The sequence below is a fragment of the Gavia stellata genome, chromosome 11, assembly GCF_030936135.1.
Source record: "Gavia stellata isolate bGavSte3 chromosome 11, bGavSte3.hap2, whole genome shotgun sequence".
In the NCBI taxonomy this organism is placed as follows: domain Eukaryota; kingdom Metazoa; phylum Chordata; class Aves; order Gaviiformes; family Gaviidae; genus Gavia; species Gavia stellata.
The window spans coordinates 18,964,718-19,471,691 of NC_082604.1; the positions used below are offsets into that span (position 1 = coordinate 18,964,718).

The window sequence follows — 506,974 nt, forward strand, 5'->3', positions numbered from 1 at the left end:
GCCACCCTTGGGAAGCTGTGGGGACCCTGATGGGCAGGTGGAGCCCAGCTGCCACCCCTGTGCCCAGTGCTCATTTGCACAGGGAGATGGCCCGAGGCAGCTGGACCAAGCAGGACTGAGGCGGGAGGATATTGGTGCAGATGTGCCAGCTGTGGAGAGGAGCCGGGTGCTCTGGGGCAACATAGTGCAGATGGGCAGAGTGGGCTGTTCCCCTCCTCCATGGCAGCAGGGCAAGAAACCCACCTTTAACTGTGTGGAAAAGCAGGCTGGGGGCTATTTGGTGCATCAGTAATCTCTGGGTGCAGCCTTCCCACTGTCCCAAGGACTGCGGGAGGGTCCCTCCCAAGCCCCTGCTGAGCTCCATGGTTTGTCCCATGAGCCAGCGGCTTCTCTGGGCAATAGGTCCGCAGCAGAGGGGTGGGATGGCCCTCAAGGGGCTGGGTTTGATCTACCACCCTCAGTCCCCCCAGTCCTCTCTACACACCCTGGACATGCAGATATCTGGTTTGCTGCAGGCTGGGAAAATCTGCTCCCAAACTTGAGATCTGCAGTGGTGCAAATCCCCAGCAGTGTATCCGCCTTCCTTATTCTTATCACCGCAAAGCGAAGTGACGGGTCCCGAGAGCTGGCCAAAGCATCCAGCATTGCCCCCAGGAATGCCGGTCCCCAAGGCGGATGCACAGTTAGGGACGTCTTTTCCCCACTGAACCTTGAAGATTTTCTCTAATGGCAATTTTTTTGTCACAAACTGCCATTTTGAAATGAAACGGTGATGCCCATTTCGTGTCAACTCCCGCGGTCTTCCTGGCTCTGGTTTCTCAGTGTTGTGTAACCTGTGATGCCAGTCTAGGGTGGTACGTCTGTGTTTTGGAGCTAACGTTTCCGTGGAAAAGATAATTTCTTTCTCGTCCTGAACTGCAATTTTCAGATGGGTGAAACAGGGGTTTCCCTTGAGACTTTCCTCCAAAACAGCTGCTTTGCTGAAGCTCGCATCCTGACTTAATCTCTTTCTCTGGACCCATTTTCTTCCTTCCCATGAACACTTCCCAGCTCTTTGCGCAGATGTGGGGTTACCAGATGACATCGCAGCCACCTGCCACATGCTGTGTGCCTGTCCCTGTGGTTGAGTGTGGCTCTAGAGCCACCCCACAAGTGGGATGCAGGTGGGAAAAGCATGTGTGGAGGTGTCCCACAGCTCTTCCCACAACGCTGCTGCCCATCAAAAGGTGATGGGACACAGATTATGAGCAACCTATGACCTCTCCAGGAGGTGCTTTTGCAGATAAGCCTCTCACAGCCTGCAGTTTCCTCTCCTTAACCCCCCCTGTCTCATCCCTTTAGGAAGAAGACCATCTACAAAACGATTTGCCTCTCCTTCTTGCTGGTGATCACAGTGACAGTGCTGCAACGGGGAATGGCCCCCAGCCAGTTCATGCAGGGCCAGCAGCAGAAAGAGCTGCCTCCTCCGGAGCCCCTGAAAACACAGAAGAGAAACAATGCCTTCTCCATCACCAACACTTTCTGGAAGAGCAAGAAAGAGAAAGCTCCTGTGAAGGAGGAGGAGGAGAGCGTAACAGCAAAGCAAGCAAGGTCCTGGGACATCACCACTACCAACTGCTCGGCCAACCAGAACTTCAGCAAGGTGGACTGGTTCAAAGGACTGGAGCCCAACTTCCAGCAGTTCCTGCTCTATCGGCACTGTCGCTACTTCCCCATGCTGATCAACCACCCGGAGAAATGCAGTGAGGATGTTTACCTGCTCATTGTGGTCAAGTCTATCATCACGCAGCATGACCGCCGTGAGGCCATCCGGAAGACCTGGGGCCAGGAGAAGGAGGTGGATGGCAAGAGGATCAGGACGCTGTTCTTGCTGGGCACGGCCTCCAAGGAGGAAGAGAGAGCCAACTACCAGAAACTGCTGGATTATGAGAACCACATCTATGGGGACATCTTGCAGTGGGATTTCCTGGATAGCTTCTTCAACCTCACTCTCAAAGAGGTCCATTTCCTGAAGTGGCTGAACATCTACTGTGACAATGTCCACTTCATCTTCAAAGGTGACGATGATGTGTTTGTGAGTCCCAGCAACATCCTGGAGTTCCTGGAGGACAAGAAGGAGGGAGAGGACCTTTTTGTGGGGGATGTCCTCTACAAGGCCAAGCCGATCCGGAAGAAGGAGAACAAGTACTACATCCCCAGCGCCCTCTACAACAAAAGCAACTACCCACCCTATGCAGGGGGTGGGGGCTTCATCATGGATGGGCCCCTGGCCAAGAGGCTGCACAAGACCTCGGAGACTCTGGAGCTGTACCCCATCGATGATGTCTTCCTAGGGATGTGCTTGGAGGTCCTTAAAGTATCACCTGTTGGGCATGAGGGCTTCAAAACTTTTGGCATTGTGAAGAACAAGAACAGCAAGATGAACAAGGAGCCATGTTTTTTCCGGAGTATGTTGGTGGTTCATAAACTGCTGCCTCCAGAGTTGCTCCAGATGTGGGACTTGGTCCATAGTAACTTGACATGCTCGAGAAAACTCAACGTCCTTTAGCTCAGTCTCTCTGGAGAGCTGGGACTGGAGGGGCTGGGACAACTGATCCCTGCTCCGGGATGGGGTGAGCCTCTGCTGGTGGCACGCAAGTCCTTCGGGGGCATCTCCCTGTGGGGCGAGGAGGGCAGAGACACTGCGCTCGCGGGCAGGGTTTGCGATAGTGTTGGTTCCTGTACTGTAATGTGGTTCACTTATCTCCAGCTGGGTTGGGGTTTGCTGAAAAAGAAGAGAGAAAAAAAAAAAAAAACCCGCAACAAATCTAGCACAAAATGAAGAGAGAGAGAGAGAGAGAGGGCAGAGGGGTTTGTGCTCTGCTTTAGGTACCACCTCCACTGGAGCATGATGAACGGAGGGGTGGGGGGAGGTGGGGAGGGATGTGGCACAGGCATTTTTTGGAGATGTTCAGGGTCTGGCTATCCAGGGAAGCCGCTCCAAGGGAGTTGAGCAGTTTACAAGTGCGTGAGCCCCCCACGACTCAAAAATCAAGGGGATTTTATTTGTTATTTCAAATTTCTCCTCCATGCAAGGTTTTAGTGACATTGACCCTGTGTGCATTGGGTTCACCCACCACAAAGTCCTCTCTGTGTCCCTACTACGCAGCTGTGGAAAGGAGCTCTCCTCTGAGGCCAGACCTCGCCCCCCCCTGAGCCCCCATTAGGGTTTCAGTCAGGCGGTCGGGGGATTGGGGTCTTTGTCCCTGACAGGGGGTCCCAGACGATGGTGGCTCCCAGCACCAGCCTGGGCTGTGCTTGTCTCCCCAGCCCCTCTGCCGGCCTCCCTGTGCGTGCACTTGGAGGAATGCACCCAGCCAAAATTCCTCGGGGATTTGTTCCTCCTGGCAGGAAAGGGAAGGGATGAGGCAGGCTGCCCTTGCCCATGGCCAAGGAAGCGGCAGAGAAACCCACTCAGCCCTGGCTAGAGCAGCCCAGGGGCTTATCACACCTGGGACCCCGGCTCGGGTGCAGGAGTCCCCAGGGCTTGCTGCAGGGAAACCCCCTCCTTGCAGCAGGGCTGCCCTGGTGGGGTTGCCTTGGAGGGGGACAACAGCCCCCAAAGGCCCCATGTGTGCCCGCTTTGGGCTCAGCCCCAGTTTTGCAGCTGCAGGGCAGGTTGGAGAGCATTGGTCCCGCCCCTGCACACAGAGCAGGGTCCAAGCGGACAAGGTGAAGGAGGGCTGGTGTTTTGCACCATGTCTGCTCCTCTCAGGGTTGTTGCAGTGTTTATTCTACAGGATGAGGCCAAGGAGCACGACAGGGAGCAGTATCACGAGACATAGCCCTTTTTCTTTGGGCTGAAAGGGCCACTGGAGCTGTTTTGAGGGGAGCCTCGAGCCAGCTGCCATGATGGAAACCCCCCAACACAGAGACATGTGGCCACGCACGGGGCCACAGATGCTTTCCAGCCACCGACTGCAGGCGTGAGCAAAGCCACAGGCATGTGCAAAGCCACTGGCGTGCCAGCTCCCAGGCATAGGCTCTGCACACACAGGTATCCCTGTGCACAGGGCTTGCACACCCAGACGTCCCTGAGTGCAGGGGGACACGCACAGCCACATCCATGGCCCTGACCACGCACAGTGAAACACAGGCACATGTGCGCTCGCTCTCTCTCTCTCTCCCTCTCTGGTGCCAGACATTGAAAGGAAAAAATTTCGACTACCTCAAAGGTCCCCCTGTGCAGTGCTTTTTTTTTTCTTTCCTTTTCTTAATGTGTTTTGGAAATGGGCTCGTTTTATTTACTCCAAGTCTGCATGTTCCCCAGGTTAGAAAACAAACAAAAAAAGGGCATAAACCAGCCAAAAAAGGCACCCTCACACCAAGCCATGCCACTTCTCAGCAAATGCCCCTTATCTGCTCAGATGAGCTGCAGATTTGAAGAGGAGGAAGAGAAAGAATCCTTTGCTGCCTAGGGCTCGGGCATTGGTACTGGGGCTGGCGGTGATACTGTGAAATTTTATTACTATGCACCAAGCGGCACCATGACCCTGGGGCAAGTGCCGGCAGCGCCCTGAGGGCGTTTTTGGTGCCCACTGGGCTTAGGCAGCACACAACACTCCTTCGCTTTCCCGTCCCCTCCCTCCGTCCCCTCCCTCCTTCCAATGGGAGCGAGTTCAGAAATACTTTCCAAATTGACACCTCTATAATTTATGTCAGGTACAGTACATTAGGCTGTATATTTATCCTATATGCAGAGACACCTCTCGCTCTCTGTAGCAATGCGTACGGAGAGCCAGGGCTGCGTGCAGAAATCTCTCAGTGTTGCTCTTCACCTGGCGGGACCTGTACAGAGAAACCTTGTAGATTCGGTGAATATTCTAGTTTCTAAATAAAGGTTAAAAGAAGGAGAAGAAAAAAACCCCAAGCCCTCACCTCATGTCATTGCTAGCCGGTTTCTGCTGGCCAAGACAGCCTAGCTGGTTGGGAACAAAACCTGGTAATGGGCTACAGTGGCAAAAACGCTGCTTGGAGCGGGCATTTGGGGGCTGTGGCTGCCCTGCTGTGGGTTGGCACGGCTTCCTTGCGGAGCCTGGCATGGTGTTTAACAAGGGCCAGTGGATATTTTCTCTCTTCCGTGCATTCTATCCTCCAGCTGCATTTCAAACCCAGCTAAACTTCAGCTCGTCCTGGCGCCCTGCAGCGAGGAGGCTCACCTCGCCCTTGGTGGGAAGAGCCAGAAGAAGAGCCACTTCAGGTTTGGAAACAGCTGTCCAACACCCTCTCCTCGCGCTGAAGATGGCCACCTTGCTGTCCCCATCACCCTTCCCATGGCAGGACCTTGCTCACTGCCTTTTTTCCCCCAACCAAAGCACCACCACAGGGTGACGCATCCCCTGGCCATAGCGCAATGGGATACACACGCCACGGGTCAGCAGCGACCCCAGAGGAGAGCAAGCCATGTCCACAGGGACAAACCCGCATCAGGTTTGAACCTGGCTGGGGTGAAGGGGAGGAAACCCATGGATGAGCCCGTGGGTCTCACCTCGGTGTTTAGGCACTGGGGGCTTGGTTCCCGGGGCTGGCACCCAGCTCAGCTGCTTGACATGGCGATAGGGAGCGGAGAGGCCAGCAAAGGGGACCAGGACATGCTGGACTTGGCAGGCTGGGCCACCTGCCACTGGGGCCAGCACCCCATGGCACCAAAAACTTCACAGATGGGGACAAAAGGCAAATAAACGCTGAGTGGATGCACTGGTGGATGCTCTTACTCTTCCTGTCTCCAGTGTAAGCCAGGGCTGTCTCCTGCTGTGGGACACCTCCCCAGGGTACAAGCAAATACTCCAGCCAGGGATCCGGGGTTCCCCAGTGGGAGCAGGGCCCATGTTCCAGTATGAAAGTGGGGCCGGCCCCCGTGGGGCAGGGATGGGGTTGACTGCAGGATGAGGCGAGTTACAGCAGGGACGCGGGGGGGGGAAGGATGCTGTTCAGCCTCCTTCACGGAGGAGGAGGTGTCCAAGCCCTGCCTGCTGTTCGCAGGACATCAGCGGCTGCCCAAGGCGGGTGAGGACGCCCCGGGGCCCGCCTCGGCTCCTCACGGCGCGGGGCTGGCAGCAGGTCGGTCCGCTGTGCCGCCCGAGTGCGGGCGGGTGCTGCCCCCTGGCGGCCGGCCCCCGCGCCGCCGCCCTCCGACCATTTGCCGCCGGGGCTCGGGCGCCGGCTCTAAAATGGCTGATGCCCAAAGGGCTGGAGAGGAGCCCGGTGCTCAAGGCAGGGGGAGGAAGGACACACAAAGCTCGGGCCGGGTCTCCAGCAGAAGTAGAACCCTCAAGCCAGAAGCAAGCACTCCTCCACTGCTGTAAATATAAAACATTTTATCTGCAGAAACCACCCTTTTTCTCTTCCAGTGGCTCTATGTTGGGAATCCATCTGCAGAATGAGACGAGCACATCAGCATTTGAGGAACTACAGACCTTGCATGGCAGTAAAAAGGTGTGAGTGTTGCTACACTACAGGAGAGCCATTAAGGTCATTGCCGGCTAGCTGGGATGAAGAGCCCACAGCAGAAGGTGGCAGAGGACCTTTCACCAGGACACAGGCCATTGACGTCTGAGTCTGCAGGTACCTGTGCCCGGGGAGGCCTGAGCCAACAGCTACCCGGCCCTGCAGCCAATGCTGCCCAACTTAAACCAAAACAGCAGCACCCACATGCTGCAGTCACTCAAGAGCAGCCCTGTCCCCTTAACGGCTGCCACTGCAGGACACCAGCCAAGTGCCTGGCTGGAAAAAGAGGCCAGTAACTATCGCAGAGGGACTGGACCACGACTTAGCACCTTCAGGCCCACGCTGCTGGAAGCACTCACCCATACCAAGCCTAAGCAAAACATCAGAAGGCCCAGGTTCGGTCAAGGTGGAAAGCACAATGACTGCCCTGAGCCCGTGTTTCAATATACTTGCTTCACACTGAGGGACAAGTCAAGAGGAGACAAGAGGCAATGTCTGGAAGAGTGTGATTGAGGTGCAGGGCCTTGGTACAAGATCCAATTTACTCATTTGTTTAAAAAAAAAAGTAAAAGAGCAATTGGCCAGCATGCAACATTACATACATCTTCAGTTTAAAAATGTCTGTAGGCACAGGGCTTACCTCAGCTATTGCATTCCCCTCCCCTATTCCTTCTTGCAGGCACTCTTAAGCATAGCATACGTATGTTGCTCGGAGCTGACGCAGGCTAGAGCAGAAGCAGGACACTAGCAGCTGCCTGTGACATTAGTGACCTCAAGAGAGAGAAGGTTCAAGACAATCTCTCACAGCCCTGCTTCATTTAGCGGCACAGGAGTAACACGAACCAGTTTAGGTCCTTTAATCTGTCCAAGACAGGGTGCTGAAGCACAAATGATAAAACATTCTGCATTTTTACAGCAAAAATGCTACAGAAGTTTATAGGAAAAAAAAAATATTTTTGTACATGGGTAAAACATTGTAAATTCAAGACAACTCACAGACAAGGGCTAAACTCCCACACCTATCGCTCATTTTTTAAAAAGTTCGTTTGAATAGGCAAGCAGTCAAAATGGCTTGCTCTCTCTTCCTTGAAATGAAAACTGTATCTTCCAAGTGGCTCACAGTACTGCTTCGCATCTTGGAATGTCCTCCGAAGGCTCCGCCAAGATAAAAGGAGAATAAAAACCCCCGGAGTCCTTTCAGATAGTCTCAGAGAGCAGGAGAAGGGAAAGAAAAGGGGAAGTTTATTCAAACTTTATCTTCTTCCCTTGTGGCTTGTGATCTCCACCTCCTCCTCTGCCTCCTCGGAAGCCACCTCCTCTACCTAGAAAGAAAATCAGGTCAAGAAGCAGAGTTACAGGAATCCCTGCAGATACACCACTGCCCTTCCAAACCCATCCTGATTCACACCACGTGCTCTGTGGCAGCACCACACCATAATCCCAAGAATGGTTTGGGATTAATTTTTAGGCACACCCCCTTTAGGACAGCAGCATTTGTCTCTTCTTACCTCCAAATCCTCTGCCACCACCTCTGCCACCAAATCCACCTCTTCCTCCTCGGCCTCCTCCTCTGCCACCACGACCACCAAATCCACCACCAAATCCGCCGCCACGTTGAAATTCACCCTTTGGCTTGGCAAAATCAAGGATCACTTTGTTTCCATCTATCTCTCCGTCCTCCATGGCTTCTTTAGCTGCTTTGGCATCTTCTGGGGAGCTGAAGTCCACAAACCCAAACCTAGGGAACGGGTTAAGAGAAAGACAGACAAACTCCATGAGCTGTAGCACCACCTGCAGGTACTCGACAGCAATCCCTTTGGAAACAACACCTGCACTTCTGCAACCACACAGGGACCAGGACCATGTTACTTGTAGAACAGCAGTGGCTAATCACAATCGATGGGAGCCCCATTGTGAGTTTGCCAGTACTGAACAGTTAATATGCTTCTCGTGCGAATCCATAGGCTGCCACGGATTTGTTGGCAGGAAGGAGCTCATTGAGAAGTGGGCACATGCTGCCCTCTACAAACAGACCTGAAGCAGGGTAAGCTTGTTCTCTACTTACATGCAATTTACTAGCTTCAAAGAATCACCCACATGAGCATGAAAAACACCCTCCACTGCATAAATCAGTTAAAGTGAGGCTTTTTGTAGTAACTGAACTAATCCCAGGTGATGTTTAACATACCCTTTAGATGATCCAGTGTCTCTGTCTGTGACTATTCTAGCACTTATAGAGCCTTCAAACGACTCTCTTAGCGTCTCCTCTGTGGTGTCCTCAGAAAGGCCTCTGACAAACAATGTTTTACTTTGTTCTGTGGGAAGAGAATACATTCAGAGGTCATTATATCAGAGCAAGGCAACCATCAGTTTCTTAACATCACATCCAGCTTGCACTACTGGCTCCTAGAACAGCTCACAGAGCTAAGGGGTTTGTTTTGAAGTAACAGCTCAGGCACTTAATGAAGTCCTTGAAAAAACTTTTTCAGGAGTGCAGTTAGAACCTGATGTCAAAGTACCTCCATCAGCCAGCCTGGTACTGACAAAATAGTAATTTTTCCTGTTGTTGTGGGTGTTTTTTTATTTTTTCTTAATTTTTAAAAATAGATGCTTGCATCTTATCAATAGGGAATCTAAACAGACAGACACTGCTGGATCAGCACTTGACTATCTAGAGGACTTCGGCAATAGTTTCATCAGCATTTCAGACAGTCAGTCATCATATCCAGCACTCACTTATGATGCAAGTCTTTCACTCCACAACCATGCTTTGTTTTTTTAAAAGCACCCCTAAGTTTGCATGAATGGTGCACTCGTGCCACAGCTGTCTCAAGATCAAACAATCAAACATTTAACACGTACGATTAAAACCTCCTCTTGCATTCATGTTCCCCTTCTGCCACGCTGGTGAACTGAATTCCAGTCTGATTGCTCTGCCTTCGATCTCTGTGTTGTTACAGGAATTCAATGCCTCTTTGGCATCCTCAGTTGTGGGAAATTCTACAAACGCATACCTATTTAGAGAGGAATATTTCAGTCAGCCTGGGAGCACAAGGGATCTGTGGAGGTAAGTCACTTGCAACGCCAATTCATCAGGTGTCAGGAGAGAAGCACAACATACCCTTTAGGCCTGCCCTGGTTGGTCTGTGGCATCTTGATGGAAGAAGCTTTCTTAAACAGTTCTTGAAGAGTCTCTTCTGAAGCAGCGTACGAGAGGTTGTTGACAATTAGGGTCTTTGACTCCCTCTCTCCACCTCCTATGGAGAAAACTCAATGCTGTAAGTGCAAGTTTGGAGGAGAATTCTCCCTTCCTCTAGGCACAACATACTCTCTAGGGTGAGAGTAGTTGTTGCTCCCTCCTCACCTCAAGGTGAGGCACAAGGCTAAGCACAACACTGTTTTGGTCACGTAGACTAGTTGTCTCCCATTGTCAGAAACATGCAGTAGAAACATAAAATGCATAGAATGCAGAGCACAAGTTAGGCAAAAGTTCCCTTCCTGGTATCTTACAGTTTTCCTGCAGTGCTTCAAGGTGCTCTATCCCTAGCAAACTTCTGAAAACAAGTGCAATTAAATACTAAATGTCATTTGCATGTACATTATTGCTCTGAAAAAGTACCTTTCTGATGTTCTTGATGGCTCTTCTCACCAGTGAAGTCAATGACCATGGCACGACCATCAATTTCTGTGCCCTGCTTCTCCTCCAGAGCTTTGTTTGCCTCAGCTTCCGTTTTAAATTCAACATAGGCCATCCTACAGCACAGAAAATAACATAAGCAAGTCATTCCTGGAAGGAGGCATTAAGTTCATGGGGCAGGGGGGGGAAGGATGAGGAAGAAAAATGCTTCAAAAATTAGCATTTTCAGTACACCTAATGCAGCAGGTCCCTTAAGGTAGCGTAAGGACGCAAGCTTATCAAAATAAGCCAAGAGTCTGAGGAACAGCAAACATCTAACAGTCCTCTCAGCTACATACCCTTTGCTGTTCCCTTCCTTGTTCATTACTATTCGGATTTCTAGTGCGTTTTCAAACACTTCTCTTATTTCATCTTCAGTTAAGCGGTAGGGCAGATTCTTCACAAACAGTGTTCTAGCATCTCTCTCTGCAAAGAAAGAAAAAAGTTACTTTCACATTACCAGAAAAAAAAAAATCCCTTCTCATCTACACTGCCAGTTCAGTGAGAACCAGAGTGAGTTGATCCAGCAGAAAATAAGCCACAATAAACATTCACGTTTTCAGAAGCTGAAAAAGCAACTACTACGACAGTTACTTAGGCTACTTCTCTTGAGGTCACTAAGTTCATAAAACAGGTCCTAAAGCTTCAGAAAGAGCCACATTTCCTCCTCAGATCCCCAAATATGCATTATTTTTTGGATCACATTTCCAGATACACTAGTCTGAACTTGCCTATCCACATGTTAGCATTTGAGAAACTGTTTATGATATAGAGCACAAACCAGGAAGAGCTGCCTTAAAAAGAGCAGAATAGAAGCCATCAGTAGTACAGCAAGCCTACTCCAAGGCCCGATTATGACAACTCTTCGTTTATATGCAGTATTCAGAGTGTGGTATTCAGGTATTTGTGTGGTATTCAAAGTTATGGGCCATACCTTTCTTATTTTCTTTCATCGTTTCCTTGCTCTTTGCTTTTTCCAGTTTGATTTCCACACCCATTAACTTCTTCCCGTTCAGTTGGAGACCTTTATCCAGATCTTCAGCAGATGAAAAGTCTACGTAGCCAAATCGCCTGAAAGAAGAGTAACCTTACTATTTAAGCTGATCTATCTCTAGTAGCAGAGAACACAAACAGAAACCCAGAACCAGAGAGGTCCCCACTGGTCAAGTTAAAGTGTTAATAAAACAAATGCTAACTGGCCCACATAACCAAAACAACAGCAGAGAACAGCACCTCCGTACTGAAGTGGCAGCTCTCCCTTTAGGGAAATGCCATCTGAAAAAGCTGCAAGCCAGTCAAGTATTACACCCTTATTTGGACTGCACCTCTTCCAGCTTCCATGCACCATCAAGCAACCCTCCCAGCATCTTGAAGGGAACCAGCATCAGCACAGTTATACCTCTCCAAACAAATTACTGCCAATTAAAAGAAATAAGCAGTAATATTCTACTGATGAACTCACTTGGAAGCACCAATTCTGACATCTAGAACTTCAATATTCTTCTTCCCAAAGAATTCTTTGATGCCAGTTTTCAGTTCTTCATAATCCTTGGTGGGGACCAAATTTCCCACAAAGAGGGAGAAAGCTGAAGTGGGCCCTTTAAATGAAAAGATAATCAAGTTTTTTAAGGCAGTTAAATGAGGTGGAAGTCAGATTCCAGCTTTAGCACATCAGTTTCTGCTCAAAAGTGACATCATACTTCAGTATTAAGTCCCTTATAATCATCATTTGTGCTGGAAAAAAAACCCACTCAGCATCTTCTCCCTTCAGTTATGTAGCTCACCCAACAGTTCAGTAACAATCCATCAAACAAGCATCATTTGATGATCCCACACCACCTACCGTCTGTTTTCTTTTTCTTGGCCTCCGGTGCACTTTTATTGGCCATTTCTTTCTTCCTCTTTCCAGGCGCTTCCTTGACAGGTTCTGTGATAGAGAACAAACAACAACAACACTGAAATAAAAGTACAAACCAACTTTTCCTATACTGGATCAATACAGGAACATTAATCTTTACACAAGACTCTCTTGTCACTACAGCAACTGTTCCTCAGCCCGAAAGACCACGGTAGGACAAAAATTTTGCCCAGGCATCTTTCCTGTTATTAGAATTATGATCTCAAAAACATTTAAACTCACTTTCATCCTCACTTTCCTCCTCAGCATCCTCTTCATCCTCCTCCTCCTCATCCTCATCTTCATCATCATCGTCTTCATCTTCCTCATCTTCAGAGTCTGCCTTGGCTTTCACTGGCGCAACCTTTGCTGGAGTAGGTTTCTTCACTTGGACAGGGGTTGTGTCCATGGCTTCATCTTCAGACTCTGAAACAAGTTGAGCACAAGATTTCAGACACATCAAGAATTAAGCCCCTTCTGAGACTGAGAAAATTTCATGAAGTAAAATAGTGTTTTTCATGCCTCCTTAAGTTTGTATGTTCTCAGGAAATGAGTTTAATATATTTATAAAAGCTGCTTCTCCCTTAAGTTTTACTGCATTAAAAAAACAATACCTGTTCTCCAAGAGTAAAAGAAGTTTTACTAGCAATAGGGAAATCAACACCCACTCAACCACAAGTGATGGACACTAGTAGCCAGCTAAAATCAGATGGGCACTAAATGGAGACACACACACACTCTGCATCGCTCTCGCTAATCCATTAAGTCACCCCCGCCAGCTCCCTGTAAGTGTTTATTAGTTTAACATCTTTTTTTTTTTAATAAGAGTCAGACAAAGTTTTCGTAAATTCCACATACCATCATCTTCTTCCTCATCATCATCCTCATCCTCCTCCTCCTCTTCAGATTCTTGCTTTGCTGGCACAACTGCAGGCTTTTTGGCTGGTACTGCTGCAGGCTTTTTGGCTGCAGGCTTCACAGGCATTGCTGGTTCCTCGTCCTCATCTGCACCAAAAGCACAGCAAGTATTTACCCATACCACTCAGCCTTCAAACGTTACCAGTAAAGTACTTTGTTTCACAAGATTTTGGCAAAGTTCACGAAGAATCATCAGGGAACTAGAAGATACTTCACATGCTGTGTGTAATGCAGCTGCAGCCGAAGTTCTCCTCCAAACATCAGATTCCCCACCTTTCCTTCCTCACCACCTTTTAATCAATGAACCCCCCCTCTCTCAAGTATAAGCCATACTGAACGTTCAATTCTAAAGGTACTCAAATTCAGCAACTTGATCGGACCAGCTTTAGTCAGCTTATACAAAGATAAATACATATTTCAAAAGTAACTTACCAGAATCATCTTCCTCTTCCTCCTCGTCCTCATCATCATCTTCCTCATCATCTTCATCTTCCTCCTCACTCTCTTCCTTCTTGGCATTCTTTCCATTTTTCGCTCCTTTGGTTAGGACAGCAGCCTTTTTAGGTGATGGAGCAACGGCCTTTTTAGCTGGAGTAGCTACAGCCTTCTTGGCAGGTGTAATAGCCTTTTTCGCAGGAGTAGCAGCCTTCTTTGCAGGGGTAGCAGCCTTCTTCGCTGGTGTAACTGCTGCTTTTTGTTGTTTCTTCTGAGGGATCACCTGAAATACACATTAGCGTAAGACTAATGCTGGCCCTTTAAACTACTCTTACTTCAATGTCAGACAATATATAGCAACTGCAATCTAAAGCATATCCTCTGACAAATTTAGTTTGTGTTGAACGACCTTAATTGCCTATTCTGTTGAATTAATAAAGCTCAAAACCAGTTTTTTCATGCTTTTAACAGACTGCTTATGGAACATCAAAGCATCTCCAAACTCCCTGGTCCTGAAGCAAGACCAGAGATGTCTCTAGTAGCATTCAGTAGTTTGAAATTTTTAGTCTTGCAAATTATTTGCGTGTGATAAACCCCTTATTGCTGATGCCCTACTGGAGTAATCCACTTGCTCATCAGCACTAGGAACAGCTGTAAGATCCCAGCAGTCCTTCCAAAGCCTGGAAGGACAGACTTAGCAGCTAAGCAAGTTTTCCTCACATTGCTTTCCTCTTATGAAATCCAGTTGATTTTTTAGCCACAGTTAACTGACAGACGCCCACTGTTTATCAATATTGATTCTCTGTCACACACTATGTACCCCCAACCCTCATGACACTTGTAACACGTGCATTCTTTCGGCTTCATTTCTAGCTTGATCACCTCTTCTCCGCTGCTTTCCTCTAGCTCAGAGGACTCTTCTTCCTCGCTTTCCTCGACCTTTTTGGGGGGAGGAGCCATTTTTTTCTGTTTGATCTGATTCTTGGGAGTCTGAAAGAGAGAGCGAGCTGTTAGGCGGCGTTCGTTTCCCCGCCCGTCAGCGAGCAGCACGTTTACGCCCCGAGGCGCCCCAGCCACCTGCGAGCGCTCGCACCGGCGGACAATTGTCCCAACCACGTGGCCGCCCCGCCTGCCCCCGCGGCGCCCCACGGGCCGGTGCAGCCCCGCCGCGGGGAAGGGGCGGGACACGACCCGGGGGGGGGGGGTGCTCGGGCCGGCGGCGGTGCTCGGCCGCCCGCGCCTCTCGGCGGGGCCCTCCCGGGGCGGGCGGGGGGCGCCCCGCGCGCCCACGTGTTCGCTCTCCCCGGCGCACCACGTGGCCGCGCGGCGGCGTAGCCCCGCCCCCCCGGCTGCGCGCGCTCGCACGCGGCGCGCGCCGAGGTGCCCCCCCCCCCTTCACACACGCACCGCAGCCCCCCTCCCCCCCCCCCCTCGCGGCCGGGCCCCCGCGCGCGACAAGACGGAGGAGAAAGGGACGGGACGCGGGAAGGCCTGAAACCGCTCCCACCAAGTGCGCGGCCCCTCCCCCCGCCGCCATCTTCGTGGTGCGGGAGGGGAGGCCTGGAAGCCGTCGCGCGGCCTGAGGAGACGGCGGCGGGAAGGCGGCCCGGCTCGCCCCGCTCCCCCCACCTCGATCACCATCCGCCCGCCCCGCCACGGCGGCGGCCGCTCGCTTCCCGCCTGGCGGCCGAGCGCGGCCCCGCCCGGCGCCCTCACCTTGGCGATCTTCACCATGATGGCGGCGGTGCCTGGCGGCGCAGGGGCGGCGGCCGAGCTGTCTCAGGAGAGGGGTGGGCACGTCCGGCGGGGCGGCGGCGAGGAGCGGAGCGGGCCCCGGGCGGTCGGCGGGAGCGGTGGCGAGGCGCTGGCGATCCGAACCGGGGACTGAAACGAAAGAGCGAGCGCAGGCCCCTTCCGCTCGCTTGCCTAGCCCTCCGCCACGCCACGCCCCCTACGCCCCCGCTTCAGCCAATCGCCGCGCGCGCCGCGCCGCCCGGCCAATCGCCGCCCCCGCCCCTCGAGCGCCTCCGCCAATCTCCGGCGCTTTGCGATCAGCCAACGGGAAAACGCGTTACAGCCGCCGGCGAGAGCGAGTTTGTGAGGTGGGGGGCAAGAGCGGGGGGACGCGCTGCCCGCCCGGGAGGAATCGGCGTTAGCCAATGAGAAGGCGGCAGCTCGGCGCCTGCGCCCTGATTGGGCGGTGGGGCTTAGCGGAGGGTGGGCGTGGCTGGGGCCGCGGGAGAGCACGTGGCGATCGGCGGGCCACGTGGTGGTGCCGGGCCGGGGCCGGGACAGGGGGTCCGGGCGTCGCGGGGCCGGGAGCGGGGTTCCGGGGGGCCCGGGGCGAGCCTGCCAGCCGCGGTGCGCGGCGCCGGGCCCGGCTTCCCGGGCCGGCTCTACGGCAGCTCGGCTCCGGGGGTGGAACTCTGCCTGAGCATGCTCTTGCCTTTTCCTTTGGTCTTGGTAAAGGGACGGGGCTGGGGCCTCCCCAGAGCTGCCTCTGCCACAGCCTCCGCTCCCCCCGGCATCCCGTCCCCGACCTGGGGCGGCACTAAGCCCCCCGGGACAGCTTGAAGCATCCCCGGGGTCTGGCCGGTGGTGCAGCTGCTGGGGTTGCAGTTGGCACAGGAGCACCGTGCAGCTGCCGCCCTCCGCTGGCTCCCGGCAGGGAGAAAAGGCCCAGCGCTGGAGGAAAAAATAAAACTGTGCTTGCCTCATGAATGCTTTTGAATTCACAGAATCACTATGGTTGGAAAAGACCTGTTAGATCATCAAGTCCAACCATCAACTAACACCAGCATGCCCATTAAACCATGTCCCACAATGCCTCGTCCACACGTTCCTTGAACACCTCCAGCGATGGTGACTCCACTACCTCCCTGGGCAGCCTGTTCCAGTGTCTCACTGCTCTCTCAGTAAAGAAATTTTTCCTAATATCCAGCCTGAACCTCCCCTGGAGCAACTTGAGGTCATTTCCTCTTGTCCTGTCACTCATCACTCTGGAGAACAGACCAACACCCACCTCTCTGCAACCCCCTTTCAGGTAGTTGTAGAGAGCGATAAGGTCTCCCCTCAGCCTCCTCTTCTCCAGGCTAAACAACCCCAGTTCCCTCAGCCGCTCCTCATAAGACTTGTGCTCCAGACCCCTCACCAGCTTCATCGCCCTTCTCTGGACACACTCCAGCACCTCAATGTCCTTCTTGGAGTGAGGGGCCCAAAACTGAACACAGTATTCGAGGTGCGGCCTCACCAGTGCTGAGTACAGGGGCACGATCACCTCCCTACTCCTGCTGCCCACACCATTTCTGATACAGGCCAGGATGCCGTTGGCCTTCTTGGCCACCCAGGCACACTGCTGGCTCATATTTAGCCGGCTGTCAACCAGCACCCCCAGGTCCTTTTCTGCGGTGGAGCTTTCCAGCCATTGAAAGAAGACACCAGCTTTCTTCGTGTGGAGTTTTACCATAGTGGCTATAAAGTCGGGGTAGGAATGACTGGAGGGCTGTGCGCAGCACCCCTGTTTAACTTGCCAGTCTGCTGGCAGGGCTGCGTGCTGCCTTGGCCCTCCCTGACACGGTGTTCCCCAAGGACCTGAGTGGCCTCTGTGGCTGGAGCTTCCCCGCTGCCTTACATCCCCTCCCACTTCAAACTGGGCACCAGCCAGCTCCTGGGGGGCTCCTAACTCATGCACGTGTGGCTATAGCAGTTCGCCCTTCCGAGGCCTGCGTGAGAGAAGCCCCTAACTTGGGGAACAGAAGATCCTGGGGAGCCCTAAAGAAAAAAAACCTACAGTCCTGCAAGGGTCCTGATGTCCTTGAGGAGACACCCCTGGGTTGCCCTGGGTTGCTCTGTGCCACCTGAAAGCAAGGGACATGCTGTGGGTGTGTCCCAATATCCCAGCTACCAGGACATCCTAGTGCCTCTTTCGCCTCTGCTGGGTGAGGAGAGGGAGTTTCCAGGCAGGCAGAGCCATAGCTGAGGGCATCTGCTCACAGAGAGGTGATGGGATCAGTCGGCCTCTCCAGGAGCAAGCCAGCCAGTGGAGAAATTGCCACTGTCAGTCAGTATGGGGAGGGAGGGAGCTGGGATGGGGGGGGGACACACGACATGACACTGCCCATGTCCCAGCCCTGGTCACATCACAGGCAGATGGGGATCCCACCTGGGGAAACCCCTTGCGCAGGACAGCTAGACTTAGCATGTGAAACAGCGTCTGGCTCACATCCCACGGCGTGCTGCAGGAGCTGTCCCCAGGTGCCCAGGGGAAGCAGCAGCACAGACCCAGGGTGACCCATGGGGATGCCGGGTGATGGAGATAGAGGAGTTGGAGGCCTGGCAGGAATTTTTGACTGTCTGAAGCAAGAGCTGATTGCTCCCTCCTTACCGTGCCTGCACAAGGTGCAACAAAAATCCCGTATTATCATTGCTCTTACAGCTCTACGGCCAGTGCCGGGGCTGGCCTTGGTTCCTCTCCATGCTGCGGGAGGGCTGGTTTGCTATGGGAAAGGGACAACTGTTGCTTCAGCCAGGGGCAGTTTTGGCAGCCAGGGCACTGTGTGTGTCTAATAACATAGTGTCAGCGGTGGGATCAGCACAGGGTTGGGCGGGCAGCCGGCCAGCCCTGGTAGGGGCTGTCTCGGTATGGCCTGTGCTCCATCTCTTCTCCCAGCAGCATCCTGAGTGCTGGCAGGTTGTCCTCAGCGCTGGCACCTCTGAGGCTGCAGCTGGACCCACGTGCAGAGGAGTGAGAATCGACGTTGCGTGCAGCGCTGCATTAATCCATGCACCGTGTTAATCCATGCACTGTCGAGCAGGTCTGGATACGGCCCGACCCTGCCAGCTGCAGCCGTGGCCGTAAAGGGCCAGGGATGTCACGGGGAGGAAAGTAGCCGGGAGTCTGCAGGCGCTGGCATTTAGGCTGGGCTGTTCCCTGTATCCCACCTGTGGTCAGAACCTCTGGGCAGCCCTAGCACTGGGCAGGAGGATGCCGGAGCAGCAGCGAGGCCAGCCTTTTTCTGGGGACACACCACGCTGCAAGGCTGTCCCAGCGGCACAGCACAGCCCTGCTCCTCTGCAGGCACCACCAGAAATTTCAGGGCCAGGGGAGGTCTGCAGAGCAGCATCAGTGGGGAGTAATTTGGCCAAAAGAGCAGGTTTAACAGCTCTATTTGTGGAGTAAATGTATTTTAGGTGCTTTTACGTCTGTCTCTTGTTGTAGCATGTCTGCACCTTGGGAGTGTTGATCTAATTCCACAGTTAAAGGGAATTTAGCTGGTTTAATGGAGACTCCAGGAGGGATTTGCCGAGGATTCGCAGTTTCTGGCACAGCAGAGGCTCATCCCCTGTGCTCGTCCCCAGCCTGGCAGCGCTGGGCACACCTTGCCCCGCTGCTGGTGCCCAGGGCTGGGAGGGAGCTGTGCTGTGGGGCAAATGTGGCTCCCCAGAAGCCCGGCAAGATGAGATGGTGCCCAGCCAGAGGGGACACCCCCATAGGGACCGTAGCCGGGGGAGTGAGTGTCCCCAGATGTCCTGTTCAGCCCGTGCCTGGTCGCCGCTGGGTGTTTCCACTAGATGGTGACAAAAGGCTGCAACTCCTGTCCCAAGTGGGAGCCCACGGGGTTACCCTGACTCCCTGACACACACCTCCGTGGGTGCAGCTGAGCAGGACATCCCGCCCTGTCTGCTGCATCTCTCCCAGGAGTTCTCGAGACACGGAGGAGGGTCTGAGACGAGCCCCCACGTTTGATACCCGCCAGGTAAAAGCAGCAGCCAAGCACAGTCGGGAGAGGAAAAGGTTTGCCTGTGGCTTGTGCAGGCATCTGCTGCGAGAAAACCATCAGCAACCTCCAACCAAACACCCTGCGGGTGCCCAGACAGGGGGGAAACGAGCTAGGAAAGCCTGCAAATGTGGCTCTGAGTTCCCCAGCTTTGCTTCCCGGGCATCACAACTCAGCTGCTATGTGGTCCGCGCAGTGGCCTGGTGTGGGCATGGCACAGCAAAGGTGACAGCAAAAAGAAGCAAATTTACCCATCCCAGGTCTAGGTGCTGCTTAAAACCTCTCGAGCATCCCAATGTCCCATCAGCAAAGCCCCTTCCCCTGCCACCGGTGCCCACCTCACGCCATCACGCTGCTCCTCTGCCCATCGCCTGGAGCCACCCCAGCAGGTACTGCAGAGCAGCTGACGGATGGTAACCCAGCGGGGCCAGGCAGGCAAGAGTTGTCCTCTCTCTTCCCAACCACACACCTCACCTAAATACCCAGCGGGTGGAGAAAACTCTTCCCATGCCCTGATTAATGCAGGACATCAAATGAGACAGGTCTGTGTTATACCCTAATTAAGTCTTTTCTTCGTCACCCACTTGGCCATGCTGATAGGAGAGCCCTTGAGGATGATGAGCATGAAGTGGGTGCAAGGTTTGCCGTAACAAATGGCATTTAATTCGAGTGGCCATGTGCCAGCCCACGTCCTGCGCCTTGAAATGAGAACCTCAGGACCTGGTGGGCAGCAGGGATGAAAGTCAATGGTGCCTGGCATGGTAAGGAATTACTTCTCTGGGGAGCATCCTTTCTGGAGGTGGGATACTGCAGGCATCGACATGGGCCCCTGGAGCCAGACACACCCTCTGCCCCTGGCCGATGGTGGGTGATAACCCAGCACATCCCTCCTGGATGAGGCTGTGCGATTTCCTGGGGTTTGTGACAAGTTAAAGTTCTGGTGACTCACATGGGGAGTTTCGTACGTACAGCATTTAGTCTCCCCATGACCTCTGAGGATTCCTCGAAGTGACCATTTCTGGTACCCTGCAGAGCAAAAGGGCTTTTCTATTTCCAGAAGCTGATTCCCCTGAGATGTCCTTTCTGCCAGCCCGGTTCTTCTCCCTAACACCCCTTGCCTGGAGCTGGCAGCAGGACCTTGCTCCCTGCCTGTGAGCTCCGAGCAAGCCCACACAGCCGCCCAGAGCCTCCGGGCCAGGAGGGACTCCCCTCCAGCTCTGCTCAGCAGGAGGAACAAGTGCAGCCCTGGAAAAAATAGCGCGAGGGAGATAAGTGGGACTGAAACAAAGAGGACTTGCATTAGGTGTGAGATAAAGAAGGGAAACCAGGCTAGGGAGCTGTGGAGCAATTCGGGTGGTGAGAAGGGAGCTTGGGAGCGTCCTCCTCTCTCCATTAGGATGGAGAAATGGGAGATGGGAACAGTGAAGCGTTTTGAAGCAATACATGCAAGTGCCTTTATAACCCAAGGGGAAGTCAACCTGGGGAGAAGTTACAGGCAATCCCAGCTCAGCGATCCCAGGCCAGCAACCCCTGTCACCACCCCACGCAATTGCACATCTCCCTGCGCTGCCCCGCAGCGCTTGGGAAGGCTTTGCAGGACTACCGCGGAGACAACCCAGAGGGGGAAGCTCCTCTTTGAGCAAGGCATTTCCGTTCATCCTATTCCTCTCCCAGAGCCGGGACCATAGGTAACGGGATCCAGACAAGCGCCAGGTCCCCGGGGGTGACTGTGTCAAGAGATTCCAGTAAAACATCACCAAACTGCTCATGGCTCAGCACATCTGCCCCTTGGCACAGGCCCACGGTGCAGTGACCCAGGGCTTTGCCTTGGCTCGCTCACATTTTACCTGCTGGAAGGTCCCTCTGCTCACAGGCTTGTGTTGGGCTATCTCCATTTCACAGCAGCTCCTGGGCACAGGGCCAGCAGAAGGCAGATGCTCTGCCTGGAACAAACCCAAACCAGGGGAATTTTTTTTTTTCCCCCTTCTCAAACAAAAAACCCAAATCTTTGTTGAGTCCAAACTGGAAAAGCCGGAGTCTCCTTCTGCTTCCCCCGTTTTTTGTGTTTGTATCTGAGCAAGGGGGTGAGCTCAGCCCTGCCTTGGGAGCCGCATGCACCCACCGCTCAGCGAAGGCAGTCAGCAGCATGGCACAGCAAACCCAGGGCTTCCCCACGTCCTTACCTCTAAAACCAGGACAGAGCCAAATGCCACTGGGGGAGCAGAGCCACAGTGCACTGCTGCTCCTGAGGCCCCCCTCGCAGCCCCCAGGCACACACATACACACGTATGTCCCCAATATAACATGTCCCAGCCTCTGCCAAAGGAGCTGGCAGGTCCCTGCCAGCTGAGTCAAGTCAAAACTGCTGTTGCAAACAGGAATTGATGCTGGTGGAAAGCATGCCGGGTGGCTTCTTTAGCATAGTGGGAAATGGTCTGATGTTTCCCCTGGGAGCTGCTGTGCTGTGTTGCCCCAGCAAAAGTTGCCCACTGAGCCCCATCCATGAGGTTTACAAAGCTCCAGCCCCAACTTACCAGCACGAGGGACCAGCCACCCCAAGGGCTTTCGTGGTTGCATCAGGAGGTCCAGCCAGGAGATGAGGCTTTTTGGAAAGGGTCACTTTGCCCTTGACTGTACCTGCAGAGCTCAAGCGACCCAGGATGGCATCGAGCTGTAACAGACCACCCGAGAGCCCGGGGAAGGTCAGAGCTTGGGAGTCACCAGTGCAGTGTCAGGGATGCTGAGCCCACCCAGCTTTCACCCACTGCCTGCCCCAGCCTCCGCAGCTACCTCCATCAAAAGGAGGTTAAAAATAAGGGCTGAAAGTACTTACCCAGCCCAGACCGCTCTCAAGCTGCTTGTGCCTCATCCCAGCACCATGTTGGGCTGTTTCACTTACCAGCTCTCGCTGCCAGAAATTGCCACTGGCAAGGTGTGAGTTAAAACCACTGCTTTCAAACTTCCTGCCACTGTAGTTAAAAATAAGAATCAGAGCAATAATTTTCCTGCTGTCAGTGTGGTCAGACCCAAAAGCTGGTCCTGAACGACCCAGCACTGTCCCATTAAGCTGGGCAAGTGTGTGACCATGACGTCCACATCCTGGGAGGGAGGTCAGAACATGGTTTCTTGGGGAAAAGTCCTCTCCTTCCTGTCCCTCACAAGTCATCCGCTCATCTCCCTGTGCATGAAACGGCAGAGAAAGCTTAAAGCAGACTGAAAATTACACTGCATCTCTTCTGCTCGGTTTTAATTGTAGAGCAAAGAAAGAAGCCCATAGATTCATCCCGCTGGGTAATTAAATGCTTAATGCTATTGACTATAAAGACATTATGGTTCAGCAGCCCAAAACTAATGCATTAATAACCACTTATATCATGGTGAGGAAGGGGCACGACCTGCTCCCGAGGAACATGATAGTTACGTGGGATGGGAGCTCAACAGCAAAAAACCTTAGGAGCTGAATTAGTGCTGTGAGGACCTGCAGGAGTGAGAGCTTCTCCTGGGGAGCAGAGGGCCAGGGAAGGGCCAGAAGGACTGTGGAGGGGGCAGGCAGTCCCTACCCCAGGGAAGCCCCCCCGGCCACGCGATGTATGGATGGGCAGTGGGGATGGGAGTCTGGGCTCCGAGCATCAGTGCTGCCCCCAGCACAGCTCTGGGATGTTGTCAGCCATGGTATCAGGAAGATAAATCTGAGCAGAGCAACCCTTTTATAACAAGCCGTGGCGCAGGCATGAGCAGGGTCTGCCCACCTCCTGCCAGGCTCTGTATTTCCAATAATTTGCTGGCTACTTCAGCATATGCAGACGATGTGGAGCACAGGGCAGAGCCTGCACACTGCCTGCAATTAACCGCATCAAAACGTGGCTGAGTGGGTGCTAGTCCAAGCCAGAGAGGGCAATTTGCTCACTGGGAAAGCTGGTGTCAACCCTCAGAGCGTGGCATGCACTCCCCGAGGGGTCTCACCTGGTGAAGGATGGAGATTGGTATGGTGGCTGCACAGCATCCCACCTGCGGGGACTTCAGAGCCCAGCATGTGGCAGGAGTCCCATGCCCCATGACCAGGCAGGCTGGATAAGGCCCATTTATAGAAGGTGGAGGAAGGAAGGACCCACAGCAGCATGGGGAGAGGGGACCCTTCTCAAGACCATCCTCTGCTGAGTTTTTCCCACCTCCCCATGAACGAGGCATTGCCCCTCCAGCTATGGCACGCTGAGTTTACCCAGCAGCTCACCTGCAGCCACTTCAAGGGACAGAGCAGACATGGCCCAAAAAGCCACCAGAAGCACAATTTCCATCCAAGCTCTGAAATCCATGTCAGCAACCCCCTGCCCAAGGGTAAGGGGAGACGGTGCAGCTCTTCTTGGCCTCCAGCACAAAGACCAAAAGCGCTTGCAATTTTTTCTGAGCAAATACAAGTGCAGATCATGCTGTCAAACCCTTATTTGATTTGTTTCTCTGGTGGCTCTGCATTATTTGCCTTCATTACTTTCTCTCCCCCATGCCATAGTCCAATAATGTAGCATCTGCCCAATAAAAGGTCCATTAATACAATTTACAAGTAGTTGGCACTTTCTGCCTTGCCCAGGAGAATGGACTCCCTGGGTACCATGTTGCTTGCAAAAAGAGGGGTTTTTTACAGTTATTCTGAGCAGGATAAGTAACCTCCGAGCACTGTTTATTGCCTGATTTATCTTCGTGAAGTTACATTTCTCCCAAAGATTTGATTCACGGCTTGAAATCCAGACTCTTTGAGCATATTTCTTTAAAGAGTCTTGAAAAAAAAAAATATGGCTGGAAAGAAAGAGAAGGGAAGATACTTTCCTACAGCCTCCCAGGATGAGGAAGAAGGTGCCTCCAGCTCTTTGGGAATGGTCGAAGGGGGACACTGAGTCAGGGGAGGAGGAGCGCCTGGTGTTCCCAGTCTCCCACCTTGCCAGGTGAGGCAGCCCTGACTGGGTGAGCTGCCACATTTCCTCTAGAAAAGCCTTTCTGAGACCAAGGTTAGCCTAAATACCTAGCTATGGTGGCATGTATGCGTGAATAAAAGCCTTGCTAAGAGTTTGTTGGGATATTAGGAGTGAAAGTGTTTCCTGAGGAGGCTGGGACGGTAAGGAAAGTGCGTTGCTGTTGCTGGGTCTCTGCACCCCTTTGCTCTGAGACTTCGGGACATGCCCGTGCAGCGATGGGCAGAGGTCGGGGTCTGTGCTGTGGAGCGGTGCTCGCTCTGCACACTTTTTTGGGAGCAGAATGAATCATCACCACTATGGGTGCCAAACCCAGCACCCTCCAGGCTGTAAGCCTCGTAGCCTCGTGCCTGAACTTGCTGAAATTGGTTGGGGCTCCGGCAAGGCGGGTGGCAGTGCCCTGCACCTTTCAGCTGAGGAGCACCCAAACCGGTCCCGCCACCTCGCTGGGGCTTGCCCCGTGCCCGTGTCCTCACCCTGGCTCCAGGTATCGCTCCCGGGGAAACTGAGTTCCTCTGCAGAAGGCACTTCCCGTCGTGGGGCCAGACCTTGAAGATGATGAAACATCCCCAGCAAATGAGCCACAGCCTGGGAGGGACCAAAAGGAGATTGCACTAGGAAAAAGGTCCAGAAGGGAAAGGGAAAGTTTCAGGGAAAGTCCAAACGTCTCCAGCCACAGCGGTGCCAGGTTTCTTTATTTAAATGGGTTTTCCTTGGCCTTCAGTTTTCAAGCAGCTCTGTTGCATTGCGGATGAAGGCTGCCTGCGCACAGAGAAGGGACAGGCGGTTTCTCTACAGGACTGGCCCGAGCCCTCCCGCACACCGGGACAGTGGCAGCGCACAGCTTAACACAGAGCCTGGTCTCACCATCGCACCTTCTGCCAAAGCCTTGGTCAAAAACTGCGTTGGGGCTAACAAAACGATCCTGCAGATTGGCCACGCCGGGGGCTGACTGAGAGCTGCTCCCACCCCCAGCAAAGGCAGGGGAGATGAGCGCATCCCAGGTCCCTGTCCCGGACATCGGCTTTGCTGGAAAACTAGTTAAAGGCAAATCTTAATGGGACTAAAAGAGCACTGTCATTAGTGCAGGATTTGTGCAGTGCTGTATAGCCTAAACCTTCATCCTCTAGGTATTAGAAGGTACATTTAGCACTGAAAGGACCAGAGGGTGCAAGGAGAGTCCCGCTTTGCTCACTCATATTCAGTCCTTTCCTCTTTTCCCCTGGTGCCTTGGACCCAAGTGGGTATTTGCATAAAATCAGGATCTGTTTTTCTACCTCTGCTTCTGCCCTTGCTCTCAGCTGGAGAAAGGAGAGCCTCCTCCTGCCACCGCTGAGGCTGGAGCGAAGGCAGCAAACCGGGAGTGTTCAGAGGGGACAGTAGCAATGTGGTGGCTTGCGGCAAAGTGCCTGGCTGTTTTCTGCAAAAAACATTAAATCCTTCTCTTGGGGGATAAGCCTGTTTTTGCAGGGCTGGCACCGGCCACAGAGCAGCCTCTTGGGTGAGGGAAAATTAGACCAGAAGGTCCTGAAGGTGCCAGCAAGTGCCCGTCAGCCACAGCACACCCGCGAGCATCCCAGCTGCCAAAACCAGTTACCCTCGCTGACCCACTGGTGCTGTGGCATAGGAGAGGACCCGTCCTCACCAGCAAGGAGGGGACGCAGCTGAAGCAAGCCCCTCGGCAGAGACCATCTGTGGTGGGACCACATCTCCCTCCAGCTTGCTCTTGGAGATGCTCTGGCTCCCTCCAGGTGCTAAATTGAAAGGGTACCAGATTGCTTGGCTTGGTCTTTCCTATTGTTTTAAATTGTTCTCCCAAATCCTGGCTGGAGCATAGTCAGGCTTTGTGACCAAAATTACCACTGGCACAAAAAAGGCGGGTGTTGGGACAATCTGAATGGGGCTGGAGGTCCCCAAACCTTTTTCTAGAAGGCGTTGGGGGAAAACCATGAGCCACGCACCACTGACCCCAGCCTCTCCCAACCCACATGTGCAGAATAAAATTGCACAAGTGTTGGCCAAAGGCCCTGTTCAGCTCTGGAGCTGTCGCGCTGGGGGTATATTAAACTTTTGGGGCAAGGAAGCAGGCCAGGAGCAGGGAGGAAGAGCAAGCGGATGCAGAGACCTCTCAAAGGCTGGCGCTCCCAGCAAGGGAGGAGATGCTTGCAGATATGACCTGTCAGACCAATCTCAGCTCCAAGGATGGGTGGTTTCCTACCGCAACGCGTAGCTTCTGGAATAGGGTTGAACTCCGTTACATCACTCAGTTACATCTGCACAGGGACAATCAGCAGAGAGACACAAATCCTCTTTCCAGGAGGAAAAAAACCTTTAAACACTTCAATTGCCACACTCACCCACCCTGACTGGGTGCAAACGGGTGCTTTTCAGTCCCATTCTCACCATTTACTGTGTTTTCTTTCCTTTAGGTTTTTTCTGCTGTATATTTAATTCAACCACCCACCACGCAATCAGTAGAAATCACTCTCATCTATCTCTCTTCTTCCATGGCAGGGGCCTGAAGAAGTCCTCACCCAGCCCTCATCTTGCCGGGCTCCCGGCTCACACAGATGATGCTTTTGCATGGCACTTGCTGCTGTTGTGTTTCGGGCTCCTGCCAGATGGACTCACCGCCTGCGAGCCGGGATTGCCGCAGAAAAATGGAAATGAAACCCAGCTCGAACCATTTGCTTTTCCATCTGTGCAAGGCGGTTGTTTAAATAAGCCCCAGCAGAGAGGTTTGGAGCTGGGGCCAGGATTACTTTGGACAACTGAAGAGCTGGAGAGAGATGTGGATCTTCCTTTAACTGGAGCAGAAATCGCTTGAAGACACCAGGAAGAGCAAAGAGCTCTTAAACAGAGGGGCCCAGACCATAATGCAAATACAAGGCAGTACCTGGAAGAAGGCAGCTTGAGCTTTGGATAGCTAACAGGCCCCCAGAATGGCTAGGAGCTGTAGGTGTGGGAAAGAAGAGCAGAGCAGGGCAGGCAGTAGCAATACCCTCCCCTGTTCCTCATTAATACAGCAGGGAGGCTTGATGGGTCTCCTAAATTATAATGACTTTCTTGTCATTAACTTGATTTCTTTCTGGTGACGGCAGCACTGAATTGGTCCCAGATGTTCTGAGCACGGGATGAGAAATTAAAAGGCATTAAACCAAGCCAAGTGCTGGAGGGGTTGGTGTGCAGGGGAGGGGGTGCTTTAGGCCAGTGATAATCCAAGGGCTGCAGTAATGGGGGCACAGTGGGAGATGCCAGGAAGGGAGAAGTGGGGTCAGGGCTTATGTTTCTCCCTGCAAGCAGGACACTGAATAGCAGGTGCCTGCCACAGTGGGGTCTGGCCAGGGAGGGGACACTCATGTGTGTGCCGAGGCCACCGCCATGAGAAAGGCCATGTATGGGGTCTGGCCCCTCCAAGAGAGACAGGTAACCTGTAGGGATGCTTTCTGGGGTGGAAGTTGCCTGAAAGCAACTTGGACCAACAAGCCAAAAGCCTGCCCTGAGGAAAGCAGGACTTGCCACCACTTGCCATAGAACTGCAGCCCCCCGGGGATTTCCCCCTCCCAGGAGCATCCCCTGGCTGGGCGACAAAGGAGGACAGTGCTGCTGAGCTTCTTTCTGAGCCTGCGCAGGCAAGTGTAAAGCAGCAAAGAGTTTTTATCAGCTGTCCCTGCAGAGGCCAGGCACAGGAGCTGAGGAAAAACAGATTTATTTCTGTGTGTCTATTTTCTGCTGCCTGTTGGCAGCTCCCAAGCTGGGGGTCCCTCTCCGTCACCTGCCCAGGGATGATGCTCAGGGACGATTTGGGGGCCTTGAGCTGAGCCCGATACCCCCAGCCCTGCCAGCAATCACAGCCAGTTGTTAGCAGTCCCCGCTTGCCCCGGAGCTCTGCCATCCAGCCAGCTTTAATCCGCTTACTGCCGTGCTAATTACGCATCACTTTAATTTCTTAACCAAAGTGTCTCCATGAACCAAATTAAGCATCACACGGGCTCCTCTGACATCAATTCTATCATCTTTAGCAACAACGCGTTGCGACGGGAGAAGGTGTGGGCTAACCAGACAGTCTGTCTCTTCTAACCCATTGCAGTGAGGTTTTAACCCTGCTCCAGATGATGCTTGTGAAGGTACCCGGTGGCTTTATTGGGCCACTTTGCCCCTGAAATCGTCCCTGCGTGTTGCTGCTAGGCTGTGGGGAAGGGCACTGTGCATTGCACCTCTGTCCTTCCTGTCACCCTGCCATGAGGACAGTGGGATTTCAGGCAGGGGGGTACTTAAATAACCCAGAGACCTTCATGTCTTGGAGATACCCTTTGCCCATCTAGCTCCAGTGTGTCCCCTCCCTGCATGCCCTAAGCGGGGAGAGGTGGGGTACGGGGAGCCCATCCCTTCCCTGCGCTTGGCCCGGCACCTCCAGGGCTGTTGGGTTTGCTGTGACATGGAGAAAACCATCCCCAGCGCAGGTGACAGTCACACCGCAACATGGCTGTAAGTCAGCCCGAGCGTCCGGAGCCACGGCTGAGCTCGTCCATCCAGTGCCCTTGAGGTAGGCTGTGCTTCCCATGCTACCTCTTCCCAGCCTCCCCACAGCACATGTTTGCCTGGAAAGCTGCTTCCTACCTGAGTCCTGGCTCTTTGGGAAGCCACCGAGGAGCCAAGTGGGAAGATGGGCTGCCCTCAGCACGGGACTAAAAACTGATCCCACGGGTGTCCCCGAGGAGCAGAATCAAACCCTACATATATTATATTTCCCTCGCCTGTCTGTTTGGCCTCCGACTTACCTCTATGCTGCCCATCACCAGTCTGTAGGCACTAGGTGTTAGCTTTTCACTGCCACCACTATCCTGGAGTAAGAAGAATAATTGAAATATGGTTCAAAAAGCAGCCTAATTCAGTGCTGAACTCAAACCCAGCACATCCCTGTGGTTTCCTGGCATATTTTCCTGCTTCCCTGCTCCCCTCACAAAGGCTGGGGGCTTGGTGGGAAAGGCTGCCGTGCCACATCCATGGCCAGGCAGCCTGAATCTGCCCCACCGCCTGGCCCCAGCCAGGGACCGCTCGCTCACAGGCATGCGAGAGGTTTGCCAAAATCACGCTGTATGAATTTTCCCCATACCATGGCTGTGCGAAGGAAGCAAAAAACAACCTTCCCCTCAGCTTATTGAGAAGGGGCAGCAAAAAAATCTGCTGATGTTCTCCAGAGCAATCTATCATGGCTCCAAATATATGAGGCAGTCACTGTAAAACTTGAGTTTGGCTCTGTAAAGGAAAAAAAATATCAACCCATGCCTGTTGCAAACAACCACAGCACAAAAAAAAGCCTTACAAGGCTGGGGCAGCCTCATAGATGGATTGCTTTTTAATCCCCAAAGCTGTGGTGATAAATCTTTTTATTGGAAGCTCCAGAGATACTGTGTCACTCAGGGCGTTTGGCAGCACAGGGGGGAAAACAGCTCCACGAGCTGCTGGGAGTCTCCCGGGGGTGGACCAGGGGTGTTTGTGGGGTGATGCAGGGGGGATGGGTGTTCGTCGTGGGGGTGCTGAGCGGGCACGGGGGGCAGGAGGGTTCCCCCAGGGCTTGAGCAGGTAGTTACACAAGAACTGACCATTGGACAGGCACTGCTGTGAATCTGGGAGGACAGATGGACAACTTTTGGGGAACGGCTCTTTGGAAACAAAGCATTTGGAGAGGAGGTGGTGGTGCGGAGTCCAACCCAGCCACATCCCCCGTGTTGCAGGGACAGAGAGATGCTTCCACAGCTCTGAGCAAAGAGCCGGAGCAACAGCATCCGCACACTCGCCCACCCCAGGTACTGGCCCCGCTATGTCCCTCTGCTCTGTCCTCTCCAGGCTCCCTTAGGACCTGAAAGGATCAATTAGTTGATGAGAACTCCCAGGCAGTGTTTTGGGATCCTCCTTCCCCCACAGCCATCCTGAAGCACCAGCCAATCCCCCTGGCCAGTTACATGGGTGGGAGCAGCGGGAGCAACTCACCCCATCCCTGGCTTCTGCTGCCTCCCCCCAGCAGGGCTCTTTGCTTCTATACCATCTCCCTGGCAGGAATAATCCCTCTAATTTATACCAGGAAGGTGGCAGGGGACCAGGCTGACCCCGAGGGCACAGGGGAGCATCATCCCTGGAGCAATCAGGCTCTGTAATTCCCTTCCAGGGGGCTGCAACGAGCCCGAGGCAGGCAGGAGCGGGCAACCACTGCCTTCCTGGTGATGGAGAGGTGTAAAACCTTCCCCATGAAACCATTTTCCCCTGGGAGATTAGTTCCTTTTTTATTAGGTTTCATGCCCTGACTGTAGCTTTTACTAAAATTAATTATGGGATTAAAGGACTTGCCTGGGAGCCTTCAATTGCAGCATCTCTCATGAGCCTGGCTGGCATGCCGTACCCAGGGACTTGGGTTGTCTCCACACACCGTCGCAAAACCCCAGCCAGGGGAGCAAAGCTTGCCTACACATCTCCACCCAGGAGGTGCCACCAGCCGTGCTGCAGCTGTGGCTTTGGCAAGCCTTCGGGATACTTTTCAGGGTGATCCCTGGCCCAGCTGTGCGTGGGGGGCAGCTGGTGGGGCAGCCCCCAGCATTGCCGCCTGACATGCTGGGGCCTCAGCAGCACGTTCCCCTCCTTCATCTCAGAGAGAGGAATTTGGGGTAGCCGAGGAGGATGGGGAGTCCAAGATCAGGGGACAGCAGGGCAGCTGTGGACACGAGGCTGGACAAAGGCAAAGCCAGTGCCTCACCTTTCTGGCTGCTCTGAACTCTACTCCACCTGTGCTGAGCCCCAAGACCCACCAAAAAAACCCCAGGGACATACACACTGTCCTCTGGCACTGACTAAGGAGCTCAAGCTGCAGCAGCCGCAGCCGTATCCTCGCACAGCCCGGCTGCTCACGAGCAAGGGGACGCATCCTCCCAACTCGTGGCACGAGGGACCCCGAAGCTCCACGCAGGCAGCTGTCACTGCGTAATAAAATGCTATCGACTGCCTATTAAAAAGCCATTCCCTGGAGATTTGCGGCCAGGGGGGAAGCGGCCAGGTGAAGTGAGATGGGGCAATAATGGCTATCAAGGAGGCATCAGTCACATCCACCTGCACAGCAGTGACGAGGGGCCCCGTGCAGCTGCCAGGGGGCTGTCCCCTGCCAGGACCATCACCGATGGGAGCCAGAGAGGGAAAGAAATAGATGGATCTCCATGCCCTTGGCCATGCTGACACCCTCCGGAGAGAGGCTGTGAGCAGCCGGCAGGACCCTGAAGCGTAAAATTACTGCAGCCCCATGCCCACCCTCAGCCAGCAGCTAACTGCAGGACCCCACAAGGGCTGAGGAAAGGCTTTGCCCACGGCAGACCCTGCTGTGGGGATGGGGAGTGGGGGAAGAGCTGGCTGAACTGCCCCCGAGTCGGGGGCTGACTTAATGGGGGCAGAAGGGAATTTGCAAACCCCAAATCCTGCCCATTCTTGGTCGCTGGCCTGGCCATGGCCCTGTGTGATGTGCCTAGGAGGGGCTGGAAGCAGAGCAGCCGCAGGCAGTGATGCCCCTGCCAGCCATCTGCCTGGGGCTCACTCCTCCGGTATTTCTGCTGGGGTCCCCAGGCAAGCCCCGCTGGCACACCCATGCTGCCCAGAGGCATGGCCATGGGACCCCGAGCCCGGGGAGCCTCCCCGGCTGGCCAGGGGGGAACTGGGGCTGGGGAAGTCATGTGAAGCAAGAGCTCAAGCTGCTTGGACAGCCCCTCAGGTAGCATTTTGGAGCCTCGATATTTCATCCTGTGGGAGGACCTGGTGTACGCTGGGAAGTCAGTGGCATCGATCTCGGACAGTAAATCGATGGGTCCTTCCAAGCCCAGGGGAGCACAACCAGCCAGCCCGCACTCCCTGGCATTTTCGTGACATTTCCTGAGCTGTATGTCTGGGGACAGATTGATTGCCACCGCTCCGGAGGCAGCAATGGCCCCAGCTCAGCCAGAACATCCTGGAGCCTGGGAAGGGTGTGTGCATCCCGCTCACGCCTTCCCTGACGTGCCGTGCCCTGAGCCTGCCTGGCCCCACAGACCCACTGCAGCAGCAGAGCCTGCAGGCAGAGCCAGTGGGACACCCCTGGTGCCCATCACCCTGGCACATGGCCTGCCCATCACCTCCCAGGAGGATGGCCTGGGTTCAGTCCTGTGCTGGGAGCAGAGCTGGATCCTGGGGGATTCAACCAGAGCACAAATCAGGCCAATGGCTTTTTTTAATTCTCAGTGAGGCTCAGCCTGTACAGGGCAGGGATGGAGAAGTGCTCCCCGCATTCCCCAGGAATGCAGGGGGCCACGGCGGACTGAAGAAGAGGAGAGTGGCATCTGCCACATACACGTTGGAGAGGGGAGAGTGAGGTGCATTTGTGGGGCACAGGGAAGCCGCAGAACTGTGCCTCGGCGCTGCAGGCAGCCTGGGGCTCCCGTTGTCCTGTATTTCCCCCTGCAGACTCTGGCTCTAGAGGGAGCGGCTGTGCTCCTTCCCTTGCCCTCGGGGGGCCTGGGGCAGGAGGAAGGTTGGGAGCAAAGAGCCATACGGCACCTTGCAGCCAGACGCTGGCTGGCACCACCGAAGGGATGTGCAAGAAAATCAGGGGCATGTCGGTGCCAAAGGGCCCTGGGGAGGTCTTCAGGGCCCTGGCACCCACAGACCTTTTTTTAGCCCACTTCATCCCGTGCAAACCTCTCCTGCCCCCATAGGTGTCAGCCCAGGTGTGAGCACCTCTCAGGGCACCCATCCAGCACAGCGTCCCGAAACAGCCCAGTGTGCCTGACACCCCTGACACCTGCCCCTGTGGGCTCACCCCGCTGGGCTGGGAGGGATGGGATGTTTTGGGGGATTGCTGGCATATCCCTGACATAGAAGCCAGCCATCTCCACACCACGAGGGATGCCCTGGCCTTGGTCAGCCCCAGTGCTGAGCACAGCAGGTGCAATGCATCCAGGGCACAGCATGGCCTCTGCCACCGTGTCCCCGGAGCAGCGCTGCCAAGAAAACCAGCCTTCACATCCCAGCGGGTTGATACAGAGAGGCTGGGACCCCTCCATTGCTCCTGCCCTGCTCCCCACCATGGGATGGGTGCCACGGTCAGATGGATGTTGATGGTGGGGAAAGCTGGTCCCAGTCCCCCTCCGTCCTCTCACTCTTCAGCACAGGGACGTTGTGTGGGTGGTGGCCTGGCCACCCTCCACCTCCTCCAGCTCGTACTCGTCGGCATTGGAGAGGGGCAGCCCGTTGGCACTGGGTATGGGCTCGCACTCGGTGCTGCGGGTGGTGGCGCGGGTGACGCTGGGTGAGTATTTCCGTGACCACGGCAGGCGGCGGCTGTGGTGGCACATCACCTCCTTGAACATCTCCCGGAAGCGGGTGGACATCAGGTTGTAGAGGATGGGGTTGGCTGCCGAGCTTAGGTAGAAGAAGACGCCTGAGATGATGTGGACGTACTGGAACATGTGGAGCATGTGGCTGGTCCAGGTGGACACGAAGCTCCAGACAAGGCGGTCGGTGTGGAAGGGGGCCCAGCAGATCCCAAACACGACCACCAGCACAACTGTGGGGAGCCGAGGAGCCGGTGTTACCGGGAGGATGGGGCTCACCCTCCCGGAGACCTCCAGTCCCTGGCCAAGCACTACCCCGTTTTGGCTTTGGCCATAGCAAAGAACACCCAAAAAAGCACAGGAGAGAGGAAGGGGGAGAGGAGAAGGGCCCCCCAGTGCCTTTTTGACTTGCCGGAGAGGGGCTGGAGGTCTGGACAGATCTCCCTCCCTCCATCTCCTGCCAGGGCTGCTCCAGGCGCTGCTGCGCCACGTGTCTCTGCTCCCCATCGGCGGGTGGCTGGCCCTGCCACAGCACTGGGGCCATGCAGCACGGCTGGGGGACGCCCCTGTGGGCATCCAGCCTCCGGGAACCCTGCCACCTTCTCCAGCAAACTCCAAGGAGCAAGAGCTATTTGCACCCTTTCCTTGTGCTCTGTTTTTGAGGGTTTTTTTATAACCCAGCTCTGCTGATGGAAAGGAAAGGGGGTGATGTATAGGTTGTCCTTGGGTCCCCTGCCCTGCCATACCCATGCCACACTGCATTTCCGTGGCACACAGGGACAGGTCCCCCTTTGTCCCCCTCCCAGCCCTGGTGGCAGGGGAAGCAGAGTTACCACTTGTCTGGGATGCAGCGGAGAAGTGGCCCTGGCCATGCTGATGGACTGGGCTGGGCAACCCGCCATCACTGTGCCGTCACGGGGCTGGGAGCACGCGGAGGTCAGCGTGCCGGGGAGAGACGGCTACCCAAGGGCAGCCAGCTCCTGCTGCTGGGAAGGGGGCCAGAGGCTGCAGGGATGGGGCTTGGAAGGGGAGCAAGGGCGCAGAGCAGTGGGACGGAGGGATGCTCCAGTCCAGCCTTGGGTCAGTGCATCATTGCCCCAGGTCGGTTGCAGAGGCTGTGGGGCTGGGTAGGAAGCGGTCCCTCTCTGGGAATCCCACCACCACCACAGCATGCGAGGTCTGGGCTGGGGGACAGGGGGTAGGCTCCCCATCCCATCCCAGGAGGGAGCTGCCACGAGCAATTCCCACCATGACCAGAGCCACCAGATCTGCCTTTGCCCCGACACCCCACAAGCCAGCCCCGCAGCCTTCCTCTGGGATGACCTAGCAGCCCTGGACTGGCTGTGCCTCAGTTTCCACCCAGCAGCCTCCCAACACAGCCTTGGGAGATACTCCCTGGCTCTGCCCATCCCCAGCATCGGACTCCCCAGCATTGGACTCACACAGCATCTTTGTGACCTGTCTCCTCTTGACTTTCTTCTGCCCCCGGGTGTTGTGGCAGTTGTGGCCGCCACCGGACTTGGCTCCCAAGGCCTCCAGCATCTTTTCTTTTTTGAGCTGCAAGCCAATGAGCAGGTAGAGGATGCTTATGGTCCCCATGGGCAAGAAGAAGAAGACGATGGTGGTGATCTGGATGATGAGGTTGTAGGTCAAGCGTGGCTTCACCAGGGTGCAGATCTCCGAATCGGGCACCCGCCCTCGGCCGGGCACGTAGAGAGGCTGCAGCCCATGGAGACTGGTGTTGGGGATGGAGCAGATGACCGACAAGACCCAGATGGTGACGATGACCCTCTTGGCGTGATTCCTGGTCACCACATACTTGGCCTTGAGTGGGTGCACCACAGCGATGTAGCGCTCCACGCTCAGGGCTGTGACGTTGAGGATGGAGGCGAAGCAGACAGCCTCAAAGAGCAACGTCTTGAAATAGCAGCCACTGGCGCCCAGCAGGAAGGGGTAGTTGCTCCACATGTCGTACAGCTCCAGCGGCATCCCCAGCAGCAGCACCAGCAGGTCAGACACAGCCAGGCTGAACAGGTAGTAGTTGGTGGGCGTCCTCATGAAGCGGTGCCGGAGGATGACAATGCAGGTGAGCGTGTTGCCCACAGCCCCCACCACAAAGATCAGCAGGTAGATGACACAGACAGGGACAAAGAAGCTGGACCGTCGAGGTCCCAGGTACTTATACCGCAGCTGCTGCTCCGTCAGGTTGGCATCCTTGGGGTCAAACAAGGTCTCTGGGTGAGTCCTGTTGCAGAGATCAGGGCTGATGGGCTCCACAGGGAAGTCTTGCTGGGGCAGGGGGAACTCGGGGCCAGAGCAGCTGATGTAGGGATTCATTGCTGCAGAGAGACGGGGAGGTTTTCAGGATAGTTTCCCAACCCCTCTGCTGCTCCCGCTCCCTCTGCCCTTCTTCCCATTGGTGTCAGGGTGCCAGGATGCTCCTGATCACCACGGCTCTGCACCCTCACAGCCACAGCCTTTCCTTTGGGAAACCACCCAAAATCTCCCACCAACCTCTCTCCAGCGTTCCCAAGTGCTCCTTGCCCCATTTCCTATCCACAAACAACTCTGGCAGCTCCCCAGCCCACCTTGGCCCCTTTGCCCCATCGTCAGGGGCATGTCAGCAGGACTGTCCCCTCTCCCTGCTCCCAAAGCAGAGCAGGATACAGCCCCAAAGCCGACCCCAAAAATTTGATCCCAGCTCCAACTCTACCGGCCATGCAGAGGGGCTGATGGGGTGACCCTAAAACAGCCAAAAGGAAAATTGATTTTCCAGACCAAGAAGGACTTACGTCTTGTTGGGAAGCTCCAGATGAAGGCTGAGGTCCCACCACCCCTGCACCAGACGGGGTCAGGCTGGGAAGGGAGCGTGGGAGGGGATGGAGACTTCACTGCCTTAAGAGGCAGGCTAATGAAATCCTGCCGCTGCTCTCCCCTCGGAGCTCAGCTTGGAGAAGCTGCCTGCCCTTATCCACCTTCTCCCTCTTGTCCTCCGTCAGCAGAGAGGCTGTCGGGCGAGCCGGAGGGGGTACCGGGGGCTTCTTCTCCCACCGCTGGGAAGCAAAGCCTGGTGCTGAGACCCTACCTACCCCTGCCGTGGGCTGGCTCCTCGTTTGCCAAGCAGCACTGCCGAAAAGATGCTCTTCAGAGAGAGGAAATAACGTTGAAGTAGTAAACTCCACTGACTCTAAGACAGTCCCAGGGGAGGGCGGCGCGGCCGTCTGCGGCCCCACCAGCAGCCTTCGCAACACAGGGATTTGCCATTTGTGTGGCCTCCGTGGTGAGTAAAGCATCGATCAGCCCCGCTGCCGTCCTGACGCTGCCAGGCGCGGGGGCCCACACACCGCCCAGCTGTCCGGCCTCATCTGGGGGAGATGCAGACGGACCCAGTGGCTTCCTGGGGTCTCCCCACTTCCAGATGTGCAACCCCTGGGTCACCCGAATCACTCCGCCGTGGAGCAGGTGGCTCCAGCTGGCTCCCGTCACACTTAGCTGCGAGGAAGCTGCTGGGCTTGCAGCGTCACCCCTCGCTCCGCACCGGGGTCTGCTCCCTCCCTGCGCCCAGTGTCTGTCTGTCTGTCTGTGCTCCTGCCTGTCCTCTACGCTGGCACCCCGTCCTGCTGATAACCCCCGGTCGCAGGGCAACGCTCCTGCTCTGTATCCGCGCGCAGACCCATGCACACACGCGTACGCGCAGGGACGCACACAAACATGCACACGGACATGCACACACATGCATACACACACGCACGCATGCACGCACACATATACATGCACACACATGCATGTACACACAGACGCGCGCACGCACACACACACGCGCGCGCGTTTCTGCGCCCCACGTACGCGTGGCACGGCTGCGTGTCCCCGTTCCACCCGCGGCTCCTCTCTCCTCCAACACGTGCTTTACCGGTCCGAGCCCAACCGGGAGCCAGCGCAGCCCACGGGCGCCCGCTCCCGCCCCCGAGCCCGCATCCCGCGGCCGGCCCCTCCTCACCGCCCCGGCCCGCCCCGGTGCCCGCCCGGCCCCGCGCTGCGCTCTGCCACCGGCGGCATCGCTCCGGGCTCCGCCGCTGCCGCCCGCTCCTGCCTGCGGAGAAGGGCTGGAGGCTGCGGAGCGGGGCGGGGGCTCCCCGGCTCCGCCACGACCGAGGTCTCCAGCCCGCCCCGGCCCCCGGAGGTGGGGAGGAGGCGGCGGGGGGGGACGTGTCGGGGTAAGGGGGTGACACCGGGAGGGCTGTTCCTGGCGGGGAGGGGGTCGGAGTAAGGGGGGAGGCGGCTGCGCATCGCCTCGCCGCTCCGTGCGACGGCGGAGAGCTCTGCCGCCCCAGGGGAGGGGCAGGCACCCGTGGGCACAGGTACACGCATCGGTCCCCTCATCCCCTCCGAGGGTGGCAGGGCCCAGGGGGACCCGGTCCCCCCCCGGGGATGACACCTTGAATGGCTCTGGCATCCCGGGGACCCTCCTCGACTTAGCCTGTCCCAGCACCACCCTCACTGTGCGCAGAGGTGTTTGGCTGAGCCGGGTGGGATGGAGCTGGAACAGCCTCCGGCGGGGCTGGATTCAAGCAGGTGGGACAGGGATCTTGGAGAAAGAGCCTGGAGAGACCTGCCTCTAGCCCTGTGCCCCCACTCCCCCCCAGGCTGAGCCCCAGCACAGCTCACTGTGCCGCTGAGACCAGCACCTGCGGCCAGGCCGTGAGAAGCTGCCTGGATCCGGTGGCCACAAGCACCAGGACACAACCCCTGGGGTCCTGCACTCCCAAATCCCTCTGCTGATGCCAGAGCACACAGCAGATGGGAGCAGCATCTCTCACCCCTCTTCACTCCTGCAGCGCAAGGGGGAAACTGAGGCACCAAGTTCCCACTGGTGCCCTCCTTCCCAGGAGGCTCGGTGCCTGCGGGAATGCTCTGCCTCACTGCTGTTGTGGAGCGAAGCAAATAGAGCCTGCTTGAAACCAGAGATGGTTGGCAGCACGCGGGTGGACACAAATGTCCCCAAGGCCACCGGGCACAGCCTGGCACTGAGGCAGAGCACCCAGCACAGCCCCTGCTCGGGAGCCACCCATGTGGACCACACGCCCTGGCACACTGCTCCGAGCACCCTTGGGCTGCGGGGTGCCGGTTGCATTCTGGGGGGGATGCAGCACCCCATTTTCCCACTGGCTGGTGAAATAAAGCCAAAGGAGAGCAGCAGGGGACAGCACCCGGGGGGAAAGGGAGTGGGAGGTGGGGACAGTGTGCTCGCACCAGCCCAAGGGGGTGATGCACACAGTGGGGACTGATCCTCCAAAGCCCTGGAAACGTTTTTCCTCCCCATTTTAATAAGACACAAAGATCCTGAAAGCCTTGAGAGTGCCTGGCCTGGCCTCTGCATGCCCTGCCCCTCCGCATGGGCTGGCAGCAAAGGCAAAATCAGCCCATGGCCTCCCTGGCCTGCAGCCTGCTGTGCTGGAGCGATGGATCTGTGCCAGGCTCTGTCCCTGCTGGGTGACAATGACAGGGGGGAGGATGGCCACGGGGACACCAACTGAGCCATCACTGTGGCACTACATGCTGGTGCCAGCCCCGAAGGGCTCCGTGTCCAGGTCTGTAGCAGAGCTCAATGCTTAAAGAAGTTTCAGAGCAGGTGAGGGGTGACAGGAAAAGACTAGCAAAGCTCTGGGCTGGCTTGGTGGCCCTAAGCTGGCCCTGCCTCTGCTCCCGGCAGCAAACAGGCTGCAAACAGAAGGGAGCTGGCAGAGCAAACACACAGAGGGCAGGAAGGGTGCAGGGCTGCCCTGAGACATGACTTTCCTCGGGACATCATCTCTCACAGCAAAGGAGAGGAGGCCAGAGGGTAAATGGGTGTAAACAAAACATTACGCAAGGGAAAAGAACAACAAGCTGTAAATAGTGTCTGAAACTGGGAGGGAGAAGAGGTGTTGCCCGGTCCTATGGGAGTGATGAAGGCAGAGAAACCCCATCCCCTCTAGGGTTGGAGACATGCCAAAACCCAGGGGTTTATGTCACAGGGCTGGTGATGGCAGGGACAGGACACAGGGAGAGCAACCGGGCGATGCTGGCAGGGGCTCAGTGGGGCTGGCTTGGCAGATGCTGAGGTAGGTGACAGTGCCTGGGAGCTGGTACATTGCAGGCTGCAGCTCCTGGGTGGCAGATCCAGAAGCGGTAGCTGATGGGCACAGGTTTCTGTCCCTGCCTCCGGATGGAGCGCAGGCTGCTTTTTCCCCAGGGGATGCCCAAGGCAGGGGATGGATCCGTGCTGGTGCAGAGGCAGGTAGTGCTGTACCACTGAGGCGCCAGGAGTCTGAGCAAAAGCCCACTTGAGAGATTGCATCAGGGGATGAAACATTCCTGGAAATCTCTTTCTCTCATTCTCCGTTCTTTCTCTCTCCCTTCCATCCCTCATCTGCCTCCCCCTGTTTTCTGGCCACCCTGCTGAGCACGCACACACGCAGCTGGCTCCCAGCACAGTCCCAGCTGCTCCCTGGGCTCCGTGAACCGTGGCACAGCCATCTCCCCCATCTGTGGGGCAGAGGCTGTTCCCTGCCTGCAGCCGCAATGCCTCCCACCCCTCTCCCCTTCCTCGCCCCTGCCTGGGCTTTGCTGCAGGGCAGCCCCTGGGGAGCACCCTGAGCTCTGCACCTGTGTTCTTGTCCTTGCAGGGACCCCCAAGGCTCATTTGTCCTGCACCCCCATGGAGATGAGGTCATGTCTGCTGGGACTGGGGTGTTTGGAGGTTGCTTGGGTTGGAGCAAAGCAATGGAGATGCTGCTGAGCTCTTACCAAACATGAAGTCTCCTTTCCTAGCTGAAGACAACAAGCACATGGCAAGGAGCAAGGACCAGACACAGCTTGGTTCACTTAGAGCTGAACCATGGGTCCATCCTTCCCCCCCAAGTTGCCAGACCCTGGCTTCCAGGTAGCAACAGACCTCTCTGTCCTGCTCACCCATAGCCCAGCTCTCCCAGCCCTGGTTTTGCTGGGACACCAGAACCACTGGACCAGGGGCCCTTCTTCCTTTGCCTCCCCTTTTCCTCTACCATTCACATCAGCCTGCTGGAACATCCCCCGTAACCGGGGGCCTCAACAGCTGCTCCCACCCTACCTGCTGTCATATCTCTTTGGGAAGAGTTGGTAGCTCTCAGGGACTGCACATCACTTCTTTCCCTCAGTATCTCTGTTTCTTGCTACTCCCCCCAAGTCCCCGCAGGTCTGACAGTGCTTCAGAGTAATCCACTCTGGTTTTCAATTTTCTGGTAAACCAAATAATCAGGAGGTGGCAACCCCTCTTCCACTACCGCTCCCCCACTGCTTAAAGAGGGTGAACTGCACATGGGAGCATGACCCTTCAGCCTATTCCCCTTATCAGGTACTTTATTATATTAACCCTGCCCAGGGAGGCAGTAGGGGATGGCCAGCAGCACACCAAAACCCAGTCCTCACCACGACCTGTCAGCCAGAGCCCGGCTGTCTCCATGGCCAGAGCATCTCTGGCCTGGGCTGGAAATTTCAGAAGCAACTAGGCAAGCCACGGGCACCCATAAGGCTCCCTACATAAACCCAGCCTGAGGGATCTCTCCAATCTTCCTCCCCCTGGTCTTCCTCCGGCTCCCTGCCATGCACCCATCTCTCCCAGCAAGCCGGCCAGTGCAGAGGTTGTCCCTGCCGATAGCTGGGTCCCTCCACGTGCAGGTTAAGGCTGGCACACAGAGGTTGAGCGAGGCTGGCTCTGCAGCATTGCCAGGAGAATTAAGAGGCTGAAAGAGAAGACAAACAGTGGCTTTGAAGCTTGAGAGCTGCAGCCCTAATAACCAACTGCATGCACTCCTGGCTCTTTTCAAGGGCACATCACTCCCAGTAATTGCAGGGCAGACCAGCACAACCTTTTACAGAGCTGTCTGTGCTCTGTTGCCTTGTTTCTTCCCCTGCTTTGCAGTTTTAACTAACACCCTCTGGTCCTAAGCACAAAAAGCCACCAAGCCACAGAGTGACACTGCATCTGAGAGGGAAACTGAGGTACAGACAGTTGCTTGTCCCCTCTGTGCCATCCTGCAGCAGGCAAGAGCCCCCAGGGTGCATACCTCACTGCCACTGAAGCAAGCGGATGAGCAGCCCCTTTGCAGGGTATTGCTGCAGCAAATCTTCCTGGGCAGGGATAGCCAGCACGTATAGAATGGGGTTATGAAGCCTTGGGACAAGAATGAACCCTATCCCCTTGGAGAACAAGCAAATCTCTTGGCCATGGGGATGTAAAAGGGGCTTCTCTCCCTGCTGGGAGCTGCCTGCTCAAAAGTGCCCCTCTTCAGTCACCTGGAGGTGATGTGTCCAGAGGATGAATCTCACAGAGCAGGAGGATGTTCGTTTCAGTCCACAAGGCCGGGAAGGGCCACTCAGACCTGCAGGGCACCAAACAGACCTGGGTCTGCATAATTTTGCAGTAACATAGCTGGGGGTGAATGCAGGTCAGTGGGGTGGCCTTTCCAAAGCAGCGCTGCTGTCATTTACCCAGCAGAACCCACCCACACATACTTGTCCGGTGTGGGACATCCTCCTCCAGCAATTTTTTGGCCATCATCACCCTGTGCATTTCCAGACACTAACTCTCCAGAGGCCTTTTTCCACCGTGTAAAAGCTGTACCCACTCCCCAAATCTTATCTCAGCATTGTTACCTCCTCATCCCCTCTCACACAGCCCAAGCAGGTGACATCTTAACCTCTCCCAGTAGTGTCAGCTCTTTCTAGATCTCCAAATCCCTGTTTCTGAGTTGCTCATAACTTGCCAGCACCCTTTCCAGGGTGCAGGCACCCAGCAAAGGAGCCAGCAATGAGCCCTTGCTCCCCTGGGACAGCTAACCGCATCCCTGTGGGATGCAGAGCTAGCACCCTGCTCACAGCCTGGAGTTTCTCCCTGCAGCAGCTGCTGCACCTAAAGCCTCACAGCTCATCTGAGAACTTGCTGGGAAGGGGAGTTTCTCCTCCACCCCAAACTGGACTGAAAGGAGAAAGAAGGGAAAAAAAAAAAAGGACCATTTCAATGTTCACTGGGATAAAAGCAATCAGCTTTTTAAGGAACAGCAAAATTGGCCTCTACTCCACGGCATGTGTTCCCCAGGTCTGCTGGGGGGACAGGGAAGGCAGGTATTTGGGCTCCATGGCAACCATAATTTTGCTAATCAGAGCTGGCACAGACTTGAAATGCTTTTTCACCTGGCAGGAACACTGGGCTTTTGCAGGTCTCCATCAGGCCGAGTTGCCCAGGGGTGCTGCCTTGGCCATGCCCCCCATGCAGTGATGGAGCAGGATGAGGGCTGGCTGCAGCCAGGGCATCCCAACGAGAAGCCACACAGCTGCAACACTGCGTCCCCCATCCAGCACAAGGCTGGAGACCATGTTTTTCTACCAAGGCCAGGATGAATCACCCAAGATCAAAGAAGCATCAGGTTATTTCTCCCTGAGCTGCAGATGTGTCTGTCAGCCAGGGCTTTGCTAATAACATGCCGTTTTCCTGCCTCCCCCTTGCCACCTCCTTCAGCTCCTGTCTGACACTGTCCCGTGGCTCTGTGCGGGGTCGGCAGAGGTGGTGGAGCAGATGCTGGCACCAGAAACAGCAATAGAGATGGCATCTCATACCCCTTTCCAGCGTCCCTGGGGAGGAGAGGTGCAGCTGCAAGCAGAGGGAGGTCTCGCATCCCCCAGCCCCATGCTCAGGGCATGGCTACTGCACATTTTCCTTAACCTGGAAAATCCCAGCTTGGAGAAGATGAGAGGCAGCCCGCAGCAGGTCCCAGGGCTGTGGCAAAGTGCTCTGTGGGCCCAAGGAGCAGCAAACAAGCCATGATGGAAATCCCTTGTTCTGACTGAAAGCTGCTCCATGGCAAAGGCTGTGACATGCTCGGTGGGCAGAAGGGGCTTGGTGCCTGGCCAAACCATCCCTGCCTTCACCCAGCAGTGCAGCCAAGCCAGGGGACACCCAAAGGAGCATTTCACGAGCTGAAAATATCCCAGCCAACCCATATTGAGCTTGGGATCACCTCAGCTACAGCAAAGCCTTCTCTGGAGCATGGTTAAATGGAGCACGGATCCAGGGCATCTTCCCAAGCATCAAGGAGTCACTTTATGGGCTCTATTTATTCCGTTCCAAACTTCCTCCTTTGTAAGTTATCAAAAATACATAGCACAGCGCAGGGACGGCCTCTCTCTCCTACCCTTGCTTCAGAGCCACTTTGCATTCACAGGTTGATTTAAGGTTCCCCCCAGGTCTCCCAGGGTTGATTGCCAGGACTTTTATTAGCTCTCCCACCTGGCCCATGGTAGATATTCATTCCCTCCCTATGCATGTCTCTCAGCACCTGATTCATAAGCCTTTAAATGGGACTGGGCAGAGGCTTTCAGCTGGAAGGAAAAACAGCCACTCAAGTTCTGCAAAACCTTGTTTGCAAAGAACACCGGGTAAGGAAATAATGTCTGTGATGGGATCCCATTTGCCACATAATGACTCACCCTCCAAGTCAAGATCAAACCCTCCAGCCATAAAAAAAAACCCCAACCAGCTACAACAACATCCCAACGAAACACAAACATGGCAGCGAATAGAGATGTAGGCTAGAGAGAGGGAAACTCATCACAGGGTCTGCAGTGCTTGCCCCTGAAGTAATTTGCAAACGATCATCTCCCAGGTCTGGCACGGGGCAGGGCCATGGATACGGGTGGCTGGGATGGGGTCTGCTGCGAGCACCTTGTTCTTCATGCCACGACCCCAGGCACAGATTTAATCATCACATTAATGGCACTGCAGTTTTCCTTATTGCTTCGTGCCTTTGCGGTGTGACGGTTGGTGACTGGGGAGGGTGGGAGTATCTTACACTGGTTGCTGGCACCTTTACTGGTTTACTGGGAGAAAAAAGGGCTGGGTGTAAAAGGGTAGCTGCTTTGGGGAGAAAGGCAGGGACCCCTCCCCACATCTGCAGCATCCTCTCTCAGGGCACAGGAAAAGTTGCATGGGGTATGTGGGAGAGGCAAGAAGGCTTTGGAGAGGGTCACACTGACCTGATAGCCACCCTGTCGCCTGAAACATCACAGCAGTCCCAGACACAGCATTTCAACCAAGTATGGACCCTGGTGCTGATGATAAAGTGGGGGGATCTCCTGGCAGAGCTGGACTCAGGGTGCCTGGTGAGGCCCCAGCACCTCCCTACCCAACTGGCAGCCAAGGGTGCTGCCAATCCTCTATACACACCTGCCTGTCCCACATGCCACATTCAAAGCCCTTTTCACACAGCCACAGAGCCTGACTGCCGGGCGTGGTACAGGATGCTCTCCCTGCCTCTTCTCTATGGAAGAAGTACCAGGCTCTGATCCAGGTCCTGTGACAGGTTTTTGCTCTAAGCCTCACTTTCCAGGCACTGATAAACTTCAGAGCTGGACTTTTCCAGGCTTGTTCTGCATCCAAAAGATTAATTTAACTCAAAAAAAAGTGGGACAGGTGCACAGACTTTCATTTTTTCCAGCAGAAGGTTTGTGCTTGAGCTAGAGAGAATCAAAACTCAAGGCACACCACAAGCTCAGGGATGCCAATGTGGCAACTTCAGCATGAATGAAAGTGGCCTGAGCCCCAGGAGGAAAAAAAGCACAAATGTGAGCAAACAGCCTGAAACACTCCTGCCTGCCTAGAAGAAGAAATCTAGCAAATTGGGGGAGCTGGCAGGGTTCGCCTCTGAGCACAGGCAGCAAACAGCACCTCAATTAGCAAGATGACTGCTAGCAGTGCTGCCGTGCTAGGGAGTGGGGATGCTCAGGCTCCACCGGGGAGGAGGGTGGATCCAGCCCCTTCAGAAACTTGTAGTGTTTTGCTGCTAGCAAATTGGAGCTGGGTACAAGGAGAGCTCCAGGGCAAGCTCCCAGCTCCTTGTATAATCTGCAAGACTGTCACCTTGGTTCAGGGAGAAGGGACCATCACAGAGGCCAGGAAGACTGAAGCATCTAGGAAATCTGATTTCTGCTCTGGAATGGGTCAGATATATCACAGCAGGATGGGCAAGAAGCAGAAATGGGAGAAATGCCATGGCCTGGGCTTTGCAGAGGGGTCATCTGTTCTTCCCAGAGCTGTTGGCATCACCTCACCCCCTCCAGCAGCAAGCAGAGGTCACTGAGGTGGGCAGGCAGGAGTTGCCTCTGTCGATGGCCCCCAAGAGTGACAGCTCACCATGTCTCAGGCCAGCTGGTCATCCCTCTGAGATGAAACTGCCTTTGGCCAGTGCTGCTTTCTATGGCTTGGCCACCCCACCAAACCCATCAGTGCTGCAACACACCTTCCTTAGCCCAAAGCCACAACCCCAGCACCCACCTCCTCTTCCCTGCCTCTGCAACCCTCACCAGCCCCTCTTTCACTGCATTCATGCAGGATGGGGCACAGGGTGAAGATCCAACCTGTGTCTACCATCACCATAAAACACATATTAACCATACCCAGGGATGCTGGCAAGTGCACCCACTCAGTGTGGCACAGGATGGGCTGAACGAGAAGCCACAGGGCCAAGTCACAGCAGCTTGATTATGGTGTGACATGTACAGTGATAGAGTGAAGCCAGAGGTGGGGACACAGGCAGTAACAGGTTAAGCAGACACATGCAGGGTGGCAGGTCCAGGTGACACCCACACTGAGGGACCACAGCAAGACACCAAAGTCACCCTGCCATTAGTTGAGACCTTGGGGACATCCAGGGGACAGAAGAAGATTAGGTATGATAATTCACTCTAAGTGGAGGGATAGAGATGAGAGACTCTCAGCCTGATTTCCACACTCAGAAAGAAAACAGAATGAATAATTAAGCATCCCACCTGCAAGCACTGAGGATAACCCCAAACCCACATCTTACAAGCACAGCAGATCCAACCAGTCCGGTTCCTCCCTCCAGCAGGACAGTGGTCAGTGGGTGAAAGCCATCAGGCTGGCACAGCCTCACTACTCTACCGTGCCTCAGTTTCCCCCTGTGTTCCCGCCTGCTGCTGCCGTTCTAAGGAAATTCCTGTTTTCTCCTCTCTTCCCTCCTTGAGGTGTTTCCCCAACAGGCAGGCATCTTTCCCTATCCCAGCTGGCCCACCACAAGACTTGGGGTATGCACACCCTGCTTCCAGCATTGCTGGGACCAGTGGGAAGGGTCCGGGGCACAAATGCAGCCCCTAAAAGGGTTTCCCTCCCACTGGCCCTGCAGCTCTCGGATGGGGCTTCCCAGCCAGGCTTGTGGCCTCCCAGGAGCCTCTTCGCCCCTGGTTGCTTTCCGTGCCCCAAAGTTCCCAGGAGCTGGGCATTTCTAGCCTCTCCACCAGGAAGACAGGGTTAAATGCCGGAGCTGGCTGGGATTTCCTCTCCCCAGCTGTGCCAGGCTGCTCTGACAGCAGTGCCAAGTGGCAGCCTGGTGCTGCCTGGCTGGATTTGGCCCAGATCCCATTTATCCCATGACTTGCCCTGGCCCATGGCTTCTCTCCTTCTTGCTGACACCATGGCAGACCCCTGCTCTCAGCCTCTGATGTGCCCAAAATCGTCCTCATGCAGGTGGGGGGCTGGGACCCCCAGACCTCCTGGCCGCTGCAGAAAGCGTCAGTTTTCAGTGGAAAGCAGGAATTTGGAGAGGACTTTGGTGGATTAGACACACGGCCAAAATGTGGTACCTGATTCACTCTGGACTGGTGTGAATCCCATCCCACGTGGCTGCCACTAATGATGGGCTTTAAATAAACAAGCAAATGCTGGGCAAATGGAAGAGATTTTCCTCTGGCACCATGTAGCATTGCCTGCGATATTTCTTCTCTGACTCTGCCTCCGCCTACCTCCTGTCCCCATCTGGCAGGTTATTTCCATCCCGCTCCTTTTTCCCCACCAATAATGTGTCCGACACTATGCAAACCCAGGGAACAGCAAGACGTGAACAGGAAAGATCTTCTGGTGCGACGCCATGAGCTGCCGTTCCAAGAGCACCAGGAGCATCATTTCAAACCCTCCCTTTCTGGTGCTTTACATCTGCATTAATTTAGAATAAAGTGACCAGAGCAGAGTTTCTTCATCCCCGCTCTGGGTTTGGACGTGGTGCTGGGTGATCATTTGAACTGGGAGAAACCCACTTGTCAGAGAGGCTATTCAGGGACACCCCAAGGTGTGGGGAACACCCTCTTCGCTGCTGCAGCCGCTGTTTCCAGACTCGAGCAGCCTCAAAGTCACTGCACAGGCAGCTGGGCGGGGGGAGAGCGCTGGCAGCAGGGTACAGCCGCCCGGGACAGGGGCTGCAACAGAAGCCCCCCAGACGGTCCACAAAGGGACAGACACGCAGGTTTTCTCCCCAGGGTGTGTGGTGGCTGGAAGGAGGTTTCCTGACAGGTTGCCTTTGCAAGCCACATGGACGGGTGACAGTCCCCGTTTGGCCTCCCGGGGGCTGTGGCATGGCCCGGCGCCCCGAGGCAGCAATGATGGGCTGCCCTGACCGTGCCGTGGCCACGATTCATGGCATTTTGGCTCCCTCTGGTGGAAACACGTGGGAGCTCCGGCGTGTCCCACGGCCACGGGCCACCACGGGCCACCACGGGCCACCACCGGCCACCAGCTGGCCCCGCTGGTGTGAGGCTCCTGGGCAGGGCAGGCATTTGCCTGCATCCCCGCTGCACGGCCACGGTGGGCTGGGGGGGGGGTCGCGCTGTGCCCGCTCATTGCAGCCCCCAGGGTCCAGGGTAGCAATATCCACATGGTTGAACACGGGTGCAGCCGGTGATGAGGGCACCCTGGGGACATGCTGGCATGGTGACCCCCTGGGGAAAGGGGGGCCTGGAGCAGGTTTTCCTTGACCATGGAGGGGTTTGGTGGGTTTGGTGGAAAATGGGAAAGAAGGGGTGTGAAACAGGGGGAGAAGGGGTGTGAAATGGGGGGCAGAAGGATGGCATGCAGGGGAGAACCTGTCTCAGGGCTGGAGGGGGGCAGAGCCAGTCCCCCCCAGCCCCATCACATCCTTCCGCATCTAGTCACTTGTGGTCATTTATTGTCCCCCTTTCCCTTGCCCAGGGGGCTTCAGGGGATCCTCACCAGATCAGCAAGAGCTTGACCCATTAATAGAGTCATGGTTTGGGGGTGGCCAGAGCAGGTGGGGTACAGCAGTGGGTGTGATGGAATGGGGAGGGAGGGCACGGCACTGGTGGCTGAGGGGGAAAGGCAGGCAGTGGGCAAGGGTTTGGGGGACATGGGGTGGTGGGAGGGGGACACAAACCCCCTTGGTGTTCAGGACAGCCTGGGAAAGCAACGCTGCCAAGCCCCGTCCCTCCGGCCGCGGAAGGCTGTGGAGCGCAGGGACGGGGACGAGGGGTTTGTGGAAGTGTCGTGTGTCCACACGATGGCACCAGACCCGGTGCGGTGTCCCCAGCAGGACCCTGTCGTCCGGCCTCAGGGCTGTGTGACCCCGCTCCTGGGAGAGACGATGACTTTTTTGGCAGTGTCCCGCTCGTGGAGGGGGTTTAGGGTAAGAGCTGTGCAACAGCTCCCTGCCAGCAGCTCCTCTCAACATCCCTGCAGCTTTGGGGGCTCCCGCTTTGGCTCCGGGTGTAAAAAAGGAGGGAAGTGTCTAAAATCTGGTCCTTGTTTCTCTGCTCCATCCCCTGCTCTCATCTGCTGTCCCCTCTCTCTACAAACCTCACCTGGCTCAGGTGTGCACAGAGCCACCCTGCCTGGCCCACACCTCCCCATGGCAGGGGCAGAGCCTCCCACCTCCCCACCCTACCAGACAAACCAGAGCCCCCTGCCCTGGGAAGGAGGGAGGCAGCGGGTGGGGGAGGCAGAGGCAAGGGAGTGGGGGGCAGTGGGATGGATCCCGCCTTGTCCTCGAGCAGCTGGCAGGGCAGATGGGGGCTGCTCAGCGGGGACCAGGATCCGTTGCTCGAGGTCTGCCAGGTGAGGGCTTTGACCATCCTGTCCCATCCCACAGTAGCCTGGGTGAGGAGAAGAGGCCAGGCTGGAGGTCACCACAGAGGGCTTGGAGCATAATGACTGTGATAAGGGCATCCCTACAAATCACCTGGATTAAACTACATGCTATGCAAGGGTCCCAGCTGATCCTGCATGGGCTCAGCACCAGCAGGATTAGACCCCAAACCTCTCAGCAGGCAGCCAGGCTCTCCTCCATCCCCAGCACAGCCCTGTGCCATGGGCTGGCAGTTGTGGGCCAGGATCCCCCTGCTCCTCCACCTGCTGAACTCTTCCCATAGGATATGGGGTCCTTCCTCTGCCCCCGCTGCAGCCAGATTTTCCCCTGAGCCTCTCCCCATAAGGCACCATGCATTACTAAAGGATGAGGCCTCCAGAGGGGACTTCAGGGAGGCCAGAGCAGTTTTGGGGTCCCTCTGAAGGAGCTCCCCCTTCACCCACGTGCTTCAGCAGAGTGGGGGCTTTCTGCTGCTCACAGCTTCACCTGCTGCAGTTTGCATAGGCTGGGTGGGGAGTTTTCCTTGTTGGTCTCTGCAGCGGTCCAGGGGGTCCAACAGAGCAGCAATGCGCACAGTGCTCCGCATGCCATCAGTGGGACAGGCATATGTCCTGGACGGGGCTGTAAGCCCCGTTCACGCCCTGCTCCATCCCCCAGCCACAGCTCCAGCCAGACCCCTCATCTCCGCGATTTTAGCAGACGAGCCCTTTCCTGCTCTCTCCCCATCTGCCCCACACGCTGGGGAGTCACCCGAGCTCCCTGTCCCCATCCCCATCCCCTTCCTCCCCCAGGAAGCTCCCCCAGCCCCAATGAGCTCAGCAGCTGTTTAACCAGCAGCGAGCCAAGATCCCGTCACAGCAAACAGCATCTCGGCGCAGCCTTGAGCTCCTCCGTCTGCCCACCTCCATCTGCCAGCTCTTGTCCTACATCTCAACTGGCAGTGCCCCACGAGTGGCATCTGTCCGTTCCCTGCCCCTCTGTCCCACCTGCACCGGGTGGAGATGTGGCTCAAAAGTCTCTACAAGACGTTGGAAGTAACACAGAGACTGGGGGCTCGCTGGAGTGAAGGAAGACACTGCGGGACACACGGCTTGGCTGAACCTTCACCGAGATGCTGAGCTATTAACCTCAGGCAACCCCTTTCCCACTGAACATCCTTAGGAGGGCTCAGGCTGCATATCCCGGCTTTCCCTGTATCCTTTATCCAACCAAGCTGGCCGCTGCTCGCCCTGTGCGGCTCTCACTAAGTAGCTTTGGCTAAATCCCCGGCTGGAGGAAGCTGCTAATCCCCATGGCTTTGTGGCCAGTGGGATTGTGGGCAGCGCTGGGGTGGCGGGCAGCTTCAGGGACGGTGTGGCAGAGGGACAGAGCAGGTCCCCAGGGAAAAGGGGCAGCAAGCGGGAATGCCTGCAGGCCCACCGCTGCCAGCCTGGCGGAGCAAAGCCATCCGGCTGTGACGCTGCCCGGCCCAGCCAGAGTCCCAAAGCCAGCGGCAGGAGCGGAGCAGGGATTTGTGCCTCGGAAGGAGCAGCTCCATTGCTTTCCACCGAGCAGATGTCAGGGCTTAGCAATAAATCGCCTCCAGCGGGAATGCAAGCTGTGGGAAACGTAAAACCCGCAGCCTCCCAGCAGCCATGGGGACTGGGACCAGCGCAGAAACCGGGCTGCTGCTTTAGAACCGGTGCGTGGCCGAGGTCACCCCGGTGGGTCCCGTCACCTCCAGCCCACCGCGGCCCACCCGTGGCCTGCTCCCCACGGAGCCCAACCCCACCGCTGCCTGTTTCCACGGGGAACGGCGTTGCCTCGCGGAATGAGAGGATGTTCCCGACGAGGTCAGCTTTTCCGCCAGGGTTTCTAAAAATAACAACTCAGGCCGAGCCAAAAAAAGCTTTATTTTTCCTTTTTTCACTGTTTTAATGCGAAGCTTTTGCTGTTCCCCCGGGAGGACACACCCCCCCGCCGGTGCCTGCCCCCCGCCCGGGCTGGGGGGAACGCCGGGGCCGGGGAGGGGGGGGCCGGGGGGGGGGGGGGGGGGGCAGCGGCTCCCCCCGCCGAGCGGCGCCGGCTCCGGCCCCGGGGACCGCCCTCCCGCCGCAGACCGCCCCGCCCGGCCCCCGGCCCCGCGGGAGGCCCCGCATCCCCCCCCGCCCGCCGCACCGGCCCGTCGCCATGGCGACAGTGACCTCACGCAGGGACGGGCTAGCAGACCGGTCGCGTAGCAACCGTCCCGGTGACATCAGAAGCCCGGTCCGGTTCCCACGGCAACCCGCGGGGCAGGGAGGGAGGTGGGGGCTGTTCGCGGGGGGACCCCAAGCCGGGGGCGGGGGGGCCGGGGCAGCGTCGGGCTCCCCCAGCCCCGCAGCCACCGCCTTCCCCAGGAGCCCCCGAGCCCCGCGAGAAAAGGGTTAACGCGCATAAATCAGCATATCTTAGTGACGTCAGCCGCGGGGCCCCGCTGCAGCCAACCGCAGGGTGGTCGGATAAGGAAATGAGCCTGGCCGGCCCTCACAGGGGTTTGGGGGGTGTGTGTGAAAAGGAACAGTGCATTCCCCCCCCCAAACCCCCAGCATCGCTCAGCCGCACTGCTCAGGCGGGGGGCACTAACCCCACACAGCTGCCCCCGCCCTGCTGGGGAGGGGGACGGGGGTTGGTGCGCCGTGGGGGACACTGCGGCGGTGGCTCCTGCGGGAGAAGCACGGAAAGGTTGATGGCGGGTGCTCCTCGGGGTGCAGCCAGGTGCCAGCGTGTCCCGGACGAAGCATCTGGTGTGCTCCCCGCCCCCCAAGCAAACTCGTGCGCGCCATTGATCCCCCGTGACGAGCATCCTTCCCCCCACATAATGTGGGCACCCCGGCAAACGCGCTCCCAGGCCCTGCGCACCCTCTCCCACGGCTCCGAGCCCTGGATGTGCCTCCGGCCTCAAGTGAGGCCAGGGAAAACGGCAGCTTTTTTGGATCCCGGATAAACCTCCCACCACCTCGGGCTACCAGTCCCCGAACCGGGACGGTAAGGCCATGCTGGCAGAGCTGACCGGTGCCAGCGGCGGCCTTTGCAGGAGTTCATCCCCAGCATCACTGGTGTCCCCAGTGGGATTAGCCACTAGATAGCACTCTTGCTTTACACGCGGGAGAGGGAGCTGGCAGGTATTTGGCAGCGGGGAGAGGGGATGCTGAAGGCAGCCTGTTCACCCAAGCGCTACCCACCACGCAAGACGTAATCCCAAACAGGGTGCGCTGCAGCGGCTGGGAGAGAGCCAGCTCCTCCGGCCCTGCCGCCAGCCAAAAATAACCATGGCTGGGTGACTTTCAGCAGGGAAGCAATCTGCATGGCTGCAGGGGCAGGGTGCTGCGCGCTGAAACGCAGCCGACGCCGGGGCGGTGACTGGTCATCCCTTGGGATGAAAGCGGGAAGGATCAGGGGATGCTTTTGGTGGGGGAGAGGGCTGGATCTCCGTTTTGCAGCTCACCGGACACAGTCCCATCAGCGGGATAACAACCCCTTCCTGGGACAGCTGGCTCTGCAGAGGAGCACCTACATGTGAGACACTCACCATCGCTGGGAGAGGCTGGGCTCATCCCCATGACCCAACGCACGCTGCAAATTCCCCGCGTGCATTTATTTCCCTCTCGGCCGCTGTGACTCACACTCTCCGGCAGCCTGTTTACAGGCTGTTTTCCCAAGGCCCCTGCGGAGGCAATGACCGGTCAGGAGGAACTGGGCTGCTCACCCAGGTCCTGGAGGGAAACCCCCCCTGAGGTCTGGGAGCAGGAGTAAAGAGGCAGGAGTTGGACACCTGCACGCTGGGACCTCTCCGAAGGGACGGATGCCACTGTGAATCCCACAGACTGGCTACACCCAGGATCCCAGGGCGATGCCGGGGCTGGCACCACCAGCCTGCCAGGCATTGCTTTGGCAGCCAGGCGCCTGCGAGGCAGAGGCGGGTACCACCCACATGGCTCCATCTCCAAAAGGTCAAGCGTCGCCAGCCTGGAAATGGTCCCTGCGCTGCCTCCCTTCGTCTCCCATCAGTGGGTGTCCAGCACACCAAACCCCCTTGGGCCAGCGATAGGGAGGAAAAGGACTCCAAGAGGCTCCCAAAAGGATGGGAGGGCTGATGGCAGGAGAAGGGCAGGAGGGTGGACAGAGTCCTAAGGGCTGGCAGGTCACCCTTGAAATAGTCCCAGAAGGAGGTTCCTGGAGCATGCATCCCAGCCCTGCCTCCCTGGGGATACTGAGGCGCTGGGGAGGGGGAGCCAGTGCTTTGTGGTTTCATGGCGCATCTGTGCCCTTTGAATCCCCATGTGAATGTGGAGGTGGTAAAATGTCACCAGCTGGGCCGCGGGGAAGGGGGCCGGGCGCGTAAAACCCCAACAAAGGGTGGCCATTGTCTGGGGAGAGGCAGCGGGGGGGAGCCTGCTGCGTGCCCCTCGGCCCCCCGGCCCCCGCCACCCCACAGCTCAGGTGCCCGATGAAAAGGCGGCTTTATCCCCCACCCCGAGCCCTCCGTGGGAGGTGATGCAGATCCCCAGCATCTCGGGGCATGGTCCAAATGTGTCCCTCCAGGAAGCAGGGGAAAGCGGATGGGAGCATAGTGTGCCCCAGTCCCCTGACTCCTCTCCGGGCTGCTGGGGCTGCTCTCCCCCCTCCAGCCCCCCATTCCCACGTCCTGGCAAGCCTTGCCCGCGTGGGCAGATCTGACGATCCCGCTTGGGCTCAAGAAGCAGCCCGGCCCCCCGTCCAGCTCCTCCATTTCAGGGCCTTTTATGGCCATCGGCTCTGGCAGGGTGGCAGCCGGGGTGGCTTCCCAGCCTGCCGGGTCCCTGCCAGGCAGCGGGGAAGGGACTCTGGTGGGGTCACCCCGGGATGCCCCGAAGGCAGCTCACCCTCTACAACCCCAGGAATGAGGTCCTGCCATGGAACAGCAGCATTGTGGGGGCACCACGTCTGGCATGCTGCCATGTGTTGAGATGGATGGAGCAAGGGATACTCCCAAATATTTGACAAGGGTGTTGTGAACTCCATGGGGTCCCAAATTGTGGCACTAAAATGCCCTCGCCATGGAGCAGGGCTGAACACCCCAGTCCAGCTTTGGGGTGAGGTGCCGGGGAGCTGGTGGGCACCAGGGTTAGGGTGGGTGGAGGGAGGCGAGAGCCACCCCAAGCCCTCACCTCCATCCCCAGGCTGATGAGCTCCCGTGCTCCACCCTGGAGACGGCTGCAGGCAGGCGGAGGCGAAGCAGTCCCCCAGCCCTGGGATGAAAGTTGCTGCCACAAACAGCACCCGTCATTTCCTCCTCTGTGGCGGGAGCTATGGAACAGGTTCTTCAGCAACCCCCTGGCACTGCGACAGGATGGGAAGAGGCCGGGAAAGGCACCAGCCGAGACTTGGCACCGCCAGCCAGAGCCGCCCTGTGTGCCACTGGGAGAGGGGCCCCGTGGACCCCAGCCATGCCGGTGGGAAGCCGAGTCGGATGGGTGCTGGTGGATGCCATGTGGGCCACTAACCTTGGCCAAACCCCCCTGGGAAGCAGTTGTAGGGGAAAACGTGGATTTAGTGTGCTGACAGGATTGGAACCCAAATCCACCCACAGGCTCCAGCCGAGGGGCAGGGACAGAGGTGCCCACTGCAGCTGAGCAAGGTGGCCAAGGGTGCATGGCTGCATCCTGCCTCACTGAGGTCGGCAGTGAGATCCCCTCTCCCAGCCGCAAACCAGGGTCCCATATGGGGTCCTCATCCCCGTTCCTGGGCCAGGGGCTGCCGGGGTGGGGTGGGGCAGACGTGCTGGCAGCTCTGCAGCACACATATCCCAGTGTGAGCCCAAGTGTGGGAGTTTACGGGGCTTTGACGCAGGAGACGTGTGATGGGAGAATTGTTGCCAGGCTCGGGGAGGGATCCAATCGCACCAGGGCGCTCTCGGCAGATTAAGGATTGGAAAGCTCTGGTAATTATTTTGCAGTATAAAAATAGGCCCAGCTTTATCCCTTGCCCTGATCTCCCGCTCCTGCCTCACCCTGCCCCACTCCTCCCCCCCACCCAAGGGTGAGCAGATGCCACCCACCCGGCGAGCGTGGCAGGAGGGTGGAAAACAGCTGCCAGCCCGGTGACGGTGCTTCTAGGGCAGAGTGGGTAAAAAAGAGGGAGAGGGGGTCCGGGATGTGGCAGCGATGGCAGCACAGTGACAGCATCTGGCTGGCACGTGCTCACCGTGCAGATCGGGGGGCTGGGAGAGGAGCCAGGGCATGCACAGGGGCGTCGCCGTGTACTGTGAGGCGTCGTGCCAGGGAAGGGAAGAGCCCGGGGACAGCAGCAGAGCAGATGCCTGGTCAGTTGAGGACCACGTCTGTAGGACCATCTGACACAAAGACAGAGCATGGCTCTGGCTCTGGCTGTCACCACGTGCTGGTGGCTCTGGGAGGACTGAAGAGAATGCTGCTGCAGACAGAGAGCATGGAGCAGCATGTATTGACTTGGGGCAGTTCCCAGACCTCCCATTTCCCTTTGCTGGGGCCTGGGGACACACGGTGGTTGGAGCCACAGGGACAAAGCATGTGGCAAACACTCTTGGACACGTAGTCCAGCCTGTCTTCTCACCTCCTCCCGCAGGCTGCAATAGCTCTGGCCAACCTGTATCTCATGGCAAAGCCAAGACGCAGCCTCTCCCTCCTGTCCCCATCCTTGCATGGCACCGTCCTCCTTTACCAAAGCCTCTCTGGCCCAGGCCAAAGGCAAAGCTGCTCCCTGCGCCCTCCCTGTGAGGCCTCTGCAGCACGCAGCAGAGCAGGCAGCAGAGCACGCCGGGACCTGTAGTCTGGCAGCAAGCCCCAGCGTGTTGCAGGCAACCCGTTTAACCCTGCAGGCTCCCACCCACCCCAGCCCCGCCGGGGAAACGGCTCAGCTGCATCCAGAGGCTTCTGGGTGGGGGGGCTGCAGCTGCCAGCCCCGTTCCAGGCCGTGCAAACCTCAGGCTAGTGGAGCAGCACTATAAATATCTCCTTTTGCGAGACTCGGTCACGCAGCCGAGATCACGTAAGGGGAAGCACTGCCCTAGTGCAAGTCCTCTGCAGCCTTGGTGCCTGCGCAGCACAGCCCGCTCTCCCGGAGTCCCCCCATCTGCAGGTTCACAGCGAGGGCACTGGGGTGCAGAGCGGAGAGGTGCCTGGCAGAGTGATGGGCGGATCGTTCGGGCAAGCGCAGGTGGCATTTCTGCCACCAGCACGGAGAGGGGGCAATGCCAGCCCCATGAATCCCCCATCTACCCCCCCCAGCCGCCCTTTTTCCCCACTGCCACTCCCACTTTCCTTTACAAGCACAGCACCCCTAAAACCACCTCGTACAGAGCCACAAAGCCCTTGCTGGGCACCCCCATGCCCACACATATATTCACACACACCCATCCGCTGCACTGTGGGTACTCTGCACCCCCTAATTCACGTGCAAATCCTGCAGCCCCCTCTGTACCCCAAAACATGCAGTAGGATGGCTGGGGGGGGCAGAGCCCCCTCACCCCCACCCGTGGGGATGGTGCAAACCCTGTCCCCTGCAGAGCCCCCAGCTCCGAGCAGCCCCCCAGCCCGGTGGGGTGCTGGAGGCAGGGTGCCCTGACACCCCCCAGCCCTCGCACGATGCACCGTCGCCCCCAGCCCGGTTTGCAGCCGAACAACCCTCCTCTCCCGCCGGTATTTTTCCATCCCCCCCCACCCCCCAGGTCCTTTGTTCTTTGCATATCCCGGATCCGGCCTCCTCCCGGCAAGGGGGCTGCATGCACCCCCCTGGCCCCCGGGCAGTCACCCCCCCGGCGAATCCCTCCGGGGTGCCCCGTTGCCCTCCGTGGGGGCACGGACGGGGGGTGCCGCGGCGGGGGGGGGAGCTGAGCCCCGGCCCGGCCGTCCCCGCCCGCTTGCCTGGCTGCGGCCGCTGCTTCCTTCGCCTCTGCCCTGCGCCGGGGCCGCCGGAGCCGCCGGGGTGCGGAGCCGCCATGGGGCACCGGAGCCGCCGCGGTACCGGAGCCTCCCAGGGGTACCGGAACCTCCCAGGGGTACCGAAGGTACCGAGCTGCCCGGGTAAGGAGCGGCGCGGAGGTACCGGAGCGGCCGCGGTGCCGGAGCCGCCGGACCCCCGCAGCCCGCCGGGTACCGACCCAGCGCGGTGCCGCAGCCGGCCGGGTGCCGGGGCCGCCGGAACCGGTCTCGGCGCCGCCGCTCTCCGCTCCTCCCCGCCCTGCGCCGCTGCCTCCCGCTCCCCCGGGCCGCCAGCGCGGGGCCCGGCCGGGGGGGGGCTGCGTGCTCCCCGCCCCGCTGCCGGGGGGACGGGGACCGGGACTGCGGCTGGGGAAGGACCCCGATCCCCCCCCCCCCCCCCCCCCGCCCCCCAAATCCCTGCTGCAGTGCGGGATGCGGTCTCATCCCCCCCTCGCTGCAATCCTCCCCCACCCGCCCCAAATCTCTGCTCCTGCAAGGTTTGTCCCCCCCATCTTTTCTCCCCTGCGTGCTGCTGTCTTCTGTATCCCGGGTCTCGGCTGCGCAGCACCCCCCGCACCTACGTGCACCGCTCTGCTCTTACCGGACCCCTTTCTTCCACCCGCCCTTCAGTCTCTGCTTCCAGGGGTGCTGCTGGCGGGGTGGCCCCCAGATCTCCCCTCTCCGGGGTGTAGATGACCCCCCCACCGCCACGGATGCCCCATCAGCAGCATTCAGTCCCACTGCAGAGACACAGCCCCATCCGGGGAAGGGGGACTCCTAGCCCCTCCGAAGCAGATTTCACCCCCTCTTTCCCCTTGCAGTAGAGACACCCCCCCCCCCCCGGCCATCTGTGCTGCGGGGAGAGGTTGCTCTGCCACGGGGATGCAGCTGGAGCAAGCAGGACCCCAAACTTGAGAGGGGGGCAGGATGCCAAGGGAGCACAGCACAAGGGAGAGGGGCACAGAGCCACCCCCCCTGTGCAAACCAGAAGGGTCTCCCAGTGTGCGGTAAGGGACATGCTGGAACTGTCCCAAGGACAGGGGGGAACAGCAGGTACTTGAGGAGCAGAGGGAAGGGGTGACCAGTCCCTCCTGTTTGGCCTTGGGTGAGTTATTAATTGCCCTGTGGTGTTCTGAAAGCGGTCCCCTGGTCCCGAGCTTCCTACGCGGGTGATGGGGGGGGGGGGGGGAAGCCGGCTGGTTGGGGAGGGATCACAGTGGGGCCGCAGCAGCCCCAGCTTAGGGCTGTGCTGTGAAATCCAAGTGCGACCAGACGGGCTCATTGCTTGCCTTGGCTGTGCCCCCTGCCCGGCAAAGCGCTCGTGGGCAGACGTGCTGGCAGCCGCAGACCACCCGCGGATCCAACCTGTCTCCGGCCACCCACCTCCCAAGCCCAGCTCTGGGTCATCACCACCACCCCGTCCCTGCCCCAGAGCTGCTGCGGATGAGCTGCTCCGATCTGCTCTCTCCGTGGCAGAGAAGGACTCGCCAGAAGGACAGAAAGCTGAGCTGCTCTGGCAGGGAAAAGGCAAGTTAAACCTCCCTCCCTCCCTGCTTTGGTGGGGCAATCTGCACAAATCCAGTGTTATCCCGGTGCTTTGGGGCTGGGGCTGTACCCAGCTGGTGGCAGAGCCCGCACAGCCTGGTACAGTCCTCCCTGCTGCCTCCCTGGCTGCCCGGCTGCTGTGCTGAGACCGCGCCAACTCGTTTCACCCAGGGCGAGCAAAGACAGCTCCCTGCTGAGAGGGGCTGGATGAGGCGGCTTAGCAGCCTCCTTGGCTTTGCCTGCTGGAATGAGCAGAGGAGGAGGAGGGATGGTGCCCCGGCAGGGAGGAGGGACCGCCACTGGTCTCCTGGTGAGAGTCAGCCAACTCATTGCGTCCGGTCTCTGCCCTCCCCTTCCAGCTGCCTGGGCTGAACTGGAGCTGCCCAGATGGAGATGGCTTCTTTGCAAGCCACATGTCCCCAGGCACTCGTTAGGGGCAGGGGACACCATGGACATGCAGGGGACAAATGTGGCAGCTCTGGGCCATTTGTGGGGTGGAGGGAATTGGATGACAGCAGCAGGATGGGGGGTGGCACCATAGCACAGTGTGCAGGAGGGAAACTGAGGCACAGCAGCTGCAGGGGCTGTGCCTAGGGGCAGGTGGGAGGCTCTGCCCGGCTCTCTGGAGGGCAGTGGTGGGGTGGAGCGGGCACAGCACTTCCCGGGAGGGCGGCAGAGCCGATGGTGGCGAAGATAACGCTAAAAATACGCCAGCCGCTTTGTTGCCGGCGACAATAGCCCGCAGTATTTTTAGCTGTTCTGGCGTTAGCAGCAGAGTGGCTTCTCCGGTCCCACTGCTGCCCCATCCCACCCTCGGTGCTGCCGGGCCCCCCACGGCCCCCCGGGGATGCTTCCCGGTGCTGTGGAAACCGTAACGTTAGAAACTAAACACAAACACCTCACTCGCTGCCACCCCCGGCTGAGTCACGGTGCTGCCTGCTCCACTCACCCCTGCCTCCCCCTCCCTCCCTCCCACCCCCAGCCCCAAAAGCAGTAGCTGGTATCCCCTGAGCCAGCCCCGCTCCCGTTTATGGGGGATTGCCTCTCCCAGGGCCAGGTTTGGGGTTGGCTTCACTTTCCCCCATCCCGGGACTCCAGTAGGTGGGGATTTATGGAGCAAACTCCGCAGGGTGGCATCGCTGTCCCCAACCCCATGACACCGGGATGTCCCCTTGCTTCCCCACTGCAGAGAGACAGACCCTGAGCGGTGCCCGGCTTCCCAGGACAGCCCCCGCTCTCACCCCCAGACCTGCCGGCAGCTGTGGCTCCGACACAGCCCCTGTCTGCTGCCAGGGATAAAAATAGCCAGGCAGGAGCAGGCAGAGGCAGAAAGAGCTGCTTCGCACCCCATGGCGAGGGCCAGGCTGGGGTGCTGTGCCCGGCCCCCTCATCCCATCGAAGGGGAACGGGGTGTATGAGCAGGGGAAGGGGGCTTTGGGGGTAACAGCGGTGGTGGGACATGGGGAAATGAAGCAGCTCTGCTCTGCCCTCGAGGGAGGTGTCGGCGCCGGGTGCCGGCCAGACCCATCACATCGGTGCCCTCATTCCACCTAATGGAGAGGACAAGGGATGAACAGGACCCCATCCCACCTCCTGGGGTGATGGGATGTCCCACCACCACTGTGCTGCCCCAGCCCCTGCAGGGTTTTTGGGGTGGTTTTTGGGGAGCTGGCAGGCTGCCATAGGGCAAGCAGGGCTCTAACCCCATAACCAGGGCTGTAGCCCCATAGCCGAGGCCGTGCACACTGGGACGGCTGCCCTCCCTCCACCACCCACATCCCAAAGCCCTGGGCACCCACCGGAAACCTGCCTGATGGGAAGCAGCAGCAATTTGTGTTCAGGGGCTGGGAGAGCGGCCACACCGTCTCCTCCCTAAAATAAGGCAGTGGCTAGCAGGCAGGCTGGGGCGGGCGGCCGTGGCCGTGACTATGTTAGGATGTTCTCGGGCTGAGGGCAGATCACGTCGCGGGTATGAATTAATTAATGCTAAGCAGTTTTGGATGGCGTCCCAGGCTTTTTTTTTTATTTTCATTTTAGCCAGCTCCAAGCCCGCCAGCATCTGCCGGGTCCTGGGTCTGGCGGGGAAGGAGGGTGGGAGCACCCATGTAGCTGCTCCAGCACCTGTGGGTGCTGGGCTGGCATCACGGGCACCCCAATATCTCGATGCCTCCCTGCTCCCCAAAACGTGTGTGCTCCCGCTGACCCTGGGGGCTTCCTGGCTTTCCAGGCCAGTGTGCCCAAAGGCAACTTTCAGGGCCCAATGTGGCCTCCAATTTTTGGCTGTATGGGTTTTTTTTTACCCCTGCTCTGTGCCGGTGAGAGATTCGCACACACGCTTCGTGCCTGGCTCGCAGCCCTGAAAATTATCTTGGAAAGGGATTTTTAAATAAAAGTTGTAAGCACCCCCAAATGGTACTTTTATTACGCCAAAACATTGGGCATGTGTGAAGGACCGAGGCTGGGGGGGGGCATGGTGGGGTGCGTGTGCACCCAGCACCTGCAATGGGAGGGGGGCTGGCCCTGGGTGAGGGGGTCTGGGATGTGTGTGTGTCCAGCTGTGTGCGTGTGTCCAGTTGTGCACATGCACACACATCTGGCTGTGTGTGAGCGCGGCTGGGTGTGCGCAGCAGGGCTGCTGGAGGGTGCGGGCGTCTGGGTGCGTGCTGTGAACAGGCTGGGCCATGCAGGGGAAGGGATGTCCCCACTGGGGCGCACGGCACTGCTCGAGCTTGGCCCCCAGCGTCGTTTCCCGCTGATGAAACAGGCGCTTCTCCCTGCCAGGCCTGTAACTTCCCAGTGAGAAGGAGGGTGCGGCGGCCGAAAACATGCCTGCGCCCCAAGCCTCACACGCAGGCGGCCAGAGAGAAGCCCTGCGCCAGCTGCCCCCCCCGGCCCCCACCCCAGACGCCTTTAAATTTAGCTCTTCTTCCATCTCCGGTTGTGCGAGTCAGGCCGGCAGCCAAAACCTCCACAGCCGTACGCACCCCTTGGAGAGCGGCTGCCTGCCCCACAAGGCTTCGGGGTCCTGGGAAGGACCGATGCCCTGTCCTTGCTCCCCGTGGCTGCCCCCCCAGCACGATGATGCCCAGCACTTGCGGCCACCCCAGCCCCAGCCCCCACGCTGGGCAAGTGGGAAGGGATGGGAAGGGTTAAGTAACATGCCCAAGGTCCCCCAGGGAAGCTGTGGCAGAGGTAAAAATGACCGCCAAGCTCGAGGAGGAAAGCAGGGAAATCCCTGCTGGGCGCAAGAAATAGAAGCCCTGTCCACCTCTGCTGCCCCAGAGGAGCGGGGAATTTGGCAGGCGTGCTCTGCACATGTGCTGACCCCATCAGCACTGCCCACCTGGCTGAAAATCGGAGAGTGGGGCACCATTTACCTGTGTGCACACACCATCACCCCGCGTGTTTATGCATGCTCACACGCGCAGCCCACGCGTGGGTCCGGGTGTCCCGCTGAGCCTCGTGCTTGTCCTGTGCCTGTGTGTGCAACCGTGGGCTCGCCTGTGTGCCCACCTGTGTATGCCTACAGCCGTGCGCACCCGTGTGTAGGTGAACGTATGTGCACCGTGGGTGTGGGTGAACGTATGTGCACCGTGGGTGTGGGCAACTGGGTGTGCAAACACGGAGGTGCGTGTTTCTCTGTGGTGGGGTGTGTATGTGTGCTCATGCTCAGTGCATGTGTGTGCACACGCACACGAGCGTGTGGGCAGTGGGGTGCGCACACATAGGCGTGCACAGGCGCACGGGGGCCCCACTGCACGAGTGGGCACAGGAGCACGTGGGTGGGCAGCGTGCGTGTGGGCTGGCGTGTGCTGAGCCCAGGCACCACCAGATGGTGCCCTGCCACCATGTCACCTTTTGGGGACCCAAACCTGCACCCTGCGGAGGGACATGGGGGGGACATGGGGAGTCCGTGGGGAGGGGATGTTGCCCTCTGTGGGGCGATGACATTGTCTGGTGCTGGCCCATGGGTGCTTGGCGTCTCCAGCCAGGCGGAGCCCCCCCAACATAGCCTGGGGAGGGTGACAGACACGGTGACACCTACCAGTGCCAGCGCTGTCTATGGAGGTGATCAGGGTGGCAGATCAGCCCCTTGGTGGTACTGGAGGAAGGGGCTTTGCTGCAGAGGGTGCCCTCATTGCCGGGAAGCAAGCAGAGCGTGGGGATGCCACGGGGTCTGTACATGGTTTGGGTGGGTAGGCAGCTCCCCCATCCCCTGCTGTGTCCAGCCCTGCTGGTGACATGGGCACACATGGCATTTTTGGGTGTCATGGCCCCCACCCTGCAGCAACTCCAAACCCGTCCAGAGCTGGAGATGCTCGACTTAACACCAGTGTCCGTGGGGTGGGGGCTGCAGCCTGGCCCATGTCCTCATTTCCATGAGGCTGAGACCTGAACAAACTCATCACATGGGGGCACAGCAGAGATGATGGGGATGACTGGGGCGGGAGTCGCAATTTCTGGTACATCCCCCTCCCAGCTCTATGGGCTGCAGTCCCCACACCCCCTGCCAGTCTGCGCCACACGTGTGGGTCACTCTCAACCACCCCACCTGCTGTGGGTGCTGTGGGCCCCAGGGAGCCGCCATCGGGCCAGGCAGGAGGCTCAGGGCCGCCCAGGAGGCACCCCGGCCCCGCAGCTCCTCTGAACCGGCCCGACCTGCCAAGGAGGCCAGACCTGCTGGGGGACCCAGGCTTCCCTGCTCGGCGGGTCCCCTCCCTCCCCGCCGCCAGCCTCTCCCCCAGGAAGGCCCCATCCCAAAAAGCAAAGGGACCAGCCCCTGCAGCAACATGCATCCTCCTTACCTGGGGCTGGGAGGGGGCAACACTGCCCGTGGGGTACCAGCCGTGGGGTGTTTTCTGGCCACCCAGGAAAGAGCCATTGCGCCCCTTCAGACAAAGAGCCCAGCACAAAGCTGCTTTGTGCCCGGACTTGCCGAGTTTTCCCTGCCTGCCGGAGCACGGCTTTGTCCCGGGAGAGGCCGGGGCATGTACGGGCACGAGCGTCTCCCGCCGCCCGCTGGCGCCCGCTCGACGGCTGTGCCGCCACGGCGCGCCGGTGCTGGGCCCGCAGCCCTCCCCGGCGGGACGGACCCGTGGGCAGGGGAACGGCGGTGCCCGCCGGGACGGGGTGCAGGACCGGCGGAGGTGGCCAGACCCTGCTCCCCATGGCGCTCGCCCAGCCGCCGCACCAGGCGTGGGACGGCAGCCAGCCGGGCACCCCTCTTTCCCCCTTGGGGGGCCGAGGGATGTGCCCAGAGATGAGGGCCGTGGGGGCACCCTGCCAGCACCCGTGGGGCAATGGAGCAACCTCCCCATCCTTCCCTCCCTCCCGTCCCGTCCCGTCCCCCCCCCCCCCCCCCCCGCGAGCCGCCCTGCCCCAGCCCCGATTCACGCCCCCCCATCCTTCACTCGGGGCTGTCCCGGGCGGGGGCTCACCCCCCCACGGGTGTGCGTGCCGCGGGGGGGGGGGGGGTGCGCCACACCTGTGCAGGAAGGCGCGTCCCCGGGTTGGGGGGCAGCCCCGTGCTGGGGGGGGGGGGGGCCGGGAAGACCGCTCCGCACGACGCCCCGATGCCCTCCGTGTTTTCCCTGCAGCCTTTTGTGTGCGCAGCGGCGTGCGCGGGGAGGGCGCCCGGCCTTCCCCTCCTCCTCCTCCTCCCGCCCCCCCCCGATCCCCGCCCCCCCCGGCCGCCATTTCGCAGCACCGGCCTCGCCCGCGCCCTCTCCACATCATGGAGGACCGGCGGCGGGAGGAACAAAGAGCCCCCACCCGCCCCGTGGCCGCGGACCCGCGTGTCCCCCCGGCCCCTCCCGCGCCACGGCCACCCCCCCGCCATGCCCGAGTTGTATTTGAGGAGGCACGTTATTTCAGGCGTGGCTCACGCCCATGTGTGATGAGTTTGTTCCGGCCTCAGCCTGGTGGAAGCAACACCGGGGCTGTGCTGCCATCCCTCCTCATCCCAGCCCTCCTATCCCTCCCGGGTCTTATCCTGCCCCCGCACCGCAGCCCAGCACAGGGTGCTGCCCTTGGGCCACGGTGGTCCCTGAGGGACACGGCACGGGTGCAAGGGAGGCACGGAGAGATGCTGCGTGTGCTGCACAGGAGAGAGGTGCATAGGTGATGTGTGGATGCGTGACTGTGTGCGCACATGACTTGGGCACTTGTGTGACAGTGTGTGCACATGTGATGGTGCACATGAGAGAGTGCATGCACACGTGAGTTGGGTGTACGGGTGCGTGATGACATGTGACAGTCGGCACACGCAACCATGTGCTCATGTGTGGCAGTGCACATGTGTCTGTGCACACACGGCAGTCTGCACATGTGACACTGCACACATGTGACACTGTGTGTGCACATTCTACATGAGACACTGCTGACATGTGACAGTGCACATGGGTGCATGCACACATGACAGCTTGCACACATGGCACTGTGTATGCTCACGTGTGACAGTGCACGTGTGTCTGTGCACATGGCATTGTGTGTGCTCACATGGCTGTGTGTGCCTGTGTGTGCCAGGCTGCGGGGGTACGACAGTAAGAGCGTGTGTGAGTGTGCACATGCGTGCACATGAGCATCGGGGGGGCGTACACAGCAGTCTGTGTATGGCTGGGGGGGGGGGTGTGAGTGTGCATGCGGGGACACATGTTTGGCTCCCACGCTGTGTGTTCAGGCTGTGCCCCACATTTCCTCCCCAGGGTGCAAGCGAGGGCTCGGTGCGAGGGCACAGCGGGGGGGGTGTGTGAGTGCGTGTGTGCAGCCCCAAGGGGAGCCGGCTGATGGAAGGACACCCCAGGCACGGCTCAGGGTGCTGCAAAGGCTGCTCCGACCCCCCGCCCCCTCCAGCCTCCCCGGGGCAGCAGACCTGAGCCCCCCAGTCCCCCCCCCGCGGTGCTGACCCGGGGGCACCCAGCGGCGGCAGTGTGCTGGGGGGCAACCAGTGGGGGGCGCTGTTTTAGGGGAGCAACCAGCGCGGGGCGCAGTGCCCCCCCTCCGGAGGGGAAGGTGCACGGGGGAGAGAACAGCCCCGGCCCGCGGGCGGGCTGGCCCCGTCACCCCGGGGGGGTCAGGCAGCAGGGTCCCTGGGCAGAGCGGGGTGCTAAGGGCGCTGCGTCCCTCCCACTGCCGTCCCCTCCCGGCTGGCGGGAGCGGCAGCCCGATCCCCGCCGTGCCCCCCGTTGCTGATCCCACAAAAAGCAGCGTCAGGAACGGGGGAGCCGGGAGGGGAGCCCGGGGTCTGCGCTGCCCCGTCCTGCTTCCCCGTGCCCGCGGGGGGACGGCGGGCAGCGGGGCCGGGCAGGAGGCCGCTCCCTGCCGCTGCCGGGAAGAGGAAGAGGAGGGAGCGGGAGGCGCTGGAGGGCGTGCGAGGCCGGGGAATGAGGGGAGGCGGGTGGGATGCTGCTCCCGGTCCCGGCCCCTGCCCAGTCCTCCCCGCCCCGGCCCAGGGACCTGCCTGCAAGGGCCTCATCCTGCCCGCCGAAACCCCGCTGCAGGCGCTGTTCCCGCCTCCTTTGCTCATCTTCCACCCGCTTTTGAGTCCATTCCCCCATGCAGATTTATCATGTCCAGGCAATGACAGCCCCGTCTCTTCTGCATCCCACTGCACCCAGCCTTTCCCAGCCTTCCCTGGCTTTTGACACCACCCAACCTTTAAGCTGGATGCGACCAAAACCTCTCCCCCCACACACAGGGCTTGTATTGCCCCCACCCCCGTAGCCCTCCAAGGAGAAATCAAGCCAAGCAGCAGTGCAGGGCACAGCTCACCCGCAAACAGGCTTGGGCCAGAGCTCGGTGCCATCCTCAGCCCCACAGCCCCTGCTTTTGCGTGCACGAGCCCCCAGCTCCTGTTCTGCCCCCCCATTTCTACTCCATGGTGCTCTTGCTGGGTGTCAAGCAGGGCTGGTGACACATCCCTTCATCAGCAGAGGGGCCAAAAAGCCAGGGTAGAGGACACAGTGGGTGCACCAGTGCCACCCTGCCCTGGGCGGCTGCCGGCTGCCCCACGTGAGCTGTCTGCGGTCAGCAGTACTCCGAGCACAGCTCCCGTTCCCTCCCCGGTGCCTTCCAGCCACCACCATGAATGCTGGCATTAAATATTCAGCTCCCTTCTCCATCCCCTCCCTGGGAAGGAGTTCAGCATCACAATGAACCCACTGGCCTGCCCATGCCCTGCGCTGGAGGGATGCGTCTGGGAGGATGCTGCACGCCAGCCTCCTGCAGAGGCAGCTGGGAGCAGAGGAGAGGAGAGCCACATCTCCCAGCACAGGGCCGAGTGATGGCCCTGGGGACCAGGGTCACCTTCCCCCCTCCAGCTGCTCTCCTGTGCATCTGCCTGCTGCAATGCGGGGTTCACCTCTCCCCACATCTCACCCCCCGGCTTGGATCTGGCCAGGAGCTGCTCCCTCTTCCCTGCTCTCATTCCCCTCCGCACATCAAGTACCAGCTGGCCTGTTCACCAAGAGGAGTTGCCTGTTGAGGTCAGATTAATAATCATCGGGCCCCAAACAAGGCCACATGGTGGGGTGGGGGCTCCCGGTGTGCCACAGCGGGAGCGGGCTGTGTGGTGGTTGGTTGTGCCCCTGCTGAGATCCTGCAGGATGGCTGTCAGGAGCAGAGAGCAGAGCTAATGGGGGTCTGCAAGGAGAGAAATATTATTTAGGGGGTCATCCTTGAGTGCTAGACAAGCGCTGGGGCTTGAGGTCTCTTCTCTGGAGCAGAGCAGCAGCAAACCCTGACCCAGAGCCAAGGCTGGAAAGAGAAACAGGGAGTGCGTGTCCATGGATGGAGTGAGACGGGGTGTGAACATCCCCAGCCTCGGGAGCCTGAGCTAGCACCTCGGGCTGCGAGGGAGGGAAGCTGGCCAAGAGCCACAATCCCAGTATGCACCAGTGCAACTGGGAGCCCAGGGCATCAGTGCTGAGCAGGGAGAGAGGGAGGGCGGTGGGAAGAAGCAGCTGTTGCAGTGGGGCAGGGACTGCGTCCTGCTGCCTGGGTGCATGGCGGAGCCAAGGGTGACAATGGCAGCAGGGTTGTTTTTCAGAGAGAAATAAATGTTATAGCTGGGGAAAGAGAAGTGAATTCTGGTAAAAGAGAGGCTGGAAAGCGCCACGCTAGGTCCCACCACCACGGCTGTCTTCAAACCCCTGGGAGAAAGCACCAGCCCAAGGGGCTCCTTTTCTTTTCGCCTTCAGGTCCATTTTCAAGTTTCCCTCTGCAACCAGAGACCCGGAATGTGCTGTGCGTGGTCAAAAGGAGAGCCCAAACCCTGCTTGCGGGCCCAAAGCATGCCAGAGACCAGGACATCAGGTCATGGGAACGTCCCCACAGGGTGCACCCCACGTACCTGCTTACTGCAAGGCAGAAGTGCCCCATTTGCAGCTGGAAGGGGGCAGCAACCAGGGCAGCAGCAGGCTGGGGGGGGGGGGGGTGTCACAGCTGGGAAGATTCAGGAGCCCCCACGAGGGCTGGGATGACCCGAAGCAGGGCACAGTTAGATGAGCCCCATCCCAGCCTGGCGGCTCCCGCAAGCTCCAGGAGCAGAGGCGAGCCACCCCTGCCATTCCTGCAGCGTGGCATCATCCCTGTGCACGATGCCGCTGGAGTAATTGCCGCTGGGCTGGGTGCCAGAGCAGCGCCTGCCTTCAGCCCCCCCCCAGCAGAGGAGATAACTCAATCTGCCCCCTCCTGCCTCCATGCAATGGGGGGGGGGGCCGCCAAGCCCCCCCTTGCTCAGCCCAGGGGACCCCCCCAGGCTGGGGCGAGCAGGGAAGGAGGCACTGGGGGGCACTGGGGCAGCCTTGCAGTGCTCAAAGGCCACTTCCCTGCATCCCACTACCCTAATTTCAGGCGGGTGTTTGGCGAAGCCCTCAGGCTTCCCACTGCAAAGGCCAATGGAGCATTTTAAGAGCATGCTTTAACCCGGCTTCCTTCCTGGGAATAAACCACGTCCTGGTGATACTGCGTGTAAAAAAAAGCAGTGTTAACGGTCAGCAGCCAAAGCTGGCAGGCGGCAGAGCTGCAGCCTCCCCTCCCACCCCGGCTCAGCCCCATCCTGCTGAGGTTGGGGGGACACAACTTGCCAGAGCCCCACGATGGGCACGGCCCCGCCACCGTTGCAAAACAGGATGCAATAAAACCCCATTTGGAGCTCGTGTGACGGCAGGGAAGGGCGGAGGGACGGCTGGCTCGCGCTGGGCGGCTGCTGTGTGGCAGCCGTGCCACGGAGGGAGGCGTGGGGCAATGCGGCAGCTGCCTGCAACATGGAGTGGTGGGTTTGGGGGGGCTGAGGGCCAGGGTTCGGCACACGGCTGCCCCGTCTCCCTGTGCCCGGCAGCCCTCGTTCACCCAGGAATGGGGGGCACAACCCCGGAGGAGCTGTGTCCCGGGAAGAGGAGCCTGGCCCCCTTCAAGTGCCTCCCCCTGAGCACCAGCTGCAGCCTGGGGACAGAAAGGGACAAACGTCCCACGCCATGCCCAGGACTCACAGCTCCACCGAGCAGCGAGGGTGCTTTGATCCTCCAGACTCACCATGCGGCCTGGGAGGGTTTTGTCCTTGACTGCTCAATCTAAAGCTCTTCCCAAAGTGTATTTTAATAATTAAACTACGTTTTAGACTGAACCAGGAGAAGGAAGCATGGCCCACAGGGCATCGCAGGTTGCCCGCTCGTTGTCCCCCAGCCACGGGCAGCCCTGGCACTGCCGCGAGCTCTGCCGAGCATGGTGAAGGCTGAAGCCACCGTCCCCACGGGCACCCCACTGGCGAGACAGCACGGAAGCACTGCAGTAACTCCAAGTCCAGAGTGGAAGTTTCTGGAAAACTACAGCAGATCCCTGCGCTCTCAACCTGAATACCAAGGGGTGGATTTTGCAGTGGATTTTGGGTAGTTGGGGCTTTTTCAGAGGGAAGACGGAGCGGGGAGCTGCAGAATGAGCGCATTTGGTGGCAGCTTGCTGCCTCTGGGTTGGTGGAGCTCGGCCTCCCCCCGGCAGCATCTATGGGGTGCGTGGGGTGCGGCTTGGGGCTGCCGGGGGTTCAGGAACCGGGCTGCAGCATTGGCACAGAGCTTGGAGCCAGGGCTTGTGCCCCATTTCTCCATCGCCTGCCCAAGTTCAATGTGAGGATTTTCTGAATCAGGTTGGACATGGGCATGGCCCCCCAGCACTCCTGCACTGCCACCACTTAAAACATATCCGAGGAGATGTGGGGAGAGGACAGGCTCTTGGCACAGACAGGGAGGGCACAGGTGGTGGCCGGGGAGTGAAGAGGGACACATTCCTATTCCGCACAAAAGAAAACCAGTATTTTTAGATACCAGCAGATGCCCCTCAGAGAAAAAAGCATCTTTTTTATACCTATATCCAGCACCTCAGTTCCTCCCCAGCTGTGGAATGAGTCTGTCGGGGCTCAGCCCGGGCGAGTGGGCTGACAGTCATGCCGTTGGCCCCCACGGAGCTCCCACAGCAGCACGGCTCACATGTGAACCCAGATGTAAGCCCTTCCTGCAGGTGGGGCGCACTGGGTGCCCTACATGTGGCTTTTCCACTAATAGGGGGTTGAGCTGCAGAGCAGCCCACCTCTGTGCTAAAGGAAAGTCTCTCTCCCTCCCTCCCCCAGTTGCTCATTTCTGCCAGCCCCGTTGACCTAAGCATATTTGCAGATTGCCGCCCCTCTGTCCACCGGGATGGAAATGTGGTCAAAGTTTAGTAGAAGGGCGCCAGCCGCACGTACATGTGTGTGTGTGTGTACAGGCAAAGCGTGACAGCGCGACCTTTGTTTTCTTAGGAAGCCACACTGAAAAGCAAGGCCAGGAGGGGAGGAAGCAAACAGGCAGGAAGGGGGGACGCTGTTGGTCTATTTTCAGCTGTTCTCTGCCTCCCTGCAGCGTGGGAAGGAGGGCACAGGGGCAAATGGCTGCAGCAGGAGCCAGAGCCTGGAGAGCAGCACGAGGGCTCACCCTGCACACCACACCTTGGGGTGGCAAAACCAGTCACCATGGCCCACTGCAGCAATGGTGCCAGTCTGCAGGCAGTGTTACAGGACCACACAGTGCCTGGCCTCTGTCACCCAAGGGTGCTTTCAGGATCATTATAGGGCATTTTTCCTGCAGAGAACAGCCCGGGGGCCATGCACACCCCACCCTCTTGGGACACCCCTCTCCTTTAGCACAAGGGCATTTCCCTACTGGTGTTTCACTCATCCCAGAGGAAATTTGCCTGCCAGGGCACTTCCAGCTGGCACTGGGGCACAGTGTGTAGTGATGGAGACCTTCAGCTACCATGAAATAATTTTTTTCCTCATGCCAGGCCAGGCTCTGGGCAAGGTTTTCCCCTCCCAACATACCAGGGCTGCTCCGAGGTCTGGGCTCTGCTCCTGTGTTAGGCAGGTGACATCCCATGTGCTCACCTGTGGCTTGGTCTGCAGGGAGGAGGGATGCTGCCCAGCTGGCCACACCAGGGTGGTGTGCGTGGTGGTGGCCGTCACTTGGAGCCAGGTTACCGTGTCCCTCCTGTGGGGCAAGGAAGTGGCAGAAACCTGGGTGTGCTCTGCCCCAGGTGCTGGCAGCTCATGTTTACATGCACAAACACACACACTCTTCCTCCTTCGTGGCAGGCAAAGCAATTCCTTTTGTATCTGACAGGAGGCAGCTGCTTCCAGCCCAGCCACCATTTGCATGTGAAATCACAGGGTCCCCAACATCTGATTCCCAGGGGACAGCCACTGCCTGTGCCCATCACTTGGGCCACCATGGTGCAAACAGCAGGGCAGAGTATGGCAGCACTGCCATGATGGTACCTGGGGATGTGCGGGGCTGTGGGGTTTCTCTGGCAAGCCTGGGCAGGCAAGGACATCATCCCCTACTGTTGCCAAGGAGGCTGGGACAAAAGACACAGGGCAAGAGGACTGTCCTGGGGCAGAGAAGAGGGGAACCAGCCCCTGCCCCCTTGGGGGATGGCAGCCTTCCCAAACCCACTGCTAACCCCCGGTACCCCTAGGGATGTGCCACAAGGAAGGGACCAGGGGGACTTTCAGGAGACCATACCAAGGGCAAATCCTTGGACATTTCATGTTTGCAGGCACCAGTGCCCCTTTTCCAGCCTCTCTGTTCCCAAAGAGCTTATCTGCCCGTCTGCATCCCATGGCAGAGGTGCCACAGTGGGGTCCCCTCCAGCAGAATCCTGCAGCAGTCCTGCTGTCCCCGGAGGCAGTTATGGAGCCATGCGTGGAAGGACCCCAGGAGCAAAGATTGAGCTGCAAATAGCCAGAATTGGTCCTTTCCCTAAACTGCTCCCACTCTGCCCCACCACCAGCCACCCAGCCAGTCACCACCCCACATCCTTCCCAGTCTCTTCCCAAAACAGCTGTAGCTCCTAGCCATGGTTGCAGCAGCCACAGAACCAGTGTGGAGACTATGGGGCTGTGCTGTACATGGGGACCAAGCCTGGGAGCAGGGGAACCCTCAGTGCCCAGCCCTGCCCAGCCACAGGGACAAGGACCAGTTGGTGCCCAGGTGCAAGAGTGATGCTGTGCTGGAAAGAACCTGGCCAAGGCTCTCAGCAGGCACTGCCACAGCATCTTGGAGCCAGGGAAGTCAGCCCCAGTGACTCAGAGGCAAGAAGGGAAATTCAGACTCACTCCTCTGCCCTCTGCAGCCCTTCGACCGGTTTCCTGGCTCCTCTCGATTTGCGTAACAGCCCCCAGGCTGCTCCCTGGGGCCACTGGGTCCCATGCAGCAACTGGGCCCCCCCCAGCCACTGCAGGCTCCTGCGGTCAGCCCCAGCTCTCGCTCTTGCTCATGCAAACAGCCGCACCAACGGCTGCCTGCACGTGGGGGGCTTGCGAGTGCCTGCCCTTGGTCCCCAGCCGGGTCTCATACCCATCCCCAGTGCCACAGGGGAGACTGCAAGCCCCACTGGGGTGCACTGAGCTGCATAGGTGCTCCAGCCAGCAATCAGGGCGGTCACATCCCTGTAACAACGGGGGCGAGGAGAGGTGGCTCTGTGGGGTGGCTGTGACCGATGTCTCCTCCATCCTCTGCTCACACAAGGCCGGTGGCTTTGGCACAGAAGTACCGCTCTGGCATCCACGTTCACCACAGTTCGCTGGGTGACTTCCCATGGTGCAAATGTTGGGGCCCCTTGTGCTTCCCAGCCAAGCCTGCCTCTTCCCCACCACTCCTGGGTCCCCACCAGGACTGGGGCTCCCTCAGGAGCAAAGAGCAAACCCAGGTGGGATGGCTAACTACCACATAGCCAACCCCTCTCTTGTCTCCCAGCTCCAGCCTGGGCCACCAGCATGTCCCCTCCCAGCCCAGCACAGAGGTCAGGGACATGGAGGAAAGAGTGACACAGGCCAGATCCGGTGCCCATGGTGCTATCGGCCAGCTTCAACCGACACCGCTCAGCCCAGGAGGGAGCTTTTCCACTTTCAAGGACACAGCGCAGCTCTGGGATGGAGCCGGGCTTTGGCCAAAATGGGAGGGGGGGGGGGCAGGGCTGAGCTGGGGGCTGAGGGGGATGCAGGCAGGTCCCCCTGCAGCAGGGCTGGCTGGGGACAGAGCAATGCTGCATCCACTGCCCAGGGCTACCACTCATGGCACTACCTGGTGACAAGGCAGCTGCAGGGACACCCCAGGTTAGATTTGAGCCTCCCCAAAGCTGGTGGGCTGCAGGTCTGTTCAGAGCCAAATTTCAAAGGGTTTGAGGGGGGGTCTGGCCATGGGCAGTGGGAGGAAAGCCTGGAGGTGCACCTACAGCACCTGGCCTGGGGCAGCAGCTATGGACAGTGCTGATCCCACCCCCTCAAGCAACCCTACAATAACAGGCAGGCCCCGGGGAGCCACTCTACACTCACCCAGTCCCCACAAGCAGCCAGTGACACCAAGCTGTCCCCAACGAGCCCTGACACCTCCACCAGCAGGCAGCATGCCCAGCTCCACCACCCCTGCCTGCTCAGCCCCCCGTGCCACCAGCACAATACACACAGCCCCACCGAGTAGACCCTACCATAACACACCAGCACGTGCAAAGGAGGAAGGAAACAAGACGGTTAAAGAAAAAAAAAAAAAAACCAAAAAAACCAAAACACCCCAGACCCGGCAAAACGGTGAGTGGGGCAAGCCGGGCTGCCACACGTTTATTTGGGTGCAAGGAAGGGGGAAGAAATACCTGCCGAGGGGGGAAGCTGGGGTCCGGAGGCCGCCGGTGCAGCGTGGTCCAGGGCTCCTCCCGGCGGCGACTGCGGGCGGCCCCGCATCCCGGCCCCGCATCCCGGCCCCGCCGGCTGCCGGTGCGGGAGCCCCGCCGGGCTCCAGCGCACAAAGGGCTCCGCTTTTAAAGCCCACGGCCCGATTCCCCCAACCCCACAGGGCCCTGATTGGTCGGGCCGGGGCAGCGCTGCCGGCGAGGCCCCCCCACGCCGGGGGGGTGGAAAGGAAAAAGAATTAAAAAAAAAATCAAAAAAAGGAAAAAAAAAAAAAAAAAGGCAAACACCGGAGGGGAAAGTGCAAACCAACCCCAAGCACCGGAAAAACCAACCCCGGGGATGCCCCAGGCAGGGGACCGCCGGGCACCCCCCGCCTGAGGGACCTGGGGGGGGGCTCGCAGGGGGCCCCGTGTGTTGCGCGGGGGGGCCGGCGGGGAAAGGCTGGAAACCGCAAACCTCCCGTGGAAAAAACTTGCTAACGCCGGGACGGGCGACACGGGGGTGGGCGGGTGTTCACGCGTGTTGCCGGCGGCGCCCGGCTCCAGCCCCTTGCCTGCGCCCGGCCCCTTTCCAGCCGGGGGCCTTCGCCCCGGGGCTACCCCGGCCCCCCCGGTTTTGTCCCGCGGTTTTAGGGTGGGTTTTTTTTGGGGTGTCTGTCCGGGGAGCTGTGTTTTTCCAGCTCGTCGGCAGGGGGTATGCTTGTACCGAATAATCCAGCCCTTTTGTCCAGGATGCTGGCCCCCATCCCGGACCCCGTCCCCATCCCTGTCCCCCTCGGGGCTGCGGGCAGGCGGGAGCCCTGCGAGCTGCCAGACCCCGGGTCCGGCGGGGAACCTGCCCTTGCCGACCCCAGCACCGGCACGGCGGAGCTGAGCTGTCGCTGGGTGCACCCCACGGGGTGAGAGTGAGCAGAGCAGCCCTGCTCACCCCGTCCCCCCGTGGGACGGTGCCTCTGGCCCTGCCAGAGCTGCTGGGAAGGGCACTGGGTGCGAGGGGGATCTTTTGGGGCGCGGTGGCCTGGCTGGAGCACGTTTAGTTTTTTGGGGTGGCAGGACAGCCCTGCCTGCTGCAGAGAGGCAAAGCGCAGTCCTGGGCTGCACTGGGTACCGTCAGGGATGCTCGTACTGGTGTGTCACGCCTTTTCAGCAGCCATGTGTTTGGCCAAGGGTTATTTTGGCTTCACAGGCCGTTGGGCACGTGTTTGACCCAGCTACAGAGAGGGAAACTGAGGCACGGGGAAAATGTTGCACAGAGAGAGCCCAGGACAGCCCCAGGCCCCTGTTGCCATCCCTGTCCCCAGCCCAGAGCCCCTCGGAGCAGAGCTGTGCTCCTCGCAGACCTCCCACGCTGCGTTCCCTGCTTTAACCAGCCTCTTACTGCCAAGCCTCTGGGGCTAGCGCACATTCAGTCCCCAGCAGTGCTGGCCACCAGCCTCAGCTCTCCAGGGATGCACCAAAGGGTTTTGGGGTGTTCCTCCCAGCAGCAGGGTTGGGGCTGTTTTCAGCCCTCCTGTCCCCTGGGCCTCGAGCTGTGACCATGCAGAGAGGAAGAGCAGGAGTGGAAAAACAAATGGGTCTCTTCTGGTGTCTAAAACCTTGCAAAATCCTACCCTGATGGGAAAAGTTTCCTGCCCCATCATCCTTCAGCCTGGGTGCTTTAAAAGGTGTCCCAGGCTTGAGTCTGAAGTGTTCATGACCTGTTTTCTTTCAATAATTTCTGGGGTTTGCGTGTGAAGCATCACCCCTCAGCACTGGGCACCTTCTGGCAGGAGCAAAGCTACGGGGGAAGCACCAAGCAGTGTCCACATGCGGCTGGGAAGCATGTGCACACGAGTGTGTGTGTATGTGTGTGTGCGTGCACGTGTGCATGCATGCTGGGCAGAGCAACTCCGAGGCCCTGCTCAGGCAGGATGGATGCTCTGGGGGTGGCCGCAGGAAGGGGAGGGCTCGCCGGAGAAGTGAGGGGTCCCAGCGCAGGCAGGAGGGCAGGCGCCACCAGGAATGCCAATCCCAAGCCCCTCTTTTGCTTTGAATTTCTGCAACGGCAGCACTTGCACTGGGCTTTTTTCATGGGGCAGAGGGTGATTGCCTCACCAGGGCCCCCAACCCATCCTCTTTGCTCTGTTGTTGAGCTCTGCTCCCCTCCCTGGGCCCTGGGCAGCAATGCGCTTGGATGGAGAGCCATGAGCCATTCAGTAATGACTCCCCTTGTTGTTAATTGGGTAGCCAAATTAACTCAGTGACTCCTCTCTCGATGCCGTGCTGTGTGGCTGTCATCTCATGTCCTCGTGAAGAATTCCCCCTGGCAATGCCAACGGAGATGGAGTTGGATGCTGTGGCCTCTTACCCTCTCTGTGCACCTTCTGTCGGACTCATGGGTAGCTCTGCCTGAGCAGCTGGTATCCTCGGAGGGGGGAAACTGAGGCACAGAAGCCAGACTGGCACCAACCAACCTGTGTTGAGCCTGCTCACCTACCAAAACCAACCAGATTTTAATGCAAAGCAGTGACCAGGAGCCCTCCCCACTGCTCTTCCCCTCCAGCCCCTGTACCAGTTCCCAAAGCAGGGCTCATCCCCACACTGTGAGACCCACACTAAGGGCAAGCTGACTCCTGTGGCTGCTGACAGAGGGGCAGACCCATCTGCGTTGAGTCCACCTTAAAGATCAGTGGGTATACAAAAAAAAAAAAAGGCCACACCGTACACAGGCTATATTCAGGCTCTGTTTCTTTGATTTCTTTTTTTCTTTTCCTATAGGGAACCTGACCCAGCTCTGGATTTCTGCTGCTACTTTGCAGGCAGGTAAAACCATAGAGGGATTTTGATCAGGATGGCTTCTCGGGAACAGGAATTAACCCCGGAGCTGAACTGTCTGGGTTAGCAGTGCTCGGGGCTCCCCAACAGACAGCACTAATGATGACACAGCATCGCCCTCAAGACTTGTTAAAACCCACACTTTAATGAGATTGCTGTGTATATAAAACCACGCAGCCATGTCACAGCGCCCATGTGTGAAACCAGACCTGCTCAGAAGCGCATCTGAAAACCTCCGTGGTGGCTACGTCAGGTCTCCAGGCTGCCGGCACTGGCACAAACGGGACAAGGCAAGGTGGGTACCGGGGGTTTGAAGGGTCCTGGGCTCTGCTTGGGTAGGGATGCAGGCAGGGAGGGGCAGCAGGGTGCTTCAGGATGCCCCGTCCATCTCCAGGACTCACCTTGCTGGTTAAACCCTCCTGAGGCTGATGGAAGTCGCTGCCCAGTCCAGGCCATGCACATTAAGTTCACCCTCATCCACGCATGGCCCAAAATGGGCTGGAGCCTGAAGGAAAGGGATGCCACCAAACCCAGCTGCCTTTTCTCTCCTGAAGATAAATCTCTCACAATAGCCCAGGCAACGGGGAGAAAACAAACACAAATACAGGGCAGGGAAAGTTTGGCTGGAGCTGGCTAGAGCATCCTGGCAAAGCAAACACTCCCGCTATCATTTGTTCCAGCTTTTGTGCAAAGCCCCCTTTTTTATTAAATGGGGTCCTGGCGAGTTTGCTTCGCCGCCCATTGGAGCATCCCTGTGGGGCCAGGCTGGCTGAGGGAGGGAGACGCAGAGCCAGAAAGGCCCGACCCCACCCAGGACCTTAGTGCTTCTTTCAGCAAGAAGTGTAACAGCATTGTGACCCTTGGTGACATCGAGGGACTATTTGTCATCAGGAAAAATGCACATGATGTCACTGGCACGAGGCAGGAGGAGAGCCAAAGGCTGCAGAAAAGCACAAGGTGGCCAGTCCTGTGCTTGCTGGCAAGCAGGCAGGCGTGAGTGCGGGCAGGACTCCAGCATCCCAGCACTGCATGCTGCCTGCGTTCGGGCTCCTGCCTTCACTGCTCTCGTGCAATTTGGGCGTGCGTGGGGTGAGGCTCTGCCTGCACGTGGTGACATGCACACACGTGCACCACCTCCATTGGGACACCACGGGTGAATTTGTCAGTCCAGCTGCTTATCTTCGTCCAGCTGAGAGCAGGAACTAAACCAGAGCTGGTTTGGCCATGGGAACGCGGTGACCCAGCGAGTAGCTGGGGCTGGCATCGTGTTTGGGACAGACTCCTCTGTAGTATCAGCTCAGCTCTTCCTCTGCTTGCAGCAATGTCTTCCCAAGGACTGCAGCTTTGCATTTGTTGCACTGATGGAGAGGGATTCCTCCCGTTCAACATGCCACAACCGGGTGGCTGGGCCACGCAGTGCTGGCTTCCAGCAAATCTGAGTCAAGCATTCAAGGCTGAAATGGCTCTTTTGAAATCCTCTAAAGCAATGGGGGAAAGAGTCAGGTCTGCTCAGGGGTCTTCAGGCAGACCCTGGGCCAGCGCCCAACTCCACCCATGATTCTGCAGGGTTGCAAGGCTGAGGCAGCCAGGAAATCAGTTTGGAGATGGTCTTTCATGTCCCATGCACTTCTGTGACTGAGTTCAAGCCAGCCATGATAAAACTTCAATAGAAAATGCTTGGCTTGAAGTTTGGGGTGGGAGACAAGCAAGGCGATGCTCCAGCCAGGAGCTGGGAACCCGAGAGGGAGCCTGACCACCAGCCCTGGACATGCTCATCCCTACCACATCGCCTCCAGGATGAACTCTCTTCTTTCCTCTCGTTAACCTAATAGCTGTCTCACAAATCACTTAGGAGCATGTGTATGAGAAGCACGCATTGCTTCATACATGCGTGTCCAGGTCTGGACAGTAGGTCCAGTCTCGGCTCCCGCTTCTTCCCTGGCATCACTCCCCTCCTGTTCTCCTGTTGTTTTTGAAGCAGCCCATCTGGATAAGGCCCCTCACCAGCCTCTCTGTAACATGTACACATGTTCCTGTGCCTTCAGCAGCTTCTCCTGGGCTTTCCTCCTGTTCGATTTAATTAGGCACCAAGGGAGAGGGACAGTAACCAACAACTAGGTGAGCTGGAGAAGTGCCCTGGTTTCCTGGCCTCGCTGCCCTGAGCACCTTGGGATCCACTTTCCCCCGAGACAAGAGGAGGAGAGGGAGGGAGCCAAGGCTCTCAGAAAGATGGAGCAAAACAGTGTCAGCCAGGAAAAGCAGGTGGTGGGTTAAATTGTACAGGCACAGTGGGACGAGGCAGGTTAACTCCCCGGGAAGGGGTGTACGCATGGGGTTTGCTCCTGGCTCTGAATCAGTGGGGCTACGGGACCATCATCAGACAGCATCATCTGGATGGAGGAACACTTTGTGATCGTCAGCAGCTGCCTTCCCCATGGCCACAGGGTCACTGGCACCCCTGGGGAGGGATTACCTCCACTGCCAACTGTGTGCCTGGCCCAGTTGGAAACAGCCCCAAGCAGCCTCTGCCTCTCTTTCCCAACTCAAGGCCTTAGAGCTAATATCCAGTGTCGCCAAGAGATCAGGTCTTGGCCCTGCTGGTAATGGTGTGATCCCAAACATTTTGGGAACAGAGAACTTGAGATGCTGAGCCAGAGGCTGAGCTCCTGGAGAAGACAGGATGGAGCAGGGGACAGGGGTCTGAGTCCAGGCGAGGCTGGAGGCTGCGATTCAGCCGGTGAAGACGGTGACTGGATGGGTGATAGCCAGAGGTGACCCTGACCCAAAACAATCTAGAAATGCTATGGGAACCAGCCAAATCGCAGCAGTCCAAGGCTTGGGAGCATCCCTCTGCCCTCCTCACTGGCAAGGTGCTGCATGAGCCCCACGAATGGACTGCTGCAGAGGAGGAGGATGCTTGGGCACAGCCCAGTTAACGGGGACGACTGGAGCCCTGGTACCTGCATCCCACTGGAAGCCTAAGGCGATCAGAGACTTTCTTGGTCCTGGCCTCTCTGAAAGGTTCAACACTGGCCTTGCCAAGGCCAGAGCTGTCTCTGTGTCTGGCCAAGAAATTCCTGCCAAGACGTTATTTGGCCAAAGTCCTGGAGGCAGGATAAATCCGTCTGGATTTGCAAACCCCAGGCAAGTGGCTGTGCGTGTGCTCAGACACACACCTCTATGAGAGGCCATTCATTATCCACATCTGACTCTGCTGATCCCCCTTCGCTCAAGGTTGTCTCAGCCCTTGCTCCTGCTCCTGGCTCAGCTCCCTTAGCTTCAAATCCCACTAGGCTTCAGCAGCATCCTCTCAGAAGGCTTTTCAGAAGGGTTGTGCCCTGTTCCCCCTCACCTGGGGAGGTCTGGCTGGTGACACAGCATCCAAGGGGGACGTGCGATAGCAATTACCCATTTGTACCCATAGCAAAAGGCCTGGCAGTGGCAAGAGGCTGCTCTCCCATTCACATGCACATGCAGCTCCTCAGGGGTTGATCCTGCTTTCTCTGTCTCCTGATGGAGCTGGTCCTGCATCCTCAGGTCCATGTTCTCCTTCGGCTGAGGCCACTGGATATGAATCTCCCATCCCCGCTGCTGTGGATCGGAGAGTTACCTACTGCTGCCGCTCAGCTCTGTTTCACAGGGAAGCCCCTGGTGGGGTGGAAGATCCTGGATCTGCCAAATTTCCCATGGGAAACAGGATATGAAATGATCCATGGAGCCGGTCCCCTGCTTGGCCATGGCTCCTAGCACCTACGACTTCACTCATCGACTGGCTGTGAGTCCCAACCATCCTTGCATGATGCCACCAGCGAACAAGTGACAAGTAGCGGCGGGTCCAGCCATGCAGAATGAGAAAGGCGTTGGGGGAAGGCTGGCGGAGAGGAGGTGAGTCTGTCTGGGTGAGGCGCATCGATTGGAGTCATCCGATACATTATTCATGACCAGCCTGGGCTGCAGCTCAGGAGAAAGTGGTGAGCACGCACTTCTCCTTGGGAAATACGCCTGTGAGAGCTGAAGAGCCCCCGTCTGAGGCTGGCGGCGTTTTGAGGGAGAAGCCAAGATGCTGAATGTCTCACTCTTCTGCAACACCTCCTCAGGCCAGCTGCCCTGGTGTGGTGGCCAGGTCTGTCCATGGCAAGGAAGGGGAGACAGCCTCAGCACTGCAAAGCATTCCAGCCAAATGGGCTCCAGCTCATCAAACACCCTGGTAGGCAGTCATGATGTACCAGCTTCTTTTTGGCTTGCTGTGCCCAAATCCACTGATGCTCATGGCACCTAAGACTGGCTGGTGAGTCCCAGCACCCAAGTGTGCGTTGCACTAGGGAGTGTTTCTCTCCAGCGTTGCTCTCTCTAAGGGCAGAGCAGATTCTCCTTGCTGGGACACCCCAGTCCTTGTCACAAGCACATGTGGCTCATTTGAAAGTGATGCTCCACCTTGACCAGCAAGTTAAGGATGCTCTACTTCCCAGGCCGAATGTGAGCACAGTGCTCAGCAGCAAGGGATGCGGGCCATGTTGGACTTTCCCAAGAGAAGGGAAGGGTGACAGAGAGGAAGACAAGGGCACACGATGAGGACATCTGCACGGCTTCACATCAGGTGTGATTCAGTGTAGGAGTCACAGCCCGAGATGGGTGCAGTCCTCAGGGCTGATCGCATCTGGAAGACTTTGGGGAGGATACTAAGAAGGGGACCTGCTTCCCAAAATGTCCAAGCAACCAAAGCACCTGGAGAGCCCATCCCTGGGCAGCTGGGGTTTCTCCAAGAGCCAGGTCCTCTTCCAGCGGGGTGTGACATTCACACTGACTTCAGCCCAGCTGTCCAGGGGAGCTGCAGTCAGGGCAGCGAGGGGCAGTGGTGTGACAGCAGCATCACCTGTGGAACCTGTTCCCCACCGCTGCAGGCATCCCTTGGGACAGGAGGCAGCTGGGTGACCCATGGGACATCCGCTCGCTGTGGCACTTGGTATGATGCCACCACACTGCGGAGGGACTGGGGCTGGGAAGAGACACTGGGCTGGGGCTTGTTGGGCTGGAAGTGCTCTGGTGTTGGGGCTGAGGGGGGTCCTAATGGGGGCAAAACGAGGCTGAGAGAGGCATCAAGGGCAGTCATACCCTACATTTTGAGGAGGGCCCTTAGAGATGCCTGGCTCTGGGTTTTATACCCTCTGCCTGCGGCAGCAGCCCCACGGGGCTGGGGGGGGCTCACACCCACACTTTCAACCCCACAAGCATCCTCTGTGATGCTGCTTCTCTTCCTGAACCCATTTCCTCTCCTTCCCTGCACCCGGGGAAGCGTGGCCTCTCTGGAGGCTGCAAACAAACCCGTCAGGCCTGGGACACCAGCTTCCTCCCTAGAAACATCACTGCTGTAATTCCCAGCAGAGCTGAGGTTGGCTCCATATGGCCACGGGCTTCCCTCCGCGCTGCTCACAGCCTGCCCCGGCTCAGCTGCCTCGCTGCTCCTCCCCGGTGCAATATGGTACCTCACTGCCCAGCACCAGCGCTGGGGGATTAGCTCTTTTTTTGTTGTTGTTGTTGCTTTATTAGCTAAACCTAACAAGGCAGCGTTTATGCTGGCCCTTGAGGGCAGGTGGCTGGGATTTATGACTGCAGTGCTGCTGGGTGACCTGGAGTAGAGGCAGGCATTTAGTGCAGGGGAAAAGAGACCAGCACCCGCATCCCTGGGGATGCTGGGAGGTCTGGGCAGCTGGGATGCCCAGCGACCTTTGCCGATGCCGTGTTTGCACCGAGCAAGAGCAGGCTCCCACAGTCCAGGGTTATTCACTGGCATCGCTCAGGCCGGAGCTGGCAAGGACACTGTGCCATGCTGAGAGAGCACCCGCATTGCGAGAGTCACAGCTGGCACGGGCACGGCGCTGCTCTGAAGGGGCATTTCACTGCTCAGTCGGCTGCTGCGCATGAAAAGGGCATTGTAGGGGAGCGTGTGTGGCTGGGGAGCAGCTGGCATTGGCAAAGCATCGCCACATCTTGAAGGCACACAAAGACCATCGCCTCCTTCCCCAAAGGGCAGTTTTGCAGCTGGGGTGGGGAGGGGAAGAGGGTAGGACATTGCTGGGGTGGCAGCAGACATCACTTTGTGGATGTGAGCATGAAGGGGACAGTCACACAGGTCCCAGCTGCAATTTGGGGCCAGCCAGGTCCCTGCCCTAAGCACCCAGTGTGTGGCATGAGCGGAGTAGTTGCTGCCGTATGCCCCGTGCCGCTTCCTACTGGGTGCTGTGGGATGCTGCGCCTCTAGAGCGGTGACACCCAGATCCACCTTGATGAAGGGGACTTGGGGACTTAGTAAAAGCATCTTTGCTCCCTTTCTTCTAAGCCGGCCATGGGGAGCCTCTGCCTGTGGTCCCTTGCGGAATCAGGGCATCTGTCCCTGTAGCTGCCTGCATCCCTGCTGTGCCCCTGCTGTGAACAGCCCTCCCATGCCCTGCCCGGGGGGTGCAGCATGCCCCCATACCTGTCTGCATAGGCCTGGTTCACACCAAGGGATCACAGAAGTTTCCTCCTGAAACTGGTTTTTGAACGGGCTTGGCTCACCCAGCGTGAAGAGCAGGACGAGCAACACTTTACTTCAGGCGGCAGCATAAATCAGCCCATGGCTGGTGTCGGGCTCTGCCAGACATTCCCCTGGGGAAACGGAGGCAGCCGCAGGGGATGTTTCTCTAAGCCCGAGTTTGCAGCTCGGGGCCTAAGTACAAATCCATGGCCACGTTCAGGTTCAAAAAAGGGACCGGGGACATGCAAGGGACACGCAGGGCCCTCTGGCAGTGCAGGAGAGGAGCCAGCTGGATGCTGTGATGTCTCAGCTCACCGCTGCCAGCTTTGCTGGAGTCGGTTTGCCAAACCAGGGTGCATAAAGCAGCTTGGGGATGCTTGGAAGGATGCATGGTTCCCTCTGAGGAGGGATCCGAGCGAGATGGACTGTGCGGGGAGTGTTGGGAGGCAGCAGGGTGTGAGGGAAGGAGCCACATGAGACAAAAAGCACTCAGAAAAGTCCTCAGCAGCCAAACTCACTAGCCCAGACATGCCGCAAAGCACCTCTCACGGGGAGCCGCAGCTTGAAAAGAGCCTTTGAGGAAAAGCTGGGGAGCACAAACACGTTTCTCCTCCTTCCCGTGGGTGGGAAGGTTCCGCTCCATGGCAAGATGATGCACCCCACGTGGAGGAGGACACTCGTGGGGGGCTTGTCACAGCATCCTTCGTTGGGAATGGGGGACCAGGGTTGAGCATGAGGAGGGGGCTAAGTGGGATCCAGCCTCTCCCTGTGGTTGCTGCGCTGGAGGGAAGGGAGGCTCTGCCTTCCCTTGTACGATGCCACTTATATCGTAACGGGGCTGCCGGGAGCGGGGCGAGCGGTTTTGGGACTGCGGGGAGGAGAACTCGCCCTCCCGGCCGCCCCAAAACCGCTCGCCCCGTTCCCGGCGGCCCCGCTCTCCCACGGCAGAGGGCGCCCTGCTCCACGCTTGCGAGTCGTGGCGCGGCGGGGCGGGCGCGGGGGGAAGGGGCTGGCCGGTTCCCAAAGCCCCGAGCAAACCCCACTGCCTCCAGAAACAGGGACCCCGGCCTGGCCTCAGCCCCCGCTCCGAGGAGGGCGAGGTGGTTTGCAGCCTGCATGCCTGCATCCTTGCATCCCTGCATCCCTGCATTCCTGCTCCACGGAGGGCAAGGTGGTTTGCAGCCTGCATCCCTGCATCCCTGCCCCGTGAAGAGTGAGGTGGTTTGCAGCCTGCATCCCTGCATCCCTGCATCCCTGCATCCCTGCATCCCTGCCCCGTGAAGAGTGAGGTGGTTTGCAGCCTGCATGCCTGCATCCTTGCATCCCTGCATCCCTGCTCCGCGGAGGGCAAGGTGGTTTGCAGCCTGCATCCCTGCATCCCTGCCCCGTCAAGAGTGAGGTGGTTTGCAGCCTGCATCCCTGCCCATGGCAGGTCCTGCCCCTGCTGCTTCGGTCCTCCCATTTCCTAAGGATTCCCTAGAGCTGGACGAGGCTCGGAGTGGTGCTTCGGGGATGTTCTGTGCAGGGAACTGCTGCGACACCCACATGGATGAAGAGACACCAAGGGGAGATGGTAGAAGGTTAAAATATCCCAAAAGTGACAAGGAAAAGATGAGGAGGGGTGACTGTTCCTGCCACCTCCAACAGAAGAGTGATTGGGGCAGCAAATGGAGACTGAAGGTGGAGATGCGAAACAGGCAGCGTAGGTCACACAAGAACTCCCCACCAGACTCCCCGCTGCAGGAGGCCCTAGGTGCTCGGAGGTTTGCACATGGCCAATAAAAAAGTGGACGAAGTCACGGAAGAAAAATCCATAGAATTCTGTTAGATACAAAAGCTCCGATGTCCCTGTGCTGCCAGTGGCCAAAGGCTAGAGGACCACCTGGTCAATCCCACCCTGCGGTTCCTGCTCCTGCACTGCTCCCTGCACATCTGGGAGACATCGAAGCTGGCTACCATGGGGCAGTGGTGGAGATGGACCTCTGGGCTGCCCCGGTCTACCTCTCCTCCCTTCTCGCACGGTCTGGATTTTATGCTGCACTATGTCCTATCAAGCCTCCCTCCATATTAAAAGCTAATGTGATTTTCTCAGCTTTTTATTTTGCCCCTAAAAGAGGCCAGTTGCTCCTACCTGGGAATCCCTGTCCCATCTGGCTTCTGGGTTGCTCGTTTTCATTGCATGAGCAAAGGACCAAGAAATAGACCATAAAAATAACTGCCTGCAGCTGAACCTCTCTAGGAAGCTGGGATACACAAAGGAGGTGGCTTTAGGGGAAACCGGTGTCATAGGATCTAGACTATAAACCACCTCCTTCCGTTGCAGGGACAGAGGCCTGCGTTCCTGCAGAGGAAGGGTCAGTGTTGTAATTCAGATGCTCTTGCAATTGCAGTGTGTGTCAGCGCTGGGAAATCCCCGAAGCTCATCGCCAGATTAAGAATTAGCTCCAGATTGTAGCGAGATGCATCGGTGTCCTGGCATGGTACCCTCCAGCAGCCTGTCGTAGCTGCTGCTGGTGCTATGTGATGCGATCAGTCCCCGCTGCCTAAAGGAAGGAAGAGTTGGGGAAGCAACTGAAACAAGTGGCCAAGGAACCAGCACCGTGCCCTTGGAGTCTGGCCTGATCCTGACAGCCCGAGCCCTGAGCTGATTACCAGCAGCTTGATCTTTCCTTTAACACCGCAGCCTGGTGCCCGCACAGGGCTGGCCGGGGGGAGCCGGCTGTACCCAGCTGCCTGCTTGCATGGATGCAGTTGTTTCCAGCTTGGCTTTGCTGGCCGTGTGTTGTGTTTCTCACCTTCCCTGGCAATGAAGTGCACAGGGCAGGGAGAGAGAAAGCTTCATGCTAAGCACCCTCCCTTGCCAGCCCGTGCTGCCCAGGCACCCCAGCAAGCCTTTGGCCGTCAGCCTGGAAGCCAGGAGTTACCAGCACGGCTCAGGAGTGAGAAAGGTCCCCTGGGGACAGGACTGGGGTGACAGAGGACACCACGGGAAAAGTCACTTTGCAGAAGGCAGCACTTGGGAGGACAACTGCTGGCGTCACGGCAAGGGAGCAGACAGACTTGAACAGAGGCTGCGTGTCCCCACCGAGCAAGAGCCCTCTCTGCTCTGAGATCCCTGCCGTCCTACTGTCACCCTCTGGGGCTGGGACACAGAAGATTTGTTGCAGTTTTCCGTGCAGGACTGTTCGCAGAAAATTTTGCTGGGTGGGAAACTTTGCAACAGCCCATGGGGACACACCAGAGGGGGCAGAGAGGGGTGAGGGACATCCCTCCTGGGGGCTGTTTGGCCCTGAAGAGGAGGGAGCCCACAGAAAGCCAAGCAGACCGCCCTGCCTGTGGGCTCTGGTAGCCCGAGCTGCTGTCTCCTATTTGTAGAAGACAGCCCACTGCCCTGGGGCCGCCGTCGTCTCTCGTCTCCCGACAAGCCAAGGCACACAGAGCCTGGCCAGGCTGTGATCTGAATCACAACAGCCTCCCGGCTGCCTGCATACACGGGGAGAGTGGAGGACGCTGCTCTGCTCTCCTCTGGTCTCCCTGAGCTTCCAGGAGATGCTCCGGGCTTTTTCTCTCCCTTGTCTCTTCCCCAGCTGACTGCCGCTCCAGGCGAGAGCCCATCCTCTTGGCTGCAGGGCTGGGATGTTCCCACACACCCTTTGCCAGCCTGGGGCTGAGGGATTTGTTCTGGAAATGACCCCCTGCCCTTTTTCTTGCCCCATTTCTTGCCCCACAGTCCACCCAGGTGGCAGTTAAATACCACACACACCCTGTGCTCGTTATGCCATGAGGTGCCCATGGTGTCTGGTCCAGCGCTGAGACACCCCAGGGAGCTCATGAATTTGAGAATCCCCCAAACAGCCCAGGGAACGGGGAATAAGCTCCAGGCTGGGAGGTACCTGTGCCCCAGCGATGCCCCAGCCCAGCAGATACAGCTTCAGGGAGCGGCCGGAGACACCACGGAGACCCTCTGGGCACCCAGAAAAGTGGTGCTGCAGGCATTTGGAGGAGGAGGATTATACACTGAAGAAGGAGAATTCAAGTCTGGGACTGAGAGGTGAAAAGTAAACGGAGATGTTTAAATAGCCCAGGAGCTATAGGACATGCTGTGCTTTCTCCTGGAAGAAAGAATGGGAGATGTAGTGGTGAGGCCGGGTGGGATTTTGAAGTCATCTGACAAGTCTTTGCTAGTCTTTGCTGGTGTTAATACACACCAGTATAGTGAACATCCTATGGAAGAAAGTCTAAGGGGGATTTGTAGAGACTCTTCCAGCCCTAAAAGAAAAGAAGAAGGTGTCAGACCTAACCGGCTGCATTGGTTTTGTCAGATGAAGCCCTGGGCTGTGCAGGAGGCAGAGCTACATGTAGACTGGGGCTCTGCTGGTGACTGCCGTGGCTTTGAGATGAGCTGGTGACAGTCTGGGGAAGGACTGGGCTGACAGTGCAAGGCAAAGACGCCGAGGAGATAAAAGCAGTTGAAACACAATGTGCTAGCAACAGAATGAGCCCATGTGGCAGAGGACATGGCTGGAAGAGATCTTGGTCACATATATGCCAGGGTTAGATGTGTGCTTACCGAGCCAAAGGAATGAGAAGCCCTCCCTGATGAGGAAAAGCTTGATGCCGTTGGTAGGAATGAAAGCCACTGGTACGGTTCACGTGAGGGGAATGATGCACTCCGTGGCTGTAGCCTGTTTAAGAAGGACAGTCTGCGTGAGAGCTGTGTGGGAGGGAGTGCCTTATGAACGGGCTGTTTCCTCGGTTTAGAATTATTGATAACTGCAAAGTGCAAGGTCTGGACTGCACATGGAGCGACGTGCTAACGCCAACACCCGAGAGCAGTCCTGCCTGCCAGGCTCTGCACCAGGCAGCTGAACCAGAGAGCAAGAGCTGTTCATTACTCCTTGGCCTGCCATTGGGGGAACCGGGATAAAACACTGGGTTGTTCGGAGAAATTACACCTGGGTGAAGACCATCCTGAAGGTCTGACACATCCACTAGTAAAAAAACAAAGAATGAAGGTTGCGGAAACTGTAGGTAATAATCTGACATGAAAGGAACCACGCAGGACACAAAATAACGTGACTCCAGACCTCGTTATGACAGATACAGATGAATTAATTGCTAGGCTGGAAGGCAGTGGTTGCCTGGGGACTAGTCAGCATGACCTGATTCTGCTTGTTCCCGGCAAAAAAGGGCTGCTGTGGCTCACTTATGTGTGATGCTCCATAGGGTTAATTTTTCCAAAGCTGAGAGAAAGTAGGAAAGAAACCAGTTGGGAGGAATAATTTAGAAAAAATGTGAGAAAATATTGTGGGTCTTCAGAAAGAGTTTTTGATATCTGGCAGGTCACAGTGCAAACAGAGAGGAAACGGGTTTGGCTACAAGCCCATTCTGATTCAGTGGCAAACTGGAAACCAAAGAGCTACACATCACAACTGGAGGGGAGGGAGGACACTAAAAATCAGTCAATAAAATGGAAACTTAAGGTATTGACTAGGAAAACTAAAAAATAACAAGGAAAAAATCCATGTTGGGCAGGGGTGAGGATGACAGGAGAGACTTGCAGGTAGAAGGACAGCAAAAGAAGTGACAGCGTTGATACAGTCTCCATCTAACACCATGAAGATGATAAAATTAACAGTGATACGTAAAAGTTGTGCTCTGTAAGTAATTCCATTTGGAGAGCAGGAGGGGGATATACTTGTATCAGACGAGATATCATACAGACCACTGGAATCTTGGAAAGATATTAGAGCACATACAAGAGTAAACTCACAAGCCCGGAAGAGTCCTTAGAGAGCTGGCAGAGGTGTCCCGCCTTACTAATCTTTATTTGCAAGAACATCAGAGAAATGCTAATGTTTTGCCAGAATTTCTAAAAAAGGCAAATGAGATCACTGGATAAATCAGACCTATTAACCTGGCATCACGCAAAAGAGTGGAAGAGAATCTGAGCTTTAACCAACACAGAACTAACAGGCAAGAATATAAATAATGAATTGTCCTGGTTTTGTGGCAACAAGGTTTGCTACACAAAAACGATCCTGGGTTTGGTAAGTGAAGGTCACTGCATGACTACAACGTTGTTCTTGTGAATGTTTTGACTGAGAACTCTGCGATACAACATGATAAAGTATTTCCCACAGGAGCCAGCTACAGGTGGGCTTCAGAAATAGTTGACCTTTCCTGACACACAGGAGTCTTCACCAGGGGCTTCTCCTGGAGGGTGGATGCTCCTGAATCCTTCTCACTGCTGATAACGCTGGCACATGGCAGAAGGACGGGTAATGAGATAAGGGCATCACAGTCCTGCTCAGTGGTTTGCTCCTTTGGTGAACTCAACCCACTCAAACCAAACACCTTAGCAAGTCAAATGCAAGGAGCAAGTAGCAGATTATGGACTTCACATACTGAGTGGGAGGACGGAAAGGTTCAGAGCAATCAACTCAACCAGAGCTCCTACTGCGATATAGGAGTAAAAGGAGTAGCACAATCTTTGGATGTTTAAATAGAGAGCAATGACACGGCTGATGCGGAAGTCCTGCCTATGCCTTTCAGTTCTGTTTTGTTTTGTCTTGTTTTGTTTTTAATGGGGATGAAACATGGGAGAAGGTGTAGAAAAGAATCACTGCAAGGAAGCCCGAGCATGGGAGAGAACGAGAGCACACATGCCTAGTCTGGTTATCTTAATGAAACGGAGATTAAGAGTGTATGAGTGTTTTCCTAAGGCCACAGGAAAGCTAATTTCAGTTGTTGTAGGTAACACAGAACATTTACAGAGGAGAAACCAACAAGACACAAACTCTACAGCCTGTTGCTGACATGAAGGACGCGTTCTAACAAAGTAAAACCTCCAGCCGTTTCTCATCATGTTCCCAATCTCTCTGGCTTGGCAGAAGGAAGATGCACCACAGGTGTCGGAGACCTCACCCTGGGAAACAAAACCCTCAGACACGCCCTTTGATCCCCTACAGCAATCCAAACGTACATATTCATCTCAACATACCCCAAGCAGGTATCCCACAGCACATACCTGGGATACCTACCTCTGCTGGCTAACATCACATTCATATCAGTTCCGCATTAGTCGCAGCATTAGGGCCACTTAATGTATCATTATCGGTGCTTGATCTCACAAGTGTCTTAAAGAAGGTGGTGTTCATACAGTCTGACTTTGTTAATGTCTTGTGAGGATAGCCGATGCTAAAATATCCTTATTGCTCTGTCTACACTCATTTTAGTCTAGCACCTTTACGCATCAAGAGATTTATCGTTTTATTGCTCCATTAACAAAACCATCCGCCTTAGTCTTCATCTGAGGTCCTATGACTCTTTTCCTTATACTAACTGACAAAAACTTTAACTAGGAGTTAAAGATTTTTAAGTTAAAACTCTCTCAGGAGCCTAACTGCCTCCATTTCAATGCTAAATGCTTTAATATAGGCAACAAACCAATGGCTAAATTCCAAAGCCAGGGTAAACCCACATTAGAAATGATCAGGCTTCCTCAACAAGAAGCATGATTAATCATCAGAACAAACCAGCTAATGAGAGACCGAGACTCTATGGATTTATCTCCAGATCAAGACTTGGTTCCCTTCTGGAAGAGGTGTTTGATTTCACATTGATTGTAGGAGCAAGTGGGCAAAATACAATGGCCTGTGGTGTAAAAGAAGCCACATGGGAGGGGTGGCCATTCTTTCTGGTCTGATCCTCCCAAATGCACTGCATCTCCGTCTGCTTCACCAAGACCTGGAGGTGAGCAAATGGGCTCCCTGAAATCAAGGTTGGGCAGACAGCTCATCCAGCCTGCCCTCCTCTCTACCTTCAAGGGATCCCTTAATATGCAGTGTAAAACAGTCAAGGGTGGAGAGCCAAAGCGTGGCTAACCCCAGCCTGGAGTCAGCAAAGGCCTGGGAGCCTCTCTGATACGTAAATCTTCGGCACGTGTCTGGAACTGTCATCAACCCCAAAGACCGAACAGGGCCTTTCTTGGAGGTCTCAACTTGGGGAACTTGTTCCTTCTCAAAATCCTAGCCCCCAGCCTGAAGCTGAGCCTCTAGGTCATGGTGCTCAAGGGAAGTCCCATTAGATCAGAGCTGCTCATGTGCCTTACGGCAGCTATGCCAGGATTGTCTTCTCACAAGCAACCCAACATGTTGTTTTGTGATGGCAGAAGGAAGGACTCTGCTGAAGTCGGAGCAATCAAAGGAAAAGACATATAAAGGGAGACGAGAGTCAGACTGGTTGGCCTTGCATCATGTTTGCAGGTGGTAGTGAAAGGCTGTTTCATAGAGGGAGCAGTCAGGCCATGACGTGAGGACACATGCCTCAGAAGGGGAGAAGTATTTTCCTTGCCTTCTTGGTGGAAGGCCACTAACACAACAGGATGGGTGAAAGGTGGGAGGAAGAGGAGGATAAACTGTGCACTGAAGGTGCTTCTCCGTCCTGCTTGATGAGAGTGGGCATCCCAGTCTTAGATGGTTATATTAGGGGTGGTAAAATCTCACCTTCAGCTATCATCTTGAAGCATCCCTCAGTAAAGCTTTGCTCCATCTGGCTGACTTCATCTAGTCCCTCTGGATGTGGCCACATCTCTGACACCTCCTCCCTTTCTCACCACCATTCCTGGCTGCTCCACAGCAACACAGTACCTTAGACATAAGGACTTTTGCCCTGACAAGACAGGTGAGCACGCGGTGTTGCCATGTTTAGAATCATAGAATCGTTTAGGTTGGAAAAGACCTTTAAGATCATCAAGTCACACCGTAAACCTAACCCTGCTAAGTCCACCACTAAACTATGTCCCTAAGCGCCTCATCCACACCTCTTTTAAATACCTCCAGGGATGGTGACTCAACCACCTCCCTGGGCAGCCTGTTCCAATGTCTCACAACCCTTTCAGTGAAGAAACTTTTCCCTAATATCCAGGCTAAGCTTCCCCTGGCGCAACTTGTGGCCATTTCCTCTTGTCCTATCACTTGTCACTTGCGAGAAGAGACCAGCACCCACCTCTATACAACCTCCTCTCAGAAGGAGTTACCTGCGGCAACTCATGCGAAGTACGTCAAACCTGTCCTATGCTTTCCATGTCAGCATCGCAGGGTTGGAGGCCACATGGGCTGATGAAGGCGAATGCTTTGCCCTTGATGCTGTTATGGAAATGATTGTTGCATCTTTGAAATGGAAGCAAGCCCTTGGTTTCCAAAAGGATGGACTTAAGACATCTTTACTGTGGTAAGTTCAAGCTCTCCTTGTCTCTGTGTGCTCCATGGTGTGAGGCTGTGGTAGAGCCTGAAAGCCAAGGTCAGGGCCATTATCTGTTCCTCTGACACAAAACATTCAAGGGCAACCACAGTGCTCAACTGAGGTGGAGGCTAGGACCTCCTCAAGAGCTCAAAACAGTGGAATGGACTTCTCCAAGAGGCACAGGCTGCTCCCAATCTCCCTGCAACCCCCTGTGTTTCCTGGGCCATTCATTTCCTGCTGCACGAGCTCAGAGCAAAGGGTATGGCTGTGAAACACGTGCAGGCATTGACTATCAAAACATGATTCTCTTCCATGGACTTCCATTCCCGGGGAGCACGTGGGAGAGCAACCAATGCCGTGGCACTTTGGGGAGGGTCTCCCAGACCCTGGCTGACTGCTGGGAAGGAGAACCTGGATGGGAGCAGGCGTGCGGGGTGGGTGTGGGTGCATCTGCGGGTGCTTGGGAGCAGAGCTGCCCCACACACTTGGAGCTGCAGTCCCACACACTTAATCAGCACCAAATGTGCATGTGCATAAAGTGAACAGAGGGAAAGCCTTTGTCAGGCAACAGCGACCGCTGCTGCGGAAACAGTCAGAGAACCCTTTTCCCCTTAAAGTTTACTACTTTTACTACTGGCCTGGCCTGGAAGCCTTTATTGCTCCCAACGAAGCCAGGACTTTGCTCTAAAGCCAACCAATGAGAAGCACTTGAAAACCTGCGCCTATATATATAAGCGTGTGTGCACCTTTGTGTATGCATTCCTCCGTGTGTGGGTGCCTCTGTGTGTGTGAGCATGCCAAGGGGTGTGAGCGTGGGTTTGGGTGGAGCAGGAGCGCACCTCGCCCTCCCCGGGTGCCGGCGCGGGAGCCAGGCGGGGGGCTGCTGCTGGTGGCTGCAGGCTCCCTCCCGCTTCTGGGAGGCTCCGGGGGGAAGTTCAGCACTTCTGCAAACAGAGGCCTCTCTTAGAAACGCCGGCAGCCACTTCAGGGGCAGGTTTGCAAAGGAGCTCAGTGCTCCATTGCAGAGCTGGAAAGAAGCAGGCGGCTTCTGCAGGGAGCCTGTCGTCTTGAGCTCCCCTCCAAGCTCTTTGGAGGGTCTGCTCTTCCAGCATGCCCCCACCGTGCCACACACCCGTGCAACTCAGAAACACAGCTGGGAGCTCTTTGGAGAGCCCAGGTGAAGCTGTTTGGCATTGACATCTGCATATGGATGCGGATCCGGTGGGTGCGGAGTGGCTCAGTGGGGCAGGGTCGGTGCTTGAGCTGTCCCCAGCAAACACCCAGCGGAAACCCTGCTTTTGGTCTCCAGTGAGCACCAGCCAGGATTGGGATGTCCCAACAACAGGGAGGTATGAAAAGTGCTGAGGCTGTCTGGAAGGGACATTGTCTTTGTTGATGCAGGTGGCAAACGTCCACAGGAGCCGCCAGCAGCCTGCGGCAGCCAGAGCATCATGACCGTCCTCCTCCCTGCTCTGGCTGTCAGACCTCTGCCCGGCGGCTCTTGGTCAAAGGGTCACTACTGCAGCTCGAGACCTCAGCCCTGCCGCGCATCCTGTGTGCTCAGTGGGAGACTCAAAGCTGGAGCATCCTGTGGGTCTGTGCTGCCTGATGGGCACTTCTGCATCACCTGACTCCCGTCCTCGGGGTGCTTTTCCCGGGACTGACACCAACCCGCTTGTGCCGCGGCAGGCAGGGGCACTCATCTACATTTCATCTGCTGGTCCAGGCTGGCAACAGAAGGCTGAAACCTGGCCTCCTCTGCTGCTTGCGGCCCTCCCATGGCCCGCAGCGTCTGGGAGCCGTGGCAGGCATGCCTGCCGCACCATGCAGTGTTTCTGGAAGTGAGGAGGCCTTTGAGAGGCCGGGATAATGGCTAATAGTGCTGTTTTCCTCTGCTCTGCTTTCCTTCAAGTGAATTACCAGGGTCTTGCTGGGAATTATCCTGCCATTACCCAGCGCTCTGGGGAGCTGCCAGTGATTTACTTAACAGCAAACAACACAAAGAGCCGGACACGGCAGGAGCTACGCAACCGAACAAGCTGGGGAACGTGCAAGTGGAAGAAAAGTGCTGTAACAGCAGCTGGGGCACAGGGATCTCACTGGGGCTGCTGGCCAGAGATGGGCACAAGCATGTCCCCAAGAGCCGCCCTCTGTTTGCACATGGAGTAACGGAGCTGTTCTCCCCCAAGGGAAGATTTAGTCCATGGTGTAGCTGAGTGCAATGGAAATGTCAAAGGGTGGTGGCCCCACGGTGCTGTGCCTGGCTGGCCAGGGGGGTGCCCAGGGCTGCGGCATGGGAGGAAGATCCAGTCCTCCCTGCTTCTGGAGAGCCATGGGACTCGGGGATGGTCAGGAGGCCATGAATGGGTCAGCAGCAGAGCCCTGCTCTCCCGCCGAGACCCACCCAGTGCCTGCACAGGGGGTCTGGCAGGGACAAAGACTCCCGACCCCCCCTCAAAGCCATTTTACCTCCTTGCCTCTTTGCACCTTCCAGACTTTGTCCTTGTCACCCTGTATTGTCCCATGGGTGAGCACAGCCCTCGAACACCCATGGCCTGCCTTGTGCCAGCCACACTACTCCCTCTGACAGCCTCTGCTCCAGGGGCCCACCACAGTGCGAGTCTGCCCAGGGCTGCTCCCTCCTCCCTTTGGGAACTGCCCTCTGCATGCAACGAGGCACCCCTGGACCCTGCAGGATCCGCACAGCCCGCCTTGTCCTCCGGCCCCGTGCCTGCTCCAGCACGGCTCTGCACACACACACACTCTCCTCTTGACACTTTACAGGCGCCCAGCGAAGGAGGGGCTCTGTCGAGTGCTAGAAAGTTGTTCCTACTTTGCGCTGGGAGCAACCACATTACTCACGAGTCCCTTTTTAGTGCGGGTATGTGTTTCCCCCTTCCATCTCCAGTCCATTAGCTACTATGGAAACAACATGTCATTGCCTGGAGGTGGAGTTCAGCCACAGCCAAAACAGCCGCGGATAAATTCCAGCACCCAAATTCACATCCTGGGGCAAAGCCCGCGCAGCTCAGCTGGGGAAAGGGAGCAGAGTCCCGGCCGTGCTGAGGGAGCAGATCTCAGCCCGGGCTTGCTGGCTGCGGGATGCATGGGGTGTGGGAAGTGCTGGAGGGGACCCCACTGTCCCAGCTGGTGTGGAAATGGCATGGCTGGGGAAGGCTGGGGTGATTTACTCTTCCGGAGCCCGACCGAGGGCGTGCAAGCAGCGTGGAGATAAACAGCAGATCCGCAGGGCCTCGGCTGCCTCATTTCCGCTCCGTCCTGCTGCGCCCACTGCCCAGCCTGTGACTGATCTGCCAGGGGCGGCCGCAGAGGGGAGGAGGCAGCTCAGCGGCGTAGCCAGGGGGGCCGCATGGGGACCCCGCTACCCCCGGCACGGGCAGAGCCTGTTTGACACAGGGACATCTGGCACAAGGATGCAGTGGAAGGGCTTAGCATCCCTTGAATTCATCCGTACGGGCTGACCTTCAAGCACTCAGAGCCATCCTACTCCCCTGCCTCCCCCCATCCCCTCCTGCTGATGGGTTTTCAGAGCGTTGTGTGTGCCAAAGCCTCCCCGGCTTGTGTGCACGGGGTACTGAGTCCTTGCTGCTGTGGCCTTGGGAAGGTTTTTCCCCTGTGGGGAGATGGCACGCGTCAGAGTTGAGAGGTGGCAGAGCAAGGGCTGCACCAGGTTCAGCATGTGCTGAGCAGTCTCGTCCCCCAGCAGTGCCTTTTAGTCCTGCTTGCTCCTGGCTCCCCCCATGTTCTTTCAAAGCAAACGCCCATCGCAGCTCTCAGCTGTGGATTTTGGCTGGTGCAAGGTGTCCAGCCTGAGCGATTGTGTGTCCCACTCAGGCCCCCATTGCAGGGGGACAAGGAGGTGCTGGTCCCTGTTGCACCAGGGCAGCTGAGGTGCGTGCTTGAGCTAAGCTGCTGGGTCCCACTGCAGGCAAGCAGTGGAGGAGGGAGCACTGCAGGGTGACCAAACCATGTCCCTATACCCAGAGTCACTCGGATCTGGGGAGTGACCATCAGTGTCCCAATGCCTACCTGGCTCACTGCATGGGGATCCATCCCCATAGCAGGGCAGGAGCTGTAGGGACCCAAGGGAGTCACATTTTGAGCGTGGCTGCTCCTTGCCACATCTCCTAGGGACCCTGAGGAGAAGGAGGGCAAGCAGGGATGGTGGCACATCCTGCCTGGAGGCTTTCATAGCAGGGGTGACTCCTGGCCCCGGTCTCCCCTGGCAGATGGAAAATGCTGGAGATAGGAAGCAAAGCCCTTGGAAGGAGGAACTTTCCTTGGTGGCAGCCAGCAGTCCATGACGGGGCTGTCCCACCCAGCACTGGGGCTGCTCAGCTGCCTGCCTCTGCTCGCAGGCACCCTTCCAGCCCGGACTGCCCAGGAGGTGCCATGTCCCACCCCGGTGGTTTTGCCACCCTGCAGTGCCACTGCCTAGGGACAGCAGTGTCACATAGGGTAGGGAAGAACTACCCCAGCGCCTCCGATAGCTCACCCAGAGATGGGGACTGGAGCCAGCTCTGGCCCTAGCTCAGACACCCCTCCCTTCCCCAGCTTCTCCGGGAGATGGAGCAGGAAAACCTGTTAGTCCCCAGGGCAACCTCGGGGTGATCCCCTGGCTTCTGAGTTGGAGCAGTGACCTGCGTAAGTGCCTGCCTGGATAGGGGCCAGCGGGAGCAAACTCTGGACATGAGGCTCCCTCGAAGGAGGGAGGGAGAGACCAGAGGCGAGCAGGGATGCCTTTCCAAAGCAGGCAGAGAAATTGTCCATCAACAAGGCTTCTCTGCAAAGAGGCAAGCACCGTCTCTGAGAAATAACGGAACAAATGTTGGGAGGAGGAAAAAAGTAATGCAGGTTTCTAGAGCAGGGATTTTCAACCCATTCTGCTTTGCTGATCTACAAAAATATCCCACCAGAGATGCGAGTTCCTTTGTAGCAAACCGACACCACCTGGCAAGACGCTTGCTGGCCTCGGTTACCCTTCCTTAAAAGCAGTCCACGGAGGATCCCCCAGCCACAAAAGCTGCAGCTTTTGAGAGGACTGGAAACATGTAACAAACCAGGCTGGTTTACCCGTGTGGGAGCCCAGTGGAGTGGATTGCAGCCCCGAAACCCCAGGCCTGCCAGAGCACAGCCTTTGCAAGAGTGATGTTGGCCCCACGCCCACTAAGAAAGGGCCAGGAGGGCATCCAGTGAAGCTGGGAGAAGCTGAGGTGCACCCCCGGGGATGAGCAGTGCTGGGGAAATTGCAGCTTCAAAACCATGCTTCAGCCATGGTGCTTGGTGTGGATTCTCCAGTGACTAATAAAAAGCCTGTGTTTGCAGTGGCCAGTCTGTCTGGGGGGGTGCTAGTGAGCGTCCCCGCTCTGCTTAGCCACTTGTTTCCAGGACACTTGCAAGAAGATCTGGCATCTCCCTCCTCAACTCCCCATCAAATCTGTTTAAAATTGGTTTAATGGGTTTGCAATGATTGGAAAAAAAAATAGGAGGAAGGCTCCCTTGCTTTGGAAAGCAATGTGGAAAGTAGACAGAAAAAATGCTGGGGGACATGGGACAGTGGAAAGGAGAGAAGAAGTAGGAAGACAGTGGTCCTGCTCCCAAAAGAGGAGGTTGAAATATCCCTCCTCTCCGAGATCCTGTGTATCACGGGTGTCTCCACTGAAGTAGGATGCCTGAGCATCCTGGCCTAGCTGAGGACGGTCCAGAGATACAGATTGGTCCCAACGTCCCAAGTCATGTCCTTGTCCTGGATCTGAGAAATGGTACCCAAGAAGATCCCTTCCAGGCAGGGATCCTCCCCATGTTCCCATGCTGAGCTGTTGGCTCTGCAGGTGAGCTGTGTGACACAGGGGACACACACCCATCTGTGACCCCACAGGCATGGCATTTCCCCCCACATCCCCTTTGCCTCTGCCTTTGGTCACTCTGGTGTAAGGAGCATCCTTACAACACACCTCTCAGATCAGAAAAGCCTCCTCTCCTATCGAGTCTGCACAGCCATGAGACAAGTCGGACAAATGATTTGGTTGAAAATCGACCTCCTCCTAACCGCACACCCCCCCCCCCCCAGCAGGATTTGTTTTCAGCCCGATCCATTCCCTAATCAGACTCTCGTTGCACAAGGAGGGAGCAAGGCCGCTCACCGAGCAGGGCTGGATGGCTGCTTTTGGCAGCAGCACAGATTTTGATCGGCTTGAAGCAATCGTGAAACTGCAGCCTGAACTTCCAGTGACTCACCCAGAGAAGGGAAACTTCCTGGCTTGTGTGTTCGAGCATTTCTGGAAAAACTGCTATATTTGGCATGGAAAATAGGAAGGATTCCTCCAGCCGCTTGAAATGGGAGCAACAGAAATGACTCAATGGGCAGTTTAAGAGAGACGAAGAAGGATGCTCTCTAAATTATTCATTGCGATTCTCCACGTTGTGTGTTTTGCCCACAACAGGCTCAACTGTGCCTGCACACAGGATGTCCCGGGCTCTGCCAGGAAGATGGGCGATTTATTGCTCCGACAGCAACCCCGCCAATGCACATTTGCTGTATATTATGGACTATGGACATTATAGGCTGCTTCCCATCTGTTTACCAACAAATACTGCTCCTAAAGGTATGGCATTGTGCTTATCGCTACATGTTGACCCAGCGTGAAAAATCTGCCAATTTATATTTTCATGACATCAGTAGCTAGAAATGCATTTCTTGCCAGCTTCAAACACTTTCAACTGTTTCATCTAGTACGCTGGGGAAAAAAATGAAGAAACTGCTCTTCTGCAAATTACTGAAGTTGGTGGAGGGGGGGCTATTTCTGAGGATTTGAAATGGATTCTTTTTCTCTCCTCTTTCTTTTTTAATACTTGTCCAAATGGTTATTCAAAGATCTTGTTCATTAAACTCCTGAGCCGCTAAATGAAAATTGTCATTTTCAGATCATAACAGCAGCACCTAAAAGAAAAAGAGATGTGAATAAATCCCAAGAAAAAAAAAATCAACAACTTTTCATGAAAAATCAGTTAAAAAGAGAGAGAGGGCTGCAAACATTTTCCATTGGGTGAAATGCCAACCAGCTCCGGGTTAGCATATATTAAATTAAATATTCAATTTGGTCATGCACCGCTTTTATTGGCAGATTAAATATCGACAAATATGTCTAGCGCAGGGAGATGCTTCACGCTGCAGCCTGACAAACCCCGTGGCAGCTCTGCATCAGCGCTTCAGGTAGGAAAACCTCTTCCTCCGGCCGCTGAGACCCTGTGAGGCTGATGCCCGAGATCCACGTGGCCACAGCCATTGCACACATTTTTCCTCCTCTTCGCTCAGCCCGCTCCTTCCAAAGGTGCTGCTTAGTGGGAACCATCCCATGCAGGAGCGTTTCAGCCTGGAAGTGGCAGCCTCCTTCCCCCCAGCTCCTCCCTGCCTGGCTGGAAGGCGGCCAGCCCCTCCAGTGTTCCAGCAGCGCGGGGGGTGAGCTGGGAGGCAAGGCGAGCAGAGGAGCGCTCCCATCCTCGGCACCCCACATCTTCAGCTCACCAGAAGCCCCAGGAAGGAGTGAGACACACTGGCATCGTATCAGAGGGAAGGGGCTTGTCCAGGGCTCTGCTTTGCCTCTCAAATGCTGCCCCTGGAGATTCAGTAGCTGCTCAAGACTTCTGGTCCATCAATTATTTAATTCCCTCCAGCCATATGGTCTTCAGCCCCACGTGCTCGTCTCCTCCGAATGGGGCTAGCGGGGTTGGGCAGGGGGATGCGGAGCTGGGGCTGGGCAGAGGACACCCGCTGGGAAGCAATGCAGAGGCATGGGGAACAGGTCCCGCCAGCCAAAGCATTGAGCCAAGCGCTATGGCAGGCATCTTCTCACCCAGCCACACATCGGCTGGAGGACTGGGTTTTTCTTCCGATCTCCCGCGATGACCCCGGGCAAATCACCTCCCTGCTCCATGCCTCGCTTTCCCCACCTGTAAAGTGGGGCCAAAGATTTCACAACCGATTTGAGCTTTGGTGGCATCCACCACCTGCCATAGCAGTACACAAACGTGTGTGCAAGGTGTTGTTTTGCAATAAAACAAGAGTGTGGTTCTCGCCCCTGCTCACAGGAGCTGTACCACCATGGATGTGTCTTTAGTGAATTGCTTAAGGCTGGTGGCCCCCATTTGCTGCTACTGCTTGCGCCGTCTCGAGCTAAAGCAGCAAGGCACAGCATGGCACGGCATGGCGGGCGCTGGTGGGTAGGCAGGACAAGCCACGACACGCGGGCAGGCAGGCGGCTGGAGCCGGGTAGGTGTGTCGCTGTTACCCAATAAATAACTCAAGCCCTAAAGCAGCCCATTGTAATTACAGGGGCCCCGCGCAGATTGAAAACGAAGAAGAAAGAGGAAAAAAAGGAAATCAAGGTTCAGTCTTCCCCAGGAGGTAGTGCTCCATGGGGGAAGCGATAGAGGGGAGCCGTGATTTATATCTCTCCAGAGGAATTCTCCTTTCCAGGGCCGCCCCAGGCGCCGAACTGCCGCCAGGTTCAGCTGAGTTTCTCATCTGAATATGCATGAGGCAGTAATTAATTCTCTCTGATACTGATCCAGATTTGGGGTTGGTTTTTTGAGTTTGTGAGTGTGTGTTGTGTGTCCGTCTTCTCCCAGGTGTGCCGACACGGCAAGGAGGGACGAGACGAAGGAGAGGTAGCTTTCCACGCAGTTGTCCCTGCAGGATGATGGCCATCGGTGCCCCGTGGCCGGATTGGGGCAGGAGGGTGACCCCAGTTGGGTGGGGAGCCCCGTGCGGTGGCTCTGGGGGGTGTCCTGCTGGGGACAGCGGGAGGAAGTGGGACAGAGAGCAGGACACGATTGGGGTCGTGTGTCTGGGGCTGGCCACAGTGCGCAGCAATCCCTGCCCCAACATGCATCCAGCCTTGGGCGGGTGCAGGGGGGTGTCTTCCCTCCTCCTGAGGACATTACGAAGACCTCGTGTTTGCAAAGTATTGGGAGAGGCAGGGAGGGAAGAGAATCAGGCCTCGCCGCCTCCCTCCCACCTTCCTCTCTTGCTCTTCTACGCATCACTTTGAGCAGTGGGACGGGAGCCCCGTGGAGTGAAACCACGTCTCTGGCCCAAGGCCCAGGCCCGGGGCAGGGTGTGGGTGTGTAATCTCCGTGTCATAGGCCCTTGCCCGAGTCTGATCCGCAGCGTTGTTCACTTGGGCTCGTAGTCACAACCAACCTTCAAACCGGGGGAAAAACAGAAAACTCATTAACTCTTTTCCAACTTTACCAAGCCCACACCCTGCGGCACAGGTCTCTTCCCCCTGCCTCTGGGACAGGTTGCCCCGATGCCCTCCTCACCCTTCACTTGAGAAAGGCAATAATCAGCTTTACTGCCTTTAAACCCACCTGTGGGGCCCTAGCAGCCTGCCAGGAACAAGCCAGGGTCGTCCTGGCATGCAGGCAGGGAAGGACAGGGATTTGAGCTCTGGCTTCCGGGCCACGGCATTACCGGCACAGGCCCTTGGCAGCCAGGAGGTGATACTGGGTCCCCTCCTGCTTTTGTGGGCTCCCTGGAAAAGCCAGTGTCCCAAAACAGAGGCATCCCTTGTCCCTCCCATCTCGTCCCCACCTTGTCTGTAGGCAGGAGCAGGATTAGCAGCAGCGCTGGGGTGTATTGCTGCCCTCAACCCGGCCCTTGCTCCTGCCAGCACCCAGCCAAGGGAGGCAGAAAAGGGTGCTCTCTTGCCACCAGCTCTCAGACAGCTGGGGTGGTGACTTCCCGGAAACATGGAGAAGCCAGCGAGTGTCTTGGACCACAGTGTCATTGCCTGCTGGGGTCAGGGGCCCTGGAGAGGTCACACTCACTTTCCCATATCTTCCCATCACAGGGGAATAACCTGCCTAGAAAACTATCCTCACCACGGGACTCCATGCGGCAGCCAAAGGACGACATCGGTGGGACAATGTCCTGCCTGCCGTGTCCCGCTCTGGGTGCCGGCAGTGGGGTGCAGAGCAGCCAGACTCCCTACATCCCTCTGACGGATCCCTGCAAATGTCTCCAGGCTCCGTGAGCAGTGGGCTGGGAAAGGTCGGTGAGTCAGAGCCTTGTTTTGTAATGCAGGGGGCAGAGCGCGTGTCGGAGCAGGGATGGCCGTGAGCTGAAGTGTGGGACCCGCCTGGGCCTTTTGCAATCCTCTGGGGAAAGGCGAAGTCGGTGTCTCCATCCCTTAATTAAAGCGCGCCACAAGGACCTGCTCCCTCCTGTTTACGTGGTTCGTGGGGATGGATGGAGGAGCAGCAGCCCAGGACGTGGGGAGGAGGGCAGCCTCATCGGCCCTTCCCTGGGCTGGGGCGGCTGGTGGTCTCCGAGCGCAGTCTCTCCCTCCTAAGGTGAGGCCTCAGCCTTGGTCCCACGGCCTCACGAAGACGTTTGTTGGACCTGTGGCCTGGCTCCAGTGCTGTACACACCTCCACTCCGACCTGTGAGTGCACATGAAGCTCCTTCCCACCTCCCCATCGCCCTCCAGCCCCCCCAGTGGTACTCCTTCCCCACCGGCTCCTCCAAGCCCTGCAGAGACAAATGTCCACAAAGCCACGGCCCCCACATGCAACCTTGGCCATCAAAGGACAGAAGTTGACACAGCCAGGTTGTCACCTCTGTCGGCTTCACGTCCCGCATCACCAGCCTGACCTAGAAACACTACCACATCTCGTGTGCCGGAGCCCAGGGATGCTGCAGGCTCATCCCTCTGTTTTTTCCAAAGCGTCTGAGTGACAGTCGCCCCTCCCCTGCCTCTCCGAAGAGCGTAATGAGAATTTCCTCCGAGGAGCAGCTTGCCGCGATGAAATAATCGCCCGAGCAGCAGGATCTTCGCCGGGGATTAGAGAGGCTGCTACTTGCTGAGCTAGGTAAACGGCCGACGAGGAGGGAAAACTCCTACCACCTCCTCCAGCACCTCGATTCCTTTGCCAAAGCAATCGCCTGCTGCAGACGGAGCGAGGTCCCAGGCAGAGCTCAGCCACGGAAACTTCTGTCCCTGATGCTGGGGCACTTTTGCAAAGTCCCCTTCCACCCTCCTCCTCCTCTTGCTGCTCCCTGCGGAGCCGCTCCTGAGCCCCGGCTGGCAGGAGGGGTGGAGAAGAGGTAAAGCAGCAGCTGCCTTTTACAGGCAACAGTTTTTTTGTTGCTGTTTCTTTTTGGACTGCTGAGGCATAAAATGCCGAGCTGAGTCTATTCCTCTCTGCCTTACGTGCAGGGGCACTCACCAGCCGGGTTATCCCGCTGCACGGAGGGACGGCAGCAAGGGCTATACATGGATTTCCGATGCAGAGTGGTTTAAGGCAGTTTTGCTTCCACTCCGGGCTTGGTTGGTTTGTTTTTTTTTTTTTCTCCCCCCTCTCTCTGTCTTCTGTGGGACCCTGGTGTGACCATCCCTTGAGGATTCCTAATTTTCTTCCCCAAATATCCCACGTCTTTTTCTTTTTTTAACTGTTTGTGAAACGTGGGAACCCCCAGCCCAAAGGAACATCTCTGGTTTGAGGAGAAGGCACACATTAAAGCTAAGTTATAGCAGAAGTGCTTTCTTTTAGGGCTGGGCTTGGGTGGTTGGTTTTTTTTCCCCTTCCCTCTTTCGGACGCATTCAGAGACTCACCGTCCGCCAGCCCCCGGCTCGGCGGTGGCAGAGGGCGCTCCTGCCTCCAGCCCTGTTACCAACCTGCCCCAAACCCACAGCCGCTGTTGAGCGCCGGCTCCGGGAACAGACAGCCGCTGCCCTTGTCTTGAACACGCCAAGCGAGAGGCGCAGCCAGCAGCGACCAGAAATCCCGGTTTCCACAGCCCTGTCCTGTCCCCGAGCGCGTGGAGAGGCTCTCGCCCCGCTCCCACCCAGCCCCGCCACCGGGTCAGAGTGGGATATCCAACGTGAGAAATTCGTTGTCCCTAGAAGGCCCCTCCTGGCTCAACACCGGCTCGCCAGCGGCGCCCGAAAGCCGCGAGCGGGGCACGGTTGTGCCGAGAGCGGCTCTGACGCAAAGTGAGAGTTTCGCGTGGCAGCGCTCGGCTCGCGGGCTCGCAGCCAGCACGGTGGCCCCCGGGCTGGGGCAGGGGACGGCCAGCCCTAGTGCAAGGTCAGCCGGAGGGTCAGCGGCCGACACGAGGCCACAGCCACCACAGTACTTCCCGCTCCCGCCACAGCCCTGGGCCCCGAGCCCCCCATCATCACCTCAGGGCTGCACCCACGACGGGGAGGATACCGAGGCTGAGGAGAAAAGTCCTCTGTGGTGCAACTGGGCACCGACCAGCCTGTTTGTGGTGCTATCATATTTGGGGGGGGGGGACACGACAACGTTTTGTCCTGGAAACAGGGCCCTGTGGCCTCGGTGTCCAGCTGCCGGGCGCGTGTGGGCACGGCGCAAGGGAGGCTGGCGCCATGACGCCTCGTGCTGCGACGCCTGGTGCCAGGCGGCGCATGGGCTGCTATGGTTTCTCTGCAGCTCTCCTGAAGCTGTGGTGGGAGCCAAGGGGCAGCCCGGGAGAAGCGCACCCTCTGCCCGCCGCAGCCACCCCGGGGTGGGGGGGCGCGCCCCTGCAGGGTGCCCCGCACCCCCCAGCCAGGTGGCCCCAGCTCCGCTCCAGCGCTCCGCCCCGAGCCCGCTCCGGGTTTTCAAAACCACTCCGATTTAGACAGACAGGCGGTTCAGCCAATAAGAAGCCGCAAAGCGTCAGCACAGCGTTCGCTCAAGGCTGCCGGCCAATCCGCATCGCTCGATCCCTATATCCCGCCCTCCGAGGACAGTCGCTGCCGATTATTGCCTCGGCCCGGCGGCCATATTGAGTGTGGCAGAGGCGCTGCTCCGTCTAGGGGTACCTTTCCTCACCCCCTCGCCCCTTCTTTCGCGCTTTCCGCACCGGGGAGCGCTGAGGCGCGGCGTTGCGTCACCCACGGGGCCGTTGCGGGATGCGGAGCGGCTCCCGGGAGGTGGCAAAGCCGTGTGGCTACCCCACGAAAGGCTCTCGGCGCCATCTTGAGTGTGGCAGAGCCCCCTCACTCGCCGCGCCGGTGCCCCGTTACCCCGAGGTGGGGTGAGGCGGGGGGGGACAGGGGTAGCCCCGGTGCCCGCGGGCGGAAGGCGTCGCGGCCCGGTGTAAGGGTGGGCTGCGGAGGGGGGAGTGCGGGGAAGCTCCCGGTGCGTGCCAAGCCTTGAGCTCACGAAAGGGGGGTGTGTGTGGAGAGGAGCAGTGAGGCAACCTAAGTTGGGTTGTTTTTATTGTAAAATAAGGAAATGGGTGGGAATCCCGCATTTCTGCGCGGCGGCCGGCACCCCCGGCGGGCTCGGCTGGCCGCCCCTCCCCCGCTCCCCCCGGGGGCGGCGGTTGTTGTTGTGGCAAAAGTTTCCGCGGCGCGGAAAGCGCTGCGCAGGTTGCGCGGGGGAGGAGGGGGACGGGTTACCCCGGCGGCGGCCGAGGGGACGGGGCTCCGCGCTACCACCCCCCTTGCACCGGCATCACCGGGCGCCCCGGGCGGGCACCGTTTCCCGGGCGAGGGAAGGCCTCGGGGGAGCGGGGGGGGGGTGGGCAGCGCCGGTTCTCCCGCATTACTATTATTATTAACTCTTACTGTTTTTCCTCCCTCCGCGGGCGGGCGCGCACGCCTCCCGCCTCTCCGCAGGCATGCGGGATGGCTGCGGTGGGGGACGGGGGTGGGGGGGGGGGAAGCTACCTCCCGCCCGCCGCCTCGCACGGTGCGGCGGGGCGGGGCGGGCGGAGGCGGCGGGGGCGGAGGCAGTCGGAAGGGGAGGGGATGAAAGGGGGCGGGGCTCTGCCGCCCACCGCCCCGCGCCTCGCCCACGCTGAGACCGGGCCCGAACTCATCGCCGCAGTGTCGGCGGCGCCGGCTCCTGCCGCTTTAAGCGGCCGTGCCCATTGTTTGCGCCGCGGCCAATGGGCGCCGGCGGCCGCGGCGCGCGCGGCCAATGGGCGCGGCGCGGGGCAGCGCGCGCGCCGCCCCCGGCTCTATAAGAGGGCCCGTGGCGCCGCGTGAGTCCCCACTGGCTCGCGCAAAGCCATCTTGGCATTGTTCTGCTCGCGCCGCCGCCCGCGCCGCCACAGCCCCGCCACAGCCCCGCACGCCCCCGCCATGTCCGACACGGCCGTGGACACCAGCGCCGAGATCTCCGCCAAGGTGAGCCGCCGCCCCGCGTCTCGCCCACCGCTCGCCGCTTTCTTCGGCTTTATTTTTTTTTCCAAGCGAATTTTTGTATTTTTTATCTTTTTTTTTTTTTAATTTTTTTTTAACCCCCCCGCCTTCCCGCTCGCCCCCCTCTCCCCCCCCCCCCCCCCTCCGTTGAAGTTCGCCGCCCCCCGCGGCGGGGCTCGGTGCGGGGCCGCCGCGCTCGCCGTGCGGAGCAGCCTGCGCCGTTTCTTTGTCTACAGCGTGCGGGAAACGTGCTCGCCGCCCTCGCCGGTGCTGCGAGCCCCGCCGCGCTGGGCTCCGCGGCCCGCTCCTTCCCGCCGGCGGCGGCGGGGCCGTCCGCCGCGGAGGGGCTCGGGGATTGTGTGTGTGGTGGGGGGGGGAGCACGGTTGCGCCTCGGCACCCGTCTCCGGCGGGGGGATGGCGGCGGCGGGCCGCGCTCGCCTCATTCAATCTGCTGCGGGAGCTTGACAGCCCCGTCAAACTTGGGTCCCGCTCGGCCCCGTCCCTGCGGGGCGGGGGGGAGCGCTCCGGAGCGTGCACCGGAGGGTTGGTGGGGGCAGTGACTGTTGTGGAGTTGCTCCCGAAAAGGAGGGGGGCTGGCGTTGCTGTTTCGGAGTTGCACCCGGTTGGGGGGGGGGCAATTGCTGTGTCGGTGTTACCCCCGGAGGAAGGGGGGGGGAGTTGCTATTTCGGAGTTCCCCCCCGGAAGGGGGGGGGGCAGTTGCTGTGTCGGAGCTGCCCCGGATGGTGGGGGTTGCTACTTCGGAGTCGCCCCCGAGGAGCGGGGGGGGTAGTTGCTATTTTCGGAGTTGCCCTGGCGGGGGCATTCCCCACGGCGGAGCTGCGCTGGGGCGGCGGGTCTGGGGTCTCTGGGCCGAGTCCCCCGCAGCGGGATAACTTTGCGAGTCGGTGCCGGTGGTGATGGGGAGCAGTTGGGGAGCGCCGGTACCGGCCGGGAGAGGCTTTCCCGGGGGTCCCCGCTGCGGCTCCCGGCGCCCGCCTTTGTCTGCGAGCCGCGGCGGAGCGTCCCCCGGGGGCGCCGGGCACCCGGTGGGCTGCGCTCCCCGCTGGGCTGTGAGCGGCGATGCGCCCCGTCGAGCCCGGGGCCGCGGCCGAGTCCTCCGGCCGCTGCCGGGAGAGTTGCGGGGGGACCCGACCCGGGCCCCGGGCGGGTGCGTGGGAAGGCGGCGGGCGATGGGGCGGCCGTGCCCGGGGGCCTCCTCACTCTGCGCCCCGGCCGGCACCGGGTCGTGCCGCTCCCGGGGAAAGCGGGGCTGGAGGGAAAAAACCCGACAGCGAGGAGGGTTTACAGAAAACAACCAACAAAACGCCGTTTCTGGCAGATTTCGATTTCACTTCTGTTTCCCGCTCCCGCAGCCGTATCTTCCCCCCCCCCCCACCCCCTCCCGCCCTGCCTCCGCTCCGGGGCTGCGGCTCGGTCCCCGCTGCCCCCGGCTCTCCCGGAGCGGGAAGCGGCGAGGCGGGTCGATCGCCATCCCTCCCCGGGGGAACGGGGCCAAGTTCGCCGTTAACCTTCCCCTGCCCTTTACAGCGTGGGGGAAGGGGGCCTCGTCCCCGGCTCGCCCTCCCGGGGCGGGGGGGGGGACGGGACGGAGGGTCCGTGCTGCGGGGCGGGCGGAGGCACGCACGGCGGCGGCGAGGTGACAACCCCCCGGTGGCGGGGGGGAAGCGCGGAGGCACCGGGGCCGTTCGCCCTCATCCCGCCTTGCCGTCCGGAGCGCTCCCGGGAGGCGGGGAGTGTGTGTGTGGGGGGGGTGTCCCGCCCCGCCCGGGCGGTGGCTCCGCGCCGAGCGCCGCCCCCGGCCGCCGCCGTGCGGCGGGGCGCCCACCACGTGCGGCCCTACCCGCGCCGCCCCCTGGGAGCCGGAGTCCGCCGCGCCGCCCCCGCCGGGACTACACTTCCCGGCAGCCCGCGGGGCGCCGGGCCGGCGCGCTGGCGGGCGGCCAATGAGAGGGGCGCGGAGAGTGGCGCGCGGTTTGAACGGCGGCCGGGCGCGTGGCGGCGCGGGGGGGGCCCCCTGCCGGCGGGAGGCGCGGGCTGCGGCGCGGCGGCGGCTCCTCCGCCATCCCGCGGGGTGGACGCGGGTCCTTGCTGTGGCGGTGGGCAGCGGGGCAGGGGCAATCCCGGCCCTTTCCACCGGGATCCGGCCCTCCCCGCCGGCAGCCGCGGCTGCAGGGCCCGTTGCTGGCGCTCGCGCCCCGGGAGCAGAGCGGGAGCGAAGGTAGAGCTTCCCGGGCAGTTGGTGTATGACTAAACACCGCTGCTATTTTATGGACAAACAGCCTCGCCACACCTATAATTAGAGGCTCTGTCAAAGCTTTGGAGCGAAAGCAGTCCTGCTGCACGGACTGCGGGGTTGAAGGCTGCTGTACAGATCTGTCTGTTTGTGTTGGACTGGGCCTGGGGAAAGGGAGAAGCTGTGGTCCTTTCTGCCACCCTGTTGCTAGCACAGGCTTCGTGACCTGGCATCCCGACGGTCGTTAAACTGAGAGCGTCTTCAGTGGTGTGGGGAAGGTCAGGGCTGGAGATCTGTCTAGCTAAAATCCCCAAGAATGAGTCCCCAATTCACCGGGAGAATTGCTTACGTCTCGTAAACGACTCTTTTTGAAAAGAACGCTCAGGCATAGTGAGGCGTGGAAACTCTGACTGCTTGATTTGCTCAGTGTTGAACTTTGGAAAAGCTTTGTCGCTCTCCTGCCCGTTTGCCTGATGTGAGGCAGTGGCTGCAGAACCACAATGGTGCGCGAGAGGTTAAATGGTTGTGATCAGCCTCCAGGGAACAGGGGAGCAGGAGCCGCTGACAGTGTAAAACTGTGGCGGAATTGGGCAGTGTGGAGGAGATAGTCTGGGATTCGTACGTGAGCAGCGAAAGGAGGAGGGAGCTTGTGTTGTTGTTTTACTCCAGACTCCTGGGATGCTGGTCTGATTAGGTGAGGTCCGATCAACAGGTGTAGTCGCCCCAAAGCTTACTTCCGAATAAAGTCTTTCTTCGGTGCGCTGGCAGCCTGGGTGCCTCTGGTAACAGCGTCTGCGTTTGCCTAAGTGGCTTAAATAATCTGGTGGTCTAAAGCCCCTGCGCTGTCTCACCTAAGCAGCCTGCAGGGTAGTAGAAACCCTCCCAAAACAGAGCAACGGTCACACTAGCAGGGCCAGGGCCATGCTCTTACCTGCCGACGTTCCCACGAGGAAGTGACAGTGGCTCAGCGGGAGTGAAAGTGCCTGTTCGCTGCGGGCTGTGAGGCAGCCGCAAAGGGCAGGCGGGAGGGGGGCAAAGCCGCTTGCTGCTGCAGCAGCGAAGTAGGGAGCTGCCAGCAACTTCTAAACACCTCGTGGTCGCTGCCGAAGCCGGCTGTGTGGCTGTGCTGCTGGCCCCAGGGAAGGGCCTCTCTGCTTTCCTTGGCTGGGGTAACGCTCCTTGTGCTGAAGGATCTCACTCCAGCTGATGGAGGAACAGAAGGGGAGGAGGATGCAAGCAGAGATGCCAGTGTTAAATCCAAGTGTTCTTTATGCGGGAACATAAAGTTGGATCCTCTCAGCCTGTTTGCCGAGTGACTTGGCATGACATTTTGACAGTGATCAATAGCAAAAACACACAAGCTCCCGCTCTCCTCTTTGCTCGCGGTGGAGACTTGAACTGAACTAGCCAGGCACGGCTCTTGGAGCAGTGTAAAAATAGACTTCTTCCCCCACCCCATCCTGTTACACTTAAAGCTGTGAGCTGGATCCTGGAATCTCCTCTCTGCTGCTGCGAGAAAGACCAGGCATGTAATACTTGCCGTATGATTTTCCCCAGGCAGGGCAAAGACTGCAGTCTCTGCTAATGAGTCCCTGGGATTTATTCCTGCTGTGAAGGTACCGAGCAGCCGTGGACGTCCGCAGCCCTGGGGCAGCGGAACCCGTACCTTGGATGGGGCTGCCGGCTCTTGCGTGGACTGTGCTAAGATGGGCAATCAGCCAGCTCTGCTGCTGTTGAGCATGTGCAGGCGGCCAGCTCTGTGTGTTTGGGAGCTCGGAGGTGAAACAGAGCAGTTTCTTTTTTAGATAGCTGCTCTCTGGCAAGGCTGACTTGGATTGAGATTCGCCCCCGCGCTCTCCCGTTCCCAAGGAGGAGCCAGAATGTGGCGACCAAATTGCAGAGCAAATCAGTGTGAAGAGAAACCAGCTCCTGCTCTCTCTTGGACTGTGTTTTTCACACCTGATCTGCAGCTTCTCTGACCCAGGCACCTGGAATCGGGGTGACTTCTCTGCTTTTCTGCTCCTTCCAGGATCTAAAAGAGAAGAAGGAAGTTGTTGAAGAAACAGAAAATGGCAGAGATGCACCGGCCAACGGCAACGCTGTGAGTATGGCTAAGATCTCCAGGGAGAGGCAGCCCTTACACCAGCGCCTTTTTATTTTCCTCCCCCTTCTTGCTTTTGCTGCGAGCTCGTCCCCAGCCCTGCTGAGAGGGGACCCCTCCAAGTGGCAGCACTGCGCTGTGCAAAGCCCTTGAGCCTTTGGGGCTTCAGGTTCAACAGATTCTCCCGAGCCTGTGGGCAGTTCATGTGTGTACAGAAAGGAAGGACTGGGCTTGGATCCCCCCCCCCCCCCCGAAAGCTGTGTGAGGTTGTGTCCAGTGCCTCCTCCTTCTTAGGCACTGGAAAAGGAGAGGAAAAAAAAAAAAAACCCCAAGCACTAGATTTACAGTGTTACAATCAGTTGAGCGGGGAAATACATTGTGTACAAGTAAACCCCTTAGTTTTCTATTTTTAACATGCCAGGGGAAATTCACTCTGCTGCATTTCAGTGTGTCACAGAGCCTTTGCAGTCTTTGTCTTGGCCTCAAAGCTGCAGCCCTAAGTTACTCTAGACTTGATCCTTTGTGCCTGGTCTGCCTGTGTTGTGTGCATGCAGGAAGCGGGACACACGCCTGGGGCTCCGGTGGGCTGGTGCTTTGCTTTAGGCAGGAAAGGTGGGGACGCGCACTGCTGCTGAACATCTTTTCCCCCTTCTCCCTTCCCCAGTGCATTTTTTTAAGTGATATTTTGTCTTGCCAAGGAGAACGAGGAAAATGGAGAGCAGGAGGCTGACAACGAAGTAGACGAAGAGGAAGAGGAAGGTGGTGAGGAAGAGGACGAGGAGGAAGAGGGTGATGGTAACTTTCTTTGTTCCCCCTGCCCCCAGCCCACGGCTGCATCCTGCCCCGGACAGCAGACTCCTGGGAAGCAGAGGAGAGCGGAGAGCAGCATCTCCCCCTCGCGGCTGTGGCTGGGCAGCTCTTGCCAGCCGGGCTCCGTCCTTCCTCGCTCGCCTGGGCCACCAGTGCTGGGAGTGAAGTCAGCCTTGAATCCCTTCCAGCAGGTTGAGGGCAGATTCCCTCCTCCCTCCCTCCTCTGGCCAGACGGCACCGTACTGTGGTGCTGAATAAGCGCATTAGCCCTTCCGTGCGAGTAGTAAAACCTGCCCTTGACTCTTGTGATCGCAGCAGCCGCTGCACACACGAGTGCCGGCTTGTGGGACGGGGACAGCCCTGGATGGCCGTGCCTTGGCACAAGGGATAAGGTCACCATCCTTGTTCATGGAGCAGCATGCTCAGAGGCTGATGTGGTCCCCTCTCCCAGCCCTTTCCTGGGCTGGATGCCATGTGGAAGTGGGCAGAGGAACGTGCAGCTCTTCCCTGCTCCTCCCACAGGAGCGGGCGGCAGGCTTGCTTTGAACCTTCCCTTTCTGCAGTGTCCCACATCTCCTTGCCCTCCCCTCTTTCCTGACCTGATCCAGCCTAGAAGTGGGTTTTGGCAGCAGTGACCAGAAATCCAGCAGTGACTTGCCAAATCACTTCTCACCCTCCCTGCTATTTATTTTTTCCCCAAGATCTACTTGGAGGAATAACATTGTTTATTTTTATCACTCCTTAAGGCTGGGAGAAAACCATTCTTGTTATGCTGAAATGAACTTGGGGCCCTTGATTAGCTGTCACTAGGTTAATCCCCTGTGAATTTTCAGTTTACGTGCTGACCTACTAACCTGTTGGTTAGTTTTGGGAGACAGGGACAGGGCTGGAAACTCAATGACTTGTTAGGGCAGTGCCTATTCAGACAGTGTAAGCAGGGCGAGCTGCCTCCTTTGGGGTAGCGCTCGGCTCTCAGCAGCCTGCTGTCTGCCATACCTTTTGGTAGGAAAAAAGGGGAATTGTGGCCTAGGGGGAAAAAAAGGGAATTGTGGCCCTGTTCATACTCAGGTTTTTAACCCTTGGGGACGGAGCACAGCGCTGCCATGTGCTGTCATGAGCCTATTGACCTCCAACCCTGCTTAGGGGTGGAAGAGGGGGGAATACTTGTCTCTCCCTGCTCCCCTCAGGCAGGAGGAGGATGCGTGTGCTGCAGGCGCGCGTGTGCGGGGTGGAAGTGTTGCTTGGATACTGCTGTAACAAGCCCAGGGAGCTTTGGTCCCGCAGTGCCAGCCCCACTTCCCAGCTTGCTGAGCGCAAGCATGATTTGGCACACAGTGCTTGGAGGCACAAAACACCTCGCTGGGATCCTGCTCCGGCTCTCTCTGTCCGGCTCTCTGTCTGTCCCTGCTGCCCTCGGGTGATCCCTGCCTGAGAGCTGCACCTGAGCAGCTGAATGCTGCAGGAGAGAGATTTAAAGGCAGCGAGTGCAGCTTGCATCAGCTTTTTTTCCCCAACACTTGCAGCCAAACTCCATCCCAGAGTTTGACAGCAGAGGGGAGCTTGAGGGTGTATTTTTCTTGCCCATCTTCCCATTCCATCTCATTATTTGCTTTGCTTAAAGCAGCTCAAAGAACTAAAAATGCTCCCAATCAGCTTGGCACTGTCACCTGACTTGCCGGCCGGCCCGGTGCATGTGATGGCTGCTGGGGTGTTGATCCATTGCTGGGAGTTAATCTTGGCCCTTCCCACCACATCGGCCACGCCGCTGTGGAGAGGAGAGGGGAAGGGGGGAGCATGGGCTGACCTTAATCCTCCTGGCTGTCTATACGTGTGGCTTGTGGCAGTGGTTTAAAGCCAGCTTACTGGCCTTGACGCTCCTAAGTTTTAGTAGGGTCTCCTGTTACACAAGAGACTCCTTGGCAGCTGAGAGGCTGTTCCTCCTCTGGGGCCTCTGGTCTTGCCCCCGACCCCCCAAAACTGGACGAAAGCGATGGATTTGGTCGTTCTGATCCACTGGCCTATTTGAGCTCAAAGTGGGTCAAAGCCCAGAGCGCTCTGCTCATCCTCCTCTTTGGCTGTCAGATAAGTTGGTAGCATTTGTTTGCTGTTCTGATAATTAGAAAGTGTTCTGACTCAGAACTAATGCGTTCTGGCTCTCTTAACTCATTAAAGATGGACTAATAGCTGCGAAGGGAAGCAGAAGTAATCTGGAGCGGTTAGGCGGAGCAGCCACTAGAAAGAGTTTTTTCCTCTCCCTTTTTTTCTCCCCTTTTTGCCGTGATTTCAGTGCTCGTGGTAGGTGCTGGTTTTGCTGTCCCGTTGCCTGTGCTACAAATGCGGTGCGAGCCAGATGTGATGCTGCCAATCCTTATTTCCCCTTTGGTGGGTCAAGTCAGTTGGGTTTGCCCCAAAAGCCCCCGTGTCCTCAGGCACCTGCTGTCCTGAGCAGGGGCTGTGCCAGCTGGGGAGATGGGACCGTGGGCACAGCAGTGTGGGGCTGAGGCAGAATTAAACTCGGAGCTGAGGTGCATGGTGCTGCAACCCTCTGAAAGGATCTCATGTTCCTCCCCTTCTCCTCTGTGCAGGTGAGGAAGAGGACGGTGATGAAGATGATGAAGCTGAGGGAGCCACAGGCAAACGGGCAGCTGAGGATGATGAGGTAGGAAGAGCAATCAGCCCCTCAGAGCCAACTGTGTCCCTAGAGGGTTTGTGGGGGGAGCATCAGTGGGGCCAGAGAGGCTGGGCTGGGCTCTGGGGCTGCAACGCCCTGCCTGTGCCTCTCTGGGGACGCAGCCCAGTTCCATTTATAACACTGGCCTGGTTAGCGAGGTGTCAGCTCTGGCTGTGCGGAGCCGCTGGCCCTGGGTTGGGAAGCCCCAGGGTGCTCATGGTGGGCGAGGGCGGGGGTGCTCCGGGGCTCCCCGAGCTGGCTGCGAGAGAGGATTTTGCACAACGGGGGAAAACACTTGTGTTGCTCTGTCCTTGTCCCTGAGGCAGGAGAAGGACCTGAAACCCTCTCCTGCCTCGCTGCTGCCCACCTTGGGGCTGGCGAGAGCCACATCCCTGGCAGCCCCGCTCCCCGTCCTCTCTCCTGATGGCTTTGCTTTCCCTCCAGGATGACGACGTCGATCCCAAGAAGCAGAAAACTGATGAAGATGACTAGGCAGCAAATTATTATTATTTTTTTTTAAATAAGGAGGAAAACAAACCAACAAAAAAGGCCAGCGCGTCCTCTTCACCCTTGGGACCCCCCCCTTCCCTCCCGTTGCAACCCTCTTCCCCCCCACACACACCCCCCCCTTCCTCCCCCCTCCGCCGTGGTCATCCTCACCAAGTAGAGTGAACCCCGTTCCTGGCCCCCCAGCGCGGCGCTGCCACTCAACGAACATACGAAACGATTCGCCCGTTAGCGGGGAGAGAAACCCCCCCTTCTCCCACAGACCCCCTACCCCCCAAGCACCAAAACTTCAAGGCCCTGCTTTCTTTCTTAAAAGTACTTTAAAGGAGAATTTGTTTGTATTTTTTATTTACATTTTATATTTTTGTACATATTGTTAGGAGGTCCGCCATTTTTAAGTGATCTCGGATTGACCAAAAGGGGGGCTTTGAAGTGTATATCTCTCTTGTTACCTATCTCTGACTTTACTTGTGGTGTGACCAGGCCCAAACCATTATCTCAAAGGAGAATAAAACAAAACCTTGTAAAAAAAATTAAAAAAAAAAAGACAAAAATGCAAAAAAAAAATTTACAATCTTATTCTGAGCATTCCAGTAACTTTTTTTTGTGTATGTACTTTAGCTGTACCATAGATCGTGGTTTGTATGAGGTGGCAAGGCCAAAGATAAAAAGGTTTTCTTTTTTTTTTTCTGTCTATGAAGTTGCTGTTTATTTTTATTTTTTCTTTTTTTGGCCTGTTTGATGTATGTGTGAAACAATGTTGTCCAACAATAAACCGGAATTTTATTTTGCTGAGTTGTCCTAACAAGGCTGCCTCCCAACTGCTGCTTTTTGTTTTTGTTTTCATTTGTTTTAGTTTTTCTTTCTTTCTCTCCTTCCTTTCTTTCTTTGCTTTGGACTTGGGATGGGAAGAGAGTTGGAGAGAGGGTAGAGGGATACAGGGTGTTGATGGGGAGGGTCTGGGGGCTGTGGTCCCAGGCAGTGTCTTCAGTGCAGGGCTGTGCCATCCCCCTGCTGCTGTTGTCAGGGCAGGTGAGGCCGCGTGTTCTCATGGCTGTACCCTGGAGAGCTGCAACTGTGCCCCCGGCATGGCCTCTGCATGATCCCACGGGGTCTGGTTGCTCTCGTGGATCAGTAGTGACAGGTTAGACTGGGAAACCAGAGATACAGGTTCAATGAGAGTGAGCTGGGGTGTGTGGGTATGGGGTGCTCAGCAATCCTGCTGTCCCTCTGCAATCAGACTTGTTGGGAATTGTGTTTGGCTGGTGTAGTGGGGATGAGAAACGCCTCCCAAAAATCCTTTGCAATGTCTGCTGTGAGTGGGTGACCCTCCAGTTGTGGGATGGTGGGTGCTGAAGCCATGCAAATGCCTTCCCTTTCTTTGGGCTGTGTGAGGCAGCGCAGGGCTTGTTTACAGCATCTCTGGCAGCGAGGTAGGATGTGTGCTGGAGGAGGCAGCATTCAGTAGGGCTTGAATGAGCCAGAACTGCTCCCTGAGGGATGCTTCAGCCTGCATTGGCCACCCAGCAATTTCTGGGGTGCCAGGTTAGCAGAGGGTTGGTGGTGGGACCCCAGGAGGCAGGCTGGGGTTTGTCTGTCAGCTTTAACCGAAACAAAAATGCTGTAGCTTAGCCTAGATCTCTGCTGCTTTGCTCCTAACCTTCCTCCAACTCATTTTTCCTCCTTCCTCTAGGGTGTTGGAACTCAGAATAGCTCAGCCTGCTCTGCCAGGTGTGTGGAGACCCGTTTGCAGGAACCCACCTTGTACCTGTGCCTCCCAAACCCTCGCCCCGGCTCTGGCAGGTCCCCTTTCCCCCGCTGACCCAGCCCCATGCCGAAGCCCTGCCAGATGGTCTCATTTCCTCTTCTTGCCCTGCAATCCTGGTAATTAGCATTGAGATGCTGGGGAGTGATCTTCATACTATTTTTTTAAAAAGAAGAGGGACTGTTGTGCATTTAATGCGCTGGCTGTGAGGGTCACAGCTCCTCCTGATCCCTGGGAGCAGCCAGGTCACATAGTGCCACTTACACCGGTGGCAGATAAGTTCAAAATCTGGCTCCTTGTCCTTAATTATCCAGCTAATCGTGGTGCTAGCCGATAGCTTATCAGATTTACTGCCTTGATTCACGGGCCATATCCAGTCCTGCCTTTCGCCTGCCTGGGTGATGGGGTGCTCGTGGCAGGGCTGGAGGCTAGCACTAGATTTGATTAGTGGGTGCTCTGATGTCTCCGATGGGACGTGACAACACGTGAGCGGCAAACAGCGCTGCTGAGTGTCACCATACAGCTGGATGGTGCTTTGTTGTGCAGCGCCGGGAGCTGTGCCTGTGTCCCTGCCACGGCTGCCCCGCGCACGGCTCGGACGATGTGGGACTCTGTGGGACTCTGTGGGACTCTGTGGGACTCGAGCTAGTGCTTGCAGATTTGCAAGGCAAATTATTCAAATAAGTTTCTGCAGCTGAGGAGCCGGTGAGACCAGGCTCTGTGTGTCACCGAAACATGGGGACACTGCACGCACAGCTGGCGCGAGGCCCCCGAGGGGGAAATTTTGGGGGAGCAGTGCCCTCCACTTCAGCGCAGCACCTGTCCTATGGCCTGCATCTCCCCAAAATCTGGGGTTCTTGGGTAGTAGGGACCTTTTCAGTCTGGGATGTGGGGTGTGGGGTAAAAATGGAGGCTGGCCCCAGCCTCCTAGCCGGACAGGCTATTGATGGGTAGGGCACAGAGCAGACAGGGGTGAGGAGAGGGCAGGCCAGGGGGAACCTCCAGCCCCACCGCTCCTGGTCCTCAACTGGCTGCCGTGAGTCCGGCGGCCGCTGGGGACGGAGAGGCCAAGCCCCGCTCCCTCGCCTCCAGCTGCGCAGGGCAGCCCCATGGTTTCTGCAGCCTGTTTCTACCCCTCTCGGTACCAACCTGCAGTCACAGCTGGGCTCTGGGGGCTCTGGCAGCCCCCGCCACCCCGTGCTCCCTGGACGTGCTCCCACGTCTTCAGTGCAGAGAGGGCAGACGCTGCCCCGGGTGCAGAGTGGGGCAGGGACAGGCTGGTCCTGGCACTGGGGGCTGAGACTGGTCACAGCTCAGTGCATGGGCCACGGCAGGGAGCCCCTCCCCAGCCCCACTGCTCAGCCACCTGGCCCCAGCCAATCTCCACGCACCAGCACAGCCTATCAGCCAATCCTACACTGCCACTTGTCCCTACTCCCCCCCCCCACCTCCCTCCCTCCCTCATTCTGCCTCCACCAACCACAATCAAGCAACACCCAGTTCTGACCAATCCTGGTCCGCCACCTGGTGCTTCCCCCAGCCAACCACGTGCCGCCACCTGTCTCTGCTGCTGTCTCGCCCTTCGCAGCAGCAGCTTACCAATCACAGGGTGAGGGAGACTGCTCCGAGCCAATCCGGAGCTGCCACCTGTCATCTGTCCCAGCCAATCAGAGGCAGCCACACCCCACCAAGAGGTATAAAGGCCCCTCAGTGCCGGGGCTCTGCCTGTGTTCGGGGCTGCCCTAAGGTGGAGCATTGATGGTCCTTTGAAAAAGCCTCCTGCTTGTAAGGTCCCAGAGGGGATGTAGGCTTGAAGGTGGCTCTTCATCTCATTTGGTGCCTGATGCCACCCAGGGCCTTCTGGGTGAAGCCAAAATGCTACAGGGATTGCTCGTCTGGATGATGTCTTGGGATGGGGACCAGGAGCAGCAGGTCCCCCTCAGCAGGAGAGGCCTTGCAGGAGTCGTGCCAGCTGAAAGCACCCCCGAGGATGTCTTAGAAATGGTCTCCCTGGTGAGACGGCCTTGTGCTAGGGGCTGCCCACTGGGACCTGGGGAGTCCCACCTGCCTCTGGTGCGCAGAAGATGATCTCCACCACTGCCTGGTGACCAGAGCCAGGCTTCGTGGGGGGCTCCTGCCCCGGGACTGGAGGCGAAGAGCACGTGGCCATTGGGTGCCACGGTGCTGGGTCCCTCACCCAGGGCTTCAAAGGTCGCAGCTGCAACCTGCAGAGCAGAAGTACTGCTTGTGCTGCCCTTTGCCTGCAGACGTGACCCATGCGTAATGGGCAACTTGATTCCTGGTTGGACTGCTGATTGTGCTGGTCCTGGAGACCACACAGGTGAATGTCTGAAGCTGTTCCGAGGTGCGCTAGCTGGCTGCTGACCACTGAAGATAGCCCAGGTAGCTCCCAAGCATACCTGTTGGGAGAGCTGCAGGGTGCCTCGTACAAGCCTGGAAGGACTTGGGCTGTGCCAATGTGTACAGGTGGCCGCTTGGACCAAGGGCAGCCTTTCCCAAGGAGCCTCTGCTGTGGCTGGGCCTCATCTGGCATGCCGGTGTCCTGTGTGTGGCTGAACAACCAGTTGAATTGGGAGCAACTTCCATGTGGTTGGGCTGAAATGCAATGCACTGGTGGAGCCATGCTACCAAAGGCCACAGCCAGTGTATCTAGTGGGGCTGAGCCCATGCCCTGCAGGCAATGGGGCTGGGTATGGACCAGCAGACTTATCTCCAGTCCTGACCTCCTGCCTGTGGTAGGTTAGGACCTGTTTCATCAGCTCAAGCCTGTCCTGCACCAGCTGTAGCTTTCAGTCAGCCTCATCCAAAGCTCTTCTTGTTGTATCTTGACAACCTTCATGAAATTTGGAGCACCTTGAGGGCTTGACGGAGAACCTGCCTGTGGACAATGCAGGACTTGGACTCCAAACTAGACATGGGCTGGGGCTACTAGTGTGGTTTGTGTCTGGGCAAATAATTGGCATCTACTTAAGAGTCTGACGAGTGAAACTGCTTTCCAGGCACAACTCCTCAAGATGACAAACATGGAAGAGGCGTTGCTGTTGAAAATAAGACACGAAGAGCTGTTCCTCTGGCAGAGCAATTGCCATCCAGCTCAGGGTGCGAGGCATCCTGGGGGAACAGGCCCCAAGGAGTGGGCTGGGGAAGCCTGGGAATATTGGCTGGTCTTGGCCCATCCTGCATAGTGAATACGTGCCTCCTAAGTGGCGTAGGGATGTTTGTGTGCTTGCCCCGAGAGCTGTCTGGGCTCTGGTAGGAAAGCCCAGCCCATGCTGAAGAACAGATGTGGGAGATCTGGTTTCCTGTCTCGTCCCTGGCTGCCACGTGCCCCATGGCCTGTCCCCCTTGGTGTGCTGGGGCAGCTCTGGTCCTGGACCTTGACTTGGCAGTTGCAGGGACCTGGCAGTCCCCAGACCAACGGAGGTCCTCGAGATCTGAAACCCAAATGCATGCTAATCCCTGCTGCCTGCTCTCCTTGGGGCTGCCACCCTTCTCCTTCCCCACTCCAGGGTGGCAGCCTTGGAGAGGGAGCAGCACTCAAGTGCTTGTGGCTCCTCCTGCACAGAGGAGGAATCCTTCATCCTTCCCTGTGCCGATGGCTGCTCCCTCTCGTCCAGCCAACCTGATCCTCTCCGGAGGGTGGGAGAAAAGGATGAAGGGCTCTGGGGGACCCACGGCTTTGCATGCCCTTAGGAGGGCCATGGCTCCTATTCATGGCTGGCTGGGGACCCCCTGTGCTAGTGGGGAGCCCCAGAGGGAGCGGTGGGGGACAGCCGGAGGTGGTGGGGCTTGGAGGGCCCCCCTGTAGTGCTATACTACGTGCGATCCAGGAAGAGACCTGGGAGGAAGCAGTGAGCACTATGCTTCAGAGCAGATGGGGACGTGGAGAGGCTCTTGTGTTCCTTTCCTAAGAATGCAGTGTAAGTGGGGCAGCTGCGGGACATGAAAGTTCAACCCTATTAGCCCCTGGAGAATCCACAGGGATGGAAACCTCAGACTGTAAATCTGCAGGGATGGAGTCCTTCCCTGCCCAGGAGGGAGGCCTGAGGGCAAGGGGCTCTGCTGCTCCCTGCATGCCAGCTGGGTGTCAGGCAGAGATGTGGGTCCTCCCGCTCGCTTTGGGCATAGGGGTGCCCCAGGCTGTGGGCACCTCTCTGGCCCCCTCCCCTTGGCTGCAGGCAGAGCAAGCTCCCAGCCTCTGTCTTTCAGGGAGCTGGAAACCAGCACCCGTCTTTCATGACTTGGGCAGGGGGGCCAAGGGGTGATGCAGCTTGTGCCCAAAGTGGGATACCTAGATGCTTGGCTGGTGCATGACCCATGGGCAATGCTGAGGAGGACACCCCATAGCAAGTGTGAGCTACCTACTCCCCAGCCGGCAGCCCCAGCACAGGCAGGGAAGGGACGTGGCTCCAAATTGCCTGGCTGGGGTGGCAGGGGGTGTGGTCCTATGTGGGGCTGGGGAGCCCACTGAGCCTGCCTGGGGTTGGCTCCACCACCATGCAAGGCCCCAAAGGCAACATGAGGGCTCAGAGTGGCTCCCAGCTGCTGTGGGATGCACCCAGGAGGCAGGGGTGGGTGCAGAGCCAGCAGCCCAGACTCCTGGCAAGCCAAACCCCGGCCAGCATAGGGGCTGGCTCTCTATCCTGGGGCAAATGCCCCTTAGCCCTGCTTATCCCCCCCAAGGCAAAGATGTGCTGCTTCCCTGGGGACACCCACCAGCACAAAGGCCTGTCCCCAGGACAGACTGTGGGAGCAAGGCTGCAGCTCTGGGGCGATGCCCTTGGGGGGGGTGAGCAGCAGGCAGGAGCAGGGCTGTGGGGCTCTGCCGTGGGATGGGGCAAGTGCAGGGGCACCTACCCCCAAGCAGGCACTGGAGCTGCTTCTCCCTGCCCTGTGCTGCGCCATGGGGCACCCCACAGAGCAGGCTGGTCCCCAGTAAGGTCTGGGCACTGTGTTTGGCTGTGGGGAGCCCCACTGGGCTGTTAGACATGGCCTTGGGCTATCAAGGCTTCTGCATCCCCCAGCTTAGCAGGGGTAGGGCTGAAAGAGGGATAAAGGCAGGTGTGAAGCACAGAGGTGTCGGTGCCTGCGGGAGGTGCTGGGACACCTCACCCAGCAGTGGGAGCAGCCCTGGTCCTAACCATGTGCCCGCTGGTATCCCCGGAGGGGCTCCGGGCTGGCACAGGACTTGGTATGTCCAGCCCAGTGCAAGGGCTGCTCTTCTCTTGGGGCGGAGCGGGTGGCACGTCCCATCCTGGGTGGCCCACCACCTACCTGGCATGGGGCTGGCTGGCCCTAGCTGGGCATCAGTGGCTCTCCCGGGGTCCCTGCCCGACGCGGTGACCCAAGGCAGCGTCCTTCCTGCTCAGCTGCAGGCGCTGTGCAGGCGCTGTGCAGTCCAGAGCAATATTGCTGTATTGCAGCACCATCTAGTGCTGTGGGATGGGGAAGCCCAGGACCCCAACGCTCCCTGCCCCGAGAGCTATGGCAGTACCGTGGGGACAGGCCATGGCTGTCCCGTGTCCATGGGTTATGCCGCCAAGGCCACCCTGCCAGGAAGCCCAAACAGGTTGTTGGTGATGGGGATGAATGGGAAGCACTGTGTGCCGGCTGGCCTGGTGCAGCCAGCGCTATCCCTCCTGTGCCCCTGCTCTGTGCCAGGGAGTTTCCTGCAAGGATCCTGGGAAGCATCGAGGGGTGCAGATGTTCCCATTCCTGATTCAAAGGGGTGCAGACGTTCCCATTCCTGATTCAAATGTACCTGGCCTCAGCTGCTGGTTTTGCCACCTCCTCCCACGGAAGGTGGGCTTCTACACTCTCCTCTGACCACTTTTGCTTTTCTATCAGCCAGATGATCCTGGCTCCTTAAGTCCCCCGCCGTCAGGGTCTTCACATCACTCCTGTGGCTTCCTCCTGCATCCCTGGCAGTTTATTGGTGTCTGTCTTCCACAGCCAGGATGAGTGTGATCCCCTCCCACAACTTGTTGCTGTTCCCCTTTTGCACTCCCAGGGCAATGCAAGCCCTTTCCAGTCCAGCTTTTGGACACTGGGAGAGCGTTCCACAGCCCCATCCTGCCATCTGCTCCTCCCCTTTCTCCGTGTTCCCAACTCATCCCCTCTCAGCTCATCGTTGTTCCTGGGTGCCTGCCACACTCCCCACCTTGCCAAGCCCCTGGGTGCTGGGAGAGCAGGCAGGATTTTGGCACAGAGCTGGATCCCATGGGAACGGGATGCTCTGCAAGAGGGGCTATGGCGATGACTGGCCCTGCTCCCCTCCCTCAGCTGAGCATGCCGATGGGGAAAACCACCATGGATGTAGATGTCATGGGTGCAGTGGGGAGAGGCGGGTGCTGAGCCACAGCAGGGATTGTACCCACATCCCACGGCACTGAGGGCTGGTGGGCAGGGGGGTCCCTAGGGCAGGTGGAGTTAGGCACCTTGGATTGAAAAGGGGCCTTTTGGGGCCTGTCTCTGCCCTGGCTGCCCTCCTGTCTTCGGGGATGGATGGGACTGTACCAAAGTCACCTGGCAGCCCCAAGGCCCCCATGTCTGAGTGGCTCGACACCTGGTTTGGGCTCTGCCCACACTATCCCGATGACCCAGGAGCGGGATCTCTGCCCCCAAAAGGGGACAGAGGAACCCGAATCTCCCCAGCCCTCCTGTCCCTCTCCCAGTGCTGGCAGGGGAGAATGGAGCTGGGTAAGGTGGGACAAGATGGCGCTGACCCCGCAGGCTGCCCGCGGCTGCCACGCGCTGCTTGCTGCCATGCACTGCCTGCACCCGCAGGAAGGTAAGAGTAGCAAAGCAGGCACCGAACGTAATGTGGCCCTGGGCTGTTTGTGCGCCTTTTGTTCGCCGGTAACCTTCGTGAATCAGCTAATTAACCGCATTAGGACGGCTCTGCTTCCCCGCCTGAGCGTTATCGAGCAGGGCAGATCTGGGGCAGCGCGCCAGCTGGAGCCCCAGTTGGCTTTGCTGTGTGGTCGGGCAGCTGGGAGCCCCCGCGGAGGCTGGGGAAGGCGCCCGGGCAGCAGCCGGGGTAGGTAACACCCTGGTGGGGTGCCAGCGATGGGCAGTGAGGGTGTGAAAGCCCGGTGCTTGCTGTCTGGGGAGAAAGGAGCTGGCCCTGTCCCCCATCTCCCCCTTCGCAGCACGGAGGTGAGAGCCTGATGCACCTGGGGTTGCATTCCTGCTTCACAGCCAGCCCTGAGTCCCGTCAATGGGTGTTTTCCATTGCCATAAGGCATGCCTGTGCCACAGGGAGCCTGTACAGATGGCTGGAGAGGGGGTGGGTGCGATGGACCCCAAAACCAAGCGGAGAGCTCCCCTAAAACCAAAAGCGTGTTGTGCATCACCCTCCTGTGCTGCCTTGCTGCTTCTACCCAGCAGCTCTGCAACACCCCGTCTTGGAGGGCTTCCAGACAAAGACGTGGCTGAAGGGCAGTGAGGATGAAGTTTTCGTTTTACAAGCTTCACCCCAAATCTCTCCGTGCCAGCCCCCCAGGCTGTGCGTGGCCCCAGCTCTGGCCTGCTTCTCCCTGCCTCCTTCCTCCGCTTCCCAATGTGCCTCTGTGGACTCTGGCCGTGTGTCCGCGCTCTGCAGGGCCGCCCTGCTCTTGCCGCCAGGTTTCCGCAGGCTGCCAGGGCGGCTCGCAGTTCTCCCAATGTGGGGGGCGAGCTGCGTGGCAGCCGTCCGGCTGGTGGGGAGCATCCTCCCGAGCATGTTCCCTGCCCCGAGGCTCTTGCAGAAACCAATGCCCTCTGCGTGCTGGCAGCTGGAAGGCACTCGCGCCCGCCACAGGAGCTGCGGAGGCCAAAACATCCGTTGAGGCCAAAACACCCCGGCTGAGAACAATGAGCCAGGGAAAGTCACAGCTGTCGGCTGGGATTCACCCACTGCGGCTGCTGCTGCTGAATCCAGCCGGTTCCCTCTCCCGGGCACCACTCGGCGGCAGCTCCAGATGAGCCAGGGTTTTTGTGAGCATCTGGGCTCTGGGAAGGGCCCTGTGTGGCAAAAGGCTCCTCGCCTGGCCCAGCCAGGTTTCACCCCCACCAAAACTGCCCATCTCGCCACCATGCAGAGCCTGGCATGTGGACCAGGCTGGGGGGGAGGGTTTCCCTCCCCTGGAGATGCCTGCCAGGCATCTGTGAGTTTCCAGGTGGGAACTTTTTTGGTAAATAAAAGGAGGAATCACTGTATTGCTCCCTGTTCCCACTGCTCCCCCCACCTGACTTTCCACAGAGGGTAGTACGGGGCTGCCCTCGGGCCCCGGCCAGAACCTCCCCTGGGCACACGGACGGGTGGTGGCACACACATCCCAGACCTCCTGCTCCGCTCTCACCCTTTCCAGCCCCACTCTTCTCTTTGCTGGGGCCTTTGCTGCCCCGGTGCCAAGGGCCACATGCCAGGGAAGTGACTGCTGCCCACGCCATGCTCAGACCCTGGGGACAAGACACGCTGAGGGCACCGTGTTGGCAGTGTCTCCTGCCCCTTCTCCCAGGGGTCCCAGATCCCCATCAGCCCCGCAGGGAGGGGACACGCAGCTCCTCCTGCCTTGGCCAAGCACAGGCTCCTGCTCCAAGCACCCGGGGGCCCTTCACCTGGATTTTGAGTGGTGTCTGGTCAGGCCACGCTGGTCCCCCCTGCCCTACCGGGGCCTTTCTGCCGCCTGGATCCGGCCCCCTGCTCTCCCCCGGCCCCGGCATTTGCTCCATCGGTTCTTTAAGGGAGGCTGAGCGCGGCACTGGGGGATGCTGGGGGATGCTGGGGAGGACTGGGAGAGTGCTGGTCCAGGGACAGGAGCGGGTGAGCTGCCAGCTATTTCCCACGGAGCCACTTGAGGGCGGCAATGACCCGCCGCAGAGCCGCCAACGAGGGACCGGCCCGCTCCAACTGGGTGAACTGGGCGAACTGGCGCAGCCGGGGCCAGGCGCGTGCGGGTGGGGAGGGAAGGGGCTCCGGAGGGTCCCCTCGGGCCGTTTCGGGACCCGCGTCCCCTCCAGTGCCCTCTGCCAGGGCAGCTCACCCCGCGGGAGCCGCAGCCACGCGTGTCGGTGGCCGCCTAACTCCCCGCGGAGACCTCCATCGTGTGCGGCTCTGCAGGGAGGGCATCCCCGCAGGCGCCTGCCTCGCCGGTAAGGTTAAGTGGGTGCGGGAGTCCAAAGCTTGTTTTCCATTAAAGAAGGCGGCATCCAGGTCAGACTCAGCCCCGCTGGGAGCATCCCCCTGCTACGGGGGCAGGGGCTCCCCGGCACTCGGTTGTAGCTCAGCTTGGCAAGAGGAGACGCCTTCTCCCTGTCTCTGCCAGAGCCATGCTGCGTGTGTCTAGCCAAGCATCTATCCTAGAACACGGAGGTACCTGCTCTCAAGACCCTCGACCTGTCATGGTTTTCCTTTTTGGATGCCTTTTGTCTCTCCTCTTTGACAGAGATACCACCATTGCTGGGCGTCGTTCACGCTGGGTGCAGAAGGCAGTTTTCATTGATGTCTTCGTATGAAGGCTGGCCTAGCATAGGTCACGCTGCTGAGAAGACTCTGCCCTGTGACTCCAGCAGGCTGAAATCCATCAGGGAGGTCTCATGAGAAAGCTGCTACAACGGATAACGCTCTTCTCATGGGGATTAATGGTCCAACTTCAATTCACCTAAAAAAAAATTGTGCTATATCCCTCCCACATACACCCAGTGGCTGAATTCAGGATCTGAAATGAAGCATTTCATTTCCCTGTGCCTCTCCTGAGAATCTCAAGCCCAGCCACGGGACAGGCTGACCAAGGTGTCAAGCGATCATAAAGCTGTCCGTGATGTTTAACAGCAGAAGCTGGAGATGCCCCCTTCCCAAGATTTACACGTCCTAGAGCTAGAGGACAAGGGCAAAGAGTAGCAGCAGGGCTCAAGGAGCCTGTTGTAGCAAAACTGCCACCATGTGTCATTAAAGCTGCACATGCACAGGGATTGTTGGTATCAGCAACCGCAGCCCCAGCTGTGCTTCAGGGAGCTCAGCCCAGCACAGGACTGATGCTGGTGGGCTCAGGGGAACACAAATTTTCCGAAGGGGTTTGAGCATCCTCAGGAACTTAGAAAAGCAGAACAGTGTGCAGTGCTGCTCAAGAAATTGGTGACTGGGCAAACAGGACAAACTGCCCTGAGGGATTAACGAACAGAAATGAGGCCAAGGAGAAACCTTGGTCAGAGCAGTCAGGAAACCTTTCCTACGTGGTCAGCTGGAGGAAGAGAAATTTAACAAGGATATGGGGGCTGTGGAAGAAGCAGGACTGTGGAAAGCCCTGTTCTGCTGCTGACTTGAGTGACAGGAGCTTGTGCCCACTGTGAGGCATTTTTATACCAGAAAAGAAAACGCACAGAACTAACATTTCTTCCCTTCTTTGGACGGTAGGAATGTTTTAATTGAGAAATTTGTTTTAATTACATTAGGTGATATCACAGTCTATTTTACAAGTGCAGGGTTAGAGGATATGTGGACCAGTTGCACAGAAATCCAGTGAAAGGATAAAAACCTACAACATGAGAAAAATGAGAAGGTTAACTTAATCCCCCCAAAATGAAACGCATTGAGAGTTTGGTGTGAGTGGAAATGGGAGATTATACCAGGAAGTACAAAGGATGAGACTAACATAATTTACAGTATTGGTTCTGCACGACCATCGTTTGCCTGTGTTCAGAGACAGCCTCTATTCCCCAGTGCGTCGCTGAGCAGATGGTCCTGTCTCTGAGGGTTTGGTCTGGTCTTGTCAGAGGAGAAAGCAAAATAACCGATGGGCAAAGGTCACAACCCACGTTGAGTTGGTCCCCAGGGTCACCGCCTACAGGAGTGTCTTCCACTGGATAGTCGGGGGGTTCTGCACCAAGAACTGTATGGAGGAAAACTAAAACAGCTCCAAAAAGCCCCATCTCAAATGTAGAAAAGTCTCACTCTGGAAGTGCTTACGAGAAGGTCGTCATCATAGAATTTGGTTTCTATAATAACATTACCACTGTGGAAGGAAAAGAGAAAGAAGAGGTATTAGAAGAACGCATGAACAGTAGAAAATGGCTGCTCCTCCCAATGCTCTCACAAGCCTGGGCTGACGTCTTACCCCCCACAACATAAGCTTTGGTTTGGAGCCACGTGCAGTGAACATTGTGTCCTGATCCAGGGGCCATCAGGGCTGAAGGATGTCTCCACTGCATTCCTACCTGGAACAGTTCCCCCCATCCCACTCTTGTGGCCCCGCTTCTGGGCTCAGTACCATGCAGGCTGCAGAGAGCACTCACAAACAGCAAAGTTCTGCCCACTTCTATTGCTAAAAATAAACTAGCAGTCCCAGCACCTTCAGGCCCCTCTCTCTTGCAGTGAATTGTGAAAACTGATGGGAATTCTTTTTATATTCCCCATCTCTGTCCTCTAGTGCTGAGCAAGCTACTTCAACCAACTTGACATGTCATTTCCCTCAAGAAGTGCTTAAATGCAAACGCACAAGCATATTTTATACAAACTGCAATGGAAATGTAGATTTCAGTGTGACAAAAGCTCTGATGATGTAAGTTGCCGACTTTGAGATTTCGGTAGACAAAGGTAAGAACTTCAGGGTCACTACAACACCTGGGCGCCTGAGCAGTGTGATCTGACCATGTCTAAATAACCTGGCTCTTGAAAATCAAAGCAGCAGTCCCATCTCCACTGTGGCTCTGGTATGTGTAACACTGGCAAAGCTAAAGCTGGCAAGAGCGTAAGGTTTTTGCTGTGGCGTGCACAATGCTTGAACTCAAATGTCAGGGAATGTTCTCAGTCTGATATGCAGTCATCCTGGGAATCCTTTGCGCAGAGTGCCTTGGTTAGCACCAAATACCCCATCTCCGTTCTTTCCTGCTATGGAAACACCAAGACAAACATGAGGTCTTTGGGAATATCAGAAAGTGGGTGGCTCTCCAAGTCTTGGCAGCTGAAAAAAGCTGATTTCTTTGGGCCACAAACCCCCTTTGGATTTTTTTGGGCTGGTGATTCTACTGAAAAGCCTCAAGAATGACTTTATGACACCTCCATGAATAGGAGAGAGATCTGGGCTGCCCACTACAAGTGGACAGACTCTAGGGAAAGAATGGGACACTGGAAAATCCTCAAGGTCACTTGAGAACTGGACTCTCACAACCTCCAGCCCTGAAAATGCCTTGATTTCCCAAGATGGTCAAAACCAACTTGTCAGATGTCTTTGTTTCTTTACTCTGATTCCCAAATCTGACTCCTCCTGTACTGACTGAAAGCCACCAGCTCTGGGAGCCGAGGACATGTGTAGCACTTACAAGGTTCTGAGCAGACTGTGCCAGGGAGCACTATTCGAACACTGATGCTCTCTTCTAAGTCCGCTCTCTCTTTGAAACGTGCTGTAAATAGAAATCAGTGACGGTACCTTCCATCCCGGTGCCTTCTCTATGCAACTGGCTTTCCTCCAGACAGGGAACGAGAGGGAAAACGCTCGAGAGGAAGGTCTTCCAGAGGACACAGTGACCTTGCAGTGAGACTGGCTGCTCCCTGTCTGCCTCTTGTTGGCAGGAGGATTCCCATACCCTTCTGTCTCTGCTGGCAACGTGCTCCTCATGGCTTGCCAGCACCCATCTAGCACTGCAGGGAGGGTGGCTTTTTGTCAGTGATTATAGCTTCCCAGGGGCCTCCCTCAAGGAGCCTTTTCCAACATCCCACCAAAGCTTGTGCCTTGTTGTCCACACTCAGAGCAATGCCAGCATGCATTATTCTGGCACAAGTCCTAGGGATCGTTGACCTACTCAGAAGTCAATGTGCAAACAGCGGCCAGGACTAGACGTTTCTGAGGAAGGTGTGTGAATCCCATTACAGGTGACTGTAAAATGACTGTTTCCTATCTGTTAAGGGTATTTTATCCTCAGATACAATTCCATATGACTAAACACATAGTTTATAGTCCAATGTAAAAGACACAAAGCTTGGCAAAATGGTACAGTGATGAAATAAACGCTAGAGCAGCTCCTACGGGTGATACATTGCATGAAAAACAGCCACCTTGGACAAGAGTCAGTGATCAATAGCTGGATTTGAAAATGGCCCAAACATCTCTTTTTTTTCCCTGGATGTAAGGGGTATTAAGCTACAAAGCATTTTAAAAACCTTCCATGGTTCACCTTTCAAAAAAATTAAGCAACTCTAATAAAGGATCAGTTCCACTTTCTCCAAACTTTCACTGCTATATTAATGCAAATTGGACCTCTGGGAAAGAAGGTAATGCGGTTGGCTTATCCCCTTTTATCTCTCAACAGCTAACAGTAGTGAGGGTGATTCAGAGTTGGTAACAGCTCCCTCTCTTCATTCCCACTGTGGCCCCCAAGGAAATGCCACACACTGGTTTTTCTTTGCCTGCTCTCAGATTCTGTAAGCCCAAGGCACTCACGTTAAAACGTTAGCTGGCATCATCTGTGATTCAGGTGCTGCCTCTATCAAGGACTGCCAAGTGTTTGTGGAGTTAGGAATCACAAAACCGAATTCAAAGAACCATTCTGCAAAGTAAAAAGAAGATCCAGAGGCATTTGAAAGAAGATAAAATCCACAAATGGTCCTCTTGCTTTTCACCTGACAGGCTGGGGAACTCCCTAAACTGTCCTGCTGTGCTGCCAACATTTTACATTTAAATTACTTTGTACAGCTTAAACTGCACTGAACCCTGCCCTCCTCTTAAAGCAGATACTCCCTTTCTAAAACAGCTGATGGTAATGATGAAGTCACACCACTTCCTTAACATTCAGTGGAAATTTCATCACACCTAATTGGGAACAGGGAAACCACACTCCCCCTCTTGCAGACGTCCCCAGATCCAGTTGAGACTACGTGTACAACTGGTTGCCTAAAAGACAAGGAGCTCAATGTTTTAGCTCTCCCCTCCTCCACCCCAGATTAAGAGTAATACTGCAGTGAGGGAGATCACATGTGCAGCTATGGAGTCACACGGACAACACTCGGTGGCACTGCTGTAACCAAAGTAAACCAGAGGCTCCTTTCGTCTGGCCTCCAGTCTGGCAGTGGCCAGCACTAGGTGCTTCTGAGGAAGATGCATGAATCCCCCTAATGGGTGACTCTAAAATAACCTGTTTCCTTGTCTCAGGCAGCCTGCGGTGGGTTTATGCCCTGAAGCATGATTACCCAGATTTTTTGCTTACATAACAAAGTGTTAATACACTTATGAAATGCTATCCCTAATACTGTGGCCCATTAGTCCTGACAAGATGAGTGCTTCAGTGCCACTCTGAAAAATTAAAATCACCATGTTCAGCCCATTTTAGTTTCTCTAATCCCCTCCACACTGGGGGTCACTCTCTGCACTGCAGCAGGACTGCACACAGAGCAGATGCGTACCTTCTAGACACTGTCCTTTGAAATAAACTTTCTGTTCCAGTCGGAATTTTTCCATTTGTTCTGCTGAGGAAAAGTTTAACTCCCGAGACACTGCTTTGCATTTCAGGATTTTTTTAGGAACTCGAGCTGTGAAACAGGTAAAGAAGCATTATTTGGACACAATAAAACAAACGCAGCTGCTTCAGGTGCTATTATAATATAGTTTGAAATAATGGTTAGTGTTAGTACAATATCATAGTACCAGGAGAAATGCAAACCCAAAAGACTTTGTTTTTACATTTGCAGGAGTGAAATCCAAGATGCAAATAGGTTAAGTACCTTGCCCAGAGCCAGGAATGAAACTTGTGACAGAACCAGGGGTACAACACTGATCTCTCAGACTCCTGGTTCTTAGCTGTTTATTACTAAAAACCACAATTCTTCAAGTCAAAATATGAGATTTTTACTTTAGGAAGTGTGCTGAAGATCACAAGCAGCCGAAGGGCTGCTTAGTACACCAAGCGTGTTAGCCCTTCATACTTCTCCTTCCCTTTCAGACTATGCATCCCCAGCAAAACACAAACAGCCATTTCTCAGCCCAGCAGGACTGTTTCAGCCATCTCACATAGCTCTGGGAAGTAGTCCTGTAACAGTATGCAAAATGTCTGTTCCCCAATCATTGAAACTCACACAGACAGTAAAGTCAGTACCAAACTAGAGACTTAACAGAGAGAGTAATAATTTGGCAATCCAAGGTATCTGGGGTCTTGCAATGGGTGAGATACCAACAGCAAGTGGCAAACTTTACCTGGTAGACATTTCATAAGGCTTTTTTTAGAGGTGGAGGAGTAAGAGAAGGGACAGTTTGGAAGCATTGATTAATATGCTGAAAGGTCCTAATCAGGAGAATACGGGGGTGAGTCAATATACTAAAAATCTCCCAAGCCTGTCATACTTCAGTGGTGTGATTGTACATAATCCTTCCTGCTTCTTAGAAAACGTTTCATGTAAATTTATTAGAAATAAAGAGGGGAGGGAATACAGCTGGCACGTGCTTTATGAGCCAAACTGTTCCTACATGGAAAGTGTATCAAAACATCCCTGAGCAGACAGCAGGCTGCTGTTTAATAAAAGGAAGAGTCTACCAAACCCAGGCAAATCCATCTAATGTAGAACAGTTTAATGGGGTAGGACCTTGACATGAAACCAATCTAGAGAGCCGGAGGGTTAGGGAATGTAAGCTACCATCCTATCCCATGGAGAAGGACACAGCCCATGGTTTGGTGGTTTTTTTAAAAAAAAAAAGTAAAAAAGAAAGTTAAAAGTGTAAGGGAAGAGTTTTAAATGTAAAAGCTCTCTAATTATTTTTAGTCTTTTTTTCAGCATAGAAAGCTGCATGGCACCATCCTTTACTGCCCTCACAAGTACAGACTACAGCCTGTTGTGAATAAACATCCCTTCGCAGTTAAGTGTAAAATGACTTGTTAAAACTATTCTGCAATTTACTAATTACATTTCTTTCATCCCCAAGACAGACTGCTGAGAATGTTTGGTTTAATGTTGTAAAACTACAAAATAAAAGGTTACTTTTAATAAAAGCAGGACTGTGTAGTCTTTAAACCCCTGATCTAAGAGATTTTAATTGCTATTTATACCATCAAGCAGAAAATTTTAATTGAAATTATTTACTTCAAATTCATTTTACTTTTATACCTCTTTTTTCCATTAAAAAGATAGAAGAGAAAGAAGTTTGATTCTCCTCAGTTAGGACCATTTTAAAACATGCTGAAATGCAGGTACGCATAGACTTTATCTTAAATTTAGTCTGCCTGTTGTTAACTTGGGGATATACTATACCTGCACATTTATTTAAGCACTTATATAGCTAACATACATTTAGTTAGATACTTAATTCTGATTAGATTAGAAAGTGATGAGACACATTTCTTATTTACCAAGCAAGTTATTTTGGGTCCCACTGCATTTAGTTAGAAATGGGAATTCAATTAAAATATCCATATCATGTTTTCATACGGTTTACTAAAACTACCCTAAATATTTGGGACAAGTAAGAAAGCAAGCTATCTCAGCCAAAATTATTTTATATTTCAAACTACATACTTTCTTAGATAATGAAAAGATTATTTGTATTTCCTGAATGAAAGCTGGCTGTGGTGACTGGGAACAACACTGGGGATTCTACAAGTGCTAGGCCTCAGCAGCTTACTCCAAGATCTGCTTGTATATTGGAAGAAACCAAACTTTACGGATTTGCATCTCCCAGATTGCCTCCCAGTTTTGAATGCACTGTCACTGAATTGAGCTGACTGGGTACATGGGAAAGCTGTCAAAAGCTGGTTTACATGCTTAATTACAGTTTCAGGTGCTCAGTCAGTGATTTTCACTACTTTCAGCAGTTTAATGTTAAGGCTTCGTCAGCAATCCAATACCACATTAATATTCTTTTTATTTAATCTAAGAAGTAAGTTTAGGTAGTAATACAGTATCATGATTTGAAACTTAAAAGAGTTCATTTTTTTAAAGAAACCTGCACTTAAATCAAATAGAAGTCCTGTTTAAAAGGCAAATAGAAGTCCTGTTTAAAGGCAATATATTTTAGTCACTCTGCTATGTATTTGATTCTTTGTTTGCTATGTCTAGAATGTGATTTGCCCTGAATGGCCACAGAACACACACACATAAGTACTATATAATAACCTCAAGACATACATGGCCTTCATTTTAAAACAATTATTCTGACTGTTCACTGTTTCTGTTGCAGGACTGTACCAGAATCACATTTCCCCAGACCTTTTAATTCAGTCAGATTATCCTCCTTTGTTGGACACCTCTCCCCTTTCTTAACCTATTTATTGAGAATAACCTACCCATCTCAGCCTTCTTTTCTTGCTAAGCCATACAAGAACGGCTTTTTTTCTCTCTTCTCCTAAGGAAGACCATCCTCCCACCTGTAATCTTTTCAGTGGCTTCTCCTAATAGCTCTTCTCTGCACCTGTTCCAGTTTGCAGTCATCCATCTTCTAGATGGATGACTGAACTGCACACCAGATAAGGTCTTAACAATTCCTTGTACAATGGGCATTAATCTCATGCCAGAGTATGCTTTAATTAATTCCCCAAGCTCCTCTGATGGAGGTGAGGGTTCCTGTTTTATATGTGAGGAAAATCTGAGACACAGCGAGGTGATACGATTTGCCAGACTGAGAAAGATGGCAGGAGGGAAATGGGGCAACCCAACAAACCCTCACGAGACACAGGTCCAGCGGTCCTCTCTGCCCCAAAGCACTCCCTTCTGTAGTTTGCATTGAACCAAGGCAGTGCAAGAGTCGAGACAGGGTGAAGAGCATTCAAAGACTAGCCATGCGTCCAAGGAGAAGCTTTTGCAGCACAAAATCTGGGAAGACTGGAAATACTTTTGTCTGATTTTCTTCTGCTTTCAAAAGCCCGATTCCTCATTTCTCCTAGGTCTCCTGTTACAGTTATTTCAAGAAGGCAAAGCATCACTAACCTGCAGTTTAAGAAATAATGACTTACCACATTTCTTTTGAAAGTTGTATTTCAATTGCTTTCCTACAGTTGTATATGAAGGTGCTGGAATGTTTAACACAGGAATCTTGTACAATAGGCATGAGTAAATATCTGTTAAGGCCTATCGGCAGTACTGTTTGCTCTTAGCACTGGTATGAGAATGGGAGTACAGGTTAGCAAGGCTGAAGGAGACAAAGCTTGGAAAATGCTCTTAGTAATCAATGAATCACAGCTTTGCTTTCCTCTAGCTCAGACCTGCATCCTCTATTCCTGGCATCAGGCCCCTCTTAAGCTGACACAACCTATTACTGGTCCTATTAATGAACTATTGTCATAAAGCAGATGAATGTTGACTGGGGACCAAATGTGGAGAAGGCAACTTGTTTCCCGGGTGCCTTAAGCTGGCTTTGAAACAGGTATATTGCTAGAAGACTACTGGACTCACAGTATTTTGCCGCAGATCTTCTGTACGCTATCTGGGCAGAGAAGGATCTTTATACGCTGGTTGTCTCCTTCAGACACAACAGATTTTCTAATTTATGGGAGAGGTAAGTCCTGGTAGTGACAGGCAGAACTCAGTCCTCGATATTTCACCAAAAATACATCAATGTCACCAGCATAATTAAATTATCAAGTTCATTCCACTTACTGGAGATCAGCTGTGGTACTCACGTAATAGAAAAGCCTTCAAAATCAATTCAGTGAGGTCAGACTCTTCACAGAGCCAAAGCAAAGCTCTTGGCAAGGGATGTTACCTATCACAGTGCTTTGTCACAAATGAGGAAGATTAAGGGACAGTGAAGTCCTCTGCTATTGAGCGAGGACAGAAGTGGAAGGGCAACAGGCCTTTCTAGCAATGGTAAAGGGACAGGAGAGCAGAGCAAATGTGTCATGTATGCCATTTTAAAGCAGAGGTCAAATTTAGCACAGGAGAACATTAGGACAGTTGTGGCTAGGCAAGGTAATAACTGTGTATGCTTCTTCCCCACTGGTTCTCCATTTGACCTCTACCTTGACTAAACCCTGTTGTTACACTGAGAAAAGTCAATATATTTTTATACTTTTCATTTTGGAACCAACACTTGGTCTAGCAAAGGTAGGCCACTCATTCCTTACCCAGCTGAGCTCCCTGCTTAACACTGTTTAACTTCTCCCTTTTGCCAGCCACTGATCCACTCTCACCTGTCTTGACGTGTCCCTAGGTTATTGTGGTGGAAGCCTGTGATGGTGTGAAGTCACAGCCAGGACATCTGTCCTTCAAAGCAGGGGTACGCTCACAGCTCCGGTGACCCACACATACAGCACCACCCAGCCCCAAAATGCACAGTAAGGCCACACAGTACCTTCATGCTCCACTCCAGGTACAGACAGATCTTCTGTTCCTTGCCAGAGGATTTTCCCTGTTTCTGCATCCCGAAGGTTCATCCAATTTCTGATTGGGAAGCAGTTAAGGAAAACAAGCTATCTACATCCCTAAATGCTGCATCTACTATTCTTTGCTAAGCCCTGAAATAGGCTACTCCAGCTGAGTTTCAATCATGTTTTCTGATTCTCAGGAGGCCAAGGAAGAGAGACGCTTTTTCCCAGAAAATAAATGAACAAACCAACCCTTGACCAGAATGAATGCAACAAGAGTTGTATAGTCACAGATTCGGTTTTCACTTTAGGCTGAAGCTTGTTAACCTCATTTATCATTTTCCATTGCTTCTAAAGGGTAAAGGCAATGTCACTGTGCTGCAGAGAAGAACAAACATTACTAACAATAACAGATAATTCTACACAAACAATTGCTGTTCTCCAACATTTGAAAAACGCTAGAAAAAGAAATACTTCCTATATAACATTGGAAAAAGAAGTGTATCCAATCGAGCTTGTTTTCCTAGTTTACAAAATATTAATATCAAGTGTTGTTCTATTGCTGTTGACCTGGTAACTGCCACTCATGGGAATTCTTCAGCTGCTGAGTGCTAAGCAAAGAGAGATCCTCTCTTTTCACTCTCAGCAAGTGAGGCTGTGCTAGCTTTCAAAGAGCCCAGACCAGTGAATTAGTCATTAAATTTATAGGCAAGTATAAAATCCTCACATTTTCAAAGCGACAATTAATAATGATCTTAAGAACACCCTTGAAAAATCTCACCCATACCATAACTCAAACATTGACACAACAGAACAAGGAGCCTGCACACCTGCCTGATGCCATTTTGAACGGGGATATAGCTGTCAGTGAGCCCAAGGCCCTGCAGCAGCCTCCTGCTCCACAGCTCATCAGGATGCCTCCGAGGAGTGACTGGCATAAATGCAAACAGCCTGAACAGCGCAGGGTTTGTGAGATAAGGCCACCCAAACCAACACCTTTCCAGGTGTTTCCTTTTGCTGGTTTATGGCAGCGTACCCTTTGTACTCGGTATTTCCTAGACAAGATACTGGAAACTATCTGGGAGAAGGGGAGAGACCAACTGCTCAAGGAACTGACTGGGGAGGTAGGATAACAGAAGAGAGACAATATGGACCTTGACATAGATATAAATAGGAGCTGTCAGAGATATGCATATTGAACTCATCCTCTAACATACATAGTTTCCAGGCAGACTCACACAAACTTGTCACATTGATCAAATTTTTCCAGAGCTCCAGGGAAAAAACAGATGCTTTAGCAAATTTTGCATTACAGGGTAACATTTGTTTTAAAATTACATGTGTGGAGGAGGGAAGGGAAGATGGCTGCTTCAGCACAGCTGTGAGGAGCCTTTCCCTTCCTGAAGGCTGGCCAGACTTCCCATGTCCCACTGAATGCGCAAGGGGGAGCAGAAAGGTGGGAATGCATGCACAGGGTCCATTTACACAGGCATGGCCTTAGAGCTTCCAAAACTTAGCAACAACTTGGAGCACGGGAAGAGAGAGCGTAGGGCAGCCTGCTCATGTCCTTCTAGACTTGTTCTATAACACACACTATCTACCACTTGTTCTGGGATTAAGGCAGGAGGGAAAGGGGGAGAAGATGGAAAACATCATCCCTGGAGGGCCCCGTGTGCCACCTCCATATCCTGGCAGAAAGCTGGAAAGTGGAGATCTCTCCCCAGCTACCAAACCAAGGGAGATGGGGGCTGTAGGCTGGCAAGTCAGACAGAGAAAATGAGCAGCAGCATGGCAAGAAGAACGTGCAGCAGGGCTGGGCACTTCACGTGGTGCTGGCTGGAAAACTGAAAGTCCCCAGCCAATGCAACCCGCAGGATGGAACTGCCCCAACCGTAATTTAAAATGTCAAAAAAAATCCACCATTTTTAGATACATCTTCCCACAGACAAACATACAAACTAGCTAGGGTGAAGCTATTTGCATAGAAAGCAGAGTGCCATCTATCACATGCCATGTATGACGGAAAAATGAGACAATCTGAGCATCTCACTGACAAATTCATTTATCTTCACAACACCTTGCGATGCAAACACTCTTGACTATTAGCAATACAGTAATTCAATAAATTGGGCACTTGATTATCAAAAACCTGTATTACCTTTAAAAAATTATCCTCTTCAGAAGTATTTACTTGTTATTTGTTCACTATCAATATCAGTGGGAATTATGAGCTCACAGGTCTGGCCATAGGCTATGTAGTGCCAAACTGAGCAGTAGACAAGGACCTCTGAAATGGAGATGAAACACTAACCAGAACAGCAAACCCAGCATTGTACAGGAACTGATCCAGCCTCTCAAGTGCTATACCAGTACTCTAACTAATAGACCATCTTCCTTTTTCCTTGCCATGCCTTGCCTTACCTTCTTGTCCCTCTTCCCTTATCAATTTTTGGAGTACTTTGAAATCACATTTGCCATTTTCAAAAGTATTACATCAGTAGCGCCCTTCAAAAAGTATATGTAGCCTCACAGCTTAATTATTATCCTTACTTGAAATACATTGTTATAGAGTGATAGTGACCTACTATTTCTGGTGAGAGAAAACACTACTATAGACTACTGACCCCTGTTGCTTCTCCCTATAAGGATTTATGTCTCATTCCAGTCCAAGAGAGATGATACAAGTTATGTTGCCATGCTGAACAATGCTAGATATGTTAACATTTGGGGCGTTAGACTTCTATAAAGTGCTATCAGACTTTATTCTGTATTGATGTTCCACTCTAAGAGTAAATCCATGCAGGACAGCCTGCCCCATGCGTCGTATTTTGACTGTCAAATTAAAGATGAAGAATAAATAAAAAGCTCAAGACTACATCCCTGCTGATGAGGGCGTGCAGGTCAGCAATGCATGCCACAGTTCTTAGAAAATATCTTGTATTTAAAGGTTTAGTGTCAGTGCAGCCAAAGGCTTTCTGGCCTAGACAGAACCATGTGCAGGTTAGAACATGCTTTTCCAACTTCTGCAAACAAAAAAATGAAATCAACCTGCTTCAGAGTGTATACACAGATTTAAAATATGTGGATCCAGAAATATTTTAAGGGATCAGAATACTCTAGCCAGTTCACAAGTTTTTTCCCAGTAACTAAAATTATTAAAAGGGAAGAACAAATCATCAAATCTTAAAATTGCACACACACAATCCTCTTCTATAGAAAAAACTACTTCACGTTCAAGAGATTCATTCTTTAAAAAAAAATGTTTAAAAAGAAACGGGCATCCAAAAAAAACCTTCCTAAGTCAAAATCGAGATAATTTATAAAACTTAACTGTAATGGAATTAAAAAAAAAAAAGGCAAAACCCATCACAAGTGATTTTTTGGCAAGGAAATACCTGACAAAGCAGCAGCTGTACTGCTTACCTAGTTAGCAGCTTATCACACTATTTCTGTCATCTTGGATAGAAAGGCTGGTACTAGGACATACCCCAGAGTGAAGAAAATGGAGATCTTGAACCAAACCCACACACACTGTTATCTTCTAATGTGTTTAATTGGTTTAAGATTCTTCCATCCCAGCATGAGAGATATTGTTACTAAAAATAACAAGTGCTCCATCTTCTGAGCAGCAGTGGAGACCTGCAGGCAGGATGAAGAGGGCATTTTAAGTATTATTGAGAAGGAGAAAGTAAATTAATATAGGTTTAACACAATTACTCTTTTTGAAGAGGCTCATGTCAAGCCACCTGACAGAGGTAGCTAAGGAGAGCAAGTAGAGAGCCAGGCAGTCACAGCTTTGAGAAGTTAATATATGAAAAAAAAAGGAAGAACAATAGTATATTCCTAATTCAGCTTCTCATTCTAAAATCACAAGAATACTCTTACAAGATTAAATTTTCATTCTCCTGGATTTTGTTTTTTTTTTTTTTTGTAGGAAACAATGTCTGATTTAAGACTCAATAGATCAAATACTCTTCAATCCTGAAGGCAAGGAAGGATTAGGTAGAACAGCAGAAGGAAGGGTGTAGTGTTGATCTATTTATATTCCCCCCACCTATTGGGTCAGCAAAGTCTTACATAAAAGCTTTGTAGTAGCTGGAATTTGACTTGCTTTATATACATGACATGAATTAGCTTCCTCACAGACCTACTTTGCTTAGCCTGATAAAGGGAAATGGTTTGTGCATTTCTAAATCCAAGTTTTGTTGTCTTGAATATCTCTGATCTCAGAACAGAAATTCTTTCTTTTTTGTATCTGTCATAGACATCACTTCGTTCAAACAAATCAAAATATACATACTTATCTTTAAGTAAGTGCTTTAGCATTGCAAAAGATTCCCATGTATTAACCACAGTGGTAATTAAGAATTACCTCGAAGGAAGAGAATGAGTACAAACAAAATTAATTATTAAGGTAGTATGGAGTTAAAGAAGTTCTGCCCCAGTCTCCCTGACTATTATTTGTATGTTGTAATGTTTAGCGCTTTTTGAATATCTCAAAGGCTGCAGCAAACAGTAAGTGTCATTTCTTCCATTAAAATCGTCCATTTCTCATTTTATTCCCTGCTGTCTACACCATTCTAAAACTGCACTCCTACCTTTCATAATAAAAGCAAGCCTAATGTTCATAACCACTCCTGGAAGGGAAGGTCTTTCATCATCTTTGCCAGCATTTTTTTGTGTGTGTGCATGAAATGCAACATTAAGAACAGTTCACTACATGCCAGGTGCAAACAGGATCTCAACAATTAAGTGTAATAAGAATTGTCCTATGGGATGAATGACAGAGACAAGGTGGAGAAGGTGGAACTTAAAGCCCTGAACAATTCAGACTTACATCTCAGTTGCAGATCCAGAGAAGCTTCTGATCTGGACTGCCCAACTTTCACTCCCGATTTTACATTGTTTTTCGTGAAAAGCAGACACAACCAAGCACTCATGACATGGGTGAGCATGTTACTTTAAAGAATGTTACAGGTAAGTAAAGATCAACCTTTAAGGATTATATTTTTATCAGACGTATTTTCCCAGAAGAATATTTGCATCTCAGTTGTTTCAATCCAGTCTGAGGAGTAAGGACCAAAGTAAGTTAGGCAAAATAACTGCCAAACTACAGGGTTATGAAGCAGACCACCCAAATGGCCTTATGCTTCTACTCCACTCATGCCATTCATCCTCTAATCTTTCCAATCTCTAATCTCACTTTTTATTACAACTCCCAACCCCCTTTTCCACAGAACTCTTAATCGTGTGCTTAAATTTAAACGTATACACAGACATTCTGCTGAATCAGGTCCTTCTGTTCACTCTGTTTGCGCTCAAAAGAAATGCTGCTGTCTTTGGTGTTTAATAAATCACAAGTATATATGTTGGCAGTGTGTTAAGAGAAAAGGAATCCTTCCTCCTAGCCTAAGGCTGAAATTCAGTGCAAAATCATATATGAAGGAACTGAATGAGTGTCCATCCATTCTGTCTAGTAACAGAAGTACCAAAACAAACACATAAAATGGAAGCTATTTCTCAAACATTACTGGAGCCTTTGGGTATAGGACTGTCAACTTCTCCTGCTTTCAGGCAGCAGCACACTCTCTTGGGTTCCAGATTAGTCAGAAAGTGTGCTATGAGAGCTCTTACAGGAGCAGGTATTTTTTAAAACTCTGCTATTACAAACCAACTTTCCTGGACTGATGCACAATATATGGGTTACTGTGCTTCTCCAAATGACGGGAGATGCTGGGTACTGGAAAGGTGCTCTATTAAATCCTCAAATGGAAGGAAGCCAATTATCCCTTCAAAGCACTCCTGACACTCCTGTACTCACTGTAGAAGAGCCTGCTTTTAAAGTCTCCTGCACAGAACAAATTGCCGTGCAACAGAAGCCAGGGAGATCCACAGATTAATGATGTGAACCACATGACAAAATGCAGCAAAAGTCCTCAACAACCAACAAAGTCATTTCACAGCAAATTATGTAATCAGAGGGATATATTTAACAGCTATAGCATCACAGCAAAAAAACCCCCACAATATCATATATTTGTATACTTTGTGCTTCCCTTTTTACTTTCCCCCTTACATCTTTGCTTGCAGATGCCGTCTATATGGATCTTGTATCACCACATATTTTTATCTAACATCAGACAATCCTGGATTAAGCTGTTCTTAGCCTGTACTTGGAAAGACAGTCACACATATTAGTGAATACCATGTCAACCTTACCTTGATTGTAATAGAAAATTATGCTAATAGGGCAGTAGCTAATATTGCTACATTATATTATATTAAGTAGACCTCAGATCATTTCTGCTATGTAGTAAGGTTGGTCCTGTTGTCAAGCTACAGTATTCATTGCTACATGTCACATTCCCCCTGTAAGAACTTAACAAAGACACTCTCTGCACCTTGGGTGACCATTTTGAAAACGAGCTATGTTCCCACCGTGAAAGTATTTCCTGCTTGAACCTCTTAATATATATATTACCTTAGCATGGCTCAAGTTGAGGCACACTGCAAAAGTCTACAACAAAAATGCAGCATAGGTCAATTCGTAGTCAGATCAGCTGCAAAGAGATGCTAATCAAACTAGAGAAATACAGAAGCCATTTAACTTGGCATAATTTGGAAATGCAGTAAACCCATGTCCAACATTTGCTAATAATTTTATGCAGACTATCCAGTTTAACATCTGTGCCTTTCAAACAATTTAAGTTGAATAATACAATTACTCACTATTTTCATCAAAATGGACATAACATACATCTCTACTTCCTAGCATCCTGGTGACGTCATGTAGCAGAATTAGGCACAGCGTTTGCTTTCAGTTAGTTTACATTTAATTTTCACTCTTGTCAATTTACTGTCTGAAAGTATTCAGGGTGAGATATCACCAAATCTTAAGTTTTTAAATCAGAATTGGTGACACCTGTAGTAGGCTTAACAAAAGCAGGTACTTGTACAAAACCAATGAAGATGGAGAGCTCCTAGATTCTGGAAAGAGAAATGTCCAGCATGGCCAGGCAGGGTGGGAGAATGTGTTTTGTTTCTTCAGTAATACACAGCAATATTGCAAACTAAGCCAGGCTTCCATTTCCCTGACTTTTCCTCTCTTCCTCAAACCAAAGGAGCAAGAAACAAATGGATGTACATTTTGAAGAAGAGTTACAGACCTACTGAGATGACGCTAAGGGTCATCAGGGGGAAAAAGGTAAAAAAAGAATAAATTACAGTGGTTTGCAAATAGCTGAACTAGGGACAGATGTAGACACTATTGTTACAAGATCTACCTCTCTTTTGAGATGAGTCTGATGTTGTAGAAGCTTAACTCTCTTACAAATTCAGGAAATTTTTGTCACTGCTGAGCAGTAAGAACCAACTTAGGCATTTGCAAGCAACCTTTGATTTCCTCAGACAAAAGCAACAATATGTGACATTCCCCAGCAGCTCCTGCCTGCAGCAGATGAGAGGTCTGGCTTGTTACCCCAACGTACCAGCAAAGGCCAGGTAGACAATGCTGCTGGAGCGCGTGCTAGGTACTTCTCTAGGAACTAAGCTCAACCTAAAAAGACAACCACTTCTAAGCTCCGAAAGAAAATACCTAAGATTTGAGATCCCTAACAATGGAAGTTAAAGCAAAAAACAAAATCCACTTGTGGAACATAGAATACAATGTTGTTTAAAGTGGGAATAAGCTCCAAATTAAATCTACACACACAAATCGCCAGCTTAAGGGGCAGGTTCTCCCATCCGAGGGAGCAAGCTGCTTTCTGTACCAGATCCGTGGAAGTGCTTTGTTTGCTGCTATTAGAAATGTGTTTTGTTTCTTCTAGAAACAGATGTTAAAATGGTTCATAGAACCAGATAACAGTGCCAAAATAAAAGCAAGCTGAAGCAATGTAATGGTTTTACCCTGCTTTCTGCTGCCTCTGTTTTTTAGGCTATTCTTTGGCTTCTCTGAATAGGCTTGACAGAATTCCTTTATATCAATGCCTCAGCAGGGAAAACAACATGCAATCACATCTGAAGATTGCTTTACATCTTAGGTAATAAAACAATCAATAACTTAGAAAAACTCATCATTGCTTGCAGGACCATCTCAGAAGCATGGATTGCACAAAGAAAATTATTTTCTCTTTTCCAGTGCGATAGCTCTCAACTCCTCCCCACCTTCCCTGCATTTTAAATGGATCTCAAAAATTAGCATGTTAGAAAAGCTTAGGCTCATGCTAAGAACCCTTTGAATATTAACATAATTAATGTCATCAGTAATACTCTGAGTTTGCAGAAACAGCAGGTGAATCAATGGGAATAATGTATTCATCCAAGAAAAGCATGTGACGTTTAAAATCCACAGGGCTTTATCAGAACACAGTTTTAAAGTGGGTTGCTTGTAGTTCAGTGGAACAAGCAAAACTGAATTTAACTAAGGAGAAAGCTAATAGAGACACCAAGGGAAACTAAAAATGCAACTGAAACATAAAACACCGGGACCTCCTTACGAAAGATGCCCCAACTATATCAAAAGGTGAGGCAGCTCACAGGACAGCTTGAGAACCCACCCCAAGGAACGCTATGACGAGGGAGAGGCAATTAAAAGAAGAACATTCCTGCAATTTAAATCTGGCTGGAGAGAGATTTTTTAATCCAGAATGCTTAAAATTAAGTTAAAAGCTTTAAACCCCAAAACAATTTGGAATAAAAAGAGCGTGTCATTCAGTTTGCCCACTTTTTAATTTTAGCACATCAAACAATTTTCCTTTCTGCAAGTGAATGCTGAAAGTGATTCAGCGATTGAAACAACTTCATTTTGTCTTAACTACTTCAGAGCATTCAATCATTTCAACACAGCTGAACTATTATGATAATATTTCAAGGTTCTCAGCAATAAGTGAACTAGAGGGACTTTCATGGAAATAATCTATGAAGGGGTTCTGGTGAATAACTTCATTTTCATAGATGAGGTTGTAACCAGAAGCCCTCAGAGGAATTTACCTCCCTGTAAATCATTATGGCCTATTGTTCTTTACAGACTTGAAACGCAGGATGTCACGACAGTCATGCAATGAAATTAGCTTTAATGGAATGAGGTATTTTGAACCTTGATATTTTATACCATTATTCAATTGTTTTAAAACATGCATTATGTTGATTTGCTTATAAAGGAAAGCTTGGCTTGATTTCATGTCATTTTTTGCAACACTGTAGGAGTGGATTTTTTTTACACGTCTATAAGGATCTTCACACTTCCCCATACTGACAGGACCTCAGCAGAAGAACAAAGACTTCTTTGACCAAATTTTTAAATGGGATAAACATGGCTGCTTAGCTGGCGTTTTCATATAGTTCCACTTGAATGACCTGTACCCTTGTCTGAAGCGTGGAAAAAGACACCCTAAAAGGCTTTAAAAAGGCAGTCTTATATAGCACTGTTTGTGGCCAGTTGATGCCTTTGTTTCTTGAAGGCCTCTGCAATAATTTCTCTATTGAGCGAAGCAATGTTTATTGAAAATGGCATAGCTGAGCATCAGCAGGTTCCCCTGCTGTTCGGTTTATCTATCCTCTGAGCTCCAAGCAACATCTCGGTCTGAAAGTTCCCCCTGGTAAAATAAGCAACTGACAACACAAAAAGCCTAGATGACTTCCAACTGCCAGTGCTTATGTTGTGACTACATGCTTTTCGCCCATTAATGTTTAATTTCTTTTTTTTCTCCTTCGCTTCATGTCTCTTCTTACAGAGCTCTCTAACACACGAGCCTATTGAGCTCCAAAGTCTAATTCTGATCATCCATACATTCAGATTCATGTATTTTAGAAGAATATGTGATTTACTGGAGGTATTAATATATCATCTACTTCTAAGAACAGATCTGCAGATTGGAAGTTGATGGGAGACGGGGCTTTGGCATGACGTCATTCACTGTGCTACCAGTTTGCACAGCTTCGTATTGTCATTATCATCTACCCTGGGCTACCCCAGATGGGAGCCAAATCCTATAATTTAACTAGAAAGATAGGATGTCCCACTGAATAGGCAATACACTACAGCTCAGTGACTAATAACTTAAACAATTCCTAGTACTACGCTGTGCTACAAAAACTTCGAATCATGTTCTCAAAGTAGCTTTTTAATAACTGCATATTGTAGAGCCTGGAAGATAAGCATGAAGACTTGCCCATAGCCACACAATGAATCAGTAAGAGAAAAGGATAGAGATCCCAGGAGATGTTTGACTTCAAATCTCGTGCTTCAATAGACAATACTGCCTCTCTCTTTAGACAGCCAGGAACTGTGCTCTCTAGCTAATGGAAAGTCTAACTTGGAGTGACTCTGCAGTAGCACAGATTGCTGCAATCATTCTACGGAGTAGGTGCCAGTGGTTCTGTTCACGCCATGTTTTTCTTGCTTTTGGTGGTTTCTCATTCACCCTAACTAGAGAGCAGGGTGGTTCTGAATCACTGCCAAGTATTACTAATGGAAGTGGGGGGCAGGAAGGAAATAAAGATGACTGGTTGCAGAATTGAAAGTACTTTTTAGTGTCTAAAATGGCATATTAAAGCAGGACAAAAAATAGATGTATTAGCTCTGACAATAGAAGCAAAATGCTTCTAGCTAGAAAAATGAGTAAACCTCTGAAACTTATAAATAATATTCTCGTTCATTAAGACAACTTAAAAACACCAGAAATATGAAAGAGGAGAGTCATGGGGGAAAGTACCAAATTTGTTCCTTTCTTGGTTCATTTTAATTCAAACAGAGTTCCCATGAAAACGCTTAATTTCCTTTTCTTTTTCCTTTTTAACTCTGGACACTCAAAGCATATTTTGAGCGCAGATGAAGTGCTTCAGTGAAGTCCATATATGGGTCATGCTTAATACCATAGGTTGTTTCTTTGTTCATTTAAGACTAGTAGTCAGCTAAGTTAAAAAATCTCCCCTACTCTAAAAATTAGAGATGCCCCTGATACGTGGTTTCTAACATGCTTTTATGTACAAGGCTTCCTTCTACAAAAATTCATTAGGTATAAAAGGGAGCCCAATGAATGAGTGGAAACACAGCACTTTTTCATGTATTCAAATTGTCCTCAAAATTGCCAGCTCCGGGAACTGTAGCAATAATTTTGCAAAACATAGTCAACAGTTAATCTGAAAGGACAAATGCTATGGCTGTTCATTGCTGGCAGGGATAGGCAGGCACCATTTTCTACAAAGTGACCATCCATTTTGTGCAGAATGACATTCAGAGATTACCGACTAAGGGACTCTTAAGAGCTGAAGCAATATAAACATACTTTGTTTAAGTCCAAACAGCCTCATACCACCTTCATTACATCAGCACTCTCAGCATCAGACTCGAACACGGGCAGTCAGTGGTTGAACCGTTAGTCTAAATTTCAGAATAAATGCCAAGTCCTGAAGCTTTTTGGTTAAAATGCTAAAAATAAGCTCTCCATGACAGGCAGAGTTGTGCTTCCAAAATGAATGCCACCCAACCAGCCCTATCACAAGGATCCACGAATGGACCTGTAACGTTGAGATGCTCCCTTACACTGTTTTGTAATGGAACTGTATTTTAGGACTAGCTGTTTCCACATCCAGTGAAGCTTCCCAGAGCTGGATTGCAAGCAGGCAGTCACTACGGGGAAGTGTCCACCCTGCTGCATCTTGCCTTGCTTCCTTTTTTCATTACATTCTTTCAGAATCTGTTGGGGTCAGAGCAGAACGTGGTCTGAGCAGTCTTGGAATAAAAAAACTTCTGGAAAAAAGCAGTAAGTTCCAGCAGCAAGCTTTTCCCAACTTAACTTTCCTTTAAAAAGTTTCCAGTAGTTCCAGCCTCACCAGATGCAGCTGGGAATGGGCAAGAACTTGTTTTCTCACTCATATTGTTTTTATGCAATCTATTAACACATACGGTTTAACATTTTAGTGGGAAATCTTTCAAATCTTAGATATCTACCTGTAGTTGCATTCTTAAACATTGGGCTGCCATTTTTCCTTTCACAAAATCCCATGCAGAAAATTTATATTTGTCTTGATGAATCTCCTCTATTTGTGAAGGATGTCTGAACCTAACTGATCAGCTTGCTCCACATAGGCCAATTATAAGGAGAAACAGCAGACCTGTTAGCAAAGATGCACATTGTGACTATACAGCTGGCACCCAGATGGAGATAATCAACCTGGATGGGTCTGGCAGCCCCTACCCAGAACAACTCCGGTGTTTTAGCACTGCACACCTCAGCACCATAGGCCAGGAATACTGGCTAATGATAACGAGACAGGTCTGCACACAGCCAGCCCAGGTCTAGCAGACCTTCAAGGGTTCAAGCTCCCTGCTGAGCCTCACCTGCGAAATTTTGAGCTTCTTCGCCCTTTGGGAGCCATGGCCCTTGTCTGCTCTCTCTACCATAGGAATAACAAAAATACTTACTACTTAGTTGCACAAATAGAGCTAGACACCCTGCAAAATGGTAACTGAATCTTACTGAAAGTTAGAAGAAACAAACTTACAGGGAAGCAAGTTTGTGTGAAGTGCTTTTTAGTTCAACCAAAATGAGCTGCTTGGCTTCCTAACACTTGTTCTATTTATTCCTCTACTACAATCTTCTCAGTGTGATGTCTTTAACGAGGAGATCACAACATCCTCTATACTGGTCGGGGAGATTAAGCAACACACACGCACACACACACACAACGAGAAAGCAAGAGTCTTTGAGATTTAACTCAAAATCTATGCTGGTTTGCCATAAAGATTTGACATTTAAATGACTGAATAATGTTAATCTTCCACTAATACTAGACTGTTGTTATGAGTAGGTATTACAGGATAAAACCAAACCGCTTCCTTTTGAAAATATATTCCTTTATCACTATATAAAAGATGTCTGCTGGTTTTCCCTAGGGTATCTTATGTTCCTGGGAAATTTGAACTTAATGGTGGATTTGCCCATGCCTACCTGGCACTTAGACCACAAGCTAGGGAACAAGGAGTTTGTTTTTGATTTTCATAAAGCTCAATAAATACACTATTCCCTACTAGAATGTCTACTGATATACAATCAGACCAAAGTCCATCTATTTTTGAACTGACCAGTAACAGATTTTGTGGCATTTATTTACAAGACTCATTGGTATAACAAGGATCCCCAGAATATAATGGAAGTAATTAACCTCTCATTTCTATGTTCACATTCATAAGAGACTGCTTTAGGTGAGAAGCGGGACGAGAGAAAAGCAGATCACAGTTGAAACAAAAAGAGAATTTATCTCTTGTCAGTAGTCTGTCCATACTACAAAGCAAGTACACACAGCAGCAATAAATTAGGGATTTTTTAACAGAAAACCTAACCAACAATCTTAGGTACAACTGCAAAGCCGAATGCTCAGATGTGTGGCATCCGAACAGCCTTTCATTTAAATAAGTCTCCTTTAATTGCTTATTTTCTATCTTTTTCCATTGTAAGACAAACAAAGATGCCATTGAGGATGCATCTCCCCTGATAAGGCAATCAGAACATGAGCCTGCAATTACAGTAATATTTTGCATAAAGGCTTCCCTTATATTTATGAATCCAAAAGAGCTCTAATTTCAAAAAACCACTATTTTACTATGCTGCCATCCTCAACACTGCAAAAATTCTTCTGGATTCTTTGTGCCTGTACTCTAAGCTGCTCAACTGGGCTTCATCTCTTTAGAGAACCTTTATTTATTCCATTTACAAGGATAAAAAAGGCACTGTATGGTAGCATTACTGAATGTCTAGCAGTTCAACAACATCTGGTTCTTCATACTACCATTCCTTTGGAGTGCTGCCCATGTCAAAGATCAGCGCCACGTAGTTCACACATACAAGATGCACATACTACCTACAAATCGATGTTTGTAAAGTCTCCTATTAATCATTCCCGTACCGTCACAAATTAACATTTAGTAGGCAATCAGTGTTCACAAAGGAAACAGTCCTGCTAGCTTGGTTACCTCTCTCAGATGAATACTGTTTATTCAAAAATCTTACTGTAAACTCTGTTGGTAAAAAATATTCCACATAGAACAAATATATATTCCATCTTTTAGTGGAATCCTTTTTCTCAGTCTTCTTTAAGAAAAAAAACAACAAACCAAAATCTTGTAGCAGCTGCAGACCCAGAAATTCTGCAAAATAAGGGGGAGATGTGAGTCCTCCTAGACTGAACTGTATGCCCATTAAATATCCCTTGGAGAAACACTGTTCTGTGAAGAACTATCGGCAAGAGAAGTGAGGTGCCTTCTGTGAAAATGTTCTCACACAGATGTACGTACTAAGAGAAGAGAGGAGAAACAGGTTATTTACCACAGAAGCAGCCGTCTCCCTCCTCTCTAGCAAAGTACCCCTATTGATATAGAGCAGAGAAGAGAGGAACACAGTAACATGTGAGAGAGTGGAAATCTGGATAAGAAAATCAGCAGTTGTCTACAATAGTTTAGTCCCAGTTTTCTTTTCAGCTGAACTAAACACCTTGGCCATTCAAACTCTAAATCATTAAAAGGAACTAATTTCAAGACCAAATCTCTTTACAATCCTACTTTAGTTCAATGATGAAAAAGGTGCAACAAGTATGTCAAGTGACAGACTCACATAATTTGTCGACGTATCTACATGTTGAACATGTCTGAAAGGAGACGGGTCTTGAAAACGGAACCCATTTTTTAACCCTAGTTAACTACACTTTAAGTCTGAAACCCTCTTAGTTTCCAGGATAACTGTTACCTAGTGTTACCTATAAATTTCAGATTAAATTTTACACTTAATCTTTATTCAAGGTATCAGTAGGAACATTGCTTTCTGTTAAATTTTTTTGGTGTAACACAGTAAATTGATTGACCCCATTAAAATGATAAGAAAAGGATTCTACTTGTTGGAGCTATAACTAAAACGATAAAACCTTAACAAGAAGCAGTATTTCCACCTGTGAAGAAAAACAACAGATCTTGAAAGCAATCTCGGAAGCCTCCGGCAGAAGTCCTGAGATTCCAGAGTTCCTTAAATGTAAATTCCAGAATCTCATAGCTTCAATAATAAGATTATTCTATGTATGTCACCTGTTATAAGCAAAGCTTTCTTCAGTCATCCTCTCTGGACTAAAATTAAAGCACTTCTTCAGATCGACAGGGAAAACTAGATCCCATTTGCGCATCTACGAAGACTATTGGGATACTTTTTCTTCTGAAGTTTGGCACTATGTCCACAAACATTTGCATAGCTGATAAAAACTACTATACACAAAATAAATAATACTAACTTCTTGTCAAAGCAATCCTGATCAATGTTGCTGAACACTAATTTCTTCTCTCAGTAGCAAGCAGCATGAAGAAATCTAAACCCAGGGCAGTGAATACAGAGGCTCAGAGATCTACTGTATGGGATCAGGTCTGTTAAGGCCTCCCTGGGACTTATAAGAACATTTACTCTGCTGGGTCAATCCTCCTTGATTCCGACACTGATTAGATCCCAACAGAAAGAGATGAGAAAGCGATACCTGCCTGCTTCTGCACAGCAATTCACTCAACACCTGTGATTTTGTTTGAACGCAACAAAGTCTGTTAACTTGATGGCTTATCTGTAAAAGATGGCACTGATGATGTTAGTTTGAAGAACTGCTTCTGTATATCCTAAGACCTCTGATAAGCATGTTTGCCTTCACCTTCTCTTTTAGAGGATACTAGATGGATCTCTTAATGAATGTGGCATACATACAGTTTTGTGTCTTCTTGAAACACACTCCTTTCTTCTCTACAGTGTGTGGGAAAGGTGCAGTCTGTGGGTACTTCCTACATAGAACAAATGGTCCACAACTTTTCTCTTACTTCCAAAAGACTCAGACTCCCTGGACTTGGACTCCTAGATATTCCAAAATACCTGCCTTGGCAAGGAGAACCCCACACCAAAACGGTGCTGTCAGTGGACAATAAGATGTTAGGAGAAAAAAGGAGCAAATTAGAATTTGTGTATATGATATGACATGACAAGTCAACATCTAGAGCATTATTAGCAAGGCCTGTGACACAGGTCCTTGAACATCAAATCTGGCAACTGGGAGAGACTGTAATTTTTTAAAATCTTCTACAGAAGAAAGACTGGCCAGGGCAGAGCCTAGGAGTACAGATTTTGTACATTTGAAAGATTTTTTACTTCTGGTTAACTGCCCAAAGACTTGAAGAGGCTACAAGCACACTGCATTATTACTGGGGAGAGGTCCTGTTCTGAGCTGGCCCTTAAAACTCCCCTCCATGCACAGGAGGGCAGAAATCCTTAACTTTGGGTATCCAAGCAACAGCAGCTACTAGAAAAGTCTTCAAAAGCCATAAGTTTAAAAACTCTCAGGTGGTAGTTTGTTATTCTCCAGCAATCTTATATATTTGGTGAATGTTTGGTACATGAAAGTAGGCATCTTCCATATCAAGAGCTGTTCACCCACCTCTTTTGCATGAGGGACAGAGAGTTGTCCCTAGAGAGAAAGTCCTGCCCTTGACTTTTTATATTTCTGATAAAGTTGATGTTGCTTAGCCTCCTACTCTTCCAGGGAATCAGGAAAGAGCAGAAATAAAACTGTCTTCAAGAGCATACTTTAACTTGTGCTGCTGAGAACAGAAACTAGGCCAGAGGAGATTTCAGAGTTACTGTCAGGTGAAGTATCCACCTATACAGAACAAAGCAAAAATTCACCATTGAAAAACACTGTTTGTAAAAACTCCTTTTAGGGAAAATCTGTAGCTCAGTCTTCACAGAGACATGTCTTGATTTCAGAGAGGTCTGTAAAAGAGGAAGAATTCATTTGTGCAAAGGACTTCAGGGACTCAGGGATTTTTATTTGGCCATGGAACCTTTAGGCTGTCTGTTAGCACTCCAAATCCCCATCAGATCAATAAAGCCTGCAGTCATTACATCTGATAGCTCCTGCCTTCCAGGAAATGAGCTTGTGAGTTTTATTGTAATTGCTAATAGGCAGGTGTTCACACCACCAAAATCAACGGGTAACGGGGAGCACTTAGAAATTCTCGGTGGCAGTCTCACAGAAGGTACGAATAAAAGGTCAAGCATTGAATTTCTCTTGCATTCACACACTGTTGCTGTCTAAACTCCCTGTGCTCTACCAAATGAGAATTTGTTCCTCAATACCTTATCAACATAATGTTAATTTTTAAACAGTACCCTTCACCAGCAATTGAATTAATTAGGAGTTTGTCAATGCATAGGAGCCAATCCAGATTAAGGCATGGAGTGAATTTAGAGTTGAGCTAACTATCTCTCATTTAACCCTTGCCTGGATGTTCTTATTCTGAATCAAGAGACACCAATTCCAAAGCTTTGAAGTGACTTCTGTGATTCAGAACTGGACACACTCATCCTGGGATAAAGGTATGCACAGTGGAGAAATCAAGCAGAAATAGTTAAGATGGAGTAAATTTTAAGCATATAAGCCCTATGGTTTTATCTAGATTTAAGCTTTTTGCAACAGCATAGCCACCTCTTATTTGACCCTGGGGAAGAAAAGTATAGACACTGCTTTATCTCAGTGCAGTACATTTACATAGTGTAGCTACATCGGTTCAAAAACTCCTGGCACTGACAAGCTCCATATTGCCCAAGCCAGCTGGCATAAAGATGGTGTGTATTCCCTCAGGGTGGGATTACAGCTCTGCATGCTATTCAGGAAAATAGGCCAGACAATTGAACTTCCTCTTCCAGGTGTGCCCATATGCCCTCTCTCACGAGTAATGCTAAAAACTGACAAAAATGAATGAAATCCTGAAAAGGAACTCTTCACATAACTTTCAAAGCAAATGCCAATTGCAGCCTTCAGGGAGAAGGTCAAACAAGTGCTGTTGCTGCAGTACATCTGTTAATTAGTCTATAAGGATTTGTGTTTATGACAAGAGCGAAAACTATTGCAACGGAAGTAATACCAGCTGAACACAGTCCTACTGTTTTGTTCAATCTCATAGCAATACTCAGCATATCCACACTGGTGTGAATGTGACACTGGAGTTAGTAGGGCAGAAGTCACTCAGCTCTACTAAAGGCGGTTTACTCAAAGGACTTCAGGCTTTTTTGAACTTCTGCACCTCTAACACTGCCCCAAAATACATCACACACAGTGTATCCCTCACTGTTTCAATCCAGTGTTGTTCTGTAACAAGGGATACATGTAGAGATCACCACAAGTTCTCTGGGAAAAAAGTCAGTATCCCTGAAATGTAATTAGAGAATCACAAGGGGATTTAATCTTATTGAGATTTTATAGTAAAACAGTTTTTAGCCCTGGCACTAACACTCTTCACTTAATAAACAAAATAAAAATTCAAATCAGCCAGAGAAACAGCTATGACAAGCACTTTCATGAAGTCCACAATGACAAATGCCAATCTCCTATTTGCCGATGCGGCACAGCAGGGAACAAGCCACCCTTTTCCTGGCATTAGTTTAAATGGTTCCTCGGATATACAATCCATGGGGACAGTACTGGCCTGAATTTCACTGGACCTACAAATACTTCAGTTTTGGTGGGTTTTTTTAAGTTGTGCTATGTGCACATGAGAAATGGGCATGCTTTAGCCTTGCAAACTGTACAACACTTACAGCCAGGGCCTGCATGACTAAACACAAAGAGCATCTTCGCTGCCAGCTACCCTATTTTTCCAGGGGCGAACTGGCAAAAAATGATTATGAACACTCTCAACACCAAGCTGAGGGAGTAAGTAAGGATGTGAATACTTAGGTGGATGTCAGTGGCCCTCTAAACTCACAGGACAAGACAACAGTGAGAATCAGGTGTAGTTCTCAAAGGGACAAGAGAAAAATAGGTCATGGATCTGAGCCACTAAAGTAGTTATATCTCCGGAGCACTATGCAAGTTGTTGAAAGAACCATTGTATAGTATCTTTTAAAAAGCTGTCTTTCCTCTGCTGACATGGCACTGTTATTTTTTCAGAGCCAGGAACAATTTCCACTGATGTGATAGGAGGCTGCTATACAAACAAGAAGTTGACAACTCATTTTGGGATACGTGGTATTAAAAACATAGGATACAAAAGTCAATAGCTGCTACATGGGACATGAGTAAGTTATTTAACAAAGTGAAAGCAGTAAATTAGCTTAATGGCAGGACCACATGCTGCAATATAGATCAAACAATTTTTGGTTTTCCACTTACAACTGACAGGACTAAGATTATTCAAGGAAAACAAGTTCATTATCTTGTCTCTTCCGAGGAAGGGAGGAAAACTTAGATCATACAGACCAAGTGAAGAATCAAAACAAAATTGAAAATACAGTCAGGAGGGAATGATTGGCAGTTGCATGAGGAAACTAATCTTGTAAATGGACCAGAGGCTGCTGAAAGCAGAGGCAGAGAGGAGGAATAAAGGGGGATTTACGCAAATTGAGGCAGAACTCTCAAAAAACAAGAGCTCCATATCAGAATTGCTGTGCTTTTTTAGGAACCTGCTAGAATATGAGATGTGCTTAAATTTGCAGTGTGGATTAGTGATTTGACAGTTTAACCATCCCAACATTTTACACAGTGTTAGACAGTATGGCAGTCTGAAAAGAGAGTAAGCTGTTTGGAAAAGCACTACAGCAACACACTGAAATTACAAGTAAAAAAATCACCTCCAAACGAGTTTAGAATAGGTAAAATACTAATATTTGGTTCTGAATGTTGTACTTTAATCAGCCTCTACAGATATACTACTGTGAACTATACTGATGTGAACCCCTGAGCATGTCATTAAGGGAGTCTCTCAAAGATGGAGGGTCTGTGCCCAAACCAGCATCTCTCTGCTTCAACATGCACTGAATGTTTCAGATGAAAAACATTACTATGGGGATACAACAATGAAATTTCCACTGAAATGACAAAAAAGTGATGACCTCTATTAGTTCCAAGCAGCTCCTATAGCTTTCATTGTCAATTAATCTATAGTAACTTTTACACTAAGATTTTAATTTTATTAACAACTTTCTAGCTATATGTTAAATTTTCAGAGTATTTAAAATCTGTTTTTTAAGTTTTAATCAAGATCTATGAATATATTTTTCAGCTGAAGCAATGGAGTATCTTATTCCTGCTGTGAAAAAGAACAGCATGTATAAATAATACAATCAGCTCTAGTTCACAAGTGGATTCTTTCAGTTTAGTTATTAATAATAAAAAAATAATAACAATTTCATTATTGAAAAGCCAGACTTACACAGCTGATACAAATATTATGTTTTTAAAATATTATTTTGTTGTTTCAAACTGTGTATCTTCATAAGCATTTATGTTAAGGTGACTGTCAATGCTGTGAAGTTATACACACAAAGCTCAAAAAATGCCATAATTAGCATTCTCTGGAACCTTTACAGGTGTGTCTATGTTAAAATATAGTCTTTATTTATTTGAATTTGCACCTTTTCAAACATTCCTCTACCTCATTCACTGCATTTACTATTTCAGAACTGGCAAAACTGGGACTTGTACAATGTTATTAAGCAGGAAAATAAGGAACTGCTGTTTTATCAGTGAAACAAATGCAAGAGACCATCATGAACCGTGAAACATTTTCACCTGGCCACTGGCAGGGCTGTATTTAAATGAGAAAAAGGGTCTTGATGAGGGCAGTATGGTTAGAGGTTCTAGAGGAGTAGAGGCTTGTTCTGTAGCTGCCTGGTTAATGCTTCATCTTTGGTTTGCATAGACAGGGAGAAGGAGGTCATGGTGGGACTGCCAGTAGCCAGAAGGGAGCTTTGATCTTCTCTGAGGAACAGACCAGAGCCTTGAAGAGGTAAGCTTACAACCTTCCTTGGGGAATCTTTGTTTTTATTTTGCAACTAGTACTTCAGTTCAGGCTACTTTAAAATACATATATAGGTTTGTGGGGTTTTTTTGTTTAAAACTCTGAGGAACTTATTCTAATGGCAGAATGGAAGATGCTAGGAGAACTAGGGAACCAGTTTTTTCTTTCTTTCTATGAAGCTAAATGCTTCTCTCTAGAAGCTGAGCTCAAAGGTCAGTGTTATGCTAATAAGATGCAGTTCCCTTTGAAGGAATTACAGGGAGAAGCACATTAAACAGCTCCAGGAAGCAATTGTTTTAATACTGCATTTTTATGGCAACAGTGTAACTGCAATGATTCCTTGTGGATTAGTGAGGGTGCCATAAATGAACAGACTGGATTGAGAAACTTATTGGCTTCTCTCTCTCTTTCTGGAAAGAGTATATTAAAAATAACACGCATTTGCTTTCCAAGGCTGCATGGGATTTTCAGCCAATGATTTCCTATGTCTGGCTCATTATGAGAGCTGCTGGAGAAGAGAGTCTTTAATGGCACTTGCTACATGGTCCCAGACCCTGTTTGTGACTTTGCCTGGTGACTGGGCAGTAACTTGTCACACAGCACAGTAATGCTAAAGCCTTCTCACACAGAACAAGATGAAAGAGAAGATGACTACCTCACCACAGTAATCTCAAATGCATTTCTCTTAAGAGAAGTGACCAGAGGCATAGCAATGTGAAGTTCAAATGCTCGACTAACAGTGCTAAGCTAGGATGTTAGAATTGGTGCTGCAAGGGTAACTAAGCATGGTAATGTGAGAAACCTCTTCAGGTAAGTTGGTGCTGACTGCTGGAGAAGATAGCATGAAGTTGCCCTGAGAACAAGCTCATCTGATCTGAGGCTGTGGGCATGACACCTGACAGACAGAAGCAGTAGTTAAAGGGAGCACTGCTGTTCACAGCCCTCCCCAGCTGCTTCTTACTTTCTCCCTTAAATCTAACAGCTGAGCTGTTTGTAAAACCACTAACCTGATCTACTTGACCGGAACACATCTCTGCTCCTTAACCTACTGTTTAAACTGTTCAAGCTAGCTTGCATCATTCTGACTGAAACAGCAGGTTGCAGTGCTCCCCTGAGCACCTCAGCTAGTAAATCTGAAAATGAGGTAACAAGTAGCTGGGAATGGTAATCTGTGCAGTTGCTGTGACAGAAGCACACGCCAAGAAGAATGTAAGGGTGGATATCTTTCTGATACTGTCTTTCAGATGCATCAGAAGCAACAAACCCATACCACTTCCTGGACTGAGCTCTTTTAAACATCACTTTGAGGCTAATGTTCAAATGAAATAACAATCAGAAGGACTTTTTTTTCCCCTCCTTATCTCAAGTTACGGGAAAGAAAGTAACTTTATTAGAGAAACAATCAAGTCAAGTTGGACTGTGACTGCTAGGCAAGTATTCTAATGCACTAGAGAGTCTACCCTGAAGACTTAAAACTGGCAGTCAAATGTCTAAAGTATCTCTAGAAGATACCCCTGTATTAAAGGTCAGTAGGTATTTCTTGGTGTCCAATTTCCAGATGGGTTGGTCAGTGTACCACCATGTGGTAAAATAATTGGGGATGATGGTTCTTCTACCTTCTCTCTGCAAACTTCTTCGTGCAAGAGGGGTTGGAGGTGCTGCAGAACTCCCTTTAATTACAGAGCTAGCAACAGTCCATGCTAACAGATGAACAGAAAATGGGTTCCTCCTTAGTGAGGGTCTCTATAAGCATTTTCCCAGACACACAAAGGATTTTTATTTAGGGCCATGCAAATAGTCAGTTTTTCTGTCTCTTAAAATAGAATTTCCTTTGACTTTCCAAACCAAAGCGACACGACGTTAACTCTCTACTTGCCCAGCAGGCTGTCCCCGATTAGAAGTTTCTGACACTCTTAAAACAGCAGATGGATTTCTTGGTTCCAAGCATGGGTAACCTTCCTTTTGGAAAGGCTTAAATGAAGTAATCTGAAGTGAGGAGGAGAAGAGGCATGCAGGCAGTCTGCTTAGGGAGGGTATACATTCACTGGTGATTAAAGTGTAAGATTCCCCCCCTTCCTTGATACAATAAATAGGAAAAGATGGATATAATCAGCTGTCCCAAGGACCAGATAAGCTTCTGACTCATTACAGAGCAGGTGAAACTTATGTACACAGTGTAGCATACAGACTGACCCATATAAATACTCTTCTATAGAATTACTAAGAGTAAAATTATATTTTAATTTTAATCAAATTAATTCTCTCTAATGGAAGACAATATTGCTCCTAGTTAAGCAATCCTTTTGATACAGGAGTGGATAAATTTAATAACATGATGCTTTTGTGCACTGTTATTCCAAAGGCTGACTGAAAATAAAAAATACTTTTCTTGCTTTTTACCTAAGCCTGCCACTCTTCTGGAAGAACGTTGTCTGATATTCGAGTCATGAATATAATAAACTCAAAGGTTCACTCATGGCTGAATTAATCTGATATTGTTTCCCTTAAGTATCTTCTGTAACATTTCTGTCACAGTGAAGACTTGGTTCAGGGGAAAAATGATAATGGAATTTGAAGTTCATCACCACAACTGAAACTGTTGGCTGTTAATCAGGGTTTAGTAATATGCAGCTGAGATGTGATTCCTACTGTCATTCATGAGAACCTCAGTTACTGTCAGGTGTTTTCTGGACAGAGCCTCCCAACAGTCCTACTGTGTCTACTTGCGTGTGATGTCAAATGGCTTTGGAAACTTCATAGTGTATGAAGTATATGTGGGTGGGGGTGTTCCCTCAAAAACTGTCACCTATTCTTTAATACTGCTCTGGGAGTGATGCTACATATGCCAAACCTCTTGCTTCTGTGGTTGTTCCCGATTCAGTCTCAGGATGAAAAGGCAGCCCCTGAGAACGTGTGGGTGTTTTGTATTCAGTACTTGCTGCTGTAGTTTCTTGCACATCAACTGTAAATCTGATCCTTAAGGTGTGTGAGCAACAGATGTGCAAAAGTGACCTTTCATGTGCTTACAGAACTAACTTTTGTTAAATTTTGCTATACTAATAAGCAGAAAAAGACAAAATTCAATATTGCCAGGTGGACATTAATAGATCATGGTATTTTCTGCTTGTTATCAGTATCTGGAAACTGAGCATACCCTGTATTTCTATACAAACTTTGACTATCTAGATTAAGCCAATGCTTTGTTAGTCTTTAATGGAGGGTCTGAGCTCAAATTTGAAACTGTCTTAATTTCCCAGCTTAGAGAGAGAGAAATAGAAGAGGCTTATATATTACATAAATTGCAGAAGTCCAAGTACAGTGGCCTGTTATCTTACTAACATCATGTAAAATTTTCACTTTTAACATTCTTTCCAGATCAACTTGAATTCAGGGTTAAACATATAAGAGCAAGTTGAATCAGCTTCCATGCTAAGACTGCTTTAGCTAACAGAAAACTGTTATTCAGAGACACAGGAGACACATCAGATGTCTGTATAAAAAAAACCCCACCACTTACTCTGAACAGAATCTGTTTAATCCTCAGATTTTTAGATGCCTTCCCTGCTTGTCTACATCTGTGTAAGCTTGGCTTTTTTCCTACATGTTGGCTGTGAAGATGCATGGGGCCAGGGGGTGGGAAGAGAAAAAGCTCTATCAATTATCAGTTGATGGATTAAATAACTATCTTCTGCTGTGTGGAAATTCAAATACTGTAATAATGGCTGAAGCATAAGGCACCACTGACTTCCAAGGATGCAAAGAGTTGCTGATATTATTTTTATATGATATAAAGGAAATAAGGGGAAATAATTTTGCTAGTGACAACTGCATTATTTTAGGTACCTTATTAGGTCGGTACTAAGCAAGCAATTAAAAATACTGAAACCATAATTCCAGTGACATGCTGGATGGGTAAACTTTGGACAGATGAAAGGATAAATCTTAGAAATAAAATTCTGACTACAAGGTGCCAAAATAATATTGCTGTCTAAAAAGAAAACCCTGAACTTCAGTGTTAACTTACACTTTCAAATCAGTGTTAGTTAAGTTAGTAGCACCTGGCGATTCATTTGTTTCCTGTGATGGTGGAGCTCTCAATGCCCCTTCCACTGTCAAGGGTACAAAGCACCACTTCCAACATTAAGAGTGGATTACATTAAATCTGAAATGCAGAAAACTGACTGTAGCTCATTCAGATATAAAATTAATGTAAATCATTGTTTAAGCATAATAAAATATTTATAATTTTTTCAGTGAAAGTTGACAAGTGGAGGACATGAAATTTTTGGTGTTCACTGAAGAACCAGGCAGGTAAAACAAAACCTGGTAAAATTGCTCTTGCTTTGTTTGCAGGTATGCCTCATGACTTATGCATCAGAAACATGATGAGTCTGTGTTTAGCATGCCAGAACTATATACATCATTGCATACTGCAGAACTTCTGTCAATGCTGGAAACAATCCTGATATGGTGAAGGTACCTTGACCATAGTGACACTTACTTAACTACCAAGTACAACCTGGCTAAAGCTTCTATGTGAAACTCTGGCCTCTTTGAAACAAAGATCTCTCGATGCTGCCAGGGCTGTTCTGCAGTCAGACTAACTGAGAATGGGGGGGGAACAAACTCATATTTTCTACCATGTTTTAAAATTGCATTGGTGTAAGCTACATGCAAGTTCTGCTTTGGCTCTCTACAGAGCACATTTCCCAGCTTCTGGGCAGCCCTGTTCCCTCTCTTAGCTGACCAGTGTCTCCTCTTAACCCATGAATTTGGTGATTCATCTTTCTATTCAACTGCAAGAAGTCTAAACAAACTGATATCTGAGGAAGCCACAGAGGAAACCTCAAAACAAAGGGGAATTTTTAAGCCAATTAAAGCTGCTACCTTGTTAGTTTTGTAAACACTGCAACAGATAAGCATTTTAAGTGAATAAGCAGCTAAAGATCTACTGGCCTAACAAACAAATAGGAAACTCAATTTGATGGAGCTTCTGTTTAGATTTCTCAACTTCTGAATGCTGCATCAAACTAGTTCAAAACTTCAGTGACTAATCTAGGAATTGATAGGCAAGATTGCAATTAACTAAGTTTCTGTGTGTACAGCAGAAACCAAACAGAAGTTGGAAATAGAAGTCTATCTGTAGAGTAATATAAATTCACAGAAGCTCTTAATGGTTTCTGGTATAACTGTATTTTTGTTACAGCTTTATCCATCTAAGAGGTTAATGCTCTGCTAGAATGACTTCCTAGACAGAAAAACAATGGTGAGAGGAGGATTGGAAGAAGCTCTGGGAGCTAGGAGGATGTTGCACAGGGAACTTTGAGAATTCCAGAAAGTAGAACAATCTTTGACATACAAAGTTCTACCTACAAATGTTGGAGTGCCTGAGCTACAGTATATGTTTATACTGACAACAAATCCTAGTTTCATAACTCCATCATTACTCTGACCTACAGTTAACATTGTCTCTTCATGCTTATGTTCACCATATTAACTTGTTTCAGGAGACTTCTGAAGTACAGTAAGATATACTGCATAGCTTTAAATGGAAGTTCATGGAGAAACTTATCCTAAACTGATAAATATCTATATGGCAATTAACACTATGGAGATACAATTCTGATGAGACTCCTCTGTACAGAAGCAAATAAAACAGGTGATATCTTGTTTGACTTGTAAGATTTAAAATAGAGAAGGGATGTGCTTACTCATATGTTGAGAGGCTAGACTTACACCTTAACTATGCTATGAGACACAACTGACTTGTTTGGGTTTTTTTCTTCCTTGCTGTTCTGGATGAAACATTGCAGGAAGAAGTGCATAAAGAAGTTGAACTGTGGTCCCTCAAGAGTTGGATGTGAATATGTTGTTGCAAACCATGACTGGATATTTCTAATCTATAGCATGAATGCTGTATAAGAAAGCAAAGCATGTATGCTTTCCAAATGTTGGCAGACAAAATTAAACAGGATAACTGTCTACAGTGTCCTCATTCTAGTGAACATAGTACCTAAAAAAAAAAGTATAATTCTGTGCTAGTTTGTACCAGAACAAAGATAAATAGGCAACCCACAAATTATCAAGGGGGCTGGGGTGGGGGGAAGCCATCAGAAAAAACACTGGGTTAAGGAAATACATTATCAGTGTTACTTTTCTATGAAAAAGGATGCTAAATACATACATTTGATAGTATGCACTAACTCTAAAGATAAAATGACAGAATGAAGCCTGAAGGATGTGTTGAAAGGGTAAGTGAGGGTCAAGTAAAAAGCTATTCTGTCGCTTGACAGAGTAACTGTCCCATCTTCTGGAGAAAAGCCATAATCAAATTTCATGCATTTGAGATTATAAGACCAGCTGTGCATAAGTACTTGCACAAATAAGACTTGGCTAATATTCTAGAGGAATAAATCTTCAGTTACCAACTGAACTGATATTGCTTATAGTCAAACAACCAGTCTGCATTTTCATAATAATGTCTATAGATAGTCTAGTACTATGTGTAACTACTGTTGTTAAGGCAAGTGCCTTCAAAACAGGGAGTTAATGAATGTACTTACAAGCCCTATTAACAAGTATTGTCTCTGAAGAAGTGAGAAGCTATAAAAAACATATTTGCTGGCTGCTTTCAATCTTTTTAGTGCAACTGACAGTCCAGTAAGTATGTGTTCAATTTTTAACTGGTGCCATAAAAATTCTTAGGACAAGTGTAATAAAGTATGAATATCCTCATTTGCCTCAAATATTTCTTACAGAATCATCAAGGTTGGAAAAGACCTGTTCTCCTTCGGTTTTAATAGCTTTAAAATAGCAAAATCCATGAGAAGAGGGAGTAAATGTTTCTGGCTTGAATTTCAGGATACTAACCACAGCATGCTTCTGCACTAGTGTCATAGAGGAAGAAAAACATATCTCTGCATTAAAGTTAGAGGGTGGATTTGGGCTATAATTTAATCTCCATAGCAGCATGTCCCAATCAGTTGGAAAGCTTGTAATTAACTTCTTAGGAACAACAAGTAAACAAACTTGTTTGAGGGAACTTTGATTACTCAGTGTGAACTGCACTTCCAGCTGGAGTGCCTGTTGCTGTGTTAAAGTAAGCAAGTATTTTGGAAGCCTGCTTCCTCAATGATGCTTTCTGCCCTATCAAATGAGCTTGCCACAAAAGGAATCCAAAGCAGCTGTACCCTAGGTGTAATACTGTGCTGGTTTCTTGTGCTAAAAGCAAGTTCAGATTGAAGTGCCAAGTTTGCAGGGTGTGCTTAAGTTGGTGGAATTGAACTCCCTCCTGGGAGGGGAGGAAAAAATTTTCAAGTACTCCAAGTATACACTTAACAGCTTTTTGGAATGTATTTCTCTCTTCCTTTCTATTACATAAATTAGCACATACAGCAGTAGAGTGGGCAGGAGATAAAGCATCTCTTTAAAATGTAATGCTGTCTAGGACACACACTTGCTCTTAGAAAAGGAAGTGGAAGTCTGAGCTGATGGCTGCCTTACAGAGAGCATGGTCACATCTGGGCACGAGTCATTTCCTGTGTGGATGGTGCAGTGTCTCAAGGCTTCCTCTCATAAATGAGGAATGCCTGTTCAGCCACTCTTCTGGTTTACTAAAGGAATATATAGATGTTTTTCATCTATTTTAGCATGTTAAAAGTTCCAGTTATTAAATGTTTGGAGAAACTTTCCTGTTTCTCGGATATTATACTAGCTGGCCCCTACGGCAACAGTGACCTGAGCTGTCGAAGTACTCTAACATGTTTTTGGAGAAGCACAGTTAAACTTTTTGCCTAAAACCATCCTGTCAGAAGTAAAATTTGATATCTGTGTTTTGCAAGGACAAGCAAAGGAATACTAAACTATAGGTACTTCAACCTGGAACTGCAGTGTATTTCTGCTAAAGCTTCTTGCCTCTGCTATGGATGCTTGAGATAATAGAAGTTTACCTTAGGTTTGTCTAACATCCTTTCTCTCAAAGGACAAAAAGCACTTTCTACTTAAGCCAACAAACAACAAAATGAGTTACTTCATCCAAAGTTGGACAAAGGCCTTCATGTAAATTCTGCTATACAGGAAAGACTATATACAAATGCATGCAAAAAGCACTTAAAAGTTTGTTCCTTTGGCTTAACTTTCTGAGCACTCCTCATGTCTACCAACAGCTTAGACTAGTCTTGTCAGGAAGCTTATTCTTTTTCTAATTGCTGGCACAAAAGGTTCTTAAATAATGTTTTGACAGCTGAAATACTACATCCTCATAAATAAAAAGAACTGTCAATATTGCTATTGCAGAAGCAAAGGAACCAGATGCAGTACTAAAAGCTGGGGGGAGGGAGCAATGATTCAAAAGCTGAGAAAAGCATCTGCTTATAGTTTGATAGCAGCTATCTGTTTAAATCCAACCTAGAAAATTAGATCCTGCTACAGCTGGCATAGATATTATTAACATCTTGCTGGATGAAAAAACTGTGTAGAAATAATATTAGATCAAAAGGGTGTTCTGTTCACTTCTGTCCTTTTCATTGTAAAAGAAGAAAACAAACCAACCCATAACAATTTTCTGGTGTCTAAAGGTCAAGTCAGCAAGCTTGTATTTGTCTTCCAAGCTCTGAAGAATCTGCTATAGTAAAATATAGTAGCTTTATTTACATCCAGCATATTTCTCCCACCCTTAGTTTGCACGTGGGCCTTTAGGTTGACCCTTTCTCTACTTCACTGAAATTCTGGGTTGGATGGGTGCACACAGGATCTCGCTTCTCTTCCAAGCTCACATCTATCTCATTTCATCAGCATTAAATTCATATTCAGATAACACAGACATGAAATGAGAATGCTTTTTGAAAGCCACAACATGAAAAGTTTTAAAATTAACTGCACACAATGGTATTAACACCTAGAGTATGTCAGCGTTAGTAATAAAAGACATTGTATGACCAACACAACGTGTGCCAGTACCTCACAGTATGAAAAGGAACAAGATACTTGGTTGCTTCTGGACCTGAAGACCAGGTATTTCCTCGCCAAGTTAAGAGGTGCCTAAGCGCAGGCCGGTGGGGAAGGGCTCAGTTCCTCCCGGGACCGAGGGCACCGAGCTACTTCACCTGCCCTCTGTAAGCTGTCCTCCCTGCCGAGGCGGGGGGCTCCCGCTGCTCCAGGGCCGCTGCCTTCCTCCGCAGACCCTCTCCTCCAGCCGCCCATCAGCAGCTGCCCAGCGGACAGCTCCGGCGCGGCGGGACGCCGGGGTGGGGGCCGGGGAGGCGGCCGCCCCGGGGGTTTTGGCCATCTGCCACCGGCCCGATAGGGACACCCCCCCCCCGCGCACCTCACAGGAGCCCCCAGCGCTGCGGGGGCTCATTAACCCCCCCCGCCTCCCCAGCCGGCTCAGGGCCCGTCCCAGCCCCGTGGGGTCCGGCCGCTTCCAGGGGGAGGGACACCCCCCTCTACCCCCCCGCCACCGGAGGGGGAGGACGCCATTGGGAACAGCCCAGCCGGGGAGGCGTTTCCATGACAACCCCCTTCCCGCCCCGGGGGCCTTGCACCCGCTCTCGCCACAGGGGGGCGACGATCCCCGTACCCCCGCCCCCTCATTCTTCCTGACCGGGTCCCGCCCGCCCGCCTCACGGCCCCTGTCGGGAGGATACAGCTTGAAGCCCCGGAGGATCTCCTTGGCCCGCTCGTCCGTGGCCGACATGGTCCTGCCGCGCCGCGGGCGGACGGGGCTGGGCCGGGCTGGCCTGGCTGCGCGGGCCTGGGCGGGAAGGCGGCGGTGACAGCGGCGCCTCAGGACCCCCCCACCCCTCCCCCCTCACTCCCTCGCACCCGCCACTGGCCGGCGCAACCAACCCGAGCGGCCTCCCGCCGTCCCGCCCCCCGGCCCGCCGCCCCGGCCAATCATTCGCTGCCGCCGCATCGCCGCCCCGCCTTCTGGCGCACGAAGGACGGCGCGGCTGGCCAATCGGAGGGCGCATCGGCCCGCCCGCCCCCCCTCCCCTATTCAAGGGCGGCTGCGCAGCGGTCGTTAAGGCGTACGCCCCGGCCGAGTCTGACGTCGCCAGGGGACGGGAGTCGCCGCAGGACAAACCTTTCGCCGTCGCTCCGCTCCGCCGTTGTGAGGCGGGACCGGGACCGGGACCGGGACCGGGCGCCCCTGCAGGCAGCGGCGGCCGGGGCGAAGAGAGGCCTCGTGGGGGATGTAGTCGAGGGGGCGAGAAGCCGCCAGAGGCCTGGTCACACCCGCCCTACGCCAGCCCGAACGCCGCCTGGGCTGTGCCCGAGCCCCTGGAGCTCGGTTGGCGCCTCTCCTCACGGGGTGGGCAGGTCTGTCTGGAAATTCGTCCCTCGGGCTCCTCGACGGCAGCTCAGCCGAGCTCCAGCCGTGAATTTGGGTGGTACTGGGGACCTGGGTGCTTGCTGTGTTCAGACCCAGAGCGATGCCTGCGTGTGCTAACAGGGCCAGCGTTATGGAGGTGGTTTAAAATAAATAGTTTGTTTTCCCTGGAACAAAAGCAGCCTTCTTTATACTGCAGAAATTTGGCTGTTGTGTTTCCGTAGCAAAGTAAATTGTGGGGAAAAGTCTCTGGTTCATTAGCGCATCCCCGAAACCAGGCTATTCTTTAATATGAACACAACAAATTAACTCCTCCATTAACAATCTGAGCACAACTAATACAAAGCATTAATAAGTCATGAGAAAAATAAAGGCAGCAGTTGTAATCCAGGCTCAGAACAGGACCAGCGAACAATCGGGGTGCCATCAATACATTCCTGGTAACGCTTGCCTCCAAATCAGCCACTGTACAAATGGGGAGAACATGAACATTAATAAAGGTGGTGGTTAATGCATAAGGACAAGGCCACTGCCAGTGTAACCAATAAGAGATCTTAATAATAAAAATAGGTAGCATTTATTTCCCTGATGTATGTGATCCATGCTCAGTTCCACACCATCAGTTTAAAAGTGTATGAACAGATCATTTTGAATCTGGGCAGAGCGCCAGGGGTACACTATGCTAATATATATATATCTTTTATTAAGAGTCCTTCCTGGGTTTTAGATAGCATGCAATTACACAGCCTATCTAAGGAAGCGGGACTAAAGATCACGGAGGAGAAAAGACTGACGGGGAGAAAAGGCAAGCAAGAAGAAAAGCAGACCTGAAGAAGGCAGAAACAAATGGTCCTGTGTGGGGGAAAAGCCTGCCAGGTGGAAGTATGACATGCTGGTTTACATAATAAGGAACTCAATCCTGCCTCTATTCAGGCTCCTCAGAGATGAAAGAGCCAGCGACTAAATGGATCTTGCAGCGAGGAACTCTTGCAGTGTTGACGGGCTTCTCTAACACAGGGCTGGGAGTGTTTCCAGAATTTAGAGTTGAAACCTTTGTGTTTTCTGGCCAAATCCCAGAGTTCCAAAATTCACTTTGCTGTGCAGGGGGGCACATCTCTCATTGCTGAACTCCTGAAAATGACAAAAGAGCTCATGGCTGAAGTGTGAAGTTCTTGTGACTGCTCTGGGCACGAGCAGCAGTGGAACATGTGACACTGTGACTCAGAGAGTGACAGAAGCCCTGGGATCTCTCTCATCTCAAAATCCTTTGGCTGCATTAACACAAACGACACCCTTGAGCAAATAGTCTTTCCAATCCACTTGCAAGAAAGTTGCTGCAAGTCTCACTACCCCTTGGTACCAATTTGTTCTGAAAACTTCACCTTTGGTTTCACATCTCTGGCAGGTGTGACAGTTTCTGAGCTGCCATTGCAAGTGAGAAGGTGCCTCCAGCCCGCTTTCTGCTTCCCCGAAAGCTGTTCTCTCAAGGTGCATATAAACGAGCTGGTGTTTCTCCAGATCAGCGTAACTGGGAGATGGTTTCATAAGCTGGGGCTTCGTCCCACCCCACACTTGATAGAAGGGGTTGTACAACTGCATATCTGCAATCACGCAGACACACATCTCTCCTGGCCTGGCCAAGGTGCGAGATGAGAGTCCAGTGAGCAGCTTAGTCTCTGGATCCTGTGAAATGTGGAGAGCTTGACAACTTCTTCAGCAGAGCATGGGAGCTCCCATCACCCCATGCTCTGGAGATGTGTGCTGGCAGCTGGGGGGTCAGAAGCCTGGAAGCAGAGAGGATAAACGGATGAAGCATGGTGAAAGCACACACAAATGAGAAACGAAACTGCCTCCAGGACCGTGTTAGCATTTACACAGCTCAGCTTACCCCTAGAGCTACTGGCCATGTGGTCATGTGCAGATGCACCTGCTCCTGCTCTAACATGGCCATGGTGCCAACAGTTGATTTTATTTCGCTTTAAGTTGGTTGGGAAGTGAAATTATTACAGACACTTTAGGAACCAGATCCTAACCCTGGTAGCTAAATCTAGCCTAGCGTATGATTTCTGAATATAGTGTGTATTATGTGGGTTATTGCTAAGGTCCTGTGTTGTCCTAACATACCTCTTTTCACAAGAGTTTTTGATTTAAACCACCTTATTTATGAAAGGTAAGGAAAAAGATAAGAAACACAAAAGTACCCACTTTCACTGTTGGCCCCCTCCTTGGTGAGGCCAGGTGGTAATTTTCTTGCCAATGACACATCAGAATTGGAACTTTAGGAGGGGAAGAACCAGCTCCAGAATCGTATCCTGGGGCACCAGGAGGTGCACACCTACAGGGGGTGAAGCTGGTGCCACTGGCCTGGCAGGCAGGAGGCAGACACAGGCAGGGTGCAGATGCTGGCAGGATGAGCAGCTGGAGGCACAGGGCACTCGAGATCCTGAAGAACTGGATACTGAACTCGGTGTGATGGAAGCTGCAGGACAGCTCCACACCCCCACTGCTTGGGGAGATTACTCTGGATTTATGGTTTTTTTTTCTCAGGCAATGCAGGGAAATAAGGTGAATTATCTGTTGCCTAAAAGGGACCTGGATTGCAGAATCACAAGGGGAAGAGATGGGGTGAGTCAAGAGATAATGCCAACATTAAAAGATAAAATGGATTAAGATCTCCCTGCTTGCCGAAAGCTGCGTGGGTGGAGCAAGAGGTCGCAATAGCAGTTTAAAAGGGGACGAGACAGCTGGGCATTCTCGTATTTTTCTCCCCCCCCCAAAAAAAAAAATCCATCCCAAAAGCTGAGCTTAGCTGATGCTATCCTCCAAAGTCCACCTCAGTCAGCCAGGCTGGCTGTCTGCAGTCGGGAGGTCTCAGGACAGCCTGACTAACAGACCCTCCTGGCTGACCTACACGGGGCTTTAACGCAGCTGATTTTCCCCTGCAGGCTCCAGCAAGAGGTTGCAAAAATGATCCATGGGAAATAGCTCACAATCATATATTTCCATTTCTATTTCAGCGTAGGATTTCAGCTTTAACAACTCTTGAGACAAAAGAGGCCACGCACTGCTTGCCCAAGGCAACTGTTCCAGCATGTCTGCAGGGTGACACGAACCGTGGTGGAGGGCCTGTTTAGGATGTGATTAAAGAGGTAATTCTCCTTCCCCATGCAGATGAGATCTAAGCGTGGCTTAAGTAAATTACTGAATGGCTTGTTATAGCCCTGGCTGAGTTCCCTTGCTGCACAAGGCCTAGTTTTTACATCCAATTTGCTGTGAAGCCCATTGTGTCATAACAGCATCCCAACACCTGCATCTCTGCGCTTGTCTGACACCCCTTCTCTGGAAGATGGGACCCTGGGGACCCGCTGCGGATGGCTCTGAGGCGCAGGCTAAGCCCCATCAGTTTTCCTAATAGTTTCTGATGTTCATTCCCTGAAAGCCCCCCTCTCCTGATGATGCCGGTCCACAGCTTGATCTTCTGGGACTAGCTGACTGAAAGCCAGAAGCACTTTGCTTTTGGCTAAAGGATTTTTAACAGAAGCATGCTTTATTCACAGCATGGCACAGATAAGTGTACAGACCTCAGGAAGGGTAACAACCCCAAAAGCCTTCTTGTTCCTACCCCTGCTCTTCTACCCTCTTGAGAGTCTTTTGGCTCCTGGTCTCTGTCCTGGGGAGGATCTCAACCCCTCCAGCTCCCTCCCTGCTCCCCCACATCACAGACCGAGCTCTGCTCCTTGGTTTGTCATTTGTACGGGCCACTTTTCTGTGGAGATTAAATTCACTTCTAGCACATTGTGATTTTTCACCCCATGTCTTGGCATTTTTCCATTCGCACCCCAGGAGGCCTGGCCAGAGGCCGGCAGCCTCCATCACCCTGCCCCACGCAACGCCGTTAATAGCCCCACTTCAGCTTCTGAGGCATTGCCCCGTTCTTGCCATAAAATGGAAGATTTAATCCCCTCGGAAGGCTGTAGCGAATGCAAGGATTCAAAAGAGGAATGGGACTTGTTCGTGCCAAACAGACCCGCGCCGCCATGCCCTGAGAACAAAGAACGCGCTAAAACGTGGCCTGACAACGGTGGCCCTTCGCACAGGTCCTTTTGGAGTACAAAACCCCGCGACGCTGCCACAGCACCTCACATCCCCGAACGAGAGAAGCAAAAACTTCACTTGCTTGTAATTAAACAGCTTCTCGGGACACGGTGAGGCGGTATTCTGCTCTGGGGGCTGCTGTGCCACAGCTCAGCGGGAGCCGCCGCCAGCACAGCCAGCCCGCCGTCCTCGGCTCCGGGGGGCCCAGCCAGCCTCACCCGCGCCGCGAACGGGCGTGCACCGGCCCCAGCGGCCCCGTTGCCGAGGGATGCCGGGGCGCGGTGCTCGGGCCCTGCGGCCGCCCTGGGGTGGAACGTTCCGCGCGCGGTCGCGCGTTCCGGGGGAAGGAGTCGGGCGCGGGACACCGGCGCCGCCATCATGGCGGCCTGAGGCGCGGCGGGGAGGGCGCCGGGAGCCGCAGGGCGGGAGGCCAGGCGGAGAGGTAACGCCGGGGAAGGGAGGAGCCGCTCCTCCGCGCACCGACCCTTTCCCTTCTCCGCTCCGCGGCTGCGTCTCGGCGCTGCCGGACGTGCGGCTCCCCGAGCCCTGAGAAGCGAGCGGGGACCGGGGCGGCGGTGAGGGGCGAGAGGGCCCCGCGGCGGGACCCCGGTAAATCGCCCCCTGCGGCGGGGCTCGGCCCGCCCGGTGGGGCACGGCTCCCGGCCTGGCGGGGCCCGGGGGCCCTCCCGGGGGTCTGTGGGGATCGGAGGGCCTGGCTGCCTCCGTGCCCTGCAGCCCGGCTCCCTCCTGCGGGGTCTGCCTGCCGCTTCCCGCCGTGAAGCCCCTTCAGGTACCTTAGAAAGGCTGCAGCAAGGCGTGACTGGGGGGAAGAGCCCGGTTTGTCCCCGTGTATGGGTTATTGTAGCCTTTGGGCAAGCTCCGTTAAAGGGTCTTCCATTTGTATTTCGGTCACTTCTCACCAGGGTAAGTCGGTTGTGGAAAGAGCAGCGCGGTAGTCCCGCTGACACGGTTGTGCAGACAGGTTGCAATCGCAATGCAGTTGCCTGAACGTTAACTTGGAAGGGAGCAAAGAATTGGCATTCCTTTCCTAGCAGGGCATGGATACAGCTAAGCAGTCTTTTGTAACCTCATACACCAGCGTGTGTTTTGATTACCTGTGAGGGAGGACAGCGGCTTGGGAACTGTGAAATCTGGATTTCATTCGCAGCTCAGTCATTTCATGCACTCTCCTGAGAAAATTGTCTGTCCTCTGTGTCTGTTTCCTTATCTGTGAGTGGGGAGAGTAGTACTGATGTACCCTCAGGTGTATTAGGAAGCCACATTGAGAGTTATTGTGTTGCAGGGATTTCTTAGCTGAAACTGAGGTACTATTCAGTCAGGCTGTACGTGAGCCTCTGATGAAAAGAATCCCAAAGAGACTTTACACCGAGAACCGAGAAGTTTTTGTGTGGAGAGTGCAAAAGATTGCCCGCTCAGGTTGTGACCGTTTGTACCTGCAGGTGTAATGGCATGGAGTAAAGCATGTTTTTAGAAGCTGACTAATAAAGGAAGCTGGCTGCCTTTCCTTCACAAGGGTTAATTTGGTTAGGCATGGCAAAACAGTGCTAACACCTGTGTCACTGCACCACCCCGATGAGGGCAGATTTGGTCCCAGCGGTCACAAAGAATGAGACAGGTTCTCTGGTGTCTGGTTTTCTTTACCAGAGTAAAGATTGCCTGCTGTACTTGAGAATTATCCGATACAAACATAACACAAAAGCCCTCTTATCTGCTAAGTTCTTTGTTTGGTATCTGAATAATATGCTTTGCAAGTTTTTTCTTAGTTGTTTGTAAACAAATAACTTATTTTGTTGAACTTGTTAATAAATAGTGTTTTACATTTCAAAAAGCAACATGTTGTGCTGGGAGACAACATGCACACCAGAAATGTCAGGCAGCAGCTGAAGACAAAGACCTCTCTTTACAGAGACTTAAATAGAGCCTTTGTAGAAAGGGTATTTTTATCACCTAAGCTTTCCAGTTAACCCAAAACACTTCAACTGTACAATGTAGATTGATAAGCTACTTACAGGCCACAGTTCTTTTTGCCTTTTAGGCTCAGAAAGCAATAGGAATTACGTACAGATGCTTTATCTGTCGCTGATGTGAAAGGAAAAAGTGCAGTGGTGCAGGCCTTCGAGGTGTATAAATTCTTCACAGAGAATTAAGTGAGTTTTGGGAAGGAGGAAGTTTCAGCTGGCCTCTAGCAGACATGATAATAAAAATCTTTGCAGTTAGCGTTATTCGGCAGCATCAGTAGAAGAAAAAGTCTGACAACAGCACGGAATCTAAACTCCTTTCCTACTAGCAGGCATGGATTCTTTTAGGGAACTGACCAGACATTCTGCAGAAATTTTGCTCAGATATTGTCTGAATTGTTTTTGCTCCCCAGATAAATCGGCCTCAGAGCCTGCAGGGCTCCTGGCCTGCCCACTGAGTGCTGAAGAAAAACCTGGCTCTGCTGACACGGAAACATTACTATGCTGAGTGTACCTTCTGATCCACTGCCAGACAAAATTCAGCAGAGGAGAAAGGATGTATTAATATTGTCTTCTTTTATTGACAGATTGAAAACCTAGAATGGCAGGAGAACAGAAACCGTCCTGCAATCTCCTAGAGCAGTTTATTTTACTAGCCAAAGGTACAAGTGGCTCAGCTCTGACTACTCTTATAAATCAAGTGCTGGAGGCCCCTGGGGTTTATGTCTTCGGAGAGCTATTGGAGTTAACAAATGTGCAAGAGGTAAGAGATGAGTTTCTATCCTAATGCCCCTTCTGCACTCCCAATATAAGGGATCCCCAGAAGTTTCCACAGACAGCCTGTACATGAAATTTCTGTGCCAGGAAGGGTCTGGTGTGACTTATCTTGGTTCTGAGGTGTTTGTGTATGAGAGACTGAGGTTGCTTTTGCCTGTATATATCAGATGTTAAAAAATACCTGTATAAAGCTTTGCTACCTTAATGTGATTGCTAATACGGCAAAAACCTGGCAGCAGCACAGTAACAATTTGAAGAAGGCACCTAGCCAGCCAATGGTGAAAAAACTTCTTTCTACTCCTTCGTTGTCCTGGACAGCATAACTTCAATGCTTTCCAAAAGTCTTTGTGAACAGATGTCTAGTGTATCAGGCCTGGGTGGTAACCAAATCCAAACCATTTCAAACCAAGGTGGAAAGTAAGTTCCAGAGCTTTTACTGAGAATGACTCGCCAACACCCCCCTCTACTATAATGAGGGAATTTAGGTTGATGTCTCTGCAGCTGGGGTAATGTGGCGTACAGCAAGTTTGTCTTTCCAAACGGGCTCTTAGATATGCCGAAAAATGCCTCTATGGTTATTCAGCATCAAATCACAAGTATTTTTTTTTCCTGGGTCTGTGTGCAGCAAATGGTATTAAAAAAAACACTCAATAAAAATCACTGCTTGGTGCTGCAGTTATTCCAGTGAAGTGTTTGCATGTGAGAGGAGTGCTATTACTTTCAAACGCACTCAACTTAAAATGTTCTAGCTTGCTTTGCTTTGAAGTTTTGTGGGTCTGCAGGTAAGCTGTCCTAGCTTTCCCAGTAATAGCAAGGATGCTTAACCAACCAATGCCATTGCCTGCTTGCTTCTCACATGATGAGAAGAGCTGGCCCTGTAGTATGTCAGCTGACATTAAGTTGCCTTTTTCTTTTACGTCCTAAGGTGCCGCACAAAGCAGTTGACAGTCCAAACTGTCGTTAAGTTCTGGTGCATAGAAATGGCTAGATCATCTTGACTCTGAAACAGCTGAAACTTGCTGCTGCTCGTGAGGCCTTAGAAAGGGTCCAGCTCTTTAAGCTGGGGACATAATTGCTTTTCTGGGTACTGCTTGTCCTATGTAGACTTAAAACATTCTCTGGAGTAGTTGCCTACCAGTATCGTGTTGGCTGTTAACCATGTTACATGGAATTTATCCACCCAAGGGTACTGAGGGAGCTGGCGGAGGAGCTTGCCAAGCCCCTCTCCATCATTTATCAACAGTCCTGGTTAACAGGGGAGGTCCCTGATGACTGGAGGCTTGCCAACGTGACGCCCATCTACAAGAAGGGCCGGAAGGAGGATCTGGGGAACTACAGGCCTGTCAGCCTAACCTCGGTGCCAGGGAAGATTATGGAGAGGTTCATCTTGAGGGTGCTCACAGGGGCACGTGCAGGATAACCAAGGGATCAGGCCCAGCCAGGACAGGTTCATGAAAGGCAGGTCCTGCTTGACCAACCTGATCTCCTTCTATGACCAGGTGACCTGCCTAGGGGATGAGGAAAAGGCTGTCAATGTTGTTTACCTGGACTTTAGTAAAGGACTTCAACACTGTTTCTCATAGTACTCTCCTGGAGAAGCTGGCGACTCGTGGCTTAGGCAGGTGCACTCTTTGCTGGGTAAAAAACTGGCTGCACGGCTGAGCCCAGACAGTCGTGGTGAATGGAGTGAAATCCAGTTGGTGGCTGGTCACAAGCAGAGTCCCCCAGTGCTCAGTTTTGGGGCCGGTCTTGTTTAATATCTTATCGACGATCTGGATGAGGGGATTGAGTGCTCCCTCAGCAAGTTTGCAGATGATACCAAGTTGGGCAGGAGTGCTGATCAGCTTGAGGGTAGGAGGGCTCTGCAGAGGGATCTGGAAAGGCTGGATTGATGGGCTGAGGCCAATTGTATGAGGTTCAACAAGGCCAAGTGCCGGGTCCTGCACTTGGGTCACAATAACCCCATGCAACGCTACAGGCTTGGGGACGGGTGGCTGGAAAGCTGCCTGGCGGAAAAGGACCTGGGGGTGTTGATTGACAGCTGGCTGAAGATGAGCCAGCAGTGTGCCCAGGTGGCCAAGAAGGCCAACGGCATCCTGGCCTGTATCAGAAACAGTGTGGCCAGCAGGAGTAGGGAGGTGATCGTGCCCCTGTACTCGGCGTTGGTGAGGCTGCACCTCGAATAATGTAATCGTTTTTGGTCCCCTCCCTACAAGAAGGACATTGAGGTGCTGGAGTGTGTTCAGAGAAGGGCGACGAAGCTGGTGAGGGGTCTGGAACACAAGTCTTATGAGGAGCGGCTGAGGGAACTGGGGTTGTTCAGTCTGGAGAGGAGGAGGCTGAGGGGAGACCTCATCGCTCTCTACAACTACCTGAAAGGGGGTTGCAGAGAGGTGGGTGTTGGTCTGTTCTCCAGAGTGATGAGTGACAGGACAAGAGGAAATGGCCTCAAGCTGTGCCAGGGGAGGTTCAGGCTGGATATTAGGAAAAATTTCTTTAATGAAAGGGTGGTGAAACACTGGAACAAGCTGCCCAGGGAAGTGGTGGAGTCACCATCCCTGGAGGTGTTCAAGGAACATGTGGATGTGGCATTGTGGGACATGGTTTAATGGGCATGGTGGTGTTGGGTTGATGGTTGGACTTGATCTTACAGGTCTTTTCCAACCATAGTGATTCTGTGAATTTCTTTTGTTTTCTTCCCATCCAGCTTGCTGAAGGATCTAATGCTGCTTATTTCCAGTTGCTGAACCTGTTTGCGTACGGAACATACCCAGACTATGTAGGTAAGAGACTGCTGCCTGTTTGCAGAGTATGAGACTGGGTTGCCCTTTAGAATTGTCAGAGGCAGTTCTTTGCTTACTGTGGTACCTGGTGTAGTATGGTTGGGTGAAAGTGTCCAAGAACAGAGTTTACTTGGGAGGAGCTTTTTAATTGCTAAAATGTGGAGGAAGGCCTAGAGACGATGGTGTTTTACTGATTTGGATTGGACCACAGCACTGAATTGAATTGGTCTGTAGCAGTATTCATTGATGTTCACAGGCCGCTTACCTCTGCGGAGTGCAATTTCAGACATCGGTTTTGAAATTTAGATGACACCAGTTATGGAAGCTGCAGAAAACTTAGACAAAATTGTTCTGCATTATTTATAAAAACCTATATGGTTTATGGAATAACCTTATATTCTGTGACGGCATTGCTGAAACAAAATGAAGCATTTCTTAGGTAGAATACAAATTGAAATAATGACTTTCATACAGCTTCAGAAGGACTATGTGTGAATCATCTTAGTATCTGTTGGGATGTGCTTTTATCTCTGGTGCTTATGCGCTTCCATTCTGCTACAATTTAATACTTCATTTGTGGGTAGCAGCCTAATGTAGACCATTACAGAGGGTGACAAATAATTCTGTCATAGTGCTGGCTGTCACTGTGGTGGATGAACTATCTAGTTCCTGTAAGGAGAAGTGGCATCCATAAGTGCAAGGACTGGCAATTCCAGTGGCTGTGGAGCAACACCAGCCTCATGACTTCTGTGACTGATTAGAGGATGTGTTTGCTGTGCATGGGTCTTGTGTCCCAGTATGTGACAGTGCAGATTGTTCTTCCTTTTCTAATGAAGAAAGGGGGAAAAGTAGTCAAAGTGTAGAGTATTGAATGAGGTGGGATGGATGGGAGAACTTGAGTGCCCCTGAAACACTAATTTCCATTAAAGGAGATATTTTAAAGAGTTTCTTTGCTTTGGAAAGCCGCCAGTTTCCTTTCTGTTTTTAAATATTCATGAAGCACATGGATATAATACAATGATAGTGAGGCCATCTAGATTAATAATTTCTCCTCTCTTCCTCAGCCTGGTACTTTATGCTTTCACCCTAAATTCTGCAGCTCTTCAGAGAAATAAAACCAGCTGTATTTACAACCAGATCGGCGAAGGGGGAAGATTTTATTCTGTCAGCTCATTAGTGAAATAAAGATGACTGGGTGGTGGAAACAAAGCATTGACCAACCATTTTAGCAGGACACCACTTGTGTAGATGTGAATTACATTCTAATTCCAAAACCAGAATTACTGGAAGAATGGAATTGCCAACTTGTTTTTTAACTTTTCCTGTCTCTGCCTGGATGTGCTAATCTGTCATCAGCAGCAGCTTTCTCTGCTCATCAGTACCCACAGTAGCTGGAGGAGTTAATAATTTCGGGGTTTAGTGTAGTGTAACTAGCCTGCAGTTCTGCAGCCTGGATTATATAATTCTTGAAGGGAAGTCCTGAGTCTTGTCTTTTTAACATTAACAGCAAACAAAGATAACCTGCCTGAATTAACAGTGACTCAGAAAAACAAGCTGAAACACTTGACGATTGTAAGCCTGGCTTCCAGAATGAAGGTAAAATACACTGTATATGATAGCAGTTGTCTTTTTGTCTGTTTTTGTTTCTGAAATGGCATCAATTCCATAGCATTGAAGCTCTATCGGACTGCATGAGTAACTCACAAAAAATCCTGCAACTAGGAAAGTACCTGTAATGTACAGTGTTCTCTTGTGGTGCTTTGGGACATTAACTTAGTGGACTTCCATGGATGAGATGTGGGGGTGTCTGAACTGCCATACAGATTGGTCAGTAAGGGCTGTGAAACTTTGTATGGCTTCTTTCACTGCTGGAGTTGGAGAATCATTCTTAAAAACACTGACTTTTTGTTCTAGAGAAAACTAAGCAACACTTTAAATTTCTTTTACAATCCCATCACCTTTTTTACTTCAGAAGATGCTATGCCAAAGCTTCAGGAATTACCGAAGTTGTGTCAGAATATTATGTAGCCTAGTAGCAGGTGTTTGTTCTGCCACAATCAGTCACTGCTGTACTTGTAGGTTAAAGTGTAGGATACAATAAATGCTTGGATCTTGAGTTTCTGAGACTTAGCTGTTCATTTTGGCTCTAGGACTGTTAACTTACTCTTGGACTTGCTGTTTTTAGTGCATTCCCTATTCTGTGTTGCTGAAGGACCTGGATATGAGGAATCTGAGGGAGTTGGAAGATCTGATTATTGAAGCGGTTTATACAGATATTATCCAGGGGAAGCTGGATCAACGAAACCAGGTTCTAGAGGTGGATTTTTGTATTGGCAGAGATATTCAGAAGAAGGACATCAGTAACATTGTCAAAACACTCCAGGAATGGTGAGGCAGTCTCTCCACCTTCCTTGTTCCTTGTATGTAGCTTGCCCTGTTGTCTTCTTATTCCTCAAAGTTTTAAGTCTGGCTCAATTTCACCATGTTCCATTAATCAGGAGTCTTTACACTGTAAGTAGGCACTTGAAGGAGGAGTCTATTGGGCAAGTATTCCAAGATCCCATCTAGGATTCAATATGTGTTATGTATCAAGCCAAAGTATACTAGGTCTTGAGATTCTGCTTTCACTGTAGCTTTTACGTGGCAAAACCCTAGCGAGGAGTCAAGGGTCTTTTCAAACAGGCATGACAAACTGGACTCATGGTCTTATGGTGGGAGCTACTCCCCTTTCTGCTGTTACATTTGATAACAAAAAGAGAACTGTCCATTACTTTTCAGCCTTTTTCACTGTGATGAGAACTGCATGAGCAAATTCTAGAGAATCACAGTTCTTTGGAGGGGATGTCTTCAGGTTTGAAGTTTCAGATGCCTTTGTTTGCCTTCTCTTTGTTCCTGCAAATGCAGGCTTCATGCAACCATATTGGGACTGTGGTACTATCTTTATGTACCTTTGCCAGGAAGCTGCTTCTCATTTTTTTGTAGGATTGCCTTCCCACCCAAAGAAATTCCCCTGTAGGTTGTGGAGCCTGTGGCAGGTTCTGAGCTGACTGGGAATTGCTTCCTAGTTGCTATGGTAATGGGTGCATGAAAAGTAATTAAACTGCTGTGCAAATACGCTGTCCTGAGGTGGGGGCAGGTTTTTTGCTTCTCTACTCCAACTCCCTCAATCCCTTCTCAGCAGGAGGGCTTTGGCAGCTTCCAGGACCTTACAGCATTGTTTGGAAGGTAACAGTGAACCCACTGCCAATTCCCTTTCTGTCCTCTCCAGTTATAGTTCTGTGTTGGAGGAATGCTCTTGTCTTTTGAACACTTAACAGGCAGGGGGATTCTCTCAATCTGACTTTTTTGTTTAATTTTAAAATTTTACTTACTTTTGAAAAATCTGTTGCATCCCCATTTAAGCAGTAATTCTGATTGAAAAGGGAGTTGAAAGTGCATTGAACCTGCACTTACTTTTTGATGGTCAGGTAAGAGTAACATGGACTCTCTAAAGAACGCTGTGAAATACATTGAGTAAACAGCAAAGCTTTTTGGAACGCTAGTCTTCAAGCAGGAAGTAGAAATTTAATAATCTGCTAGACTTTTAGGCAAGCATGACTTTTCAGATTGCCTGACTGAGCTGCTCCAGAGAGAACTCGTAAACACTGTTTGATATTGTATCTTGCAGGTGTGATGGTTGTGAAGCGGTTCTTTTAGGAATTGAGCAGCAAGTACTTAGAGCCAACCAATACAAAGAGAACCATCACAGAACTCAGCAGCAGGTAGAGATGGAGGTGAGTACAGAGTTACTTCAGACTGCTCTATGTTTTTTGATAAATGTTGTTTACTGAAGAAAATAATCTGGTAGCACCTGGTTAATGGTCATGGCTTCTCTGAAGTAGGCTAGCAATCATGCAAATCAGATATGGTGGTTTGGGTAGGAAGAAAACACATCTGCTTCCAGGTGCTAGTAACACCACAAACATCAAATCTGCACGCTCTGAGCAGGTTGGAACTTTTCTTTATAAACTTCTATAAATTTAGGCTAGGTGGCTGCACTAGCTATGGTTTCCTGAATTGATTTGTTAGAAAAAGTGTGCTTTTAACACAGAGCTTGGATACAATTCTGTTCCTTTTGTGCAAGGCAGGAAGGAAGGAAAAAAACATTCACTTTGTTTTAAACCTGAAAGTGTAATGAACAGAAGTCTCTCGAGTCTCATTGCTTTTGCAAAACATGCCCTCAGCAGCTTCCTTTGGGGTCTTTCTCTTGGGGTCAGGTTGAGCACCCAGGCAGGCCTCTGACATGCTCTCCTCAGCAGCCTGACCTGGGAGCACTCCTACGCCTGTTGCATGCGCAGCTAGGCGGTAGATGGCAGCATGGGTACGCGATTTTAGCCCCTGCTGATGTGTATTTACTTATGAGAACAAATCTTGGCTAATACAGCTGTAAAGGTGAAAATGGTCCTCCCGAGACACTTGCTCAGGGTTTATTTCTTGCAGAGTGCTGCATCCCTGCAGGTTTACGTTTGCCTTCTGAAGCAGCATATGCTTGGCAGCTTGATTGGCATCCAGAGTACATTTGGTTTGCCAGATGCCTTTAGCTTGGACTTGGCACACCTGACTCCCAAACTTGTTTTCACCTGTGGGTTTTTTTAAGGTTTGCTCATTGTATTTCTGGTGAGCCCTACAGGGTTCCAGGGGGACAGACTATGGTGCCTGGTGCTGTATCTCTCCTTTTCAGCCAGAGTAGCAGAAGCACTACTGCTGCCTCCCATTTCTGTTCCTGCTTCTAGCAAATAACTGTGGCTCAGACAGCCAGCTAGGCCAAATGGCATTTTCCCTTTTCAAGTGCTGTCCTAAGTGTAAGTTTATTTCTTTCACAGTTTCCTTTGTCCTTCCTGCTTCTGGCCAACTTAACGGTAGCATGGCTGTCTTCTGCACCAAGGCAGTAGCAGGTTCCTCCAGCCAGCCAGAAAGGTGGTACAATATTGTGCCATTGTCTCTTAGGAAAAAAAAATAATCTCTAGTTATTCTGTATTGGACCCAGACTGGAAATATTAACAACTCTGGCTGTAAACGAGGATAAAACATTACCTTTAATAAATGCAAGTGCAGAGCGTGTTTCTGATGGGAGAGTTTATTTTATAATCTCCACTCTACTCCAGGGGTTTTTCAATATGTTTACGAAGAGTTTCTACTGCAAGGGGAGGAAGAAGCAAGTGCTGATTCACTGTCTCTTCTTGGCCAGGTCACAAACATAAAGAAAACATTAAAAGCTACAGCCTCGTCGTCGGCACAGGAGATGGAACAGCAGCTGGTAGAGCGAGAGTGCCCTCCACACACAGAGCAAAGGCAGCCCACAAAGAAGATGTCCAAAGTCAAAGGGCTGGTCTCCAGCCGTCACTAGAACATACCATCTAAATGTCATTCAGCTAGGAATGACAACAGGAGGAGCAAAAAAGGGCCTGCGTCTCCTTTTTCAGTGGGTTCTGGGCCAGTCCCTTCCAGGCTGGCAAATAAAAGCCCTGTTTGAATACAGCTCCCAGTTAGCAGCACCTGGCTAAGTTACACTGTGCAGCCCTTATTAATTTCCAGGGTGTCCCTGTTCTGGTCCTGTAAAGAGGGACTTCTAAAGAGAGGGACTAAGCAAAAGGGGCAGGAAAAAGAAATATCTGTGGACAGTTTTGCTCCCTCCCAGCCAGTCTCATTGCTGCTTAACCTTGAGGAAGCTGCTGTACTAAATCAGATCTTGGGAGAACTTCTGTAGCAAGTGTCTGAATCCCAGGGTTGAAGTGTGGCTACCAAAGCCAGGCTGGGAGCGAGGAAGCATCAACACAGATCTTTTCATTCCCAAAGGGAGCACAGAAAGGTTTCTAGGCCAGGAACTGCTTTACATGGAAGTCGTCAGCCTTTCCGCTACCCCATCTATTTTAAACTGGGGTGAAATTCACACTACCTCGCTCTGTGAAGATGAGATCCAGTGCTGGGCTGTTTACTTAACTGTCTGTTTACTGCCCTTACTAAGCCCTTTAATCTGTCACAGATTTAAAGCACTGTTCTGCATCTCTGAGGCATGAATACAATAAGGAGGAAGCAGGCTGCTCTTCCAAGCCTTCCTTCTTGCAGGTGGCTAGGGGCGTACTAGAAACTGTTCCTTCTGAAGGTGACTTGACCTCCCAGAGCTGCTTGTGAGTTGTTTCCCCCATTGACACCTTCAAAGGGTAATGCATTCGCTCTTCCTTGGATGCTAGCGACAGAGGTCTGCATGGGAGAAGAGTCCATTTAGCATCGTGGCAGGCTGGTGGCCCAGGACCCACTGGCAGGGGTCGCAGCAGCATCCCCTTGCTGAAGCAATGGACTTGACTAGTCTTTCTGAATTTTGAACACTTTCAGGTTATATTTTTCTCCCTTTTTTTGTATATTGTTGTGATTCTAAAGCATTTCAGCCTTTGTTTTGTGGGGTTTTTTTATTTGTTACAGACTAACTTCAGGTGATTTGCACCTAGTTTGGCAAGGTGTGGGGTTTTTTTTTTAAGGGGGAGGATGGGGTTGGCATTGAAACAGCAATTCACAAAAAGCACATTTTAGAAAAAAATTAAAAATGCTGATTTAATGTCAGAGTGTGGAGTCTTGGCTTTGAGGCTGCTTTAGGCTTGTAGTCCAACCGCACTTGTTCACTTGAACATTTACTTGATTCTTGATGTTACATTATCAGAAGGTCTGACTAATCTCCCTGATGCATCCGGGAGGCAGGGAAGTGCTCTTCCCATTTTGTCAGTAGTTCATCTTTGTCCAAATTTGTGCATAAGGATCTGTGGCAAAGCCAGTAGCTGAGCCCAGTGTCCTGAGCCTAAACACCTTTGATGCCTGATTGTGGAAGGTTTGTAGTTGTGCTGTCTTAGGCCAGTCGATTCCTTCCTGTGGGTCTAGCGGGGTACTGCTTTTTAGTTTGGCCCCTGCATTTCACTTCGCTCCATGCTGTAAAGAGATGGGCTTTGCGTGAGCAGGCAGGGGACCTGTTCAAACAGAGGACTGTGACAATGCTCCAGTCCTTCAGCCAGCTGTCACCTGCACTTGTGCAATGCACGTGCCTTCCTCTTATTGCTACCAGAATTCTTTGCTGCCGGTGTTTTCAGTCCTCAGTCACAGGACTTGTTGTACATTTGTGAAAGTAAATTCCCCTCCTTTTCCTCTCCTGCAGTGCAGGAACACCAGCTTTTAATCTTGAGAGGTGGATCTAAATACCTCCTATCCAGCTGCTTCTGGGTCAAGTCCCTTGGTTTCTGATTCTTTTCTAGGGGGAGAGAGAGCTGGCAATGCTAGCCAAAAATTCCCAGTGAAGGATGTTAAGTGAATAAGCCCAGAGCACAAAGCCTTCCCTATATCTCAAGGGAACTGTTTCCCAAACAGTGGCAGTAAGAGTTTCTGTACTAGGTTCTCCTGGTGTTCAGCTGACAGCTTCTCAGGAGGTGTAGGTGGACTTTGTGTACCCAAGTATAACAGATCTGTGTGACGGAGATGGACTGAGTCTGTTTCTGGCTTCCTGCGTGGGCAGCTACAGTGTACTGGTCATCCAGTTCCTCACTAGATTAGACTAGTGAGGAGAGGTTCTGTGGTCCTCACTAGCTGTTTTCTTTCCTTCCCAATTTTAATATCAGTCCTGCAGAGAGGCAGGAGGAATACAAATGCCTTTGGAAATCATTTAAGCTCCTCGGCAAGCCACAGTCTGCTGGGGAAATAGATGTGAATTTGGCATCCTTGGTGTTTATTCCCTGCCAGTTATAGGAGTCACATTAGTTTGCTGAAGCTTCTTTAGTGTGTTGGAAGTTTTTGAGTTTGTTCTTGTGTTTTTGCTCTTCTCAAAGCCTGGCTGGGGGTGAAGATCTTATTTATGCTTTGGTACACATTGCCTTTGATCAGCAAAGAAGCAAGGGAGGAAATAGCACTTTGAATGTGCTATTTTCTGAGCTGTCCCATGCTTGACAGCAAGAGAGGACGGAGAAGGGAATGGGGTATTGAAGGGAACTGAGCTGTTTGCATGTTTGGCTTTCCTGGTGTTCCAGAGATGCGCTTGGTGCTGCAAAAGGAGGGGGCCGTCTTTGCAATGAGCCCAGTCTGAGATGAGTCATTAACAAATGACATGCACAGAGTACCTGGGGGAGGCAAACAGCTCTGCAGCAGCTGGTTAATGAATCTGGCTTGAAGGAAAGAGTTAGAAGCTATTCTAGGAATGAAGCAGAAGGCATAGTTGTTAACAGGGAAGGATGCAGGAGGTGCTATGCTGTTTGAGAAGGACAACAGATAAAAGACTGCATTGGCTCCCTGTGACTGCAGGAAGGGCAGCCACTCGAAGTGGAATTGTGTGAATTAGGGGCTGGTGGGGGCTGAATTCTGGACAGTTTTGAGGGGGGAGTGCCTGGGGAGTTTAATTGTCCTGTGGGGACAAGAGGGAGATAGAAGCAGAGGTGGATTTAATGCAAACTCCCATGTATTGCACGTGCCTGCTGGAGGCAGCTAACCCAGCTTGTCTGAGCGCTGCTGGACACTGCTCCCTGATGCAGGGAGAGCATCCTGCCCTACTTTGTTTTATGGCAGCAATGGGCTCCTCCAGCTGCAGCTCACTTCAAGATTGCAGCAGGACAGAGTTTGAGCTATTGAACTTCTGTTTGCCTCTTCCACCCGGAGGGAGACAAAGTAGATGGAGCTGCTTTTCAGGGCTTTATTGTCTAGCTTCATGTTCTGCAGCTCCACTTGTACTAGTGCTTGTTTAATATGGAATTGAGCACTGAGCTGGAAAATGGAAGAGAGGATCTCAGCTGATTGCAGTGCTGGTAGACTGCCCTAGTCCTAAAGCTGTGCCACGTGCTAACAAATGTCCCTGGCATTCCTGCTGTGACTCAGTTGATACCAGATAACATCAGGCAGTTCTGGGACATGATAAAGCAATGCTAATGTCAGTCCTTTTACAGAAAAAAGTTTTGGCTCAAAATCTATTGTTCTTTTACTTCCCTCCTCACCTCCTTAGATAAGTTGAATGCTAGCTTAGGCTTCTGTTGAGGGCAGGAGGGAAAATCAGTGATGCTGACAGACACTTCTTTGTTCAGATTTGAGACCCATCCTGCAATCAGTCTTATCCAGACTTCTGAAATCCCATGGGTGCTTGTGGAGCTGTATGCAGGCTTGCAGGTCTCTCTCCATGGATCGGAAACAGGAGTAGGACCTGCAGAGCTGTTCTCCAGAGTGAAGCTGGGGAAAGTGAAGCTTTTGTTCCCATAGAAGAGAGTGGTGGAAAGAGATGGCCATTCTTCCATCAGCCCTGCAAAGTGAGTTTTGCTGAACAGTTTTCTGTTCCTGGAAGAATGGAAAATGATACAGAACCCAGTGGGTGTTTTTGTTTTTGCTTTTCGTGTTCTGTTTATCCTTTGAGGAGAAAATGCATTGGTCCATGTGCGCAAAAAGGAAGTTAGGCTTATTAATTGCGGGGGAGGCAGAAGTGAGAGTGCCATGAACTTCGATAGCTGTATTAGAATGTAACAAATCACATGGGTAAATCAGACTTTTCCTAAACTTTCAGGTCTGTACAGGTTTATGTGAGTGCATCTAAGCTGTTCAGAGAGGCCTCTGATTTTGAAAACTAAATAAAGTTGCCCACCTGCTGGGGTAAAACAGTCAACGCTTATGCATTCCTAGGCCTGTTGGTACTGCTGTTTGTTACTTCAGTATCTGAGCCTGTTGCAAACTTTTCAATGGAGAGAAACAATGTTGCCCTTTATTATTCCAAATAATGGGGAAATGGAAAAGTCCTCTATAGCATCTGACCTAATGCAAGGGAACCAAAAAGTGAAACTGTCCAGCTTTTTTTGTGTAATCTGAGAGAGAGTAACCCAGGGGCATCAAGAAAGGTAAATTAAAGTTTAGAGTGATTTCAGTTCCTTCTTGTATCCTCAACCTTGTATTTTTATTACGGAATTTTAACCTGACAGTCTGATTGAATTTCTCAGCCGAGTTTTTAGAAATACGTCGTTGTTTCATTCTGCTCTGTGGCAAAGGTCGGTGTCTTTCAGGGATTGTTGACTTTTTACTGATATTTCATCAAGTTTGGCCCTACCACAGAGCTACCAGAGGTAAGTGATTGAAGCTAGAGAGGTGTACTATAAGGAGAGTGCATATTTACCCCCTAGCCTGATTGGCTGCACCCTGCTTCTTAGTGGCACTGTGGTGGTACCCCCATCTCTGATCAGTGAACCAGGCCAAAGATTAGACAGGGCAGCACTTTGCTCCCTGTCTCCAAATGCACAGGCATGCACAATTCTTTTTCCCACAGTGTGCAGGCCTCGTGAGATGCCCTGATTTATTTGCTACAGGTTGCAAATTGCATGAGTGTGATAGCTGTGACCATGGCTTTTTCTTGTTAAGAAGATGTCCCTACTCTAGCGAACGAACATGCACACTGGAAATTCTAGGTGGTAAGGGGATGACATAATGTCATTTAACAGTCCTGAAATGTGTATTTCCCCACAGAGTGCAAAAGAATTTGTGCCAGTAGTTCTCGCTCAGTGTAGTTTTTAGTAGAAGGTAAGACACCTTTCCACAACTCTAGGTCTCCTATATAGAAGCTTGTGAATCTCGGTATCATTAGGGCATTTTTCAAATGCTTGTGCACACAATACCTCTGTGTTTCCAGGTGGGTAAGTGAAGCCTCACTCCATCAGAGATCAGCCTTTTTGCAAGTATTTTGACCTTCTCTGACCATAGGGCCATATCTGAGTATGAAGTTTGGAAGTAGTGCTGTCTAGCCCTCCAGACTCTTCCTGAAGATGCTGTTTATATCACCAGCCGTGATGTTTCAGTTGCTGTTTCATGATCAGCTCTGTCCTAAGGCTGCCTTGCGCTGATGCAGTGTGTAACGTCTTGGTGTTTCATTGTCACCTTCGCAGCTGTTAGAGAGCACCAGTTCCTACAGGATCACCTGCCAGCTGTGATGCTATTCCTTTTACATCATGACTGTGAGATGACACCTCTCCTTGCTGGCAGACAAGCCAGGTGGGTAGGCATTACTCCTCAGAGCTGTTCTGCATCTAGGGAGGTGCAGGCTGTTGCCTGGTTTAGTGTAATGGAAATCAAGGACAGTGTTACAAATAAGGGGCAAAGCACAGAGTTATATCCTATTCCAGCTCTGCTACAGCTGCAGAAAGCAACCTTGGGCAAATCAGCTTCTCCGCAGCTGCGTTTCTCAGGACAGCCTCTGCTTGCATGTTGACTTTGTGACAGAGATTTGTGAAGTGCTTTGGTCTCCTGGCTGGGCAGAGGTTCATTGCTGATGGAATTGAAGAAGATGTGTGTGTATGGGAGGGGGGAATCGTAAACCTTTTTAAGCTTTTCTAGAAGTCATCTTCTTACCTTCTTTTCCCCTGATGCAAATAAGGTGGTCCACTGTGGGAATATCGGCGTGGAGTGTTATGGGTAATATGCCAGGTTAATTACGGAGGGGGCAGGAAAAATAGCCTGTGCCGTTTTCAACAATATCAAAGGGAAGCTACCTAATGATTTTTCCTATTAGCTCTTTTCCCAGCCTGCCAGAGTGACTGCAGAAGTGTCATTTACAAAGGCAGTTTGCAACTCATTACCCTGGATCTTGACTGTAGTTCTGCTCCAGAGAGCTGGGCTTTTGCTGTGTGCCCCAACCTAATGAATTGCCTGATTCGGTTAGTGCTGCCATCCCTTCTGACAAGGTTAGTTGCTGACTGACAGGAAGGGGCCCAAATTCAATTCCCTTCTTGTTTTCGACTTGCACTTGTGTCAAGCACAGGCTCCCTCTAGAAGCTGCCCTGTTATCCCTTCCCTTTGTTTTTCTGCATTCTGAGGGAAGCAGCCCATGCTTGGAGAAGTCCTAGAGCAAGTGGCGGGGGCATCTGTGCTGTTGCCCCCGGCAGTCCCTGCTCAATGCCTCGAGTCCCTTTCCAGCTGGAAAGTTCCACTGCTGTCCTGCTCTGGGGCTCTGGGCTTTTCTTTCTCTTCATTGGTTTGGGATTTGTTGTCAGCTGAGCTGGGCTTTGTAACCCTTCAGCAATAAATACCTTGGAAAAGCTGTATTAATGGTAGCAGGGAAAAACATGCAATGCGGGCTAGGGGAACAGAACTGATTTCCCGCACATTAGACGGCAACTGTGTCCCTGTTGTGGGAGTTCCAAGGTCTGCTTTGGCCTATTTGGGCTTTGCAAGGCACTTGTACAACAGTGCTGGAGAAAACTCTTGTCCTTTTTCACTAGAGACCAGTGTGCTTTTTCAGGCTGGGGCTCATCTCATGCTGGGAATAGCTCCTGGAGAGGGGAAATTAAGGCTGTTCCTATGTCACGTCACAAGTGCTCCCACTTGGAAGCTGCATGTGGCTACTGCTCGTTCAGCTGGTAAGCAGGAAACATGTAGGTCCTGTGGGTGATAGTCTGACCTGAGTGTCAACAGAGGAGCTTGGGACTCCTGGCACTCTCAATTCCAGGTGTGTGTATCCACCTCTGCTAAATGCCATTCTCTGAGTCCACCGTTGAGATGTCAGATGCCACCCCACTCTCCCTGCCCCCTCCCAAGGCTGCAGCTTGCATCCAGGACAGCTCTTGCCGTTCAGTTATGCTGTCTCCAGGCTGGGATGTGGCAAGGGAGTTTTCCAGTGCTGGCCCTGGATCCTTTTACTGGATGTCATGAGGATTTGACCTAGCTGGCCCACAAGGGACACAGTGATGTGAGATCAATTTGTTTCTACTGCATGTGAGGCCTCCTCCCCTCTTAATTAGATTCCTGTGCCCCCTCTCTTTCCTGCTGGCCTTGTTTCCTACTGAGCCCCTGTCAGGGAGACCCAGTTGTGGCCTTATCAGGTGCTTGCTGTGCTCTAATGATCCATTTCCGTTTCCTGTTCTGGCCTGTCCACCAAACTGAGGGAGGTGCTTGTCAGCGCTCTGAAAACTCGCCTCTGCTCACAATGCCACTCTCAGCCCATCAGACCCAACGGTCTGGCTATGCGGCATGGGTGCTAAGGTTGAGTGTATCTGAAAGTTTTCCCAAGTGCTCTTTCACCCCAGAGTGCTGCCTTCTCTCTCGCATGTCAGGTCACAGCCCCATGTGGGCACGATGTTCCCGTCCTGCAGGTGGGAAACCAGCATGCTGAGGGACTGGGTGACTTACCCCTGGTCAGAGCGGAAGCAGCAAAGCGAGGAGCCAAGCTGTTATCCCCTCCCTTTGCACAGGGAGCTCTCGCTCTGATCACTCTCCTTCTGCCAAACTAGTGTCGTTTTGCAGTGCAGCTTTGTCCTTTTCCTTGGGCTTGCTCTTTTCCAGGAAGCCCAGTGGGTGGAAGAAACCCATGCTGTAGGGCTGCACTTTACCCCTTGGACTACGCCGCAGAGGAGAAATGGGAATCCAGACCATATGTGACCCCAGACTGTGATCTCTGGGATCTCCCCCAGCCTGAGCTTGGGTTGTGCCTCGCATAAGTTGTCAAGTTTTGGGGACTGAATTCCTGAGACCAAGTTCCCTCTGCTCTGTTGAGGAGAGGTCCTCTGTCACCAGGCAGATGGTTTTATTCCAGCTCTGGCTTTGCAGCAAAAAGCCAAAGCTGGAAGGGGAATTGGCCCCGCCTTGGTCCCAGCCTGGCACTCTGTTGTGGTCACTACTCTGGCTTCATGCTCGAGGACCAGGACCCTGAGGAGGATCAGTAGTACCATCTCTTTACACTGCTATTCAGACCTGGTGTGCAAGGTCTGGACAGTAAGTGATTCTTTATTGTCCCTTAGGTTTGCTGGGTGACAGTGGACAGTCCCCTCAGATGGACATCTCTTTAGGAGCTCCTGGCAGAGCCCCTCCTTCCCTCTAAAGGTGTGCAGAGCCGGTAGGGTGACCTTCACGGGTGCTGTATTTGCCTTACAGAGCCCTGACAGTGGGTTGTCTTTACCTACAGACATCTCTGGAGGGCTCTAGCTGACCCTGAGGCAGGGCACCGAGCTGTCAGCTGCCTGTCCTGCCTCCCTCCCTCCCAGCCCAGCCTCCCAAGGTCTTGATTTTGTTCCCCATAGGCAACGTCTTACGTGGTCCATCAGCTGCTGCTCCCCATCCAGCCGGACTCTGTGGGCACCGCGAGGTGGGTACCTGTCTCTGACTGAGGCTTTGCTCATACAAAGCTAAAACATCACGTGCGTGCTCCTAACCTGGTGATTGAGCTGTCGGGTGTCTGGATGAATCCTCTTGTTCTGTAAACCTAATGTTCTCTAACATTTGGGGAGAATGTGGCTGGAGGTTTCTATGGTTTCCTGGTGGTTGCTAAGGACAAGGATCTCTTTGCCTCTAGGTCTTGATGACTTTCTTTTTGCCCTGTCCTAGGCACTGGAGCCCAGCAGAACATAATGCTCGTTGTTTCCCAGCCCACTACAATGGTCAGGGCATAATTTGTGACTCCCGTCACGGCTGGGCTGGGTGCCTGCCACTCTTTTTTTCTAAGGCCTCTTTGAAGAATGAGACCAAAGAGCCTTCATGCAGGAGTTTGCGTGTTTGCTGTGCTCCCCACCCCCTCGCTTGCTGTTTCCTTTAGAGCTCTGAGTCATTTTAACGATTTATTTCATGCACTTTACATAGCAAGAAGCTGTAGCAACAGCTGTGTCCGTGAATCCTTACCAGGCAGCCCTCATTATATTTTGGTCTGTCTGTGTATTGTCCCAGGCACAGTTAAATAAATCTCTGCTGGAGGAAGGGACTTTACAGCTTAGCGGCGAAGGTTTGGCGAATGGGAATATCAACAAGATACTTAGTAAGCTGCTGGATCCTAGAATAACAGCGCCTCCGGCATAAAGCTCTGTTCCCACTGGTGCAGCCGGGGGCCAGATCCAGTGCGATCTCTTTGTTGCTGTCGGCAGGGACTGCATCTCCGTACGGCGCCCAGTGGTACAGCTTTATTTACGGGATGAAATTTGGACCTGCAGACTGGAAGCGGTTAAAACACATCTAGGCCAAACGCTGCTCTTGTGGCACTGCTATCTATCAATCCGGATCTAGACTGTTGAACATGATGGGCTTATTTCCACGGGTGCCATTCAGGATCTGGGCGATAGATGAGTTGCCCGAGGCTGGGTGCTCTCCCGGGAAGCTCAGTTGGGTTCTGCAGAGGCTTGCAGCTGCACGCAGCGCCGGGCAGGATTTGGTCCGTCAGAGCATTGCAGGATTGGGCACAAGTTTACTTTTGCATACGGGATCAAAGCTTAAAATATCAGCTGGCCTTTCTCTCGCTCCTGATTTTTCTAAAACATCTGAACAATTTCTTCTTTAACTGTTCAAATCAATCAATCTGACACTTAAATTGTATGTGAATTTGATAAATAAAGACAGGTTGCAAAATGCCACACGGAATTATTTTTTTTAAAGTTTTTCAACTACTTAGGACAAAAAATGTTACAATGCTTGACTTTTCATTTAGTTACATAAATAATTTTTTTATAAATATCTCTTTATAAACAATATATAAATAGCTTTACAACATAAATACATTTATGCATGACATGAATTTACAAACAGCAATGTTATACAGCTGGCTTCATCAGTCTCTTGGAAAAGCACTGTCCCTTGTCTTGGTGAGTGTTTGTATATATAATATATATATATAAGATAGAGAGCACTTTTTAAAAAAATAACAAAACCAAAACAGCTGGTGCCATGACTCCTCGTACCAAAAAGAAAAACACAGCCACATCTTTTGTCCGTTCTGGGGGGGGGTCTCTGGTCTTCTAGACGTTGCCTGGGGGATGGCCCTGCCTGGCCACGGTAGGAGAAAATGGACTACGGATTCAAAGCCCTGTGAGGAACGAGAACAAAGCGCCTGTTAGTACTTGCCATACAACACCCCTTACCCGTCCCAAGCTGAAACCCCTGTGAGAATAATCTGGGCTGGGGGATGCTGAAGTCAACAGAAAACCCTCTCGGAGCTTTTTGCTTGTGCTAAATCAAGGAAGAAGGTCACCCTTTGCTTTCTGGCTATCTGGTATTTCGCGGAGAGGCGGAGGGAAGTGTGCTGCTCCTCCTCGCCCTGGGTCTAGCAGAAATCTTTTCTTCCTGATGAGAATTCAAAAAGAGGGGATGGGTGCGAACTGGCTGCGCGGTATGCGTGCGCTTCTCAGAGCACTGAGCTGGGCCATTCCTTGGGAATACTGAGGGAGCTGCTACATGAGAGAGCAGAGGAGCAGCACCCGTCCCTCGGGGCAGGGCCATGGACCAGCGCTGGCATCCTGTGGGCACTGTTGGGCCCTGTTCTTCCCATTGCTCTGCAGAGCAGCAGGATGCCTGGATCTGGTCCCCTCTGTGCCTGATCATGTTACTGCAGGGCCAAGGCGTGTCCCTTTGAGTGGGGCACTGCTGTGGGAAGCAGAGTGAGAGGCCTGGGCTGCAGCAGGCAAGCGCTTCCCCGGGTGTGAGTTCAGCTGTGTGCGACCTGCTGGCAGGGAACAGGCCAGAGTGGTGCCTCACTGCGCCCCCGAACCCTCAGGGAGAGCTGGCAGGGGAGGAGCTGCTGTGCTTCTTCCAAACTGGTCACTGCGGGGAAGTGACAGTTGTCTTGCCCATCGGTCCCTAAGCACAGTGGCCGTGGAGTGCTGTGGGAAGAACTTCTCCCGGCTTCCCGTAACTTGCTCAGATGCAAAGCCCAGGTTAGGACAGCCCTACCCTTGGCTGTCTCCACAACTAGGAGACACCTGGGGAACTTGTGTATTGTTTTTCCTTAAATTAAAAGAACTGGAGCATGGCTGAGACAGGTGCCTCCCCAATCCTCCCATCACGGGCACGTGTGGGGTACCCTGCCCTCCTAACACATGTCCGTAGGTCACCTATGTCTGTCAAGCATAGGGAGCAGCTGGGAATGTATGACTGCACCGGAGCTTTTTCTGCATCCTCCCCAGAGCCTGCGGGTCTACCTCACACCGGGGGGAACCCAGTCTGAGCTGCTGCGGGAGCGATGAAGTACGGCCGGGATCTCTGGTACTCTGCAGAGGCAGGTGGGCAGCAGGAGGCTCGTTGGAAGGGTGGGAGCGCAATTAAAGCCAACTTTGGGGTCCTTCTCTTTACCCACCAGCAACACCAGCGTTCGCAGATGGCTCAGCGGCCTAACTGCCTGCAATCCTGCCCGCTGGCATCTCCCCCCCGGCAGCGTGCGGAGCGGCAGCACCGCATCCCCGAAGCCCCGGCCCGGCCCGGCCGCGCACTCACCGCCAGGGGTCCCTCAGCAGCCGAGGCCGCTCATGGCGCCGATGCGGTCCAGCTTGAGGCCGAAGCAGCCCTTGCCCAGGCCCTTCTTATGGAGGCCCTTGTGGCGGCGGCCCGGCGGGTCCTGCAGCAGCCGCGCCCAGCCCGCCCGCGGCCGCGCTTCGGCTCGCGCCTCCCGCGCCTCCCGCGGGCCCGATCCGCCGCCGCCGCCGCCGCTGCTGCTGCGCTCCTTGTCCCGCTCCTTCTCCCGCTCCGCCGCCGCCGCCTCGGGCGGACCCGCCGCCGCTGCCGAGCCGCGGGAGGCCTGGGGGGGGGGGGGGGGGAGAGGGTCAGAACGCCGCCGCCCCCCCAGCATCAGGGTTGGGGACCCCCCCGTTAGGGACCCGCAGCGGGGTCGGTGTATCCCCGCTGCGATGCATACCCGGGACTGGGGTCTGTGCACACACACACACCCCCCCAGCAGTGCAGCCCATCACCCCGCGCCCAAGGCATCCTCCCCGCTCCCCAAACCCGTGCTCCCTGCCCCGGGGTCAGAGCGTCCCCCTACCACGCACCATAGCGGTGCCTTCCTGCACACCCCACACCCCCCCCCCAGCATTGCCCCGGTCACTGCATGCCCCCCCCCCTCGGCTGGGGTCACTGCATCCCCCCAAAAAAGGACTGGTGGTGCTGCACGCCCAGCCGTGCTGCTGTCACGGCACCCCCCCCCCATACCCCCCCATAACCTGAAGGGACCTGAAAGCTGGCAGGGGACGCAGTGACCCCAATGGGGTCACTGCGTCCCCTGCCAGCTTTCAGGTCCCTTCAGGTTATGGGGGGGGTGTCACTGCCCCACAGCCCAGCTCCAGGGGGGTCACGCTACTCTGAGCAGCCCTCCCTGCACCCCTGCCTCGCAGAGTGTCCCCAGCAGCAGTGGGGAGATCAGGGCTCCCCTTCCCCGCTGCCCCCGCCCCTAGTTAATGCTCTCTGGGTCCCCCCACTCCTCCAGTTCTGACTCACAATTATGGGGGGCACACCCCCTTCCTTACCCCCCCCCCCAATCTCCCAGGCCCCCCGTCTCTCTCCCTGCTTGGGGCTGCTGCCCACCAAGCCTTGGTGTTGCTCACCCCCATTCACCTCCTCAACCTCCCCATATCACCCCTTTCTCTGCAGCCTGCACCCCAGTTCCTTACAGGGACACCCCCAGTCCTGTCCCACCACTGCCCTGGGGCACCCCTCAGTCTCTGTACCCAGCCCTCGGGGCAGTGCCACCCAGTGTCGGTGGCCTCCGGTGCATCCCTCCTCCTCAGCACCGAGGGACACCCAGCTCCCTGGGACACCCCCATTTGGGGCGCCCCTTCCCCAGGGGATGCCCTGGGTGTCCTTGCCTGGCCTGTTTGGGCAGGGCTGCTTGGAGGGCTCTGGCCTCGCACCCTGCCCGCCATGCACCTGCTGCCCACCCCGCTCCAGGTCTGCTCCCCTTCCCCAGTGCCTGGGGATGCGGGGGGCCCTGGCGTGACACCGGGGAGCAGACTGACGCCCTCCCTGGCCCTGATCCCACAGCGTATGGGGCACAGAGCATCCCCCTCCAGCCCCTCGTTTGGGGCTGACGTCCCTGGGACAAACATGCTTGGGACAGGCTGGAGAAGCAGAGGGTCCCCTAGCACTCAAAAAGCCTATGGGGAAGGAGGACCCCACTTTGCACTGACTCTGCAGCCCCAAACTCACCCCACGTCTCCCCCCTGTGCCGTTAGGACCCTCAGCCTCAGCGGGACGGGGAGCGGAGGGAGAGCTGGGGGGCAGCTCCAGCCGTACCTTCTGTGGGAGCTGAGACGCCGGCTTCGCTTCCAGGCTGACGGAGAGCAGAACGAATAAAAGTCCACCAGCCAGCAAGGGTGAGATCTGCATCCTGCGAGGCTGAGCGAGAGGGGGGCCGGGGGGGCAGCCGGGAGCCTACGGGAGCCCCGGAGAGAGGCCGGGACCGACGGGAGTCAAAGTTCAGAGCGGAGCCCCGAGGTCCCTCCTGCCGCCTGCGAAGTGCCGAGCTAGTGAACTTGGGCTTTCTGCTTCATTCATTTTATAACCCAACCTGCTCGGTGATGTCATCTAAACAACCAGGTCCAACCCGGCCTCCCACTCCACAATAGCAGGAATTTAAAGGGGGGGGGGGGAGGTGTCCCCTCTCCCCTGGCAGGAGTAAATGACACATCAGCCCAAGGCAACCAGCTCAGGGAGTTGGAGAGGAGAAAGGGAAAGCAGGGGGCATTTGGCTTCATGCTCCCCCCAACCACTCCCGGACCCCCCTGCAAGCTGTCTGTCCTCCTCTTGCCTGCTGCCCCATGGCCCCTCTGCTCCCCCCCTACTTCCCTGGTGACCCCCTGCAGAAGAACATGCACCAGCCTGGGGTGGCTGTCACAGGCTGGGGGGGGTCCCGGGGGGGGGTATGGTTAAGCCCAAAAGACAGGAATGAGTGCAAAAAGCACTTTTTTTTTTCACATCCAGGATTAAATCAGAACCTGTTAGTCCCCCAACTTCTCTCCCAGGTCCCTGCTCAGCAGGAGGGGGGACACTGTGCTCCCTGGCAGGGACGCTGGGGACACAGGGGGATGTGGGGGGCAGTGGCACTGCTTGAGGGCACCTAGATGTGTCCCTCAGTTTGGAGGGGATGACCTGCTCCCTCCAGTCTCCTGGGGGGGCTGGATGGTGTCCCTGGCCCTGGAGATGGGGCTTTACACACTCTGGGGATGTCCTCTGCAGTACACAGTCAGCATCACAGGGTCCCTGCTGGGGACGGACCCCAAGGGCTGACCCATCGCAGGGCTGTGCAGCCTGGCCTCCTCTAGAGCTTGAGGATGCGGGAGAAGGATGTGATCCCGGGATTAACCCCAGCAGCTCGCAAGGGCTCTGGGGACACGGTGGGGGCTCCCCTCTGCCCTCACCCTTCCCCTTCAGCAGCCGGGAGGGCAGGATTTATGCCGCTGCTGCTGTTGTGCCTGGCACCTGGCAGCTCGGAAGCTCCGGCTGCTTTTTGCCGATGGAGCTGGGCACCATCCCTGGCACCCCAGCTGGGGGGGATGTTGTTACTGGGATCAGTCCAGAGGAAAGACACCCCCCCCCTTTGCAGAAGCATGCAGGGCTGGATTGCACCAGGCTGGATTTGCACCCCAAATCCTTTCCCTGGGACCAGGAAAATGCTCTCTGCTCTTCCTCCTTTCCCTGAGGTCAGCTCCAGGCTTGTCCCTTCCTCCTCCTCCTTTTCATGGTCTTTCTGGGCTCTGCTGCTCCCCAGATCCCTGAGGAGCTGATCCTGCTGGGGGGGCCATGGCTCTTTGGGGGTCCATGGTTTCCCTGCTCAGGATCAGGGAGATGTTTCCTCCTCCACAGCCCGGGCTACTGGGCACGGGACACTTCAAAGGAGATTGGCTTCTCAGCTCCATGAGAACGGGAGCTGGAAGGAGAAGGTCTCAGTGGTTTTTCCATCGTGCCTGCCAGGTGGAGACAACTTGGACTTTTCGGAGTGTAAAGTTGTGCTTGGGCATTTGTCTGCGTTGCAGGCAGAGCGAGGCAATGGAGTCGGGATTAGAGCCAACCCCGGGTGCCAGGGAGCTGTGGGTGCAGGCGAGGAGCAGAGAGGGCCCCTTCTCTCGGGGCTCAGCTCTCATTCCCCCCAAAGGGTACCTGAGATGTGACATGCAGCCTCTCTGGGGTGCAAGGAGGGGGGTTCTGCAGCACTACCCCCTTCAGCAGGGCTTGTGCAGGGGAAAGGGGAGCAGCAGGCAGCTGCACCCTGGGTCTCAGCAACCTGGGGCTGTCGGGGTGCCCAGGGTCACCAGCGGGATGGCAGCCGACACAGGATCCTGCCATCACCGTCCTGGTTGTGTTGGCTCCTGCCCTGATGCTGCAGGCAGCCCTGCCCCACAGCTTCTTCCAGGGGGAGCCAGGATGGGGAAGGAGATGGGGTGGATGGCTGGGGAGAAATGTCACAGTGTGGGGAGGAAGGGCTGCCTTGCTTGCCACCAGCCCCCCGCATGCAGCAGGATGTGGGGTCTGGAGCCAGCTTGGAGCTTCTCCACCAGCCCCTCGCCCCAGAGTATTAGAGCGTTGCCACAAATGCCACAACGTGGTCAGGTCTCAGCCAGTGCCTGCCCGCAGGAGGCTCATCCCGTGCCCTTGGCTTTCACCAGCGTGGTTTTCATTAGCGTGTTTTCTTTGTCACACTGGGCAGAGCCTCGGGTTTGGGGGGGGCTGTGCTTTATAAATCCAATTAGTGTTGTTATTCAAATTACTCTGCCTTTTCTGCTGAAAGTCGCTGGAGTCAGAGCCGGTTGCACACAAAGCCTTTCCCTTAACTCAAACCAGATCGGATCCACCAGGGTGGCAGAAAACTTAGAGGGGGGAGAAGGGGTGGGCAGGAATGGGTTAAGAGCATGAAACCCTTTTGCTTAGTGGGATGGGGGCCTGAAAGCTTTTAACCCTTGAAGGTTGTGCCTGTGTTAGCCCACGGCCCTGGAGGATGCTCACACAAGCTGAGAACTGGCAGACTTGGGGTATGTGTGGAAGCTGGGGCGGAGAGGGCTGTGCTCGCTGGGGGCTTCCCTCGGGGGCTGGAGAGCAAAGGGGATCCTGCACAGCGGGACAAGAAGGGATGGAGACCAGCGGGGTGGGCTGGAGGGGGTGACGCCCCTCCCCATTGCACCCAGGGGCGCAAAGAGAGCTGGGGGGGAGAGAGGGGCTCCGGGACTGCTCTGCTCCGTAGGAAAACCAGGATTCAACCAGGGGTTATGGGGAGACAGGCTGTGGCGTGTTTGGTGAGAGGGTGGCTCAGCATGACCTAAGAAAGGTGTGAAAAACCTTATCTGCTCTTCATGTCACATAGTGTCTCCAGCACCCCTTCCCGTGTGACAACAGACTAAGGGCTGTTCAGAGGTGTCCGTATGGTGGCAGCAGTGCTGGTTCCATCCAGCCTGGATTCAAGCTTCTTGCCCCTTTGGATCCTGCTGGGCATCACCCAAAGCCAGGACGTATCCTGCCCTCTGGAAAGCCCCGCTCCTGGGGTGGGGTGGGAAGCTGCATGTGCTGGGAACTGCCTGAAAGCAGAGAACATCGCTGCTATAGGGCTAAAAATGGGGAGATACTGCTGAGTCTTACCAAAGTGGGGGTGACCCTTGAGAAGGGGGACTAGGGAGGACTGTCGGTGTGTAGGGAGCAAGGAGGGGAGTGGAGCGTGTGTGTGTGTGAGAGGGCACACGGGTCCTCATGCCTGAGGATGAGGAGGGATTCATCCAAGCGTGACTGGTGCCAGCATGATTTGGAGGGTGGGAGTAGATGGGTCATGGGGGTACGTGTGACAGCTGCATGGGGTGTTTCGGCCCCATCACAAGGAAGGGGTGAGCGATGCCTGTGGGTGAGGCTGGATCCTGCTGGGCAGTGCTGGAGCCCCAGATCTCTTGGCTGAAGTCAGAAGCCAGGTTTCAGGCACCTTCCAGAGGATGACCCCGGGAAGGTTTAAAACCTGATCGAGGTCTGCCCACTTACAAGCTGGAACGGAAACGTGGACTCTAGCCTGAAGAAAGCCATGCCACCGCAGCAGCGAACAACCAGCTATCCAGCCCTTTTTCTTCCACTCACTCTTCATTAGGAAGTGTGTTTCTGTATTGATTTGGGGAAATCACTGCCCAGATTTATGTCTCTCCCGCTGCCGTGGGCCAGGGAGCATTTCCTGACGGAGTGATGGATAACTGTAGTGTGAGGCTTTCAAGCCGATGTCATGCGAGGGCTGGTTGTCCCTTTGCAAAAAAGAGACATCAGAAAGCTGCATGTGTGATGGAGATGCCAGAGCGGCCGACTTTTTCCCGCAACCAGTGGCCAACCCAAGGAGCTGTTGGTTAAGCACCATCCCAAAGTCCATTGGTGGCTTTGGAACAAGCCCCAAAACGTTGCTGCACTCTGCTTGTCCTGCCTGCGTTGCTCCGTACCTGCCTGGGGCAGGGCTAGGGGAGCGGAGCAGGTACAAGGATGGAGCAGGTACAAGCATGGAGCAGGCACAAGCATGGAGCAGGCACAAGGATGGAGGAGCTACTTCCCCTCCAGTGCAACCACCAACAACCAGTCCCCAGGAGCAAGATGTGTGCTGGTGTTCACCAAGTGAATGTCACTGAGTGTTTGGGGTGCCGCAACAGGAGCTTTTTACAGTTTATGGGTTTTTTACAGGTTTTATAGTACTTCTCTATACATCTGGTGATAGCAGGCTCAGTGAGAAGCAGTTTGGGGGGGCATTTCAATTTTGGCTGCAGGGACTGATGAGCAGCCACCAGCACATGTGGTGACAGGGGACGGTCTGGTCCCAGCACTGTGGCAGGATACAGCAGGCGATGTGCCTCCTGAGGATGCTCTGCAGCAAGCTTTTCTGGGGAATAACCCTATAGCCCCCGAGGGCAGGAGCACTGGCCGGGGGGGCTCAGACATGGTTGCCAAGAGCCCCAGGGCCCGAGCAGCCATCAAACTGTCTTAGGGACGGCGTGGCTCCACACACCGGGGTGCAATGCTCCTGGGGTGCTGTGGCAGCACGGGTGCCTGCTTCACCTCCGGGTCTCCGTGTCTGAAACGCTGATGGAGCTTTCAGGCTGTTTGAACATCCCTGGTGCTTATTTTGGATGTTGCTGCTGAATGAGGCATTCCAGGAAACACTACACGATTTTACATTTTCCCCTGTCTCCTTTGGGTCTGGAAGAGGGCTCTGGCCCAGGACACATGCATGGCCAACATCCCCTCTTCCCAAACCGTGACCGTGATGGGGAGAGGCTCCCCAGAGCTGCCCTGATGGGGCAGGTGAGGACAGGGCTGCAGATGCAGCAAGGGCACAGAGACAGAGAGGGCATCTCGGTCCCTTCCTGAACCTCCCAGGGCAGCAAGGGCAAGGAGACAAGGGAAAGCACCAGGAAGAGACTCCTAGGTCTTTGCTAGTGAAGTGCTGGCATCCTGGCAGGCACAGTGTGGTTCCCCCCCCAGGGGCTTGGTTTGGGGTTTGCCTGTTGGGGTTTGCCATTTTCCCTGAGCTCCCTAAGATGCTCCAGTCTCCTCCTGACTGTCTGAGTGTTTCTTTTCCCTGGGGCTGCACTGGGATGTCCGTGCTCCAGGGTTGGGCTACCTTGCCAGGCTGGCGGGAGCGGGAACATGACGTCTCAGACTTTCATTGAATGTCGAGAAAATGAAGGAATTCTAATGCATAGGTGAGTCCAAGCTGTGAGCCTCCCACTGTGTCAGTCCTCAGAGGATACGAATTGCATTGCCTCCAGCTGCCAGCAGCCTCCGCTCTGCAGCTAACGTAGGGGCAGGTTGTTGGGATTTTCCAAGCTAAACGCCATGGTTGTCTTTGTTCTCCCTTTCTCAGACACCTTGCCCCCAGAAATGGGAGTCTGGCAGTGTTTCACCCACAGCCTGGAGGTCCCAATATTAGCCAAGGCTTGTTGGTTTTGGTGCTGAGCATCCCTTTGGGAAGAGGTATTGCCCAAAGAGGTGATGGCCCGGAAAGGCCAAAGGATGAGTTATCATCACCACATTTGTCCCCATGGGAAGCTGTGTCTTGTGCAGATCCTGGGCAGGGACCAGAAGGTCAGTGGGACGGACCCCCAGCCTGTATGCAGGGGGGACCCTATCGCTGTGCTAGAGCCGGATGCCACCGCTGCACCGCGTCACCCCACGCAGCCCCGGGGAGGGTCCGTGCCCTAACGTGCTACGTGCGCATCTGGGCCGGATGAGCAGGTACTCACTAGCCCCGTGCAGCGCATGCCCCGGCTTGGCAGGAGCCTCTTCCACCTGGCTTGGCTGGGCGAAACCCTGTCACCCTTGAAGATGTCGTCAGCAGCTCCCTTGCAGTGTCCCCCGTCAGCCCCAAACGGTCCCCAGCCCCTCTGAGCTGGCTTCCTGGGAACCCAGCATCCGGTGGTGGGAAGTCCCTTTTGGCATCGGTCCTTTGGAGCAAAACCTTTGGGGTTCCTGGGCCTTTCCCCGGTGCATCCCAGACGTGGGAAACCCCAGGGGAGCGCTGGGATGAAGGAAGCTGAATCTATGCTGGTTTCGGGGGTGCTGGTCTCAGGGATGCTGGTGGTCAAGACCTTGACTTTCTGCCAGGGTTGTGATCCCATTGAAGCCAGATTTGGGCTTTCTGCCCCTTTTTTTCCATTTTGGGAGGGAGTCTGGCTGTCTCCCATGGCAGGGTTTGTGTAGGTGCCAGGCTGAGCAGCATGGGGTGGCCCTGGCCAGGGCAAGAGGCTGGTGAGGGAAGGGGCGGATTTTGCTGCCATGGATGGTGGGGCAGCCTTGCAGAGTAGATAACAGCCTGGCCAGGCCTTGGCCGTGCCTGGGAACAGCCCGGGCTGCTGCTTCTGTGGCCAGGGAGCGCTGCTGACTGCGGGGCGTCGCGGCGGCCCCGCTGCCACCCCACGGGCAGCCGGTGTGGACGTGCGGGGCTCCACAGCCCTAACCTTTTGCAACCAGACAGAATAACAATGCCGGCCCGCTGGGGTATAATGGCCGGTGTTTGCCTGAGATACAAAGGCACAGGGCTTTCACATGAGGTAATACTGATAAGTTACGCTCTCATTCACCGCTTCGCCTGCCAGCCGGCAGTGGGGCCGGCAGTGGCCCCCACTCGCCTTTGCCGAGCTGCCGGGACGTGCCCGCCAGCCCCTTGGTCCTGTGGTCTCCGCTGGAGCGTCGCCCCCCGCTCACCCCTGGCGTGCTGTCCCCACCCTGCCTGCATCCCCAAAGCAGCGCCCGTGGGGGCTGTTCAGATTCCACCCTGCGTGTGTGGGGCGGGGGACGGGGTGGCAGTGACAGGAGGTTGTGGGGTGAGTCCCCAACCCCAGGACTGCGGAGCAGCATGGTGCTTTAGTCCCTGCCTGCTTCGAAGGCGCCTCTTCTGCCTCCCTGGGGGCATCAAGCAGGGCTTGAACTCACTGTACGTCCCCTGCCCTGTACGCCCTGTTCCCCCTGTCCCCCGGTCCCGCTGCCCACAAGCTTGGTAGGTGCAGGACAGCTGCCTGCCTGGGTTTCCTGATGGGACCCGTGGTGCTGTGTCCCATCATATGCCTCAGCACTCTGGGACCTCAGAGCTTTATCATCCGAAACCACTTTGAGCATCTTTGGGAGGCTCAGTCCTGCCACTGGCAGGGCAGGAGGGTGCAGTGAAACCAGGGGCTGGGTTTTAAAAGAGATTTGGTTATCTATAACTAGGGAGGAAGAGACTTGAAGGTATCCAGGAGACGAATCCAGGAGACCCCAGCTAAATCAGGAGCAAGGCACTAACCCTGCTGCTTTGACCTACCCTGGCACCCCACCTCTTTCCTCTGCTGCCTCCTTCACCTCTTTCTTAGCTGCCTGTCCTTCTTTGCTGGGGTCTGGTTCTCCCTTTCCTTTGCTGGACACACACAGCCAAACCAGACCTCCCTCCACCCAGGAGGAGCTTCAGGCGTTCCTCCAGGTGCTGCTGCATTTGAAGGAGATGGGAACCCATCAGTCCTGATCTTGGGTGGTGTGTTTCCCAACCAGAGGTATGGAAGGCACAGGGGAAGACTGGAGAAGCTGAAGGACGGGTGGGGCAAGACCACATGTGTTGTGACACAGTTAGCAGATGGGTATCTACTATTGAGAGAGATGTTTTTTACCTTAATTATTGTAATAAATCTGTCTCCCTCCCCTCTATCCCCCCTAAGCATGGCTTGTGTCCTCAGGTCAAGTGCCCAGACGGCTCCCAGTGCCTGAGCAATGTCAAAGCGAGTGAGACTCTGGCCTAACTCTGGGTGCTGCTGCTGCAATTGACACTTGCAAGGGTGCTCAGAGGCTCCAGAGCAAACCCGCGGCCCCGCTCTGCCTTCGAGCATATCCTTGTGCCATGTGTGTCTATCCTCTGGACAACAGCAGGGAGGCAGAGGCAGAGCACCCTGCTGTCCTCCATCCTCCTGCCATGGCCTGCAACCTGAAATATTCAGTATCAACGAGCGCTGACATCTGGGCTGGCAGGGGTGACATTTCCATGCGCAGTGTCGGTTCATGCCGGGTGGGCTGCAGGAAGCGGACGAGGCCATTGGAGGAACCGCTCTGCTCCCATCCAGTGTTCCCCTCATCGAGTCATCTTGGGGCGGCTCCAGCCCTTTAGCCAGTTTCTCCTGATAAACACTGATGTAAACGAGTGCCGGGCGGGCCCTTACTCCTTGCTGAAACCACAAGCAGAGGAGCCAAAGCCTTCGTAAGCGGGGTGCTCCCGGCCAAGGAGCCATGCAGTGCTCTCACCTCGGCCGAGGTGCCGCAACACGTTCCAGCCTCCAACATCGGGAGCAGCTACCAGTTACTGCCTGGGGGAAGATGGTGAGATAATCCTGCGCTGTGGGAAAGCAAGCTGGGACACTGGGCTGGGCTTGCTGCTACAGGACCCCAAGAAATGAGAGTGCAGGAGAAAAACCTGCCCGTGGACCTGCTCCCTTTTAAAAAGTGCATGAGTTGCCACTGAGGGTCATGGAAGCAGCAGCGAGGCAACTGCTCCTTTCTGCTCAGCAGCCATGAGGACAGTGTGGATAGAAGATGAAGCCAAAGGCAAGGCTGAAGCAGTCCAGCCTTTCCCCGGGAGGGACTGCGTTTGAGATCCTGCATGAGGCACCGGCTTGCTGCCATGTTTGCACATGGCCTCTTTCAAAGAGTGTGAAGGATGGGCACGCAGCTGGTCCCAGCCACACAGGCATCTGCTGCGCGCCTGCGGGGCACCAGGAGGGTGACACACATTTGCTGCATCTCTTGTTTGTCTGGGCCAGTGATGGGGCAGAGCAAAAGGGGGTACAAACGCAGGCTCTGCCCCATGGATCAGACCAGATTTCTGGATCCTTGGCTGCTACTGGGAGAGGAGGGCTGAGAAGCGCTCTGCCAGGGGCTTGCAGCCCCTTGTGCAGCAGGGGCCCAGCTGGAGGCAGGAGGTGAGGATGACGGAAGCGTCCAGCCATGGAGCCGTATCCCTCTTGCCACGGATGATATCCCTGTGAAACCGCAGGCCCCAACACTGTCAGCGGTGCTAAAAAACACCGAATCCTCTCCACTTCCTCCCCCATCTATAGTCTCCTGTGGAAGGAACCAGTACGCTGAAGCTGCTGCAGCTGGTGGCACCACCTGGTGCAGGAGGGAGCCCGGCCAAGCTCCAGGCTCGGCTTCATCCCCACGGGGGTGAAGAAGAGCAGAGACACAGTGTGACTCAGCGGCATGGAGAAAAGCTGCTGTTCCCACCTGGCTGGCACAGGGAGGGGGACAGCGGGGCTGGGGGCTCCTGTGTCCCCCCGCCCCATCTCCCACTCTTCCAGGTGGGTGAGCTCCTTGCTTGTTTGAGCAACAAGAGCAGCCCGAAGGGACAGGGTGGGACAGCCCTGCACAGCTGGGTTCGTCCCATCCGCCATGCCTTAGCAGAGCAGATGCCAACCGCCTCGCTTTGGCAGCAGCCGGGAGAGTGGGGGGAAGCAGAGGGAACGCACCCTTCCAACGAAGGGTGATCCCAAGTGGCCGTGCTCCCCCTGGGGCCAGCTCCAGTGGGAACAGCATCCACCCTCGGTCTTTGGGGCCGGGGGGGACCAGCTGCTGTGCTTTGTTCCCACGGAGGAGGGCTGCTTGCTTGCTCGCTGTCTGGCTGTGTGGTGGCTTCATGGCTGATGTGGGGCAGCTTGCTGCCTCCCAGCCGTGCCAGTGCAGAGCTGAGTCCTTGCTCCTCTCCTTGAGGTGGCCAGAGCTGCCAGGGTAGGGGCAGGTGAATGAGTTGGCAGCAGTGCCAGCAGATCACAGGCAGAGCCTGTTGGCTCTGCATGGTTCATGTGAATGAGACACTGCCTTTGCCAGTGGCATCCCAGCGCTCAGGGAGATGTGGCTGTCCTTGCGCAGGTAGGTCTGTGCTTGCTGCTTTTGGTCCCACAGCAAAAGCCTGCTGCTTTCTCAGGGCAGCTCCCTCGATTGACCCCAGGGCCAGAGCTGGAGCGGTCTGTGCCTGCCTCGGCTGCCATGGGGTGCTTCACCTTCAGCAGCTCCACCTCAGAGGGCTCGCCATGGCTTTGTGGAGGCTCAGCAGCACTGGCTGGGAACACGGCCATGGGGCTGGTTTGTGCCTAGGAGGGGCTGGCAGTCACAGGTGATGCTACACACCGAGCAGATGCGGCCTCATGGCCTCTACAGGTGACCAATGCCAGGCGCTGTGGACACTGACCTGCAGGGTGCAGGATGAGGAACAAGCACCATGGGGCAGGTGTCTTCCCCATCCTAAGTGAAGGGGCAGCATGGACAGCCTGCTTAGACCCATGTTCCTGCCAAACTCAAGACTGAACAGAGCCTTTCCCTACCAGAAGCCCGCTTGGAGACACTAGCTGAGGTCCCTTTGGACCCTTTCTCCACCCCCCAAGGGGCTGCTCCAGGCAGACAGCTCAAATGGGGTTGACTGGGGGTGCCATGAGGCCAGTTTATTGCTCTCCAGTTTTTCTTCTGGCTGAAGTTCTTCGGCAAACCTGGCACGAGTTTGCAGGTAACACCAGGGTGACCAAACCACCTACTCCCAGCCAGGCAGTCCCTGGATCTGACTCTGCTGTAAAGCTCCGTGGGAGGTCTGCAGCCACAGAAAGAGCAGGGAGTAAAAGTCCCAGCTCCTGACTCTGGTGTCATGCTTTAATGTCACCCTCTGATGCAAAGGCTCTGACTTATCCTGGTGGAGATCAGGCCACTGCCACTCAACACCATGAGCTGGTCATTACTTGGATGCTGTGGCGTGGGTGGGCTGGAGGATCGGCAGGTTGCCTGGTGCCCAACCTCCGGTGCTAGGGGAGCATGAAGAGCTCAGGGAACAGGAGCCCAGGAGCCTGCTCTCCTCTGCAGTGAAGGTGAGGCCATGTAGGTCTCGAAGGAGGCTTCCCCGCATTGCAGGTGTCTGCAAAGCTCTGAGGGTTTCCAATGGGGCAATACCAGCCTCAGCTCTTTACAATATTAAATCAGCTAAACTATGCTTTTTTCACCTATCTGGACAGAAACTTTGGCCGAAGCAGGAGTGCTGGCAGTGAACTGGACCAAACCATCCCACAGGCCTCAGCTGGCACTGGCTGGAAGGGGCTGTCTACAAACCTTGCAGGCTGGGGACAGCCTGCGTTGGCTCCCTTCTGTGGTGAAAGCACCTCCTGTCTCCCACCTCCCTGCAGCACCCCGGCCCTGCAGGGACCCCGTTCGATGCCCTGGCTCAGCCTCCCACAGGAGAAGCCCCGGCCTGGGTGGCCTCCCACCCTCGCTGGCTGTGACTGACCGAGGTGGGCACAGGCCCAGCCTCAACCCTGCCCGGTGGCTCCCCGTCTCCTGGCAGGCTGTGGAGACCCACGGGCCCTGCCGCCGGGGCACACCCTCCCCTCCAGAGAGCGGGGCTGGGGCACCCTCCCCTCCCGGGTCACCCTGTCCCCTCCAGGACACCCGGACTGCCCTCCCCACGATGCCTTCCTCACAGGGCCCTTCCTGAGGTCAGCCTCCAGGCCCGAGCGGCAAAGGGGCCCACAGGATGGCGGCCCGCCCCATGTCACTAGAGGCCGCCCGGGGGTCCTGCCCCGGCGATGCGAGGGGCCACGGCTACCCCGGCGGGGAGGGGAGCGAGCGCTTCGCGCGTGAGGGCTTCTGGGCCCTGCCGCGGCTCGTAGGCCGCCTCTGACCCGGAAGTGGACGGTGGGGGCGTCGGGACATTTAAACGGCGCGGAGCGGCGCGGCGGGGGGAGCGGCTCGGCCGGTGAGTGGTGGGGCCGGGCCGGGCGCGGTGCCCACTCCGCGGGCCCGTTCGCGGAGGTCCCGGGCGGGGGGAGGGAGCAGCTCCCCGGCCGGTCCCGGCGGTGGTCAGGCCCTGTCAGCCCCGTGGCAGCGCCGCCGCTGTGACGGGGCGCCGCGCCCGGCGGTTTGCTGGCTCGTCCCGGGGCGAGGGCTCGTCCGGCCGGCGCAGCGCCGTCAGCTCGTGCTTCGGGCTCCGCAGAAGAGCGGTGGTAGCCCGGGCTGCGTTCCCGAGGGGGTCGCGGGCGCTCCGGGCGAGAGCGGTGGCGTTGGCGCCCGGCAGGGGAGGCGGCGGGCGAGGGGCTGCCCCGGGGGTGCGGGGGGAGGCCCTGCAGCCCCACTCCCGGTCGTGCTTCTGGCGCTGTAGCGGGTGCGCCCACCGTCGCTGCCGTGCGCTGGCTGGGGCGTTTGGGCACCCCCAGAGCGCCGTGTCCAGCGTGGCGACAGGCGGGTGATGAAGGGCAGTGCCGCTCCTCAGAAACAGCCGGGTAAAAATAACAGGGGCAGTTCTCATCCTGGGCCTGGCTAAGCGAGCAGCTTCCCTCGGTGCTTCCTTCCCGGCGTTTCACTCATCCGCATCGCTCTCCCGTCTGGGGGTGAGGCAGGGTACCTCACTCGTACCCACCTCTGCCTTCCCTCTGTTCCCCGGCTGTTAGGGAGTTGTAAATTCCTGGTTGCCCACGAAGAACTAATAATGAAACTGTAACGCGTGGGGGCTTGTAAGCCTGTTTTTGTCTGTACTCCAATTGTTAACTGCCAACGTCATTAAAGTTGCAGAAATTATAGTGGTGGTGAGGTGCAAATGTCTATTCTTTACTTGTAAATAAAAATGGCAAACTCCTGTATCCCAGAACCAGTGTTTGGAGAGTAGTCTCGCTGGCTTTTATAAATGTTATCTACTTCTATTGAATTGGCAATGGGAGAAGGTGACGTTAAAAGAAAGCTTGCTGTAGACCTACCCGTGTGAGGGTTTTGTAATAGCTCTGTAGCAGGTCAGTCTATTAGAGTTTAGCTATTGGCCAGCACCAATGGAAAATCTTAGGAACAAGAATCACAAACCACACAGGGAATTTTTCCTATTTATTCAGGGATTTTTAATTTTTGCTTTGTATTGTGAAGCCTATTCACATCTGTGCTCAATTACTTAAGTAAATCTCGCTGCAACACGCATTGTTTCTCTAAAAGGACCAGAGCAGGCACTCTGAGGAGGAGTCGGCGCTGCAGTCCTTGGTCCCTGCCGGATGATGCCCTGTTCCCAGGCAGCGTGTGCACGGACGAGTCTCCCTGGGTGCTTATCCTCTGTGCAACTGCAGCAAGAGGGAGAAGAGGGCTGGGTAAGGGCAAAGAAAAATTCCAGGCATGGTGGGACTAGGGAAGGGAATATAAATTTCTCTTCTGCTGAGCTCTGTATTCAGTCCTGCCAACACCCCTGCGCTTAGAGAAATGAAGAGAGAGAAGTTTAATGGACAGTATCCTTTATTTTAGCTTAGAGTCCAGTGTCCCTCATAGTTCTGGCATAGAAGAGGTAAGAGTGAGCCCTGAAGTTCTCAATGTACCAGCTGGGGTGAAATTCAGCTGTTCAGCTTCAAACATGTCTTGAAGGAAAAAAGAGGCATTTTTATGAAAACCCGCAGAAGACAGCAGTTGCACTGGCCTCCATTATCAATATATTTTTATTTTACTCTTTGATGTTAGATAGAGCGAAAATCATTGCTATGTCCTGTCCATCCCTATAATTTACCTTAATAGTAGCCGAGGACAATTTACTAGATTGTTTCATTCCAAAAACTTAAAAGCTAGAGCAGCTGAAATGGGATTGAAAGATGTTTGATGTACTTAAGTTCCACACTCGTGTAGCAAAGGTAGAGGCATAATACATCTACAGAAACTGGCGCTGGATGGAGTTGCAGCCAGTGTGTCTCAATCACTAAAAATTATGAACTCTTGCAAGGCAGTTAGTTGTGGTGGGGAATTTATTCTATGTGAGTCACACTGGGAGTGAGTTTATGGCTAGAAAGACAAGCTGAAATGGTTAGTCTTTGTATTTGAAGCAAATGTCCTATATAATCCAGAAGTGTCAGTCACAGTGGGGAGGAGGTAACAGGCAATGTATGCTTTTTACTGCAACATTGAAGCGCTTCAGTAAGGATGCAGTTATTTTTGAAGACTCCAGGTTGGACATGACAAGATTTTGCTTCTGATAACCGCTAAACTGATACATCTGATACAGTCTATCAGTTACTGCCTTAATTTACCTGTCTTTTTCAAAGGCAAGGAAGAGCGGATTAAAGGAATCCCTTATATTTGGGGTGTCAGCCTTGGGACAAAAATCACCATTTTGTGTGGCATATGGGCAGGTATGGCTTATGGGCCACGGTCACTCCTAGGTCACTGACGGTCATTCGGTGCAGGGCAAATGTTGAGTACGTCGTGAAACCCCTTCCCCCCAGTGGAGTGACATATCAACCCAGAATTTCTGTAAGGGTCAATATATTCTCATTTAGTACATTCTTGTGTCTTCTAGCGTAATCAATTATTTGACGCTTTGTTTCAAGAAAATAACCCTTTTTTCCCCTGTGTCTATTTATAACTCTTTGAAGTTTGGGCCTTTTACTGCACTATGGATCAGCTGGGGTATGTGAGAAGTACTACTTCTGCCCAAGGTGCCAAAGAGGGATTGAGCAAGCCTGCTGCTCCCCAGAAGAACGCTTACGCGAGGCTTGTGCAAAAGCACCACAGTGGCCGATTCCGGTCCTATTTGAATCATATTGCACAGAAGATGCAGCTAGAAGAGAGCACCTCCAATGACCCCAGCTTGGATCTGGACCCACCTCTGAGGAAAGGCCTGGTGAAGGATAATCCAGCCAGGAATGGGTTGAATTTGCACAGCTATTCACCAGTCAGAACATCTCACCTGGAACAGCCCATGCCTGGAGAATTTGAGAATGATAAACCCCAAACCACTCTGAACAGATGTCCTCATAAAAAAAATGCCATTGCTAGCCCAGAAGGAGACTTGGAAGTGGAGGAAGACTACTATGTACATCAGCGTGGAGCTGCAGCTGACTTGTTAAATATGAGTGATGCTCTGGGTGGGAAAGTATCGAACAGCCTGAGACATCGTGCAGCTCTGCAGAAGTCTTCTGGTTCTGATGAAAAGGACGAGGAGGACATGTGGAGGAAGAAACATAAGAAACGAGGCAGGTGTCCTGCCAACATAGATACAGCAACCGGACACTTGTTGACTGAGCAGTTTAGTGAGGATGTGCTGGCAATAAATGCCAGGAAAAACAGTCACTTGTCTCCAGGTCAAGTCCAAGGTGAGTTCACACTAATGAGCTGTTTGGTCCATTTGCTACAATTACTGTGGAATTGAATGTGATATTTTAGTCATGAGTGAGTTAACATGAGCCAGTTCTACTCTGTCAAAGTTAGTCAGCCCTTAGTTACCTGTGGGTGGCTTTGTCCTGGTTTACAAGTAAGCCATCCGGCATGTGCAAATGGCTTCATGTGGAGCCAGCTTGGTGCTGGCAGGACCTAATCCCCTGGCCTAGGCTCTGTGAATGTGGCTGCGCTGCTTCCAGGATCAGCTCAAGACGAGGAGAGCCCAATTCCTGTGGCGTAGAGTCCAAATTAATAAGACTGCTGGATCTGAGCTTACTCAGGGCAGAGTCATGCTTTCCTCTGCATTGCCTCTTTGGACCTGGAGTGCTGGTTTGCCTTTGTGGAGGGGCCAAGTTCATCTAATACTCAGGGGCTAATATGCCTGTGTAATATCTAATTCCTGATACAGTGTGTTGACTCTGATAAATTTTGCTGTTGGTAACAAAGAGACCACATCTTGCAATAGTAAAGTGAATGTGTCTCTCAAATGCAATGTTTAAGGCAAAAAGCCCATTTATGGAAATAAATAAAATTATTTATTAAAAAAACCCAAAACACAGCATCAAGAAGCAACCAAAGCCAGGCAATTTAAATTGGAGCTATGTCTAATGGGTTAAAACTTCCTCTGAATGTTATTTATGGTGAAATACTTGGATAGCCTGATCTTATGAGCTACTACTGGAGGAACTCATAAATGTCACCGTATTAAATTCTCTGTAACAAGTAGAAAAGAGATTGATTTCTCAGCTGGGTAAGATGGGCCTGAGGCCTATCACAACTCTTGGATTGGAAATCAAGTAAATGTTTAACTAAATCCATATTACAAAACTATGCCCTATCACTCAAGAGTGGCAAGTAATATGCTTTTTACAGGGTTTGCGGTATTTTTGAGGCAGTGACAGTAGATTATGTGCTAAAGTTGGTAAACTTTCATGAGTTCTTGCAAGACAAATCATAGAGGTTTAACACAAGCAGATTGTGCTAAAATTTGTTGATGAGCTTGATTTTTGGGAGGGTTTTTTTTTTGCATGCCTCATTGTAACACTATTTAGTATGCTAGCCTGTTAAATAGGCTTGGCTACCTTTCACCCTTCAGCTTTTGGAGAGTAGGGAAGAGCAGCTAACAGATGGATAGTCTAGAAGGCTTACAGTTTGCAGCCATGAAAACAATAGCTGCCTATGTGGATTTTAATCTAAAATAAAAATAACCTGGCTTTCAAAAGCAAGCGCCCGCAGTTCCCAGCTGCTCTAGTTGGGAGTGGGGTTGCACAAACCCTTTGAAAACTAGTTGTTTGTTTAGTGTAAAGACCTACAGCAGAAAATTTTGACCCTCATGTTTGACCGCCCAGGTGGAAAATTCACACTGTGAGGAAGATTATTGGAAAATTATTTGCTTAAGAGTGACACCCTCCCTCCTCTTCCCCTTGCATGCGTCCCCAGCCGCCCTCCTGTGTAGCTGAGACTGGTTACTCTCCAGAACACTTGCAGGGACATGAAAACAGTTTTTTGGGGAGGGAAGAAATAGGAAAAAAATGTCATTGATTCGGAGAAATGTATTTTCTGCTGTTCAGATGAGTGTATTTTAGCACTCTTGTTTAAAGTGAAATGAAGGTTTTACAGTATGGAAGTGCTTAGGTATAAGAACTCGCACATCACAGTCCCAGATTAATATTTTCTCACTTCAAAGCTTGTCTTTCTCTCTTGATGCCGATATAAGTCATACTACTTTGCATAGGCAGGTGTCTGGTTTGATCAGTTTAAATCAAGGCTTGTGAAACTGTGATGGCAAGAATTGCTTCTATCATAGCGGTGAGGCATATCATCTTTTCAGTAGTGACATTTCCTCACAAATTAACTCTGTTCAGGCTGTTGTAGGCTTTCCAAAAGGCTCTTTGAGCTAATCTCAAAGCCAGGCATCTCTCTTTATATCGCTTTGTTTCATTGTCCTCTTCTTAACAGCTCTTCAGCTCAGGCTTAGCCATGGTCAGGTTTGCAACGGCCCTAAAACTGACAGTACTAAAACTGAAGGCAAACATGGAGGACTGAGAAAACCCTTTGAGCACCTTGAGGCAGGCTGTGGGCAACGAGGGGCTGGTCCTTGTTAATGTCCTTCCAGTGGCCTTGGGGGGAAAGCAGAGTGGTTTGTGGAGCCCCAAGCAAGCATCGCTGAGCCCCGGAGCTCACTGCTGCTGATGCGTTGCTGTCTCTGAGAAGCACTGAGGATTACCTTTGTCATTCCGTAATGTAAGGCCGCAAGACGAGGCTTGGGGGATAGAAATAGCAGATAATTAGGAGACTGACCATGACAGTCTCTTCTGGTGTTCCATGTAGTAACTGCTTTTCCTAAGTATTGGAAACTTTGCAGTTGAGAGCTGTGTGTGAGCAAAACTCCATTGTCCCTAGTCTGAAACATGTGACACAGTCATGAAACTGCACCTTGGAGTCACTCTACGGTATCAGCGCTCTTGGATTTGGGAAGACGAAGCTGCACGTGGATGCATTCCACAGATTGTTGCGTCTTTCTGTGCAGCTATAACCTCTGTGAGGAGAATTGCCATAAAGCCTCCTGTTCTGAAGTTTCTTCTCAAACAAACACGAATAAACCAGAAAATAATTCTATAATGCCACTTCAAATTGTGATGCTTATAGTTTTTCATCTCATACAATTTCCCTGCTGGTATTTTTCCCTAAATCTCCAATCCTCTAGGTTTTTTGGGTGCTAAAATTTGGTTAAACGTCCTTAACAGAAAGTATTTTATGAAGTCCTCTGGGTTGTTTTCTGGTTTTTATCAAAGGCTTTAAGGGTTTTCCCACTTCAATCCAGAGTTAGTCATCAAAATCTCTTTTCAGACTGACGGATGTTTCTGTTGTAAAAGGGCTTAAAACCCCCTTTTCCTTGAGGACAGAAGTACTGACTCTCTCTGCAGCATCTGTCTGTCACATGCTAGTAGTTGAGATTTGCGTGGCTGCTAAGTGGAAATTCATCTTAAATATCTGTGATGCATAGCTTTATCAGTAAGTAGTTTAGACCAAGCTGCATGTTTTATTCAGGAGAGCAAGGTTTCAGTTATTTTTTGTGTACGTGCACTTCTCAGCCTGTTTTTGAGGGAACATTGCTGTTTGATAGCATGTTCCTGAGTCTGCTGGAAAGCCTAAAAACCAAACATCTGTAGAAGACAACTGTCCTCCAAACATGGAGTGCAGCATGGTCTTTGGGAACACCATCTCCTGGCCACACTTGATTTCAGAGGATCTCAGGAGCTAGAGTACCTGGGAGTGAGGTGGCTTTATTGATGCTGAAAGCTTGGGTAGAACAGGATGCTCGTGAAGGCTGATTGCTATGAAATAGATTCAGATTTTGCAGGGCTGGAAATACAGTCTCAGTTTATATCTGCAGACATCCTTCTCGAGAAGGACACCACCACTGGCTTCTCTAGGTAGCCTCCTGAGGCTCCTCTCGCTAAAAGCTTCACGAGTTTATGATGTGATGGAGGTATCTTGCCCATCTGTCAGGGTCAGCATGCCCCCTGGGTAACATGCCTCATCTGAAATGGTGTAAGATTTCCACGGCCTTTTCTGATTTATCATCTGTCTGACACTTGGCATTTATTTTCCCAGCCTGTGGTACTTAACCAACTTGGGCAGCTTCCACGGAGCAGTGTCACTGGCAAGCAGGCTGGTGTTTAACATCATAGCTTTAAAAACAATTGTTGCTGTTGGATAGTGGTGTTGTGTTTGTGGCTGCAACCCTGACATTTAAAAGGTTTAGGATAGGTAAAGGAAATGTCGTGGAACGGCTTTCTTGCATGTTTGATGGGCACAGCTGGTCAAGAAATACCAGCCGTAACAAGATGGTAAAACCTTGTCTTTCCACCATACACTGCAGTAAATTTTATATTTGCCTTTGTTTCTCTGGGGGAACTTTGGAGGAAGAACCACAGCTTCTTCTTTTCCCTTCTTGTAAGGCAAATTTAAGATAATGCTACTTTTTAGTGGTGAGCCTTCCAGTTCTTGTGTGGTGAAATTCAGTACTTAAGAATGCTGTTATCTCCCTATCTGGCACCAGTAAATATGAGCCAGAGATCTAGTAAAGGCCACAGAATCAGGTCAATAAATGGAGAATGTTGGTTGCTGTGGAAATCTTTAAAACGTAGCTAATCTTGCCAGGTCCAATGTAATGTTCCTTAGATGACGTTAATCATAGTCATAAGATATGGGAGAGGAGGGAAAACTGGATTTACTGTATGGCCCCGTCTGAGAAACACATGAAAAATAGAATGCTCCTTTCTCTAATGGTTTAGCAACGTCATCACAAACATAAATTTCTCTCTTGCTTTTGATAGAAAAAAATGTTGCATTCCTGAATCTTGTGCAACTAGTGTTTTTGGCTAACATCAGCTATAGTATGTGAGTTAATATCTGATGTATCCTCTCTTGGGGAGATGAGATCCTACCCTTGCAGGGACTGTGGTTTTTGTATGTGATCTAATAACTGTCTTCCATGCCCTTTACCAGAGTCCTGAGCATGCCGTGGTGCAGTGGGACTGAGTTCTGAAGCAGGAGCCCTTGCATTTGGCAGCAAAGCTTTAATCTCTGTGAAGTAGCTTCCTTCACCTGCTAGAGCTCATGTGAAAATGTTCATCAGCGGAAAAGACTTGTTGCTGTTAACCTGCTATTCTTTTTTAAAACTATGTTTTTTCTTCTCTTTAACTCCAATCTCTGAAATTAGGCCCCAGTTATGTAGCTCAGGTAACTGTACTTGTCAGAGTGATGTTGGTCCCAGGAAAATGATAGGCTAATAGAAGAATTCAATTAATTTTTAAATAGTTTTAAATATTTTCTTTAATGTGACTTGTCATCAAATTATGCAGCAAAGGTCCTGTTAAGCTCCCTCAGTGTCAGTTTCTTATGAGATTAGGAGTTTGATAAAGGTGTGAGTATGGATGGTAGCATAATAAAATCACAGCACATGTGTAATGTTTTAAAAGCTGTTTAGCTGAACTAATTAAATGCAGCAATAAATTGAGAATCGTTACCAACAGGTGTGTCTGGTTCCTGCAGTGTCATGTTCTGACCCTGTGCTGTTTAAATCTTCTGTCAATCATCAGGAAGAAAACATACAAGTAGGATTGAAAGGTTTTTTGGATGACTTGGAGACCGCAGGGAGTATTGAAATATGAGGGCAGTTACTGGCAGCTGTCTGGATTGCTTGGTGGACTGGGAGCAGGCAAAACAAAATCCATTTATCGGGCCAGCATAGAGCCATGCTAGCGGTATGAGGAACCCAGTGTGGGAAGCAACAGCTTGGAAAAAAGTTTTGAGCTTTTGATGGATTAATCAGCTGAACATCCCCCTCCTGTGAAATGTGGCCAAAAGGGTAATGTATGAGCAAGGGAATTGGAAGATGGAGTATGGACTGCGTGTATCTGGCACGGCAGCAGCAGCAGCAGCAGCTTCTGGAGTATTGTATCCTGTGGTGATGCCCTCTGTTCGGGGCGGATGGTGATGAATTGATGAGTACTCAGAGGACGGCCACAAGGAAGATTAAACTGCTGGGATCATGAGTGAATGATTTGAGGAACCCTGCTTTACTTATCAAAGAGATGCTTGGGGGAAGGGAGCTTTCAGTAAATTGCCTACATGGGGAACAGATGTTCACTAATAGGCTACTCCGTTGAGTAGATTATGATATAATGCATTTGAGGCTAAACAAATCCAGGCTTGAAACACAGCACAATTTAGCAGTGAGGGTGAATGACCATTGGAACAGTTTTACCAAGGCTTGTGGTATGTGGGCTGTCACTGGCACATTTAAAAGTCCTGATAACAAATTCTGCTCCAGAAATATGCTGTAGTTCCAAAAGGAATTAATTTGGAAAAGCCCTCTGTCCTCTGCTATCCATGAGGTCAGCCAGCCCGCACACCCCAATCAGCTCTGGCCCGTTTCAGATAATCTCTGAAGTGTCTCCTTCACCGTGGGTACCCAGGTAGGTAGGACAGATGCTTTGTAGCTGGCTTCAGTGGCTAATTGCGATTCCTTTCCAGGCCATGGCTGCTGCAAGGCTTTCACCGCTGCCCCACTCTTTAGCCTCTGCTTCTGCCTCTCTTGTCCTATGTGCTGGTGTCCATCTCTTGCCCTCCCACCTCAAGCCCCCTGCTAACTAGCTCCATGAAATGCTGTGGGCTGTATGTTCCGAACTCCCTCTTGTGGGGAAATCCGAGCTATGGAGAGTTGAATCTTGGCTGGGGCAGGATGGAAAACAAAATATTGGGATCTCTTGCATAAAATAATGTCTTCTGTGACAAAAATAAAAATTTCCAGGGTGCTGAAGGAAAATGTCAACACTAGCAGCTGCAGCCCACAGATGTATGGGGCAGGTCATGCCTTGGAGAGTATTTCAGGCTCTCTACAGATAAAGCCTGCAGCGATAATGTGTGTTTGTTCAGTTTGTATGTTTTTAGGCATTTTTTCCCCCACAGTACTAAGGGTTGTGAATTATGTGCCTACTACACTGAATGGGCAGTATGGGGAACGGTTCATCAGCAAATTGTCTTATTCTGCAGCGCATGTGGTAACCTCGGGATATGTATGAATCTGAAAGCCGTTCTTCCATTTCTTCAGCTGTTAATGTCTTCTAGTACGTTAGCACCTCCCGTCAGGTATTTTGCCTTTCAAAGCCTCTTGACTTCCTCTGATCTTCGAGTGACTTGCTTCCCTCAAACTACTGAAGCCCAGGGAAATCAAAGAGAGAACTTCTGCAATATTATGCTTTTAAAGTTTTTCTTGAAGCGTTGAAGAAGCATTTTCACAGTGTAGTTGCTGGATAAAACAACGAGCAAAAGGTATTGTGAAATATGGTTTGGGAGGATGGAAGGACGAGGGGGCAGTGGAAGCAGCCCTGACCCACATCCCAAGGCAGGAGTGGAAGCCTGGAGGAGTGCAGTCATCAGGCGGAGTAGGTAGTTAGGAGGTCACGAGCAGGGTGGAGCAGGTTCACAGAGAGTCCTGAAAACCAGAAGAGCTGTATCCCCTCCCTGACAACGCTGCTGTGCTGCTGCACGCAGCTGGAGCACAGTAACTATTTTGATAAACTTTTAGTCTATTGCTACTAAATGAGTTTCGTCACCATCCCTTAGTTCAGACCATGGAATGGTATCTTTGGCTCTTGTACTCATGTAGTATTCCTACAACACAAACCCTGCTGAGGAATTGAATAAAACTGCAATTACTGTCTGAGTTACTGAAGTCAAAATCCTGCAAGCATCAGGATGCTTGGAAGTGTTTTGGAAGAGGAATTCATGGTGTTGTGGGCACATGATCTTGGCTGTTGGGAGCAGTTTCCACAGCATTGTTTTCTGCAGCAGAAAGAATCCATTGTGCGTTTTTCTTCATTTCAGTTTTTCAAAGCATAGGCCCTTTCAGAAAGCCAAAGTTAGCAAGAACATTTTCATTTTCCCTAGTTCCATATTGAAATCTAGGGGCATGCAGCATGAGTTTTAAATAAGTATGTGCAGCTTAAAGCAAAAGAACGGTGGCAACATGTGCTTCCCACCATGTACATGCTTCCCACCCTATTTCCATGGGTCTGGAAATGAGCATCTGTCTCTGCTCCTGGCTTTCCTGGGTATCCATGGACATTCCACTTCATTTTTTTTTGCTACCCCCATCTCTAAGTGGGGATGTTTCTTCCTCAGTGGCATGTTGTAAGAACGCTGAATGTCTGAATCTATTACAACCAGCTATAGTGGCACAGTCGCCTCCCAAAGCAGCTCATGGCCCTATGAACTCACTCACAAACCATGACAGCCTGTGTTTCCCCATCCAGCAGTCACCGGCTGGGGGCCAGGCTGCCTTTCTGCAGCCAGCTTGTCCCTCACGTGGCAAGGATTCCCTTTGTGCTTTTTTTCTTGGACTTTCAACTCTTCTGTGCAAATTTTGGCAGACTTTCTGCCAAAAATGTTTAGAGAATCACCTTCTCCAAAGAGGCAGGGCGAGAGAGAGCAATGAATTTGTTCCTGGATGCACAGATGGCTCACAGCCGGACCGTGTCCTGGTGCATGAACACAGTCGCGCTGGTAGACAAGCTGCTGGCTGGTGCAGGCAGAGGAGCTGTGTTATGTTGTGCAGGGTTGCTCATAACCAGTTGGGCTGCTGCGAGAGGAACCGGTTGCTTTGAATCACTATTGAAATCACATTTAAGAGCTGTGCAGACAGGCCGTCACTTCAAGCATTGTCTTATTTGTCTAGACGGCGGAAAGTTCCAGCTCAGGTTTACGCTGTGGCTGGGCCCTGGTGGCCCGTCATAATTGGTCGATTAGTGGAGACTGGTGGGCATGGGAGGTAGTTCTGGCAGCTGGATTTCAATACATCATCCACTCGGTTCAGGACATTTGCATAGAATTTACATTTTGGCTGAGCCCATGCATGTAAATGTTGGTCTGCATTGTTTCTCTTCTTTGAATGACTGTTTAATTAACTTTAAACTTAATCATGCAATCTGCCACCTGCCTAAATCCCTACAGTGCTGTCATATCACTGTCCTTTTCTACTTCCACCAAGATACTCCCTTTCCCAGAAGTTTGCCCTACTTTTCAATCATTAAGATAATTTCAAATCATTCCCATCCTTAGTTATTTTTGAGGAGGACTCACAGCAGCGTTGGAGGATCTCCCTTTAGCTCTGTGGCCAGGCTTGGACTGAGGACTGTGCTGCAGAACCTCCAGTTTAGGATTCTTTGAGTTTACATTTCATCAGAGAAGAAGGATCTCTTTTTTATTTGCTCGTGATAAGGAGAATGTGCTCTCAGGCTTTCTCTTATACCCCAGACTGAGCATCTGAAATACTGCCTACCAGGTTTATCTCCTAAAAGTCTCTTTGCTGCAATGAAACCTCACTGAACTGATAATGTATCTCAAAGTCTTGCCTTTCCACTCCTACATCTCTAATGAATTCTTTCCCATGACATCCTCATTTCTCTCTATTGCTTTGTCTTTAATCTTGAGCCATCTACTTTATTTAACTGGTTTGCTTCAAGATACTGTAGAATGCATGGAGGTGGTTCTGTCCCAAGGCTATCGGAAAACTCTGAACTCATTTAATTCATGTTGAGAGCAGTGCTGAAGCACGGCTGTTCCTAGCACAGGCTGGAGCAGAGCTGAGCTCATGGGGAGCATAGCAGATGGGTTTTGGTCCTGTTTGTGTTATTGGGGCTCTAGCACAAAGTTTTGCTTGAGATATCTTCCAAGGAGTGTCTTTTTTCTTCCTGGTACAGAACTCTTTCCCTGAGCAGCTATACCAACAGCTGTCTTTGTGTATTTCCTTTTAAAAGAAAATAAAACAAAAAAGTACTTGGCTGTGACCATTAGTGGGACATTTAATCTCTTAAATCTGCAAAATATTTTGCAAAACATAAATAGCTAGTTACTTCTGGCCTGTCTATGACCAGTGTTTCTTGTTGACATAACTTGCATTTGAGATCACTTCAGTGGTGTTTGTTGGTCTTGCCTGTTGTTTTTGCCCGTGTGTGGTAATTTGATCCTGGATATTGTAGTAGTCTTCTAAGTGCTTGGAGTTTTTGAGTCAGTCACTTATATCATATGGCATATACTGGATGTTACTGGTGCATTAGAAATTAAAACCAAATCTAACAAACTTATTTTGGCTTTTAAAATTTGACAGCAAATTATTTTAGGGGCTTCTTTGAGCAGCAGAAAATATCAAATAGCTTTTAAATTGCCTGTTTAAGCAAGGGAAAGACATGGGGATCCTAGCAAAACCACCCTGATGTTAACGCAGTTTGTGCTGGCAAAGCATGCTTTTGCTTGTAGGGTTTATTTGACTTTGGAGAATGAAACAAATAGTTGCCTGGTACAACAGTGTCAACACTAGGCCTGTGCCTATCTGGAGTTACCAGCCAGAAACTGTGTCCCCCCCAGCTCATCAGAGGTGGCAGAGTTAGATACACAGAAGTACCTGGGATGGGTTGTTCAGGGGCTATGTAGGATTTGGGATTTTTTGGATCCTAGTCATCTTTGCAAAACAAGGCAGAGTTTTTATTGGCTAAACTCTTGTATTGGGACTATTAATATGCCCTGTTACACATCAGCATCCGTAGTGGCTCATAAGGTTGCAGGTAGGACTTCTTGGCAGGTCATGGAGAGTATTTGTTTGCTGAAAGACCAAATCTGATGATTTCTAAAACTTGCTTTGCCAACTCTGCCAGGAACCAAGGGCCAACTTGAACTTGCAGATCTGTGATGTGATGCCTTGGGCTGCCACATGGTTGGACTCTAATTCCTTGAGTCTCTAGTAAGGATGAGCAGGAACATGATTTATTTAGCTTTCTTGCCATGCTTAACCTAGCCTGACTTAAATGGGAGTGTAGGACTAAGCAGGGGTTGGCATCAGAGTAGTTTTTGTTGTCTTTAGTTGGTTAATTCCTGCTTTTGGAGGTAGGGCAATGTTGGGTAACCCTTCATTTGGTAGCTGCTGTGCCTTCTAGCTCATGAGGGTATCCTTACAGTGTTTTTCTAAGTGCATAGCTGGGTTGCCTTGAAGAATGAAATGTCAGGGAACCTCTTGGAAGGTTTGAAGGAAATTGGTTTAAGTCATTGAAATGTGTCAGCAATGAAATTAAACACTGTAGAAATACGGACAAATATTTAGTAACCATGTGTTGAGAGTGTCTTATTAACTGATAACAAATTGTTCTATTGCATGTTATCAGTTCTGGAGATGTGCTTCTGTTTCTCCTCATGCTTATGCTAACTGTAAAGCGGGGGTATTTGAAAGATTCCTTTGCATATCTAGATCATGATCTAAGGCTGGGAAGCAATGGAAAATCCTCTTAGCAATAGCAGAGTTAGTGGAGGTGTTGATGCCCAGTCATGGACTGATAAAGGTAAGTAGTAGATGGAAGTATTTTGTGTTGGAAAAGTTTGTAACAATATTGTTCCATCCGATGCTTTCAACAAAATTCCTTTTTCTTAAACGTAAAAGGAACCATTCTGTGTCGAGATAGCTGTCAGTGGGGGGAGAGTCCTAAAGCTGTAGAGGTGTTACCAGCACAATTGTTGTGATGCTCTCACAGTCCTGCCCACCCCAGGGAGCTGGGTTGAATATAAATAATGTAGATGGCAACAAAACTGGAGGTTTAGTTAGAGGTGAAAGTGCCTAGTGACAAGGTAGATGCCCTTTGACAGGAAAGGGGAAAGCGATACCAAGATGTCCATATCTTGGAATTCACTTAGATCTCTCAAGTAAAACTAGTTCTTGCTGGATCCTGGATGGGAGGAATCCAAGGAGTCATGGATGTGCTGATGAAAATTCAGTGAGGAATACTTTCTTTCTGTGCTGATAGAAATCAAATAGCTTGTCAGATGTTAGAGGGCCGTTGGAAATGTTTTATTTTTGGTAAATAAAATTGAGGTTCTTGGTTCTTTCTTGTGTAAAGCAATATGCAAATTTTAATATAAAATTAAAAACTTTCTGGCCTTGCTAACTTCATGTTTAGTTGAACATTTTAGTTGATTTAGTTGACCATCTAGTTGATCAACTGACTAATAGATGTAAATTTAATTAAATGCAGTACTTTTCATAACCTAAACTATAGAGTGATTTTGCATAAATTATGTCAAAATAAGCTGATTTAAAACATCTAGCCTCCTCTCTTACTGTAAGCCAGATCAATTACTCTGGGAAGCTGCCTGCATGCATTTTTTTCCAAAATAAGAAAAGATTAATAGGTACTTAGGTTTAAAGACCAAAATGTGCCATTGCGTGGTGTCATTGTTGTTGTGACAGAGATGAAGTGTGATGGTTTGGATTGTAGATTGAGCTCCAGAGCCCAGCTCCATCCTTTCCGCTCCTTTTCCTGGTTGTGTGTTTCTGCTTCCCACAGGTGCTCCTCCTTGGCTAGTTTGAGGCGGTTCACTGCTGCGTGTGTAAAATACCTGGTCCTATTTAGATGTCCCTCTGTCACCTTTCTAGGCAGCCTCCTTGCCTGATGCAGGTGTTGGGGTTATTTCAACCTATCTCCTTCCAGAGGACTTCAGGTAATGAACAGTCAACCACCTTTCCTCAGATTGTTACTCCTGTATTATTTCCCACTGGAAATGGCAGAACGTCTAGAAATCCCAGGCAAGTGGTGGCTGCATCCACGGAGAGCAGCTCTACAACATCTGTGCAGTCAGATAAACATACCTGAACATGTTGCATTTGCTGTGTGTTGTGAATACATCTGTCTTGCATTAGAATTGCTCTGCGTTCAAGCTTGAGTGGTTCTGCACATGCAGACATGTTTGGTGCATTGTGGTTGCTTCAATCCTCCTGTTAGGATGTATCAACCAACCTCAGCTCTCAATCACTGCACTTTAGTCTCCCTTCTACTGAAGTTATTTTTAATTTTTTATTGTATTTATTTACTTATTAATTTATTTAGTCATTGATTATTTTAATGCCTAGAATGTGTTATTACTTTGTGTGACATCTTACCTTAAAAGATTCTGTTATATCTTCCAAATCACACACTGTAACACCACAGAAGAAGTCAGACTGCTGACACACCTGGTGCTGGAATAGAGTTTAACTAAGTTAGTTATTTCAGAAAGAATAATCTCAATATATCCCCTGCTATCTATAGAGTTGTCAAGTTACAATTTGCTTTGTGGAATGGTGTCTGTTTATCCATCAGAATATTAATGCTGGGCAGCAGGGACAGCAGGAAAGCCCATCATGAGAAGTATTTCTAACTTCCAGTTTTAGGGGACAGGTGCATTGTAGAAGCAAATATTGAATCTAGATGAAACAGATGGCAACCTGTAGTTAGTTCTCTTTCTTTTAAAAGGAGAAGTACAAGAAATCAGAGTCAGGCAGAAATCAATGTGTTCCAGTTGAATGCTAATTGTGACAGTTGTCTGTGGCTTTGTAACAGGGGTGGTTTTGTTTAGCCATAAACATCACGGCCAACAGGGTCAAATACTTACTCAAAGTGGCTGTGTGTAAACTGGCTTGCAAGCCAGCTGTGTCGAAGCAGAGTTTGTTCATTTGAGTAGATTTGTTTCTTTGACTTTGTGTCTGAGTCCGAGTGGACCAAAAATCCCACTGGAAAGCAAGCCAAAGGCTTAAGTGTTGAAAAGCTGCAAGTGCCTCTCTGTATGTTTACCTTTCGGCACGGAAAGGTGCTTCTCCACCCTTTGCTGTGCATTATTTTTGGCAGTAGTGGCCCCAGACTTTCTGAACCTATGGCCATGGTAAGTCCTGGGGCAGCTCTGCTCTGCAGTGGCTAATTCTGGCTCTCAGCTCACTTCCCAACTCGTGAGATTTTTTTTTCTCTTTTTCCCCTTGCATTTTAATTTTCTGTTCTCTTTTTTTCAGCTCCTTCTTAATTACATGCTAAGATTTAGCCTCCTTTTTATCCAAAGTTCTTTAATTCATAGTAGTATTTTCTGTGACTTGCTGTCATAGAAACGAGGGCTTGTGTAATCCATTTCACTACCTCAAGGAAAAAACTACTCTTTTTAGACCAACTCTGGCAGATGTCTGTCTCACCTATTTTTAAGAACCTCCAACGAATCAGATTGCATGTCCTCTCTGGGTGATCAGCCTAGTGCCTTGCTTTTTTAATAGTGTTCCTAAGATCCCTCTTCTTGCAGTTTAAGTCAGATTCCTTCACCAAAATGTCTCTGAAAACCCTATCCAGAGCAAACTGTGTTGCCAATTCAAAAGCTATTCTGCTCGGTTCTCTCTACTCCATACTTTTACTTTCAGTGTCTGTTTTGAAACTTAATTTTTTGACCCTTAGGGCATTTGCAAATCAGTTCATTAGGCATTTGTAAATCAGTTAATTTTAGTTCCGTCTCGTCATGTGGTCCATACAGGTAGTATTGCCTCATTTGCATCAGTTGAAACCTAAATTTTTGTCTGTTCTTGCCGTGTTACTGCTGCCATCTCCCTCGGACAGTCTCCTTCCTGAAAGCACGTGCCGAATATGAAAAGCTTGATCGTGTAGAAAGAGGGCAAACCACGTTGCCCTTATCCTTACCATCACTGAACACAAAGGCCCCCTCTTCATTTCAGCATCCCGTTTGGAGACACCGCTGTGGCATTTAATTTCTTCCTAGGCTGGTCTGAACTGGCACCTTGAGCTGTCCCTCTGCTTCTTTTGGTGTCTCCTCTGCTGAATTAGGAGGATCCCTCCCTCCTCCTGCTGATTTGCCTGTTATTATATATGGAAGTTGCTTTTTGTCTGTGACTGGGTAAAGTAGCAGTTTTCTCTTATTGTACCATATTTTTAAGGATCTTTGCTTAAGTACAGCTTTTTAAACATTTTTTTTCTTGCTGCTTCAGTTTAATTCTATGAAGCAATCTGCGATTTTGTTTGTGAAGGATACCACATGTAAAAAATTTGCCTTGTAACTTGGATAGCCCCATAGCAAATAAGTTGGCATTACACATTTTCTGACTTGCAGGTACAAGCTTGGACCCAGGGAGCGTAGCCAGGAGGGGCTGGAAGGCAAAGCTGTGATGACATGTTCAGTATCCAGGTGGAGGGCCAAGAGGGCAGCTGCGCGGCGCTGGGTTGCATTCCAATGTGCTGATCCGTGGAACAGCGTTGGCATACACTTTGGAAGCTGCTGCTTGCTCTCCTGGCTGTAGGGAAGGGGCTGAGGTGATGGCAGGGAAGGAAGGGGTGAGTCTTTGCAGAGTATTTCTGTATGATCGTGGCCTATTCTGAGCAGGCTGGACATTTGGAACCTTGGCATTTCTTTGGGGTGTCGTTGTGTACCGTGCTGCCTCTGGTAGCTCAAAAGTTAATTACTTCAGAGTGGGTTGTTGAGAAGCTTTTTTTTTTCTCCTTGATTCCTGAACTACTTAATTAAGTTGTAGGGAAATTATATTTTCTCTCTACTTGGGGGCTTAATGGGGTGGAGGCTTAGGAAACAGTTTAACAATTTCACATTTTATATGCTCTAATGAATTTCCCAGGATTTTGGAAGGGTTGTATCCAACTTTAGTATCGTAATTTCCAGAGTTTTATTTATGCTAAAATAAATTAGTGGTGGATTAAGAGGCACAAAGAGCCAACAGATTACAAATAAACTAATGAAGACATCATTTCTTTTGGATAAAGAGCATGACTCACAGTTGTGACTTGTACTGAAGTACTGCAGACCACGAGTTTCACCAGGACCACAAGCTGGCAATGGGGTTCCTCTTCCCTCCCCTGTTATTTCAAACCTGTGTTTGATTTCAGGTGCGGAAAAGAGAGGGTTTGCAAGGACCAGAAACAACTCTGAATCTGCAAGAACTCCCCAGAACTTCGATAGGAAGAGGCAACTCTCTGAATCGCAGACAGAAACAATGAACAATTCAGACAGCAGAATAAATCCTAGACAACTGGGAACTCCCAGAGGTATTAAAGCAGAGTGCGTACACGCTTCAGGAATAAGCTGCCATGAAGCATGTGCTCAGCACTATTAAAAGATGGGCTGGGGTGAATGCTCTTAACTCTAAAATGAGCAGTGAAAGACTGTTGATTATTTGTAAAATATGATTATTCCAGGCTTTTCGGTGCTCTGAAGTCCGGTGCCAGTATTTCTAAGCATGTTCTCAGAAGTTCAACTTTGAATACAAAGCCTCTGTACAGCTGCTGTTAAGATACATAGACAAGTTTGGTGGGCAAGATAAAACTTACAAATTTTTGTTTGCAGGAGGATCCTATGCTGCTGTCCCAACATCAGGTGATAGAAAGAATCGAAATAAACCCGCTCGAGGGAGGAAGAAGAGTATATTTGAAGCCTACATGTCAAAAGAAGATGTTTCAGCAGGACTGAAAAGGGGAGAGCTAATTCAGGTGCCTGGAACATACAATATCCATGCTCTTGTGTTAAGTCTGTGGAAATCACAGGCAGTTGTTGGAAATCACTGTCAGTTAGTCGCATGGCAGGGAATTGATGTACCACTTGTAGATGCTAGAGGAAGATTTTTCTTCCTTTCTCAGAAGGTTCTAGAAGTTGAATGAAATCTTTTATGTTCAGTGGAAGTATAGTTTTTGGTTTGATTGCATGTTCTGTAAAATTCCTGATCCACACTCGTGATGAATTGCAGAGTTCTAGTTGGATGGTCTGCTAGCCATGATAGTCATTATTGCAGAGACAGTTGCTTTTACAAATGGTGCTCAAAAACACAGCAGGTGCTGGCAGCCTCTGTCTTTGTCAGTGTAAGTGAAAATTAATGCCCTTAGCAAGATAATTCTTGTTGAAATTCCTCACAAAGGTGTTCATTAGTCCTCAGTAACGAGGTGCAGACGTGTCCACTTCCAGATGTTCTCTTCTTTTTTCAATCTATCAACTCTTCCCAGAAGTCTCCCTCCCACAAAAACAAAGGGACAGTGATGGTGCAGGTAATGCCGTGGTCCCTGGGTCTCATAGGGCTGTGCCTACCGGGGCATTGCAATAACTTGTTATAAACTATGGTGCAACTGGTTAAATTGATATCAAATGGCCAGGCAGTGGTACTGGACCCTTGGTTTGCTTGCATAAATTTCTTTGCACTCCCCTAAGGTCATAGGGCTGACCCAGCCACTGATGACAGTGTATGGCTTACTGAAGTAAGGCAGAGATAGTAGATGGAGCTGAAGAGCCCATCAAGATACAGAGAATCGTTTGCATATGTGTATGGTTATTTGCCTTGAACAGCTAGGAATAAGCATGTCTCGTTTTACAGATTCTAAAGATCAAAGATTGGACTTTGTGCTTCCATTTGGAGCAGCAAAACTGCAGCCATAATTAGGCAGCAATTCTTCTCTGAATATCTAGCAAAATATGGGGGTGGACCTGCCGTTTGTGTGGGTAGCTGGATCTCAGAAGGAATTTTGTATAAAGGCAGGCAGGGCTGAGGTTCACTGAGGAGTAGAGAATAGCATCCTAGAACCACTTGTTGTAGTACAGTCCTCAACATGGTATAATGTTCTTCAGGACACGCGGGGTGTCCCAGTGAGATCAGACTGGCTGGGGAAAAAAGGCAGGTGGAAGTCAGTGAGGGCATGACAGACACTCAAGCTGAGGCATCATTTACCCAAACACATGGTGGTGCATTGCCATTTAATTAATTTTGTCATGCTGGTGAGGTTGTGCTACTTTCATCAATACATCAAAGTTGCAAATGGGATCACCTCACTTTTTGTGTGATTTCTTGTTGTAATAGTATAGTAATTCTTGTATAATAATATAATGACATAAATTCTGGAGGTGTGGTGAGGATTCCACATACAGGATTGCGTGATTCTGTTCTGAAGACCAGTCTGATGAGCTTTCAGAAAAATGGCTATGCGGCATATCCCTGCTGATGATCAGAGTGGTCCACTGGGCTACCCAGACGTTAGGCCAGTGCCTTTTTAAAGACCGTCATAGACATCCACAGTGGGAAGCAAATGGTGAGGGAAGAAATGGGAGCGTCAAGCTGTGACTTCCCCTCATGGCAGCAGTGGCATATGACAGCAGCTAAAGCTTCTGCCTTACCTTCAGGAGTGTTTTTGGCACCCATTTTTGGTAACGCAGCCTGATAGCATTAAGTGCAGCGTGTGTAGACTGCCTGTGAGGTCGAGCGCAGCTGTAGATGAGGCATATCAGACTATGACTACTACCTGAGAATCCCATTGAAATGCAGCGTCCCGGAGGACCTGTGATTGCATGCTCTCTGGCAAAAGAATCCCTAATTCTTGTAAATGCGTAGTGTCTACTCCAGGTCATGTGCTGCGTAACTGGAAGAGTCATACGTGCTTTCTTAGGCTGTATCTGTTTTCCTTTCATCCAGTTCCACATCTCAGGGAAACAGTTGAGGCTGTAGAAGCTGGATTTAATCATTTAGGGCTGAGTGTCAGATCATGGGCATCCCAGCTCAGTATCTCATCTTCAGCTCATTCATCCTTATGATCTCATCAAGACCATTCATCATTGCAGTCTCAACCAGGATAGGTGAGATCCTGAAAGCAACTTTAGTGAATGGACAAATATTCAGCACTGTTCTGTACAATTGCAAAAGACATAGTGAACAAATACCTGTTGCCTTAATCCCCAAAAGCAGGGCATTGGTCTGGCGTGGTAACCTGCCAAAATGCTCCACAAGAGCCTGTGGAAGAGGAGAACAAACCTATTGGTCTGAATCTGATGGTCCTGAGCAAACTTGAGTGTTAGCCAGACAGAAGTATGACTCTGAGCAGGGGCCGTCCCCTGGAGCATCCAGAAAACGTTGGATCTGCATGTATTTGTGTGAGAACTTGATCTGTTAGAGAGAAAAGACCCTACCATGAGCTCTGAGGATGTGGCTGGACCCTGGCAATGCAGCTACGCAACTAAATGCTCCTGGAAGCCCAACCCAGGGAAATTACTGGCAGACGTGGAGATCACTCAGATAATACATGAATGCCGTGAAGATTAAGCAGTCCTAGATCAGGAAGAACAAAAGTGTTATCCTTATGGGTGCTGACGTCTGTCAATAATATTAGTCTTAATGGCTTCTGGTACTGTATCTGACATAACTCAGTTTTTGATAAGTAGCATGGAGAAGCGTGCCCTGCAGGATTCCTGGATTCATTTAATCATGCGACGTGTGTGAAAGTGTCCTTCCACAAGAAAGGGGATCTGAGCTCAGGCGCTTAAAAGTGCGTAGACTTCCCACTTCCTCGCCTGTAAAACTGTCTGCCATGAGCAAACACCAAGCGTATCAGGTTGGTTGGAATCACATCAGCTGGTCTGAAGGCAAACAAGATTGAGTAACTTCTGCGTAGTTACGTAAGCGGATGGTGTTGGCTATACACAACAGATGAAGTCAGGTTATGTATTAAGGAACATTGACCCAAAGGACCATGATCATCCTGTGAAGCACCAGCCAGAAACTCATGTCTGCTCCACGCCTCCAGCGTCTCCCAGACCCTCCCTTCAGGGCTGCTGGGGCCAGGCAGAGCAAAAGTGCGCAGCACACAGAGGTGCAGAGCCTACTTTGCCATCAAGAGGGTGGTTTTCCTTGGAAAGCTGTTCTTTTGTGGGTATGAAGGCTGGGGTTTCCCTGATTTCCATGGATTGTTTTTTCAAAGGTGGCCTTGGTAGCAAGCAGATACTTGAACCCAGACCTTTTTTGGTGTTCCGTATGCACAAACAAATCTAGGCATATGTGTTATGATAGCTGTTATAAACTGCTTGATTTGAGATGCTTGAAGTTTAGTCTGAGTATTGCCTGCCCTGGTTCTAGTAGAGCGACTTGAGAAGTCATGACCCTTCTGTATCTTGCTGGGGAAGCTCAATAAGGTTTTGGCAAGTATGTGTGAAGCTGACTTGAATCATCAGAAAGTGTTTTAGAAACCTTCCTGCAAACTTTACTCTTCCCTTTCAAAACAAAGGCCCTACTGACATAAAAACACTGATAAATATAGCAGCTATTATTTGCAAGCTATTGTAAAATAATACAACATTAGTGTGACATCATGAGGCTCCGCAGCCAGATCCTCACCCCCTAATACACATATGAGAACAGTTGTTCATTGCAGATGGGGAGAGTGACTGGTGCCAGATATGATATCACAGCGTGAAATGTACAACATTGTAAATAGGATTTTCGTAGGCACAGATAATAGGGCCCATCTGCTTTCTAAGATAAATTTTGGGAGTTCCTTGCTTAAAGAAAAGAGCTGAAGTATTTTAATGCTACTTGACGTAAGAATTGTAATGCTAATCACAGTTAGGTAGTGCATATAAAATGTAGAGAAACCCGCTGCACGGTCAACATGGTAATGCTTTGCTCCTCTGTGTGTTTGCTGGAGCTGGGCATCCATGTGCACATAGCCGCTCTGGCGCCTTCTGGGCCATGGACACAAAACCTGATTTTTCACGCACATAATGGGCATTTGCACCTGGCTGATTGACAGCTGTCCCAAACTATTCAAGGGGATTCTGGAGAGTAACACGGGATATCCCCTGATCTGCCTTGTGCTGGTGGGTAGGTGCTGGTATGGGAATTGTTTGACTTGTCGTCAGGCAGAGCAACCATCCCTTTTCATTTTTTCCTTTCTCTCCATAGCAGGTTCCTTTACTAACAGCATATTGTTTTTGATGGCTGATTCTGGGAAATAAGGGGAGAAAAAAGACCATTGAGAGTTTTCCGTCAGTGGGTACCAGTGCTAACAGAGGCTGATGACAGCGAGTTAGCGCTTACTTTGCCTAAGCATCAAGTATCCCCAGGGTTGCTCCCAGTGGGTTGTCTTTGTTTTTGTGCCGTTGTCCTGGGTTGTGCCTGCCATGTGGCTAGTGTGTTTGTTAATACTAGTTACATAAGGCACAAAATAAGACATTGCAGAAAAGTATTCAAATAATGCCTAAAGAATATAGACTATATGGTGCTGGTACTTCCAAACTTAAGCAAATAAAAACAATGTAAAACCTTCATAAATCTGCAAATTCTTCTTCAAGGCAGCAAAACTTTCACATGTAATCAGCTTTACTTTCCTGTCATCTGAGTGTTTCCCAGAATACATAAAAAAATTATATGCTGCAGTAAATTTTTAAGGAAGCAATTCCTGTGAGAGGTTCCTATGATTGCTTAACACAGAAGTGCAAACAGATGGAATCTGTTCATATAACAAATTGGCCAACGTTGTTTCAAATACACAAGTGGAGAAAGTTTTAAAGTTTTAGCCCAAAGCAGAAGCCTGTCTGAAGGCAGATCCCTAGCTGTATTTCCATAAGAATCAAATGCTGTCAGTTTTAACTGCAGTCACCTGAATCACAATTTCCAGGACCCTCTTGGGATGGGAACGGCACTGCTGTGTAGCATGTCAGTCCTTGGTTGGCTCTTCCTTTCTCTTAGATGGACCTTTCCTTTCTCTTAGATGGACCTGAGTGCAAGCAGCAAAGCTGGTTGGTTTACTTTGGAGGGGTGATATCAATTTGTTGCAGGTGACTTGAGCTTTGAGTTGGCAGATAACAAAGCAGAAATAGATAGACCATGGAGTTTCAAATGTATTTAAGATAGTTTGACTTTAAACATGTTTAAACAGAATTTAATCCTGTAGACTTTCAATGTTTGTTTTTGGAAAATCCTTTTGATTCTTCTTTGGAAATGTTCTTTATCACACAGTTACTGCTACTGTCTGTTTGCAGGAACAGCCTAAGCAGCCAGAGCCACATAAGGCTGATACCTGCTGCCATGCAAGCTCAGCAGGTCAGCTTTTTCTCTTTCCTTCCGTCCTCCAAAATAAGCAGAACCAACATTCTGCGTTTCCAAAACAAAGCAAAACAAAATGTTTCTATTTTCTGTTTGTTAACGAAGTTGGTGGATGCTCAGTAGGAAATGTGTGAAGGGAACAGGAGGGCTTGGATCCTCAGTTCACCCAGTAGCAGCAACAACTAATGATTCAACATCTCTTCAACAACAGACTGCAGTAGATCAGCTTAAGCCTATCATGAAACTGCCTTTTGGCTTGAAATTGCTCAGATGCTAAGTTGTCAAGACTTGAAATGTATAATCGAAATTTAGATGTATCTCTCATGTTTCACAGTATATATATTACCCACAGCTCTCTAACTTAACTGATGTTATATAAAATTAATAAGATTCCGGCATAATCTTTCTTCTTCTTCTTCTCTTTTTTTTAAGGGACCCTTGAGAATAAATCCTAAGAAGTACCATGAAGCCTTCATTCCATCTCCAGTAAGTGTAATTTTATAATGCTTTAAAGTTCACAAGTAAAGGTGCATTAAGATAGGAGTTACGCTGTGCATGGAAGGTCACTCAGAGGTGAATGAGTTGGAATAAATGAACATGATCTGGATTTTCTTTTAAATCAAATATTTCCAAACAAAACCTGCTTTTTCATACCTCAGAGAACTACTTACTTAGCTTGTGCTGAAATTGGGGATACTGCTGGATCCCACAGAAGCCAGCTGAAGTCAGGTTTGAGGACCACCACCAGGTAGCATAATCAGAAACCCTTGGTTTATGGTTGCAGAGGTTTTATAGATTTTCCGCTGATTTAAGTTAATCTTCCCTAAACAAATATGCTCTTCATTTTCGATCTGCTGCATGAGCTAATTTGAAAAGTCATTCCAGAAATAATATGCGTGATTCCTTTTCATGTGCCCGCTTTTGTGTGAACTGTATCTTGGTTGGCTGGGGATGTGCTTCTGTCCATGGGACTGGCTTGAGCCTCTTCTCTCTTCTTTCCTTATTTTGACAGAAAAGAAGATCTTTTGCAATTTCAGGGACTTCCAGGGGGGAAGGTGACCTCACAGCTGGCACAGCAAAGGCTTTTTATCTGGAACTGACTTGGTCAAAATGTTACTGTCAATGAGAGACAGAGTTTCATATTGAAACGTTTTGTTGGTAGCAGGGGGAGAAGGCAGAGCCTGCCTTGAGAGTGTGAAACACTGACTCTGTTGTTGTCCCTGCTACTGACAGCGCTATTGTTTTGGGGCTTGGATTGAAGGCCTTGAAATTTGTGCTGTTGTCAGTTCACGTTGTTGATTTGGGATAATGTTTTGGAGCCCACTTTGTTAGAGAAGGCTGGCATTACAGGGGTGGAGGAAGTTCGGGAGTGCACGAAGTAGATTAAGATTAACTAGAGGAAGAAGTACAGAGCAGCTCTCCGGTACATCAGTAGAGCAGCACTGTGTGTGTAAGTGGGAAAAGAACTGTGATCCTTCCTCTACAGGTGTCCTTGTAGGTGTGGTAAATGTAAGCTGTTAAACATATTTTCTGAAATTACAAAATGCAAGGTTAAATGAGAAATCCAGCTACTCACATGAGTTTAATTGGATGTGAAGCTTTACCCCTAATCACCCCTAGTGTCCAGCTGTTGCCTTGTGTAGCTGTTCTGCATGCAGGAATACATACATTAAGGAGAGTTAGCCGACATTGTTACCTCAGCTCTCTTTCTACTTTTCTGCCCTTTGTGGAGCTGAATGCCAGAACCAGCCTTGTCCTGATAACAAGCAGAATCAACACCTGGATGAAGATGACTCTGGCTGGTGTAGACACAGTCCTCACTTGAAGACAGATGCTTTAGGAAGCTTATCCTTCATGTAACATTATTTGCCATAATGGAGGGTTTGCAGCCTTCGTGTTCTGCAGGAATTCCCATCATTGCCAGATGCTGCAAGAGCTGCAGCTGTGAAAAATCACCCTTTCTCTCTTACTGTTGACTAGGGCACTGTACCCTTTTCTCTACAGCTCTGAGTTGACTATGGTTCATGGAGTTCAAATGCAACCGCTGTTCACCTTCTAACACCAGAAGTCCCAGGGTGTTTCTTGCTGCAAGTGTGCTCCGTCTGCTTGTCTCATTGTTGCATGAAGAATTGAGAGGAAGGCCCAGGGCCTTTCTCTTGAAAGCTACCCAGAGAATGGACCTAAGCATTTAAATTTCTGCCTCGCATCTCGTATCTTCCCTGCATGCAGTAGTGTGGCTTGAAATTACAGCATTGTCAATGTGAAGAATGAAACTGCTGAGCATGAGTGACTGTGGCTGTGCTGTGCTTGTGGAAGACACTTCCAGAGTAGATGAAAGCACTGCAGATCTCCCTCGTGTCAGAGGGGGATAGAGAGCACTGCCAGTGATATTCACAGGTGGCCACGGAGCAGTAAAAGCTCTGTGCTCCCTGGAGTGGGCTGCAGAAGTCTTGAAGCCATTGCAGCCAGTACGGTATATGCACTCTGGGGACAGCTGAGACTTTGCAAGTGATTGTGCTCTGTTGTGATTCGGTGCCATTTTAATTGCATTAGTAATCCGAAGCGCCAGCTGTGCAGAGTAGGGGATGCTGAAGGAAAAAGTGGTATGCGCAAGTGTTCTTGGAAGTGTGTAAGTTTGCCCAGCAATCATGAGCATGGAGCTCAGGATATAGAAACGTTTCTTTTTGGATGCAAAACCAAAACTGATGGCAATTTCCTAATTACAGCTTTGTTGCAGACATTGAAATTAACTGCTCTCAAATAGGCATGCATACACATATATAAGTGCGTGTGTGTATATATAGGGGTATGTTGTTTAGCATGAGAGTGACTGGCTGCAATTCAAGACAAGGCTCTTGCAGAGTATGGAGATGCAGCTTTACGTGGTGTGACACATCAGTCACCTTTACAGGCAGTGGGGGAAAGGGTCTGCCTCGCATTTTCTTGGACATAGGAGAGAAGGAAAAAAAGTGTAGAACAAACAAATTATCATGAATGCCAGCCTGTGTCCTGCAGCGTAGAGCAGCTGCAGGTACAGACAGAAAAAAAGCAGGCATTTTCCTTAAAAAGTGACTTTGAACTTTTATTTTTATGTATGTGGTGGATTTAGGTAAAGAATTGGGGCAGAAGGGAGAGGGTGGGGAGAAATGAGGAATAAGACCATGTGTAAAAAATCTGGCTTTTTGAAAAGAACAGTTTCCAATTTGAATTATGTTGGTCCAAGAGGCTTTGCAATTTTTCTGCATCTTGTCATGGGAGGCAGCTTTCACACAGCTGTTGAGCTGCTGCTTTTCTTTCTAAGAGTAATTTGGTCTCTTGGAGGATGGCCTTAGTTTCACATCATGGCAGGGTTCTGCCGTTCTATTGTTTTGGTATCTAAGCAGAGTAAGATATTTATGTGATATTAGGGCTTCGTGTTTTCAGGTTATAAAAGAAGTTTTTCTTGGAGACTAAGCACACTGGTAGTTCTGATTGGATATACTCAAGCATATGAGACTCAGGAGTGTGTATCTGAGAAGTGACTAAAGTTGTGATTAAGATTTTAATTCTTGTGAGGCTGTTTTTTTCATTGAAAGGCAATGAAGTACTAATCTAAAGAAACTCATCATCTTTTTTTGTGCCTCAAGACTATGCAAAGATAGCTCTCTCTAGAAAAACTACGTTGACTGCTCATGTTGATACTAAATGCTCACGTTGTTTGACACGTCCATGGCACTGTAAATAGACACATGGAATTTTTCATGTACTGAATTACGGGGAAACAGAAATGAAAGCAGCAAGAGCACTGTCAATAATGAGCCAAAAAAAGGACAAAACTGGCAATCCTTTAAAAATTAAAACCTTTGTGTTGGCATCGTCAGGAAACTTCATCTTTATTCACCTCATGAAGAAAATCTTCCAAACTAAATCTAGATTAGTCGAATGCCAAACATGTCTGGGGAGGATAATCATAATGCGTACAATTAGTAGAGGCTCTTGTGCAAGGATGTTAACCCAGAGTATTGCGAGAAGGTGTCCTAACATGTCTGTTACAATAAAAGATCTTCTGGCTTGCATTTGGTATCCGCAGTCATCATTTTTTGGAATCTCTTTTAACATTAGTTGTGCCAAATGCAGAATATATGGAACTCATTTGAAAAAAAGAGACTGCATCCCCAGCCACTCTCCAGGCCACCTTCACAGACTGACCTGCTGATCCTGGAGCTGTGTGTTCCTGCCTTCCCATCTCACCAGGAAAGCAGCAGGCAGTTCTGCACAGGGCACTTTGCAGAGACTGTCTTGTAAACATATTCTGAACAATAGCTTTGAGTGCTTGAGTTGGGAACTTAATGTGTGAAGAGCTGTGACTGCAGAAAACTCTCTAACCATTCCCAAGAGTAACTGTAGAGGAACTGAGCAGAGCTTGCAGACAATACGTCTTGAGGGCTTGGCTCTGTCTTGAATAAATAGAGTGGAACTACTGTGCTGGCACATACGTACAAAGGAGCTTATTTGCTGAAAGATATTGCATGTTGAAGGGCATATGGTGAATCCATTTCATTTCTGTGCACAACTGCAGGATGTTTGTCTCACCAGGGTGTGTGTCTTTTTTGATGACAGTGTTTTAAACCTCATAACAACTGTAATTTAATATGTTTTGGTCTGGCATTTATTTTTCTTCCTCTTTGACTAGGATGGGACTCGCGATATCTTTATTGATGGAGTGGTTGCTCGCAACAGAGCCCTGAATGGTGACATCGTGGTAGTGAAACTGCTTCCAAAGGAGCAATGGAAGGTCAGTTCAGTATATTTTTCTGTGATTTGACAGAAAGAGCTTATTACTGTTTTCTTCACTAAACTTAGGGCCTGAGACAGAGAATAGAGAATTTCCTACAAATCAGATTAACTAAATTGCCATTTATGCTGCTGTAGATTAAAACACACTATCCATTACAGCATTTGGAAGAAGTGATACCTAAAGTGTTGAAACCTCACTCTTTGCATGGAGAGGCCTTCTTTATCACTGTATGGAGAAGTCTGACAACAAGGCTGGTTCAGAATGGTTGTCAGAGGTGACTTTTGATGTCTGTTATTTAGCTGTCTTCAGGCTGTGGCATTGGATAGCTCTGTGTAGGTGTTTGCAATTGCTCATGTATTTGACAAGTGCTGTTCACAAAGCTTTAGTAATGATTAACTCTCTCTAATTTGTGGGTCCTCAGTCCGTGGAAAGCTTATCTTGTCACAGCTCCAAATTTTGTGGTAATACCCTTCTTTACATGAATGAAGAATGTGTGAAATGATTGGAGCAATGCAATGTGGGACAATCCGTTTTTCATTTTCACGTCTGAGAATTTCACTAAGATTACTCTCTCTGGGTTTTTTTTTTCTTTCCCTGATCAAACAGTCCTTTCAAACATCTGGATGATTTTATCTTGTTCGCAGGTTTATCTTTTAACACTGCTATGCAAGGGAAGTTCTTACTCCTTTTCTCTAGTTGCTGGGAGATGTAAGCTACAGTTAACGATTTTAACATAGGTTTTCACATGTAAGTATGACAGAACTGCCACAAATTGTGTTTCAAACATGGTTTTTGAACTGTTCTTGAGAATGTAAAGACTGTTGTGTATCTTTTGGACAAAAGTAATAGTGAGGGGTGATTTCAGCAGGGTGAGGACTGCTCTGAACTACTTTGGTTTGGTGCTTTTTACTCATTCTAGCTACCTTCTCTGCCTGTCTTTGTTTGAAGGTATGTGTTTTTAGGCTTGCAAATGCAAGGTCTTCAGTCTGGTCATTTGCCGAACCTTCTACTTTCTCTTTTTAAATCTAATAGCAATGGAAATGATGGTTTGAAATAGTAGAACTTGTCTCTTCCTTTTAAGTATGCATAAAATGAGTGAACGATGTAAGTATTTATTGACACATGGAAATGTAAAACTCCCTTATGCAAAAGGCACTCATAAGTGGGATCTAAGATATTACAGGTATTTCTATATACAGATATAGGAAAGAGGTCTGCTGCTCTCTATGTAACCTCTGAAATTCAATTTTGAGGGTCAAAGCAAAATTTCTTTGATAGCTAGTCAAGAGTCCAAATCAGAGTTCACTAAAGCTGTGATGATTACTGTATGTTTGGATCACCAAATATATATATAAAAATTATCTTTTTTATTAGACCATTTCATATAGTTGGAAGAATGGAATAGTTTGGGTGCTTAGATCCTTTGCCAGGACCTGCCAGCACAAGGGCTTCTTTGTAGGCTTGATAGAGGTTGCCTGAGCTGGCGGCTTTGTCTGCAGTTTCCCATTTATATCTGGCTCTAAACAAAGATAACACTCTCTCTCTCTCTCTCTCTCTCTCTCTCTCTCTCTCTCTCTCTCTTATATCCTCATACCTTCATATGTTCAACAGTAACGTTCTTTTAGAAATACAGGAGGAAGGGTTCAGAATATTCTCCCTGTCCTGGGCAAATGCTGGAATAAATAGAACTGGTGTAGAAGTGGTATCTGACTGCAAGGAGGCAATTCGGAAGACTTCAGTGTTTTGTAGTATGATTACGATTCTTCTGTGGTGAATTTAACCTTGCCAAATGAAGTAGCTGGAACATGCCAGTCATGTTTTTCAGCCACACAGGTGCTGCCCTATGTAGTCTCATTTTTTGTTTCTTGCCATCAGCAATTTAATCAGTGATGACATCCCTTTTCCCCTGCTCCCTGAATGTCTTGCTATGTGCTTGTGTTTGTATTAGTTCTTTGGCAAAGGTGCCACTAAGTTGCACTGAAAGATACTGTATTCTGCCAAGTAATTCATACTGATTAATGATAAATTGTCGCAACCTATTTTAGGTTTTTCCATTCGTTTAGTTTCATGCTGCTGCAAAGCTGCCGCATAGGTGTCTTGAGGGTTTTCTCCTTCCCGTTGGGCCTTTGGAACAAGCTGAATAGCTTCAATTATTTCCTTGAAAAATGTAAATCAGATGTATGGTATAACTGATGCTCTCAGAGGAGACTTTACAGGCTCTGTACACATTGGTTTGTTAGGATTAAGATGTGCGTACTGATTATTTTTGTGGTTTACTATTCTCAACCCATTAGTCTGTGCTCCACCAAGAACTGAGCTGCGTTTTTTGCTGGTAAACCAGTGTCTTACACAAGGTAAGGTTGCTGTTACAGCAGCATGGCAGGTCTGCCTTTTGAGTTTCAAGCACCCTGGATGGCCTCTGGATGCTTGGGGGGAAGATCTTCCCGTTGCTAGTGCAGGTGATTCCTGACATGGACCTCTTTGTGCAAAGTCACAGTGTAATGCTGCATCCCAGTAATGGCAGGACATGACTTAGCTGGAACCTTGGTTCGATTTATGTGTGTAAATGGGAGGAAGGGAGAAAACCTGTGACTGGTAAAACTATGGATTTTGGATAGGGAGATCTGTGTGTTTGCTTGAAAAGTTGAGAAAGTTAGGAGCTGCCCTGTACCCAGTGAGTCAGTCTTTGTGGGTCAAATGCCTGTGCGAGAAAAACACCAGCTGGAGAGAAGTTTCTCCAGGGATATACTGTATTCTGCTGAGCCTGTAATGGTGATACCTTACACACAGGTATAAATGCCACAGTGAAATGTAAGGGGATGGTGAAATACTCTAGATGCATGGTTATACTTTATGTAATACCTTCTTGAAAGCGACAGCGATATTTTCTTCTTCCAGCCCTCCACTTCCTGCCTCAGTGCTAGGAAATTTAGCAGGCTTGAATTTCTCAACATCGTGTCCTTCCCAGCATGTGCATCAAGTGCTTGGATGAGCTACCGTGGTCCTCCCTGTGCTTATTCTGACTAGTCTTAAAGCTCTGTTTGTTCATACATCCTCTGGGAGAGCTGCTTGCTGTTCAACAATGATCAGTTGGTCAATTCATATTTTTGTGCTTACTGTTAGTTCTGATCAAGAGCCAACAATTTCAGTGTGGCACCACTGGCTTGCGGGAGAGACATTTTGTCCCCGAAATTTGTTGTCTTGCACTCCTGAAGAAGGTGGCCCTTGGCTTCCTGCCAGGGTCAGGTCACATGCATTGCGGTGACCACGTTTGGAGGCTGTATTTCAGAAGTTCCTCTCCTGTCCTGTTGTGTTACATCTTGGGAATATTGAGGTGCTATGGTAACTTTCAAATATTTAGCCTTGCAAAGTTAAGGTATTTGACTTAGACTGTTTTTCCAGGTACTTAACTGACTCTTAGCGAATGAAGTCAGAATATCGTTGCGGTTAGCTGGAGTGTCCCCTTCTTACTTCAAGCTGTAGGGCTTCCATGAATCTGTGCCTTTATCTTCTGGAAGAACGTCATGATAAAAGATAGCCAGTGACAGAGGATTTACCTTAGTCCTTGTCAATTATTCTGATAAAGAAGAAAAATGATGCTTTATTTCTTGACTGATTTTCATGACTTTAACTTCCACTCGTGGGTTCTTGATATATTTTATGGAGTTGTGCTTACATCAATTTCAGGAGCTTCAATTATGCAGTGGCATAATTACTGGAAGGCAAAAAAATGTTGATATGATGATTTCAGCAATATTTCTCAGGCTCATCAAGGAGGGAAGCAGCGTGTCAGTATAAAGGATAAACCTCACCCATCTTTCCTCACAGCTTCTTTTTGCTCTTTTACTGTCTGCTTAATTGCCAGACAGAATTTGTTTAATTTCAGATATCTGTTTTGGTTTTTCTTGCAAGATGTAATTTCTTTGGTGGAGGGAAATAGCATAATAAGTCATTTGATATCACTTGGGGCTTGGATTCCTGGCCCAGTCTCTGGTGCTTTTAGAGTAGTAGTTTATAACGTGGAATGTTTTTCATGACAACCGTCTCACGCGTTGCATGCTATGGCTGAAATTTTAGAGTCTTAGTCTGAAAATAGTACCCAGGCAAGGACTTTCTGCTGCTCAAAACTGCCTCAAAGGAATTTTGGGGTCCAAGCCCTATTGCTTGCTACAATATGCAGGAGAGATCTCCAGTTCTGCATCTCCTTGCAGCAGTGGTGTATTAAAACTATAACAACATATACTATATATGTACATAAAATAATTTACATAAAATAATGACAGATTAACCTGCCAGTTTCTCAGAAATCAGTGCCTGCAAGTGGTATCTTTTGTTGTTGTTGCTTCATGAATCATTACCTTCTCAGCTTAAAGTGCTCCTTTGCACTATTTTCAGCTGGTTCTTTTGATCTCATCAGAAGGTCTCCAAGGCCAAGAATGTAGAACTGTTCATTTATGTACAATATGTGTTGCTGGATAATAGAATAATGGATCCAGCATTTTACTTGTGAACTGTCCGAAAGTGATAGAAATAGTAATTCTTTATAGCTCATGAAAGCACAAGTTCTGTTCAACATTGAGGTGTCAGATACAATACAGTGCAGCAGGAGATCTTAGAGCTGCCTCTTCTAGAGCCATACATCAGAGATAAATATTTAAACACTTTCTGTATAGAAGGCGTAAACTACAATTCACTTTTCCCAGCTGTGTCTGTTGTTGGCATAATTACGAACAAATGCAGAGAAGGAACAATTTGATTCAGGCAGACATCACAAATATAACCGTGTATAGTTTGAACAGAACTATGTATCCTGGCAAGTCACTGCCTCCAACTGTTGGTGAAAACCTATGAACTGTTAGTTGTCCAGAGAGGATGCTAGCTTTGGATTTGCTCTGGTGAATAATGATTCATTTCAACCAAATTCTTCTGAGAGTCAGTTTCTTCTCAAAATCTCCCAGCTAATGTCAGGATAACAGTAACTCAGGAGGAGATGGGGTTCTTACAGGGTTATCACAGCAATACTCTTTGAGTCTAACAATCAAGAATGTTGTCTGGAAACATTACATTAATAATAATAATAAAAAAAGTTCTGGAGAAGTCATTATTGAAATAGTAAGTGTTCTGGCACGCTAAAAACGTTCAAGTGTAATTCATGATGTCCAGGAGTAAAGTGGGAAGCCTAAGAAGCCAGCTAGGAAGATGTCCAGAAAAGCAGAGCTGTAGCAAATCTGAAAGGTTGATGGATGCTGTAGGGAGGAAGGGTTGTTGTTTTTTTTTTTTTATTTGTTTTGCAGTAGGCTTTACAGTGAGGGCTGTGAGTTGATGGTTGCACACATGTGCATGCATACCCCTCCCCATCTCAGCAAATCCCCAAACCACAAATTGGTGGAATCTGGAGAAGCTTCACTGCATGCTTACTTTCTGATTGTGCCATTCTCTGGATGGCCACATGTTGTTCCACACTGCTGGGCCTGATGGACCTTCGGTGTGAGCTGGCATGGCTCTTTCCAGGCTTTGCTTAGCTCCAAACTGGCTGGGTATGGAATAGCAGTACAGTAGATTGATAGCAAAAAAGCTGAGAAAATAGGAGACGTTGCTCACCGAGACATACGTGGCATTAAATTTGCTCTTCCTGTAGATGTTGTTTTCACTTTTTGTTAATCAAATATCACTTGAAGTGAATCGACCAATGTCTTAACACTGAGTTTTAACAGCAAGACCTGGCATGCTTTTTATGGTATATAATGATAAAATTACTATAACGATCTGGTTTATGCGAGATTGCTGTGACCCAGTGCTGCATTCAGTCTTGCCTTCCCCTGGATGTGTAAAACAAGGAGGCAGAAATACCAGCTTTTTGGATGTTGCAAGCAACCTTACCTTCCTGAGAAGGACCTTTCTTGCCAATACCTGCCTCTATCTCTCTGATGGGAAAGCCAAAACCAGGATCCCAAATAATAAAATCACAAGAAAGGTACAGAGTTTTTGAACAATCTAACGTCCTTTTTATTCTTCCTCCTTCTGTGCTGGGTAAGAGTGATACTAAAAGGCAAATTGTTTAGTTCGGTAGGAAGGCAAACTTCTTTTTATTGACTGCCTGCATCCTGTCTTATCAGCGCAGAATTACATTGCAGATGTGGTTTGGCTGCACAGATGCAGAATAAGATAAAAACATTACCCTTAGGTGAACAGTCAAGCATTAAATAATCTCACACGTGGTCAGTTGTTATGTCCCCAGTGGAATAATGGCAGATAAGTCCCTTGTGATGGGGGTGACTTCAGGCTGTGTGAGATACCACTAGATTTTGCTGCGTGTTGCTAGAAGAGCTTCATCTTGAACGGAAGGAAGTGCTCGTGGGGGCATCTGATCTTACTTTAGAATAGGAGTCAAGCCAACACTGAATACCTGATCTCTGTTCCTGCTCACTTTTTTTTTCTTGGTCACATGAAAATAATCTAGTACAGCAAATTGTTTCCTTTAACAACTAACTTCTCTTCAAGTGATTGTTTTAAACTCTATTCTTCCAAGTCTTCTGTAAATACGCACACATCACAGTAGATTATTCTTAATCCAATCTCTTATATAACCACTATCATTTTGGACTTTTCTTAGTTCTTGGTTCCTGTGGAATTAGTATTTCTTAGAACTGTTTGGTTTTTGCCAGTTTGGAGACTTATTTGATGATATCACATGCATATTTGGAGCCCGCACCTCATAAGAGAGAGTCAGGATACCTGTTGTTGCGATGGGATTGGTTTTTGGAATGTCAAGCACATTAAACTCACTTAACTTTTTATAAACGCTTTCTTGAAAGACTGTCCAGATTTTCAATAGTCTGGGTTTCTTTCACATCCACATAATTAGGCATAAGTTTAAATAACGTGTACTGATGATAAAAGTCCCATCTGGCCCAAAATTTGTACAATGAATGTTATACTCTGTTTTTTTTAAGGAGATTGTACCCCTAATTTAGCTTGATAGCTGGAGAAACGAAGAGCTGCTATGTCACCAAAAATCTTTAAAGTCTCTAGGTGAGGTGGTTTTGGATCGTATCCTAAGTTCTGAAGAAAAGGAAAAGTGCTACATATCTATTTGCATGTTTTTTCTTGTTATCAGCTGGCAGAGAAACAACAGTTGGCTGCAGTATTCACATGTGGTCAAAGCTACTAAGGTTGGCTCATTAACTCTTCTCCCTTATTTTCTTAACTCATGTTTATTTTCCTTAAAGCTGTAAATCCGAGGGACAACGAATCTAAAATAGAGGCGATTTATGTAAATGAAGAATTGCAGCAGCTGGAGGAGTGACAGGGATTTTTCTACAACAGGTTCTTTGGGGCAAGATGTGGGACCTCATTTATAACCACGTGGTTCTTGGAGATAAGGAAGATATTTGTCATCAGGGATGGGATGCCTTAAATTTGTTGTTGGCACAGGGTAATTTGTAACTATCTAAGATAAAGGTGTCTGAAGTCTAATAGTTAGGTTTTGAATCAGCGTGCCACTAGCTTCGAAGAGCTGGGATGGTTGTGCCTTCTCCCAAACTCTGTTCCTGTGTCTTCCTCCAGATGAGGCAAAGTGTGGCCAGGTTGAGGAGATCCTCCTCGTCTCCCACTCCCTCCTGTCCTAGCTTGGTGACATTATTTGCTATGAGGGGATTCCCTTCTCCTCAAATTTCTGAAGCTAATGTCCTAACTGCTAGGCACATCACAAGAACTGGGAACGAGTCTATTCTTGGTGCATATCACACAGTGTAAGGTGGCCAGTGATTTATATCCATCAATAGCAGTTTTCTTAACACTGCTAACATAGGAAGTCTTAGTTGCTTGCTACTTGGTATTATCCATCACCCAATTAACGTACAAATTAATGCCCTAGAATCTGTAACTGTGGCAGCATATCTTTCTGCAACAACTTGAAGAATTGCAAGTGATGCTTTCAATCAAGTTTCTTATTTAAGAGATGCCACTCAAAACACTGAAAGATAAATTAAAATTCCTCCTGATGATTTTTTCCAAAAAATTCCTCACTGCTTCAGTAGTTGTGTACTTGACATCATTTCTCAGCATGTACTCACTGATAAGACAACTAGTGGGGTTTTTTGAAGGTCCCAGATTCTATTTGCACTTTCCAGTTTTTGTCCCAACCTTAAGTACCTGGAGGCTTTTAAAAAAGTGTTGGTAATGACTACAGGAAAATACTCCAGGACAGACTGCTGATCTACTAACTCTGCTGAAAAAGGCAGTCACTTTTGTATGTTTCCTTGATTTCTCACTGTTTCTGTTGGTTTATTTTTGTTTTCTGTGTTCTGTCACATTAAGCAAGAACTGTTTCATGAAAGTAGGTCTGTCTATGTCTCTTGCGAGTTTTTTAGGTTTCCAGTATGCTAATGATTCATCCATCTTCAGCTGTATCATCCCCTGGGGCTGAAGTATTTCTTTGTTTTTAGCTTTGTCTAAATTATTTTAAAATAGAGAGCAGTGCCAAAACACATACTTTTAATTGAGCAGCTTTGGAAGTGTGAAAATGAAGACTTGGCATGATCTAATTAGCACTTGTGTATTTTGGTTGCAAATAGTGACTGGCGAAGAATTCCCCAGACATCATTCTCTGTTCTGTCTGAAAAAAATCCTGCATAAAGGTGTATATCCTGCTTAGTTCTTGTTGGTGCTTGGAAGTCCTGACTGTAATGCTTTTGCAAATTAGCTGGCTGCCAGGACATCCTTCTGTTCTTGTTCTCCTTGCTTTTTGCTTGTTTGTTGGAATGAGACTTGGCCACTTTTGTTTGTAAGCTCTGTAGAAATTGGCATCTCTTTTCCTGTGGTCTCTTTAAATCCTGTGTGGCATCGTGTTTGCCAGGTTGGTGCTGTCTGGGGAAAGTCCCAAGGCGCTGTGTGAAGTGGGAGGGTTATCTCAACAGCTTCTCTTTCTTCCTGACGTAATGACTGTTCAGGGGAGTGGGGTGGGGAGTTCTGGTAAAAACCTTTGGTACAGTAGCTGGGTAACTCACCTCTATGTCCTCCTTGATTTTTTTTTTTTTTTTTTTTCCTGTGAAGTGAATTTCCTCCAGGATTTTATCATCCCTTTTGGTGTCAGATTGCCTGACTTTTTTTTTATTTTCTGTGGACACCAGGTCTGCAGCTGTAGCCCCTTGCAGTAACTATGACTTCTGTGATTGTCTGGCTTAGGTCTGGACTTGTAGCTCTTCTCCCTTCAGCATGAGGATGAGAGCTTGTCCGGTGACAAGCATCCTCTGTAAAGGGTCCCATCCACAACAAATCTGGGAAGAGCCCAGCTATGTCTAACGATGCTACGGGACCCATGCCCTGCACAGCCGCATTGCCTTGGGAATGGCTCGCTGCCCATTTCAGCACAGTCTCTTTCTAACCAAGTACCATCCCCTGACCTTTAGGCTCGCGCTCTTGGCAAAGCAGCCTGGCAAGTGTGGAGCTTTGCGAATGCCCTTCCATTCAGCCATTGCCTCGTAGCTGTCCCTTAAATATATAATTGGCTTGCTGGTGTTAGAGAGCCAGCGTATGGCCTCCTTGCTTTCAGGATCTCCATATTAGAGCAGTACCCAGAGGGAACGTACTAACGACCTTTCTGGTGACTGCACCCTGCTGCGTCACCCAGCCGGGAGCGGAGTTGCTACCTCTTGTACTGAAGAGCTGCGCAGCGTCACCACCCTGCTGCCCCTGGGTGAGAATAAATGGCTCGTCTGCCTCTAGCTTATTTATCTAGCTGAGCAGGGGGTCTAATGCTGTGGGTGAGTGCTGCTGGCAAGCCATCTGGTGCTTGAGCTCACCTCTTCGGTTCTCTGTTGCACCATGTAGACATACCCAAGGTTAGTGGATGGCCATTAGTTTAATCTGATTTAGTTCGGTAGCTATGCTTCATGCATAGTCAGAGCAGTGTTTTGACAGCATGGTATTACTTTATCTACTCTTCCTGGTTTTTTCCCCCCATATTCCCAAAGCTTTCCCTAAAACTGTTTATTCTTTTTTCTCTTCTGCACAGTTGTTGAACTGTGGATGTAATATGTTTATCAGCTCAGATTCGCGTCTTGGAAACTTAATTTACCTTTTTATGTAATGCTTTATCGCTAATGCATGGTAACGTTTCCTGGCAGGATATGCATTGTTAAAATTCGTTGGTAGGAAAAAAAAAAAAGCATAGAAGCGGATGGCTCCCTGCTTGTAAGGTTCAAAAGTTTGTAAAGCAAAAAAGGAAAATGTTCTTCATGGTACCTGACATCATTTTAGTCCCACCATCCTACTTTCCCATGGGGTGACTCCTATCAGTGGCTAAGATATAACGGAGCCCAAAGACTAGGTGTGGTGGCAGCCGTCACTGTCAAGTAAAGGAAAGGCTGGGAGGGGAAGGCTGGCCTTGTCAGGGCAGTGTCTCCATCTATACAGTAATTTCCTATGAGCTGACTGAGACCTTGGGCAGACTTTTTGCTAACAAAACCACTACCACATGTCAAAATTATTTTTTTTCCCTCCATTGTCTTTTTGTCATGGAAGGACTCAGCATTATCCAGTGGTCAGTTATTCAGATGCCCACCCTCCTGCGCCAGCAAAGCCACTTAAGCAAGTTAACAACACTGCTTTCTTGGGGATGAGTGGCACATCAGTGCAGCAGCCAACGTCAGTGACATGGGAATGGTCCTGGGGCCTGAGGCTTGTCTTTGAGCAATTAGTTGCTATGATCATAAATAAACTGTTAGACTGTTGCTTCAGAGCTCCAGTTCCCAAGCACTGATTTCTGTTAAGTGCGATGTGAATGAAAGAAAAAAATAATAAAAAAAAATCTGCAGCTAAACTAATCTCCTCTAACAATGTATAATGCATTCAGAGGACCAGCGCTTGAGGGAAGGGTGTTGTACAAAATGACAGACAACAAAATATACATAACCCCTTGTGCAGGGCTTTTGTGGTATTAGGAAATAGAGCTCCCAACACCTGCCTATCACCCTCTCTGATTAAACACTGTGGTTTCACCAGCTAAGGATCGATTACTTTAGAAAGCGCTAAGTATTTATCAAATACTCTTCTTGCAGATATTTCACATCCGGATCCTTTTGTCTTCATCGACTTGCCTCAACACCTCTGCTGCTCAGGAGGCTGTGTGTGCTCCCTCCTACCCCTCCTCGTGGCCTGAATGCCGTGCCCTGCACCTTGCCTCAGCCTTAACTTTGTATGGGAAAGTAGCTGGTTACATAGCATCCATGTCAGTTGGGTGGGGTGAGGGACCAGGGTGAGAGCAAATACTTGTCTCTAATAAGCAGCTCTATGCCCTTGTGTCTATTAAAGAAAATCTCTTCCCCTTTGCAGATGTGAGGAAGTGTATAGCATGGTTCCTATGTACTGGCTAGCAACAAAACCAAGGAAATGCTCTTTGTTTAAACTGCGTTGACCATTTTTAGTGTAAAGTGTTTTTCCAACTGAGTCCATGGCTGGATATACTGTACTTTATAGGATTATGATATAAAAAAGTGATGAAAAACACAACATCGAATTTTAAATTTGCCACAGGTGCTGCTTTATTAGTTGCTGCCACCTTTGAAAAATTTTCAAGTCTCTTTATTTTCCAGGGTGGTCAGAACAGCATCAGAACAAATATCTTCCTGTCTGCGTTGCATCCCCTCAGCTCTGAAATGAAAAATAATGTGGGCTTAGCAAAACCTCAGCTCTTTCCCAAGATATACCAGGGGAAGCTTGCTTTATTTCTTTATCAGGTATACACAACCTTTTTTTCACAATAAAAATAAAAAAGCCCTCCCCCCGCCATTAATTATCTTTGATTCATGGTTGTGAAAAAATTTTACCCAAAACCTGTGAGATTTTCCCAGCACAGTCTTCCTGATATTCTCACTGTGTGGAAGTAAATACAGAATAAATGAGTGAGTTTAGAACAGAAAAGCCCAGTTCATGGGTCTTTGATAAATGACAGTGAATACAGACAGACAAGGATGATTTTTTAAAACTTGCAGTGAAGAAGGTTTAAATTGTGCCTTAATACATTACACATTACAGGATATTTATACTGGTGGAAACACTATAGTTAAAGTTGAGGTTAGTCAAACTTTCTGTGTTACAAGCTTAGAGAATTGAGTGCAAGTCTACAGTAAAACTTGTTCTGGGCAGAAAACTGACTTCAGAGGTTTGTTTGGAAGTTGGTGTTTTATGGACAAAATTTGGTAACTCTGTTAAATGATTCTTTTCAAATTCAGGTAAAATGCTGTTGGTTGAAACGGTTTCATTTCATGTTGTTGTACCTGTGGAAGGACTTATCTGAAGAATTTTCTCTTAGGATGAAGCTTTGCAGCTGATGACTCCAGGATGAAAACGTGACACATGTGCTTCGACTTGGCTACGAGGGGAGAGAAAAAAAGGAAAGACCCAGAGTGTTTAGGATGTGTTTAAACTTTCGGGGGTGGCTTTAGAAAAGCTAATATTCATTAGAAGTGAATATCTTTAGAATCTAGTAAATCATACAAGTGCACGTGACAGTTTTGATATGATAGATGAGTGTGTTAGGCCAGTGATGGGGAAACTTCATCTTAAGTGGTTGTTGGCATGTTAGACAGGAATGAGCCACTCCCTGTGGAGGTCAAGAGTACATTGGTATTTGTGTGGCAATTTTTGACTGTTCAAAAGGAACAAGAGCGGTTTAAATTCCCGAGTAATGCATAGTTACGTGAACTGTAGCTTGCAAGGTTTCAAGCTAATATGCTGGAGTAACTTATGCTTCTAGAAGTTCTGTGTTTTATCATTAAAGAAAAGTAAGACAGACTACTTTTTGTATTGGGGGGCCATAGCATGCTTGTTTCACTGTACCTTTGTTGCAATATCCATATGTTTTATATGACTTGCTGCGAAATATTTTTGTAGGTCAGAACAGTGTCTATAGTGAGACTGATTTGTGTGTTAATTTAGCTTGACCCCTAAGTTCAAAGCACCATATCAACTTTCTGTTTTTCTTTTAGGTCAGGTCTCAGTGCTTTTAGAGCTTGCTGATCCTGGCTCATTGTTTAAGTTGCATCTTTCAGTCACAAATTCATAGCTTGCTTCAGTGTCATTTGAAGTGGAATTTGGTGGGAGCAGCTCATAAAGTCATGATGAGAGGATAAAATAAGAGGCATACGGTTGAATGGTGTGAGAATTGAAACTGGTTTTCATCCAGTTTTTGAAGTATTGGCTTTATTTTTAACTAGCCTAGACTAAGGGTTTGATAAATTGGGGGTGTATGGACTATGCTGGGCAAAGAAAGCAATAGTCTGTTAAGAAATTATGAAAACTATTCATATTGTAGAGCTTGGGTAGAACACTTTAATTGTACTTGCAGGACTGTGCATAGTGCAGTAAAATAACTTCTGGGAGGTTTTAAGACAACTTTACAATGTGGTCAAATTAGAAAGAAAATTATTTGTTAAGAATTGAATAGCTTGCTTAGTTTTATTATGGTGGAGTTCTATTAAGATTTTACAAGGAAGCAGATTTGATCATGTACTTGGTTTGAAGTCAAGTTTGCATTGCAGATAGCCTTTGTTCTTCAGAAGCCTTTCTCAGTTGGTTTGAATGTGCTCCTTAGAGGAAGGATGCCTTTGGTGGAGGTGACTGGCTGTATCTGCTCATGGCTGGCAGCACAGGTGCATTGTTATGGGGTGGGAACTGGTCCCTCCCTGGATCTGGAAGACATGGTGTGAACTGGTAGGTTATCGATAACCTTTTGTATGTTTAACGAGACAAATCGTTCCGTTTAATTGTTTCACTGTGAACAAACGCTTATCACCGGATGTTTTTGGATCGTATCCCTTTTCATTTGTTTTGGATCAGGGATTGTAAAAGCCATTTAATCATCTGCAACATGCAGCAAAAGTGTTAAGTTCAGAAAATGGCAGTGAAGGGGGCTGGGGTTTTTGGGGGGTGCTGCCCCAGTTGAGTGCCCGTGGAGCTGCTGATGTCACCGAGCAGCTCGTGTGTGCAGGGGGGTGTTGCAGGGTATGGAGCCAGTATTCCCCAGCTTGTTATAACTGCTTAAGCAAGAACTGCAGTTACTCCCTGTGCCTAATGTGCAACCTCCTGGTGTCATTTGAGTTCTTCCAGTGCTGTATAATTCGGGAGCTAGGGGCTATAAAGTACTTGATTCAGTAGTCCGGGGGCGAAAACGGGTAGACTGATGTGGGAGAGTGTATGCACACTTCAACACTTCACATGGCCAATCTCTACTCCTATGTCACCTTCATTTACCATAGAATCATAGAATAGTTTGGGTTGGAAGGGACCTTTAAAGGTCAGCTAGTCCAACCCCCCTGCAATGAGCAGGGACATCTTCAACTAGATCAGGTTCCTCAGAGCCTCGTCCAACCTGACCTTGAATGTTTCCAGGGATGGGGCATCTACCACCTCTCTGGGCAACCTGTGTTTCACCACCCTCATCGTAAAAAATTTCTGCCTTGAGAAGAAACCTTCTCTCTACGCATTCTCCATCCCCCCCATGCCAGGACCCAGCGTAGCCAAACTGGAGGTGGAAGTGATGACTTTAGGTCCCAAATGGAGAAGTGGGATTTGAATTTGGATCCCCAGCAGCCTGAGAACAAACTGCTATGTGAAGTGGTTTCTTCTGATAGTGGTGTTATGGCATAGGCGTAGCATGGTACATGGTAGAATGGCAAATTAGCTTGAAGGGTGAACAGACATTTCAAAACAAGGCAGAGAATTTGAGGAGATATTAAGCAAAAAGGAGGTGGAGGGCTTAGTGTTTTACTTGAGAGGGCATTAACTTGCTTTTCACATGTCTCCAGCTCTCCAGGCAACATAGATGCTTTGGGTACTGATGGTCTTTGATGTGGTAGCCCTCATCTATGGGTGAAATGGGAGTAGGCAAGTGGGAAGTTTGCCATGTCAAAGCCAACAAATACACTGGTTTTGCTGGTGAGAAGGCAAATGGAAGGGGTTTCCTAAAGCTGTGGGCTGCCTGGGTAGGATCTGAGAACTTAGCCTGTCTTCCTTTTCTGTTTTATCAGCTTAAGATGAATGGTGAGTCATTGTTAGCTACATAGCGTGTTTCATTATTGGAGACCTGTCAGAAGAGTTGATTAATAATCCAGAGCATTTGGATTCATTGTGATAAGACTAATCATAACAAAGTACTTCAGTGCGTAACTTGAAGCTGTGAAGAAAATCCTGTTATCTTAAAAGTGTGTGTATATGAAAGGGCTAACTTTTTCTTTTTTTACAAGATAAACATAAACTCAGTTGGTGAGTTGCAGAGCGGCGGTACTGTTTCCAGAGGCTGCTTTCCAAACCTCCCTGTGATGAAAAGGAGCTGAGATTTAGTCCTGTCACTTGTGGAGTTTCAAGAATATACTTCTCAAGACCCCTTAAGTTACATGACAGAAGTTGTTATGGAAACAGCTTAATTAAATGATACATAAATAATTGTAATGAACACAAATTTACTTTCTTTTCACTTTTCCGGAATAGCCTCCCTTTTTGCTGGGTGCGAATTTGCCTTTTTTTTTTTTTTTTTTTTTGTCAAGTTGCTTAAACAATTTATCATTAACACATTTACTGTATTACAGTTTACCTTTGTAGATATTCTTGAAATAACTTCTTCCAGTTAAGGAAAATTGTTAAATGTCATCCCATACTTTTACCCAGAGGGGAAGATTGAACAAGTGAAACTTGCTTTGAGTTCAGCAGATCTGAATGAAGCAGCTTTGCATTTACTGGGCATGTTTAATGAGCATATTGAAAGCCCAGCATAGCTACCTGTCTCAGAGTCCGATAATTGTACACAGTGTTCTACAAGGGAGAGATATTCCCTTCCTTTCTGGTAAAAAGGACTAGCTATCTGTAATTTTAAGCAATGAATGTTTGCAGGTAGAACAGTCCAGACTTAGCATTTGAGCTGGCTACCTTGTAAAGGTTTGATTTTATTTCCTTGTTCTGTAATTTTCAGTGTTGAAGTGAGAGTTCTTGTTGGATGACTAATACATTTCAGTGCTGGTTAAGGCACTTTTGGAGACCCAGTGTTATTCATATATTAAATATTTTATTAATGACCTAAGCAGGCTCATTCACAGTCACATGTTTTTGAGCCGTGCTTCTGAATTTTGCCATTCTCAGATTCATTTTGCAAGAGTGTTGAATGTGGTTAACACTTGACGCTGTGGTCCTTCCCCACGTGGCCTGTTAGCACTTTGGCTTTGTACCTTTTAACACAACCAAGCGCATAATTTTTCTTGTATTTCTACTTTGCATTATGATGTTTACTGCATATTTGTTAAGAAAATTTGAAGTGTGTTCAGAATTTTAAGAGGAATTTATTGCTACAGGTAGACACTGATTCTTTCTGTTTGAGGTGTAACTCTTCCAGGCAATGTTGCAGGTAGCTCATTATTGCTTTTGCATAGCCTGCGAGATTCAGTTTGTTACAGCGTGCAGCCATCCCTTTCTTACTGGAACACAAAGTTTGTCCTGAGGCAGAGGGGAGAGAGAACTCATGGCAAGTTGTAGGGCAGAGCTTTAGTCTGTCAGCAGGGAATAGCTGGCTTTTGTGTGATTGTCTGAGCTGCACACGTATAGTGGTGGGCTTCATCAGACTGAGCCAAGAGATTAAATTGACAAAACTGAATATAAATCAGGATATTAATAATTTCTGGGAATGGCCTAGTTATGAGGATTTGGAAGCACGATTCAAAGATTTGCCAAGTTAGCCTGTGATGACCACTAGGAGAAGAGTTTGCCCAGGAGAAATGAGTTATAAAGTAATTCGAGGCTTTAAAAAAACCAAAACTCTTGCACAGTCAGAATTTAATGACCAAGGTGATGGCTTTATGCTGCCATCATCAGTGTTTAAATCCCCAGTAGTTTTTGTTTGCACCTGTTTTACTGATCTCATAACTGGCTATTGTTACAGAATGAAGGTGGAATTTGGTTGTGAGAGCAACTTTTCTTTTCTTTTTGGATGAGATACGAACTATCTATGGCAATAATGTTTCTGCACTTGTGATTATGGGCACTGTCAGTATTTCCAGTATAAATTTTTGGACTTTTTTAAAGGAGCTTAAAACTCAGTTGTAAAAATTTGTTCTTGGCAGAGGACTTGTATACAAAATCTCAGCTCAAATAAGTCTTTTTAATAAATTTTGAGAGAGGGAAGGAAAACCCGGGCTGCTCTGTAAGTTGAGGTTGCAGAGGAGAAGTATACACTGAAATTTCTTGTTAGTGGTACTCAGCTTGTAGAGAAGTAGGACAACAGAAATCTCCCTGTGTTAGTCCCTTGCCCTGCATTAAATTTTAAATTGAGTTATAACAATTGAGCTTAACTTTTGATTCATTCTGTAGAAAAGCTTTTGATAAAACGGCATTGATTGCCAGGCAGGAAAAACAGACAAGAGCGTACCTGGCATCAAGAAGCCAGGGGACTCTGGTGGCCAGTCCTTCCTAGTGCTCACTGCAAGGAGAGGCTTTTAAAATTGCTGCTTGCAAAGGTGAGATATACCTTGTTTATGGTAATGGTAAATCTTATTCTGAAGGAAAGAAGTAAAAATATGCCATTCCTATTTACTGCATTTTTCAGTGCTGCAGGAGATGCTCTGAGACCACATTTAATCAATGTATATTTTCACTGAATTAAATAAACCTGAATATTGACGTCATGAAGATAAGCTGAGAAGCCTGGTGAAGGATGCTGATGCGTTTTACTCTTCTAATAAACACTGCTTCGAAATTTAATGAAGCATACCATGTTGCTAAAGGTAAACGCAAGCAAACTGAGCTATAGACATTTCGCTTGAGGTGCTTGCTTTTTAATAAGATTCGTCACTAAGTAACGTGAGCAGATCCATATGACGCAAATGCCAGCAGTTGTTTCCCTGACACCATTTCAAGAGGAAACCTGGTGATACTGATTGTTTTCACTAGAAGGAGAGAAAACACTGCAGCAGTATAAGTCCTCATCAAAATGCTGAGCATTACTCATGTATTTCAAGAAGCATCTTTACTACACCTTGAGCCTCTGTCTTAACTTCCATTAAGATGGGCTCCTTGCAAAGGCAATCTGTCTGTAACCTTCTTCTCATCTATTCCCTCCTGTTAATGCATTTTGTCTTTAACAAAATCTTCCTAAAAGTTTTGTTGAGCATTAACAATGTTGTATGTGTTTTGGTGCAGCACTCGGCATGGTGTGTCCCTGGTTCTGACTGGGGCAACTGAGCAGAACTAGAAAACAAATAACCCCGGGAAGGATACATCTTGCCAGAGATAGCAGTGTGTGGAACCTGTGCCTTCAATGGGCATTTTATTGCCTTCCAGCAGGAAGAGAAAGACATACCAGTTCCCTGGAGACAGACCAGTTACCATGCTCTTGTGCCTTTCCGTCTAGCATGTGTTCTTTTGTGGCAGGTTTGTGACTCGCTTATAGAAAGAGAATAGTTCTTCAGTACTGTTGCTGTTGTGTGTGTATAGATGAAGCTACATAACAAGAAAAAGTCACAGTGGAAAGGTAGTTACGGAGAGCACCTTGGTGCTCAGTGAAGAAGTTCAGGGAAGAAGTTTTAATAAAAACTTTAGTTTTGTGTTATTATAATAGACAATTACCTAAACATTTCAGAATTAGATAATTCGGTCCTAAACTAGTTGAAATTTCAGTTTTAGATGTTTTGACTAATGTGTGAATTGATTTTGGATAGGCATGGATAACCAAATTGTCAAAAATTCTTCTTAGTAAGTGCCTGAAACTTATGAAGAGGTAGCTATACTATGGTTATAACTTTGGAGTCATTCATGATTTTGCTTCTGTTTTGCTGTTCTAATGATATTCCTAAGTGTGATACAACTGAATGATGTCTCAGTTCATCTTTAAATAGGGATTCAGTAATTGCTCTGATTCGTGATAAGCCTGTTAGCTTTGTGTGTAGAAGTAAGAATTTGTTTTCTCCCAACAACAAAAAAAGAAGTGGTGCTTTGTTTTTGGAACCGTGGGACATTTGTTTCCATCCTGTCTTAATTTCAACCAGCAGCTGTAAATAAGTTAATGCTGCCCTTTGGTTATGTGAGTACCTGCTGTGAAAGTCAGATCTATGGTTGTGAAACCCTGAACATGGTCTGTGTTGTTAAGCCTTAGTCCCTGGGTGGGAAGAAGAGAGAAAACCTCCCTCTGTTCATAGAAAGCTGACTGTGTTAGTGTTTCTGATAAGCCCCCAAGAGTTAAGTAATGCTTTGAACCTAGGTGAATATTTGGAAACATTAATCCTCGCATCTGCATGTAAACCAAGTATCATACTCATTTTCTGAGAGGAGAAATACCTCACTCACTTCATCCTGCAACACCTGCCTCCCCCAGCTGCCTTACTGTTTTTTTTTTTTGATGTGCTCTTGCTTTGATACCCATGAAGCAGAGCAACACAAGGTACTTAATTTATGAAAACTGTCGGGTATTTGTGTGTATGGCTTTACCACAGCTGCTTTGCTATTTTCAGCCATCTTTTCACACTCGGACTCTGCATTGCTAGCCGTGTGGAATTCAGCTGTAATGTCTTCAGCACAGAATATACAGATCTGCCTAGCACAGTGTCAAGTAGGCAAGATGGTTTGAATGACTTACCAAAAGTTATGGGTGATTGAGAGCAGGATTATTTTCCTTATGCACTTTGTAAAGAACCTGCTGGGAGTCTAAGATAGATATGGAAGTCTGGGATTTCCTGGCTGCAATAGCGATCTAATATGAAGGCAGTCCCACCTGCACTTTCTAACTGGGCATTCAAGGACTCCTCCGTGCATTTGAGTGAAACGGTCTCTAAGTCAGGAAGCCCAAATAAATGGATTTGTAGCAGGGTTAGGTCACAGATGGGGAACCTTACCGGTCTGAAAACCCAGCCTGTGTATTTGCAGGAATCTTTGAGCAGAATGTGCTGCTGTCATCTCCCTCCTCTCCTCCACAGGCACTTGGTGCTTTATGTTGCAGTGAAATGCCATCCAGAGTCAGATTTTCTGATATCAAGTGTGAAGGAGTACGTTTCGCTCACAGCTTGTGTTCTCTTCAGAAATGACTTTAAGGGACACAGAAAGCTCTCAAGAGTAGAGGAAGTTCTTATCTTTTATCCCCAGTGAAACATCTCTTTTTCTTTTCCCCCACTTACTATGCTTGCAGGGATTATCTCTTCCAATTCCTTGCCTCTGCGGATGGTGCTCTTCAGCCGTCGCTGTCCCTGTTCTGCCACAGCTGCCCCTGAGCACAGACCCTTTTCAGTGCCTGTCCCAGGGTGATGGGGAAGGTACTGAATTCACAGTGGTCTTGGTGTGCATGACTGGAACTGGCAGAAGTGCAGGATGCCAAAATACAGCTAACCTGGTGGTCAGTTGATGTCTCAACCCATTTCCTAGAGGATGGAGCTGCTTGTAGTGAGAAACCACTCTGCCAGATGGTACCTGCTGGCTCCTGTATGGAAAATGTAGTGTGAAGGTGGACTTCCAGTCTTCTGTTGCTAAAAGTCTCTAAGTTTCCTGGGATGTGTCTCCAGCAGCTGTTATGAAATCCCTTTACCTGCACACCAAAACATGACTATCTGCAAGGGAAGCACTGGCTGGTTTTGTGCAGTTTACTTTAATAGTATCATGCTGGCACTGGGAGAGGCTGTTGTTCTTGGTTGTAGCCATATTTTAATACAATTGAAATCTGATTTAGGAATTAATGTAGGTGCCAGTTTCCCTGGTGTGACAGGGTAGAGAATGTACGAGTAGGATCTAATTTTTCTGAGCTCATTTGGTGGGATTGAGGCAGGCATAGTGGGATGCACTCAGCCCAGAGCAGCTGCATTTTGCCTTCTGTGTCCTCAAAGGAGCAGTTGATCACAATGTAAGTGCAAGAATGTTCCTGCAGAAAATAAAATGAAATAACGATAGGGCAGCCCAGCTGTTGACTGGATGCAGCCATAAAGACGGATGACTGGAAAGACTAAGGAGCTAAGAACTATTTGAAGCACTGCTAGAGTGGGAGTCTCGGTGACGCTTCAGCAATGACTCGTTTATGTTCCTGATGCTTTTCTCCCACTGTGTGAATAAATAAGCAAACCTGGGCTGATGGAACACACCAGTCAAAGGAAGTTCCCACTGGGGCATATATACTCTGAAAACTTCCATAAATTGTTCTGTAATATGACAGTTTCCAATTATGGGTTTTCATAATAAGAGGCTTATTGGCAACCAGTAATGCAAGTTAACTGTGGAAATTTCTATTGCTTTTCTTGGCCCCTGTGCACTTCCTGAACAGTGTGTGCTTTGTCCCAGGTGTACCATTCTGGGCTTTGAAAGTGTGTCAAAACATGCGTAGGGCTGAGACCCCTGGGAACTGGCACTCGGAGCCCAATCAAAAGGAACAAAAAAAGAAAGTGAGGGGCTTAAAGTATGAGCCCCAACGTGTTAACTCTTGGTTGATTTGTTTGTTTCCTGCCTTGCTGAGTTAAAGTGCTGATCACCAGTAAGAGATTTTCGTAGACACTTGGGAAATCAGTTTTACACAGTTCTGAACAAAGCTTCAAACCTATATAGCCTTGGGAGGTATAGGTATGCAAATATCTTGGATAGCCCTTCCAGTACATTTCGATTAGTTTGCATTGTCAACACACTTTCCTCTTACGGGCACGTGCGGGTGCAGGCTTGTTCGGTTTATGAAATGTTGAATAAGTCTTCAAAGAGTATCATTGTTTCCAGGAAATATGTTTTTCATACATACTTGTATTGTTAAAAAAAAAAAAGGCAGGCAGTAATGGATAACACTTTGGGTTTGTGTGAGCCAGCGGTGTGGATTTGCTTGGCATTGCAGCTTTCAAATGATACACACTCAGCACAAGTAGATTCTTTTCTGATTACATGCAAGTACTGTGTAATAATTACATCTTTTAAAATCCATATTGATTCATGGTATTGTCTTGAAGTTGCAAATAATCCAAAAGCCTGTCTGCTTCTTTAGATGAGATACAAACTGGATAACAAACTGGATATCTTTCTGCAGTAGTTTGCTGAAAATGCAGTGATTTCAGAGAATCATACCTTTGAAGACGTAACCTTACGTTGCTTTCTTCCTCTAATCCACCCCTCTTGAGTGATTTATTCTAGGGACTGTGCATCGTAGGTTCTGTCCTGGCACCCATTCCTGTAGTGTTGCAGTGCCTGTCCACATTACCAGAAAAAGATGGCTGGGAGTCAGTTTAAAAAAAAAAACATGTTAAACCAAAAAGAAAAGAACACACATGCAAAGAAAAGAAAACCAGTTCCAGTTAGTAGAGAGGGTTTTGCTGCCAGTGTGGATGGGGCATAATTTGATTTAAATGACTTTTGAAAAACAGTTCTCAAAATTGTTCCATGCATTTTCTTCCTGGCTACTGTTGAAAATATGGAGCCGAATATTTTCTGTGATGTTTCAAACCAATATGTTCTGGCAACCTCATAGCTGGGCCCTGTGCATTACACTCTTGTTTCCAGTTCACTGTGGCCTGGAGTGCAACACACAGCTCATGAGATGCACCAAAGTGGGAGGTCTTGCGAGGAGCAGGCAATACAAAGACCCAAGGTACAAGGAACATTTCACTGGGGTCCAGCAGGGAGGCTGCCAGTTTTAAGGGCCTCTTTTATGAAAAGAGTTTGCTTGTAGGAGATGGAGGAACTGTGTGTGCCTCGTCGGATTTTGTGAGTGTGTAGGAAAAGGTTGATTCCTGGGTGTTGTTAAAGGCTGGATGCTGAACTAGATCTTTTGCACCTCTCCAGGGTCAAACTTTTCTCATTAGAGAGATTTGCTGTACAGATGATGGGCTATGGCTAAGTATTCATCACTGCTTTAAGTGTGACAACGTATAGCTGCATAAAACAACAGCATGTGGGTTGGGAAGCCGTGGGTGGGACGTGAGGTGTTTGCTGTATCGCTTCTGCTCCAGGGAATCCTGTGTTTTGGGGAATGTGTGTGGGAAGGTCAGTGCAATAGCAGTAGGTATTCTGAAAATAGAGGCTTTTTTTTTAGCACCAAATCAAATCCTGGGGGTGGCAGCAGGAGTGGAAAGTGTGGAACACGTTTGTTGATCTGGCTATAATAATACACAGCTCTTTGTAGTGTTGTTGGGAGTCCTTAACAGGTTGGCTTGTCTACAGAGGAGATCGTACAGTGTTCCTTGCAAGTGGGCACAGGGACACTGTGCTTCCCCATGTCTCCTTGACACTGTTACCCTCAACATGTCTAAATATCACAGAGCAGCTCTGAAGTGTGAAACCCCTCAAGCCCAGAGAGAAATCTCTCATGGGTATCCTCAACTAATCCTTGGGAAAGGTTGTACGGACCTACCAGGGACCTATTTATGAGCCTTTACCAGCTTTGCTTTCAAAGCAGCTTGGGGTAAGAGCTCAGATATTTCCTCTGTAGGCTGCAGAGTGGCTCCCTTTTGGAGTTTTGGAGTGGTGTGATCTACGCCACTGGTGCAACAGCAGCGTGGCGTACCTGTGCTGCGCAGGGAGCAGCTGCTTCTGAAAACTTTTTTTTCCCGTGCTTTTTAGCAGCTGTTAGAGGGTACAAAAGGGCAGGAGCATACAAATAGAGATGTTTAATTTATCCTGCTAGAAGAACCCGAGGGAACGTGGTGCTGATCCTAGGACTGTGCATCCTACAAGCAGTGGTGTGAGAGCCAGACTTGGGAGACATGAGTCCAAGGAGACCACAGAGAGGTGGCAGGAAGGGGATGAAGGCAGGAGTAGACTTGGGGAGAGACAGGGACAGAGGCAACTGTCTCCTGCCTGGTGATAATGAAGTGTTGATAAGTATGTTTGGAAGCAGACTTTAGTTGTGGGACAAGGGCCAGGGCAACGTGAGCGGGAAGCTTTCAGAGGCAAATGATAGGTCAGAGACCAGATCGGGAGTGGAGATACATGGTGAGGAGACAGTTCTTGTTTTGGCTTTAGGATTCAGAAAGGTCAGTCTTGAGGCTTTTCCCTGTTGATGCTTTTCCACTTGTTATTCTGGTTATTTGTGCAAGGTTGTAGGAGAAGAACTTGAGCTGCACTTGGAGGGGACACGCTGTAACTGGTGATGTTTAAGTACAGCCTGAAGGACAGAGAGAAGATGAATGAACTATTCAGGAATCAGGTTTATCGGTGGAAGCAGGATGAAGTAGTGAGAAAAGGTGACTCTTTGGAGATATGTTTTTTTTTTTTCCCCCTGCAGTTAATTCTGTTACTTGTGCATCTGCCTGACAAGCCTGGATGTAGGGCTGTCTGCTCTGTCTGCTTGGGCTGGACTAAACCTGGATGCTCAGTCTGATTATTTGAATTAACTCTGCAATAAAAACTCACTTTGCTGCAGGTTAATCTGAGCAGAGGGGATGCAGGATGCTGGTGAGGGCAGCTGGAGATTCAATAGGTTTGATGCGCGTGTTGCAAATGTGTCTCTGTATTTTGTTTTCAAAACATATGCATTACATTTCATTTGTTTCTCTCCCACCTCTCACCTCCTGCAGTGGGAGTGAGTCAGAGAAGAGCTCTGAAAAGTTGCTGTTGCCAAGAAGCCTTTGAGTGCTCAGATAGTTTACCCCTTTGAATCCACAGGCAGGATGGCTTTCAAGCGACTGCCATGACAAAACTGCGTGTGACATCTGAGAACAACAGAGCCCACTGGGGAGGAGCAAGTAGCCTTTTCCTAATGAAGAGAGAGAGACTTTAGTTGGGATGTTTGTATGATTATTGCATCCAATGTGATGCCTGGAATCTAAACTATAATTTGCTGTTTAGTATAAAATAGCTATCCTGCAGGCTGTTAGCAAGTGTTTGCAGTGATTTAGAATTAAAAGATTGTAAAAAAACCCAAACCACAACAAAAAACCCCACTCTAACCTTATTGCTATTTTAAAAGTAATGCCATAACTGCCTTGATTGAGACTAGTCACCTTTACTGAGTTGCCATCTTTTCCAGAGCTGTTTGGTATATGTGGTGTACAAAGAGAAGGAAGGGTGATTGGGACAAGTGTTTTTTCTCTTATTGGAAGTACCATCCTTTCTTTAGCCAAGAAGGAGCTAGAGTGAACCAGCCTTTGTTTTGTTGCTCTTTTCAGAAAAGCATAGCTCGTCCTTGCAATATTTATAGTAGCTTGGCTGTAGTGTGTATGTATGAGCTGTGACAGCATCCTCATGTTAGCCAGGCTCATTCCTACTCCCTCGTGAGTGAACATTTGGGAACCAGCTTTTAAGTGAAGCCTGTTTAATACGGCAAAAGCTGGGAGACTAATAGATGCAGGTGTTCGCAGTATTGGTATGAAATGTGGTGTTTGTATTAGTGTTGTGGTAGCAACGGTCTTTTTAATGGTGAGATGGTAATTTGGTCCAAAGTCCCTGTTTTCAGCTGTCTTCCTTTTGAAATAACCACTTTCAACCTGTTTCTGTTTCTCAAACTCGTTGCTTAACTAAGGCTCAACTGCAGAGAGGACCAACAACTGACCTAAACTTTGTCTCTCTACTAGTATTGAGCATAATAACTTGTCTATAGCTAAAGCAGAACTTGCGTTTGACCAAAGTATTTTTTGGAAGAAAGGCATCTTACCTTGGTTTGCAGACCTCAAGAGGTAGGCTTGAGCTGAAGACCCTTTTTCCCTTATAGCTGTTCCCATGTTTAGTCCTCCCTGTTTAATGTGAGCTCCCTGCCTGCTACGAATCTGTCTTCAGTTTCCACTTGCTGGAGAATCTACGGCACCTTTCTGGAGCAGCGTGAGGAGCCTCTTTGTGCATCGTCTGTATGTCCCAGTGAAGAGTGTTACAATTAATGGCTTGTCACTTCTAAAATCTTTTGGATAAGTTACACATTTTGGGTTTGATTACTCATTTTGAGGCATTTTGCTGGGTTTTGACTGACTTAGAGCACAATACCTCTTCTCCCTATCTTCTCCATTCTTCTGCAGTATCCTTCTGAAAATACATGTTGCACAAGTCTGGCATCTCTCACCAGTGGAGTGTTACAGAGCTAAGCTTGCTTTTGCTGTTTGTAATACTAAAGATCCTATTGCCGAGATTTTTGTTCATTAGAAATCTTTCACATTCTTTTCAGAGTCAGCGATTTCCAAGGCAGACCCATTCACAGGCATGTGTTGCATATTCTTAGGTATTTGAGTTTACTTTTGGCTATTCTCAAACATTCTGGATTCAGATCAGCCTTGTTCACCAATTGGACTTGACTGCTCTGTAAGTCTTTGTCATACGCGAGTTTTATTACCAGTGACTTAATATTTAGTTTCAGATTATTGGGAATGCTTGGCCTACTGCAGCCCTCTGTGGAATCCCACCAAAAACCTAATTCCCAGTGGACTGTTCTGAGTACTTGTGGATTTCCTACTGCGTGTTCATTGCAAGACCTCCTTTGGGGGCTTTGGTGATTTCTGGGGCGGCAAGAAGGATACCTTGCAAGGAGTTTAGCTGACTAAATTTGGTTAATGTGATAAATGGCATAAGCATACGCCTTCATTATCAAATCTAAACACTTTTTTTTTTTTTTAGAATGAGTCATGTATCTATTTGTTGTTTCTTTTTTAAGTGGAAGCAAATGCTGTCTTTGAATTTCTGAAGCAGTTCTGCTGTGGGAAAAAAGGACGGTGAAAACTGAGCACAAGTAGTTGGACGTTTAAAGAAGAATTTAAGATGCTCTCTGCTTGAAGTAATAGTGATGTCCTGGAGCGTGGTGGGCAAGTTTGACCTGAAGAATCCTAAGAATAGTGTGCTCTAGTGGCAATGTCTAAAACTGAGTATTTTAGTTCCTCTTTTTAATACCAGCATTTTGAGTGAGATGAAGAATTTCACTTTTATTGAATCTTTGTCCAAAACACCTGTAGGGAAGTTGATCCTGCTTCCTTACCTGCAAGATGCTTTCAGTCAAGGAGGTCTCTCTGCACAAGCTTCTGTTGTTGAAAACAGTGACCTTAGCCATGCAGGGTGCATCCATCCAACTGTGTCTAGTCCAGTAGCCATCCATGTCTCATCTTCAGATCTATGAGGATTCATGGATTGCTTGTAAGGATCAGAGATGAATAAGGAAGAAAAGCAAACCTGTTAGTATCAGGCTTAAACACTTTGGGGGCTTGGTGCATTTATTGGAAAAAGCCTAGGGGTTAATAGCTCAAAGATGAGTGAAAATCACTGGTCTGGTGCAGTAGTTTGAGATTATAGACTAATGGATGAGTTGTTAACTGTTGCCATTGAGGACACAGCAGCAAAACCACCATACCTGATCCGAGAATAAACAGGCCTGGGCTTTGTCCACATGTGGGTGTGAGGCTTAGGTGGAAAGTCTGTGGAAAGCTTGGAACTAACAGGGCAAGTATAAGATTGCTTGTGGCAGAGAAAGCAGTTTCTCCTGAAGCTCAGGAGGTAACCCTTGTGCTTTCAGATGCACAGACTCCTGGTTCAGTTTTCTGTTGGAACAAATTCCTCCCGAGTAAGGACAATTGTTCGTTTGATGGCTACTTCAAGACTGGGCTGGATGCAGCGAAGTAATCACTCTGTTGTCCAGATTGTTTGTATCCATGCCAGGATGTACGTGCCCAGTAGCTGTTTTTTATTATATTTATGGTTGAAATGGGATTTTCATTCAAAGATCTTCTGTTCAGTCAGCTATGACTTTACAAACTAATCACTGTGGGGCAGAAACTTGATGCTTGTTCAGTGATAGATGTTTGTTTGAAGTTGGAAGAAAACTTATTCAGCCACTATCTTAAGGATCAGACATTCAAATAAGCAACTCACTTCTATCAAAATGCTTATTAAAAGATTTTTTTTTGTTTAAAAGCATATGAAAAATATTAAATATAAGGATGACATTTGAATTCCCAGGTTGGAAAGTTAAGGTCCTTTAAGGGACTTTAACCATGCATCCTGGGATGTTTGCGTGGTAGTAGGGTCATGCATTTCATGCATATGCAGCACAGGGGAATCCCCTCCTTCTGGGTCCATGCAGAGTCAGCTGCGCTGGCAAAGAATCATGCTCTGTACTGCACATATGACTACGTGATAGACTTAGCCAATTGTGTATTTGATTTATTCTGCATCTCTGATAAGTACCAATATGTTCTAACTGTATGTATTATGTCATGTATGAGCTTCAATAGCATAATAAGAAACAGGAGAGTGCAATATCATCAGTTTATGGTTTCCGAGATGTTGCACGTAAGAAATGCTTATTCTGTCATGGTCAGATTTGCTGCTGCTCATATACAGAAGGATCCTGCTTTTTGGAATCTGTGTGATGAGCTTATGTTGGCCAGCAACTCTGATCATCTTAAATGGAGTAATTGTGTCCATTGAGTTCCTGATTTTGTAAAGTCTTATGCAGATTTCTGGTCTTGTTATGTACAGCTTCCCTAAATTTTTGGTGTGATGTAAGAAATCTTGGGTGAAATTCCCTGCTCTGTTATGTATGAGGTCAGCCTAAATGATCTATCTTGGCCTTAAAAAGAAGACAAATCCTATCACCCATGCTTGCCAGCATCTGGACATTTTGCTGCTCTACGCTGTATGGAGGTCGTGATTTTGTGGACTCTGGAAAACTTTACTTAAAAATCCATTTGCAAATCAATAAGAAATGTGTGACTGGGGGCTTAGGTAGTCACAGCTGGAGTATGATGCTAGCTAGCGACAGCAGTGTGTATTCTCTAGTTTGGGGGAATTTTAGTGTATAGCATTTAAAAAGAAATCCATATCTGCTGCCTTCTTTAATGCAACATAAACTCTTCAAGCATAAGCTTTTCAGTGCTGCATCTTTAGAGAAGCACTTCCTATCATTCAGATATATTTGACGTTGTTCGCTGCATTACATATAGAAAGCTTTGTAATTTAGCACCTGAAACACATCTCTTACTCTCCAAAGAACGACCTGGAGAGAGAGAAATTCAGGCTAAGCCTGAAGGGGTTGAAGAAAATGAACTCCTGCTGCAGTTGCACACTTGCACACATCTGGTGCAATTGAAATTTAAGAGCTGAATACATCCACATCTGCCCATGGTAGGGTCCAAACATTACTGTTGACACTGGTTTTCTTTTTGGATAGACACACTGGCAGAGTCACTAGCGTGTGGAGCCTTGTCAGCTCCCTAATCTAATAGACTGTTCTTGCCCAGACCATTGTGTGTCAGTATTTTATGTACCAAATGTAGCCAGGTTTAATAATCAGCCATTTTCCCACCTTCTGCCAAACTTTCTCCCTTTCTGTCATAATTTAATGTTTGAGTCAAAATCTGCTATGGTAACAAATTATATACATATTAAAAAGTGAAAATAAAGATGGAAAGCAGAGTCACAAAAGGTAACAAGAGTTCAAAGTAATGTCAACTGACTTTTTTTTTTTTAGAGACTTGAATTCAACCCTGTTTTAAAATTGATTTTATTTCTGTTATGTATTGTGCAAAGATTACAAAGAAATGGGTACTGCTTGAAAGCATGGCTGTAGTTCTGTATATGTAAAATTGTGAAAGTCTTCCCTGTGCAGCTCTGATTTGATCTAGTTGTTTTTCAGTTGCTAAACAATAATTTGTGCAGCTTTTTGGATTGTATTTTTCTTACTTGGAATGGTTGTCTTCAGCTAGGACCTGTTGAGGCTATTTATGCTTATTTCTAGTGACTACATCTGTCATATAAAGTTATGTTACCAGAAGGGGTTTTTGTATTGCATTTTTTAAAGGGCCCTTCACTTGCCTTGCTGGTGGTGTGAGTTGCTGCTATCATGTACTGGGTTAGCGATACTGAGGACTGGGGACCTTGGAGGAGCATCTCCAGGGAGTTACCTGCCTGGCAAACACCAGCACAAGCTGTAGAGGAGCTCAGTCGCTGGGAGGGCATTGGAATGGGGTCATCCAGTTTCTTGGTGATTTTAATGTTTAGTAGGTTATTTCTTATTCCACGCTGATTTGAATCTCACACTGAAGTACCACAGCTTGAGTGAAAAACACTTTTGAAACTAAAACCTGGATCTAGGTTCCAGGGCCAGGTAGGTACTTGCAATTCACTGTTGGTTGCATGAAGGATGCTGATAAAGGCATATCTATCCAAGGTATGAACCATTTTGATCTTTATAACCTGAGATGGAGTAGTTCCTGCCTCTGTCACATGCAATGCAGGTCTAGTGCCTGCTTTACTGGGGTAAGTGTTCTTCGTGATTTTGTTTGACATGGTTACACATAGGGTTTCTCTTCCCCATGTGCCATTGCTGTACTAAAGTGGGGACAAATCTGTAGCAATGGTCAGAGTTACTTATCTGAATTATCAGTTAGTTAATGGTTAAGTAATTTGTACTCTAATTGAGTTCATTCTTCTTGGTAATTTAATTAGGAGATTTGTATAAGTAACAGCAATAATTGAGTGCCTTCAACAAAAAGACTGGAGCCTAAAATAAATGTGAAGCTTGTTGCCTTACCAAGCTGCCACAGTCCAGTTCCTCCGCAGGTTGCAGGGCACCGTGTTCTCTGGTCTGTATTTTTTCAGCCTGTTCCTAATTGTGCGTTGGGGAGCTCTCCTGGAGATGTGCTTTGACATGATCCCAGCATTCACTGGAACTGCTTGAGTTCTGAGGCTTCCCAGGATGATTAGTGTATCTTGGTGAACAATGGTCTAAGCAACTCATTAAATTGTAGTGTAACCTCCTCCCTCTCTGTGCTTACTCCCAACTTCTGGAGAGCCGCTTAGATGCTTGGCAGGAACTGTATGGTTATGCTCTAGATATGCTTTGGATACATTATTGTCACAGTTGAGGTATTGCAAAAGCCATGCTGTTCCCATCTTTATCCTAGTGAGGTACCTCCTTTGCTTGTGCAATATCTGGCTAATTACACGGCAACTGCAGTGTGCCACCAGCCACCCACAATTCATTGTCAGCTCCCTGGGGATGCAGATGAAAAAGGAAAGATAATGTTTTTTTCTTCAGTCCAGTCATTTAGCTTGCCTCTTTTATTTTTAATCCCCTGTTCCTCCAGGTAATAAAGCCAGATGGTAGTGACAAAGAAACAGAAGCCACACATGAATCAGATGTCCCCGAGGATATGTTGGGGACTTGCGTTCCTCGAGAGACAGCAAAAGGCGATGCTAAAAGTCCGGATGTCATTATAGAAGCTCAGTTTGATGATAATGCTGCAGAGCATGGACAAGACCACTTGCAAGATACGTGGGCTGATGACATTAAGAGACTTTCCCTGGATACCAGTGAGAAGGGTGAGTAGATCAGATTGCTGATTTAAACCTTTATTTGATCAAACTGGTGAAGTATTACTTTGTTGCCTTGCTTTGCTGCAAGATATAAAATACAGGCATAAAAGCTTAATGCCTTATCACTTCTATCCCTTTCTGCTAAACTGCCTTCATAGTTTTGAATGGATATTAAGGACTGAGTTTTATGTAGTTTTGATTGATGCTAAGTAAAGCTGTGATACAGAAGTCACACCTTTAGATTTGCAATTCTCTGGGCTGTCTGGGGACTGCTGGTTGCTGTTTAATTCAAGATGCTGCTGTAGCAGTTTCCTTCATTGCAGTTTGGCTGGCCAATCTCTGTGTCTCAGTTTGGGGATAGGAATATATTTCCTTGGGGGCAGTTACGTTTGTTGCTGTTTTCAAACAGTTGAGTTATGAGCAACTTAAAGATTTGGTCCATTTAAAAAGAAAATTGCACTAAAACCTAAAGCCAATTATGCGATCTGCTTTGAAGGCAAAGCTATTTTATTCTGAATCTGAATTCCATCCAAACCATCAAGTGTTGCTAAGGGCAAAATAAAATAGGCTCCCCTGTCCCAAACTATGCTTATGCTGCTCTTTGCATGTCCTTTCTAGTACTAAATCCCTTCCTGAAGAGCTCTGTGTTGAAAGGATTCTGACAATTGGCACATTTAACATGTGCCTTCAGCTGCTGGTGAAAAATTTGCCAGGACAGATATTCTGGTACGTTCCTGATGCATGCCCCAGTTGTCCAGAAAAGATAGCAGTAACTTAGGACATAAGTAGTTGTTGGTCTCTGACAAATCTTGGTGGTGGTTGTAAAGCTGTTCTATTTAATACCTCGTGTTTTCCTGAGAGATTGCTTTGGAAGGTGCACAAACATCTGCATATACTGTTGGTAGACTTCCATTTTTCACAGCCATCTGTTAATAAAACTGGAAATAACATTTGAGTGGAAGTGTTGTAGTTTTTATGACAAAACATTGGTTTCAGCTCATGAATGGAGCTGCCACCTCACCAGTTCGTGACGCTATTTCCTTCTGGGTACCTCCAGTGTCTTTGAGTTACTGCCAAGGTATGTGAACCAACTTCTGTCTTGTTCCATTTCCAGCATAGGGCTTCAGTTGGGAGTTACTTGTCTTGTCTGCCGATATTTTACGCAACTAGTTATTAACGCCATCTTTTTTGTAGTCTTGGACACTGTGTTACAGCTGCATGCTGTCAAGCTGCCACTTTGACTTAGCAATTCTAAATCTCCTAATGTGTTATTGAGTCACGTGTCTGTTGCATCTCTGATTTTGCTTCTGATAGCAATACCAAATGAAAATTCAGAGAAATACATTCTAGTTTGACACCAGCATCTAAAATACAGACTTGAGCCAATATTTTACTTTACCTGTATAACTGTGCTTTAGTGTAAAGGCTTGATGAGAGTTATTTTTCTTGATGCATCATAGTTCCTGGAGATGCTCTGGAGTGACCTGTGTTGGAGATTATGAAGTCATCTCTTAAAATCTGTGCCATCTGAGTGGTTTTTGCTATTTAATTCTGTCTTTGGAGAATACTTGTAGGACAAATGTTAGATCAGCTTATTGTCTACACAGTTGAAATCCAACCTACTTTTCCATTGCAGTTGCCTAAGCCAGCTGTTTTCTTTTGTTTTCAGGGCCTTTCCGTGTTCATCCTTAACAAGCCTTGTGGCTGGTGTGTATGTGCCAGTTAGATTTCTGCTGAGTTTGCATGTTGCTATCACCTCTTTTAATAGTTGCTTCAGCTTCTTTGGCCATATAATCCATGCGGATTTTTCTCTAGTTTCTTCTTGCTCTGCTTTTTAATGCCCTCCTTTTTTTATACATATGAAGTTTACAATGCTGCTTTTTCTGAAGGTGTTTTTGAGCAGTTGATGATTGATTTGGCTTGTTTCCTGTCTTTCATGCAATTTCTCATATCATCACTTATCCAGATTTTAAGTCTTGCCTGGAAAACAGCTATAGTTATTCTAGCATCAGTGATAACTGTCATGAAAAAAGAAAAGATGCTGCCAAATTCAGCCTTCACAGGTGTGGCTCAAAATGCTTTTTTAAAACGACCAAACATACACTTTTTCAAGGCAGAACTTAGTTAAGGCCATCCACTAGAACGTGGGACCAGCATCGGAGGCAGAGTGCTTTGCAGGGTTGGACCGTAGTGAGTGGAAGTGCCCTTCCCCGTGTAACATGGGCTTCCCCTGGAAGGGCTGCTGGGCTGATGCTGCCCGTTGAACTTTCCTTTCAAGCTAACTGCATATGAGTCTTTTCTTTTATTTTATATCCCTTCTGCTGGAAACAACTACTGCAGCAAAACACGGAGAGGTGGATGGGAGTTGAGATCCCATGGGGGAATTTCTTGCTGACACCAAAACTGGTGCTTTATTTACTTTCCATGAGAGCATTGCTTTGTAGGGTTTGTTACACAGACTCATTACATGGCCTTGTGCACAGGAGGGACGAGGAGAAATAATTCGTGGCCAGTGCAACTCTTAAATGAATAGTTGTAGCGGTCTTCTTTTTTTCCCTAACATAGGGCAGTCTGCAGGTTTCAAGTTGGAGAAAGATGCCATCAAGTGTATCATGTTTAATAAAATAAAATTAAGAAACAGTCTATCACGTTCATGTGTGCAATTTATGTATGCATAGGCATATATATGTGTGTGTATATGGATCTTTTTATATATAATATACATATATATAAAAAAGACCTAAACAAAATCCAAACTAAACAAAAAACCCACCATATTTCTGGGGGTGAAAAATATCTATAGCTACTCTAATAAAATCAAAAGTAAATTTTACTCATTCAGGGGCAAAAAAACAGAGCCATGTTGCTCTAGACATTACCAGACAGTGCTCAAATCTTTGTGCATATACAAAAGCTCTGCAGATTGCTGCCTCTCAGTTGCAAGATAGCTTTTGTCCATTCTGACAGAGGAGTAGAATTATGCAATATCTCTGTTGCTTGCTCATTTGTTCTGCTGCTGATGGTCAGAATGAACCATGAAGAATAAAAGTAGATCTGTCATTCGAGTAAGAGCACTGTGGGTCATGCTGGGAGTACAGGCTGTTTTGATATCTTTTCTACCCTGGCCTGTGTCCCATCCCTCATTGTGGCTCTGTTCCTCTTCAGAGCACCAGTCACCCCCTCCATATCTAGTTACACGCTCGGGCAGAGAATTTGGGGTTGGCCCTTGCTGTGAGAAGCTCTGAAGCATGAAACATTGTGTACGCTCATTATGGCCCAGACTTGGGTGGACTGAATTTCCCTAAAGTCATTGTACGTTGGGCTTCCTATGCCTCTGTGGGGCTTAAAGCAAACTGGTAGAAATTGTTATGCATGGGGCTGCAGGCTGAGGCTCAGATGTTGAATTTGTCTTCACTAAGTGCTGCAGTTATGAGAGCTGTGCTTCATGCCCTTCTCTTCCTAAAACCGCCGAAGGGATGTGATAAGTAAGAGGGAAGTCCACAGAAGTTAAGAGACCATCACATTCAGCCTAATTCTCAGCCCATGTACTTCCTGAAAGTTCTTGTGTTCATAAAAGTGCGTCAGTCTTGCTTTGCTCAAGGATATTTAAATAAAAGTTCATAACTGTTGTCACTATGCCAGAAGCTGTCCTGGTCAAATGAGTTTGCTCTGCTTTTCTGAACTCTTCTTGCAAAGAAGCTGGGTTAAAGATTATCTTCAGAAAAGTCTCTGATCTAGGAAACGATGAGCCATTTTCCACTCCAGCATGCTGTTCTACACAAAGAGCAATATTATCCTGTTCCAAAGTTAGATTTTTTTTTTTAGTGTTAAGTTTTGGTCATTGGAGGTAGATCTTTTTCAGCAAAGTTGGAAATCTCTTTCCTCTTGCATTTTCAGCTGTATTTCCAAGGTGTAAATATTTCTACACACTGAACAAACTTTCTCTCTGTTTTTTTTCTTCACAAAGACAATAAGCATAAGCACCCTGAAGAAAGTTTCTCAGCTCCCTTACTAGTGTCCTTCAAACCCTCTCTGGGGTTTCTGTGCCCTGTTGAAATGCAGGCAAGGAGGAAGGCAATAGCATCCTGGTGCTAGTCTGAACAATAATGCGTACACAGAAAAGATTAGTTCTCTGTAGTTCTTGGTATTGACATGCAAGTCCTCTGTGTTTTACCCTGAGACCTCAACTTACTCTGTGTCACTGCTATCCAAAGGAGTCGTCTGCCAGTCGACACAACCTTTGCCAGGTCTGTAATTCTTTTCCTTAATCCTCATTCACGTTGACTACTGCAACAGAGGTAATGTAACTTTTATCTTATCACTTAGTACTGAGCTGGAATACATTATTTCTGTGACTTGTCACTGCGGTAGAAGGATTTTCCTTATGCTCCGTTTCAATATGTAATAAAAAATAGAAACTTCTCTGTATCCTCCCAACCCAGGAAAAGTGCAAAATGTTCTGTACAGAATACTTTACGATGCTGTATCCCTACACAGACTTGTGTGTCACATGAGTTTCGTACAAACGTGAGCTGTCTCTTGTTAAATATTGGAATCGGATTACTCTGATAAACATCAGCGATCGAACAGTAGCAGCTACTTGTATGCTTGAGAATGGCAGCTGTGCTCATAAAAGTGCCTCAGCCTTTCTTAGAGAAAAGATATTCAAATAAAAGTTTGTAAAACTGTGTCACCATGCTAAAAGCTACCCTTGTCAAACTAGTTTGCTCAGCTTTTTTCAACTCTTGTCACAAGAGATCTTACTTTACCAGATAGGCAGAAGAATATCCTGCTTCCCACAGGGTGGCTCACAGAAGTCATCAAGTTGGTGGACTGGCTGCCCTGGCAGCAATCAGATTGCTGTGTGTGTTCAGGATTTCCACTTACACCTACACTTCTGCAAATCAGAGTTTGAATATGTGAATGTCCAAGGCTTGCTCACTGCCTTGACGTGATGAAGTTTGAGTAGAAACAGCTCACTTACAGGCAGAGTAAACTGACAGCTAACTCAGCCAATTGTGTGATGGAAAATTGAATTGAATAGCTGATTAGCTGATGGTTTATAAGTAGAGTCAACAGGATTTGGGTTGCAGCTGCTGCAGAACTTGCTCGTGTCTGCCTGTCTGTTCAGCATTGGCCAGGTGGACACTGGTCAGTCTCTTTTCAAGTCAAATGTGACCATCAGTCTCTAATAGCCCTGGTAAGCTCAGAAATTATAACCTAAAATTGCTTGGTGTCCACACTACTACCGACTGGAGGCTGTTACTGAGTATTTCAGGATTACTTGGCTCAACAGAAGTGGTGGCATTTGGTGCCATCACAGTATGGTTGTGTGATAATGCGCCAAGCCATTCTTTTCTCAAGGAGAAAAGGCTCTCTGGAGTCAGTGCTTAGAAAGGTTTTTGGATCCTTCTAGCAAAGGAGAAAAATGTATTTATAATCTAGAGTTTAATATCTGTTTTGCACTTCTGCGCCTTCTCATGCGCTTCCATGCCCCATCTTGAGCTTTTGTGTCCTCTCTCTCTGTCCTCTCTCTCTTCTTTTAAGCTTGACTAGGTGCCTACCTGCCTTTCGTGTCTTCCTCTGGCACCTGGAGCCCTTCTGCAGTTAGTAGTGTCTCATATTGGCGTAGGCAGAATTTAGGGAGATACTACTATTCCTCTCCTTAGCCGAGGCTGGTAGGGAAAGGATGATGGTGATGAGAATCCGGACCACGTGCTGTTCCTCTGCTCTGCTCTATTCAGGTGTCCCCTTCTTTCAGTTTAGCTGCTATGAAACCTCTGACAAATTGGAGCCTACCACCATCACTGGCTGCTGGAAGGAATAAGTGTTCTTCTCCCTCCTTCACAGGCTCCCGTTCATTCTGAGTGCTTTTAAGGAATCTTCACGCTTCTTTCCTAGCCTGCAGCTTTCTGGAGATGGATCACCTCCACTGCATAGCTCTTAACATTTCTAGGCCACAGCAGAGTGAAAGCTCACCAGGAAATCTTCTCAGTTACATGGCTTTTAATAGAAATCCTTGAGGTGGAACTGTCAAAAATGAGATCGGTTTCACTGTGCTGAAGCCTGGAAAACCAACAGAGAAGCTGGAGCTGTTTCAGCTGCTCGAGACAGCTCTGTATTAGTTTATACTAAGTTCATGTTTGCGGGTCTCTGGATCTAGGTCTTTTGGTCGTTGCTATAACTTTTCTTAAATGAGAGCATAGATTTCTTGAAGAATAAACAGTGTAGCAACTTAAGAAGAGTGTTCTACTGGTATTGAACAAATTGGGCTTCACAGTTGCATTGATTAAATGCTATGGGCTGAATAAGCTCTTGTTATTCTTTTGTTGCACAGCTGAAGCCTGCAATGGAAGTTAATGTTGGGAAAGCTTCTTATGCTGTTCTTCTCTAGTAAGTTATCTTGACCCTGAAATGACTTCTTAAGTAAGGAAAAAAAAAATACAAATTACTTATGCAGTTAGGTAATAGGAATTAATTAAGTTCAGCATGTTACCATATGTTCCTGAATTCACCTGTGTTTCTCCTTTGAGTTACAAGCTCAGGTCAAGTAAGTGAGAGGGCACGATACTGAGACTGAATGGTGGGTGTGGAGATAAACATATTAGAGTATGGTCATTGTTAGCAGCAAGGTTTCCAGGATGAATCAGATTAGGATTCATTCAGCTACCGTATTTTCCATGCAATAGTAAAATTGGACATACACACTTTAGGAACAAATGCACATGCAGGAAGGGAGAACATTAAGTAGACAGGCAAAATACTCAATGGAAATGTTTTTATAACATTTTAATTTTACTTGCCATTAATGTAATAAAACTGTATTTATGTAGACTGCAATACTACCTGATTTTTTGGAGGTTTAATTCTGTTGCAATAAAGCTTCCGTTGTCTGGCAGCTTCTCAAGGATGTGAGAGGGCTGGGAGGCCTGAGTACCCATGCTGTGGTTGTAGTAATGTTATGTGGTCACTGAGACAGCTACGATTTGATCTGTTGGGCTAGATGGCAGCATCCCAAAATGATGCTGAATCTTTGTTGTGGATCAGGCTTGGAGGATTCTAAGGAAAAGTGACACTCCTGTCTCATCATTCTGCCATCTCCTCCATCCTTTCCTGTGGAGGTGGCTAAATATAAGTAAATAATTATATGCTTGGCTGCGTTGCATGTGTGAGAAAGCCAGCTATACTCACCTCTTCATATTGCCTTTGCTCTGTGTTATTGCAGATGCTTGTCTCTCTGCTGTACGCATCCGTTATTATGCCTTTCCTCTCCGTCTCTGAGGGTCTCCTCCCACCTGTGCATCTTCAAAAATCTTCTTGCTAATCATCTGAGTCTCCTGGTCCTCGTCTTCAGTGTGCCCTTGGGCATGCAGGTGTGTGAGTTCAGGTGTCTAGACATGAGCAGCTGTGGCAGGGTGAGTCTGCTTAAATGAGTGTTCAAAATAAACATCTCTAAGGAAGTTAGTCCTGTTCAGTAGACACACAGCTCTGTGATGAGACAACTCGGGAGTGTTGCATGGTTTGGAGCTGCTTTGCTGCTTACCTGCAGAGCCCTCTTGCATTGCATGCGGGAGCTGTTAGGCTGATTTTGGACCGGCTGCAGGCGTTAAATTCCAAAGCTGTTGGCTTAACAGTCTCATCACAGTGAACTATCTGTCTTCCCTCCATCATGGGTGGAAACCTTTGTGTGTGGAGATAACTCGCAAAATACTGCTTCTTGCACGGTATTTTCCCAAGCGAGCCTTCTTATAGCCTGTTTAAAATAAATTCCAGTTTTGGATAGTACCTGGTGCAAGTGAAATGGCACTTTCCTTCCTCCCTACCTTTTGGGTAGGGAGGAGAGGCTCTTCAGCCTGCTGGGTGATGCTTCAGAGAGAGCTCACTTGGACCTCTGTACTGCGGAGTCCAGGGGGGAGAAATCTGCCAAGGCCAGGAGGAGCTCAGATCTCCTACCTCTGTAGGTACTGAAATAACTTCGTAGGAACTGCAGTCAGCCAGCTAAGGACAGGTGTTTCTATGAAACCAGATCCCTTTGCCTTAGTCCTCAAAAAATTACATTTATGTTTACTTGGTGAAGGGAGGACCGAGTATGATGTGAACCACTGGTTCCTACCATCAGTTTTGTGTTCTTGAGGAAGAACCTGTTCTGTGCCAATAAACATCAATGACAGAACATGAAGAGCCCTTGTACTGTCTTCTAAATAGCAACATGCTTCCTTCTCGTCCCTAAAAGTGAAGATTGTAGCTAAGTAGTGTAATCCAGGGCAAATCTGTGTATGCATTTGAATGTATCGCTTTTTGGTTGAAGGCAGTTTTCATTTCCATATGTCTTTTGGGTTGATATAGACAACTTCCAAAAACACATCCTTTTTGAGTTTGACACTCAATCCTTGAAATATTTATTACAAAATTGGTTTGTTTTACACCACTTCCCTTATGTATTTGGTACTAAAACATAATATGCTGAAAACTGCTTATTGAAGCAGACATCACAGAACCTAAGTGTTATTACTTCATTAGTAAGTAGTAGACTTTTCTACTGAAAGGTTTACAGATGTGCTGGTATCTGAGCACTAAGCTGAAAAGCAGTATTTTCTTTTTTAAAAGCTTCATATCAATAATGCCTTCTGATGGGATTCTTAGACATGCCCATGTAGAGTAAGCCAAATAACTTCTCAAGTAGATTTTTTTTTTTTCTAGCTGAAGTAGCAAACATTGAACTATTTTTTTTTTTAAATTTGTTTCTTTCCATCCAGGGAGAGAGTTGTTTTTTTTTTTTTTTCCAGTGAGTGTTTTTGAGATCTGAAACTGTGATATATTTTCATTTGCAAGTGGATATTGCATCTTTAATTGTATTCTTTTTGGACAGAATTGCAAATTTCCACAGTGACCAATGCAAACCTAGTGAAAATAATTTTGGATCTGTCACAACTAATCAGAATTCTAGTCTGATGACTTTTAGTCCACTTTGGCTACCTTTTAATGTCATGGTAATTTAATTGTAAAAGGAAATTTGGGGGGCTTTAAAAATATAGTGTTTGACCTAGGAATGCCTGTCAGGCAAATCTAAGTGTGTATTGAAGCTGCCTAAACTGATCTCGTACAGAGGGAGGCAAATTCCAAGTGTCCTGGATCTACTTTGTTGGTAATAACATAACTAATTTGAGTTGCTTTTTGTACCTAGTGCCTAATTTTTTTTTAAGTAGGACTATTACAGTTTTGGTTTGTCAGATAATAGCTGAAAGGAAAACACTGAGATTATAATGCAGTTTCACTGGATCCTAGTTGCTAAAGTGTGTTTTCACTGTAAGATAAGCTTATGAAGTACTGCCCAAGCTAACATAGTAAATCTCTCTCAGAAAACATGTCTTTGCCCAGGGTGGAAATATTGAATGGTCATTGGATAACCACTGCAGTAAAGGGGTCAGAATAATTCATTTTTAGTTTGGCATAATGCAAGGAGTTTCTTCCCACCTCCTCTGCTCAAAATCCTGCTCCTCTCACAAGTTAACTCTCCTTTAGGATTGCCTCCGGGGCTCTGCCCTTTTGTGGGAGATGTTTGTGTCTCCCAGCTCAGACCTTCTAGACCACCAGTCTCCGGTGGGGCCATGATACCTCCCCTTTCTGCCCACCCACCAAGTTTCAGCTTCACTGGAGGGAAGGAGGATGTGCAGTGAAGGAGAGGGACTGTCAGAAGTGTATTTAGGGGACTCAGGTACCAGACTCTTGTGGCAGCTTATTGCTGTCTTGATACTTCAGTTGGGACTGAGGTCGCTGTGCAGTAATTTCACAACTGAGGCAGGTCGACATTGAACCTGAAAGTTGTCCTTTCTGAGCAGAGGGGTTTGTCACAGGAAGCCCTCATTGCTGGTGCTCTGCTAATGTAGACCTCCAAGCATTAGATGCAGCCCTCGTACTTACAGAATTTTGACTTCAAAAGGAGCAGCTACAAGCTATAGAGAAGTCCACATTTCTTGGCCCCAAGAGCGTGGAGTTCCTTGTGTGTCTTCGTCCCTGTCCCTTGTTTCAGGAGCATTGCCCATCACTAAATGTACTTTATGACCTTTCAGATACTGAAGTTGATTAAGAAATATGGGTAGGAATAAGTAGATGGCTGGGATTTACTTCTTTCTTTCTGTTGATGGTAAATCCCAGCCTCTCTCTGCTGAGTCTCTAATAATCCTAGGATTTTTTGGGAGGGATACTGAAATTGGAGAGACCCCTGAGGAAGAAGGTACTCTTCAGCCAGCCAAAGGCCACTGGTTGATTTTGGCAGTGAAGGAGAAAGGCAGGTTCTACCATGTGCTACAGTGAGAATTTAGATGCTTTCTGGTACTTGTACTGGGTTCATGTGGGGCTCAGCTTTCAGCAGGATGGGGGGCGATGCCTCAGGCCTGCGTGTTCTTCATCCCAGGCAAAGGAAGCTGTGGTGACCCCATTTGTTGTGCTCTCTGTGACAGCTTTTTCCTCGTGCTTCTGTGCTTTTGCATGTGTGTATGTGATACCTCCCAAGGACACCACTGCTGGCTCCTTTTTTGACAGGGAAAGCTGCTTCTTTGAAAAAATGCGAGCAACTTTTTTGAGAAATGGGAGTTGGAAGAAGTGGAAAGAAGGCAGTGCTAACGTTCAGAGGGCACGTTCCTCCTGTGGCTCCTGGTGCTCTTCTCATTCTTGCCCATTGTGCCTTGAGTTGGTACTATTATTCTGCTGCACTGGGAAAGCAGCGAGTGCAGCTCTTGCTTTTTTCCAGACACGTGGATCTGGTTTCTCTTCCAACCAATATGTGCCGTTCAGTGGGGGAGAGTTCGCTCCAGTAAAGCCCTGGGCTTGTGGCAGGTGTGCCTGAAGGCATGGCCTTTGGAAGGCTACCAACCTCCCCTTGTCCTCCGCACCTGCCAACGTTTCTGTCTTCCAGATCCTCCTGTTCTTTGTCTTAGCTGTCTTTATGGTTGGCACGCCATAAAACCATGACTATTAACTGATGGCTTGAACATTTTTAAGAAAACAAAACGGCTCCTTGGTTTTATTCTTTACTAACTGATTGCTTGGTATGATTGCTGGCAGAGATCTTAGAGGAGGCAAGCGAATGAGATATGTAACTTGGGTATCCCCACTTTTTAAACTGTTTATAATTATCCAAGCCATTTTTTTCCTCAGCTTGTTTGTCACCATGAAACACTGGGCGGTTTTATCCCTTAGTAACCCTGGTTGTGGCACATCTGAGTTCATTTCAGTAGAAGTAAAAGAGAAAGGGGGTTGCTGCTGCTACTACTGCTGCTTTTTTTAAGGGAAGTCGATCTTTATTTCAACCCTTGAATATCTCTCTGTTCTCCTCTTGGCCTTGTTAGCAAGTGACTAAAGATAAAATAAAATTAAAGTCACTTAGATTCTTATGGAGAAGATGATCTCTGGGGAGAGGCGAAGTCTGAAGAGCTTTTTATCAGAAGGCAAAGCTGGGGATAATTAGCAGCATATGAGAACCAGAGTTTGTCATGAGAGCAATAGCCGTCATTGTCAAACGACTGCTGGGGTGACGTTGCCCGAAGGCAACCCAGGCTGTCCGCAGCGGCAGGACCATCTGTGAACGTGCCCTCGTGATGGTGGTGCACAGCCGTTCCCCTCAGGGCAAGCTGCTGCGCCCCGCTGCCACCCCCGCTCCCCCGAGCGCCAGCCCCCGGCGCCCCGGCACTGCTGGGTGCTGCCGGCAGCTGCAGCCTCCCCTCCCGCAGCCTGGCCCTCTTCATCCGTCATGTCACCAGCAGCCTCCGTCGAAGGTCCCTGCGAGACAGATGGGTGTTATCTGGGGACCAGGGTCTGCGTGTCACCACTGTTCTCCTTGAGGCTTTCTGGTGTGCGTGAGCGCCGTTGGCCTGCTGGAGCAGTCTTCAGCGAAACATTGCTTTATCTCATGTCTTCTAAGGGAAACAGTGACAGCTACGTCCCTTGAAACTTGCAGTTAGTGCCACCGTCTCTCTTGAAGAAAGCAAAATTTCTTTTGAATGCTCAGGGCTTGATTTTAGCACATGTGCTTGAGATGGATGCAATTGCCATACAAGTGGAAACAGGCATCCATCCTCCCTGAGCCCTCCAGAGAAGAGCACATGGATGTTTCCATCTGAAAAATGCTATCAGAGCAGTAATCACGGGCTCTCAGCAGGGATGCAACTCAAGAAGGGGCAGACCCAGCCTTCTCCATGGCAAAGATCACTTTGGATGTTTGTAAACATTAAATGCATTTGGTGTGCCAGCCACCCATAGCAGATACTTTCAAATTCAGATCCCTGAATATTTGAAAATTGCAAACTAGAAATTAGATTATTTAAATATTCTCCATATCTGGTGAAGAAATTTCAAGGGGAGGGAGCTGTTTGTCATATGTAGCAATTACTTTCACAAGACTTTTTCATAATTCTGGTCCACAGCTGAAGAGGGTCAACTTAGTAGATATGGTTCCAGTTTCAAAGATAAACATGCATTTTATAACCTTGCATAACATTTTTAAAGAAAATATTAAATTAATATATGTATTTAACGGACTATTTATATAATGTTAATGACTCCAACTAAGAAATGCCAGGAAATTCATGTAGTTCTTAGTATTTAATAAACAGAATGTGTTTTCCACCATTTTGTTTATTACGGCTGGTATAGTTGTACTTGTAAAATTTGGATTTATTTTGATTTTTGTTGGTTTTCAGCAGATCTGCATGGTAAGTGAACATATATCTGCTCTCTGTGGTAGTCTGGAAAAATAATAACTGCTTCATGCTTGGCTATTTTAACATTTAAGAGATCTTTTTCCTTTCAAATAAGTCTACTACACGCACCTTGTATTGTAGTTTACAGCAAAGGCCCAATGTGACTTCGTGATAGAAATGTGCTGCGGTAACTGTTGTGTTTGTCTTGTTTGATGCAGTGAAGGCTGTTGGGATCGGTGGTGTGCACAGAACAAAGCAAGATGATGGACCTAAGGTGAATGATCCCAGGCTCCTCCCAGATATGTTTCTTCAAAGGACAGCCAAGGTAACTCTGTGGAGAGTGGCAAGCGAGCACGTGTGCACTCCCAAAGGCTGAAGGAGACCAGCCCTGGCCTCCTCGTAGTCTCCATCTGTTGATCTTTGAATCTCATCCCCCCCTTTCAAAGAGAGTAATTGTCCGATCTGATAAAAATCAAGTGTCTTGTTATTTTTACCAATTATCCTAGTTTAAATTCCCTTTGTTTGTTATGCAAAATTACTTAGCAAGGTTCAGAAAAAAGATTGGATACTAATATGAGTGTCAGGATATCCAAAGTTGTCAGAATTAATTCTTACAAACTTTGGAAAGGCTGTTAAGGCTGTTGGTTCAAGATTTGAGTCAATCTCTGAACGTTAAGAGACCAGAAAAGGACTACTGGGTCAGGCTGGGTCAGGTCTCTTCCACGTCTTGTGCTTTCCTTTGCAGCCTCTGATTCTGGTCCCTCTTCTGGGCTGGGCTGCCCTCTGGTCTCATCCAGCGTGGCAATTCCAGTGCTCAGAATCGCACAGAGGTGCAGCTCCTGAAACCTTCTGGAAGGACTCTTCTGCATAAGCTTAGGAAATCAGCTATAATATTTCTGTTATCCAGTGATTTATTATAGTCTACAAAAATATAGCCTGGATGAACACCTCTCTGGAACAATTATTTCGTGATATTGTAATTTATTATTCTTTTCAAAGCCATCTTGTATAAAGGTAAAATAACCCCTAACTTCAGAAGGCACAGAAAGGAGGAGAGAACTGCCAAATTCCCCACAGCACATCCTTTCCTGTGGTTAGCGTTGGATCCGCCAGTGGCACTGTTTTTGGACTGGCCTGTTCTGCGCTGAATGTCAAAATCACAGGCCGAGGATACAAATGAAAGATTTTACAGGAGTTGCTTGTATGTTGTGGCTAATTCCCTGCATTTGGAAGCATCTGCTTCTTGTCTGGTTTTGTTCTGTAATCAAGAAAATTGCTGTAGAGAGCTAGCACTTGGAAGGCACTTAGCTCTTCTATAGCCATGAGCAAGATGGCAAGGAAAATACATTGTAAATAGGTACTCAGTTAAAAAACGCACACACACATATACACACACAGGGAAAACATGATATAGGGCTTGTGATTTTTCCAGATATTTTGTTAAGCCTCTGTGTGTCCCTGTTCTGTTAAAGAAAATAAGTTCTTCTGAAGGTATTAACTGTAGAAACCTTTTCCTCTTCCAGGTGGTCTATATTTTGGAAAAGAAACATTCCCGAGCAGCTACAGGCTTTATCAAGCTTCTGGCAGACAAGAACAGTGAACTCTTCAGGAGGTGTGCCATGTTCTCACCTGTGGACCACAGAGTGCCCAGGGCCTACGTGTCCTTGGCTGATTGCCCTCCAGACTTTGTGACCAGGCCTGAGGACTATTCAAATATGCTCTTCATCTGTCGCATAGTGGACTGGAAAGAAGACAGCAACTTTGCAACAGGGTATGTGGCTGCCGTTGGAAGTAGAGATGACTCAGATTTCTAGTCAGAGTTCTTGGTTTCACTTAGTTTGATACATGCAATAGACACAGGAATCTGTTAACAAGATACTTGTCTTGTATCCCTCTGCTATTTGGTGGATAAACTGCGATGAGGCTAAGGATAGCTCGTCGCTAGTTAATCTCATGGCTACATAATGTTAGTTTCTTTTGGTGCTTGCTTCAGTGTGCTGGCACTTCATAGCATTAATGAGCATATGGTCTTTGCTCAAAAGAGCTTGCAGTCTAGAGGGAACACACACAGGTACTTAGCCTGACCAGCACAAGCACCGTAGGGTGCTGGCAGCCTTTCAATCTTTCCTCCCTTTGTGTAAGAAGAGTACAAAGTGTGTAGGCATTTCACTTCTGCCAGAGGAAGAAGATCAGGAATTGTGAGGCTCATCTTTGGATTTTATGCCTTTGTTGGTAAGAAGTAGAATAGTGTCACAGATCTTTTTGTTTTTAAATTTGCCTTGCTTCAAGAAAGGATACTAGAAATCAAGATAAGATTCACTCACTCCTGAAGCAGATGAGAAGCATGGTGCACTCTGTGCTTTTCAGGAGGCACTGTAAAGCTGTTGCTGTCCGGAGTTCAAATTGCAGGCACCCACTGTGAAGGAGATTTTAAGCCAGGGCTACTCAAATGGACTATGCTGGACTGGATCCAGATTGCAAGTTCATTTTGCCCCTCCTTGAGGAAAACCCTGTAGTTTTCAGCATTTTCGCTCTTTCTTGGGAGTAGCTGCAGGGTGCCAAGCACCTACCTGGAGTGGCCATGCTGTTTCCTATTGAGTGGCTCTCAATAAGAAATGGTGGACATTGATAAATCCATTCAGTTATTTTGGCAAAAACTGAGTAGTCCTGGTTTAGTTGGTGATCCAGACTAGGTAGCTCTGACCTATGGCAATGCTGTGGTCAAATTTTACAGGTGATGAAGATTTGGATGTAATCTGGAGCACGTGCAATAGTGGGAGTTGAGCATAAAGCCCAGCTTTTCTCTCCCCCTTGCAAAGCTGTTCTGATGAGGTAGCACAACTGATGTACGGTGTCAGCACCATGGGTTTTGGAGTCCTCAGCTCAAACTCCTGGTAAAGCTTAAAACTTACATAAAACTCTTCTTTCTTTTTTTTTTTTTTTTTAAGAGTAAGTATGTTGGCACAGATCTATCAGCCCTAGAACTAAAAGTAAACTAAACTGAAGTCCCTGTTTCCCTGAGTTTAAGTTCGTTATCAGTTGTGGCTGTTTTGTGTGCCCAGTAATAGCAAGTTTCACGTGTACTCCTTGAGAGCCACATGAGCTATTAAGTCACTCAGTATTTCCTAGCTAAACTGCAGTGCATGAACTGAAGTGGCCTCCCTTTGAGCCCCACTTAACTAGGGGCTGGCTGTGCTGTGAACTTCACTATGACTAAGCTTCTTATTGGCAGAGATTTTCTTCGTCTTCTTTGACTCCAACAAAGAAAAGACTGGAGGGTGATTGTACTGCTTGGCTTCTTGTCATGAACAACCCCCCTTTTCAGCAGAAACGGGGGAAATTAGGAGGATGGGCTAATGTCTTTTTTCATTGGCTAATGTGTGTGTCTTTAATCTGTGCTTCTGACAACACTGTATATTCTCATCTGGCTGTTCTGGTAGTTCGCAAGGTGTAAAGGGTGTTGTCAGGAAAGAAAACATCCATGATTGTCTTCATACATAGCTGTTTCCTCTGGGACTTGGTTGCGCTTCAGTAAGTGCCTTGTGGAGATGGGAGCATAAAACCTCAATAAACCATTTTGCTTTTAACTATAAATACATGCTTGCTTAAACACTGAAAGACAAGGAAACCTCTTGAAGGTCCCAAAAGTTCCTGTTTGCTTTTGAGCTGGTTTATAAGCTTGTTTATAAGCTGTGTTGCTAGTCGTGGCCCACTTGAGGGAGAGAAGAGCAGGTGACCTGCAGCTCATTGCATGCTTGGTTTTTTGAACTTTCTTGTGCATCCCTTACTTCTGCCCACATGCTTCATGATACCCCTTTGGCAGCACCACCATGGTTTTGAAGACGTCTGGACTAAAGAGCCTGTAGGTCATCACTCTGCACTGTCTAGATCTGCTGGAAGTATGACAAGGGAAACTCCCTCCGTAGTTGGCAGTCATTTCCCCTGGATACCTTGGGTGTTTCCAGGTACTGTACATCCTGCAGCTGAACTCCCTCGGGCTGGTCATACACCTTCCTCAGCTTTCCTTTTCCCTTGGGAAGTTAAGTGCTCAGTTGGTTTCCAAACGCAGTTCACAGCATATTCTTCACAGTGACTGTGTGTGGCTGGAGCAGTGGGATGCCCTGACCAAGAGTTTGGCTGTGGTACTGGCCACCCAAGGTGGTCACCTGCACAGGGGCAACCTGACGGTCCCTGGAGGTCCTCTTGGGGAGGGGGGTGCGTTTCTGTGTCATTATTGCCACCTGGTGGTCACCAGTGAGACACTGTCCCCTCTGAAGGCCACCCTGTGACCCCGACTGTGCTGGGAAGCAGAGGGAGGAACTAGTGTCTCCATGTCCGGCTGGTGATGCCCTGAGTGTCTGCTGCTGTGCTCCCTCCAGCACGTGAAGTGATTTTACCGTGGCAGTGAAATGCCATTTAACTGTACCTGCTTCAGGTAGCAGGTAAAGTAAAATAGCTTCAAAACACTCTCCTTTTCCAGATAAATAAGTACTGCCACATACAGTTATTTTCTGAGGACCTTTTTTCAGTGTTGGAGTCCAAGGCTGTTTGGAGAATTAGTCCAGATGTCTCTGCACTTTTGGAGATGGTTAAGGCAGAATCTTTTTTTTTTTTTTGCCCCCACATATGATGATGGATGAGACTGTTAAAAAACCCCCAGACAAACTAGTAGTAAAATGTCGAATCACTGATTCCCTCCATGTCACACAGGGCTTGTGGCTGTTCTAGCTCAGGGTCTTAGATATAGGTCTCCCAAGGTGACAAGATTTGTCACAGCATTTGCAATAAAATGAAACGTCGCAGGATGTTCTTGATGCTCTTTCCAAAGCCTTCCAAGTTGCTTGAATTCCTTTAATCTCTGGCATTTTATTCTGGTTTTTTAATTCACAAATGTATTTGGTGTGAGGGGAAATGACTAGGTACCTTGTGTAGCTCACTTGGGTAACGCTTGAGGGAAGGTCTGATCCCCGAGCAGTGTAGCTCTGTTGGAAAAACATCTTCTTACAGATGGGACTGTCTCTCAGTAAAGCTGCATTCCCTCAGCACAGCTAACCACCGTACCGCTCTGAAGCGTGGGATGGCCCCACCTGCATGGGGAGCACCAGCCTGCTCCTGCGCTCCGATGGCGGGTGGCCTGGCAGCTGAAGGGGAGGCAACTCCATGGTTGGAGTGGGGCTGGACTGCGCTCTTGGGTGCTGGGGCTTGCTGTGAATCAGCTTTCTGTCTCCGTGATGCTCAGCTCTGCAGACATCTCACAATCTCCACTGGGACCTTTGGGCTTTACTGGGCCTGTGCAGCTCTGCCTGCGAGCTCCGGGCCTCGGGTGGCAGGAGGAGCCTTGCTGTCCTTGCTGTCCCTTCTCCTGCTCCTGTACAAGTTTCCTATAGGAGCGGTGGCTTGTTGATGTGTAGGATGTTCTGCTGCTGAAAGAAACTCTCTGTGTAGGATGACTGTGGGCAAGTCTGCTCCAGGAGAGACTGAGTAAGGTTGTTAAGTCCCCATGGAAGTTATTCACTCCCATTTGGGAGCCTGCCTGGCTTTTCAAAGGAAACAAGCCTTATGTAATTATGCTTTGTCTTTTTGGAGAGATCTTATCTTGTAACCTTTGAACACGTAGGCCAGTTTCATCTGAGTCTGGGGAATGGAGAGGGCTCGAATGTTTGTAGAAATGGGTGGCCAAATAGATGCGATCAGTGTCACCATGAAGGGGAAGATGGCAGCACGAATATGGCTCTGTCCCAGGCACACATGCATGGGAGGTCAAGCTCCAGTGAGTCTGTAGCTTGCAGCAGTTCAATGATCTTGCAGCTATGGCTGTTTTGGAGGAATACCCTGTGCTGCGTGCTGCCCAATGCCCCAGCCACGGCACATTCCCGGCGGTGCATGCTGCCACTGTCGCTGACATCAGTCCAAGGGTATTCAAGGAACCTTCCAGCGTGCTCTAATGCTCCCCCATCAACGTCACAGAAAAGAAATACTTACGTCTGTAACGATCATATTTTTTTTTACCTTTTAACATTTAAAAAAGAGAGATACACGCAAGCCTGGGGTGTCACAGACACCGTGACTCCCTGGGAGTGAACATCTGACTGCCGCTGGGCCCTGTGCCTGTTGTTGTTTATAAGCCTCTTGAAATATTCTTGCTACCCTTGGTGGCCGCAGAGCCCCATGAGTGATTTTACAGCCTGGCTGTTACTCCAGGGCCATCGGTGATCCTATACGTGTTACCTTTGATCACATGCTGTCCTGTCAGATTTTGCTTTGATGCAAGTCATCATGTCTGCGTGACTGTAACATGGCCCCAATTAAAGTCAGTTGTACACTTTTTATTTCAAGGTACTTGGGAAATGTTCCCTGGAACACTGTAAATCAAATGTTAATTACTATTAAAAAAATATTAGTCCTATATCAAACCTCTGGGTAAACCCCTTAAAGTTCGTAATCTAATTTCAGTAAACGGATCAAGAGAACATGGGTTTCAAGACTGAGCTGGAAAGCACTCTGGCATTCAGAGATGCTTTCCATGACTTGTGCAGACGTCCAGCCACCCTCCTGGTGCACTTCCTAGCTCTGCCCTTCCAAGAGAAGGGACACCTGAGACTCAAGCCCTTGCCATTTCTTTTTGGTAGGGCAACATGTCCTCTCTTTTCCTCTTCTTTTTTCAATCCATCCTTGGTGGTGCTGGTGGGCCTGCAGATCCACGGGCTCATCCTTGCTCAGTCTCCCAGCTCCGCACTAGATGTTGGAAATGAAGTGGTGATTTCTCTGGTTTATTGTTACTGCTGAGAGAGAGGGAGATAAAACTGATGCCTCGTTTATTTACATTACAATAAGGATCAGACTGGGAGCAAGCTGCAGGAACAGAGAACTCAGCCTTGATGCCAAATGCGCACGTATTTCTGCCATACAGTTTGTACATAAAATTGAAACAATGGAGGGAAATATCTTTTATCCTTGTTTTCATTTTTATTTTAAAGCTAGGCAATGTGAACTCTACAATTTACCACACCACGAAGCGCACAATCCTTTCCAGCGTATTACACAACGTGACAGGTTTATTATGCAGCCCTTCCCGTTGTGAGGAGAGATAGCTGTGCTCCCATAAAGAAGATGGGCTTGCTTGTGCTGCACGGATGGGGTTTGTTCTGTGGGTTTATGGCACATTTGAAGCCCTGAGAGCATCTTGCTCATCCAAATGACAAGTGCACTGTTTTGGCCCCAATTTAGGAAAGTAATTAGTGCCTGTTCTTACTCACTGGAATTAAAGCAGAAGGATCGATATAATGATTGTGTATTTTATGCAGTGGAAAAACACTTATTAGAGTGGCTGTTTTTACACTGTGTTATTACCCTTCTCTTTTGTGTCATATTTTGATGGATTTGCCTTAATTTCAGTTGTAATTTTCTTGGGTCAGGAGCATTATCTGTATTGGCTGTAATGTGCCATTTGCCCTAATGGCAGTATATTAAAAAAAAAAACCAAAAAACCTCTATGTACTGTAGAGCAACTGGGGGTGAGAAGGGCGACAAGGGGAGCCACCATGGGACATAGGTTATCATGTAGTATTTGTAGCCAGGGAGGGACGGAGGGAACAAATGTCCCACTCCTTTGGAGTCCCAGTTTGCGTGCTGTGTCCAGAGCCGAATGCTTGTTTGACACCAGAGCTCTTGGACAAATGCGTGCTGGGGTTTGCACTGGAGCAGATGGAAACTTTCTCTAAGCATAATAGAGCAGCAGTCTCATCCACACATGTGCAGAATACTTCATCAAAGACTATTAGCATGTGGGGGACAGTTTCCTCTGTCTGTGACTTGCTTCTAGATCATTGGCTCCTCTCCAGTTAGCTCCTGGTTCAGAGGCTTCTGCTTAGCTAGGAGAGGAGGGACAAACTACTGAGAATGTTTAGGTGCTGGAAAGAGCCTGGAAAATGGTTGGAAAGACTATCTGTGGACATGTCTGTGTGTGTGACTCCTATAAGGAATGCAGTAAGGGTTCCTCACACCCTATGATGTCTTCATAGGGCATCAGTTTGCTCAGGCAGAGATGTGTATCCTTTGGGATGGAGAACAGTGTGCTGAGCTCCCCGGGAGCTGTCTTCTGCAGAGCTGTCTGGGATCTGGTGGGAACCTGTTCTCCATTTCAGGTAGTGGGGGTGAGTCACGTTTTTCAGTGGTGAGGAGAGGAAGGAGGATCTCAAGGGAACCAGCCATGTGTAAAGCTAGAGCTGCCCATGTGGAGGGCTGTGCTTTTCTTATTCCCATTGAATGTGTTTTTTTTCTAAAATTTGACACTTTCTTACCTCAGCAAAAACCTAATAATATGAAACGTCTCCTTAAAATGAGATGCATGAAACAACCCAGCGTACTGTCTGGCTAGTGTTTTGCATCTCCAGCAGACGTAAGTCATGGTATGGTCTGAATTCCTGTTAAGTCCTCTGCCAAAACTCAGGGAGAAGTGAATGGGTGAAAGAGTATGTTTGAGGGCTCAGCAGCCTCTCTGCGGGGACAGTAACAACATGACAGTAGTAATTACACACTTAAAAAAAGCATCCCTTTCATTCTTTTTGCAGGCAGTTGGCCAAAAGTCTTGGGCAGGCTGGGGAGATTGAGCCGGAAACGGAAGGGATCCTGACGGAGTACGGTGTGGATTTCTCTGACTTTTCCCCCGAAGCCCTGGAATGTCTTCCCCAGAGCCTACCCTGGGTTATCTCACCGGGAGAGATGGCCAAAAGAAGAGATTTAAGGTAACAACAAAAAGCGTGGTCTGACATTCCTTCTTGGGTTGGTGCAGGGTTGTTTTGTTTTGCTTTCATCACACGTTGAAAAGGGACTGACTTTATTACATGTACTGTATTACACGTTACCTGTACTAGCATGGAAAGAAACTGCTTTTGAAAGTACCAACAAACCCAGAAGATCAGTTATTTGGAGAAGTATTTTGTGAGGTAAAGAGGCTTTTTCTCAAAAGAACTATTGAAAACTGAAAATCTGGTGTTTGGCACCTAATCTGAAAGCTTTATGTTTTTGTCTGGAATGTATTACGTATTTTAGTGGTAGTTTTATAGCAGAGATTTTCTGAATGCCTGGCAGATCAAATGATCTTGGACACTGTTACTTTGAAACTTAAGCACAGGTAGACACTGTCCTGCATTTTCCTGTCTAGTCTCAACATTTTTCTCTGTTTTGAAGAACCGGTGTCATGCGGAGTTTATGACAGTTCTCAATCAGGTTAGCAGCTGGCAAATGCAGTCTCTCCCTGCAGCCTGGCAACTCTGTGCTGTCCACCTACTTCACATTAGCCATCCCTGCAACTTAGTGATACTCCCACCAGCTTTTGGGAACTCCAGCGTCTGTTGGGTGGTAGACACTCTGACATTGCTGGACTACCCAAAACTAGTGGATTTGCTGTGCTTCAAAGCGTCAGATTTCAGAGATGTCTTTACTAGAAAACATTTAAAGACAAAAGAAAAGTAATTTGTTTAGAACCTCGCTTTGCAATAAAGGAGGGTGCAAGAAAGCAAAATATGGTGTGTTCCACTCCCACCCTTGCTTATGCTAGAGCATCCTGTCTGAGTTGGCAGATTCATTGCTTTCTTGCATATTGCAAGACACTGCACTGGAACAAGCACCTGCATATGTGTAGCAAGCTCTGCTCCCTCTTACCTTATCTGTGTTATTGGCATGGACATTAGCAATTTGAGCGGATAAGCTGATAAACTGCAGTCATTTGTATCTGTACCCGGGCTCCACATACTACTATGGACCTAATCTTGTACTGTAGCCTGCAAACTCCTTACTGCTTCAGCTTTACTGGGTTTCCATTGCCATACAATGGAATAATTCAGGGGAGAATCACAGTCCTGATTGATTAGTGGTAACACTCAGATACCAGATCCAGACTGTAGGCTTCAAGTAGCTTTAAAAAAAAAAAAGATACTGAATGCTGCAGTTTAGAAGTCACTGGAAAGTGCTTATTTTTATATTCTTGACTGGATTTCAGTAGCATTCTCTGTTTCTTCTGACCAAGTTCTTTTAAGCAAATAAAGAGCTTGACTTGTCTCCAGTCAGACAATCAATTTTGGAAACAAATTCCAAGTACATTTCTTGCTTTTATTGCTGAATTATTACACTGGGACTTATCAAGGTGATAACAGTTTTGCAGTTAAGCCATTTAAATCCCTCTCTGCCCCTTCCTAACCGCAGTGCACACTACAAAGTAGATTTCCTTTTGATCCTCTCAAATATAAACAATTAACAGTCAAAGTTTTTAAGACAATTATTTGAGCTTAATTTACTAATCCTTTGAATGTCAACTGCCACACCACTGACTAACTATTCTGTGGTCTAAACACATATGGTGATAACATGAGACTTCTAGTTATGGAAAGTAAAATACAGATGAGTCTTGTTTTTTGTTTCCTCACAGTGAGAGGTTTGTCTACCCAGCAAAAGATGAGTTTTATTAGTAAATGTAGCGTGAATTGTAGCTGAGTGGAGTCCTGCAGTTGGAGACCTGGCTGACATCTCTTTTGGTCTCACCCATCAGACCTTGAGAGACTGTTCTTGACAAGTCCCAAGGTAGCTCGGCTTTAACTTGGTATTAAATATTAGCTTTCATATTGTCAGCAATAAGTGTGTTGTGGTCTACAGTGTCATACAAATAGCCAGTACACACTGGCCCAGGCTGGCATCCAGAGGAAGACACCTGAACCTGGGTATCTGGTCTTGGGTGCACATAGGAGTTGTGCCTTGTTTTCCAGGGGAACTCACACCATGTTCAATGGCACCTGCCTCTGTGAGTGCCTATCCTTGCTGTACTTTGTGCATGTTGATCTGTCAGGCTCCCCAGATTACTGTACAGTACCCTAAGAGTACAATATAAGATAAATTACAGTGAAATAAAGACTCATCTTTTCTCCTGAAACAGCCGTGTTAACGCTTCCAAATAGCTCATCCTTATTCAGTTTACACATTGCTCACCTGACTAGAACAAACACATATTAGAGTTTGGCTTAAAATACTTTCATCTTTAGTAAATACTCTCCAGTTCTGTAGCACAGTGGTGTAAATTTTCTAGTGTCATGCATTTAGCTTTTGGGATTTGGAACTGAGACCCAAGCAAAGTCTTGGGTTTTTGGGTGTTTCCTCTTCCTGAGATAACTTTTCCTTGTTTCCTTTCATCATGGGAAATGACCCTTTCCTCCTCAAAAGGTAACTTCTGTGTTCTGCTAACCAGTGTCCAGAGCGTGGTTGGGTCTGTGTGTGAGTCAGTGTATAGAGCACGGAGGTAGAGGTTCTGCAGTGGAGACATTTGTGAGTGTGGTTTTAGATGAAAGTGAGACAATGTGTTTCACCAAGCTGCTGAGGCTGGGCAAGAGTAGGGAAGGATATTTTGTCCATGCCATCTTGTAAATATGTTCCTTGATCTTCCTGCAAGTCTTTCAGTTTTACAGGAAGCCTGTTCTTGCCATGCATAGTCTGTTTGGATAGCAACTGTGATCTCACCTACATAGCCTGTGCAGAATTGCTTCCAAGAGATCTTTTTTTTTTTCTCATTTCTCCAGTAATGGCTCACAAAGAAAGGTTTACATAATATTTTAATATTACTTAAGGCAGAAAAGATCCAAACCTCGTGGATGGCTTTGAAATCTTTTAGCTGATTTAACTCTCTGCTCTGCCACTAGTGCACAGTTTTGCCATGACATCTGCTTTTTACCTGCATGGGTTTATCTATTTGTAAAATTAGGCAAGTATTTCACAGGCACTCCCAGCTTACTTGTTTGTAAAGAGCACCAAAACCTTCTAATGAAAAGAACTAGTCAAGTATTAGGTGTTGGCATTGCATACTGCAGTTGTATTTTATAGAGAGCATTAAGTTTCATAAAGTATCAGAATAGCGGGGTTGAGAAAACTTCCCTTCGAGAGACTTTAAATGTGATAATACAGATAGGACCAGAGTTCTCATTTTATTATTCAGGTTGACTGGAATTGGTATTTTTTCTTTAGAAGTTTGAGAAGTGTTTGGTTTCTGCTTTTAGAGAAACATTGGGGGATTAGTGTCATAGAGACAACTTTTGATGGGTGCAAAGTTTCAACCATTTTTCAGTCTTTTCCAGTGTTTCAACATATAATTTTCATTTCCTTGTTTGCTTTGCTTTGCACTTTGTGTTTCAATGGTGCAGGGTAAAATATAGCCCCTGGACAGAAGAGGGGTCAGGGCAAAGGAGAAAATGCAAATTTCAGAGGTGGGTGCGGGAGATGGGGGCTGGAGGAGGAGGCCATTTGAAGAGGTGTAGCCAGGAATCTAAGAAACCCAAAAGCTATTTCTAAGACTCATTCCAAATGTTTCTAATTTCATTCATATCTTTTTGTTTCCTTTACTGCTTAACTGGGACAAGAAACTAAAGCCAGGAAAGTCCGATCATAGTGGGAAACAAAAACCTAAATATTGGAGAGAGAAAAAAGGCCGTTCTTTGCAAAGCAGTTCTGCCTTTTGCTTGTCTCCCATTGTTGGTGTTACTGTGGAAAATGTATAACATCACTCTTTTGGAAAGTGCTAGAGCCTGTTCAAGTAGAGATGGTTTATATAGTCTAACATGGAAGAACTTGAGGATATCTATTTCTTTACCATTTACCTAATAATAAGTGAGCCTGTTGACCTCCGCTGGACTATTACAAATGTGAAACTTGGCACTCAAAATTGCTTGCTCTAAATTTTCCAGTTGCTTTCTCTTTTTCCATTTGATGTCATCCTGCCAACTAGTGATTTTATTATTATAAACAGGACATTGTATTCACTTTTAAGAAGAAATATGAAGCTGAAGGTAAAATTACAAACTGCAGTTTCTCAGCTGGCAAAATACAAAACAATGAGCTAAAAATACTGAGCTGAGAAAGGGTGCTGTAGCAAGAAACTCTGAAATATCTACAAGATGGATGTGGTCTGAGGAACAGAAACTGACTGACTTCAGCTGAGCAGCTCTGAACTCCTGAGACTCACCAAATGGTTGAGGTTGGAAGGCACCTCTGGAGATCATCTACTCCACCCCCCTTGCTCAAAGCAGGGTCAACTAGAGCAGACTGCTCAGGGTTGTGTCCATTTGGGGTTTGGATATATCTGAAGATGGAGATTCCACAACCCCTCTGAGGAACATGTTCTGGGGTTCAATTGCCCTTACAGTAAAAATGTGGGTGTTTTTTACGTTTAAATGGAATCCCCTGTATTTTGTGCCCATTGCCTCTTGTCCTGTTGCTGGATACCACTGAGAGGAGCCTGGCTCTGTCTTCTTTACTCCCTACCATCAGGTATATTTTCAAATTGGTAAGATCTCCTTGCCTGAGCCTTTGCTTCTCAAAGCTGAACAGTCCCAGCTCTCTCAGCTTGTCCTTGTAGGTCGGATGCTCCAATTCATTAATCATCACTGAGGCCCTTCAGCAAACTTGCACCAGTATGTTGATGTCTTCCTGGTACTGGGGAGCCCAGAACTAGACACAGCACTTCAGCTGTGGTCTCACCAGTGCCGAGCAGAGAGGCAGGACTGAAGGACTGCCATCTCTTGACCTGCTGGCAACACTCTTCCTAATGCAGCCCAGGAGGCTGTTGGCTGCCTTTGCTACAATGGCATGTTGTTGGTTCATGTTCAACTTGTCCGTCAGGACCTCAGGTCCTTTTCTGCCAAGCTGCTTTCCAGCTGGTTGGTCACCAGCCTCTACTGGTGCACAGGGTTATTCCTCCCTATGTGCAGGACTTTGCTTTTCCCTTTGAGCTTCATGAGATTCCCATCAGCCCATTTCTCTGCTGAGGTCCCTCTGAATGGCAGCATAACTGTCCATTCCTCCCACGAGGCTAAAAGGCCTAGAGGGCATCAGACTGGGGGACAGCAAGGATCCACTGCATTCGCAGGAGGCAATTAATGCTCACTTGCTTCCCTTGCAGAGCAAAGTTAATGAACTTTGCTCTTGCAGGCAAAGAGCTCTAATACAACGAAGCTTTCCGTTAAAATGTGCATCTTGGTATTGCAGCATGTGACCTCAATTGCAACTGACCTAAAGCTATCCAAGTTGTAATTTTGGCTGCCCATTCAGAAATGTAGCATCCTTCCTTTGGTTGATACAGGAGGAATAGTGGAGGTGCTCTGCTGCTTCTCTGTGTCCACTGTGGAGGAAAGCTCTGTAGCACTGTTTGTAACTGGAAAGTGCTGGCAGCAGGACAGTACCTGCACTGCAGTTTTGCCTGCTATTTATTTCTTTCTTGAGGAGCGTTACAGCTGGTAACAGGGATTAGCAGTGCTTATAGTAAAGGTTTGACAGCTCTTTGCTGTAGATGCCCGAGGAGATTATTGGCTGATAAAATTAGAGGTGATGGTAAAAATGGCAGCCTTGAGCTGTGCAAGGGGTGTTGGAGGAAAGCAGTCAGCCTCTGAAACAGATGTCTTTTCAAGGCAGGTGGATGACTTTAGTTAGCAATGAGTGCAAGTCAGATAAAACATTATTAAACAGCTTGTTTCCTGGAGATTTTCCACTACAAAAAGCTAGTGTTAAGTAGAGCAAGACTTACTCAGCTATAATAGGATATGTGAAAATGCTCTGGTTTCTGATGGAAACTGAGAAATGACTTGTTTAGCAAATGTATAAGCAACATTGCTACAGACCTGACTGTTATCTTGGCGTGGAGTGGAGACACAAACAGGGCCAGATTATGATCTCTGCCCTCTCACTGAGTTGTTCTGTGACTAATTTAATGTTCTCCATAGGAAGATACAAGGCATACAAAGGATTACTCAGTGGTGTCTAAGGATATCAGATCTAGTCCCTCTCTAACAGGATTGATTCCAGAAGACGGTGATGATGGCTGTACCTGCTCTGGGTACTTCTGCTGTCCAGGCAGTCTGGGGAATGGTACCCTTCTTGGGTCGGTGAGGAGAGCTTGCGTTAGCTCCATCCTCGCCCATTAGCTGAGTAAGTAAAACTCTGAATAAATACTGTGCTGCTGTCAGAGTGATGTGATTCAGCTCCTTGCTTCTGGATGGCTTCTTTGGGTCCTCCTCTCTATTTTCATAACATTTTCTACTACATGATAGCTACAGCAATTGTGGCGACACTGTTTTGTACAGAATGATGCATGGTCTTTGCTCTCAGATGCTGTTGTTACCAGTGGCTGGTGTACACATCGGCAACTTCACTGGTGTTTTTCCTTACAGGAAGGCGCATGTGGTCATTGGAAGTGCAGCTTCAAGCGGAATTGATGGTGTGTAGTTGGACGGGATTATTGTGTTCTGATCTTGTAGGCCATCTAAACTAAGCTTGCTTAGTTAAGAATCTGTTTAGTTGTGGAAAATGGTAATAACTTTTGTGACTAGGTTGTTATACATACAGTCTTGTGCCTGCCTGCCTATTTCATGGAGAGATATCGGGAAAATAACAGAGGGAGATGAGGATAAAATCGTAAATCAATTTAAGAACGTGTCCATTTCTTACTGGATTCCACTGGATCGCAAGGTGGGCTTTTAATGAGCAGAAGAAAGTGCTCTATCCTCTCATGTTTAGTGGCTCAGTTCAGGTATGCCAAATACTGCCACTTTCCTTGATATCGCGGTGCTTTGCTGGTGCCCTTCTCTTGCTACAGGCCAAATAGCATGGGGGTGGATAGGAGATGAAGGATCTAAATCCTGGTGTCAACCCAGATATCTGTCTCTGATGCTGTAGATGAGGAAACCCAGAACTTCTTCAGTAGGTGAGGCAGTATATCCCCGCTGTGGTGTTTCAGGGCTGATCACTGATCACTAGGACAGACTGGTCATTGCAAGGAACATTTTCCTCATGGCTTCATTCTGATGGACTAGTCTGAAGCATGCTTTGACCTGTCCATCTGCCCTGAAGTTTTTGGGTGATTGGATCCTTGTTCCCAGGTTATTCTCAGATTCTCACTCTCTAAAAAGAAAAAAAATACAATATCATAATATAGATGGCACACATGCAGATGTATGAGGCAGGGTGGTACTGGAGGTATCACAGCATGGATTAGAAGTGGGGCAGTCTGCAAAAGACTAACAAAAATATTCTGGGAGATGAGGGATTGATTTACAAGGAAGGATTAACTGTTCAATGTGCATTTGCCAACACTGAAACTAGAAGTTTGTGAAAGATATAGTAGTTGATAGTTAAAATATGTGGACCAAAATGAAGAAATGAGAGTAATTTCAGGTGGTGGGAGGATAGAAAGGGGTGTTATGAGGACAAGTAAGGTAAAACAAAGAGGAAACCTTTCCTGTCCAACCTAAAATAGACTGTAGCTTAGAATGCTAAAGAAAGTATTGGAAACTCCATCACTAAAGATGCTTAATACTATGCTGGAGAAAGTCCTTGCAAATGTATTGTCATGAGTAGTCCGGCTCTGACCTATGGGGGCTGGATGACCTAATGTCTCTTCCATTTCTAGCTCTGTGCATCTATGATTAAAGCAGTTTATATAATGCAAGTGCATTTTCAATTACACTCCACCTTCTTGCGTGGGATAGTGGTGGTGCAGAGACCTCATTATATCTGTGGCACAATTACAGCATGAGTTGTAGGAAATACTGCTGGTACTTGGTCTCTCAGAGAGACTGATCTTGTCTATATATATGTTGGCTTTTCAAGCCATTTAGATATGTTACAAGACTGCAGTGCTCTTTTTTCCATCTTCCTCCTTACTTGGAGGCCATAAATATATGGAAGGAATAATTGATTCTGGTTCGGCAATCCAGTGAGCAGTCCTTGGTGAAAAAGTAAATGTTTATTGTTGTAGATGTGTAATACATCAGGGTTCATTGTCAGCCACTCTCTTGGACCAAGCTCTGTTTTCTGAACCAGAACAGGACATTAGCTAAAACATAAACACAGAGAAATTAAAAAGAACGGTACTGGCTTGATGTAGAAAGTTGGGTTTTCAGTGCATTTTATGCTGTGCTGGATTTTTGTGGGGCTTATAACAATTAGTGTTTGGAGCGGGCAGGTTTTGCTTCCAATTATTTTATAATTTCATTTCATTTTGAAATTTATGCACCATGCAAAAAGAGTTTTGTGATGTGTCAAGTATCTTTGTTGGTGTGTTACAGGGCATTCAGAGTGCCTTCAGAGATTTGTCAGGGTACTTCTATTGCATGCATATTTTTTTAATATATTCCTTTTAAGAATCTGTCTTGGAAGGAGCCACTCTGGGGTTTTAACTAAAATCTGCCAGCATCAAGTGTGACAAACGTGGTAAACACTACATGTAATAGTTGTCTTTAGGAGTGGGATGTTGAAGTCTCTAAAATGTTCAAGCACTGATTGTTCTCTGAAATTTTTCTCTGAGAAAGAGTACTTCATCCACATTTGAGTGATGAATATCAGTGGAATTGGTCCCATGCTTATTGGCGCTTTATAAAAAACTTGCGCAGACACTGTGGTCAAGCTGGGTTTACTTGTGATTGAAGAACGAGATTGATTTTTGTAGTTGCCATAACAATTGAACTGTTGTGTGAAAAAATGTTGGTAGCGTTCACTGGAGTTGAGTTGACAGCTCTAGGATGCCTGTTCCCAAATTAAAACAACTGTTTCCAACTCTGAGAAATGATGTCTGTTTAACTTGTGCAAGATGGAGCTCAGCAGGGTCTTAGAAATGACCTGAAGAGCTTAAAGATTCTAGAAGTACCTTTGCTGTGCTTAGTTTTAAAATACCAGCTTTGAGCTGGAATTAATAAGGGTAAACCAGGGGGCTGAGCTTTCACTCCTACCAGGCTATTGTATGTACTCACAAAGTGGAGAGAACAGGACAATCTAAGGAGTCCCTAGAAGAATGTAAATGCATTGCAAGTGTCTAGACATGCAGTCACTTGTACTGTAAATGTCTTAGCACTGACATACTCAAGTTTAAAGAAGGCTTGCACTGCCTAAACTTTAATAAACAAAATGATGGTCATTACTGTCTCACCTCCAGCTGCAGCAGTCTGGTCTTGGGAAATAGGCTAATGCTTCGACAGAATATTTAGCTTGGTGCTTCAGAAGCAGTTGGATGACTAGAGTGAGTGTGGGCTGTGAGCACTCAACCTGGGGCAGGGCAGGATGGTCAGTGTGTGGGTAGCCACTGAGCTGCTTGAATTTTCAGTCATGCAGTGTTTGTGTGCTGGGAGTTCACAGGCAGTGGGTTTCAGCCACCTTTTCCATGCTAGTGGGTGCCATGGGTTCTCTGTTCTCTTTTGTAGTTGTTTTGGATGTGTTGATTTTCATGGATGAAGAGTAAACATTGCAGGAGACTGCCTCAGTCTGAAAGTTGCCCTGGGAGAGAGTCAGGATGGGGAGGTAAATAAGGTAATTGAGTTCAGGCACCTTAATTCTACCCAAGCCCCTTTGCCTGGGTCTCCTGTTGGGAGACCTTTGGTGGTTCCCTGCTCAGCCCCTTCCTTAGGTGCTCTGGTTTGCTTGCAGAGGTGCACAGCTCGCGTTCTCTCTTGTGAGACTCGTCAGTCTAAATTCTGCCCACGACCTCAGCCCTGAGCAGCCTAACTTCAGGCAAATGGTAAAGTTTGGGCTTCAATCCAAGTGACTTCAGTTGGTGATGGCTGCAGCCAGGGCCAGGAGGGGTGGTGGTGCAGCATGCGGGAACATGGACACAGTTAGGCTGCCCAGCTGACTTGTGCTCGTGGCGCCTGGGATGTCCTTCCTCCATCTCTGCTTTCCCTGGTTCCTGAATAGCTGGCTTGTGCTTGCTTCTTTAGGACTGCCTCCTGCGATTGGTCGCTTTAGCTGGTAAGGATATCGTCTTGCTTCACTGAGGGTTTTCTGATGCTCTAGTGGGTACACGCAGTTCTCTGAACGGTTATTTCACGGTTGTTGGCATTTGCTAGAGTGGTGAAAATCTGGGCTCTGTGTCTCCACTGGTGGGTTGACTCATCCGTGTGCTGCTGGCTGGGAAAGCTGTTCAGTTGTGTTAGGAGGATCTGCGTGGCTGCAGAGTGCTGCTTTGTCTACTGTGTACAAACTGGTGCTTTTCTCTATTAGCAGCACCAAGATGCTTTTACAGAAAATTACACTGGTAACACCCAAACTTTGCCCAATAACTGGCCATGCCAGAAACCTTGCCTCTAACAGAGCCTGAGCCCATGGCTTACAAATGCAATGCTTCATCTTGATCCAAGTATCCTTCCACTTGAGTGAAGATGGAGCCCTGACCACTGGGACTTGTAATCTCCTTGTGTCGTAGGTGTTTATATTTTATGGCTAAATCTGATATGTTGAATTCTGAACAGTTTAGCTGGCAAAAATTGAAATATTGTACCAAACCTTGCAGCACCAACCGTACAATATTTTCTCTGCTGATTCTTGCTAAACCCTTTGCATAGATGTACGTATTTGCACAAAGAAAAACAAACTGCTGTTGCAGTCCTGTGATCTGTGCACGTTTTAATTACCATGACAGTAATTCCAGCTTACCAACAGACTACTTATTTTACCTCTGCTGCTGCCCTAGCCATTTATTTTAGGTCCTGTTAAAGGTAAAAAGACTAACTGCTCTGCAGATATGCTTGTCTGCTTCAATTAGGCTTCCTTAAGCTGTGCAAAGAGAAACTGCACTTAATTAGCTTTCCTTAAATTAGGATTGATATACCAGCCTGTATATATGCACACTGTCGTTACTGTCTAATAAACTAAGCGCTCTATTCTGCAATTTTTTTTCCCAGATGGTTGATTTGCAAGATGGCAGACGGAGCCAGTGTGTGAGCTTTGGCTTTAACAGTGCTCTTGTCGCTGCCTCGGGGCTAGAGGTGGCTGGATCAGCACTCCCAGGCACTGCCTGGGGCTGGCAGGCTCTGGGCAGTGTGTGTGGGGCACACGTTTTCCTGACTCTTGCTTGCAGGTCCACCATGCTCAGTGCGAGCCGTTCCCCTGGGCCTCCAAAACTCTCGTAGCCATTGTGTCGCTCTGGTGCATGAAATCTCAGGCCACGAGGAGGAGGGAGAAAAGATTTTATTCTTCCATCAACAGAAACTCCATGCCAGAGCAGATCCACCTCTTCAAACCTGCATTAAACGTATATTTTGGACAAAGAAGCTTCTGTAAAAAGTGGAAGTTTCCACACCAAAATGTTTGTTTTCAGTCAATGTGAGGAGGCTAGGGGGTTCTTAAAGGGACATGTTTTTCTTTAATCCTTTATAGCATGAAGACCAGAAAATCTCTTAACTCTGTGTGTGTCTCTATCTCCTAAACCAGTTTCCTTTAACTAACCAAGTTGTGTGTGTGTTGGAATGAGTGGACTTGGAACATCTCATTACTTTTACAAAGTATGTTTTGACAATTTTAAATGGATAAAACAGATTTTTATTAGGTGTAATGACAATGAGAGATGGCTCCTTCGGGGCTTTTAAAGAAGGGGGAGAGGGGGATGATCAAGCTCCTTAACCCACAAGGTCACCTTGGTGGCCCTCCAGAAGCTGGACACAGCTGCCAATTTGTATTTACCTGTGGTCAATGCAAATGTGCATGCATGTAGCTGGGCTATTTGCTTGTGCTTAAGCAACATCTTTATTAGCAGGTGCATAAAAAGTACTGTTGCCTTGAGGTTTAGTCATACAACCCACTGCAGGTTGGTTTTGTTACTGGTTACAGTCAGAAGTGTGGTCTGATCTCTCCGAGATCCTCTGTGCCACAGCCTTTAGGGTATTGTATAGCCAGACAGTATGGTCAGGGGAGGAATTTGAATGGCTCCTTCCTCTTCATGCAGCAGACTTGCCACATAGCTGGGAGCAATGTTATTTCTTCACCAGATGGTTTTTGTCAGCTGCCTCTAGGGTCCTCCCTGGGGGTTTGTACAGGAGTGGCTGGCATAGGTGCCAAGGGAGGGGACAGCTTGCAGAGCAGCGGGCAGGCTGTGCTGCCCACACCCAGCCTTTCCTCCTCTTGCTTTTCATTGCCTTGTGCCGATTCTCTTCAGGATGAGAGGCGGCTCTCTGCAGCAGGCTGTAGATAAAAGGTGATACCGGTAGGGCTGGAGGAAAAGCAGAATGAGATAGCTGAGAACATGCCTTCCTCGGAGACCTTGCCCTGGAGGAGCACATGTGCAGGGTGCTGCCCTCGGACTCCGCGCTGCAGTCCCACCGCTCAGTGGATTGTTTTCTTTCCCACATGCCAGCCCCAGTTCCTATAGCCATTTGAAACTTCTCCAGTAATAAAAACTGAAAACCAGAAATGTAATTCATCACACTTAATAATGCAATTACTGGTGAGCGGAATTTGCTTAGAAGACTTCAGCGAGGTGTACTCCTGTGTGCCAGGATTATCTCACTGCTATGAACTTCAAGCTCTGCTTGCAGATCGGCTTCTCTTGTCCCATTGACTACCTGGCCATCAGCTCTGCAACACTTCTGCAGAGTCCTTATGCCAGGGAGTATCATTCCTTGTGTTGCTCAGTGACTTTCTTACCTCACCTTGCAGTCTGTGCCCAGAATAAACTGTCTGTGACAAGCTACAACTCCAAGTCCCTTGAGTAGTTTTAAAGGAGAAGCGGATCTGAGCCTGGTGGTGAAACATATCCCAGCTGTGCTGCACATAGAAATGCTGGTGAGAAATGCTAAATCACTATTTGCCTGGACCCCTCTTCAGCTTTGCATCTGTGAGTTTAAGTATCTCGGACGGCGAGCTGTGTCTGTGCCCGCAGTTGCATGCTAAGAGGCTGCTCGGAGCCTGGCCAGCCCGGCCCAAAGGGCAGCAGGCTGTGCCCGAAGCGCTGCCTGCCGGGGCTGCCCTGCTGGCGCCGCAGGTTTGGGCTCTCTCAACTGGGCCCACCGCTGACCTCTGCAGTAGATTTGTCTGGCCAAATACATCTCAGCAAAGCAGCCCGTTAGTTGCTGCCATTGTATAAATGTGTTCAGAATTTGGCACCCGCATATTTATGCTCACTTCTTTCCAGGGCAGACTGCAAATACGCACTTCGTTGAAACCGATCTGCTAATTTTTGAACTGCCTGGAGCTACGATTCGCAATGGGTGGCAGATGCTTGTGGTTGCAGGCCCCGAACATCTGGGATAAGCTATCTGTTCCCCTGACACAGGAACCAACATTCTCTTTGAAGAAGCTCTTAAACCTTTTTCTTGCTCACTTGTCAGAGAAAGCAAGCCATTAGAGTCCATTCAGTGCCGTTTGCTCTTTTAAATGAAGTAGCTTGAAGGAAGGCTTACTAGATGTGGCTGGGAGGCGAGTCACAGTGCCAGGATACCCTACCCTATAACGGCTGTTGCCGTTATACCCTATGAGTTAGTGGGACCTGGTGTGTCAATACATGCAGATTGGCACACATGCATGCCCCCATACTGCTTGTAGTATAGATGCCTGTGTATCTGCATATGCACAGCTCCCTAAATAAAGTTGCACAGTGCTTTGAAGTGGAGGTATCCTGAAATTCCATCCTTAGGTAGAATTTTAAGGACTATATATTCATGGAAGTAAGGTTGTTTGCAAGCCTTTAAAAATTGCTTGATTCCCAGTGCTGGATAGCTAGGCAGCAACAGATCAAAGTCCTGATGTAGTTGAAAAGATTTTATATCTTCAGTGTCACGATCTCTCATTTGTTTAGATGCATGCGAAGGATCAAAAACTAACGTGCATCTGGGGATTAAGGCAGCTTTGCTATCCAATCTGAAAGCTAGCATATTCTAAAAGATTTTCAAAGTCTCGGAAGGCAGTGAAGTGCTTTACTGATTTTTATGTCTTTGAAAATCTCTATTTAGTGTGCCTGCTGGAATTATATAAATACATGCTGCCAGCTGTCTGACACCAAGAGATACCACCCAGAGCATTTAAGTACCTAAGTGATAGGCCTGCGAAGATAGAGGCATTGCTCTTGCTGTGCGAGCACCCATGCAAAAAGACTAAGACTTGCTAATTCCATGTGACACTTGGTCCTTTAAAAGTTCACTGTAGTTTTTCTCCTCCCACCTCTCCTACCCCAGGAGTGTATCAGTGGTTATGCTGTAAGAAAAATAATACGTGTTTTCATTATACATCTCTAGAAGGGAGTTGCCATCGTGATATGAGTTTTTCTGTGGCAAGAAGAAAAGCAGCAGTCTGATCTCTTCCTTGGTCAGCCTATACCATTGTGCTTGGGGAACTTTTTAACTAGAGAGGGGCCAAACTTATTCTGAAGGTTAAGATAAAAGCAAAATAAACCAGCAAACCCGTTCCTTTGCTGTCTTCACTGCTTTTCAGCTCCAGTCCCATATTCCACACATTGCTTGGATGAACTCTGCTGTAGTCCAGGGGCCTGGGCAAGATGTTGCTGTAGGGCAGCCCAGGATGAAGGGAGGTCCTAAAGTGGGAGTTTAGGAAGTTATATTAGTTGAGTGCTTGAAGCTTTGGCTCTCACTGGTGCCAGGCTCTGCTCTATTAAACATGATGATTCCTGAGTCAGATGCTCTATTTTTTCTCATCTGCTCTAGACCATATCTGTGGTCCATCTTGATATGTTCCCGGTGTCCCTGCTGCCCACCGCTATGGGACGTACGTATGTAAGCCTTCCAGGGCAGGGCTGCATATTCCAGGTACCACCTAGTGCAGCATATGTGGAGGGGCGTTCAGCTTTTCCTAAGTACCGAGTTGATTTGCTAGATGTAATTAGCTGATTTGGAGCTCGCTCTTTCTATAACTTCCATAGTGTTTCCTATTGAACCTGCTTTTCCCTTTGGTGCACAATAGACAACATAAATGTTATAAAATTCTACACCCCTTGGGTGTCTTTACTGACACCAAAATTCTCACTCAATTTTGTTATCATTCAGCTTGGTTTGTAAATGTTTCACTGTCTCTGCTCCGTGCTAGCTGTGCTCGTGGAGTTTCAGATGCTGCGATATCTGCTCTTATGCATAGGGATGGGGGTTATTTGTGTTCCATTTAGCTTTGCAATTAGGAACAATCTATTTTTACTCTAGCTGCAAGGCATCAAGACTTTTTCCTGCTTGTTTCTTTGGAGTGAACTTGATGGGCTAAATTGGTTTTATGGAGGAAAATCAGTAATGAGATGAAAGCTGTTAAAAGCAAGCAGTTAAACTGGAAAGAAAAATAAAAAAAAAGCAAGGAGAGTCACTTGTCTAAAACCTTTGGGTTTTTTTAATATTTGATTTAGACTTTCAGATTAGATTGGAAGATGTTTCAACAGCCAGAGTCTTCTGAAAACATGGTTGTTGTTGTCTGGATGTCTCTGATGGTCTCTGTGTTTTGATACATCCTTCATGATAAATTTTTCTGTTCTTTGTTTTTCCTTGGATAGGAAAGAATGCATTTTCACCATCGACCCATCAACTGCCAAGGATCTTGATGATGCTTTGTCCTGTAAACAACTCCCTGACGGTATGAGATATATTTTACAAAATACTTCTCAGTGTTTATATTCAGACGTTGACACATTCGTATATATAATTTATCATGAAGTATTCTTTACCAAATATGAGTAGAGTAATAAACTAGTTTTTCTCTTGTTTTAATTGCTTGTTTTCAGAAATCTTAGAGCAGATATCTTCAAGCTGCACTCTGAAGTAGTCTTAGTGTCAGGAAATGCAGAACCATGGTGTTTTGCATAATCAGAGCTGTAATTTGATTTGAGCAGATCTCACCTGTCTCCTGTCATTACAGGAGTTACAGCTGAATAGCTAATATACCACTCTTGCATACTGAAGTCTAGTGAAACCTTGACCTTGAATATGCAGTCCCCGGACAAAGGAATCCAGCTCTTTGAAGGTCACTGGCTGAATTGCTTTTTGGTGTTTATAGGATGCTGGGAATTGTCAGATGAGCAGAGGGTGCCTTATAAGTTGTGTTATTCTTCTCATTGCCTTTTAAGCTTTCTGTTCTGCCTTATTTGTACTTTTACTATGCCATAAGCCAACAGAACAGAAAGTAAAGCTCCAGAAGCCAAATCTTGATGATTCTGACTTAAGGAACTTCCCTCCTGTAAGCTTGCTTTGCCATCCAAGTTCTGCTCATTTAGTTTGATGAGATCCAGTAACAGGCTTGGTTAGAAATACTGCATGATTTGATTAGCCCATCCACCACTAATAAAGAAGATAAAGTGATTTTTTTTTCCTGTGTGTTTAGTTTTTCTTGCTTTTGTTAATCATCACAACATGATGACATCAAAGACATCATTCCCTGTTTTTTGAGTTGATTTCATTCTGTGCAATGTGGCCAATGAATTGTCACATCATTTAGACCCAGGTACAGAATATTATTACAGGGCTATGAAACTGATAAAAAAATCAGAGATGAAGAAAATTTGAGGCCAATAAAATTATTTCTAATTCTACTGTACAATAGAAGTTTTGAGGCAAGATTAAGGAAAAATTGCTGTTCTATTTCACAGAAAATTTAAACAGTCTTCTTGAGAGATCCTAAGCTGAACTCTGTTCTCCCTCTTTCCACTTTGTCATCTGAATTACCTGTAGACTTATGACAGTGTTGTGATCCCACAGCCCCTCAGATCTGAGGTGTTGAAACTCTGGCTTCTGAGCCTCTACTGATCACATACATGTGGGGTTTAGATCCTGCAGGAAATCATACACTGAGCTGATTTGTGGTGCGTACATCTACATTTTTCTCTTACCCACCATTTGGAGAAAGTGTTCAAGCAAAATATCTGTTTGAACAAGAATTATTCTTTCCCAGAAAGTCTGCAAAGCCATTGCCAGGCTGTCGCTCACACTTGTCGCTTGTTGATATACCTGCCCATCGGGGATGTGGCCACACTCTGAAGTCTGCCTTGTCTCTCTGACCCCAACTGCAGAAAGTGCTGTATGAGGCCTCTTGTTGCAGTCTACAAGGAAGGAGACATACCATTACAGAAGGGATCCTCTAATTGTAAGGTCCGCCCGAGAGGGTTCTAGGTGTTACTGGGCTGTTACTTAATTGTGGGAGCTCTGTAGCCTGGCTGCTACAAATCCCCTTGTCATACATAGAGAAAGTTTGGAAAGCTCAGTTTTTCAAATAAAACGGAAGTGGAAGGTGCCAGGAACCTTTCTCCTCTTTCAGTTCCCCAAAATACACTTTGCCAGTGTGTTTTAGAAGAGACATGGAGAAACCAGGAAAGAGTAGGGGACAGGGCATGACTGTCTTCCGAGAGTAAAAGTAAAGATTTGCTTGGCTTGTATCCAAAATTTATAGGATGGGAAATCCAGTGTGGATTTAGTGCTTTTGAAATTTTCATGTCCCTCTCAGGATCATCATACAGGCCCCACTTTCCTCCAGCTGAGCCTCAGAGGAGAAAATCCAAGAGGCAGACAAGTGAATGTACCTGTTGGTGGCTGTCCCAGCCCCAAGGTCTTTGTTCACCCCCAGGTCTCATTTTCCCTGAACCATTAAGTGCCTGCTCGCAGCAGCCCTTTGTGTGCCAGATCTCTGCCTTTTGGCTGGAGCCGTGCATCCTCCAACGGGCTTGTTCCTCCCCGGGCTCCTCTCAATGAGGTGGTGCTCTGAGCTGGAGCCTTTTTTAAGAGTGATCTTATTTATGCTCGTCCTGGGCATCATGCCCTCTGCTTCTCCTTTTGGCCTCAGGTCTACCGTTGAGCGGTGCCCACACTCCATCGCAGCACTGCCTCAGCCTTAGGCCAAGGAAAGTTACCCCCTGGAAAAGCCAGTTTTGATGCTGGTGAATGTCCCACGGACCAGGTTTTAAATTACTGTGGAAAGAACCACCATGGAAATACCCTTTATTTTGAAATCTGTAGTGTTTATTCTGAAGAGACCTTGTGGCTCAGAAGGAAGTACAGACAGGAAAACAGGCCTTGATAGTCTTTGATGCAGTTATGATCAGTTAGGGAGGGAGCTGAGGAGCGAAGTGGGAGCAAGCGGCATAAAAAGGCTGCAGGAAACCCTTTGCATCCTTCAAGCAGGCATGGCGGCTGGCTGGCCAGCTCAGCGTGGGTCCCCAAGCAGGCAGAGGAAGGAAATCTCAGCATTGTATCTGTGCTGCAATGTTTGTTTAAAACATGAGATATCTCTGAAGCAGAGATGTCCAGTCTGGTAGCTGGAATCATGTCCATCTCCATTTTTAAGGCTCCTGATGTCATGCAAGGAGATGCTTGCAGAATCTTTTTAGTGAAGATGAGTAATAAAAGCAGCTAAGAACAGTACTGACAGACTCTTGTCCATTATCCTCCCAATGTGCTGCTGTTTGAGGGACAAACTTGATCCAGCATTTCATGAACCTTTTCCTCTGCCAACTATGGTTCAGTATTGAAATGCTAAATTCCAAAGGTTAAATTTTTCAAATACTTCCTGATCTGAAGAACTGAATCAAAACATTGTTTTGTGAGCCTCCTATAAGGGATACCTCTTTCACATGCAGTTGGCAGTATAAGCTATATCCTGTGCCCCTTTCTAAGGTGTCACCTCAGAGATACAGCTGTAGAGCTTGTTACCCAAGAGACAAGGTGCTAGATCCTCAACCAGGGTATGAGCATCACATAGTGTCTGTTCCTAGCAGGAGAAATTAACAGAAATGTGTGCATTTATTTTACCTGACATATGCACTCTTTACTGCAATCCTTATTTTGCATCCTGATGGGAAATTAGCATTTAGAGCTAGGTCATTACCATCAGCCTGTTCCTGGATGGGATTGGGCTCTATCCAGCTGGGAAGACTCTTCTCTTCAGCTTCCAGCACTGGGGACTTCAGCCCTCAGACCTGTCCGTTGGAGTTGGCAGGAGACATCCAGATCCATCTTGTATCACAAGTTCCTGGGACATTTTCCTGCATGCAGATTGAATCTCTGTGGATTCATTACTTTTTTGGCCCACTGTGAGCTGATAGCCTTACTCATCGATTTTCAGCCTGCAGTCCACTGACTACTATAGCACTACGTAGATTACTATTATAGGCCTATGAAATGTGGCTGGCAAAAGCAGGGGCATAAATCCATCAGCGTATGTGAAATTTTTTAAGATATCTGTACTTTGACTTACAATTTTTCAAGAATTTGCAAATTTAGAAAGGTCTAAAACCAGTGCCAGGAGTCCTTTGGGTTCACTTCTTTGTGTTCGCTTGCTTACAAAGCTACGGCCGTTCCCAACTCTTCGGTGTTAGGGAGACCCCCTATGGGAACCTCAATCTTGCATTAATAGAGCCTCTCGATATGTTTTGGAGGTACCCTGAGGATTTTTGGCTTTAAAAATTGCTATGCTAGATGCAATTATTATGACAAAGAGTTGGTTTAGAACTTAAGAGCTTATCCAGGGCTGGCAAGGCTGCATCTCTCATGAGGGCAAAGTTGTGTTAAGAGTTAACACGACTTTTATTCCAAATGTAAACGCGGTTACAAGAAATTATTATTTTTTCCATCTTTTTTGCCCATATGTAAAACACTTTAAAAAAAAAAAACACAACACCAAAAAAACTCAGCATGAGCAAACCACATATCTGGCATCCTCATGATGTCAGGAGATCTCCAAAAATCAACAGAGAATGCAGAACCCAATTCAGCAAATGTCTCTCTCTTGGTGTATAGTACCCATAATAAATACAAGAAAAAAGAAACTACTCATTGCCTGAACTTCTTCTATCAGACAGCTAAATCAGTGCATTTCAGAAGATTTTGAAGAATGAAATTGCCTTTGTCCTCAAGCATGCGTTGCTAATTTATTCAAATCTGAGGCATTTTCTTTGCCTTGAAGGATCTTAGGCAACAAGCAGAGAGATAAGGGACTGTTTTTGCACCTTTGCTTAGTTTTAAAACTTCTCAGTGTTCCAGTTGCTGGATGGAGGACTCAATCATGCTACATCCTCAGATGCAGTAAAAGATAGAAAGGATTTTTTTGCAAAATTAATCCACGAATCTATCATGAAGAACTATCTGGTAGGAGAGTGTCACTAGCAAAGGAAGCATGGGATGGTTGTGGGAATAGCTGTATTTTTAATGGAGCTTGCAGTAGGATATTGCAGCAGTTGGAAACTTTTCAGGGATGTATGTCTTAAGTGGGCCAGTCTGGCTTTGAGAGGATTTTATATTGGAATCTGCTTTTGATTAACAGTCGTGCTCCTCATTATTGTTTAATGATAGCAGTAGGGAGGTAAGCTTGCTGTTCGCATTTGTGAGTGTGTATTTTAAAAGAAACCGACTCCCATAAAGAAGGAAAATGGGGTTATTTATGTAACAGCTTTAGAAGTATGAACGAACCGTACTCCATTTAGATGACTCAGCATAATCTTGGAGTAAAAGATGCATCTGGATTGCACCTAGTTTCTAGAGTCTTTGTAGAGCTGTTTCAGGGTAGCTTGAGGTTTTAAGCAAGTTCATTTCAGTCAGTACTCTTTTGTGATCCTTTCTGCACGTCTTCTAGCAAATTACTGCAGCCAGGAGCATACAACAGAGCTGTTATCGGTTTGTACGCATGTTGCAGAGCGTTCACAGAAAACAGCCGTACCGCTTTCAAGCCTGAATGTTTTCACCCAGGGTGCAGACACTTAAAGATTTATTCTGATCTCATTATGTAAGAGCACGCTAGGTGACCTGCGTGTCCCAGTGGCACCAGGCAAGTTTCCCACACTTGCCAAACCTCTTCTGGGAATCATCGTCAAGTGGTGTTTGTATTTCTGGTAGCGTACACAACGGATGCAGTTGTGTTTGAAGGCTGCTTACTGGTAGAAACAGAAATGAAATTTGACAAATTTAAAGGCAGACAATTCTATCTAGTAAAACGTCAGGCTGTGACACGAAGGAGGCAGCAAAATGATTGGGGTGCATTTCTAAGGGGTTATCTTACCCGTGTGCAGGTCTTTTGATATTGATTTCAAAGCAGTACTTTGGGCCATACTGACAGAGCTTCTGTACATCTTTTTGTGTGTTTATTTATGACTAACATGGTTCTCACTGTTCTTTCATTCCTGTATCCCTACAATCTTTCACAAAGTAATTCAAGTTTAAGTAATTTAAATCTTACTTAGGAGGAATTGTTGTACTGCAGAACAGAAATATATTCTACAGGCTGTTTGCCTTGTTTTTTTATGTCCTTAGTGACATTGGTTGTCTGCATTTTGGACCAAGGTCGTATACAGATACATTTATTGAATCTTCCCAGTAATTACGAGATGACCTAAGCAAATGAGATTTCTGCAATGTGCTGCTCCCCGGTTTTTCCCTTCCTTTTAAATCTGTTCAACCTGTTGGTGAATTTAAATCAAATATACCCAAGGGGAATGGGATAAAAACCTCAAACAATGTGTTTCTATAAGTGTCATGAAAATGGTGTATAAGCAAAGAGGAGAGCTTCTCTTTGTGACTCAGGTCTGGGAAGAGTGCAGCATGACCTTTCTCCTTAGCAGACACCAGTGAATCCTCTGTGGGCTGCAGTTTTCAGAAACAGATCTGCAGAGAGTGAGGACCTGCATTTCTGTTCAAGGAGCTTATTTCACACGTTTTGGTAAAACCAACCAATGTTTTGCCAAACGTGGGTAAAAATATCCCTTGTCTACTGCAGGCTTACGGATACTGGGGCTGCTTTTCTTAGATCTCATGGACACCTTAGTAGACATCCGTCGTGTGTGAGCTCCAGCGTCTTGTGCCTGAAAAACACTTGTAGAGCCCTGGTGGCCCTGAGATGTTCTCTGCCATCCTAAGTGACCGTCTGCTCTTCTTTTCCTTCCATCCTTGTTCTTTCCTGATGTAGGTTGCAAACATTTGGGTTGTTTTAGTCTTGCGAAGTTGTGTGCACTCATATTTTGCTTTTTAAGACATAAATCACAGAATCATTAAGCTTGGAAAAAAGCTGTAAGATCACCAAGTCCAACCATCAACCCAACACCACCACGCCCACTAAACCGTGTCCTGCAGTGCCACGTCTACATGTTTTATGAACACCTCCAGTGATGGTGACTCCACCACCTCCCTGGGCAGCCTGTTCCAATGCTTCACCACCCTTTCAGTAAAGAAATTTTTCCTAATATCCAGCCTGAACCTCCCCTGGCACAACTTGAGGCCATTTCCTCCTGTCCTATCACTAGTCACTTGGGAGAAGAGACCAACACCCACCTCTCTGAAACCCCCTTTCAGGTAGTTGTAGAGAGCAATAAGGTCTCCCCTCAGCCTCCTCTTCTCCAGGCTGAACAACCCCGGTTCCCTCAGACACTCCTCATCAGACTTGTGCTCCAGACCCCTCACCAGCTTCATCGCCCTTCTCTGGACACGCTCCAGCACCTCAATGTCCTTCTTGTAGGGAGGGGCCCAAAACTGAACACAGTATTTGAGGTGCGGCCTCAGCAGCGCCCAGTACAGGGGCACGATCACCTCCCTGCTCCTGCTGGCCACACTCTTCTATTCAGCTTTGTCCCTCTGGCCACTTAAGGACTGTAGGGTGAAATTTGCTCTAGCAACACATGATACAGGACTTTTCAGCTAATCCATTTGATTCCTGCAGCACAGAGTATAGGAAAAATTTGTAGTTGGAGTCATGCTGGGCTGACTTGCTTAAGATAAACACTGAAGAATGGACTAGTGTTGAATCAAAAGTTACATTATGAAATTACTATGCTTCCTTGTTTGTAAGATGTTTAAGATGAACAGACACCAGACTCAGCTTAGAGAGAACATGACAGAAACCCCACATTGATATATGAGTCAAATGTAAAATGACCATAACCTGCAATTTACTTAAATCTATTGCAGGAGTCAAATATGGGACAAATAAAGAAGACCTACAAAGAGTGGGATTGTGCATAACATTTGGTCAGTTTTTCCTTTGGTGTCAGACATAATTAGCTCAGTTCTCCTGTTACCTGCTGATTAGTCTGGTGGGTTTTTGTTGTGTCACTAGGAAAGTGCAAAAGACATATTGCAGTGATTAGAAACAGGTACATATCCTTTCTTTATATCGAAGGCTTGTGGTTGCAGATTCTTTGAAATATGCAAAATACACTCATGTCTGTGCCAAATCCAGATCCCTGCTGTGTTCATAATGTAATCCCATGTAATGCTGGGGAACTGCAGCATGTGTATTTTGCCTTTTCTTTTAAAGTAACATGGGGTTGTGTGTGGAAATACACATCACTTCCAATTTCCAAGTGCAGGATTGAATGGAATCAGAGGACTGGATAGCATCACCTTTCCTCCACCAAACATCTCTCTTGAAATCAGTGAGACAACTTGACAACGTAGGGCTCCCCTCAGCGTGAGTGGAACTAGGGCAGCTTGCAACAAACTGATGGTGGCTGAAAGGGAAATAGACTGAGCCTAATCCCCAGACAAGTGCATTAAACTGGGTGATAAGGTATTGGGGTGGAGATTAAGAAAGTCTGGATTTGGTTGGAGCATTGATTGCTGCTACATAATTTGTTAAAACATTTTTGCAGATATTTGAAGGCTACTTGTGATAAGATTGGTTAAAAGCTCGGTTAAACAAAAATGGGCAGGATTTGTTGATGGTAATTCATATTTATTGGACTGGATTTTTGTATCAAGTATAGCTATTTTATAAAGATTCCATCCTTATCCCAAAAGCTTTTTTTTTTTTTTAACAGTTCATAAAGAAAGCTGTAGGGGGAAAAAGACACAGGGTTAAAACAAAATAAAAGGTAGATTGTCTATGAAGGACTAATCTAATGAAGACAATGGCTGCAGAACATGCAAACTGATGTGCAAATACCAGTAGAATTACTCATAAAGTGAGTTTACTTTCCTGCAGGGAGGATTGATGCTCTGGGGGAAGTCACCCTCTGTATTGTTTCAGTTCATAAATTCAGGACCTGGGACAATTCCCCAAAGATTTAGAGGTGCAGGATGTTGTGACCCAGCGGATCTCACTAATATTTGTGGATACACGCTTAAAAACAATAGTGTCTGACTGTATATTGAAGAAAAAACCTAAATGCCTTTAAGGAGCTGGGTAGTGGGGAGAAGATCCAGAAATTCCTGTACCAAGAGATCTAAAAGCACTTTATCTAGGATTTCTGTTCATGAAAAAGGACCTCAGGGACCAGGAGGGTCTTTAGAGAAGAACCGCAAATGATAGGTGGTGACCAGATAGAGCTAGAGAAAACAGGATTTTCCAGTAAATTTAGCAGATAGGAATCAGAAGATATGTGAGGAAGATAAACTTTAAACGGGTACAAATAGCTAGGAATAAATTCTGACGTGGTTAACTTAAGTCATATATTTTGTTGCATGTAGGCAGCCAAGAAGTTACTGCTGTATATATTCTTTATTATCAACTTTCTTAAATGGCAGGTTCCCTCAAAATCACTGGGCTATTGTTTTAACTTCTAATTTGTTGCAATGCAGGGGTTTCAGAACCCAGTTGAACAGGAAAAACATCTTCTTACAGTGCAATTCACTATAGTATTTCTTTATTGTTGACTATTATGCTAGTTACACAGAAAGAGTAAAACCAGGTGCAGATGGAAATATTTTGGAAATCTTTCAAAAAATAAACAAAAAAAGTTGGATGGCTAAAAGTGAAATCTCACTGGCTGCCTTCTGTTCTCAAAGAAGTTGAAATGTCAAGGCTGTTACCTTGTACGTGTTTGGCCTAGCATTAAACTCCAAGGTCTCTTTGAATGCCTGGGAATGCTCAGTCAGCCTTGGATTACTGTGTTCAGTAGAGATATCACAAAAGGGACTAATCTAGTAGTAGAGGGAGGCTGGTCCCTCCCCACCCTAAACCTTCATATCAGGAACAGGGTGACATCCTACACCCAAAATGATTGTAATTCATCTTGAAAGCTGCTGGGTGCCACTTCCCATCTCTTTAAATTCAAAGACTACTGATTTCCTGATAGAGTTAGCCTCTTGAATGGGTCTTGGAATAGTGATAAAAACAATTCATGACGTGAATACCAGAAATTGTCCTTTTACCTTCATCATGTTGGCTGGAAACCTTGCTGTTAAGACACTGCTGGGAGTCCCCCTTGGTAACGTCTCCCTACCAGCAAGGAGTGCTTTCTGAGCTGGGAATGTGAGTTCACAGCAGCACAGTCATTGCCTCGGTGTCCTACTTGATATCTTGTCTTGATGAAGGGTTAAAGATCCATCTGCCAAGTGCTTGGGGTAGACTCTGAGTAGCAAAGATTCGTGTTGCGTCTAAGTCATAAGTAGTCATCTAGAGATTCTCACAGACATGACCATATAGCAAGTACTGACATTCAGTGGATAGATCTGATGTATTTGAGGTTTGTAACTCCTCTTCATTTTCCTCATTACACTTGAAGCTTGCAAATAAATCAATACCATTTATAAAACCTCTAAGTGGAACTTGCTATTTAGGCACCTCACAAAGTCTGCTAGGCACTTAATGCAGGCGCAGAGGAAACGAGCTTACCCATGACACTCTGAAGTGTAAGCAGGTACCAGCATAGGAATGGAGAGAAAACCTGCACAGGCAGAATGTGGGACATAGGCATCGCTGCATAAGGAACCATTGTGTCTGGTCTCAGTCTGCCAGTGCTGGATACATTTGATATATCAAAGAAATGGCACATTCTCTTCGTTTTCCATCATTATACTGTCTGTCCCCACCTGTCCTGTGCTCTGACCTAACTTGCACTATTAAAACACTTGTGCCCCGCTTTCATCTGTATTTTTCTGCTTGTATCTTGCTCAGCAGTGTGAAAAATCCTTATGCTGTGTGGTTATTCTGTTCAATATCATTCCCTGTGTCCTTCAGTCCGCAATTAAATGTTTTATCTGGTACATGCTGTGTAATTTCTGTCATTCTGAGTATTTAGTGTTTTTCCCTGAGGAGAATTCCTTCCTTGTGTAAGTATCCAACTTAATGGTGCAGTGATACTACTTGCGCAGAAAAGCTCTTTTATTCTCATCAGGAGGTATTGAAGGTACGGCGTAGGCAATAGGTGCATTCTGGATGGCAGCATCTCCTGTCACAAGGTGATGAAGAACTGATGTGAGTTTGCTGGTGATCCACAGGACGGGACACTCGTGTGTTATGTTTCTGTGCCTCAGTATCCTGATATGTTCTGTGAGGTCTGGAGACCTGAATTCTGATTGATCATCAGCTTAGATGTTTCCAGCTCATGGGAGCTGGAAGTTCAGAGAACACCGGCAACACGAAGATCTACCCCATGTTCCCGTGGGAGGATTGACCCTCCCGCTCTCCTGAGAGCCTGGGAAGGCCTTGTGCTGACCAAGAGCCATCTCTGAGTGTACTCTTCAGGTCTGGGCAGTGTGGGGGAAGCACCTTCCTCGCAGGGGCTTTAAATGCTAACCTTAGCCAAAGTATTTGAAACAGTGCTTAACTGATTTGGCTTGTGCTGGTTTGTGTATAAAACTCAGGGATCTGTAATGCACGTTATGGAGGTGTCCTGGCTTTGTTTTGAGGTATAAAAGGTAGCTTTTAAATTCTATTAAGTGGTTTTAGGACGTTGCTGAATTTATTAGCTGCTGCAGACAAAAACTGTATGCAATTCACATGGAAGACCTGCTTCCAGCATTAAATTTAGTAATAGATAAAGTCTCCTCATAATTCTGAAACTATTTAAAGAATTACTGATGGCTCATGGAAAACTCTGGAAAGTATTCTGCTTAGGAAGGGTTCCTTTCCTTGTATGTTTTTCTGCTTTTCATCTTCGCTTGTCCTTCATTGCACTTAATGAACACAGGAGTTTTGTTTTGTACCTTACCTGGAGCCAATCCAAAATTGGTTTGTAAAACCATAGTTGTCTCCATAACATTCAGTTGATGCCAGAGACAAAATGGCCAAAGGCCAGGGTAGTTGAGACCTGAGTAAAACAGTGCTTTAAAAGTCACTACAAAGCAGGTAGGAGTTATTCTGGATTTTAGACTCATTGATGTCCCACACTGACCTTTTAACTTAAAGAAGAAAAAAAGAAAATAACAAAAAACCTGTTATGCTTTATTTTTATGAAATGCTCTGACTATTTCCCGGTTCTCTTGGGATTGCTGAAAGCATCACTTTGCAACATGACCACTCCTACCAGTGGTTTCTCAGATACTTCCAGAAATCCAGGAAGTGCCAAGACTTTCAGTGTGGGAAGAGTGAATATTTGAAGATGTTTTTGTTTTTATTTTTTCCCTTCCCCTGTGATCTCACCTCTTTTTCTCACTTTGGGATGACTGGGGCCGATCTTGGTTCTGATTAACGTTGAGGATTCGGTCCATCTCGCAGGTCCTGAGTCTGTGCAGTTAAATGAGAGAAGTTGCAGCTTTTATTGTCTTTATATCAGCCCAGTCCCTGAAGAAAAGGATGTAAAAGTGATCTGTGAAGACTAAAGAGTTAAAAGGTTGAAAGGAAGCAATGGTTTTAATTGTGATTTAAGAAGCAAAGGAAAAGCCCAGCCCTTTTGCTGTTTGCAGTCTGATGCAGGCACTTGGAGTGGCCGCGCTGACGCGCTGTGTATGCCACCGCTCCCTCTCCCTTCGCCCCATGAGAAGAGTTGGGGGCCTGACCTTGGCTGCCTCTCCAGGTGCTACAAACCCAGAAAAAAGTGACTAAGCATAGTTCAAAGAAGAGTTCAAATATCTTGAAACCTTGGCCAGGCTGTTCCTGATGGTCTCAAAGTCTCTCTGTGGCTGGTGGGCGAAGGAGGCTGTTTCTGTGGGACATTTCTCATGCAAACCAGTTGCAGAGGGGCTTGGATGGGGACATCTCCTAGAGGCAATGCCTGGTAGTATGTAGTATTTGGTGGATTGTTACCCCTTAGAGGTGCTTACTGTATTTTTGGGCAGACAGTTTTTCCTCTTTTGAAGTTGTTGCAACATTTACTGAAGTAATATTTATGCTTGGTTGGAAAAGGTGCTGCTCTGCACCCTGGGGACTTGTCCTGCTCTCTTGAGATACAGGATTCTGACTCCTTTTGCCAGAGTCTTTCTGTGAGGTTATGTCAAGGAAGAGACCTTTAGAGAAGGAAAAAGCTATTACTGGCTTAAAAAAAGGTGTAATTAGTTGCATTGCAGTTGGCTAAAGGACCATCATGTGATAATTTAAAAAAAACTGGTTTCCTGGTAAACAAGTTAATGGATTTATGCGCAGTTGCACTGCACTTTCAAAAAGCAAAATGGCCCTAGGGCACACAAGTAAAATTTAAGCACTTTTCTTGTTATTTTAAAATAAGTAAAATAAAACACACTGTCTGATTTTCTGAACAATAGCTTGGCTTCCTGCAGTGGAAAAGTAACCTCAGCTGAGAATTAAAGCCACCCACCTTTGTCTTCAGGCTCCAGAGCAGACAAATAACTCGCTCTTTCCATGGTTACACTTTTATTTTTGTATTAAACTTTTCTCTTCTCCATCTTTCCTCTTTTTTTGCTTTCCCACATGCTCTTTTCTCCCACTCACACTGTCATTCTCTTTTTGCTCTCTCTTTTTCTTCTCTCTCTGTCCCAAGAGGGACACTTCTGTAACACTTGAGCCATGGATGTACATACACATGCCAAAGAGAAATAGAAGAGTTTGGGCTTGGATCAGGTCCTTCATTTAAAGGCACGTGTTAAAGATCTGTGATGGTCCCTAGCTACTTCTAGCAGTTTCCCCAAGCCTCAGTGCCGTTTTCTGCCTCCATGCAACTTGTATTTTTTTTTGTGTCCACCCCTGTTACCGTCTGCAGCCCCTCTGGCTGTCCCTTCTGTAATTGAGACCCCCATAGAGGCTATCTTCGCCCGTTTGCCCACGATCACATGTGAGAACTTGATGAAGACCCATGCTCTACTGTAGCACTGCTAATAGCAACAAAACGTGCATGTAGGTTAAAAGCCTCATTTGTCTCTCTTTATGCAAGTTTTTCATACTTTTGCAAGGTGTTAAATATTGCTTTGCAGATAAGAGCAGCAGCATGGTACCCCCAGGGCAGAGGAATGGAAAAGAGCTGTAATTATTTGCTGCAAGAGTTTGGTCTAGCCAGGGAACAGCCAACTACCTATCTACTGCCGGTAGTTAAAGGTAGTTGGCTGTTTTCTTACTACAGCAAACACTTTGCAATCTGCTTTGAACTCTTCCGTGTCTCCCTAACAGAGGGGTGAAGACAGCGTAAGAAATAGTGGTTAGTACAAAAAACTTGGTATTAAATTTTAAGTTGACTTAACACTCTACTAGTGTTTGTCTTCTCTCCTGAGAACAATGATGCTTGAAGGTGAGATGAAAATAAAGGGGAATATGTCTGCATGCTAGAGAATTACCTTCTGCTGTTTTATCCTTGAAGAATTGCATTTTTAAGTTGCATGGTCCTAAAATTAGCATATGCTAAGATATGAAGTGAAGTTGCTTGGTCTTTCTCTCTGCATTGTGCTAAGAGTGACTAGAGTTGCTGAAGACAGAGAAGAGGGATTTGCTGCCAGTGTGTTCCCTTGCATACTGTTCACATACATTCAACTCAACTTTCTATTTCCTGGGGCAAATACTTGATATGACTTGCTGGGTTGGCAGTTTTTATGGAGCATTTACAGACTGAAAGGGCCTTTTCCTTCTCTTTCACCTCTTTCTTGCTAATCCTTCTTTGTTTATAATTTTCCTCAATAAAGAAGGAAAAAAGTTCTTTGAACTGTTTTGTTGTAGAGAATGACATCATCAGTGAAAAAATTTTAAAAAAGGAACAGCTAGTTCTTTGTTCTTCTGTGAGGTGCTACCAATTCTCCTTTGATTTTAGCATCATATCAGTGTTACCCACACAAGGTTTTGGAGTGAGTTCAAACACACCAGATTCCCAGATCAAGGAGCCAAACCTTCTCCAGAGCTGCTGTGTGTCTAATGCAGCATCGTGCGGGGGGAGACCTGCCACTCATAGCTCTATCACTTGGTAAGCTTCGAGAGGGGATCCAGGCTTCTAGAAACTTGGAGCAACACAGGTGCATTATATTTGGCTGTTGTAGCAGCCTGTGTGATGGTAAACAAAAAGGGAAATTGTCTTCTCCGTATGCAGTGCTGCAGGGCCATCAGGACTGTGTTGTTCGCAGTAAGGTGGCAACAAATCCTGTCCTTTTTGTGCAGAGCGTTGGCCCAAGAGGAGCTTTGGTGGCTGAGCGCCCAGCTCTTTCCCTATTTCTACTTGCAGACCTGGGGAGGAGAGCTCCTCTTTGCAAAGGGCATTGTTATTGGCTTTTGCAATGCCATAATGTAATTTCAAATAATAGTCCTGTCTCCCATCCATCTCTGTTGCTGTGTCTCTGTATTTGCAGAGAGGGGCTAATAGGGTACAGCTGGTTAATAAAACATGTGTTGCTTGATTCTAAACTGTATTCCCTGTTGCTAAACATCTCCCACGTAGCATCTTTGTAGTGGTGGAGTTCGAATGAGATGACAATTTTGCACCCACTTTCAGAATAAATGATTTTAAATGAAAAATCCCAGAGATCCTGAGTGAAAGAAGCTATCCAAGTGCCTTCAGCATTTTTCATTGCAATAGATGCTTCCTTCAGCTCTTGCTTTAATATCAGCATACAAAGTGTCTGTCTTAATCTTCTGTACATTCTTATGTAAATTCCTTTTAAAAAAATTTTAATCCTTAAACTGGTAGTGTATACCTAGCTTTAGGAGTTGTTGAGCAGCTTTAGCTTCACTGTAGGAGAATTTTAAATTTGGGGTGAAGCAAGTGTGTGGTTTCTAAAGTACTCCTTTCTGTAAGAAATTTAGGGTATAAAGTCTATCGTGATGGCGAGCTACATGCCAAGACTTGAAGGCTTTGTTCGCTGGAAGAGTAAATTTCTTCATCAAAATGAAGGTGGAGTAGACCATGTGTAGCAGCCTGTGGTGTGTGGTCTATGTGGTGTCCACCCTTTCCCCCTTTTCTCTGCTCTCTGGCAAGACTTCTTCAATAAACGAGTGCTGGTGTAACTCTCTTTTCCTTTCATTCAGGCCACATTTTCTTTTTTCCTTGGGAAATAACACAAGACTTTCAACATGAAATGTTCCTTTTGTGACTTTGTCATAAAAAATAATGATACTAGAAAAACTGTTTGTGGACCTGGAAGAGTATCCTAGTGAATAGCATTTCTCTATCCGCAAAGCTCTTCCATCTTAATTAGCAAAGAAACCAGGAGAGAGCAGTAGGCAGGTACTTCTGTGTAAGCTTAGGCTGGTATTTTGTCTAACACATTCAAAAGCAGAGATTTGAGAGAAATCTGATTGGTTCATCACTGTGCTGTATCTTCAAGTTCTCTTGGTCTGAATTTTTTGGGGGTGAGGGAGATAGGGTGATTCATACTTGAGCAAGACAAACCCAAGAGCTGCCAGTTTGCATTATGTCAATGTATGTAAGAAAATATTTAGATAGAATTTCCATTAAAAGTTCAAAAGCAGGGGGCTCACGCTGACCCCGGCTTTTAGAAGCTCTGGTGGGAAACCTGAATGAAATTTAACTCTGGTCAATGTGTTTTCGTTGGCTAACTCCATGTTTTATTATCTCATGCAATGAGATCTTTCTTGGTTTGTCGATTTTCTAACAAGGACAAAAAGTTCATGTATGTAACAGTGCACATATTGAATTAAAGTACGATTAAAGGCATGATGTAATGACCCCCTCTCCTTTTCCTTTCGTCAATATTTGCCTGCAGGGTCAATACATTACAATATTGACTTCAAAGTATTCAATATTTTTTTACCTTCTGAGTGTGTTGGCTTCGAGTGTGTGTAACATTAAACCTGTTGGTTGAACTGTTGGTCTAAGGCTTACTGTCTAAGTAGTTTCAGGCTTGGATGCCTAATCCATGTAGAGCAGCTTTCAAGGCATGTGATAATATCACAACACAGCTGTAGGCAGCTTTCTGAGGTGAACCATTTAATCTGCAGTCTTTTCTCCCAGCTTCCTAATGAGTGGTGGAATTTGTCCCTTGGTGTGCAATGGGATTATTGCCCTCTCCCCCTGCTGCCATCATATTTACTCTCTGCAGGACTTTCCAGTGACTGTAGGTTATGTGGACAAATCTAAACCCCAGCACTCTCATCTTCCATGTGCGTTTCAGCTGCCTTTACATTTGTGCTCTGTGGAGTGTACAAAAGCAGCAGAAAAAGCACGATAATACTTGACGCACTCAAAGTGCTGCACAAACGTGGCTTAATAAAGTTAAGTTAAAATTGTTATGAATCCAAACAGTTGCACAGGGTGGGTTGGTGCTCACTTATCTGAACTCCCAGCTGGGGGCACAGTGGGCTGGGTGCCTCTTCTAATACAAGCTTGAACCTTCTCACGCTTCCTCTTTGCCTGTATACATTTCCATTCTCACTCTGCTGAAACCTAGCCCTGGTACCCGTCAGAAGGGCACATGGGCAGGTGTACTGCGTAATGACGGCAGCTATTAACAATTTATCCTTCAAAAATGTGACACTCTAGAGAAAGGCTTTGATAATGCTCTTTGCAAGGTGTATAAACAAACAGGATTGTCAGCAGCATGGTATCTAATTACGTTGTCTTTTTAAAAAAATTAGGGAAAGAAAAAATATTTATAGATACCAAGAAGTTAGTGAATTCCTCTAAAGAACCAAATGTTATAATTAGGAACCCGCTGCACTTAGAACTATTCTACAAATAAGCACCTCAAATCTAGCCTAGTCTTTCCAGAGAAAACAAAGGTCACTAGGCTTCTTTGAGGATTAGCAAACCAGAATTTCTTGGACCAAGGTACTAATTACTTCCAAAGCTGCGGATGATCGCTCCTTCCAAATCCAAATTATTGCCAAAACCTCATGATAAACCTCAGTAGTACTCCACTCTAGCCTAACTTTTGAATTAAGATATTTCTAGACTGGACTCTAACGATAAAAAGCCGAATCTGAAGGGAAGGCAGGATAATAGTGGGAATATTCTGCTTGTGGAAAGCTGCGCTTCTGCATAGACTAATGCAAAGCCATTGAAGACTTCCCAGGTCCCCAGCAGCAATTTGGGCTCAAACAGGGTTAAGTGGAAAAAAGTGCAGCTCCGAGAACCCAAAAGTGTGTGAGACCTGCTGCTCCATACCCGGGAAACGGTGTCCTGCGTTGTCTGTGTGCTTGTGAGGTGGGGTCCCATATTTCTTGCTTACTGTTGTCTGACAGAAAAGGGGTGAGGACTGGGCTCACTATTACAAGCTCCTAGTTGGAAAGACTTGTCCCCATGTTTTTTAAGGGTTTTCACATATCCACCGCTGTGCTTGAGGATTCATTTGTATGTGTATTCACTTGTATGTTCTAGCCACAGTGGCTGTGAATTTGGTAGTGTCCTGCGAGACCACAGCTTTCATCTCAGATGGGAGAAGTGGACAGAAGTATCATTTTTGGAGGTCTAGGCATAAGGCAAAAAGGTTACAGTAGCACTGGGAGATGGGGGAGAAGGGTCAGAGTTAAATATGTCAGCACTTCGTTTCTACCTGCAGCTTACTGACTTCCTTGTGCAATTTCAGGGAACTTCGAAGTGGGTGTTCACATCGCGGATGTCAGCTACTTTGTACTGGAAGAAACAGCACTGGATAAAGTAGCGAGTGAAAGAGCAACTAGTGTCTATCTAGTGCAAAAGGTAAGGACAACTTTTCCTTTTTTCGCCAGACAGCTGTGTCTTCCATTTGCCATAAGTTAATTTTAAAGGTTCATTGTCAGATGCCTACAATCAAAATCTGGCTATTTTTGCAACAAACCTACAAAAATGAGTAAATTGATGCAAATGCAAAAGCTAACATAGCTGCTGACTACCTCGGAGCTTACGGAGAGAGCACTGGGTGAAGCAGCAGGTTGTGACCCTGTGTCTGTGGGCAGAGACCCAGGTGTGCCAGGGCTTGCCAGCGCGGGAGCGGCTCCATGTGAATGGGACTCTGCTGAGCTGGAGCTAGTTCAGGGCCCAGAGCTGCATAGCTACATTTGCACCATGCTGGGCCTCAGATAAGCCTGACAAACCCAAGCTGGCTCATCCGTTTTGCTGTTGCAGGCTTGAAATTTGCAGATGTGGTGGTGGTGGAGAGTTTTATTTTTGTCTTCAGCGCAGTAGTAGTAGCTAATCCCTCCCAGAAGTGGATACATAGCAGAGTAGGGTGTAAAACACCCTGTGCAATCTCACGTTTTGAGGTGCAATTGTATTTAATGACTTTTCTTTTATCTGGGCATCCTAAATACTGGAAAAATATGTTCTTTCATCATGCAGTGAAAACATATTTGAAATTGTACAGGTTCTAGTGTAACAGAATCAAATGTTAAAGTCAAGTTTAAAGTTGACTTCTAAACTTTAAAAATGCACAGGTTCAAGTTAAACATTATTGGAAAGGAAACATCTAGGGTTTGTCTGTGCCTGGCTCATTTTCAGTTGAATGTGCAGAAACATCTTCTAGCTCATCCGATACCGCTGGTGCTGTCCGTGCAGGGAAGCCGGGAAGCTTGGCTGTTAGCGTCCTGTGTCAGCCTGAAGCATCAGCTGCACGAAGAGGAGTGTTGAGGCAGTGTCATAGGAGCAGATTAATCAGCCTCTCCCCACACTCCTGTTCAGTCAGGCTGAAGTCCTTGTCTCCACAGCCTTTTCCAGGATGACAGGGCATCTTTTGTGTAATAAACAAACATATCCTACTTGCTACTTAGGGTTAGGAGTGATTCTTCCCCTCCCTTCCTGGATGTTCCCAGGATTGCTATCCGGGGAGGGTCTTGTCATGATGCTTGTTCCAATAGCTTACTTTGACCTCGCCATACTTTCCAGATGATAAAATTATTTATTTTACACCATTGAAATCAAATTAGTGGTTTGATATCAAGCTCTTAACCTTTAGTAGCTGTTCCGTAACTTTCCTTAGGTAGAAACAGCAAGGCACAGCTTCAGGGGGTCTTGGTGAGTCTGGTGGATTTTACGTCTCTGTGCGTACGGGTTGCATGGAATAGCCATGATAGCAATGCAGAAGTGCCCAAGCTGGGTCGGTGGTAGCGAGGCCAACGGCACGCAGGTGCTGCAGTGTGGGACCAAGTTACCAGTGACTTGCTGTTCTCCAAGAGTGGGAAGCAATGCGTAGCTCATGGAAACAGCAGTTCTGGCACCAGAGTCTTCCCAGTCCTAGAGTCTTTCCAGTGATAAGCCCTTGGCTTCTGTGGTGCTCTGCTTCCACCTCTGATGGATGACTCAACAGCTGTAGCTCACTATGGGAGATGTGGGCTGGCCCAGGGGGGATGTCACTGCAGGGCAGCAAAGCTGTAGTCCAGGAGGATGTTGTGGCAGTATTTCCAAGTCTGTGGTTTGAAGGCATGTGATTTCTTTTAAAGGAAGAAGGAAGATTTTTATATAGAAAGGAGACATTTTTCATGAAAATCTGGTTGAATTCAAAAGCTAATTAAATTTTCTTTCAAAGCGCTTTTTCCCCCCAGCGCTACCAGTCAGACACGTGTGATGCCAACATAAGTTATCTGTTGCCTGTAATCTTCAATTGCTTTTCAACTACCTTTGCCCAGCTGTCAGGATTAGTGTCTTACCCACACTTCTGCCCTGCAGCAAATATATTTTAAGAGTGCAAACTAAGTTAGATGACGAAATGGTCAATATTTTAATTGCAAGAGATGAAAAGGAGAGAGGGGATGGGCAAAGGAAAGCAGTCAGGCTGTCTGAAACAAGATGGTAGCATGACTCTTGTAGAAAATATGCTTTCCTTTGATGCACCTGATTCCTAAGACAGCTGTGATTCTGCTAGAGGTTAGCACTGTGCTAATCCTCCCAAAGAAGTTAAATAAAGCCACATATTTCATTTCCCTGAACCATGTACCCAGAAGGGGAGTTATTGTGTAATTGCTAGTGGTCTATTTAATAAAAGTCAAAAGTTTTTTTGAAATAAGAGCATATCAGGTTTTAAGAAGCAAGAAAACCTAAACAGTTTCCTCTTTTTTGGCACATCTTATAGTGTTATTTTAGGTGTGAAGCAGCTCAAGTGAGAGGTCAGCCATAAATCCCTATAATATTTTATTGGTCCTATTTTATACTGGAGATCAAAGATCAGAACTGTAAGCCTATCTTCACGTTGAGTCAAAGGACTTCGAGACATTCACTTTTGACACCAGCAGGTTGTCAGGGTGTTGATATTTTGATAATCTCAGGCTGAGTAACAAAGAGTTGCTCGAAATCTGAATTCATGGAAGTGTTGATACAACTCTCGAGCAGAAATCTTGGCTCATAAACAAATTGCCTATTTCCTTTGAGTATCTTTTAGTGTGTAAGCAAGAGGCTTGCTGAGCCCTCCCCATTGTTGGACCTCGGCATCCTCCTCCCAGCTCTGGGGAGAGCAGCTGATGGAAACTCTCAGTTAATACAATCCCTCCCCATCGGACCGGCAGTGGGAGAAGGGGTCACCCCAGGAGTCACCGGAGGTTGTAACCAACCCCAACCAAGCCTGAGTGGGCAGCCAAAGCAGGGCACGAGCAGAATGGGGTTGTTTGAAGGGAGCAAAACTGCCCACGCGACTTTGTGAAAATAAGGGTTTATTCTTAACCAGAGTTTGTTCCCTTTTCTCTTTGGTTGACTGATCAGTTTTGCCCTTCTGTTCCTTGAAAAGCTGCTACAGCGAGTCCATTGATGAGAGCTGCCCTGGCTAACCCACTCGGAACCTGGCCGGGCAGTCAGTCTTGGCTGCAGCAGATGTTTCTGATTTTAAAGGGAACGGGGAGTTTTATCATCCCAGTATGCATGCGCTCCCTCCCACTGCCCGGCTCCCTAGGAATGAGTCTGAGGCTGGAAACACGCATTTCGTTTCTGGAAGCACTTTATTAGCCAAAGAAGCAAAACAAAACAACACAATGGGCTCTCACAAGCAGGAGGTTAGATCTTCCCATGTCCAAAGTGATTCCACCATGCAGAGGAGCCAGCTGCTAAGCAGTGTGGGCGGCCATGGTTACAGGTGATGACGTGTAGGAAACTCTCCAGCCCCGGCGGTGCCTTCTCTTACTTTAGTTTTCCCTTGCTGCCCACGGCTTCGGTGTGCTGGGATGAGTGGCTGCCCGTGGGGACAGCCGATAGCGTGGAGGGGGGCTGTCGGGCAGTGCTGGAGCACTAAGTCTCAAGCCGCATATGGTAGCGCTGGAGATTTTGCACATAGGACTTGGAAATAGGGACAGAGAAATCCTCTGTGATTTGACTTGAAATACAGACCCACAGCTGCAAGCATTGTGGATATCAGCCTTTCACTCAAAGAAGTGGCCTTTCCAGTATCTCTTGGGCCCTGCTAGGCTTGTGGGGAGAGATGATGTCTTTTATTAGTCTGACTGATAGAGGAGGATGAAAACCAGACAAGCTCTCACCACCCAAGGCTTTCTTCAGCCCTGGTTTCTATGGTACATTCATTAGAAAGGATTTCCTGGGTGCCATAGGTCCTTTTTTCATTGTGAATTTTTTTCCCGTAGCCCTGCTGGGTCCCTCCAACTGCGTTTCTAGATTCAACTACATTTATAAACTCCCCTGTTCCAGCTTTATGATCCTTGTATAAGCCCAGGTGACTTTATTTCCACCTGCAGTAAAATCAAGCTGAATGATGTGATTGCCAACATAGACACATCCTTAGCAATTTGCTAAGGAAACCACTTCATGCTGAAGGTGATATCCCTCGGCAGTGTTTCATCTAGCTGGATTTCTGCATGCCATGGCACTCCGCAGGGCAGCTGGCAGACGGCGGTGTCTCTTGGCAGACAGTCATGGGAAGGGTAAAGCATTTAAAAGATGCTGGACAGCCTCAGGATTATTTAAGGCGATGCTATGCAACCCTGATATTTTGCAAATCTGGGCATTAAAGACATACTTAGGGAAATCTCCTCTCATCCTGTGTCTCCTTCAGAAAGAGATGGAGGTAATCCTGTTGCAAAAGTTCCTTCTGGGCAGCCCCTGGGATAACTCCTGAAACATCTTGCTCTCCAAGTGTGACACAATTGTGACATCTTTGTATGTTAAATGCTGGGCTTGCAACTACTAAGAATCCTTTCAGCCTGTGACCATATCATGTTAAGGAAAAAGGAAATGTGTATTTATAACTTAAACTTCTGTGCTTTGTGACAGTTGGTTTATTCTCTGTGTAGAGTGTGAAGAGGAATCGTGATGTTAAAGCAGAGGGAGGCAGTTAGCCAAGACTGTCGTGATGTTGAAAACAGGTTTCTTCTTTTAATTAAGTAAGGTAGATAAAATTGAAATACCTTCAATACAAGGTCACATTGTCTTAAGTTGTGTATGTATGTGCTGAGCCCAGGAAAAGGCTGATTGACTTCTTGCTCTCCTGTGAGGCTTCCTCCATGGCTTGGGTTAAGTTACTTCGCCTAAAGTTTCTCTCCTGTAAAAGAAGGGTAACACGGGTTGACGCTTCCCTATTTAACAGTAGGTTTGTTACAGCTAATTGCTTGGTGAGTGTTTAGTGCTGCAATTATGATTTGAGTTAAAGCTTTGCTTGTGTTTCACATCATTGAAAGCCCTTCCATAGAATTATAGCCTCTTGAATCAGATATTAATCCTGCTCAAGTACACTTAAAACAAGCATCCTGTTGTTTCATTCGGGCTATTCTTCGTGGATGAGCTTTCATGTTTCATGTAGGCATTTTTCTAGCAGACTGTTATTGCTTCAGGAGATGTGAAGGGAAAGAGGATGTGCTAAGGCACAAAAATATTCAATAAGTACAGACCATTATCAGATATCAATTACAGGGTGTGGGGGAGAGAGAGGAAAGCTAGTAACTGCAGCTTTTAATTTGGGTGAAAAAGGGCATGGGAGCTTTTATTAAATTACTAGCACTTTGTTCACTGTGACCTGAGCTTCAGGGTCTCATGGTGGTCATGGGCGATCTTAGGCAGGCAGGGATTTCCGATAGTCTATAAAGCTATTTTCTCTCCTTTCTGGTATGGGTTGGCACCGCTCATGCTAAATTTATAACCTTGTGGCGTGGGTCCTTCCAGGCAGCATGGCACAGCTCACGTACTGGATCTGTGAGTTATGAATGTACCAGTATTGTTAATGTACTGTTCACAACTGGAATAACAGAGTTGACGGCCTTTGTGTTGCGGGAAACAGCTTATCATAATCGGTGCCCTTGTGACCTTCCAGCTGAACCAGTCCTGCTGATTCATGTTGCAAGTGACTCCTTGACAGTCACAGAGCGTACAGTTAACCTTTTGGCATTAATATGCACTGCAATTAGAATGGATTTATAGCCATCGTCTGGTGCCAAACCACAAATGTGATTAAATATTTTAAGAGTCTTTCCTTCAAAGCAAAAAGTAAATACAAAGTGTGTGTACTTGAGGAGAAAATGGACATCTGAGGCTGGTTTTTTTTCTTACTGTTTTGAAGAACAGTTGTTCCCCTGGCATCCAGCTAGAAAAAGTTATCTCTGAAATCGCCAAATTGGTGTCACAGAGTTTGGAAGAGCTGGTGTTTGCATGCCGGTTGGTTTGCTGCTGGTCCTATATTTACAGGGTGGCACACAGAGCAATCAAAATGGAAACTAAATTAAATAGCTGAAATATTTTATGGCAACCAAGTAGAGCATTTCTCTCTGTGTTCTTCTGGAATGCACCAGCCCACATCGCCACTCAAAATAAACAAGAGGAATAACGTGGTTCTTCTTTGAGGGCAGTTACTGCTTCTTCACAAAGGTAAATAATGAGAAGGGAAATAAGACTGTGAAACTCTAATAATTAGGTTTTCTTCATTAAACAGCTGCTAAATACTATCTTTACTGCAGCCTTCACCTGGGAAATAACTCAGGGATGGTAGAAACACTTGGAGCTGCTCAGGTTTGCTCTAGTTGCTTTGTTGCTCTAGTCAGGTGAGTAATTCATGGTTTGGTAATTCAGTATTCAGCAGCAGAAATACTGATTAGTTGTAAGGAATTAGGACACAGGTTAAAAAAATCCCTGCCAGAAATTTCTGTTGGCTGACATTTTGTTCAAACAGAGTTGAGTATAGTAAAAAAATACTACTTCTCCCTCTGTTTGCAAACACCATGTTCAATACTTATAAACCGGGTGCTTTTGTTTATTCATCAACATCTACACATTCCTGTCTATGCTACAAAGTATGGCTCAATCTTTATTGAAGCCATGCACCACTCCTGTGATGCTTGGGAGAAGTTCCGTTTATGCTTTGCAGGGAGCAGACTTGCGCTACTTGCCTGGTTACACAGTCTTCCATGGCAAAGCAGGAAACACAGTTCCCAAATCCAAGCTCTTCAGCTCCTGACTGCCAGGACCGTGTTTCTTCAGTGTTGTTTCCTGATGTGCTGAGTCTTCCTCATTCTTCCCAGTGTCAAAATGGCAGTGGGAAAGAAGTGGTAAACAGAGCAAACTTTATGACCTTGAAAGCTGCAGAGTGAAGAGTTTGCATAATTGAGGATGCAGAATGCTCCGGGATGTTTACTCCATACCTCAGAGGGGAGCACTGGGAATGATTCCCAGGTGGAAGGCTGACCACTCCCTCAGGTCTCATTGAGGGACGGGCCGATGTGAGTGTTGGTGGCCTCAGCAGTGTCTGAATTCCTCTCATTTCAGAGGATTTGGGTTACTTAATCATTCTGTGCCGACACGCTGTTCACGATCTGATGTAGCTCTGGCATGGATGATGCGTCCCAGAGCTGTGATGTAGTCACTTCTGCCACAGAGAATGTGATCCTGAAGGTTTAACACATTTTCTCCTTTTGTGCATTGTTGAGCCTCTCTTTTACCACCTGGTCAGGGAAGCTTGGCCACGGACAGGTCTCTACTAAAAGCCCATATCTCACCGAGGTGCTCTCTTCTTTTCTTCCAGGTGATCCCGATGCTTCCCAAGCTGCTCTGTGAGGAGTTATGCAGTCTCAATCCCATGCGAGATAGACTGACGTTCTCTGTGATGTGGAAGGTGACTCCAGAAGGCAAGGTATCTCAAGTAGCAGACAGTCATCCTGCTAATCAGTCCTCCCTTGGTGGCTAGCCCCTACTCTTGCAAACAGAGTGGTAAAAATGCCATCCCTTAACACCCAGGTGGAGAGCCAAGGACTTGTCAGTGAATAATACTGGAGGATGTAGGACTGTCCTTGTATCTTGTTTTACCAATTAGATACTGTGGAACTTCCAACTGAAATAATCTCACAACATGATGGGGAAAGGAAGAATATTTGTATGAATCTCAGGAACGGATGATTTCCTGCTCCTTGCCAGGTCACCCATCCATTTAATGTCTTACCTCCATCAGCAATTCAATTCTAATGCTTTGGGTTGAACAAGATGTTCCCCCCCTACTCCAAGCCTGCCTTGTGCTCATAGGCAGTTGTGCAATGCAGTGGATGAGGGCAGTATCCCTCTGTGGCCTTTCTGGTAAACAGACTATTTCATTCTTCTTCAGAGCTGCAAATTACATTGATCCAAATAAAGCACGATAGCTCTTCAGCAAACGCACAACTCCATCCCCGGCATGTGTTATTTCCGGCGAGCAGTTGTGGAGGCTGTCTGTCAGTGCAGTGAGCTGCCTTCAGCTCTCTGCCAGCTCTCCCAGGGTCTTCATTTCTCTCCCTGTTCCTCTCCCACACTCTTTGTAACCCTAACAGTCTCCTCTTCAGTGATCACAGGGTCCCCTCACTAATTGAGGAGGGCTGAAGTCTGCCACTATTAGAGGACTCTCCAATCTATGTGAAGTACACTTTCTGTACTCAGAATTATTTTTTTTTTTTAAGCAGTGTTGTGCTCATGCACAACTCTGTCTGTGGAGAGTATTTCTTGTGCCAATTTGGTAATTTTTCACAAAGATTAACTTTACTTCCTTATTATTGTCCATGCTGCTCTAAAGGATACTGAATCTTGTTTTATGCTTTAGCAAATATAGTTGCAGTCCTATATCTGTATTTCTCCAGTGAGTTCCTGCTCTGGCACTGAGGTGGGTTTTATTTGTTTGCTGTGAAAAGCGTTCCACTTCCTATAGCGACAGCATGATTACTCATGGGGACCTTCTAATAGTAGCTACTTGGTGGGCCTTTTATTGGCTCTGAGTGGTCTTTGAACAGCTAATAGTCAAGTCTTAATTAAAATAAGCTTTTAATTAAATCTTGTCTCTTGTCCCCTGCAATATATACATTATTTGCTTTTCAAACAGTGTTCAGACCAACCCTGTCTGGCCAGCGAGAAAATAGAGGAGCTGCAGCATCTGCCTTACGCCTGCTCAGGGAGCTGAACTCTGGAGGAGCAGTGGTCTGGGGCATGACCACACTGCCCCTTGGAAGGCAGGCTGCCTACGGCCATCTCAGCAAACTGGTTTCTCCTAGGAGGCAGAGTCCTTTCAGGGCTGCAGTCTTAACTGAGGTCACTTGATCTGAATATCAGGTGAATGCTGGAGAAGAATTTACTCCTTCCAAGAGGAGAAGTGGTTGTAGGGCTTTTGCCCAGCAGGGCATTCTTGTAAGAGCTTATCTGTGAGTTGGGACAGAATGCATCTCCTGTATTTCTAGGTGTTACTCTAGCCTCATCTCAGTGTAAACAGGATCACATGCTTTCCCAGGCTCTGCTGGGTGAAAGGGAGCTGAGTCAAAGGTCCCAACATGGCCTTTGAACCTCAGCCAGTGGTGGAGAACCGTGAGAACACTGACACTGAAGACAGGACATTCCTCTATGAGGGATGCATGAGGCCGAAGAGCATTTCGTTGCATCGTGTGTACACAGCAGTATCGTAACCTTAAGCTTGCAAAGCAAAGCCTGACAGCGCTACTAGAGGTGAGAGCTGCTCTGAGCTCCTACTGTTACTGGTCCAAAGCAAATAAGTCTAGAGCTAATGCGTCTTCCAGGGAAAAGCCATGCAGATTCCTCACCTGAGTGTTACTATTGATAAGTTGTTGGGGTTTTTAATTCTTGTTTCTTTTAGAAAAATAATGCCAGGCTCAGCCCTTTCTGAGAGACAGGCACTTTCTTGTTTCTGTTGCTTTTGGGCTCTGGAGTTTATCTTCTAGTTTTCCGTAAGTGTAACAAAATGTTGTCTGAGCAGCACTTCGCATAGCTCCATGGACTCCAGTGGGATAATGTGACATGAGATGAGACGACTTTCCAAGGGCAGAGGCGTTAACCATATTGTTGCATCTGTGCTGTTCTTCAGAACCAGAGCTGGGCGTTTATAGGAACAACGTAGCACGTTCTTGTTCAGATGCAGTCAACAGAAAGATATTTGAAAACAAACGATGCAACTCTTCTTTTTAAGTTATTGCCTGCTGATGTTTGAAGCACAGCCCTGCTGGTTCCTTCTACCAGTGAGGAAGAGCAATTGCTTCAGTCTGAAACAACCTATACAAACAATGTGTCTTCCAGGCTCAAAACTGTTGTCATCATCCAGGACTGCCTTGTGTGAAGAAAGTCCTCAGCCTCATGCACAGCTATGTCACACCCTCAAAGAGAACCGTACCACCAGGGACTGTGCTAATTGGAGGGTTTCAGCTGAGCCACACTGACTGCCATCAGATGATGTGCTGGGGACTACAGCTTTTTCTCAAAAGCAGTCAGAGCTGGGGGAAGCCTTAACATAACCCTAGAAATGTCTCAGATACGGGTACTCGGTGTGGAGTCTGGTGCACCAGATTTGCTGTGATGGGGGAGACCTTGCAGACAGGTCTTATGGGCTACTTGTTGTAATCTCCAAGTCCCAGCTCACAAGCCCCAAATGTTGCTCCTCCGCACTGCTTTGCCCATCCATCAACCACTGGTACGTGAGCCAGCCAGCCTTGTGCGGCTTTCCCCACAGTGGTGGAGCTTGCCCGTTCCTCTGGTGGGGTTTGCAAACCAGGGACGCAAGTCTGTGGTTACCCAAAGTCTGCTCGGATGGCTGCTGAAGGCAGAGACGGAGGGCATTTCCAGGAAATACTTGGATGGTGGGTAGAATTAAATTAGCCTGCCGCAACAAGACTTGAGTCTGGCAGCTCTGCTCACGACACACAGGGATTACTGGACTGCACAGGGCAAGATTTGTCCAAACTCCATTCCTTGCCTATGTGACGTGTGTCTACTGCATCCAGACAATCTTAGTGAGAAGGTACTTACTGGGTATGTTAATAAGAGATCTCTCAGGGTTGTCATTGTCCAGTTTACACCTGTTAGAGTCATTGCAGAAATGGAAATTGGGCACTCTGCATCACGCTGCTTGATTGCCTTTGAGAGACCAAGAACAGAAAAAGGAATTGAGGAAACAGAGAAATAAAAGAAGTTTAATATCTGCTAGTAGTGGGCTGCTTGTCCTGATGCTTCGCCCTGAATGCAGCCTGCCTGAGATTTTACATTCTAGTTATATTCTGGGGGCCCAATATGCTGCATCTCTCGTCTTACAAGGAAGTGAGCAGAGCTCTGAAATATTTGACCTCTTCTAAGTAAGCAGAAAAATGAGATTTTGTTGAAAGCTTCAAGTTCAGACAGCAAAGTGGAAATCCGGTCTGTTGCCTCCTGCAAGGGACAGAGAGAACTCTTGGAAGCCAGTGGCAGAAGGCACCATGTAGCTTCAGAGTGGGCTTTCAGCGGTAACCTGGGGACTGGGGAAAGTGCTTCTCTTTAGAATTACCCTTCTGGTTTGTGCCCAGTCCTCAACCCTTTTCAACACACATGTACACGATGGAATTGACTCACCTACTTTATAAAGCAAAATGAGAGTGCTTTCCAAACACAAAATATTTAGTGTGGGATAATATAACAGTGAGGGCCAGAATTGATAATGACCTTTGATGCAGAAATTAATAGCTGGAGGTGGAGGACCTAGCAGAGAAATAGAAGTAGTGTCTGAAAACATTTGAACAGTGAGTTGAAAGAGGTGCCTATTACAACTGAAGGGTCTGTAGAAGTGCTCAGCTCAAATGAAGGCTGCTCAGCCTTGCTCCCAGGTGATCTCAACAAGTAACACCACCTTTTTGGTGCCTGAGTACCATCCATGTCTTACTGAGGTCTGAAGTATTTCTATTGCCAACCGGCTAATAGTCTTCAGTTGGAAGTGGATTGCAGCCCCTTCCACACCAGACATCGTGCTTGCTTAATATCAGGAGGTTTTTTGGGTCCAGCAGATTTCATCAGATGTCACTGAGCTACTGGATATGGATTTCCCATCACCACAGGAAGCTGAACCATATTTAACAGGATGCAGCAGAGCACAGAGCAGGTGCTGCCAGCACTATCGCAGCATCTCTGTCCAACTTTGTGACTTTCTCTTCCTTTCTTTCTTCTTGGCATAGAGAAAGGGGCCCACACGGAATAACCATGAACCAAGGGTCAGAGCACTTTACATTGCAAGACATCACTTGCTGCATCTCTGCTATTAGGACACTTTCTAATTAGCACTGAGCTTAAATGCCCTGTGACTTTCAGAGCTCTGAGCTGCTGAGTTATACTGCACGTATGTTCTGTGGGGCATAAGGGAGGGAGGCAGCAAAGGTATCTTGGGGATCAGTCCTTTCCTGTTAAGAAGAGGGTTTGCCTTTCTGAAGCAGTGTCCTTAATGAGTCTGTCACAGAGAGAGCTGGCTTTTCTCCCCGGACACTGTGACTTGCAGAATTTCCCTTGTCCTGTTGTGCTGATGAAGGGGTAAGGTGGCACGTCTAGCTAAGGTAGAATTACAATTCTCCATTCATTCTCTGAGCGCTTGTGCTTTGAATGGTTTATCACAGACTGCATCCGTCTCCAGAGCCCTCATGCCAATGCTCTTGACTTTTCTGAAGAGCCTTCTGCCCTTTGTCCCTCTGCGCTTTCTCACTGGCTTGATGAGCTTTTGGACTCTTATATATCTCAGCTGAAAATAGATTTTTCCTTTCTGCTTTAATAAATAATTCTGAATTGCTACTTCTATGTTTGTATTCTGTAATGGAGTTTAAAATGGGTGTGGCTTCTGGTTTAAAATAAAATAATTTTATAGGCAATGTATAGATTATTTTCCTCTAAATTCCAGCATAGTTTGGAAGCTCAGAAAGGTTCCTGGCTTGAGTTTGGGCCTAGGACCATAGGCACGGTCAGAGAAACAAGGGGTCAGTGACTGGCCATCTCTCCTCCAGACTCACCGAAGTCCTACTCAGGCACTTTCACAAGTGCCAGTCAGACATTGGGGTCCCTGCAGTATTCCTGAAAATGGAGTGTCTTAGGGCCAGCCCTTGGTGCCCTGCTGGCCACATATTAATCGGAGGTGGAATGCAGTCTGCTGTGTTTTAGATAGGAGAGCCTTCTTTGCATGTGTGTATCTGCCTGTTGCCACCCCTGCACCCAGTAACCTTTGAGTCAACTGACTGATTTCAACTCCCAGCTGGTCTGTAGCTCTTATGAGCTCTATGAAAGAGGGAAATCAGGTAGAGGAGAGAGGTCCAAGCAGTTCCTATGTGATGGAAAGACTTTATTATGCATATACACATTATTAGACACTAGAGAATCTATATGGACAAAAGGCCTTCTGGTGGCCTCAGTATGAGAAGGTCTTCCCTTGAAGTTCACGGTCAGTGATGAGGTCTGGTGTAATACCTTCCAGTGTTTGTACAACTTCCCAAGCTTTTGTGCACTGGAAGAATAAGTCCTCAGATCTATTTACGCTTTCCAATTTTGCAGATCCTTGATGAATGGTTTGGGCGGACGGTCATCTGCTCCTGCGTGAAGCTAAGCTATGACCATGCACAGAGTATGATTGAAAGCCCCGGGAAGGTGTTCTCACCTGAAGAACTTCCCCCTGTCTCCCCTCAGCACTCAATAGCTGAGATCCAGCAAGCTGTGCTGAACCTGCATCGAATTGCCCAGCACCTCCGCAAACAGCGCTTCATTGACGGTGCTCTGCGCTTAGACCAGGTGAGTAAATCCAGCCCCTGGGAGGGGCTCCTGCTCCAGTGAAGCAATTTCATGTGGTACTCCCTAAGGATTTCCTGATCAGTCTAAAAACTCGAAGGGGAAAGTCAGGCTGGAATAGAAAGGCAGGTTTGTGTGCCGATGTCTTCTTAAAAGCAGCATCAAATTATGTACAAAAAGCACTAAGTAAAGTAGGATCAAAAGAAGAAAGTTCCTGTTTTTTTAAGGGGTGATCCATCTTCCAACATTTTTCAAAATCCTAAAGCCCTGGTGGAGTGGGTAAGTAACTTACACAGTGAAACAAATCATGACAGTGTCATTCATTATCAAGCAGTTCAGATATCCTTAGTGCACATTTCACTGTGAAAGGCTCATCCTCCACGTTTACTTCTATGCATGCAATACTCGCATTTTCCACAGCTTTCATAGCAGTTCTCTGGGCAGGGAAAATGACTAAATGTTATCTAAGCTAATACGTAGAAGTGTTGGGTGTGTTTCAGAGAAAGAAATGCTAGTGGGAAGGTTTTCTGTCTGGGGTGATTTAAGTAATCTTGTACCAGTTGTGGTATGTGTAATTTCTATTTTGCAAGTAGATCCAGATATTTTAGATTATCACAGCAAAAATACTTTTGTATTTGAGGTTCAGCTGCTCTGAGGTGGCTTCTGACAGTTTGTGTGGATAGGTGGTTCCAGTAATTGATAGAACTCAGTGGCCTTCCTGAGCAGGAGACAAAATAATCTCTTAATATAAGGAAGCTCTATTGTTTCATTCTGCAAAATGAGCATGAGTCAACATAAGGATATTGCTGAGAAAGAAGCTAGTGTACTGAGATGTGTAAACAGGACTATTGAATGTAAGAGGTATGTTGTAACCCTTCCATTTTACTTGGTGTTGTGGTGTTGTCTCCAGTTGCAGGAAGGCTAATTTTGGAGAAATCATTGCAGAGCAAAAGAGCAACAAGTGTCTGTAATCTGCGACCTTCCTTGACAGAGCACGTGGCTTAGTCTGGCAAAACTGTGAAGAGGGGCAATGTTCTGTTCCCCATGTCTAAGATGGACAGGATGAGACACCTGTATCTTAAAATTCAGTAGAGGAGATTGGACTTACACTTTAGGATAAACTTTCTGGTGTAGGAACTGTGATGTCCAAGGCTATCTTGCCTACATCTGTTGTAGGGGGACTTAGAGGACTGGGTAGGCGCACATAAGTGAGCCTGGAGCAAGGGCATTTCCTTAAGGTCCCCCCTTGCTCAAGGGAAATAATAATTCTTAAAATCATATTCAAATAATTTTTGGAAATCTAACTCGCACTGTGAAGTCCTGCAGAGTTTGCTTAAACCCCTTTTGAACAGAGGCTTCCCTCTGAGGTTTATTGTACAATGGCTAATAAGCTGGGCTTTTGTTCCCAAGCACACTCTGAATGCTAAAGAAACATAAAAACCCCCAATTTTTGCACTTGATGAGCTAACTGGGGAGCCTTGGAGATGTCTGGGTTGGAACAACAGTCCACAGTGACTGAGAGCTGTGGCCCAGAAAGGTCATCAGCTGCATTGCACAAGTCACACTTACAGTGTAGTGCTGAGTGGTCACTGTATGTGCTTGAGTTGAGTACCTGTTATCAAACTAACCTCAGGGAAAGTATGTTTTAAAACAGTTGCGACATTTGCAATGGGAGGATTTGGCCAGGGAAGCATCCTGTTCCAGTGATACCCCATAAAAGATTAGCGGTGTTTTGTTTTGCTCTGTGCTGTTGCAGAGAAGCTGTTAAAGAGAATGTATTGGAGCATCATTTGTGAGATCAGGGTTAAAAGCCACTGGTAAGGGCACCAGAGAGGGCTGATTCCTACTCAGCCTAGTTCCTGACCAATGTGATAAACTAAATTATATCTCACAAGTGGTACTTTATGCTGCACAGAATCTCTCTCTCCTGGCAGGAGTGTCAGAGCAAAAGCAATGGTCTTGGAGAAGGAAGTGTATTTTAGTTCAAAGGACGCTTTCACCATACTTACTCTTTTCAAGTACTGCTTTAATAGTTGCGTTTTGATAAACTACACCCTTCCCAGCACATGGAGAAAGTGGTTACTGTAAGGCCTGAGTACGAACATTATGTGAGGGCTGAGTGCGTGGACACGGCCAGCGGCATATGGCCAGACAAAGCAATCTGTAGCTTTTAATGGAAGGAGATGAGTCCCTCTGCCTTTGCTCCCCCACTTCCCTGAGTTCCCATGGACGCAGTTGTGCACTGGGTCTGACTTCCAGCCCCGAGCGAGCAAGCAAGGGTGGGTCCGAATGGGAAATACACCTTTCTAATCGCTGGACCTCTCACTGATTTCCTGTTGAGTAATGTAAATCCTGAACAATGGAAGACAAACTCCAGCAGGAAACTAGGGGCAATGAATTATCAGATTCCAAATAAATATGTGAGCGAAGGAAATGATCATCCCACAGTCTTAAGGGAGGGGGTGGCTGGACATGGATGACTCCTGTGCTTTTTTTTCCAAGGGATGTGAGCCCTCTTCCTATACATTGCATTATGTTTGAGAGTTTCTACCTTGGGGTCACTCCTGATGGAACAGTGATGACTTTTTTTGCTTACTTCCACCCTGCCATTTTTCAGTGTGATGTGCTCTTGTGCTTCCTGTTGATATTAAGAAAATGATGGGGGAAGAATTTCCTGTCCTGCTTTGCCACTGGCCATGGTGGCCTTGGGCTGGTGGTCTCCCTGTGGGCCTCAGTTTCCCCCCATATCATCCGTATAATTTGGGATTTATTCCCCAAAACTAAGAACATCTTTCAAATGAAGCCATTCATGGGTGTATCTTTATAATAGCAGAAGTAGTGGTTGGCCAGGGAACCCTTTACACCTGACACGGGATGGCCTTAGTAAGATGTCGCAGTGTCAGGCTGGCTGTGCCATGGTGAGGGGAATGTTTCCCATTTCAATGGCGCTGCTGAATTTTTATGACTATTATGAGAGCAGCATCTGCTTGCCCATGATTTTATCTTTAGCAGGAATTTTAGAAGCAGGAATCTCTGTAGCTCAACAGATGAAGACTGTATCTTACTTTTTTTAATAACTTGGGAATTACCTATCTGGGTCACGCAGAAGACCTTGAGACAAATTACACAGGTAGCACACAGTCTTGAAAGCTAAGGATTTGTGGATTCAGTGTCAGTATATATGTGTCTCTTTGGGTCTGTGTAATTTTAAATTCCTGCCTCAGTTCAGTCCTGGCCATGGCAACCTACATTCCTGCCACTCTTTTTCCCCTCAGTTCCTTTCATGCCTCTGCAGAGGTCTATAGGGGAATCCTGCTGCATTGCACCTTGGGTCTGAGGACCATCTTTGCAACCAGAGCCACACATCTGTCACTCCGTGGGCTCTGGTTGTCCCCGTAGGCCCCTTCTGGGGCTTTTTCCCTAGAATATGGTTTCCTGTGCTGCCTGCCAGCTTCCTAGCTCAGAAGGCAGCTGAGCACTGAGTTTTAGAGGTTTAAAGTCTGCACCTTCAGCAGCTAAAGAGCTTGCAAGACATTGTCCATGCAGACAGAGATTAATATATTTCTTTTCCTTCTCATCTGGAGCTGCAGCTTTTAGATGTAAAGGCAAGAAGTGCCTTGTACTGTGGCTTTGAGAAAAAGTGTTCACATACTTACAACATTGTCTTCCCCGCCGGCCTCCTTCCTGCCCAGGACTATGAAATGCCACCCCTGTGCTGTCCTCTCACAGCTCTTGGTGCACCCGCACTATAAATTGGAGCAGGGATCTGACCTGGTTTAAAAACCAAAGTGAGCACAATCCACAACTTTCCTTTTTTTTCCTGGCCAGGTTACTTTGAAGTTGGATCACTTCCCCAAACCACAGCGTTTAGAAACACCAGCCAGAGAATCAGAGAGAAACTTGCTTTCAGCAAAAACCATCAAGTTTGCAGAAAAGCTCCTTAGCTCAAGCCTGCCTAGAGGAGACCTGCTGATAAATGGTTCTCTTTTTGGTCTCAACAGTTTATAAATGAATCATGAGGACAGATGCCTACAAGAAGACAGGTTAAAAAGGATTTCTGTGGCTATTTAAAATGAGAATACCCCAGGATGCTGATCTGTCTCTATGACAACTGTCTGTGAGCTGAGCGGTGGCTTTTGTTGTGCCAGTGATTCTGACTTTGCCAGCGCACTTACACCTGGGTGCTCAAAACGTTGGCATTGACCAAAGTTCATTGTGAGAACAACCCAAAATGCATTTGCATTAGACCAGTTAATGCATTGAATTGTTTGCTGGAATAGCTTCTATCCTTGTTTTCTGCGCAGCAAACGTTCAGCTTTGCAGGTGTGTGTGAAAAGCAAAGAAAAAGGATAAAAATGGCAAAGATGAGAATGTTATGCAGATTTAAGGGTTGAATTGCTAGTGAAATGGTCTCGCTTCTGCTTGCTTCCAGGCTGTGTGCTGTGCTAGTCTTGTTGTCTGAGCAAGGGTTGCTTTTCCCTCTGGGTCTCTATTGTTTTGAATAATTTGTTTTAAATAAGATAGTAAAAATTGTATTGTTGTAGCTCTGTACCACACTGGAGACCTTACCTATGGTCCTGTCGAGTGGCTGCTGGGAATAAGGAAATAAGTGATCTTTGAGAATAGCTTTGTTTAATTAAGGTTGGTGGGAGTCCTGAAGTAATAGAGTATTTCTGTTGCAGGAACATAGGAAAACAAGCACAAAGACCCCAAACACCAGAATGTGTGCAGAATACCAGCTCCAAAACACCCAGGTGTATGGCATATTGGATATATTAACCAGCTCTGTATAGAGAACTGACTCTGCCTACTTGATGCAAACAGCTGTGAGAAGTTGACTGAAATCATTCACACACAGAAAACAAGGAGGAAGGAGGACACTGTACGTGCAGGATGTGCCATTGTATGTTGGGAAATCTCGTATTTAGTTGTGGCTAATGGGATAGGACAGAAACACTTATTTTTAGACAGTAGCTCCTGCTAATGCCATTTAATTGGGAATCTCAAGAGCCAGAGGTTAATTACTATCACCATTAAAATTTTCCAATACGTATGACTGCTGGAAATAGTTATGGGAAATTGTTTTGTCATATTGCCTGCCTCATATCTGTATAGTAAGCATTCAGGTCTTCTCGTCTTCTTGCTATGTGGAAGTCGTAAATGTTTCTACCCTGGTTAAACAGTCACTGTGCACAACATACAATATATTAATATAAAAATGGAAGGCACTTTGGTTTGGAAGAACTGTTTAGATGGGACAGCGAAGGGCTATAATATTGTATAGACCTCAGTTAACTGAACACACGTATATTTTCCCTACTAGCATGATCTGAATTTATGTCTTAAAATGCTGTTGGGGCAGGAAGGCCATCCTGGCTTGAGTACTCCCTGGTGTGATGCTTAGGTTTTCTAGCCACAGCTGCTGTATGTGCTACCCCTGCACACTCTCAGTGCATGCACCTTTCTTGGGAGGAGTAAATGGCTTTGCTCCAACCCCTGACTCTTGGCTGTCCCTGCATTGCTCCGGGGAACCTTGCTTTGTTGGATTTTTGGCCAGTCTCAAAGAGAAAGTCCTGGTGCTCATCACCTAGGATGTGACATTCGTACCAAATTCATCTCAGATTTGGTTCCCTCAGGGTAGATTCAGATGTGCACCCAGGCACTTGCTTTCGTCCAGGAGAAAACCCAAAAGACCCATTTATAAAATCCTGAAAATTGCCATGATACCTCCCAAAAGAGGCCATTACAGCAACCGTGCCTGAAAATGACAGCAGAGGCAGGGTGGGCTGTATGTACGGTGCTGTAAGATACATGGAAATGCAGAATGACAAGGAGCTTTCACTATTCACTTCCTATCACAATTCCACCATTGTCTGCTCCTTCTCTTTGATGTCTGGTTAAAGAGACTTCACTGATACCCAGAATGGGGACAGCAGGTGCTATATGATCATTATGGACAGTTGCTTATACTGTGTGATATGTAAGGCAGCTGGGGGGGATGCTGGATGTATTTGGAGATTAATTTCCCTTGGGGATTTTATGTCTTTTGCATAGCCCCAGTTAATGTCAAAATGAGCATCTAAGGCCACAGCTTTCTGCTGGGGGATACTGCTCTTCCCTGCAGGAGTAATCGAAATGCATTTGCAAAGGTGCGTTAGCGAAGTAGGAATCATTTTCGAAATGTCTTTCCTACAATACCACAGGGAAACATGGTACTTTGCAGGCAAATATGAAAAGACATCATTGTCGTCAGGAACAGCTAACAGCTCAGGTCGGGCAACTTGCACACGCACCAAGGATGCACACAGGAAGGAAGCATTGTGGGACTGTGTTATGGAAGGGGTCTGTGTTGGCTGAGCATCTTTCTCCTTGCATGGAGATATTTTCATTGCCGATAGGTTTTAAAATATTTTGATTAAATTAGGATGTTGAGTGGAAAGCCCTCAGAATCTAATCTTTTGCCCTGGGATTTTAATGAAGTTCTCCCAGGGGTGTGAGTAGGATTGATGTCCTTGCACATGTCCCGCCGTTCCTTGATCGTTCTTTTAGAGCTGAGCAGCTGTGTCCCAGCAGGAGCAGGTGGTGAAGTGGTCGAGCTGACTCCGGCAGGAGGGGGGAGTCGGACTCTGGAGCACAGGGCTCGGCTGTAGAGCATCGTGCTGGGAACCACCACAGCCAGATGTCTGGGCAAACACGGCTGGGACGGGCTCCCCACACAGTGGTGCTCTGGCATTAATTTACCATCAGTAATGCAAGAGTGGGTTATGACTTTATTCTTCCTGGAGTAAGTATTCCAGCCACTAGCTCAGATATTCAAGTTCTCCAGTCATATACAAGTGTTTTTCTTCTAAACAAACACAGCTTAACCCTTGAATTTTATTAAATCTGTCACAGAGCTGCAAGCTCAGAAACTTCTCTGAAAAAAGGGGTCTTACGCTTTAATTCTGAGACGCTGTCTGTCGCAGCAATAGCTTCTTTCATCTGCCAGCCTCACAGCAAGTGTCAGAGGAGAGGCCGGCTCCATCTTTCCAGGTGATGGGAACGGCATGAAGAGGTGAAGCAGTTGCTTGAGCTCACGCAGTGAGTCAGTGGCAGAGCTGACAGGACAAGCCTCTTCCTGATTCCCAGGCCAAATCCAGTGCGTTAGGCTATCGCTGACTGTTCTCTTCCTTTCACATTTATTACTGACAGCTATTGAATAAGAATTGGTGCTTTTTTGTTTCTGCTGTTTATTGCTGGCCCAGTTAAAGTCAAGTTTTTTATCCCAGTTCCCCAGCAGGTACTTCTTACGGTGCAGAGCAGAGAAACAAGCCGCATCAGCATGAAGGGCTGAACTGTGGCCAACACTTCTCTGCAACACAGAAGCAATCAGCTCCACAACTGGTCTCTCTCCCCAGTCCTTTCAGTTCTCAGGCTTTGCCTACATATGCCAGAACCAAACCAGTGTGCTGCTATTGCTATCCCATGGGAGTCTCTCTTGCTTGCACAGGACAGAGTTGCAGGGGGCAGTACTTTGTCATACCTTCCAAATTGCTGCAAGTAGGGTTAAAGATATTTGCAGGTACTCCAAATTCACACATGAAGTAGACATCTCTTGGTTTCCTGGACTGGCTGGACACAGATGGGTCTTGCCCATGCTTCTGTGATAGGCAGCCTGGGGTCACTTGCTCATGGGGACCTCAGACAGTGCTGAATAGCATCTCTAGGGGAAAGAGAGGGCATCTGTGGCAGGTGGTGGCTTAGTGTGAGGGAGTGTGTCCCAAATGTGAAGCTAATAGCTAAGGTGAACAGAGAATTCAGTACTTTATCCAGCTGAGCAAGCCGCTCACTGGTATTTTTGGGGTTGGTAGGGAGAGAAGTAGTGGCTTTTGCTGGTTATATTGAAAGAGGTTCAGGATGGAAAACCTGGTTCTCAGTGAAGCAGAAACAAACTGGTTCTTCAGTGTCTCTAATAGCAAGACTGGTAAAACCCATGAAAAACATGTGTTTATGTAGAGGTGTGTGTGGGGTGAGTGCTGGGAGGAAATTCTTATTTTACATTTTCTACCAAGGAAACAATCCTTGCTCTGAGAGTTTATGTTTTTCTTCCCCGGTGATGAACAGACGTCATCAGAAAGTCTCTTGTTGTTTCAGATTCCGTTTATCACGTATTTGAACAGAGACTTGACAAGGTTTTTTTTCAGGTATTAATTATAGCTGACTGCATGGCTAATCCATCATTCTCTTTAGATGGAGTCACTGAGTGTTGAGTGATGTAACTTCAAATGTGATCAGTCTGCCATAGGTGAAGATGTAGCAGCTCTTTGTCAGAGCCAGTTCTGTTTACCTAACAATAAATGGAAGAAAGGCTAATTGTATAATGACAAAAGACAATGTTTGGAAGGAGATGAAAGATTCAGACATTGCAGTTCTGTGATTTCTTATTTCAATTCCAAAGTGAGAGCAGGGGAAAAAAAATCTTGCTTTTCATGACCACAACTCATTTTATCATGTGTCTCTGGGCATGATCACTCCTTCTGAGTCCTGGGATGTTTTATCTTTTCTCATCCATAGTATATGGATGCTGAAGTACAAAGAAGCTCAGAGAGCACCTGTGGTTTCCACAGCCCTCTCAAATGAGGCTACAAGAGTCTTAGCCAAGATCCCATCAGCTGAGCTGAGAACGGAGCTGATCTTGCCCCATCCGAGGAGGCCAGCACCTGCTGAAGTCCACCTCTTGGTTTATCTTTAAATATTCCAAGTCCAAGCCCACGTGTCCGGAAATTATATGCCCTGCTAAAGTTTGCAGTGATTCATCGGGAGTACATTTTGTTGAGCAACCTCTTGGTTTTGTTTTGAAAGCAAGTGGCTTTGAATCTGTCTTTAGTAGCCTAGATAGTTTATCTTGCCCTTCTCTACATCTTCATATGGTAATAAGGAAGTTGTTCAAGCATATGAGCGTAATTCAGAGTGTAGATTTCCCCTGAATACATAATTGCGTAAAATGGGAGCATGAAGCATGACATCTCAGATAAGGTTGTTGGTCCACGTTGCACTTTGTTGCTGAGATTTGTCCATACTTGAGATTTGAGAAGGACCTCCTGCTTGAATGAGCTCCTTCTTTGTGCAGCACTGTACTCGATTGTGGGAGACACTGTGATTCCCTGTTGCTTCCTGCTCCCATCTTGAGACACAAATACCCGTCTCTCCCCAAAGATACGTATTCATAAGTTGTTGCATTGTCAGTGCCTTGAAACCTGATAGTAGGATTAAACTTTGCCCTCTGAAGGGAATGCATTCTCCAGTTTGGATCTAGGCTGGTATCAGATATATTACATTTGTGCTAATTAGTTACCAACCAAGCCGGCGACAGTCCGTTGCCCATCTGTGATGGGCTACCATTAAATTGATGGTTACTTGAAAACTAAGCAAGAGGCAGTGAGAAAGCAGCCTTGAGAGATTGTTGGACTGGAGTGGTTTGAGAGACTTCAGACATCTGGAAGAAACCAGCCATGCAGAATCACTGTGAAGGGATTTTTGTGGGTAATTCCTTTAACTGGACTTGAAAAACTTGTTTCTGTCACTTAAATGCAAACTAACCAAGCAGTCACTATTAGTTGGGGCTTTTTTTAAAAAAAATCTAGCCTGAATACAGAAGAATTTAATTTGTGCCTTCCTTGACAATTGAAGTAAACTGGCCACGTCGTGGGTTTGATCCCTCTGATCCTGCTTACCTTGGGGGACTGCAGAGCTGTAGCGTATTGAGTATCTCATGGCAATGCTGAGATTAGCCCTCCGACTGAGAAATTCTCAGTCCCGTGAATCAACAGGAGGTTTTGCATTAGCTTTAAGACTGTAGTTTCACCTCAATTTCAAGGTCTCTGTTTTAATCTCAAGATTCTCCTTTCTTTTCTGAGAAGAAACCTCACTGACTGAGCTAGCACTTTGCTTCTGATTAGCATGTTAGAGTAGAACCTGACCCACAATACTAGGAAATAAAATGCTTAAATAGCTAAAATGGGATTTTTTTTAAAAAAAGCAATTTATTAAATGATTTCTCTGTCAGTGATGTGTTTAGCAGGTATAGAAGACAGAATGAACTAAAAAAGGCTTTGGCATTTTGGAAAGTGAGTCATTTTTTCTGTTGCATCATGTATAAACTTTTCCCTTCTCATGTATGTATGGTTGAAATTACTTTGAGGTTTTGAATTTTCACTTCAGCTCTCTGTTTTTTATTATTTTCAAACATTACTGAAAGTGATGGTTGATAGTCCCTAATACTGTGCTCGCGTTACCTTGCTCTTTAGTTATTTTTTTGAAATAAGCCAGTGTGCAACATATATAGGTGGTTAAATGAGCTGGGAAGTTAGAGGTGGGTGCTGGTCTCTTCTCCCAAGTGACTAGCGACAGGACAAGAGGAAATGGCCTCAAGTTGTGCCAGGGGAGGTTCAGGCTGGATATTAGGAAAAATTTCTTTAATGAAAGGGTGGTGAAACACTGGAATAAGCTGCCCAGGGAAGTGATGGAGTCACCATCCCTGGAGGTGTTCAAGGAACGTGTGGATGTGGCATTGTGGGACGTGGTTTAAGGGGCATGGTGGTGTTGCATTGATAGTTGGACTTGATGATCTTACAGGTCTTTTCCAACCATAGTGATTCTGTGGTTTCTCATGTTTAGGTAGAGTAAGAGGTAGGCGTATTGATGGATCCATAACGTGGTGCCAAGGGGTGCTACTGTCAAATAGCCTTTAAGCAAGGAACAAACCTTGAAATCCTTGTGCAGTGTGGTCATTTCCTTTCAAATTCTCAAGAAGCATTTGTATAGGTTCCTTGAAATCAGTTTAAAGACCGTGAACATGGTGCTGTTGCAACAAGCTGAGACAGCAGACAGATGAGTCTTTTTGTAAAAGAGTGCAAAACAGTATAAAACCCTGTGGGAGGAACATCCCACTCACAGGGTGATCTTGCTCTTGGGTGTGTTCAGTCCTCTTCTCCCCTGAGCTCTGACGTTCTTCATGCTGGAGTAATGCTATTGCTCAGTGTCCCAGGAGTTTTAAGACAAAGTCTAGAGCAGACAATGAATACTGAGAGAGGGCAGATAGAAATATGGCATCTAAATGGAGTTTCCATAGCTCGGGCCCAGCACAGAAGCCAGTTGGTCTCCAGATGCCAGGACCAACAAAATGATGTACATTGCTTCTTGGGATGAAGAAATCCAGCAGATGGAGGTGCGTTAAACCTGCCCTTGTGTGCCCACTTTGTAGGGAGAAAGTGGCTACTCCTTAGGATGAACTTGCTGACCTTCTTCCTTTTGAGTTCATAGCTACTGTCTGCAGCTGAGCACTGCAGGAAAGAGAGGACTTGTCCTAACCCCCAAGCAGTTGGGCAAAGTAACATCATCTGGGCTTCATCCCTTCAGGAAAATTGTTGAAAGGCAGGCAGCTTCTACAACTGACTTCTTTGGGTTAGTGAATTTCTTGTAGAGCTTTGGCTTGGTCTGTTGCAGGCCTGGTTCATCCTTGGTCTTGTAGTTTGGTAGGTCTGTAGTTTGTTTTGGGCCCCGCGCTGAGGATCAGTGATTTTGCTATAAGTAGCCTTTGTAATAGAGGTAGCGTAGTGATGGGTACAAAATACAATTGAAAGGACAAAGACTTACTGAAAATAGCTTAAATAGCCAAGAAATGGGTGCCACCACAGAGATTTCTCCCAACTACCATTAATTTTCATTTTGAAGAAGTTATGTTTGGGGAGGGTATTTTTTGTTTGTGTAAAATAAAAAAATCTTACCCTGCTTCATGGAGCTGCTGCCCCAAATGTTTTTAGAACTAGTGTGCAGCTGCCTGGTCTACCTTGTTTCGTTAGAAACTGGCTTGATCTTCAGCCTTGGCAGATCCCATGAGTGCCCATGAGATCTATTAGAAGGGTCCAGGGTGACTCTTTGTAATGAGAGGGCAGGCATTTCACAGCTTGCTGAATGTCAACCATGGCAGTGCGGCGCCTGGGATGTGCTGTGTCAGGGCTTGAGCTGCAGTTATGACATCCTGGAAATGTAAAGCTGGAAAGGGCTTTAGGAGATGATCCTTCCCTTTTCCTGGCAATAGCAGGAGCTCAGCTGGCAGCCATCCTGTGCCCTGTTTGTTGTTGCTTTGTCACTGAGCCTTTGTAGCTGTTGGGACCTGTGTAACCAGAGCAAGTTCCTCCTGGGGTCGTCTCCAATGACTTTCACCCACCCAGCCGTGCAGACACAAAGCATGTGGAAGAAGTTTACCCTTGGGCCTGTCCCTCACGTGTCCTTGATTAGTCATTGCCTGGAATCTGAAATACTAAAGGCCTGCAGAAACCTTGCGAGAAGCTCGTCTGAGTGTGCCAAGGTCCTCTGGGGTAGAGTTCAGCAGTCTGAAGGGCTCACCTGATCACAGCAAGGTAGTCATGCAAAGTGACTTACATGATATTATCTTTAATGTCATCGAGTGTTTCTTCTCATTACAGTTGACCAGACAACCTGCTGGCTGCTGTTGTAACGGGGTTTTACTTGAAGTGCCTGCAGTGTTGCATGGTGTGGAGAAATGCCGGGGTGCGAGATGCCCTCTAGTGCAGTCCGGGCAGCATAGCTCGGCTCTCCCGCTGCTGGTGGCATCGCTGCCGCGTCGGGGCTGAGTGGCACGGCTGGGCGATAACCGGAGTGGGCAAAGCCGAGCAGGGACCTTTGCTCTTCAGCGTTCAGTGGGGATTTCAGCCATAGGTTGGGTTTATGGAAAGCAGTGTGAGGTTTGGTTTAGGGAAAAAAAAACAATAGTCCTTTCGAAAAGCAATTTGTTTCTGCTTTCTGTGAGCAAGGCTTCCAAACGGACTCGGTCAGTTCTGCAGTACGATCAATAGGACTGGAAAAAAATACCAAGTGAAGTAACACAGCGACTGTGGTAAACATGAACTGAGGCCTTGGAAGTAGCTAATGGCATACCACAAAAGAGTCTCCTTTCACCCACCACGGGCCGTGCCAGCAGCAAGCGCTGCCAGCGCTGGCGTCTAGCAGAGGAAAGCATCATTTGGCTCCCTTTTGGATTTCATTACTCTTCCTGCACTCCCTCCTGCTCACAGCAAAAGCCTTTCCAGTTGTAAAGAAGTGAATTAACTCCCTTCGTGTCAGTGATGGATGAGGCGCTTTCTCCCCCTTCAAAGAGGCAAGCCGTGCCGGTGAATGTGGGCCAGCGGAGTTGAAAAGTCCAAGCGGAACAGGAGAGCCCATGGGGTGACCCAGCTGTCAGGCAGGACACCCTGAGGACAGCTTCTGCCGGTGCCCCGTGAGCAGGGAACAAAAGCCGCTCTCACCACACTCGCCTGGCCTCAAGGCTCTTTTTTTTTTTTTTTGTCCTGCTTTCAATGGACTTGGGCACATCCCTTAACACACAGCAGCCGTTTGTGCGGGGTTCACGGAGCCTCAAAGGCTTTCAGAGGGTGCTTCTCCACCCTGCACAAAGGAGTGTTAGCATGCCGGTACTTGGGAGATCTCCTTTCAGGCGTCCATGGCTAATCATATTAAAGGTGACCTCGTGGGCAGCGCTTTCCATTGTTGCCATATGTTTTGTCCAGTGCTTGAGTGATGTTGTGCATTGGAATGTATTCATGCATCGCCTAATTTAATCACCAGGCTTAATCCCCTCTCCTGTTCTACACTCTTAGAATTTACTGGCTCCTTTCTAGCCTCCCGTGCATTGTCTGGGTCTCCTTCACAAGCTAATACAGATGCCTGGAGAAATTTTTCTGTATTTATTTAATTTCAGAGTGTATTAAAAAAAATAATCTCAACATCAAGCCCAGCAATCTCTCCAAAGGGTGGGCGAGTGCAGTGGATGCTCTAGGAGGCTGATCCTTTGTCCCTGTGATCTTTTTCTTCCAGCTTTTCCATAGAGGAATTAAGGATTAGGCTTATGGGTTTAAAAAAACAAAACAAAATACTACGAATGGAAAAATGACTGAGAAAGCAGTGTGTCTCCTTTTAATATTGTTGGAATAAATAACTAATTTCAAGAACTTGACTGTCTCTGTAAAATATGGTGTTGGTTTCTGCCTTTAAAACTTACTGCTTTGGTATGGACAACTCCAATTCCAGGACTGACCGGACAAAATTAACCCAGTAAAGCCCCAAGTTCATCAAGCTGGGAAACTGGAAAGTCTGATTTATGCAAAACTACTGCAAAAACTAGAGAGCTCTGCAAGAGCTGCCATGCTCCACAGAAGCCAGGCATATCTAGGGAGCGGTGCTTTACAGACTGTCTTTTAATGATGATTTCTAAAGATTTTTCTAAGACTTCCCTGCCCCAGCCGACTCTGCCATGTGGAGGGGTATGTTAAAAATGGGAATTAGAGATTCAGTTGCATTATGAGTTGCTTTAGGAGCGGATGGGGTCAGTCCCGGGCAAGGGAAGGCAGGGATGAGATTTTAGGATGATACATGATCAGGTTGCTAGTATGCTGAACTCCCAAGGGCAGGAAACCTTTTAATTTCCTTACACTTGCTGAGACAGATTGTTAAATAAATACCTCATGCTTTGGTTCAGCTCTTAGATTCTCCTTCTTCACATACGGCGTGCTGGTACCCACAACTCTAAACAGTGAACTACATCCCAGATGTCTTTGAAACCTTAAACATAGCTTGTACCAATTTAACTGAATTACAGCTTTGAGTTTCCCTCTGTGTGTGTGTGCCTGTGCGCATGCATGCGCACACGCGTTTCTTGCAGCCGAGTTCTCGCCCGTGAGCTTGCTGGTCTTCTGTGACTGTGTGTTATGGTTTGGGTTTGATAGGAGGAAGGAGGAATGACGTAAAAGATTGCAGATTTGTGACTGGTTTTAAAAATAGTTTTAAAATATTATGTATCTTAATTTTGAAGAAATGCAATCCTGCTTGGAAACCACAACTACTGAACATAAACCATGTCGAGCCCCTTACATATGTTAAATAACAGCGCGGAATAGAGGGTTGTAAACAGCCTGCTGTGCGTTAATGCTGGAAGAAGATCACCGATCCTACCCCCTGCGCTCCAACCTGGGGATCGACAGCAGCGTTGCGGGCTCTGACACAATTTGGCCCTACAAAAATACTTTACATTTTACACCGCACCTTTTCAGAGTGAACCTTGCCAGAGCCCTTTCCAAAGCGTCTACATGCAGAAATTGCTTCCCCACTGAAGCACAGCCGTGTCAGAGCTGGAGGAAGACTGCTGGCCGTGGGTTAGCTGGAGGGCAGGGTGCCCGTCCCGCTGCCAGCGGGCTCTGGGCTCACTGGGACAAGTTGCCTGGCCCCCGTCCACTCCTGTTTCCTTCTTTCCCTGTGACAGAGGAGCTGCGAGGTCCCTAGGAAAGAGTGAGCAGGAGCAGGTTGCTGCCAGAGGAATTCAGCTGAGCCACAGCCAGCCTGTCCCTGGGGGAGCCCAGGAGCCAGCGGCGGTTGTGCTAATGGCGGCAGCTCTTGCTGTCCATGGGAATTGTCAGGGATGTCCTTGGAAAGCTTTGGATCTCATGCGCTGAACCACCATGCTTAAGCACACCGTGAGATTTGGTTAAGTAAGGTAGAAGAGGTTGTGGCACGCAGCCCGCCCCTGCCTGGGGAGGAGGGAGCTGGCACTGCCATGGCAGGATGCTGGCCGGCATTTTAGGGCATGCAGTGTGTGGAGAAGATGCTCTGCGGAAGGCAGTGGGCTGAGTGTGTATGGCAGGAGATGCCTTCCCATCCCGTGCTGCTAACAGTGTGGGGGGGAGAAGGTTTGGCTAAGGGCACAGTACAGCTGCCTGCAGTCCTGGCAGGCTGTAACAAGCTGCAACAGAGTACAGATCGTCCCCAGAGAACAAGCAAAGCTCAAGTCAGCAATGCTAGGGCTGGACTTTGGGACTGCTAGGTATTTCACAGCAGCACCCCAGGATGGGGGAGAATGGCATGGCTGTCAAACTGAGATCAGCGTGGTGTGATCAGGGCATTCTGCATCTTCATAGGCCCAGCGCCAGTTTAATGGCTTGCAGATATAACTAAACCTAGAAATCCTGTTGTGATCTCTCTTGTTACCTGGCAGAGCTCTTATCACGTCAGCACAGGGGCTGTTCATATTTTAATGGGTTTATCTCTTGTATGGAGGGTATTACAAGCTTTCGTCTGTCTTCCCGTGCAACTCTCCGGAAATCCCTCCAGGCATGAGGCAGTACCTGGGCACTGAATTAATCTCTGCTCCTGGGTTCTCACAGCTCCATTAGTGGCTTAGCAGGGGAAGCAGTTAGCATTAACAAACTTAAGAAAATAGGATTTGCTGTGTTTGATCTGCCCTCGGCTCCTTCTATCTTCCCAACAGCAATGACAACGACTGGGCATATTACAGGAAGACACAAAATAGTCATAGGGAAGACACAAAAGGCTGATTTGTAAAATGTGTATCAGCATCCTCTGAGGCTCTTGGGAAAAAAATAAAAGTTGTACTATACTTGGGTGCAGTAAGAGACACTGAACCATTTTTCCTCCTGCCACATGCACAGAGACATCTGCACCCACAGCTCTTACCTTGCCTTTCCCTGTGGCTTGAGCCATGTGAAGACAGCACCGTGTCCTGTCCTCCTTCAGGTAATCACTGCTTTGGGATCTGTCGCTGGTGTGGGGCTGGGGCAGTTCTCAGAAACCATCCAGCACTTTGTGAAGGGCTGTTTGTCCCCTTGCTTTTCATCAAATGATTGAATACCTTGCTGGTATTCTTGTTCTGTTTTCCATTAAAGAAACTGCCTGCAAGCTGCATGTCTTGTTTCCCTCGTGGCATTATGTTCCTTAGCAGCGCTATGCATCCATCAGTGGCTGGATCTGCCGCCTCTTGGGAGCTGCTCACTTCTGCAACACTGTTCTCTACTGACTGCGGGCTCTCAGAAAATAGCAGGGCCAAGCGTGAAGTTAAACTTCAGGCTGCTTAAACCTAGGGTCAGTAAGTTAAGACCTGTTTTCAGACATGACTGTCAAGTGTCTGAAATAGCAGCAGTTGGGGATAATGACCTGTTACCTGCAGTACCCTCTAATAATGACATACCAAGCAGTGAGTTTAGAGAGGGTTTTCCACCTGGTTGTGTCACTTTTCATCTAAAGCCATCATGGAACACACTGATTGCTTTTCTTAAGTCTTTCAGGCTCTCACATACTGTTTTGGGACAGAAACGCCTTAGGGATCCCTTTCTGATCAGGCTTTGCTTTTCTTTATCAGATCAAAATGGCATATACATGGATTTCTATACTGCTCACCCTGTGAAAAAGCTGGTGTCAGTCCCACAGGTCCCCTCAGGTCCCGGGTATGACCGACCGGCAGGCTGCAGGCACCGTGGCTGCACAGAAATGCCTGTCTGTTCTGCTGCTGACACTTGTCAGCTTAGGGGAGATTTTACGTCAGCCATACGCTTAAAGTTTCTCTCCTTGCTAATAGTGAGAAATATTTCCTTTTTTTCATGGTTACTTTAACTCACTTGGTTGGTGTATTTGCTCCAGGATTTTCAGAGAAGTGGATGTATTTGCTGCTCTGCCAGCCCCTGAGCTTTCTGACGAGCTGGGGATTATGAGGCCCAGGGTCTCTCTCAGTCCTGGGTGTCAGTGGTGGGTGCTGCTGGTGTCATGCTCCCCTTCTCCAGGCTGTGTACTGGCTGCTGGTGCCCATGGGCTTGGGCAGTGTGGTGTCAGTGGCTGCATTTCCCATCTCTCCTCTTGTGCAGCAGAGCCCAGTCTTGCCTGTTCCCATTCACACCAGTTACAGGTCACTGTGCTGCTCCCCTGGCCTCTGGCTGTTGGCCTCTGGTCTCTCCTGGGGAATTTTCACTCTTTGATAAGGTATGTGGTGTCCAAGCGCTGCCCTTCAGCCATCAGCTTCTTTGTGGACAGGGAGATTTGACTTACCAGCAACTGTAGTGGCTTTGAGAAGAGTCAGCCCTGCCTCTCCGTGAGTCTCTGGGGTTGTTTCAAATTCCTGATTGCAATCTAGCCTCTTACTAGAGTCTTGATCATCCTGCTCTCCCAAATTCCTGTTTTCCCAAGTGAATTTCCATATCTCCCAGGTGAAGAAGAGGCCATTGGGACTGGGCAGGACCTAACTGTTCCCCTGCGGCTCCGTAAAGCCTGTAAGTCATCATCAGCCTTCAAAATGCAAGAATTTTCTGCAGCCCAAAACCTCTCTTCTCTAGTGAGGTTGGTAAAGCCCAGCTTGTGAAGGCTCTGTTGTTGCACAAGATGAAATCAGTGAAACTGTCTTTTGTCAGAGCACTGGCGGGGCTGGGAGAAGTGCAAGAGCTGGGAGTGCTTTAAAGAGAGATTGAGAGACAGGCTCTGAGTAACATAAGACAGCCAAGCAGTGAAATTTGGCATGTATCTTGTTAGTGTCACAGTTTTTTATGTGGCATTTCCTAGGGATGTTTTGCTTTTATTTTAAAATTTATGTATGTGTAGAAAATACTTTTAACTTCATTGACAGTTCCCTAGTGGTCTAGAGCATGCCGTGCGGTGTCACAATTCGTTAGCTTCTGAAGAAGGTATTTTTAATCCACCAATGTAAACCCTTTGCAATTGTATAATCTGTATTTTAGTCCTGTGGTTTCCTAATCATGCATCTAGAGAATGAGCTCATCCAGTTTATAAATTATAAAGTGAACGGAAGTATTCAGTCCTTCTTTCTAAATAAATCTGGATCCCTTTCTTCGCGGATTGCATACTGTCTTTGAAACCTCCAATGCAGGCAAGTGTGAATGTTGAAAAATAAACTCATTTGCAGTTTATATTTTTGCCAAGTGACAAAAGTCGTCTCCTGCCCTGTCTTTCCAGAAAGGCTCTTCAGCTTTGACTTCCAGCTGTGAAATAAAAGCTAAGGGTATGATGCCAGCTTGTCATTTTGATGACAGCATCCACGTGTCTTTGCAAAGGATCCACCCATGCTTCTTTCTGGTTTTGCTGCACTGCCCGACCACCTGTAGCAGAGGTTTTGGGGGCCACCAGATAGCAACAGAGCAGCCCTCGTACGTGCTAGGAAACACATGTTGGTGACTTTGCTCCCATGATGTGAAGACCCCGGGGTCCTCTCTGCATCTCAGGGGAGATATCTGGAGAGGAAGATCTGCTGTAGCCTGTGGGATAATTTAGTAATAGTTTATAGTGACTTCGGGTCCCAGGCTGGGAACCTCTGGCCTAGGAGGTTAGTTTAAGAAGGGAGCAAAGCTATCTCTTGTCTTCCCGTATGTCAGGGATTCACTGGCTTTGCATGTATTTTATGCTGTTGTATAATGCAGGCAGCAGCAGAGGAGAGGAATAACATTTGAGTAGACTATGGGATTGTAAAATGGGCAGAGGGATCCAGGCTGGAGTAATACCCCAAATGAGTTTCAGCTCCATTTCCTAGGCTGGATTGAGTTTCAGGTTGACATTGTCCTTTAGCCACATGCGTGGATCTTGTAGCATGTTAACAGAGGTAGTTTGCAGGCTAGTATCATAAGAGGGAAGAGACATTACAGAGATGTGTTGCTTGGGTGGAGCAGAATGAGTAAAACCCAAGATGATGTGTTGTGTTACAGCAAGTAAGAGAGAACCCTTCTGCATGGGAACCCTCGAGATGGGAAAGCAAAACAGGAATGGAGAGGAGGTCTCACCCCCAGAAATAAGTCACCCTTTGCTCTGCTGCCTATTTGCACCAAGTCATTCTTCTGTCCTGTGAAAGGAGGCAAGGCTGGCAAGGAGTTTCTCTCAAACACAGCACCATCATCTCACACCCATGAGCTCCAGAATGTGCAGGTTGGCCGGCTGTGGAGCGTGCTGGGCGCCCAGCATGATCATTGCTGATTCCACCCCTGCGCCTGCTCTGCATTTCTGTTTGCGGGTCGAGATGTCTCAGGAGTGGTGACGGTGGGGCGGGAAGAGCAGCTGCTGGTGACATCCCCTTCAGAGCACCCTTTCCCCAAGGAGCCGGCTTATGGGACAGCAGATTTTCTTTCTCCTTGTCTCTGTCTCCTGGGGATCGGCAGTGCTGAGGACACAGGGCAGCAGGGACGGCTTCAGGAGCCTCCTAGAGAATATAAAACTTCACCTGGTAAATGTGCATTTAGGGATGGGGAGAAGGAGTCTCACTGAGGAGGCAATGGGTGAGATGGGACTAGTTTAGGACCGGTTCAGGACTTCCAAACAGTAGCAATGGCAGTCCCATAATGAGGTGCTGAGATTGGTCAACCATTCTCTGTCTGCAAAGCCAAATGGGAAGGAACACTCCAACCCAATGTGAGAGGTAACTAGTTGAGCTGGTAGCAAGTTTGCTTGTCTTTCCCCTTTTTCCACTGTAGGACTTTTGGTCTCTCCTTTATTACCCCCATCCTGTCCTTACCACATGTTCTTCAGCCTCTACCCAGGGTCTTTCTCCAGCAATTTTGAACTGCAGCACAAACAGAAAAGCTTGTGGAAGGATAAGTGCTTCAGTCTCAAGAACAGCTTCTTTAAGTGAAAAGACAGCTGTGAGGTTTGCAGCCTGTGCTTCTGTAAGGGCTCGTCCAGCCAGCACAGCCAGCACCGCTGCAGTCCTTCCAGCACGCAGGAATTGGGAAATCCATTGTGAACAAGATTGAGTTTGATGGCCTGCGTGGAGGCAGATGGATGTATTTTTAAGGGACTAGGTGCCAGAAAACTCTGTGATTACGTTACTGGAGCATGGCTCATTTTTTGTGGTTTTAAAAGTGAGTGTCAGGACTTCAGGGCTTTTTTTTTTTTTCGGGTCAAAACCGAAGTTTGGGCGGGGCATAAAAACCTGCTTGATGACTAAGTTTATTCTTAAAAAGCTTTCTAGAGCTTGCTGGAGAGGGGAGCCTTTATTGTGAGAGGGAGCTGATACCAGTCTTTTTCAGCTTCCACTCAGATGGTGTTAAATATGAATGAGTGCCGAGGGTAGAATAGAACCCCTGTCTTTCAGGAGACTGTTCTCAGTGTAATCTTTAGATCCACTCCCCTGGTTTTTCTTTTGGAGGCTTATGGTCTGCCTCTCCTCCTTGCCCTGGGTGAACTCTTTCTGCTTGGATACCCCACCACATTGGTGGAATTACCTTGAACGGTTATAACCAAGGCTGGCCGAAGCATGCCCTTACATTGCCTCAGAATTGGGACAGCTGAAATCTTTGACCTGGTTACTTGGCTGAACCGATAATACCTCTCTGATACAGTGCATGTGTAGAGAAAACTTTTCGTCTAATGACAGAGGTTTGCTGCTCGGAGCCAAGGCTGGGAACGGGGGGATCCAAGCCAAACCATTTACTCAAGGGGCATGCAGAATTTGCCCAGTCAAGTCAATATAGGTACTGGCAGTGTTTCAGCAGCCAGAAGGCTGCTCCTCATGCTCTCTCCTTGTTGGAGCTACCAGGCTTTATCGCATGACTGGGCCCCTAATTGCTGCAGGTCTAAAACTTTCTTTAAAATGAGGACGGCTGCTGGCTGCGTGAAAGCCCAGGCAAGCCTGGAGGTCCATGACAGTGTTAAGTACTGCTCCCCCTTTCTGAAAAGCCTCTTTCTGGCCTTGGTGGAGGAAGCCCCATGATGTAGGCAGCTTCCCCAACACCCCCCACCAAGGCCTGTCTGCCTGAGCAGGGCACTGGGTCCCTGCAGGGATCAGGCAGCACAGAACTGTTGGTGCACTGAGCTGCCCTGAGCCTTTCTGCTTTCGCTGGTGTCTTGCGTCTGTCCACGTCTGTGTGCTGGTTTGGTGTCTGCTTACCTACCACTGTCAGGAGTGTGTGTGGGAACCCTTGGGTGCAGATGAAGCATGTCCGTGTCTGACGGATGAAGGAACAAGGAGGAGGAAGGAGGCATCCCACTGTCAGCCAACTGCCTGATTCAAGGATGTAGGAATAGAGAACGGGAGTATGTTACCAATCTAGAGAGTGGAGCCATTGCACGAACAAGTGTTAGGTGCACACAGCCCTCTGTGCCCAGTGACCACTGTGGACAGGAGATGACTTTCCTTGAGATGACTTTCCTCAAGGAGGTGGCATTAGCTTCACCTTGAGCCTGTAGTACGTGCCACCAGACACTACCAAGGATCAGCCACATGTTGTGAGTACATTCTCTTGCTCCATCACCAATTACTGGATAACGTGCCCACTCCTGCTTGTTACTTTGGGTACCATGGAGGCAGCAACTCTTGCCCATCAAACAGCCTGCCCCAGCCCCTTTGAATTTCAGCACCCTGCTCCTCTTCTGTTTGGGAGTATTGCAGTTGTGTCTGGTGGCGAGCGAGCCTATCCGTCACTGTATCCACACAGATCCCAATTACTCCTTTTGACAGCTCTTATTCACACACCTCCCTGTGCCTCTGACATCTCAATTATTGATGGGGCTCGCCTGGTAGGCAGCACTCTGTTCTCAGCATGGCTACATTCCAGCTCCCTTTCCCATTGAGTTCAGGCACGCACCATGCCGAGCGTTTCTTTATGTGCAAAGCTACTGAAGTGGAAAGGGATCTTTATTAGCATGTGAGCTCCAGGGCTACGCTACTGAAGGGGGCAGTGCAAGCCAAATCGCACCACAGTACGGCGCTGGGAAATTTCCTCTCCCGCTCCTCTCCCAGTGAAGCCCAGCAGTATCTTGTAAAATGAAATTATGTCATATGTTTAATGCTGAAGATCCCTTGACCTGATGAGCCTTTCTTGTGATGGAGTCACCCTGCACTTGTATTTCTGTAAGAAACCTGTCCCCCATTGCCCCTGCAGGCATAAAATCCGGTATTTTGAAGAGCAGTGCCCTTTCTTTTGTCTTGGTATTAGTTTGTTTGGTGGCTTTACGGCAAGCCTTTGCCTTCTGACAACACTGACACACAAAATAGGAGCTTCAAAACAGCGTGCGGCGTTGGAGCAATGTTGTCAAATTGGTTAAGAGTTAGAGCTGTGCCAGAGGGAGGATTGCAAAAGCCTGCTTGTTTGTAGGGCTTTGTGTATCTGGGAGGCTCTGGATGTCTTGTGAGATCGCTGTAGCAGAAGTCAGATAGGAGGAGTGATAAAGTGGTCAATCAGCTCCTGACATCTCTCCTGCCCCCAGCCTTGCCCTGCAACCTTCTTTAATTCAGAAGTAACCAGAGGTTTTGTGTTTAGTGAACACAGGCAAAAGGAAAGGGCAGCTGCTGCAGAAGATGGGACCAGAGAGAAGCAGCAGTGTAGGGAGTGCAGAGAGCTCGGAAAGGGCACTTGAGTTTTGTTCTCGGAGATCTGTGGCAGCAGGTGCCTCATAGATTAGCTTTAGCATGAGAGGAAAAATCTGGGGAGCAGACCTTCCAAAGCACCGAGGTGCCCGGGAACGTAAGTGCCTTTGCAGCTGAGCACGGCCATACAGAAGTGAGCACGTGTCTGAGGGTGGTTAGTGGAGCGCTCTAACATCAGAGAGGACCCAACTACATGATAACGAGTGGGTGTGGACAACCTTTTCAAGCTTAGTAGGAAGCTTACAGCCTCTGCATCCCAGTTTGCCTCCTGGCAGCACTCAGCTAGTCCTTCTCTACCTGCCTTACCTGCTCTCTTTCCGCCCTGTGATGAGTTTTGCCTGGGAGCTCCGTGCTCTCTGCAGAGACCGAATGCCACCACATGAGCAAAGGCAGCCGAAGCGTTACTGGTGGCCGCACAGCCAGAGCTTGGCTGTTCGTTCGGGGTCTGTAAGGACTCCTGGTCTGGGTGACAATCACAGGTCCCCTCTTCCCCCTCCTGGCTGGCCATGACAGTGCATCAGCGGGGCGGATCTGCAGAAGAGCAGGGTTTTGTGCATCACCAACAGCACGGCTGCCTTGAGCTATGGTTGCTAGGACAGACCTTTAGTTACACGTCTCTCCATGTGACAGCCTGACCCTGACATTTCTCTGAGTGGGGTCCTCTTGTCACTGTGGGTGACAGCAGCATCCTCTTGCCTGACAGTATTGCCCCAGATGGTCAATCTGTGTATAGTCCCCATTACACAGGCCTTGCTGGCACTCGTGGGTAAGCAGAGACAGCTGAGCCTGCCAAACAGGGTGTGTTTTATTTGTCTGCAATACCATGAGCAGACAAAGAAGGGTTAAAATAACAGAAAGTTGAAAACCCGTTATCTCTGGGAACTGTGATCTTTCCTTTTTGGGTAGGCGGGTTCCATGGGACCCCGTCCCCCCAGATAGTGGAAAGGTCACCCTCCCATACCTGATTGCCCCACAGCTTTCCCCGGCAGCCTATCCAAACAAGCCTGTTTTCCTTCCAAGCCCTTTTCCTTCCTTCCCTTCCCCTGGACTTGTCTCCTTGCACAGAGCTGACTCCAGCCCCGGGTGGTGCCACGGGCCCAGAGCCCAGGTGAGCTGTAACCAGAGATGCTCGGTTACAAGCAAGCCCAAAGCCCGCTTAGCTGAGAGCTGCAAACAAGAGGCTCAGGCATTCCTGAGTTTGCCCTGATCAGAAATATTATTGGAAGTGGCCAAAGCCACACTTTTGCCCCATTTTTCACTTTCTTTTGTGTTTCTTCTCTAGTGACTCTGCAGTGCAGTGCCCTTTCCTCAAAGCACAGGACCAGGTGGAGCTGTGCCCGAGGTAGCCCCTGTCCCTTTTGCCTCAGAGGTGCTTTCTGATATTCTAGCAGGAAAGGTTTGGAAAACCTGGCCCAGAAAAATGCTTTGGGCAGTTCCCAGTTCCTCCTTCCGTTCCCCAAACCAGGGCAGCTCCCCTGGGGGACTCTGGTTATGGACAAGTGACCTTTGCCCGTCCCATAGCAAGACACTCATTTGTCTTCCTTGGGGAGGTGGCTTGTTTCTTGCTGACCTCCTTGCTCCTGTGGGGTAGCTGCCATGTGCCATCATAGCACCTGGAAAGGGTGGAGCTGCAGCCTGCCTTCATGGACCTTGGCAAGAAGAAATGTCCCCAACTGGCCCTGCTAGTCCTGCCTTTGCCACCAGTCTCCAAAATGGATCTGAGGAATCTGCGAAGCTGTAGTGAGATCAGAGCCTGCAGGAAGGGGTAGGGGTTGAGAGCATAAGAGGTTGCCAACTGGGCAGCCGTATGAATCATGATACTTGTACCATGGATACATGCAAAGCATGGACACGAGTGATACATGCTGTCGCAGGAGACTGTGTTTCAGAACGGCTTAGAGAGTTAGGGGCATAGAAATAAAGGGACATCAGCTGGATTTGGCCTCAGCCTGGTACTCGGTTCTTAACTCAGTAACCGAGATGGTGAATTTTTCGATGATTTCATGGTATGCAGTTTTATTTGGGTCAGTGAGAGCACAGCATATGACTTTGCTACCCTTTAGGGAAGGGAAAATCAGCGCACCATCTAATGATTCAGCACACAGGGTTTCTTAACAGCCTACGGGAGAAAGATGTTTTAATTCTGTGTTCATTCCTGAATAAGCCGTTAATTTGAGGTACCAATTTCCTTGGAGCCCAGAGGAGAGAAGTCTTGTGATCAAATGGAGTGGTTCAACACTGCTCTCTCCTCCTTTCCCTGTTTAAAAAGATCAGGCTCATAATAACAAACCTCCTTCGACTATTGGCCCTTGCAGTGGTCTTCCCAGACCGTTTCAAGAGTCCTGCATGATCCAGCGGTGATAACAGCCCTGCTGTTAGTAATCTCTGTGACCCCAAAAAAGCCAAAGCGCTGAGCGCATAAAGACCACAGCTACCTGCTCTGAAGGATGCTGCCTCTCTTACCCAGCCTGCTGGCTCCTGGTCGGGGTCTGCAGCCCTTTTGCAGAGCCCAGGGGCTGCACCTTGTGGCTGTGGGAGCTGGTGGGACACTGGTCTAGGGGCCAGCAGCCTTCCCCTGGGGAATGAGGGGCTGCTTGGATGTGCAGGGCTCTTGCAGGGCTCAGCCCTGTGCTGTTTTCTAGGCAGTTCAGTGTATAAAATCGCTGGAGACATTTTCAGCAAAAAAGTCTCCCCGCAGAACCATTCTGTTGGTTGTTGAAAGAGGATTAATTTTTCCCCCTTAAATAAAATGAGCCATGTTTGAAATCTGAAAGCCCTTGCCGAACGCCTTCTTGGAGCTGCAAAGAAAGCAGCTTCCAGGTCACATCATAGCCTCCTGCCGGACACGGATCCAAACTGCAAACCCTTCTAACAGCTCTTTAATAACCCTGCACAGAAGGAAAAATCTGTCACCTTTCCCTCTGTGGTTTCTCCTCTGTTCTAATGCACTGGAGAAACGAGATGGAGCCGGGAAAGTTTTCAGAGAAAGACTCGTGGGAACTACAGCTGCCGATGGAGAAGACTCATTTCTTTAGTGTCTGAGGGGAACCGCAATCGCTTTGGTGAAGGGTGGTGTGTGTGGGTGGGTTTGGAGGGGTGAACCGTTATGACCCATGCATTTCAGAAGAACCACAAACACTTTATAGTAACAAAGGGTGGAAAAAGCAAGAGGTTTCTGCAATGCATGTGACTTTTCCCTGAGGTTTGGAACCTTGCGGTATGTTCCAGGCCACGGTGTTTGCGTGTCAGTCTCGGTGAGTTAAGCTTTCTCCCACAAGCCTCGCTTGAAGTTGCTGTGATGACTGAGAGCCTAAAATGTTGCTTTTTTTTTTTCTCTCTCTTTTCATTCTCCCCCACCCCATCTCCTCTTTGCAGCTGAAGCTCTCGTTTACCTTGGACCAGGAGAGCGGGATGCCTCAAGGCTGTTATATCTATCAGTACCGGGATAGCAACAAGTAAGTCCCATGGAAGATTGCGCACAGCAGATAGGGGAAGGTGCATTGAAAGGAGACTGCCCTGCCTTCTGGCAGAGGGATGACAACTGCTTGTACCACTTAAAAGTAGATTAAAGCAGGCTTCAGGCTTGACCTGAAACTGGGAACAGCTCCTGTAAAGGCCAGATCCTTTAAAATGCACGAGGCCCTGCAGCCCCCTTTTTTCTGCAGCATTTAAAAGCAGCTTTTATTTGGCTAAAAGGCCAGCTCTTGGGTACCACGGGCCCTGGCAGAACTCACCCCTTTGCCCAGGGGTGTTGGCAGCCCAGACCCTGCACTGTTTTGTGCTGGGGTGATTCTGGGAGTGTGGGCTGGGGGTAAGCGTCCAAAGGCTGCCCAGCCCCAAATAGGGCAGCCCTCACCTCTGCTCAGCTACAGACACACAGCACCCCATTCTCTCTGCTAAAACTCATGCACGGGTTCACCAAGTGGCCTTTCATTTGTGGTACTATAGCCCCAGTGCAGCCACGTGCTCTGTTTTTCTAAGGTACCTTATGATATTAAAACTTTGGATGTGTCTGGAGCACAGAGTCCTCAGTTTCTAGGTATTCTGCCTATTTTTACTAGCTGCCGTAGTAAATTGGCACCCAAGATGTTTTTATTTCAAATCACATTCTCATTATCAAATTGACGGCAGCAGCACAGTTCAGGATATTTCTGTGTTCACACTGGGTTACTTTGCCTGAATACCAGCATGTCATAAATTCATAGCCTGTTACCTCCACCCATATAGTTCTGCTTCTTGCCAGTTTTTGAAGGTTAACTGAAAAAAGGAGGGTATATGAAGTTGTCAATGAACGGAACAGCCTGTAATTAGATCTGCTCTGAAATGCTGATGAGAACAGTCCCAATGAGGAAGAGGGGCATCCACAAACAGCACCTACCCCTTTCTAAGCAGAGAAATCTCAGTGTTTAAACAATAAGGGAGATAATTTCTGGGAGAAGAGCTGAGAGTTCTTCCTTCCCACCTGTGGATGCGTTATTAGGATGTGGTACATGGTCCCATCCCAGCTATCCTGGCCCCAGAGGCATGGATGCGCAGAGCTGGTACCTCCAGCACCACCAAGCTAACAGGGAAACGTGTGGTTCAGTACAAAAGCATAAAATCAACAAGGGAAGAGCGTTTGTTTTTGAGGTTTTAAAAGGCGGCAGCACACAATGGACAGTGAGGAAGAGAAAACCCCCAGACCTATTGGAGTTCGTTAAGGATGTTTATAGATCCAGTGTTTCTAATTGTGTGGCGTATATCTCAAAAATCAGCGGCTGCATTTTTTTCTGCCACAAACTCTTCTCTCCCCGGGCTTCATTGGTGTTTTGTGCCATTGTTTGAGGAAACTCTGGGGATGGGAGTGGAGCTATTTTGTTTAAGCGCTAAGGCCAATAGCAATTCCGCTTGGAAACCTTGCTTTTAGCTGTGAGTGGTCCAGCATGTGACAAAGTAGCTGCAGCATGTTGGCAGCTGTTGATTTAGAGATGTGTGGCTGTGACCTGCATTTCTGGCAAGCGTGGGAGCTGAGCCACCCCAAGCCATGCCAGCTGGGATCATGAGTTGGAAAAATATGGTGCAGGCAGGATAAGTGGGATTGCAAGTAAACCCAGACTTTGTGTGTGTCTGACGAATCTAAACTGCAGTTATACCTCCCTGCGGGGCCCCATGCTTTGTATTTTATAGCTTGCTTGACCAACCTGGGGGGAGCAGGATCGCACTTCCCAGGGAAAGCCTTGCTAAGTTTGCACGCATGCTTATCCGCCTAAACCCTGTGCGTCCAGCCCAGCGCCTCCGATAATCCTTGGCCGGTGAACTGAAGCGTGAAGGTCTGTGCTACGGCTGACGTATTCTCGCAGGTAAAATGCCCTTGAGCCAAACGTGTGCTCGGTTCTGGTTGTACCCTGGGTGATTTTGGAGGAGTTGATGTGCGCTGCAGCTTTATTGGCGATAGAGCATTGCATTTGAATAGTGTAGTGAAGCACTGGACGCGGCTCCTGCTCAGCCAAGCAGAGACAGTACTTCTCAAGCACTGGGCCTTTCATAGGGTTAATTTGTTATCCATACAATAGCGTGGCAATTTTCGTGATAACTTTTCCTTAGCAATTTCCCAGGGTAAATTGTAGGTCTTGTGTTCTCCCAAGCCTAGCCAGGCTTTGACGGTACTCAGGGGACCCAAGGGGATAACAGCTCTTCTGCATCCTTCTAAAGATGTATCTAGAAGTTAAAGCAACATAAGGTTTGTGTCTGCACCATGTTTTGGAGCCATTTACGGCCCAGAGAAGAAATGCTGGCGACACACGGCAAGCTCATGCATGGGAAAGACTGGAAATGTGCACCCCAGAGCCCAGCGTCCTTGACGGAGCGTCGGGGCTGGGACCTGCGCCGGGGATAGACTCGCAGCAGGAACGCAGGTGTGTGAAGCTCTCGAGCAGCAGCTTTAACAGGAGGAAGCGTAGGGGATCCCAGTCGACGGGAACCCATTCTGGCCCAGGGAGTGTGCCTGGTGTCCCAGACATCTGTGTGAGCGGCCCTGTGCGTGGCAAGGCTCAGTGCCACCCTGGTCACCAGAGGAGTGGCCCTTCCCCTCCAAGTGGCAAATGCTGTTCCAAGCTGCAGCCAGACGGGGCCACCGGAGAACAGCGGATATTGGCCTCCCACTTGCAGAACAAAGGACCACAGCATTGCTGAAAGTGTAATTACCAGAGCAATTAAAATTTCTGTTGCTTAGGCTAGAAGTGCAAGTACCGTGCAGGCTTTTACAAGGGCAATCAATTGGAATTTGTTCCCTTTAAAATGATAAAACCCTGCCAAGGAATTTTTGCCCACTCCCGGCAGCTTCCTGTTGCCTGCCTGCCTGCAGCAGCGTTCATGGGCACAGTGCTTGCCAGGCGCCCACTCTGCTGTCACACCCTGGGTGCCAAGCACTTTGGGGAGACTGGACTCAGCGGAGCCTTGGGAGCCTTTGATTAAGAGCAGAAGAGGTGCTGAGCAGCCAGCTGCTCGCCCCTCCACCCCCTGCTATAATGCATTGGTATCCGATGGCCCTTGATAGTCCCAGTAGTGATCCAAATGCTGTACTTGGAGCTGTATGGAGGAGAGAGGCTGTCACTGCCCCTGCAGTCACAGGGGTGAGACCAGGGGACATCACTTCTCCCCTTTTTCCCTGCTCAGATCCAGACACTTTCTTCCCCTTGGCTGCCAGTGCTTCCCAGCCCTTCAGTCCTTCCTGGCCGCAGAAGAAATGACTTGACCTCACGCAGAACTTGACCTCTGCTTTCTCATTTTTAAGCCATGTTACTTAAATTCTCCCTAATGGGGATCAGTCAGTAGAATTGACAGAGCACTGGGCCGCTGCACTGAGCTGGTACAGGATGGCTGTCCTGCGACGGGAGCGCTGTGCCTTCAGATGGGGATGGCTGGTGACGTGTGCTAGGTCGCATTTGGAACAGGAGCATATTGTCAGCCTTCACAGGCTGCCAGCTGTCCCACCGCGTGACTGTGGCACAAGTCGGGTGTTGAGGGTGGGACTGGCTTTCTGCCACTGCCTCTGTGAAGGCTGGGTTTCCCTGGCCCTGCACAGGATCCAGTTGCAAAACCCAACCAGGCAGTAAAAGACCATCAAGGCTATTTGCATCCACCATGGCTCATGAATCCCATCTTACAACATGCACTCACCGGTTCCCGATCTAGGAATATGGTACCGCTGTGCTGCAGAAGTACTGACTGTCTGCTCTGAAGCCCGTCTGCCCAGCACGGCTGGTCCTACTCTTGTGAGCTGCCCTGCAGCGGGAAGGATGGGATCAATAAAGGTTGCAGATGATCATGAAAGAATTCTTCCAGCCTGCATGCAGGAAGAGCCAAAGCCTACTTGAGATCCCCCTGGAAGAAATTAATTGTGAGAATTTTAGTATCTTTTGGCTGTATCCAAGAAATAGAAGATTCAGCCTGTTTTCTGCATTCACTGTCGCTATCCAGACACTTCTCTGGAGACCTCCTAGGCTCTGCTCACCTACCCACAGCAAGTCTGACCCTTCAAATGCCTTTGTCTTCCCTCCCAAGACTCTCTGATTACTGTTTCCTTTCTCAGATGGTGCAGTGCTCAGGGTCCCTGCCATCCCAGACGCGCTGAAGAGCTATAAATCCCTGTCAAGATTCATCCTGTTCTGTGGGCCATATTTGTAGGGCATTGTGATGCTTCCTTGTCCCCAGCTGGTTCTCCTCTAACATGGTTTTCCTGCTCCCTTAATCTCCAGGTATTGGTCTCTTTTTGAGGTCCCTTCCTCACATCACAGACGCTGCTTTTGCCGAAAGACCAGCTTGCAGCTTGCCAATGATTTTCATTTTAATTCCTTGCTGCAGCTGGGGTTTGTGTCAGGATTATGAATTTGCAGTGAGGGCTTTCATGTTCTCTTCAGAGTAATTTCTAAACCCAGAGGAGCAGCATCTTGCATGGAAGCACTTAGAGACCTCTTACAAAAGGAGCGTTGGAGTATTGATCATTTTTTCTCTCCGGGGACCTGGAGTGCTACAGATAGAGCTGCTGTGCAGTGTAGCCACTTGCGGGCAGCACCACACAACTCTTCAGGATGAGAAGTGAAAAATAGCTCCAGTTGAAAGGAAAAGTGGTGCCCCCTTTTATACAGAGATCAATGATGCCTGGTACATTGGATTATCACTTAAAACACCGGGACTTCAAATGCCAGGGTGCATGCACTCCTGATGCTGACAGGCTCGTGATATATAATGCTGTTTGGGTTACCAGCTGAGCTCCTCTGTGCAATCTTTTCATAAGGTGAATGTAATATCTGCAGTGATGTACCCAACGTTACATCAGGAGAGCCAGCCTATAATTATGCTTGAATTGTTTGAACAGGTTATTTGTCACTAACACATTAGCTCACTCCATTTATTGCTACCATTCAGGGCTGCAGCAGGTTTGGTGTAAACAGAGCTTGGGTGGAGTTTTGGGGGGTTTTATTTTTCTGAAGAGAGCAAAGGAGAATTGTTTGGAGTTTATTCTTTTTTACTAGGAGAGCTGTTGACTGGGAGTGCTAGGAACAAAATACGTAAAGCAGCTGACACAGCATGACTGATTTGTTTTCAGATGTACTTCCCAGGTGTACAGCTCATGTGTTGGACTTTAGCATGGACCTGGTTGCTTTGCAATGAGCTGGCAGGTTTACCATAGTATGTTTTGTTCCTTAGGAGAAATTGAGGCTTGAAGGGTGGGTTGTTTGTACAAGGAGCTGCTGCACAGCTCACACGGTCACTGGGTGCCTGACCTGCCTTATTACATGGTCGTTTCATAGCATGTATCTGATTTTCTGGTTAGTGATCAGCAAATACGTGCTCTGCCCTACTCTGACCTGCATGGCCAGGGAATTCTCTGAGGGTGGCATCTTCTTTTGCTGTCTTGTCTGGCAGGCTGGGATTTCATGGCGGAAATCCCTATACATGTAATCCCTTGACATCACAGGTTTGAATGGATGCTGTCTAGTAGCAGTTATTCACCTGAAGCTTATGAAATGCCTTGTTTAGATTTCAGATCAAAATAAAATTAATTCCATTTCCAGAAATGGATCTGCCAGCCAATGTCAAATTCTCCAGGGTGGGTTTTTCACTTTAGAGTGCCCCGTTGGACAAGGTAGCTTAGCTGTGATGAGGCAAGTCCTGCTGCACCGCAGTTCTGTGGGCGCACCTCTGCGCATCGCTAGCTTTCTGCAAGCATTGCCCAAGTCTTGTTGGATTGCAGGTAGCTGAGCTGCCCTGTGACTCTTTCCTGGTGAGCTGTGGGAGGGTTTAGCTATCTTTGGAGGCCGCAGAAAAGCATCAGAAGCGGTTGGCGTAAGTAAGCCTGCATTTTCATTGCTGAGGAGGAATACCACTTTGACTGTAGCCACCTCCTGGGTTGAAGACTACGCCAGCCCCCCCTGGGATTAAAACACTACTGAGCTCTGGTGAAAGTGGTGTCTATGTGCATGAGAATAGGATTGGAAGCAAAATGCAAGCCAGGGCATGAGTTAGCACTGCCCAGAAGGTGTACTCCACAAAAAATAAGACTAAGCAGGTTGGAGTTTTTCTTTTGATACCGTGTCTTGGTTTTTGTTTGACTTATTGGCACTAAACATTACCCAAGTCTGCAGGTGATATATATCCTTCACCTGCCAAAGGATAAGCATTGGAGTTGGCCAGGCAAAGCTGGTGAATTATTCTGTCACTGTACGTGGAGATAAACCAGTCCTGATTTTGGCATTGTTTCAGTGTAGGGTAAATTGTCCATGAGAATAAGTCTGAAGGTTGACCTTTAAAACGTCAAAAGATACGTAATCCTTCCTGCCTAAGGTTTGAGCTCGGTTTTCTGTATGCCACAAGCAAAGGCTGCTGAGATATATGCTGCAAAATAGCCTTTGCACTTGAGACTTTGGGGAGCGGAGAGTTGTTCTTTCCTTGCAGAAGGAACCCTCTGGCCATTTCTAGGTGAGGGAGAAGGGCTCTTGCAAAAGGCTCTGCCCAGGTACTACTTAGCTGCTTTTCTCAACACAGACCTGCCTCCTCCTACCACCCTGCTGCTTAATAACAGGTTTCCAGTCCATCAGTGCTGTAGAAATAGTAACTGCCAACTCCTTGGAGTGTCAGTGCGATGTGGGGGCTGCGAATGGAAAAGGTGAGCAAGGAAACCTGCCTTTCCCCTGAGCAAGCAGACGGGATTTGAAGATGACCCCACCCCTTCCAAATGAACGTTTGAGAGTTTCTTTGGTGGCCTACACAATATCCCACATCGACCAGTAGGTCTCTCTCTGAATCCTCAACAGGGTGCCAGAGCAGTCAGTGTGTGCTCCCACCCTCAAGGGGAGGAAGGACTGCGCTCTTAAACCCGGGACCTCCCTGCTCTCCTTGGGCTGAATCAGGGGAGTTTATCATCTTATCTGTTTCAGAGTGTTTGCTTGGAGAGGAGCTGTAAAACCTCCTTGTGTCAGTGTTAGATGTCTGGGTATTTGGTGGCAGTCAAGTAGGTGAGAAAATCAGCTGCAATTGCAATTGTCAGAGATGCTGTCTCCATGTGTCATCCCTGGAGATCTGTTTACATATCCATTTGCTTAACAATATGTTTGGAAGCCCTCAGCAGCATTTCAGCATCATTTCCCTGGCCTATATATGTCTGACTAATGCCCAAGGCAGTGAGCTATATCTGGACTAGAATTGCTAACCTATGGATCTGAGTTTTCTTAGTAGCCCTGAATCAGATGAGTCTCTGATTAGCCCTTAGGTACATGGGAGAGGACAGATCTGACGTGGGAAAGAGTGAATAATTGTCCTTCCACAAGAAATACTTCTCAATTTCATCTTGAACCCAAGTCGCTGGGTTGATTTTGTGTCGAGGAAGGCCCTCTCCTGACCTGAGATCTGGCTAGAAAATGTCCAGACCCCCTAGCCATCCCTCCCCCAGCAGGATTTCTAGGCATACTTTTTCATAACAAATATGGAAAAGGAGTCCTTGTTTTGGCTTAGTCTCTGTATCCTTGAACGTATAGTCATAGTGCAGAGTGATTTCTCTGCCGGGAATAGGTTTTGCTGTCCACCCTGTGATGTTACAAGCAGGGAGCACTGGGGCCAGCGGGCAAGTGCATGTGCTGCCTTCTTTTGCTTTGTTAGGATGTGCTTTAGGTACAAACCATGCAGTGGCAGGCAGTGGAGTAAGACCAAAGATGATGAAGCGGTGCTGAGTACTTGGAGCATGTGTTGTGCTGGTGGTGATGAAGGATGCTCTACTTGAAGATAGACCTTCCAGCCCTGCTCGCCAACCTGCTGTTTGACTATGCTTTCTGCCTGGAGAGAGCGAGGGCTTTCAGTTTGCTGTGGGCAGGACCTCTACGGTCTGTTCAGCACTAAGTACCTTTGTTCCCCAGGGGACTGGCAATGTAAGCTGGAGTAACCGGGTGGATTGTCAGCCAGCTGGGATCCTCTCTCGTAAAGAGCTACTGGCTGAAAGCTGAAGCATTCAGACTAGAAATAAAGCGTGCATTTGAAAGGCAAGAGAGATTAACCACTGGCAAAATGTCCCAAGAGCAGACCAGGGAATTCTCCATCTCTCAAGGACAAGTGCACTTCTGGAATGTGTTTTAGACCCTACAAGTCAGTGGATTTAATGGAGCAGTAGCTACCTGAAGCCTTCCAGGCACAGGAGGTCAGCTGCTGGAATAATCCTCCCAGTCTTAAATTTCTGGCACACTGCTCTGTGTTAACGTAAAGGATCAGCTTTGCACTGACACCACTCACTTCTTTGCAAAGCTGGGTTTTGCCAGCTGCTGGGCCTGGAAGAACAGGGCATTTGCTTTGAGTCCTGCCCTCCCTCCAGGTACTCTGCTGAGCTGGGCATTCAGTGTACCTTATTGTTGGAAATTATGTTCTCGCAAATCAGAGTGCGAGAGTGGAAGCATCTCTCCTTGCCACCTCCCGAGCATCAAGCGTGAGCAGTTCTACTTTTCCAGCTACTGCCATGCTTTGCTCTGGGTCCTGCTGCTTTTTCAATGTTTTTTCCACAGTTCAGAGCAGCTAAATCAGTCTGGCAACAGACTCTGTTCCCTCCACACCTCCCTGCTTCTTCTCCATTGAAAAAAGGAGCTTTGAATCACAAGCATATTTTGTGTGCTCAGCTCCTCGCCATGTCAAGGTCACCCTGAGTGGGGTTCCTCTTACAGCTTAGCACTTTCACCTCTTTCAATTTGCCATGCATTAGTCAATCTGGAGCCTAATGGATTTGTAACCTGGCTTTGCCTGTATCGTCTGAGACGTTCCCAGCAATGTAAGAGGATTTGGGCACAACTTCCTTTCAAGTTAATGGAAAGATCTTGCTTGGAAAGAACCTGCTTGAGGATCTGAGTGTACTTTGCATTAATGTTTCCATTAATTTTAATGGGACAGGTTCTAAATTCCTCAGATCAGCTTTGAACATCTTAAATTTTGTGTCCTTCACCTGCCTCATCTAAAATGGGACTGATGAGCAAAAGCACCCTTAAACGAGCAGCATCATTATTGGCCAAGATGTCCTGCAAGTTCTTCTGCCTCTGTTGATCTCTCTGGAAATGTCCTGTTCTCTGGTGACCCCCCTGGACCCCTCACCAGGTCACCACACACAGGGCAGGCGGTCTGGGGTCAGCTCCCAACTCAGAGGCTGTCCCTTGCATGGTCTCTGACAAGTCACGTCATCTGTCTCTGCTCCACCACCGTCTGTAAAGTAGAAAAGAGCAAGAGTCCTCTGGGACTTTTTTATTAGCATTTATAAAGCACTTTGCGATCATCAAATAGGAGGGAATAGAGGAAAGTGAACTTTTATCGTTGCCACTCAGGTCTCGGTTACTGCGAAGCTCTGCTGCCTGGGGCACGATTACCTGCCACGCTTCGTTCGGCTGGTAGAGGCAGGCCTGCCAGCCCACAGGCAGTGCAGAGCCCAGCCTGGTTTTTAGCCTGGGTAAGGTCTTCTCTGGCTTTACTGCTTCTGTGGGGCCATGCTACTCTTGGCGCTGGCCTCGTGAGCTGAACAACTCGGTATCCCCCGCTTCCCCTCTCTCTCCTTGTTCTCTGCCCTCCTGCTCCTCTGTTAACTTTGACGATTGAACACAGCAGTCATTAACTGTTACTGAGCATCTCTCACTGATCAGATCGCTGATAGCTCCTGCCTCATTCAGCAGAGCTCTTGCCTCCTTCTGGGCTGCCAGTAGATACTTCTGTCCATCTCTGACTGAGCTGAGCAGAGACCGACATCCCAACTGCTCATTGCATCCCCCATCCCCTGGTGAAAGCCGGCCCTGGCAGAGCTCTTGTCCATGTTGCATCTCTGGCATAATCTCATTTTGCTCAGACAGTCCAGGTTAAACAGACTGACGTAGTAAAAGAGTTGATGCAAACCCTACTCATCTCAGCATAATCGGGTTGGTGAGCAGCTACACGTGCAGTTGTCCTGGCAGACAAGAAAGGCCACGCTGGCTTGGCCCCACTGGAAGTACCCCTGGGAAGGACTGTGTGGTCAAGTAGGACCTAGAGAGGTGGGGAGGCAGCTCTGTTGCAGTAAAGCAGGGCACCTGTTGGAGAAGTCATGTTATTAATGAGTTTTTCCTGCTTTATTTAAGCTCAGTGCTCATTTGCAGTCTTGCTGCCAGACAGGCACCATCTGGTGCAGTGCCACTTGCCTAGTGACATGGGGCTCGGCACAAGTGTCCAGGTTCCAGGAAAGCAGGCAGGGTCCACCATACTTAGAGAGTATGTGTGACTTGTTTGCAGCATAAAGCAGGAGAGGCTGGGAGCAGGCTGCCCCTGCTTGTGCGTTCCCTCCCAGCTGGGCCAGCCTGGGGTCAGTTCCAGCCCCCAACAGTTAGCAAGACAGTTTGAATATAGATTGATCTGTCTGCTTTTGCAGAGTGAGCTGATTGCAGCAAGAAATTCTTTCCCCCCATCTCCATGTTAAAAGGGAGGAGGCTTGTCAGATTTCTGGATAAATGGGAAGTACAGGGCAAGGTAGAAGTAAATGTTGTGCTAATGCGTAGGAAGAATCATTAGGACAGAAAGGCATCATCAGTGTGGCCGGGCTGCAGCTGTTCTGCATTGCTATGTTGAAACTCTGCCTTGAGATACGTGCAAAAGGCAGAATTCAGCAAGGGCGCTGCTATTTATTGCACATTTGCAGCATGTTGCAGGGGAGTGCAGAGAGGCAGAATCTGGTTCAGAGCAAGAGTTTTCGGCACCAGTAACAGCCTGAACCAGTGCAGTGGTGTTTGCTGCAGGGAATTCATAGGAATTGCCTCCTGGTGTAGTTATTTCATAGATGCACTCGGGTCACTCAGATCTTTGTGGTCCCTATCTCCATCAAGAGAAAACTGAGGTCATGGGAGAGTGGAAGAAAAGGGACATGTTGCTTCAGTGAATATACAAGAGCAGGAGCATGGTGCTGAGCTAAGCTGGGGTTAATGGGTCTCTTTGGGGATGAGTTTTTGGGAGCGTGGATGGGACAATGAGGAGCAGGGGATCAGTCCCTAGTGGAAGGCAGTAGAGAAAGATCAAACATCTGCTTTGTGCCATCTGTCACTCCAGCCATTCCCAGACTGCACAGCCAAAATACGACAACACTAACAGTGACACGTAGCTGAACGAGTGCTAGCCTGCCCTCTCTCTCAGCCAGATCTTCATGCTGTACTGTGATCAGCAAGGACAGCAAAGAAACCGGAAAATTGGGCAGGGTATTTTCAAGGAGGGTAGTTAACCCTGAACGGTGCAGGGCTCTGATTCCCAGCATGGCTCCACAAACTGTTCTGTCCACTCAGCCAAGGGGGAGACCTTTGCAATGAAGGGCTCTCTCTGTTGCACCCAGAGCGCTCAATTTTTCAAGGACACCGTAGAAAGCAGCCTGAAGCGTAAGACAGAGCACAACAGCCAAACCAGTTTGGCTTTGCACCATTGTAGAGAGCAGCAAGAAGACCTGGAGAAAACAACCTGCAAGCTGCCTGGCTGCTCCAGAAAGCAGAGAGAGACAAAGGATGCTTGTCCTGAGATCCATGGTGGGTGCAGCCATCCCTGAGCTCCCAAAAGTGTGAAGGGATGCTCTTTTAGCTGGCAGAGCAGTGTGGCTTTGTGCACATTTATCCAGGGCTTTTGCCTGCATGGTGTCAGCGCAAGAGCCGCTGCTTGTGCTTGACAGCTCAGCTATTGTTGCAAAGTATGATTTAATAGCAAGACTTGATTACAACATGCAAATGTAGCTGCTGGGGGACTATCTCAGAGGTTTGTGGAGATTAGCTGTTAAATTGGCCAGTGCAAAAACATTATTAAGCAGAGAACATAATTACTCATCTTGTGCTTCTGTAGTGTATAGAAGAGACAGATTTGTTTAAAAGCCAGCAAGTTCCTATATAGAGAGAAGACCTGTGTAAATGCCACATCATGTACTACTGTATGTTGCAGAATATTTTATTAGAGAAGCAATACTTAATAACAACATTTGGGAACTTGTGGAAGGAATCCATTATATTATTCTGCATCATAAAAGCAACCTAATGCCTAGTCTGTGTGAAGGCTGTGTAGATATTGAAACATCTCCTTTCGATGGTGGTTGATTGCTTTTATGGAGATTGTATCATATGGATATAAACAAATCCGGCACTTGATGTGAAATCTGGGAGCAGGGTTTTAGATTCACGCACCTATCTTCTATCCATGCACGTTCCCTCTGAAATGCATCAAGGTTCCCATTAACACCTTCAACGTAGAAAGTAGGATTAAAGTGAGACTGTCAGCACATACAAAATGAACATCTAGGCATGCACTTGCTGTTATGTTTTTCCCTTTCAGTCCTAGGGTAGTCCATGGGGTTGCTAGAACAAAAAGCTTGTGTGTATGAGAGGATGCGGGGGGAAGAATTGAGGTGTGGGGAGCTTGTTAGTGCTGCAGACCTGGTTTTCAGAGCAGGCTGTGGTTCAGGGGTTTCCCCCTGCCCTGTGGCTCTCAGTGGCACAGGCTGGGCTTGCAGGGGGTGGTGCAGTGGTAGCTAGAGGACTGAAGTCAGATGTCTAGCATTTGGCTAGTCAAAGCCCCAGACAATTTCAGGAAAATCTTTAACGGAGTCAGGAGGGCTGAATTAGAGGAACAGCTTGTTCGTAACGGAGCGTAGTTCCTGCAGTCACAAGTGCTGGCAGGGGAGCAGGGTGTTGCTGGCAGGGCAAACCTGCTGTGCTGCAGTGGCTGCTGCTCACCCCTGATTCATGTCACTGGACGCTTCCCCTCCAGCATCTCAGGCCCCCCAACAGATGCTTTGCTGAGGCTTCACTTGTGTGAACAGGAGGAGGCATCCTCCCAAGCCTAAGTGAGGGAGATAAAGACTTCAGGGCTTTTGATGGGAAACTCCTCACCGTCCTTTTGCTGCAGCTCGAGAGCATTTGTACACCAGTAATTGCTTCCCAGGCTGGTTCCTGTGTGACTCAGAGCTGAATGCAGCACTGTGTGAACCTCAGCATCCTGGCACAATATGTCCCAATCATGCTAAACTTGAATTTGCAGCCAGTCCTGCTCCCTCCTTTACGACGTGTCTGCACACACGCAGGCACGCCGCCTTGCTCCTTACCTGCTGTATACTGGTAAATATGCCACGGTTGGAGCCATCAGCTGTTCCAGGCAGTGAAGGTGGGCAAATGACTGCCTTGCTTGTGGCTGGGCTTGTTTTTGGCTCAGAGCCACAAAGCGCCTGCACCTTGAGACAACTGCTCAACAGCATCTTCTGGTGTGACTGCGGGGCGCCCAGGAAGAGCTCTGGCTGCATCCAGCAGCAGCATCTCCCTGCTTTCGTTATTCAGTGCCAAAGGGTAATGCTAAAAATACCTGTAAGCGGCTTGCAAGCCATGAGTGTCAGAGGGGGCAGCTCTGCAAAGGTCTTGTGTCACCGGGGAAGGGAGAATGACGCATGTTGTCATCACTGAGCATGAAGGGATGGTACCTGCAGCCAGGCACTGGGAGTAGGTGAGAGCAGCAGCCAGGTCGCGGCAGGAGATACAAGCTGAGGGTGGATCAGCCGCGTTGGCAGTGGAGCAGGAAGGGACATGAGGTGGCGTGGGCTGAAATGCTGAGCTACAGCACACTTAGTCCCTGCACAGACACATCTCAGTTACGGCTATTTTTTTATAATGATCTTTGATAGTTTGTAATGAAGCCAAGCAGTGGGAGAAACCACATAGCAATATTTCATAATAATTTTGCCCCAATTGTATGAGGGCTGTGTGTATTCAAGCTGTCCGTGTCTCCCTAAACACCACACGCACGCTTTCAAGCTGCATAGCCAATGATCAGTACTGATAAATGCAATAAAATTCATGTGGTGATACAGTTACAGCAGGAGTCTCTGATAGCCAGAGAGGAGGGAGAAGTGACATATTTCTCCATTAAGGTCTTTTTTTGTGTGTGTACAGCTTGGTTGTACAACAGATCTGTCTGTTAAATGGCTGTTAATTTGTTCTCAGAGTCTGGAGTGCAAGAAGTCGTTTGTGTGATCCTCTTCTCTGGCGGTAGTGGTGCTGCCTATGGGAGATGCCCTTAGCTGCAAACTAAGGTATGATAGGAAGAGTTGCAGTAGCTCTTGCTTCCATGAATGACAGAGTTTTACTGCACTGAGCTGAATAGCACAATATGAGGCAGGAGCTGCTCCTAACTGGTCCTAAGAGTTTGCCACTGCTGCTCTGAAACCCTGGGCTGGAATAAGGCTGTGATAATTAATGGAGGTTAAAGTGCTCCTTCTGCCTGTGAGCTGGTTGGAAATGGAAAAGAAGAACCTGTCACAATTGTGACTGGCTCTAAACTGCTGTCAGGCTCTCCTCCTTCCCTTCCCCTGCCCCAAGTGGAAAATTGTATTGGAAAGCAGCAGTTAGAGCACTTAAATCTTTCCACAGTTCATTTCAAGCTCCCTTTCTTCTTCCCAGCCATTCCCAGGCCAGTTCGGGGCGCGGATGGGAGACTGCGTCTCTGGCTGAAACTTGCAGGATGTTAAATAACAATGGGAGAGTGGCTTTCAAAGAGTGTATAGTGTGCCTGGATTGCACGTACTATAAGCTGTATTTCCCATGCCTTGACATTCAGCCCGTCCATGCATCACTCCTGAACTGCTTCCTTTCCATATGGGATCTATCTTGGTGTGTTATGGAGCAAGCTGAGGCTGAAATAGGTTTGGTACCATTCCTGCTTTGGAGGGATACTCTCCCACGAGCATTCACAGAAGTTGCTGGTGTCTGTCTGTCCAGACAGCAGTAAGCGAGCACGTGAAATGTGGGCAATAACAGAAGCTGTTGTCCCCCCTGTGGTGGGTTACCAGGTTCACGTAACCCCTGCCCTTTCCTGGGTACTTGGATTGTCTGTTTTAACTAACGTGTGTGTCCCCTTTCTCTTCACATGCCTTGGCACAGTGACATTGCTGTTGCAGGAAGTGGTTCTGAGTGGTTTTGTCCCCTGCTGAAACTGGTCAGTGAAGGGCATTTGATGGAGCTTCACTGGCCTTCTCCTCAGCTGTCCAGATTTAACAGGTTTATCAGCTGGAGGAAGCTCCTAAAGCTTTTACTCCGATGTTATTGAATAACTCTTGGTAGAGAGCTGAGCAGCTATTTAGGTGTCAGACTCCAGGAAAGACATGGCACTGCATTTGCCTTCCCCAGGTGACCTCGATGTGTCCCACCTGTGTGACTAGAGCATCAGGGACCTACTGGGAGGCAGCAGTCATCATGGCCGCTTGCTCTTCTCCCATCCCACAGTATTATCTGAGTTTGGGAAGGACAAGGGATCTCTCTGCTTAGTCTGAGCTTGGAGGTTGTAGTGCACCCCAGCCACATGGGCTGTTTCAGACTGGCACTCTCAGATTTGCAAATGGTTGACCCAGCATGTAGGTCTGGTGGTCAAACAAAGGTCTAGGACCCAAGTCATTCACATTTGACTGCCGAGTATAAAGACATGACAAACTGGGCTGCCCAGAAGGAAAATCACTGGTTGGGGTCCAACCACCATAAGACATCCAACCACTGAGGTCCTTCTGTGCCAGGGCTGGAGCCACAGTTGCATGTCCAACAGCAGGGTTCTTGCAGGTGGTGACTCACCCTGGTGATGCCCAATGTGGACTGACAGATTCGGGCACTAGGAGAGGGGATGGGCATTGCTGTCCAATCCAGGATGGTGATTTAGAAACAAAAGGCAGATTTAATGTTGCGCTTCCTTCTTCTAAATATACAGAGCCACCCTGCTCATTCAAGGGTTAAGCAGTCTGAGAGATGCAGCACCCAGAGCCAGGTATCTGTCAGGCCTGAGCTGGACGCTCACCAAAACATGAGGATATATGGTTTTATTTCTGTTTTGTCATTTGGAGATTACTACTCAATGTCTGTAGGACAAGAAAGCTCCGGGGCATCTTAGGATATGCCCTGTGCTCCAAGAGAGGTGGTGGTTTTGGCTTTGCAACACTCATATGCAAAGGCAAGAATTGATGCCTGAAATGCTCCTTTTCCAGAGATTAAAAGGCACTGCCAAGGCTCTGCAAGATGACAGTGTTGCAAATCTTATCACAATCCAGTGCTGAGATCCGTTGGTTTCAGCAGTACAAATGTGCTGACAGATCTGTGTGTCTGCTTTTTGATGATGGTAGATTTTTTCGGAAGATTGGTCTGTGCTGCTGAACTCTGGTTGTAGGTCCCAGTTCAGAGCCTGGAAGGTAACAGTGTAAGAGCTCTTCTTCATCATACCTGTGTCTTCATTGTAACCAAACTTTCCTTGATCCAGTAAAACCCTGGCCCAGAGGAGCAGTTTCAAGGTATCATGGTGGATTTAGCTTTGGTTCCTCTGCTCTTAGATGCAGCTGAGGGACCCGTAAAAGTCAGTGGAGGAACTAGCAGGAGTAACCAGGTTAGCTCACTGGCTGTGACCGCCAGGGACTGAGACATTTGCTGCCTTCACCCAGCAGCGTGTAAGGTTTTGCAGATCTCACTGTGAACAGACCTTATTCTCTCTTTTACGAAATCTCTGTAACAGAGGGGCTGTGATGTGAAACAAAGTCCTTTTGTACTAATCCAGCTCTGGAGAGTCGTCATATCCATCTCTGGGCTTTAAGGATATGATTCTTCCTTGATTACAACAATAGGTCCCATGCCACCCAACCTTACCTGTTATGGTCTTATTGAAACTACCTCATCTATCCTCATCTGCCCATCTGTCTGTAAATAGCTCCAGCTGGAGACAAACAGCCCTCTGTCACTACAACCATGAGCCCTCTTCTCTGACAGCGAGCGTGCCATTCAATGCCCACTCCCACACTGCTTGGCTTTCCCTGTTGTGTGCCGAACGCCAGTAGGATGTTTAGCCATTTCTTCTTGATCCCATTGCGTAAATGAGGCTAATTTCAGCCTGCCGTGATGTGTGGGCTCGCTGGAACGTGACTATAAATCCAGACCTGAACATTTTCTTGTAATGGACGGGGTGGTGAAATTGCACTGCTGCCTTTAACCTCAGGCTGTCCTTAGACCAAGCCAGACTCTTCACAACCCCTGCGCCAGTAAATCAAATAGCTTTTGAATCAATGCACATAAAAGTCAAGAGAGAGAAGTCACAGATGGAAAAGACCTATTGTACCTTGAGTCTGTCCCGCTGGAGAGGGGGTAAGGCGCTCTCAGGAATTTACGGTGTAGCTCCAAGCCTGCCCGCTGAGGCCAGGCAGGGTGAGAGTAGTGCCTGGGGGAGACGTGGGATGGGGGGAGACTGCCTAAATTTCCTGCAGCTTTTCCATCCTACTCATCTCTTTGCATTTCATTCCCTTGGCTTTATTATTGGGAAAGAAGGCTGTTGTTGATTGTATATTCAACAAACCCGATATGTTCGTTCTCCTGCTCATTGTTTTTCACTCAGGGCTATGCCTGACTTTTCTTTAGAAGCATGTTTTTCTCACCTAATATTTAGTTTAAGATTGTAGGAGCTGGATATAAAACCTACTGGGACGTTTTAATCTGCCAAGAGGCTGCCTGAAAACAGAAGTTATCCAGAGTATTTCAGTAGTCCCTATTTAGAAAACGTCACCCCCAAATCCTGTGTTGCCCATTTCCCTTTCATCCCCTTGCCAACTTCTATTGGTTGTTTTAACCCCGATCTGCTGTCCATGTCCTCCGTACCTTGCTCCCCTCCCCCTCGGGTTTCCATGTCTTTGAAAGTCCTGGTAACCAGAAGGTTCATGTGTTGTGCTTCGCAGTCATTTCAGACCAAGAATAATAGAGCCGGAGCCAGCTGGATCCCTCACTCTGTATTGATACAACTATTTCCCTTAACCTGCCCACACTCCATGCTACAACTGCAAATCTGAGGTTGAACTGGAGCGGTGATGGACAGCACTGTGAGCCCTGCTCCACAGCCACAGCCCTGCCTGGAAAGCCCCCCAGCAGAGCATCCCACAGCCAGGGAGCAGCTGCGTTTGGGTGTTGTCCACTGGGGTCCTTGCTAGGTTGAGTGTGTTTTCCTGACACGGATCTTCTCAGAACCAGCGGTCCTGGTTGTTGCTCTAATTCCCTGGATCTGCAGCCAGTTTCTCCTGAGCAATCCTCCTCTGGCAAGGCCCTTGCTAAAGGCTGGCCAGTCCGGGTGATTGCTCCTCCTGGAGGTCTCTTCCTATGAGCCCAAACAACACTTATGATCATGCTTAAGGACTGGAACAGGGACCCAGAGGGGCTGTGAGATAGTTGATGTTGGAGATTGCTAGAACTCAACTGGAAAAGGCCAACCAGATCCAACTTCAAAGTTATCCTGCACTGAGCAGGAGGTTGGACCAGAGACCTGCAGCAGCAGAAGGCATTACTTAGCAAGTCACTGCCTGGCTTTCACTTCATGAACATCAGGGGGTACACGTTGGGTTGTCATGCCACCACTGCCTTTGGCTGCCACATTATTTAGATTACTTTCCATGGTTTTGGTCTTTTAAACTTTTTTGGCTAGCTTTTGTTGTTCATCTTTTCATGAGCTTCTGCAGGGTCCTGCTTGTTTGTCCCTGGGTCATATCCTGGTTGGTAGATGATCCCCAGTCATTGGCCATCTCAGAGTAAGCTTCCAGTCTGGGATGTTCATCCTTTCTTTATTTCCCCCTTGTCCATCAGTTTGTCTCCTGCTTTGGGAGTAATCGACTCTTCAATGCCAGGTAAGCCGGGAAAAAGCAAAGCCAAAGACTGAAGGGAGAAGTACACCCAGGGTGTGAATGTCTCCTCAGCGGAAATGTCTGGGAGAGCCTTAGCTGGTGGGGAATGTGATACAGGAGAGCTGGTTCTAGCAGTCTGTGACTCCCTACTGCACTATCAGTTCTCCAGGTGATAAACTGTTTGTTTCTCCCTTACTGAAAACTTGTCTCAGATTAACCACCATAATAGAAGCTCAGGTTCTAGAGCAATCCCAAGTGTAGGTTACTATTTACAAGCTATCAGCTTCAGGTTTTATCTCCATCCCTTGCTAGCACAAAGATAAAATCCTTTTAAAAATCCCTTTTGATCTTTCTGGTTCATGACATGGCTTTAGTAAGACACTTTCCATATGAAACTGGCAAATGTCTTGACGGAAATGTAAGTTTTTTTCATCCTTTCAGGGTCTAGTAAAGATGAGGAGCCCCCTACGTACAAGGGGCCGTGGCTTTATAATGGAGCAGAAGTGATGGACGGTATCTCTGCAGGATACTCATGCTAGGAAATGTCAGAATGTTATTTCTGCCTCAGTGGCTTAAGATCATGTTTACCTAATGGATTTACATTTGCATTTTGCAGGTGTTGTGTTGTGTTAATGTTAATGTGTTGTCTGAATTGTTAATATTCCTTCACTTCAATGTTACATTAATGAAGGCTGCAGGGGATGGAAAAAAGACCTGACTAATTAATTAAATGGGCAAAAAGCATCTTTAACTTTCCATCGTGCTGCCCTTTGCTTCCACCTAATGGGTCTTGGCATTTCTGGTCAGCAGCCATGTAACACATGCTGCTGTATGGAGCACTCAGCAACGGACTTGCTAATTTTTCTGACCCATAAATCACTTGCGTAAACTTTTAACGGCGAGGAAAAGTGCCTTTCATTCGTGCTTCCTCCTTTCAGTGGGAAATGCAGCCTGATAACAGGCGGTGCTGGACTGATGTGTGGGGCCAGAGACTTTCCCGTCAGGAGAAGGGCTGTCTGCATTTCTTCAGGCATTCTTTCCATTCCCCCCTTAGCTGGACTCTGGATGACATTAATATTATGTGTCTTGTCATAAGCTCTGATTTTGGATCCAGTCGCGTATCAGGCTGTACATCTCAGGAATGCGGACTGCCAGTCCTGCTTTGGGCGCTCATTGTGGGGTATCTCCCCTCTCAGCTTGGCTCTGCGCTCTTCTGCCCACCAGCAATTCCCATGGGCCGGAGAAAACTGTCTCGGGTCCCTGCTCTGGCCCCAGGCAGCTGGGCAGCACCCCTGCTTGGGAGCATCCTTACACATTCCCAAAAGTAAGGCTTGCCAGCCCAGGCGGTGATTGCCCCCGTAAGACCTGTTAGCTGAATGCAGCATTGAGTTGTGTGCATTAGTGGTCACTGCTCATCCCTCCCCTGTGGCTCTGCGGAGAGTGAGCAGGGCCCTGGCCATCGTAGCTCCCTCTGAGAGATGAGATCTCGGTAAGCTGGTGGCTCCCTGGAAAGACAAACTGGATCTGATATGGGTCCGTGGGGAGTTGGGCTGGGATTCCCAGCTGCACAGCCCCTGGAGCTAAACCCAGGGATCGCAAACCCTTTCCAGTGCTGCCGTTGTCTTCCCCACGGAGAAATGCTTAGGCAGGGCGAAGGGGTTGTGTTTTAAAGGAGCGTTTTCAAACAGTGCCGTCGCTTTGATGTTGACATCCAGCACGAGTGGGGAGGTGTGTACAGCAGCGCCAGGCAGCCCTGGCCACTGGAGGCATTTCTAGGAGGGATGTAGATGTGGGGCTGTGTGCCCACGCCAAGCGAGCAGCACTCTGCGGGCTTTGGGGCGTGTGGAAAAAGGGGTTTCTTGACCCAGGAGGGCCATTCCTGGAGGGATATCTTCCTCTGTCTGCGATGCTGAGGATGAAGTCATCTGTCCCTGGCTGAAAAATGTGATAGCCCTGAGAAAATTGTGGAGAATGCTGGAGCTGGGACTGAGGGAGCCTGCTGAAGTTGTGCCTTCATGTCCTGCGTGGCCCAGCATGTGCGTGCAGGTCTAAGCTTTCATCCCTAGCCCGTGGCAGCGGAAGATGCTGTTTTGGCACGGAGGGGCACTTCAGCTTCATGCCAGGAGTCTAAAGATTGTTGCCAATTTGCATAAAAAGGAGCAGACTGCAGTCATATTAACATTTAATGAAGAGGCGCAGCCTGCAGAGACTGCGTCCTCTGCAACACTCGCTCTTCAGTTTGATGACGTTTCCTTTGCCACTTGGCAAAGACAGGATGGGGGGCAGTGGGACGGTCAGGCATTGACTTTATCCTCTCCATAGAAACCACAGATGAGGTTGAGGAGCTCCAGGCCAGGCGGGGAGCATTTGCCATCTGTACAGCTGAGCACCAAGAAGTGCCAGAGGCTCCACGGCTGTTTGTGCCGTCTTCAGTGCCCCGACGTCTGGCCTGACGTCATGCTGCCAGATTAAGTCAGCTCTTTGATGTAACGGGGCTGCAAAGTGGCGTTGATAATTTCAAAGGAACTTAGGCAAATGGTTGAGTTTTTTCTAGCAGTCTAAATCCCCGTGTGCAAACCCAGTACATCAGGCTTTAAGCAATTAATTCCTAATCATGCCAAATGCCTTCAGTAGCCCCAGCTTTAGTATTGAGAGCTTAAAACGGTTTTCCACCATACCACAATTAATTTGGATAAAGCAAAGAGAGTGGTCTTGTGGCATTTCCAGCCTCAAGGTGTGAGAGTGGCCAGTAAGTGACATTTGTATTCAAAAAAACCCTCCCATGCATTTGTGTTGTAGGCATCTATTACTGGGAAGGCACCATAGCTAATAAAAAGGGCATTCATTATACCCCGGAAAGGGAGTTCATTAGAGGGAAAAGCCATTCTAGCTTAGTAAGAAATGAATCTAAAACTGCCTCAGAGCTGCTATTCTCATCAAGTTTCAATGTTAACAATTTTAACCAAGAGCTAATTGAGCAATCTCAGAAAGTGGAGTAATTCCATTATTCAGCTCTGCTTTGTTCAAAGCTACCACTAGCTGCGAAAGGAGCACAAATGACTTTCATCAAGCCAGGAACTGCCAGGATTCTTGCCTTTTACTACTTTTTCTTTCAAAAAAAAGTAGGACTTTTGGGTTTTTGGCAACTGTCGTTGGCAAAGGGAGCTGCACACCAACATTGCAAGGCTTATATATAACACTGCAATCCAATTTTTTGGATAACAGGGGATTTGATTTTCATAACTCTTCAAGCAGCAGTGCTGTTCTGGAGTGCGTGGCTGAAGATGCTCCTGTTTGTTGGATAGGCAGAGTGTCACCAGGAAGACAGTACACCGTTCTTGCAGGATTTTGCATGGAAAAGAGCCATCGCAAGCGCTGGTCCAGCTACTCACCAAAGAGCATGATTCTGTCATTGGCTGCGCTCTCAGGAGATGTGGAATTAGCTCATGTTACTTTTAGAAGAGCTTTTATAGAAACCTCTCTAGTTCCTTTGCTTCATGGAAGAGCTGTAATCAAAAATAAACGTACATGATTTAAAGAAAAGAAGAAAAAGTCGTACCACATCCGGCGTCTTTGGACTTAACACTTTGGAGAGAGTTTGTTGGTTAAACTGTGATGCTGTTTCTTTACCAGTTTTCTTCAGCTGATACTGCTGCTGCTGTTGGACGTGCAGAGGACTGTTTGCAGTCTTTTGTGGAAGGTGGCTTTCTCTTTGTGAATGCAGCCCGATGTAGAGTCCCATTCCCAGGAGGTGGCTGTAGATCTCTTGTTTGTTATGAGATTGCACTGCAGCGATATCCCCCTTCAAGCCAGCAGAGAGCGAGGGCTGTCAGTGATGTACTGCCCTTAGCAAGGGGACGTATATCCATCAGCGTCTTTAGAGCCCTCTCAGACACACACAAACAGATCAGGGCTGCTTTTTCTCAGCACTAGCCTCCCATGGCACTGTTTGGTTCAAACACAAACTAAGTGTGATGCCTTCAAAGCTCTTCTGTCCTGTCCCTGTTGGGATCCAGCATGGAGGTGGACACCTGAGGCAGACTTGTAGCTATCGGTTGAGAAACCAGAGGCCTTGACTGCTGGTTGAAGCACAAACCCATGCGGAGCCAGGGTAGTAAACCCATCTGGAGCTGGAAAGGAGTTTGAACAGCAAAAGCCTTGTTCCCTGTGCAGGAGGGAGCAAGTGGTGTGATGGGGAGACAAGATGGAGAGGAGCAGATGAGATTTTGTAATGGGATAGGGGAAGGAAGTTTGGTAACCTTTACAGAAATGATTTGGTCACATTTGGCTCAAGTCTGAGATGCTGGAAAGATGCTGGGATTTACCTGGTGGCAGCTCACCCAGCCGGATGGACCACCATTGGAAGGCAGCTCAGACTCCAGGTCAGGATGGTTCAGCTCTGTCCCTTTGGGAGCAAGTTTCCACAATGAGCTACATGTGAAGAAAGGATCAACTTCTCCAGTCTGTCAAAAGCAAAAAACCTCTGCCATGGGAGAGCTATGTGGTGTTTTGGGTTTATCTCTGAGTCTATGCCTCAGCTATGAGAACACTTCCAACGCCTGGATACACCCAATGGTTACATCTTGCAGGAGGGGATGGAGGTGAAGAAGGTGGCGTGAGGGAGGAGCTGTGCTCGTCTGTTCAGCCCTACCTCGCTGCCATTTGCTCTGAAGCCTACGGGTCTGTTACACTGGTGGAACAGCAGATGTTTTAATGTCGCTTCGCTTCAGCCAAGCTGCCTGCCTCGTTCCTGCACTTACTGGATTGCAAACAAAGTACTCCTTGTCTCTCCCTTGAAGCAAACCTTGCTTAGCTAATGTCATTTGTCAAGTTAATCAGGGAGGGTGGGCACTTCGATGGCTGCTGTACAGCCTGGCCACATTGCCATGGAGACAAGCAGCCGAACAGGCATTTTACTTGCCCCGCTTCACTCTGCAGAGATTTGACATGAGAAACCAATATTTTATTTGCCATCAACCAACCAACTTGCTGAGGATGTGAGTAGTTTTTCAAGGTTGCTATCAAGAGATTGGGAAGGGTCTAGCTAACCTTTCATGGAGCAAATAGTAATGCTGCTACTAAAGCAATTCCAGGGTCTGAATGTGCAGCTCTTCCTTCCATGTCCCATGGATGCTTGGCTCTGGTAGGAGCTGTGTGAGAGGAGTTACAGCTCAGTAGCTTGGGCCTTTGGAGCTGCCATCGAGGTGTCATCAGTCCTCTTCCTCTTCCTCTTCTTCTCCTGCCTACAGGAGTCGTGACCATCATTTAAGATACTTTGAAAAGCACCAAGTCCTGTGTTTAAGACCATCTCAGGAGCCTGAAAGCTCCCCGGCAGTTGGTGGGATTTAGGAGATGGCATGCCTTGATCACGTTTGAAACTCAGAGGCGAGTGCTTTTGAAAACCGTACACTCCGGCTGACCTCTTGCATAAGGCACAATATAGAGTTTCACCCACTAACTCCTGTACCAAACCCGTAACTCGTAAGCAAAATCTGGGTATTGAAAGAGCCGGCAGAAGATGCTTATGCATGTTACAGAGCTCACAAACTGTCCCACCCCTCCCTTTCCTCCCTCTCTCATGTGCACATGTTACATGATGCGTCGAACAGGTTTGGAAACGCTCCCTCCTGCAGCTCCAGTGAGCAGGACAGCCGGGATCTGGAGGCACCTATGGGAGGGACAGACACCTGCTAACCCCCAGCCCTCTCCACGGGACAGCGGAGGAAGCCTCGCATCAGCACAGAAAGGGCAAAAGTTCAGGTCAGATTGTTTATGGGATTTTATGGAGCTGGGAGCCAAGGATAGCTCAGCTAATCCAGAGGAAACTGTAGCAATGGCCTTAGAATGCATTTCACATGGGATTCATTCAGCGCGCGTTCAGATGGACCAGTCTTTCTGTCTCCATTTTTTTAGCCATGAAATATTTTTCTTTGCACTCCCGTCTGCCAGCCGCACCGAGCCAAACTCTGAGTTAGGCTGTTCAAGAAAAAAGTTAAAAAAAAAAAAGTCTTGTCGTTTGACCTGCTGATGAGTTAGCTGGGCTTCAGCGTGGCTCCCAGGAACACCAGTGCCAGGCAGTGGTCTGTCCCCCAGCCGCTGCCAGCCAGCCTCTGCTCCCGCCTGCCTCAGCATCCATTGCTTTTTTCTGAGCCGTGGCATAGCGCTTGCCAAGTCGAAGCCCTGGTGAGGACGCTAGCTAAAAGTGCAGCTAAAAGGCCATCTGGGGAGGGCAGAAGGGCAGCAGCTTCCCTATGCCCTGCTGCTCCTCAGCACCCGAAGCTGTACCGGCTTCATGGGCTGTCCCAGCCCTGGCTCATCCTCCTGAGTCTCCAGTGTCCCATGCAGAGTGTAAGCCCCACATGGGAATAAGGTTTTCCTTTTAGATGCAGTGAGACCTCCACATTAAGCTGTTCGTTGCGGATCTTGGCTCCCTCCTCGTGTCCTGAGCCACAGACCCTATTCCTCTACAGAAGAGGTGACCTGGCTTAATTCTGGGCATAAATGCCAGCTCCTTCACTGTCCTCAGACCCTTCCCTCTGACCCTGGCAGGCTCTCACATGCTCTGGATTAGCCCAGCTGTGACCTGTCCCTTCTGGAAGCTGCTTTCCTCTCCCTGAGGACTAAATCTCAGTGTTGGAAACAAAACTGTCTAGGAGTTAGCACGGAGCAGCTCCTTATTCATATACGAAAGGGATGAATCCTGTTCATGCTTGCAGGGCTGCTGCAACAGGGTGTGTGCGGGGAGCAGCTCTGTGACCCCCGGGTGATCCAGAGCTGGGAAGGACCCTCCATCCCTGCAGGGTGTTTTGGCATCAACCCACAGGGCACTGAGCCTTTCTGAGCCACCGTGGTTCATTAACCTGAGCTGACCCGAACTGACCCCTCGGGCCCTGGGGCTTCTCTTCTCCCTGGATAGAGGGCAGTGTCTGACCTCGTCCGCATTGTCTGCACCTTGGAAGCGCAAACCGCAGCCATGTCTCGCAAAGTCAACCCCTGCCTTTGGGTGATCGAGCAAGACAAGTAGCTTTTCAACTCTGAGTATCTGTGGTCACGTCCTGTGCACCCTGCCATGGGTGCAAAGCTCCTGGGTGCTTCCTGATAAGATTTTTCTGCCTGTATGGTCAATCCAACCATGTGCTGGGTACCTCCTCTTGATGGGGGCTGTCTTGGATGCTGTCTGGGGGCTGGTGTTCCAGGTGTGGACATGTTGAAGGGAGAGAGGATGGGATTTTGCAGAGCAAAGTGGGAAGTATGTGCTGTTAGTCTTCCTTCAGGTGTAAAAGCATCCCTGGCAGGAGGGCACTCAGGTATTAGCTTGAAATCGGTACTTCCTGCAACATCAGAACAAGGATATCTCCAGGAAAATTTAAAAGCCCCAAAATGGTAAAACAAAGTACAGATCTTATTAATCAGGTGGAAATTGCATCCAGCCCAAAGTGTCGCTGGAGGTAAGAGGTAAAGGCTTCTCACTCTAGTGCACAATGGGAGCGAGAACGGCAGGCACTGCTTGAGCACTCGCTTACAGTGTTCATCTCTAGGACATGAGGTAAGCACGTTGCGCCTGTGACAAAGAAGAGATGCTGTTCATGGGTGTTTATTGATTTGTCTTTAAAAATGGGTTTGCACCTCACTCCGTAGAGGCCACATTTCGAGGGAGGCACAGGGACTCCATGGCCAGCCTTTGCCCACGTGTGCATCTGTGTAGCTGGGGCTAGCGCTGGAAATGTCTCCCTTTTCCTTTGCACCAAAGCCCGTGGGAAGGAGAGGCGCTGCCTTTCGCAGCCCACACTCTTTGCCCTGCCTTGCTGCGAGCTGGCTTGGGCAGAAAGGGCTTCCCAGCCATAAGCGTGGGCCAGCACAGCCTCGCACGTGTCCTCAGGCCACCGTTCCCCAAGTGCCGCCTGCAAGCGAGACAGCTGGGTGAGAGCTAGTGGGTCCACCCACACCCAGGCTATGGGGATGGCCATGCCATAACCTACTAGGTGCCGCTCCCTGCCCTGCCTCCCACCCCTGGGTGCTGCACAGCCAGGGTGCCCAGCACCCTTGGGCCATGCTGTCCCGCAGCCCCCCATGCCCGTGGCCATAGAGGGACCGATGTTGCCATCTGCTGGCTTCGCTGCACAGGAGCAGCAAGAACTTGGCTGAACCCTCTTGGAAGTGTCACAAGCATGTACAGACCCTGCTCCCACGCCGGGCTGTGGGCGCATTGGCCACCACTGACCCAGCCCTTGGCCTTCTGGTAGCATCTGCCCATCGGCAGGTGTTTCAGGGGACAGGATGGGGGGCCCCTTACCACTTAGGCTGTGCTGCTCCCCGCCCCTTCCCGCACTGTCCCTCCTGCTGTCCCTGCGGGGTCTGAAGTATTGGCCTCTGGCACAACACACTGTGGGAGAACCCACAAGGTTCTTATTAAGGGAGCTCCTTCCCATTAAAGACAAACATTTCCACGGCTGATTATCACTGTCAGGTGCTTATTCCTCCTCTGGGCTTGTCTTTATTTCCTTTCCCTTTTGAGTTCTTGGCAAGTACTCCCAGGCTGGGAACACATCGCTGCTGTAGCAAGCACTCTGGGAGCACAGCACCCTGCACATCTCACCTGGCCAGTCCTCCCAGCGATGGCCGGGGCGAGGAGCTGCAGGACCACCAGCTCCAGCCTGGGTCCCCCAGCCAGCCCTGCAAAATCGCTGCTTTGCCTGCAGGAGCAACAGGGCTGAGCTGGTGTAATCAGTGACAGCTCGCTTGGGCATTGCTCGGAGGATGAGGTTACTTCTGTAAATCTGTTATCTTTTTTGGCAGTTAGCGCCAGTTGGGAGCCCTGGGAATACAAGCACCAAATAGTAGGAAGCCCAGTTAAGCACATCTCTCTGCTTATCTAAGGCCAGTTAAACAAGTCTCCTGTGGCACAGCCCTACAGTGGGCAGCACAACCCATAATGCTCCAAAGATGATCTCTAGTGCTGGGATTGCTTTTCTTTGCAGTGCCCTGGAGATTTCCATTCAATGTGTGTACATTCAGAGGTGGAAGCAGGGGGCTCACCCCAGCCTGGGGTACCCCCAGCAGTCTGCAGGTTACATGGAGGAGTCCCCAGAGTCCTTGCATCGCCTCGATGCTGGAGGCAGCCCTGCAGCGAGCTGCGCTGGTGGCTTGCCCTGCCCGGGGGCCGTGCTGCATCGTGCTCTGGGTGGAAGCCCGGTGTGAAGGCCGGGCTCGGTGGCTGGGCTTGACCACACATGTTGAGCTCGGGACTGGGGAGGGAGCAGGACGCTGTTTTCTCTGGCCCGGGGAAGACAGCGATGTGTGTTTGTTTTCCGTGCTATCTATCGCACAGCGTTTGTTTTGCTTGTCAAGCGTTTCAGGAGATAAAATGACCTAAAGTGAGATTATTTTATCCTAATTTAAGCTGTCAATTTATCACTGACTTCTGCTTGTCTCCACCAGCAGGACAGACTGCTCTGAGTCCCCGGGGAAACCTCAGCTAGAAAGTGAGAATTTGGAGGGGGATTTGCTGCAGTCTCACATCCAATCTTTGCTTATAACAGCAACTAGAAGCTGCTCCCCCGTGCCCCCATGTCGTATTAGTTCCTGTCACTATGGACTGGCTTGGCTTCCCAGGGGACTCCCTCCTTTGACTGGGGTCCGGGGTTGTTTTTCTCGTGCTGCAGGCTGGTGGAAGAGTTCATGCTGCTCGCGAACATGGCCGTGGCCCATCAGATCTACCGCTCCTTCCCTGAACAGGCCCTGCTTCGCCGCCACCCTCCACCCCAAACCAAGCTGCTGAAAGACCTCATGGAGTTTTGCAACCAAGTTGGCCTCGACATTGACTTCAGCAGCGCGGGGACCCTACATGTGAGTGCCCTGGCCTGACAGGGAGCAGGGCCATGCGGGCGAAGGGTGGGCAGCTGTGTGATGGCATGTTTGTGGCAGTGTGTGATTTATTCCCTGTCCCCCTCTGCCCAAGCAGAGCTGACAAGTATCCCATGCCAAAACAAAACACCTCCCTCACTTGCTCTTGACCCCACCAGCGCTGGGCAAGCGTGGCCCAGCCTGTCCCTGTCAGCCACGTTGTGCACAGAGCTTAGAGCAGGGCAAGGAGGACCTTGCAAGTGACCCCGGCGCTGCCCTCTTGGCAATGGGAAGGATGTTTCAGCGCAGAGGCACTCACTGGGACACCCACATTTCTTTTCTCTGCCTTCTCGGCAGGTCCTGGGCAGGGCATTTGCTCTGTACCGCAGGAAAAGTAGCTCTGCAAGGGGGTGTTTCTGTCTGGGCTGCTGAAGGTCTCAGAGAGGGCAAGGCGGGGAGCAGGGACTGGGAAGGACTGGAGAGCGGTGCTGGGAAAGGTCAGACGCAGCCAGCGCGGGAGGTATCCGACTGATCCTCCGCTGAGTGTGTCCTGAGGCTGAACTCCAGCTGAACAGCACAGTGCAGGTTCCAGGATTTTCTTTACTCGCCGCAACTGGACTGTGGATAATCCTCTGTTAATCCCATCCCCGCTGGCCTCCCGCACACCCCTCCGTCAGCTGGGACTGCTTTTCCCACTTGCTGGCTGTGCGGAGGCTATGTCAGCAGACGCAGGGCTGCGCACTCAGCTACTCTTCTGCACTTTGACCCCTCCAGCCCTTCCTCACCACTAGCCCCAGGCAGTGACCTCCTGTATCCACATCTCCTCAGAGTCCTATTAGTCTGTGCGCTGAAGCTCTCAGTAGCTGAACAGGAGCCAGGCATAGGTCAGGAGAGGGTCTACGGGCGCTCTCACACGCTGCATGTCTGGGGACAGAGCCAGCGGTCCCCGTGCGCTGGGTGCTCCCTGCCATTGACCGTGGGAGGTGGATCAACACTCAGAAGGACTGTGTATGCAGTCCTGTCAGGGCTCAAGACCAGAGCAAAACCCAATTTTACGTGCACTTTTTGGTTTACGAGGAGATTTGCAGGGAAAGGAGGAATTTGGCTCTGACGAGCTGCTGTTTGCCCCAGTAAGGTCTGCCTGGGTTCCCCTACCACCATAGCTTGCCGACACTGAATGCTCTCTCTCTTTTCTCCTCCAGAAAAGCTTAAATGAAACATTTGGTGCTGACAAATACTCTGAAGCCAGGAAAGAAGTGCTGACCAACATGTTCTCCAGGCCCATGCAGGTAAGAGCAACACTGTGCTGTCGGACAGGTCTGGCTGTAGCTGTCTGCTGTGGCTCCATCTTCAACCCTCGCCCCTTCTGCGTTACTGTAGCTGGAGAGTTACGTAGAGGGAGAGTGAATGGACACTGAACATGGTGCTGCAGGGCTGCCAGCAGCCCCCCAGTGCCTCCCCTGGGCAACAGAGCTTCACTGGATGGCAGGGTCAGGCTGAGCCTTTCCTTGCCCCCCATAGTGTCCCTGTTATTACTGGTTGGGATGTTTCACCCTTGAAGTTGCATGCGGGATGTTAGCAGACTCACAGGGACCCAGCCTGCTCTACGAATAGCTGGTGCTGGGCTCCGTGGTTCATGTTTGTGCCATTTCTTCACATTGTGGTATCCCAACTGGTCCAAAGAAGGAATCAAGAGTGAGGATGATGTAGGGGTGTGGGACTGGCCTTAAAGCACGATATGGTACCCGAACACATGCTCTTAGAAGCAGGGAAGCTCTGGAAACCCTTTGGTCTCCCTCCAGACCAAGAGACTTTCTGTGAAGGTCTCTGCGAGGGAGGCTTGTGCTGCTCACGCTGATGGTCATGTTCGGTGTGTCTGCAGCTCAGAACACTTATTCGGGTGCTTACCACCATCAAAAAAAGTTTTTGTGAAGCATCTGCCTTTCTACTTTTGCAGCTGGGCATATAGCACAGCCTCTTCTGAGGGTAGTCCTACCCCACAGGGAGAAGGGGCATGTTCCTGAAATGGTCTCTCTGCTGTGGCCTGCTTATCACTGCAGGAATGAATCATCTTCCCAACATCACTCATTTGACTGTCAGTCTTCTAATTAGCTTGTTTGCTCCATTTACTCATTAGCAGTTGCCTGAAGTCCTGCTGTACTCTAGTGACTTAATGCTTGCTTGCAAGTGGGTTTAGGGACTGAAGCTGTTCAGTAAATCACCCCCTCACATATCTGTCCAGCTCAGGAGTGCTGCTTTGTAAAGTGCAGGGTGTGTCCTCTGGAGCTGGCTGTGTTGTCCCGGATCCTGTGTCCTGCTTTGACTTGTCCTGGTTGCTTCTGTCACATCTTCCTTTTCTGGTGGAAGGTGCTAACAGGTGAATGCACTGGTGACATGCATTCCCTGGGGTCCCTCTCTGGTCCTGCTGACTGTGGTGCAAGCCTGGGCTTTGCCAGCAACAGCACTTGGAGCAAGCCTGGCTGTGAGCCAGGAGGGCTGAGCAAGGAGAAGGCAACTTGGTTCTGCCCTGGCACCAAGGAGGAGATGAGCGTTTTGGGACCAAGTGACTTGCTGAAATTTTGCCTCTGTGGTCTCCTGAGGCTGTGGTCTAAGAAGTGGTGGGTGCACTTTGAGATACCCCCCAGTGACTCTTGTTAAGATTTAGCCCTGTGAATACAGGTTAGATCCCTACGCAAAAGAGGTATCAAGGTTTTGGGGATGAAGTCTTCTGCGGAGTAGATACCAGACAGAGAGTTTGGGAAAGAAGAAGGAGGAACTTTTAATGGAGATATTCCATGAGACATGATTTTGGCAGGAACTAGACTCATTTCATTGTCAGAAGACCAAGGTGCTCATGTGTTCAGATGTGCTGTGCAGTCCACTCAGGCCTGGCAAACCTGCTGTCTGGCACACTTGCATAATAGGCAAAACCCAGTTTACAGCTGAGCCTGTCAGCCCTGCAGGGCAGCCTGTGTCTGGATGGCGAGCGGCATTCCCATCTGCTGGCATTCCTATCTGCCCATCCTACCCCAGCAGGATGGTATTGCCACACATGATGGGGTGCTCTCCATGGAAGAGAGCGCCTCCACCACTCCTCATTGGAAGTGGTGCATGAGCCAGAAGAAGCAGAAATCTGTCTTGATCCTGGGGTGAGCTTATGCAGTTGGCCATTTGCTAAACTGCTGTTTAGCTTGTAAATGGATTTTCAGATTTGCCCAAAGCCATCGGCCAGGTGAGCAGACGCTCCCTTCCTATCTTTAGGACCACTTTCCGATATGACCCAGGATTTGTTTGCGGCAGTGGATCTATATGACCTCCAGTCCATAAGGAAGGACCATGGCGCTGCAGGGGCGAAAGACATCAGTGTTACTCTCTGTGGTCTCTGGTCCCTGACCACACTCGCTGTGGGGTGGACTCACAGCTCCCCAAAATCCTGAGCAGTTCAGATTCCCATCATTATTCCTGCTGCTAAATGCAGAGGACGGGTAGTGCAAAGCCATGTCAGTGCCCCTCAGAAAGGGCAGACAGCTACTAAGCAGAAGGAGCATTCCCTTGGAGGAGGATTTTTTTGCTGTCTGCCACCAGTATTAGAGCAGATGGAAATCGGCCACATCCTGCCCATGTGCCCGGATGTCGTGGTCCCTCGTAGGAGAGAGGATAGATCTGAGTGTTGACAGCTGCGGATCACAGCCACACAGGGGCCTGTGCGGTGTTGAGGGCTGGGCTGTCGCTCTGACAGATGGTGTGGCGAGACTGTGTGGTCAGGGCACTGAGGAGTCACCCGTATCCCTGCACACATCTCAGCTCCCAGTGATAAAGCTGGTGTTTCAGGGACAAGGCTGCAGTTAAATCAGCCAAAACAAGCTGCCCACAGGTTTAACCCGTGGTTGTGCCAAGCCTGCATCTTCCATCTTCGCTGCATGCTGGTGGTCAAGACATCAGCCTCTTGGAGGAGGAGGGAGATGGGAAGCAACTGGTAATGCCTGTGTCTGGGAGAGCGCTTGGATTTCCATGCCAGGAGCCTTGTAACAGATGAAGGAGCAGCGACATACCATTTTTCAGGGGCTCAGTCACTCGGGGATTCAATCTGTCCATGAGAGCAAAGCCTCCCCTGGTTGGCTGGGGCTGATTTATTTCCAGGCTTCTCACGGCTCTCCGGGGATTGCAGCAAACTGTGGGGATTTGAGACCACTTGTGAGTCAGATCTGCTAATGAGAAAACATCTGCTTTATGCCAGGCTGATGTCACTGGGTAGCGCTGTCATGGTGGCGAGGACAGGTATCAGATACATGTGGGACTGGGCTGCCTGCAGTGCGTAACCTTACTGCAGCCCAGAGGAGTATTTTTGCTATGATGATACCCAAGCTGATGCCAACCTCAGTGAGGGTCATGAGCTGCCAATAGGGTGTCAAAAATGGTGCTGGACTCAGCATCAGCTGGGTTTGGCCAGCACATCCATCCGGAAGAAGTGCCCCAGGCAACAGCAAGCAGTGCGGGACCTTCAGCATCTTTTCTAACTTAAAACAAGGTAGGGGTTGCCCTGCACTGCTGGGTGTAGGAAAGGTATGAACCCTTCCCAGTGGCTTCCTCATAGCAGAGATTTTCACCTGTGCCATCAAATGGGTATGCTCTGCTGACTACCTACCTGGCATTGCAGGGACCTTCCCCCGCTTCTGCCCAGGAGCCTGGCATAGGTGCTATAAACCCCCTGTAATTTCATGCTGTCTGTCTGCAGGGCACTCATCTTCTCCCGCAGCAGCCTCCAGCGCTCAGCATGTCTCCTCTCCCTGCCCGACCGCACAGAGCCTTGTTCGGTGGGAGCCGAGCTAATTGAGTGGAGACCGTACTTTGCGGAGTCCATCAGAAACAATTTAATTCTGAGTTGTGGAAATTGGCAGCCGCCACAGCTCCTATCCCAGCTCTTGGGTCTCATAATAAGGCTGGGACCGATGCTGCTTTTTTTAACCTGCTCTATTTACTTGCCCGGATCAGTGCATTGCTGCTCAGCAGGAGCTGGCTGTGCCGCTGGGCTGGAGAGCGGAGGATACAGCTGCCCAAACCGTGGATCCCAGGACAGCTCTGTAATCAGAGCTGGCTACTCCTGTTTTTCTAAAATCACTTGCTCTTATTTTTAAATGGTTTCATTCAATCGCCACTGTGCTGTGACCTGGCCGCAACCCCCCCCCGCCCCACCCCCGACCCTCACAGCCTCCCCTCCCCGCCTGGGCTCGGGCCCATTGTTTTCCCAGCCCCAAGGGCTGGTGTTTCACAGATGTAAAAATAAAAGCTGTAACATGTGGGATAACAGGGACAGTGCAGCCAGGAGAGGTTCCCGCTGAAGAGGCTCTGGGCAGCACGGTGCTGCCGCGGCCCCAGTGTTGGTTTAGCCGGGCAGTCCAGCCGCTCGGCTTCCCAGCTGTCATCGTGGGATGGAGCAGCAGGGATCACAGTGGGGCTGTCTCCTCCTTCTTGGTGAACAGAGGAGCCACTCATCCCAGCCCCCAGTGCTTTCCAAGCAGGTGCAATGGGTGTGCGGAGCCTGCAGCTGGACCCAGAACCAATGAGCCTGGCACAGGAGCTGCTCTGCGAGACCCCTTGCTGGGAAAGCATCCACGGTGGGCATGGGACAGGCTGGGCTCTCCCCTGGAAGACAGGGGATGGCAAATGAGCCCCAGGGCTTGAGGAGAAGCAGGAGCCTGCTTAAACCTATGTGTGACATGAAAGCTGATGCAATCCTTGGAGCCAGGCAGGGTCAGCTGGCAGCCCGCAGCTCCCTGCAGTGGCTTTGCCCCCTTTGCTCTGTGCTCAGTTCCTGCAGAGCCCTCCTTGTCCCTATGCAGCCTTAACTGAGCAGCAGCTGAGGGACCGTTGGCTACTGGAGCTCTGTTTCGCAGACACAGACCACTCCAGCCTCGTGCAGGGTCCTGCCACCATCCTTGCTCACACCCTTCCCTCACTTCTCACCCCTTTCAGATGGCTCTCTACTTCTGCACCGGCGTCCTGAAGGATGAGACCCTCTTTCGCCACTACGCCCTGAACGTGCCCTTCTACACACACTTCACCTCGCCCATCCGCCGCTACGCAGACATCATAGTGCACCGTCTCCTCTCTGCCTCACTTGGTGGGTGCCACCTGGCCGCTTGCGGAGCAGCTCTGGGTGCTGCAAGGGGAGGGGGTGGCTGTGCCCGGCACATGCAGGACTCACGGGTTCCTGCCTCGCCTGCCACGGGTGCTGGGTGCTTGGAGTCTGCATCCCATGGGGAAGCTCCCTGGCATGTGGGTGCCCTCAAATAACAGGGACATGGAGGTGAGCTGAGCATCTGGGTCCAGGGTGCCATGCCATGGCTCTGGAGCAGGAGGGAGCATGGGCACATCATTGTCACTTGTCCCCTTCCCAGGTGCCAGCTCCCCCATCAAGATGGAGAAAGAGGCCATCCAGAGACAGGCAGATCACTGCAACGACCGGAAAATGGCTTCCAAGAGGGTGCAGGAGCTCAGTGCTGACCTCTTCTTTGCCATCTTTGTCAGGGTAAGAGCCATGACTATCTTCCCCCGAGGCATCTCTGGGTTTCCCCATGAAGGCTCAGCCTAGATGCCACCAGGCAGGCTGTGTGGCTGCCCAGCTGGCCTTGGGGAAGGCAAACAGTGAGGGACACACTGAGCAACCACCACCTCCAGAGCTCCAGGACCTGGAGGCACTTTCTCCCCTTGGGGACAGCTGGATGCAGGATGCCAGTATACTGACAGCCCTGTCTCTTGGCAGGAGTGTGGTCCTCTGGAGTCAGAGGCCATGGTGATGGGTGTCCTGAACGAGGCCTTTGATGTCCTGGTGCTGAAGTTTGGAGTCCAGAAGCGCATCTACTGCAATGTAAGTACCTCACCAGTGTGAGATAGTGCCAACACTGCCTCACCAGAGAGGGCTTCAGCAGCCTGGCATCATCGGAGGCAGTGGCTGTCCTGGCGCCCTTCTGTGCCAGCCCTGCAGCCAGCAGAGCTGCACCCAAGCGATGGAGGGGGAGCCTTCATGGGGTTTCCCCTCCACCCCTCGACCCCAGGCACGCACAAGGGGCTGGGGGGGTCTGGAGCACCCCAGTCTCCGAGGACCAGCTTCTTCCTACTAAGTGCTGGGGGTGATCTAGTCTAGGTAAAAGGGAATAAACACAAATTCAGGGGGACAGAGATCAACACTAGGACTAGGGAAGTGGTTGTCCCCCTGTACTCGGCACTGGTGAGGCCACACCTCGAATACTATGTTGAGTTTTGGGCCCCTCACTACAAGAAGGACATTGAGGTGCTGGAGTTTATCCAGAGAAGAGCAACAAAGCTGGTGAAGCGTCTGGAGCACAAGTCTTATGAGGAGAGGTTGAGAGAGCTGGGGTTGTTCAGTCTGGAGAAGAGGAGGCTGAGGGGAGACCTTATCACTCTCTACAATTACCTGAAAGGGGGTTGTAGAGAGGTGGGTGTTGGTCTCTTCTCCCAAGTGACAAATGATAGGACAAGAGGAAATGACCTCAAGTTGCGCCAGGGGAGGTTTAGACTGGATATTAGGAAAAATTTCTTCACTGAAAGGGTTGTGAGACATTGGAACAGGCTGCCCAGGGAAGTGGTTGAGTCACCATCCCTGGAGGTATTTAAAAGACGTGTGGATGAGGTGCTTAGGGACATGGTTTAGTGGTGGACTTAGCAGGGTTAGGTTTACAGTTAGACTTGATGATCTTGAAGGTCTTTTCTAACCTAAATGATTCTATGATTCTATGAACACGGAGCTGAAGCGAGGAAAGGGAGCGAGGCTGGTTTTTCATTTCATTTAATCAGACGGTATATCTGGGGCTGTGACAGCACCACTGTAGGCCAGCACCTGCGGTTAGTGACAGCATCTTCTCTTAATAACCTGGTTATATGGCTGGCAATGACATCTTTAAACAGGGCATATAGTGTGATACATGGGCTGTTTGTGTATCACAGCAGTCCCTGATTTACGTGCTAGGCTCAGGCTCATGGGCTGCTGCATCCCGGTTGTTAAAGAGCTGCAGAGGCAGCATGCTGGGCAAAAGCAGCGTTGTCCCCATCCACAGGAAAGTGGAGGGGGAGAGCTAAGTGGGGGGATGTTGTCAGGGCCACAGGCTGTTCCCAGCACTCTCTCTGCCTGCAGGCACTGCCGTTGCTGGGATTCCACTTCCAGAAGGTAGGGAGGAAACCAGAGCTGACACTCATGTGGGAGCCAGAGAAGCTGGAGCAGGAGTCTGTGCCCCAGGTAAGACTCCCCAGCATGGGACGGGCTCACAACACCATGGGGCTGACGTGGAAGCTGTATGCAACATGTGGACCCCATGATCTCCGCAGGGACAGGTCTGGGAGGCAGGACTGCCTTGTAGGCTGTCAGGTCCTGCTGTCCCTCTGTGTCCCCTCTCCAGCGAGCCCGACCTCAGCCTCAACCTTCTCTGCCATTCAGCCCCACTCCATCCCATCGCTGCTCCCGCATCTGACCCCTCCACAGCCTTCAGACTCTGCCTTGCCTGCTGTGTGCACTGTCTCCCAATTCAGTTTCCTCCAGGAATTGAATTAACATGCTGTTTACTTCCTTCTTCCAGATCATCAATTAAGTTGTTAAGTAAGATCAGGCCTAAGGCAGCGCCTGTCTAGACCCTTCCCCCCATTTTGGCATTCCTTGCCCCCTCGCTGGCATGGCCTTTCCTTCAGGTTTCCATCCCTGTGACAGGGTTGAGACCCAATTAAGAGGAATTTTTTAAGTCAGACTTCTGAGATGCAGTGTCAAATGGTTTAACAGCATCTAGAAATCTTTCTCTTGTGTCCCTGTCATCTATTAACTTGGTAACTCAATCAAAGGGAGCAATCGCATTTGTCTGGCTTGATTAAGTGGTGCTGCTTTGCCAACTTTTGTCTGGCGTCACTATAAAATCACAGCTGTGTTGACTGCTGTGATCCCCGCGTGCTGCCTGGGTTGGGACAGGCGGGTTGAATCCCAGCCTATCCCTGCACTGCTCTGGGGGCTCTGCACTTGAACTCCATTTCCAACCAAGGCCAGCACAACCAATCCTTGTCCACCTAGGGCTGGATGAAAAGGACTCCCAATACAGGGCCGGGCTCACCCTCCCCGCTGGTATGATGCATGTCCTGGGGAGCCCTTTCCTTCCCAGGGGAGATGTTGTCAGAGCCAGCTGAGCTCCCTGGCTGCTGCAGGCGTTTCTGCAGGCCTCCCTCCCTTTGAAGCTGAGCGTTCCTTTCTCAGCTTGGCTCAGAGAAGCCCCCTGGACACGGCCCGAAGTGGCCTCTGTTCCTCCTTTCGTACAGGGGTGGGTATCAGTTACACCCTAGCAGGGACCCGCATGAAAAATGATGCCCCAGCATGAGCAGGGCCCATTTTGGTTAAGCAAACACGCGGGGGTAGAGGAAACTCCTCCACGAACCCTCCACGCCTCCTAAGAAAACACCAGAGCTCTCCCCTGGGACCAGGCTCTGAGCTGTCCTCTGAGCCAGCAGATCCCCGAGTTGATAAATCTCCAGCCCTGGGATGAGCCGGATCCCTGGGAGCCGTGCTGAACCACGGGAGATGTCACCTGGACACTCCATGGCACCAAGCACCCCCAGCTCCCTGCCTGGCCCCAGCGCTTGGCCTCTGCTTCCCCATTTGGCTCGGCCTGGCCAGGCAGTGGGAACGTCGGGGAAAGCGGTTTACGGAAAGCTGTGCAGAGGTCTGGGCTGGCTGGCTCTGCCACAGAGGGGAGATGTTGCCCACACCTATCCCCGAGCTCTAGGAGATGGCCAGGACCTCAGTAGGCATTACTCAAGGCTTGAGTATGAAGTGGACCTAAGACTTGGGGGATTTGACGTGAAATCGTGTTGTTCCTCAGTGCTTCAGCAAAGGGATGAGGCAGGATTGCAGGGGAGAGCCCTGATAATCCCCATTTGACTCCCCCAGATGTGGGGGGCTGCCCCATGGCCACTGCCTCCTGTGATCCTGCCAGCTGGCGCAGGCAGGGGACTGGTGCTAGGTAGCCAGCAGCTATCTGGGCAGCCGTCTGCAAAAGGATTTCCCTGCAGTTTGCTCCTCGCTGGCCACTTTGATACATTTAAATCTCAATGAGATTTTCCTGCTCTGAATGATTAATCTGGAGCGGCTGGCGCTGCATGGGCTGGGAAGGGTTTGACAAGGTTACACCGGTGGCTCTGTGCCCACTCCTCCTGTGGGCCAGCCATGAGCAGACGGCCCCGTCGAGCTCTGCCACAGCGCAGGGCTTGGGGCCAGGCTCCGGCAAGCGAAGTCCCCAAATGCCTGGCCATGGCCCTGAGGCAGCCCCTTCCCGGTGTCCCAGGCAGTGCGTTAATGGTTCCTTGTGGACAGACATGATCAATGCTTTACACTTCTAATCCACACAATTGCATGAAGAGATGGAGTCAGGGGACTGGGGAGGTGGCAAGCAGGCAGCAGCGCATTCATGAACGGGAGAGATTGATTTTCTGGGGTCTTTATTCCTTTGCGTCTCTCTCATCCATCGTGCTCCCTTCCTGGGTCTCCTCTCGCTGTCGGGGCACAGCGGGGGTTGTTCCCTCCTTGCAGGATGCTGAGAAAATGCTCGGCATCAGGTGGAAAACCCTTCTCACTGCAGCTCACCATTGGCGCTTGGCCAGGTTGCTTCATTAAAGCATGATGTGCATTCTCCGGCTGGAGAAGGGAGACACGGGCAGGCTTTAGGGGAGGTTGGGACCCAAAGCCAAGGGCACAATCACCCACACTCCTTCCCAGACTGCATGGAGAACAAGACTGGGGCCTGATCAGGCTGGAGTAAGTGAGAATGTTTTGGGAAGCTCATTTAGGTCAGTTTGGAGTCCCTGGCTGGCTTCCCAGCCCAGTGGTATTGCCCTGGAAGATGCTGTGTCCAGCCCTAGCCCCAGGAGCACCCTGGACTCTAGCAGCGCTATCTGAAGCTGTCCTGCCCCATTCCCCGGCTCCCAATGGGTGAAAAAAGCAAAAGCCAGCGCAGCTCTAAGCAAATCCGGGTGTGATGCCAAGCCACCTGAAAAACCCTCTTCTCTCCATCTTTCTCTCCCTCGCTGAAGGTGATCACCATTTTCACGCTGGTGGAGGTCGTGTTGACATCGGACGGCGTCCCGCTCAAGTACAGCGCCCTGCTCAAGAGACCGAGCTCGGAGAAGTGAGCGCCCCGGGCTGCGCATGCTCCCTGCTGCCGACGGTCGCTCACCTCCCAGGCCCCACAATGGCACCTGCTGGGGACAGAGGGGACCCACGAGGAGTTTGCAGTTTTGAGTTTTAAAACCGATGCCGTTTTATTTCTGGTTTGGATTGGATTTTAACTCTGGATGGGAGTGGGGCTCAGGGCTTGAGCCTGCCCCAGGCAGAGCATTTCTACTCTGGGATATTTTTTAGCTTGAAGCTTTTTTTTTTTTTTTTTAAGGCAGTGGTGTCTATCTCCACCCACCTCGGGTGCCCGTGGTGAGGGCCGAGCAGGGATGAGTGTCCCTGGGAGCGGGGAGGGGCTGGCTCCACCGTCCCAGTTGGGATGCAGTAGGATGCCGTGGGATGCTGCCGTGGGGCCATGCAGGAGGGTTTCTTGCAGGGTTGTGTGTCACGTAATAAAAGCTGGGTCAGCAGCCGCATGGGGGGCTTGCGCAGGTTTTATTTTGTTTCCTCCACGTTCCCAGCAGTAACAGAATCCCAGCAGTAACTCATCTCCCGGGCAGCCCTGTACCTTCCCCTGCCTGCAGCTTCCTGGGCGTTGTGAAATCCAAGCGGCCTCGCTGCCTCCCCCAGCCCCCGGCATGTGATCGGCTGGAGGGTGTGGAGGATCGGGTGGATGTGTGCTCCCGGCTCCCCCTCCAGCAGCTAATCCCTCAGCCGGAGCCTTCACTGGGTGTCACCGGGTGTCTGCTCCAGCCCCTCACACCCTGGCCTCCAGCCTCACCCAACTCAGGGACCCTGCAGCGCCACATCCTCGCTTCTCCCTGCTGCTCCAGAGAGCATCCAGCCCCCCATGGACCGACCAGCCCTTCTGCATCTGACACCTCTGCCTGCTCGGCATCCCCGTGTCCCCCACCCGCACTGTGCAGGATGTCCTGGGGGGCATGGGCTGCTCTGGCATCCTCCGCTTCATCACCCCCACAGGGATGGGCAGCTACAAGTGGCGGCTGGTGGAGGGATTGACATCTGGCGAGAAGGAGTGGATCCATTGTGCCAGGCAGGGCGGGGGCCCTGCTTCACTCTGCCTCATGAGTGGTGGCAATGTGGCCCTGGCATGGACAGTCTGCCCTTCGCAGGAGCCAGGAGTTGGCCAAACCCGAGCTGCTCGGCTCAGGGTGGGGGATCGGGCCCAGGGGTGGGTCAGGGCTGGGTACAGCACACTCCCCAGGAGCTGGCGAGCTGTGAAAGCCATCAGGTCACCTGCGGTCCCCGGGGGTTGCACTGCTGGCGGTGTCCTTCCAGGTGGCCTGGTGCAACCATGTGTGGACGTCACCTTCGGACGTGGGAGCAGGTGGGAGTAGCCTATTCCTCCCTGGGTCTCCTGCTCCTCACTGGGCGCTGGTGACACGGGGCTGTTCCCTGCCCGCAGCAGGTACCTCGCTGTGTGGGTGCACTGGCACGGGCTGCACCAGGGCCTGACAGGCAGTGTGTGACCGTGTCGCCTGGGAGAGGGGACCTGAGGACACTGACACCAACGGCAAGATGTCCTCCCCCTACCCCTCAGCCTGGTGTCCCCCTCCTCGGGTTTGTCTCAGGGGAAACAAGGCCAATCCAGCCCGGCCCAGCTCAGCCTGTCTGCAAAAGCAGCACTTTGCCCTGCGCCCTCCCTGCCGCTCCCTGGGGTCCCACAGGCAGCCGCCACGGTGGGAGCTGGGGGCCCTGAGGTGCCCTGGTCCCCAGGGGCCAGCTGGAGGTCCTCCCTTGCTGCTGTGGGGGAGGGATGGCCCCAGGGAGGGCTGGGGGCACTGGGAGGGCCCTGGGCAGGGCTGGGAGATAGTCCTTGAATGTTATCAGCCCATCGTCTCGCCCCCGGTGGGGCTCAGCCCTCAGGCGGGACAGCGAAGGGCCATAAAGGGCTGCCCCCCTCCAGCCCTGGATGCAGGCGGCATTCGGGGAGGGAGCTGGGGTGAGCAGCATGGGGTGGCCGCTCTCCCCTAAGACCTGCCTTCTCTTCTGCCTCCTCGCCCGGCTAGCCGCTGCGGCCTCAGGTAACAGCTCGAGCGGGCACGTGTGGGACAGGGGGGTGTGAGCCCTTGGTGGGGGGCATGGGGGCTGGTGCCACTTCTCTGGGGGTCTCTGGGAACCCTGTCACCTCCCCATGTGGTATCAGCAAGGGCAAACCCTCTCAGCTGCTTCAGGAGCTTGGGGTGGTTTGAGACCCCAAACTTTGAATGAGTTTGTCTTGGCCCCCACCAAAGCAGGCCCCGTCCCCGCTGCCGAGAGGTGCAAGGCGCTTCCCAGCCAAACTGTGCCTCGGTTTCCCCCTCTGCAGACGGGCTCTGGGCAATGCTGGGGTTGCCAAAGGCTGAGCGGAACCCCAAAGTCCTCCTGGCCCCTCCGAGGCTCAGAGCAGCTAAATTCACCTTGGGTGGAGATGCCCATCGTGGTCCCTGGGGGAGGGGTTTGTCCCCAGGGACCCTCAGGGTGCCCAACGCCTCCGCATGCCCCCAGCAGTGCTCTCGCCGCCAGATGCCGAGAAGACCCCGGAGTACTGGAACGAAGGGGCCAGGAGGAGGCTGGAGGCGGCCCTGGCCTTGCAGCCGGTGGTGCGGCGGGCCAAAAACATCATCCTCTTCATGGGTGACGGTGAGTCCCCTGGGTCCCAGCCAGGCCCTGTGGCTCCACGAATCCACAGCAGCCAGGGGACGTGGCCGATGAGAAGACGGGGCTGGTGCAGGTCCCCTCCTCTCCGGCCAGCCCTGAGCAATGCTTGGGGAGGGCAGGACCATCCCCAGTCCTGGCCCCTTGCCACCCTGCGGCTCTGCCATGCCCGCAGGCATGGGGCTGACCACGGTGTCGGCGGCTCGGATCTACAAGGGGCAGCTGGCTGGCGGCTTGGGTGAGGAGAGCGTCTTGGCCATGGAGACCTTTCCCCACGTGGCCCTGGCCAAGGTGAGTGGGGCAGTGCCGGGGGGCGGCCACCCTGCCCCTGCTCAAAAACCTCACTAGCCCCTGCTTGCTTCCAGACCTACACCATCGACCGGCAGGTGCCCGACAGCGCTGGCACAGGCACAGCCTACCTCTGCGGGGTGAAGACCAATGCCAAGACACTGGGGCTGAATGGGGCGGCCGTCTACGGCAAATGTCGCACGGCCTTTGGCAACGAGGTGGACTCCATCCTGCACCGGGCCAGGCTGGCAGGTACGGGGCAGTGGGCAACCCTGTTGGAGAGCCTGGCACAGCACAGCCTTCCCACGCCGTGCGGGGCTGGACGGGCTCCCTGTAAACCCTTGCCCGTGCTGCAGGCAAGTCAGTGGGCATCGTGACGACCACACGGGTGCAGCACGCATCCCCCGGGGCAGCCTATGCCCACTCAGCCAGCCGGAGCTGGTACGCTGACGCCAACATGCCCAAGGAGGCATTGCGGGATGGCTGCAAGGACATCGCCTATCAGCTGGTGCACAACACTGACATCAACGTGAGCCGGGGAGCGGGCATGGGAGGGAGGGGACACCGGAGACCTCGGGAGGGTCTGCTGAGCTGCAGGGCTGTGGCGGTGCCGGTGGCAGCTCCCTGCTGCCCGGCAGGTGATCCTTGGTGGCGGGCGGATGTACATGACCCCCAAGCGGACCGCGGACCCTGAGTACCCGGAGGACCCAGCTCAGAATGGCACCAGGAAGGACGGCCTGGACTTGATTGCCGAATGGCTGAGTGCCAAGCAGGTACCGCGCTGAGGTGGAGGGGACGTGACGCCAGGCACAGGGCACATGCCGTTGGCACCGGCTCTGTTCTCGCTGGCAGGGCGCCCGCTATGTCTGGGACAAGAAGGGCCTGGACGCAGTTGAGGATGACTCTGTGAACCACCTGATGGGTAAGAGCATCACTGACTGGGCCACTGGCAACACCTCCACCTCCTCCCCATTCCGGGGGTGCTGGTGGGGCCACAAAGCGGCCCTGGTGTGGACCCCCCTGCCCCACCGCCCCAGGACTCTTCGAGCCCAAGGACATGAAGTACGAGCTGAACCGCAACACCTCCACGGACCCCTCCATCGTGGAGATGACAGAAAAGGCCATTCGCATCCTGCGCAGGAACCCCAATGGCTTCTTCCTCTTTGTGGAAGATGAGTAGCCCCAGGCGGGCAGTGTGGCTGGCGCTGGGGTGGGATGCGGGTCCTGGGAGAAGGTGGGTGTCCCAGGGGACCAGGGAGGGGGTGACAGCTGCATTCCCTGTGCAGGTGGCAGGATCGACCACGGCCACCACAGCGGCCGGGCCAAGCAGGCACTGATGGAGGCCGTCATGCTGGACCGGGCGGTGGCACGGGCGGGTGAGCTCACCTCCCCCTCCGACACCCTGACTGTGGTGACGGCCGATCACTCCCATGTCTTCACGTTCGGGGGAAACACGCTGCGTGGCACCTCCATCTTTGGTGGGTCCCAGGGAAGGGCGGTGAGCATCCCTGTTCCCACCTCCCCCTTTTGCTCCCACTGGAGCCGTCAAGGCAGGTAGCTGGGGAGAGGTACCCAACTGGGACAGGGGGGTAACAGTGTCTTTCCCTGTGCCAGGGCTGGCCCCCAAGAAAGCCAAGGACAAACGAGCCTATACCAGCATCCTCTATGGCAATGGGCCTGGCTACAGCATCCGTGATGGGGGCCGCCCAGCCGCCAGCCTCCCTGCTGCGGGTAGGAGCCTGCTGGGGATGGGGTGGGGGGGCGGCAGGGTGGCTGGGGCAGCATCCCATGGGCATGGCCGCTGGGGCTACATGGGGTCCCAGTGCCACCGCGTGGCTCAGGTGTCACTTGGGCAGGAATCGCCCTGATGCCAGGGTGATGGGAGCTGCCCCCCATCCCTGCGACGGGTAGGGGAGTCTGCTGCCCCCAGCCCCATTTCTCCTGCCCACCCTGCAGAGGACAAGGACTACAGGCAGCAGGCAGCCGTGCCCCTGGATACAGAGACCCACAGTGGGGAGGATGTGGTGGTGCTGGCCCAGGGTCCCATGGCCCACCTCTTCCACGGGGTGCAGGAGCAGCACTACATCGCCCACGCCATAGCCTACGCCGCCTGCCTTGAGCCCTATGCTGCCCAGCCCCGGTGCAGGACAGCCCGCAGGGCCTCCCGTGGCACCCAGCGCTCCCCCCAGCCCCTGCTCACCCTCCTGACCCTCTGCGTGGCCACCCGCTTGGTAGGGGGCTGAGAGCCCCTGGCGAGCTCCGCTTCAACCTGGGCTGCCTGGCACCCCCTGAGCCAGCCCTGGCCTCGCCATTGAGGGTCTCAGCAGCCAGGTCCCCACTGTGGCCAGGATCAAGGCATGCAATAAAACACAGGTTGTTTGTCTCCATCTGCTGTGCGAGGGTTTGCTGCGGCGGTTGCCTCCTAAGGTGCTGCCCTGTGCCTCAGTTTCCCCAGGTGGTCGTGGCTCCTAGTTCCCCCACGGGATTAGCACTGGAGGCATAGGGATGAAGGAGTTGATGAAATGAGGGTGAGGGGTGGCCTTGTCCCTCCCAGCTTTGTCAGGCTGGGGCGTAGTACACAAGGGTTGGTACCTTCCAGCTTGATACCTTCCTGGCAAGGGCTGATCAAGGAGCAGAGTTTTAGTCCTGATCAGTGGATTTATTGCTCAAGAAAGTGCTGGGCAGAGAGCAGGGCTGCTTGGTGCATGAGTGATCCCAGGTGCTCCTAATACCCCTGTTGCCCCAGGTCCGATGCTCAATGCAGCCTGTGGCATCCCCCACTTGGCACCGCAGCACCACAGCCAGGGCGGGCAACGATGCCTGCCAGGCACTGCCCATGACCTTGCCCCCTGCATCTGTGCCCCAAGTCCATCCATCCCGCTGCAGCAATAAGGAGGTGCCTGCAGCCCAGCCCCATGGCCTTTGTGCCAGCTGCCCGGCAGGACGCCACGCTATCGGAGACATGCCGAACCCCTCCACACACCCCTTGAGGGCTGATCCTGGTCCAAAGTCCCTCCCCAGATCTGCTAGAGTTGCGGACACTACCAGCAGCATTGGGCTACCGGATCTCACCATGCAGCTCCTGGCACCTCTCATGCTCTGCCTGGGCCTCTGGGCAGGGCTCAGCGATGCTGCCATCCCAGGTGGGGACAAGGATGGGGACGGGTGCTCGGCTGGCTGCAGCCGGTTCCCCGGGGAAGTGGGGCACCTGGCAGGGCACCAGCCTGGCTGCCCACAGGGAAGGTTTGGGAAGGGGTGCAGGGGCTGCCTGGCTCTGCAAGGGTTAATGGGGCTTACCTCTGCTTTTCTGGGGAGCTTGAGCCAGTTTTCCCCTGTGGGGTCAGATTCCTGCTTGCTTCTGGGCTGTCGAGGCTGGGGGAAGTGCTTGTAACCTCCCCGCTCCATGAATATGGCCCCATTCCGCCTGCCAGATAGTTCCCCCCATCACGTCCCTTTTTGCTGCCCCCTCCTTCTCTGCCCCAGGACCCCTGGGCCAGGCAGTGGATGCAAGTCCGCATGGCCTTTCCCCACCCTAAACAGCATGCTGACTCGCTCAGCCCATGTCAGAGAAGGCCCCAGCATGGGGTTGCCCAGGGAGTGGGTGCTCCTGGGATGCGGGTACCCCAGGGATGCGGATACCCCAAGGATGAGGGTGCCCCAGGGATGTGGGTGCTGGCAAGCTGGGATTGACATGTGCTGCCCTGTCCCAGCGGAGGAGGAGAAGCCATCCTTCTGGAACAAGCAGGCAGCCGCAGCCATCGAGGCCTCCTTTGAGATCCAGCCCATAATAAGCCAAGCCAAAAATCTCATCCTCTTCCTTGGGGATGGTAAGTCCCGCTGACGCACCCGGCGGGCAGGCTGGCATCACTGCTGCCCTGTGGACCTGGGTTCAGGGAGGGCACCCAGTCCAGAGGGTGACCAGGACCCTCTCTCCTCACCCAGGATTTGGGATCCCCACCATCACGGCCACCCGCATCCTAAAGGGGCAGGAGCAGGGGAATCTGGGCCCCGAGACCCCCCTCGCCCTGGATGCTTTCCCCTACGTGGCTCTCTCCAAGGTAAATCCCTGCCATGCCGGGCATGGGGCCAGGGTGATGCCCATGGGGCTGCTGGCACAGAAGCACCCTGAAGATGCGCATATGGATTGCACGGGGTCCCTGCCTGTCCCACACTTGCCCTTAGGCAAGGGGGGGTTGAGGGAAGCAACCTGCCAACCACCCCCTGCCCTGAGCCTGGCCTGTGTCCTCGGCAGACGTACAACGTGGACCGGCAGGTCCCTGACAGCGCGGGGACGGCCACAGCCTACCTCTGCGGCGTGAAGGGCAACTACCAGACAGTGGGGCTGAGCGCGGCCGCCCGCCACTCACAGTGCAACACCACAGCGGGTAACGAGGTCATCTCAGTGCTGGAGCGAGCCCGCAAAGCTGGTAAGGGGGGGCACGGGGCAGGGGGCTGGGGGGAACCCTGCGGGGACAAGGAGCATCAAGCCAGGGACTGCCCCTGCCAGGAGCATCCCGGGGCTTGATGATGGGGGACCCCATGCCCCCGCCAGTTGCCTTTTGTGGGGCCTGACGGGTGGGGGGTGGCAGGGAAGGCAGTGGGCATCGTGACGACAACGCGGGTGCAGCATGCATCGCCATCGGGGACCTATGCCCATGTGGTGAACCGCAACTGGTACGCGGATGCCAGCATGCCCGTGACGGCCCGCCGCGAGGGCTGCAAGGACATCGCCTGGCAGCTGGTCCACAATGTCGACATCAATGTGAGCACCTGTGCATGGGTGGGTGGGGGGAGCAAGGGCAGACCCCCACCCCGGGCACCCCCGCTAATGCTGCGCCCATCTCATCCCCTCCAGGTGATCTTGGGGGGTGGTCGGAAATACATGACCCCCAAGGGGACGCCAGACCCCGAGTATCCCACCTACAGCACAGAGAATGGGATGCGCGAGGACGGGAATAACCTCATCAACATGTGGATGGAGGCACGGCCGGTGGGTGACACCGGGGATGGTCCTCTGCCCACCACCCCGGGGCATGGGGCTGGGGACCCACTAACTCCTGTGAGATTTGCCCACAGGGTGCCCGCTATGTCTGGAACAGGACGGAGATGCTGGCTGCCACCAACGACCCCAGCGTGAAATACTTGATGGGTAACAAATGTCCTCTGTTCCGGGACCTGGCAGCCACTGGGACGCGTGTGGGCACTGAGGTTGTCCCCAACGCGTCCCCTCCCAGGTCTCTTCGAACCTGCGGACATGAAGTACAATCTGGTGCGTAACACCACCATGGACCCATCGCTCACCGAGATGATGGAGGCGGCCATCACCATCCTGAGCAGGAACCCCAATGGCTTCTACCTCTTCGTGGAAGGTAAGTCAGGGCTGGTGCCCCTGGTGTGGTCCCACATCCCAGGGTGGGGGTAAGAGTTGGGAGTGCTGCCGTTGGTCCCCAACCCACCATGGGCACCCATCTGCAGGTGGCAGAATCGACCATGGCCACCACGACGGTGCAGCCCATAAGGCTCTGACGGAGGCGGTGGAATTCGACCGGGCCATCGAGCGGGCGGGCGCCCTGACAGATGAGGCACAGACCCTCACTGTCATCACCGCCGACCACTCGCACGTCTTCTCCTTCGGTGGCTACACCCTGCGCGGCTCCTCCATCTTCGGTAGGGCTCTGCCTAGCCGCCAAGAGTGGGGCATGGCCCCGTGCTGGGCGCTGCTGGCTCTGGGGCACCCTGTCTGCGGCCAGAGGGGTGATACGGGGGTTTCTTGGCTGACTCCCCCCTCCATTGCCCCGTCCCTAGGTCTAGCCCCCAGCAAAGCCCTTGACAAGAAGAACTACACGTCCATCCTCTACGGGAACGGGCCAGGTTACCCGGGCACCATGCGGACCGACGTGGACGATGACACAGCCAGTGAGGGCACAGGGACCATGGCCAGGTGGTAGGGCAGGGCTGGGGGTCACCGCTGGGCCCCTCACCCTCTTCTCCCCCTCTCCAGATCAGTACGACTATTTGCAGCAGGCAGCTGTGCCCCTCGACTCGGAGACCCACGGTGGTGAGGACGTGGCCATCCTGGCCAAGGGCCCCATGGCCCACCTCTTCCATGGGGTGCAGGAGCAGACCTACGTGGCCCACGCCATGGCCTACGCCGCCTGCCTCGAGCCCTACACTGCCTGCCGCCAGCGGGGCTCTGCCGCCAGCACCCACACCACCCCCCTGGCCCTGCTCCTGCCCACCCTCCTCCTGCCCCTCTTCCACTGACCCCACGGCCCCACGTGCTGCCAGACCCACATCCCCCCCTCCCCACGGCTGCGGCAACCATAGGTGGCCAGCAGCTCTTTGGAGTATCCCTGGTCCAGATGTGGGAGCTGTGGGGCACCGAATCCCAGGCGCAGGGGGGCCCTACGCCACCCGCACGGGCTGCTCGGTGGTTAATAAACGTGGGGGTGGCAGTGATGGGACAGGCGTGTTAGCGGTGTGGGGGTTCCCATGCCGTGCAGGCAGGGCTGGGGATGCTGCCCGCTGCTGCCCGTCCCCTGGCCAAAGCCCCTTGCACCCACCCAGCATATCCAGCACTTTATTGACCAGAAACAGCAGCGAAAAATACAGCAGGCATCTGTGTCCCCGCACTCCTGGGGCAGGCTGGCATTGCCTGGCCCCGAACCCTGCCGGCTGTGCCCACCCGCTGACAGGGCTGGTGCAGGGACAGGATGGGGCTGGCACGGGGGGTGCCAGGGAGGGCAGTGGGCAGGGGGGCTTTCGGCATGGGGCAGCCCTATGGCATCTCTGGTTCATTCTCCCTGCCCTGACCGACCCTGGGCTGGATGTGGTAGGGCTGGGTGAAGGGTTTGGGGTGGGTGGACAGGAAAGGGGCTACATGGGTGCCTGGGGGGTGCCCTGTATTGCCTCATTCCTCCATGGGGACTCAGCCCCCCCCCCCCCCCCCCCCCCCCCCCCCCCCGCAATTAGCAGGGCAGGGGGTAGGAAGGGGATGGGCAGGAGGCAGCTGCCTCTGGGCAGGAGCTCATGCCCACCCCAAGCGTCTCCCCATTGCCTCCACCCCTCCAGTGGGTGCCTGTCTTTGAGGGAGCAACCCCCTGCATCACCCGGGGGTGCCCCCTTTGCCTGGAGAGTAGGAGGGGGAGACGGAAGGAGGTGGGGAGCAGATACAGGGTGGCACTCGGGCAGGGACGGGGATGGGGCGTGCCAGCCTGCCAGGGGGCAATCGGCCTCACCACACTGAGCACTTGTGCACTGGGTTCATGGGCGAGTTCTTGGGGCAGTGGAAAACCCGTCCAAACTCCTCGAACTGTGAGACGCTGCCCAGGACCCTGCCAGGAGAGTGGGGCAACTCAGAGCCGAGCATACCCTGCCCCACACCCGCCACTTGGGCCACCCCCTCACCCCAGCAGCACCCCATCCCATGCCCACCCAGAGCCTTCTGGTGTCATGCTGGTGCCCACCCCACTTTGCATGGCACTGCCAGATGTGGGGAAGGATGGCACCTGCTGTGCCCCCTGCCCCGTTTCGGGGCTGGCCGGTACCTGTAGTGCTCCGGGGCATGCTTGTCTGTCAGCACCTGCAAGTAGATGGACTGGGATCGCCGCTTGATGCACCAGTTCTGTGGGGGAGAATGGTTCCCGTGGGTGAGCCGGATGGGACACCGTGGGTCCTGGCACCCACCGGGGCCCGTGGGGTCCTAGCACCCACCAGGGCACAAGAGCCTTTCTTACTGCTGTGGGACCAGGGTGGTGATGCCCTGGCTGTGCTTGTTATTGCGGGGTCACTTGGGAGCCTGTGTACATGGTATAGATGGGTTGGAAGAGCAATAGGAGCATGTTTGTTACTGTAGGGTCTCCTAGGGGAATGGGCTGCCTGGCTGTAGGGTCACCTAGCAGTTCGGTGTCACGTGCATTTGTTACTGTGGGGTCTCTGGAGGTGATGGGGGGGCACACGTTTGTTATTGTAGGGTCCCCAGGAGCAGTGGGGCTGCGTGGGGTGGTCCTTGCAGACCTGAGCCCCATGCCCTGAGCACAGGACTTCCTGATGGAGCCAAGCCCGGCTCCTGGCCAAGGTTCCGGCACAGCTCTTGCCCTGTCCCTTGGGGCCACCGGCCCCACACTGGGTGACCCCCCTGCCCCAGTACATGCCACGTGTGGGGAGGGCAGGGGCTCACCTGGGCGAAGGCGATGAAGAAGAGCTGGTCATGGGTGTATTTCAGGTGGTGCAGGGGGTGCTCGGGGCCGTGCTCCCGCACCCACTTCTGGTAGGCCTGAAGAACAAGGGGTGCCCTCAGCATGGCCTTGGGTGCCCCCCAAACCTGCCCCGAGCCTCCCCCTAGAGCCCCCCAGCAACCGGCAAGCTGGATCAGACCCACTCCCTGCGGCAGCAAGCAAGGTGGGGCTGGGGGGTCTCCCGCTCCCCCCGTGAGGATGGCATCAGCAGCTGCCCCATGGCTCTGCCGGGGCCGTGACACCCCAGGGTGGGGGAATACTTACGTAGTAGGCGAGTTTGAGCCCCCCCATGTCAGCAATGTTCTCCCCCAGCGTGTGTTTGCCATTGACCTGCCGAGAGAGAGATGGAATGAGCAGAGATGCCCCCCCCAGCCAGGCATCCCCCCATCCTCACCCTGGCACCAAGGCTGTGCCTCAGTTTCCCCCACCCAGTGCCCTGAGGAATTTCCCAGCTGAGGTGTGATGAGTTGTCAGGTCTCAGGGCAGGGCAGAGCCATGCTCTCCTGTGGGCACAGAGCAGCAGGGACCCTCCCATGGGGCAGTGTGTGCCCAGGCATTGCCCAGCGGGTGAGGGAGTCTCACCCGCTGGTTGTAGACAGTGAAGTTGTCGTAGAGGTTGACAATACATTGTGCCTTCTTCAGGAACTTGCTGTACGACCGCTCCGTCCACCAGTGCACCAGGTTCCCGTGCCGATCATACTGTCCCCCTGCCGAGGCAACCACCACCACCGGTAATCCCAAGGGACCCAGGTGTCCTGCCCCCCACCCTGCCTGGCTGCCTCTGCTCACCCACCTCCCGCCCCTGCACGGGAGTGTCACTCACCCCAGTCATCGTAGCCGTGGGTCAGCTCGTGCCCGATGATGGTTCCAATCCCGCCGTAGTTCAGAGACCTGTTGTGTGGGGAGCAGAGGTGAGATAGCGGAGGGCACGACGCTGGCAGGCATGGTGGTGACCCCAGGAGCTGGCACCCCCATACCCCTGCCCTGGCACTGCCCCCACCCATGTCCCAGCCCCACACTCACTGCGGGAACTCGGGGTCGTAGAGGGTGGGCTGCAGGATGCCAGCAGGGAACACTGGGGACACAGGAGAGCATTGCAGTTGAGAGGCCACCCTGTCCCGTGCCCACCTGCAGCATCACCTGGCACCAGGGGACACTGGACCGTGCCCCCCACCTCGGGCCCTCCCCACACCCGCTTGCCCCAGGGGTGCTGAGCCCAGGGGGCCGGGCAATGCCTCACCCATCTGGTTCTTGTTGGGCAGGTAGTAGGCGTTCAGCGCCTGGGGAGGCAGCAGCCACCTGCAAGGAGAGACAGCGGTGCCAGCCTGCGGAGGCACCGGGGGGGGGCATGGAAATGCCACCCCCTTGCACAGCTGGAGGGTCAGGGGGGCATTCCTGGCTTGCCCTGTGCCCTCCTGCCTACACCCCATGGGGTGCAACTGGGCGTGGGGACAGGAGGCATCAGTGGGGCCATGCTGTGACCCCCATGCCCCCCCACAGGGCAAGAGGATACCCACGCAGACTTGTCCACCTCCTGCCGGATCTTCTTCACCGAGAGCCTGATGCCGAAGGCGATGCTGTTGAGGATGTTCTTGAAGTAGGTCTTCTCATCCACCTCGAACTGGGGGCGGCACAGCCACATCAGGGCTATGCCAGCCCCAAGTGCCAGCCCCAAGAGAGTGGGGAGCAGGGCTGGGGTGTCCTTGACATGAGCCCTGGAGACTTGGGATGTGGGGTTGTGGCCATGGGCTAGATGTGACACGAGTGTATCCTCATGTCCTGTTCTGTCTGCCCACATGCGTGGCTGCATATCCATCACCTCCATGGGGTCCCTGGGCCACACAGGGTTAGGGGCACCCCCAACTCTTGCTGAGGATAGGGTTGAACTCTGGGGGGTGCGATGTGGGGAAGGGGACATCATCCAAGACCACAAGGACAGCATGGCGCTGCCCGTGTGGCTGTGGCCATGCAAGTGCTGGGCACAATGAGCTACCAGGAGGTGGCTTGTTTTGGGGTGGCATCTCCCCATCCTAGTCTCCGCAGACCCTGTGGAAGATGTGGGCACCATCTCCCCCCTCCACGTGCCCACACCCCCACGTGGCCCTGGGCCACCCCTTGCCTCATACTCCTTGTCGATGGCCTCCGGCTTCAGCAGGAAATCGGGGTACCCGATCATCACCATCATATACCGGAGCTGCGGGCAAAGTGAGCAGCAGGGTCAGGCCCCCATCCCCCATGCCCCCAGGCTGTGGTGGAGGAAAGGGCAGGGGTCCATGCTGGGGGCTGCTACCTTGGCCCTGGCCGCTCTCCGCGTCTCCTCATCCATCCAGTCCAGCTCATCCAGGCGCTGGTCCAGGATGTATTTGATGTCTTCCACCAGCTGCTGCACCTATGGTGGGTCACCGCGGGCGCTGGCACAGCATCCTCACCACCCATCACCCTGCCAGCCAGTCCTCAGGGTGGTGCCAGGTGGCGGTGGGCACCTCGGCAAGAGGACAGAAGGGACACAGTGGCTTCATGCCCACAGGCAGCATCACCTACCTTGGCTTTGCTGGCGGAGGAGAAATGCTCCTCAACGAAGAGGGCGCCCAGGGCCATGCCAAAGTGCTTGTTGGCCTGGCTCAGGCAGATCTTGCCCGGCTCGAGCTGCTTCTCGTTGCCTTCCATCTCCTTGGAGAGCTCGTGGATGGCGTCACGGAAGGGAGTGGAGAGGTGCTCACTCAGCACCACCACAATGCGCCACAGCATGTAGTTGTGAAGGATCCTGGTGATGGGGTGCAGGATCAGGCCCCCCGCTGGGCATGTCCCCAGGCACACAGGGAAGGTGGGGAGCGTGCACCAGGGTGGGGACACCCCTGCTTAGGGACCAGGCAAGCAATGGGGGCGACTGTGTTCTGTGGGGGCCCAGGGATGGGCTGGCACTGTGTCCCTCCCTGCTGTGTGATGAGTCTGGTGGCCTCTAGCACAGGGGGCATCTCAGCAGGTGGCCAGGCACAACCAGGGTGCTGTGGGGCCCACGACAGTGCTGTCTCCCAGGAGCTTTTCCAGGAGTCCCCCTGCCCAGCCTGGCCAGGATGGGGGTGATGGGGTGCGGACAAGCCACAGCCACCCTGTGCCCACCCCATTGCCAACCTCTTGCCAGGCTGGGGAAGGTGCCGGGGCACAGTGGGTGCCAGCCCCCCTCACCTGCTGGGCGTCACACGGATGAGGTCAGACACCTTGTGCATGTAGTCGGTGGCCAGCAGCACCACCTCCTCCTCCTCTGAGAAGTTGTCGTGGAAAATGCGGTCCAGCAAGCGCTTCCACTTGAGCTGCCAGGGTGGGGACCGTCAGGGGGTGCAAGGGACCCCCCCTCCATTCCACCATGCAGGCAGGAAACCCCTCCAAGCCTTCCAGCCTCCCACCACCCCTTCCCACCCAGGAACGTGCAGGGTTGATTCAAGCGGATTTATTTGGGAAGGCAGCGAGGACATTTCTGGGAACACCAGGGCATTGGGCTGGGGCTTGTGCTGTCTTACCCAGGGTGCAGGCTGGCCCCGGGGACATGGGATTGGCAGCAAGAGGGGACACAGAGCAGGGAGACAGGCAAGTGTGAGACACAGGGCAGATGGGTGTATGGGGTGGCACGCTAGGCACTGGGGGTACTCACCGTGGGGGTGATGCGCTGCAGCTCACCCAGGGTCACTTTGTGGTACATGCTGCTAACATCCCTCCGCACGTCATCGTACTCAGACACTGTGATCTGCATGGGGGGGCACGGCTGTCACCATCCTGCTGCCCGCCTCGAGGCTGGCACAGGGTTGGGGCACAGGTCTGGGGCAGGAGGGGCTGCTGACCCACAACCCTCCTGGCTTGCTGTCCCAGGAACCCTCTGCTGCCAGTGGGGCCCTGAGGGCTGCGCCTGGCGTCATCAAGGAGTTGGGGTTACCAAGGGCTGGTTATAGGGGTCCCCCAGAGCTGGGCATGGGGTCCTCAAGGGTCTGGAGTGGGTTCCCAAGGACTGGACATAGGGCTCCCCAAGGGCTGGAGTAGTTGTCCCGAGGGCTGGGACTGGGGGGTTCCCAAGATGTTGGGACTGGGGTCCCTGAGGATCTGCCACAGGGTCCTCAAGGGGCTGGGATCCTCGAGGGCCAGGCATGAAGGTCCCTAAGGGCTGGGAGTGGAGGTTCCCAAGGGGATGGAGATGTGGTCCCTAAGGACCAGGCATGGAGGTCCCAAAATGTCTGGGACTGGAGTGCCCAAGGGCTGGGCAGGGGCATCCCAAAGCCCAGGGTGGGCATCCCCCTCACATTGGCAAGGTGCTGCTCTAGCTGCAGGATCTCCTGGGCCTTCTGCTCCACTTGCTCAGCCCCCAGGAGGGTGAGCAGCCGCTCCATGAATACCCGGTACGCAGCCAGGATCTGTGCCAAGGGAAGGGATGCTGAGTGCCACTCCTCAGGCACCCCGGCCCCAGAACTGCTGATGCCGGGGTGCCCTCCATCTGCCATCCATGCTGGGTGCTGGTCCTGCTCCTGGTGTCCCCATGCCTGCAGCATTGGTGGCCCCCCCTCACCTTCTCGCTCTCCTCATCCTGCCCCAGGTAGAGGGTCCGTTCAGGCAGCGTCAGCCCGTCCTGGTCGATCTGGGGGGAGATGGGGGCAGTCGGTGAGTGTGGGGAGGTAGGGGGGGTGAGGGGGCAGGGAGAGGGGCTGTGCTGGGCAAGGTGCACCCCCAGCCTGCCCTGGCAAGGCACTCCTTGCCTCCCCCCTATAGCAAGGTGCCCTGGCACCCCAGGAGCTGTGGGGTGGCAGAGTGGTGGGTCAGCCCTGGGCATGGGCAGGTCCTGTGCCTCAGTTTCCCTCCTGCTAGAGGGTGCCAGAGCTGCAGCAGGTGGCGTGCAATGGGCTGGGAGTGCTGGGCACAGGGCAGGCCCCTGCTCCATGGCCTGACTTGTGCGGCCCCACAGACTGCCCCATGCCTGCCCCATGGTGGCCCCACACTTGCCCCATGGTGGCCCCACAGGGATGAGCCATGCTGCATGGACACCCCCACCCTTCACACACAAACACACACACACCCCCCCCCCATCCACCGGCACACACCCCCCCACTATCCTGTAGCCACAGGCACAGCCTCTAACACATACACACACCTGAACACGCTTGCACATATGTGTATATACACACATATCTGTAACTCATCCCTCATGACACACACCTATGCATGCTCACCCCCCCTACACACACCCCTATGCATGCACCATCTAGTTAACCCTACCTTTCCATGAGCACACACACACACACACAGACGCACACCCCACACCCCACACCCCCCCCGCCTTTTCTCTCTGGCTCACCCCACCCTGTGTCCCACCCCACCAGCCCCCCCCCCCCCTCCATGCGCACAGCCGCAGCGCTGCTCCGCACACCCACAGGCACCCCCAGCCTTTCTCCCCCACCTCCATCACACACTCACACCCCCCCTTTGGTTTCCCACAAAGGCACTGCCACACGTACAGCCCTCACACACCCCCCCCCGCCTCCTCACACCCCCCCGTGTCACACACCCATCGCACACCCGCTCTCACACGCACCCCCAATCACACCCTCACATAGACACACCACCAACCAAGCCCTGACACCCGAGCCTGGCTGTCACACCCGCTCCCCCCCCCGCCCAGCCGGGCACACCCCGTCACACCTGCACCCTCCCGCTCAGCCCCGGACCCACCGCCCCTTTCCCTGTGACACACGCTCCCTCTAGTGTACACACGCGCGGCCCGTCAGCACGGCCCTGCTCCTCCCCGGGCCCCCACCACACTCACACTCACACTCACAACCCCCTCACACCACACACCCCCTCTGACCGGGAACGGGGAGGCTGCATCCCCACCACTGCGTTCCCCCAGTGCCCCTGCCATCCCCAACTCCTCATCCCCACTGTGCCATCACCATGCTCACTCCCCCCATGTCCACCATGTCCCTGCTCTAGCCACCCTCATGTCCCCACCATGCCATTGCTGTGCCCCCACCGTGCCCACCGCAACACCCACCAAGGGTGCTTGAGGCTTGGCCACTCAGATAAAGCCCACCCATGCCCTGGTGGCACCACAGGGTGAGGGACACAGGCTGGCAGGGGCAGGGAAGGCTGACAAAGCCATGGGCAACTGTTGTAGCACCTTTGCCCGGCACTGTGGAGCCAGTGGGCATCCCCCTGTCACCTTCTAGGGTTTGGCCCCTGTATGCAGATGGCAGCCAGGACACCACGGTGAGGGGCTTGACCCTGGTGCCCCACTGGGCTGTCCCCAGCACCCAGGTGGGCAGCACCGCTTCACTTTGTACATCCCTCTGCCTGTGTCCCCCTGCCTGCATCCTCCCCCCATCTGGAGGTGCCACGCTCACCCCAGGGCAGCCTGACACTGGGGTCCCATGGTGGGGAAATGGGGGGGTCCCCAGGACAGGGACAGTCCTCGGCCCCGCTGTCTGCTGCAGCCAAAGTCACACACCGGGCAGACACCCAGTGCCGCCACAAGAAAGGTGTCACTGGGGGGGGGGTGTCACTGGCACAGGTGGGTGGCTGGGGGGGACAGCCCCAGGGGCAGAGTGCCCTCACCCGGATGACGTAGCGGGAGGTGTTCCTCTCATCCAGGCTGACGGTGAGGGAGAAGAGCACAGCAGCGCTGTAGACACCCTGCGTCTTGTAGAGCAGCTCGTTGAGGTCCCCGCGGCCCGGGGGGGCATCCCAGCCACCGCACTCCCCAATGACCTCCAGCATGGGCCGCGGCCCCAGCCGGTCGATCTCAGCCCGGTCCAGGCATGAGCGGAAAAACTCCTTGACCTTCCTCTCAGCTGAGGCGGGGGCTCGGCGCCGCACGGGGCGGCTCAGCAGTGCCCGCAGCTTGGCCTCGTTCTGCTCGGCGATGGCCCCGATGGTGCCATACACCAGCTTATCCTCAGGAATGCCGTGTCGCCGGAGCCAGCCACCGCAGGCGAAGGAGTAGAAGTCCTGGCAGGGGTCAATGGTGGCATCCATGTTGGCAGTGAGGAAGCGGGACGCCCGCAGAAAGGCCTTCTTCTCCTGGCACCCCTCCAGGCAATAGCTGTCCCCTTCAGCCGCCAGGTATTTGAGGACCAACATGCACGTCAAGATGACGCAGAGCCCAGCAGCGAACACCAGCCCCGAGAGCAGGCAAACCTCCCGGCGGCTCCAGCGCGGCAGCCCCCCACGGCGTTTCTTGGCCCCGGTGCCCAGCTGGAGGGCGAAGCCATTGGGCAGGGTGCCGCTCTGGTACTTGCTCACGTACTTCACCTCCTGAAACTCGTCGTAGTGGGCCGTCAATGAGTAGGTCTTCTCCATGGCCGGGAACGGGGCTCCCCGCCAGCAGCGCGGGGGTTCAGGGCAGGCGGGGGGCAGACTCGGGAGCCCTGTGGTTCATGCTGGAGCTGTGCCTGCCACGGGGAGGTGGTGGAGGGTACCCGGGTGAGTCAGGAAGCTCCTGGAAAAGGCAGAGGAGGTGTTTGAGGGGCGTTTTGGGAGGAGCAAGAAGGGGAAGGGGGGGGGTTGCTTCTTGCCGTCATCACTGCCTGCATCACCGTCCCTGCTTGTGTGCCCCTCTGGTGTCACTGGGACTGGCCCCAGTGCCAGGAGCTCGGTGGCAGCTCTACGCCATGGCTGTCCTCTTTGCCAGCCACTCTGGTGACAGGGCAGGGTCCTGCCTGCGCTATCCCAGATGGGTTTTAGCCCCTGGCACAGCTCCATCCTACATGCCCTCACAACCCAAGCCCACCCAGCACACCAACAAGAGCACCCATGCCGGGTAGAAGTCCAAACTGGTGCAGCAAGCTCATCCTCACACCGCACCGTGAGAGCCCTTCCTGGCCTGGGGGGGGGGGACAGGGCTGCCAGTCCCTCTGGGTGGGGTAAGGAGGGGGGGGAGCAGCTTGGGTAAGAGGGGCTTTGGGAAGATTTGAGGGGCTTTGGGGGAGATTTGAGGGGGAAGGCATTGGGTTGGGGTGTTGTGGGTTGGGTCGGGTTGCGTGGCCCTGCATTGGGTTGCATTGCATTGCGCCGTGGCGTTGCAATGGGTTGGGTTGGGTCGTGGTGCGCCGTGTTGCATTGCATTGTGTCCAATTGTGGTACGGTGCGTGATGTGTGCGCAAAGTTAATTCCAGTCTGGGGGGGAGCCCTGGACCCCATGGACATCTCACAGCATTTCCCACCCCACCCCATCCACCCGACCCCTCTCTGCTGGCCGGTGCCCGATGGGCAGGGGTGTCTGGCAGGGGTGCTGTGCCAGGGAGGAGGGGGTCTGCCCATGGGGAAAGGAGGGTGGGGGCATAGATAGGTTGGGGGGGGGGGCTTCAGAAGGGGACCCCAATCCTTGGTCGGTGTAGAATCGCATCCGGATTTGCAGGTGGGGGAGGACGGGCTGGAGACAAAGAGACGCTCGGGAGGTGGCCGGTATTCCCGCGGCGGCTCCCCCCCCCCCAAGCCCCGCAGCCCCCGCTCCCTCCGCAACTTGGGCAAAGTTGTGCCCCGGCGCGGCAGCCCGGCGGTGCCCGTGCGGGGAGCTGCCGCCGCCGGAAAGTTTGCGGGGCCGGCGGCGGGCACGGTGCAGCGCGGCAAGGCGCGGGAGGGCCGGGGGGGTTGCCCGGGATGCTCGGGGGATGCTACTCGGGATGCTGCCCAGGATGGTCGGGGGAGCCCGGGGGACGCTGCGCAGGATTCACGGGGGATGCTGCCCGGGATGCTCGGAGGATGCTGCCCAGGATGCTCGGGATGTGCTTGCCGGGATGCTCGGGAAATGCTCGGGAGGTGCTCACCGGGATGATGCCTGTGGTGCTCGGGGGATGCTCGAGGGTTGCTCGAGGGATGGTCGGGAAGTGCTGCCCGGGATGACGCCCGGGATATCGGGGGATGCTCGCGGGGCGCTCGCCGGCAGGCTCGGGGAGTGCTTCCTGGGCTGCTCGGGGGTGCTTACCGGGCTGCTCACCGAGGTACTCAGGGGATGTTCCCGGGATGCTGGCCGGGATGTCCGCGGGTGCTCGGGGTTCGCTCACCGCTTGCTCACCGAGACACTTGGGGGGATGCCCCGGGATGCTCGGGGGACGCTGCCCGGGGTGCTCGGGGATGCTGCCCGGGGTGCCCGGGGATGCTGCCCGGAATGCTCGGGGGGGTGCTCGGGGGTGCTCACCGGCTTGCTCGGGGGATGTCAGCAGGCTGCCCGGGGCTGCTGGTGGGCCGGCCGGCGCTGCCCGTCCGGCTGCGTGCCCCGCGCTCCGCTCCGCGCCCCGCGCCGCGGCTGGCGGAGCGGCGGGGCCGGAGGGAGGCAGCGGGGCGGGGAGGGGGTGGCGTCTCCAGCCCGGCTCTCCCGCAGGCCAGGCTCCATTAACGAGATTATTATGCAAATGGAGCAGCCCTGTGCCACCCGCCAGCCTTACCTCATCCCCGCCGGCGGGGAGGCAGGGCAGGGGGGTCCCCGGGCCCCCCACCCCGGGGGGCTGGCACGGGGCTGGCAGTGCCACTCCGCCTGGCATCCCCCGTCCGGGGACCCTGCTGCCACCCCCCGGCAGCCCGGCACCCAGGAGGGGCACGGGTGGGCACGGCCGGCGGCCTGTGCCAGGCTCATCCCGGCGGCTCGGCACCCCCCGCCGTGCCCGGGCACCCTGGGGGGCCCGTCCCGTCCTGCCAGGGTGGGTGCAGCGGGGAAGAACTGTGGGTGGGCAGGAGACGGGAGGCTCTAGGTGAGAGGGTGGGCACAGGGGGTGGCACGGGGTGGCATGGGGAGGGGGCCATGCACTCACACACACACGCACACACGTGAAGGTCCGGGAATATTAAACTGCATTGCAGATAAATCCCCAACATAAATATCATGAGCCACTCTGCCACGGGGGGGCCCAGCAAGGAGATTTATAGCCCAGCAATTCCCACTGTCCGCGGCGGCCCCCCGCAGTGGCCATGTACCCCAGCCCTGCACGGCTGTCTTGCCTGCTATGCTCAGGGGTGTCTTCCCACCCTTGCCCGCCATGCCTGCACAGCCCTGGGTGCTCGGAGGGGGCCCTGGGTCTTCCTGGGTGCTGGGGTGGGAGCCCCAAGCAGCACACAGTGGGTGCTGTGCCACATGCACCACAGGGACCCTACTTGGCATGGGACGGGTGGCTCAGCCCGCGTGGGACACACCGTCTTGTCCAGTGGGCACCGTGGGCCATCCCCAGGCACAACCCTCACTGCCTGGGGGGGGGGCTGAGGCTGTGCTCTCCTGTGCTGTAGTGCTGGGGTGCTGGGCACAGCCCTGGCAAGGTACCTACTGCAGCACTGACACATGCAACGGCCCATGCACAGGTAGTGGCACACGTGCACATCGAATGTACACCCATGCACACCACCATGCACCAGTGCAGACACACATGCTGTGCCCCCACACACACTCGAACAGGCACTGCCATCCATCTCCCGTTACAGGCACAGGTACCCTGGCACACTCATGCGTGCTCACCCACAGACACACTTGGGTGTTGCAACAAAAACTTTCCTGGGGCACACGTCAGGACAGAGGGGCTCTGTGAATCCCACCAGAGACATGACCCCGGCTTGGGCACCCTGACCAGCTGGGCACCCAACCCCAGTGGGGTGCAAGGGCACCTGGCCCCAGGCTGCTTCGTGGGTGGGCGCAGGGGGCTGGCTGGAGGGTAGGGGCACAGGGCTGGGTGCTACCACACCAGCCTCCTCATGCCTGCACTTACCCAGCCCCAAGACCTGCTTGGCACCTTGGTGAGAGCATGATAGATGTACATGGGAGGTGGTGGGGGTGGGGGGGGTGGGGGGGGGCGGGGGCTGGCGTTATTAACAGCCCTGGGTATTGCTCCAACAAGGCTGTAAAAATTAAAGGCGTGTGGATATAAAATAATGGATAAATCTGAGCCGGCCGCAGAGCGCTGCAGCGTTGCACAGGAGTTGGCATCTCGAGAAGCCAGGGTACGGCAGGCATGGGATGGGCACCTGCATGTACATACAGTGGGGGGGTCAGGCAGTGCCTGCACTCTCTTCCAAGTGCCATCTCCCCCCCGAAATCTCCACTCAGTGCCCTGAGGGGATGTGCAGGCAGTGCCAACCTGTGGAGCTGGCGCTGCGAGGGAAGTGGCTGCTCCTGAAGCTGGGATGTAAGGAAAAGAGGTTGTGCCTTTGCAGACAGGACTGGGAGTGCAGGGCATTTGCTCCGGGATGCCCACAAGTGCTGCCCAGCCCACAGACCCCCAGCAGGCAGGATCTGTGCCCAGGTGCCAATACACCCAGGCATGACCAGGTTGGTGTGACCCTGGGGTCCTGCCCGTCCTGTGGCCCCCAGCTCCAACCCCAAGCAGGGCCTGGGGCAGCACCCGCTTTGCCAGCCCCGCTCCACCCTACCCGTCCCGCAGGCCACCCCGCCAGCATCCTCATTTTCCCCGAGATTAGCCGCGGCGCGGGAGCCTCCGCACACCGCCAGCAGGTGACAAATAAGATTTTTCCACTCTCCCGAGCACCCGGCATGGGTCTGTCATTGAAAATGCAAAGCAGTGCCGTGCCAACCTCTGCCGCCCGCCCTCCCCTCTGCCAGCCCCTCAGTGCCGAGCCACCCGGCCAGCCAAACTCCCCCGCCATCACCACTGCCCCCCCACTGCACCCGCTGCTCCCCCTCGGCAGTGTGGGGGGGCTGGGCATGGTGCCCTCATGCCCAGTGGGGCAGGTTCCCAGGGGGTTTCTTAGAGGGATGCCAGTTTGGGGGTGTCAACCTGGGTGGGCAGCATGGCCTCACAGTGCCCTTTGGGTGCACCCACATGCCTGGTACTGCGAGTGAGAGAGTGGGGCAGGGGGGTGCACAGGGGTCCCTGCCACGCGTGGTATGTGCACGCCACCAGGGCCTTCCTGCCTCCAGGGAGGGTGCCAGGCTCTGGGGTGGGCACACGGCGGGGTCACCCTGGTGGGAGGGGGTGAGGGTTTGTCCCTCATAGGAAACACTTGGTCCAAGACATCCCTGCTGGGGTGGGCACCACCCCATCCCCAGCACCCGAGGAGGGGAAGGACAGGAGCACTCCACCCCACAGCTGGGCTCTTCCACCCAGCACCCACAACCCTCACCCCTGGACGCAACCCTCCCAAACTCCTCAGTCACCCCAAACCCCCCAGTCCCCCCCAACCCTAAGCACCCTGTTACCCACCGTGCCCCCAGTCTGGAGCCAGGCGCCTCCCCAGCAGCCCCTGGCCCCGCTCCCCCCCGCCGCCACCACGTCTCCCCTCTGCTATTGTCAGAGGGTTGCCTCTGCCTCTGTCTGCAAAATTAATTCGGAGGTGGAGAGGGAGAATTATGTAAAGTGTGGTTATTCTGGAGCGGCGGGGGAAGCGCGGCTGATGGCAAAGTGCCTTTTTGTGTGTTTAATATGCATTTTTTTTCCAGCGGTGCATTTTCAGGCGGGTAATTTGCTGTCTTTTCAGACCCCGATCAGTATCATTTCTCTGGCAATGACAGCTTTTATTTGCACTGAAATGAATGCTGCGAAATTTCCAAGAAATAGCCGAGGCCCCGTTGGCTGCCCACCCCCGCGGGCCAGGGCACAGGCACCCGCCAGTGCCTGCCTCCTGCAGCCCCCTGGCCCACCCCTGCCTGTGGCCCTGCTCGGTGACAGTGCCCAGGGATGCTGGGCACACGCGTGTGCCAGTATGCACACCCTGTGTTCACAGGTGTGTGCACTCCCCTGGCTTCCCCCTGCCCCTGAGCCCTGCGTGCACATCATGCCTGGGGGGGGGTATATATACACCCCAATGCATGTGCACACACCCCCTGTGCACGTATACACCCCCCAGCACAGCACTCCGCGTCTGTGCGCACACACGCACACTCCTTGTTCATGCATATCCCCCCTTAATGCATAACGCATACGCACACACACACCCCCTCCCCTCCACGTGCATATGTGCCTCCCCCACTTTGTATCCCCCCCAGACCTTGGCACAGCAACCCTGACCCAGGGCACCCAACCACCAGGGAGGTTTGGGGGTCCCCCCCACACCCCTCTCCCCCACCGGCACAGCCCAGCCCTTGGGGAAACTGAGACACAGGGGGTGGCAGGCACCGATGAGTGCTCTCCCCACAGCCCATCACCTCTCCAGGCACCGGCAGCGATGGGTGGGAGCCTGGAGAAGAGGCAAGGTGTGTGTCTGTCTGCACGGCTGTATGTTAGGAGGGAAGAAGAAATGCTGTTTGTGTAGGTGTGCATCGCGTGGGTGTCGTGCGCTGGAGCTGGTGTGCCGGAGCTGCTGTGCCGGTGTGCGATGCTGCCTTTGCAGTGGCCATGCACGCTGCGTGTGCACGTCTGCGTGTGCACATGTGCACCCGTGTCAGGCTCCTGCCCGCGTCCCAGTGTGTGTGACAGCGTGTCTGCAGGGGTGGTGTGGCCACACATGTCCACGCAAGGCCGTGTAGGCATCTCCCCCTGGGACAGCATCCCCGTGTGCGTGATACTGTGTGTGCAGCCAGGCGTGCTCCCCGTGTGTGCCCAGGCACATGGGGCCCAGGGGTGATGAATGGTGTTGGGGCGGTGCCCATGCATGTGCAATGCTGCACCTCCCTACAACGCCGTGGGGGGCTGTAGGACCCGGGCGTCGGGTCTCATACACCCCTGGCCGTGGGTCCCCAGCTGCAGCGGAGCTGGTGCCTGGCACAGCCAAGGTTAACTCTGCCGGATCCTCTCGGCACAGTGTGGGGAAGCTTTAATTTAATGAAGTGTGAGGCTTTTTATGGGCTTTTAATTACGTGGTGATAATTAACATTATAGGCCGCCGGGTCCCGCTGGTGCCCGGCTGCCCTGTGCCAGCTCCCGCCTGTTTGTAAATAAACCCTGTGGGCCACATGGTGCCCACCCCGGGGCACCCACCTCCTGTGGTAGGGAGCAAACCCAGCCGCTGCCCCCTGCTCATCTGCTGGGGTAGGGATTTGGGCACAAATTCAGGCACAACCCACTGCAGAATGTGGGGAGCAAGCCCCCCCCCTTCTTCCCCCCAACAGCACCCAACCACCTGGGTTTTTCCAGTCCGCCGGCCGAGGAGGGCTGCCAGCTGGCAGTGCCAAACTTGCCAAGAGCGGGCGCAGGCAGCAGTGCCACACTTGTCCCCGCAAATGGAGCCCAGCCTGGCCCGGAGCAGCCCCCCCACCCCGTGCCGGGGCTAATAGGAAGCGATCCATCAGGCAGCATCTGGGCGTGCTGCCCACCTGCCAGGCACGCGGTGGATTTATCACCCAGCGCCCAGGCAATTTCCTGCCCTCCTCTAATCAATAAGTGGGGGGCAGGGGGCAATGCCAGCTCCCCCAGGCAGGTCATTATGGGGAAGTGGTGATGCCCCATGAGACGGGTCCCAGAGCAAGGCCAGGGGGACCCAGCTGTCAGGGTGACTCCACCACCACCACCCCCTGTATCATTTTTATCATTTTCCCCCTCCCTGGCAGGACCAGGGGCTCAGACCCCGGGGGGGGCCTACAGCTGCCCCCCACCCAGCAGCACCAGGATGCTGAGCAATGTCTGGGGTGCCATACCCCGCAGCCATGAGGGCCAGAACCCAGCTGCTCCCCCCACCCCCCAGGCTCCCACAGGGAACCCAGGCGTCCGAGCTCCCCTCCCCCACCCCTTCCCATTTAATTTTTCCTAATGAAAGGCAGGGAGGATGGCGGGGAGCCGGGGCACCAAGGTCGAGGCTGCCTTTAATCAATCCCTGCTGCTGGCTGGGTGCCCGGAGGAGCCAGCGGAGGAGAGGCTGGGAGCTGTGGGAGGGAGGAAGCACAGACAAAGGGGGTGCAGGGTGCAACCAAGGGGCTCCCAGCAGCCAACTGCGGCACCCAGTGCTTGGCACCCCCTGGGACCTCACTATCTCCCACCGCCACCCCAAAGAAAAGGCACTATGAATGCACCACTCTGCCCAGCCAGCGCTGGGGCTGTGCCCGGATCCTGCCAGGGCAGCTTTAATCCTCTGCAGGAGACAACCCCCAAAAAACAACCCACCCCCCTGCACCCAGGCCTCAACCCCTCCCTGCCCACCGGGATGGGGACACTGGGGCTGGGGACATCCCCAGGCTCAGGCTGCTAAAGGCACTGGGCGAAGGAGGGTGCAGGGAGCCGGGGGGGACCCGGGGGGTGACCTAGAGCTGGGTGCTGGTGACAGCACTCACCCCGTGCACCAGCACGGTGGGGCCCAGCCCGCGGGTGAGCAGCTCCAGCTGGTGCAGGTAGAGCGGGTAGAGGCTGGTGTCAGCCGGCGGCCGCGGCAAGTAGAGGAAACGCACAGCCGGCGCGGGGCTCTGCTCCAGGACAAGTTTGTTAGCGGCGTGGACATACTCATCTGACACTTGGGTGGCGTTGGCTGGGAAGTTCACAGCTCCTTCCTCCTCTTCCTCCTCCTCCTCTGCCACCCCCATGGGGGCCGGCCCCCCTGGGGGTCCCCGGCGGGTTTGCCAGTGCAGGCGGGTGACGGCATCCCAAGGCACCAGCTGGATCTGGGCCTGGATGCGCAAGTCCTTGAGGAGCTGGCGCAACTTCTCCTCCTGGGCATGGGGCATGGTGCCCGCCTCCACGCAGAGGAAGAGGCGCAGGTGGGCCCGGCGCCAGGCCCGCGCCATGTTGAGGACACAGGCCATCTGCAGCAGGAAGAGGCTGCACGTGTCGGCGTAGCGGGCGCTGTCGGGCCGCAGCAGGTTGACAGGCCAGACATGGATGGCAGGTGGGGGGCTGGCAGCCCTCCGCAGCTCCCAGGCCTTGTCCAGACTTTCCAGCTGCCGGGCCAGCAGGACGTTGCGAAGCATCTTCAGGGCGTCAGCCACAATGCCCACGTACTCCCGGGCCGACAGCAGCTTGGGGGCAGTGGGTGCCCGGAGCGGGGGGAAGCCCAGGGGGACCTCCTCACGGGCACTGGTGAAGGCAGGGTGCCGGGCCAGACCATCCTGTGGTGCCGCATCGTCATAGAAGCCCAGGACCAGGGTGTTGGGGCGCATTCCGCCTGCCGGAGAGACCACACCAGCTCGGATGAGCAGAGGTGGAGGGCCCCACCAGCCCTCCTGGCACTGCAGGTGCCAATGAGCCCCAACTTGGCTTTGGCATTGCCCACCCTGGTGATTCCAGACCCCTCAGCATCATGCACCCAGGTGCCTCCAAGTCCCAATTTGGCTTTGGCATTGCCCACCCAACACCTCTCCAAGCTCCAACTTGGCTTTGGCACTGCCCACACGGGGTGCTTCCAACTCCCTTGGCATTGCCCGTCCAGGTGTCTTCAAGCCCCTCAACATTGCCAACACAGGTGCCTCCAAGCCCCAACTTGGCTTCAGCATTGCTCACCCCAGATGCCTCCAAGCCCCAGCTCGGCTTTGGCATTGCCCACCCAGATGCCTCCAAACCCCTTGGCACTTCTCTCCCTGCAGGGGCAGCGGGGTGGACCCTCACCCGTGCCCAGCCCGGGCACCACTCACCAAGGCCAGAGGTGAAGAGGAGCTGCCGGACGCCATGCCGCACCGAGGGTGCAAGGGTGAGGCTGACAAAGGCCTTGACGTTCAGCTTGTCCACCAAGTTCAGCCACGAGTCCTGCTGGGGCTGCAGCGGGTCCGAGGGCAGCGTGTCTGGGTGGGGAGCAAGAACAGCATCAGGGGTCAGGTACCCCATACTGGGGGCTCACCCTGGTGTCCCTGCAGTACCCCCCTGCAAAACCAGTGCCAAACCCTGTGCCCAACCCAGCACCCACAAGACAGGGAGGGTAAAAGCAGGTGCTTCCAGCCAGAGACAGGAAATTATACATAAATATATAAAAAAATACCCAGGCAGCCCCATCCCCCCCTCCCCAATTTCAAGCCATTAGTCACCACGGCAACAGCGGGAGGGGAGCAGAGCCCGTGCATCCGCTGGGGTGGGGATGGGGACGGCATGGCGCATGCCACGGAGCACGCATGTGCAAACCAACACGCAGCAGGATGCAAACACACCTGAAGCACATGGAGGCACAGCGTCAGGCATGAGGTGAGGATGGACACAGGCACATACATGTGCAAGGCTGTGCCAAGTGTGTGCCCATGCATGTGCTGGGTGTGTGCAGGTGTTGACCTGTGCAACGGGACCGTGCTGCACAGGGGCCGAGAGGAGCCTGGGTGGCACGTGCCACATGTGCACACCAGCACCGACACGTGCAGGAGGCCCGTGTGCATATGTAGGGATGAATACATGAGCACATGCATGTGCAAGCTTGTGCACAGGAGGTATGGGACAGACACAAGCCACCTATGTCCCCTATACCAAGCCAAGCCCAAGGTGCCACATGTGTGCCCAAAATGCTTACATTCCCTCTCTGTGCTCATCCTGCCCAGCCAAGAGCTGGGCAGCGGCGTCACCCCAAGGACTCTGGGAGCCCCCCGGCACCACAGTGAGGGGCACAGGCCACCAGCATGGGGGACAGCGCAGACCCTCACCCAAGTCCTGCAGCTCGACATGGCCCAGGACGTAGAGGCCGCTCTTTTTGAGGTCATTGACGAAGTCAATGAGGCGGGCGCTGCCCCGCGGGTTCTGCACCATCAGCAGCATCTGTGGGCGCCAGAACTTGACATGGTCCTTCCGCACGTCCAGCATCAGCAGGTACTTCCGCACCTGGAGGGAGGGAGGGAGCGAGGGCAGCAGGTGAGGAACTCTCCTTCTTTCAACCACCCCATGGGGATGCCAGCCCCGAGGACACACTGCCCAGGATGGAGCTACCACAGGGACACCATCTCGGGGACACCAGCTCTCCACCCCATGAGGGGAGAGGGCTCACCTGGTGGAAGATGAGGGCCTGGCTGATGTAGCCCCAGGTGCTGCTGGGCGAGAGGTAGTGGAGAGCGAGGAGGAGGAGGAGGAGGAAGCCCAGGCTTGCTGAGGCTGACACAGGGCTGATGAGGAACATCATGACGCAGCAGCCCGCTATGCCCAGCAGGCATGTGTGCCAGGTGAAGTACCGGAAGGTGGGCCTGGAGCAGGGAGAAGGGGACACCCACTACTGTGTGGCCCCTGTGCCAGCTGCAGGGCAGACACAGCAAATGGGGCTGTGCCAAGGTGCCAACCAGCCACCCCCAGCGAACCCCACTGTGCCAGCCCAGGGGATGTTGGGCACCCCAGATGCCTGCCGGAGAGGGCACAGAGGGAAGATGGTACTTCCCAGGACACCGGACAGCCCCTTGCTGCCAGCCCCTGGCAAACGGGTAATGATGGTTACGGGGCTGGGGCTGTCCCGGCACACCCAGGGGGCCAGGTAGCCTCGGGCAGCGCCGGTGGCTACGGCGCCCACTCAGCCTAGTGCAGGGAGGTGGAGGCGGAGAGGCGAGAAGCTGTTATTTTCTCTAATTGTTGTTTTGCCTGAAAGGTAATTAAAATCCTTTTCCGCTGCGCTTGATGGAGACCTCAGTATGGGGAGGGAGGGCACCAGATGTGGGGTGGGTGAGGTGCCCGTCGCCACCCACCCCAGCAGCCTCCCCCCCAGGCACCGCTCCTGCCCTATCCATTCCTGGGTGAGGGCACGGCTCGGGGGGGGGGGGGTAACCCTCAGCCCAGCACAGACACCAGCTCTCCCTTGGGAATGGGGAGCTCTGGGGGACGTGCGGGTAGTGCCACCCAGCCCTGCTCAAGCATGGCCTCTGCCCCAGCTATGGGACTCAATCCTTCAGAGGCACAGCACCCTGCACCAAGGGCAGCGGGCATCACCCACGAGGGAGATGAGGCTCCCCCCAGCCACTCTGCCGTGCCCCCCCCAGCTTTGGGCAGCCTTGCCAGGCCAGCCCCATGTCAGGGTACCCCGGTGCTCCACACCTGAGGTTGGGGCTGCCTGCCATGCACATTCCTCCTTCCTGGAAGATCTTCTCCTCCCCCCACCCAGGATGATCCCCCTCCCTCCCCCTTCCCCGTTAGTTTAATTAGCGCTAATGGAAAGTGGGCTCCATCACTGCTTGGCAAGCTGCCTGGGGGATGCCGGGCGGGCACAGGCTATAAATTACCTCTGGAAAGCCTAAGGGGAGGGGGCGGGTGGTATCCAATGGTGCTGGATTTATCTGTATCCGCTCAGCAAAGTGGTGCCAGGGTGTGGGAACTGTGCCAAGCCAGGGACCTGGCCCCTTCTCCTTCCCCAGGGATGGGAGTGTCTCTGCCCCCCCTAATGCCCACGAGAGGGGTGCTCAGCATCTCTGCCTGCAGAGGGGCAGTGGGTATAGGGATGGCAGGGGAACCGCAGACAGACGGATAGATGGACAGGTGCCTGCCCAGCATCAGAGCACAGCCTCCCTCCCCTCTGCCAGCAGGTACCTAAAGTTGGGGGCCGATGCCCACTCCAGTGCCAGGCAGGCCAGGTTGACGGTGGCATAAACCAGGAGGAAGAAGGTGGTCACGACCCCTGCAATGGTGTTGAGCTTCCCAGAGAAGAGCACCAGCTGCAAAGAGCATAGGTGGGGGGCACAGGGTGAATGCACCCCCTGGAATGGCACTCCCAGCATGTGCCCAAGCCAACCCTGCCGAGCCTGGGGCATGCCACAGCAGCATGCCGGGAAGGGGTACAGGCAGTGCCACACGGGCACAAATCCCTGCACCTTGCTGTGATTTATCCTTCATTTATAGGCTCAGGGAGGGAAGGGCACAGCCACAGCAGGACACCCAGGGTAGGGGGTGTACCCAGGGGCAGGGGGATGTGCCAGGCTCTGGAACACCCAGCCCAGGTGCCAACCCACCTTCGCATAGCAGAGCTGGGAAAGGAGCATTGCGGGCAAACTCACCTGCACCACCAGCCAGGAGAGGATTACCGCCATCACAGGGTTCCCACTGGCAGACGTCTTCTTGGCCAGCGCCAGCGCCCGGCCTGTGGGCAGAGGAGGGAGGTGGGGCTGGGGCACCCCGGTGGGCACTAACAGGCTTGGCCACCAGCCAGGACTCCTGTCCCCACCCTGGGTGCTGGGGCACGGGCAAGCGCCAGGGCACACAGGTGACCCAACTGGGCACATGCCAACCCATAAAACATCACCCCCACACCAGGAAGGGGGTTCCCTGGTGCCAGAGCTGGTCTCCGGCAGGGACAACCTGCCAGGTGGGTTCTGGAAGGTGTCAGCACACTCTGGGCACTCACCAAAGAGATCATCCCGGGCCAAGGCATAGAGGATGCGGGACGCCCCAATGAGGTTGCTCATGGCTGCGGACAGGGTGGCAGCATAGATGCCCACCGTGACCAGGGGTGGGAAGATACTTATGTCACGCAGGAAGCCGTAGTCTTTCTGCAGGAGGGTCCTAGAGGGAGACACAAACATACTGGCACCTGCCTCACTTGTGCCAGCATGCCCTGGCACTGGGCACACCCTGGCACCGATGGCCCCAGAAAGGGGATGGGTGGCCATACCTGTTGCAGGTGGCACACATGAGAAAAGCCAGCAGGTTGTAGACGAGGTAGGTGAAGAGCACGGCAGAGATGGTGCCCCGCGGGATGGAGTAGCTCGGGCGCTTCAGGTCCCCTGCAGACAGGAGCGGGCAGCATTAGTGCCTGCAGGCACAGCATCCCTGTGCTCTCCCCTCCAGGCTTGGCTCTCACTGCTGGTGCGATCCAGCCTGGCACCCCCTGCCTGTACCTGACATGTTGGAGCCTGCCATGATGCCGGTGCAGCCGTTGAACATCACCGCGAAGACGGAGCTGAAACTCATCATCTGCCCAGTGGTGTAGTCCACCCCGTACCCACCTGCAGGACACACGGGCACAGGCTGCGATGGGCTGTGTGACACCCTCTCCTTTGTGTCCCCACACCCAAACCATGGGAGAAACCATTTCATGGCACCTGTTTTGTGCCCACAAGCTCCCCCCACCCTTCAGCAAGCCTCTGCTGATGTGGAGGTGCCAGTGTCACCCCTCCCTGGGACGCGAGTGCCATGGCAGTTACAGTGGGCAGGAAAGCCGCTCCTCACCGCCCAGGTTGTCTCGCAGGGTGGCAATCGAGAAGCCAGTGAAGGAGCCATTCTCAGTCTCAGAGCCATTGAAGTGGGGCAGGCGGATGGGCACCCCGATGGGCTGCGTGGCGAAGAAGCTGATGAGGATGGCGCCCAGCACGCCCATGACGATGAGGAAGATGAGGAAGGTGGCCTTGGCATAGATGGAGGCACCCACAAGGCACACGAGGAGGCAGAGGGCCAGCAGCACAGTGCCGTAGAGCAGCTCATACCAGTAGCTCTGGGGCAGGACATGGACGCCTGTGCCCTCTTTTTGCCCTGGGCAGAGAGAAGCCAGGATCAGCAGGGCTCAGAGGGGGCACTACTGGGAGCCAAGAGCCACCAGCATTGTGCCAGGCATGGTGGACACCAACTCACCGGCCAGAGGGCTGGGTGAGCCGTGCCAGCTATGCTGGGCATGGTGCTTGGCATGCCTGGCAGGGCATTAGGGCTCAGGTAAGGGACACCTGCTGACCACTGCCACCACACACGGGAGTACTCACCAGGTGGGATCCCAAAGCTGTCCACCACCGCCTCCACCAGTCCCAGCACGTAGAGGGCACTGCCACACACGTTGGCCAGGAAAAACATGATTCCGATGCTGCCTCCGAACTCCGGGCCCAGGGCACGGCTGATCATATCTTGTTCAAGTCAAGGAAAGGTGCCAGCAGCCCAAACCACCATCGGGTGCCCCCACCCTTCCCTCCCAGGCCAGGGAGTCACAGCCCCAGCATGGCACCCCGAGGCCGCTGGGTGTTCACCTGATTTTGGCCCACATGTCCTGCCCTGGCAGCACCCACAGCAAAGGATACAGTAGGCTCCTCCAGCGTCCAGCGCCCCGTTGGTAGCAATGGCACACACAGACAGCACCGTCATGCCGATGATGAAGTATGCCACTGCGAACATGGCCAGGGCTTGGTACAACCCTGCATGGCCCACCACGAACCCTGCCGAGGGTGGGGGAAAGGCCGGCGTGCCCGTTAGCTGGGCACAGACCATGCCCCAGACAGGGTCCCCGGGCACAGCCAACCCCCAGACGTCCTCCTCACCGAGGCACATGGGCTGCTCCTGTCCCCCTGCCTACAGCTCCCCCCAGACATGCCACCCCCTTCCCTGACAGGGTGTTGATGTCCCCACCCCGGGGTGCTGTCACCTCCCCCCCCCACAGCAGCACCCGGGGCCAGCCCAGCCGTTGCCCCCCCACCTCGGGGCGTCTGCATCCTCCTGCTGTGCCCTGGGCATTCCCTGGGCATGGGCAGCGCAGAGGGGCACACCCAAACAGCAAACACACGGGGCAGGAGCTCTGCTGCCCGCCCAGCCCCGGCGCACTGCGGGGGGGTGCTGGGACCCCTGTGCCCGGCTGCCACCCTCAGCGGGCAGGGCTGCCTGGCACCTCAGCTCAGGCACCAGGAGCTGAGGCGAAGGCTCCCCACAGGGTTCGTGGCGAAGGCTCCCCACAGGGTTCGTGGCGAAGGCTCCCCACAGGGTTCGCCTCGCAGCCCCGCTCGCCCGCTGCAAAGCAGGAAGCAAAAGCAGCCCCAGGACGCTCCCGGCAGCCAACGCACCGCTCCCCAGCTCACCCCCTCGGGGGACAGGGCACCCAGAGCCACCCGCGGCCCTGCCCGGGGTGAGGAGGCGAACCGGGCCCGAAGCCGTCTGGCGATGCCGCGAGCAGGAAGGGGCTGCCCACGGCTGCAGGGAGATGCCCTATCTCAGCCGCAAGCCAGGCCGCAGCCATGCCCGCGGGCAGCGAGGGGGGAGCCGGGGCACGGGCATCGCAAGGAGCCCTCGGAGAGAGAGGCTGGGTTTGGGGGCACCCCCTGCGATCCCTGGAAGGCTGGAGGGTGCCCACGGGCCAAAAGCAGGGGTGGGGAAATAAAGGGGGGGCCCCAAAGCAGTGTGGGGGCAAGCAGGAAGGGCGGCTCACCCTGGAGATCTGGGAGGCATTTGAGATGTGGGGGAAGCGGGGGACTGCCGGGGGGGGGCCCACGGGCCCCCCACGGTGGGACAGTTCCTCTTCCCGGCAGCTCCCCTCCCCCTCCGCCCCGCACTTCCCTTCCAGCCCCCGCGGCCCCCCCAGGGGGACACACCCCCGGGCGGGGGGCCAGGGCAGGCGGGGACCCAGGTGCCCGCTGTGGGGTAGGGGTTGGGGATTCAGAGCCTGTGCGAGGACCCCAAGCAAGGGGGAGGGAAGGGGGTGAGTGATGGCAAGGGAGAGCTGTGCCCACAGCCCACATCTCGGGGGGTCCCCCAGGCAGGGGAAGGGGCTCAAGGCCCTCCCAGGGCCTATCAGGCCCCCCGGGCACGCAGCCAACTCCTGCCCTGGGCTTTCGGTGGGTGGAAAGTGAAAGAGGAAAAGCCTTCCCTGTTTGTGGACCAGGGCAGATGCTGCCTGCCCTGGGCCTCTGCCTGCCCCAGGCTGTGCTGGGGCATCTCCCCCCACCAGGGCCCCCCAGAGGGCTGCCACCTCCCCGGGTCCATGCCCAGCCTGCCTCCCTACTTCTCCCAGGTCGCCCAGTAACAGACTGGGAGCAGACTGGGACCCAATCTGTGCCCTGTGAACAACACAGAGCCAGGGGGCAGCTGGATGCCTGATGGGGGACACTGGGGTCCTGCCCTGGGGACACCATGTGTGAACTGGGAGAGAACTGGGGTGCTGTACTGGGGGTGCTGGAGTCCAGCCCTGGGGGATGCCTGGGGAGCAGGGGGGTCCCAGCACTGGGGGATGGGGGGACATGGGAGCACTGGGATCCCGCTTAGGGAAGGCACTGGGAAGGCACAGGGGTCCTGCCACAGAGACACTGGGGCTTCAGACTGGGGTCCCTTACTGGGGGCACTGAGGTGCCTAACTGGGTTCCTGTCCTGCAGGTACAGCAGGAGCCCTGGGGCCCGAGGCTGGAGGGGTCAGGAGGGGACACACAGTACTGGGACCCCAGCCTAGGGGAGATCTGAGGGGGCACTGAAAGGGCCCTGGGACTCCACACTGGGGGGCTCAGCAGAGGGCACTGGGGCCCCAGACTGGGGCACTGGGGTGAGCACTGGAGGGGAGGACTGGGACCCCAGAGAGGGAGGCTCGGGAGAGGGCACTGTGAGGACACTGGGTACCCAGTCTGGGGGACCTCAGGGGGGAGCACTGGGACGTCAGACTGGGAGGCTGGGGGGGATCACTGGGAGGGCGAAGGGAGAGCACTGGGGCTACAGACTGGGGGGGCTCAGGGTGAGCACGGGGGCTCCGGACTCGGGGGGCTCCGGACGGAGGGAGCCTCGGGAGGACGCGGGGCTCGGACTGGGCATGTGGGGCAGTGCTGGTGAGTCTCGGGGAGCCCCGGACGGCGGCCGGGAGGGGGGGGGTGGGGGCGGCCGGGGGGACAGCGGCACTCACCGAGGCGCAGGAAGAGGACGACGCTGAACATGGAGAGCAGTGTGGGCACCACGACGCCCAGGAAGGTGGGCAGCTTGCGGGGGGGGGCGGCGGCGGCGGCCCGGCCGCGGGCGCGCTCCCGGCCCCGCTCCTCCTCGCCCGAGCCGCCGCACAGGCGGTACGTGAGCAGCGCGCTCCGCTCCGAGCTCGCCATGGCCCGGCACGGCCCCGGCCCCCGCCGGCCCCGAAACGCGCCCCGTACCGGCCCGGGCCCCGGCCCCGGCCCCCGCCGGCCCCGCCCGCCGACCCGGGCCCGACCCGCCGTGCCCCGCCCACAGCCCCGCCCCGTATGGCCACGCCCATTACCCGCTGGATAGGCCACACCTCCTGACCCGCCCCGCCTGTCGGATAGACCACGCCCCAAGCCCTTGGCTACGCCCCGCCCACAGGCCCGCCCAACCACATAGCCCCCGCCCCTGCTTGCCAGATAGCTCCGCCCCTTTTTGACCCCGCCCACAGCCCCCCGCCCATACCCCACCCTTATCACGGCCCCCGGCCCCAAACGTACCCTCATAGTGGGCCCCCCCCGCCGCCCCCCCCCCCAGACCCAGAGGTGTCCCACCCCAACACCCCTATAGTGACCCCCCCAGCCCCAGCCTCACCCCACACCCCGAATCCCCCAAACCTCCGGCACTCCCGGGGTCTCCCCACTCCTGGTACCCGGCACTAACCCCCCAACCCGAGACTCACCCCACTCCTCCCGGCACCCCAAAACCGGGCCCCGCGCCCCTGCATCGCCACACGCCCCCTGCCCCCGACCCCCCAATGGCCGGAGTCACCCCGTGGCCAGCACCCTGATAGCGACCCCGGCACCCCCAGGCTGCCCCCAGGGACCCCGGTACTGTCCCCCGCCCCCGGTGCCCACTTCCCGCGTCCCCTCCCCCGCCGGTGCCGGCCGGGCTCGGCTGCCCGCGCCAATTACCGGACAATCGGGGCCCTCGGGGGCGCCGTCCCTCCCGCCCTCCCTCCCTCCCCGCCGCCGGGGCTGGGATCCGCCGGGCCCCGGGGTCCCACTGCCGCCGCCGCCGCCCGGGGCGGCCGAGCGCCTCGCCAATTAGGTTAATGGGGTTGGCACCGGCACCGGGGCCGGGGGGGGGGGCACGGTGGGGCCGGGCACGAACCCCACGCCGGGCTTGGGCACCCGAGGTCCACCGAGCGGTTGACCCCCACGGCGCAAGCCCGTGACACGAGTGGGGGGATCCGTGCGGGGACACCGGGGCGGAGCTCGGGACCGCTCCCCGCGGTGGAATGGCGCTGCCCCCCGCCCATCCCCGCCGTCCCCCGTGGGGCGGAGGCGCAGCGTGCCCCCGCGGTGTCCCCGCGGCCGAGGTGGGAGCCCGGCGGGGCCGGGGCTTTCATCTGTGGCGGGCCTGTCGCCGTGCCAGCCGCGGGCAGCGCCGCGCCTTTGATGTGCCACTGTAGCGGCATTGTCCGCGCCCCGCTGGCACCACCGGGGCCGGGGCGACACGGGGGGGAGCGCAGCACGGCCGGGGCTGCGGCACGGAGGCGCCCCTACCCCTAATGGGGACGGGGGCGGCGGCACAGGCACCCCTCCCGGTCCGTAAACAGGGATGGGGACACAGGCACCTCCTGCACCTAATGGGGACAGAGAGGGGAGGGTAGGCACCCCCTAAGGAGGAGAGAGACAAGGGCATGGGCACCCCCTGACCCCCAGCGGATATGGGGACACGGGCACCCCCTGACCTCTAAATGGGCCTGGGGACACGGGCACCTCCTGCCCCTAACAGGGACAGAGATGGGGGCACAGGCAGCCCCCGCACCCCAAAGAGGTGATGGGGATGTGGCTGCACCCTGCCCTGCCAGCGGCGCTGAGGCCGGGCCCATGGGCACAGGAGGGTGGCAATGGGGGCAGGAGGGCGGTGTCGGCACCCCAAAAGTGTCGGGCCAGCGACCAGTCAACCTGTAGACACTGGGGGGGACCCCCTCCAGCTGGGCAGGCAAGTGTGGCCCTCCTGTCCCTGGGGCCAAAGCTGCCCCCCAGACCCGGGCACGCTACCTGCTTGCTGCCAGCTCGCTGCCTGCCGCTGCTGCAAAGCGAGCAGCAGCCGGTGCCCCAGTCCCACCTGCCCCCCCGGGCATCCCTCCGGAGCGTGTCCCCCCTCCCGCACTCCAGGCGAGGAACGGCCTTAGTGTGGATACGGGGTGCTGGGGGGGCACCGTGGGGGTGTCCCCGGGGCAGCCGGTGCTCGGCACGGGGGTGCAGTGCCCCTGCACGGGGCGGCCCATTCAGTCAGGGTTGGGCTGGCACAGAGAGAGGGACCCCCCCGCCCCATGTGCGTCCCCCTCCGCCTCCCCACCCGCAATGCCCGCCCTGCCGCTCCCGGCCCGCTGCCCGCCTTTGAAGCCCCCGGCGGCTCTCCCACGCCCGGCCCGGGCCCCCCGCGCCCCGCAGCCGCCGGTGCGTTCCCACCCGCCCGCTGCCGCCCGCCCCGGCGCCCCCCTCTCGGGGCCCGCAGGAGGGAGGGTGGCGCGGCCGGGGCTTGGCGTGAAAATGATCAAGGGCCGCGGGCAGCGCCGGAGCGCAGCGCCCGTCTGATGCTGCCCGCCCGGAGGCCCCGTCGAACAAAGGCGGCATTGAGGCCCCGGCTGCGCCCCCCCCGCGCCCCCCGCCCCGAGCTGGCATCGTGGCGCGACATTAATGAACTCGCCTGTTTGTGCTCCCCCGGCCCCTCTCTCCTCCCACCGCCCCGGGGGCACTGTATATATCCATCCCTCCTCACCCGCCTCGGGCATTTCGGGGGCTCCCCCCCTCCTGCCCCCCTTTGCCCGGCCCGGGGATGGAGCGAGGAGGGAAGAGGACACGGGGCGCTCTCCTCGGGGTCCGCCTGGTCCCCTCTGTGCTGCTGCCGCTGCTGCTGCCGCTGGCAGAGGGGGCCCCCCTGGGCCAGGGGCTGTACCCCATGCCAGCCAGCGTCCTGCAAGGTCAGTGGGGCACGGGGACGGGGTATCCTTGCGGGAAGGTTTGGCTGCGAACGGGGAGGCTGTAGGAGCTGGGACTCCTGGGTTCACTCTCAGGAAGAGGGGGAAGCACAAGCAGGATGCACGGGTCCCTGGCAAAGCCCTGCATGCCCATGCTGCCTGGACTGGGTGGCAAATGCTGCACGTGGCACTTGGGGACACCAGGGTTGCAGGGAGTAGTGTGGTTCATGTCCTGCAGCTGCCAGCTCTCCCTCCTGCCCCGCGGTACCTGTGCCAGCCCCGGGGGACCCTCTGCCAGGGCATGCTGGCAGGAGGGGAGCTGTGGGTGGGCACAGGTACGGGCACACGTGGGGGTGCACAGGGCATGCACAGGACTGCAGACACATGGGTACATGCAGGGACATGCAGACACGGGCACACAGAGCCTGGCACACACAAGTGAGCGCCCAGGGCATGGGCACAGGTGTGCACAGAGGTGCGTGCACATGGACACACATGGGCACAGGGGGGCACACCTGCCCAGGCTTACACCCTGTTCCGTGCCCACGTTTGCACACGTGTGTTCACAGGGTCTCCACATGCAGCAGGCACACACAGGCCCAGGCAAACACCCTCCCCACACCATGTGCCCATGTGCCAACACCACCAGGGAGGTGACAGCCACGTCTGTCACCCTACGCAATGCCTGATTCCCACCATGGAGATATCGGGGCATGGACACCGGGCAGGCTGGGGGCACCCTATGGCCACGGTGGGGGGGCAGTCATGGGGGCACTGGGGGGCTGAGCACCCTGTGTGTGCCCGGCAGCTCTGTCAAGCCGGGGAACGCTGGTGCTGGAGGCAGCACTGAGGAGCGCGCTGCTGGCGCTGGAGCGGGCGCTGGCCGAGCAGCAGCGGCAGCGGGGCGCCTGCGGGCTCTGTGCCCCCTGCCTCTTCCCTCCCTGTGCCAACCTCACCCGTCACTGCCCACGTGAGTCACAGCACCCCGGCCCCCATGATCCCATCCCCAGGAGACCCTACCCAAACAGAGCACAGGGTCCCCACCCAAACACTGCCCAGGGTCCCTATCCAAATGCTGCCCAGGGTCCCTATCCAAATACCACCCCATGCCCAGGAGACCCTGCCTAAACACGGACCCATGCCTGGAGACTGTACCCAAATATTGCCTCGGGTCCCTACCAAAGTACCACCCTATCCCCTAGAATCCCTACCAAAATGACACCCCAAGACCCTACCCAAACAGTAGTACCCCCTCCCCTATAGGCTTTACCTTATAGACTGTACCAAAACAGTGCCCAGACTCCCAAAACACCCCTAACTGCTAGAGACCCTACCAGAACACCACCCGGAGACTCTACCCAAGCAGTTCCCCATCCTCTCTAGATCCTACCCAAACATCACCTGGAGCCCTACCCAAAACATTGTCCGATCCCTTGTCTCCTTCTCAGAGATCCCCCCAAAAACATATCCCAGTACCCACGAGACCCTACCAAAACATGCCGACACCGCAGCCCCATCATGCCTCCTTCCCACCCACCCCAAAGGAGAGCCCGAGGTGGCCCAGGTGGAGGTGGGCAGGAGGCAGGGAGGACATAGGGATGCCCATGGCCCTGCTGTCCTTGCAGCGCCAGCCGTGCCCCCCACCGTGCCCCCCGGCTGCCAGGCCCTGCTGGATGCCCAGGCACTGCCCGAGCTGCCCCAGCGCAACTGGGCACTGAGCCAGGCCTGTGCCCCCTACCAGCGCCTGTGCCCACCTGAGGGGGCCCAGCATGCCTGCACCCCGCTCAGTGCCCGGCTCTGCCGCCACCGCCTCCAGGAATGCCGTGAGTGGGCACCCGCATCGCCCCTGACTCCTTCTAGAAAAGGGAGACCCTACAATAACAAACAGGGCACCCCAGGGGATGCCTGGGATTGCCTGGAGGGGATATGGGGCGTTGGGGTGACAGGGGGTGCTGGAGCGGGGAGGCTGGGGAGGTGAGGGTACGGTAGGTTGATGGGGGATCTCTGGTGGGATGGGAGATTGGGGGGGATGGAGGGATCGGGGGTGAGAGGTGGAGATTTGGGGGATGGAGGCACTGGGAGCAGTGAGGTGATTGTGGGGGACGGGGCATTGAGGGGTGATGGAGAACCTGGGGTGGGAGAGGGGAGTCTGGGGGAACGGGGCAAAGGGGGGGTGATGGAGAGATTGGTGACACCGAGTCACTGGGGGTGACAAGCAACTCCTGGGGTGATACAGGCATGCTTGTTCAGGATGATGGGGATCTGGGGGGCACTGAAAGGAACCGGGGGGGAACTGGGGACAGCAGGGACATGGTGGTGACATCAGAGGGGGTGTCCCCACATGCAATGACAGCCTGTCCCCTGCAGGGATGGCAGCAGCAGCCCCGGGCCCTGATGCACCAGCAGAGGAGGAGATGCCAGGTGAGACAGGGCGGCCCCGCGGTGCCCACGCCACCCCCCCACCACGCTGGCGGGTGCCCCCGGTCCCCCGGCTGCCTGCTGGGCTGGGGGGCAGAGGTTAGCGTCGGCAGCTGCCGGGCCGCGGGGTGCCCCCGGCCCGCCGCCCGCTCGCCTCTGTGAGCACGATGAGGCTTGACAGCGCGCCCGGTGCGGCCTGACCCCCCCGGGGGCTGCCCGCCACCACCTCCGCCTGCCATGGCCATTCTGCCACTGCCGTGCCCGGCCACCCCGTGTCCACCTGGGAGAGGGGGTGTCCTGTCCGCAGGGCTGCAGGACCCACCTCTCACCCTGGCTTTGTTCCCCAGGGAGCTGCGGGCGCCGCAGGGGCCCCCAAGCCAATGCCACGGCTCCCCGAGGACGGATCATGGGTGGCAGCGTGGCCCCGCGGGGGGCCTGGCCCTGGCTGGTGTCGGTGCGGCTCCATGGGGAGCTGATGTGTGGAGGGGTGCTGGTGGGGCACTCCTGGGTCCTCACCGCAGCCCACTGCTTCTCCGGGTATGGCAGGGGGAACGGCAACATAGGGATGATGTACCTGCAGAGGGGGGCATGGGGTGGTACCCCTGTCACCCCTGTAACTTGCTGCCCACCACCCCGCCAGGAACCGGAACGAGCTGGCGTGGACAGTAGTGGTAGGCGACCATGAGCTAGGCAAGCTGGACGCGGGCGAGCGGGCAGTGCCTGTCCGGCGCATCCTACCTCACCCCAAGGTCAGTGGAGGTGGGCACCCCCCTGACCTCCCCTGTGCATGCCCCAGGGCCCCCCACTTACACCCCCACCCTCCTTCCAGTTTAACCCCAAGACGTTTCATGGGGACCTGGCGCTGCTGGAGCTGGCGGTGCCACTGGCCCCATCACCCACCGTCAGCCCCGTGTGCCTGCCCAGTGGCCCCGTGGAGCCCAGCCCCGGCACTGCCTGCTACATTGCAGGCTGGGGCTCCCTCTACGAAGGTAGGTGCCACCCCAACACCCGCAGGGTCTGTGGGGCATCCCCCTCAGTGCCCTCTCCAGTGCCCAGTGCCAATGTACCAAGCCAAGGCGGGGAGGGTGCAAAAGAGAGGGGAGGTGCCTGGGCACAGGGAACCCCGTAACGGGTGCCTTGCCTGCCAGAGGGGCCGGCAGCCGACGTGGTGATGGAGGCACGAGTGCCCCTGCTCAGCCGGGAGACGTGTTGGGGTGCCCTGGGCAGGAACATGCTCACCAACGCCATGTTCTGTGCGGGGTACTTGTCCGGGGGCATCGACTCCTGCCAGGTAATGCCTGGGGCTCGGGGGCTGCCAGGCCCCCAGCTCAAAAACCCCTTGTGGCACACAGCGCTGGGCATGCGCTGCAGCGCGGCACAGCCTGGCAATATGGTTGGGGTCCTGGCCTGGACCGATGCACGGGCATCCCCTCTGCAGGGCGACTCGGGGGGCCCGCTGGCATGCCAGGACCCCTCCTCACACCGCTTCGTCCTCTACGGTATCACCTCATGGGGCGACGGCTGTGGCGAGCAGGGCAAACCAGGCGTCTACACCCGCGTCACTGCCTTCGCGGACTGGCTCAGCCTCCAGATGGACTGTGAGTGCCGTCGGCTGTGCCGGGGCAGGGGATGGAGATACCCAGGGTGCTGTGGGGATAGATCGCCCCAGGGGGGAGATTCAGCATCTCATGGCAGCCCCGGTGCCCTCGCAGCCACCCCTGGCAGCCGGGAACCAAGCTGCTTCGACCTGCTGGCGGTGGCCCAGCTGCCCCCTGAGCAGCAGCCACCCGAGCGCGCCCGCCTCTGCGCCTTCTACGCCGGGTCCTGCCGGGCCCCCCAGGGCCGGGCCGCCTGTGCCCGCCTGTCCGAGGAGACCTGCCGTGCCAGGACGAGACGATGCGGTGAGCCAGGGGGTCATGCTGGGGCGAGGGCGTGGGGTGGGACCCCATTTCTGGCAGCATGGGGCCAGCGTGGTGCCATGGCTCTCCTGCTGCGCCTGCAGAACTGCACTCCTACGCCCAGACCTTGGTGGATCTTCTGCGCCAGGCTGGGGACTTCATCCGAAACCAGTTTGACTTCTCCTTCCTCACCCGTGCCCTGCCCCAGCTCCTGGGCAAGATCTACGGACACCTCTTCCCTCCCCGCATTCGCAGGGATGCCCCAGGTACCCTCCCGGGCTGGGCCACCCCGTGCCTGCTTGAGGGTCCCATTGGTCCCCTTCATGCCAGCAGCCAAGGCGCCAGCAGCCTGCCCTGGCACCCCCATGGGGCTCCCCTACCCCTTGTCCCTTCTGTCTCCTTCCTGTCCCCACAGGCCCGGCTGTGGCAGAGGGCCAGCCCAGCCCCACGGCAGAGAGACCCTGGAGACCCCCCACCAGGTGAGGCATGGTGGGCCACAGGACAAGGGGGGCTAAAGGGTTTGGGGAGGTGGGCAAGATGCCCATGAGCGCTGGCATGGCTTTTTGGGGACAGCCTAAAGCATTGGGGTCCTGCTCTTCCTGCAACCAGGGCACACCTGGAGGGAGGTGGGCATGGCCCCCGGGGGTGCCCAGGGCCAGCCAGGTCCCACCAGGGGTGCACAGGGCAGGGGGTGGCACTGCCCAGGGGACGCCCTGCTGTGCTTGCAGGTGGGGGACCGGGCGGCCGCCCGCCTTCGCAGGGCTCTTCGGTGCCGTGGGACCCCGGCTGCAGGACTGGGTGGAGGCGCTGAGGGCCATGGCGGGGGGCAGCTCCCCGGCACCCACCCTGGACGGGGGGCAGCTCCCCGGGGAGACGTGGCTTTTCTTGCAGGTATTTGGGGAGGGATGGGCTGGGGGGACCCCCTGCCCCTCTGGTGACAGTGCCACCAGGGACCAAAGCCCAGCAGTTCCCCCATGTCCCCTCCTGGCACCCCTTGGGCCCATCATCCCTTGTGTAGCCACAGAGGTGGCATGTCCCACTCTGCCACCACAGAGGGGGCATCTCACCCTCCCCAGCTGAAACCAGTGCTCCCAGTCCAAACACTGCAGAGCCAGCCATGGGTCTGACCCCACAGCTTAGGATCTGACCCAACACAGCCATAAAGACGTCATGTGTCCTCAATGCCCTGTCCGACAGCTGCTCAGCCGTGCCCTGTGCTCTGCCACTGTCCTCCTGGCCGTGCCCACGGGTGCCCTGTGGGTGCCCCACCATCCACTGTCCCCCCTTCCCTTCAGCAGGGCGAGGAGGTGGTGGAGGAGCTGGTGAGACAGGGACAAGCCTTCCTCGCCCAGCTGCAGGCAGAGCTGGACCTCGGCACCCCTCGTGAAGCCACGGAGCCGCGATGGGCACCCAGAGAGCTGGCGGGGACCCCCATGCCGAGCCGTGAGCCCCGGGAGTTGGGGTGGCTGGGGCCAACAGGGCAGCAGGGTCTACATCTGCTGGCTGGCTCCATGGCCGGGCAGTGCCCGCCGGCCACGTCCCCAACAGGGTTTTCACACCTCCGTGGCAGGGTCCTCTCCGAGGGAGAAACGTGAGCTGGTGCCCACAGAGCTGCCGGGTGTGGAGGAGGAGGAGGCAGGCACAGGCAGAGGTAAGCGCCCCACAGCCCCCAGCCACTGTGGGATGCCACATGCCACCATGGGGACGGTGACAAGCCCGGCCTCAGCTTTACACCCCGGTCCCAGGGCTGGTTGTTCTATGTCAGTGGGACAGCCCTCAGCCATACCCCCTCCACAGGGACCCTCTGTCCCTGCTCCCCCAGTGTCCCCAGAGCATGGGTGCTTCTCCCTTGGGCGGGCAGCAGCATGGTGCCCCGTGACCCATCCCACTCCTCAGCGCACCCCTGATGTCCCCCTCCATCTCTCTCCTGCCCGTCCCTGGGGTTGCAGCCTGCCCTGGCCTCAACGAGTCAGTGGTGCGGGTGGGTGCAGTGCGGGAGATGTACGCCTGGGTGCTGCGGGTGCCTGAGCCGGACCTGGCCATGACTTTCCAGGAGGTGAGTGCCCCATCCACCTGCTCCGAGCCCCCTGCCCCGGCAGCCAGGTGATGCCACCCCCCAGACCATCATTGTCCCGCCGTGCCCCTGGCCCCCCTGGGACTCACAGTGTTGTCATCTCCCTACAGATCCTGGTGGACTTGGGCTCCAAAAATGCCAAGGGGCTGTACCGGGCGCAGGTGCGGGCCACGGTAGGGGGCCGCCCCACAGCCTTCGCTGGCCTCGTGGGGCTGGAGAGCGACTCGCTGGCCCGCAGCATGCCTGGCCTTGTTGCTCTGGCGCTCGAGGCACTGAAAACCTAACAATGCCCTGGGGCACCATGCCAGCATGGGGACGAGGTGCTGGGGCAGGGATGTCTCATGTCCTTCAAACAGCTCCCTCCCCAGCCCAGGCTCTTCCACCCTTTTGTCCCCCATTGTGCCTCAGTTTCCCTCTTGCCACCAGCACTGCCCAACCTCCCCAGGGCAATGGAGCACTGGGAGGGCACCTGGAGCATCTCAGCCGGGGATCACAGCCCTCCTCTCCCCTGGGACCCCCGCCTTGGCAAGCCCACCCCCACCCCATTTTCCCTAGAGGCACTAGGGCTGTTATTTATTTGTACAGAGAAAGGTTTATTTTTCAATAAAGAAGGGCTCTATTTTCCAGTAGCTGGCGAGTTTGAAGCGAGTGCTGTGCCACGCGGTTGATGGCGGGGGGACTTTCCATGGGGGATATGACATTCCATTGCATCCCCCTTCCCATTCCTCTGTACTCCAAACTGATGCTCCCAGCCTCAGTTCCTGCCCCTGGCATCAGTGCTGTGCCCAGACTCCTCAGCACCCCGCCCGGGGGTCAGACACCCCTCCTGCCCACCGCAGCACCCATAGCACCACACCGGTGCCCACCCCTGGTGCCACCCCATCTGGATCCCACAGGAAATCTGTTGGTACAGGGTCTGAGCGTGCCCTGGGCCAGCGGCGAGCACCGGGGTGGTGCCACCCCTGTGCTTGGGCATCGGTGTGTACCAACCCCTCCTGCTCGTGGGGAGCCTGCCATCCTCGAGCAGCATCGCTCGGGCTGCTGAGCAGCAGGGAAGGGACCGCTCCTCCCAGTGCCCCGCAATGCCTGTGCTGGGGCGCCCAGGCGCAGTGTGATGGGCTGACATCCGTGGGGCCGGCGAGGCCAGCTGCGCCTGCCCGTCTCCCCTTCTCCGGGCGCAGGGGTGCCGGAAGAGAGGGGTGGGAGCCAGTATCCGGTGCCGGCACTCTTCCCCCTCGGCACCTGGCACCATCCATCTCCCGCTCCGGCCGGCAGCCGGACATCCGCTTGGCCAGGCCAGGCGGGGAGGCGGCCAGGGCCTGGCACTGAGCGAGGGCACCGCGGGCATCGCATGGGGGACCTGCCGGCATGGCTGGCCCTGCTCGGGGCACTAGTGCTGTCGGGTGAGCGGGGCCCCGGGGTCTTGGGAACAGGGTTGCCCTGTTGCTGGGGGGTTCTGGGCCCCCTCGATGGGGTTGGTGGGGGTGATGGTGGTGGGGTCCAAGCTGGGACAAGTGCTCCCAGGGCTGCATTTTGGGCATTGCCCGGCAGAGTCCCATCACTGAGCATCCCCTACGCCTCCATGCTGGCTGTGCCACCTGGAGCTGTGTCCCTGCCTGGGCCATGTGTATGTCTGTCTGTCTGTGCACAGTGGGGCTGTATCCCTGCCTGTGTGCCTGTGTGCCAGCACGTGAGTCCATCTGTCTGTGCACAGTGCCACTGTGTCTCTGTGTCCCTGTGTGTGCCTGTCTGTGTGCACGCTGACATTGCATCCATGACCACATGTCCCTGCCTATACTGGGTCCATGTCCATGTGTCCATGTCCATGTGTGCCTCTGTGTGTGCACCCACCTATGTGCACAGTGCCACCGTGTCTGTACCCAAGTGTTTCATCTCTGTGTCTCTGTGTGTCCTGGGTCTGTATCTGTGTGTCCCTCTGTGTCTGTGCCTACATCCTTGTCCCATGCCCAGCATGTGTGCCATTCCTGCATGTCCCGTGCCCATGCCCCTGTGCAGCACAGACACGCAGTGTTCTGGCCTCCTCCTGTCTCCTCCATCCTTACACCATCCCGCCCTCACTGAGCATCCTGTGCCCAGTAACCCCCCCAGCCCCACCCCAGTCTGCCTGACCCCACACCTCCAGGCGGGCTCTGCGTGAACCAGGAGGAGCGGCTCATCCACCACCTCTTTGAAGAGAAGGGCTACAACAAGGAGGTGCGCCCCGTCACCTCCACTGATGAGGTCGTGGACGTCTACCTGGCCCTCACCCTCTCCAATCTCATCTCGCTGGTGAGCCCCAGAGGGCAGTGCCCACAGTGGGGTGCCCTCCAGCCATGCTTCACCCATGGGGCTGGCTGGGTGGGGGGAGACCTGGGGCCGCTGCTCTGAATCCTGTCTGGTGAGGGTTGGGGGTTCTGGGCTGGGGGGGACGGCTGCTGGGCATGGCCCTGGCATCTCAATGCCCCACGCTGTCATTGCAGAAAGAGGTGGACGAAACGCTCACCACCAACCTATGGCTCGAGCACGTGAGTAGGAACAGGCGTCATGGCATCAGTTGTGCCCCAAAGCACAGGCAACAGGGTGGCCCAGCGTAGTGAGGGGGTGACCTGGGGATTCCCCCTCTCCAGGGCTGGACTGATTACCGCCTGCAGTGGAACAAGTCTGAGTTTGGGGACATCGAAGTGCTCCGCCTGCCACCGGACATGCTGTGGCTGCCTGAGATAGTCCTGGAGAACAAGTGAGCCATGACTCAGATTCCCCTCCTGAACCCTCTGAGGTATGCCCAGGGTCTCCCTGCCCCTTGCCGGCCCCGCCATCACCTTGGCTCTCTCCCGGTGCAGCAACGATGGGCTCTTTGAGATCGCCTACTACTGCAATGTCCTCATCTACAACACGGGCTACGTCTACTGGCTGCCACCAGCCATCTTCCGCAGTGCCTGTCCCATCAACGTTGACTTCTTCCCCTTCGACTGGCAGAACTGCACACTCAAATTCAGGTGCCAGGGGGCTGGCTGGGGCAGGGCAGGGCACGGGTGGTCAGCAGGTCAGCATCCCGGCCCTTTGTGGTGCCCACTGCTGCCAGTGCCTTCCCTTGCTGTTGAGGTGCAGCAACATGAGGGTTTGCAGGTGACTTGGTGGCCTGAGTCCATCATGCTGGAGGTCAGGGTGAGTGGGTGATGGGTAACAAGCAGCATGCACAGCCCCTCACCATTTGTCCCCCTCCGCTGTGGGCCAGCTCACTGGCATACAGTGCCCTGGAGATCAGCATGCACTTGAAGAAGGATAGCGACCCGAAGACGGGCAAGTATTACCCAGTGGAGTGGATCATCATCGACCCCGAAGGCTTCACGGGTAACACTTGCGCTCTCTGCCATGTCCTGTGGCAGCAGGACACACTGCATGGGGCTGGGGGGGGACCCTGGCATTGGGGCACCCTGCTATGGAGACATCCAAGTACCTGGGGCTTTGGCACCCTGGCACCCATCCCACCAGACTTGAAGGTACCCAGACCTAGGACGGGGAGACTGGGAGCTGGTGGGATGGGCATGGCAGTGGTCCCCAATGCCATGCACTGTCCCATGTGCCCTGGCAGAGAATGGGGAATGGGAAATAATCCACCGCCCAGCCCGCAAGAACATCCACCCTGACAACCCCCCTGAGAGCAGCGAGCACCAGGACATCACCTTCTACCTCATCATCAAGCGCAAGCCACTCTTCTATGTCATCAACATCGTCACGCCCTGCATCCTCATTGCCTTCATGGCCATCCTTGTCTTCTACCTGCCCGCCGACAGTGAGTGAGCCCCACGACACCTGAGCTGGGCACAGGGGTCACCCCATGGGGCACCTCCATGTCCCACACCTGCACCAGGCCCTGTGACACAGGGACACCCCAATGCCTAACACAGCGACATCCTGGTACTGGGACACCCTCATGTAGGACGCCATCATCCCAGCCAGGCACCCTGGCAGGGGCATGCTTGGAAACAGGATACCCCATGTGGGACCCTGTGGTACCCCCATAATAGAAAACCCTACATGGGGCACTGTATGGTGGGATACTGGGAGAGCAGTCCTGGCACTGGGGGCACTGGGAGGGGGACCTGGAGCAGAGTTTGCCCTGAGCTCACCTGCTCTCCAGGTGGTGAGAAGATGACGCTGGTGATCTCAGTGCTCCTGGCCCAGTCTGTCTTTCTTCTGCTCATCTCCCAGCGCCTGCCCGCCACCTCCCACGCCATCCCCCTCATCGGCAAGTGAGTTCTGGGCACGGCTGGGTGCAGCGGAGACTTCACGGCGTCCCCACGGTGCCAGAGGGCAGCTCTGCCAGTGCCCAGCCCCTGTGCCAATGCCAGCCAAGGTCCATGCCCCCCACAGGTACCTGCTTTTCATCATGCTGCTGGTGACGGCCGTGGTGGTGATCTGTGTCGTGGTCCTCAACTTCCATTTCCGCACCCCCAGCACTCATATCATGTCTGACTGGGTCAAAGAGGTGAGTGGGGTGCTGGGATGGGGTGGGTGACCGAGTGGGTGCAGGGGTGGCACCGTGCCCTGCGGAGGGCATGGGACAGCACAGCCCCAGCATTACATTAGGATGTCCCATCTGCACCAGCCCAAGGAGTTGGATGCCCGGGTTGGGGGCAGAAGGTGGGGACAAGGTGTCATTGGATTGAGGGGGTGGCCAAGCGACCTGACACCACCTCCTGTGCCCCAGGTTTTCCTGGAGAGCCTGCCTCGCCTGCTGGGCATGACACAGCCGGCCGAGAGCCTGGTGGGCACCCCGTGCATCCGGCGCTGCAGCTCAGCCGGCTACATCGCCAAGGCAGAGGAGTACTTCAGCGTGAAGTCCCGCAGCGAGCTCATGTTCGAGAAGCAGTCAGAGCGGCACGGGCTAGCCAGCCGTGTCACCCCTGCCCGTGAGCCTCAGCCCCTCCACGAGGACACGGGGAAGGGTGGCAGAGTGGGGGTCTCCGGGGCTGGCAGCCCTTTGGAGCCCATCTCACAGCCCCTCTCACCCCCAGGTTTGGCGCCTGTGGACGCAGGTGAGGAGCAGCTCTATGAGCACATAAAACCCGTTGTTGATGGTGCCAACTTCATCGTCAAGCACATGCGGGAGAAAAACAGCTACAATGAGGTGGGGGCCATGGGCACAGGGGAGGCAGAGGGGGCTCCCTGTGCCTGCTGTGCCCCCCACTGCCCGGCTCCCGGCTCCCTCCCCAGGAGAAGGACAACTGGAACCGTGTAGCCCGGACCCTGGATCGCCTCTGCCTCTTCCTCATCACCCCCACGCTGGTGGTGGGCACCCTCTGGATCTTCCTCATGGGCATCTACAACCACCCACCTCCGCTGCCCTTCGCCGGAGACCCCTACGACTACCGGGAGGAGAACAAGCGCTTCATCTAGGGTTGGGAGGGGTGTCCATGTGCCAACCCCCTGCTCCTCCCTGCTCATCTGCCTTGGCTTGGGAAAATAAAGCTGGGTGCTTCTCACCACGGGGTGCTGAGCTGGTGGCTGCTCTTGGTGTCCCCCCTGGGCACAGTGCCCAACCTGAGTGCTGTGTATGTGCCAGGGAGGGTAATGCCCACCCAGGGAATGGGTGCTGTTGGGTGTCCTGAGCACAGTGGTCCTCAGCTGTGGCTGGAAGTGGTGTTTCCCAGATGGGATGCAGTGGTACCAGCCCTGCTACCCACATTGGGCTGGGCATTTGGGACAGGATGGGCTGGGGAAGGGGATTGACCCCCCCAGCATGGCACCATCCTCTGTGGACCCACTGCAGTGGGCAGAAACACCATCAGTGCCCATGTCACCCCCGTCCCCATGACCCCCCAGCCAGACCCACGAGTGTCCCCTCCTAGCACAACCCACCCTGCAGCACCTGGCTGGGGGCCAAGGGGGTGTCTCCTTCCCCTGCTCAGCAGTGGGACACTGGGGCTCCAGTTTCAGGGCACAGCTGACATCTCCCCGTCGGCAGTGGCCCGTGACAGCTGTCACATCCTGCCCACTGAGCCAGGGAATCTCACCCCCTCCAGCCCCCCTCCCTACGCAGGGCCTGGCAGGATTTGGACCCCCAAGGAGGGCATCACCCCCCCCTGGCTGACATGGTGGGATTCGCCTGCCCCTTCCCCACCCTACACCCCTGGGGCAGCCACTGCCATGGCGGGGACAGGGCACTGGTGGGGCTGCTTGCAGGGGGGCACCTCTTTTCCATAACCCATGGAAAACACCTGGGTTTCTGCTGCAGGGAGATGCATCCCCCTGTGGGATACATAGGGAAACTGAGGCACAGAGCTCATTTTTCCCCTGGACCCAATTCCAACCCCCCCGGCACAAAATGCCGGAGAAGCTTCGCAGCAAACTGGCACCACCCCACCGGCGGGGGGGCGGGGGTGGTCACCCGTCCCTTCCTGGCCCCCGCGGCTGTTGGGAACAGCTGATGGTCGCAGGGGACAGCTGTCCTGTCTCACCAGGCGCCAGGCCCAGAACACTGCCGTGCAGGCGGCCGAGCGGAGCCCCAGCCCCTGCACCCCGTGGCACCGCCATGCGCTGCCATGGCCTCCTCCTCGCCCTCTGCGCCGTGACAGGTAAGGGGTGCCCTCCCTGGGGGGTGGCCTGGGGGGGGTACGTGCTCACCTCCTGCCTTTGCCCTTGGGGGTTTATCACCCATGGGTGTACAGCACCGTGCACCGTCTCATCGGGGTGTCCCCATGATGGCAGCCCACTGTCCCCATGTCCTGCCCTGGAGAGGTCCCTGGGGTGAGCAAGGTGAGGGATGTGGGGGCAATGCACACCCCCCCCCCCCAGCTTGCATGCTGGGACGCTAATACACACTGTCACGCACACACAGCTGCGTGTGCACACCCACAGTAACACACGCGCAGGCATCCCCTCTCCACGCACATCCCGTGCTCCCCCTCCCCCCATGCTGTCAGGTCCCAGGGGCATCGGTGGCCCCATCGTCCCCACCCTGGGGTGCCCCCATGGAACATGCCCTCCCCAGGTGTGGGCTGCAGGAACCAGGAGGAGAAGCTGCTCCAGGACCTCATGACTAACTACAACCGGCACCTGCGCCCAGCCCTGCACGGGGACCAGATCATCGATGTCACCCTCAAGCTTACCCTCACCAACCTCATCTCCCTGGTGAGAGACACCCCCACCCCGTCCCCATAGCGGGACGGGATTTGCACCCACACGTGGAGCAGTAGACAGAGGCTGGCAGGGTGCTAAAGCCGTCTCCCCACTTCCTTCCTTGCTAGAATGAGCGGGAGGAGACCCTCACCACCAACGTCTGGATCGAGATGGTGAGGTCCCCCACCTCCGGGCAGGACCCCCCCCCGGGCCACGTTTGTATCTCAGGGTGGCACCCCGTTGGAGGACTGGCACCCTAACCTGCACTCTCTTTTGTGGGTGTCCCCAGCTGAGCCCATTTTGGGAGCAGCATGGGACAGGAAGCTCACAAGCTTCCCCCACATCAGGGAGCATCATGACCCCCCGCTTTGCTCCCCTTCCCCTAGCAATGGTCTGATTACCGCCTGCGGTGGGACCCTGAGAAATACGACAACATCCAGCTGCTGCGGGTGCCCTCCACCATGGTCTGGCTGCCCGACATCGTCCTGGAGAACAAGTAGGTGATAGGGCAATGGGGACATATCCCCACACAGCGGGTGCCAGCTGCCCCCAGGCACGTTTTGGGGCTCAGCCCACCCTTTCCCCCCGCAGCATCGATGGGACGTTTGAAATCACCCTCTACACCAACGTGCTGGTGTCCCCTGATGGCAGCATCTACTGGCTGCCCCCCGCCATCTACCGCAGCGCCTGCGCCATCCATGTCACCTACTTCCCCTTTGACTGGCAGAACTGCACCATGGTCTTCCAGTGAGCACCAGCTGGGCATGCGCGGGCACTGTGGCAGGTCCTCCTGGGACACAAGGGATGTTCACCTTTGCCCCGGGGCAATGAGTCCCTGGGCAGACACGTGCCACCTACCTGTTCCCTGGCACCCCATCAGTGGCAGGAGGCACCTTGGCCAAGCCAAACACCCCAAAGCAGAGCTGGAGGCGACCAGCATGACCCGGTGCAACACTGGCACCTTTTGCCTATCCAGCCTGCTGCATGCCAGCCTGCGTCATCCCCGCCATCCCTCCCCAGGTCCCAGACCTACAGTGCCAACGAAATCAACCTGCTGCTGACGGTGGAGGAAGGCGAGACGGTGGAGTGGATCTCTATTGACCCCGAGGCTTTCACAGGTAACACCACAGCTGCCCCCGTGGCACAAGAGCATCCCGCTGGGTGGGTCACACAACAGGCCTGGTGCTACGCCGGTGGTTGCCGAAAGCAGGGCTGCGGGGGGCTATTAGCAGCTCCCGCCATTACACAGGCAGTTAAGTTATTAGTGCAAGTAGGAGCATGGGAGAGATTTGTTTTTCTAACCCGCCCGGCTCAGGGCTCTCACTGCCTGGCAGCCGCTCCTAGAGAGCACCACTCCTGGGAGCTTGATTGATGCTGGGAACGTAGCTGTCACGGCCAAACGATGACGTTTTCCATCACATTTTAATTGCATATTGAAAGAACAAAATGCTTTTCAGGCAGCGAGATTTATTTTTTCATTACCGGCCCGAGCTGCGATCTTGATTGGGAAAAATCTATCGCTGCTGCAGACGGCGGGGGAAAAGAGTGCGCCGTCACCCAGTGTCACGCTCGGCTTCCCTCTGCGGTGCCATGGGGACAGGCAGATGGGGGGACCCCAGTCTCACATGTAACTCACGCTGGGAGCCCCCGAGGGGCTCAAGGTGCCTCACAGGTCCCCAGCTGCCCTCTCTAACAGTCTTTGCGGGTATTTTGCCCAGGCACCCTGGCACACTCTGTGGTGCTCATCCTCCTCTCCAGCGGCTCTAGCACCTTTCCCCACACTATGCCCATCCTGGCTGCCCCACGGGGTCCACACCGAGCACCAGCCCTCCCCTTCCTCCCTGACCCGGGCTGGGGGGCGGGCAGCCCCGGTGCCCCTGGTGGGGCGGTGGGACTTACATGACACCACCGCACGGCAGAGAACGGCGAATGGGCCATCAAGCACAGACCCGCTCGGAAGATCATCAATTCAGAGCACTTCACCCCAGATGACACCCAGTACCAGCAGGTCATCTTCTACCTCATCATCCAGCGCAAGCCGCTCTTCTACATCATCAACATCATCGTGCCCTGCGTTCTCATCTCCGCCATGGCCGTGCTGGTCTACTTTCTGCCCGCCAAAGGTATGCACTGGTGCTGTGCCCACAGGAGGCACGGGGATGTGCAAGGGGGCCAGCAACAGGCAAGGAAGGGCTCATTGTCCCTTGGGGAACATCAGTGCCATCTCTCACCCCCTCCCGTGATATTTGGGGTGGGAGTGGTGTGAATCTCCAGGTACCCCACGGTTAAAGCCTCATGGCAGGACTTGGCCAGTTCAGCTTTGTGGTGGGGGCTTTTTGCCAGAGGAGGGCAATGTCCACACCACTGCCCCGTGCCAACCTCTGCCTTCCTCCTGCCTTGACAGCGGGTGGGCAGAAATGCACCGTCTCCATCAACGTCCTCCTGGCCCAGACTGTCTTCCTCTTCCTCATTGCCCAGAAGGTGCCTGAGACCTCCCAGGCTGTGCCTCTCATCGGGAAGTAAGTGATGCACAGGGATGGGGGTGCCAGCCCTGCTGTCACACTGTGCCAGCGGGATCTCTGGGTGCTGTGCAGCAGTCAGTGCCCAGGGATAGGACCCTGGCCCAGAAATAACCCTCAGCCCAGGCGGGGCTGGCACAGGGCTACCACGTGCCCATGCCCCACTGCTGGTCCCCAGTTTCCAGCCCAGGAGGGCACCAAGAGGGACCTTACATGCCCATAGCTTGTGGCTCAGCAGCCCCATGTAAGGCCTCATGCCCCCTCCCCAGGTACCTGACCTTCCTCATGGTGGTGACAGTAGTAATCGTGGTGAACGCTGTCATCGTCCTCAACATCTCACTGAGAACACCCAACACTCACTCCATGTCCCAGAGAGTGCGCCAGGTACACACCGTGATGCCCCTACCCCTTATACTTGGGGAATGGGGTGGGCATTTGGGGACTGAGGCCATGTCCCTGGTGGAGCAGGGTGGCGGGCATGCTTTAATCTGAGTGCAAGCCCTGGCACAAAGAGGGTCCCCCCAGATGTCCCCAGGGGACCACAATGTGCCACCAACCTCCTCCAAGCCACTACTGAGGATTGAGGAGCAGCGGGTGCCAACACATCAAGCATCCCAGTGGCACAAGGGTACCCCACGGGGATGCTCCAGGCGATGCAAGGGGACCCGATCGCACCCATTGGGTGCCCTGAGTGGTGGTGGTGGGGGTCAGGTCCCCATGGGTGATGCTGTGCCCAGGTGTGCTTGCACCTCCTGCCCCGCTACCTGGGCATGCACATGCCGGAGGAGGCTCCGGGGCCGCTGCGAGCCGCCCGGAGACGCAGCTCCCTGGGGCTCATGGTGAAAGCTGACGAGTACATGCTCTGGAAAGCCCGGACTGAGCTGCTCTTTGAGAAGCAGAAGGAGAGGGATGGGCTGATGAAAACCGTGCTGGAGAAGATCAGTGAGTACCCCTGGGGGGTTGGCATCTCCCTGCAAGGCTGGGCGAAGTGCCAGGCAGACGGGCGCTCACTGGTGCCCGCTGTGCCGGCTCCACTGCCCGTAGGACGTGGCCTGGAAAGTGGTAGTGCCCAGGACTTCTGCCAGAGCCTGGAGGAGGCAGGCCCCGAGATCCGCGCTTGCGTGGATGCCTGCAACCACATCGCCAATGCCACGCGGGAGCAGAACGACTTCAGCAGCGTGAGTCAGGGCCAGGGGCGAGAGGGACCTGCATGGGGGACAGCCCTCACCCCCTCCTCATGACACTGGCAGGAGAGCGAAGAGTGGATCCTGGTGGGACGAGTGATAGACCGCGTCTGCTTCTTAATCATGGCCTCCCTCTTTGTGTGTGGCACCGTCGGCATCTTCCTCATGGCTCACTTCAACCAGGCGCCCGCCCTGCCCTTCCCCGGGGACCCCAAGCAGTACCTGCCGCAGTGATGCCCGCAGGCGCCTGCCAGCCCTCCTGCTGCTGGGACCACTGGAGCCAGGGCCTGGGCACCCCCAAACCAGCCTGCCCAGCTGAAATCCCTGTGGGCACAGCAGATTCTGGTGCCAAGCACAGCGCTGGAGGAGGACTGGGGGTGGCGGGGCTCTGCCACCCCCAGCAGTGGTGGTGACAGGGAAGGGGGAAGCACAGGGTGGCTGTGCTTGTGCTGAACGTGGAAGTAAAGCCCGTGGCAGTCTCATAAGCCTCCGTGGCATCATTGCTTCATGCCCACCGATGGGGCTACCCGTCTTGGACAGGCTGGATGTGCCACCCGTGGAGGCTGGCCACAGCCCTCTAAGCCATACAGCCCCATCCCAGCACCCCACAAGGGTGCTGAGAGATGAGACAAGGGGGAGGGAACCAGAGCAGAGTCAGGCATCTGATGGGCCGTGCACCAGCGCTGGCAGCAAGAGCCACATTTCCCCACTGCAAATTCACAGCTTCAAGCCCAGGGCAAATGGGGACCCTGGCATCCCTTACCATGGCAATGGTGGCAACAGGGCAGGAATCACAGATACAGCCCCCCATTCCGGGACAGAAATGGAGCCACGGATGGGATTAGGGGCAGGTTATTCCTCCCTCCTTTTATGGTCCGGCCATGGTTCTTGGGGGCAGCTGAATTGCTGTCCCTTCTTCCTAGCAAGCAGCTTGGGGTGGGAAGACCCTGGGCCACCAGGCACCCAAACCCCCTCAGAGATGGATGCCCCTTGGCACCCACCCTGCTACGAGCATCATTACATTACTCCCTCCCTCCCCCACCAGCCCTCCCTACCCCACGGGACCATCTCTGTCAACCACGGCCCCTTCCCCCCATCCCAGCGACGCTGCGTCCCCCCTGTGCCCCTCACTGACCTCCAGGGCCCCCGCGGCTTTGTCCCTGCTGGCGGGGGAGATGCGGGAGGTCAGCCTAGGAATGGCAGCGGGCAACGTCTGCTCCTCTGCAGTCCAGCTCACACCACCTGCGCCCGGCTGCAGGACATACTGCGTCTCCATCAGCCTCACCGTCCCAGCACCAGCTGCCTCTGCTGCTGCTGGGAGAAAAGCAGCTGGTTACTGCCCGCAACTGGCTGCTAGGACTGTGGGCACAGATGGAAGAGGGAGGCAAACACCCAGCAGCTGAGACATCGCCTCTTGGAGGACTGCAGGCTGTTCATGGCCCAGGGCCACCCTCCGGCTATGCCAGCCTGCCCGTGCTCTCTGCAAGGTGGCTTTTCCTGACCCATCCCTGGGAGGTGCGTGACACCCACAGCACCAAGATCAGGTGGATCCAGTGCTCTAGGCTGGCACCTTGAAGCAGGCAGGGATGGTGCCCACCAACACGGGCAGGGGTGCCCAGAGGAGCTCACCAAGCACCCAGTGCCCTGGCTGGCTCCTGCCTCCTGTCCACCTGCCTGGGTCACCTCCCATGGGGGCAGCCCTGTGGCCACGATCTGGGAGACCCCCACCCCCCTGGGCACCGTACCCGGCCACAGCCTTCTGGCTAGTGAGCGACGGCACTGCACAGCACCCCTGTCCCTCCACAGCCACCCCACAGCGACATCCTCTCCCCAGCCCCACAGTGTCCGAAGGGACAGGCTGTCCCGGCCAAGCGTCCGCAGCCCTGTGAGAGCCAGGAGCTGCTGTAAGCTGCCCAAACCACAGCCATGTCCCCAGCCCCTGGGCTCTCCCTCCCCAATAAGGTGCAGTATTAATAAGCTCCAGTCTCTCTTTGCCTGGCCATTTCCCATTGATTCCTGGCTCCCCCTCGTCCTGCTGTCAGTCTCCAGGGCAAAGGGGCTCTGAACAGGGCCAGGGACTGTCACCCTCTTCTCCCCGCTCTGCAGAGCTGATGCTTCTTCCAGGTGAGCTCAGACCCCAGCACATCCATATGGCACAACCAGAAAGGGATGAGCTCTTCCAACCTGCCAGGAGCACACGAGTGAGACCATGTTCTCCTTCACTCCCAAGCAGTGATTTTACCTATTCTCCAAAGGTCCCTGGGGTTTATCAAAACAAACAAAAGCAGTAGCCGGGATGCCATAGGCCTTGGGCAGCAGATGTGTCTTGCAGGAATCCATGGGAGAACACCTTGCAGGTCACCCTGTCCGGAGCTGCGAGGGTGCTGGGGTGAGTGCAGTGAGAGAGGAAAAGCCCCCCCAGCCCAGCATCAGCCCCACATGCCCACACCCCATCAAGAAGCACTAAGAAGGGGCAACAACCCCCTCCAAGCATGCCCCACCTGCTCCCCTCCAAAACTGGGGACTCCTTTCTCTCTGTGGGCTGGGAAGCAGATTTCCTCCTTCGCTCCAGCTCAGGGACACCCAGTGCATCTCCACCACTGCTCCCTGAGCCCCCCAGCCAAGCCAAGCCATCAGCCCCAGCTTGACCAGCTGTAGCCAGAGACACCCAGGACCCATGAGCCCACCATGGCTCAGCATCCCCTGGGGAAAGAAAATCCCTGGGGCTGGACTCGGGGGCTTGAAGGGGTTCAAAGCCCTGCCGCTTTCCCCAAAGCAGGGAACCCCTGATCCCCTGATACGCAGGGATCTGAGAGAGTTTAAGGGTGGAGAAAGCCTTCAGGATGAGGAGAGCAGGGAAGGTCATGACTTACTGCAGATTTGGGGCTCCCACAGCTCCAGGCTTGCTTCCTGAATGAAAAGGATCTGAAACCTTTTTCCAGAGCATGACAGAGGCTCCTTCCCCTCCCAAACAAGCCCATGGCTATCTTCTCACCACTCTTACTAGTGGGACACAGTAGAACACAACCCAAAAGCCCTGCTCAAAAAAACATCTGGCTCCACCCGTCTCCAATCCAAAAGAGGCACCAAACCTGGTGCTTGGCACTGATCGAACACTGCTTTTCTTCTCACCTCAGGAAAAGTTGTAGCCTTAAGAAAGACAAACTCCACACCCCAGCCAGCTTGTTCCCTTCAAAGCTGAGCAAGAGGAACCAGTGCTAAGTTCCTCCAAATCTCAACCACGGCGGCAGCAGGAGGAGAGGAACAGCCCCCCCAAGGGAAGGGCTCTACCACAGCTCACTCGCAAAGCATATTTAAGGGTGAATACAGCAGGACTGCAGCATTTTCAGATTTAATAGCAAGCCTGCGCTCATCAGCACCAGCTTAGACACAGGGCATCAGAGCTGAGAAGTGGGCGAGTACCTGAAATAGCAGAGGTGGACGCGATGCACAGCTGGGCACAACAACAGGACTAAAGCCCTAAGTGATGTCATCTGTAAGAAGCTAAATGCGCTGTGGATAAAAGGAGCCTGCAGCTAGTATTTCAGCCTTGCCTTGCAAGGCTATTTTTGCTTAGATTGCCAAAATGTAATTACAACTAAATCCCCCCTAACAAATACCGGAGAGCAGCAGGGGAGAGTTGTATTTAAAAGGAATTTTAAGTAGCAGCCATAATAGTACCTGATCACAGTGGGGAAAACAAATTTTGCCTGGAAAAGAGCATTTGGTTGAGAGCTGGTGACAAACAAGTGGCAAGAGCAGTAATAGGACTGTGGGGTCTCGAGAAACACAGAGAGGGATGCCACCACAGCCTGGGGAACTGCCCTGCTCCCTGCCCAGCCAGGTACCAGCAGGCACAAACTGCCTGACCACAGGGAGCAGTTAGTCATCGCTGTCAGTGTGCTGAACGTTTCGAGAGACAGCCTAGGACTGACAGCCTCAATGCGGAAAACAAACACTTCAGAAGACTGAATATTTTAAACTGTTTTCTCTGCCGGTCTTGGCTGCTTTCAGTCTAGACTTCAATAATAACACAAGGAATTTGCAATTGGAGTCAGGAGGCTGAAGGTCTCCCGGTCCCCAAGGCTGGTAATTGTCCCAGACATGGACCGCTAGTTCTGCGGTCGCAACGAAATTGGCCCAAGCAGCCCCTTCTCCTGGGGGACTGCGCAGAGCACGTAGGACAAGAGACGTGCCCCATCTCTGGCCGCAACCTGCCCTCCTGGGCCCGATGCAAAGGCTCTATTAAAAACGAAAGGCAATTGTGTGATTCCCCAAGGAAAAGGGGAAAAGGCTGGAGCTGTTAATGAGTACAATTAGCATTGTAGTCAAGCAGAATCAGAGGAAGTAATTAGCTCCTATTGTTTCTGTGGCATCCAAATTGCAGCCGTGCTGGCCTTCCAGGCAACAACCCATCAGTCTAGCCTCACCCCGGAGGACAGGAGACAGGGGGTCACTTGCAGCCCCTCTCCTGGTCACAGCTTTCATGCACCTATAAGCGGCAGCCTGGGCCATCACCCTCTTCTACACCCACTGGGGGTTGTGTTTCCCAGATGGCCGGAGACTTGCAAACCTTAGTGCACCCCAGAAGCACGCATGGCCCTGCATTCAGCCTTTCCTTGGATCCAACACAGGGCAGCACTGCTGGTTCTCCACGGAGACAGAGAGAGTCAAGGCAACTAAGTGACACCAAAACACCTCTTTGTCCTAGTTTAAGGGAAGCTTGCATCCCTCTTCCCAACAAATAGGGCTGGATGCAAGGCACTGCTAACCAGGGATTACGAAGAAGGGGCAAAGACAGAGGAAGCATCTCATTTTTTAAGCAAGATGTTAGATCTCTAACTCCTCTGCCCATGTAACTCCACAAACAAGGTGAAGTTTGACCACCACTGGCACTTGGGGTGCTTTGCTGCTTCATGTAGGTGGGCACCTCAGGGGAAGATGTTTTACGGAGCTGGCAGAAGCAGGCCTAGGGCCTTACCACAGCCTAAAGAAATACCACCCCACCAATTTTTAGACAGAGCCAAAAAAAGAGAGACAGAAAGAAACAAAGAGACCCAATAATTTATTGGCAGAGCTGAAAGGGGGCATTTGAAAACCATAGGGCTGACTCTCAACTGGGAAGCTCCTCCCAGCTGCAGAGAGATTTATAATACTGGTATCCCTCAGCAAAAGGCTCTGACGTTGAGGCAGAATCCCAGAGATCCTGCATGCCATGTAGAGAAAGAGAAGAAAGTGCTGCAAGATGTGGCCCCAAGGGCACGCTGCTAATTGAAAGGTTGGCCTCCCGCCCCACTGCTAAAAAAAGTTTGTGTATGACAAAATCAGCCTCTATTGTCACCGCTGCTGGAGGGCTTCAGATGGATCCTTTCTCCAAGGAGGAGTGCGAGAGAGTGGCCCATGAGTCCCTTCAGAGGTCGGAGGGCACTGGTGGAGACCTCTCAGTGCTTTCAACACGGAGAGAGGAATTTAGTGCCAACTCTTGTTCTCACAATGTGATTTTTGTGTTTCGAAAGCTTGAATTATCCCTGGAAAACAGAGGTAAAAAAGAGGTTAAAGGTGTGCATTCCTTGAGATCACAGCACCCCCCATTCCACCCACCATGGCTACCAGTGTTGCCATCCCAGTATGTCACTCAAATCAATGCTCATTAAACCTCCTAAGCAGATCTGCTTTCTAACTAGAGATTTTTCACATAAGTCAACCTGCTGCTCCAGAACACTTGGAACACAGGGAGATCCTGGTTCATCCCCATTCATTGGGAAGAAAAAAAAAGTGTCATGTCCTGTGGGCAAAGTGTATGATAGACTCTGGAAACCTCCCTGATAGATTCTGGTGTTTAAACAACTTGCAAGATTTCTTTCCTTCCAAACATTTGTCCTCAGGGATTCTGCTTGGAGCACAAATATACCATCAGTCCAATCTTCTCCTGCCTCTGTCCTTCGTATTTAGGCTCCTTTTGTCATGCTGTCAACAAGTTTAGCTCTCTGGTCTCTCCTACCTTAAATCTGAAATCTGAAAAGGACCTTTCCCTCAAGTTTAAATAGAAAAGTTTCTTCAGCAGCTTCTACTCATGTGAGTACAACCACGTGAGTTGCAGGGGCTACTGACAAAGAAAGGACTGCTGGTCCACAACCTTCATTTGTATAGTCTTGCAGCACATGTCAGCAATTGAAGACAGGGCAGGTTACAGAAACCCATGTTAACGCTTACTGCTAGCCTGTGAGCAGCAGCAATAGGCAAAGCATATTTACACATCAATAGAAAGGTGGTGCGTTTTTTTAAACTCAAATGGAAATAAATGAGATTACAATTATTTTGAGAGGATAGGTTTGCAGCTCTTCCCGTAACAGGGACAGGGCAGATGCCCCAGCACATCTCACACCAAATCGGCAGAGCTGTGTTGAAGAGCAGAAGGCAGCAGCTTCAGAAGCAAGGTGCTCTGCAGGACTGTAAAATCCTGCTTAAACCCTGGAGCTAGCATTGTGTGCTGCTAAGAGCTGCACGGTAGCTGTAACATCACAGCACAGTGCATGCTGGAACACCTCCAGGAGGCGGGCTGGAGAGCTGGGGGAGAAGGAAGTGAAAAACACTCTTTAAAAGTTAAACAAGTTACTCTGTTATGACATGACAGCAAAAACCATGCTGGAGGCCATCTGCAGAAAACTGGGGTTCACCTTTGCACTTGCCAGCAAAGCAGGCTCTGCTGCCATTTGGGAACATGATTCAGGATTCATTAACTGCACTCTGGTTAATTTCCAACAATGGTTTGGCTTTCCATCCCATACTGTACTTTCACCCGTGCCATCTGCCTCAGGAGGACAGCACACTTTGGTTAGCTCTTTCTCAGACAGGTTTCTATATTTCCCCTCCTTTTGCCTTTATTGGGGTGCCCCAGGCCCTCTGCTCATCACTACTCTCCCTGCTCAGCATAGGTAACCCAATACAGCTGAGAGCTAAATCGAACTCTGTCACTGTTTTCCTATACACTTGGCACATTTACTGCCTTCTGAGACTGGTATTTCATGAAGTGAACTGGTTTCCTCTTCTGGAGGATCACTTGAATGTCATCTAACAGTAACAACGCTACTAGGTGCCTGTGTAACATTTTGTAACAATTGATCTTCACAAAAAGCCAAATCTGTGGGGAAAGATAGATACTATTTTCATCCATGGCTTCAGAGCAAGCTATGAGAACACTACTTGCCCAAAGCTGTGGGGGGAGGTTTTGGGATCCCCAGTGACTCCTCAGAGCTCAGCTGTGTTGGAGCAGCTACATACCACCATGGGGTGGGAACTGGGCAACGTGACACTTCCTTCCAGCGGGTTCTTCTACTCAGGTACTCGGCAATGCAGCAATCCCACTTGGCTACAACCAAACGCAACTCTCATCTCTAGGCCTCCTGCTAGCCCTTTTTAAGGAAAGGGCTTGCCATCAGGGAAGTGGGCACTGGAGGAGAAAAACAATCTGAGCTGTGAGGCTCACAACAGCCCTGAGCTCACCTTGGCTCTTTTCTCTGCACATGGTCAGTTGCCACTACCAGAAGCAGCATGTGGTTTCATCTCATTAGCCACAGCATTATTATTTCTAAATACAGTAGCTACTGTGTGCCCTTCCTGGATGAGCTTTTATTGACAGACTGAATTTATTCTGCTCCAGCCCACTGTCAAGAGCAAAGGCACGTATGCCAGGCTCCAGGCGCCTCTCTCAGTGTCCATCACATGGATGTGCTTAGCATTCATTTACCACTCCATATCTGCTTACAGTCAACCCTAGGCAACAGACCCAAGCTGAAGACATACCTCTCAGCCTCCTAGGACCAGGTCTGGGATAGAAATGCCTTGCACAGAGGAAGGACACATTAGCAAAATAGCACACAGCATCACAACAGAAAATGCTGAGTGAATAGAGACCACGGTGAATGTTGGTGTCTTTGGTAAAAAAAAAAAAATTTAAAAAAAATCAGTTTGTCCATTGGGAAAGAGCCAGTAGCAGAACGGGCCCACCACCAGGCCCATAAGGCAAGAGAACATGCCAGCCCACGGGAAGAGGGTTGGAAGCTGAGAGGTATGCCATGAAGTCACATAGGAAGAAAGATGAGGCCCTACCCTGGGTGTGACAGAGGGAGGGGGAGCGCTCGATCAGCGGCCACTGCTGTTCACCAGGCCATGAAACTCCTCCCAGGCCCTGGCAAGCCAGAGGGAAAAAAAAAATGAAACAAAAAACAAAAAAACAGCACTTCAGATCAAAGGCTTCTTAACTTTTAACGAGAGCAGAAACATTCAATGGCGTTTGAAAGGCACTTGTCTTCAGAGAGCAAGGCAATATTCTCTGATAGCCCTAGTGGATAGAAGCGTCCTTAAAACCCAGCCAAACATCTGACAGCATGAGGCAGCTTTAACGTTCTGCACAGACATGAAGCGTTCCCACTGGCTGCTGGTGATATAGCCACATTAATACCCAGAGACAGGTATGACCTTCCCAGTCACAAATGGAATATCCATTTTCTATTGCTAATAAAATAGCCGATGTTACGTCTTTCTGGAGGATTATCACGTTCCTTGGATGGTTAAACTCAGCCGGTTAGTGGCCTCATGCTCCACCACATACTTGCGTATGTAGTAAACCCCCCAAAAGGGGCTTCTTTTAATGCCACGCAGCCTAGTTATTAAGAAATTCTTTGATCAGGCAGCAGAATCCAATTGTTATTAGATAGTCTCATTTCCTGTTGTAAACCTGCATTGTTAATGACAACCCAGTAAAAACATTATAGCTATTTGAAATAAAAATGTTTTCAGATAAGTTAGAGGGACAGGCCTAACGCTGCATTCCCTGGTGGAGAATGTTACTGACGGGCGAAACTAGCAGACTGAAAAATTGCTGTCTGTTTTACGAAGGCAGCATACTGAGAGCCCTCTCAGGGAAAAGATGCCGAGGTTAATGTGAGCATGACTATTATCTTCTGGGATCAGAGACATCAAAGAACCTCATAGTTCTCCATGCCCAGCAAAACGGTGCTGGTGCCTACAGCACATGCCAAGCCATTTACTGAATCCAGAGAGTCCCATGGAGCTGGAAGGACCTTAAAGGGAACCCAGGTGAGTCGTAAACCCAGACAACCCTGCAGATTTTGTTGCTGGTACTTAGCAGCTACCTCACATCTTGTTTTCTGCATTGCCTCATCAGGCCAATGCAACACAACAGGAGAGTCCAGAAATGGAAATCCTGTATTAGTCAGCATCTGTGCCAAAAACAGACCACCAGCCTGGCTCTTACCTGAGCCTCACAGAGTCAAGCTCCCAATCAGCATTTGCAAAAGCAGCTCAGGTGTCATACGCTCTTTCCCAGCAAAGTCATAGCCCAAATAAACACAGAGTATACTGGCAGAGTGCCTGTCACGTGCACTCTGCAAGACTGTGGACCACATACAGGCAGTCTTGCTGGGAACCCAACAAAGGCGGCACAAGCAAGAAGCTTGTCACTGTGGTGTACAGCTTGGAATTTGTGACATTACCTTCCCAGACTACAGGACAGCAAATCTCTCTTTTGAAAGTGCTGAAGGTGAAATCCTAAAGATCACTCACTTCAGCACCACCAGTACAAGTCTGGTCAGTGACAAAACACCCCAGTTCTTCCCAGTTCAAAGCTGCTTTGACAAAACTTCCAAGAAGCAACTAAATCTCCACAGCCCCCCAAGGCACAGGCTCCTGTGAGCTACCAAGGTGATCAGCTGGTCTAGGAGAGTCCTTATCTATGGCTGGCTAGGTTTTCTCCTCAGTCTCTCTCCATCCATGGTAGCTCAAAATCCTCCTGGTCTTGACTAGGATGGATGAGTAACAGTCATCCATGGGAGTCCCAAAGCTACATGGTATCTCTAGCTGACCCTCAGACATGAGCCCTTGAAGCCAAAGGAAATGTGAGGGAGAAAGACAGCAAAGGGTGCGGTAGATGCAACAGGACAGCACACAGAACACACCTGTGGTGCATTAGTACACCAGGTCAGACCTGCAATTCAGCTTGACTTACAGCAATATGCTGCTTGGAGGACAGAAACCCACAAGCGGCTCATTCTAAGCAAGGCAGCAGCACAGAAGCCCCTAAATGGGAACTTTTCCCCCAAGCCCCCCCCAGACACAGCACCCTTCAAGGCCACAAGGCCAAGAAATCTTCCAGAGGAAGAAAAACTGCCCATGTCACCCAGTCAGCACATGGTACTAGACACTGTGGGTACAACTGCCTCCCCTCCAGAAGAAAGTTAGGGGGAAGAGAAACTCTGGAGCTGAAGCCCTCTTAGCTGCTGAATACAGGTTGGAAAGCTATGCACACCTCCAGCCTTGTCAAAAAGTCTCTGCCTTCATGTCTTTCTTCCAGCTTCCCATGCCTGTATTTCTACCCCATTTCCATCACCCATAATCACATCTTCTCTCTTTCCTCTCCCACAGTTCTCCCCAAACTCATAACTTCTGTTCTCTGCAGAAGGGACAGAAGGGCAGATTATTTGTCAACATAATGTATAATTTATTACCCCTTTCAAACCAAGGAGTTCCCTGTTCCAACATCCCAATAACATCATGCACATAGTCCTTCAGCTGCCAAGTCCTTCTCACAGACATAGTGAAAAAGCCCTTCCAGACAAGAATTTTTAAGCCAAGACCCTCATACATATTATAGTACTAATTACTCCAACTATCTGCTGACTTGACTGAAAAAATCCACCAGGATGTGTCTGCCCTAATGTACCTAAACTATGCTAGCGGAGCAAACTGCTCTCCATTTCGTACCGAACAAGGCTGCCAGTTAATTTCATCTGGCAGAATCTTTACGACCTGTGACGTGCCAAAGGCACAGTGCCAGAGAGTCTAAGAGGTTATTTTTATGTATAGACATTTTTAGTACCTTATTGCTATACTGTCTGCGCAGCAATCAGATACTCAGTGAATTGATCCCCAACACTTAGGTTATTCCCATTGAACAGATGGGAAATGGAAACATTAGCAGGCTAAATAAAGCCAGACAGAGATGTTCTTCCAGACTCATTCCTGACCCACAACTGTTGAAATTTCCCACCTTCTCCCCCACTGCCTAGGGTCAGGACCCAGGCAGGGCTCCCTTTATCCCCATCAAGTTGGGGAAAAAAATGCAAAAAGGAGCCACTATGGGAGACTCCAGCAAAAAGAGGAAGAGTAGCCACAGCTGCTTCAAGGGACTTTCCAAGTCACCCTTGTGCAAGCAGCATTAGTTGTTTTCTCCAACCACTCTCAATCTTTAAGTCCTAGCAGTTCCCCTTCAGTATTTCCCTGTGCAGCCCTGCCTCCTTACCATCTCCTTCCCCAGCTAAAAAAGGAGACAGAGAGCTCACAGTGCATGCTACCCGCACAACAATCACCAAGATCTGTCCCTTCCACCAGCCTGCATGCAACCTCCCAGCACACAGACCACTCACTACACTCTGCAGGTATGGTGTCCAGAGCAGCACAGCCTCTTCCCAGGTGCTCCCCATGTTCTATCAGAGTGTTTGGGATTTGTTCAAAGCCAGTCAAGAACTTTGTGACAGGCCTGAAAACTAAGAGCTTTAAAAAATCTAGGATATTCTTCTAGCCTGAAATAATTCTTTCACATATCTGGCAGTATCTGTAGCAAAGGCAAATAGGGAAACCATCATGACTTTGAAATGAATACATTTGAACTGACCTCCTTGGAAAGAAACATGAAACAAACAGGTTGTAGTCACTTCTCTGGTAAGAGACAGGACACCAAGATAAGGAAGCCTTTTACAAAGTCACAGACACTCCTGAATAAAGCATACTGATAGAGAACAAATCAAGGAATCCGTAATTTCAAAGTCCAGGTCTACAGAAGCGCTCTTAGCCTTGCAGCACCTGGAAATATTACTGGAGTTGTAGAATGGAGTGATAAATGAATTAAGCCAGTATTGCAGAGACTCTGCAGAAGAGGATAGCTATCAGATCTAGAACCCCACCGCTCTCCTCTAGCTTTTATTCCTGTTCTCAGACTTGAAGGAATGAGGGTGAAACAATGCAGGTCTCTAGAGCTGGCAAGACCCAAGGCAACCTGCCTTCCACTGACAGGCTTCAGACAGTGTGTATGTGTCCCATTTGCAAACCACCTAACTTTAGACAAGGTTAACTCTGCCCACACCATTTAAGATACAGTCAAAGATGACACAACTAGGACAGCACCACTGAAGAGTTCTCCTAAGGTCTTGGAAATTAGCAAGCAAATGGAAACCAGCGCTATAAAAACGTAACAAGAGTTACAGAATTAGCTCTGATGTAACAACAAGGGAGACTTCTCACAAGTACCCCACCAACAGCTTACTGTGTCACAAACACTGATCTTCTTGCCCAACATCTGCCACTTCCATGGGGATTTCTCATCCTCATTCCTCACTTTTTTTGTCATTCCTCACTTTTTTGTCCCGAGAACCTTGCCCCTGCAGTCTTCTTACAGTGCATACCTTTATTCCTTCCATAGGGTATCTGCTTGTTTCCTAGCTAAAACATAGTCTGAGGCCGTTTCCTCCAACTGCCTGCAGTGAAATAAACCCAGTGTCAGCCCTATTAAGATCAACTATTTTTCTCATTTACTTGAGCTGTCCCATTAGTTATCAGTGGTGACTTTGAAAGGAAAGGATAGTTTTATACCCTGCTCAGCTCTCACTGCAGCAGGCACTTACAAATAACTGAAGCTTTGTTTTCAGAAAAAGCAGCCTTGCTTTAGAGCTGACAGGACGATACATAAAGTCACACAGCAACCAAAACATTTCCAGACCAGCCTGCTCAGTGGCAGCCTGCTGTATGGCCATAGGTCTGGTCTCTCCTGGCATATGAATCAATGTTGTTGAATTTGCCTGGGATTCCTGGATGGTACTGCAGGCGGGAGCTCTCAAGACAGGAGATGATCACTGACCACACAGTTATGAGTGTGGAAAAGAAAGGCTGATAACGCCAGGCAGGGCAAAGGTGTATGCAAGACAGCCAAGCACTTCATGCTGCAATGCTCAAAAAAATCAAACTTTACAGTGATCACTTCCCCTCCACCCCTCTCCCAACTGCAGTTCGCTCACTACAGATACCTGAATATTTTCAGTGGCTTCATTGAGACATGACCAGGCTGTGGCCAGCAACATTATGCTTTCAAAAAAAGCACAGCGCACCTCCTAAGGCAGCAGAAGTCAGAGGTCATTCTTTTTTTTCTTAATTCCAAACCACAGGGAGTGCCACTGTTCCTAACCCACTGTCACTGCTGGACCATGTCACCTCCAAGGTTAACAATGTTGATGAGCAGAACCTATTCAGTGGTTCACTACATCTGAGTGCACCTCTCTCAGTCTACCTCTGAGGAAACAAAGAGAAGTGATTTCTCTCCAGCTACTGAAACAAGGTAGCCCACAAAATGTCACATATGTTCTTTTCAGGTGCTCAGCACTGTAACGTCTAAGGTACTATAAATCCCCTGGAATTAAGTAGAGTCCAAGAGATTGCTCTAGCTCTTCTAGCAAGATTGGAAATTAATACAGACTAGGCTGACCCTTCCACTCACTGGGATTTAGGCAGCTTGTCAATATCACAAGCAAGAGAAAGGACAAACACAGGAAAATTGCAATGAAAGATCTGCTTATCTAGCTAAATGCACAAGCCCCACCACTGAGAGCAGAAAGGACAGAATGCAGAATAGCTCCTTGCAATAGCTGTGAAGCAACAGATACTTTTCAAACGCAGCTTGGCAGCACCGCCGCTTTCTGAAACAAAGGGGGCTGCAGCCTCACAGACAACTCATGAAAAATGGTGTCTAAAAATGAGTTAATATGAAATGCATCATCACAAAAGAAATATATAAAACCTGAAACACAGGGCTCAGGTTCCACAGTGAGGGGCATACTAGCAATTTCTACAGAAGCATTCATTTACAGTGTGTCAAAAGCTAATCCAGGTCAATTCACTACCTAAAAGTCAAGGTTTTGAGAAACGCCTGTTCTTTTCTTGCTAAGCATGCTCGCTTCCCCGAAGCACAATCAATGCCAATCAAACCCTGCACATGAGCAGAGCTCTAGTGGAGAGATGCAGCCCATACAAATGAAAAATGCCATGAGCCCCCCTAGAAAGGCAGCCTTGACAAAGCCTGCAGCACGGCTCTTCCATTAGAGCCTTTCATAAAACACAGCCAGAGTGTGAATATAGAGTGCTGGCTAGAAAGCCCTCCCGAGTCATAAATCACATGGTACATGCGCAGCATAAGTGGAGTTTATTCATGATGGACAGTATTTCAACAGGGCTTGATAGATGGGTGAGGAAAAGGAGCCAGACTTTATGGAGGATAGAACTAGTTACACAAGAGATTCTTCATTAGTGAGAGAACCTTAATGATATGAAGCATAGCCAAGCAGAGTCAGACTGAAAGCTGGTGCTGTCCTGCTCTTCTCTGTCAACAAAGCAGGCACTGTCACCTTTCTGCAGCTGCTGCCGCTTGCTGCCTGCTGGTACCAGGCAAGAAAGGCATAAGAAGTCGGTCCATGCATCACTACACAGGAACTCCACTGACAAGCAATTCTGCTCTGAATTTACACCAATGCCATTAGAAGGAGATGTTGGACAGCACTGCAATCAAACTGCTGCAGCTCAAGCAAGGCAATGGAAAAAAAGAGCTCTCATGATCTCCTACATGGCAGAAGGTTAATTGCTTAGATCTACCTCACTAGGACACCATCAAATTAACTCCTGACTCCCCCCCCTACCCACAGAAGAATAAGCGAGAGGCAAGCCAGTCTGCCCCTATTTAAGAATTGCTCCCAGCTGTAATATGAGCTACTAAACTTGATTCCTCAAACACCTGTTATTCTTGGGCAAGCTCATTTTGCACCATACATCAGCAGCACAAAATGAAACTTTGATGCTACGCAGGCAGAGAGGGCAGCAAGCGTGGCACGTTACACTGTTGTAGAGAAATAAGACCCTGATATTGAATGCATCATCACTCAAGGACTGCCACCTGCCAGAGCAAGAACAGTTACAAACATTGCTATAGCAGCATTCTCTGTTGTAGGAAGTGCTGGCCCCGACAGCTTATAAGGGAAAGGTCCCATCATTTCCATTCTGAACTTGCTACATGAACCACCACCACAGCTTTGGACAGCTGGCTCAGGACAGAGCTTTCCCTACAGAGACTGAAAGAAATAAAACACCTCCCTCCTTTCACCACAAAGCCGCATCACCACAGTCTGCAGTCTGCTACTGCTGAACCGGAGTAAAATATCTTTTTATGTGTCCACAGGAGCACTTTGCTATCTCGTAACACAGACAAAGATTCGATAGTGCCCTCTCCTGGCAAAAAGTGCGTGAGAAATGTTAATGGCAAAACCATGAATATGAGATTCCAAAAACAGAAGTGGGAACTTTCAGAAACCAAAGCTGCCTGGAAAAGATTCAGTTTAATCATAATAATTTCTCCTTCCCTTCTTTTTCCCACACACACAGGAGGGAGGGCCACATGGAACATTAGATGCCTACAGGCAGTTTAAACGAGACCTCTGTATTATTGCTAGTGACCCACACTCAAAATCAGCCAAAACGGGAAGCTAGCTCTCTGCTAAAAACAGGACTGATCTCACCAAACTGTTTGACAGCACACTGATGACAAGGTGATTATGTGGAAAGGACAAGCTAGCATAATGAAAAGAAGTAATGAAAGGTACTCGCACCCTGATTCCGGGCTAGATTAGAAAGCTTACTGCTCTATCAATGTCATATTAATTTGTTTCACTTCTTTTTCTGGGTACACCTTTTCAAGTGTTAATTTAATCAATATGACCTAATCGGTGTATTGGTTTATAATACACTTGAGGAAAAAAAAAGGAAAAAAAAGAAAAAAATTACATTATTCACCTCTAACTAATACCTATATATACAATTCTTTGTCACTTTGTGGGAAATAAAAGTCACCCTGAATGGCCTGGTATGGTAAGCTATAATAGGTTTATTTAAAAATACAGCTGTCCTCTCTGTGTAGCCTGATCTTCTAGTCTTGTTAAAGAGCCTCTGTCACCAGGGCCTGGAAGACCTAATATACGACGTTTATTATGATTAGAAATCATTTGTACAGCACTGTAAATTCACACAGCACTTTCCCAAGACCATTTATAAGTCTAATGGCACTATAAATCCCCGTTAGCTTCCGCACTTTATTCCCCAGAATCTCTATTTATTCAAATGATCTCGTCCCCCCCACTGCAATCTTGTCTTTGAATACATCAAGCCACAGTCCCACACTGGGCTGCCTATCTCCCAAGTGACAGGCTGGGTGGATTGCTAACAAAGCCCTGGACTATACACTTCAAAAAACTAAGGTTATACTATTAGAGCCAAATGTCCCTAACAACAGCACGATAATGACACAGATATTTGGATTTCAAAGCGCACTGGCAACAACTGCTGCTGTTTGTATTACTGTTCGCAGTGAACAGCCCCGACACACGTGAACATTTCTCTTAATTCGTGCGATCTGCATTAAATTGCTCAAGCACGCATGCAACCAGCAGCAGGCCCTCCCCCTGCCACCACACGTACTTGATGCTATCGGTGTGTGTTTTATATTCCATGATGGTGTTGGGAGGTAGGTTGAGCACTCTTCGCAACGTATCGCGTATCCGGGCTGTTGTGGCCTGGTCGCTGGCTGTCTTGTTCCATATTGAGATAATATCCTCCTACAGAATAGCATGTGAGGGGTAAGCAGATGGTACTTTTTGTAGCCCTGCCAAATGGAAGTACACACCAGTCCTCAGAAGCACTTACCTGGAATCGGACAGAGACGACTGCCCCACAGATTTCTTCCCCCACCATAAACTGTTCTCCCAACATCGCCAGAATGAGATTCTCCCAGCATCGTGACGCTAAGCCTTTTCGCAGACGGATAATCCATTTACCACCATTTTTGTTGGCATCATCCTAGGAAGAGGGGCAAGAAATCGATTTGTTTTCTTCTAGCTATTTTTCTGCTTCCCACAAGATAGTAGAGCCGCAGACAGGAGCAGATATTGATTGGGTGGGGCAAGGGACAGAATGGAGGTATTTTAAAGCAAAAGCATTTTGCTTCTTCCCCATACAAGCAGAGACAGAGGTATACTACTTACTTTGAATACAAACTATTTGAAACAATGACTCTCAGCATTCCAGACAAAGCTCTATGCACTGAAGACTTGAGCTCTAGTGTTTTGATCTAGGAAAGACTACCAATCTGCACACAGAACCAGAAGCAAGGACCCTAAAACTATTTCTAAACCCAAGACTGATTCCCCCTTTGTCTAATCCCCTGTATATGTACTTCTGCTCGTAAAACAGGAAAAATCGCTCATCACAGAACACGGAAGAAAGGGAAAGAGTTTGCAAAGTGGTATTTAAACACAAGCAAAAAAGTTGAAAAACACTTCCCTTCGACATTTCCAGGAATGGGCTCACAAGTTGCGTTAACACAGAAAGGACCAGTCCTTTCTCTGGGAACCACTGACATTATCACACATCATACAGCTGGATTTTGTTCCAGTCTGTGGTGACCCAGGGAAATAACCAAAAATGAGGGGAGAAAGTAAAGAAAAAATTTATGCTAAGCACCCAGTCTGTCACCTCAATATTGTGACTCTGTATGCTGCACTTGAAAAAGAGCTGAAAACTGCTACAGACTCCCCTGCTTCACAGAATGTGCTCCTATGTCAAACAGCAGCTCCTCCTCTACAGAACACTGTGGCACTCTCTTGTACAACACTGTAGCTGGGAAATCTTACAAGATGAAAGGGGAACCAATTCCATCCAAAGCCAAAAAGAGAGAGGTAGGAACAAGTCAAAGAGGTGGCAGTTAGGAAGGGAAATGGAATACAGGTCTAAGACAGAAACAGGGAGGAACAAAGGATGGGACTGCACAACACAGGACATTCCTAGCCAAATCACCAGTAATCCCCTCTGCCAAGCTGGGACACACCTTAAAGATGCTAGGCAAGGCAGTGCAACCCTTCTTAATGAAACAAAGTTAACTTTATTTTAGCTTTAAAGCTTCCTTAGGGCTCAGATTAAACTTTTGTGTTCTCTCAAAGACAGCAAGTGCTAACAAAGCAATCCTGAGCAAACATGGAAGTGCCAGCATAACAGCAGCATTCAAGAGAGTCCCAGTTTTCAGGTATGTGCTAAAGCCTGTACTGAAAGGGCAAGGCACCAGCTCTGGACAAACCTCAAAGCAGGACAGAAGCCACACACAAGGTGAAGAACCCAAACCAACACAAGTTCTAGGAATGTGGCATACTCCCATGAGATGGAAACTACCTTCTGATTAAGCGTCCTTGTTTTCCAAGTTGTGAACATCACGCTCTTAAGAATTAAGCCATCTAGGCTTCAGCCTTTAAGCGGGGAGTTGAGTTTAACTCTTCAAACTTTCCACAATGACTAATGGGGGTCAGAAGAGAAAATGGTATTGCTCAAAGTATCTCAAAGGCGGTTTAAGCAGGTTCAAGGCTAGAAAGAGAACAGTGATTGGGAGGCAGATGCTGTATTGTGTGTTTTATGGTTATTGTTAGTTTTCTTTCAGGTTAAACAAGCTTCAGTTCAGTCAAGCATTTGATTTCCCTTTACCAGGATAATAATAATCTGCAGCCCAGTAAATCTCCAGGGAACATTATGCTTAGGGCTTCTGACTTTACCCAGAAAAGGCACAGATGGATCCTGAAAAAGATCAGAGCTACATATACACATACATGTGCCCACAAGAATGACAGTAAGTAAGGATTAGTTTGGAAGAGAAAGGAGCATAAACAAAGCCCTACAAAGCAAGCAGCAAAGTGAAGGCCAGCAGCAAGATTTCAGGTCCTCTTCTATAAATACAAGAAGGAAGTGGGGCCAGAAGTAAAAAACCAAAGAATCTCTCCACCCCCATCTTAAAATGGCTACAGGGAAACGCTTTATAGGAATTCTGGTATCATTAACTTGTGGACTCTCTGGTTGACACATTATCAGAGCAGCTAGCTCACTAGGAGTCCAAAGAGGGCTAAACATTTTATATAAATTGTATTTGCAGTAACTGGCTATAAAACACCTTGCTTAAAATAATTGCCAACTAGGGTCACATATAAATTTCTCAGGACCAAGCAGCGTAATTAGGTACTTCAGAGGAACACATAAAATCCTCATATTGCAAATGGTCATTGCTGGAAGCAGGCCAGGAACTGGAAGAATGATTTGCTGGGCAAAGATTATTTTTTTTCTTTTTTAACAGATTTGGATATGAATGAACAGAAGCAAACTAAGTGCCCTGGAACAAAAAAAGCAAATAAAGGCCTAAGTCGTCTTTCCATCTCTGGCTCTATGTACAGCTGTAGGCTTTTAACCGTACGTACCTCTTCCTTCCTTGTCTGAAAAAGGAGAGTTGGTTTCTTATAAGCTTTGTTGAATTCCACTTACAGAGGTCCAGCCCTTCTAGAGGAAAGCCCCACACTGCTGTCACTGGACAAAGCTAAAATAAGGGGCAAGTGTCTATAATTAGGAGGCACAGAGCTTAGTTGGGGTCCCCCCTTTGTTGGGCTCTAGGCAACGTTGCCCAGAGATCCTCTGGACCCACAGGCAAAGGCAGCTCTGCAACCTTTGGGGGTGTGCAGCTAGCAACTCTCTGCATCTTCCTTCTCCTCTGCCAGCAGGTCACAGGACTGCTAGGTTACACGGGACAGAGTTCTGAAGACAAGTTTACAGGAAACCCAGAAGGAAGGACTGCACCCAAGAGAAGCCTGGAGTGCCATTTAATGACAAGAGTCCCTTCACTGTAGAAGGTTCCCTCCAGAATACTCTGGGAAAATACCAAGACAGAAATGAGAGCTCCAACTCACCTCCCACATGGGTTTGATCCCCTCTTTGAAAAGATGGAAGTCACTATGGCCTGTCAGGTCCCCAGGACGTACCATGTGACTATAAAACCGCCAAAACTGCTCCACCTGCAATGACACGAACCACACAATGAGGCTGCTCCAACTGTTCACAGCCAAGATTCCTACAGAAACAGGCTTCCCTTTCTATACCAGTTGGCCAGAGCCACCTTTTCCTCTTCTGTTCTACTTTCTTATCACAAGGATGTTGATTAGGATACCCAGAAGGCAGCAGCAGGATCAGAGCTTGGGTGCCTGTTTCTGACTGGCTCCATTACCAGATGACCACTTCAAATATTCAACAGGTACCTCCAAAGTCACTTGGTGTTTGTCTGAGAAAATCCATGCTAAGATAACCGCTGCTCTGGAGAACAGTTCCAAACGTATCTTGTAAATCCTACTGCCCAAACTTTCAATTAGTGGATATGTGTCAAGTGCATCAGCTACAGCCAAGCCTCTCTACACTATACACATTAGCCCTGCATTAACCACTACTCTCTGCAATCGTGGAGACTGCAAGAGCCTCCAAATGAGACTTTTTTAATTTAATTTTACTGTATCCAGGTTTTAAGACAAAAGACACATTCTGGTGCTGGTTTAAGATCTTAAGGCACCATTCAGAGCTTTTATTTAAATACCTCTTATTTCCTTTTACAATCTGCCATGGTACACTTTGACCAGTTTCCATTCTGGCACCCCTGTATCTACTTCAGACAGTCTGGCCAGAAGGCAAGGGAATTATCTTTTCTAATTCTTAAAAATTATATATTTATCCTTTGAGATTCTCTGGATGAGAAAGGATTTTAGAGAGGCTGGATCTTTCAAACAAAACAAGGAACTGGAAGAGATTATACTAATTACTACGTTTTAAGAGGTCTCTACTCAGTAAGACAATAGCTATTAAGCAGACCAGCAGTGAAGCTGGAGGGGTTAGACACCATCCCAAGTACTCTGTCAGAGACCTTAATGACTTGGTCAGCACTTGGAATTCTGCTCCAATCTGACCTCTGACATCCAAGCAAGAATTTGCTTTTATAGCCAATAAAATTATGGACCAAGACTGAGGTGGGGTCAGAAGCAATCTATTTTTGTCAGACACATCCAAATGCAGCGTGGAAATTAAATTCTTACACCAAGTGAATATGCCCTCTAGTGGTTAGCATTTAAAAGCTTTTAGAGCTTTCTACTGAAAAGCAAAGAATAAATCTGAACCCAGATTTAGGCTCAGACAATTCTTTCTGAAGCTTGTTTCTTCCTCCTCCTTAAACAGAATTTGGAACCAAACACATTATCAGACCTGCTGGCCAGTCTCTCTCCATCCTAACTGAACTCTAGCACTTCCAACCTATAACAGCAACCACAAGGTCTTTGCAGCAAAGAGCAGACAACAGTGTGTGTGAAGTCTTTCCTCTAAGGAGCTAAAAATCAATGTTAAGTCTACACTGATTTAACAGACTGAAAAGTTATTGCCAGGTCATCACGCAGCAGCCACCTTTTTCATTCACCGAACTAAAAGTGCTTGCTCACACAGGGGAACAGGAGCAGTAATTACCCACGACAGGCTTAGAGCTATTCTTCCCACTCTTATCCTGTGTGGATGAAATAACACAACCCAGCTGCTCGGACAAGCATATTTTTGCAGCCTCCAGAAGGGACAAAGGGTTGTTGTTACAAATTCTCACTTTACAGAAGATACTTACTGGTGGGCAAAATTAACATTTGCAAGGGACCCTGGAAAACCTGGACAAAATACTAGATTTAAAAATAAAAAAGAAAGCAGCCAACAGAATTCCCAGCCTTGAGAATGGTATTGTATGTGGTACCTCTACAAGGGAGACATGTTTTGTTTATGTATCTTGGGATCTTAATGATGGTTTTACACTGCCAGTACCATGCAACAACACAACACTACGTTTCCAGGATACGCTCAATTTATTCCAGGAATAAACAACCACAAAGACTGGAAGGGGAAAGCGAGAGCAGTTTGCCTTTTAATGAACTTTACTGCAACACCCCACTGCACCTCAGTCATCGCTTCCAGACAGGCAACAGACAACGGGCCACCAGCTGCTTGTATAGACAGCACGCCAGATGCTTGTTTCAAACACAGTCTTTGTGGTGGAAATACGGGTGGGGGGGAGTGTCTGTGGGGGACTGTACAGTCTTTGCTTCACACCTACATTGCATCCAGAAAAGCTGTTCCTTTCTTCTCTTGCTTACCTGTCAAGTTCTGCTCCAGCTAGCAGATTTAAGCTACATGGGAGTTGTTCTCATTTTCTATTATTATTCCAGCTACCACTATTACTGCAGGCACACATGTCTAGCACAGGGCAGAAAAGAACTGCTTAAGACATGTCACTTGCTGTAGGTAATTCAAGAACTCATACGTAAGTCATGGCAAATCACTCACTCTTTTCTGCTCCTGACAAGAGCACAGCCTACATGTGCATACACCTAGCACACAGGGAGCAAGCCAGCCACGATGACCACACCATGCCCAAGTGAGACAAGGACAACAGGGATATACTCACAGAGGCAAAGGTGCCAATTTGTTTGATGTTCTGTTCATAACTCTGCGAGCTGGTAGGTCTCCCGGGTGTTCGTCTGGAGTACCAGAAGGTGTAATTATACTGCAAGGGGTGCTCAGCTGGCCCTGGGACAACAGCCTGCAGAACAGAAAAGCTTGCTTACCCCTTACACACTCCTCTGAAGGGAAAATGGGAAAAATTACATTCACAGCATCAGAAGTCCACATGTTCCTGCCCTCACAGACTATGAAACAAACAACTGATCCTCATTTTTACAGAAAAATACTATCTCTGTTAATTGTCTGAAATGGACTATTAGGCTAACAGCAGCTCACTACCTCAAAGAATATCAGAAATCTGCAGTGCAGGGATAGCTAAGGAAATAACAACTTAAGCTTCAGGAGAGCATCACAAAAAAATGCAACCCTCATAACTATTACAGGCACTATTACTAAATTTTCCTTTAGTCCTTAACTGTTGCTATCTCAAAGGAAAAAAGACAACAAACTAAAAACCGCAATGCAAGAGTTTTAACTTTTTCAAATTGAGGAAAAAAAAAAAAAAAAGACACTCTCATCCTCTGGGAAGAACAAAAACCATTTATACTAAACCATGATTCAAAAGCAATTATAACTCTTTGGTGACACCAACTCCCTTAAGCAACCAACACCCTAACTCTGGGAGGATTGGTCTTAGAACTTGTTATGTCAGCTGTGGCAGAACCCATGGCTAGCAGTAGGCAGTGATTATTTTTCAATTTCCAGAACATCCATTTCTGATTAAAAAGACTTCTAATGAGCATAAAAGAGGCTAACAAGAACTCACTACCCAAGAGTCAAAACTGACAGAAAAAAAACTCCCCAAAAGCCCTCATCTTGTATCACTTAATATTGTTACAGGAGTAACTAGGGTTTAAATCTCTACTCTCCTCTTGTATATGGTAAGTTTATAAGGATTGCATTACTTTAGACAGAACAACTTTCCTAAGCACAAGATGAAAAAACCAGGGTGGACATATGCCTTCTTAACTATGCTACATGACACTCACAGACACCCTGTCTTAAGAGTTATTTCAACAGTGGCACAAACACAGCCTGGTAAACCAAATGCAAGCCACTAGTCCCCTGTCAATCAGTCCTTCCCCTACATCCTCTTCCAAAAAAATTTTTTTTTTAAAAATAAAGCTTTATTTCTCATTTCTATTCAAAAGCCTGGCAGAGCACTAGCTGCATTTGTGAAGGGAGCATTCACCTCTCAGATTATATAGCTCCAAAACCTACATCAAATTATCCAAATGCTAACATAGCCCCTCTGTCTTCATTACAACAGTAACAGCGCATTAAGCAACTACAGCCCACCAAGACACATTTTCCTTATCCCTGAACTGAGGTTACTCCCATATCATGCCCTGGCGATGGAATGCAGATGTCAGCTCAGTACCTTCCTCTTGGTAGTACTCTGTGGTTTCTCTCGATCATTCTTTTCCTTCTCACTGTCTTTCTGTGTGTTATTTTCCTCATTCTGGTCATGGTCTCCACTATCATCATCTTTCAATCTGATAAAGAAGAACAAAGAAAGTGAATCTTACATCTCACAGCTGAGAATTTTCATACCAAGCCCCAGTAGTCTCTGCTTCTAAGCTCCACTGTGGTACAAGGGCGATCAGTGTTTGGAAATCTACACTTGACAACCCACACAGTAAAAATTACTACTACTTTGCATGCCCAGAGCCCATCACAGGCATCTTAGGCACATACTTTTAAGTAGAAGCGTGCAACAAAATGCTTTTTTAGAACAAACTCAAGCAGTTCATACTAGATACTGTTCTGCCACAGAAAATCCCAGCTACTTCTTAGGGTTGCTAACTACTCAGGAGGTGAACACGGAGCCTTTTTGCTGTAACTTTGCTGACCCTCTCCCACCCAGCTCCCCACGCCTCTAAGCACAGCAGAGGCAGCCCCTCAGGCGAGCAAACAGCACGCCGGTGCCCTGCACCCCATACGTCTCTCCGCCCGCCCCATTCCCGGCGAAGGGCCGGGAAAGATGTGCGAGAAGCTGGGCCAAAAGGCGGTCTGCCCCACGGTGGTGCACGGTGAGGGATGCCCCGCCACGAGCAGAGGCTGGTGCCGCCGGACCACTACCCCCAACCCTCGGGCCCGCATCCCCTCAGAGCCAGGCAGCAGCACCCAAGCAGGGCCGGGCCGGGCTCAGGGGGGAGGAACAGGGCTGTGCGCGGCCCCGTGACTCATCGCATCTCGCCCGACGAGCGCCCAAGGCAGCGGCGGCGGGGAGCCCCCGGCAGGGAGCGGGACCGTGCAGCCTCCCGGAGCGGTGGGAGGGCCGGGGAGGGCCGCGCTGCCGACTCACGCGTCGAATTTGTTGTTCATCGTCGCTCGCTGCCGCCACCTCCGTCCACCTCAGCGACTTCCGCTCCGCCGAGTCCGATCTCCAAAGCCTTCCGCCGCTTCCGGCGGCGAGGCGATAGCCGCCCTGCGCTTCCCCCCGGCGTCATAAGCACGGCGCACGACGGAAGGAGCGGGAAAAAGTACACTCCCCGACGCCATCTTGAGTGCGGACTCTGGCGGGACGCCCACTGCGAGGCAGCCGCCATCTTGAGTGTGACAGGAGGGCAAAGCCACCATATTGCGTGTGGCGTGAGGCGGGTCCAGCGCCAGAGGCGGGAAACCGCCGTGAGGGGAGGCCGGGCGTCGAGCTGTCACCTCACGCGGCGCCCGCTGGGGAGAGACACAGTCAGCAGGTTCAAGGACGTTGCCATTTTATTCATAGTGTTCATTTGTCTCTGGTAGATACACTTCTAGGACTCAAACAGTCACTCTTTAAGGGGTCTGCGCAACTCGTCTCCTGTGGTGACTGGCAAACACCAGCCCCCATCCCTTCCTTTTCCCTTCAGTGTATAGCAAGGGATGGTACCGGTGGGGCTGGGGGATGATCCCCACACAGGCCATTCATCAGTGTTCTTCACTCCATCCTCTGAAGGGATCTGTCAAGATCTACAACTCATTGCTATGGCTTCTGACTCTTACTTCTCCTGCATGCTCTACCTCAGATGTTGATAGGGCCCAGGGAAGGGAAGAGCCTGCAACGCCTGGAGTGTCAGTAGATGATAATGGACAGTTTATAGAGGGCAGGGGAGATAGTCCCTCCTCCAGAATCTCCTCACACTTTATGAATCCATTCCCAGGTTACCCTGTGAGCACAGAATCTTCTCATAGCATTTTGCAAACCTCTGACCAATAATTTTTGCTATCTGGTAGAATTAGTCCGTGGATTGCTGACTACTGTAGTTTCTGTTGCTCCACCAACTTGTGATATGTCACTTGAGACAGTCAGAGAAAATCCATAGCCTGTAGGTCAGGAATATGAAAAAAGGGGTATTCAACCTATGTCCCCTGTCGCTATGGTGTCTGAGTGTATTTGTCCTTGCAAAGCACAGTAATGTGATGCTGGTATTGCTAATTTTACTATTTGGAAGCAAAGGCAATGGTGTCTCAGCAACACCCCTGAAATCGTAGAAGTATGGCAAAACAGGGAAAAGGGGTCTCCCAAGTCCTAGGCTAAATACCCTAACCACTGGAACTCCCATCCTGTTGTTTTATGGGCTCAAACCTGTGTTCATAATCTTAGAAGACATAGAAAATTATTTAGAAATAAATACTAGCAGAAATAATTTTAAAACCTCATAAAGAATTTCCTAGTTGGTTGCAGTTACACATAAATGGGATCTTTGTTCTCTGAAGACCAGCAGTTTACAAAAGTGTTTCAGAAAGCATGTATTATACAAATTGCTATGGAGACCTGTTCATAGATAAACCTAATGTGCTGCTTCCTTTGCTGGCCTCTTAGACTCTGCTTATATCTATATTAGTAAAAGATTTCTAATACCTTCCAGGAGCCAGTTCTTAATTAGCAAACAGGTTTGCATCCCCTGCCTTCTGAAGGACCTTTAATCAACCCTTGTTTTCCCACAGGACAATCTACCGTACTGCCACAGTCACAGTTCATTTCATTGAGAATTTCAGACACCAGCTAGTCTTAGCTTCTTTTTCTCAAGAAAGTGAAGTTGCAGCAGGTGTCCAAAATCACCACCTCCATTTTTTTGCTACCTATACCTTATTATGGGAATGAATAAAGATACTTGTGCAGGAGAACAGATGTTAAGAAAGTCTTGGCCTGTGAAACAGTCACTGTAGGACAGCTGTGTGCAATACTGAGGATTGCTCTTACCTGCAGAAAACAGCATAAAGGCTTCTGTGTTCACAAAGTTTCCATCCTTGTCCGGGAAATGATCAGGGTTAAACTGTCAAAGACTCTTCCACTGCTCTTGATCATACAGGACAGAAAATATGTTGGGGAAAATTAAGGTATCCTGCTGAAAGATAAAAGGAACATATAAGGATCTTTTTCACAGAGTCAAAAACTAATGACTTAAATTGCCAAGATATCAATTGCTCTCTTGAAATTGCCCAATGCAAGTGCCAACTAATTATTACAGGGTGAGAAACAGGGTCACGCTGTGCTATCTCCTACAGAATAGCTTACTTAGAAATTATTAGGCACTCTTAAAGATTGATTTTAGAGCACCAGAGGATGCAGTAATTACAGTAATCAAAAACTTTGAAAAAAAACCCAAACCAAAACCACCACTAAACTGAAGGCTTCACACTGATCCAACACCTCTGACTTTGATCTTGATTTTCTCAAAGACATCTTCCCCCAAAGCCACATAGGTCTTATCCATTAGGAAGACCACCTACATGAGGTTGGATACAACTTAAAGCATTCTGATGATACAGTAAATTGCATATATAGACACTGTTTTTCCAGAATTTCTGTGGTTTTTATATTTAGCTTGTACCAGTTTAAAAGCAGCCTAGGGTCATTATACTGGTACCTTTATACTGATCTGACTCTTGAAATCCTGTACAGAATAATGGTAAAAGTAACATCTATGCAAAAGGAGAGGGAAACTGAGTACAGGTTTATTCATATTATAAGATGCAGATAATGTCCAGCATCCTATTCACAGTGAAGAGTTCCTCACAAGTTGTTCAAACTCACCTTTGGGTAGTTTTACAGCCTGGGCCAAAATATAAACACACCATGTGGTGTTTAAATCGGTGAGAGAGATCTATTGCCTGGCTTTGCTTTTGTCTAAGGATTGTCCCCAAAGCTTAGTGGCATTAGCACACCTTAGTAAAGGGAAGTCTTGCAGTGTGATATCCTGGGTGCACTTGCACATAAACCCTACTGCACTTACACTGCTGTAGTGCATAATCTCGTGTAGAACTGCATTTGTGTATGGCAGGATCATTCAGTCCTTATATTCAATTCCATAGGATAGACCAATGGCAGCATCCAACTCTTCTTGGACTCGTTCTGCAGAATAAAAGAACTAATAATGAGTATTCAAGAAGGCAGTTGATGTGTCTACTCTATACAGAAACTGCAAATTCCCAAGACATCTTACACTGCAGGACTAGGGCAGATGGGTCAACTGCATTTTGCCTACTACCCTGCCATGAGCAAGGACAGCGACATGTATAAGTAAAGATGGATGCATTTCTCACCTTGTACTTCCAGACGTATCATCATGGAAAGCTCAGCATAAAGTGATAGTGATGGTGTCTGAGCATGCTATGAAGAGACCTGTGATCACTTGGACCATGTTGGTCTCACCGAATGTAAAGAGTGGGTCATCCTTTGCCTACAGATGAGAAACAGACAGTGAGATTTAGGACTGTTTTAATAGCATAGTAAATTTCCAGCAACAGAGCTTTTTTCATCACATAGTCCATACTGAGTTGATGAAGCTGGTAAGACAGCAGGTGCATAGCTCTGTTAAAAAAATAATCTTGCTGACTGAGGAGGACAGCATACAATAAGCGTTCTTTCAGTCTAGGGTGGAACAACATTACTCTCTCTGTGGTGACTGCCAAAGAACGTTGTCAGTACCTTCTCAAAGTACTTTGCTTTTGAGGTTGAATTCAAAGAAAGAAATAGCTCAACAGTCTCTCAGGAGGAAAAGAAGGAGAAGAAAGTAGGAGCGCAGCTAGAAATATCTTAACTACAAGCATTTTAAATATGATGCAGCTGCACAAGAGACAATTGTTACCTTTAACATCTGAGCTAGGTATGCATAATGAAGTTCTGTGGCTCTGCAGGCACCCAGCTCTTCTGGTGGTTCCTGATGTCATCCTTAATAACTGCTCATAGATCCTGCAAGTGTGTTAGTGCCACTAGCGATCTTACTAACACAGTTGCTTAAGTGCCTCAACAGTGATGGGAAAGTGTCACAGAGCTGCACGTGGAAATACAAGCACAAGGAACACTGTGACTTCTTGGCTTCACAGTGCATTTAAAGCCTGAATGTTCACAGCTGAACCATGCCAAACCATTGCTATGATCCAGATGTATTACTTGTCTGACTATAGGAAATGAATTACCACTTAGTTTTTAAAAATTTATCTTGGAGAGAAGAAGTGTGTGAAGGATGACCATTACCATACGGTTACTTTCCAGATTGCCTGCTCTTGACTAGTAACTTTCAGATATGCAGGATTTAAATGCCCTTGAATACAGTTTTTCTTTTGTTTTCTAAGTGAAGCCTTTCCCAAATGACCTGTTCCCTCCTAAATCTTAAGTCAACACTTGGCTGTAGTTCTCAAAGCCACAACCACGTTAGCTTGTCCTGTTTTTTTCTGGATGGTCCTTGCAGTCCAATCTAAGACAGGAAATCAGGTCTATTACGGAACACTTCAAGGCACAGGCTAAGAGAAAAAACCTGATTCTGGCCCTAGGGCAAACTTGATGCTGAATAGTATCGATGTAAAGTCAGATCAGTCTCTCTGGAGAGCTATTACAGGAGATTCAATGGGCCCGTGGACAAAGCAAGCCAGGAATGGTTGCAGAGGGATCGTTACTGAGAAAGAAGGCGACAGAAGTGAGTGCTGGTTTTAGCAGAGTTCAGTGTTTATGCAAGAGCTCTTCTTCGTCTCTGTGCATTGGCAAAGAGCGATCATTTCATGCCATGTCTCACTGAGGAGTGCTGTCAGGTTTTGATACAGTTACAGGGAACAGGTCAGTCCTTGGTTGCCTGAGGCCAGGAGGTGCCATGGAATTCTGCCATGTCCTGGGAGCCTCTGGGCAGCCTCTGACACATGGCAGCCTCTGTAGAGAAGCAATGTCCAAAAAGCAGATCAGCAATCATGCTATTGGTGGATGAAGGGAGTGGGACAGAGGGATCCACACCTACAGAGAAAGCTGCGTTGTTAACTTCTTGTATAAGCTATGACCCTTTGTTACACTGAGCTCCCATCCAGCCTGCTCTTGATTTGCATGGGATTGCACAAGTAGCTGAGCCTGCAGGAATCAAAATGCAGGAGTCTAACTGGGAGATCGTTCTTCAGACACCTTTATAATGAGTGAGGGAAAGATTCCATCCTGTAGAAAAGTGCATAATCAGCACAATTTTGGAGTCTCTCATTTGTCACTTTCTCCCATAAAGGGTTAGCATGAAAGCAATGAGTCAGGTGTGATGTTCCAGCCAAGTAAAAAAAGAATTGTGAAAGCATCAGCTGTGTAAACCTCCCATTGAACCTGCTGCAGAAATTGCAACTTCCAGTAGAAAAAGCAGGGTTGGAAATAAGGAGAATGAGCCCATGTCATGGCCACATACAGATCTGTATTTCACCTCTTTCTCTGGCAAAGACCTCAGTCAGGCAGCAAGCTCCCTCCTGGATCCAGGCTTCCAGACTTTTCTTCCCTAGTCCCAGGTTCCTCAGAGTCATCAGGCTGAACCATTTCTGCTGCTTCCAGGTGTGGCCATTGGCAAAGATGATGCCTGCAACAAAATGGAGAAGGACTGGGGAGAAGTATGGGACTGGCTTCTCCGTAAGTAGGATGGTGAAATCATAGTAGTTGCAAGATTTACCATCATGAGTTTGGAAGCATCCCTGGCAGTATTTACATAGGGAAGCAGAGATGTTTATGCCGTTTTTTTCACATCTACTTGATTCTTTTTGTGGGAAATATGATCCATGTCTGTTTTTCCTTTTCTGCTCCTTTACCTAGAACCATGCACTCAACACACGCGGGGTCCTGCTGGCTGACATTTTTACAATTTTACACATTTTACCGCAAAGACTTCTTGCGATAGCTTGGTAACATGCCCAGTAACTAAGAACTGCCCAGGCTATGCAAGTGTATAAATGGGAAACACATTAGTTTTGTGTGCTGAATGTGCATTTGGGGCCCAGCATTTGAGAAGGACATGCAGCAGTGGTTCTACAGCGTTCATCTTGCTGCCAAGAGCAGCTCATCTTGGAAAGAGGCATTAAGAGTAGATGCAGTCATTACCAAATGTACCAGACACCAAACCCCATTCTCTGAACACCTTGTTCTGCTAAAAATATTTCAGTACATACAATAACAGAAAGTGCTGTAGGGAATCTCTCATGACATCCCTAAAAAAGGATGCCGTAGGTCTCTCCCAAAATTCTTCTGCATGCCCAGTCAAGGCATCCTTCACTGCTTGAAATCCGTTTAGCACAATCACTGGTGTTTTTCCTAGCCAGAGTGTGTAGGTATTTCCATACATCCCGGCCACCTAGAGAGACAATGAGACACATGATGATAAAGATATGAGACACTTACAGAGAGGCTGTGTCTCCCTCCCACATCTTAGTGGTTCTCTTAGGCCAAAGGTCAAAGACCATCTCTATTATGTACGGGCTGTTTTGCAGCCCTTAGCATTCCCCAGGAAAGGGACAGGAGAAATTTCATCCTGCTGTCAGGAAATAAAAGAGATTGGAATCATGTTTCACTATTAAAATCTTAAAAGGCTTTCACTACTATTAATGCACTGCGTTATTATTTATGGCTGTTATTATTCATGTATCTGCAGTTTATATAGCCATCAGTGCAACAACTGTGTCATGTTACCCATAAATACTTCAACGGGATTTCTTCCCATTTACATTGCCCCACCAGAGGTGATTGATGGATAGTGCAAAATCATAAATATTGCTTTTATTATCTTTCTATGTTTACTTGTTTTCCAATCATACAGCTTTTTCACTGTATCAGTACTTACACAGAAACAGCCTTCATCGTTGAAGTAGAAATTATAGTTGTAATTAACACGTGCAGCCATTAGATGGTAATGTTTGCTCACCGTTGCACTGAGCATTGTGCTTGCGAAATCTAGCACAGTGAGGCAGTTAAGCCAAACTTTTCAAACATAGCCATGGATCTGGAGTATCTCATCTGAGACATGTTAAGTATCACGAGCTGCCTGGGAAGTACTTAGCTCCTACAGGTCCTACTGACTGCTGCTGGAGTTTGGGTTCTCAGTAGTTCTGCAAATCAAGTCTCTGGCACCCATAAATTAGAGACCAGTTTTGAACTCTTCGACCCTGGGTAGTTGAGAAGGACCTAATTGCACAGAGGGAGAGGTGGTGATATAGTGTTACCTTGCTCAAAGATTTAGGATTTCGGATAGGAACAACATCAGCTAGCCTGTGACTGTATGGGATAGGAGGTAAGGATTTCTGAAGATTTGTTTCAGGGATTTTAAAGTATAAAGCAGAGGGATGAATAAAGTTCATGCCTGCACATGTTTTTGGTGTTACATATATATGTATATGTACCACTATATGTTGTTATATATATTTGTATATGTAACACCATACCATATCTACCCATACGTATTTATGTAACTATATATATAATGTGTGACCTTTTTCTGAGCAGTTGCAGCACTTTGGTAATATGTGATGGACACCTGAAAGATGAAAAGGCATATCTCTGCTCTAGAGGTTTTCAGGGAACTGGTGAAAACACACCATTTGTAAAGGTGTTAAGAGTTTGACTAAGCACAGTTTCCACATGTGTCCTGGCTTCTGCAGTTTGCTCTTAGGAATCCACTGGTAATGTTGTGTTGTTGAACTTATATATGTTGCTCAGGAACATCTATAAGCAGGACTGCATGTCTCTGGAGGTGGGTGCAGCCCTCCTCTTTTGCAATTGTTGGAAACAAAGATGTAGCCAGGGATTCTGAAATATGCTGACCCTACTGAAAACATATGCAAGTATGATCAGGCACCTAGCTGCTGCCACTAGCTGTGAGCAATGGCTGTTTTCTGTAGGGGAGCGTAATTTGAGGAATGGTTTTCACAGCAGTTGGAGTCCAGTCTTTTGCCTTAATAGCCCAAGTAAAGTGGAGAGGGAAGAAGAAACAAGTGCTTGAACCCCTGAATTGGATTCCATCTCATACCCAAAGGAACTGCAGAGCCTGTGTTTTCTTCTGTACACGCAGGAAAATAGGGAGCCTCGATGGCGCATCTTGTCACACACACCTTCCAGGCTTAGTGACTCTCCCTTTTACCAACATTGCTGCATTTCCCAGGACAGACAGAGATGGGGTCATGGCACGAATCCTGAGCATGAATCCTTTCTGGCTTATCCTCCAGCAGTGCATGGAGAAAGGGAAGGGTCCTGTGGGTCTTGCTTGGCAGATACAGTGTGTAGACCACATTAAGAAATGTCAGTAACATTAGTAATGTCTTCCTTCTGTGCCTCTACACTGTCCAAGAAAAAAAAAAGCCAGAAAGCCAGTATGTTCATACTCTACCATACCAAATAGTACATAAAATGTCACCTAGCTGCAGTTCTGTGCAGCTGCTTACTTATGTAGTGAAACGGATTAAGACTTTAATCTATCCACTTGGTTGTTTTGCAGTGCACATCAGCTCTGAGGATTACTGACACTTGCAACACCCTCCCAAAACAAGCAGAACTCTGGGGAAGAGGAACTATTGTCTCAACGCAACCTTCAAAATCGTAACACCACAGGTAACAAAGCTATTTTTGTCCTTTCCCCTTCATTCCTATCCCCAACAGCAAGGACTGGCCTGGAGCAGTAACACCTCCAGTGTGCTGCAGTCTCACCTGCTTTGCTGCTTCTGTACTGGCCAAGCCAGGCCTCTGCCTAAGGAAGCCTTCTAGGGCCTTGTTGTGCCAAGACATAACCAGACAATGGCAATATTGCCAAAATAAAGGCTACAGGGTTCAGTCCTCAAGCAAATAAGATTTGCTTTCTGCTCCTCTGATGTGTTTTGCTTATTCTTCTCGTTTTCTTTCCTCCCTCCTTGTAGCTTATACTGCAGTAACAGGATTCCTCAGGCATTGTTTTTGACTGGGTGACTGTTCAATGATTTGCACTGCCTACAACTGTTGCTACAGGCCCTTTCCATTCACTGCTAATCCTCTCTAAAGTCCAACAGGGAGACACAGGGCTTGAAGTTCTGCCTAGAAGGCTCACAGTTCAGACTGAAGCTGGGAAGGAGTGGAAAGAGGCTTTTACCTTCTAGCCAAGGATACATTAGGAGCCAAGGATACATTAGGAGTCTACATCTGAACTATTCATAAAACTATAAAAAGCATCAGTACCTTTAAGAGTGTTTCATGGTGAATTTGGAAGTCCAGTGTCCAGAGCTTGCCAGTTAAGGGGAGAGATGCTCGTCCTGGAGGCAGCTTCCTTTGAGCCCTCTGGATGTTCAGGAATATTGAAGAAATCCAGGCACAGAGAAAGATAAGAACACCCACAAAAATTTGACTGGTAGAAAACATTGTTGTCCTCATTGTCTCTCCTCACTCAGCTGTGATCTGCTAGCCCCACAGCCATCAGCCCCAGATCCACCCCTGCCCAGGCATTAGCCCTATTGGAGCACATGGACAGCACAGGCAAATCAACCATGTCTAGTCCCAAGCAAACACAGCTGGGCGGCAATGGAGTGTGTCCCCTGAACTGTGCACAGAGCGAGCAGGAAGAATGGATCAGGTGAATGAGGTGGGCCACTTTTCAGCTATAACAGCGAGCACAATGCTGTTACTCCGGCCTTAACATTAGCTTAGACTTTAAAGACCTGGTTCAGTTTCCTGCTGTGCTGCAGATGTCTGTGATTCTAGGCAAGCTGCTTTATGTAGTTTCATGTTATAACCAGTCTGTAATCTACCTATAAGCAAGATGCCTTGAAAACGAATAGTCCCATTCCCTTATTTTCCCTTTCAGCAGGGTTGGATCTAGCAACCACAGAGCCATAAAGTAAGTGGATACATTTGGCTGATTTGGTGGAAAGCCTTTCATTTTTAGTTGCGGTAATAGTTTCTGCTGGCTCAGCAGTCTGAACACACTCACCTGCTGACTGCTGTCTCGCTAAGCAGAATGAGAACATGGCCAAGGACAAAAGGAGCAGGACCACCCCTTTTGGCAGACCCACTGATCATTTTTGCTGCAGCGCAAATCTTTATTTGTATCCCCTCTGCTTCAGAGTCCCTCCTACTCGAGCTTCTAGGGCTGTTGCTGTCACAAATACATTCCCAGTTAATCACTCCAGTGACAGGAGACAGAAATTATAATACACTCTCAGATGATTGTTTCCTTCTAATGCACTAAAACATTCTCAGCTAATGACCTAATAAGATTTTACAGGTAGTAAGTGTATGGATGGCTCAGGGATGGGGAAACATAATAATGGGAGGACATTATGGAAGACTGAAAACAAATCTAATAAATTTGATATTCTTCAGAAACATTGTGGAAGACAATGAAGCATTGCAAAACACTTCAAGAGACCATGCAAAAGAGCCCAGGAATTGCCAGCATTGTTATCTCCTCCAAATCAAACCTTTCTCAGAGAGATTTGTTTAGTTTTGTCCATCTTCAGCATCAGGAATTTGAAGGACTTTCAAGGTGTCTGCCACTGCTTAGAAGAGGCTGTACTGGGGGAGGACAGTGGTGGCCTGTAAGGGAAAAACGATTTTGTTGCAGCTGGATGTTAAGGATGGGAGTTCCCCCTCTCTTATTGAATGTGCACCTGACAGCACTGCTGTATCATCAGGACCACCCTGGGAGAGGCCTGGGCAACTGGTGCGCTCAGCAGCATGGTTGCAGGGACACTGCACTCTCTACTGTCGTCTTGCAGACTTATTACATGCTCAGCTCCCTCTACTTTCATTCTGACTCTCACAGGAAGGAAGAAAGAGTGAATGTTTCCTGCCAAGGTGCAAGATGAAGCTAATGGGCCTGGGTGAGTGCATGATTCTCAATAAATCAAGAATGTGTTTGTCAGCTCACAAAGAGTATGAATTTCCAGTTGGATGCAGTTTTACAAGTTTTGCCTTTACACTTCCATCCTAATGATATCTTTGTGCTGACCTTGGCGTGTTCTCTCAGAAAGTGCAATCCAAGTGGGTTTGCACGTGACCTCATTAGTCTCCCCTCTTCTCTGGGCTAAGTCAAAGTATGGAGCAGTGCCCAGTGCAAAGTGGTTGTTGCAGTTTCTGTCCTGCCAGAAAGAGGTCATGGAGAACCCAGACCAGGTTGTCTTCATCAAATTGCAGAACTGGGATTGCATTTAATCTTTAGATGAGAGAAGGGTGAGTGTAGAGTACAGCAGACTTTAAAACATGTGCAGTCATTAACTCCAGATGACTTCAACAAACAATGGTTTGCAGAATCTCTGATTTTCCGGAGGAAATAAATGTGAAGAGCAGTAGGAAATAGTAATAATATCCACTAAGTCTCTGTTTCTTCATGTCTGAACAAAGTACCCTGCCTTGTAGGCAGTGTTAAGAAGTGCATTGAATAATAGCAAAAGATCAAGCTGGAATGGCAGATGTTTCTCAATGGCAGATGTTTCTTTCGGCGAGCTGCTGATCTGCTGAATTCAGAACACTCCATGGGATTTTCTTATTTCAGTGAAAGCTTTAGGACAAGTTTATAGAGTTCCACTCCTCCACCACTGTCCTCCTGTGCCATCCTGAAGGGACAGAGCCCTGTGGTATCCCTGGAAACTGTAGCTGTTCTGTGTTCCTTCTTTACCAAAGAATGTGCAAACATGCAAGTTCTTGACAAGCAAAAACCTTCTTGTGAAGATCTGGGAGCTGGTTCAGGAGCCAGGGCAAAATATCATAAACCAATAGCAAACACATAGCAGCCTTGCCTTTATTTTTTCTACTTAAATTCCTAACAGCTCTCTCAACGTATTGAAGTGTCCAATATAAATTTCAGCAGTAAGATCTGCTATTTAATTTTACCAAGTGATGTATTTTGGCACTATGAGGCTGGTTCAGTTTCAGGACTCTGATTAGCAGCATCTAAAAATATATGGCTAGAGGACCATTAGGAAACATCTGAAACACCTAACCTGAATGACTACAAAAAAAGAACCTTTTGGTTGTCAAGAAAATTAAGATTCAGAGAAGGCAAAAATCTCAAGAAATAGTTTCTTTTCATCTGTCAAACAAGCTTTTTAGATACTTTTGCCACAGTACCATACTGTCAGCCTAACTGCTGTTGTAGCTGCCTTGCAGCCTTTTTGGCTTTTCATGTTTTGTCCTGTGGATCATACCTGGATTCTTTGTATTTTTAAATTTCTTTGTATTGATCATTATTCCATTTGTGCTGTTATATTTTTATTTTTCTTTCTCTTGTAGGACTCCTCTGTCTCAACCTTTCTACATCTGCAGGATATGATCTTCAAGCATTTTTTTTTAACTGGTTCTCCTGGAAACAGCTGCATAGAAACAAAGGTACTTACAGGGGGTTGGGAGATGGTACCCAAATTAAACATGTCATTCACTATTCCTCTGAATCACGTTGTCTACATGATACTTATAGAGAAATAATTACTGTGAGCCCAGCGAGAAGACTAATCAATATTTTCCAGGCTGTGCTGCGTAAGGTTGTACCACTGTCTCTTTTGAGAGTGGTAACAGAAAAAAGCAGCCCACAGCCAGTGAAGGTATACAATAGAAGTGGTAATCCGGGAAGCTTTGGTAGTAAGAAGATGATAGGTAATTCTCTGTAATATCATGTCCTATCTGAGACTCTAATCACAAGGAAACAGAAATTAAGCTTTCTAAAGCAGAGAAGAAATTATATCCTTTTAACTGCCTTTTTTATAACCTTGCACTCTTATTGCAGTCAATATTTTCAAGAAAGCTTATTCCTTCATTCTTATATCTCATATAGTGATATGGTCAGCTCTGCATGCTCTGCTACACAGCAATAAACTACATACAACAAATCCATCTGAAGGAATTTCGAGCACTGATGTATGACAGCACAGGTTGTTCCCAGGTTCCCAGAACTAATCTGTTGATACTGAACAACAATGGAACTGGGGAAACTTCTCAAGTCCTACCTGGCACTTGATAAAACCCCTGAAAGCTCCTTGCAATTTAGTGGGGCCTCTGGGACTCCCAAACTTGGTCTGCTGGTATCCCGCAGGGCTTGTACTTAACATTGCCTGGTATGGATTTGTCTCTTCAGGGGCACCTCTCTGAGTAATCCGAGTGCACATCAGTTGCCGAAGCAGCTCAGAATTAAAAGAAGAATGGTGAGTTCTGATGATTGCAATGCTAGAAACAATTATAAAAAACATGAACTAGGAAAATACATGTGAAATAGATCCCTTCTGCAGGTGGACACCAGGTCTTCTCTGGGTTACCCCTTCATTGCCTTAGCTACGAGCCAGCAGTGGCAGATCTTTTCTTAGACCAGACCCTGTTCTGAGTCTCCATGGCTCTGATGACAATACCTGACTACAGTCTGGGCCTCACCATGGCAGAAGATCTCTTCGTTCTCCTTCTTTCTGCATATGTTTAAGGGCATTGGTCTCTATTGCAGCTTGGATTAGTGGCAGGCACAGGCAAGAGCACAAAGAAATCATCCTCTCAGCTTGTTTGCATGTGTTGTTCTTGGACATACATATCCCCTGTGGCATGTTGATTTCTTTCCCTGGGAACCATCTTCCCGATTAGAAAATCATTCAATACTGGTTTATCTGTTTTCTCCTCTCCCAGGATGATATGGTTCCCTTTCCCAGATGATGTGGTTTTCCCTGTAACAGTCTTCATGGCTTTTTGCAAACTAGCAACATTTGCATTAGAGAAAATACAATCTATGTAACACTTCTGATTAATTCTGACTCAAGGTGCTGGATTGTGTCCTAGAAGACAAAACACATACCTTGTTGAACACCAAAGTTGCCAGTCATTTTCCCCTCTAGCAGTTTGAGCATCAATGTCGCTCCATGACATCTCTCTTCTTTTGCCTCATTCTGGAGATAATTTCTTACCAAGAATTTCTTATTTGTGAGGTCACACTGGAGAGCAATAGGTCTTAAGGGATAATGGTCTGGGGAAGTGTAAGTCCTTAACTGAAATGTATGAGTGACTGTATTGGTTACCACCAAATATGGCAAAAGAAAGGTAGGTAGGTCGGCATAATTTAGGCTGGTATTTTTTAAGGAGAGAGGCTTAAATAAATCCATATTTATTGTGTGGAACACCACAGATTTCTTTGGAAGTTCAGTACTGCTAAATACCATACAACTTTACCTCTGTAACTTAATTTGAACTTGGAAATCTCTCCTTTAGGCTGCCTGTGCTTGCAACAATAAACTAAAGGTTTTCAAATTGACTTAATTGTTCCCTGAGGGTGAAAATACTGCTTTCTTAACTGGCTTTTGGCTGAGTCACAAACACTCAGTTTTCATTCCCTCTCAGGCTCAGAAGGCTCCCCTAAACCTACACTTTTTTCCATGGACTCTGGCAGTGACATATGTTTTCACAAGGGTAAGCTACAGATACAGTATTACTCCACATATAACACACCTTATTTACATGGTATCTTTTGATTATTTTATCATTTATCTGCTAGCTATTTTAAATATTTAAGTTGTGTAACTTCCTCCACATGCTGTGTTGGCTGTGTTGCTATCCGAAACCAACACAGCCTAAAGCCTGTTTCCAGTGGTGGGGAGAGGAGCTGGGTCAGGACAGCTGGTTTCCTTTGCTCATCACAGCTCAGACACTGGTAGACTAGGAAAGAAAAACTGGAGCTGCTAAACACTCCCTTATCTCCTTGCTGCTCCCTGTTTGTCCTCTATGCTGACCAGGAAGAGAGCTGAACTTCTTTTACACCAAGAGCAAGACAGAGGCTTTTCTTCTTCACAACCACTTCTCTACACTCCTTGTAATTTTTCTGGACCCTCCCAAAGGGCAGGGGCTGCTGGGCTGAAATGTTTTTAGTATATGACATTTTTCCACCAGCTATTTCTCACCTAGTGCACTGTAGTCTCTCAGCTCCTACTGAGACTTGCCTCTCCTGCAGAGGGGGGAATTGTAAAAGCTGTTTTGAATGGAAATTTTATTCCATGTACATGAGGGAGAAAAAATTTGAAATCCTTTTGATTTGGGCTAAAAAATAGGGTTCACAGCTGCTGTATTTTTTAAATTTGATTGCTTCATTTCCTGTGGATGTCTCTGGAGCAAGGAGAAATCTACAGTTAAAACCACAATTTTTTATTTATTTTTATAAGATATGTTTCCATGTATTTATGCATATAAAGCCATTGATTTGCTCCAGCTAGTATGAGCTGCTCCTGAGCAGCAGAGCACTGTGGAACCACCTTAACAGATCATTCATACAAATTTATAGTGGCTCCTTGGAGCATGCTAGAGAATGACCCAGATAATTTAGGAGTATTTTTCCTGTGTTTTATTGTACCCACATTTGTCTGGGTTTATTCTATGTATTATTTTCTACCTTCTGTCTTCATTTTTATGTTCAACCAGACCTATAAACCCCCTTTTCCTCTCAGAGGTCTGCAAGAATTTTAGAATCACTTTTAAAATGTCACATTGCAAAGCTTGTTCTAGCCTTCTACTCCTCTAAATCATCAGTGAGGACATTAAATCAAGTCAAACCTAACACGAAATCAATTTGTACCATCCCTGCAAATAAACCTGACCTCGTTCAGCAAGTATCCGGCCATGCCTGTGAGTTTTTACTGAGACTAATTGACATTAATCTTTTCATACATTTACAGAACATTAAGAAATAGCCAACTCAAAGCCAGCCATAGCACTGAATACAGTAAAGTAGGTGTATCTAGCTGCCAGAAGGATATTTGTAGCAGATAGATAGTGCGCTGAAAGCACCTGCTGCCAAGAGTACCAGCACCAACACAGGTTTCAGGCACATGCATTATGTCTTTGAAGCCCTGGCTTTGTATACTCTAAAGGAATCTCAGGATGGAGGCTGCTGTGGGGAGGAAACCACAGGTGCATCTCAAAGGTGGACAAGATTAACAGTGCTCAGGAGACCAGGTTCAAACTCAGTTTGACAGAGACTAAAAGAAGTAAAAGACTCAAAAAATATAAATCAAACTTAAAAACATCCTGAGCCTTGCAGCCACCACATCAAGCTGCCTCAAGCCTAAAGCACCCTCAAACCTTACAGAAGGCCAGAAATTGGCCTTCTAAGAGCAGTGGATTGGCAGACTGGAGAGAAGTTGGACAGCAGATCTGCCAAGGCTGCTTCTTGGGCCTGAAAATATAACGTCACTGCAGCCAGCAACAGTGGAGCAGAGCACTGGACACAGGCCTGACTCTGGAGGGAGCTGAGGTAGAAGCTGTTGCAGTGGAAGTGGGGAATTGCCATTGTCTCAGGTGGCCAGACAGAAAGCAAAGGGGGTTTTCACCAGCATGCAATATAATGATACAACAACCAGATTCCCATGAATATAACATCCTTCTAGACAAGCACTTGTAACTGTCCTACCCCAGGGATGTCTCAGGACTAGAAAAAGAGGTATGTCAGCTTTGGTGTTTAGCCGCAGTAGGATGTGAGATTAGAAGCAGTCCACATCTCATATCACCACAGTTAGCCAGCCCAAATTAGGCTGCTTACAGGCTCTTCTAACAGATGCCGCACCGCAGTGAAGAGGTACTGGCTTTCTACCAGTCATGGCCACTTCTCTCTCTTTTCTCCTGGTGTATCCTTGTTTTCTTCCTTTCCTCTCTTACTTTGAGCACTGTTTTTTGCTCACCTGCCATCTCCCCCAAACTCTAATCCACCATCTTTACAACCCATACTGCTCTCTCCCTCCAACAGATCTTTCTCTGGTAAGGGCTCTCAGGGTCAGCCCCTGAACCCCAACATCTGTTCCCAGGTTCAGGAAACCATTTTTTTCCCCAGTACTTTCACTCCCAGGTCAGACACTTTTTCTCCCATCATCCACTCACAGCCTTTTATAAAGTTCAGCCACTGCCAGTCTAGCCCAAGCTCACCATCAGGTTTCACTAGCAGCAAGAGTGTTTTGCTCTTCAGCTGTTTATAGCTTGGCAGCAAAGCCACAGCCCTTGCCTCAGCACTGTCCAGAATCTGCTTAGGCACTGCCCCCCTGCACTCTGTAAGACATGAATGCGTTGCAAGGACGACTCAAAGCTGTGGAGCCTGGCAGTTGTTTCTTTCTTCCACTGCGCACAAACTGATCAGTGCTTTGTAACACAAACTCCTACTCAGGTTGTGGTAAAACGCCTCTTTGAGAACCAGCTACCCACATCTCCCTTCTCTGGCCAAACACAGCAGCAGTAACAATTAAACAACATTAATACTGGCCACTTAAACTTGAGCTCTGTTTTACCCCTGCGGGGCAGCAGAAGTGGGTTAATAGATGGGATCAGAAAGTTAAGGCTCACCTATTGGAAGAATAAATGAAGATTAAAAATCGGCAGTTTGTTAATAAGTACACTGATAACCGAGTTACATGAACCTTACCTCTTACAAAGTTCACTCATCTCCTTTCACTGGTGGGGCAACTGAATCTTGCATGCTATCTTATAATTGGTCTACAGTCACTCAGGAACTGTGTATACCATGCAGTCAAGAATGTGAGTGATGCATTTGGGTACTGGTACTCCTAAATAAAGCTGTACTCCAGATCCTGACTGGTGTTTGCTGCCCTGAGCAAGCTTCCTGCAGCTGGCTGGTTGCCTGTGCATTGCCTCTGTGCTATACCCTCTGAACTCCTACAGAATCAAAAACTCATTCCTTACTGTTCCTTTATAAATCATGACTGTGAACTGGTTTGAACTCACTTGAGCTAAAAAAAAAAAAGCAAGCAAAAACTGTTGGCTTTGCAAGATGTGGTCTCAGAGAAGGCACCTTCTTGGTAGAGCGGATTAGACCAGACCTCCCATGTGGAATTACTGTTAAAAGGCAAAAAGGCACCATAGTGTAATTCATCTGAACAAAGGAGAACAATTTCTAACAGTGTGATTTCAATCTAGATAGCTATCTCAAAGGGCTAGGGGGCAAGGGTGAAATTAAACTTATCTATGCGTGTTGGTTAAAGAGCTGACATTTCTTTTCTTAGGTACAATTTTTATCTACAAATCTAATCTAACAAAATGACTTGCTGATTCAAATCATAGTACCCATATCTCCCACCATTTGATTTACACACAAAGCTGCCTTAGCCATAGTATTTTGAGTGAAATGGCAAAGTTGTTCTTCAAGCCCCATACTTGCCATCTCTTGTCCTCCAATCACTAGGTAGTGTGGCTCATCTGATCTGTCTGGCCTGTATCATTAGCTGTAACAGACACCCAGAAGTAAACCTGATATTCCTTATATAGTCCTACTCTCAAAAGGATGTCCTTGCTTTATTCTGCAGTATGTTTCTGCATATGCAGCCCTAGACGTCTCTATCTCTCTCTCTTCCACTGAATATTTGGGTTCCGGGTGATTTTTTGCAGGTGTGTTAACTGTATTTCTCACACATTGAAACTCAACTGTCTCTAAAACTCCATAAAACTGTTCTTTCATGACACTGAAGCTTGTTGTTCCTTTCATTTTAATTCAGCTGCAAACATTATTAATGTAGCATCTCACAATGGTAAATACAACGGAGATATTGAAGACAAAAAAGAAGTGGGCAGATAATTACATTTACAGCATAAGGATTTTATGGGGAGGGATTTCCTCATCTTGGGTTACCAATAATTCCCAGTTCAAGGCTGCCCTGACAGCAAGAACTTGAATGCAGATCTCGCATCTGATGATACATGGCTCCTTAACAATGCATTAAAGGAAGTGTGTGTAACCCCAATTCAATTAGCATATTATCTTTTTTTTTAACCAGAAATTTCATTCTAGTACTGAAGAAAATCTGATTTACTGTTCACAATGCATTTTTCTCATCTGAAGACATCTGGCAAATGAATAAATTAAGCTTTGAAAAGAGCCAGCAGCAAGACTTTTAATCAAAGGCAAATGAATAACATTAAGTGCCTTTTGGCTCATACTCCAGGATTACAAGTAGCTTGGATGAGCATCTTTTTCTAGTCTCCCAAGTTATGTCTCAGCAGGCACTTGGTCAGGGCACTGTTGGAAAGTAAGAACAAATTGTTCAAATGGAAAATGTAAGATTGTGACAAAAAATATTCAAACTGAAGTAAGATAAATATTGAACTATTTTAATTCTGTAAATGAGTAAATGGCATAAAACTTAAGCACAGTCATGCTGTGTCAGATGAACGTTCAGCTAGTCTCATGTTCCATTTCTGACAGCACATGATAGCAGATGCCTTCTTAGAGAAGTTTGTAATAACAGGACAAACCAGAAACAGTGTATTGGTATTAAACAACCCAAAAGAAATTTTCTTGCTGAAAATTTATCCGATTGCTTTTTGAACAAAAGTAAATGTTTAGTACAATGGCCTGTGATGAGGCATAGCTTACCCACAAGGCATGTGCAGTGCAATCCCCTCTGGTTCTTTTGAGCGATCTCACTTTTTGTTGCATTTGACACCTGCCAGTCCTTCCACTGGAGAGACATGTTTCCTTTTCTGTCGCCTCCTGTCTGTTCTGGGTTTTCTAGGCCTCCTCAAAAGTACAGAAATACTTTCCCGAAATGTGCTATGCTGGTGCAATGGACAATATTTTTCAAAATTTAATCCCATAAATGTCAGGTTCCCCCACTACGCACCGTTGATTCACTGTTTCATACATGGGAGCATCAACAGGGACAATTTAGCCCAAGCCTTTGACACAAACCAGTTTCCAAACAACTTGTTTGAACAGAAGGGAAAAAAACATCGACTCTTGCTTTTACTCTTTGGATGGATGCAAAATCTACCAAATTTTTGCACAAGGCTCTCTTTGTCTCTAGTTTCTGCTTTTTCCTTTTGCCAGAATAAATAGTTTCCCTAGAGTTGGCACACAGCCTGCCATATGGTTGTGGCACTAATATTGCTACCCAGGAGACCGCTACCATGAAACAGAAATAAAAGCACAAGAAAAAAATTAGCAGAGGGTCTTGGTGTCAGGCAACTTGGCAATATTTTCCTTAACTGTAACCTCAGCAGAGCTGAGCTCTACATAATGTTAGGCATCTCTCTCCTCTCATATCCACCAACATTAAATACTTTAGGCTTTCTGGATTTACACACTCCTCTATCCTGCAAATCAAAACAAAGCAGCCACCTCTGCAGTTCTGTGACACGAACTTACTTTTCCCCAAAGGAATTGCAATCCTTTAAAAAGTAATACACCCAGTTGTGCATCTTTCCCTGGAATAAACACCTGCAACCTGGTTTCAAACCCTTCCACACCATATTATTAAGGATGACAGTTCTACCACAACTAAGACACCTGAGGCAGTGGTTGACACTGGTTATAATAAAAAAAAAAAAAAGATGGGGTGGAGGGTTAGTCACTCCACTTAAAAGAATGTTACATCACTCCAGTCATCCGCACCAGGGCGTACACCTTTTAATCTGGCAGCTGAAATGGTGTAATGGTGTAATGGATGGTGTAATGCAGACATGTGCCTAGGGGTTGTAACCAGTGGGCAGCTAAGTGATGACAAGAAGGTGGTCAGGAGAGAGAGCAGCACTTGGAAGGGCAGGAGGGGAACTGGAAGGGCTGTGGGCAGGGGACTAGGGAAGTCAGTTGAGCCAACCAGAGGTGACTCTGCTGCCATCCCTCACCAGCACTTGGCCTGGGATCACTTCAGCTCTTTCCCTATAACCTGCAAATTTCTCCACTGCCAGAGGTCAGACAGTCCAGGAGCTGGAGGTCTGTAACCCTGGACAAGTACTGTGAGAATGATCTCTGGGAGGGGAAACAGAGTTGTTCTCCATCCCAGAAGCACTCCCAAGCTTCCCAAGGGAGTGCAGGAAGAGCAAAGTTAATTTTACCAGATTTCCTGAGTTTCTGTTTGCCTTCCACCATCAGCTCTCTTCAAATCTTTATGGGAATACATGGGTATAAATTGGTGCTGTACGTTTCCAGACCTATGGCACTAGCCCAGAAAACAGGGTCTGGCTGCTTGACCCATGTGGACTAATCCATACAGGAGGGTACACATACTACATCAGCTCCACTACTCAGGAACAGCAAAACTGTTGTGCAAGACTGGAAACTCAGACTCCCGAAGGGAGAGCTGGAGGACTCCTGCCCTTCAGCCAAGTTTTTAGTAGACTTTTCAAAATCAAAAGTGCTTCTTTGTGCCGCCTGGTAGGGGTCTGGTGGACAGGGTCCCTGAGTGGCTGAAATGGGCAGTAGATGACCAGTTTTTTCCACCTTGTGCTACTCCTGAGTCCTGCCTAGTTACAAGGAAGCTATCTGTCAACAGTACTGAGTACAGCTCCAGTCTCAATGGACATAATGTTCCAGCCCTTGACCACAAGCAGCTTTACACACATCTTATCATTAAGCTCCTTCAGTGAGTGGCAAGATGACAAGAGGAGTGCGCAAAGGCAGTGAGAGACACCACCTCTAGCAGGGTTAGTGGAGAGGAGCAGGTGTGGGAGGGTAGGGTGGAGGACAAGGGCAGATAAAGCTGGAGGAGGCTGAGCAGAAGTGTGTAGGCTCTGGAACAGTTTTTGATATGCTGTGTGGAGTAACAGGCTGGATTATTTATGACAGCTATTGCTTTTGTGAAACCCCTTACTGTCCTGATTTCCCTTCCAGCCCAGCAAGCCTGCAGATACTGGGTTGTGCTGGAGCAGACCACTGCCAGAGCTACAAGGCATGCCAGGATCTGGTCCAGCTCAGTCTGATTTTCAGTAGTTCTCACTTGTTTTTAGTAACATTCTCCCGCATTTTAAATTCAGGAAGTTCAAATGTACCTCAGTGATTTAATTACAAATAGTTTATATTCCAACATAAAAGCACTTTTGGTACTCATACAAATTCAACCCTAAGTTTACGGCAGTGTTTACAGACAGGTCTACTCAACTCCAACATTTGAATCCTTTCCAAAAGTGATTTACATTCAAGAATACTACAGCACTTCGCTTTAACAAAGCTACAGCTGAACTTGTCTGTCACCTCCAGCTGTATGCTTAAACTGTCTCGGTTTTGAGTTGAATCAGTGCCAGCGAGCAGCTATATTAAGTAATAGATATTTCAGAATTCCTGCATCACGTCATCGTTTATGCCTTTTGTTACACTAAGTTACCTCCAGCGCACCCTCCATAGTGACTGTGTTCTTCTTTTCATGGTCTGGAGCCTCGAAGAACAACTAAATCAGATCTTCCAAGCTCTCTCCTGAAAACTCACTGGTCATTGTTTTCAGCTCAGTACTGGTTTCTCTACTAATACTTGTGCAGAAAAGAGTAAAAGGAGACAGAAGCTTGATATGATGAAAGGATGTAAGCGGTGGGAAACCAAAAGGGAAGGTGAATCCTGAAATAGAGTTTATATGGTTAAAGGATAGGTGGGAGTAGGAACTGAAATTGGAGAAGGAGGATTGGAAAGAGATTGAATGGGGACCAAGAAGTATGGTATGGGTTGTAATGCAAGAAGAAAAGGGCCCAGAGGAAATAGGGAACATTTGAGTGTTCAGATAGTTCCTAGATACTGCCTTCCGAAGCCTCTACATTCCTCTGCTGCAAAGTTAGCAGTGAAAGCCACTGGCAAAGTGAATATCACATCCCACATTTATGCCTCATCCAAGCAGGATTGATAACAGGCATGATTCTACATCATAGAAACCTCATTTTAAAAAAAACAAAAAACAAAAAACACAAAAACTAGGTAACAAACAAACAAACCACTTGTCAATACATTGTAACAACGATCAGACTGCCAAGTCGCACATTCACATTGCTAGTGAACATGGAATTTAAGTTTCCTTCTTCAACATTAGATTGACTATCTATCTTCTACGTGGGAGATACTTACATCAAATTCAGACATTAATGCACCCGCATTCTAATGTGTTTCCTGGGTTTTGGGTGTTGTTTTTTTTTTTTTTTTTGCAACCTGTCAACAAATTAAAGTGTCTAAGTTCAGGACAGTAAAACGAAAATAGGGCTTTAAAAGTGCATTTTCCAGAGTCAAATTACTTGAGGTCATCAAACCACTCACAGAAGTGACACCTACTCGGCTCTTGCTGAGATCCTCTGTTGAATTGTACTGAGTTTTGCTCAGGAGTGAGCATCATGACGATTCTGCTTCGCTAGGACAAGGAGACACAGCATGTTGACTTCAGCTGGGAACCATAGCATCTTGCTTCAGGTGCTCTC

The 506,974-nt window shown here is 50.8% G+C and overlaps 16 protein-coding genes and 3 non-coding genes across 24 annotated transcripts in view; 9 read left to right on the top strand and 10 right to left on the bottom strand.

Annotated features, from left to right (window-relative positions):
* B3GNT7 (UDP-GlcNAc:betaGal beta-1,3-N-acetylglucosaminyltransferase 7) overlaps positions 1 to 2,548 on the top strand; it is a 5,914-nt gene extending 3,366 nt beyond the window's left edge. The window contains exon 2 of the mRNA XM_059822895.1: positions 1,342 to 2,548. Within this exon, the coding sequence (XP_059678878.1) occupies positions 1,342 to 2,548 (1,207 nt within the window). The remainder of the gene's footprint in view (positions 1 to 1,341) is intronic.
* Positions 2,549 to 7,327: 4,779 nt separating this feature from the next.
* On the bottom strand, positions 7,328 to 15,209 carry NCL (nucleolin). The gene is made up of 15 exons (XM_059822607.1): positions 15,129 to 15,209; positions 14,295 to 14,402; positions 13,410 to 13,695; positions 12,918 to 13,064; positions 12,303 to 12,485; positions 12,006 to 12,089; positions 11,625 to 11,760; positions 11,097 to 11,233; positions 10,462 to 10,588; positions 10,106 to 10,239; positions 9,608 to 9,743; positions 9,349 to 9,500; positions 8,675 to 8,801; positions 7,995 to 8,224; positions 7,328 to 7,808 (listed from the first exon to the last, which is right to left on the bottom strand). Exons 1-15 carry the CDS (start codon positions 15,144 to 15,146, stop codon positions 7,729 to 7,731), a joined length of 2,085 nt encoding a protein of 694 aa, XP_059678590.1. The 5' UTR covers positions 15,147 to 15,209; the 3' UTR covers positions 7,328 to 7,728.
* Positions 8,354 to 8,493, bottom strand: LOC132317780 (small nucleolar RNA SNORA75). Its single transcript, XR_009484181.1, has one exon. It is a non-coding gene; the product is annotated as a small nucleolar RNA SNORA75 (small nucleolar RNA).
* LOC132317783 (small nucleolar RNA SNORD20) lies at positions 9,138 to 9,214 on the bottom strand. Its single transcript, XR_009484184.1, has one exon. It is a non-coding gene; the product is annotated as a small nucleolar RNA SNORD20 (small nucleolar RNA).
* Positions 11,829 to 11,898, bottom strand: LOC132317782 (small nucleolar RNA SNORD82). Its single transcript, XR_009484183.1, has one exon. It is a non-coding gene; the product is annotated as a small nucleolar RNA SNORD82 (small nucleolar RNA).
* Positions 15,210 to 33,326: 18,117 nt separating the features above from the next.
* On the bottom strand, positions 33,327 to 35,834 carry NMUR1 (neuromedin U receptor 1). The gene is made up of 2 exons (XM_009810493.2): positions 34,940 to 35,834; positions 33,327 to 33,730 (listed from the first exon to the last, which is right to left on the bottom strand). The coding sequence occupies exons 1-2, from the start codon at positions 35,832 to 35,834 to the stop codon at positions 33,327 to 33,329; spliced, it is 1,299 nt and encodes a 432-aa protein (XP_009808795.2).
* Positions 35,835 to 106,829: 70,995 nt separating this feature from the next.
* On the top strand, positions 106,830 to 116,060 carry PTMA (prothymosin alpha). Of its 3 annotated transcripts, none has more exons than XM_059822564.1 (5): positions 106,830 to 106,909; positions 111,210 to 111,281; positions 111,980 to 112,076; positions 114,677 to 114,750; positions 115,207 to 116,060. In XM_059822564.1, the coding sequence occupies exons 1-5, from the start codon at positions 106,865 to 106,867 to the stop codon at positions 115,252 to 115,254; spliced, it is 336 nt and encodes a 111-aa protein (XP_059678547.1). In that variant the 5' UTR covers positions 106,830 to 106,864; the 3' UTR covers positions 115,255 to 116,060. The 3 variants fall into 3 exon arrangements, with proteins under 3 accessions (XP_059678547.1, XP_059678549.1, XP_059678548.1); XM_059822566.1 differs by having other exon boundaries at positions 111,980 to 112,070; XM_059822565.1 differs by having other exon boundaries at positions 111,983 to 112,076.
* An 11,374-nt stretch (positions 116,061 to 127,434) lies between these two features.
* On the bottom strand, positions 127,435 to 166,848 carry PDE6D (phosphodiesterase 6D). The gene is made up of 5 exons (XM_059822634.1): positions 166,772 to 166,848; positions 136,303 to 136,391; positions 131,433 to 131,558; positions 130,474 to 130,579; positions 127,435 to 128,049 (listed from the first exon to the last, which is right to left on the bottom strand). Exons 1-5 carry the CDS (start codon positions 166,819 to 166,821, stop codon positions 127,968 to 127,970), a joined length of 453 nt encoding a protein of 150 aa, XP_059678617.1. The 5' UTR covers positions 166,822 to 166,848; the 3' UTR covers positions 127,435 to 127,967.
* Positions 166,849 to 171,960: 5,112 nt separating this feature from the next.
* COPS7B (COP9 signalosome subunit 7B) lies at positions 171,961 to 188,032 on the top strand. 2 transcript variants are annotated; one of them, XR_009484159.1, is made up of 8 exons: positions 171,961 to 171,994; positions 174,119 to 174,294; positions 177,016 to 177,091; positions 178,599 to 178,687; positions 179,277 to 179,479; positions 180,759 to 180,864; positions 182,319 to 183,463; positions 188,008 to 188,032. XR_009484159.1 is itself a non-coding variant. In XM_059822522.1 (7 exons), the coding sequence occupies exons 2-7, from the start codon at positions 174,133 to 174,135 to the stop codon at positions 182,475 to 182,477; spliced, it is 795 nt and encodes a 264-aa protein (XP_059678505.1). In that variant the 5' UTR covers positions 171,961 to 171,994; positions 174,119 to 174,132; the 3' UTR covers positions 182,478 to 183,710. The 2 variants fall into 2 exon arrangements, 1 of the variants encoding a protein (XP_059678505.1); XM_059822522.1 differs by lacking the exon at positions 188,008 to 188,032 and having other exon boundaries at positions 182,319 to 183,710.
* Positions 188,033 to 194,315: 6,283 nt separating this feature from the next.
* On the bottom strand, positions 194,316 to 196,186 carry NPPC (natriuretic peptide C). Its single transcript, XM_059822909.1, has 2 exons — positions 196,094 to 196,186; positions 194,316 to 194,603 (listed from the first exon to the last, which is right to left on the bottom strand). Exons 1-2 carry the CDS (start codon positions 196,184 to 196,186, stop codon positions 194,316 to 194,318), a joined length of 381 nt encoding a protein of 126 aa, XP_059678892.1.
* Positions 196,187 to 226,787: 30,601 nt separating this feature from the next.
* Positions 226,788 to 403,609, top strand: DIS3L2 (DIS3 like 3'-5' exoribonuclease 2). Its single transcript, XM_059822865.1, is given in 23 exon segments — positions 226,788 to 226,899; positions 227,183 to 227,325; positions 233,121 to 233,174; positions 237,361 to 237,462; positions 268,455 to 268,689; positions 272,746 to 272,777; positions 275,021 to 275,076; positions 275,217 to 275,233; positions 281,600 to 281,706; positions 282,905 to 283,152; positions 289,952 to 290,125; positions 305,659 to 305,738; positions 323,708 to 323,820; positions 331,037 to 331,144; positions 336,805 to 337,038; positions 363,611 to 363,690; positions 392,060 to 392,243; positions 393,443 to 393,529; positions 398,214 to 398,361; positions 398,639 to 398,769; positions 399,004 to 399,108; positions 400,393 to 400,494; positions 403,320 to 403,609. Coding segments are annotated over 23 exon segments (2,706 nt in total). The 5' UTR covers positions 226,788 to 226,832; the 3' UTR covers positions 403,419 to 403,609.
* A 733-nt stretch (positions 403,610 to 404,342) lies between these two features.
* On the top strand, positions 404,343 to 408,590 carry LOC132317738 (intestinal-type alkaline phosphatase-like). The gene is made up of 11 exons (XM_059822866.1): positions 404,343 to 404,593; positions 405,872 to 406,044; positions 406,235 to 406,350; positions 406,425 to 406,599; positions 406,704 to 406,876; positions 406,986 to 407,120; positions 407,200 to 407,269; positions 407,385 to 407,523; positions 407,617 to 407,825; positions 407,962 to 408,078; positions 408,304 to 408,590. Exons 1-11 carry the CDS (start codon positions 404,343 to 404,345, stop codon positions 408,588 to 408,590), a joined length of 1,845 nt encoding a protein of 614 aa, XP_059678849.1.
* Positions 408,591 to 409,420: 830 nt separating this feature from the next.
* On the top strand, positions 409,421 to 412,611 carry LOC132317686 (intestinal-type alkaline phosphatase-like). Its single transcript, XM_059822506.1, has 11 exons — positions 409,421 to 409,490; positions 410,058 to 410,174; positions 410,290 to 410,405; positions 410,600 to 410,774; positions 410,937 to 411,109; positions 411,203 to 411,337; positions 411,424 to 411,496; positions 411,582 to 411,716; positions 411,823 to 412,014; positions 412,153 to 412,263; positions 412,349 to 412,611. Exons 1-11 carry the CDS (start codon positions 409,421 to 409,423, stop codon positions 412,609 to 412,611), a joined length of 1,560 nt encoding a protein of 519 aa, XP_059678489.1.
* A 970-nt stretch (positions 412,612 to 413,581) lies between these two features.
* ECEL1 (endothelin converting enzyme like 1) lies at positions 413,582 to 421,919 on the bottom strand. 2 transcript variants are annotated; one of them, XM_059822764.1, is made up of 17 exons: positions 421,176 to 421,919; positions 419,137 to 419,205; positions 418,874 to 418,984; positions 418,234 to 418,326; positions 417,771 to 417,895; positions 417,126 to 417,348; positions 416,875 to 416,973; positions 416,704 to 416,778; positions 416,108 to 416,205; positions 415,825 to 415,883; positions 415,608 to 415,659; positions 415,408 to 415,475; positions 415,167 to 415,291; positions 414,849 to 414,914; positions 414,527 to 414,622; positions 413,895 to 413,971; positions 413,582 to 413,681 (listed from the first exon to the last, which is right to left on the bottom strand). In XM_059822764.1, the coding sequence occupies exons 1-17, from the start codon at positions 421,917 to 421,919 to the stop codon at positions 413,582 to 413,584; spliced, it is 2,280 nt and encodes a 759-aa protein (XP_059678747.1). The 2 variants fall into 2 exon arrangements, with proteins under 2 accessions (XP_059678747.1, XP_059678746.1); XM_059822763.1 differs by having other exon boundaries at positions 416,102 to 416,205.
* A 7,783-nt stretch (positions 421,920 to 429,702) lies between these two features.
* SLC12A9 (solute carrier family 12 member 9) lies at positions 429,703 to 439,122 on the bottom strand. Its single transcript, XM_059822698.1, has 13 exons — positions 438,930 to 439,122; positions 436,360 to 436,494; positions 436,051 to 436,188; positions 435,527 to 435,826; positions 435,196 to 435,303; positions 434,970 to 435,081; positions 434,703 to 434,860; positions 434,356 to 434,438; positions 433,892 to 434,016; positions 432,375 to 432,567; positions 432,037 to 432,211; positions 431,050 to 431,196; positions 429,703 to 430,583 (listed from the first exon to the last, which is right to left on the bottom strand). The coding sequence occupies exons 1-13, from the start codon at positions 439,120 to 439,122 to the stop codon at positions 429,730 to 429,732; spliced, it is 2,721 nt and encodes a 906-aa protein (XP_059678681.1). The 3' UTR covers positions 429,703 to 429,729.
* A 2,644-nt stretch (positions 439,123 to 441,766) lies between these two features.
* Positions 441,767 to 448,582, top strand: PRSS56 (serine protease 56). Its single transcript, XM_059822902.1, has 17 exons — positions 441,767 to 441,911; positions 442,717 to 442,878; positions 443,534 to 443,731; positions 444,276 to 444,329; positions 444,674 to 444,863; positions 444,967 to 445,075; positions 445,156 to 445,315; positions 445,475 to 445,617; positions 445,765 to 445,924; positions 446,039 to 446,227; positions 446,329 to 446,490; positions 446,640 to 446,703; positions 446,953 to 447,115; positions 447,523 to 447,676; positions 447,795 to 447,875; positions 448,174 to 448,280; positions 448,409 to 448,582. The coding sequence occupies exons 1-17, from the start codon at positions 441,767 to 441,769 to the stop codon at positions 448,580 to 448,582; spliced, it is 2,415 nt and encodes an 804-aa protein (XP_059678885.1).
* A 1,067-nt stretch (positions 448,583 to 449,649) lies between these two features.
* On the top strand, positions 449,650 to 453,698 carry CHRND (cholinergic receptor nicotinic delta subunit). The gene is made up of 12 exons (XM_059822489.1): positions 449,650 to 449,701; positions 450,442 to 450,587; positions 450,779 to 450,823; positions 450,926 to 451,035; positions 451,139 to 451,294; positions 451,534 to 451,649; positions 451,891 to 452,091; positions 452,440 to 452,551; positions 452,673 to 452,787; positions 453,010 to 453,211; positions 453,317 to 453,429; positions 453,516 to 453,698. The coding sequence occupies exons 1-12, from the start codon at positions 449,650 to 449,652 to the stop codon at positions 453,696 to 453,698; spliced, it is 1,551 nt and encodes a 516-aa protein (XP_059678472.1).
* Positions 453,699 to 454,833: 1,135 nt separating this feature from the next.
* Positions 454,834 to 459,357, top strand: CHRNG (cholinergic receptor nicotinic gamma subunit). Its single transcript, XM_059822490.1, has 12 exons — positions 454,834 to 454,876; positions 455,293 to 455,432; positions 455,549 to 455,593; positions 455,807 to 455,916; positions 456,012 to 456,167; positions 456,441 to 456,538; positions 457,340 to 457,543; positions 457,825 to 457,939; positions 458,209 to 458,323; positions 458,677 to 458,881; positions 458,984 to 459,117; positions 459,190 to 459,357. Exons 1-12 carry the CDS (start codon positions 454,834 to 454,836, stop codon positions 459,355 to 459,357), a joined length of 1,533 nt encoding a protein of 510 aa, XP_059678473.1.
* Positions 459,358 to 464,167: 4,810 nt separating this feature from the next.
* Positions 464,168 to 483,979, bottom strand: EIF4E2 (eukaryotic translation initiation factor 4E family member 2). Of its 2 annotated transcripts, XM_059822700.1 has the most exons (8): positions 483,932 to 483,979; positions 483,005 to 483,119; positions 481,568 to 481,702; positions 479,001 to 479,105; positions 475,933 to 476,085; positions 475,708 to 475,844; positions 467,233 to 467,311; positions 464,613 to 464,651 (listed from the first exon to the last, which is right to left on the bottom strand). In XM_059822700.1, the coding sequence occupies exons 1-7, from the start codon at positions 483,949 to 483,951 to the stop codon at positions 467,266 to 467,268; spliced, it is 711 nt and encodes a 236-aa protein (XP_059678683.1). In that variant the 5' UTR covers positions 483,952 to 483,979; the 3' UTR covers positions 464,613 to 464,651; positions 467,233 to 467,265. The 2 variants fall into 2 exon arrangements, with proteins under 2 accessions (XP_059678684.1, XP_059678683.1); XM_059822701.1 differs by lacking the exon at positions 467,233 to 467,311 and having other exon boundaries at positions 464,168 to 464,651.
* Between the last annotated feature and the right edge of the window lie 22,995 nt (positions 483,980 to 506,974).

Excerpts from the sequence above, each read along its gene's own strand:
- LOC132317738 (XM_059822866.1), top strand. The coding sequence starts at position 404,343 with ATGGGCTGCTCTGGCATCCTCCGCTTCATCACCCCCACAGGGATGGGC. Across the intron at positions 406,045-406,234 it reads CATCCTCTTCATGGGTGACG|GCATGGGGCTGACCACGGTG; the intron begins GTGAGTCCCCTG and ends CCATGCCCGCAG. Across the intron at positions 406,877-406,985 it reads TGCACAACACTGACATCAAC|GTGATCCTTGGTGGCGGGCG; the intron begins GTGAGCCGGGGA and ends GCTGCCCGGCAG.
- NCL (XM_059822607.1), bottom strand. Across the intron at positions 10,589-11,096 it reads GATGAAAGAAAATAAGAAAG|AGAGAGATGCTAGAACACTG; the intron begins GTATGGCCCATA and ends CTTTCTTTGCAG. Across the intron at positions 7,809-7,994 it reads TGGTGGCAGAGGATTTGGAG|GTAGAGGAGGTGGCTTCCGA; the intron begins GTAAGAAGAGAC and ends TTTTCTTTCTAG.
- COPS7B (XM_059822522.1), top strand. The coding sequence starts at position 174,133 with ATGGCAGGAGAACAGAAACCGTCCTGCAATCTCCTAGAGCAGTTTATT. Across the intron at positions 177,092-178,598 it reads AACATACCCAGACTATGTAG|CAAACAAAGATAACCTGCCT; the intron begins GTAAGAGACTGC and ends TAACATTAACAG. Across the intron at positions 178,688-179,276 it reads GCCTGGCTTCCAGAATGAAG|TGCATTCCCTATTCTGTGTT; the intron begins GTAAAATACACT and ends TGCTGTTTTTAG.
- EIF4E2 (XM_059822700.1), bottom strand. The coding sequence starts at position 483,951 with ATGAACAACAAATTCGACGC. Across the intron at positions 481,703-483,004 it reads AGAGTACTACCAAGAGGAAG|GCTGTTGTCCCAGGGCCAGC; the intron begins GTACTGAGCTGA and ends TCTGTTCTGCAG. Across the intron at positions 479,106-481,567 it reads AAATTGGCACCTTTGCCTCT|GTGGAGCAGTTTTGGCGGTT; the intron begins GTGAGTATATCC and ends GTGTCATTGCAG.
- PDE6D (XM_059822634.1), bottom strand. The coding sequence starts at position 166,821 with ATGTCGGCCACGGACGAGCGGGCCAAGGAGATCCTCCGGGGCTTCAAG. Across the intron at positions 136,392-166,771 it reads ATCCTCCGGGGCTTCAAGCT|AAATTGGATGAACCTTCGGG; the intron begins GTATCCTCCCGA and ends CTTCCCAATCAG. Across the intron at positions 128,050-130,473 it reads ATGCCAGCTAACGTTTTAAC|TGGTAATGTTATTATAGAAA; the intron begins GTGAGTGCCTTG and ends TTCCTTCCACAG.
- SLC12A9 (XM_059822698.1), bottom strand. The coding sequence starts at position 439,122 with ATGGCGAGCTCGGAGCGGAGCGCGCTGCTCACGTACCGCCTGTGCGGC. Across the intron at positions 436,495-438,929 it reads CGTCCTCTTCCTGCGCCTCG|GGTTCGTGGTGGGCCATGCA; the intron begins GTGAGTGCCGCT and ends CACCCTCGGCAG. Across the intron at positions 434,861-434,969 it reads ATGTGTGCCACCTGCAACAG|GACCCTCCTGCAGAAAGACT; the intron begins GTATGGCCACCC and ends GTCTCCCTCTAG.
- CHRND (XM_059822489.1), top strand. The coding sequence starts at position 449,650 with ATGGGGGACCTGCCGGCATGGCTGGCCCTGCTCGGGGCACTAGTGCTG. Across the intron at positions 452,092-452,439 it reads CTTCTACCTGCCCGCCGACA|GTGGTGAGAAGATGACGCTG; the intron begins GTGAGTGAGCCC and ends CCTGCTCTCCAG. Across the intron at positions 453,212-453,316 it reads CAGCCGTGTCACCCCTGCCC|GTTTGGCGCCTGTGGACGCA; the intron begins GTGAGCCTCAGC and ends TCTCACCCCCAG.
- PRSS56 (XM_059822902.1), top strand. The coding sequence starts at position 441,767 with ATGGAGCGAGGAGGGAAGAGGACACGGGGCGCTCTCCTCGGGGTCCGC. Across the intron at positions 444,864-444,966 it reads GCAGCCCACTGCTTCTCCGG|GAACCGGAACGAGCTGGCGT; the intron begins GTATGGCAGGGG and ends CCACCCCGCCAG. Across the intron at positions 445,618-445,764 it reads GGGGCATCGACTCCTGCCAG|GGCGACTCGGGGGGCCCGCT; the intron begins GTAATGCCTGGG and ends TCCCCTCTGCAG.
- NPPC (XM_059822909.1), bottom strand. The coding sequence starts at position 196,186 with ATGCAGATCTCACCCTTGCTGGCTGGTGGACTTTTATTCGTTCTGCTC. Across the intron at positions 194,604-196,093 it reads CGTCTCAGCTCCCACAGAAG|GCCTCCCGCGGCTCGGCAGC; the intron begins GTACGGCTGGAG and ends CCCCCCCCCCAG.
- CHRNG (XM_059822490.1), top strand. The coding sequence starts at position 454,834 with ATGCGCTGCCATGGCCTCCTCCTCGCCCTCTGCGCCGTGACAG. Across the intron at positions 456,539-457,339 it reads TGACCCCGAGGCTTTCACAG|AGAACGGCGAATGGGCCATC; the intron begins GTAACACCACAG and ends ACCGCACGGCAG. Across the intron at positions 458,324-458,676 it reads TGTCCCAGAGAGTGCGCCAG|GTGTGCTTGCACCTCCTGCC; the intron begins GTACACACCGTG and ends TGCTGTGCCCAG.
- NMUR1 (XM_009810493.2), bottom strand. The coding sequence starts at position 35,834 with ATGAATCCCTACATCAGCTGCTCTGGCCCCGAGTTCCCCCTGCCCCAG. Across the intron at positions 33,731-34,939 it reads ACAGGTCACAAAGATGCTGT|TTGTGCTGGTGGTCGTGTTT; the intron begins GTGAGTCCAATG and ends GGCTCCCCACAG.
- PTMA (XM_059822564.1), top strand. The coding sequence starts at position 106,865 with ATGTCCGACACGGCCGTGGACACCAGCGCCGAGATCTCCGCCAAG. Across the intron at positions 106,910-111,209 it reads GCGCCGAGATCTCCGCCAAG|GATCTAAAAGAGAAGAAGGA; the intron begins GTGAGCCGCCGC and ends TGCTCCTTCCAG. Across the intron at positions 111,282-111,979 it reads CACCGGCCAACGGCAACGCT|GAGAACGAGGAAAATGGAGA; the intron begins GTGAGTATGGCT and ends TGTCTTGCCAAG.
- ECEL1 (XM_059822763.1), bottom strand. The coding sequence starts at position 421,919 with ATGGAGAAGACCTACTCATTGACGGCCCACTACGACGAGTTTCAGGAG. Across the intron at positions 417,349-417,770 it reads ATCCGTGTGACGCCCAGCAG|GATCCTTCACAACTACATGC; the intron begins GTGAGGGGGGCT and ends CCCCATCACCAG. Across the intron at positions 416,779-416,874 it reads GGAGAGCGGCCAGGGCCAAG|CTCCGGTATATGATGGTGAT; the intron begins GTAGCAGCCCCC and ends CTTTGCCCGCAG.
- LOC132317686 (XM_059822506.1), top strand. The coding sequence starts at position 409,421 with ATGCAGCTCCTGGCACCTCTCATGCTCTGCCTGGGCCTCTGGGCAGGG. Across the intron at positions 410,406-410,599 it reads CCTACGTGGCTCTCTCCAAG|ACGTACAACGTGGACCGGCA; the intron begins GTAAATCCCTGC and ends TGTCCTCGGCAG. Across the intron at positions 411,338-411,423 it reads TGTGGATGGAGGCACGGCCG|GGTGCCCGCTATGTCTGGAA; the intron begins GTGGGTGACACC and ends ATTTGCCCACAG.